The sequence below is a fragment of the Lynx canadensis genome, chromosome A1 (assembly GCF_007474595.2).
Source record: "Lynx canadensis isolate LIC74 chromosome A1, mLynCan4.pri.v2, whole genome shotgun sequence".
Taxonomy (NCBI): domain Eukaryota; kingdom Metazoa; phylum Chordata; class Mammalia; order Carnivora; family Felidae; genus Lynx; species Lynx canadensis.
The window spans coordinates 90,775,324-91,349,648 of NC_044303.2; the positions used below are offsets into that span (position 1 = coordinate 90,775,324).

Genomic DNA, 574,325 nt, shown 5'->3' on the forward strand with positions numbered 1-574,325 from the left:
GATGGACAGGTCTGGACAGCATTACAGCACTTGTTTCATTTCAGACCCCTGGCTGGGGGCAGGGGGTGGGGTGAGCATGTGCTGAGCCCAATTTCACAGCTGACTGCACCTGTTCTAGCCCTACTTTTGAAGTTCGTGAATGACTATCTGGTAGGTGCCTCCCACAGGTATCTCCTGCAATCCACTTGCATAAAGGAACAACTTCTGAGCTTTGGTGATGGGCGTGAGGTCACTTCCTCTGTGCTTGTTGGTGGACTTAGTGGCCTATGTCGTCCTCAGCTCACTGGACAGGGCACAGCCTGTACCAGAACCCAGCAGGCTCACCTCAAAGGCAGCTGCCCTCCTTGAGGGCCTTTAGTCCTGACATGGGGGCTGCCCTGAGGCCTCTCCAGAGGCTGACCCTGACCTCTGTGACACGGACACGAGTGCCTATGCTTTCTGCACCGGAGTGAAAAATAAATGATTTTATTGCAGGTCCAAAGACACATATTAACAAGGGTGTGATGTGGCAAATCTCTGGCTTCTGAAGCAGGGAAGGCACGGTGCGGGGGGGCGGAACTGGTTGCTCATTATACTAGTACGGCTGCCATAAAACCAGACAATTTTTTTGAAAAGTGAAAAATGACAGTAGCAAAATCATGAAGTTACACTGGAGCCAAAGCCAGTGATGTAGCCAAGTGAGAAGGAAGCATCCAGACAGGTTAGCAGATAGGTTAATTCCATACAGTTCGGAAAGGAGAGGCGTGTACCTTCCATTCCGCCATGCTGTGTGCACAGCCGGCCAGGATCGCGTTCCTTCCTGCTTCCCCAAGCCCCTGGGCATCCCCCAAGACCCACAGAGTTTGGCACTGTTCTGAGGCTGCCTCGCCGACACCCTGTGTGCTTAGGAGCCAGTGGATGAGGAGCAGCGCTGCAGGAGCAGCGTGTGGCAGCTGTCGCACACACGCACGGGCTTGGGGTAGGAGGGCAGTGCTAGCTCGTTGCTGGAACACGTGTTGCAGAAGATGTGGCCGCAGTTACGGCAGTGGTGCTGCAGGACAGAGAGACCATCATGGTGTGCTGTGCTCCCCCATCCATACACCCACTTTGTTCTTACAGCCTTTGGAGGAGGGATTTTAAAACCTAAGGCAGACTTGCAGATGTGTCAGTTTGGAAGGGGTCCTTGCAGACCTTTGTTTCTACAATCCTGTGCCTCTGTGCCTCTAAGGTCTGCAGAGTGGTGGTGGAGGGGCATGCGCTTGTATGAATCAGGCTCTTTTCCTTCAGAATGTGTTTACTGGAGTTGGGGGCCCTGGTTCAGTCCCTGCAATCCCTGTACCCTGTGGTGGGACCCCAGGTTTCTTTAGCCAGCCAGCCCCTCCTGATGGGTGTCTTACTTTGTGAAGAACTGCCTAAGCCTTGGGCAGAACGCCAAGACCAGGATCCATGTAGAAATCTGTCATTTCTGCCAACAGCCCAACCCCATCATGCTAGACAATGAACCTCTGCCAGGCCGCTCACAGGTGGGGATGGAGAGGCCCTAGTGTCCAGCAGGCCTTGTGGAAAAGCAGGATTTCAACGGTAGCCTCGGGAAGGCTGTTTCTACCTCTGGACCTACTGCAAGGCACTAAGGTTTGGGAGTTGTACTTTTCCACAGAGAGGCCATTAGCCGGGACCGGTGAGCATGCGCACCTGTGTAGTAGTGGATGGGGTACTGTGGGCTGTAGAGGTTTCCAGTTTTGCTTGGCATCTATATCCTGCCCCTATCATGCCCAACTGGTCACTCAAAGCCCTGTCAACCCTGGACCAAAGGTATAGGACCTTCTGTTCCTGGAGCCTGAGGGCAGGCTGTACACTGGCAGAGGCAGACTTACCAGGGCACTGGCCCTGCCCAGATGCCAGTGAGCTTTTGGTGCCACTTGGGGGCCTGTCTGGAGACTCGCTGCTCACCGGTTCTCTAGAGATTGTTTTTGCCTCACTTTGCCAGATGTTGGTCCTGTTGCTTAAAATGAATTTTCAATGATCTGCTCACCTAGACTAGCTCTGGGCATGAGCTGGGAAACCATCTCCGTGGGCCAGCAGACCAGCAAGTATGATCACAGTGCGGTGGCCCCTGTGGGACTGGGGGTGGGAGGGGAGCCCCACCTGTGTGAGCCAATGGAGGGCCACCCCACGTACCTTTCTTCGGGAAATGGAGAACTCCTTTTCACACTGCTTACAGTGCGTTGCTTCATCGTCTTTCAGCCAAGTATGGCCCTGGGGGAGGAAAGACCACCACAGAATCCCAGTTTACAGCCTGGCTCCTGATGGACCTTTGCCCAATGTCAGTGGCCTACCGCTTCTCTAATAGCACCTTTTGAGGGACAGCCACTTTACGCTAGATAGGGCCTCCTAGGGCCTCCCTGCCCTGACCACAGTTCACGTGCTGCAGACCGTCTGCCCTCTGGCCCTGGCTTCCCGGCCTGCAGCCAGATCCCCCAGCTTCCCGGGAACCTGAGCCTTCCCCAACCCCCTTTCAATAAATGCCCTTCGGCTGAGGTAACAAGAGTCAGGATCTGATGCCTGCAACCGGATCCTGGCTGAGACATTCTCCAGTGTCCCCCTGCTGAACTGGCAGGAGGGAGAGGGGCCAGACTGGTCAGCCAGACCAGGTCTGTGATGGCAGTCCCTGCTGAGACAGAAGGCAACGTGCCATGGGATGGGAGGCCCTTCTCCACATGCTGAGCCCCCGACCCTCAGAGCGAGGCGGGGAGGCAGGAGTCTCCATTCTACAGAGGCAGCCGCCACTCTGAAAGCTCTTTCTAAAGGACAACCAGGAGGTATGATTTGTTCAGCTTCAGGGACTGAGCTTTCAAAGGGGCCAAAGACCTGAGAAACTTTTCTGGCTCCTTAGCCTCTGGTGGATGTCACTTTCTTGGTGACAGAGTGACCCTAAGAGCTGTAGCGTGACCACGCCCAACAGCTCCTTCCTCGAGTGCTGCTGTCACTGTTGGACATTCCAGCAGTTTTTCAGAAAAGCAGCTCACAGCGATCTCCCCTAAGGCGCTGCCTACCTGCAAGGGCGGGGAAGGTGCATGATGTTAAGTCAGGGCTGCCGTAAGCTGCCGTGACAGTTTGCCTCTGCCCTGTGTGCACTAGGGTCTCCATCCAGCAGAGGCCACAAACTCCTGTCCCAGGTGGGCGGTCCCTTCTCTGAACTGTCCCTGTCCCGACCCTAGTGGGCCAGCCTGGTGCCCGTACCTAGTCACCTGGTCCCCACGTTCCAGCTCTCCGTAGGTGGGTGCATCATCCTGCCCTCCCCAAGGTGGTCCAGAAACACGGCCCAGCTCAGGGCTTGAATGGTCCCCAGAAATAGGGTGGCCTCCGGCCCCTCACTTGCAGGGAGAGGTCTCACGCTCCCTATTCAACAATCCCTGGATCTCTCTGCCACTTTGTGCTTCCTCCATTTGGGCACCTGTGTGGCAGGCCTGGGGTGGAACTACGGCTGACAGCTGAGGAGCCCGGATCCAGACCAGGGTTCTGGGCCCGCCGCTCAGCAGCACCACCTCTCACCAGGTCACCTGGCTCTGAGCGGCACTTTCTGCTCTGTGAACAAGTGCTAACCGCCACTGAAGCCTCAGCTGCACACGCTCACCTGACTTGTGGCAAAACCCAAGAGCACATGGGGCGTTCGCACTAGCTGACCAACAGCTGCTCTTGGGCAGAGATTCTTATGCTAATAACATCAACAATCCAGTACCTTCAGTGCCTTATTTACTTCTTTGATGTCTTCCATCTTCAGCTTTGACCTTGAAGAAAAAAAAAGGCAAAAATCATTTAGGAGCAGTGAGAGGCTCTCAACAGCGACTGTCTGGCTTCGGGAGGGAGACAGGGCTTATTGAGAGAGCTGTCCCATAACGTGAGTCATTCTGGAACACTCTTTCTACCTTTTCATCATCCCAGAGCCACCTCTTGAGGTTGGCTCACGTCTGCCATGCTCCGAGGTTGAGCCTGTGGACTGAACATGGCCCAAGAACAGACTGTTGATCCTGTAAGCTTTCAGAAGACTTGGAAATAGTTGCAGCCATTTAAAGATTGAGGATACGGGTGCCTGGGGGGCTCAGTTAAGCATCTGACTCTTGGTTTTGGCTTGGGTCACCATCTCACAGCTTTGTGAGTTCGTGCCCTGCATCGGGCTCTGCGCTGCAGTGCAGACTCTCTCTCTCCGTCTGCCCCTCCCCCACTTGGGGTGTCTCTTTCTCTCTCAAAATAAATAAACTTAAAAAATAAAAAGATAATGTCCTAGAAGTCCAGTTTCCTGGCTTCTCTGGGCAACCATTCCTGCATACGGCATGTGCTGGAGTGGGGCTGTGTGTGCTCCCCTCAGGAACCAGAATCTGCAGGGCTCTCTGGGCCCTTTTCCTGCTGCCTGCTCCTTTTACAACAGTCCTGCTCAGAGGACATGGTCTTTTGTCCTTGCTCCATTCTTGTTAGGGTAAGAATAATTCGTTAGTTGTCCACATAAACGACCGACTGAACATGGTCTAAACTGGCAGGATTAAACCAGATAAAATGAAACTGTAAGAAGTTGTAATTGTGGGCGGGTGGGGCAGGGGGGATGGTCTGAGCCCTTGAAAGCTGAGATTAGCCTAAACTGTCATTGGATTAACCTAATCCAAGTGTCAAAGTGGCCGGGCTCTGAGACCCGAGCTAGTCTTCTGGGGGAGGATTAGGAAACTGAGCATCAGGTCCCTTAGAAAAAGACGTTCCCTCCTGCCCTGACCAGCTTAGGAACAGGCCTGCAGACTGACAGCACCAGCAGCTGCCTGGGTGGAGAGACCTGGGGACACCAGGTGGAGAGGGCAGCCTGATCGTGCAAGCACTTCCCTGGGAAATAAGCTTGGGAAGGACCCAGACTTTGGTGACATAAAGAAACCAGGCAGCTGTGTCTGGCTGGTGGAGGGATCTGAAGGGAGTCTTCTCTGGTGTCACCTGGTGACATGAAGAAGGAGGGAGGGAAGGAGGGAAGAAGCACAAAGGTTCCCTGGGGAACTCCTGCCTGTGTCACGTGTCCTGACACAGCAACCCCCACGCAGCCCAACTGAGGGATGTCCTGTTCGGTGTGCATACTACTTCAGTGTTTCTAGTTTCTTCTCCTGGTCACCCTCCTCTCTGGACCTTTTCTGGTCAGGGTTTTATTCAGCATGGAGCCTGAGCCCAGGCTGTGCTGGCCATGACAGCCCTTCTCTCTCTGGTCACCATGCTTATGGCAGGCACCAGAACAGGACTCTGGTGGGGGTGGCAAGTCAACCTGGAGTCCCTGTGGGAGCCATTCTGCCCTGATGTGGGCCAGAGCCCCTCGTGGTGGAAGCAACAGACAGGACGGCAGAGGTAGGAAGGAGAGACAGTTCTGATGGCTTTTTCTGCTTCAGACAGTTTGAGTTGGATTTCTGTCCCTCTGAAACCAAGAGTCCTGACTCAGAAGGAGAAAAAGCTCCCCCATGGCTTTGAAAATTCAGTAATAGGGGCACCTGGGTGGCTCAGTCAGTTAAGTGTCCGACTTTGGCTCAGGTCTCACGGTTTGTGGGTTGGAGCCTGGAGCCTGCTTCGAATTCTGTGTCTCTCTCTGCCCCTCCCCTGCTCATGCCCTATCTCTTTCAAGAAATATTAAAAAAACAACAACAATAATTGCACAGGTGGACATATTCTAGTATCGGCTGTGACCTATCAGACTGTCCAGAGCAACCTGGCAGGACTGGGACATCGGGAAGGAGAGCTGTCCAGTTACAGGACAGACAGAAGCACCAACATCGGCACTCCTGCAGCAGCAGCCAGCAGGGCAGACAGAAAAGACTGGTGGGTGTGAGTATCCAGAAAGGCTAGAGGTGACCGCACTTTGGCTAGGGCAGGCTGGAACCCTCAAACCACAGTATCCACTCTGGTCTGACTGCAGGCCCAGCAAGCAGCCCGCCCCCCACCCATCTGGTTCACCCATCTGGGGTTTCTTAACGCGTTAAACCAGCATTGCGTCCTTGAGGCCTGACCTCCACCTGGCAGGCCTCCTTCCCAGCCCTCCCTTCCACGACAACACAATTTGGTTCAGGGCCCGGTGGGCAGGCTGGTGTGACTCCAGGGGGCGGCGCAGGGGGCAGGTGAGGGGGACTGGGGTCTTACTGGCTGAGGTGCAGCCCCATTTCCTGGAGGGCCTGTTCCTGCTCCTCGCAAACCTTCTGCAACTCCGCCTTCTCATCCTGGAGCTCCCGCAGCTCCTAAAACGAACCGACCAGATGCCTGATACGCTGACAGTCTTTTTCTTTCTTTCTTTCTTTTTTTTTAAAAAGGTTTAGCGATCACAGGGGCACCTGGGTGGCTCAGTCGGTTGGGCGTCCAACTTCGGCTCAGGTCATGATCTCGTGGTTCGTGAGTTCGAGCCCTGCATCGGGCTCCATGCTGACAGCTCGGAGCCTGGAGCCTGCTTTGGAAGCTGTGACTCCCCCTCTCTCTGTCCCCACCCTTGCTCATGCTCATGCTCTGTCTCTCAAAAATTATTAAAAAATTAAAAAAAAAAAAGGCTTAGCGATCACAGCAACAAGAAGGGCAGAATGCTTTTCAAGCGCAAAAAGCAGTTTTGTTGTATGAACCGCACTCCAGACGGAGTTACTTCGTGGGTTACTTCTCACCAGCCTGTTTCTCCAGAATGGGCAACTGCAAGGTGAATGCTACAGGGGTGGCCCTGCGGTGGGGACAGTGACATGGAGCAGGAAACAGCTCCATTCAAACAGTCCTCCTCCCAGGGCAAACAAGGCTCTGCCCATCTGAGTTGCTATTAAAGGACTGTTTAAACAGAGAATTACCTCCAAAAATACACAGGTGAAACTTCTATAGAACTGTAGGTCACTTGCCCAGGGAAGGCTTGTCTGGATGGTGTTTTTTGGAAAGGGCTGGTCGTGAGTGAGTGAACAAGGCTGATGAAGGCCCAGATTGGGATCTCATTCTCGTGCATGTGGGGAGAGCAGCTCACACAGTGACAACCATCGCAACCTGAGAACAGGGCACCTTGACACAGGCTGGCGAGGGCCAGGACAGAAGACCCAGGACAGTGCGGTTCAGGGCTTAGGCCTAAGTGGTGGGCACTTCCCTCCCAGCCACCCCAGAGCCTGCTGTCACAGGCACACGGCACAGGGCACCCTGCTGATGTCAGATACATTTTGTTTCTTGTGTGTGTATGTAAGTGCGGGTGGGAGGTGGGGAGGGCAAGCGATTCAAATCTTACACCAAAGTAGTTGGGAGTGGAATAAAGGAGGCACGATGCAGAACTTTCTGGGAGTCCTCTTCTGCCCTCCATTTCTTCTCCTCCCTTTTCCAAGCCTGAGAGGCTCATGAGGAACTTCTCCCCTCCCCAGGGGTCCTCCCCACCCCTGGCCTAGTGGGCTCCCCAGCAAGGGGCTCTAGACACTTTTCAACAGAAACCAAAGTGCCTTTGTTGGCTCATTCAGATTGTGCAGCAGGACCCATTACCACGTTCAGCACAACGAGATCCGGGTCTGGGAGCTGCCCCAGCCTCAAGGACCCTCCGCCAGGGCAGGTGTGGTGCGGAAGGCATGCCAGTCCCACCAGGAGAGGCTGCAGTAGCCAGGGACACCCCCTAGCAGGCTGCAGCTGCTCCCACCAGCATTGTGGGGACCTCCAGCCTTTGCGGGAGATGCCTGGCAATTTTATCATCGGGGAAGACTTGTAGACTGCCTGGGTTCCCTGGGAGATCTAGTTCTGCAACCAGACAGAGATGCCATTCTGGCACCCCAACATCTCTCTCCCTGAAGCTTTCCATAGGATCCAGGCCTCACCTTCACCAGAGGACCGAGGTGACTCCAGGCAGAGACTGGTTCGGTTGGCTTCCCAGGGGTGGCCCAGACCCAGAAAGTTCTGGGGAACCAGGATACCTGACCCTAGGCCGAGCCCTTCTGGGGTGGAGGTGTGGCACTTGGTGGAAGATGTTCATGCTTACTGTTTCCTCTCTTGCAAGCCCGCCACCCATTCTCACACAGTAGCTGGTGACGGTCTTAAAATGAAGTGGGCCATGTACCTCCCCCACCCCCTCCATGCCCCCAACAGCTTCTTACCGTGCTCAAGATAAGATCCAAATCCCTTCGTGCAGCTCTGGGGGCCCGAGATCGGTCTGCCCACCTGAGGCCTCAGCTCCAGTGCTTCCTTCTTCCGCTCGCCACACCTCAGCCTCATGGCCCTTCTTTCTGCTCCTTGACCATGACAGACCCTCACACTTCCTGCTGTCTGCCTGAGAGGTTCTTAGCTTGGACCTGTGCATCGCTGTCCCTTGCTGTCATTCAGATCTGCCCGTCACTCTTCCCAGACCACCCCTGCCCACAGCAGGGAATGTTCTGTTCACAGCACTCATCCCTGAGTGTCTGGTGTGTGCACCGGCTGCCCAGAGGAGCAGCTCCATGGGCACCAGCTCTGGCTCTGTGGTTGCAGTTTCCCGAGACACTGGTAGCTCTTTTTCTCCCAAGGATGGCTGCCTTACTTTTCTTTTTTTTTAGTTAGTTTGTTTGTTTATTTATTTACTTAGAGAGTGAGTGAGTGAGCAGGGGAGGGGCAGAGAAAGGGAAAGAGAGAATCCCAAGCAGGCTCCATGCTGTCAGCACACAGCATGATGTGGGGCTCCAACTCATGAACTGCGAGATCGTGACCTGAGTTGAGATCAAGAGTCCAACACTCAACCGAGCCACCCAGGCACCCCTGCCTTACCTTTTTTAATCCTTCCACTTGCTGTAGCTCTGCTCGGAGCAGAGAGGAAGTGTCTTTCTCCTGCTGTAATTCTCGTTGAAGAGCCTGTCTTTGCTCTTTTTCTGATTTCAGCTCTTTCTCTAGACTTGAGCTGTTTTCCCAAAGTGAACTGGAGTTAGTCTCAGTGGGAGATTTGCACGGAAACTGCACAATCGCCAACCCAATTCACCACACAGGGAACGGGGAATTGGAATTGGCATTGTCACATGCGTATCTAAACCCGTCACTGGAGCAGGGCTGCCTGCCCCTCCACAGGGGACACCGGGACCCCTCAAGGGGAAGAAGGGCAGGTGCACACTTGACTGCATGTGAGCCGAAAGAAAGCAAAAGGGCCTGGGGACACTTAGGGCTGCACCTGTGGGATCCCCTACTGAGGCAAGACCTGGGGCGTGGGGGGTTGCAACACGAGTTCTGCTTTTTCCAACCCAGAGCCAGCTCCCACTGGAGGACACTGGGGGTGGGGGCAGGAGAAAGCTACTGGACCCCCCCACCCCCTGCTGCTCACCAGCCAAGTGGCCCTGGGACGTTCCTGAACCCCCGAACCAGCTCTCTCATTTGTGAAACACAGACATCTGTCACTCAACACTGGGCTTTACACGCACGCTCAAACCCTCATTCCAGCCTCGCAGGAGATGAGGGTTAAACTTCGAAGAGGCCACGGCCCGCCCCCCCCCCGCCCCCCACCGGGCCGCCCGCCTACCACTGCTCATGCAACTGTGAGAGCTGCTGCTGCAAAGCACACGTCCGGCCGCCCAGCTCCTGCTGCAGCCGGTGGCTCCGCTCCTCGGCCCCCTGCCTGGCCCTTTCAGACTGCCGTAACCTGCACCGAAGGAAGCACATCTGCATAAGGAAAGGAGCCACCCTCGCCACCGAAGGTATCGTGTTTTCCTGTTCTCGTGGCTTTCGTTGTAAATATGCACACAGTAAGATTGACTCATGCGTGTGCCCAATTCCCAGAGTTTTTAGCACACGGATAGACCCATGGAACCACCATGGTGATCAAGAGACAGAGCAGTTCTGTCACCTGAAGGCTCCCTTCCCACCCCTGACCCCTGATCAGCTCTGATACCATTGACTTTTTCTTTTCCAGAGTGTCCTATAAGTGGAATCATACTTTATATAAATAACGTTTTAAGCCTGGCTTCTTTCTCTCAGCTTAGTATCGCTGAAATCAAGTTTGTGGATCAGTGGCTCATTCCTTCCTCTGCCTGAGTACTATTTCACTGTACAGGGTACCAGTTTGTTCTTACTTCATTCGATGAAACACCTCTAACTCACTTCTAGTTTTGACAATAATGAATAGACCTGCTACAAACATTTGTGTATGGGCTTTTGTGAGGACATTAGTTTCCATTTCTCTTGGGCTGATACCCAGGAATGGGATTGTTGGGTCAGATGGAAGAGTAAGGTTAGCTTTATTTTAAGACACTGTTTTCCAATGTGGCTGTACCATTTGGCATCCCCACCGGTCATGTAGGAGAGTTCTAGTTGCTCTGTAGCCCCGTCAGCACTCGGTATTGTCATTAAAAAGATATTTAGCTGTTCTAACAGGTGTGTAGTAGCATCTCACTGTGATTTTAACATGTACTTCCCTGGGGGTGCCTGGGTGGCTCAGCTGGTTGAGTGTCTGCCTTGGCTCAGGTCCTCATCTTGCGGTTTGTGAGTTCGAACCCCCAGAGGGCTCACTGCTGTTAGCACAAAAGCCCACCTTTGTCCCCCCCCTCTCTCTGCCCCTCCCCTGCTTGCACTCTTTCAAAAATGAATATTTAAAACAAAACATAACAAAACATGTACCTCCTTGATGGCTACTGACACTGAACATCTTTTTGTGTGCTTATTTGCCATCCCTATGTCCTCTTTGGCGAAGTGTCCGTTCAAGTCTTTTGTCCATTTTTCAACTGGGTTGTCTGTTGAGTTTTGAGAGTTCTTTATATATTCTGGAGACAGAATATATAACTTTGTCAGTTAAGTGATTTGCAAGTTTTCTGTCAATCTCTAGCTGGTCTTTTTATTCTCTTAACCATGTCTTTCATAGCACAAAGGTTTTACCTTTTGATAAAGTCCAACTTATCAAGTTTTTCCTCCCATGGACACCATGCTTTTCAAAAGTATTACTTTTTTTAAGTTTTTATTTATTTATTTTGACAGAGAGAGAGAGCAAGAGAGAGCAGGCTGAGAGAGAGAATCCCAAGCAGGCTCTGCAGTGCCAGCGCAGGGCCTGGCATGGGACTCGAACTCATGAACTGTGAAATTATGACCTGAGCCGAAATCAAGAGTTGGACACTCAACTGACTGAGCCACCCAGGGGCGCTGGATCCCATGCTTTTATGTCATGTCTAAGATCTCTTTGCCTAATCCAAGATCACAAAGATTTTCTCCTAGGTTTTCTTCCAGAGGTTGTAAGTTTTAAGTTTTCCATTTAGACTTATGATCCATTTCCAGCTAATTTTTGTAGAAGATAGGAAGTATACAACCAAGGTCCATTTTTTTTGCTTATGCATGTCCGATTGTCCCAGTATCATTTATTGAAAAGATTTTCCTTTCTCCCTTGAACTGCCTTTGCACCTCTGTAAGAAAATCAGTTGCCATATTCGTTGGGGTCTGCTTTCAGGCTCTATTCTGACCCATTACAGACTGATGTTTAAGTGTGTCGGTGACAAGGAGCTCACTGTATGGGTCTGACTCCTGAGAAGACAATGTGATACAGTCACCCAGAGATTGATTAAGGGAATACACACTTAGGCAAGGATGGGAATCCAGCCCCCTTGCTCAGCAAGACTAAGCAATCCCAAAGGACTTTCATCCCAAGTTGTCTGACCTTTTGAGAGAGACTCTGAGTAAGTTCCTGGGCCTGGGGAATGTCCAGCACCTTCTAGGGAGTATCTGCCACAGGGAGTGATTACCTTTCTTCCATCTGTTTCATGCTGGACATAACCTGGTTGGTTTTTTCTTCAAAAGATGTGATGGCTTCATTCTTCTGCTGTAAACAGCTCTCTGCATTCTGCAAAGGCAAGGAAGAGGGGTCACACTCTGCCTCTCTCTCACTGCTGTGCCCGCTCAGGGTTAAGAGAGGGTTTGATGATTCAATCTGTACTTTCACAACATTTCTAGGAGCATTTCACTAATTGCTGGTCTTTCCCATAGCACTGGAAGACAAACTGGACTGAGGCTCCCAGCTTTATCCACACAAAGAAAGGCCAAAAAGGAAGTAATAAGCTTTTTGTTTCCCTCTATGAAAGGTCCATGCTCCTTTTTAAAAAAGAACTTCAGAGTGAGATCTGACAGTGTTGCAGAGCTGTTCCTACATACCAAGCACACCTACGAGTTCATCAGGCCCTTGCAGGTTCTTGTGGCCGGCTGGTCAGCCCCAGTTCCCTAAGCACAGAGGGAGGCTGGCACAGATGTGCGATACAGCAGATTTACACCCACAACTGTGTGACTTCTGAATCCAGGCATGTACCACGGGGCCCAGGCGGGGGGGGGGGGGCAGGCAAAAAGCACTGTGTCCCTGTGTGTCTATAACAGACACTTTTAAAATAAAAGGATACGGAAAGGCTGATGACAGAAGGAAGTCCTAATAAGTTCCTAATATAATATAGACTGTATTCTTGGACCTTAATATAATACAGTTAGACATTAACAACAAAAGAATGGCTAAAAATGCCTCATATCTTAGAAACTAAACTACATAGCATATCACTAAAAAGCTGTTGAGCTAAAAATGTAAACCAGAGGACTAATTAAGAAATACTGAGAGGTAGGGGCGCCTGGGTGGCTCAGTTGGTTAATTGTCCGACTCCTGATTTTGGCCCAGGTCATTATCTCATAGTTCGTAAGTTTGAGCCCTGCATCAGGCTCTGGGTTGACAGCCTGGAGCCTGCTGGGGATTCTCTCTCTCCCTCTCTCTCTGCCCCTCCCCTACTTGTGCTTTCTCTTTCAAAAATAAATAAACTTAAAAAAAAAAAAAAGAAATATTTAGAGGTAAAAGCCAGTGAAAACACTATGCAATATTGTATGGTATTGAAGATGCACTGAGTGGAAGACGTATCCTAATTTTACACACCACTAAGCAAGAAAAAACAGCTACTTAGAACATGTGCCATTGACTGTAAGATGCATGTAGGTTTCAGAGAGGCTGAGCTGTGAATAAATGTGCTTCTTAGGTGATATACTTTTGTCAAAATTTGAGGGCCACAGCTAAAGCAGTAGTTGTGTAGGTCATTTTTAACTTCAAATAACATCTTTTTTATTTATTTTTATTTTTTAAAGCAAACTACCCCCAGCATGGGGCTTGAACTCACAACCTTGAGATCAAAAGTCACATGCTCTACTGACTGAGCCAGCCAGCTGCCCCCAAATAAATTTTTTTATGAAATAAAAAAAAAGATAAAACAGATGAGCTAAGCGTGCATTTCAGAAGATGAAAATAAATTACCGAGCAAACGCAAAGAAATCAGAAAGAATATAATAAAGGGGTACCTGGGTGACTCAGTCAGTTAAGCATCTGACTCTTGATTTTGGCTCAGGGCATGATCTCATGGTTGTGAGATTGAGCCCCCAGCGCAGAGCCTGCTTGGGATTCTGTGTCTCTCTGCCCCCTCCCCTGCTCAGGCCCGTTCTTTCTTTCTTTCTTCTTTTTTTAATGTTTATGTTTGAGAGAGACAGAGCATGAGTGGGGGAGGAGCAGAGAAAGAGAGAGACACAGAATCTGAAGCAGGCTTCAGGCTCTGAGCTGTTAGTACAGAGCCCGATGTGGGGCTCGAACTCACAGATCATGACGTGGGCCAAAGTTGTACGCTTAACCGACTGAGCCACCCAGGTGCCCCTGTTTCAAAATAAACTTATAATAAACTTATAATAATGTATAATAAGCTTAACAAACTTATAAAAAAAAAGAAAACCTTAAAAAAAGAATATAATAAAAGGAAGGGTGGAAATCAATGAAACATGGAACAACAGACAATAAAGAATATTAGAAAAAAAGGTGGTTCTTTGAAAAGATTATTGCCAATGATCACCAGCAACCACCAGCAGCTAGGGGACAGGGATGCTTACAGTCCTTCTCACAGCCCTTAGAAGAAAGCAACTGTGCTAATATCCAGCCTCAGGCTTCTGGCTTCCTGACAGCGTGGAGTCTGGTTGGGATTCTCTCTCTCCCTCTCTCTGCCCCTCTCCCGCTCCCACTCACTTGCGCACGCTTCTCTCTCTCTCAAAATGAATAAACTTTAAAAAAAATGTTATATATGAACCTTATGGTAACCACCAATCAAAAACCTATAATAGACACACAAAAAACAAAGAGAAAGGAATATAAGCACAACACTATAGGAAGCCATCAACTGCAAGTGAAGAGAGCAAGAGAAGGAATAGAGAATAACTACAGAAACAACCAAAAAACAACAAAATGGCAATAAGTACACACCTGTCAGTGATTATTTATTTATGAGAGAACATATGCATATTTACTTATTTATTTTTGAGGAGAGAGCGAGCCCAAGAAAGGGGCAGAGGTGGGGAGAGAGAGACTCTTAAGCAGGCTCCACTGTGAGCCTTGATCCCATGACCCTAAGATCATGACATGAGCTGAAATCAAGAGTCGGACGCTCAATGGACAGAACCATCCAGGCGCCCCAAGTAATGACTTTAAATTTAAATGGTCTATCTGCTCCAGTCAGAAGACATAGGTAGGGTGAGATGAATGGATAAAAAAACCAAGACCTGTCTATATGCTGCCTATAAGAGACTCACTTCAGATCTAAAAACATATACAGACCGAAAGTGAAGTGATAGAAAAACATATCGCACACAAATGGAAGCAAAAAAATTCTGTGTCTCCCTCTCTCTCTGCCCCTCCCCCGTTCATGCTCTGTCTCTCTCTGTCCCAAAAATAAATAAACGTTAAAAAAAAAAAAAAATTAAAAAAAAAAAAAAAGGGGCGCCTGGGTGGCGCAGTCGGTTAAGCGTCCGACTTCAGCCAGGTCACGATCTCGCGGTCCGTGAGTTCGAGCCCCGCGTCAGGCTCTGGGCTGATGGCTCAGAGCCTGGAGCCTGTTTCCCATTCTGTGTCTCCCTCTCTCTCTGCCCCTCCCCCGTTCATGCTCTGTCTCTCTCTGTCCCAAAAATAAATAAACGTTGGAAAAAAAAAAAAATTTACAAATGGAAGCAAAAAAAAAAAAAAAAAAAAAAAAAAAAAAAAAAAAAAAAAAAAGCTGGGGTAGCAGTACCCATGTGAGACTAAAATAGAATTACATGATGATAAAGAGATCTAACAAGCTGAATCCAGCTTGAGGATATATGTCCAGCAAAAGAATATAAAAATCATAAATATCTATGCACCCAACATGGAAGCACCTAAATACATAAAGCAGCTAACAACAAACATTAAAAAAGAAACTGACAATAATACAATAGTAGGGGACTACTTACATCAATGGATAGATCATCCAGGCAGAAAATCAGTAAGGAAACAGTGGTTTTGAATGACACATTAGAGCTGATGGACTTAACAGATATATACAGAACATTCTATTCCAAGATAGCAAAATACACATTCTTTTCAAGTGCACATGGGACATTCTCCAGGATTGATCATGTTAGGCCACACAAGGAGTCTCAATAAATTTAAGAAGATTGAAATCATATTAACCTGCTTTTCTGACCACAATAGTATGAAACTTAAAATCAATTATAGAAGAAAAACTGGAAAAAGCACAAACATACAAAAAATACACCAAAAAAACCTGGGGAGGCTAAACAACATGCTACCAAACAACAAATTGGTCAACAAAGAAATCAAAGGAGACATTAAAAAAAAAAAGCACCTGGAGACAAATGAAAATGGAAACACAGTGGTCCAAAATCTTTGGGAGGCAACAGAAGCAGTCCTAAGAAGGAAATTTATAGGGATACAGGCCTACCTCAAGAAACAAGAAAAATCTCAAAGAAACAATCTAACCTCACACATAAAGCAACTAAAAAAAGAAGAGCAAAACCCAAAGTTAGTACAAGGAAGGAAATCATAAAAATAAGAATGGCTATAAGTGAAATAGAGACTAAAAAAACAATAGCAAAGACCAGATGAAACCAAGAGCTGGTTCTTTGAAAAGATAAAATTGATAAACTTTCAGCCAGACTCATCAAGAAAAAGAGGGCTCAAATAAATAAATTCAGGGGCATCTGGGTGGCTCAGTCAGTTAAGCGTCTGACTTCGGCTCAGGTCATGATCTTGCAGTTCATGAGTTTGAGCCCACATGGGGCTCTGCATTGACAGAAAGACCCCAGTTGGAATTCTCTCCTTTTCTCTCTCTGCCCTTCCCCTGCTTGCGCTCTCTCTCTCAAAATAAATAAATTTATAAATACATACATACATACATACAGAAATGAAAGAGAAAAAGTAACAGCTGACACCACAGGACTGTAAGATACAACTATGAAAAATTATATGCCAACACATTGGACAACCTAAAATAAATGGATAAATTCCTAGAAACTTAACGATCTTCCAAGACTGAATTAGGAAGAAATAAAAATCTGAATAGACCGGGGCACCTGGGTGTCTCAGTTAATTAAGTATCTGACTTAAAAAAAAAAAAATTTTTTTTTAAATTAACATTTATTTATTTTTTGAGAGTCAGAGAGAGACAGAGCATGAGCAGGGGAGGTACAGAGAGAGGGAGACACAGAATCGGAAGCAGGCTCCAGGCTCTGAACTGTCAGCACACAGCCTGATGCAGGGCTCAAATCCATGAATTGTGAGATCATGACCTGAGCTGAAGTCGGTTGCTTAACTGACTGAGCCACCCAGGCGCCCCCTGACTTTTTTTTTTTTAATTTATTTTTGAGAGAGAGAGAGAGAGAGAGAGAGAGCGAGCGAGCTGGGGAGAGGCAGAGACAGAGAGGGAGACACAGAATCTGAAGCAGGCTCCAGGCTCTGAGCTGTCAGCACAGAGCCCGATGTGGGGCTTGAACTCATGAACTGTGATTTCATGACCTGAGCCAAAGTCAGATGCTCAACGATTGAGTCACCCAGGCACCCCAGGCGCCCCTCAAGTATCCGACTCTTGATTTCAGCTCATGTTCTCATGGTTTGTGAGTTTGAGTCCCACGTTAGGCTCTGAGCTGATAGTGCAGAGCCTGCTAGGAATTCTCTCTTTCCCTGTTTCTCTGCCCCACCCCACCTCTCAAAATAAATAAACTTAAAAAAAAAAAATCTAGGGGTGCCTGGATGGCCCAACTGGTTGACTGTCTTGACTTCGACTCAGGTCATGATCTCACACTCATGGGTTTGAGCCCCGCGATGGGCTCTGTGCTGACAGCTCAGAGCCTGGAGCCTGCTTCGGATTCTGTGTCTCCCTCTCACTCTGCCCCTGCCCCACTCGCACTCTTTTTCTCTCAAAATAAATAAACATAATAAAAAAAAATCTGAACAGACCAAGTTCTAGTAATGAAATTGAATTTGTAATAAAAAGAACTCCCAACAAACACAAGTCTAGGACTGGATGGCTTCACAGGTGAATTCTACCAAACATTTACTTAAAAAAGAATTAAAGGGCACCTGGGTGGCTCAGTAGGTTAAGCGTCTGACTTCAGCTCAGGTCATGATCTCACAGTTTGTGAATTCGAGCCCCACACAGAACTCTCTGCTGTTGGCATGGAGCCCACTTGGGATCCTCTGTCCCTGTCTCTTTATGCCCCTCCCCCTTTCATTCTTACTCTCTCTCAAAATAAATAAACTTTAAAAAACATTTTAAGAGGGGCGCCTGGGTAGCTCAGTCGGTTAAGCGTCCGACTTCGGCTCAGGTCATGATCTCGCGGTCCGTGAGTTTGAGCCCCGCATTGGGCTCTGTGCTGACAGCTCAGAGCCTGGAGCCTGTTTTGGATTCTGTGTCTCCCTCTCTCTCTGACCCTCCCCTGTTCATGCTCTGTCTCTCCCTGTCTCAAAAATAAATAAACGTTAAAATAAAATAAAATAAAATAAAATAAAATAAAATAAAATAAAATAAAAAATAAAAACATTTAAAGAAGAGTTAATACTCCATCTTCTCAAACTATTCCAAAAAACAGAAGAGCAAAGAAAACTTCCAAATTCATTCTGTGAGGTGAGCAGTACTTTGATATCAAAACCAGAACACAGGTCCTACCAAGAAAGAAAACTACAGGCTAACATCCCTGATAAACACAGATGCAAAAATTCTCAGCAAAATACTGGCAAACTGAATCCAACAATATGTTAAAAGGATCATTCACATGATCAAGTAGGATTTATTCTAGGATACATAGCTGGTTCAGTATCTGCAGATCAATCAACGTGATACATCACAACAAAATGAAGGATAAAAACCATATGGTCATCTTAATAGATGCAGAAAAAGCATCTGATAAAATACAACATCCGTTCAACAAAGTACGTTTAGAGGGAACACACTTCAACATAATAAAGGCCATATAATGAGAAACCCACAGCTAACATCAGATGCAATGATGAAACACTGAAAGCTTTTCCCCTAAGGTCAGGAACAAGACAGGATGTCCACTCTCACCACTTTTACTTAACATAGCACTCCAAGTCCTAGCCAAGGCAATCAGACAACTGAAAGAAATAAAAGGCAACCAAGTTGGGAGGGCGCCTGGGTGGCTCAGTCGGTTGAGTGTCTGACTTCGGTTCAGGTTATGATCTTGCAAATTTTGAGTTTGAGCCCCTTGTCAGGCTCTGTGCTGACAGCTTGGAGCCTGGAGCCTGCTAGGGATTCTGTCTCCCACTCTCTCTCTGCCCTTCCCCACTCATGCCCTGTCTCTCTCTCTAAAAAATAAATAAACATTAAAAAAAAAAGGCAGGGCGCCTGGGTGGCTCAGTCGGTTAAGTGGCCTACTTTGGCTCAAGTCATGATCTCAACGTCCATGAGTTCGAGCCCCGCAATGGGCTCTGTGCTGACAGCTCAGAGCCTGGAGCCTGCTTCGGATTCTGTGTCTCCCTTTCTCTCTGCCCCTCCCCTGCTTGTGCGCTTTCAAAACTGAATAAACATTAAAAAAAAAAAAAAAAGGCATCCAAGTTGGTAAGAAAGAAGTAAATCTGTCACTATTTGCAACTACATGATACTACATAAAGAAAACCCAAAAGACTAAAAACATAGAACAGATAAATGAATTCAGTAAAGTTACAGATACAAAGTTAATATACATTTCTGTTCCATTTCTATATACTAATAAAGTAGCCGAAAGAAAAATTAAGAAAACAATCCCATTTATGGGGCAACTGGGTGCCTCAGTTGGTTAAGCATCCGACTTCGACTCAGGTCACAATCTCCCAGCTCGTGGGTTCAAGCCCCGCATCGGGCTCTGTGCTGACAGCTTAGAGCCTGGAGCCTACTTCGAATTCTGTGTCTCCCTCTCTCTGCCCCTCCCCTGCTCGCTCTCTGCCTCTCAAAAAAAAAAAAAGAAAAAAACATTTTAAAAAAACAATCCCATTTATAATTACAGAAAAAATAACAAAATACCTAGGAATAAACTTCACCAAGGAGGTGAAAAGCCGATACTCTGAAGACTGTAAAACATGGATGAAAGAAACTGAAGATGGCACAAATAGACCATGCTCACAGATTGGAAGAATTAATGTTGTTAAAATATCCATACTACCCAAAGCAATCTATTGATTCAATGCAGTTCCTATCAATATACCAACAGTATTTTTTTCCTTTACTTCTCTTTTTTAAAAATTTTTTAATTTTTTAAAATTTACATCCAAATTAGCATATAGTGCAACAATGATTTCAGGAGTAGATTTCTTAGTGCCCCTTACCCATTTAGCCCATCCCAATCCCCCCCCCCCACAACCCTTTCAGTAACCCTGTTTGTTCTCCATATTTATGAGTCTCTATGTTTTGTCCCCCTCCCTGTTTTTATATTATTTTTGTTTCCCTTCCCACCAATAGTATTTTTCATAGAACTAGAACAAACAATCCTAAAATTTGTATGGAACCACAAAGGACCCCAAATAACCGAAGTGATCTTGACAAAGAACAAAACTAGAGGTACAGAATCCTAGATTTTAAGCTATACTACAAAGCTGTAGTAATCAAAACAACAGTATGGGCTTTCCTGCACATCTCTGTCTGCAGTTTCAGACGACCGGCCGCTGAAGGAGGGGAGTGGGGAAAGACTGATAGAGCACAGAAATGAGGCAGGCAGAAGAACTGTGTTCAATAAATGAAACCATAGGGGCGCAGGGTTAGCTCAGTCAGTTGAGCATCTGGCTCTTGATTTCGGCTAAGGTCAGTATCTCATGGTCGTTGAGTTCAAGCCCCGCGCTGGGCTCCCCACTGAATGTGCAGCCTGCTTAGGACTCTCTCTCCCCTTCTCTGTCTGCCCGCCCCTGCTCACATGCATGCGCACCTGTACTCTCTCTTTCAAAATAAAAAAAAATATAAAAAAATAAGAAATAAAAATAAATGAAACAATAAACTGTGGTCATCAATACACGGATTGAAGGGAAATAACCAGACCAGACATGGTGACTGAGGGAACTGTACTGTCACAAAAACCACGAGTCAGGCCTGAAGAGTATCTGTGACTGTTTGACCCTTCATACAATCTCCAGGCCAGCAAACCGAGACCAGTGGGAATGTGGCTTTTAAGCCGTGCAGCCACCAGGAAGGCTCACATACACCAAGAGCCCACTTCAAATGGGCTATAGAGATGGCGGACTTGTCAGGGACCATGGAGGTTGGCTGACAAGTTCTGTTGACGACTGAGGAAGGGTAGGTGGACATGCTAACAAATGGAGCCCCCAGCACCCTGGGCAGCCTTCCCAGCTCCTGCCCAGAGGTGCAAATGATGGCCACGGCAGGCCAGGGTCTGCCCTGTGGGTCTCTTGTTTCCTTTTGCAATCCTGTTTTGGCTCCACTATTTTATGCTGGGCGGGATGGGTTAATGTGAGGAAGACAGCTGATCTTCTGGTTCAAACACAGGCCTCGAGGGCTCCATGGAGAGTGCTGCTTGTCACCCAGGGGCTGCGGACTGGGAGGATTCTGGGACTGGACAGGACTTCTGGAAGCTCAGTGGGGCAGATGGTGGTAGTGACACCTAGTGACCCTAGTGACTCCTATTCTCCCCTTCATCTGGCTCACAGCTGGGACACGCCAGCCCCAGGCTCCCCTCGCAGCCACGTCTGGCCCTTGGCTGTGTTATTGAATGGAATGATGTGTGAAACTTCTCTCTCACTGTTTGGGAGGAGATCCTGGTTCTGGACTTTTGCTTTTCTCTCCCTTCCACTCCCTTCCAGTGGCCTGGACAGCTGGAGCTGCCATTAGCCTGGGTCCCCAAGCGACTGCGGGGGGCAAAACTGCTGGTCTGAAATGATCTCCTCGAAACCATTATGCAACAGAAATACAAACTGCCATAGTTTGAAGCTGCTTTAGGTTAGGGCCTGCTAAATTATTATGGAAGTATGGTTTCCTCTGACGAGCATGAATATTAAGGTTACAGACTGACCCAGACCAGAAGAAAACACAAATTAAAATAAAGAATGTGTCAGGAGAGCGCAACGATTTTCCTCTTTTTCTCCCTGTGCTTTAATTTCCACTGCAGCTATTATTATAATGCTGGTTATGTAATAGTTTTTAAAAAGGCTGGGGGTGCCTGGGTGGCTCTGTAGGTTGAGCATCCAACTCTTGATTTCGGCTCAGGTGAAATCCCACGGTTCATGAGTTTGAGCCCCTCGTCAGGCTTTGTACTGACAGCTCGGAACCTGGAGCCTGTCAGATTCTGGGTCTCCCTCTCTCTCCGCCCCTCGCCCACTTGTGCGCTCACTCTCTCTCAAAAATAAACATGAGGAAAAAAAAGATTCTCTCTCTCCCTCTGCCGATTGCATACGCTCTCTCTAAAAAATTAAAATAAAATAAATACATAGATAAATAAATAAATGAGACTATGTTTAAAAAAAAAATGGCAGGACAAGATAACATGTGTGTCTGTTCACACCATCTTTGACACAGATTGAGAGCACATCTAAAGAAGAGGAAGTGGGACAGTTCAGGCATTAAAACAGGAAACAGGGGCACTTGGGTGGCTCAGTTGGTTGAACGTCCGACTTTGGCTCAGGTCATGATCTCACAGTTTGTGAGTTCAAGCCCTGCACTGGGCTCTGTGCTGACAGCTCAGAGCCTGGAGCCTGCTTCGGATTCTGTGTCTCCCTCTCTCTCTTTGCCTCTCCCCTGCTCATGCTCTGTCTCTCTCAAAAATGAAAATATAAACATTAAAAAAAAAAATTAAAAAAAAAAAACCCAGGAAACAGAACTTCAAAAAAAAGAAAAGAAGGACACAGAATGGTCCTGGGTGCTGCTGTAGCCTCTGAGCAAGGAAGCTTTGCGATTTTTAGATGCTAGCTTTCAAACTCTGGCACAATTGCTTCTCTCTGGGCTACCTCCCCTGAACCGCTCTGAAGTGACAGGAGAGGCATGCAGCCAGCCGCGCAGCTGGAGACTCAGCAAGATTAACTTCATGGCCCAGCTTGAAAAGACGACACTAACTTCTATCGTTCCTTAATCCACTTCTCCATTTCCTGGGGCAGACAGTCATTGAAGAAGACGAAAGACACTAGGGAGACAGTGAAGGGAAGAACGGGCCAAGACAGGGTTCAGTTTTCAGTTCTACTTACTAGCTGTGCCACCCAGCGCACAAGATGCAGCCACTCGGGTCTGCCCTGTAATTTACACTTTCCCCCATGTTATCAACTTTTCTCAGGGACTGCTGGGAGACCCAAATAAAATAAGTGCAGAAATGCGTAACAGGGCCTATGGACGGGGCCTCACGGAGGTGTCCGTCCTCTCTTCTGCGGCAAGAACGGTGTGAGGTCGCAAGGCTGTGCTAGGGACAAAGAGTCAGCTCCCACCTGAACTTTGTGAAACATCTGTAAATTGATGGCTTTGACTTCCTCCAGCTGCTGGCGGAGGGCGACTAGGGTGTCCTGCTTCTCGTGGGTGTCCTTTTCGAGCAGCTTCATTGCGATCTCCATCTCCGTCTTCATTCCAATCTGCAGCTCCAGTTCTTTTTCTAGTTCCTTATCAATTAGGAATATGAGTTAAGAAGGTGTTATTACAGTAGACACAGGGATGTATTTACCTGAGGGTGTATCTTGGGCAGTGGCAAAAATATAACCCGGAAGTCGGAGTAGGTTAGGGAGATTTAGGAAATTCTGTCTAGAGCATAACTACATTAAGTTTAGCCCTTTTGCTCATTTTGTAAGGAAAACTGGCTCTGGATCCAGTCAACAGAAAGTTGGTAGGTGGCAATGTGAGCCTTGATCCTGGCAACCACATTCTTTAAACCCCAAGATCAGAACGCACAGTCTGAAAGAATGTCTGCCAAGCAATCTGATGTTGCAATGTGAGAGTTTTTGGATTTTCGTATGGTTTGCTCCTTTATGGCAATAAAGGTGCAACCATTTTGAACTAGTGCTGTCCTGGGTAACTCAGGAGACACGTTTCCACATCTGCGTAAAGACACAAAGCAGGTCCAAGAGTTGTGTCTACTAAAAAACACTGGTTGGGGCATTTGGGTTGGTTCAGTTGGTAGAGTGTGTGACTCTTGATCTCAGGGTCATGAGTTCAAGCCCCATGCTGGGTGTGGAGCATACTTTAAAATTCACGGTTCTGGGATCAAGCCCGGCATCGGGCTCTGCACTGGCAGTATGGAGTCTGCTTGGGATTCTCTCCCTCTCTCTGCCCCTCCTCCACTTGTGATCGCTCTCTCTCAAATAAATAAACATTAAAAACAAACCCAAAACACTGGTCACTGGCACAGAGATTAGGTAGAATATAATAAATAGACCAGAGGCTGATTGAGGGAACTGTATTGGCAAAGCAACCTCGAATCTGGTCTCATGGTAATCCTTGAAAAAGGTTTATAAAACTGGAAAAAATACAAAACTTAGGTGTAAACTAAGTAAGCCCTTAAAAAAACATTTTTTGGAGGGCGCCTGGGTGGCTCAGTTGGTTAAGCAACTGACTTCGGCTCAGGTCATGATCTCACGGTTCCTGAATTCGAGCCCTACGTCAGGCTCTGGGCAGACAGCTCAGAGCCTGGAGCCTGCTTCGGATTCTGTGTCTCCCTCTCTCTCTGCCCCTCCCCTACTCACACTCTGTCTTTCTCTCAAAAATAAATAAATATTTTAAAAATATTAAAAATTTTTTTTAAAGGGATGATTTTTGATTCTTCATGAATATATTTCTTCAGACTTTAGAAACTTTGCATAAAAAACTCATTTGTTTTTAAAAGCAGATTTAAGCACATGTGTGAAAAGTGACAACAAATAACATGAAGGGCTATTGGGGAATTCCTTCTAAAGACACTTAGCCTATGGGTACCTGGCTAGCTTAGTTAAGCGTCTCAGCTCAGGTCTTGATCTCAGGGTCGTGAGTTCAAGCCCCATGTTGGGCTCTGCACTGGGCATGAATCCTACTTAAAAAAAAAAAAAAAAAAAAAAGACAGTCTTGCACTCACCAAACGGACTTTCTTCTCCTCTTTTAGCTGCTTCCACACATCACTATACATTTCATCCAGACCTTGCCGAGTTTGCTTGTAAGTGTCCAGCTCAACTTTTGTATCTTGTTTTGTTATCTATGTCAAACAAGAACACCAAGAGGCATGGTTTGCTTATGGAAGTGAGCTAACTACAAAGTATTTTACAATATACCATAGGGGCACCTGGCTGGCTCAGTCAACTCTTAATCTCAGGGTCAGGAATTCAAGCCCCACATTGGGCATGGAGCCTACTTAAAATAAAAACATTAAGAGAATATGCCACAATTTTCAAAGATGTAGGATAACTTCTATATTTTAAGCACTGCAGAAAAATGCTAAAAGATACTTCAAAATATCTTTGAACCTGAAGGATGACAGCAAGCCAACAGACTTTTGAAAAGTTAGGTTCGGAAAACAATACATATTTAATTTTCTTTAAAACAGAGCCGTTGTTCTTAGTGGGAAAGGCCCCCATTCATTCCATCATTCAGCATGGATTTTTATTTATCCAGCATGTTCTTTAGCAGTGGGTGAATTTCAAGATGAATCAGATATGGTCTCTTTCTGTTCTCAGGTCATTGTGTAGGACAGCTGCAAGCCAGCAATTCTATGACACAGAAAATGGGTTCTCTAATGGAGGGAGGGACAAACAGCTCTGGGAACAGGGGAGGAAGGCCCAAGGCCATGGATGGGGGCCATGGAGGCATCACAGAGGACACGGTACGTGAGCAGAGGTTGAAGAGTAAATGGGAACCTTTGAGTGCAAAGGCCCAGAGGTGAGGAAGCAGTGCGCTTGGAAGCCCGAAGTGGCCCAGGTGGCCTGCAAGTGGTGTGGGAGGGCACAGTGGCACCAAACAAGGCATCTCTGTACGTCCTGAGGCCTGTGTCACTATTAAACAATGAGCATGAGCTCTGCCACGGACACTTGCGCATGGGAGACATGCTGCCCAGCTGTGAAGTCAGTTTCTCACCTCCACGCTCTTTTCACTTCTTTCGCGAATTAACTCATTTTGTTCTCTTAATTGTTGCTGCTCTTCTTGAAGTGAACAAATCCGGTCTGTTGCAGCTGAAAGCTGATAAAGAAAGATTTTTATGTTCCTTAACGTTGAAATTAATCTTACCGTTCAGATTAAAAACTAACATTTGGCACCTTCACAATTGATGATGGATTTCCACGTATTTGGTATTTTATCATTTAATTTCTTTGTTTTGAATAGGGAATACATTCACATAGCTTAAAAAAAAATGAGAGCAAACCACTTAATGGGGTTAAGGATTTAATGTGGGCAAGGATTTATGGACACAAATTATTAGAGGCACTTGAGTGTCCAATATCACAAAAGCTTACTGAAAGACAGTGGGAGCATAAGGCAGAAATATGTAGTTATTAAAATGTTTGCAAAGGCTTTTGATGACTTGAGAACATACTTCGGGTATAATATCAATAGGGGACAAAAGGCAGGTTCTATGGCACGTTCTCACCTCTAATTAAAAAGAAAAAAATCACCTGTGTTAGAAATGCTTAGGAAACATTGGAGAGCACATATACACGGATAATAACAGTAGCTGTTACTTAGCAAAGGGATTATGGGTTTTTTTTCCTGATCCTTCACTCTTTTCCAGCCAATAAACAAGGATTATTTTTATCACTAGAGGGAGACTTAAAGCATTCTGGGGAAGGAATCACAACAAAATCTGCTGAAGCCGGGCTCTAGAAAGCCATCTTCCTGTCCTCGAATGAGTTACCATAGGTGGGGGCAAAGTGTATAAAAGCCTGTTGGGAGGAGGTTCTCTGCAGAGGCAGGTAGAGGCATTAACATACCCACCAACCTCTCCTTATGCAGCCTCTGAACACAGCCTGGAGAGAGAAGGGCAGGCTGGGGAAGGAGAAAGAAGACGTGAACTGGGCTGTGCTCTTGGCATCACTCACTGAGGGGGCGGGGGCTAAAGCACTGAACGCCTCTCTCCTCTTCCTCAACTGCATCTAAGTCCACGTGGACTCAGAACCCACGACTGGGGTTTCTAAACGTTACCGCTGTGCCGAACTAAGAAATCTTAAGTCTCTAGAGGTGCTAGTTAGCCATCTGCTAATTCCCACTCTGCTCTCTGAAGCCAGGGAGAGCACACCCTGAGGAGAGGGACTTTTTATAAAGCATGTTTCCCATTACAGTTGTTGGCCTTTGAAGAAAAAATAACCTAGCTGTTTAGTTTCAAAAGCTAAAATTAGACCTTCCTTCAAAGTATGCCACCTCGCCTGGGAGAACGAAGAGTCAATCGGTTTGTTCTAAAATCAACTAATGTCTCCACACGCCAAGTGTTGTGTGAGGCACATTTATATAACACAAATCTCATTTTTACAACACTGTTAGGTATGAGTTATCATCTGATTTGGAGATGAGGACAGTGAGGCCCAAAGACCTGCCTCCCTAATAAACTTAAGGCCCAAAAGCCCACCCACCCAAGGGCAATGTGGGTCCTCCAGTTCTAAGTGTGGTGAAGCTGCTCCTGAGAAGCCCATCTACGAACGCCGCCTTTGAATCTCCTTCTCCTCACACAAATCTGAGCTCCTCTCCTTAAAGCTTTCCAGCGCTGGCCCCTTGGGAGAGAGCAGTCAGTGTAAACAGAGGGAGCCTTAAACCGGGCCCTCTGTACAAAGGCATGCTCTGCGTCTCTCCTCTGGCCATAACCTGCCTCCACACTGAGGTGGGGGTCACGCCCTGGCAACCTCTCACAGCCCTCTTCCTCCCCAGTGAGACCTGGTGGGGAGGCCCGAGCAGCCAGGGACCGCTACCTGTGGAAAGCCTCAGAAAGGCTGAGCAACCCCCCTCCTGCTAACAGGAGACAAGATGTGTCCACCAAGGAGACTGCCGGGCAGCGGGCAGCAAGCTTTCTTCCTCGGCCTCAGCCCTCCTTCTTCCTGTCTTTTCATTCTCTCTCTTCCTAGTGAGAAAGCAGAGAAAGACCACACTGTGGGGAGACTGGTTCCAGGCTCCTGAGAGGCCGAAATATAGAAGGGGTGGGCAAGGGTACTTTTACCTCATAACAGAGTCTGCACCTTCTGGGCAGCAGGGAGGCATACTATGTCAGAGGAAGGTGGGGAAAGAGGAAGAGAGAAGCGCATTCACCACAGGAGCTGGGCTTTCCGAAGGAGGCCCAGGGTTCACTGCGAGGTGATAAAACCTAAGTCACTTAGAACTGGCTCATGATCAGCTGCACTGGCTCATGGGAAGCCCCGGACAGGGCCACAGACATTCTAAGGATGCGAAATTCCGAGAACACCGGTCTCACATGCAGCTCAGTCCAAACTTAGCGATTCCCATTCTGACCAGTGAGCAGCTCCGGTCAGATGTACCAACCACACTGTTTCTCTTAACCTTGGGCCATTTTGTCCTAAGAATTTCAGTAAGTTACAAACCTCTTCTTGAAGTTTTGAATTCGTCTTTTCCAAGCCATCTATCTTGTTTTGAAGATCCCCAACTGTGCAGCTAGAGAAAATAACATATTAAGTAATGGTGAACTTTAGGAAGGCTGTTTCCCCAACCTCTGAACAATGAGAATAGATTCCTAGGTTTCCTGTATGAAATGGAGTTGAGGGGTCTCCGATTAATTCAGAGATGAGAATTCTGAAGACATACGTATGTGTGCGTGTGTATACGTTTATTGAAAAGGTTTCAATGTCTTTCCCCCAAAATATGCTATACATTTCTTTAGCCAACTGGAAAGAAAATCATTTTTTCTCCCTAACATGGTAGATGGGAACCAAAATGTACTGGCAGTCATGTATCTAAATAATATCCACAACAAGATAATAGTACTTTGGGGTTGTAGGATCAAAGGGGGATCTTTTTTATACTTTGCCTCATTTTTTCAAATATTCTTTAAGTAATATGTACTATGTTCCCACTGAAAAATATGTAAAACGAATGTAAATCTGATAAATAATAATAACGGCCACAATAATGATACAGTACCTTCCTTTTTGGAAGGTCTCTTCTAAGCACTTTATTTATTTCAAATTATTTATTTGTTTGTTTGTTTGTTTATTTATTTATTTAATTTTTGAGATTGAGAGAGAGAGAGCACGCAGGGGAGGGGCAGAGAGAGAGAGGGGCACAGAGGATCCAAAGCGGGCTCTGCGCTGACAGTAGAGAGCCCAGAGCCCGATGTGGGTCTCGAACTCATGAACTGTGAGATCATAACCCAAGCCGAAGGCAAACACTTAACCAACTGAGCCACCCAGGGGCCCCCAATTTTTTTTTAATGTTTATTTATCTTTGAGAGGAGGGGAGGGGCAGAGAAAGGGAGACAGAATTCAAAGCAGGCTCCAGGCTCCACGCTATCAGCACAGAGCTGGATCTGGGGCTCGAACCATGAACCATGAGATCATGACCTGAGCCGAAGTTGGACACTTAACCGACTGAGCCACCCAGGTGCCCCTTCTAAGCACTTTAAGTGCATTAACTCATGTGACCCTCTCCATAATTCTGTCAGTAAATCTTACCGTTACCTATTTCACAGACGAGGAAACCATAACTTTACACTGAAAAACTCACTCAGGTTTCATCCCCGTTTGGAGGGGTGCCAGGATCTGAACCTAGAAGGTCTGGCTCGAGAACCTGTACCTTTTGCCACTAACCTGGTGCCTTTTGCCAGTGGGGGGGGCGGGGCAAAGAAATAAACCTGGCAAGGTTAATGAATCAAAGTTCAGGCATTAGATACGACAAAAATTAAAACACGACAAAATGAAAAAAAAAGAACACAAAGGATATAGAGGGAATTTATAGTCTTTAAAGTATGTAATTTTCAGTTCTATTCCAACTGTAACATAGAAAACGTCCCTAAAATTTATGCTTTTTTTAGAAAATATAAATTACCAGGGGCGCCTGGGTGGCTCAGTCGGTTAAGTGTCCGACTTCGGCTCAGGTCATGATCTCCCCAACTCGTGGGTTTGAGCCCCGCGCCGGGCTCTGTGCTGACAGCTCGGAGCCTGGAGCCTGTTTTGGATTCTGTGTCTCCCTCTCTCTCTGCCCCTCCCCTGCTTGTGCTCTATATCTCTCTCAAAAATAAATAAACATTAAAAAAATTTTTAAAAATAAAATATAAATGACCAAAAAAGACACATCCTCAGGAGAAAAAAACACAGATAAACAACTCAGGAAAAAACTGAAAAGCTGACAAAGTCTTGCCTCAGTAAAGGCTTTGAGCTTCACATTTTCTGATTTCTTTTTTAAAATTGTTTTAAAAAAGTAATCTCTTGGGGCGCCTGGGTGGCGCAGTCGGTTAAGCGTCCGACTTCAGCCAGGTCACGATCTCGCGGTCCGTGAGTTCGAGCCCCGCGTCAGGCTCTGGGCTGATGGCTCGGAGACTGGAGCCTGTTTCCGATTCTGTGTCTCCCTCTCTCTCTGCCCCCCCCCCCCGTTCATGCTCTGTCTCTCTCTGTCCCAAAAATAAATAAACGTTGAAAAAAAAAAAATAAAAAAAAAAAAAAGTAATCTCTACACCCAGTGTGGTGCTCGAACTCACGACCCTGACATCAAGAGTCGCATCTATTGACTGAGCCAGCCAGGCGCCCCATGCTTCACTTTTTCAAGGAGCAAATAATGCTCATGAACCAGAAGCTCCTCCTGATTCATTCTGTGAAGATGCATAATCCTGCCACCGTGCCAGAGGGGGGAAAAAACTACAGAACAATTAGGTCAGTTCACATATCAAAAATGATGCAGTTACTAAAACTATGATTAAGTAGAGTTTATTCCTGTGACCTGGAAATTGTTCTGTATGAAGAAATCTATTAATAAAAAACCTCCCATCAACAGATTAAGGGATAAAAGCCATGATTGCCTGAATGATAATGAATGTCTGATGAAATCTGACATCTCTTCCTTACAAAACCGGTCAATAAATGAGGGATCTATCAAGGATCTCTCAAAGCAACAGCCAACATCACGCCTCAGGAGAACTTGGAGCACTGTCCCCAGGCACGTTCTGTGAAATGTGCCAGCTCCTTTAGCTGTCTCGTTGGCTTTTGGGGCCAGCGGGGCTGTCCCTTGGAGCACTGCTTATGTGCACTGCCCACTCGGAGGGGATTCAGAGATACAGAGAATAACCTGTCTCCCAAACACATTAGACTGTGAATCTCTGCCCATTCTCCACCAATACCACCATCGGCTAGTGTTTCATGGAACACAGTGGGAGCTTTCCAATTAAAATGAAAAAAATCACAGAAAAGATGCCTGCTGTTGCTACTGAATTGCTGTCGGGGTTTAGCCCTTTTCTCCTGTCCTGACACACCAGAGGGATGTGTGCGGATTCCCTGTAGGAACAGTGCTTTCCATGGCAGTCACTTCCAACCAGGTGGCTGAGGGGTGAGGGGTGAAGACTCAAGGCTTAATTTGTTTGCTTTCTACAATGTCTAACTGCATAAAACAAAGAACCAAAGAACTCCCAAAGCTCCTTTTTGAGAAATCATACTCCTCTGGTTTGTACACACAAGCACGCTATGATACCCCTTTTTCACTTGGTTTGGAAAAAAGATCAGTTATGGCAACTGAAAAATGTTCCACGGAACAATTATTGGGTACTGAGAATTAACTGTGACACTGGAAAAGGGAGTGAGTCCTACCTTAAGTGCCGATTAAGTTCTTCCACGTAATTTTTTTGATCAAGGACATCAGTAATTCTTTCGTGCCTTTTGAAAACAGCATAAAAAAGACAGAAATTCCTTTAATACATGGTTAATACCTTGTAACCATCTCCCAACCTTCCAGGCACCTCGAAGAAGTACCAATGTCATCATGAAACTAAGGCACAGTCAGAGCTTAGTAATAATGTCTGCCTGGTCCTGGTCCCGGAGTGAACAGAGCAAAGCTGGCCAAGGGTGTAGTGGGGATGGCAGCCAGGTCCTTTGGAGATGCAGGAATGTGGGCAGGCTTCCTGTAGACACCCTCCTGCCTTGTCAGGCCAGGCATTTGGGAAGAGGAGAGAAAGCCATCTGGCATATGAGGTGGAAATACTGACAGCCAGATACAAATGGCCCTCCCTCAAGGTGGCAGATCAAGCTTATGATACTCAAGGGAAAGAGAAATGGCTCAAAAAAGGAGACCAGAGGCTTTTCAAAACATAAAGCTGACTAGCCTGGGTAAAAAAAAGATGTTAATTAAAAAAAATTTTTTTTTTTTAAATAAAAAATGTTTATTTATTTTTGAGAGAGACAGAGACAGAATGTGAGTGGGTTAGGGGCAGAGAGAGAGGGAGACACAGAATCCGAAGCAGGCTCCAGGCTCTGAGCTATCAGCACAGAACCCGACGAAGGGCTCGAACTCACGAGCTGTGCGATCATGACCTGAGCTGAAGTCGGACGCTCAACTGACTGAGCCACCCAGGCGCCCCTTAAAAATTTTTTTAATGTTTTTATTCATTTTTGAGACAGAGAGACAGAGCATGAACGGGGGAGGGGCAGAGAGAGGGAGACACAGGACCCAAAGCAGACTCCAGGCTCTGAGCTGTCAGCACAGAGCTCACTGTGGGGCTCGAACTCATGAACTGTGAGATTATGACTTGAGCCGAAGTCAGATGCTTAACCGACTGAGCCACCCAGGCGCTCTTCTTTAACATTTTAAAGTTAGGCATCCCCCTCCACCCCTGACCCCCAATCTCCTTACATATATATATATATACACATATGTACATACAGGGGATCATTCTACACAGGTTCTTGCCACAGGTGCTGGATTTGTTTTTCAGCACATTTTTTTCTTTTACCTATTCTGCCCTTCACATAGCTTTTCAGGTAACCCACGTTAATAGTCTGTTGAGCCTATATGCATATGACCATAGTATCTGTCTGTACTATATACATAGATACAGTATGTAATTAAAACATAGAAAATACGTTAGGGATTTCTTGGGGTTGTTTACAAAAATGACATACAGTTGACCCGTGAACAATACATGGGTGGGGGACGCCAACCCCCTGCACCGCTGAAAATGTGCATGCAACTTTTGACTCCCCCAAAACTTAACTACTCATAGTGTACTGTTGAGGGAAGCCTTACCAATTACATAGTCCATTAACATGTATTTTGTATGTTATGTGTATTATATACTATAGCCTTACAATGAAATAAAATAAAATGTTATTAAGAAAATCATAAGGAAGAGAAAATACATTTACAGTACTGTACCGTACTTAACCGAAAAATATCTGCGTAAAAGTGGGCTTGTGCAGGTCAAGCCCATGTTGTTCAGGGGATCAACCGTATATACCCTTCTCAGTATCATACTTTTCTCATTTGATAACACCTTGTGGAAATCCCTCTAAGTCTACTATAACCAGTAGGTCAAATTTGTTCCATAGTATCTCATAGAATGGAATATTTTGAATGTTCTGTAATTCATTCAATTATCTCCTATTGGTAGATATCAGTTTATTTCTATTTCTTTACATTATGAGTATAATTTTTGGGGGCTCCTGGGTGGCTCAGTTGGTTAAGTATCTGACTTTTGATTTTGGCTCAGGTCATGATCTCACACAGTTCCTGAGATCAAGCCCTGCTTCAGGTTCTGCGCTGACAACACAGCCTGCTTGGGATTCTCTGTCTCCCTCTCTCTCTGCCCGTCCCCACTTGTGCTCATGCGCATTCTCTCTCTCTCAAAGTAAATAAATAAACCTTAAAAGAAAAAAAAAGAATATTTCTGTTTAAGTTTCAAGTGGGTGAATCCTTATACTCAAGAAGCCTGAGGTATTTGTGGGGTTCCCACTGCCGGATAAGGTGTGCTGCTAGGGCTTGGGGCCTGTGAGAGTCCTTATAAAGAACACATTTGAGAGACAGATAACAGATACAGTAAACTATTCAAGCACAACCCAAGGGTTTACAGTGAGACTCCCTTCCATGCCTGCCTCCTGGCCTCTTCCCCTCACCCACCCAGAACAGCCACTGTTAGTAGGTGTCTACGCACCACTCTAGAAATGGTCCAAGCGTGTGGAAATACAACATATAAATGTGGATGCATATTCTTCAGCATAACTCAAATGGTAGCATGTTATATACATTGTTCACTTTGTTTTCTACCCCACCCCGAATGACTCCTTTAAAAGGATGCTCTTGTTAATAATAAGCAGGAAGGAGAGCATAATAAGGAAGGAGAGCATAATAAGCATGGCATGGAGGGACATCCAAGACACACTAGGATCAAGGAGTGAGTCCAAGGGCAACTTTTATATATATATATATATAATATACTATATATATATATATATATATATACACACACACACACACACATATATATATATAGGAGTACCTATATATATATATAGGAGTACCTATAATGGTACCATCCCACTTATATTCAAACAAACCATAAGGCAAATTATACAACCAATAAATATACACCTGCAAGGCATTTAAAAAAGGTGTGGAAGGAGACATGAGCAGCTTCCTCTGAGGGAGGAGCAGGCACGGGATTGAGCTGGAGATGAGGGGGCAATGTGAATGGGGACATTCCTTTCTACCCTGCAGAGCTTAGCTCCTTGCACAATGAGCACATTCATGTATTACCTCCGTGACTAAAAAATACCTGCTAAAAATGAAAAGGTCGAACAAAGCAAAAACAAACATAGCATTCTTTCCCAGAATTTCATTAAAATTGTGAAGAACAGCAGCAGGCATGCAGTTACTTACTCTTTGCCGCCATCAAGACCCTGTACATCCTTAAGGTAGAGGGAAAAATCGATCACTCCAACCTGATCGACACAAAACGTACAAGTATTAAATAGGAGAAACTTTTTCTGCTTTCCGTAAACCATACATCTTTAAAATTCAGGGCATTTACCTTCCCGTCTCTTTCCTACACACATTTAGTCGGGCTGACCACCTCTACAAAAATAGTAATCAACTGAACAAACAAACCAAGAGAGAGAGAACCCTGCCAACTTCTAGAAGAAAAACTTATCACAAATCAGGATTTAAGGGAAGATTCTGAAGTTTTACCCTCTCGTCAAGACTAGTTTTGTGTATTTATTCACTAAGCAGGTTGTTGACAAAGATCAGTGAAGTTCTTTGGGTATAGAGCAATTAAAAAAAAAAGGGGGGAGGGCGCCTGGGTGGCTCAGTTGGTTGAGCATCCAACTTCAGCTCAGGTCATGATCTCACAGTTCATGAGTTCGAGCCCCCCATCAGGCTCTGTGCTGTCAGAGCAGAGTCTGCTTTAGATCCTTTGTCCCTTCCAGCCCCCTCTCTCTGTCCCTCCTCTGCTCATACTCTCTCTCTTTTTTTTTTTTAATTTTTTTTAATGTTTACTTATTTTTGAGAGAGAGAGAGAGAGAGAGAGAGCGAGCGCGGGGAAGTGGCAGAGAGAGAGGGAGACACAGAATCTGAAGCAGGCTCCAGGCTGTCAGCACAGATCCCGACGTGGGGCTTGAACTCACAAACTGTGAGATCATGACCTGAGCCGAAGTCGGACACTCAGCTGACTGAGCCACCCAGGTGCCCCCTGCTCATGCTCTCTTTCAAAAAAAAAAAAAAAAAAAAAGAATAAACATAAAGAAAAAAAAAGAAAAAAAAGGGCTGGGTGGCTAGACTAAGGCGGTAGGTAACCTTAACTGACATTCTGACCCCCTCCTTCCCTAAATTGTGGTGAAATGGTTCCATCTCATTTTCCAGGGGAAATTCTCTGCTGTTGTGAACGAGGGAGAACCAGAGCCCCTCACATCTGAATGTCAAGGGCTTTGTCCAGAAATAAAGCCCTTGAGAGAGAATGAGAGCCTGGTCTGCCACTGTCTGCTACAGCATGAGTAAGTGAAGCCACTTCTTCTTCTTCTCTTTTGTTTTTTTTAAATGTTTTTTAACTTTATTTTTGAGAGAGAGACAGTGCAAGTGGGGGAGGGCACAGAGAGAGGGAGATGAAAACTGGGAAAATGGGGTCCATCAGTAGAGAAATATTGATCAGTCATGTAATAGCCATGTCATGGAGCCCCATGCACCCATCACAAAGAATGCAGTGGGTGGATGTATGACATAATGACATGAAGAAAGCTCCAGGAGAAAATGAGAAGTCCCAGAGTGATATATACAGCATTAACCCTTTACAGTAATACCACTTTGTTAAAGCCACAGCCATGTGTGAGAGTTTCTGCAACTTCTCTGTCACACCTCCCACCAACCTACATTCCTGACCCTTGAACCTGGGCAGCCTCAGTGTCTGTCTTGAGTAAAAAGCAGCAGAAATGATTCCATGACTTCTGCAGCTACATTAATGGAGGCAACATAAGCTTCTTCCTAGCTCTTCCTAGAGGGGCATATAACATTGAAGTTCTGAGCTTCCCCGAAAGAAGTCCGGCTACCCTGAAGCTACCATGCTGGACACCAAATGGAGAGACCACATGAGGACAGGGGTGCCTGAGAAGCCTCTGTGGTTCCTGTCCCAGCTCCCTGAACCTTCTCAGCCTGAAGACAGATAAGCGAGAGAAGAGGCCTTCAGTGATAGCTGCCCCAGCCACAAACCTGACCGCACAGAGCTCTTAATCCAGAAGCGCCTGCCTCTCTCTGTCCAGCCAACCGCTGAGATACAGTGATTGCTATTGGTTACCTGGCTGTTGATTCGTCATCCAGAAATGGGAGCAAGAAAGGATTTAATATGAAACAAACCCACATATACAAAAATGCATAGAAAAAGTAGAACTGTTTCTAGAGAGATTTTCCCCCTCAATATTTACCACTATCTATGGGGACAAAAGGGATCAAGGGAGGGGAGGGGGGGAGTTTGAATTTCATTCTTCACTTGATATGCTTCTGTATGAACTTTTTTTCAGCAAGCATGCATTTCTTTTGTAATAAAATTAAATAATAATATATCGGGGGGGACTGGCTAGCTCAGTCAGTAAAGCATGTGACTCTTGGTCTTGGGGCTGTGAGTTCGAGCCTACATTGGGTGTAGAGATTACTCAAAAATAAAATCTTAAAAAAAAATAATAATAAAATTTAATTTATTTTTTATTTATTTTTTTTTTAATTTTTTTTTTTTTCAACGTTTATTTATTTTTGGGACAGAGAGAGACAGAGCATGAACGGGGAGGGGCAGAGAGAGAGGGAGACACAGAATCAGAAACAGGCTCCAGGCTCCGAGCCATCAGCCCAGAGCCCGACGCGGGGCTGGAACTCACGGACCGCGAGATCGTGACCTGGCTGAAGTCGGACGCCTAACCGACTGCGCCACCCAGGCGCCCCAATAAAATTTAATTTAAAAAGTACACTTTGGGGCACCAGAGATTCTGTGTCTCCCTCTCTCTGCCCCTTCCCCGCTCATGCTCTGTCTCTGTCTCTTAAAAATGAATAAATGTTAAAAATTAAAAAAAAAAAAGTACATTTTCAACTGCAAAAAACCCTCAACAATAGAAAGGAGAGAGGATTAATACTCAAAGTAGACATTAATGGATCAGAAAGCAAATAAAGCCCTCCTCCCAAAGCAGAAATAATCAAGAGTAAAAGATCAAATGTAAAAGCTGGTTCTTTGAGTTCAATATAGCAGACAAATCTCCACCAAATATGATCAAGATTTAGCAAGTGCACAACACTGCCAATGAGAAAAGTGAGATTTTAAGAAGCTTAAGAGAATACTCTCTTATAACCAATAGACCTGAATGAAATATATGACTTTTGGAAAAATATAAATTACTAAAAAATTGTCCTAAGGGGCACCTGGGTGACTCTTGATTTTGGCTCAGGTCATGGTCTCATGATTGTGAGATCAAGCCTCGTGTCTGGCTCTCACTCAGCGTGGAGCCTGCTTAGTATTCTCTCTCCCTCTCTCTCTCTCTCAAAAAAAGAAATGAATAAAAATAAAAATAAAAAAATGTCCTAAGACACTGGAAACCAATACATTGACCAAAAGCTAAATGAAAAAGTGGTCAAACAACTAAGGACCAAAAAACCCATAAAGCTGAAGAGATCATCCCAGTAAGTTCTTACAAACCTTCAGAGGAAAAAATCATTCCTGGTCTAATAAATAGTTGCAGGAATACAGAAAAGAACATTATCCAGCTTATTTTATGAGATTACATTCCGACACCACAAAGTGGCAAAGACAGTACAGTAAAGGAAAACTGAGAACAGTGTCACAAATACAGGGAAACACAAAATTTCCAAATAAACCACAGACATGTTGAATCTAGGAGGACACTAGAAGAGTAACACATGATGACCACTCCTGTAAACCCTGTTTACTTGAGGAATGCAGGGATAATATCACAAAAGGAAACCTATGAATGAATTCAGTTATATTTATGGGTTAAAAGCTAAGACATTTTAAAAGACACCAAAAAAAGGCACGTGATGGCACTGCATGCTCATTTATAAAATGCAAAATAAATTAGATTGGCACAGTACTTTTTGAACATGAGAAAAAGGATCCCTCAGACATCAGTAGCAAACATTCATGGTGACATATGAGAGGCACTGTGCTAAAGAACAAACCAGGGAAATGCATGGAAGTGTGGGATCATATATCATACACCTGAAACTAATGTAACACTGTACGTTAACAATACTGGAATTTAAAATAAAATTCCAGGGGCGCCTGAGTGGCCCAGTGGGTTGAGTGTCTGACTTCAGCTCAGGTCATGATCTCATGGCTTGTGAGTTAGAGCCCTGTGTCAGGCTCTGGGCTGACAGCTCAGAGCCTGGAGTCTGCTTCAGATTCTGTGTCTCCCTCTGTCTGCCCCTCCGCTGCTTGCACTCTGTCTCTCGCATTGTCTCAAAAATAAATAAACATTAAAAAAAATTTTTTTTAAATAAAATTCCACTGTGAGCACAGACTTACATATGGAAATGCTATTTAAGATTTTTAAAAAATATTTTCAGACAGAGCAAGAGCGCACAGTCAGGGGAAGGGCAGAGGGAGAGAGAGAATCCTAAGCAGGCTCCACTTGGTGAGGAGCCCGACTCTGGGCTCAATCTCATGACCTTGAGATCATGACCTGAGCTGAAATCAAGAGTCAGAGGTTTCACTGACTGAGCCATCCAGGAGCTCCAATGTTATTTAAAACTAAAAATGAATGAAGCAGGCTACTACTGTCATTTCAGAGGACTCTTTAAAGGTTCCCTCAGATTGTCTCTTAAATAATGGTAACCATAACAGTACAGAATTAAAAATAAAAAAAGAGGTGCCTGGGTGGCTCAGTTGGTTGGGCATCCAACTTCAGCTCAGGTCATGATCTTGCAGCTCGTGGGTTCGTGCCCTGCGTCGGGTTCTGTGTTGACAGCTCAGACCCTGGAGCCTGCTTTGGATTCTGTGTCTCCCTCTCTTTCTGCCCCTCCCCTGCTCACACTCTGTCTCTCAAAAATGAATAAACATTAAAAAAGTAAAAAATAAATAAAATAAAAATAGAAAAAGACCAGAACAGGATGCTTTATCATATCTATTATTTGATAAGAGTCACAATTGAGTTTTTATTTTGGAATCTAACAAAGTGATGTTCAAGTTCACATGGCAGAATGGACAGCCTGAACTATATCTGAAAAGGAAATAAACAAAGTAGGCAGGAGGTGAGCGACTAGAATGTAAAACATACTATGTGGCTCTGGTAAATTAAAGACTGTGTTACTGGCATAGGAATAGAGAGATTCAGACACTAGACCTCTGAGTCCAGAAATAAACTTCAGTAGATTTTGGATATTTCACTCATGATAAAGGTGAAATTCCAAATTAGCAGAAAAATATATTTACTACATGACATTGAGAAAACTGGTTTACTATTTGTAAAAGAAACCTAGACTCCCACTTCACACTATGTCAAAACAAATGACGCACGTTATTTAAATGTAAAAAAAAAACCAAACCAGTTTTTAAAAAATTACATTAATTTTTAGATGGGGACAATACCTTAGAAAGTATAAAGAAAAAGTCCATTAAATTTGATGGCACCAGCAGGGGTGCCTGGCTGGTTCAAGTTGTTAAAGCATGCAACTCTTGATCTCAGGGTCATGCATTTGAGCCCCATGTTGGGTGTAGAGATTACTTAAAAATAAAATCTTAAAAAAAAAATCAAATAAATTTGAATGCCAAAAAAAATTATTTTTTTCTTTGCAGAGAAAACCAGCTGTAAGAAACCAGCAAAAAATTTATAACAAAAATTCTGACAATTAATATCATTAATCTATAATAAAGGAGTGGGAAAAAATGGAAGACACACAAAAATGGGAAAAGGAATAGGGATGGGGAGTCACAAAAGCTGAACCACCAATGGCATATAAAGCATGCAAAAAATACTTGACCTCCTGAGTCCTCAAAAATATAAATTCGATGGGGTGCATGGCTGGCTCAGTTGGTAGAACATGTGACTCTTGATCTCAGGGTCGTGAGTTCAAGCCCCATGTTGGCCATGAAGCTTACATTTATTTATTTTTTACATGTATTTGTTTTTATGTATATTTAATACATTTTTAAGTCTATTTATTTATTGAGAGACAGAGAGACTGCAAGTGGGGTAGGGACAGAGAGAGAATGGGAGAATCTCAAGCAGGCTCCTTGCTGTCAGTGCAGAGCCTGATGTGGGGGGTTGAACTCACAAAACTGTGAGATCATAACATGAGCTGAAATCAAGAGTCAGCTGCTTAACTGACTGAACCACCCCAGTGCCCCTGAGCCTACTTTTAAAAATAAAAACATGTTGGAGCGCCTGGGTGGCTCAGGTCATGATTTCACGGTTCACAAGTTTTGAGCCCTGTGTCGGGCTCTGTGTTGACAGCTCAGAGCCTGGAGCCTGCTCTGGATTCTGTGTCTCCCTCTCTCTCTACCCAACCCCTGGCTCATGCTCTGTCTCTCTCTCCCTCTCAAAAATAAATAAACATTACAAAAATTTTTTTAAATAAAAAAAAAAAATAAAAAACATGTTTATAAAAAAAATGCAAATTTGAGATGAGCTGTTTTTGTCTATCAGACTGAAAAAAGACCAAGAAAGCCCACCATGACATCACAATACTCATGTAGAATGTTTACTGTGACACAGTAGTCCCAAAATTTATCCTAAGGAAATCAACAGACAATAGTACAAAGAGGTATGAGGATGTTTACAATACTGTTGTTGTAATATGGAATCAACCTAAGTTAATAAGGTACTGGTTAAATGAATTATGGCACATTCATAAAATGAATACAGGCATACCTCATTTTATGCTTTATTTGTACTTTGCTTAATTGTACTTTGCTTTATTTTGCTTTGTTGTACTTCGTGGACATTCCTTTTTTACAAATTGAAGGTATGTGGTAACCATGTGTTGGGCAAACCCATCAGCATCATTTTCCCAACAGCATTTGCTCACCTTGTGTCTGTGGTTCACATTTTGGTAATCATGTATTTCAAACTTTTCCTACTTTGTTATGATGATCTGTGATCAGTGACTATGACTTGTTGAAAGCTCAGATGATGGTTAGCATTTTTCAGCAATGAAATATTTAAATTTTTAAAAAAATATTTATTTACTTTTGAGAGAGAGAGAGAGACAGAACATGAGCAGGGAAGAAGTAGAGAGAGAGGGAGACACAGAATCCCAAGCAGGCTCCAGGCTCTGAGCTGTTTGTTTATTTTTGAGAGAGACAGAGACAGAATGCGAGTGGGTTAGGGGCAGAGAGAGAGGGAGACACAGAATACGAAGTAGGCTCCAGGCTCTCAGCTGTCAGCACAGAGCCTGACATGGGGCTTGAACCATGAGCCGTGAGATTGTGAGTTGAGCCAAAGTCGGATACTTAACTGACTAGGCACTCAGCAATGAAATATTTTAAAGTACGAACATTAATTTTTATTTAACTTATTATTTATTTACACATTTTTTTTTAGGTATGATGTTATCACATCACACACCTGATAGGTTATAGTATAGTGTAAACATAACTTGTATATGTACTGAGAAACCAAAAAACAAAACCAAAACCAAAAAACCCTCCATGACTCGCTTTATTGAGATACTCGCTTTACTGAAGAGGTCTGGAACTGAATTCATAGTATCTCTGAGGTGTGCTTGTACTGTGCAGCCATTTAAATAGTTTATATCTCGGGCGCCTGGGTGACTCAGTCAATTAAGTGTCCGACTCTTGATTTCGGCTCAGGTCACAATCTCATGGTTCATGGGTTCCAGCCTGGTGTTGGGCTCTGCTCTGTGTCAGTGCGGAGCCTGCTTGGAATTGTCTCTCCCTCCCTCTCTACCCCTACCCCACCATGCTCTCTCTCTCTCTCTCTCTCTCAAAATAAATAAACTTAAGAAAAAAAAAAAAAGATTTATATCTCAGGGCACCTGGGTGGCTCAGGGTTAAGCGTCGGACTCTTGATTTTGGCTCAGGTCATGATCTCACTGTGAGTTTGAGCCTCCTGTGGGGATTTGCACTGTCAATGCAGAGCCTGCTTGGGATTCTGTCTTTCCCTCTCTCTCTGCCCCCTTCTTGCCCACCCTCCTGTGCATGTGTGCACTGTCAAAATGAATAAAATAAGCTAAAAGTAAATAAATAAATGGTTTATATCTCTACTGACATTGAGAGCTATGTGGGACATAGTGTGAAATAAACAAAATTACAAAATGGTGTGTCTGGAATAATCATATTTTGGTTGAACAAAAGTCCAAATACCTTTAATGAAAGATATAAACATACACCCCCTATTCTTGTGCTGGAAGGATAGATATCAAAATGTAACACTGTATTACTCTCTGAATATGGGATTATGTGTGAAGTTTTGTTTCTTTTCAAATACTTGTCTGTATTTTTTGAAAAATTTTCAACATGCAAAAACAATAAAACTATTGGGGAAGAAAGGGGGGAGAGGTTATAAGAAAAAAAAACAAAACAAAAACAAGCTGACCTGGGTATGGAGGGATTAGAGGAAGCTTTAGATTCTTCAGATCCAAACTTGTGGCAGGAAGAAGGCTGGGCATTGGCCCAACCACAGCTACAGATGCCCTGAACAGGGGTGGAGGTCGGGATGGGTCGGGGTGTCTCTCCCCGTCACACATCTATTGTCACTGCCACCAGGAGCGTAGGGCTCAACCCTGGTCACCTGCTCCCATAAGGAAGAAAGCCTCCCAAGAGGGCTGTCTCACCCGTCAGGGCACTCTGATCTGTGCTGCCTGCTTTCATTTGCACCCCATTGTATCATCTCACTTCCCAAATCTCTCCTGACTCTACCTTCCTAGTCCCCATCCAACCTTTGGGACTTTGCTCACTGTTTTTGCTGTCTCCACTGTTGGCCCCTTCTAAACTTATGACCTGGATGGCTGCTAGATTGCTCTTTCTCAAAGCTGGGCCCAATCATTTCAGTACACTGCTTAAAAACCTCCAATGGCTTCCTTTTTTTTTTTTTTTTTTTTTAAGTTTATTTATTTATTTTGAGAAAGAGAGACAGAGACAGAGAATCCCAAGTAGGCTCCACACTGTCAGTGCAGAGCCTGACATGGGACTCGAACCCACGAACTGTGGAGATCGTGACTTGAGCCGAAATCAAGAGTCAAAATGCTTCACTGCGCTACCCAGGCAGCCCTCTGATGGCTTCCCAAGGTTCCAGACACAAAAGACAAACCCTTTCGCAGGACACCGATGGCCTGGAAACTGAGCCCAGCCTCTACCTTCATTTCATGTGCCTCTGTGCCTTGGCCCAGACTTCCCCTTCCCCGGGGGGCTTCCCCCTCTGCCCCAGCCTTCCAGTAGACACCCTCTACCATTTGCCCCTTTCTTCGGCTCAGCCCATGTCCTCAGATCTTATGGAAAATCCCTGGCCCAAAGAAGGCATTCCACTTAGAGCCAAGATTCCTATTTTACCTGAGAATCCAAGTCTTCTCCTTTTAAGCAGAGATTGGCATCGAGAACATTGAGTCCCACCAGCAGACCCACAATCACCATCCCTTCCTCTTCCATCATCAATGCCTCAGGCTCATAGAACTCACTGAAAGAGATTGACACAGCAGGGGGCTTCTTAGGAAGGGATGTTCACCACCCCATCTCCCTGACCTGCACCCCTTTTTATCTCCCAGCTGACAGCTGGGCTGCCGGCTTCACCAGAAGCCAGAAACTCCCTGGTGTCCATTTCCTCCTGCCCCCACCTGCTTCAAGTGCTGCTATTTCTTCTCTGGCCTCTCTTCTCTTCCTGTGGTTGAGAATGGGCTCCTCCCACCTCTAGTCTAAGGCTGACTCCTCCATCTGGACCCTGGACCCTGGTCCTTCTCACCTCCTCTTGGCTCCTCTGTTCCTGACCATCACTCTGCCCTTCCTTTCTCTGCTGGCTCCTTTTTCCACACTGTGAGGAACTATTTCTACACTCATGTTAGCCGGAAGCAGGTTTCCACAGCCCCCCACATCCAAGAATAAAACCCCTCCCTCTTCCCTGTGTCCCACGGAGCAACACTGGATGCTTTTACTTTCTTACCTCCCGAGTCACCTCAGCCATTCATAGTGGGGCCCCATCCCCTGTCTACTACTGCTCCTGGTCACCAGTGATGTGCTAGTTTACCAGCTGTGTGTGTGTGTGAGTGCATGAGAACTTATCATCTTAAGAATTAGTTCGTTAGGTCATAGGGATGAAAGGTCCAGCATAGGGAATACAGTCAATGGTGCTGTGGTAACTCTGCACGGCGACAGAGGGTAACTACACTTGTGGTGAGTACAGCATCATGGTGTAGACTTGTGGAATCACGATGTTGCACACCTGAAACTATGTAACGTGTGTCAACTATAAGTCAATTAAAAAAAAAGAAAGAATTAGTTCATTAGAACAAAATCTGTACCTCGAAGCTACTCAGTGTGACTTTACTCAAAGTGCAAAGTATGTGAAGTATTTGAAATCGCATTTATCATGTTAAAGATATAATCAATAATAAGCCATGACTTAAAATGTGGAAAATTTTGAGTGGCAGGCCATACTATAAAAGCTACTTCCAACTCAATTAGACAAAAAGATTAACTCTAGAGAGATTCTTCCCTTATAAATGCTCATGTTCTAGAGAAAATTCCTTTTATGAAGATATTTTTGTTTACATACATTTATATGTACATATTTTATCAATTTATATTTATATATTTATAAATATCAAAAAGGAACCAGTCTTGGGCACCTGGTGACTCAGTCAGTTAAGCATCCGACTCTTGAATTTCAGCTCAGGTCATGATCTCATGGTTTGTGAGATCAAGCCCCATGTTGGGCTCTGTGCTGACAGTGCGGAGCCTCCTTGGGACTCTCTCCCTCTCTCTCTCTGCCCCTCCCCTGCTCTCTCTCTTTATCTCAAAATAAATAAACATTAAAAAAAAAATGAACCAGTCATAAATTTCAGAGACAGCCAGTTAGTCATTACTGATATAAAATTTTACAAACTGGATATGGAATCCTAAGATAGGTAATATCTTGAAAAAAGCAGGATTTTATACTTTAAAGTTGTTCACTGCATCTGGTTTTAAAGTCATTTTTTCCCTGTTATCAACAAGTCAAATAAATAACATTTTGTTGAAGCTTAACCGAGTAGGCTGTCAGTTACCTAATCACAGGGATTTTGAAGAATGAGTTTCGAAATGACTTTTCAAAATGAAAAGTAAGTATGACTCTTCATTCAAAAGGACTTTCAGATACCCGTGCTTACAAACTGAAATACTCTTTTAAAACTAAGCCACAGGAAATTTATGATGAATAATAATTCAAATAAAAGCTGTGTATGTTGTATACTCGTTTCAATTCAAAACAATCTGCAGAACTATGTTCTAATTATTTACAGAGCGAAAGACAAGCAAAGATAGGAGGTAAAAAAATACCTTAAGAGATGTTTATTGTCTATAAGCACTTTCAGATAATCTGCCAGTTTCTTTTGCATGAGTGCAAGATAAAGCCATGCTCTGCCTCTTCCCACAGCTGTCCTAGAATTCAGAGAATCAAACTGTTAAGGTGTTAACACCAAAAACCCCTCAAACCCCACTTTAAAGAGATACACATATTCACACATGTACATGCACATCAACATGAACACAGAGAACACTGTAAGAATAGTGGCTTTGGGGGTTGGGTGGAACATACGGTCTGCGAAAGCCCAGAAAACAGCTCTTTGGGTACAGTTTGAATTTTGTATCATGGACATGTACTTTTTTTCTGGTTGGTTTTTTTTTTTTTTTTTTTTTTTGATGCAAAAAGATGATTTTATTAAAGCATGGGGACAGGACCCATGGGCAGGAAGAACTGCCTATTTTGACAAAAGAGTGAGAAAAAAACACTCTTAATCCTCAAAAATCTGATTTCTGGAACAAATACAATTAGGTAAACCTTTGCATATATTCATAAAATTTCACAGGGGGCCAGGAAATACCAGATTAGGTTTGTACGTCAGACATAGGTCATGATGTCATGATGTGTGGGTTTGAGCCCTGCATCGGGCTCTGCGCTGGCAGTATTGAGCCCACTTGGGATTCATTTTCTCTCTCTCTACCCCCCCCCCCACCCCGCCTCACTTGCTTTCTCTATCTCAAAATGAATAAAACTTAAAAAAAAAAAAAAGAAAAAATTCTGGGTGACAAATCATACTGCAAAAGATATTTTCATTTATTTATTTGTTTGTTTGTTTATTTACTTGGGGGGGAGGAGCAGAGTGAAGAGACAATCCTAAGCAGGCTCTATACCCAGTGTGGAGCCTGATGCGGGGCTCAGTCTCACAATTGTGAGATCATGACCTGAGGCCAAAATCAACACTCAGATGCTTAACCAACTGAGCCACCTAGGAGCTCTGATATTTTTTCTTTAAAAAAAATTTTTTTTTTTTTTTTTGAGAGAGAGAGAGGGCAGGGGAGGGGCAGAGAGGAGGAGAGAGAATCCCAAGCAGGCTCCCCACTGTGAGTGCAAAGCCCAATGTGGGGCTCAAACCCACAAACTGTGAGATCATGACCTGAGCTGAAATCAAGAATCAGATGCTTAACAGACTGAGCCACCCAGGTGCCCCACCCTGGTATTTTCATTTTAGACAGGGGAACTGAATTTTGGACAGATTCCTCTCCAGATGCAAAAATTCATCCTACAAGTTTCAAACAACCTTAAACAACCCCTTCCCCCCCAAAAAAACCCACTAGTCATAACTTCCAAAATAATACCAAAATTTTAGAACTTTCATTACTATTTAATGAAATAGTTAAAAAAAAAAAAAAGTCCTTTCCCATGCAGCCCCCTGTGAGGCTACTCCCGGAGGCATCAAGGAAAGGGAACTATTGTATATTTCCTCTTTGGCAGACAGGGTAGGATTTTGATACCTAAGCTTGTTTAGCAGCCAGAGTTAATAGGGGAACAGAGTAGTGGGTTTAGCTGACAGTGAGCTCTTTGTTAGCATAAGGCTTCAAAAATGCCTCCCATGCATAACTGGAAACAGAGGTCTGAGCGTAGGAGGACTGTTCTACTCCGACCTGAACACACTGGGACTTGGTCTAGCTGCTTCACTCCTGAGGGAGTAAGCTGGTCGGAAGGGGTGAGCAAACAGGACCACATAAGTATGAAGCAAAGCAGAAGACGAGGGAAGTGCATGACAGATCACCAAATACAGATTTGAAGGTTGTCATGTACAAAAGGCTTTCACCTTCTGTGGTACAAGCCCAGAGGATTGAACTAGGGACAGGGACAGAGGCTTAAATTTCGTCTTGATAAGAATGCATAGGGTTCTGTAGCAATGGAGGTCAATGGGCTTTAGAAGGTTCCAGAGTCCTGCAGACCTGTGTTCTCTTCCTGGCTCTACTACTCACTTGTCAACGGACCTTGGGCAGGTTACTTAGCTACTCAGTCTTAGTTTCTGTACTTATAAGTGGGGATTCCAACAGCTTTCCCAGAGGCTTGTTGAGAGGGATTAAATGAGATCCTGAAATGTCCTTAGCACAACTCCTGGCACATGGCAGGCCCTTAGTGAATGCTGGTTATTATCATTATCTCAAAATGGAACAGGCTAGGTCCTTGGGAGAAGCATCAGAGGCTGGACAGTCGTGTCCCCCTCTGGGAGACTGCAGGGTGCTCTTTTGTATCGGCCCAGGGATCTCTAGGTCCCTTTCTAATTCCAAATTTCATGATGATGCCTTGTTTGTATTCTGTCCAGTTTTTTATTTTGAGCCTATGCATGGGGAATCCTGAGGCAAACCCAGACATGGCAAATGATTTGTCAGTCTCACCTTTTCACAAATGTCTCATGTCCCAGAATCGAAAATCTGGCCCGAACTACACTATTCAGAAAGGCGCCCAGATGTATCTGAAGCACGGATTCCCAGGAGTGTAATGATGACTCCTTTTACTTCTGTAACCACTCCTCAGGTGACAACACCTTTTCTTTTTTAAAGTAATCGCTACACCCAACATGGCGCTTGAACTCAAGAGTTGCATGCTCTACTGAGCCAGCCAGGTGCCCCACCACATCTTTCAAACTACGTGACCTTGTGTGACAAGCAGGAATCTTTCAAACCCCATTTGAAAGATAAGGGAACTGAGGCTCAGGGAGGGGCAAATCTTGCTGAAGATCTTGAGGATTATGAGCATCAGGGCTGGAACTGAAGTTTAAGTAGAGTGTGGCTCATGCTACAATTTGTTCTGAATTAGAAAAAGTTTTATCAGCAAGTAGTTGAGAAATGGGTAAATACAAGGGTTTTTTTTGTTTTTGTTTTTGTTTTTAACATTAAGTCAGTGTAACTGGTTCTCACTCACTTTAATTCTGGCAGATTTCTGACACTGGTGGCTATATCTGATGCTTCTGGACAAAGTTTCTCCACCAGCTCCAAAGGACCAAAGAAAGATTTATTTTGGCCAATAAAACTCTTCTTGACTAAAAGGGAAAACAAAAGTGTTATTTATAAGAACAGGTTGCAAAATGTCTTCAGGTGTCCACTGTCTCTCTCCCAAAAGCCAAACAGACAATGCACGACTCTACTACTTAATCCTGATTTAGTCTCAGGGACTCAGATGCCAGGTAACAAACGAGCTCTCCCTTCCTCTGGTGACAAGGTTTCTCTGATATCCCGACTATGTTCTTACTCCAAGTATTTACTGCCCATGAAATAAAACAAGTATCTCATATCTGTATTGCTTGTAGAAAGCCTTCCCCTTTCTCCCTCCTACCTGATGTCAAAATCAATGCTCAAATTATCCCCACCGTCCCTCATCTGACCCGCTGCCAATAATCTTCTAATGGGTCTTCTTGCTCCCAATACGGTCGGCTCCCCACCCTTACAATCTGTTCAAACACGTGGAAGTTGTTTTAAAAATGTAAGTCAGGTCATGTTTTCCCTTGCTTAAAATCCTCCAGATACAGTTGGAATAAAATCCAACTCCTCATGTGACCTATAAAGGTCTACACCATCCAGCCTTCCCCCACCCCCCAATCTATTTCCCTGACCTCATCTCCCCGCACTCTCCCTCTGAGCCCTCTGGTATCTTCCTCAAAACAAGCTTGGTCTCACTCAAGACTTCTGCACCTGTTTTTTTCTCCCTCAGGAATGCTCTTGCCCCAAATCTCTGCACGGCTAACTCTCTTTTGGGTCTCAGCTCATAGTTCCCCAGCAAGGCCTTCCCCTCTCACTCTAGTAGAAACCCATGTTGCTTCCTTGAATTTGTAGCATTTTGTAATTAAGTTTGTTTCTGCCTTTACTGTCTGGTCCTCTAGAACTGTGCTGTCAGAGGTAGTCAGTGGCCACATGTGCTACTGAGCACTTGAAGTGTAGCCAGTGCAATCGAGATGTAAAACACAATGGGTTTTTAAGCCTTAGTATAAAAAAGAATAATATAAAAATCTCATTAATAAGGCTTTTAAATATTGTGTGTAAAAATCATATTTTGGATATACTGGGGACAAAAAGTATGTTCTTAAAATTAATTTCACCTGTTTATTTTCACTTTTTTTTTTTAAACGTGACTAGCAGAACAGTAAAAATTGCACATGTAGCTGACCTACCAGACAGTGCTGCTCTAAATGTCACTTATTGAGGGCAGGGACGCTTGTCGGTTTTGTACACTGCTGTTATCCCAAGCACCAAGAACAATGTTTGGCACTGATGAATGCCTGCTGAGCAAACAGCTAGCCCGAATTTCCACGCCCCCGAACGCCCCCCCTCAGGCTCACCTTTCAGCCCGTGTTTGAGGCAGTGCTCCATCACTACAAAGAATTGCTGCAAGGGGGCATGGTCCGCATCCAGGCTGCGGCCCAGGCTCAGGGCAGACTGGAGCAAGACTTTGACGCTGAGTTTCATCATGTGCATCAAGTTGGCACGCTCCTCCATCATCTGGCACTTGGAAGCTGTTGGGGCACAAACAGGGACAGCTTCGTTAGTGGGCTGAGTGTGTTCCCGGGTGAGGACTTTAGATGCAGGGCAATGGATGGAAGATCGTCCAGGCGGGGCCAGGAAATCCGTTCTGAGCACGGACGTGCGGGAGGACGGATAACTGGGTTTCGCAGTCAAACGGCCTCTGATCCCTGGAGGTCATAGATGCACCCGGGAAGCCTAAGCCGCGGGTCAGTTTCCCGAGACCTTTCCCAGGCGGCTCCGCGCGTTGCTAAGGCGACCGTCCTACTAAGACTTGCCGAGATTGGCCTTTCCCACACCCAGTATTCCATTTTTGACCAATGGAAGGGGGCAAACTCCAGGAAGCCCCGCCCCAAGATAGAAGGCGAGCTGGGGGGGGGGGGGGGGAAGCGTTCCGCCCCTGAACACTCCAATTGGACGAGCCCAGCTAGAGGCCACGCCCACGAAGCTCACGGGCGCCATTTTGCATCCTCTGCCAGAGTTCCCCTCGTCTTCAGCCTGTTCAGAAGGCCAACTGAACCGGCTCTTTTCTCCCATGGTGTCAGCCCAAGTGTCTTCGGGGAGGCCTCTGCCCCTCAGTTCCAGACTCAAATTCTCGTTGTTGCCCGTCAACTGTTGCCCACAGCTACTGGACAATTACGAGTTTTACATTTGTGGGTAAAACCGTTAGAATCAAAAGAACTGCTACGTTTCCATTTCAGCTCCATTAACGTCGCTTTGTTTTGAGAGTAAAAAAAGGTTTGTCGGCTGTATCAGATATCCATGACAAATGTTTACCAGGTGTCCCCCTAATACCCAGGAACCTGTCATCCTGGAAATTAAAAATGTAGACTCCATGCTATTAACCGAGTCCTGGCAGAAAAAACAGAGCCGCGCGCGTCCCTCCTCACCCACGCCAACATTTAGTCTTAAATATTTGACAACTGGATGGGCGAGGGAGTCGTATTGTTTTAGTTTGCAGCTGTTGATTACCAATGAGGTTAAGTAGCTTTTCATGTTTATCCTCTCCTAGTATTCTGTGAATTGCCTGCTAAATCTTTTACGTTTCTCCCTGAACTGTCTTATTGATCTGTATAAATTAATAGTGATATTAATCTTTTATAGCTGTTTTATTTCACGGTCATTAATATGAACATAAAGATAGCTAAAAGAGCACATCATGTATAGCTTAAATTGAAAAGAACTACATAATGAATTATGACCGTGAATTACTTTCAGAGAATCCTATGTATTATATTTATAAATTCGAAAACTTTAATGAACTGGATGATTGGCAAAGGAAATAAAAATTGTAAAACCTCATTAAGAGGAGGGAAGAACCCTGAGTGGAGCAATAAACATAGAAGCAATTTGTAAAGATTTACTGCTGAAGAAGGTACCACGCCCAGTTCTGTAAACCACACTGGTCTTCTAATCACAATACATATCCAGGATTCCTGCGCAGGGCTACGCAAGCCCAGGAGCTTGAAGGAAATCCGTTTCCAGCTCAAGTGTGACAGTTCCACAGGACAACCTGATTTGAAAGAGGGCTTCAAATACCTCCGTTCTGATCTTAGTACTTTCTAATTGAAGTTCTTTCCAGCTTATGTTACCTCTGGCAGAAGGCTGCGTTCAGAAACCACCCCCTCAGGCAATAAGGACTGCCCTGAGCCAGCAAGACCCCACGTGACTGACTCGAAGACCAGGATAGACTTGACCTTTACTGTCCACCTGTCTGTACTCACCGGCCTTTGTCCCACATTTTCCTTACACAAATCTGTATTTTCAGCACTTTGTAAATCGCTTTTGAAAGGCTAGTCCACTGTCTTCCCGGTGTTGGCCTCATGGAAATAAATTCCTTTCTGCTTCACCACCCATTGTCTCTCGGCCTTTGGATTTTGTCAGTGGTGAGTGGCCGAACCTGGTGTGTTTTGAAACCCCGGAGGCCAGTGCTCTTGAACCTCTGTGCCCTGGATACAGATTCCCTCCCTATCCCACATCTTCCTTTTTATGCATTGACCTGGGGTCCACAAAGTCCCACACACCAAATGGAGGTGAAGCCTTCTTTGATAATTCATCAAATCACCCAAAACATGAAGAGCTTCCAAACTCTCATTGCTTTATTGTACTTAGTTAAGGAAACCTAGTCTTGGGGGAGAGGGAAGGTCTCTAGCTCTCTAATGGGTATCCCAAATTTAGAAAGTTATAAATTTTCCCCTACAAATACATGTAATTATTCTCATCCAGTCTCAATACTCCTCCCTAGGATATACCATTAACTTGATGGACATGTGCCATAAATTAAATAGGCCAAAACTAGCTCCATGTTTTCAATGAAACTGGATTTGAAGTACACATAAACTATGTCTTTTTGTCAAAAAATGTTGTATTAGCAAAGCTGTAATGAAATAAGCAACACCTAGGTGTCCCCAACTGTTTTGAGTGTTGTGGTCTAAACATGTAACTAAATGAAAGAATTACAAGTATAATTTTCACTTGATAAGTCTTAGTAAAGCCTTAAAAATGTGTTTTTATTTTTTAAAATTTATTTATTTTGAGAGAGGCAGAGACTGCACAAGTGGGGGAGGGTCAGAGACAGAGGGAAGACTGAGAATCCCAAGCAGGCTCTACACTGTCGGCGCCGAGCGACTGTCAGGCTCAAACTCACTAAACCATGAGATTATGACCTGAGCTGAACCCAAGAGTCAGCTGCTTAACCGACCCAGGCACCGCAAGCCTTTAAAAAAAAAAAAAGTTTACTTATTTTTGAGAGAGAGTGAGATGGGGATGGGCAGAGAGAGAAGGAGACCGAGGTCTAGGAAGCAGGGTCTGCACTGACAGTTTGAGCCTGATGTGGGGCTCAGACTCACAAACCATGAGATCATGACCTAAGCTGAAGTGGGATGCTTAACTAAGCCACCCAGGCACCCCTTGGTAAAAACTTTTTTGGGGGGAACCTTTTTTTGGTAACTGATCAGTCTCCTTTATTCTATATCATCCTATTAGAGTTTTATTATTTTTACACAGGCACTGTGAAATGCTTAAGATATAGATTACTAAATAAAAAAATTAAAAAGAGATCTCAGTACAGAAAATACATTTAATAAATTAAAGTAAAAACCAAAGATCTGGGGAGATCCAAGAGAGCAAAACAAGCTTTAACCAAAAACGTCTGGAAATACCCAAGGAACTAGTCTTTTGACCCATATTCTCTTGGCTTCCAGTGACCATATTTAATAATAAGCACATCAGCCAAAAAAGGGCAACAAATAGTTTAATGGTTTAAAAGATAAGCAAATGTATACTTATTTTGTACTGTACCAAGTGCTACTTTCAATAGATCCATTAAAATAAATATGTGAGAAATGTTAATAAAAGTGATGGTTGCTCAATCCAAATTAATGTTAGATATACAGTTTATAGCATTTTATTACTGCTAGTGTTTTAAATCTGTATGGACAAATTCAAGTACTTCAGTTGTTTCTTACACTTTTTAGAAAACCTACCACAGTTTCAAATGCTTTTCAGCGTAAGTAGCTTAAGAAATATTATAAATAATTGTTCGAATGTTAACTAGGTGCTATGGTCCTAAAACAGGCCACTTCCAAAAAGTCTAATAATTATGGATTATCATAGTAAGGAACTTTTTGAGAAACTTCTTTAATATGGCTGAGTTGCGTCCTTTGCAATTCAGGTGATTTTCCTTTGCTTTGAACAAAAAGTAACAAAAAAATAATTTTTGACAATAGATCAGTGTGATTTGGGGCACATAACTTGGAAGGAATTAAAAAACTTGACAACATTACTATGACAAGATTATTCATTTCTATTTCTTTTTATATGAACCAGGCTTCTCAGGGATCACATCTATAAAAGACCAAAACACAGGAATAAAACTGATGCTGAATCCTATCATATTTTATCAGTAAATGACATATTTTCATCTACAGATACATGCTAATGCAAAAAACCAAACCAGCTCATTTAGAGAATAACAAGAAATTATATCCTTTTGTCAACTTAGCATTTCTAATTATTTTAATGGTAATTCATTCCAGAAGAAAAATATTTTATACACTTAGAGCTTTAGTCACAAGAAAAGTTTACTGAATTTTAATTCATTTACATTTGTTTCTGAAATGTATGATAGAATGAACAATAACATTTTAAAAAACATATGGAAGTGGATGGGGCACCTGGGTGGCTCAGGTGGTTTAGTGCCCAACTCTTGATTTTGGCTCATGTCATGATCTCATCTGAGATTGAGCCCCACAGATGGGGCTCTGTCAGTGCAGATTCTCTCTCTCCCTCCCTCTCTCTCTCTCTCTCTGCCCCTCCCCTGTTCACACATTCTCTCTAGATAGATAGATAAATAAATAAATAAATATTAAATAAACAAACATTAAAAAATATATATATATGGATGGGACACCTGGGTGGCTCAGTCTGTCAAGCATCTGACTTCCAGTTCAGGTCATGATCTCATGGCTTGTGGGTTTGAGCCCCATGTTGGGCTCTGTGCTGACAGCTCAGAGCCTGGATCCTGCCTCAGATTCTGTGTGTGTGTCTCTCTTTCTCTCTCTGCCCCTCCCCTGTTTGTGCTCTGTCTCTCTCTCTCTCTCTCAAAAATAAATAGACGTTAAAAAAAAAAAAACACATGGAAGTGAAATGGAAATTCAAGTTCAAGGAATAAAGGGACAATGTACAGTTTTCAGGGGTGCCTGGCTGGCTCAGTCACTAGAGCATGCAACTCTTTTCTTTTTTTAATTAATTTTGAGAGAGACAGAATGAGAGCAGGGGAAGGGCTGAGAGAGGAGAGAGGGAGAATCCGAAGCAGGTACCAAGGCCAGTGCACAGAGTCCAATGAGGGGCTTGAACCCACAAAACCATGAGATCATTACCTGAGCCAAGATCAAGAGTCGCCGCTTAATCCACTGAGCCACCCAGGCACAAGAGCAATGCAACTCTTGATCTCAGGGTTGTGAGTTCAAGCCCCATGTTGGGTGTAGAGATTACTTAAAAATAAAAAACTTTAAAAAAATGTAAAGTTTTCAAATAACTTATTTATTTTTAAGATGGACAGTAGTGCTTATCAAATCATTTAGATATTTACATACCACTTAAAGAATGATGTAACACTTTTATTTTAAAAAGCAAGTACTTAACAATAAGCCAGAAAACATATTACAAACTTTAAAATTATGATGAAGAATTTTATATGTTAGCTTTAAAAGCTGAAGATTTTTTTGGGGGGGGCGGTCATGTGAGAAAAACATGTGAAGACTAGTGTTTTAGGTGATATGAGCTGGAACCCTGTCACCGTTCCTGGGTACATGGCTGGGTCCCATCCATTGTTCTCTTCATTATTCACCTGTTTCCATTTGTGCTCAAGTCAGAGAGCTAGGCAAAATGTGAAGTGGATCTTTTCTTCCTTTTTAAAATGTTTATTTTTTATAGAGAGCACGAATGGGGAAGGGGCAGAGAGAGAGGGGGGCAGAGGATCTGAAGCAGGCACTGCGCTGACAGCAACGAGCCCAATGTGGGGCTCAAACTCACGAACCGTGAGAACCTGAGCCACCAGGCGCCCCTTTGAGCCATTCCATCTCTCAATTTTAATAGCTTTGTGACTCTAGCCAAGCTGGTCACATCTCTCTAAGCTGCATTAATAATAGTTCAGCACATCAGCACAACACATGGAACATCACAAAGTTCTACACTTCCTGAATTGCCAAATAAGTGGTGTGTTCAGGGATCCTGAGCTTGACTCCTGCACAGGGGCCAGGCCTGGAATAGAAACGAGTGCAGCTCTGGGAATATGAGCTGGAGGGAACCTGTGGCCCAACCTCCAGAGGCAGCTGGAGATGTTTGTTTTTTTTTTAATTTTTAAATTTTTTAAAATGTTTATTTATTTTTGAGAGAGACAGAGACAGAATGCGAGTGGGTTAGGGGCAGAGAGAGAGGGAGACACAGAATCCGAAGCAGGCTCCAGGCTCTGAGCTGTCAGCACAGAGCCCGACACGGGGCTCAAACTCACAAGCTGTGAGATCACGACCTGAGCCGAAGTCGGAGGTTCAACTGACTGAGCCACCCAGGCACCCCTGGAGATCTGGATTTTTATGTAAAGCCTGCAAATTGACTAAAAAATCTTTTTGTGTGTTTTAATACCTTTATGCTATGCGGCATGAAAAAAAAAAGCAACTTCCAGACACAAATGGCTCAAATGGCTGGCACCTTGTTGTAACTTTTGGTGTAGAGAGTAAGGACTCAGAACGGGGAGTGGGCTGTTTCGGGTTTTTTGTTGTTGGCCTCTAAGTTATAGAGAAGTGAGTAGATGCTTTATAAATTTGAGTTCCGGGTAGCCCTTTGGTGTCTTGAAAGATCTTATAATGCAGTGTGATGAGGAAGAAAACTTTGACACTTTCCCAACTGTCAGGAATTTTCACTCAGCATCTCAAGGGCTAACCTGAGTTCAGCAATGTGGAGTAGAAAAAGTTACTGTGCTTCATTCTAGAAGGAGTGGTACCAGTTGTGGAGGGCCATTTTGACACGTGGAAAATAAAACTGCCCATGGAAGAGAACAGACAAAGGCATAATACGTACCACCTGCCCGGTGGCAAATATGTATGTAAATAATTATAAGATTTTGAAAGAGCGCCCTCTTTATTGGGTACCCACATGCAAGCCATTGTGCTGGACACGTTAACTCTTAGGAACATGCATACTTTGTCACCCGTCCATTAGGAGAAGGCATTACTTGAACAAGCAAGATGAAGAACCTGGCGTGTGTCCTGTGGTTTGTGAGAAAACTGTGTGGGGAGATGAAAGCATGCATGACCACTCACTGAAAGATACGACAGGACTGGGGACAGTTCCTGTGCAGGAGGACATACTCTATCTACACTGAATGATCTTTTGCACGGTTTGATTTCTTTTGTATCACCTGCACTTATTACTTAAAACAACAAAGAACCGGGGGCACGTGGGTGGCTCAGTCGGTTGAGTCTGACTTTGGTTCGGGTCATAATCTCACAGTTCGTGGGTTCAAGGCCTGCATCAGGCTCACTGCTGTCAGCGTGGAACCTGCTTTGGATTCTTTGTCCCACTTTCTCTCTGCCCCTCCCCGACTCACACTTTCTCAAAAATAAACATTTATTTTTTTAAATGTTATTTTATTTTTGAGAGAGAGAAAGAGTGCAAGAAGCAGGGGAGGGGCAGAGAGAGAAGGGGACAGAAGATCTAAAGCAGGCTCTGTGCTGACAGCAAAGAGCCCAACATGGGGCTCGAACTCATGGGGACAGTGAGATCATGACCTGAGCCGAAGTTGGGTGCTAAACCGACTAGGCCACAAAAATAACTGCCTCTCAAAAATAAACATTAAAAAAACAACAACAAAGAACTGAAACAAGACAACTACACGATCACTATGGCATTCTGTGCTAACAGGCCCCACATGGGATAACACTGTAAAACAAGTATTTGAAGCATTCTGCAATAATCCACATTTGCCTTTAACCTAGATCATCAAAAAAATTTTTCCCTGGCAGGAGTGCTGCTCACATTCAATTTCTGCTCCTTTGCTGTTCCTCTGAAAAAGCTCTGCCCTCACTGCTTGTGGAAACACATCAAAGAAAGAAAAAGAGATGAATGAGGTGGCCCTTGCCTGGCCCTGGCTGAAGGGGTGGCCATGGTTTTGTCCTGACCTGCTTTTCTGAAGCCTCTGCAGAGCCTGCTGCTCAGTGTCCATTTCCTTTTCCCTACCCTCACTCCTGTCCTATCTGATGGCTGCAAATTCTATTACATCCGGGACTGGCCACTCAGTTCCCCACGCTGCAGCCCTTGGTAAGCCATGTTCCCAACTGGTGCCAGAGCTAAGTGGCTGGCAGTTACTTATTTAATATTTTCTTTAATGTGGCTATTTAAAAAAAAAAATCCACGTATACCATGGCATTTTGCTTATAAAGGCATTGAGGCATTTAAGTGTTGTGACTAAGAGCATGGTTCAAGACTTGGTTCAAGTCCTGGTCTGTCACTTTGAAGTTAAATAGGTCAAGTGACTTCTCTTTTATTCAGTTTCCCTCTTTATAACGGGGACAATCACATGGGGCCAGCTACACAGGTGGAAGTATGGAAGTCAATCTCCCCTTCCTGCGGTCCTAAGGGATTGCAATTTCCTGCAGAGATGAAGTCGGTATCTGGTTGGGTGGGCAAGAGGCCCCTCAGTCCTGCCCTGAGATACGGAGGGCACAACCCCAACCCTCCCTGGACCAGCAGTAGTCATGGAGTGGGGTCAGGGAGGGGTAGGAAGAAGCCCCAGAGCAGCCTGAGTGGGCTATGGTGGCTAAGAACCTGTCCCAGGGAGGCTGGGGGACCACACACGAGCCCGGCTCCAAGGCCCCTACATACTTCTTTGTTCCAACGTACTTCACTTAACAAAACACACGAAGATGTTAAGAATTTAAAGTACGGGGCACTTCTGAGTAGCTGGATGACCACAATGATCAAAGTCTGCATTAATGCACACCAGGAAGTCAGTCCTGCTATCACCTAGGGTCTTTATGCAAGTTAAATGAATGAACACAAGTACAGATCTAAGACCTGGCATCTACAAAGCACAATATAAGTGTTGGCTATTATTGATAACACTACTATGGATTGAAAACAAGTATTTTTCGGGGCGCCTGGGTGGCGCAGTCGGTTAAGCGTCCGACTTCAACCAGGTCACGATCTCGCGGTCCGGGAGTTCGAGCCCCGCGTCAGGCTCTGGGCTGATGGCTCAGAGCCTGGAGCCTGTTTCCGATTCTGTGTCTCCCTCTCTCTCTCTGCCCCTCCCCCATTCATGCTCTGTCTCTCTCTGTCCCAAAAATAAATAAACATTGAAAAAAAAATTAAAAAAAAAACAAACAAACAAAACAAGTATTTTTCAAATATGCATTTGTTCAACAAGTATTTATTATTATTCTGTGCTACATGCTATTTTAGGCACTGGTACATTTTATTTATCAGTGAACAGCAGACATTTTATTATTTGCTTGCTATGTGATCTCAGATGCCTCCAGAACACCTCATGCCTTGACTTTAGGGACTAACCGCCAATGGCTGGGTATACAATCAAACAGTCACAGGTGTGGAGCGCCTGGGTGGCTTAGTCAGTTGAGTGTCGGACTTCGGCTCATGCCATGATCTCATGGTTTGTGAGTTTGAGCCCCGCATCGGGCACACTGCTGCTAACACAGAGCCCTCTTCAGATCCTCTGTCCCCCTCTCTCTCTGCCCTTGCCCTGCTCGAGTGCTGTCTCTCTCTCTCTCAAAAATGAACATTAAAAGGACACAAACCCAAGGTGTGTGCAAAGGTAGTGAGCTAGTGGGAACTAGATTGTTGAACAGGCTCCCTCATTACCTTCTAGTCCTACTTTCCCTTGCAAGAATCTCAAAAAAAGTCAGTTTTTAAACTTTACTCCTCAATCTTTCTTAACTAGTGAAATTCTCACAATTCACTATGTTGGTGTCAGTGATGACTTCTACAGCACATTTACCGATAGACAGGAGGGAATCAAGAAACTTCAAAGGCACATCATTAGGATTCTTAGCAGTACCGTCCTTGGTCAACTGCCCCACAGCACTTTCTATGAAGATGGAACTGAAGTTTTAATTTTAATTTAACATTTAAACATCACATGTGTGTAGTGGTTACTTTGTTGGTTAGCACGGCTCTAAATACTTGGCTTTATAGGGCTTCCCAAGTCACACCCTTAAATGATATTAATGATATTATGATATAATCATTTAGTATTTTCATTCATCTAACATGCTCAAAGTCTACTCCAGATAATAAGGGCTGAAAAGGACTATAACAGGTCACTGGGTGAATCAAAAAATCCCTACTGCACACTCTGGGAAATGGGGTGATTTGTGTCCATCACAAAGCGAGTTGACGACTAGGCTCGAAGGGAACTATCGCCTCCTGACTTCCTCCTGGGAGCTTTGACTCCCGAGTGAGTCGGGATGCGCGGTCACACCCAGAGGCGTGAGCCGGGCAGGCTTTTCGAGGTTTACAGCAGACAGCAGAACTGGATTCAGTTCTCAAGTACTTTTAAAATACAGACTACCTTAAACTCGTACATTTTGTTGAAGTCCACCAACGAGAGTAAGGAGGTTGTCTGGGGGAATACAATTAGAAGAGTCTCGTTAGGGGAGTAGCCCAATCTCAGACCATCCAAATCCGCGTTATCTATTTTGATTTGGCTTGCACGGTATAAAGAAAACAGACGAGCAGTTGGGCGTGCTAACAGGTTGGTTGTGAACAACTCGTCTAACAGGCTAAGTAGGTTAACTCCCTCGCCAGCCCGGCTCCACGGCCAGCCACCTGTCCCGCGGGCGCGCGCGGGGCGCGCCCCTCCGCAGCCTACCTGCGCGCGCCGCGCCGTCCGCGCCTCCGTCCGCGCCTCCCAGTCCCGCGGCCGCGCGCAGCGCGCTCCCGCAGCTTGCCGACAGGTTGCCGGTGGCCTTCCGCGCCAGGGTCAGGATGGGCGCCGACCAGCCCTCCGGCCCCACCCGCGGCTTGGCCGCGCTCCGCAGCTCGCTAGGGCTAGGCAGCTGGCTTCGGTCCACAATCTCGAACTCTTCTCCCGGCTCCGGTCCCGGCGCCTGCTCCGGTTCCCGCCCCGCCAGGCAGCCACTTTCCCCGTCGGCCATCTTAGCTGAATCACGTGGCCGCGACGGGCGGAGGACTCGGCGCGGGCGGATGCGCGGGCGGGTACTCTTCAGCCAACTCTGCCTCCTCGGTTTTGGTTTTTTTTTTTTTTTCCGTTCGCGAAGTTCTTCTTCCTCTTCACTGCCCCCCTTTCCCTTCTTTAACATTAAAACGGATCAGGAGAGTACAAATCATAACATAGAAGCACCCCTATTCCCACCAGTCGGGAGGACTTGTGTCCAAAAAATTACTCTGATGTTTTCTCCCCTAACTGGGGTGCCCCCAGCTGGCATAGAACACAGCCCCCATGGCTTTGGGTTTCTTTGTGACACTATTTCCTCTTTTTAATTTTCATTTCATGATTTATTTTTTCCACTTCGTCACTTTTCTGCAGCACTCTTTAGAACAAACCCTAGGAGGACGGGGTAAGGAAACGGACAGACAAGGCAGGAAATCAGGATTTTTATTTAAAGAGCCCCAAAACTATAAATGACGGGTTGGCAGGACTGGGAATCAGAAGGTCCAGATTCTATTAATTAGTTAACTGGGGGTAATAAGAGAACCTGCCTGATTGTTAAATAAGATTTTGCAGAGGGGAGCACATGGCAGACGTTATCAGTTAATGACCAGTGTTAGCCAACTGTGTGGCTTGGGCAACACATTACCCCCTCGCAGGAAATCACTCCCAGTCTGTTTCTTCACTTGGAAAAGAAGGGAATTTCACTAAATAGGAACATTTCATTAGCATTTGACACTCTTTGCAAAGTGCCACACATGGGCCTTATCAAACTAGGAGAACCCTGTGTTTGGTTCCCAGAGCGTTTAAATCTTAAATTAAAAAAAAAAAAAAAATGAAGTTGGGGGCCTGGGTGGCACAGTCGATTGAGCGACCGACTTTGGCTTAGGTCATGGTCTCACTGTTCCTGAGTTCCAGCCCTGCATCACTCTCCCTGCTGTCAGTGCAGAGTCTGCTTCTGATCCCCTGTCTCCCTCTCTGTCTGCCCCTCTTCAGCTCATGCTCTCTTAAAAATGAAAAAGCATTTAAAAAAAATACAAAGTTGTTGCAGATATTTAGAAATTAAAAGATTTGGCATAGGAGCGCCTGGGTGGCTCAGTCGGTTAAGCAACCGACTTCGGCTCAGGTCATGATCTGACAGTTCGTGAGTTTGAGCCCCGTGTCGGGCTCTGTGCTGACAGCTCAGAGCCTGGAGCCTGCTTCACATTCTGTGTCTCCCTCTCTGCCCCTTCCCTGCTCATGCTGTGTCTCTCTCTGTCTCAAAAATACATAAACATTAAAAAAAATTAAAGAAAAAAAGATTTGGCATAAAAACCTGGATTTTAGCTCTTTTGAAAAGTTGGAAGCTTTGGCAGCTCAGAGTATAGTCCCTGACGTCAATAAGCAATGGCTTGTCCCTTTAGAAACCCGTTTTCTCCCAGATGTGTCTGGTCCTTGAAGGCCAGTTGTTTTCTATGGGGAGAGTGGGAATGGTGTTTGAGCTGTCACAGTGATGGAGGGGATGCTTCTAGTCTTTACTGGAGTGAACAGGGGAGTCTGGAATACCAAAGAGGGGACCCAGATCCTTCATGACTTTGCAATACACGTGGACATTCATGTAGGTGATCAGAGCCTGGACCTAATTCCATTTTGCATAAAAACACAAACTCCTTTCAGAAAAATAGTTTTAGCATTTACCAGATTAGGTTATGCTTTAATAACAAAGAACCCCCAAATCTCAGTGGCTTAATGTACCAGAAGTTTGTTTCTCATCAGGCTCCACTTAGGAACCCAGGCCCTCGGAGGTTGTATGCTTTGTAGCAGAGTTTTGTTTTGTTTTTTTTTTTAAAGTTTATTTCTTTATTTTGAGAGAGTGAGCACACAAGCAGGGGCAGGACAGAGAGAGAGGGAGAGAGAGAATCCCAAGCAGGCTCCACGCTGTAAGGCTGATGTGGGCCTCAAACCCATGAACCATGGGAGCATGATCTGAGCCCAAATCAAGAGTCAGATGCTTAACCAACTGAGCCACCCAGGTGCCCCTGGAGTAGGGTTTTGCATCAACACTAAATGCCGCAGACCTGACATGATGAACTTCACTTATATACATTTCCCTCTTTTTTTTTTTTTTTTGAGAGACAGGGTGCAAGTGAGTAAGGGGCGGAGAGAGGGAGAGAGAGAGAGAGAGAGAGAGAGAGGGAGTGGGAGAGGGAGAGGTGTGGCTCATGTTCACAAACCATGAGATCACGACCTGAGCCAAAGTCAGATGCTTAACTGACTGAGCCACCCAGGTGCCCCTCTCATATACGTTTTTTTTTTTTTTTTTTTTTTAATTTTTAAACATTTATTCATTATTGAGAGACAGAGACAGACAGAGCATGAGCATGGGAGGGGCAGAGAGACAGGGAGACACAGAACCCAAGGCAGGCTCCAGGCTCCGAGCTGTCAGCACAGAGCCCGACGCGGGGCTTGAACTCACAGACCGCGAGATCATGACCTGAGCGGAAGTCGGACGTTTTACTGACTGAGCCACCCAGGCGCCCCTCATATACGTTTTATTGACCAAAGCAAATCACATACCATCTCTAACTTCAAGGGAATTAGAAAGTTAGATCGTACTACTGTCTGGGGAGAGGAGAGCTGGGAATACTGGTGAGAAACATAACTACCATAAATGTACTCGGAGTCTTCCCAGAATGCAGTTAAACCGCTCTGTTCAGAATCAAGGAGCTATTAATCATTTCAGAAAATCACATTGCCTACACATGTTGCTTTTGGTATTAAGACAATACCTGTGCTGTCACAATCATGGGGATTTTAGTACAAGTGTCTGGCTACCTTATTTCGATAATATGTATTATCGAAGGGGCGTGATGGGCCTGATAGGGTAGGCAATTGAATTTGCATGGAACTATCTCATGTCTAGCAATAGACACTGTAGTTCTAAATTCTTTCAAATTTTACTTTATATGAGGCCAACTTTGGAGAAAACTTGTTGAGAGGGGTCTGCGATTTGGAGCAAACTTGGTGAAGAGGATGTGTATGATTATTTTAGGTACAAAAAGTAAAATTTAAGAGACACCCTAATGAGTTTGCTATTTTCTATGATTTTCCATACGCTTGAAATGTTCTATAACAATTAAAAAGTTCCTACCCCCAAACATATAACCCAATCCTCTCTCCCCATGTTCTCCTACTCCCCCACATCCTCCCTGCCATTTTCTCGAACCTTCTATGGACCTGTTTTTAATGCCTTGAGTTTCACCTGTGTGCTGCCTCCTTCTGCATGTGATTCTACCCTCTGCCCATTGCCTGCCTCATTTCTTTCTAATCTTCCCAGGGCTTCTTACTATGTTTCTTAGACTCCGTCTCTCACATCTGGCCCTTCTATGCCCAGTGTCCCTACCTGCATGGATTCTCACATAATTTTTGCAGACACTGCAGGACATCTTGAGTCTTGGGGCTTTACTTCCTCTGTTCTATTCTCAACACCTCAACCTTTCTAAGACTTCCTAAGACCCAGCACTGATTCTTTCACTTTCCTGCTTACAGATCTCTCATGGCTTCCCATTAAAAGGAGGCTTTCTCTTATCTGCATGCTGTGGTTGCAGATGGCTCATTTTCTCCTTGATGTGGACTTTATTTATTTTATTCCTTTATTATTTTTTTAAAGCTTATTTACTTATTTTGAGAGAGAGAGAGAGAGAGCGTGGCGGGGAGGAACAGAGAGACAATCCCAAGCAGGCTCCACACTGTCAGAGCAGAGCCTGACATGGGGCTTGAACTCATGAACCACGAGATCATGAGCTGAGCTGAAACCAAGAGTTGGATGCTTAACTGAGCCACCCAGGTGGCCCAATATGGACTTTAAATTGAGTTATGCAGCACCTCGGGGTGGGTTTAGTGATTTGCCTCATCCCAAAGCCATGCCCAAAGAGACGGAACCTCATGGCTTCACTGGTATTGTGAGTTGGCCCATCAGCTAAGAGCCTCTCGGCTGAAGTCATTCTATCTCACATGTACACGTTTTATACTTTGGTTGGCATTTTGTAATCCTCAGTCTTTGGACATAGTTGGTACCCTGCTGCCAGGAAGGGCCAGTTAAAGCCAAATCACTCCTCTGAATGATGCAATAAGAAGGTTTAAGTTTGCACCTCCTAATCTTTTTGACATCATGAACTGCTCTGCTCTGCTCTAAGGACAGTTGAAGTCTTGTCTACTTCCTAGTGAGGAATACCATGAATACTTTTATTTATTTTATTTTTTAAAATTTTTCTTTTATGTTTATTTATTTCTGAGACAGAGAGAGACAGAGCATGAGAGGGGGAGGGGCAAAGGGAGAGGGAGACCCAGAATCGGAAGCAGGCTCCAGGCTCTGAGCTGTCAGCACAGAGCCTGATGTGGGGCTTGAACTCACAAACTGTGAGATCATGACCTGAGCCGGTCACTCAACCGACTGAACCACCCAGGCGCCCCCCATGAATGCTTTTAAATTTTAGCCAAAGGAGTAACAGACACAACTGAGTAACAAATACCAGCGTTTGGCTCCATCTAGTGGTCTAAGTGGATTTGGGTTTCTAGCTATCCAGGATTAGACTATTTCCATCCACCCATCCATCCATCCATCCATCCTTCCATCCAATCATCCAATACCCATTCTCCCATGCATATAACCAGCTCAGCCTACAAGACTCTGTATGATCTGACCCCTCAATCTTTCTTACCTCATTTCATATCATTATATGTAGGTTTGTTAAGTCCCACATGATTTCTTTCTGTTTCTTAAACACACCATGCTTATTTTTTGCAAATGCTTTCTCCTCTTTGCTTGGAACGATTTTCTCCTAGTCTCAGCCTGATCGACTTTTAATCAACATCTTACATATTCAAGTTCAATTCAACTTTCCAGAGACACCATCCCTAACAGCTGAAAAATACACACCCCTCCCAGCTTCCGGTCCCTCTTTGTCACTTCACTCAGTTTTATTTCCTTGATGGTACTTATCAGTTTCTGACATTTTCCTGTTGGAGTTTTATTTGGTATTGTTGCTTCTCCACACTGGAACGGAGCTCAGAGGGAAACTTGTCCCTCTAGTCCACTGCTGTATTCCCAGGGCTCAGAACTGCACTCGTGTGTTAGTGACTTTATAAATGTTTGTTTATTAATTTTGGGGGGAGGAAGGGGGCAGAAAAGAGAGAGGGAAGGGGAGAGAGAGAGAGAGAGAGAGAGAGAGAGAGAGAGAGAGAGAGAATCTCAAGCAGGCTCCGTGCTATTAGTGCAGAGCCCAACATGGGGCTTGAACTCATGAATGTGAGAGCATGACCTGAGCTGAAACCAAGAGTCGGATGCTTAATCGACTGAACCACCTAGATGCTCCAACATGTGTTAGTGATTATAAACAAGAAAAGTTTATTTCATGCTCATACCACACAGCTACTTTGGTTTCCAGAGTTTGTCCCCCTCTTCCCACTGAGAGACTGGGCTGGCAGAGCTCCCATTCTGTGGAACTTCCTTTATCACCCTAACAGAGGGGAGGAGCAGGGGGAATAGTGGTCTATTCCTCCAAAATAAATAAATATTTAAAAATTGAAAAAAAATTTAAACATTTGATAATTCCAACAGCTGGGTCATCATGAAGTTGGTGGGTTAGTTGTCATTTCTTTTGAAAATTGATCACAGTTGCCTGGTTCTTTGTATATTAAAGAGGCATGAGTCCTGGTCGCTTGGCTAACATGTCACTGACTTCTCAAAGCCTTTGGTGTCTGTCCTGTTTGGGGTCAGATCCACGTATGTGTATGTTGGAGGTGAGCCCAGGAGTTTGTATACAACTTTATAGGATTCTTTTCTTTTTTTAGGCTTATTTATTTTGAGAGAGAAAGAGAGAGAGAGAGCACAAGCAGGGGAGGGGCAGAGAGAAGGAGAGACCCAATTCCAAGCAGGCTCTGTGCGCCATCGATGCAGTGTTGATTTGTGGGGCTCGAACCCACGAACTGGGAGATCATGACCTGGCCAAGATCAAGAGTCAGATGCTTAACCGACTGCACCACCCAGGAGCCCCTATAGGATTATTATCTAAGTCTCCCTCTCTTCACAATCTCTTCTACACTCACTCCCAGAAATCCCCTTCCCTGTCCTCTGGCTGGAGAACTGGGGCTGTGGTCTTCCCTCTCTGTACACTTTCCGTGAAGAGGTTTGCCTTTGTGGGTAAGTGGTGGGAAGGGAGAGGCAAGTAAGAAAGCAAGGGGCGCCAGCTTCAGGACTGAGCTTACCAGGGGCCAGGGCCCAGGGAAAAACACCAAGCAAGCAAGCAACCAACCAACCAACCCACCCAGGGGATAGTCCCCATTCTCTCTGTCTCTTAGGGGTTCTCTGCTTGCTCTGTAGATAAAGGAGGGCTTCTCTGGTAGCATTTTGTTTTCTTCTCTGGGAGCAATTTTTGTTGGTTCCCGGGGTTACAGTTCTAGGATTTATGTTGCCCTTGAATCCAGACCAGGAGATATGGGGACCAAAAGATCCCAGGCAACTGATCGTCAGTTTCTTCTCCTATGTGTCCACCGCCACTTGTTTTTCAGAACCCTCAGAGAGCTGTGACATGGATTGTGTCCAGCGTTTTAGCTGCATTCAGTGGGAGAGACACAGTGGACTGTGTTCGCTCCATCTTACTTGTAACAGAATCTCTTGTCTGTTTCAAAAAAATTTTTAAGTTTATTGATTTCTTTCTTTGTTTGTTTGTTTAGAGAGCACAAGCAGGAGAGGGGCAGAGAGGAGGAGAGACAGAATTCCAAGCAGGCTCCGCACCATCAGCACAGAGCCTGGCATGGGGCTCGAACCCACAAACTTCGAGATCATGACCTGAGCCAAGATCAAGAGTCAGATGCTTAACTGACTGCACCATGCAGGTAGTGCGCCCCCCACCCCCTAAGTGTTTTTTTTTTATTTTTTATTTTTTATTTTTTTTAAATTTTTTTTTTTCAACGTTTATTTATTTTTGGGACAGAGAGAGACAGAGCATGAACGGGGGAGGGGCAGAGAGAGAGGGAGACACAGAATTGGAAACAGGCTCCAGGCTCTGAGCCATCATCAGCCCAGAGCCCGACGCGGGGCTCGAACTCACGGGCCGCGAGATCGTGACCTGGCTGAAGTCGGACGCTTAACCGACTGCGCCACCCAGGCGCCCCTCCCCCCTAAGTGTTTTTAAGAAAATCTAAGAGACATTTGAAGTCACATTTAAATTTTTCCTGGTGGGAAACTTTGTTTGAATAGACTAGTCTGCCATAACTAGGATCAGGATTTTAGGGTAAGTGTATCAAGTTCTGTAATAAATCCAGTGGAATTATAGTGGAATTGCATTAAATTTATAGATTAATTTGAGGGAGACCTTAGAGTGTTTCTCTGCTTCTTCGGAGGATCTTTTACGTCCTTTAAAAGAGTGTTAAAAGTTTTCTCCATTGTGACCTTGTATGTATGGGTTACTCTATAAATAGGTGTTATATTCACATATATATTTACCATTGCGTGTGGTGTCTTATTTAAATTAGTTTTGTGTTGGGGCACCTGGATGGCTCAGTTGGTTGAGCATCCGACTTCGACTGAGGTCATGATCTCACAGTTCATGGGTTCAAGCCCTGCATTAGGTTCTGTGCTGACAGCTCAGAGCCTGGAGCCTGTTTCAGATTCTGTGTCTCCCTCTTTCTCTGCCCCTCCTTGGCTCGCGCTCTGTCTCTCTCTGTCTCAAAAATAAATAAACATTAAAAAAAAATTTTAAATTAGTTTTGTGTTGGTTTATGCAAGTGTGAATGAATGTAATTAATTTGGATATTTTCATAAGAAATACGTGATATGCATTTAGATTTCTTACATTTATAGTTGAACAAGTAGGTCTACATACCTAGTTGTTTCAAACGTCTGGAAACATTTCAAATAGGTGCATCCATAGGCTGCAATGTAGGATTCCATTTATATGACATTCTGGAAAAGGCAAAACTGTGAGGACAGAGAATAGATAAGGTTGCTAGGGGTGACTGGTGGAGGAAAGGTTTTGCTAAAAAGGAGAACTATGAGGGACAGTCGTGGGGCTAGAGAACTGTTTTGCCTCCTACATATGATGTTGGTTACGTGGTCCGAGGCATTTAATCGAAACTCACAGAACTGCATGCCAAAAGTAATGCATTATACCTTACTTCATGTAAATTAAAAAAAAAAAAAAAAAACTAAAAAGGTTTCATGACTGACTCAGTTTAAGAAATACCGAACCTCATGGCATTAAAAATGTTTTCCAATAATGGAATTCAATATCAGTTGTTCCATTAAACTTAAAAAAATTTTTTTTTAACTTTTATTCGTTTTGGAGAGACAGAGAAAGACAGCGTGAGTGGGGGAGGGGCAGAGACAGAGAGAGGGAGACACAGAATCCAAAGCAGGCTTCAGGGTCAGCACTGTCGGCACAGAGCCTAACTCGGGGCTTGAATTCATGAACCGTGAAATCATGACCTGAGTTGAACTCAGAGGCTCGACTGACTGAGCCACCCAGGCACCCCATTAAACTTAAACTTAATGAAGGTGAACTAAAAGTAAAAATTCACTTTGCCAATCCTATTAGCCACATTTCAAGGGCTCACAGCCACAAGGGACCAGTGGATCCTGCATTACATTGTGCACTTCGTGAGAACTTACACTAATAAGAGAAGAGCTAATTCTTGCTTGTAAGTCTGAAAGGATTCACCTGTAAAAAATATCTGTGCCAGAGCCAGGCTTTTTTTTGCTACTTGTCTAGTCTTCGTGGGAGGGGGTCTTTGACCACCATTTCAACTGGGACAGAATTATTCATCTAGTCAATTATCTGTCCTTCTTGTGCAGTTTTGGTCTTTTAAATTTTGTCTGTGAGTGTATCACTTTTGTCTAAGTTTAAAAATTATTGGTATTTTGTAATTTATGAATATCTGTCATCTTTATGAGTCTTTTCTATTATCTTTTTTTATCTGCAATTATCTTCATTGTCTCCCTTTCTAGTTTCCTTGGATATGGTCTGTTGTTCTTCTCCCAGTGTTTTGAATTAAATGCTTATTACATTCATTCATTTATTCACTTATTTATCTCTACACCCAACGTGGGGTTCGAACTCCCCCCCCCCGTGCTCCTATTTCATTTATTTTTAATATTTCTTTTCCAATAAATGCTTTAAGAGATATATATTTTATTTCAAGTACCCTGACTTGCATCCCCAAAATTTTGACATCTCTCTGGTTCAGTTTTAAATATTCCTTAATTTGCTTTCTACTAAGTGTTATTTAGTAATATATTATTTGCTTTCTAACCTTTCTTAGTTTCTTTCTTTCTTTCCCTCCCTCCTTCCTTGTGAGTGGGGGAAGGGCAGAGTGAGGGAGAGAGAGAATCCCAAGCAGGCTCCGTGCTACCAGTGCAGAGCCTAATGCTGGGCTTGAACTCATGAATGTGAGATCATTACCTGAGCCAAAACCAAGAGTCGGATGCTTAACCGACTGAACCACCTAGGTGCCCCAGCAGGTTATATTTTTATTAGCTTTATCATTTATCAGTATTTATTGTACAATTTGTTTTCTCTTACCTTGAGGTTATTGTTTTGATTTAATTTTAATGTTGATAAGAATATTCTTGAATGATTTAATCAGAAAGGAAATTTATGGTGGACTTTCTGAGGAATACATTAGAAGTGTGATTTTCTCTGGTAGGTATCTTGTTCTTTCTTTCTGGAAGACTGTAAGATTTTCTTTTGATCACTGTAGTTTAAAAATTCCACGGGAAATGTTTATATTTATGACTTTATTTTATTTTCTTTTTAAAACTTTTCTTCTTTGTAATGTTTATTTGCTTTTGAGAGAGAGATAGAGAGAGTGAGAGGGGAGGGGCAGAGAGAATGGGAGATACAGAATCTGTATCAGGCTCCAGGCTATGAGCCATCAGCACAGAGCCCGACACGGGGCTCAAACTCACAGACTGCAAGATCATGACCTGAGCAAAAGTCAGACTCTTAATGCTTAACTGACTGAGCCACCCAGGCACTCCTATTTACTGTGGGGGCACCTGGCTGGCTTAGTCAGTAGAGTGCGCAACTCTTGATATTGGGGTTTGAGTTCGAGCCCCATGTTGGGTGTAGAGGTTACTTAAAAAAGTAAAATAAAATAAGTGACGTCTACTTGGTACTTAGCTTGACATTTTCAACTGGAAAATTAAAATATTTTTTCAGATAGGGGAAGTTTTCATGTATTGTATCTTGTATCACTATTTTCCTTTTTTTAATTTTGGAGCTACTATTATCCATTGTTTTCCAGGTTGGTTTTTCTTTTCATGAATGATATTTTATTGTGTCTGGAGAGTTATTTGTTTACATATTTATTTGACAAATGTTTGAGGACCTCCTCTGTGCCCCAATATAGGCATTTAGGGTTTTTCAATGCACAATACAAAGAACCCTACCTTCATGGAACTTACGTTTTAGCGTGAGGAGACATAAAAATAAAGAAGTAGATTTTGTAAATATAGATGAAGGTGATATGTATTAAGGAAGAAAGAGACAAGGAGAGTAGGGTCAGAAGGACTGGAGGCAGTGAGATGGGAAGCTTCTGTAATTTTAAGTAGGGGTTTCAGGGTGAACTTCTTGGGAAGGTAAGATTTAAGAAAATAAGGTGAAGGAGTGAATTTTTCAGGGTGGAGAAGGAATGTTCTAGGAAGCAGCTAGTATAAAGACCTTAAAAAAGGAGTGTGCCTTACATGTCGGATGAAGAGCAAGAACGTTGGGGCAACTGGTGCAGAATGGGTTCTGGGTTTTTAAAATTTTTTTTTAATGTCTATTTATTTTTGAGAGAGGGAGAGAGAGAGAGAGAGGGAGGGAGATACAGAATTGGAAGCAGGCTCCAGGCTCCGAGCTGTCAGCACAGAGCCCAACATGGGGCTCAAACTCACAAACAGCAAGATCATGACCTGAGCTGAAGGCAGATGCTTAACTGACTGAGCCACCCAGATGCCCTGGGTGTGTGTGGGGGTTCTGGTGGCTAAAAGCTCTAGATCCTTTAGGGTCTTGCAGTCACAGTAAAGACTTTGGTTTTACTCTACCTAAAATGGGAAGTCATTCTAGGGTTTTGAGACAGAAGAATGACTTGATCTGACTTAAGTTATAAAAGGATCTCTCTGGCTGACCTGCTAGAAGGAGATTGTATAGGTACAGATGGTATAGAAATAGATCTATAGGTAGAGGCAGGAGACTTAGCAGGAGGCGCTGTAGTGATCCAGGTAACAGGTGACAGTGGCTGGGATCAGGATCATAGCAGTGGACTACAGTGGTTAGTAGAATTGCCACCAGCTGGAATGAGAAATGCTACGGGGTAAAATCAAGAATTCGGTTTTGGATACATTAAGTTTGAGTTGTTTAACATCTCAGATGGAGGTGTTGAATAGGCACTTGGATATCTGAGTCTGGAGGCTCGGAGACAAATTTGGCTGGATCTACAAACCTGTGAGTTATTGGCAGACGGATAGTTTTGAAAGCTGTAAGACTGGATAAGGTGACTGTATTGGTCAGGATAGGATAGGCTTCTGCGTTGGTAACAACTAGCTCCCAAATCCCAGTGGCTGGATACACAGAAGTTTATTGCTCAATCATATGAAGCCTGATGGAGGTCTGGGCTCATTTCCAGGACATCTGTCTTTCATAGGGTGACTCAGTGATCAGGCTGCTTTGGTTTTTTGGTCCCGCACGTCAACACAAGGATTTCTGCAAATAGCTGCAGCAGGAGAAAAGACAGCTGGAGAGTTGTGTGGCAGGCTCTGCTGGGAAGTGACCTGTCTCTTCTGCTCACAGCCCGTTGGCAAGAGCCAGTCACATATGGTCTTCTACTTGCCGGGAAGGGGTGGGAGGAGCTCTGAATGAGCAGTCGCCAAGGAAGCCAGGAGAGGTAGAGGGGAAAAGAAGGTCATGGAGAAGAGGAGCCAGCAAAGGAGACAGAGAAGGAATGTTTAAGGAGGTGGAAGAAGGAGGACTAGGAGTTAGTATCCTGGAATCCAAGGAGGGAAATGTTACAAGGAGAAGAGACTGACCAAGACGGGGGTGACTTAGGGCTGGTAGTGAGATCTAGGTGGAAATGATCTGCAACCTTGTGAAGAGCAATTTATCAGAACCGTGTGCGAAAAGCATGGCTGCAAATGAGCGAGGGTGGGTGGGGAGGAATTAGAGACAAGTGTAGACCAGAAATGGGGCAGATGCTGACAGAAGAAGTAGGTGCAAGCCAAGGACATTTTCGTTTGTTCTTCTCAGCAGGGAGAGGTAACAGCTGTTGAAGAAGATCTCTGTAGAATGAAAACTGATGATGCAGGCCAGAGAGGAGAATTACGGAGCCATGCCTTGAATGGGTGAGGAGGGACTGGCCATGGATCTCAGGTAGTAGGTAGAAAGGTAAAGAAGATGGGGCAGCTCTGGGGGAAAGAGGAGGAAGAAGGAAATGGCCTTCTGGACACAGGATAGTGGACAGAAGAGGGAAGCATAGTGTGGCCTGGGCAGGACGATTTGCCTCTTGAGGTTCATGGTCAGAAACTGAAGTGAGACCCGTCAGGTCCACGTGGCTTGTGATTTTCCCAGCCCCCTTCAGTGGGAGAGTCAGATTTAACCCAGCTGATGTTTCATCAAGAGAGTCCCAGGAAATGAGGGGTCAGGAGTTTGGGGTGTGCGCGGGGAAGGGGGTGATAATTAGGATAATGTTGGGTCTTTTTTTGACCTTTGGGATCATGAATTATGTTACCAGCAACATCCAGTTTATGTTTTACTACCTTTACTGAATTTTATAAACTGAATGTATGTTTAGGTATAAAATGTATGTATTGGTGTGGATAAAGTAAATAACTGTAGTAAAAATAAATACAAATAGAAACTATAAAATATGTGAACATGTATGAACAAATAAAAAAGTTAAAATTGTAATAAAAATTTAGACAATACTGGTAATGAGAACTCTTTTTTAAGTTTATTTATTTTGAGAGAGAGAGAGAGAGAGAGAGAGAGAGAGAGAATCCCAAGAAGACTCCACACTGTCAGCACAGAGCCTGACTTGGGGCTCAAACTCACAAACTGTGAGATCATGACCTGGGGTGAAATCAAGAGTTGGATGCTTAACTGATGGAGCCACCCAGGGAACCCTGGTAATGAGAACTTTTAAGGAGAGCGAAGAATATATTACCAAGAAACAATAAGAAAAACAAGCAAAGATTTTGGAATACATCTATTCCAAATCTAAATCTGTATCTATATGCATGTCTATAACTATATCTACTCTGTCTCTAATCTGTATGTATATCTAACCCATGTGTATATGTATATGTATGCCTATCCATCCATTTCCATCTATATTGATACATCAATCTTGTTTTAAGACTTCTCATTAAAATTGTTTCTCTCAAGTGACACCTGGACGGCTCAGTCGGTTGAGTGTCTGACTCTTCATTTTGGCTCAGGTTATGTTCCCAGGGTCGTGGGATTGAGTCTTGCGTTGGTCTCCGTGTTGAGCATGGAGCCTGCTTGAGATTCTCTCTTTCTTTGTCTCTCTACCTCTGCTCCTTTTCTCAGCTCCCATGCTCACTCTCTCTAAAAAATAAAAATAATCCCCCCCAAACCCAATTGTTTCTCTCAATATTATCTTTTGTTTCTTCTCAGAAGTCTGCCTCTCCATAAATCTCTGTCCCCCTCCCTCAAGCCACTGGGTCCTTCACACCAGCACTGCTCAGTGTGGTTCTGGACCAGCAGCACTAGCGACACGTGGGAGCTTCTTGGAAATGCAGATTCTCAGGCTCTTCCCTAGACCTCCTTAATCAAAGCTCTGGAGGTGTGGCCCGGGAAGGTACATATACTCCAGCTCCCCAGAGATTCTGTTGAACCTCTGTCTATATCTCCTGTGGTCTTTGATTTCCTACTCATGCCAGGGATCGTGGGCCCTTCCAGACCTGCACTGTCAGGATCTGGGGAGCTGGTGAGAGGCATGGGAGCAAGTCCTTCCTTCCTTAAAGGCAGTGGGGGGCGGGGGGAGACAATGGTGGGCAAGCTGGCCAGAAAAGATCTGCCTCCCCATTTCTTGGGGTCTCCAAATATACATTTTGGGTCAAACTGGCATGCAACCACTCCCATGCATGTTAATTATTGTTCTCACCTTCACTGTGGTCCCTGTGGGCTTGCTCAGGGCTCTTCCTGGGCCCAGCCAAGGGAGGACACTGAGATCTCAGAAAGAACAAAAAGCCAGCCAAGTTTCTAAATGGATTTCAGGAACTCACAGTGGAGGGAACATTTATTTGAAAATCAAGATATTTTTGACTTGCTTTGGCTATCGAGAGACAAATCCTGAAGGACTCTATCTAAACGTTCTTCTGTGAGAAGAACAGAGTGGGGAAGAATGGAGATTGATGTAGGAGCTGAGTCCACTGGCTGGAGGAGCCCCCAGTGGGCAGTGTATATGTGTTGAGAAGGGCTCTGGCCCGGAGAACATGCTGGCCACAAGGTCCCAGGACCCCGGGGCTGGGAAGGGGAGGGCAGCTGCGTGTCTCCAGATCTCTTGAGAGAGAGCCTCAGGAGTGCTCACAGTTTTGATGAAAGCATGCAGAGTGCTTGTCTCTCCAGCAGGTGGCCATGGCTGGGGTGGGGTGGATTTCAGTGGATGCTGGTGGGCACAGGTGCCAACCTGTCATGGGCTGCCAAGGAGGATGCTGGGGACTGTGACCAGGTGTCCATCACCCTCAGTCCTGGCCCCACCCGAGGAAAGCAGGAGGACATGGTAGGATAACTCTGCCTGAAATGTTGAGTGACCATAGATTGGGCTGAGTTTTCCTGGGAGGGACTAGATTATGCTTACAGAAATTGGAATTAGAAATTAAAATTGTGGGGCACCTGAGTGGCTCAGTCGGTTGAGCATCCGACTTCGGCTCAGGTCATGGTCTCGAGGTTCATGAGTTCGAGTCCCACATTGGGTTTGCTGTTATCAGCACAGAGCCCGCTTCAGATACTCTGTCTCCCTCTCTCTCTCTGCCCATTGCCACCCCCCTCAAAAAAAAAAAAGAAATTAAAATTGAGTTGTGAAATATGGAGTTACATTTTGCACACATGACTTTTGAGATTAAGAATTGGTACTTATAACAAGTACCAATTTATGCTTGAATGTGAAAATATCTTGCATGGTGCTGGGTGTATATTTGGTACCCAGTAGGTTCATGCTTTTCCAAGTCTGCACATGGCCTAAATATATGCACACAACCCATTGGCAAGTGTAATGGAGCAGAGAGAATGCCAAGGTGATGCTGTCCTATTATTTTTATTCAGAAATGTGCCTGCTTTTTAACAATTTTTGGAACACACCATATTGGTGATTTTTATAACTTAGAGGTAATGATTAGTACAAGATGATTAAATTCCACATTGGTCAGAAGACCCAGGTCTGAATCCTGGGCCTACCACTTACTAGTTGTGGAAACTTGAGCAAGGCACGGCCCCTCCAAAAGTCTTCCCTGTCAAGGGAGGTAATGCCTGATTCATGAGGCTGGTGGAGAAGAATGAGTGTCTCTTGAGGACTTATACCTGCCTGGCCCTGTGCTGGGCAATTTCACAGATGATTTATTGATTTTTCCTTTTTTTAAAATTTTATTTGAGAGAGGGAGAGAGAGAGAAGGACAGAGGGAGAGAGAAGGACAGAGGGAGAGAGAGAGAATCCCAAGCAGGCTCCACACACAGCATGGAGCCTGACATGGGGCTCAATCCCTTGACCACTGAGATCATGACTTGAGCTAAAGTCAAGAGTTGGACGCTCGACCTACTGAGCCAGCCAGGTGCCCCTTGTAGATGTTTTCTTAACAGTAAAGCACCTAGTTAGTGCAAGGCAAGGCGCATATGCAGAGAAGTAGTAATTTCCATTCTCCTACTTGCAAGTCCTACATGCACACACACACACACAGAGCACAAATACAGACACACCACATACATGCAACGCACCACACTGCGCGCACACACAGTTTGGTAGCAAGGAATTGCAATAATTAGAAACACCACTAGAGGGCATCATGACACTTTAATTCAGAAATTTTTATGTCTTTTTACACAGTTGTGATTATAGTCTATATTAGCAGTTCTCAAAGTGTGGCCAAAACTATTTTCATAATAATGCTAAGATGTCATTTGCCTTTTTCATTCTCTCTCCCTTGAGCATACGGTGGAATTTTCCAGAGACCACATTCCTGGTGACATTGCAGCAGGTTGAAGGCTGGAGCAGATCTGAGAATCCAGCTGTCTCGCTAAGCCAGACATTAAAGAGATTTGCAAATGTGAGCAGAATGCCACTTTGCTAAGATTTTCAGAGATATCATTATTTTTCATGGAAATGTTATTTATATTAACATGCAATGTTTTTTTAAATTGCCATTTAAAAATAAAAGGGGCACCTGTGTGGCTCAGTCAGTTAAGTGTCCGACTTTGGTTCAGGTCATGGTCTCTTGGTTTGTGGATTCCAGCCCCGCATCAGGCTCCTCACTGCTGGTGTGGAGCCTGCTTGGGATTCTCTCTCTGTCTTCCTCTCTGCCCCTTCCCATTTGCACTCTCTTAAAAAAATTTTGAAATCTTCTCTGTTCTCTCTTAATATCTAATGCAGTTAAAACTGATAGATATACCTCACATAAGCAAAAGTTCTTTAGGGAATTTGCATAATTTTTTTAAGAGCATTAGGCAGGGGCGCCTGGGTGGCGCAGTCGGTTGAGCGTCCGACTTCAGCCAGGTCACGATCTCGCGGTCCGGGAGTTCGAGCCCCGCGTCAGGCTCTGGGCTGATGGCTCAGAGCCTGGAGCCTGTTTCCGATTCTGTGTCTCCCTCTCTCTCTGCCCCTCCCCCGTTCATGCTCTGTCTCTCTCTGTCCCAAAAATAAATAAACGTTGAAAAAAAAATTAAAAAAAAAAAAGAGCATTAGGCAAAAATACATGTATGTGAGTATACATGTACAAGATGTATAGGTATGTATTATAAATATATGTACAAGGATATGTGAGGCAAAAATGTTTGATAATCATTGTTCTTTTTTTTAAATGTTTATTTATTTTTGAGAGAGAGAGAGAGTCAGAGCTCGAGCAGAGAGAGAGGGAGACACAGAATCCAAAGCAGGCTCCAGGTTCTGAGCTGTCAGCACAGAGCCCGATGTGGGGCTCGAACTCACGAACCGTGAGATCATGACCCGAGCTGAAGTTGGATACTCGACTGACTGAGTCACTCAGGCCCCCCTGACAATCATTGTCCTGTATGTCATCACATGTCCATAGATACACATCAATGTTTTTAAATTATAAATTTATAAAGAACCAACATGTACAGAGAAGGGAAAAATCATTTGTAATCTTATTGTTAAGAGATTAAAGACAATTGCTATTGGCATTTTGTCATGTTTTCTAATTATGTTTCTGCAAGTATTTGTCCGCAGTTAATGCCTTCTGAATACAAGCTCAGAGTTCCAGGTTGCACCAGCCTGCAGATCCAAGTGTCTTGTGCTGTCCACACAGGAACTTGGGGCTCTGAGGCTCCATACATTCACCTGCTTATGCTGTGTGTAGCCCAGGCTCCTGGGGCTGGCTGTCTCTTGCCATCTTTCTAGAGCTTTCAAGGAGCCTTACTTGAGTAATCCCAGTTACCTCTGATTGTCGCCTTACAGGCTCTGGCTAAGATATGTCTCCAGGTGTCACTTCCTGCCATGCGGCAGCCCTCAACCCTCCCACCTTGGTCCCTCCTGGCTTCTGTGAAGTGTAGAGGGCTCCTCTCATCCTGTGAGGTGGCCAAGGCCTTGTAGTACCCCGCCCCTGCTCCCCTGATCTCTTCTCACTCTGCTTTCCTGGGTCAAGGCTTTTGTCCTGACCTGCCATGCTGCTACTATTTTTAGGCTCTGTGTGGGTCTCCACGGTGTCCACTTCTTTAACACCTGTGGCGGGGCCAGCTCTGCACAGTGACCCAAGACCTCCCCATGCATGTCTCTCCTCTGAGTGCACCGAGAAAGCCTGCCTGCTGCCACATTCAGCTCCCAGAAGGAATGGACCATGGAGCCACAGAGGTGGAGAAGACCCTTGGCGAGCCCAGGTGGGAAGGGAGGGGCCTTGAGCTGAGCGCCCAGTGAAGAGGTTCTCCACCCTGCCTCCCCAGGGCCCATGGGGCTCCAGGAGGGGCTGCCCAGGTGGGTTCAGGCCAGCCCCCTGTTGCTTCAGCTGTCCAGGTTGTGCCTTGCTCCTGGTGCTCACCTGCCGTCCTTGGCCTCCTTCCCCACCATCCGGCAGACAGATTTGACTGTGATTGTGAGCCCCACTGAGGCTCTTCTCCATGGTGTGGCTGGGCCCTCAGAAAATCTAGAGATGTGGCTAGACCCCAAGCCCCATGAAAAGCATTCCAGACTGTCCATGAGAGTGCAGAGCTTGGTGTGCCCAGAGCCCGCTGGGTCCTGGGGGTTATCCAACTCTACAGACTGGCCGATCTGCCTCTCCGCTTTAGCTGGACACAGTATCCAACCCCACTGATATTTGGACATTGGAAATTCCAGTATTTGGACATTGGAAATTCCAACTCACTTGGAAATTGAATTCAGTGAGGGACGCCTGGGTGGCTCAGTTGGTTGAGCGTCTGACTTTGGCTGAGGTCATGATCTCGTGGTTCGTGGGTTTGAGCCCTGCGCTGACGTGGACCCCAATTCTGATCTTCTGTCCCCTTCTCTCTCTGCCACTCCCCTGCTTGTGGCCTTTCAAAAAAAAATTAAACAAATTGAGTTCAGTGAAAGGCACAGATCTGAAACGTAGAGTTCAGTGATTTTTGACTACTATTTATATATCTGTGTAGCCAACACCACAGTCAAGATACAGAACATTGTCATCACCCCAGAAAATTCTATTCTGTTCCTTTCCAGTCTATCTGCTCTCCCTCCCCAGGCAACTACTATTCTGATTTCTATTCGAAAATATTAATTTTTTTGTGGGGTGCCTGGGTGGCTCAGTCGGTTGAGCGTCTGACTTCAGCTCAGGTCACGATCTCATGGTTCATGAGTTCAAGCCCCGCATTGGGATCTGTGCTGACAGCTCAGAGCCTGGAGCCTGCTTTGGATTCTGTGTCTCCCTCTCTCTCTGCCCCTCCCACACTTGTGCTCTGTCTCTCTGTCTCTGTCTCTCAAAATAAATAAACATTAAAAAAAACCCCAAACTATTAGGTTATTTGTGTTTTGTTTCCTTTCTGGTTTTCAACTTCATATTAATGTAGCATAAACCACACACTCTTTTGAATCTGGCTCATTTAGCTAAAAACACTTTTTTGAAGTCCTTCCTTGTTTTTGCATGTATCAGCAAATCATTCCTTTAAATTTTATTTTTATTTATATGTTTATTTATTTTTGAGAGAAAGAGAGGGAGAGAGAGGAAGAAAGAGAGAGGGAGGGGCAAAGAGAGGGAGACACAGAATCCAAAGCAGGCTCCAGCCTCCAAGCTGTCAGCACAGAGCCGGATGCGGGGCTCGAACTCAGGAACCATGAGATGGTTACCTGAGCCAAAGTCTGATGCTCAACCTACGGAGCTACCCACGTGCCCCTCCTTAAGTAATTTAAATGTGAGTATCTTAGTGGGTGTGTAGGAATACCTTGTAGTTTTCATTTGCACATGAACTTTATTGTTTACATATTTATTTTGTTTTTAGTTATGAATATATTTATACTCTGCTTTATTCCAAGAAAGATTTTAGATGGTTAATTTGTGTTCTCCTTTTTTTTCCTGTAGAGCCTTATATCATAATCTATTTTAGAAGCATTTAAAACATGATTGTGTACTTTATTTTTAAATGGCTGCATAACATTCCAGAATGTGAATGAATCATGTTATCTTCTTTTGGCCATTTTAGGCAGTAGAGCATAGAGGTGAAGGCTGGGCACCCTGGAGCCAGAGGTCTGTGTTTGAAGGCCTTGGGAAGGTGACTCAAGCTCTCAATCCTTCTCTGCAAAGTCTCATGGAGGTTGTAAGCATTGAGTAAGAAAATTCATGAGAAAACCTTAAAGGGGTAAGTGTGCAATAAACGCTCCTTTCTATCATAAACCACATTGCCATTGTGCATAAAGCTTTTTCCCTTTTTAGGATTACTCCCTTAGGATCAATATTCAGAAGTGAAATTACTGGGTCAGTAGATGGGAGTGTTTTTAAGAATCTTGATAGCTATCCCCAAATTGCTTTCTAAAAGGCACCTATTTACCCATTCACCAGCAGCATATGGGAATGCCCATGTCACCACACCATTCCTGGAAAGTGGTAACTTTTATCAGAGTGGAATATTCTTTTTTTTTTTAATGCTTTTATTTATTTTTGAGAGAGAGAGAGAGAGAGAGTGCACAGGGGAGGGGCAGAGAGAGAGGGAGACACAGAATCTGAAGCAGGCTCCAGGCTCTGAGCTATCAGCACAGATCCCAATGCAGAACTTGAACTCATGAACTGTGAGATAATGACCTGAGCCAAAGTTGGACTTTCAACCGAGACACCCAGGTGCCCCTGGACTGTTCTGTCTATAAGTGAGGGAAACCATGTCCATGAGGCAGCAACTCAGGAATCACTCCTCACATCTATGCCAGTGACAGCTGCCACCTGCCTCTCCATGTATCAGCTAGCTATTGCCACAGTTATGCTGCATAACAAACCACCCCCACATGTCAATGGTGTATAGCAATGAGTATTTATTTCCTTCTTATGAGTTTGCAGGTTGGCTGGTGTGGCTCTGCTTCATGCTGAAGGTAGGCCAGGCAACTGTGCTCCACATGTCTCTCATCCTCCTCTGGGGACTAGCAGGGACATGCTCATCACTGGGTGATGGCAGGAGCCTGAGACAGGGCCCACTCGACCACACAGACACATTTCAAATTTTTGCTGGTGTCCTATCTGCTAAAATTCTATTGGCTGAGTCAAGGGGTGAGAAAGTGTGTCTCACCCACAATGAGGCTGTGGCAAGGATGTGGGTGGAGGGAAGGTTGAAGAATTGGGGCCAATAATTCAGACTACTACTCCAGCTTTCCACTGTTGTAAACTAAAGGAAGAAGTGTCTAGGGTGCCTGGGTGGCTCAGCCAGTTAAACGTCTGACTTTGACTCAGGTCATGATCTCACAACTTGTAAGTTTGAGCCCTGCATCGGGCTTTGTGCTGGCAACTCAGAACCTGGAGCCTGCTTTGGATTCTGTGTCTCCCTCTTTCTCTGCCCTTCCCCTGCTCATGCTCTGTCTCTGTCTCTCTCTCAAAAATAAGCATTAAAAATACTTTTTAAAAGAAGTTTCTTTTTTCCTCTTAAAAAAAATTGAGGTATAACTGACGTATCACATTATATTAGTTCCAAGTGTACAACATAATCATTTGATACTTGTATATACTGCAAAATGATCACCGTGGTGAGTCTAGTTAACATCCTTCACCACACATAGTTATGCTGTTTACCTCTTGTGATGACAACTTTTAAGATTTATTCTCTTAGCAACTTTCAAATATACAGTACAGCATTATTAACTATACTCACCAAACTGTACATTACATCCCAGAATGTACTTGTTTTATTCTTTTAAAAATTTTAGAAGTTTATTTATTTATTTATTTATTTATTTATTTATTTATTTATTTTTGAGAGAGAGAGAGAGAGAGAGCGCGCAGGGGAGAGGCAGAGAGAGAAAGGGAGAGAGAGAATCCCAAGCAGGCTCCATGCTGCCATTGTGGAGCCCGGCTTGGGGCTCAAACTCACAAATTGTGAGATCGTGACCTAGGCCAAAACCAAGAGTCAGATGCTTAACTGACTGAGCCACCCAGGCCCCTCAGAACTTACTATTTTTATAACTAGAAGTTTGTAACTTTTGGTTTCCTTCAACCATCTGGCCAACTGCCCCCCACCCCCTTGCCTCTGACAACTACCCATCTATTCTCTGTATCCATGAACTCCGTTAATTTTTATTTATTTATTTTTTAAAAAAAAATTTTTTTTTTCAACGTTTATTTATTTTTGGGACAGAGAGAGACAGAGCATGAACGGGGGAGGGGCAGAGAGAGAGGGAGACACAGAATCGGAAACAGGCTCCAGGCTCTGAGCCATCAGCCCAGAGCCCGACGCGGGGCTCGAACTCACGGACCGCGAGATCGTGACCTGGCTGAAGTCGGACGCTTAACTGACTGCGCCACCCAGGCGCCCCGAACTCCGTTAATTTTTAAAAAATTTTTAGATTCCACATATAAATGAGATCACATGGTATTTATCTTTCTCAGACTTATTTCAGTTAGCATAGTGCCCTCAAGGTCCACCCATGTTGTCACAAATGGCAAGATTTCAATCATTTTTATGGCTGAACAATATTCCATTGTGTATGTACTCCCCATCTTCCTTATCCATTCCTCCACTGATGGACACTTAGCTTGTTGCCATATCTTGTTTTTTGTAAATTATGCTGCAATGAACACAGGGGTGTATGTATCTTTTATGATTAGTGTGTGTTTTCTTCAGATAAATACCCAGAAGCATAATTGCTCGATTGTATGGTTTTTCTATTTCTAATTTTTTGAGGATCCTCCAAACCGTGTTCCACAGTGGCTGTATCAATTTCATTCCCCCCAACAGTGCATGAGGGTTCTCTTTTTGCTACATCCTTGCCAACACTTGTTATTTCTTGTACAAAAGGAGTTTATTGGATACGAAGGGATAAAAGGGAGATTTCTGTTTAACTCAATATGATGATATATTAGGAATTCCTGTTTTTCATGTTTAATCAACTCAGTACTCTTTTTTAAAAAATCTTTTTCTTTTTTGGGGCGCCTGGGTGGTGCAGTCGGTTAAGCGTCCGACTTCAACCAGGTCACGATCTCACGGTCCGTGAGTTCGAGCCCCGTTTCGGGCTCTGGGCTGATGGCTCAGAGCCTGGAGCCTGTTTCCGATTCTGTGTCTCCCTCTCTCTCTGCCCCTCCCCCGTTCATGCTCTGTCTCTCTCTGTCCCAAAAATAAATAAACGTTGAAAAAAAAATAAAATCTTTTTCTTTTTTAATGTTTATTTTTGGGAAAGAAAGCATGCATGCAAGTGGGGGAAGGGGAGAGGAGGGGGGAGGGAGTGGGGGGGAGAACAAGGGGGAAGACGAGAGGAAGGGGAGGGGGAGAGGAGCAAGAGAAAGGAAGACAAAAGATTTGAAGTGGGCTCTGTGCTGACAACAGAAAGCCTGATGTGATGCGGGGCTTGAACTCACAAAACTGTGAGATCGTGACCTGATCTGAAGTTGGACGCTTAACTGACTAAGCCACCCAGGGGCCCCAACTCAGTATTCTTTTTAAGAGAATGCATCAGGATACAGCATTTTCTGCACAGTTCCTGATCGTATATGCTCTCTCTTCCACCCCAGGTGGCTCTCCACATAGTGTGATCTGACTTACTGCAGCTAATATGGTGCTGGAAACAACAGGTGGTAATTGAAATGTATCTGTTAGATGTGCTCCCACCTTGCCCTTGCCCTTGAGTACATTCAAAGGCAAAACATTTAAAAATACCTTCATTAACTTAGAAAAGCCAAACTGGCTTTCTTGTCCAATTATTTAGTGAATCAGTGCAGTTTAGTAAAAATCTCAAATCAAGTTATTTTCAGAAGTACGGCAGTCCTAATGGGATAATTTGCCCCCCCCCCCCTAAAAAAAAGATCCGTTCTTGCAATGGGGCAGTCCATGTGGACCTTGATCATGATTTTGCTTCTTTTCCTCCCTGCTACTCCCATTATCCCTACCATGTTGTGTGCATTTGAGATTTTAATTCCAGATTGAAATTTAACTTTAAAAAAAAACGTATGCATCAACTCTAAGCTTTTACTTTATTTCCCCCTCTGTTATTTACTGGACCCTATGTCTTCCACTTTCTTGGATTCTTGGGGGCAGTTTACAGGCGGTATGAAGCTACACATGCTTAAAAGTGTCTTTGTTTTGATCCCCACTTGAATGCCAGTTCAGCTGGGTATTGGATTCTAGGTTAAAAATTTTTTTTTTCTTTCAGAACACGAAAGGACTTGGTCTACTATTTTCCAGCATTGAGGGTTAATGATGGAGATGTCCAATGTCAAGCTGATTTTCATCCTATTGTGATAACCTATTTCCTTTCTTTGGAAGCTGGTAGGATTTTCTTCTCACCTTTGGTATTCCAAAATCTTACCACAGTGTGTCCAGATTTTTGAAATTATTATTATTATTATTGCTGAGAGAGAGAGAAAGAGAGAGAGAGGAGAGAGAGAGAGAGAGAGGAGAGAGAGAGAGGGAGAGGGAGAATGCACTGGGGAGAGGCAGAGAGAGAGGGAGAGAGAGAATCCCAAGCAGGCTCCTGGCTGTCAGCACAGAGTGGGGCTCAATCTCAGGAACTGTGAGATCATGACCTGAGCTGAAATCAAGAGTTGGATGCTTAATGGACTGGGCCACCCAGGCGCCCCTAGATTTTTGAAATTCTGTTTCATTTTTCATTCATCCTGCTTAGCATTCAGTGAACCCTATCGGTTTGAAGGCTTATGTCTTTCTTCAGCTCTGAATGCCCACCTGCCATCCTATTTGTTCTTTTGGGTACTTCTTCACTCTTATCTGTGTTCTCCCTTTAGAACTTCTGTCATACAGTTATTGGAATTTCTGGGTCTACCCTCCATATCTCATGACTTTTAACTCACATTTTCTATTTCTTTATCATTTCACACTAAGCTTTAGGGGAATTCTTTGGTCTGATTTTCCATGTCACATATTTCCCCTCACCTGCATTTGTCTCAATATTCGCCCCATCTTTTGAGTGTTTGAATTTAGTCTTCAGTTTTTATCCATTGCAATTAATTTTTTATGGATGAAATACACACTGTTTTCTCTCTAAAGACAGAAGTTGTAGATATTGGGGTACCTGGCTGGTTCAGTGGGTGGAGCATGTGAATCTTGATCTTGCGGTTGTGAGTTTGAGTCCAATGTTGGGTGTAGAGTTTACTCAAAAAAAAAAAAGTCGTAGTTATTATAATGTTTTCTTTATTTTCTCTATTGATCTCCTTTGGCTGTAGTTCTTCCAGGTTATGTTTGATGTTACTCTGTTGTGGTGTTGGTTTCCTCAAATGTTTGGCGATTCTTGGCCATCTGCCGTCCTTATGTCTAAGAATTCCTACTAGCTTGCTTATTCTAGGGATCATATCTGCCTCTGATGATTATTGAGGTGGGGTGGGCTCTACTCCTCAGAGGGTGTAGAAGTCACCTGTCCTTTCTGGAGCATCAGTAGTCACTGGGGTAGTCACTGCCTTGCCTCTCTGAACCAAGTATGCACACTCTCGGATTTAGGTTGGGGACAAATGTTATGTTCCAGTGATGGTGATCTTTCTTATTTTCCCATGCCATTGTGAATTTTTTTCCCTTTACTTTTCTTTCCCTTTTCTGTATTTTCTAATTAAACAAGACTTTTCTGTCATTTAATAGGATTTTGGTTAGGAGGGAGGTCAAATGGGGGTGCTCGGTCCTCCATCTGGCTCTGATCTACATTTTTAGCAAAACAACTAAGTTTGGAAGTTTGAAACTAACGACATTAGGGCTGAGAGATTTCTTAATGTAAATATATTTCAGCAGAGTTAATGAAAACTTGGAGTGCTTACAAAGTTGGATGTATTACATGTGTGACAAATTATATATAAACCAGATTTCATTTCCTGTTGTTTTTTTTTTTTTTTCAATCAGCAAAGAAAAAATGGCAAGAAAACCAAGTCTCCTGTATTTTAGCTACGCATTTTAAGGGATAATGCATATTTAAACATTTTCAGCATTTGCTGTTAAGATGAATAAAACTTTACAATAAAATCCCCCTGAAGCATAAAGTTCCAGCCAGCAATGAGCCCCTCATTCGGATATGGTTCAGGCTTCGCCTCAGAGAGCCCGTCGGCCTCAAGCTGCTGCTGTTAGCAACCACAGTGCCGTTTCCCTCACTTGTCTGCCATCACTATGGTGATTCTCGTTAAATAAAGTGAACAGTCCCGATCATGGGCACCAGCGCCTTATCTGTCATTTTTCCTGTGGCTGTCAGTTTCCACAAAACAACAGCCATCTAGTCAATAAATGTTTGTTGAATATCTTCTATGTGCTCGATCCTAGAGGCACACAGACCGAAGGGACAAAATGCTTTCCCTCGAGGAAGCTCTCTACAGGGAAGAAAAAGCAAAAGACGTGGATTCTGTGGGTCATCAAAATAGGCACAGCAAAGGCAAAAGACAGATTCCATGGTTCAAAGTGGACCCCAACTTTACTGTAGTTACTGAACTTAAAGATGTTTCCTGCTTGTGTAGGTATAATCCTTTTATTTTTTTAAAATTTTATTTTTATAGTTTTTCATTTATTATTTATTTTTGAAAAAGAGAGGGTGTGAGCAGGGGAGGAGCAGAGAGAGAGAGAGAGAGAGGGAGATTTTCAAGCAGGGTCTGAGCTGCCAGCACAGAGCCTGACATGGGGCTTGAACTCATGAAACTGAGAGATCATGACCTGAGCTGAAATCAAGAGTTGGATATTGGGACACCTGGGTGGCTCAGTCAGTTAAGTGGCTGAGTTCGGCTCAGGTCATGATCTCATGGTTCATGAGTTCAAACCCTGAATCAGGCTCTGTGCTAAGCGCTCAGAGCCTGGAGCCTGCTTTGGATTCTGTCCTCCTTCTCTCTCTGTCCCTCCCCTGCTTGCACTCTATCTCCCTCTCTCTCAAAAATAAATAAACATTAAAAAAAAAAAAGAGTCGGATGCTTAACCGACTGAGCCATGCAGGTGCCCCAGTATTAACCCTTTTACAATTTTTTTTTTAATTTTTGGAAGGGAGATAAGCTACAGGGTTCAAAAATCAAGTGACACGCAAAGTTATTCTCATCCGCTCTTTCAACTCTGCTCACACCCTCTCTGGGTAACCATTTTTATTAGATTCTTGTTTCTACTTCTAATGTTTCCTTATGCAATTATATATGAATATGTATTTTAATTTTCCTGTCCTAAAATTGGTGGCATGCTATATACATGCCAATATATCCCCGGAGATCTTTCCATATAGGTCCATAGAGATCTCCCTTGTTGCCGCTCACAGATCCTTACAGTCCCCTGTGTGGATGTCATAGCACATTAACCACACCCCTATCGGGGGCCACTTGGGATGGTTCCAATCTTTGGCCATTACAACGAATGCCCCAGTGAATAATCTTGTACGTCTGCCATTTGTATGCATGCAGAGGGATTTGCAGAATTGATTTCCAGAGGCAACATTGCTGCCTCAAAGGGTACTTGCATCGATAATTTTGGCAGGGTGTTGTCAGCTGTCACCTTATAGGAGTTAACCCATCTGATTCTCTCCTAGCAATATCTGAGAGCACCTCTTTCTCCCCAGGGAGAAGATTTCTAATCCTTTCTTGTATTCCAGTACCAAGTAATCCAACCTTCTCCCCACAGTGTTGTGTTTGTTCTCGCGTGTTGTCCAGGTTTCTGTTAGCACAAGTGAAGCTGCTTCTAAGTGGACAGTGTGTTCTCCTTGCTTTGTGGTGCACCAGATGAGGGATCGTTGAAGGGAACCCAGAATGTTTCAGGGATGATGTGAAGCACCGGGTGGCTGGGGGCCAGGTTTGGGCTGCTGAGCAGTGGGAGGGAGGATCAGGAACAGATTGTGGAGAACTTGGGCTGCCATACACCAAGAGCTTTGGATTTTTCCTGCAGGCCATGGGCAGCCACTGAAGGTTTCAGAGCAGAGGGAGGAGATGGGTAGAACCATGTCAAGGCAGATTTTAATTCCAGTGGTCTGTGCAAGATGCAGAAGAGACTAGAGACCGTAATTTTTGATTTTAGCACAGACCTGCTGGGGTTTGCTATGGTAATAAATGCGTAATATTGCCATTTGGCAGTTGTCTGTTAAATCGCATGGAGGGGTTCTGAGAGAGAATTCCTGAGCCCTGGGGGCGGGAGCGGTGATTTTTCTCTACTATGTTTGCTGATTGCAAGCAGTGAGGGGCCACTTTCCCACTTGGCTTCTAGAGAGCTGTCCTCATCATTGCCATTCAGTGCACTTCAAGCTCACAAAGTGGCCGGAGCTTTTGAATTAAGGTTGCTTACCCCCTAATCTTGTGATATTATTTCCCACCTTCGAGGGAGAGGCAGTCCTTATGGGGCTACCCCTCATCCCAGACACCTGTGAAGAGCAGGTGTCAGACCCAAGAAAGGAAGGCCAGCCTCCTGAGGTTTTGCTCAGCTGTTATCTACCCACAGAGTGGCCTTGCCAAACACCGTCGCCTGCCTCCTTGAGGGTGCTGGGAGTCGCGATGCTGTGTGCGGTTTCCATGGCAGTGGGCCGTGGGGACTGGCAGCCAGGTGGCTCGCTCGCCCAGCTCTGTGTTGGCTCACCTGTCTTGCTGTTGGCAGCTACCCCCTTCGCTCCTCTTAGCTCCTGGAGCTTTAGAATGTCTTTTGTTACCCCTTTATAAGTCTGATCTCTGTGGGAGAGGACCTTAAAGTTCTGAGCATATAAAAAGTGTGACTTTGTCTCTAAGCAGATTGAATAGCAGGAATTCAGAATGCCAGGGTGGAAAAGTACTGGGCGATGGCATGTCTCTCCGAAGCAAGGCTAGAACTCAGATGTGAAACTGACTCTGATAGCTGAGCTTCAGGCAAAGGGGGGCAGGAGGAACCCTCCATGGTGAAAAGGGGGCCTTGTCCCCCCACAAAGACCCCAGGATTGTCTGCATGGGTGTGGCTGGCACAGGCTTTTAGAATTCAGGGTCTGCCCATCTTTGTTTCATCTGATCTCTTCATTTAATTAACTCCGGGACACTGATCCTGTTGTACTTACTCCCTGCAGCCTAGAAATGCCGGTGTTGTCTTTGTCTCAGGTTTTCCAGGGAGGACACGTTATCACAAGGTTCCAGGAATTAAGAGTCATGGGAGGGAAGGGAAGGATCTCAAGTGGAGAAGGAAGTCAAAGTCAGGTGCAAGTTCATCTGTGTTTTCTCAGCAAGTGCTTCTTGTCTCCCTGTTAGCAGGCTGTGCCTGCTGTGTTTGCTGTCCCATGGCATTGGGACTGGCCAGCTCGTCATGCAGAGGACCCCGTTGGCCCTGCCCAGCAAGGAGGACGCCAGGCTCCGGACTCGCCCTCCAGGCCATGGTGGTGGGCCAGAGGTTTATTTAATGAGTTAATGCCACGATAGGGATGGAGACAAAGGCTCAAGGTCAGGGACAAGGACTCTGTCTTGGGAAATGAAGACGCTTTCAGTGAATTCCTTCTGATCCAGTCATGAAGGAGCCACTGGAACACAGAACAGCAAAGCTCTTGTCACCTGCCTGAGACCCCAGAGAAATGGCTCTGAAGCCATGCATTCTTCTTGGACGTATTGAAGAATCACCCATCAGAGCTGGGAAACAAACAGAGAAAAACTCCACTGGAGCCCGAATAGGAGTCAAAGCAGATTTATCTCATCTTCTTAAGGCGCAAAATATCCTTTGTTCTAATCATCTGCAGTTAAGTCATGAACAGAGACAACAAAATTCCCTTTGGTAAACCCCCAAACTAATTAAACACATCTCTTTGGTTTGTATGATGACTAGGAAAGAGACAAGGCAAGAAGGAAAGACTGGGGAAATCAGTCTGTCCTGTTATTCCTGGGGCAAATGTTTTTGAGCACTTAATCACGTTTTTCGGCTTGGAGGTAGGAACCAGGTGAAGCTGAGTTAAGCTGGGGATTTGGAGAAGCAAGCAGCCAGCCAGATGGTAGCTAGAGGCCCGAGGACCTGGCCTTGGGCAGGTGAAGTGGTTGGGGAGGAGGGAAAGTAGAAACAGAGGTACGGAGGTGAGAGAGGGAAGCCCATTCCAGGCATAGAGCTGGGGGGATGCTGCTGGAGGAAGAGGTGGGGGGGGAGAGATGGGCAGAGCCCACCGGCTTAGGGGGATGGACTCCGTGTTGCACACGGGAGATGCCTTTGAACAGGGGAGAGGGGCTTCTCAGAGGCCATGTGGCTGATGGGTGGAATGGGGAGGTCTAAGCTCTCATAGGGACAGAGAACCCAGTGAGACGGTTTTGCCAAAGCAGAAAGGAGAAAAGGAAGGGGCAGAGGGTGGACAGCTGGGTGCAGATTTGAGAAACGCCTGGGGTGGGCCAGCTGACCGGGAGTGGGAGGGAGGAGACCCCTGGACTTCTGGTGTGGACAGCCACAAGGCAGGCCATGCAGTTCACCAGGATAAAGACCTGGTGGGAGGGTGCCTTGGTGGGCACGATGGTGGGGCAGAGTGAAGGAGAATGATGGGTTTGAGGGTTTTTTTTTTAATGTTTTATTTATTTATTTTTGAGAGAGAGTGTGAACGGGGATGGGGCAGAGAGAGAGAGAGAGGGGGACAGAGGATCCAAAGCAGGCTCTGCACTGAGAGCAGAGAGCCCGATTCGGGGCTCGAACTCATGAACCATGAGATCATGGCCTGAGTGGAAGTCAGACGCTCCACTGACTGAGCCACCCAGTGCCCCGAGGTTGAGTTTAACTAAGGGTATTAGGTAGTATATCAGTCAGGGCCTGCCAGGGAAACAGAATCCGCTTATACACCAAAGAGGTGGGGGGCGGCGGTAGGGGGGGAGATTGATTTACTGAAAGGCTTACATGATTGTAGGCTGCCTAAGCAAGTCTGAAATCTGCAGGAGAAGCCGTGAGGAGGGGCATACTGGAGCCATCAGGGAGGAGCTGACATTGTAGTCCCCAGCTGCAATCTCTTCCCACTCACGGAAAGTTGTGCTCTTAAGGCCTTTCATCAGATCAGGTGAGGCCTATCCAGATGATAGAGGATCGTCTCCCTTACTCAAAGCTAACTGGTTGTAGGGATGAATCACATCTGCTAAAAACCCTCGCGGCAACATCTAGGCAAGTGGAGGGCTGAATGACAGGGTACCACAGCCCAGCCACGTCAACACATAAAACTAAGCATCATAGATGGCAAATCACAGAATCGTGAAATATTCAAGTAGTCGGGGATGAGTAAAGGAAAAAGTGGGTTCCTCCCATCCCAAATTTAACCACAGTTGAGTGTCTCCATCCAGGGGCACCTGGGTGGCTGAGTGGGTTAAGCGTCCAGCTTCAGATCAGGTCATGATCTCTGGATTCATGGGGTTGCAGCCCCGTGTCGGGCTCCGTGCTGATAGCTTGGAGCCTGGAGCCTGCTTTGGATTCTGTGTCTCCCTCTCTCCCTGCCCCTTCCCTGCTTGTGCTCTCTCTCTTCTCGAAAATTAAAAAAAAAAAAAAAAAAGAGTGTCCCCATGCATAGACAGGAAAAGGACTTGGATGGGAAGTAGGCACTGGGGTGCTCTAGCATTTGGGTAGGATGGGAAGCCATGGGTCTGAGGAGTACCTAAAGAGAGTATGAAAGTCATGGACACAGGAAGAGAAGGGCACATTTTGGGGACACCACGCATAGGGGACAGAACAGGTGGGGATATCATGGAGCCCTGCTCTGCAGAATCCCAGTGAGCTTGTGCATGGTGAGTCCCTAGAAAGTGCCCATGAAGACAGACTGGATGGGCAGCAGAGGGACAGAGAGCTTGCCTGGGCTAACTGGCAAAGCAGGGGGGGAATAACCTCATCCCAGCCAGGCGAGGGCTTTGCTAATAGCAAATGTAGGGGATGTTGAGGAAGGAGCAGTCAAAGCTTCTGCTCTGGGCTGCAGAGAACAGGCGTCCTTGGCACTTTGCTCAACATTCACCTTAGTGAGTTTCCGGCTGAACAGGGTTGTCCTGGAGCCTCATGTGGGGTTGCATATAAGAAATTGAGGATAAGAGGCTGGGTTATGGGAAAAGAGCAGAGTGGACTCAGCCCATGGCATGAGGAGACATGAGGAGGAAAGATGGTCAGTGAGACCTTCCCAGAGGGCCTTTTGCAGACAGTGTCTATGACTCAATTTGATGCTGCATCCTGTGGTATATGATGGTGGGCTCCCCTGTTACTCCTCCATCCCCCCCATAATATAGCCAGATCTCGAGGGGCAGTGACACAGAATGACAGCATGTTAACTGGGTGTGCATTGAGGTGGGGGCGATGTGCCAGGCCCCTGTGATTTGCAGGGACCCTCAGAGGGCATGTGGTCCCTTCCTCCAAGCAGGATCTTTCTTTTGGAGCCTTGCATCACATGGGAGCCTGGGGCACTTGCAGGGATGGCAGCCGCTCTCCAAAGTCACTTCAAATGGGAAGAACGTTTTCCCTAAGGAGTCCCTTGTCTCCTGGACCTGGAATTGCCTGTTTCTGGTTTGTCTTCCGAGGCCAGAGGAGTAAGTCTCAGGACAGCTCTGTATGTAGCTCTTTATGGAAATAGCTCTCTTGTCTGCCATCCTCTCTTTCCGGGGCCTCCTTTCTTGGTCTCCTTGGCTGCTCTGATGACAGGTTTTAGCCTCCCACTGTTTTGGGCACACTTACCCGAAAGTCCTTATGTGCTAGAAGAAAGAATTTGTCTGCTTTTTTGTCTTGGGTTCCTGGGAGGAAGCTTCTAAGCACTTGGAATTTTCTGAGTGACAGGAGAGTTTAGGTTATTCATGGTGGCCCTTGGACCACACCTCAGTTTATGCTAAAGAGATGACTCAGGAAGACCCTGCATGTGATTTGAGGATCAGGGCTTTGAGCCCTGGGATATTAGCACAACTGCCCGACCTCTGGGGATGGAAGAGGTGCTGGAGATGAAGTTTAATCACACTTGGCCAATGATCCAACCAACCTCATCTGTGTAATGAAACCCCAATAAAAACTCTGGATGCGGAGGTTCAGGTGAGTTTCTTGGTTGGTGAACACAGGGAAGGTGTTGTGTCCTGATGTCGGGGGAGAAGACATGGGGGCTCTGTGTTTGGTCTTTCCCAGACCTTGGCTTATGTGTATACTCTACTTTTGGCTGATTATGATTTATATCCTTTATAATAAAACTAAGCCTAGTACTTTCCTGAGTTCTGTGAGCCATTCTAGTGAATTACTGAAACTGAGGGGGTCATGGGAACCCCCAAATTTGTAACTCCGCTGGTCAGAAGTGCAGGTGGTCTGGGGAACCCCAGACTTGCAGAGGTGAGAGAAGGCTCATTGGGGTCTGTGCTTTAACTTGTGGAGTCCGGTTGTAGTTCTTGATGGTGAGCACCAGAACTGGATTGCAGTATTGCATCCTGCCTCAATAATCCCAGAAAAAAATGTGGTACTGAGCTTGCACGGGGGCAGTATTTTCTGCTCCTCATTGTGACCCAGTGGCCCCCCAGTACCGTGGGCTGGGACAGCTCCCTGTGTACCCTTGCATGAGCTGTGGTCAAGCCTGAGTTACTTGGTGATAAAGCTCCTTGGAGCACCTGGGTGGGGGAGGGTTTAGGCAGGAGCTAAGTTCTAGGTCTCTATGCATCTGGTTCTAAAATGCATACAGAACAATGAGGAGCCTGACCCCATCCCCCCCCCCCCATGACATAACAAAACCATACCTTTAGAGAATCTGGGAGACAGAGGAAAGCTCCAAGCATCAAATTACATTTAGCTATAGCCAAACGCTGTCTCAGTGGGGCAACAGGACCAGAAAGGGGAGCGGGGAAGAGTCTAACAGTCAGGTCCTGGAAGGTGAGGGCCCCACCCTGAGGGGGGACTGCTGTGAACAAGACTGAAAATTAGTGGGAGGGGATGAGAGAAGGAGTGGATGGGCCTCCAGTGGGCTCAGAAATAGCCAACCTAGAAAGAACCCATTTGGGAAGAGAGTGCATCCCTGGAAGGCAGCCACAGCATCGCCTGGGGGCAGCTGCTTGTGCGGGAGCGAGAGGGGCTCAGGATTTGGGAAAGAACCCTCTTTTAGTTTTAGTTTGCTCTTTTTTTTTCCCAGTATCTTACGGTAGAACATTAGGTTATTTATTTGAGATCTTTCTTCTTTCTTTCTTTCTTCTTCTTCTTTTTTTAAAAAAAGATTTACTTATTTTTGAGAGAGTATAAGCAGGGGAGGGGCAGAGAGAATGGGACAGAGGATCCAAAGTGGGTTCTGTGCCGGCAGGCTGACAGCAGTGAGCCCGATGTGAGGCTCAAACTCATGAACCATGAGATCATGATCTGAGTGGAAGTTGGTCGCTTAACCTACCAAGCCACCCAGGTGCCCCAAGATCTTTCTTCTTACTTAATATAGGTGGTTGCAGCTATAGCTTTCCCTCTAGGCACCGTTTTAGCTGCCCACCATAAGTTTTGGTATGTAGTGTCTCTATTTTCATTCATCTCAAAGTATTTTCTGATTTCTCTTTGCATTTTTTTTTAATTTTTAACATTTTATTTATTTATTTATTTATTTATTTATTTATTTATTTAGAGAGACAGAGACAGAGCATGAGCTGGGGAGAGGCAGAGAGAGAGGCAAACACAGAATTTGAAGCAGGCTCCGGGCTCTGAGCTGTCATCACAGAGCCTGATGCGGGGCTTGAACCCATGAACCACAAGATCATGACCTGAGCCGAAGTTGGACGCTTAACTGACTGAGCCACCCAGGCGCCCCATACAGCTCACTTAAATATCAGTAACACCATAGGTATAACTGTACATTTATACAGAACGTCAGAAAAGAAAAAATAGAATTTTTCTGCAGGTGAAGGAAGTACATAAGAAAAATGTTGCCAAAGGTGAGGAAAAGTTATACCCTAATTTTCTAACATAATAATAATAATAGTTAATAATAAATACCTCAGTGAAATAGTGGAAGCTATGACAAAAGACCACAAAGCAGAAATTTAGGATCTTGGGATAGAAATAGCCAGGCAAGGGGTGCCTGGGTGGCTCGGTTGAGTGATTGACCATTGATTTCAGCTTAGGTCAGGATCTCATGGTTTGTGAGTTCAAGCCCCAAGTGGGGGTCCTTGCTGACAGTTCAGAGTCTGCTTGGGAATCTCTGTCTCTCCCTTTCTCTCTCTTTGCTCCTCCCCCCACCCCCACTCTCTCTCTCTCTCTCTCTCTCTCAAAATAAATAAATAAACTAAAAAAAAAAAAGAAATAACCAGACAAGAAGACAAGAAGAAGAGATGGATGGGTAATGGGTGGACATTAGGGACTGGTAGAAGTTAGGAAAGAGAAGAAAAAACAAAATAATTTCAACAAAGTAATGAACACTAAATTAAAAGGAGTGCAAAAGAGGAATGGAGCAGAAAGCACAATAAGGCATACAGAGGTTAGAAATGAAAAAAAAAAACCCCATGAAATAGAAATAAAGGGATGAAAACGATTAAAGATACCAGGATCAATTGTGAAAGACTTTGAAAGGGACCAAAAAGATTATTGGGCATGTTCAATAGAAAACTCTGCTTTGGAATGTAATGAAAAACTAAGCACCACCTTCTGGATTTGCTCTCTCCTGGGTCTGTGCCTTTCATTGTCTTTGTGCTGTTTTATAATCTTGTAAAGGGCAGATAACCAATAGCAACACAAGTGATTTTTATATGCAAATAAACTCTTTCTGATGGAAAGAAACACTGATGTCCCATTGTGGTGGAAAGAATAATGGTCCTCAGAAGACTGGCGTCTTAATCCCTGTAATCTGTGAATGCCGTTACTTTACATGGCAAAGGGGGTTGTGCAGATATGATTAAATTAAAGATCTTGAGATGAGGAGATTATCTTGAATTATCCAGGAGGGCCCAATGTAATCATGAGAGTCCTTATAACCAGGAAAGTCAGAATTAGAAAAGGAGATGTTGGAAGCAGAGCTTGGAGAAATGCACGGTCACAAACCAGAGAATAAGGGCAGCCTCTAGAAACTGGAAAAAGGCAGGAGAGCGATTCTCCCCTAGAGTCTCCAAAAGGAAAACAGCTTTGCCAATACATTTCAGACTTCTGACCTTTAGAACTGTAAGATAATCAATTTGTTGTTTTAGGACAGTAATTTTGTGGTAACTTGTCATAGCAGCAATAGGAAACTAATACATACTGCATCAAAAAAGATCAATTTTATATCTCTTTGTAAATTCATTTTATGTTCTATATAGGTCTCTGTTCTTTGAATTCTCCTTTGAACTGGTTGTAATGTTTTATTGATTTTATCATTAATCAATGAGTGAAAGAAACTATTTTAAATGTGTTTATTTTATATTTTTATGAATTCATTATTTCAGTCTTAAAAATTATTTTTGATGGTGTTTCCATGCAATGAGGGAAAAGATGGTCTTTGCAAAGGTGTTATGAAATGGTGCTGGGAAAACTGGATATCCACATCTAATCATATGCAAAATCTTTATCTAATCATATGCAAAAATTAAGTCAAAATGAGTAATAGACCTAAGTGTAAGAGCCAAAACTATAAAACCCTTAGATGAAATCACTGGGGAAATTTTCATGACATTGGATTTAGCAATAATTTCTTGGATATGACACCAAAGGAACAGGGAACAAAAGAAAAAATGGACAAATTGTATTTCCATCAAAATTAAAAATATGTATTTATTAATTTATTTATTTGAGAGAGAGAGGGAGAGTGAGTGGGGAAGAGGGGCAGAGGGAGAGAAGAAGAATCTTAAGCAGGCTTCATGCTCAGCATAGAACCCAGTGGCCCTGGGATCATGATCTGAACTGAAATCAAGAGTCAGACATTCAACTGACTGAACCACCCTGACACCCCCATATTAAAAACGGAACCAACAAAATAAAAAGGTAGCCCATGGAGTAGGAGAAAATATTTGCGAATCTCCTATCTGGTAAAGGGTTGATATCCAGGTTATACGGAGAACTTCTGAAACTCAATAACAAAAAAGTCAAACAACTCTATTCAAAATTAGGCAAAGAACTTGAATAGACATTTTCCAAAGAACATATTTAAATGACCAGTAAGCACATGAAAAGATGCCTGATATCAATAATCATAAGGGAAATGCAAATAAAAACCACAATGAGATACCACTTCACACCTATTAGAATGGTTATAATAAAAAAAAAAAAACAGAAAACAACATGTTGGTATGGATGGAACCCTTGTGCATTGCTGGTGGGAATGGAAAATGTTGCAGACACTGTGGAAAGTGGTAGAGCACTTCTTCAAAATATTAGATGTGGAATTATCATTTGATGAAGTAATTTCACTTCTGAGTATATACCCAAAAATTGAAAGCAAGAACTTGAACAGATATTTGTGCATCATGTTCATACAGCATTACTCACAATAGCCAAAAGGTGGGAACAACCCAAGTGTCCATGAATGAATGCATGGATAAAGAAAATGTGGGTATACAATGAAATATTATCAACTTTAAAAAGGAAGGAGATTCTGATACTTGCTACAATATAGATTGAAGACATTTTGCTAAGTCAGATAAGCCTGGCACAAAAGGGTAAATACTGTGTGATTTTGCTAATATGAAGTACCCAGAGTAGTCAGTTTCATAGAGACAGAAAGTAGAACACTGGTTCCAAGGGCCTGGGAGCAGGAGGAAGTAGGGAATTAGTGTTTAATGGCTGGAGTGTCAGTTTGGAATGATGAAAATGTTCTGTAGATGTGTGATGGTTGCAACAAAATGAATGTACTTGATTATACCGAACTGTACACTTAAAAATGGTTATAATACAGGGGGTGCCTGGGTGGCTCAGTCAGTTAAACATCTGACACTTGTGATCAGCTCAGGTATTGATCTCAGGGTTGTGAGTTCAAACCCCACATTGGGCTCCACACTAGGTGTGAAGCCTACTTAAAAAAATTGGTTACAATGGTAAATATTATTTTATATACTTTTTATCACAATAAAATAAATAAAAATTATCTTCTAATAAAAAGTGATATATAGAGAAAACCAGTAAGAGAGACCCAATAGCTACATCATTGGAATCTTTTTTTATTTTTTATTTAAATTCAAGTTAGTTAACATATTGTGTAGTATTGGTTTCAGGAGTAGAATTTAGTGATTTATCACTTACATAAAACACCCAGTTATCATCACAAGTGCCCTCCTTAATGCCTGTCACCCATCTAGCCATCCGTCCACTCTCCTCCCCTCCAGCAACCCTCAGTTTGTTCTCTGTATTTAAGAGTCTCTTATGTTTTGCTTCCTTCTCTGTTTTTCTCTTATTTTCCTTCCCTTCTCCTGTGTTCATCTGTTTTCTTCCTTAAATTCCACATGAGTGAAATCATATGTTATTTGTCTTTCTCTGACTAATTTCACATAACGTAATACATTCTAGTTTCATCCACGTTGTTGTAAATGTCAAGATTTCATTCTTTTTGATCACCGAATAATATTCCATTATATATATATGCCACATCTTCTTTATCCATTCATTGGTCGTTGGACATTTGGGCTCTTTCCATACTTTGGCTATTGTTGATAGTGCTGCTATAAACATTGGGGTGCATGTGCCCCTTTGAATCAGCATTTTTGTATCCTTTGGATAAATACCCAGTAGTACAATTGGTGGGTTGTAGGGTAGTTCTATTTTTAATTTTTTGAGGAACCTCCATACTGTTTTCTAGAGTGGCTGCACCAGTTTGCATTCCCACCAACAGTATAAGACAGTTCCTCTTTCTCCACATCCTCTCCAACACCTGCATTTTTTCCTGAGTTGTTAATGTTAGCCATTCTGACAGGTGTGAGGTGGTATCTCCATGTGGTTTTGATTTGTATTTCCCTGATGATGAGTGATGTTAAGCATTTTTTCATGTGTCGGTTGGCCATCTAGATGTCTTCTTTGGAAAAGTGTCTATTCATGTCTTCTGCCCATTTCTTCACTAGATTATTTTTTGGGGGGATGCTTAGTTTGATAAGTTCTTTATATGCATAATTGGAATCTACAGGGAAGAAACCAAAAGAGTGATTCAGAACAAACATTTAAAAAATAATTGAAGAAATCTTTCCTGAAATAGATTTTAGTCTATACATTGAGAACACAAAATGTATTCCAGGGAAAATTGACACAGAATGTCATTACTGCTACCTGTCCTAGAAAATGACTGGACTTTAAAGATAAAGGAAGACTCTTGCACAGTCAGGCAAAAATGTTACTTGAGGGAAAGAAAACTAGTTGGCATCACACTTCTCCATCACTCAAAGTCAACACAAAGTCAGAAGACAGGGTGGTAACAGCCATAAGATTGCCAATAAAAGAAAATGGGAGCCAAGACTTATCTAGCTAAGTTAAACTGTATGAGGGCTAGAAAGTATTAAACATTCAATAGCAGAAACCACAGGGTTCGCGATTGAGATGACAGGAAACTTGGGCAAAAGGTCTGATGGAGGGTATTGGGTATGAGTAATTGCTGAGCTAATACTAATGTTGTATGTCCTGACAATGTAGATAGAATCAACTTACAAGACATGGGAGGAAAAGGGGCAGTAGAATAAAAAAAAAAAGGTGTAGAATGAATAAACAAAGAAAGTAGAAGGTAGAATTAAGTTTGAGGGTTGCCTTGTATGCAATAGAGTTCAAGATATTAAAAAAATTAATTATTTATTTTTTTAATTAAGCTTTTTATTTGGATTCCAGTATAATTCACATACAGTGTGATATTGTTTCAGGTGTACACTATAGTGATTTAACAATTCCATACATCACCCGGTGCTCATCACAAGTGCCCTCCTTAATCCTGATCACCTGTTTCACCCATTCCCCCCTGCCCACCTCCCTATGGTAACCATCAGTTTGTTCTCCATAGTTAAGAGTTAAAGGTGTTTTTTTTTTTTTTTTTTTTTTATGGGGCGCTTGGGTGGTTCAGTCAAACTTCCGACTTTGGTTCAGATCATGTTCTCACAGTTCTTGAGTTCAATCTCCACATTGGGCTCTGTGCTGACAGCTCAGAGCCTGGAGTCTGCTTCAGATTCTGTCTCCCTCTCTGCCCCTCCCCGCTTGCACTCTGTCATTCTCTGTCTCTCTCTCTCTCTCTCAGAAATAAATAAACATTAAAAAATTTTTTTTGAAAGTACTATTATTTTTTTTTAATTTTATTTGAGACAGAGAGAGGGAGCGTGCAGAAGTGAGGGAGGGGGGCAGAGGGAGAGAGAGAATCCTAAGCAGGCTCCATGCTCAGCACAGAGCCTGACGCAGGGCTTGATCCCACAACACTGAGATCATGACCCCAGAAATCAAGAGGTGGGCACTCAGTTGAGTGAGCCACCCAGGCGCCCCAAGAGTTAAAGGTAAATACCTAGTTAGTTGTAAAACTAACTAACCAAGTGGTAGGAATTTAAGCATACTTAAGAAGGCAAAGGTAAATAAAAATAAAGAAACCATTAGACAAACAAAGGTAGAGAAAAAGAAGCCCAATGTCCTAAATTGGGATATAGAGGACAGGGAAGAAATAGGAGAGATGGGGCTATAAACTGTTTTTTTTTTCTTCCTGCTCTACATAGTAGGGAAGTAACAAGCACCTGAAACAGGAGGGGACAAGAGTTGTTATACAAAAATTTAACACATGAGCACTGCTCGTGGCCTATTAGTCTGGCCGTGACTGATGGCCTCTATTCCAGTGGGACAACAGCTCCAGCAACAAGTGACTGACTCGTGGCTCTCAGGGTCAGGTCCTGGGGGCACAGGGCTTAGGGAGGGGGAGAAGAAAGATTTAACCTATAAGTTTATGCATAATTTTAGTTTATTAAAAGATTTTTAAAAAGAATGTTCATTTATTTTAAGAGAGAGAGAAAGAGTAAGCACGGAGGAGGGGCAGAGAGGGAGAGAGAATCCCAAGCAGGCTCTGTGCTGGCAGTGCAGAGGCTGACTCAGGGCTTGATCTCACAAATTATGAGATCATGATCTGAGCTGAAATCAAGAGCTGAATGCTTGATCGACTGAGCCACCCAGGCACCCCTAAAAATATTTAAAAAATTTTTTAAATATTTTATTTTTTATTTTTGAGAGAGACAGAGAGAGGGACAGAGAGCCAGAGCCAGAGCCAGAGAGACAGAGCATGAGCGGGGGGGCGGGGGGCGGGCAGACAGATGGAGACAGAATTTGAAGCAGGCTCCAGGCTCTGAGCTGTCAGCACAGAGCCCGATGCAGGGCTTGAATCCATGAGCAGTGAGATCATGACCTGAGCTGAAGTCAGACGCCTAACTGACTGAGCCACCCAGGCGCTCCTAGAATTTTTTTAATGTAAATAATCTCTACACTCAATGTGGAGCTTGAACTCAGGACCCTGAGATCAAGAGTCACATCCTCCTTCAACTAAGCCAGCCAGGTGCCTTTTATGCATAATTTTAGTAATCAATAAAATAAAAATACAAACCTTGCCAAAATTAGAATAATAAAACGAGCAAACTGACCACATGCTAAAGTAATTTAATGTATATGTGATAGGTAAGTACAACATTAAATAGTAGAACTAAGAAGAAATGTACTTCATATCAATAAATATAAATGTGCTGGGGCGCCTGGGTGGCTCAGTCAGTTAAGCATCCAGCTCTTGGTGTCAGCTCAGGTCATGATGTCATGGTTGGTAAGTTCGAGCCCCCCATACAGCTCTGTGATGACAGTGAGGAGCCTGCTTGGGAGTCTCTCCCTCTCTCTCTGCCCCTTCCCTCTCTCTCTCTCTCGAAATAAATAAATAAACATTAAAAAAATTAAAAAAAATGTAAGTGTGCTAAACTCATCTTTTAAAAGAAAGAGATTTTCAGATTAGATCACAAAGTAAAAATCTAACTTTGTGTTGCACACTAGAGACAAACCTAAAACAAAGATTCAGAAAATATAAAAATAAAAGAATAGGCAAGCATAATAGCTAAATGTGAAAAAATAAAATTAGGGATTATAATTATACAAAAAATAGAATTTATATAAAAAGTATTAAATGGGGGCGCCTGTGTGGCTCAGTTAAGCGTCCAGCTTCGGCTCAGGTCATGATCTCACGGTTTGTGAGTTTGAGCCCTGCCTTGGGCTCTGTGCTAACAGCTCGGAGCCTGGAGCCTGCTTTGGATTCTGTGTCTCCCTCTCTCTCTGTCCCTCCCCTGCTCACACACTCCCTCTCTCTCAAAAATGAATAAACATTAAAAAATTTTTTTTAAGTATTAAATGAGCCAAAGAAGGATATTTTATGATGCTGAAGTTTACAATTCTCAACAAAGATATAATAATTATGGATATCTATACACCAAGTAGCAGCAACTGTTGGAAAAACTGGGTAGCTTTTTGGAAAAATACAAAGTTGGAGTCATACCTCACAGTGCTCATGATAAGTTTCAAATGTATCAAAGATTTGAATTCGAAAAGTGAAATCATACAATTACTAGAAGATCACACGGCAAATTTCTTTATAACCTTTGAAATGGGGACATCCTTTCTATCACTCAAAGTTAAAAGCCATCAAATAGGTCTGATAAATTTGATTATATTAAGATGAATTTTCTATTCTGCTCTTGGGAAAGATGGAATAGATATACTTTCCCTATATCTCCTAAGTACAACTAAAACTCCTAGAAAACAAACATAGGGTGGAGAGATAAAGGCAGACTGATGAAAGTTCTCAACAAAGCCTTCTGTCTGTGGCTAAAGGACTAGGAGAGAGACAGCCTAGCAAGACAGAAAATTTTTAGACAATAGCTACTCTACTTCTGCCAAATTCCACAGGAAAAATGATCCCTTTCCCCTCCCCTCCCCCACTGCCATCATCAAAGGCTGTGTGAAGAGCCTAGACTTCCATTCTTGCCTGGCTGTAATGAGGTACTCTAATCTACGCCCTCATCACTGGGTGGTGTTGGACAAGGCCAAGTGAGGAGCCAAGACTTGTGTCCCTGCTGGGTGCAAACAAAGCAATGTTACCCCAGCACCCTGCTGTGTCAGTGGAGAACTTGGGGAGGCTGGACTTTTGCCTCTACTCAGCAGTAACAAGGTATCCCTTTGCCTGTTGGGAGTGTTGTTGGAGGAGATATAGGGGAGAGCCAGGAATTCAACCAGTTGTTAGCAGTAATGAGGCCATCCCCTCAAGGTGTCAGTGGAGGTCTTGTGGGGAGCACTAATGAGGCACCCCTCCCTCTCCGGACTGGGTGGTACCCACAGAGGCTGAGTTAGGAACCTGAACTCCCATCCCTGCCCAGCAGTATCAAGGAGCCCTTCCACACCAGGAAGACATGTTAACCCTAAATGTGTATATATCAAACAGAACTGTAAAATATGCATGGCAAAAAATAAAGAAAAAAAAACAAAAAACAACAACTGGAAGAGATAGAGATCTCCACAATGATAGTTGGAGATTTCAACACCCTTCCTCAACAATTAATAGGACAAATTAGACAGAAAATCATCAAAGATCTAGAAAATTCAACCATATCATCAACCTACAAGATGTAATTGATGTTTATACAACAGTCCACCCCATAAGCAGAGCACACATCCCTCTCAAGCACCCACAGATCAGACACCAAGGTAGACCATATCTGGTGCCATAAAACAAACGTCAAAAAATGTAAATTAACTGAAATCATACAGAATGTGTTCTCCAACTCTACCAGAATCAGACTAGAAATCACTAACAAAAATAACAGGAAATGTCCAAACACTTGGAAACTAAACAGCACACTTCTTTTCTTTCTTTTTTCTTTCTTTCTTTCTTTCTTTCTTTCTTTCTTTCTTTCTTTCTTTCTTTCTTTCTTCTTCTTTTCTTCTTTCTTTCTTTCTTTTTCTTTCTAGCTCCAGGCCCCTTTGTAAAAATTTTTTAAGTGTTTATTTAATTTTGAGAGAGAGAGAGAGAGAGGCAGAGTATGAGTGGGGGAGGGGCAGCAAGAGAGGGAGATACAGAATATGAAGCAGGCTCCAGGGTCTGAGCTGTCAGCACAGAGCCCAATGTGGGGCTCGAACTCACGAACCATGAGATCATGACCTGAGCCCAAGTCGGATGCTCAACTAACTGAGTCACCCAGGTGCCCCTAAGCAGCACACTTCTAAACAACCCCATGAAGCAAAGAAGAAACCTTAAGTGAAATTAAAAAAAATACATTGAAAAGGAAAATATAACATGAAAATTTGTGGGATGAAGTTAAAGCCATGCTGGAAAAAAATTTACAACACTAAATGTTTACATTAAAAGAGAGGGAGGGAATGTCTTAGATCCATACTCAAGTTTTCACTCAAGAACCTAGAAAAAGAAGAACAAACTAAATCCAAAGCAAGCAGAAGGAAGGAAATAATAAAAATAAGATCCGAAATTAACGAAATTGAAAACACAGAATGATAGACAAAATCAATGAAACAAAAAGCTGGTTCTTTGAAAGGATCAATAAAATTGACAAAGAATTGCCAAAGCTGACAAATAAAAGAGGGAAGACACAGATCATTAATACCAGGAATAAGACAGACCCTGCAGACATATTTGAAATAATAAAAAGGAAATACTACAAACAACTCCATATAGGTACATTTGACAACTTAGATGAAAAGGACCATTTCCTTAAAAACATAAATTCCACAACTCACTCAATATGAAATGGTTAATATATATAGCTCTATCACTACTAAGGAAATTAAATTCATAATTTAAAAATCCCCCCAAAAGAAATTTCCAGGGCCAGAAGATTTCACTGGTAAATTCTATCAAACATTAAAAAAATTTTTAAACATTTTTTGTTTATTTCTGAGAGACAGAGCATGAGGTGGGGAGGTGCAGAGAGACAGGGAGACACAGAATCTGAAGCAGGCTCCAGGGTCTGAGCTGTCAGCACAGAGCCTGATGCGGGGCTCAAACCCACAAACGGTGAAATCATGACCTGAGCCAAAGTCAGAGTGACTTTGCATACAGATGGAAAATTCTTTCCTCCCTGCTAATTTATTTTTATTTCTTAATTTCAGCTTTATTGAGGTATAACTGACATGTAAAATTATAAGATATTTTAAAATTCTTTAAAAAAAATAAGCAAATAGAATTCAGCAATGTATAGAAACAATTATATACCATGACCACATGGGCTGTGTTCCAGGGATGCAAGGCTGGTTCAACATTCAAAAATCAATTAATGTGGAGCACCTAGGCAGCTCAGTCGGTTAAGCATCCATCTCTTGATTTCAGCTCAGGTCACGATCTCATGATTGGTGAGTTTGAGCTCTGTGTCAGGCTCTGTGCATTGGCTTAGAGCCTGTCTGAGATTCTCTTTCTTTGTCTGCCCCCACCACCCCCCGCCAAAAGATAAACATTAAAAAAATCAGTCTGGGGGCGCCTGGGTGGCTCAGTCGGTTAAGCGGCTGACTTCAGCTCAGGTCATGATCTCGTGGTCCGTGGGTTTGAGCCCCGCATCGGGCTCTGTGCTGACAGCTCAGAGCCTGGAGCCTGTTTCAGATTCTGTGTCTCCCTCTTTCTCTGACCCTCCCCTGTTCATGCTCTCTCTCTGTCTCAAAAATAAATAAATGGTAAAAAAAAAATTAAAAATCAGTCTGCTGTATTAACAAATTAAGAAAAATCACATGATCATATCACAATTGATAAAGAAAAAAACACTTGACAAATTTCAACATCTATTCATGATAAAAACTCCCAGGTAACTAGAAATAAGAGGAGATTTTCTTGATAAAGATCTTGATAAAGATCATCTTCAAGAAAATCTGTAGCTAACATCACACTTAATGGTGAAAGATTAGATACTTTCCCCCTATGATCAGGAACAAGGCAAGGATGTCTGTTCTCACCACTGCTGTTTGGCATAGTACCAGAACTTCTAGCTAGTGCAAGTCAAGAAAATAAAATAAAAGGTATACCATTGGAAAGGAAGAAGGAAGTCTCTGTATTTGTAGAAAACATGTAGGGTTTACATAAAAATCCCAAGTAATCTACAAAACCCTCCTATAACTAACAAGTGATTTCAGCAAAATAATTCGATACAAAATTAACTGTATTTCTACATACTGGCAGTAAACACATGGACCCTGAAATTAAAATTTAATACCATTTATAATTGCTTAAAAAAAGAAATAGGTGTAAATCTAACAAAACATGGGCAGGATTTACACACCGAAAACTACACAGTGCTAATGAAAGACCTCAAAGAAGATCTAAATAAATGGAAAGACATACTGTGTTCATGGATTAGAAGACTCACATTGTAAAGATATTAATTCTTCCAAATTGATATATAGGTTTGACACAGTTGCTATCAAAATCTCAGCAGACTCTTTTATAATTTCTTCTTTTAAAGTAATCTCTACACCCATTATATGGCTCAAACTTACACTCCTGACCTAGATCAAGAGTCATATGCTCCACTGACTGAGCCAGCCAGGTGCCTCAGATTTTTTTTTTTTTTTTGGATATGGACATGGTTATCCTTAAATTTACAATGAAAGAAAAAGGAACTAGAATAGCTAAAACAATTTTGAAAAAGAAGAATAAAGTAGGAAGAATCACCACACCAGATTCTAAGACCTACCAGATTCCAAGGTATTGGTGAAGGGATCAATGAAACAGAATCCAGAATCCAGAAATCACCCCAATCAAGTAGGGCCACCTGGTTTCTGATAAAGGTGCAAAAGCAATTAGAGGGAGAATAGTCTTTTCAACAAATGGTGCTGGAACTATTGGACATGCAGGGCAAGAAAATGTTCTTTGACCTAAATCTTATACTTAGAAATTTTTTGTTTATTTATTTTGAAAGAGAGAGAGAGAGAGACAGAGAGAGAGAGAGAGAGAGAGAGAGAGAGAGAATATGAGTGGGGGAGGGGCAGAGGGAGAGGGAGAGGGAGAATCCCAAGCAGACTCCACGCTCAGCAAGGAGCTTGATCCCATGACTTTGAGCTCATGACCTGAGCTGATATCAAGAGTTGGATGCTTAACCGACTGAGCCACCCAGGCACCCCTTGCACTTTACACAAAAATTATCTCAAGATGGCTTAAAGACTTAAGTGTTAAATGTAAGAAGATAAAATTTTTAGAAGATAATGTGAGAAAATCTTCAGGACACAGTTCTTGGTAAAGATTTCTTGAACATGACACTAAAAGCACAATCTGTTAAAGGGAAAAAAAAGGACATATTGGACTTCTTCCACGTTTGAAAACTTTGCTTTCGGAAAGAATCTGTTAAGAAAATGAAAGGACAAACTATACACTGGGAGAAAATATTTGTAAAAACTATGTATTTGACAAAGGATTCATATCTAGAATATATGCTCTCGAGATTCAGCAGTGAACAATTCAGTTAGGAAAGGGCCAAAAGGCATGGTGAGACATTTTACTAATGAGGATACACAGGGGGGAAATAAGCACTGGAAAAGATGTATTTCCATATACAAGATGGAAATGCAAATGAAGACAATGATGAGGTATCACTATCCATCTATCAGAATAGCTAAAATAAAAAATAGTGACAATTCCAAAGACATATCTAGAAAAATGTTGCCAAGGCCAATGCCCGAGAGATTACTAAGATTACTATATATATATATATATATACACACACACACACGCAATATACACACACACACACACATATATATATATATATATACACACACACACATTAGGGGTTTTATGATTTCAGGTCTCACATTTAGGTCTTTAATACCTTTTAAGTTTAATTTTGTGTATGGTATAAGAAAGTTGTCCAATTTCAATTCTTTCGCATGTTGCTGTCCAGTTTTCCCAACACCATTTGTTGAAGAGACATTTTCCCATTGCATATTCTTGCCTCTTTTGTACAAGATTAATTGACCATATAACCATGGGCTTATGTCTGGGCTCTCCATTCTGTTCCATTGATCTATGTGTCCATTTTTGTGCCAGTGGCTGAAATATATATATATATATATATATATATATATATATAGATAGATAGATAGATACTGTCCTTGGATTTAGGGCTAACCTTAACTCCCGTGTGATCTCATCTTGAGCTCCTCCTTTTCCTAAATACAGTCATAGTCACAGATTCTGGGGATTAGGAATTGGACATATCTTTTTGGAGGTCAGCCGTCTGTGGAGATGCAAGTCAGAGTTGTGGTTGCCAGGGATCGGTATGGTGGGGGAGAGGGCAGTGGGTATGACTATAAGAGGTCTAGAGGAAGACGTTTGTGGTAATGGATGAGTTCTGTATCTTGATTGCAGTGGTAGTTCCATGAATCTTTACATGTGATAAAATGACAGGCATTGTATCAATGCCAATTTTCTTGGTGCTGATGTACTATGGTATGTAAGAGGCGATCATTGGGAGAAACTGGGTGATGGGCATAAGAGGACCTCTCTCTACTATCTTGCAACTTCTTGTGATTATACAATTGTTTCAAAATAAAAAGCTAAGGGGCGCCTGGGTGGCTCAGTCAGTTGAGCGTCCGACTTCAGCTCAGGCCATGATCTCGCAGTTGATGAGTTTGAGCCCTGCGTTGGGTTCTGTGCTGACAGCTCGGAGCCTGGAGCCTGCTTCGGATTCTGTGTCTCCTTCTCTCTCTGCCTCTCTCCCACTCATGCCCTGTCTCTGTCTCAAAAATAAAGACAAACATTTAAAAAAAATTAAAAAAAAGCTAAAAAACTCTACACACGTATACACAAACATAAGCACAATCAAAAGGCAAATGATACATTGGCAAAAATATTTCTAGCTAATTTCACAAGGGATAAATTACCTCCTATAGATAAGGATGGCAGATGGTCTTGAAAGATAGCCGCTACTGTTTTTTCCTTCCTTGTACCCCACACCACTTCTCCCATCTATTTCCCATCCATTGAGTCTGGGCTGGCCTGTGACTTTGTATGATTGATAGAACACAGAAATGATGTTCTATGACTTCTGAATCTATGCCTTAAGAGTAGTGGAAGCTTCTCATGTCTTCCTCCTTGAAAGGGAGCAAATATGCATGAAAACTACTTCCTTGGGACCACTATTCGGTGAAGAAGCCCAAGCCAACCCCTTGAAAAGGCCACATAGGGAGCACCAGCACACCAGACAAGTGAGTCAAGTCTTCTTGGACTGTCCAGCTCAGCCCAGCTGCAAGCTGAATGCAGCCAAGTAACTAAGCCCAGGTGGTTGCCATCTGAGAAGAACCACCCAGCTAAGCCCATTCAACCTCAGCATCCAGAGGAGCAATGAATTATTGTTCTTTTAAGCCACTAAATTTTTGGAATGGTTTGTTACATAATAAAGGGTTCTAATCACCAATTCCAATGTGAGAGGGGTTTTCCCACACCAAGCAAGCAATCCTCTGACACCAGCTGGGTGTTCTACAGTTCAACTCAGTTGTGACACTGTTTCCCTGGAGAGAGCATCAGATCCCATAGGTTAAGGTCCCAGTCCTGCAAGACTGCTCCCTGCTACCCCAAAACATGCCAGTGACAAATCCAGGTTATCACCTGTGCTTCTGATCCACTGGCTATCTATTGGAGGCTTTACAACCCCCTCCTTGGGTTTGTTTAATTTGGTAGAGTGGCTCACAAGATTCAAGGAACCACTTTGCTTACTAGATTACTGGTTTATTATAAAGGCTGTAACTCAGAAATAGCCAGATGGAAGATGTGCATTGGGCAGGGTACGGGTACGGTGCGTGGGGCTTCCGGGCCCTCTTCAGGAGCACCACTCTCCCCAAGTCTCCACGTGCTCACCAACCCGGAAGCTCTCGGAACCCCATGCTTTAGGGTGTTTATGGAGCTTCATTGTGCAGGCACGATTGATTAAATCGCCGGCCACTCGTGAGATTGATTTAACCTCCAGCCCCTCTCCCCTCCCTGGAAGGCTGGTGTCTGGGACTGAAATCTCCAGCCTTCTAATTATGTGGTTGGTTCTCCAGATAACCAGCCCCCACCCTTAGGTGGACTTTCCAAAGCCACCTCATTAACATAACAAAAGGCAAGCTGGTCTCCTAGGAAATCCCGAGGATTTTGGGAGATCCATGTGCCAGGAAATGGGATGGAGACCAAACATATATTTCTTATTATAAATAACAACATCATCCATAGCAATAAGTAAATTAAAAAGAGTTTTTTCTCTTGTATGAAAAAGACCAAAAATCCAATCAAAAAATGGGCAGAGGAAATACTTCATAGAGAAAGGAATGCAAATGGTCCTTAAGCATGGAGAGATGCTCAACATCACTCATAAAATAGATGCACATTAAGGTCCCCTTGGCGGCTCAGTTGGCTGAGCGTCCAAGTCTTGATTTTGGCTCAGGTCATGATCTCACGGTTTGTGGAATGGAGCCCCATGTGGCATTCTCTCTTTCTCCCCCTCTCTCTCTTTCTCTCTGTCTCTCTCCTTCTCTCCTCCCGTCTACCTCTCTCCCCCTGCTTATGCTCTCTCACTATAAAATAAAAATTAAAAAAAGACAGTAGGAAAATAATATGGATGACTCAATACCCGTATACTCCAAACGTTCTAAAAATATCTAGAAAATACAATTAAACAAATTGCCTCAAGGAAAAATAGAAAACCTAAGTGAACAGTCCTTAGTCTGGCTGGCTCAGTTGGTTAAACATCTGACTCTTGGTTTCAGCTCAGATCATGATCTCATAGTATTGCAAGTTTGAGCCCCGAATTGGGCTCTGTGCTGACAGCACAGAGCCTGCTTGGGATTCTCTCCCTCTCTCTCTCTCTCTCTCTCTCTCTCTCTCTGTCTGCCCCTCTCCCACTTGTGCTGTCTCTTTCTCAAAATAAATAAAATAAAAGCTTAAAGAATAGTCCTTATAATATTTAAAGAAACCAAATTATTAGCAAACAATCTTTCATAAAGCAAACAATAGACTGAGGTAAGTGAAAAAAAAACTTAAAGGAGAAGATCATCTTGGTCTTTTTTTTTTAAATATTTTATTTTAAAGTAATCTCCATGCCCAATGTGGGGCTTGAACTCATGACCCCGAGATTAAGAGCCACACACTCCACTGAATGAGCCAGCCAGACATCCCACATCATCTTGGCCTTAAACTGTTCTTGTCATAAGAGGAAATGTTCTCCAATACATCTCATAATACTAAAATACAGGAGATACTCAAAATAGACAAGAAAATTAGGAGAAAAGTAAATTATGGGCCAATCTACTTGTGAACATGGATGCAAAAACCTTGTAAGTAAAATATCAGCAAACTGAATCCAAGCAATATATATATATATATATATATATATATATATATATATATGAACATCAACAATTCATGTCAAGGTGTAGTATTCCAGAAACTTAATGTTGATTTAATATCAGAAAGTCTATGAGTGAATCCAACACATTAACAGGCAGAGGAAGAAAATAGCATACAATATTCTCAATAAATGCAGAAAAATAATTTGATAAAATGCAAAAGCCACTCATGATTTAAAAAAGAAATCCCAAACTCTTGGCAAATAAGAGTGGGTGGGAGCACCTGGGTGGCTCAGTCGGTTGAGTGTCCAACTTCAGCTCAGGTCATGATCTTGAAGTTCGTGGGTTCGAGCCCTGCATTGGGCTATGTGCTGAAAGCACGGAGCCTGGAGCCTGCTTTGGATTCTGTGTCTCCTTCTCTCTCTGCCCTTCCCCTGCTCGTGCTCTCTCTCTCAAAAATAAATAAACATTAAAAATTTTTGAAAAATTAAGCATAAGAGACTGTTAAAAACTGAGAACAAACTGAGGGTTGATGGGGGTGGGAAGGAGGGGAGGGTGGGTGATGGGTATTGAGGAGGGCACCTTTGGGGATGAGCACTGGGTGTTGTATGGAAACCAACTTGACAATAAATTTCATATATTGAAAAAAAATTTTTTTGAAAAATTAAAAAAAAGAAATAGGAGTGGGTATATACTAACAATCTACAACAAGCATTATACTTTAGGGTGACAGGCTAGAGACAGAGTAATCTTTAGCCAGTCAGGAATAAGACTGGAAACCCAGTGTGCTCTTTTCTTTTCTTTTCTTTTCTTTTTTTTCTTTTCTTTTCTTTCTTTCCTTTTCTTTTTAAAAATCTTTTTCAATGTTTATTTATTTTTGAGAGAAGAGACAGAGTGTGAGTGGGAGAGGGGCAGAGAGAGAGGGAGACACAGAATCCAAAGCAGGCTCCAGGCTCCATGCTGTCAGCACGGAGCCCGACACGGGGCTCAAACTCACGAGCTGTGAGATCACTACCTGAGCTGAAGTCGGACGCTTGACTGACTGAGCCACCCTGGCACCCCTCCAGTGCACTATTTTCATTCAGTATTGTCCTGGATATCCCAGACAGTGCAGACAAAGAAAAAGAAATTTTACCTATAAGGATTAGAAAAAAGGAGACCAAATAGTAATGATTGCTTGATATCTGATATTGTTTGATGTATGATATTACTATATAAATAGAAAACACCCCTCCCCCCAATTTACAAACAGAGAACTGGAATTAATAAGGTAGTTTAATGAGTGCCTGGATCTATAATCAATAAACAAAAAATTGATTGTCTTTCTATGCTCCAAAAAACAATGATAGAAAATCAATTTAACAAAGCAACAAAAAATATGGAGTGCCTAACAATAAAGCCAGCAAACGTTTTGCCAGGAACTTTTAAAAAATGTTTATTTATTTATTTTGAGAGAGAGAGAGAGAGAGAGAGAGAGAGAAAGAGCACAAGCAGGGGAGAGGCAGAGAGAGAGGGAGAGAGAATCCCAAGAAGACTTTGCTATCAGCAAAGAGCCCAACACAGGGCTTGAACTCATGAACCATGAGATCATGACCTGAGCTGAAATCAAGATTCAGACATTCAACCGACTGAGCCGCCCAGGTGCCCCATGTTTTGCCAGGGACTTCTAAATGCCACAAATCCAACAGCTTTGGGTGGACCCTGCACACAGCAATAGAGGAGAGAAAAAGTGGAGCCTGGGCTGTGGAATTTTCCTGCATCAGCATGTCAGAATGTCATGAGTTAAAGAGAATATTTGGTAGAAAGCATAGGAAAGTCCCCAGCAGTGAGCACCCTAAAATCTGGGCCACGTCATCCTGCCATCCCTGAGGTCCAGCTGCAGGCGTTGACCCAATGGAGTGCCTGTGACCACACCTGCATGCACACCCTCATCAGACATGCCTGCGGAGTCCCCAGGGCAATGGTGGTGTTGGCAGTCAGCTTGGATGTTCCCACCTCACACTTCCAGCACATGTTGTTAAGATGAATTTTATCTTGTAAATAGGTAATGCATTTGTATTGTTAACAAAACACAATACCTTGGTGGCCGAGTGACAGATGGGACCCAGAACACGGAGTAGGAAGCAGCTTGGTTGCACTGGGCATCACCGACGGTCTCAGGGCCCCTATCCCAGTATCTTTCTCTTCTGTGGTTACCTCCTGCCCTGTTTGGGCCTGCCCCCCCCCACTCCCCTTTGTCCTTTGGCTCTGTCCCCTGCAAAAGCTGTATTGTGTTCTCAGGCCATCTCCTAGAGGAAGCAGAAAGAACAAAGGTAGTTTCCTTGAACAGACTTCCCACCAGGGAAGACCACCTCGGCTCCTCCTGTTCCCTGGGCCTGATATGACCATGAGGTGGTGCGTCTTCCTACCCTCCAGGGCAGATCTCCCCTTGGGCTCTGCACCCCAGCCCCACCCCTGAGCTGACACTGCGTTGCCTGCAAGTGGAGACAGGTAGTGGCAGACGCTGTTGGGGCTGTCTGCACCAGAAACATTGGCGGGGGGACCTCAGAAAGGAAGTGGTTGGTCTTTCTTGGTTAGTGGGGTACAGGTAAAGGGAGACACCATGAGGGGGGTGGTCCTGGCCTGGGGCAGATGGGGAGGGGCATTGTGGTTGAACAGTGCCACCTGCAAAGGCATAATGGGGAAGTATATTTGGGGCTCACATTACAGACATGCTTCAAAGCCACCCTGGTCAGGAATGCATGGCCTGGGCCTCCAGAGACAGAAAAGCCCTGCTGTATTTACAGAGCATTTCCACCCTGCTTTGTGGGTGCTCTGTCTTGGGGGTCTGGGAGGGAATGCTGAGGAGGCGTTGGGAGCTTTCTCCCATGTGGGTGGCTGAAAGCCCAGGATCCCAGGATAGGGATGCCTAGAAGCAGAGATCAGACAGCAGCCCAGGTACCTTCCCACTACCTCCTGGCTCTTGGATCCTGTTCAGAGACTCTCAGACCCAGGGCAGAGGTGGTGGCTAGATGTCACGGTGGGCTTGAGGCTGAACCTGGAGTAGGGCTGGAGGCTCTGCTCACGCAGCATCCCGACCTTGTGTGGCCCAGAGCATTTCTGAAACTGTATGCTGTGCAGGTGCCAACTACCCCATAACAGCATCCCAAATTGTCCAGAGCAAAAAAGGTGGTTCATTGTCGTCACAGCCTCAGACTTTAGGAGTGGGCAGCGGCCTTGGGTTGATGGCCTTGTCATCCCCAGGACAGGGAGAGGGGTTGTTCCTCTGGATGCTGATGGATTAATGACAAACCTGAGGAGTTTGGGTGCCCTTGCCCTTCAAAATCAAGCCTCAACATAGAATTTAGCATTTTTGTTCTGATTGGAATTTGTGGCTTATTACCGCGACCAGCACCATCCCAGCGAGTATGGCTTAAATGTCAAGATATATTTTTCAGGTACATAAGACACCAAAGATCATAGCTGTCTGGAAGAGTGAATGTTAATTAGCAAAGGGATCCCATAAAACCTCCCAAGCCCTGATGAAACAGCTCTGCCAGGCTTTGTTCAGCCCTGGTGTTTATTACAGACTCAGATGGCTGGCGATAACGTCCAAAGGACCTGGGGAAAGCGTTAGTGGGAACTGGTTTTAACTTTCAAACCTTATCTGTTAAGTCCCTAGTGCCAAATACCTCTGGAGAAAGAAAGAGGGCTACAGAAAGGCGCTTGATGAATAGCTAATAGTGTAGTGGTACCTCCAGAACATTCCACGCACTGTGCTCCCTTAGCGGCTAATGTACATGGTGTAGGAAGAATTTGTTACCTGGTAGGAAGGCTTAAGGGCATCTCTCACATTTGGAAAGTGCCCCCTTGCCAGTTCTTACCCTCATGTCTGCTTTCTCCACACCAACTCCCTGCCTCCTATAGGCACCTCCAGAGAAGGCAAAGACACCCTTCTTTGATGTCAACACAGACTCATCCAGTTCAGTGACAGACTGTCCAGTCAGCCCCACCCTGGCGGTTGGGCACTCAGACATGAGTAGGTGGGGTCTTGACCTTTTGGAAAGCTCACAGCCTGACATGTAAGTACGTAGGCTGTGACACAGAGTGACGAGGTGCCCCAGTTACGGCGTAATGTAAACTCATTAAGTAATATCTGGATTTTAGAAGAGACATACGATTTTGCTAGGCAAAAAGAAGGGGCAGGTACTCTATTGACAGTACAGAAATGAAAGAGATTGTAAAGGGATACCTATTTTTAAACATTTTTTTTAAGTTTATTTATTTTGAGAGAAAGAGAGAGGCAGGGAGGATCGGACAGAGAGGGAGACAGAGGGAGAATCCGAAGTAAGCTTTGCACTGTCAGCACAGAGCCCGATGTAGGGTTCGAACTTTCGAACTCTGAGATCATGATCTGAGCTGAAATCAAGAGTCAGTCATTTAACCACCCAGGTGCTCCAGGAATACCTTTTTTTTTTTTTAAGGTATACAAGTGGCAAATGAGCACATAAAAAGATGCTCACCATCACCAGATCTCATGGGAATATGAATGAAAGCTGCAGGGAGAACCACTTCACACTCAGCATGGCTAGGATAAAAATAATCACATCACAGGTGTTGGTGAGAACATGGAGACACCGGGAACCTCACACACTGCTGGTGGGAACGTAAAACAGGGCAGCCATGTGGGAAGATGGTCTGGCCATTCCTCACATGGTGAAACACGGAGTTGCCGTACGACCCAGCAATTCTACTCCTAGGCGTGTACCCGACAAAAATAAAAACATATGTTCACACAAAAAGTAGCACACGAGTATTCGTATCAGCATTATCCACGATAGCCCCAAAGTGGAAACAAAGCCCAAATTCAACTGCGGATGCATAGAACTGTGGCATATTCATACAATAGAACATCACTAGACAATAAAAAGGAATACACAAGACAGCATGGACAAGCCTCGAAAACATGTTAAGTAACATAAGTCAGTCATAAATGACCTGCTATATGATTCTATTTATGTGATATGTACGGAAGAGGCAAATTTGTAGAGACAGAAAGTAGATTAGCGATCGCCTAGGACTGGAAGGGGGTAAGTGTGTGGAGGCTAATGGATATGGGTTTTTTTTTCCCGGGGGAGGGGAGGAAGGTAATGACAATGTTCTTTTTTTTTTTTTAATGTTTTATTTATTTTTGAGAGGCAGAGCATGAATAGGGGAGGAACAGAGAGAGAGGGAGACAGAGGATCCGAAGAGGGCTCTCCACTGACAGCCAGAAGCCCATTTCGGGGCTCGAACTCACAAACTGCAAGATTGTGACCTGAGCCGAAATTGGTTGCTCAACCGACTGAGCGACCCAGGAGCCCTGAGAATATTCTAAAATTGATTGTGTTGATGGCTGCACAGCTCTATGAGTATACTAAAAAAAAAAAAAAAACAAAAAAAACAAAACTATTGCACTGTTACTGAATTTTACGGTATGTGAAATACATCTCAATAAATCCGTTATTTAAAAAACAGAATTCCTCAGGCAGTGGGAAGGGCATGCTGGGCTGGGGAACAGCATTGCAGAGGTCTGTGTTTGGGAACATGGAACTTTTGGTGTGACGGTGGCAGCTGGCTGTGCATGGAGGGGCAGGAGTGGGCTCAGGATGGAACACTCAGGCTGTAGTGCCTGGATTTTCTTTGAAGGCCACACGGTGGGCCAGGGAGAAACAGGAATAGGGGAGCAGCAAGCAGAAGAAAGATTGCTCCAGAATGGAGAGCAAGTGGCTGAAGCGGGGGCTGAACTGGGGCAGTGAGTACCAGGCACCAGGAGGAGAAAATAGATTTGAGATCCAGGGACAGTGTCTAATCACTGTTGGGGGTGGGAGGGGGGCCAAGGAGAGACCCCTGGGGAACCTTGGGGAGAGAGGGAGGTCCTACAACGAGAATGGCCTCTGTCCTCCTGCCTCTACTGTTGTTAATGACCTGATCACTGAATCTAGCCAATAAGGCCTGAGTGTCCACCATGGCCTGGCCTCATCCAGGGACAAGGATGGACTCCCAGCCACAGCCCTGTCTTGAAGAGCACAGGGGATGGAGTGGTGAGCTCCAAGGAGGTGGGAGGGATGGGGGTAGGTTTCCTGGACAGGGAGTCTGGTGCGAATCTTTTGATAGATTTCTTACTGACTGTGTTTTTATTGGAAAAGATGGCAGAGAAACCAAAACAGAATCTGAAAACAAACCAACAAATGAAAAGCCCCTGAGTGTTCCCCACTAACTTCAGGGACTGCTTTTCCTTTGGGAGCTGAGGCTTGGATCACCATCAGGCTTAAGTAGCCTTGACACCTTGGTGTCTCCAGTTGCAAAGTGCACCTACCTCAGAGCCTCAGGGAACATGAATCATGACAATGTAGGCAGGTCATTTGGCACCAGGGTTGGACACAGAGTGAGGGTTGAATGAAGGCCAGCCAGAGGTCCCATTCTGGCCCCATCACATGTGGCTACTTCTTACGCATTTGGAAGGATGAACTAAGTCCCATTCTGAGTTCCTCCTTCCACATAGTGTCCTATGTGTTTTTTCATATTGCTACTGTGTCTGTGTATGTGAATATCTGGAGGAGGCTTTTTTTTTTTTTAATTTTAGAGAGAGTGAGAGAGAGAGAAAGAGAGAGAGAGAGAGAGAGAGAGAGAGAGAGAGAGAGCACACTAGCGGGGAGAGGCAGAGGGAAAGAATCCCAAGCAGGCTCTAGGCTCAATGAGGAGCCCAGTGTGGGGCTTGATCTTACAACTCTGGGATCATGACCTGAGCTGAAATCAAGAGTTGGAGGCTCAACTGACTGAGCCACCCAGGCTCCCGAGGCTGCTTCTTTTTTTTTTTCCCAAGTGAAGACACACAAAAGGGATTATTTGCTTAAGCTTTTATTTGTGTATTTCAATTAATTAATTAATTAATTAATCCTAATTTTTGTCTCCTTTTCATTGGAAAAAAAGAGGTGTACTCCAGGCTTTTACTGCTAAGGTGCCTGCTGTTCTTTATATCTCCTGTAAGTTTTGCTTTATGAAAGTTGGTGCTATGGCATTTGTTATGTGGGCATTAATATTCATGTTGGGAATTATACCACTTACTGTGACAAAGGGCCATTTGTTATATTTTAAAAAAATGTTTATTTATTTCTTTTGAGAGAGAGAGAGAGAGTGTGAGCAGGGAAGGGGCAGAGAGAGGGAGAGAGAGAATCCCAAACAGGCTCCACCCTCAGTGCAGAGCTCCTGACCGCGGGATCAGGACCTGAGCCGATATCAAGAGTCAGATGCTTAGCCAACTGAGCCACCCAGGTGCCCCTAGTCATATTATTTAATGCTATTTACCCTGAGTATAGCCTTCTCTGTGTACTTTTGGCTGCATTTCTTGGATATAAGTTGTTCATACTTGGAAGTTTCTATCTCTCTGAGTTTCTCTGGTTTAGTTACATCTTTTGTGTGATGTTGCCTTTTTGGAACAGCTTTCATTGCCTTAATCCACATATTAGCTCATGTGCCAGATATATTTTGCCTTTGTTCTGTCATATAATTTAGGTTTTTTTGGGTTTTACAAAATCTCGCCGTATGATCTGTTTTCTTCACTTTGTGTTTTGAATGTGTATTTCTTCTGGTAATGAGAAACATTTTTAAAAATTCTTTTATTCAGATGTAATTGACAGGTAACATCATAGTAGTTTTAGGCGTACAACATAATGATTTGGTATACGTGCTTAGTCTTTGTATCATTTTAAGGTCATCCAGTTCTGTTGTGATATGTCATTATTAGCATTAGTAGGGGTATTTTTAAAGATTTTTTTAAACATTAAAAAAATGTTTTATTTATTTATTTATTTATTTATTTTTCATTGCTAAAGGGAGTATAAAGTTTTTTTTTTTTTTATGAAATTTATTGACAAATTGGTTTCCATACAACACCCAGTGCTCATCCCAAAAGGTGCCCTCCTCAATACCCATCACCCACCCTCCCCTCCCTCCCACCCCCCATCAACCCTCAGTTTGTTCTCAGTTTTTTTTTTTATTTTTTTATTTTATTTTTTTTTTATTTTTTTTTTTATGAAATTTATTGACAAATTGGTTTCCATACAACACCCAGTGCTCATCCCAAAAGGTGCCCTCCTCAATACCCATCACCCACCCTCCCCTCCCTCCCACCCCCCATCAACCCTCAGTTTGTTCTCAGTTTTTAACAGTCTCTTATGCTTTGGCTATCTCCCACTCTAACCTCTTTTTTTTTTTTTTTCCTTCCCCTCCCCCATGGGTTCCTGTTAAGTTTCTCAGGATCCACATAAGAGTGAAACCATATGGTATCTGTCTTTCTCTGTATGGCTTATTTCACTTAGCATTACACTCTCCAGTTCCATCCACGTTGCTACAAAGGGCCATATTTCATTTTTTCTCATTGCCACATAGTACTCCATTGTGTATATATACCACAATTTCTTTATCCATTCCTCAGTTGATGGACATTTAGGCTCTTTCCATAATTTGGCTATTGTTGAGAGTGCTGCTATGAACATTGGGGTACAAGTGCCCCTATGCATCAGTACTCCTGTATCCCTTGGATAAATTCCTAGCAGTGCTATTGCTGGGTCATAGGGTAGGTCTATTTTTAATTTTCTGAGGAACCTCCACACTGCTTTCCAGAGCGGCTGCACCAATTTGCATTCCCACCAACAGTGCAAGAGGGTTCCCGTTTCTCCACATCCTCTCCAGCATCTATAGTCTCCTGATTTGTTCATTTTGGCCACTCTGACTGGCGTGAGGTGATACCTGAGTGTGGTTTTGATTTGTATTTCCCTGATAAGGAGCGACGCTGAACATCTTTTCATGTGCCTGTTGGCCATCTGGATGTCTTCTTTAGAGAAGTGTCTATTCATGTTTTCTGCCCATTTCTTCACTGGGTTATTTGTTTTTCGGGTGTGGAGTTTGGTGAGCTCTTTATAGATTTTAGATACTAGCCCTTTGTCCGATATGTCATTTGCAAATATCTTTTCCCATTCCGTTGGTTGCCTTTTAGTTTTGTTGGTTGTTTCCTTTGCTGTGCAGAAGCTTTTTATCTTCATAAGGTCCCAGTAATTCACTTTTGCTTTTAATTCCCTTGCCTTTGGGGATGTGTCGAGTAAGAGATTGCTACGGCTGAGGTCAGAGAGATCTTTTCCTGCTTTCTCCTCTAAGGTTTTGATGGTTTCCTGTCTCACATTTAGGTCCTTTATCCATTTTGAGTTTATTTTTGTAAATGGTGTGAGAAAGTGGTCTAGTTTCAACCTTCTGCATGTTGCTGTCCAGTTCTCCCAGCACCATTTGTTAAAGAGGCTGTCTTTTTTTCATTGGATGTTCTTTCCTGCTTTGTCAAAGATGAGTTGGCCATACGTTTGTGGGTCTAGTTCTGGGGTTTCTATGCCCACTCTCACCGCTGTTGTTTATTTATTTTTTGAGAGAGAGAGAGAGAGAGCAGGGGAGGGGCAGAGAGAGGAGGACAGATGATCTGTAGCAGGCTCTGTGTTGACAGGCTGACAGCAGTGAGCCTGACGTGGGGCTCGAACCCATGAACCGTGAGATCATGACCTGAATCGAAGTCGGACACTCAACCGACTGAGCCACCTAGGCACCCCATAAAGATTTTTTTAAGTTTATTTGTTTATTTTAGAGGGAAAGAGAGAGAGAGAGAGAGAGCAAGTGGGAGAGGGGCAGAGAGAGGGAGAGAGAGAATCCCAAGCAGGGCGTGTGCTGTCAGAGCAGAGCCTGATTCGGGGCTTGAACTCACAAACAGTGAGATCATGACCTGAGCCGAAACCAAGAGTCGGATGCTTAACCCACGAGCTACCTAGGCACCCCAAACTTAGTATTTTTAGTAATGTTGTGTGATAAGCTGAGGCCGTCTCTAATTTTGCAAAGATGTGATAAGCATCTCTGTGTTCAATCGCTGTTGCATTCAGGACTCTGGGGTTGCCAGTGACGGAGATGAGGAGCTGAGGGAAATTGAGAGTGTACTGGTCCCTCGGCCCTGGGGAGGGTCATGCCCAGGAGGCCTGGGTGTGGGAGTGGCCCTGGCTCATTGCACTCTTGCTGGTATCTGGGGATGCCACTTAACTTACCTTCTCTTTGCTAACTCAGTGGGTATTAAATAGAACTTCAAAGTTGCTTTAATTTTAGCAGCAAGGGGTGAGGATGTCTCTGGGTTTGTTGGATGCGGCTATTTCCCCTGTGGCGACCGGCTGCATTTATTCCTTAGCTCACTGCCCATGGGGCGGGAATCGGGAAGCGGGGCCTGGCCTTCCATTTCTCGAGAACACGAAGAGCCCGTCTCCGACTGTGCAGCAAAGGCCAGTCTGTTCTGCTGCTGCCGTGGGGCCAGCTCTGTTTCAGCAGGCTGCCCGAAAGGGGCCGAGGAAGTGCTAAGTGAAAATCCATCACAACTTCTGGAGCCAACTCAAAGAACACGCTAGGCTGCTGGAACATCAGCATGACTTGGCCAAACTCAGGGGTCTGGAGGAGGGTTCCTTGTAAGCACATGCAGTCTTTGCTAAGGAAGGTCTTAGAAGGATAGCTAATCAAAAGCCTAAGAACTCTCTGAAAAGTATTTGCGTAGGAAGACAGAAGGAGAAGGGAATTTGGGCTTTGTCTGAAACCAGCGTCCTCTGTGTCTCTCTTTTGTGGGGTGTCCTTGCAGCCCTGTGTCCCTCATTGTTTATTTCATTCTTTTGGAAAGAGCTGTGAGCAAAACACGGCAAGTGGCGTTGGGTGGAGACTGGAATATAATCAGGGGGTTTTACTGTGTTTGATGTAGGTAGTGTCTTGTACAATATCAGATATGTCTTATGCATCAATTTATTTGAACAAAAGCCTTTGGATTTTAGGCGTTCCTGAGTGTGCTCCCGTTTTGTGAAATCTTTGCAAGTGGAAGATGGCTTATAAGATGAAAGGAAAATTTTAGCTGATTAGTAATATTCTTTCCTTCTTAGAATGCTGGGTTTTGTCTCTGAGAATCCTTCTAAGTGTAACTGTGCAGGCACAGGCCCTGGATCTCCTGTATGTTCAGGATCCCTTTGCAAGAAGCATCAAAGAGGTTTGGTGAGAAAACTAAATTCTCACCTCAACATGAAATTGCTCTGCTCTTACTTGCTTTCTTATTTTCCAGAAATTCCCCAAACTATATCCCCCAAACAAAATCCGAAGCATCATTCTCCTCTTCCCTGTACCGTTGTGGGGGGGGGGGTGGACTTATCCATTTGAAAATGCTGTTTTCTCTTGCCATTTCTTAGCTATTTGGGGATGAGGAGGTATGATAGGAATATGGTTCGCCATCTTGATTTGGACATTTCTGTTTGAATGATTTAGCTTTAAATATTTGATCCAGGGTACATGGGTGGCTCAGGTGGTTAAGTGACTGCTCTTTTTTTTTAATTTTTTAACATTTATTTATTTATGAGAGACAGAGAGAGAGCAAGAGTGATGGAGGAGCAGAGAGAGAGAGAGAGAGAGGGAGACACAGAATCCAAAGCAGGCTCCAGGTTCTGAGTTATCAGCACAGAGCCCAATGTGGGGCTCAAACTCACAAACTGTGAGATCATGACCTGAGCCTAAGTCGGATGCTCAACCAACTGAGCCACCCAGGTGTCCCAGGTGACTGCTCTTGATTTTGGCTCAGGTCATGATTCATGGTTTGTGGGTTTGAACTCCATGTCGGGCTCTGTGCTGATGGTGTGGAGCTTGCTGGGGATTCTCTCTCTCTCCCTCTCTCTCTGCTCCTCCTCCACTTGCTCTCTCTCTCTCTTTCTCTCTCTCAAATAAAAAAATAAATAAAAAATATTTGATCCATCAAGACCTTATTTTAGTGAAAGGAGTGCAGCACTTCTAGGCATTAATTTTTGTTTATATTACTTTTAACTGATCAACTTTCCATTTGTCTCAGTGCCTTTTATGGAATGATCTATGTTTGCCAACTCATGTGATGGTTCCCCTCTCTCATGTATTAAATCCTGGTTGTATTTCAGATTATTTCTGAATGTTCTTGTCTGCCTTGATCCCTCCCTCTTGGTGGCGGTGCCACACAGTTTCATCACGTCTGGAAGAGAGTGCCACTCCTGTTTCTTCTGCTTTTAGAAATATCTTGGATACAACTTAATTTTCATTCTGATAGATTGACTTTGCCCCCCAGCTTTTATGTTATTTTACTTTTAAAATTGAAGTATGGTTGATACTATGTGGTGTTACATTACTTTCAGGTGTATAAGAGAGTGATTTGACAAGTGTATATGTTATGCTATGTTCACCACAAGTGTGTCACCAGATTGGGGTCCTTGGACCTAGTAACTGTAGAAATGAGGCCCAAGCCCCTAAATTTAGATTTTTTTTTAATTTGAGAGAGAGAGAGAGAGAGAGCGAGAGAGAGAGAGAGAGAGAGAGAGAGAGAATCTCAAGCAGGCTCCATGCTCAGTGCAGAGCCCAATGCGGGCTCAATCTCACAACTCTTAGACCTTGACCCAAGCTAAAATCTAGAGTCAGTCATTCAATTGACTGAGCCACCCAGACACCCTTGGACCCCAAATTTAGAAGCACAGGCAAGGCTTTATTGGAGTAACAGGTGCAGCTGAAGGGAGACAGAGCCACAACAAAGGTGTCAGACTGGCTCCTCAGCAATGGCCGGGAACATCTTAAAGGGGCCGAGGGGAGAAAGGAGTGACCTATAAGCATGTGGGGGCGGGGAAGCCCAGGAAGTTGGGATACAGGTACAGGTGACAGAACATGCTTCTTCATACATCGTGTTTCGCTGGCATATTACATCTCCACCCCTCGGCGTGATTTTTAGTATTACAACGAGGGGTGAAATTTCAGCAGTGGGGTCCATCTTGGCACAGACTGGTTTGGCCCAGTCTTTGCCCAGAGTCTGTAGTAAGCATCCTTCTCTCAGTAAACTCCCTCCCTCTGCATTCCCACGAGATGTGCTACTCAAAAGGTATAGAGCTTTAGCTGTTGTTGTTGTTGTTGTTGTTAATGGAGGTAGCCAAAGAAGGCTGGATTTTGTGGTCAGGGTTAAGGGGACCTGAGTTCAGTCCCTGTTCTGTCTCAAAAGTGTAGCTATCATCTGTCACCATAAAACATTATTCCATTACATTATTTCCTGTGCTGTACCTTTCGTTCCTGTGACTTATTCATTCCATAACTGGAAACCTGTACCTCCCACACTCTTTTACCCATTTTCCCATCCCCCACCCCTTCTCCTCTGACAACTGCAAGTTTTTTCTCTGCATTTGTGAGTCTGTTTCTGTAGAATGACTTTCAAATATCTTCCCTTCCAAAAACAGTGTGAAGAAAAAATAAAATACTGTCCTTTTAAAAAAAGTTTATGTATTTATTAATTTTTTTCCATTTTATTTATTTTAGAGAAAGAGAGAGTGCAAGCTGGGGAGAGGGGCAAAGGGAGAGAGAGAACACCAAGCAGGCTTCACACTGAGCTCAGAGCGTGACAAGGGGCTTGATTCCATGACCCTGGGATCATTGATCTGAGCTGATATCAAGAGTCAGACACTTAACTGACTGAGCCACCCAGGCACCCAGTTTATTTATTAGAGACAGAAAGAGAGAGAGGGAGAGAAAGGGATATCATGAGTGGGGGAGGGGCATAGAGGGAGGAAGACAGAGAATCTGAAGCAGGCTCCAGGCTCTGAGCTGTCAGTGCAGAGCCTGATGCGGGGCTTGAACTCATGAGCTGTGAGATCATGACCTGAGCTGAAGTTGGACACTTAACCAACTGAGCCACCTAGGCACCCCAGACAAAATACGATCCCAATCAAGCAAGCAAACAAACAAGCAGAGCAAACCAAATCAAACCTCAAGCCTAACCAAGTCTTGTTAGGATTTTGATTAGGATTGAATTAAGCTTCTAGTTAATATGGAGGAGGATTGACATCTGCGTTAGTTTCCTAGGACTTTGGTAACAACTTACCACAAACTTTGTGGTTTGGAACAACAGAAATGTGTTCTCTTGCAGTGCTAGAGGCCAGAAGCCCAAAATTAAGATGTCAGCAGGCAGTGTCCTTTCTGAAGTCTCTAGAGGAAAATCTGTACCATGCCTTTCTCTTAGCTTTTGGTAGTTGCTGGCAATTCTTGGCATTTCTTGATATGTAGATACATTACTCCAATTTCTGCCTCCACTGCCACATGGTGTTCTTTCTATGTACCTCTCTATGTCTCTTCCCTGCTTCTTATGAGGACATCAGTTGTTTTGGATTAAGGACCCACCCTACTCCAGTATGACCTCATCTTAACTAATTACATCTGCAAAGACCCTATTTCCAAATAAAATCACATTCTGAGGTTTTGGAAGGACATGAATTTTTGGGGGACCTAGTAGAACATCTTTACAATTTGTGTCAATATTGTATTCCAGAACAAGATATGTCTTATTATTCAAGTCTTCTTCTTTTTTTAATTAAAAAAATATTTATTTATTTTTGAGAAAGAGAGACAGAGACAGACAGAGCGTGAGTTGGGGAGGGGCAGAGAGAGAGGGAGACACAGAATCCCAAGCAGGCTCTAGGCTCCAAGCTGTTGGCACAGAGCTTGACTTGGGGCTTGAACCCATGAACCATGGGATCATGACCTGAGTTGAAGTCAGATGTTCAATCACCTGAGCCACCCAGGTGCCCTTAAAGTCTTCTTTTATGTTAATGATTTATTTCATATAGTTTATTCCTAGTTAAAAAAAATTTTGCCCTTTTGATGAATGATATAGTTTCTTTTATGTAATCTAGCTGGTATTGCTCCTATTTTCTGTAACAAATTATAGGATCTAAGTTTTGGATATAACTTTTGGATAAAGAATTATAAAACTCACTGAATGACCTTATTGTTTTTAATGTTTTTTTTTCAGTCAGTTCTCTGACTGTTCCAGGTCTGTAACTGTGTCATAGACAAATATCATCGATTCTTCTTGAATACTTAAACTTCGTATTCTGTTCTCATGTCTAATTGCATGGTCTTGCAGTTCTTGAACAATGTTACATGATGGTGATGATGGCGACCATCCTTCCTAGTCCTGACCTAATGATGTCTTGTTTGAGGGGGCTGGTGGAGGGTAGGATCAGAAGAATGTGTAGAAAATTGATTGCAAATGAGGCCAGATTCTGGCTAAAGGGGTTGTCATTAGCATCTTGACTTTCTCACACTACTTCTCTTCTGGATGGAGCCTGGGTTGGTGAGAGGGCAGCTCAGGTGTTTTGGGTCACTCCTCAGGTCAACGCTCTCAGCACTGGGATCAACCAGACTGCCTGGGGACTGTTCCTACACAGGGATGGACAGCCTCTCATGCCTGCTCTGTATTTGTGGCCCCTACTTTGGTCACAGCTCATTCTTTTCCACCCGATCCATGTGGTTCAGGCTGACTCTGGTATGCCTGGTCTGGCCGGTCCCTGACATTTCCTAAGAATGACAATTGCTTCAGGGTGGGGTGGTGGGAGATGCTATACATCTGATTCAAGTCAGGCCTAGTGAACTTCTTTTGGCACTTTTTTTTTTAAGATTTTAAAAAATTTTTATTTCTTTTTTGAGAGAGAGTGTGAGCAGGGGAGTGGCAGAGAGAGAGGGATACAGAGAATCTGAAGCAGGCTCCATGCTGTCAGTGCAAAGCCTGATGTGGGGCTCAAACCCATGAGCCATGAGATCATGGCCTGAGCTGAAGATGGACACTCAACCGACTGAGCCATCCAGGTGCCCCTACGTCTGGGACTTTTGAAGAGAAACTCTCTGGTAGGCTGGAGGCAGGGAGGAAGTTGGCTTGAAGCTGCTCGGGCCACATGTGAACAGCCTGACTGAGGCTTAAGTCAGCACTAAGGGCACCAAGTCGTAACAGCATCATTTGCTTATTTGGATCCAGCCCCGCCTTCAGCCAGTTACTCTTGGATTTTTCAGTTCCATGAGCCAACTAAGAGGTTTTTTGTTGGGTCCTCTTGAGTTAAGTTTGCCACTTTCAACTAGATGACACTTGAAAAGATTCCAGCCTTATTAATCTCCACCCAAAGTCAAGCTTGGGGACTTGGGTAGATCTGGAACCATGCTCACCTGGCATTCATTAAAAGGGTGGTCATGGGGCATTTCATGTTTGCTCATTCAAATAATATGTATTATATTTATTTTTTTAAAGTTTATTCATTTATTTTGAGAGAGAGAGAGACAGAGAGAGCAAGAGAGAGAGAGAGAGAGAGCAAGAGAGAGAGAGAGAGAGTGGGAACGAGTGGGGTAGGGGCAGAGAGAGAAAGAATCCCAAGATCCACACTGTCAGCTCAGAGCCTGATTTATGGCTGAAACTCACAAACCATGAGACCATGACCTGAGCAGAAATCAATTGGATGCCTAAGCAATGGAGCCACTCAGGCACCCCAATATGTATTATATTTAATATGCAATGCTATGTAAAAGTGCTATTTAAGCCACTTGGGATACCTCAGGCATCAAACCAGACAATAACCCCAGCCCTCATTGAACTCACATTTTATTGATGGGAGGGCAGGTAATAAACACTAAATAATACAATTAAGGAATAAATTATTTAATGTGCTAGAAAGGTGAATGCTACAGAAAGGCAAAGAAGGGGCACAAGGGTGGCTCAGTTGGTTGAGCGTCTGACCCTTGATTTCAGCCATGTTGGGCTCCATACTGAGCATGGAGCCTGCTTGGGATTCTCTCTCTCCCTCTGCCCCTCTCCTCTGCTCATGTGTCCTCTCTCTAAAATAATAATAATAATAATAATAATAATAAATTAAAAAGAAAAAGAAAAGAAGAGCAGGGTAAGGGGGGTGAGGAGGCAGGTTTTGGTATTTAAAAGGGTGGTTGGGTTGAGCCTCATTGAGAAGATATTTTGGGTGGAGGTAGTTGGGGGCATGGGGTCCATCACTGGGACATGCCTGTGCTGGGGGGTGGAGAGGAGGTGGTACAGAGAAGCAGGGGGATTTGCTGAGGATACTTTGGAGCTGGGCTGGCAGGACTATAGGATGGGCAGGATGCCTGGGAGAAGGGCGAGAGAGGGTCTGAGAAGATCTCTAGGTCTGGACCATTCGACAGATGGAGCAGGGAATTCCTGTCCTGCGGCAAGAGCTGGGTGTGTGGAGTTGTGTCTTGGAGATATCCAGGAAATCTGGACAGGCCCAGTCTGGGCCCTGGTGCTTTTTCCCCTGGCTCCTGGGTTGTTGGTTGTGTCTGGCCAGTGTCCATTTATATGTCTGGGTCACACAAGCTGCTGGAGTTGGGCTGGACAGTTGTGTGCCTGACCTCACCCCTGTCCAGTTCCAAGTGCCCTCCAACTGTCCCCAGACAGTCTTCTGATCCTGGCTGCAGGTCAGTTTAGGCCCAGCTGATACCCTTGTGTTTGGCCTTGCATGGGGCCCTGGAGGCCTCAGTTTCCCTCTTGGGCAGCCTGGGCAGGCAAATCCAGAACACCTGGGCTGAGAGTGCCGGGGCAATCCCCGGGGGTGGGGGGAGGGCGGTGGCAGGCAGGGCATTTCCCCAGCCTCCCCTCTCTCCTCTCAGCCAGTACCCACAAAGTCCACCCTTCTGATCATGTTTTTTGTTCACATTTCTCTGATGGATTTATTTGCCCTCATTTGCATAAAAAATACCACGCTCCCCATCCTAATGAGCGGGCCCATCTGGCAGCACAGGCCTCCTCTCTGCTGAGAGCATGCGGGCCAGGAGCTGTTAGAATTAGGCTGTTCTCTTCCAGGGTGGAGGAAACACTGTCCCAGAAGGCTCTTGATGTAGCCGCTGGACCAGGGTTCTCCTCAGTGGGCCAGAGCCGGCTCCCCGGGGCTGCGGGCTGTTCGCCTGCGTGCCCATCTGGGCCACCCCACCCCTCCCAGACTGTCCTTGCCTGGACCAGGGCTTGGTCACCGCTGAAGAAGGCATTCAGAGTAACATTTCAAATTCACGCTGGGAGCAGCACCATAGCCCCTCAGTTGAGTTTGTCCCGGGCCGGAAGGACTTGAATCCTACAATTTGGTGTCACTGATGGCGTCCTCCAGAAACGCAGCTCTAGGCAGCATTTAGCTGGGCTATGTCAGAGGTGACAGTGCAGAGAACGTGTTCTACTATCTCAACTGTCGCTCTGATGACCCCTGGGGTGTTCTTTCGTGCACATTCTGCTTCAGTCCCCAGCAGTTACTGCCAAGTGGGCTCTGTGCTGGCCTCAGAGAAGAGATGAGAAGCTCCAGGCCATGAGGGCGGGGACCACAGGACATAGGCACTTACTGTGGCGGTCTGACTGCTAGAAGAGAGTGGGGGTCGAGGGAGCCTTGCTAGAAGCGCATCTGCGTCCGATATGAGCAGGTCCTACCTAGTCCAGCATCAAGGTGGTGCCCCCAGGTTTCCCTGCCTGTGCGGGGAGCGCCAGGTCACTTTCCTTCTGCCCCAGGCTGCCTTCAGGCTTGGCCTAACCACGGCCATCTGACACCACTCCTCCCCCTGTTCTTACCCCCAAAGTAGTTCTTGTGTGCTTAGTGAGCACTTCTAGCCTCAAAAAGCCTCATTTCTAGTAATGGGATAAAAGTCCATGCTGCTAAAGGGGCAGTTTCCAGGAAGGGCGCCCCTCCAGCATCTTGGGAGAGTGAAAGGAAACTTGGGGGACCAAGGAGAACAGTGGCTGGAGAAGGTGACACAGGCAGCGGTGCTTTTTTTTTTTTTTTTTTTTTTTTTTTTTTTGGCTTTACTACGGGATCACTCAGGAGAAGCAGTAAGTCAAGGGAGAATTTGCTACGTTCTAAGCCGGCAGCTAGAGAGAGACTGAGGGTGGCATGAATGTGCCGAGCTGCATTAAGGCCAAGTTGCCCTGAGGCTGGAAGGGGATGGACAGTCCCTGACCCTTGGGACTAGAGTCTAGGCTTGAGGCAGAGGATTCTGACACTGGAAAGAGCAGGAGGGGCCTGCGTGGTGACTGGTGAGAGAATTAGTGAGTTCCTCTGTCTTTGTGTTTCTTTCAATTGAATTCCAGTTGAAGGGCTGGGCCTTCTGAGAGGGTGCTTTTAAAAATTGATATATGGGGGGCACCTGGGTGGCTCAGTCAGTTAAGCATCTGACTTGATTTCGATTCAGGTCATGATCCCAAGGTCGTGGGATTGAGCCTTGCGTTGGGCTCCTCGATAAGTGTGGAGCCGGCTTGGGATTCTCTTCCTCTCTCCCCTTGCCCTTCCCCAACTAGGTAGGTATTTGTATTTTTTAAAAAAGAAATTAAATTAGTGTTCTTTGTCTTTGTGTTACTTCCAAGCAAATTCTATATTTGTATTTTTTTAAGTTTTTAAAGTTTATTTATTTATTTATTTTGAGAGAGAGAGAGAGAGAGAGAGAGAAAGAGCCCAAGCTGGGGTAAAGAGGAGAGACAGAATCCCAAGCAGGCTCTGCACAATCAGCACAGAGCCCGATGCAGGGCTCAAACCCACATACTGTGAGACGACCTGAGCTGATACCAAGAGTCAGATGCTTAACCAATTAAATTAACATTTTTAAAGTTTATTTATTTATTTTGAGAGAGAGAGAGAGAGAGAGAGAGAGCGCGCACACACGAGGAGGGGAGGGGCAGAGAGGGAGAGAGAAAATCCTAAGCAGGTACCACACTGTCAGTACAGAGCCCCAGGGCTTGAAATCATGAACTGTGAGATCATGACCTAGCCAAAATCAAGAGTCAGATGCTTAACTGACTGAGCCACCCAGGCGCCCCATGTTTTTCATTTTCTATATTTTAAGATGTTTTGACATCTTCTGATGCTTTGCTGGCTGGGGAGAGACCACCTCTCCCAGGGATAGCTGATATCTACAGATAAGGAGCACTGTGCCTGTGAGCATGCCTTTTATATGCAAACCGACCCATCCAAAGCCTCTACCCCCCACCACCTCCCTTAGCTGAGTCTCACACACTAAGCAATATCCTCCCTGCCCTAAGGCATGCCAGGGCCAGGTGCCAGACAACTAGAGAACCCCTCTTAGAGCCTAGAGCCTGCCAAAATTACTCATACTATCCAATCCTAAACTTGCCCTCTTGCCTCATCCCTTTCTTCCCTCAGAAACCACAATACAGGCTCTGGCCATGCATCCCCTCACTCCTTCTGCCTCCTGACAGACCCTGGTGTTTCTCTGTATGGGCCCTGGTGCCATGGAATGCCCTTTTCCCTCGGGAATTATAAGCAGCAAACTTTCCTTTCAAAGAAAGCTGTCTGTTGTTGATTACCCTACTATATCTGATTAAAGCAAAATCTCAGGTGCATTTCAACAGGGCCCCCTCATATCCTTTCCTAGTGCATATACTCCCAAATCTCAAGAGGTAGCCACTGTTCTGATTTCTATCACCACAGAGTTTTGCCTGTTCTCATCCTTCAATGGGATCATTCAGTGTTTTCTGTTTTGTGTCTGACTTCTTTCACTCAGCATGACGAGATTCATCCATGTTGTTGAGAATACTTCTCTCTCTCTCTCTCTCTCTCTCTTTCTTTGGTGTAGTGAGTATTACATTATATGTATAGACACAATTGATTTAACCATTTCTTTGTTGATGGGTATTTGGGTTCTTTACTATTTTACTACCGAACAGATTTTTTCTCCTCTCAGTACCCATTTCTTGAAGAGTTTCATGTTTCATTGTCAGCAGACTTTTTTGCAATTATGAAGTAAATTGCAAGTATCTTAGAAGCTGTGACTGGACTGTCTCGTATTCTGTCTCCTAGAATCCGGTGCCCAGCAGTAAGTGTTCTCCATCCATTTAACAAATCCTTCTCAAGCACTTACCACGTGCAACGGTGCTGTCCTAGGTGCTGGACTACTTCCCACGAAAAGCTGTTGCATTTCCAGCAGTGATGGTGGTGGTGGGCGGAACAGATAGTAAACACGCAGGGAAAGAAATCATACGATTTCAGGAAATGATTTACACTAAGGAGAAAATAAAGCAGGGTGAAAGTATAGTGTTCATGGGATTGAGCCCTGCATCGGTTCTGTATGTCTTGGGGCAGTTACTATAGGCTGGGCCTTCTGAGAGGGTGCTTTTAAAAACTGATATATGGGGGGCACCTGGGTGGCTCAGTCAGTTAAGCATCTGACTCGATTTCGACTCGGGTCATGATCCCAAGTTCGTGGGATTGAGCCTTGCATTGGGCTCCTCGATAAGTGTGGAGCCTGCTTGGGATTCTCTTCCTCTCTCCCCTTGCCCTTCCCCAACTTGCACACATGCTCTCTCTCTCTCTCTTAAAAAAATGTCCTTGAGGAGGGAGTAAACAGTTTTCATTTTATTAAATCTTGACTCGAGTGAATTATTTTTTTGTCTTTTGTGTCAAGAGGCACACACAAAGCATTTGATACATTCTGAAGCATGACAGTTATGTTGAGTAGAAGCATTTGTACAATTGCTTGAGTTGCAAGCTGAACTAACCACTTTTTTCATGGAATATGACATTTTCTTGAAAGATTGACTGACAGACACACTATGGTTTTTCAGACTTGGGTATTTGGAAGATATTCTTTGGAAAATGAACAAAATGAGCCTTTTTCTTCCAGGGAAATAATGGACAGTATTTGTGGTCAACAATAAAATTTGAACTTTCAGGCAAAAATTAGAATTTTGGGAACATGTACCCACTGCTGTGAGGCTGTGAGTTTAATAGCTTCTTAATACTTAAAGACTTTTTTTCTTGAAGTTTATTTATTTTGAGAGAGAGAGCACAAGTATGAGAGTGGGGTGTGGGGTGACAGAGAGAGAGGGAGTAAGAGAATCCCAAGCAGGCTCCACGCTGTCAGTGCAAATCCCAATGCAGGGCTCAATTCCATGAAACATGAGATTATGACCTGAGCCAAGATCAAGAGTCAGACACTTAACCAACTGAGCCACATAGGGCCACATCAATACTTAAAGACTTTTCTGATGAGATTAATGATGATATTAATAATGTGACTTTTGATATTGCTTCATGAAACATGTCAATATTTGGAATATCTATATGACCGAGTGAGCCAACATTTTCTTTATTATTATTATTATTACTATTATTATTTTATGCTTATTTTTGAGAGAGAGAGAGAGAGACAGAGCATAAGGGTCAGAGAGAAGAGGGAGAATCTGAAGCAGGCTCCAGGCTCTGAGCTGTCAGTGCAGAGCCTGACATGGGGCTCAAACTCATGAACTGTGAGATCATGATGTGAGCTGAAGTCAGATGCTTAACCGACCAAGCCACCCAGGCACCCAAAACCAACATTTTCTGAATGACAAAGAATCATGTTTCTGTTGGGAAAGACAGCCTTCCACTGTGGCTCTCTCCCACTCCTACAGGGTAAGGTTCACATTGTTTGCTGTGGCAGCATGCTGTGAGTAATGAAGTCTTTTGTCTCTGACACAGGGATCTCCTGTCTTTTGTCAGCATCCATGAAACAGTAACAAGTTAATCTATTAGCTTATAAGTAGAGTAAAATCAAATCCCAGTCCCGATGGCTATAAAATCATGCCTGGGCAAAAGACCCAATCAAAGTACAAGACAGATGAATGAATTTAAAAATTGTCTAATGTTATACATTTATTTTGAGACAGAGAGCAAGTGGGGGAGAGGCAGAGAGAGGGGGAGAGAGAGAATCTCAAGCAGGCTCTGTGCCATCAGTGCAGAAACCTACGTGGGGCTCCATCTCATAGACAGTGAGATCATCACATGAGCTGAAATCAGGAGTCGCTGCTTAACTGACTGAGCCACCCAGGCACCCCCAGATGAATGAGTTTTAGTGGAACAGAATAAAAAAGTTTATCACTGTGGTTTCAAAGTTCATACTGCAACTGGCAGGGCTCATATTAGGTGGAGGGAATGAAGTGCAGGCACCATGCATCCCTGAGAATGAGGGAGTGCCTCTTTGAGTCTGCACCCTGAGTGCTCACTCACCCTTGCTCTGGCTTTGGGGACTGATCTTCCAGAAACTGCTACGTGTAGAGTTCTGACGTAGTATCAAGTAAGAGTACCCATTATTCTTGGAAAAGGCTATTAAAACACGCCTCCCTTTTCTAACTGCATCTCTCTGGGAGTCTAGAGTTTCTCCTTTACTTCAACCAAACAACACGTCACAGGAGACTGAAGGCAAGAACAGAGATGAGAACCCAGCTGTCTTTGCTTAATCCAGGCATTAGAGAGATCTGCAAACCTGCCAAACAATGGCATGCTTTGCACTGCATTTTTTGGTTTGTCTTGGAAAATATAATTAGCGCTTATAAAAAAATGTGTTATTTATATAAGCATGCAAATGAGATTATTATTTTTTTAATGAATTAATGAATGGATGTTTTAAAAATGTGTTGGTTAAAAATTATAATATGGAAAGCACTGATAGATATAACTCACACAAATAAAAACTTTTTGGGGTTCTCAGTAATTTTTAAGAATGCAAAGGGGTCTTGAGACCAAAAAGTTTGAGAACTGCTGGTCTGAATATTTAACAGTTATGGGGCATGCCTGGGTGGCTCAGTCAGTTAAGCATCCGTCTGACTTTGGCTCAGGTCATGATCTCACGGCTTGGCTCGTGAGTTTGAGCCCCACAATCGACTCCATGCTGACAGCTAAGAGCCTAGAGCGTGCTTTGGATTCTGTGTCTCCCTTTTTCTCTGCCCCTCCCCTGCATGCGTTCTAAGGATTGGGTGGAGGGGGGTGCTGCTTCCTAGCAGCTGTCACATTACTTATCCCATAGCATAAAGGCTTGCTGATGAAATGGAAGGTTCCAGGTCAGCATTGGAGCTTGTGTTCTCTGTATCTGCCACCAAGGCACTTTGTGATGTTGATCTCCATTTTTTTGAGTGTAAGATGAGGGTGGTTGGTAGGGGTGTCCCCCAGTGCTCTCCCAGAGGTTGTGTTCATTCCAAGAGTCTATGATTTCTGAATTGCTGTTGAGACCTTGACAACTTTTGCATGGATTTAACTGGTTGGTTAGAGGAAAAAGTGCTTTTTGTTTTTTCTTTCTTTCTTTCTTTCTTTTTTGAAAAATGAATAGAAATGTTTATTAAAATTTCTTTCTTGGGGCGCCTGGGTGGCGCAGTCGGTTAAGCGTCTGACTTCAGCCAGGTCACGATCTCGCGGTCCGGGAGTTCGAGCCCCGCGTCGGGCTCTGGGCTGATGGCTCGGAGCCTGGAGCCTGTTTCCGATTCTGTGTCTCCCTCTCTCTCTGCCCCTCCCCCGTTCATGCTCTGTCTCTCTCTGTCCCAAAAATAAATAAACGTTGAAAAAAAAAATAAAATTTCTTTCTTAAATGGTGTTACTATCTATTTAGGCCAGGAGTCAAGGGAGATAAGCTCATGCTAAATAGGAAAATCAGACTATTCCTCTCTTACTTAAACATCTTTCATGTTGCTTAAAGAATATATGTACGTTTTTAATCAGTTACATTATTTTTTTATTTTTAAAAGATTAAAATAATTTTTTATTAAAAATTAAAACAATGTTTAATGTTTATTTATTAATTTATTTTAAATGTTTATTTATTTTTGAGAGAGAGACAGAGTGTGAGCGGGGGAGGGGCAGAGAGAGAGGGAGACACAGGATCTGAAGCAGGCTCCAGGCTCTGAGCTGTCAGCACAGAGCCTGACGCGGGGCTGGAACTCACGAACCATGAGATCATGACCTGAGCCAAAGTCAGACGCTTAACCAACTGAGCCACCCAGGCGCCCCTAATGTTTATTTTTGAGAGAGAGAGAGACAGAGCACGAGCAGGGGAGGGGCAGAGAGAGAGGGAGACATAGAATTTGACGCAGGCTCCAGGCTCTGAGCTGTCAGCACAGAGCCCAGCATGGGGCACGAACTCGCGAACTTCGAGATCATGACCTGAGCTAAGTTGGACGCTTAACCGACTGAGCCACGTAGGTGCCCCATAAAGATTTTTGCTTTTAAGTAATCTCTACACCCAACGTGGGGCTTGAACCCACAACCCTGAGATCAAGAGTCCCATGCTCCATCAACTGAGCTAGCCAGGCACCCTAATCAGTTACATTTTAATCAGTTACATTTTCAAGGTACATTTTAAAGGATACAACCATCAAATGAGGAGAAGCTTTTAGAAAATAGCTTCTAAGTGTAATTTTTGGGAAATGGCCCAAAAATTTACTCCCACTGAATTCTACCAGATTTTCATATGACCGTTATGTGGTACATGCAGGATCTGAGGGCAATGTCCGGACATGGTCTGCTATAGCTAAGAAATACTTTGTGAAGCATGTTTTGTGGAATTCACTGTGGGTGAAAACAAGGAAGTGAAAGGCACAGACTTACTTTCAAAAAACTTCCTCTCACCTAAGAGAAATCCATCTGTTTATCTATCCATCCATCTATCCATCCATCCATCCATCATCTATTTATGCCATCCATCCATCCACCCACCCATCCATCCACCCACCCATCATCCATCATGTATTTATCCCATCCATTCATCCATCCATCCACCCATCCATCCATCATCCATCATCTGTTTATTCCATTCATCCATCCTTCCTCCATTATCCATCCAGCAGATATTTGGGTGTTGGCTCCTGAGAGAAGCCAGGCCTAGCACAGGTCATGAGGAGACAACAGTTGTGGGTGATTAAAAACCCAGGGGTGAGGAAACCACCTCTTCCCCGGTCCCCTTCCTGACAGTTTAGTAAAGGAAGTCACTGCAGCTTGACACAGTAGGAAGAGGGAAACCTGCTCCTTTAGCCACAGGAGCAATGTGGTTATTAGTCCACCAGGAACAGAAATGTCAGAGTCAGGTGGCTAGGAGCAATATTAATTTCTCACATAGATTCAACAATGGAGAATGAGTCTTCACTCTGCAACAAGGCTTGCCTCTGGGTTTTTTTTTTTTAAGCTTATTCATTTATTTTGAGATGGAGAGTACACACAAACAGGGGAGTGGCAGAGAGAGAGAGGGAGAGACAGAATCCTAATCAGACTCTACACTGTCAGTGAGGAGCCCATTGTGGGGCTTGAACTCATGAACTACGAGATCATGACCCGAGTTGAAGTTGGATGCTAAAACTGACCGAGCCACCCAGGAGACCCTTGACTGACAGAGGGTAGCACAGTTCACTTCCTGGCCACCCATGGGGACCACTGCCCCCTCCTTGGATCCCCACCTTGCCTCTAGGACTCCCTGCTCCCTCCCAACTGCCAATAAGCTGGCACAGCTTGCTCTACATGTTGGGGTGGATTTTTGCACCAGCTGTTGCTGCCCTCCCGAGGTCACACCCCAGAGGCCTGGCTCTCTCCCCTGTGCTGGGCTATGTCACGCAGCTGGAGACAAGCTTTGGCTTTCTCCTCCCTTCCCTGGGGGCAGGGGTCCTGTCAGACCCTCCGTCTGCTCATCCCTGCAGTGCCAGAGCATCAGGAGGGAGATGTAATCAATAGGTGGCCAAGTGCTGGCTGCGGTTCCCCTAGACTGGAGGCTCATGCCTGCCGTCCCTTGCCGCTTAGTATTTACCAAGTAAAAGTCATTGCCCTGGAGACGCGGGGTTTATTGACACTGAGAAATGAATGCTGTCTGGTCTGCGGGGCTGCAGAGAAAGCCTCCTGTGTTTCTGGGCAGAGTCTCTGGGAGAAGCGTCTGCATGGGCTCTGAGGTTGGCAAGAGGACCAGGCCTCGCCCGGGCGTGGAGGGGCCGGCTAGTGAGTGGCTGGAGCGGCCTGGGCATGGGACGCGGCAGGTGGGGCACCATTTGTGCTCTGAATGACCTGGCACCTGGGATGTGTAGGGTGATGCTGTCTGCAAGTTGCCCTGCATGGACAATCCTAGCTTCAGGGGCTCCACTTCTCCCATTTCCTTTTTATCTGCAGCCAGCCCTTCCCTTGTCCCTTCACTGTGTCCTATGTCAGGCTCAGCTCTAGCTGGTCCCACACTTGGGGCATCTGCAGTTAGGATTGTTTTTGACCTTGGTGGTTGGGGCCCTGCCCTGGGCACCCCTGAGCCTTCCACACTCTGGGGTGTCTTCCTTGAAATTGTTCAAGTCCCCCTCCAGTGCCTGGAACCAGCCAGGGCTAAGGGGCTCTCCAAACCTGAATGGGGACCCGTGTAGGCCCTGGTCTCCCTTTTAGGCACAGTCTGATCCTATACACAGTGAGTGGAGTTGACCACATATCTCAAAGAGCTCTGGGATTCAGGGGGGCGCCTGGGTGACACAGTCAGTTGAACGTCTGACTTTGGCTCAGGTCAAGATCTCCCGATTCGTGGGTTCAAGCCACACATTGGGCTCTGCGCTAATAGTTCAGAGGCGGGAGCCTCCTTCAGATTTTGTGTCTCCCTCTCTCTCTGTCCCTTCCTCACTTGTGCTCTCTCTCTCTCTCCCCAAAATAAGTAAACATTAACAACAACAACAACAAAAAGTCTGAGACTCTGGGACTCAGGCTGGTGGTTCTGTGGGTCCTGTGGCTGAGCCCTGGCTCTAGGAAGGTGGCCTAGTGAGTGGATGGTTCCTGCTGGCCTGTGTGGTCTTCCTCCTGTGGGATCATGTGAAGTGGGGCTGCCAATGCTGGTTTTGGGGTGACCCAAATAGTCTACGTAGAATAAATTTGTCGAAGACTTATTGAATCACTGTGTTGTCCGTCTGAAACTAATGTGATATTGTGTGTCAACTATGCTTCAATACAAAAAACACAGCAGATGTATTTGTCCAGGGTCTGCAAGCCGTAGGGGCAGCCATATCTGTAGCAACTCATGAGCTATCTACTTGGTCCGGTAAATGCCCAACCGCCCTGATGTTTTGTTCCAACACCTGCTCCGTTTTCCCAGGACAAACCGCGGGTACACTGTTGGGTGCTTGGGCACGGTGATTCCTCCATCTTTAACGTGTCTCTTGCTGCCATCACCCTGATTTTGATCAGAGGAATCCTGGTGGTTTCCAGGCAGTTCATTCCTCCTAAAGTCCAGTCCCCTGGATGCTTTCAGCATCCAGTCTCTGCACCTGGCACTGAGAGACCTTAGGTCTGACCCAGGGTCCCACCTGCCTGTGTCCCGGGGGGTGTCTGCACCTGCATCTCTGGGCAGCTGCCGGGTCTGAGTGTTCATGCCTAGCCTGCCTGCCTCAGACACTGGGTGCCTGGTTCCGCGTACACAGGGGCCACGGAGTGGAGGCTTCACATTGGTGACAGATGCTTCCTTCCAGACAACAGATAAAGGTCGCTCCTAAATTCCAGAATAAAATCATCCACTTATCTGGAAAATGTCAGAAAGAAGAATGGCTGCCCTTTGCTGAGCTGAGCCCTGCAGGGTTTGGCAAGGAAGTGAGAAAGGCAAGACGCTGGCGGGGTGAGGCTCAGGAGAGTAGACTCTCAGCTCAAGGAGGGAGGATATTGGGTGGCCCCACCCGCAGGCCCATCCTGAGGTACAAGGTCATTGAGGCTGGGGCAGGAGAGTCAGGGAAGTTGGCAGCCGTGGTGGGAAGATGCATTGCATACATCGGATCTGGGTCTGGCCAGAATTGTTCTGTTTGACATCACCCACAGGGATAAATTGCTAACATCACATCAAAGGCTAGATGTTCAGGATTTCTTTGAAGAGGGCTGCCCTGGGCTGACATCCTGCTGTTTCCTAGGCAGAAGCTGAGGAAGAGCTGCCCCTTGGAGGACCTGGGGCTCTTCTGCTATTCACAGCCCCAGGCCAGCCTGCCTCCCTCCCTCCCTGCTGGCCTGCCTGGCCGCAGTGGGCATCCCAGCTGGGGACCCCAGTACTCGGCTGTGAGCCCTCCACCAGGACAGGTGGGCTCCAGTTCAGCTGACCCATTCCTACCTCTGTGCCTTTTCTATCTTTTCTCACCATGAACACAGCTCTGCTGGACTCCCAGGCAGTGTGAGGCTTTATCTTGCTTCAATGCCAATCACCCCCCACCTCTGGCATCTCTTTTTCTATGAGTGTCAGCCCCAAGTCGGATTGTGCCTTCTAGGGTCCCTTCTAGGGTCTCCCACATCTCAGCAGAGTCAGGACAACCCAAAATGCTTCCTGCCCGATGCCCTGGACCAAAGGTGGTGCCCAAGGCAGTGCCTGTTACCGGTGCCTCATAGCCCTTCTACTGTGATCGGTTGGGGGTACTGGAAGGCTCTAGACTAAGTTCTGCGAGGGCCAGCCTGCATGCTGTGTAAGCCCAGTGCCTGGACGGTGCCTGGTGCCCAGTGTACATCTGTGGGAGGAATTGCTACAGAAAGAGGTCACATGCCTGCATTGGTCTGCTTGGGTTGGGTGCTTCGGCAACAGAAATTTACTTCCAACAGTTCTGGAGTCTCAAAGTCTGAGGTCAAGGGTTGGCAGGATTGGTCTGTTCTGAGATCTCCACCCTCAGCCTGTAGATGGCTGGCTTCTCCGTGTCTTCACATTGTGTTCCCTCTGTGCCCATCTGTGACCTAATCTCCTCTTCGTATCAGGACACTAAGTCACATTGGATTAGTGCCCACCCTCATGCCCTCTTCTAATTAATTGATTTATTTATTTTTAAAGTTTATTTATTTATTCTGAGATACAGAGAGGGATCTCATGGTTTGTGAGGTCATGACCTGAGCCAAAACCAAGAGTTGGACACTTAACCAACCGAGCCACCCAGGTGTCCCTGTAAGACAAGTGTTTTTTTTTTCTTTTTTTTAATGTTTATTTATTTTTGAGAGACAGAGAGAGATTAGAGTATGGGTGGGAGAGAAGCAGAGAGAGAGAGGGAGACACAGGATCTGAAGCAGGCTTCAGGCTCTGAGCTGTCAGCACAGAGCCTGACGCGGGGCTCGAACCCACAAACCGAGAGATCATGACCTGAGCCAAAGTCAGATGCCCAACCAACTGAGCCACCCAGGCGCCCCAAGTCAAGTGTTTTTATAAAGGCTGGAATGATGGCAAATGCTCACCCTGCATTTGATGTCCACATGAGATGCTGCCTGTACATTATTTCAAGGAATGCTCAAAGCAACTTCATGAGGCAGATTGCATTTTTATGGTCATTTTACAGACAGGGAAACTGAGGCCCGGTAGGGTCAGACACCATCCCAAAGTACCACGGCTAAAGAGTGCCCACACTCAGCTTCAGCCACCAAGCTGCCCTGTGAAGGACAGTGAGAACCAACAACGGACCCTGGGAGACTGGGAGGCAGGAGTCACCGCTGCAGCCCTGGTCTGGGGCTTCACAGCAGAACTTCCTCTGAAATGTCTGAGTGCAAATTCCGGACCCAGATTCTCATTTCAGGCTCCTGCAGTCTCTACTTGCACGTGCCGGTTGTCACGCCAAAGTTCAAGCCGGCAGACAGAGTTGATTAGATTTGACTTTATCCCTTGTTTTGAATTATTCATGCCTCTCCCTTAAATTCCCCAGGAATAATTTAATAATGCACAGCAGCAGGAGGGCGCCTGGGTAGGTGGCTCTGCGACGTGCTAACCCGTGATGTCTGTGGGGAGAGGCTGCCCAGGACCATCTCTCCTTTAAAGCAAGGCCCTCCCTGAGCGCTCAGGACTTGGGGAGCCTGCCTGGGCAGCCTGGAGCTCCAGGAACCTCCATCCTCCTGTGTTTCTGGCCCCCAGCCCAGTGTCCTGTCTCCCTGCAGAGCTGTGCCCAGTACCTGGCCAATGCTCCTGGACCCCAGACTCTGCTTCCATGGTCTCCAGTCCAGGCCACACCCCCCACGGCCCCAGAGTGTGTGAGATAAACTCTTCCAGCCACAGAGCTCTCCTGTTTCAGACCCTCCTCCTCCTCCTCCTCCTCCTTCTCCTCCTCCTCCTCCTTCTGCTTCTGCTTCTGCTTCTTCTTCTTCTTCTTTAAAAGATCTTATTTTTGGGTATTCTCTATATCCAATGTGGGGCTCGAACTCACAACCCCCAGATCAACAGTCACATGCTCCACCTACTGAGCCAGCTAGGCAGCCCGTGTTCCAGACCCTTCTGGAGCCACTGCCCTATTTCTCATGGGCAGAGGTCCAACCTTGTTAGCTCAGCATTCGAGGCCCTGTCGTGCTGTCCTCTGGGGTCAACCATGTTCCCTTTGTGTTTCTTGTTATGTGGAGCTGTTTGTAAGGCCAGAATACCCCCTGGCCTCACCCCACTGCAGCCTTGCATGTCTTGCAGTTCCCTGGGGAAGGTGGGCCAAGCACATACGTCCCAGTGGGCTGACACCTTTCACATTGCCTCTTGGTCACAGCTCAGTGTGGGAAAGAGAGCTGTTTGGGGCACCTGTCCAAGATTCCTCAGCCAGTTGCACCTGCCTTGCTGGATCATGGGGTGGAGGCCCAGAGGCCCTGGCCCTCCAGACAAACATACCATCTGTGTCATCTGTGGGGACCTCAGCCATGTTGCCTTCCTCAGGAGGAGCGCAAGGCGTGGCTGAGGGCTGCTGGCCCCGATGACAGAGCTGACCCCAAACCCGGGCTGTGGTGGGGTAGACACCGTGGGTGGTAGACAAGCTGGCCTAGGAGCCCTGCAGGACCCATACCCTCAGGCCAGGTGAAGTGTTGCCTGGGCCCTGGTGGCCAGGCTTCTCGTTCTCTCAGGGTTCATGCTGCTGACCCGTGTCTCCCACCAGCTTCAGAACAGATCAAGGGATAGAGCTGGACTGAATGCCTCTCTGTGGCCCACAGAGGGAGCAGAGAGAGGCCCAAAGAGGGAAGGGGAGAGTGAGAGGAGCAAAGCTAGCATCTTTTCAGTGATTGCCATTTGCTAGGAACTGTGGTGAAGTCTCATCCACTTGACTGGACAATCCATGAGGTGGGTACTGCTACCATCCCCATTTTACAGAGGGGGACACTGAAGCACAGAGAGGTTAAGTGATTCCCCCAGAAGTACACAGCTGTGCAGCCAGAACCCTGGTGTGTCAGATTTAAAACCACTCACTTGGTTGTTACCTGGAAGTTGGAGCCAGGAGAGAGAGATGACTTCCATGTCTTCACCTGGAATTGGAGAGGGCTGGGATACTTGGTTGCATTCATTTCCATCCACCATCCATCCATCCATCCCTACAAGCATTATTGAGCTTTTATCACACACCAGGTCCCATGATGGGTACAGGGAGCCCAGACATGAATTGGGCCCTGTCTTTGCCTGTGGGACTCCCAGGTGGGCAAAAAAAAAAAAAAAAAAAAAAAAAAAAAAAACCAAATAGAGGCACTCAGAGCTGGGGAGACCTGGAGGGATGCTTGGGTCACACTGGGCCTGGTTTCCCTGGAAGAGGTGCAATAGTAGGGCCGGCTCTGACCCTCCACTCTGGGAGGTGCCTTGGTGGTGAGTGCTGGGTGGCCATGGCCTGGCATGTTCTCTTTCTTCCCTCTCAGTCCTCCCCATTGACTCCATATATGTTTCCGTCCCTTTGCTTGCTGACAGGATGTCTGCACTGGGGACACTGGTCTCTGTTGTCTCTGTTTTTCAAGGCCACAATGAGGTTCTTCAATAGCACACCTACCACCTATTCCCATAGGAACAGCTTCCCAAGATCACCCACTGTCTGCTCGGGGGAGGGGGGGCTCATTTCGAGATGGTGTATGCCGGGCTCCCTTAAGTTTACCATGTCAATAAGTCAGCAAGACTTGGATGAGTGCCCCTGGAGGCTATGACTGTTTATTTGGGCCTGGGACTGGGTGGGTTGGCCTGGGGACTAGGGAAGAGTCTAGAGGATTGGGGGCCCTACAGAGATCCTAAGAGAAGGATTTGTGCTGGCGTCTTGATACTGGGGACAGTGAGTAGGTGGAAGTTCCTCGTTTTCAGGAGCCTCAGGGAAGGGTATGGGGACCATGGCAGCATCTCCTCAGTGGGGTGGACAACGTGTCATGACATCCACCCTGCTGGCCTCTCCCCACTAAGGCTGACTCCAGGAGTGCCTGCATCAGGCCCAGCTCCTGGGGGCTGGCAAAGGAACTCAGTGACTTGTGGAGGTTGGCCTGAGAGATATCTGGCAGCTAACCTGGCCAATGGAGAGGGGTGGTTGGATGACAGGGGTGGGGCACGGAGCTGTCTGGACTGGAAGGTGAGGCCTGGTGATGAGATGCTATAGCAGGTCATGGGGCCTTCAGGTTAGTGGGAGGTCTGCCTAGGACCAGGTGGCCTCAGGTCACCAGACCGAGGGGCACATGACATGGAGAAGACCATCAGGGCTTTTAGGACTGGGGGCTTGTCCTAGGCTGCACAGACACAGACATGACAGGTAACAGATGAAGGGGACACAGGACTGGGGTGTGGTGGGGGATGTCAGGGAAAGTGCCCCTCAAAGGGACAGAACTGGGGTGTCCAGGGAGGGGAGGAAGGTCACAGATAGTGCTTCAGAGGAGCAGAGCAGTGTTGTGGGGAGAGAGCAGAGGCTGGAGGTGACTGGAGGCTGAATCGTGGCCCTCTCCACCATGTTTCTATGTCCTAATCCCTGGAGCCTTTGCATATTATCTTAAATGTGGTGAAAGAGACTTTGCAGATGTGATTACATTAATGATCAGGAGATGGGGAGATTATCCTGGATTACGAGGATCGGCCCTAAATGTAATTATCAAGTGTCCTTGTAAGAGGGGACGAGGGGGAAATTGGACTGTAGAAGAAGGAGATGTGGGGCTAGAAGCAGAGACAGGACTGCATCAAAGCGGTGGGATCTTTTCAAAGCAAAGAGTGACCCTTGGTGAAGATGGAGGGAGGAGCCTTAGGCCAGGGCAGCTTGGGAGACGGCAAACAAGGTAAGGAAGTGGATTATTCTTCCCTAGAGCCTCCAGAAGGAACCAGTCTCCTGATGCCTTGACGTTAGCCCAGTGATACTAATTTTGGATTTCTGGCTTCCAGAACCATAAGAGGATAAATCTGTGTTGTTTTAAGCCACTGAACTTGTGGAGATTCATTGCAGTGGCAATAGGAAACAAGTACGGTGACTATGCTCAGGTTGAGCCAACGGTGCGGCAAGGTCACATTAGAAGAGGCAGAGAACCAGTACAGTGGAGGACGTGATTCTCCTCTGTGCACTCTGCTGGGATCTCAGTGTGGACGTCCGTTCTGGACTCCTCACTCTGAGAGGGACAGCAACAAGTTAGAGGAGAATGGCCACTTTTTGGGGGTATTTGCCCAGTCTGTCTTCTCTGAGAACTGCTCCCCATGTCTCCTAAGGATGGGCCAGGACAGCTAAGTTTATGCCACATGGTCCTGTTGCCTTGGCCGCACTTGGTCAAGGCAGGGTGGACAACTGACCCCCGCTCAGCCAAGCAGATTCTGTCTCCTGAGCGGTCTGTAATTGAAGCAGATTCTTGTTGCATCTGGGCTAGTTGATGAACCAAGGTCACATGAACTCATGCCCCTGGGCAGCTGTCCTGCATCACACACCCAGAGAGGTGGCAGGACAAAGGGACTGAGGGTGATGTGTCGTGAGCTGCCCTCGGCCCTCAGACGCGTAGCCATTAATTTGTTGATAATAACCTCTTACCTTTTTTTCCTTTGCAATTTTTTATTGACACAGAATTCATATAGTAACAAAATTCACTGCCTTCAAGCATCCAATTCAGTGGGTTTTAGTATATTCATCATGTTGTGCAGCCATTACCACTATTTAATTCCAGAACATTTTCGCCATCCCCAAGAATCTCTGTACCCATCAGCAGTCACTCCCCGTCTCCTCCTCCCCCAGCCCCTGACACCCATGTCATGTGCTTTCTGTCTCTGTGGATTTTCCTATTCTGGACACTTCATATAAATGGAACCATACAGCACTTGGCCTTCACTGAGCGCAAGATTCTCAAGGTTCATCATGTTACAGCCTGTGTCACTGCTTCACTCTTTTTTTATGGCTGAATAATATTCCATCGGGTGGCTCTGGCTCAGTTTATTATCTGTTCATCAGCTGGAGGGCATTTGACTTGGGTCTCCTTTTGTCTACTTTGAACAACACCTGAGTTTCTATGTGAGCGGGTTTTTGGTTCTCTTGGGTAGATCCCTAGGACCGGAATTGCTAGGTCCTGTGCTAACTGTGCTTAACTTTCTGTCCTCTCAGCTTGTGAATGTCAGTGAGCTTCATGGCGCACTCTTCCTTCTCGTTTCTGACATTGTTTTCTTGTGTCTTCTCCGTTGGTTTCTCGCTCATGTCTACAGGGTTTATCAGTTTGATTTTGCTTTTTAAAATTTATTTAAAAAATTTTTAATGTTTATTTATTTTTGAGAGGGAGACAGAGCACGAGTCGGGGGGGGGCGGGTGCAGAGCGCATGGGAGACACAGAATCCGAAGCAGGCTCCAGGCTGTGAGCTGTCAGCCAGGAGTGGGGCTCGAGATGTGGGGCTCAAACTCACGAATGGTGAGATCATGACCTGAGCCTGAGTTGGATGCTTAACCAACTGGGCCACCCAGGCGCCCCTATTTTGCTTTTTTGAAAAATGTTTATTTATTTATTTTGAGAAAGAAAGTCCGATGGGGGAAGGACAAAGAGAGAGAGGGAGAGAGAATCCCAAGCAGGCTCTGTGCTGTCAGCGCTGAGCCTGATGCATGGCTTGATCCCATGAACCGTGAGATCATGACCTGAACTAAAATCAAGAGTCGATGCCCAATCGACTGAGCCACCCAGGCACCCCGATATTATCTTTCTTTTTAAAGAACCAGCTTTTGGCTTAGCGGATCCTCTTTACTGGATGCCTTAAAATGTTAAGTAGTGGGGGGGTGCCTGGCTGGCTCAGTCAGTTAAGCCTCGGACTCTTGATTTCAGCTCAGGTCATGATCTTACATTTTCAGGAGTTTGAGCCCCACATCAGGCTCTGTGCTGATAGTGTGGAGCCTGTTTGGGATTCTCTCTCTCTCTCCTCTCTCTCTGGCTCTCCCCCACTCATGCTTACTCTGTCTCTCTCAAAATAAATAAATAAACTTCAAAAAAGAGTTATGTAGCATATATCTGTATTTTTACCATCTCTTTCTTTTTGGTTTCTTTGGTTCATTTTGCTGTTATTTTCAGCCTTGCCTTTTGTAATACTTGTGTTCAAAACTGTGTTTCCCAGTAAGCATGACTTCAGCTGCAATCTCCCCAGCTTTGAGATGTGGTATTTTTGTTACCACTACGTTCAGCATATTTTCTAGCTCACATTGTGATTTGGTTTCTTTGATCTAAAAATTATTTTAAGATGTATTTTTCAGTTTTCAAACAGCAGGTCCTGGCCTCGATCCCCTCGCAAAGCTATCAAAGTGTCACCCAGGGCCTCGGCTGCCTTCTCTGGAAGCAGCAAACGTATTTGTTTTCTATGCCATGTTCTAATCACAACAAATTTAGCAGCTTACAACAACACCTGTTCATTAGCTCACAGGTGCGTAGGTCAGAGGACTGTGTTCTCTGCTCTGGGTCTCACCAGGCCGAAAGCAGGGTGTCAGGCTGCATCTCACCTGGAGCTCAGTGTCGGCTTTCAAGCTCATTCAGGTCATTGGCAGAATTTAATTCCTTGCATCTGTAGGTCTGAGGTCCCTGTTTCCTTGTTGGCTGTCAGCTAGGGGCTGCTGTCAGCCCCTACAGGCTGCCTGCCTCTCTTGCCATAGGCCTCCTGCATCTTCCAAGCTAGCAAAAGAGAATCTCCCCCATGCTGAATCTCTCTCACACTTAGAATCTCCTTTGCCAGGAAGAATGCTGTTCCCTCTAACGGCTCACCTGATTAGGTCAGGCCCACCTGGGAGAATCTGCATACCATAAGATCGGCTGATTTGGGACATTAATCACACTGGCCAAATCATTCCTCAGAAGTGCCTAGCTGAACATTTATATTTGATTAAATAACCTGAAGAAGGTGTGTGTACACCAGTGGGGAGGGGTCTTGGAGCTGACTTAGAATTCTGGCTACCACATAGTCCTAAACCTTGGGTTCACCTCCCGGGTCTCCAACCTCCCTCAGGATATGCTGTCCCAGTTCAGGAATTTTTTAAAAAAATTATTTATTTACTCTGAGACGGGGAGAGAGAGAGAGAGTGCGAGTGAGCACAAGAGGGGGTGGGGCAGAGAGAAGGAGAGACAGAATCCCAAGTAGGCTCTGTGCCATTAGTGCAGAGCCTGATGAGGGGCTTGAACTCACAAACAGTGAGATCATGACCTGAACCGAGATCAAGAGTTGGATGCTTAACCGACTGAGCCACCCAGGAGCCCCAGGAATTCTTCATTATCTTGTTAGCTTTCTGACGTATCCTGACAGATTTCAAAATATTTGGTCCAGTTCTGCTTTTCCTCAGTGAGATGGTTGGTCCAAATGACATACCGCTATAGATATCAGAACCTCTTCTTTTCCTGATTAAAAACCAAACCAAACCAAACCCTAAACTCTCAGGAATAAAAGAAAAAATTCCTTCGCTCGATAAAGGATGTCTGTGAGATATCTGAAACAGATAGTGTATCTAATGGTGAAATTTTTTTTTAATTTTATTTTTGATGTTTATTTATGTTTGAGAGAGAGGGACCGAGTGCAAGCGGGGGAGGGGCAGAGAGAGAAGAAGACACAGAATCCCAGGCAGGCTCCAGGCTCTGAGCTGTCGGCACAGAGCCCGACTTGGGGCTCGAACTCATGAACCATGAGATCATGACCTGAGCTGAAGTCAGATGCTCAACCGACTGAGCCACCCAGTCACCCCTCTAATGGTGAAACATTAGGCCAATTCCTATTAAAAGTCCAAATTGAGATAAATTCAAGTTCTTTGTCACTGCTTCTAGCTGACACACAGAGCCTTGGCAATAAAGAAGCTAAAGTTGCAAAGGAAGAGAATAGAAACTGTCATTATTGTAGTTGGATATGACCCTCTACCTAGAAAGTCCAAGAAGATTGGGGGCGCCTGGGTGGCGCAGTCGGCTAAGCGTCCGACTTCAGCCAGGTCACGATCTCACGGTCCATGAGTTCGAGCCCCGCGTCGGGCTCTGGGCTGATGGCTCAGAGCCTGGAGCCTGTTTCCGATTCTGTGTCTCCCTCTCTCTGCCCCTCCCCCGTTCATGCTCTCTCTCTCTCTGTCCCAAAAATAAATAAACGTTGAAAAAAAAATTAAAAAAAAAAAAAAAAAAGAAAGTCCAAGAAGATTCAATCACCTGTCAAATTATAAGAGCTAATTAGAGAGTCCAGCAAGGTGGCAAACTAGATCAACACGAAGAGCAGTAGCGTTCCTCACTGCAGTAATAACTAATTAAAAACATAATAGAAACAAGCTGCCAGTTACAGGAGCCTCAGAATCTTGAGAATGTCTGAGAATGAACCTGAGCCACTGCGGGAGGATTCAAATGTTGGAAATCACAAAACCTTGCAGAGGAGCACAACGGAAAATCTCAGTCAATGATGAGAAATATCACTTTCAACGTGGAAATATCCAATGTTCCGAAGGCTTCATTCTCAGATTAATGTAGGTTCAGTGAAAATCTCAAAGTCTCAGTAGGGGGGAATTTGTCATGAAGCTCATTAAACTGATCCCATAATTCATAAGGAAGACAACATGGTCAAGAATAATGAAGTGTTTTTTTTAACTTAAAAAATTTTTTTTATCTATTTATTTATGTTAATGTTTATTTATATTTGAGAGAGGGCGGGGAGGGGCAGAGAGAGAGGGAGACAGAATCGGAAGCAGGCTCCAGGCTCCAAGCTGTCAGCACAGAGCCTGATGCGGGGCTTGAACCCATGAACCGTGAGATCATGACCTGAGCTAAAGTTGGATGCTTAACCAATCGAGCCACCCTAAACTTTTTTTTTTTAAGTTAAAGCTTATTTATTTATTTTGAGAGAGCATGCGAGCAGGGTAGGGGCAGAGAGTGGGATTGAGAGAATCCCAAGCAGGCTCCCCTTGACACGGGGGGTCGAACCCATGAACCGTGAGATCATGACCTGAGCCAAAATCAAGAGTCAGACTCCCAGGCAGCCCAGAATGAAGTATTTTGGAAAAAGAATATCAATGGATTCTTCCAGGGGTCTCTAGAACACTGGGTTCTCTAGAGCTTGAAATAGTGTGGTGTTGGCACATGAAACAGAACATACCTGGGGCTTGGTTGATGATCCAGAATGATCCAGAATGGTCTATACACCTATGAGAATTTGGTGCAAGACAGAAATGGCATTTCCAATCAGTGGGAAGACCTTTTCCCCCTTTTTTTAATAAATAGGGAAAATTGGTTCTTTGTATCAGTCAGGGCATACTCAGAAGAGTATTTAAAATAGAAGGAGGGACGTCTGGCTGGCTCAGTCAGCAGAGCATGAGACCCTTGATCTCAGGGTCGTGAGTTAAGCCCCACATTGGGCATGCAGCCTACTTAAAAGAAAATAAAATGGAAAGAATGGATGCAGGATACTGGTTTGCAAAGCTGATGGGGGAGCTGAGAAGCCAGCAAGAGCCAGAGAGGCAGATTCACTGGCCTAGGTTGGGGGAGAAAAGTGAGTTGAGGTCAGCTGGTGGAGGTTGGGAGCACAGTGGGCTTACCCAGGGATAGCTGTAGCCATGGAGTGGGTGTGGTTCTTTCCAGAGTGGCCAGCTGGGCAGAGGGGGAAGGGGAGGGGCACCCTGCTGGGCTTTCCTTCTGCCCTCATCTCCTGCTATGCTCGGCCTATGTGGGCCGAGCCCAGCCAGACACCAGGAGACACACAGTGGCCTAGGAAACGCAGCCCGTAGGGTTGGCTCCCCATGGGGCAGGGCTTAACTGGGGAAGGGCTGGGATGGAACTGGAGGCAAACAGTCCAAGACAGGTGAACCATCCTCAGGAGAAAAAATAAAGTTTGATCCTTATTTCGTGGCTTAGAAAAAAAGAATTCCATATCAGTCAAAGACCTAATGGAAGCAACGAAAGAATGGAAGTATTAAAGGAAATATAGGAGAACACGGTTATGACCTTGGTGCACATAATGCTTTAACGAACACATAAATGAAAAATCAACCATAAAAGAGAGCCTACAATTTATTTATTTATTTATTTATTTATTTATTTATTTATTTATTTATGTATTTATTTTGAGAGAGAGAGAGAGGGTGAGTTGGGGAGAGGGGCAGAGAGAGAGAGAGAGAGAGAGAGAATCTTAAGCAGACTCCATGCTCAGCGTGGAGCCTGACGCAGGGCTCAATTCCACAATGGTGAGATCATGACCTGAGCTGAAATCAAGAGTCAGATGCTCAACTGACTGAGCCACCCAGGCACCCCAAAGGCTACAATTTATAATGTGAAACCGAAAATCTTCTTTATGACCAAAGATGCCATTAACAAATGTAAACCATGACAGGAGAAAATCTTTGCAACATATAAAAAAAGACAAAGGATTAATACGAGAATATGTAAGCAGTTCTACAAATCAATAATAAAAAGACAAAACAAACCAAACAAAAAAGTGGCAAGTCCAAGAAGAGAAAATTCAAGCAATTTGTTTTATTTTATTTTATTTTATTTTATTTTAGACACAGAGAGAGAACACGAGCAGGGGAGAGGGGAAGAGGGAGAGAGAGAATCCAAAGCAGGCTCTATGCTTAGCGCAGAGCCTGACGTAGGGCTTGATCCCACGACACTGGGATCATGACTTGAGCCGAAACCAAGAGTCGAACACTCAACTGACTGAACCACCCAGGTGCCCCTCAAGCAATTTTTTTTAAGTTTATTTATTTTGAGAGGCAGGGAAGGGGCAGAGAGAGGGAGAGAGAAAACCTCAAGCAGTCTTTGCACTGTCAGAGCAGAGCCAGATGCGGGGCTCCAACTCACAACTGACTGAGCCACCTAGGCACTCCAAAAATTCAGGCAATTCTAAGGTAGGAAACTATGAACAGAATGATAGCCAATATGACTACCTATTGGGAAAATACAAATTAAAACAACAGTGAGATACTGTGTTAGGTAAATACAAAGGCTGAAGTAAAAATTGTTGGCAAGAATGTGTGATGGAGGCTGAAACATGCCTCTATCTCCCACGTCCCTTTATTCAATAGTGACCAGACTCCACATTTTCAGTTGCACACAGGGCCTCCCAGAATAAAGGCTGCATTTTACTGCCTCCTTTGCAACCAGGTATGGCCACGTGATTAGGTTCAGGCATTGACACGTAAGGAGAAGGGTGGAGGGGCAATTTATGGCTCCTTCCTTGAAAGATAGCCAATGGGTACTTTTGCCCCTTCTTTGTCCTTTCCTCCTTCCTAATGTTGGAATGCAGCTGTGATGGCTGGAACCACAGCATCAATCAGGAGATCTGGGGAAAGGAGACCAGGCATGATGGAGTCACCAGCCCGGTTCCTGGGGACATTGAGGGGAGCAGAGCTACTAAGAAGCCCTAGCTTGCCAACCTCTGGGTTTTTATGTGAGAGAGGCCTGCACTTCTATCTTGTTTGTTTTAAGTTTCCGTTACTCATAGACAAATTGATTCCTAAGTGGTTCAGGGCATAGATGTTATGGGCTGAATTTTGTCTTCTACCCAAATTCGTATGTTGAAGTCTTTTTTTAAAAATCTTTTAAAAATGTTTATTCATTTTTGAGAGAGAGAGAGAGAGAGAGAGAGAGAGAGAACAGGGGAGGGGCAGAGAGAGGCAGACAGAGTCGGAAGCAGGCTCTGAGCTATCAGCAGAAAGCCCAACGGGGGGCTCAAACTCACAAACCGTGAGATCACGACCTGAGCCAAAGTCCAAGTCTTAACTGATTGAGACACCCAGGCACCCCCATGTGTTGAAGTCTTAGCCCCTACTACCTCAGAATGTGACTGTGTCCTGATGATCGGTGTCCTTATAACAAGAGGAGATCAGGACACAGATGCACCCAGAGGGACGACCATGTGAGGACGCAAGGAAAAGGTGGCTTATCTACAAGCCAAGGAGAAAGGCCTGGGGAGAAACCAGTCCTGCAGACATCTTGATCTTGGACTTCTGGCCTCCAAGACTGTGAGAAAGGAGATTTCTATTGTTGGAGCACCTCACCCTGAGGTACTTTGCTGTGGGCAGCCTGAGCAGACAATAGGCATGGGCTCTTCACGGATGTTAAAGCTGCTCTTTTCTACGATCTCATGCCCAGCACCCAGAGTTGAACTTGCCTCGTGGCAGGTGCTGACAAAATATGTATATTTTTAATGCTTTATTTATTTTGAGAGAGAGCACAAGTGGGGGAGGGGCAGAGAGAGAGGGGACAGAGGATCTGAAGCTATCAGCACAGATCCCGACGTGGGGCTTGAACTCACGAACTGCGAGCTCATGACCTGAGCCGAAGTCAGACACTCAACCGACTGAGCCAACCAGCCGCCCCAATAGTGTGCAAATCCACATATATAGTTCTTGGCTGCAGTATTATCTTACACGCATGTGGACAAATGTCCAGATACACACATGTATCATGCCTGCAGCTGGGCTTACCTCTGTGAAGGGAATGCTGGGCTTGGGAGGCTCCAGGGTGCCTGCAGCTTTATTTGTGGTGTTTCAGATGTTGTGTCAATATCAAAGAAATAAGCAGACTGCGATCTCTCCCTTTCCATTCAGAAGAGGCCACCTCATCAGCAGGTGGTGAGCACAGCCTGTCTCCAGTCTTGCCGTTCTCAGTGTTTGAGGCACACTCTGGCCGGCTTGGCCAAAACTGGGGCACTGGCTCTCCCTGTGTCCACATGCTTTGGAGGGTTAGGAGCCTTCCAACTGAGTGGTGAGTTGGAGCCCCAGGACATTGGCCCTAGGTCTGCCCACTGTGTGCCCGTCAGCCCACCCCATCATCAGCTATTGGTCTGGCTGCCTCTCTGGCCTTGTCTCTCCCAGTCATTGGGGTCTGCTCCTCTGCCTTCCCTCAGACTTCAATCCTGCCTGTCTCCCTGCCTCTCTGCTCCTCTGGCCTGGAGGGGCTAGGTTCACACCCTGGTGAATCAGGTGCATATCTCCTAAAGTTCATGGCAGGGTTACAGCCCAGGGAGGGCAATTGTCAAGTGGCTCACCAATGTCCCAGAGCCACTGTGGCCAGGCCAACTGCAAGGAGCTGACTGAGCCACATGCAGGGACTTCAGAGGGACTTTGTCAGGCCTCAGTCTTCCTTTACACACAATGCCAACATTTAGGAGTCCATGGCGAATGCTTGCTGAGATTCAGACTATGGAGGTGAGAATTAAAGCAGACAGGTGGCTTCCAAGGCTTGGTCCTGAAATGGTTCAGGGGGCTTTGTCCATGGGTACCTTGCCAGCCAAAGGGTGAATGATGAGGTCGGTGGGAGGTGCTCCCACTGTGACCAGGGGTTGGGTGGTGCTCCCACGTGGATGAGAGTGGACAAGTGTGGACAAGAGGGTGGGTGGTACTCCCAGTGTGGACAGGGTGATTGGTGATACTCTTCTGTGGATGGGGGTGGTATTCCCAGTGTGGACCTGGGGGGGGGTAGTACTCCCACTTGGACAGGGGCACTGCTCCCACTGTGAGTCCCAGTGTAGAGGAGGGCGGCATTCTGAATGCAGATAGCTGGTGTGGACAAGGGGCCGTCACAGGTAGGGGGGCTGTGACGTCCCTAACTTGCTTAGTTCAATGGGAATGTAAATTACTCTCAGCAACTCACTTATGCAAAGAAAATGGAAACATTCCTGAATCCCCTGGCAGCCACCAGGAGAAAGAATTAAACGGAAAACAACAAACCAACCAATTCTTCCTTTTCCCTGTGGGCCTGGGGGTCTGGAGGACAGAAGAGGAAGTGAATTGCTGACTCCCTTTGTCCAGAAGCCACTGTTCCCTGGGGGCCTTGTCCTGCCCCTTCTCTGCACGGGAAGTTGTGCAGGAAGTTGTGTGAGACAGGAGGGCTCAGCCAGCAGCGCAGTCCTGGCTATCTAGGAAGATGAGCCACACCTGTCTGTGACGCCAGCATCCTGGGCACCCTGGGCTGGCAGGAGCCCCCGGTCTGCCTGCAGGCTCTGTCTGCACGCCTGGCCACCACCACCATCACTTGCATCCTTACAGCCTCGCTGTTTGCCTTGTGCCCTGGCTTGCTTGATGGGGCCCGGATCTGGATCTGGATCTGGATCTTGATGAGAGCCGCCTGGGGCACCATTAGTCTGAGGGCCTCCTCAGACCAGTCCATGACTCCAGTCCAGGGTACTGGGTGGGGGTCCCCTCTCCTCAGTAGCCCAAGCAACTCTTTCTGGCAGCATCCTCTGTCCTCCTCCCAGTTGGAAGGGGCCGCACCTGGACATGTGCCCTTTTGCCCAGGTGGGCTGTCACGGAGGGTCATGGGACCAGGGTGCTGGCCAGTGGCAATGCAGCCCCTGGACTTTGCAGCTTGGGCAGTGAGGGCAGGCGCCTCCGCTGGATGGGAGACAAGGCAGGAAGCTAGAGCGGTTGCCCCTCGAGGTCATGAGGCAGGGAGCATAGCTGGAAGCTGGGCTACCCAGAACTGCTCAGGGGGAGCTGCTGGTCCAGCATGCAGTGACAGACAGAGCCCTAGTGGGCCAGCTGGTGAGGACAGGCAGAGTCCCAGAGCTGTGGGTGGGCCCAGGAAGACTCTGAGGAGTCCATGAATGCCAGGGATGCCAAGCTGCAGACCCTGATGGGGGAGTCACAGATATGAGTCTGAGGCTATGTACAGACTACCTGCAGCAGCCAGTGAGGCAGACCTGGGCTCTCTGAGACTTTACTTTCCAATCTGCAGAATGGGGACAGTAATATTTACTGTGGAGCTGGTCCTAGGCTTCCATAAGCTAAAGACTATAGGGGTGCCTGGGTGGCTCAGTTGGTTGAGCATCTGACTTTGGCTCAGGTCATGATCTCACAGTCTGCGAGTTCGAGCCCCCTGTCAGGCTCTGTGCTGACAGCTCGGAGCCTGGAGCCTACTTTGGATTCTGTGTCTCCCTCTCTCTCTCCCCTTCCCCTGCTTGCACTCTGTCTCTCTCTCTCAAAAAAAAAAAAAAAAGTTAAAAAAACAAAATAAATAACTAAAGGCTGTAAAGGGTCCAACTCTGACCTGAGGTCCAAAGTATGGGGCCAGCCTTTCAGCAGGGAAGGCAATGGCTCAGAAATGAATTCTTTACAAGGGAAGAAACCCAGGTCCCACTCAGGCTGGCCTTTTCCCTTGGGCCCTCCTGGCATCTGACCCTCTCCGGAATGAACACGTATTGTGCGTGTTGGGCTGGCAAAGGGTGTCACCCCTTCTGTAACCCTGGGAAATGAGGACTAGAATGCTCTCGGTTTTCCAGATGAGACCCCGCAAAGATCAGGGAAGCGCGGCCCCTGCCCATGGTCAAGCCATGGGAGAAGCACAGAGGTGAATTGGGAGGCCAGCCCAGCACGAGAGCTGATAGCAAATGTAATCTGGGTCTTGAGGAGCTGAAGGCAGGCTAGGCCAGTAGGAGCCCTCACCAGGGAGAGGGGGCCTGCTGCACAAGGTGTCCTGGGAGAAGGGGGAGGGGAGCGGATCAGGAAATGTGTGCCTGGATGCAGGGGAGGGAGGGGCTGGCGGATCCTCTCGGGGTCCCCACAGAGGCTCAGAGACTGGAAGTGATTTTTCTTTCCTTGCAAACTAATCATTATTAGAAGATCCAATGGGTTAGTGGGGTCCGTAGAAATGTCAAAGTGCCTGGGAGTGGTATTTGGGGGTCTGTCCTCTGTTGCCTTGCTCAGATCTTGTTTGGAGATGTGCACAGGGAATCCTTCCTGCTGTTCTTGTGGGGGCCATCACCTCCCTGAGCTGAGGGCAGGGGGTGCTGACTCAGGAGAGACCCAGCATAGGCATGGCCCGGTGCCCACAGTGAGGCCCTGCAGATAAAAGGGCAGGCTGAGAAGAGTCCTGCCTGCCCTTTCCCTCTCCTGTCTACTCTGTCCCCCGATCGACAACCCCCTTTATCAGCCTCCTGTGGGTCCTTCGAGTGTTTCTTTAAGGACATACACAGATGCAGCTGTGTGTTTTATCTCGTCATACGGTAACTACTATATGCTCTTACTTCATAATGTGCCCTGCAGATCTTTCCAGACTGATACCTAGAGTGCGTCCTCGTCCTTTTTATAAATAGCTGCTGCATCAGTCAGGGGCCTGGCAGGAAACAGATGGCTCACTCAAACTGGGCAATCTGAGGAGTGTTTACTAAGAGGGACTCTTCACAGAGGTGTGGGCAGGAGGTAGCGAAGTCATGAGGGGTGGCCCTTATCCTTATTGCCCGAGGCTGGAGGGGCCAGGGGAAAGGGGGAGAGATGAGCCAACAGGGCTGCCCGGCAGGAGCCCTGACTTTTGGTCAAGAGCACAGGTTGGCCAGGGGTGCCTGGGTGACTCAGTTGGTTAAGCTTCTTGACTTCGGTTCAGGTCACGATCTCATGGTTCGTGGGTCTGAGCCCCACATCGGGGTCTGCACTGACAGTGCGGATCCTGCTTGGGATTCTTCCTCTCTCTCTGCCCCTCCCCTGCTCATGCTTTCTCTGTTTCTCTCTCTCTCTCTCTCTCTCTCTCTCTCTCTCTCTCTCTCAAAAAAAATGTGTAGTTGGCCAGAGGTTTCTCTACATGAGTGAACACATACCTCTGCTTTTCTGTCCTCTCCCCTTTCCACTGGCTGAAACTGACCTGAAGTCAGGGGCAAGGGCTTTCCCATCACACCACAGCCTCCACCCAGGGCCCCAAGCAAGGTGAAGGGGGCGGGGGACTGTGAATCTGATCTGCAAATGGAAAGATCTCCAGGTGTGTGTTTTAGTTTCTTCCAGGTTGCTGTGCCATGCACAATTTTTAATTTTTTATCTTATTGTGAGAGAGAGAGAGACAGAGAGAGAGAGAGAGAGAGAGAGAGAGAGAGAGAGAGGGTGGGGAGGGGCAGACGGAAAGAGAATCTTTTTTAAAAAATTTTTAAAAAAATGTTTATTTTTGAGAGAGGGACAGAGCATGAGCAGGGGAAGGGCAGAGAGAGAGGCAAAGAGTGTCTCTTTGAGAGAGACACAGAATTCAAAGCAGGCTCCAGGCTCTGAGCACAGAGCCCAACATGAGGCTCAAACCCATGAACCGTGAGGTCATGACTAGAGCTGAAGTCGGACGCTTAACTGACTGAGCCACCCAGGCACCCCAAGAGAGAGAATCTTAAGCAGGCTCCATATGTTGGATATGGGGCTCGATCCCACAACCCTGGGATCATAACCTGAGCCAAAATCAAGACTCAGACGCTCAGCTGACTGAGTCACCCAGGCGCTCCCTCCCCGCACATTTTTTTTTTTTTTTAAGACAAGTGGTTTCACTTAGATTTCCAATCTGTTGCTCTTAACATGCAGGCATATCTAAAGGATACATTTCCAGAAGTGAAATTGCTAGGTCAAAGGGTTAATGCATTTGCTGTTTTGATAGCCATTGCAAAATCGCCTTCTGTGTGGTGATACCTCTTCCTACAGAGTTTCACCAACAAAGGGGTGCTGTCACATTTACATTTCTGCCAAGCTGAAAGTGAGAAGCCACTTTGGGGGTGGGGAGTGGGGCGCCAATTTGCATTTCGTTTCATAATTTCTTCTCTTAATTTGCATTGTTTATGTTTGAGGGCCCTTTGTATTTCACTGTGTTCAAGTTCTTCATCATTTTTTCCCCCTATTGCATTATTGATCTTTATCTTCTTAGTTTCCAAGAGCTCTTTATATATTAGGGATATTAGTTCTCTTGACAGTGATCTGAGTTGCAAATATTTTTTTTCCCACTTGATCTCTTGGCTTTGCCTACAGCTGCTTCTGCTGTGCAGAAGGTTTTGATCTTTGTGTAGTCTATCAATCTTTAATGGTTGTTCAATTTTGGGTCCTACTTTGAAAAACCTTCCTTGTGTCAAGATCGTAATGCTCAATTCTTCCCATGCTTGTGTGTGTGGTTTCGTTTATACATTTAGATTTTCGATCCATTTAGCGATCACCCTGACAGTAATCAGATAGGTTAGCAGATAGGCACTGGAAGGTGCCTTTCATTGGCAGGTTTACATTATGTTCAGAATTGGATAAGGAAGAAGAATATGGTGCTTTGGAGCACCTGTATTTGTGATGTAAGATGTAAGCCACACCCTCTCGGTCCTGCTCTCCCTTGCCTGTCCTTACTCACGCTGGGCTCTCTTTGGGAGATGTGGATGCACCCAGCACCCTCCTCTCCAAGGCCTGACGTTCATCTGTTCCCTGGGATCTTCTTCCTCCCAGGCCTCCTCCCATAGGTGGATGCCTCCCTGACTCTGAGGGGTGCCTGGACCCAGGGTGTAGCTAGGTGCCGGCACTCAGCAGGCCTGAGATGTGTTCTCGGCTTGAATGATCCCGTCTTGCCTATTGGACATCTCCACATTCCACAGGCACCTAAAACTCAGTGCACCTGTACTGAACCCACTGCCTTGCTTCCCACACCCTGTGCCCAGCCCCCAAAGATTGCTCTCTGCAGCCCTCCTGTCCCCTCCTGTCCCCTGGGGGTGCGTCCATTCCCCTGCGGCTCACACCTCTGACACATCACCCTCTCCTTGCCCTCCTGTCTACTGCTCATTCTGTGCTTGGTCCTCTCAATTCTGTCCCTCAAATGTATCTTGCAGGGGAATCTCTCCCTTGACGTGCACGGCACTTTGCCCGACTGGTCACCTCCTCCACCTCCCTGCACTGCAGTAATGCTCCTTCCTGCTTGGGACCGTCCTGGTCTGCTGTCCAGAGGCTATCAGCATGATCCTTCTAGAATGTAAATCTGTCGGGGTCATTTCCCTTACTAACGCTGCTGAAGGTCTCTCCGGTGGCTCTCAGGATGAAGTTCAAACTCTCAGTAGCCTGGCATCCTTGGCCTTTTGTCGTCTGGCCTCAGTTTACTTCCCAACACCGCAGCCCATCCTCACAGAGGCTTCCTTCCCACCCCTCAACTGATGAGCGGTGCTCAGCCTTCAGGTCTCAGGGCGTGTGTTACATTTTCTGGGCAGACCCTCCTGCCCACAGGTCTGGATCGGGGACCCAAGGGCTCCCCATGTGTGTAGCACAACTGCGGCCCTAGAGGGCAGACCCATGCTGGACCTGCTGCATCCCAGTGCCTGGCATGTGGGAGGAACTTATTCTTGCCTGAATTCAGAAATTCAAGCCTAGAAATCAGGACAGCAGCAGTTGATAGAGAAATAAGATGTTTTTCAGGAACATCCCTGAATCCACCCCTTGGCACTGAAATGTTCTTAGCCTCTGAAGGGCTTAAGGAAGAGTGGGCGCTGAGCCAGCCCTGTAGACAACTGAAATGAGCCCAGGCAAATGCTTCCATAATGCATGTGCCGCGCCGCCGGTCCCCAGAGATCCACGAAAGGACAGATTATGTTTTCAGCAGGAAGAAAAGAAATTTGTCATCTCCTCTGGTGCTGGGAGCCAAGGTCACCCAGACTGCAGAGTCGCCTTCTTGATGACACCGGGGGTCAGGAGATGACTGGGCTGGGCTTGGGGTCCCCTGGCCAGCGAGGCAGGTGCTGCTCAGCATCTTGGGGCTGAGCCCTAAGGCATTGTTGCGCCATGGGGCACTTCCAGAGGGTCCCCAGCACAACTGAGAAGGAACCCAGAACAGCCTCCTCAGTTCATTCTACTTCCTCCCATGGGGGCCTCCCCAACATGCGTTTGCCTCACGCACAGCACCTCCAGAGAACCGTGACTTCATGCATCCCAGCTCTTGGTGGCACCGGGGTCCCCATCATCCTCTCTGGGGACCATGCTCCCATCTCTCCTGGGAGTGGATTGCCAAAACTCAGTGACCAGAGAGCATGACCTAAGATGGCCAATGCCGGCCAGTCACTGGACGTGGTCCGACAATTTCGGGATCCAATGTTAAAGCCTCAATATTACTGTCCACTTAGTCGCTCCCCCAACCTTCTTCCTCCTTGTCTGTCATCTCCAGGGGCTCCACCTTCCTCCCCACTCAGGCTCTGCTTCTTACAGGGAATACTGAGCTGAGAGTTCCACCTTCTTTTGCATCCCCGGGGAAGATGCTGTTCTGCTTCTGAGGCTCAGTGTTCTCATGGGAGCTGACAGTCGCAGGGGTACAGGCCTGGGCTGCAGGTCAGATGCTCAAAGCAGCTGGCTGATGGGAGGGACAGTCCCTGGTGCTCATGGCTTCCCAAGGGGAGTACAGGCAGGGACGGAGTCCGATTTGCCCCGGGAGCTGTAGCTGGGCGGTAGGTGCCCTGTAAACACTGTTGACCAGGGGTCTAAGGACCCCTACTTAAGGGTGAGCCTTGGGCCTGAGGGGTGGAACAAACAGCTGGTACAGACGGCAGGGTACAGGCATGCAGATGGTGACTACAGGCAGGACCAAAGCAGCAAGTGCCCCGAGCCAAGAGCGTGGGAAGTCAGGAATGACTGCCTGGTGGGAGGGCCAATGCAGGGCGCTGACCTTGAAGGATGCACAGGACTTTGACAGCTGTGGGTGTACCAGGAGGGACCTTCAGGCCTGAGGAAAGAGGGGGAGGAAGAAGATGCTGGATGTGTTCAGATATACAAAATGGGCAATTCATGTTTGAAGTGAAAACAGGCAAGAAACACATAAAAGAGGCTCGACCCAATTAATTCAAAGGATGCAAATGAAAGCAATAATGAGATGCTCCCCACCCCCAATATTAAGTAGGCAAAGATAAAACCATATTGGAATCCAGGCCTGGAAGAGAGTTGGGAGATTGACCTTCTCACCAGTATAAACCGGGCCATTGCAATGCTGTGCCTAGAAGGCTAGGAGCTGTGTATGTGCATTAACCAAAGAGCTACTTCCAGGATATTTTCCTAAGGATATAATTAAGGCCGCACACCAAAATTTAGCTGTACTGATTTTCATCAGGGCACAATTTATGCCAACAAAGAAATCTCAATGTTTAACAGTGAATCGGTTGAGTAAACTTTGGTCGTTAGAAATCTTGTAGTTAAAGAGCAGTTCCTGTCGTGAGAAAATGTTCCCGATAAGCTGTTAGTGGAAAAAGCAGTGAGAACAGAATGAGGTGAGTGTTACACAGATGGGCAAAGGTTTTTGCCCGGGTGTGACTTTCTCACTCCCGGCAACAGGAGGCGGGATGGGGCGGGGCTCCTTCTCTGGGGGGCGTGGCCTCCTCCTCCAGGCCAGGCTGAAGGCGCCCAAGAAGCCGGGGGTTGGCTCTTTGTCTCTCTTCGCCTCTCTTCGGCTCCCTTTGCTGGTTCTCTGGTAAGCTGGCATCCTGTTGGGGGAATGGGATGGGTGGGAGGGGGGAACAGGGCACACACCCAACTAATAATAAAAGGGAAGCTTCCATTTGCCACTTGCCACTGTCCCTTCCCCTTCCTGCAGCTTTCTTGCAAACGTTGTGCTCGAAATTCAAGTATTCCTTAATCCCACCATATCTTTTGCTTATAATTTTGAACGTTTCTTTTATTTTAAGACTTATTTATTTATTTATTTATTGAAAGAAAGAGAGTGCACGCACAAGCAAGGAAGGGGCAGAGAGAGAGAGAGGGAGAGAGAGAATTCCAAGCTGGTTCTGCTCTGTCAGCACAGAGCCCAGTGCAGGGCTCTCGAACCTATGAACTGTAAGATCATGACCTGAGCAGAAATCAAGAGGTGGATGCTCAACCGACTGGGCCACCCAGGCTCTCCTTGAATGTTTATTTTCCGTTGTAAAGTTCAAACACACAAAAGGGTGTATAGTGAAAAATATAATTTCTATCCATGTTTTCAAGCCTGTCAGAACCACCCGGCATTATCTGTTTCTGGAGCAGCCTCCTGGAGATGTTTTGTTTTAAATATTTGATGAACATTCAGACAATCACATGTATATAATATCCCCCGAGCTGCTTTCGTGCAACTGGTGGTGCATTTTACTTGTTGATTTGTATCTTGTTTTCACTTAATGATGTGACTTGATGACAACTGCATCTCAGTCCCTGGAGAGTGCCCTTTTAATGGCTGCATAATATTCCACGATGTGGCCCACCATTATTTATTTAGCAATGGATAGGTTGGCTGTTCCCCATCTTTTGCTATTGCAATGAAGAAGCTTTGGCACAAGCAAATTTTTGATGTGACGGGATCTGTAGGATAAGACCCTAGAAGTGAGCAAAGCTTTGTGCCCTGGAAAATTGGGTGGAAATCACCAAAGATATCCTCCACAGATGATGCACCAATTTGCACTCCTCCATCAGCCACGGAGTCGTTTCTCCACCCTCTTGCCAACACAGACAGCCCTCAGATTTGTTTGTTTATTTATTTATTTATTTATTTATTTATTTATTTATTTATTTCGAGAGTGGGTGCACTTGTTCGAGCAAGCTGGGGAGGGACAGACAGAGGGGGAGACAGAGAATCTTAAGCAGGCTCCACACCCAGCATGGAGCCTGATGCGGGGCTCGATCTTACAACCCCGAGGTCATGACGTGAGCTGAAATCAAGAGTCAGATGCTTGACCAACTGAGCCACCCAGGTGCCCCAAGTCCTCAGACTTTTTGATCTTTGAAAAGTAGTTGAAAAATTTTCACTTATTATGAATGGGGTTGAGCTTCTTTTAATATTCTTTTTTTTTTTTAAATCATGAAATACAGCACGTATACCGAGAAGTACGTAAAACATATTTGTACGGGAAAATGAATAATTATGAATTAAACTCTCACAGAACCAACAAACAGATTAGGACTTTAAACAGACCAGCACCCAGAGTCCACTCCCCCTGTGTGCACCCTCTCTTGGCTTGACTCCCTCTTCTCCCAAATTCTGTGACAGTGGTCACCGTAGAAATCACTACACATCTTTAACTTATCAAAGTTTGTGGTTTATCAGTGCCCTCCTCTCCCTCCCAGGAGACACTGACCACAGAACACTTTAATGTCATTTACCCTGCCTCTAACTTATGTGTGATTGCTGTTAGGTATTTTGATTCTATTTCTTCCTGCTGATTTCTAGGATCTTTTTGTGTATTAGCAAATTGACTCTTTGTCGGTGCAATGACTTGCAAATATTTCTCCTAGTTTATCTTTTTTATTTTTACTTTGGCCACAGTGATTTTACCATGCAGGATTTTCCCAAATATATATGTATTAATTAAAATAGACTAGCAGGTTGTACGCCAGAATGAGGGCGTCGATAACCACAATAAATGGTGGAAGTATGGCTAATTTTTGTGTTTTTCTATTGTATTTTTAAAGTTTTTTTTAAAATTGAGGACATATATTACTTTTTTTAAGTGGTATTTTTTTGTTTGTTCACTCTGTGGGTGGGGGGAGAGAGAGAGAGCAAGCAAGCGTGCACAGCAGGGGCAGAGAGAGAGAGAGAGAAATAGAGAGAGAGTCCCAAACAGACTCTGCACTGTCAGCATGGAGCCCAACGCAGGTCTTGAACTCACGAACCGTGAGATCATGACCTGAGCTGAAATCCAGAGTCGGGCGCTTAACCGATTGAACCACTCAGGCGCCCTGTGTATGACTTTTGTAATCAGAAAGAAATATAGCAGATATTATAAAAGGTCCATTACAGCAGGACTGTCCTGGGCCTCCCCTAACCTAGCGTACTGATGAAGTCACTTTGCATTAAGGCCCAAGTGGCTTCAGGTCCTGTATCCCTCCCACTCGGCCAGCTGCAGACCCCAGCGTCTTTGCCTCTTCCATGGTATCCCAGGCTGTTTCTGGGAGACCCAGACAGGGTTCCGGTGGGTCTTCACCTGTCAGCCTACCTTGCCCTGTGCTGCTGGCATCTGAGACCTTGAACCTCTCTACCATGCTGCCCCTGCATGTGCCAGCACCCCTGGTCCTCAGGTAGCCTTCCTGCGACTTGAGTCACTGGAGCTGGGTGGCTCCTGGACTCTCTGTTGTATTTGTCACCTCCTGAAAAGTACAAATAGCTGAAGGTGGCTTTAGGTGAAACTTTTCTCTTTTTGTCTATAATCTTTATACCACCAGGCTGCACCTAGTAGGGGCTTTAGGCAGTAAAGCTAGGAGGGAGTCAAGTGTTGGGGTTCAAAGCCGAAACAGATGGGACTCGTAGGGTCCAGGGATGCTCTGAGGGGAGCTGGCTGGAGCTCCACTGTCCCGAGCAGACGTCACCCCTGGGACATAGTCACCCCCGAAGGCTCTCCCCAGAGAGTGGGTGCCATTCCCAGGGCATAGTGGGAATAGAGTCTCCTCCCTGCCCAAGTGTGGGGAGCAGGAGTCTAGAACCATCCCTGTGCCTGCCACTTACCTGCCACTCCCCGCTTCCAAGCCCACAGCCTGGGAGGAAGGCTGCTCACTTTCTACTTCCTATTGTTCTTGCCTTTTGGTCCCTTAGGAGACCTTGAGATACATACCCTGGGATGTCTCCTGGGTGATTGTGTGTGCCTTTCACTGTTACCAACCCTGAAGCTTCTAGCAGACAGTTTCGCTTTTTCTGGGAAGCAGCTAGAAAGCTTTGGGACTCCTTTGTGGCTTGCCATAGCAGGCTTACAGCTCATGTGGACTTTGTTTTCAGGTTAGCCTCCTTCTTGCCGGGCTTTATGGCCCTACACTTGTTTTTCTTTCTTTTTTGGCACCCACATTAATTTATGCAATCTTGTTATATATGTGTATCCTCGTAAGCACCTTAAATCCTTTCCAGAAACGTTGGGTAGAAATCATAAATACCATTTCTATCTTCATCCGGAGTCTGGAGGTGGGTAAACATCTCAGTGACAGCCAGTCTTATTAACCCTTACCTGGGCAGGCAGGAATGTGGCTCCTGGGGTCCAGAAGCTTCCCCTGCAGACCCACAGAGAGGCTCTAAGGAGGGGGCTGGTGGATGGAGAATGCACCTCCAGCTGAGAGTGAGGAATGGGAACAGGACCCCCACATGAGCCTTGCTCAGGGCTGCTGGGAACCCTGGATTTCTGTGGGGTGACTCTCTGGAAGCCTTAGCCCCTGGGTATTTGAGAAAAGGCACATTTTCACTGACCCGGGACAGGGTGTTTTCTAGGCTTGTCTGACAGAGGACGGAAACAAAGTTTGTGGGTGCTGGGGGCAGGAGAGTAGCTGAGGGGCTCAACCACTGGTTCTTCCAGGTTGAGCAGGGAAGCTCGAGAGGCTGGGGGTATTGACAAGATATTCCCAGGGTAGGGACAGTGCATGGGGGGGGGGGGTTCCGGCAGAACCCTGGTTGGCTTGGGTGTGAAGTCTGGGGTCACTTCTTAGAGGTGGGGCTGTCTTAGGTGATGGGAAGGTTTCTGGCTGGCCACCGGAGAGGCTGGCTGAAGTGGTGTGTTGGGAAGGCCACTGGTTGCAGGGACAGGTCACCCCTCTGGATGCTGAGCCCTGCTTGGAGTGGGTCAGTGAGGAGGCATACAAAATGATAGAACTGGGTGGGGCAGCCCTCCTCCGTGGCAGGTGGAAGACTGGGTCTTTGGGCTTTGCCTGTCCAGCAGCTACTCCTCTTTTTCCTAGTGACAGTATTCAGATGCCTTTGGGAATCTGCCTCTCCTTGACTTCCATTCTCAGACCATGTGATGTCAGTAGGGCTCCACCCCTTCTCCACGGCTGTGGTTTGGGACCAGGCCTGGCCATGGCTGTTGGTTCGTGGCAGGCCCATCCACCAAGTTTGTTCAGTTGGATTGAATCTTGGAGCTCGTGTGCAGACTTCTGGGAAGAGATGTTTTCTTTCTTTTTGAACTTGGACCTGGGAAGACGAAAGCCTGGCAGCTGCTTTGTCACCATGAGGAGGCTAAAAGGAAAGCTATATACAGTAGACTGGAGAGAAGGAATAAAGAGAGATTAGGGACTGGAAGTGTTGTTTTGAGCCCCTGACTCCAGCTGTGTCTGAAGCTAATTTATTGAGTCATATATTCAAAATCTCCAGGGGGTAGTATGGACTTCAGGAGAGGCTTGATCAGGCATGCAGTGGTATCATGCGGGCTGTGAATCCCTTCTGCTTTTTACCACCCATGGTGATGGCATCATCCTCAGACTGGCTCTCCTTTTGGTGGCACCGTGACTGGCAGCAGCTACTAGGGTCAGGCTCTTTCTTACTGAGAGATAGCTTTTTTTCCCCCCAGAAGTTTCTATAGACTAGGGAAGCATCTTTCCTAGAAGACTCCAGCAAACATTATCCTGTCCTGTCTTATCCTATCTCCCTGGCTTGGCTTGGATCATGTACTTACCCCTAGACCAATCCCTATGGCAAGTTCTGGGCTCTTCTCTGGCTCTTGCCTCTGGGTCAGTGTCTCTGGGTCTGACTGCAGTTACAGGGGGGCGGAGGGAGTAATGCTAAGGCTGGCGGGCAGCTGGAGGGGCACCCCGTTCAGAGTGAGGCTTCCAGAAGTCCGCAGGGTGAGTGAAGTGACAGAGCAGGAGAGTTTCCCATGACTCTACCGCGTTTGCTCTTCCTCCAGGAATTTTGTTCAGAGACATGAGCTGCAGCCACAGTCTGGAGGCAGGTGTTTTGTATCTGGAACCGTGGGTCGCTGCCTTATTTACTCCACAAACTAATCCCCCTCCTGTGTGTCACGCATACCACTGAACTTCTCCGTTGAAACATGAATGATTCATATCACTAAGGTTTACATTTTCTGTTGTGATGTGATGAAATTAGCAACCATGGCTTAATTGACGTGGATCAAACTGTAACTCATCTGTCAAATGTGGCTTGACCCTCTCGACTCTGAAGCCACTGTGGGTCACTGGCCGTGGTTGGAGAGGTGAGGCTGAGATTTCAGCTTATGTGGCCATCTCTTTCCAGAGCCAGATTCCCCTGATGACTGGTGCTGAGCCGTTCCCTGGGAAAGATGCTCTTGAATCCTGTACACATTTGAAACTGAGTCACGTCTGGTAGGGGTCACCTGCTCGAGGCTGGACAACAGGGAGGGAGGATAGAGATCCTGGGGGTCAGCCCCAGGGTGGAGGCAGGTATGCCTGCGTTCCACCCGCCACCCCCTCCTTCTTCCCTTGGAAAGGGCTTTGCAGATGGACATCTCTGCTTCCCACCCAGTCCCCAGTCTGGTTCCCACAGCCAGGGAGCCCTTGCCTGGATGGGCTTCCGCTTCCGTCCAGGTGACTGCCCACATTAGCTTCTTCCCTTCTTCCCCTGGAAGCTCATGTGGCCCCAGAGCCCCAGACCCCACGTTTTCAGTGCCAGAAGGGACATGGGGCTGTCCACAGAGTGGGCATGGTGACTGCTCTCAGGAGTGCCTCTCTGAGAGGACACAGACAGCTTGACTGTCAGGGAGATGCTTTGCAGGGGACTGAAGCAACTTGCCAGCAGGGAGGGGTGGGGCTGCACTGAGGAAGGTATGATAAGGGCTAGGCCCACAGACCCAGGAGGCATGTTCTGGAAGCACATTCCAGACATGGCATGAGCTGGGGGCTGGGAGAACATTGGAGTGAGAGAGCCAGGGGAGCCCACGGAGGGGGGTGCAGGTCAGGCCCTAGGGGAGTTGAGATTTTATATGTGATGTGAAGCTATGGAGGGTTTTTTTCAAAAATTGTGTTTAGGGGCACTTGGGTGGCTCAGTTAGCTAAGTGTCCGACTTTGGCTCAGTCATGATGTCACAGTTGGTGAGTTCGAGCCCCGCATTGGGCTCTGTGCTGACAGCTCAGAGCCTGGAGCCTGCTTCCAATTCTGTGTCTCCCTCTCTCTCTGCCCCTCCCCTACTCACGCTCTGTTTCTCTCAAAAATAAGTAAACATTAAAAAAAATCTTAAAAAAATTGTCTTTGTTGAAACATAATTTATGGACAGTAAAATGCACAGTTTTTAAGTGTACATGTTATGAATTCTAATGAATGTCTATAGGCATGTGACCACCATCCCAATCAAGATATAGAACATTCCACCATCCCTGGAAGTCTCCTGTACCTTTCAGCGAATCTCTGCTCCCCAAGCCCAAACACCTGCTCCACACAATTGCTGGTCAGCTCTGTTACCATAGACTTCTTTGCCTGTTCTGGAACTCAGCTCTCTGTTGTGTCTGGCTTCTTTCACTAACCAAAATGCTTTTCAAATTCGTTGTTTTTGTGCATTATTAGATTTTTAATTAAAATTTTTTTTTTATTTTAGAAAGAGAGAGAGCACGCACAAGTGGGGGTGAGGGGAGAGGGGGAGGCGGGGGAGAGAGCGAGAGAGAACGAGAGCGAGAGAACGAGAGGGAGAGAGAATACCAAGCAGGCTCCATGCTGAGTGCAGGGCTCGATCTCGTGACCCTGGGATCATGATCTGAGCTGAAATCAAGAGCCGGACGCTCAACTGACTGAGCCACCCAGGCACCCCGTGCATTAGTAGATTTTTTAAATTGCTGAGGAGGATTTCACTTTGTGAATAAACCACCATCATGCCACTAGGGACGTTCAGGTTATTTCCAGTTTGGGGCTCTTATGAATAAACCTGCACCAAACATCCTTACACAGGTTGTTTTTGTGCACATGTTTTCATTTCTCTTGGGTAAGTACCTAAGAGTAGAATTGTTGGCTCCGAGGGTAGGTATATGTTTAATGCCAGTTTTCCAGAATTGCTTGGACTATTTTTACCGCCCGCCGCAAGCAATGCACGAGGGTGTCTGTCGCTCCACATCCTCACCGACACTTGGTGTTGTCCGATCTTCAAATTTTGGCCAATTTACCGAGTGGGAGGTGGTGTTTCCTTGTGGTTTGTATGTGCATTTCCACTGGGGTGGCAGGTGCAGATGGGACATTGGACCGAGTCTCTAGGTTCAGATCTTCTGGAGCCAATTGAATTCACTGTCCCTCGATTTTCTCTTGAGATCCTGGCTCTCTTCCCTCCCAGCTTCTCTTCTCCCCCACCCTTCCCCTCACTGCCCAGCTGCATTCAGTAGGATGTGCAGCTGTGGGCACCTGCAAGATGGCCTTTGGTGTCCAGTGAAAACTGGATTCCAAGCCCTGTCTGGAAACCTCCCAGGGATGCAGCAGCACGTGGGTCCTAGGGACCCAGGGTCAGCCAAGTCCAGTTCAGCCCCCCGCTGACCCCCAGCAGGTGCCGCTGGGACTTGTTTTCAGAGAGAAGTGTCACTGACGATTCCTCAGGGTGGCTTCTGTTGGTGAGTCCCCTCCACAGCAGGACCCCTGTGGTCACTCCATGGCCTGGAGACCCTCCTTGGTGTCCAGATCTCTTGCTCTCTCTTTGCTGTCTGCCTTCCTCTCTTTGAGAGACCCTGGATCGTCAAGGGCTTGCATATAGAGGCCCCTCTTCTTTCTTGGTCCACTGTCCTTGGTGGTCTCAGCTTGGGCTCTGGGTCCAGAGGGCCTGGGGGAGTCGGCGAGGCCTGGCTCCGTCACTCAGCAACCGGGTTCACTATGGCCTCCATGCCTCAGTTTCCTCCCCTGGACCTCAGTTTCCTCACCTCACAGCTGGAACAATGACATGGCCTCCTCACGGATTGGCGTGAGGATTATGAGACCCTCACAACACGAGAGTGCAGACCGCTGGGTGGGTCCTCCCGACGCTCACCCTGCCCGGGCTCAAAGGTGCTTCGTTCTTCAAGAAGTGGAGGCCCAAACCCCTCAGCCTGGCTCTCAAGGTGTCCCCATGCTGTGGACTGTGAGGGGGCACACATGGTGACCTGTCTGTATCCATCCTGTGGTGTCCCCTGCAATCTCAGGTCTGTCTCCTCCCCCACTGCAGTGTCCCGTTCATTCATTCTCACTTCCTGATTTTGTTTAATGGTTATACATTTTTGAGAAAGAATATGAGTGGGGGAGGGGCAGAGAGAAGGAGAGGGAGAGAATCCCAGGCAGGCTCTGTGCTGGCAGCAGTGAGCCCGACATAGGGCTTGAACTCACGAACTGAACCATGAGATCACAACCTGAGCTGCAGTCGGATGCTCCGCCGACTGAGCCACCCAGGTGCCCCTCACTTGCTGACTTGTGCTTTTCCTTCTGCCTCTTCTCTCCCCCCTTTCCCTCCTGTCCCACTTGACCCTTCTGTTACACCTGAATGTTGTCTCAGCTGACCCACCTGTCACACCTGAACTTTCTGTCTCACCTGATCCAGCTCAACTGTGAAATTCAACCCACTCTGGTCTCGGGGGTGCTGATGCTTGTTGTGTGGGTGAGGTCCAGTCTGAGTGTATGCTCCCTGCAGCAGGCCAGGAGTGGCCTCTCAGTCCACCTTTGGGCCAATGACTGTTGGGAAGCATGGAGAGAGGCACCTGTGGGGGCACACATGCTGGGCCCTGGCAAGGGCAGGAGAGCCCTGAAGAGTGGGGGCTACAGGGTACCTGCTTTCACAGTTTGTGTTTTCTCTCCTATCCCTTTGCAGACCCTCAGAGGACAGGCCCCAGAATGTGAGGAGGGAACACATCACAGAGCTCCTCCTCTGACTCTAACCAAGCATGCGGGCCTGGGCAGGCTCCATTCTGCTGGCCTCTAAGTTGGGCCAGGGGTAGGGCCTTCCTCACCCTGCTTTTTTAGGGTCCCCAGGTCAGAGGCATTGGGGGCCAGTCCCCCCCCATTTATTTTTTTCTTTTAATTTTTTAATGTTTATTTTTGAGAGACAGAGAGAGAGAGCATGAACAGGGGAGGGGCAGAGAGAGAGAGAGAGGGAGATACAGAATCTGAAGAAGGCTCCAGGCTCTGAGCTGTCAGCACAGAGCCTGACTTGGGGCTTAAACCCATGAACCACAAGATCATGACCTGAGCCGAAGTTGGACGTTTAACCGATTGAACCACCTAGGAGCCCCGGGCCCATTTATTTATCTGGACTTATATTTTGAAATTGTGTTGCCAGGCCCACTAGGAAGACCAGCAGTGCCAGAACCCACGGTAGAATTTATTTGTTGACCTGTGTCCCACCGCTGCCCCCTGGGCGGAGAGAGACCAGGAGCCCTAGCAGTGTGCGCCAGGGATGTAGGGTCACCACAGGGGCACACTGCAGACCTTGTTGGGGGTAAGTGCTGCTCAGGAGAAGGATGTGTAAGAAGGATGTGTAAGAAGGGGGGACAGGCACTGTTGTCCTACTGGGGGTAAGCTGTAGCAGACCAACAAATGAATAGGTTCCACCTTTACAGTGTTACCACCCAGTGGGGACGGCAGACGTTGTCTGGCCCACCAACTGACCAGTACAGTAAAGCCTTGGATTGGGAGTAACTTGTTCTGTGAGGGTTCTGCAAGACAAGCAAACATTTCTAATAAATTTTAGCTTGATAAACGAGCGATGTCTTACAATATGAGTCGTACGTGATGCCGAATGTCACATGATCACAACTGAGCCAATGGTTTTTCTTTCTTTCTCTCTCTCTCTTTCTCTCTCTCTCTCTGGCTGCGGGATTGTGGGTGATGGTCTCCCATGCTCAGATGCTCAGTCTCAGGCTGCGGTGTTTGGCAGATATCAGTGATTTTTCAGAACGTTAGAAGGTGCCCACAACTGGCCCTAGTGTATTTTTTGTCATTTCAAAGCACTATGGACAGTCCTTTGCTTTTCCACACAAGAGTAAGCTTGGGAATGCTTTGCTTCATTCTAGGTCAGGCTGCCAGCAGATATAGACCCTTTCCTCTGCTGCCTTATTGCCAGTTACACTAGAAACAGTACATGACAAGAGTTTATTAATACTGCACTGTAGTCAGCATCCGTTAGTGATAGTGAAAGTCGTCCTACACAGTAACCCTCCCCTCTCTTGTGTTCCTCACATCAACCACGAAGGTTTCCAAAGTGCAGGTTAGTTTGTTTATTTTTCTTTATATTTTGTATTTTCTTTATTATTTACAGTATTGTAATCATTTTTATCTGAATATCTCTGGGTTGTGGAACAAATCATCTGAGTTTCCATGATTTCTTATGGGGAAATTCACTTTGATAGAAGAGTGCTTTGGACTATAAGTATGTTTCCAGAACAAATGATGTTCGCAAACCAAGGTTTTACTGTATTTGAAAGCTGTGGAGTACAGGGCGTAGGGACAGAAATCCTGATGACTCTGCCATGGGACTGGGACAGGGATGGGCACAGCCCTCTGGAGAGTGAAGGGGCTCCCGTCAGATGGATCGTGGTGAGTGTCCCTGCAATGCCGCTCCTGGTATGGCTTGTCCTGGCTTGCTTGGATGCCTTCTGAGGGGCTGTTGGGGACACCTCCAAGCCCTACTGGAGTGAGAAGTGGCACATCTCAGGGACACACAGCAGTATGGCTAGACCTTCACTTGGGGCCGAGTGAAAAAGCCAGTAACAGGAGGTTTTTCCATCATGCAGTGTCAGTAAGTCCCACCCAGCAGTGCACTCTCGTCTTGTAAGGATGCACAAAATGCAAGGACATGCAGCAAAGGCACCAGATGCTGGCTGAGACATGTGAGGGGCATTTGGGGATGCAAGAGGATGGAGCAAAGGACGGAACAAGGTGTGGGGTTTGAGGACCCTCACGGGATAGAGGTTGTGGACTGAGGAATCTAAACTCAATCCCCTCCTTTTTTTTTTTTTTTAATTTTTTCATGTTTATTTATTTTGAGGGAGAGAGACATAGCATGAGTAGGGGAGGGGCAGAGAGAGAGAGGGAGAGAGAAAATCCCAATCCTTGCTGTCAGCACAGAGCTGGATGTGGGACTCAAATCCACAAACCGTGAGATCATGACCTGAGCCACAATCAAGAGTTGGATGCGTAACCGACTGAGCCATCCAGGCGCCCCTCAATCCCCTTCCTCTAAAGCCCAAAACACAACAAACAAACAAGTACTTGTAAATTCCAGGGCAGGAGTGCTTGGAGGAAAGCGATGTGGGGGAAGGGTATGGGACGGGGAACGTGTGAGGCCAGACTGTGGTCAGCCATTTGTGCATTTGGGTCTCAGGGCCGTTTTCTGTCAAGTCAGGGCCAGGGCTCAGCCTGGGTGGTGGCCACGTCCTGCGGTTCTCTTCCCTGGAACTGAGGACTCCTCCCTTGCTTTGGTCTTGGCCTGCCTGCCCTTCCTCCTACGGCCCGCCCTTCTGGGGGATGGGGGAGGAGGGTGTCCTTGGGTTTCAAGGTCATTTGGTGGGTCAAGGCCTTAGAACAGAGTCAGAAAATAGCTTTGGGGACTGCTGCAGCTTCTGATAACACCAGCATATCAACTTCTGGGGTACTTTCCATGTGTGCCATTGAGACTGGTGCTCAGGCCAGCCCCGTGCATTACTGTCCCTGCTTTACAGATGGGGGAACAGAGGCTTGAAGGGGGAGGTCCGCTGGGAAGATCATGGAAACCTAAGGGCGAGGTGCTGCACTCCTGCTGGTGCCCCCATCCATGGCGATGGCTGGTCTGTCCCAGGGTCCAGGCGGGGGGCCTGCGGGAAGCCTGTCAGGCTGCCAGCATCCCGGCAGTGGTAATGAAGCTTCGATGGATCCGCGTCCTGGGTCCGTGTGCCCGGAGTCTCTAATTGCTGGGAGCCGGCCAGCCCAAAGGACAGGACGGTTATTGCAGACCTGGCAGAGTGTCCTGTTCCTTTGGGTGTTGTTTTTTTCCATTGCAATTGAAACAACTTTGCTCTTCCTCATAGGGCTGGGGCCGGCCTCTCCTGGCCTCCAGCAGCTGAGCCGGTCCTGGGAAACTCTGACTTGCTTGGGTTGCCAGCGAGCGGACCGCTGTCACATCTTCAGCCGCTGGCTCTGTCCCTGCTGGTGACCTCAGGGGTGGGCCTCAGCCAAGCACTGGGCCTTGGGCAGGGGTCGGGGTCTGGCTCCCTGGTCCTGAATCTCCTGCCAGGGCCAGCTGTGGTCCCCACCTTTGCCCTGGGCTGCCCCGGGAGAACGCCTAGCCTCTGGTGTCAGCCCGACCTGGGCTCCCACCCTGGGACTGGTCCTGGGACCTGGGCCCAGGGAGCTTCAGCCAGCGCCTGGCTGAAGCTGCTGGACCTGTCTTCTCTGTGCCCCTTTCCCTTCCTGTCCTGGCTCCTATCAGCCTGAGCAGAAGCAACATCTCAACCTGGGAGGGAGGAGAGAGGAGAGAGGATGAGGTCCTGGCTCAGGCCAGTCTACCCTGTGTAGAGCCATCTCAGGCTGGGTTCTTACTCCTGGATGTGGGTGGGCGGTGTGCGGGCTTGAGCTCTCGCTTGTGCCTGGCACAGCTCTGTGGGGCTTTTTTGGCCCCGAGGATCTGGCCTCCCACTTGCTCTCTGGTGTTCCCTTAGAGGTCTTGATCCTTGAACTCCCTGAAGAAAGCAAACCAGTGCCCAGCCTCAGCCATGGCAGGGCCCGGGAGTGCAGCGGACCATGAGAAGGAAACGTTCATCCAGGCCTGGCTGGCTAGGACTCTGCTGCCCAGAACCCCAGGGAGAATTTGCAAGGGACCAAATCACACCTCTGAGCCTGCCTCTTTTAGCTCTGGAATGTCTGAAACCTGCTCCGACCCCTCGGGGAGTTTGGGTAGTCAAGGTCCCTGCAGGATGCAGGGTCCATTCAGAATGAGCAGACAGAGGGAGGTGGATGAAGGCATCCATGGGGTGGGGGGGGCATAACAGCAGGGGCTGGGACTACCCCAGACGGCAGAGTCAAGGGAGGGAGCAGCATTGACCAGGAAGTTTTAATGAAAAAATGAAATACATTTCTAGCAAATCTGGATAGATGGTTTCCAAGGCGTACAGCAGAGAAGCAGTAAATTTGTGCATCTGAGTACATCTCTGAGGTGTGAGTGTGTCCTCCTGGGATATGCTCCCCCTGGCCCAGGCCACTTGTTCCACTAGCACTTGGCCTTGATGACCTGGGACCCCCGTCCTCCATTGTCCCTGCCATTTCCTTTGTGTTGGCTTAAGGGGTGGGCACTGGATCTTTTGATTCCTCTGTGCCTTCCCTGGAATCCTGCACAGAGTGCCTCATCTGCAAATATCTGTGGCGTAAATGATTCAATGAATAAATACATTAATGATTGCAGTGAAGGGAGAAAGTGCCAGTCTGATATGGAAGAGAGAACATAAAAGGAAAAAAAAACAATAAAAGCAGGTGAGAGAAATACAAAGGCATGACAGTGTGGAGCTAGTTGGAGCAGGAGCTCCAAGGATCCCAAGATGGTCTCGTTCACCCATCTGACTGATGTCAGTTTGGAGGCTTGTTCCAGCTCCTCCCCTTCCTCCTCCTCCTCCTCCTCCTCCTCCTCCTCCTCCTCCTCCTTCTCCTCTCCCTCCTCTCCATGCTGGTTCCCAGACACGCTCCCTGCTTTCCTTTGGCCTCAACATGCCAGTAATATCATGTCCTCTGGCTGTTGCTGCTGTCCCTATGTGGAGTATCTGCCTTGTTGACCTTATAAAGTCTCCTTCTTCGAGCCAGGTCAAATGCCCTCTCTCTGTGCAACGCCACCCCCTTCTCCATTCACCCTCCATTCACCCTCCCCACCGTGACTGTGCCTTGAGCTAACTCCCTTGTCCCAACTGCGGCAACTCACACTCCCGTCTAGCCGGGTGTTTACCACGGCTCCCGTAACTTATTTTGAGCCTTCTTCTCCAGTGAGGTCCTCCTGGGCAAGGGCAGCATCCAATTTTTCCTGTAGAAACTCTACACATTTGTTGAATCAAATTGAAGTTTGGGTATTGAAAGTCTCGGGTCTTCTGGAAATTTGGCCAGTGAGAGAGTGATCCCCCAAGGGTCCAATACAGTTGCAGTTTTCTCTGAAAGATTTAAGACATGAGAACCGTAAAGGCGGGGGAATGGCTCAGTCTGGTACAGAGGGCTTTGTCCAACATTAGACCAAGATGCTTTATAGGAAAGAATGATTTTTCAATAGCAGAAACTTCCTGAACCGTTAAATTGGACAGGCTGGAAGCCCCACGCATGTCACATTTGCTTTCTTTCTCTCTCATTCCCAGCTTTTAAGAGAGCCATCCGTTGTCATTTAGTTTAAAAGAGTTTCCCACCTTCATGCAGTTGAGTTCAGCCAGTATTGACTGAGTTGGGCCAGTGCTGGGTGCTGAGCTTGGAGGTGTGTGAGGTCCCCTTCTGCTATGGGACAGCAAATCCCCATGGTAGGCTAAGGGGATGGGTGAACACAGAAGTGGGTTATGGGCAGCCCCCCCACCAAGTTTCAGCATGCCTGGGCCACATCTAAGAGGCCAGGGATGGTTGCTGGCTGGTGGAGGCAGCATGGGTGTGTGCAGGGCACAGAGTTCTCTGGACTCAGGGAGACGGTGTTCAAATCCTGGCCTGCAGGCTGATTAACATAGCTGTTGTCCTCTCTGTGCCTTGATGTCATCACCTGTAAAGAGGGTGGGGTGGTGGAGTGGTGGCATAGGATGATACTCAGGACACAAGGCTCTGCTTATTATGAAGCAATCTGGGATTACGTCACCATGGAGAGGGTAATCTCTCACACATAGCTTAAAGACAGAGAACTCATGCACAGCCCGACTCCACTACCTTGCTCAGTATCTCTCCTTCTTGCCATTGTGTCCCCTCCCAGGTATGAGCCCAGCCCTGTGCCCCTGGCTCTGGGGCAAGGGCCAGCCCAGTGGGGTGCAGAATGGCCCCAAGGTAAAGGGTAGTCCCTGCAATATGTCCACTCTTTGGCCTCTCCAGTGCTTATGCTTCAGGGAGGCCTGAGAGGGAATCCAAACAGGCCTTCAGGGAGGCTGAGGCAGAGGCCAGAGCTGGAGGAGTTTCTGGAGGCAGGCTCAGTGCCTGCCAGTACTTCCCCCATCGAGAAGCCGTCCGGGGCCCAGGGCTCTTGCTCATCCCCGACCACATCCGTTCACAGGCCTGGTGGGTCTTCTCCCCTCCCCAGAGTTCACACAGAGCTCTGGCTCAGCTGGGGACCCCTGCCAGCCTCTTGCTGCCCCGGGGTCCCACGATTCCCGTGGGCTGGGAACCAGGGCTGGGCTTCTCAGATGCCGATGCCGTCCACACTGGGCCTTCGGGGACCATGCTCTTCCCAAGATAGGCCTCTGAGGGCGGCTGTTAGTGATGGAGAAACTTTTTTACAGATGGAAGCACTAATTAAGACATTTGAATGTCTTCCATATTCCTGATTCTTTGTTCTTTTCCTTTATGTAATAGAGAAGATCCTGCCTAGCTCATTACCAGCTGGTCTAGTAAACATCTAGAGACTATAAGGATATTTTATTTTAATTGCCTGAGCCTCAGGATTATGGAAACAAGATGGTAGGGGGAAGGGCTCTGAAAACAAGACTGGGAAGGAATGCTCTTCCAGAAGCGGTCACTTGGAAGCGAGCATGCTGGTTACTTTTATTGTTTGAGTGGGTTTAGAGTTTTTGACCTGGACCCAGGAAAGATTGAGATCAATTTGGAGGAACAGATCGGCAGAGCCTGAGCCGCTGCCCGGTTGACGGGAAGGCAGGTTGGAGCCGGTCAATTAAACACATTTCTCCTTAATAAATGTGGCAAAACTGCATGAAAATATGTCTTCTTTTCTGAGTTGTATGAATCAAAGGCTGGCAAGAGGCCCAAGAGGCAAGAGCTGTTTGCTCCGTGACAGACATGTACACAGAATCCTGCTGCTGGCTCTGGGTTTAACTTGCACAGGGAACGTGGCCTGCTTTCTGGAACACGGTTCTCAAGCCAGACTGGAGGGATCAGGGCTGGTGGTGGGTACTGACCGCCAGCAGGAAAGCAGGGTGCTACTGGTTCAGCAGTGTGGCCCCTGTCAGTCTGAGGCCTTGTGAGTGTCTGCCCTGGGCCCAGGGCTTACCCCACAAATGAGCCTGTGCGCCTCAGCTTTCCCAGAGCAGGCCGAAGTGGGTGCACAGGGTCCTAAATGAGAAGGTCTGGCATCTTACCCTGTGGCTTCCTAGCAGGCTGCTCCCAGGCCTGACCCCTGAGCTTGAGGAACAGCACCCGCTGGCAGCCTGTTCTGTTAACACCCAAGGTGGATAGGGGTGGATGAGGCCATCCAGCTTTCCTGGGTCCAGCAACAGGGCCCACCCATGGCCTGGCTCACAGAAGGTTCTGGCGCCTCAGCCAGCAAGGCTGGTGTGTTGTTCTGGAATTGGGCAGTCCCGGGGATGTCACTGCCCAGAGAGGAAGCAGCAGCGTCATCTCCTGGGACCCTCCATGGCATCCCATCCTGCCCGCTGTGGGCACTCCCTGGAGATGCCCTTGGGCCCTCTGCCCCTGGGCCTGTAGCTCTAGGAGGGAGGGATGGCAGAGATTCCTGCTCATGTAGCCCTGGGAACCACTCTGGGAGCAGGGGCTGTGCAGGACAGGAGGGGTGGAGGAAGCAGAACAGAGAGGTGCTGTCCTTGTGGGAGGGGACAGAGGCACAGTGTCCTGTTCTGTCCAACCCCCACCCCCCTACAGGTGGCATTTCCCTTGGCTCAGCTGGAAGAGCGCCTGCTTGGCCTTATTAAAACCGGGATACACCGTAAATGCTAATTCCCCACTCTTAACCCTCAGCGTGTGCGTTTATGGCGGAGGAAAACTCATTAGGGCCGAAGTGCTTCCCGGGCTGAGGAAGCACAGGGCTCATTAGGGAGGCTAAGTCCATCCTGGTGGTTTCTAATGAGCTGTGAAAACCACTCAGGACCCGAAGAATTAGCAGAAAGGGTGTCTTTAAATTCCCAGAGGAGAGTTTATTGCCTAATTTTGGAGCCTGCAGGCCAAGGCATTTCATGGAAGGGGGCTGGCAGACTGGGTCTTGCCTTTGGTGAATCTAAATTAGAGCCTTGGGGACAAAATTCTCCCATGGGGGAGGCACCATTTTCCTGGGTCTCCAAGACTCTTGGTTGGGGGAAAAGAGATGTAGTGGGTGCAGGCAGGGACCAGGCTGGGGGCCACCAGGTCCTCAGAACAAGGTGGGGTGCTCGGGCATTAGGTCTGCGGTTCTTGGGTGGGGACGTGAACGGTGGCCTCCAGGAGTCCAGACGGAGCCTGGCTGGCCAGACTGGGGCTCTGGCTAGCTCCTGGGTCAAGGACGCAGGTCCAGCAGGGAGGGGTCCTGAATGGAAGGATGTGAAGCTTGTGTCATTTTGAGATCCATCCCTGATGGGCGTAAGTGGGGAAACTCTCTAGCCAGTATTGGGAGAGCCTGGTGCAACTGGGCCAGGGCTCCCACACTGGTGGCAGGGGTCGGTCTTCTGGAAACTTCTCAGCCCCCTGTCCTCTCTGAGGCTTCTTGCCCAGGGACATGCTCCTCACATGGGGCCTCTGGAGCTCCGGCTCCTGCTCCTGGCTTACTCACTCCAGGTTGGAGAGGGCCTCTTGCTTAGAACGTCCAGGAAATATCCCAACCATCTTGTAACTGAGGCGGCTGGCCATGCCCACCTTGAGCTGGGAGCTGGGGCCATTCACACGGGTGACTCTCAAATGGAAGCCAAGGGGCCATGAGCACTGGTAGACCCAACCCAAAGTGATCCCTGAGCAGACACCCTCAAGGTCCTCCAGAACATCTGGTTCCCCCACCAAAAACTTACTGTAGGTGGGGTCCCTGGGGGATCCTCAGGATAACCAGGCATGTAGGGGGAGGGTCCCCTTTCCGGCAAGCAAGTAGCCACTTTCTAAATGCTCCTGCCCACACTGCCTTACAGGGCAATGGTCTGTGTCCTTGGCCCCGGTCAGCATGGTCAGGTGTCCATGGATCAAGTGGCCCGAAGGCTGTGTGCTCCCCAGGTGTATGTGTGATAAATGTGACTGGCTCGCCTCCAGCTCACAAACACGCCTTTGCTCTTGTGTCTAAGTTCGTGGGTTCTCCATGAAATTTTACAGATTATAGACCCTCCGTGGAGCTTCGCCCTTTCCCGACACCTTTTGTTCTCTTGGCATGCCTGATAGGATGTTCTGCTATGTTTCCTTCTGCTCTCTGGATTGCTCCTTCTCAGACTAGCTTTCTGCTGCTTTCTTCTTGATGCAATCTTTAAACTGAGCCTCAGTCCTTGGCCCCCTTCCCTATCATGGCAAACCCTCTCAAGGAAAGCTATCCAGCCCTGACTCTGAGCCCATTTGTAGACTAATATCCCTCAACTCTCCACCTCCAGCCTTGAGTTTTGGACTTGCCCACCTGACATCCCAAAGGATCCCAAACTTGAACTTGCTCTCCCCTTTCCCATCTGTTCCTCTTCCTATCTTCCCCATGAGGGGATTCTCCAGTGGCTCCATCTAGAGACCTGGGATAGACCTGTTCCTGCCAGCCCAGGGCTCAGTGTTACCGTGTTCCCATGCTCTGCATAGGGGTCGTCCAAAGTAGACTTGCCTTGGGATGGGGCTTTCTGGGCACACCCCTCCTGGATCCTGTTATCTGAACTAGCACCTCTGAGGACCACTAAGGAGAGAGATTCTGAGTGCAAACAACTGGAACAGGAAAGAGGAGTCCAACGGGCTTGTTGGTTCTTGGTGCTCAAACAATGAAATACTGATTTCCGGTTTTCAGGTGCTGGCTCTTGCCCTTGGCCTTATCACAGAGGCCGAGAGGGCAAACCAGAGGGTCATCCTGGATACCTCTCTCCATCACTGGCCACATCCAAACAGTCCCCAAGTCCTGTTTATTTTACCTCTCAAATCCATCCTTTCTCTGCCTCTCCGCTACCAACCTTCCGGGCCAGATCATCATAGTCTCTCTGGGACTCTGCAGTGGCCTCTTCAATCCACTCTCTGCTCAGCAGTGAGCACAGTCCATGGCACCTAATAGGTGCTCACTTAGCATTTATGCTTCAGAGGGACCAGAGCTGCTTTCCGTGTTCAAGCCTGGAGCCTGCTTCAGATTCTGTGTCCTTTTCTCTCTGCCCCTCTCTCGCTCGCGCTCTGCCTCTCTCTGTCTCTCAAAAATAAATAAATGTTAAAAAGAAACAGAGAAGAGTTACTGGTTTGTCAGAGCAGGTAGGAATCACAGTAAGAACACTTAGTGCGTCACCCACAGGTCTACCAAGTATGTGGTTGTTGGTTGGGATTATTTCTGCACATGTCTTGTCCTGTGCTTTCTTTCTTTTTTAAACTTTTGATTTCTAAATAATTCACAGGAAGTTGCAAAAATTGTATATGGAGTCCCTCATAGGCTTGCCCTATGGTGACATCTTACATAACTGCAGTGCGGTATAAATATCCAGGAAGCTGATGTTGGTGTAATACTGTTAACAGACTACAGATCCTGGCTTTTACCATGTTTCAACTTGCAATCATGTGTGTGTGAGTGTGTAAGTGTGAGTGTGTGTGTGTGTGTGTGTGTGTGTGTAGTTCTGTGCATTTCTATCCCATGTAGAGATTCAGTAACCACCACCACAGTCAAGAAGCAGGACTTTGAGATGCCAGTAGCTGTATTCTTGGGCATACAAACAAGTCACTAGGAAGAAATTTGCTTCATGTTAACTTACTAAGAAAAGACTACCAGCTACAGAGTTCATGCAAATGAAGACTGGTTCCCATGGAAGAGATGCCTTATTAAAATAATGGCCAAGTTTGCCCGGGAATGAAATACTCATTTTCGTGTTGTTTTTCAGATAATATTCTCTTCCTTTAGGTACATCTGTGATGCGTATCTAGAATGTATGTATGAAAGAGAAAAAGATACATGGTAAAAGAGCTGTGTACTTATTGTGGGGGAAAATACCTTATCAAAGGAATGATAACAGCAGATACCCTAATAGTGGTTACTATGTATTCAGGTACAGTAGACCTTAAAAAAAAATCCATTGTCACAAATGAACTCCCCTGTGTCACCTCTTTGTAGTCACACCCCTCTTCCCCTCTCCCTGTCTCTGTCCCCAAGCAAATACTTAGCTGTCCTCTATCTCTACAGTTCTGTCATTTTTTTTTAATATTTATTTTATTTATTTATTTTTTTGAGAGAGAGAGAGACAGAGTGTGAGCGGAGCAGGGGCAGAGAGAGAGGGAGACACAGAATCTGAAGCAGGCTCCAGGTTCTGAGCTGTCAGCACACAGCCCGACATGGGGCTCCAACTCACCAACTGTGAGATCATGACCTGAGCCAAAGTCGGAGGCTTAACAGACTGAGCCACCCAGGAGCCCCTACAGTTCTGTCATTTTTGAGAATGTGATATAAATGGAAACATAAAGTATGAACTCTGTGACATTGACTTTTCCCCCATTAAGTATAATTTCCTTGAAATCCATCAGGTTGTTGCATGTATCAATAGTTTATTCCTTTTTATTGCTCACTAGTGTTCCACGGTATGGACATTCCAGAGTTTGTTCATCATTAAAGAGTAGAGGTTTCATGAATATTCATGTACAGGTTTTGGTGTGACTATATCAGTTTTCATTTCTCAGGATTAAAAGTCCAAGAGTGCAAGGGCCAGGTTGTGTGCTAAGCGCATGTTTACTTTCGTGAGAAACTGACAGACACATTTTCCAGAGTGACAGCACCATTTTCCATTCTCACCAGTGATGAATGACAGATGTCTGCATTCTTGCTACCATTTGGTATTATCACTATTTTTTTCCCCTGTAGTTGTCTTCATAGGTGTGTAATAATATCTCATTCTGGTTTTAATTTGCGTTTTCTAGTGGCTACTGAACAGTCTTTTCATGCGTTTATTTGCCATCTCTACCTTTGGTGAAATATCTGTTCATGTCTTTTGCCCATGTTGTAATTGACATATATATACATATGTATGTATATATATACATTTTTTAATGTTTATTTTTGGGGGGGGGCAGAGAGAGAGGGAGACACAGAATCTGAAGCAGGCTCCAGGCTCTGAGCTGTCAGCACAGAGCCCAACGCAGGGCTCAAACTCATAGACTGCTAGATCATGACCAGAGCTGGATGTTTAACTGACTGAGTCATCCAGTGCCGCCTGCTTTTTTTTTTTTTTTTCTGTTGAAGGTTTTAACCTAGGAATATATAATGCAATTGGCCTACATGTAGGGGATCTGGAGGGTTGGGAAGTCTGGTCCCTGCCCCATTTGATCCTCTAGCTCAGTTTGCAAACTGGTAGCACATAAGTCTCATCCAGTTAACAGCATGCTTTATTTGACCTATGTGGTGTTCTTTTGTTTTTTTAAAATTTTTTTTTTTTCAACGTTTATTTATTTTTGGGACAGAGAGAGACAGAGCATGAACGGGGGAGGGGCAGAGAGAGAAGGAGACACAGAATCGGAAACAGGCTCCAGGCTCTGAGCCATCAGCCCAGAGCCTGACGCGGGGCTCGAACTCACAGACCGCGAGATCGTGACCTGGCTGAAGTCGGACGCTTAACCGACTGCGCCACCCAGGCGCCCCTATGTGGTGTTCTTTTGAATCAAACGTATTTAAATATACTTTTAAGTGTAAGTTCAATGAGCATATGTGCATATACACATATGTGTCAAAACTCCAGAAATAGCAAAAATTGAACCACCAGATGAGTAAAATAGCAAGAGTTTATTGTCCATATAAGAACAGTTTGCAAACTGGGAGCCCTCAAGCCCTCAGTGGAATGAGGCCCAGAGGCATACTGTTATAGGACAGTCTATGCAGTGAAAATACAGAGGCTGTTTATTTTTCACGATGACTGGGTATAGCATGAGGGTTTTCCTAGTGATAGGGGATCGGTTGAAAGTGGTTACCTCATGCCAGTTTTGGGTAACAGCTTAAGTTTCATTTAGGATTTTCAGAGCCATTTCCAAGAAGCAGCCCATGAGGTTTTGCTTATTTAGTAGAATAAACCAAACTGGCTTAAAAGGTTTCATTTGGTCAGGGAATTTTCAAGTTTCGTCTTCATTTTGTATTTTACTTGTATTCATATATATCTGAATGTACATGTAAATATATATTATATCATTTTATATATCATATATTATATATATAATTGTATATATAACATATATGTATAAGTTATATATAATATATAATTTACATATAATTTATATTTACATAATATATTTATATATAATATATGGTTTACATTTATATAATATATTATATAATCATTATTATATATATAATATATAATTTTATATATTTTTTATATATTTTTTATATATAAAAACCCATGTAACCAAGAGAACATTTTCATCATCCCAGGAAGATCCCTGGTGCCATTTCCCAGTTGAACCCACTAGGATTTCTGAACTACAAAACTATAAAGTAGTAAATTAGTGTTATTTTAAGCCAGTGTTTGTGGTAATTTGTTATAGCAGCCATAGAAAACCAAGATGGTACTCAAGATTCTTGTCCCCTGGTTACCTGCTCTGTGTAAACCCCTCCTCTTAGGTGTGAGTGAGATTTGTGAGCATGATAGGCCATCCTTGATATGATTATGTAATGTTATATGGCAGAAAATATTTTGCAGATGTAATTAAGTGCTTTCATCAGTTGACTTTGGGTTAATCTAAAGGAAGATTACGCTTCGTTGGCCTGACCTTGAAAGAGGTCAGAGAGGTTCAAAGTGAAAGAGGTTCTCTTGTTGGCTGGAAGGAGTAAACTGTCATGTTGTGGATCACATGGCAGAGCATACCGAGTGGCCTTCAGGAACTAAAAAGCCTCACAGCTGCAGGGACCTAAATTCCTCTATCACCCTGAATGAACTTAGAAATGGAGTCCAAGTTCCAAATGAGAATGCAGCCTGGTGGACACTTTGATTTTGTTAGCCTTTTGAGATCCTAAGCAGAGAACCCAGGTACACCATGCTGCGGCTTCTGACCTGAAAACTCTGTGGAGTACACAATTATATGTGAAATAATAAAGCTGCATTGTTTTAATCTGCTGATTTTAAGCTGTTAATTTATTATGCAGCAATAGAAAAACAATGCATTTCCCATTGAATTGCCTTGGCACCTTTGTTGAAAATTGGTTGAGCATATATATCTGGGTTTATTTCTGGTCTCTATTCTTTTCCATTGATCTGTTTGTCTATCTTTTCTACCCAAACTACTATCATTTGGATTACCATAGCTTTATAGTAAGTCTTGAAAAATAGATACTAGAAGTCTTCCAGATTTGTTATTCTTTTTCAAGATTGTTTTGGCTATTTTAGGTTCTGTGCATTTTCACGTAAATTTTAGAAGCAGCTTTACATATCTACCAAAAAATACTTGCTGGGCTTTTGAATACGAAGATCGATGTGGGGAGATTACACAGATTAACGATATCACGTCTTCTGATTCATGAACATGATACATATTTCCATTAAGTCTCCTTGAAGTTCTCTTGGCAGTGTTTTGTAATTTTCAGTGTGGAGGTCTTAGGCATAGTTTGTTAAATGTGTTTGTATGTATGTAATGTTTTTTTCATGCTGTTGTAAATAAAACATTTTTAATTAAAAAAATGTTTTTTAATGCTTATCTGTGAGAGAGAGAGAGAAAGACAGAGTGTGAGTCGGGGAGGGTCAGAAAGAGGGAGACACAGCATCTGAAGTAGGCTCCAGGCTCCAGGCTCCAAGCTGTCAGCGCAGAGCCTGATGCAGGGCTTGAACTCACGAACTGTGAGATCATGACCTGAGCTGAAGTTGGACACTCAACCTACTGAGCCACCCAAGCGCCCCAGAACATTTTTAATTTTTTATATTCCAATGTTTTACTGCTAGTGTATAGAAATGCAGTTCTTTTTGTTTTAACCTTGTATCTATGAATTTCCTAAATTCATTTATTAACTAGTAATTTTGGGAAAATTCTTTAGGATCATCTACATAGACAATCATGTTTTCTATGAATGAAGGCAGCTTTATTGACTTCCTTCCAATGTTTTTGCCTTATATTTATTTTTCATGTTTTAATGAAGTATACAGGACCTCCAGCATAATGTTCAATAGGCTTTATGACAGAGGACAGCGTTTGGTATATCACCACTTCATATGATAGGACTTATACTTTTTTCATAAAAAATATTATTATTATTATTATTTTTATTTTTAATGTTTACTTTTGAGAGAGAGAGAGATAGAGAGACATACACACACACACACATACAGAGAGGGAGACTTGGAATCCAAAGCAGGCTCCAGGCTCTGGGCTGTCAGCACAGAGCCCAACATGGAACTTGAACTCATGAACTGTGAGACCGTGACCTGAGCTGTAGTTGGACACTCAACTGACTGAGCCACCCAGGTGTCCCCCCCCGCCAAATTTTTAAATTAAGTTGAGGAATTTTACTTACATTCCTAGTTTACTGGGAATTTTTGTCTTGAACTGATATTAAGTGTTGTCAAATTCTTTTCCTGCATCTATTAAAATGACTGTGTGATTTTCTCATTAATTTCATTATTGCTATGAATTATAAATTGGTTTTTGGATGTTGAGCTTAGATAGAACCCACTTGGCTGTGATTTTATTGTCATTTTTACATATTGCAGTGTTCTCTTTATTGATATTTTGTTGAGGAATTTTGCATCTATGTGTGTATGATTGGTAGTATTAAGTATTTGATAGAACTTACCAGTGAGGGGTACTTGGGTGGCTCAGTCGGTTAAGCCTCTGACTCTTGATTTTGGCTTAAGTCATGATCTCACAGCTCGTGGGATTGAGCCCCTTGTTGAACTCTGTGCTGGCAGCGCAGAGCCTGCTTGGAATTCTCTCTCTCCCTCTATCTCTCTGCGCCTTCCCTGTTCACACTCTCTCTCTCTCAAAATAAGTAAACATTAAAAAAAAAAAAGAACTCACCAGTGAAATTATTTAGGCCTGCAGTTTTCTTTGTGGGGAGTTTGGTTATCATTATGTAATAGATTTAGGTTGTGGTGGATGGTCTGCAAAGCTGGATGCCATCCACTGCTTCCTTTTCTGTGTGCATGCTTCTACATGGATGTCCCTCCCTTGTTGCTGGGGTGGCCTTGAGACTTGCTTTGAAAAATGGAATATGAGAAAATGATGCTGGGTCAGTTCTAGATCTATCCCTTATAAGTCCCGGCAGCTCCTGCTTTCCTTCTTAAAGCCAGCTACTGTGTAAAAAATATAACTACTCTGAGACCACATTGCTCAGAGGAAGCTGAAGTAGAGAGATCATCTGGAGGAACACTGAGGTACCAGACATGTGAGTAATGCATTCTTGGAACTTCCAGCTTGGCCCAGCTGCCAGCTGAAAGCAGCAGAGTGAGTCATCCCAGCCAACACCATTTGGAGAAGAACCACCCAGCTGAAGTCAATTAACTTAGCAACAACAAAATGATTGCTATTTTTGTTATTTTAATTTACTAAGTTTTGGAATTGGTTTTGAAGCAATAGGATACCGAAAAGTAGGGCTATTCATGTTTTCTCTTTTTTCTTGTGTCATTTTTGGGATATTTTGTGTCTCAAGGAATTTGTCTATTTAATCTAAATTGTTGAACTTACTGTCACAACATTTTTTATAATATTTCCTTATTTTTAAAATATCTGTCAGATCTCTAGTGATATCTTCTCTTCTATTTCAGATGTTTTGTAATTTGTGCCCTTTTTTCTTGATCAGTCCTCCTGATCAAGCAATTGTTTGGGTGTTTTGTAATTTTATTAATCACTTCAAAGAGCTATTTTTGGCTTTGTTATTTTTCTCTGTTTATTTGCTTGTTTTATATTTAATTAATTTTGGTTCTTTATTATTTCTTTCCTTCTACATACATGTAATTAATATATTCTTCCTTCTTAGACTGCTAAGATGTAAATTTGAACTATTGATTTTTAATCTATGCTTTTTTCTATCATAGACATTTAGATTATGAATTTTCTTCTAGATACTGCTTTAATTGAATTTCATAAAATTTGTTATTTTTTGTTATCATTCAGTGAAAATATTTTCTAATTTTGCTATTTCATCTTTGTCATATGACTTTTTTTAGAAGTATGTTGTTTGGTTTCCAAATATTTGGGGTCATTTTCTAGATATCTTATTGTTCTTGACTTTTCACCTAATTCCACTGTGTTTAGGAAACGTACTCTTATAAGATTTTAATCTTTTGGAATTTTTTGAGACTTATTTTATGGCCCAGTGTATGGTCTAGTTTGGTGAGAATTCATGTGTACGTGAAAAAAAATGTGTATTTTGGGGACTCCTGGGTGGCTGAGTCAGTTGAGTGTCTGACTCTTGATTTCTGCTCAGGTCATGATCTCATGCTTCATGGTCTCAAGCCCCACATCGGGCTCTATGCTGATGGAACAGAGGCTGCTTGAGATTCTCTCTCTCCCTCTTTCTCCCCCCCCCCCATTCTCTCTCTTTCTCAAAATAAGTAAGAAAAAAAGCCTTACATGTGTATTTTGAAGTTGTTCAGTGAGATAGTCTGAAAATGTCAATTAAAGATTGTTGATAGTGTTGTTCGGATCTTTTATATCCTTACTGATTTTTTATTTCCTTATTCTGTAAATTACTGAGGTAGGGATGTTAAAATCTCCAGTTATGACATGGGAATTGTCCAATTCTCTCTTTCCTTTAGTCAGTTTTGCTTTATGAATTTTGAAGCTCAGTTATTAGGTGCAAACTATGTTAATTTTTTTGTGTGAGATTTCTTGTTGAGTTAATCTTTTTGTCATTATTCAACTTTCCCCTTTATCTGTGGAAATATTCTTTGCCTTATAGTGTACTTTGTCTTATTTTAATATAGCCATAGCAGCTTTCTTATTTGTTGCTATTTTCATTTTTTGCCATCCTTTTACTTTCAATCTCTCTGTGTATTTATATTTGCACTTTCATATAGTTGAGCATTGCTTTTTTAAAAAAATCTATTTTCAAAAAGAAATAAAAGTAAAAAATCTATTCTGACAATCGTTTCCTTTTAATTGGAGTGTCTAGCTCATTTATATGAAATTATTGATATAGTGGGTTTTAAGTTAAATATCTAGTTATTTGTTTTATATTTGTCCCATCTGCTTTGGGTTCCTATTCTTCTTTTGTAGGCTTCTTTTGGATTAATTCAATATATTTAATTCTTTTTTTAAATCTCCTCTATTGGCATCTAAGCTATTCCTCTTCTATTTTTATTTTTAGTAGTTTTAGACATTACAGTATGTATTTTTAATGTATCACAGTATACTTACAATTAATGTTGGTTCATTTCACACGTTATTATTTACACTTCACAAATATAAGAAACTAATAACCTAATAACAGTATAACTTCATTTTCCTCTCCATTCTTTGTACTATTGCCATAATTTTAATGATGTATATTATAAACCTCAATTTATAATGCTGTCACTTTTGCTTTGAATGGACATTTGTTTTTTTAAGGAAATTAAGGGAAAATCTAGTGTTTTAAATGTACATGTTTATCCTTTCCAGTGCTTGTCATTCCTTTCTGTAGATCTGTGTTTCCATCTGGTGTCATTTATATTCAGCCTAAGAGCTCTCTTTAGTATTTCTTTCTTTCTTTTCTTTTTAGTATTTCTTATAGTGCAGGTCTGCTGGCAACCAATTCTTTCAACTTTTGTTAATCTGAAATGTCTTCATTTTATCCTTATTTTTTAAAAATGTTTATTTATTTTTGAGAGAGAGAGACAGAGAGAGAGACAGAGTGTGAGCAGGGGGAGGAGCAGACCGAGAGGAAGACACAGAATCTGAAGTAGGCCCCAGGCTCCAAGCTGTCAGCATATAGCTGGACGGGGGGCTTGAACTCATGAATGGCAAGATCATGACCTGAGCCAAAGTCAGACACCTAACTGACTGAGTCACCCAGGCGCCCCAACCCTCATTTCATTATTTTTTAAAATAAATTAAAAAAAAGTATTCTTTTAATTGTTTATTTATTTTTCAGAGAGAGAGACAGAGCATGAGTTGGGGAGGGGCAGAGAGAGAGGGAGACACAGAATCTGAAGCAGGCTCCAGGCTCCAAGCTGGGGCTTGAATTCACAAACCACTAGATTATGACCTGAGCTGAAGTCTGATGCTCAATCGACTGAGCCACCCAGGTGCCCCAGCTAACCCTCATTTTAAAAGAATATTTTTGTCAGATATAAAATTCTTAGATTATAGTTTTATTTCTTTCTTCATTTCGATGCTGTTCTGTGATCTTCTGGTCTCCATTGTTTCTAATGAGAAGACTGTTGTCATTTGCATCATTTCTCCCCTGTATTTATTTTGTCATTTTGCTCTCATTGCTTTAAAAGTTTCTCTTCACCTTTAGTTTCTAGCAGTTTGATTATAATGTTCTTACTTGTGGTTTTTTCATTGTATTTATACTGCTTGGGGGCTTATTTGATTTGGGGGTTGGCAGGTTCATGTATTTCACTACATCTGGAAAAATTTCAATTATTTTTTAAAAAATTGTTTCTCATTTTCTCTCTGCTTTACTCTGAGACTTGAATGAGACTTTTAATGACTACTTAATGTTGTGCTACATGTCACTGAGACTCTATTCATGTTTAGAAAAATGTTTTAAACTTTTTTTTTGTTTTTTTTAAATTTTAAGTAGGCTCCGTGCCCAATGTGGGGCTTGAACTCAGGACTCCAAGATGAAGAGTCACATGCTTTACCAACTGAGCCAGGCAGGCACCCCATGTTTTAATTTTTTTTTACATTTATTTATTTTTGAGAGACAGAACACAAGTGGGGGAGGGGCAGACAGAGAATGAGACATAGAATCCGAAGCAGGCTCCAGGCTCCGAGCTGTCAGCACAGAGCCTGATGCAGGGCTTGAACTCATAAACCATGAGATCATGACCTGAGCTGAAGTTGGATGCTTAACAAATTGAGCCACCTAGGCGCCCCACCGTGTTTTAATTTTTTAAATATCTTTTTTGCAGAATGGAAATTTTTATGAATTCATCTATAGTTTATTGGTTCTTTCCCTTGACACTTTAAATTTGCTTTTAAGCCAATCTAGTAAATTTTTTTATTTCTGATATTTTCTTTTCAGTTCTAGAATTTCCATTTTTCCTTTTCATAATTTCTATTTCTCTGCTTATATTTTTCTTTTTAAAAAATGTTTATTTATTTTGAGAGAGAGAGAGAGAGAGAGAGAGAGAGAGAGAGAGACTCCCAAGCAGTCTCCATGCTCAGCATGGGGCCTGATGCAGGGTTCGATCTCACAACTGTGAGATCTTGTGAGATCATGACCTCAGCCCAAATCAAGAGACAGACACTTAGCCAACTGAGCCACCCAGGCCCCCCTCTGCTTACATTTTTTATCTGTTCACTCATTAGGACCATATTTTTCTCTAGGCTCTTTAACATGTTTCTAATAGCTCTTGAAAGTCCTTGTAGGCTGATTCTAACTTCTAGGTCATCTCAGGATCTGTTTCTATCAACTGCTTTGTTTCTTAATTATTAGTCATATTTTCCTGTTTCTTTGCATGCCTAGCAATTTCTTATTGTATCTTGGACATTGCAAATTATACATTTTAAGGAATCTGGCTTATTTTTACTTCCCTTCAAGGGTTCTGAGGTTTATTTTTCTGGCAGACAATTTACTGGCAGTTCTTGATCCTGTTGAGGCTTGGTTTTAGGCGTTACCAGGGCAGGATTGTTGTAGTTCTCCATTGCTGTGTAACAAATTACCCCAAAACTTAGCACTTTAAAACAACAAAATTTATTATCCTACCATTTTTGAGGATCAGGAGTCTGGGAGTGACTTGACTTGGTTCTGAGTCAAGGTCTCTCATTAGGTTGCAGTCCAGCTGACATTTGGGGCTGTAGTCATCTAGGGCTACATTGTGGCTGCAAAATATACTTTCAAGGTCACTCATGTGCTTATTGACAGACCTCTGCTCGTTGCTGACTATGACAGAGGCCTCTGTCCCTCTTTACTTGGGTTTCTCCATGGAGGGACTTTACAAGAGTATGAATAGTAAGAGGTGAGGATCATTGGAGACCATCTGGAAGGTTGGCTACTAGCTGCTGCAAAGGTGGAGAATGGCACTTACTCTAGGGTGGGACTTCTCCACCTTCACACTATTGACGTTTTGGGCTAGAAAATTCTTTGCTATGGGGGACTATCTTGTGTACTGTAGAATGTTCAATAGCATCCCTTGTCTCTACCCACTAGATGGCAGTGGTACTTCCCACCATGACAGTAAAAAGGTCTCCAGACCTTGTCAAAGTCTTTTGTGGGAGGGGCCGAATCACCCTTTCCCTCCAATTGAGAACCACTTCTCCAGGATGTGGTTCTTATTCATGAGATGTGGGATCTATATTGGGTCTCAGATGAATGTCTTAATTTGGTTTCTTTACCTTAAGGAGGCCGGGGCAGAACTCCAGTGACTCCTAGCTCTGTGTGACTTTCAATATCTCAGTTCTACTTTCAACTGTGTCAACTGGTTTCTGCTGGGTTTGTCTTTCTGTACACTTGCTGTCGTGGGGTCTCAGCCAGAAATCTCGATGCCGCTCTATACCAGTCCCCTCCTCTATGCTACCAAATGCTTTATGGTTCAGGCACTTTAGCAACCTGAACTCTAATGTCTGCTTCCTCAATGCGGCATTTGTGCTCTGTCTACCAGACATGCTGGGACTCCAGTTTCTTTCTTTCATTTTTTAATTTTTAAATTTATTTTTGCGAGGGAGAGAGCGTGAGTGGGGAAGGGGCAGAGAGAGAAGGACAGAGGATCCAAAGCAGAGAGAGGGACAGCACCAAGCCCAATGGTGGGCTCGAACTCATGAACTGTGAGATCATGACCCGAGCCGAAGTCAGACGCTCAATGAACTGAGCCACTCAGATGCCCCAGGGAGTCCACTTTCTTTACTGTGGTCAGGAAACTGTCCGAGGTCAAGAGCCAGAGAGCACACGAGGCTCATCTGATGTGCTTCCTTCTCTCAGGAGAGAATAATCATGAGCTGGCGATTGTCTGGTCCCTGACAACATTAGCCTTCTGTATTTTGTTGCATTATATCTGTTGACAGCAGAGGGACAAGTGTGATGCCAATTACTCCATCATGGTGGAGGTAGAAATACCCAACATAGTGTTTTTTTTTAAAGGAACCAACACTTAAAAATCAGAAGATTTCATTTAAAAACAAATCTCCCCATTGCTCTTGAAAATCATATCTGTCCACGTTTATCCAGACTGAGGGTTACCATTCATCCTCACACTTATGCTGTTGTTTCCCTCAGTTCTATGCATCCCAGTCTCTCTACCTGTGTCTCTTACAAAAATGAAGAGGTATACTGAGTGGACAGTGTGATTTTTCTCTTACGTGTCCAACCTCACTTGTTTTTGTCGTCTGTATTTGAGTTGGTCACCTTTTTTCCTGAAATTTAGGAGCCTTGGGGGGCTGATGGGATCTGGAGAGAGAAAACATCCTGGTGTAATCTGTCTTGCCCATAAATAAGTCGTGGAGACTGTTTGATTTGGGCCAGTGCATCCCCCACGGATTCACTAGGCTGGGTTTAGCCACACAGCCACCACCAGGCAATTAAATAAACAGACTTCCTGAGGGGTTGACTCTGATGTGGTTGTCTGAGCCCAATCAGAAGCTGTTCATTTTCCTGAGGGCTCTGGCAGGACATTCTTCAGTAGCAAGTTACTGAAAGAAAACGCAAACAGGAGAGGGACCCTGCTTTACACGTGTCTGGGCCACCATCTGATTCAGCTCCCACCCACCCTGTTTAGGGGTTCTGAAGAAGGAACAGCCTTTACCCTAAATGGAGATTGTGTGGCTAATTTACCCTGTTCGCTAAATCAGAACCATCATCACTGGATCCATAAAGGCAGGAAGAGTCTTAAACTGTCCTTCAGTGAGATGTGCACACTTGAATGTCCAGAGGGGCCAGATATGTAACATAAATGGATCAAGGTAGATGTTTAATAAGAGAGAGTTGGGAGGGGGTGTCTATAGCCACTGGAGAGCACATTCCCTGGGTGGGCAGTCTGTTTCCAGAAGTTTAAAGCATGGAGCTGGTCAAACAAAGCCACACCTGGGTTTGATTGTGGACTACCTACCAGTTTAGAGATTCTGGCTCAATGCTTTTAGGTCGATGAGAGACACCACTGCCAGTTTTCCTGGGGGTATCAGCCATTGTGTTGGGATGTGCACAGTGTGGAGGGACCTAGTCTCAGTAGTTTGAGCCATTCCTGTGGGATGTGGGGGGTTATATGCCCCAGGGCCAAGAGCTGGAGTGAGCCCTACAGTTGGGGCTTGATGGCTCTGAGTTTCCTTCTGACCACATGGTACTGTCCCCTCAGGACTGTCTGTATTCTGGGACCCAGAGGCTGCACTCTTCCGAGATTTGGAGATATTTGGTGCTCAGTGAGTGCAGGGCTGTGGAGGGGAGGGAAGGGGGCTTGCACCATGCGGCCATTCACCCTGCACGGACTCTTTCCCCACATCTCACCCTACCGGCCCTGACTCTAGCCTGCCCTACTGTGGGACACACCGGATGCTGAAGTTCTGGGTCTGAACAGTGAGGGGTGGGGACAGGCAATGGCCCCCCTGAGCCCCTGAGGCCATGAGAGATGGTCACACAGAAACCCCTATTCCGGTCCTTGACCACAGAAAACAGTCCTCCAGCCTGGCAGAGATCCCCCACTACGTGAGTTTGGAAACACCCTCCCTTACCTACAGCCTTATTTTGGTTCTCACATTCAGAGTCAACTCCACTTCTGCAACGGGTCCCTAGGTGCGCTGAGGAGGAACCAGTGGCCTAGGCTGGCTTGTCATACTCACTACCTGATTGGTGACCTTACAGCATCTTGGTTCTCTTCACTTTTTCTAGGTGTTCATGAGAAAAGTGTGCATACTCGGTTTTTAAATATTATATTTCTAGGAATGCTGATTTTAATTATCTTACTAGATTTAGAAGAACACCATCCAGTGTGTAGGTATTATTACCTACATATAATTATGTAACAATTACATATAATTGTTTTCAACTATCAGGAAACTAGGAATAGACAGAAACTTCCTTAACTTCATAACTACTACTGTATTCCAAAAGCCTGCAGCAAATACTTGGTTGAAGATGTTTTGGACATCTTTATACTGTGAACAGGACTGGGTAATAAGGCTCGTGGCACTCCCACTGGTAACACCATATTTGGGGTCTCTAAGGAATGGAATTGGCCAAAGGCACTTCAGGATTAGAAGGAAAAGGTTTAAAGCCTCATTCTTTGCAGACGATAACATTATATGTATCTATTAAAGTCGATTGAATCAACAGACCAAATAATAGAACAAGGAGCTCAAGCAAGGTTTCTGGATGCATCCTTCATCAGCTTACTGTCACCAACAGCCTCCCTCTACATCAGCAACAGCCAACTAGAAAATCAGTCATGTTGCTTCCGGGCTGGTGGCCACAGGGAGGTGCTGGGAGGGTGGCCTGCCTGCTCCCCTTCCCCATACCTTTCTTTTTTTTTTTAAGTTTATTTATTTTGAGAGAGACAAAGACAGTGCAAGTGGGGTGGGGCAGAGAGAGAGAGAGAGAGAGAGAGAATCCCAAGGCTTCATGCTGCCAGCTGCGGAGTCCAACATGGGGCTCGAACCCATGAACCATGAGATCATGACCTGAGCCAGAAACCAAGAGCCGGATGCTTAACCGACTGAGCCACCCAGGTGCCCCTCCCCCATACCTTGCTCTCTGCATTTCTTCCATTCGGCCATTCCTGTTATATCCTTTACAATAAACTGGTAAATGGACTGAAGGCAAAGACTCTAAATACCCTTTTCTAAAATCTGAAGCTCTTTTTTTTTTTTTATCGATTCAGTTTCAGAGTAGAAAATACAGAAGACTCCTTGGCTTACACATGACTCTGTAAGAGAATCAGTACTTATAGGAGCCATGAAATTCCAGGTATTGAAGCAATAGCAGAATTATCCCTGGACTACAAATTTACAGGGTTCTCTCCAAACAATCCAAAAAACAGTTGGCTACTATCCGAACCTTCCATTGGTCTCATCAAATGATGAGGTGTTAACAACCAAATAAATGATCTTTACTGAAAAATGAAATGAAAAATCACATATGCAGCAAATGTACTGTAAAAGTGGCAATATTAAAAAAATACCATAAAATGCTTTACAAAAATGAATTGTTAATGAAAAGTGACCAAGAAATTGAAAAAAAAAGTCATCACTTGCAACAGGAAAAAAAAGCATCTTGATTTTTTTTTTCAACATTTATTTATTTTTGGGACAGAGAGAGACAGAGCATGAACGGGGGAGGGGCAGAGAGAGAAGGAGACACAGAATCGGAAACAGGCTCCAGGCTCTGAGCCATCAGCCCAGAGCCTGACGCGGGGCTCGAACTCACAGACCGCGAGATCGTGACCTGGCTGAAGTCGGACGCTTAACCGACTGCGCCACCCAGGCGCCCCAAAAAAAGCATCTTGAGATCATCCTAACAAAGAATGCACAGGACCTTTCTGTAGAAAAATTAAATTTTAGTATAGGACATAAAGGGAGACATTACCAAATGGAGAAACTACCATGTGCATGGTTGAGATGTTTTAATGCTATGACTCTTGAGTCTTCTAGACTCATCTAGGCATTAAATGCAATTGGATTGGGGTGTCTGGGTGGCTCAGTTGGTTGAGTGTACAACTTCGGCTCAGGTCATGATCCTACAGTTCATAGGTTTAAGCCCTGCATTGGGCTCTGTGCTGACAGCTCAGAGCCTGGAGCCTGCTTCAGATTCTGTGTCTCCCTCTCTCTTTGCCCCTCCCCTGCTCACGCTCTGTTTCTCTTTCTCTCTCTCAAAAATAAATAAACATTAAAAAAATAAATGCAATTGGATCAATATTTCAGCTAGAATTGTTGAGGAGATCAACAAACTCACTGTGGAATTTATATGAAAGAGTCAAGGTATAAGAGGAGGTAAATCAATCTTTCAAAATTGCTCTGGACCAGATGTCATGGCATATCACAGAGGCTGGGGTCCTGGTCAGGAATAGCCTGGGATGTCGGTAGTATGGAATAGGGAGCTCAAAATAGAGCAGGTGCATCTGGGAACTTGATATACAATGCAGGTGGAAAGAGGAAAAAGATGGGTTGTTAAGTGGATGAGGCTGGGAAAACTGGCTCACTTTATTTGTTTTTAATTGTTTTAGGTTTTTATTTTAATTCCAGTTAATTAACATACAGCATTATATTCGTTTCAGGTGCACAATTTAGTGATTCAACACTTACATACAACACCTGGTGCTCATCACGAGGGCCCTCCTTAATCCCCATCACCTATTTCACCCATCCCCTCACCCCCTCCCCTCAGTAACCCGTCAGATTGTGTTCGATAATTAAGAATCTGTTTCTTGGTTTCTCTCTCTCTCTTATTTTTTCCCTTTGATTGTTTGTTTTGTTTCTTTAATTTTACATATGAGTTTTACATATGAGTGAAATCATATGGTATCTGTCTTTCTCTGATTGACTTATTTTGCTTAGCATTATAGTCTCTAGCTCCATCTGTGTCATTGCAAATGGCAAGATTTCATTCTTTTTTTTACGGCTGAATAATAATCCATTGCATGTATATACACCGTTTCTTCTTTATCCATTCATCTATCGATGGAAACTTCGGCTGCTTCCATAATTTGGCTATTGTAAACAATGCTGCTATAAACATAAGGGTGCATGTATCCCATTGAATTAGTGTTCTTGTGTACTTTGAGTAAATACCCAGTAATGTGGTTGCTGGATCACAAGGTAGTTCTATTTTTAACTTTTTGAGGAACCTCCATACTGTTTTCCACAGTGGCTGCACCAGTTTGCATTCCCACCAACAGTGCACGAGGGTTCTTTTTCTCCACATGCTTGCCAACACCTATTGTTTCATGTGTTGTTCATTGTAGCCATTCTGCCAGGTGTGAGGTGATATCTATCTCATTGTAGTTTTGATTTGTATTTCTCTGATGATGAGTGATGCTGAGCATCTTTTCATGTGTCTGTATGTCTTCTTTGGAGAAATGTCTGTTCATGTCTTCTGCCCATTTTTAAATTGAATTGGTTTTTAGGTGTTGAGTTTTCTAAGTTCTTTATATATTCTGGATATAAATTCTTTGTCAGATATGTCATTTGCAAATACTTTCACTCAGAAGGTTGCCTTTTAGTTTTGTTGATTGTTTCCTTTGCCGTGCAGCTTTTTAGTTTGATGTGTAGTTTGATGTATAAAAATAGTTTATTTTTGCTTTTGTTTCCCTTGCCTCAGGAGACATCTCTAGAAAGAAGTTACTCTAACTGATGTAAAACTGGCTCACTTCAAAAGTGGACTCCTGGGGTGCCTGGGTGGCTCAGTCGGTTAAGTATCCAACTCTTGATTTTGGCTCAGATCATGATGTCACAGTTTTGTGAATTTGAGCCCCAGGTAGGGCTCTGCCCTGACGGCACAGAGTTTGCTTGGGTTTCTCTCTCTCTCTCTCTCTCTCTCTCTCTCTGCCCCTCTCCTGCTTGCACTCTATCTCTCTCCCTGTCTCTCTTCCCCTCCTCCCCCTCTCAAAATAAATAAATAAACATTAAAAAAGAAAAAATAACCACCTATGTAAGATGCATCACGCATAGTACCTAGCTCCCATACTAAACATTTAAAAAAATCTACATTCTCGTACAATCACTACTGTCACTTATCATTTTTTCCTTCCAGACTTGAAACAACATGCAACTACTTTTCCATTTCATTTGTTTTAAACCACCTTTTAAATCACGAGGAATGCATCATGATGCCTGGGATGTGATTGGATTAAGGTGTCTTTTGCCCTAAATTAAAATCCAGTTTTCCCACCTTTATGGTTCCTACATGGTTCCTCCATGTGGGAACAAATATCTTTGGTAAATTTATTTTAAAAGCTGGAATTTGCTTGACTATTCGTGTGTGTGTGTGTGTGTGTGTGTGTATGTGTATTTATATAGACAGGCCTCAACTGCAGAGATTTGTGCTAAGGCCATACGCCTCCGATCACAGCTTTGTTAACACAGATGCATGCAACCCCCTGACTTCTTTTCTTCCACTTGATTTTTTCCCTACTTTCCATTTCCCCACTCCCATTGCCTCCCACTCTAGTCACGTTTGCTAACATTTTTAAAATTATTTTTGAGAGAGAGAGAATGCATGCATGAGTGGGACAGAGGGGCAGAGAGAAAGAGAGAGAGAGAGAATCTTAAGTGGGCTCCACACCCCACTCAGAGCCTGACACAGCTCATGGCCACCGCTAGTATTTGCATTTTACAGATGATGCTCTTGACATTTGGAGAGGGAGGTAAGAACCTTGTTGGAAATTGTGAAGCGAAGAGTTGACTGGCTTGGAAGTCAGGGCATCGGCCTCAAAGCCTGTGCCTTGACCCAGTGATGAGGGTTGGGATAATGGCCAAACCGAGATGGCTCTATAAAATGAAATGGGATGCAACCAAGATAAAAAGCAGCAACAGATGGGAAGTAATGGCTGTCCTCAAGATGACAGGGAAAATTAATATAAATATAAGGGCCTGTTGCAACTCTAATCCTCCAGGACAAAGTGTCCAAAGCAAGTGAAAAAGGAATTTATTGAAAAGGAAACCAAGCAGCAAGCCAATGTCTCAAGGAGTGTTTCACTTTGCAAGGCATTAAGGAAATTCTAAGCTGTAAGGCGTTATCACCTTACACATAACCATGCCGTTTTTAAAAAATTGCAAACCAGGACGTGTGGGTGGCTCAGTTGGTTAAGCATCCGACTTCAGCTCAGGTCACGATCTCCCTGTTAGTGAGTTGCAGGACTCCTCTCCCCACCCCTCTTCTCCCCACCTTACCCTCTGAGCTGTTGGCACAGAGCCTGGAGCCTGCTTTGGGTTCCATGTTTCCCTCTCTCTCTGCCCCTCCCCTGCGCGCACTCTGTCTCTATCTCAAAAACTAAGTAAACAAAAAAAATTTTTTAAATTAAAGAAAATTGCATGCCATAAAACTCAATGCTGGTGAGAGCATGGGGGATATGCACCCTCACCCATAGCTGGCAGGAGGCAAACATGGATCCGGCTGTCCTGGGAGGGAAAACACCCCTCACATGGGAACCAAAACACTGCCGGGTATTTTTGCTACTGTCTCTTTAAAATGTATTTGGTGGGAGGAAGTCTTGCCTTCTCCAGAGGAAAAGTCAGCAGGTGTCAGGCTCCAGAAGTTAGCCTGTCCCGTTCAAGGTAGTGACTAAACTACGTGTGGTGGCACCATCCATCTTGCACCTTCTTCCAGCTGGGGTCCCACCACGGGAACCTGGTTTCTCTGTTTCTCATCTACAGCTTTCCCCACCCCCCACCTTAATCTTGCCTACTAGGGTGGGCTGGCTTCCTGCACTTGGCCTGAATGTTGGGCTTTCTCTCTCATGTGTACCGTTTGATGGTTGCTGGAAAGTTCCTTACTAGACTCTTCACAGCTTCTGTGACTTCAGGGTTCCTGGGATGGAAAGTCCCTCTATCCCATGGGAGCCTCAGGATGGGGGGGGGGAGGGTGGGAGTTGCTGTAGCTATCTAACAGGTGAACAACCACCTTTTCTTCCTCCAGCCCCTCCTGGCATCCCCAGCTTCTGGTTCTCTGCAGGGTCATTGCATGCAGACTCCCCCTGAATCCATTGTCTTCTCAGACTGAGGGACTAACATATCTGGAGCATCCTTTCTTTTTTTTTAAATGTTTATTTATTTATTTTTGAGAGAGAGAGAGCAAAAACATGAGCAGGAGAGGGGGAGAGAGAGAGAAGGAGAGAGAGAATCCCAAGCAGGCTCTGTGCTGCCAGTGCAGAGCCTGATGTGGGGCTCGAACTCACAAACTGTGAGATCATGACCTGAGCTAAAATCCGGAGTCGGACACTTAACTGACTGAGCCACCCAGGTGCCCCATCCATCCTTTTTTCCCATGCTCTTATTTATTTATTTTTGAGAGAGAGAGAGAGAGAGAGAGAGAGAGAGAGAGCACGCACAAGCAATGGAGGGGCAGAGGGCGGGGGGAGACACAGAATCTGAAGCAGGCTCCAGGCTCTGAGCTGTTAAGCGCAGAGCCTGACATGGGGTTCGAACCCATGAACCATGAGATCATGACCTGAACCGAAGTTGGACGATTTACTGACTGAACCACCCAGGCACCTCTGGAGCATCCTGAATCCTTGGCCCAGAGGGACTTGGGGAGGCAGGCTGTTTCCACCTGGGTAGCTCCCTCCAGAATCTACTCTCCTGGCAATGACTTAGCTGGCATTGGTTCCCATGTGGGGGTCAGACTCCAGTCCTCAATGCCCATGACCTCCAAGTGGCCCCATGGAAGCACCCTCACGAGACTAGAGGTGAAGGAGGCAGCATCCCACAGCCACACTCTGAGGGCCAGGGAGGGGGGCGGGGGAGGAACCATTCATACCATGACAGTGGCTCTTTTCAAATAAATGTGCCCCGAATCTCTCTTCAAAATTCTCTTGCAACACCTTTATATTATCCTAGTTGAAGAGGCTCCGTAGCAACAGGCATGCAGGCTGAATTTTGGGGTGCCACACTTTCGAATTCCACTTCGATTCCATCTGGGAGCAACCATTAATTTGACATACATATTTGAGCACTAGTGCATGGGGGACACACCATGGTAGGTTCTGAGTATGAAAATGTGCCTCTGATGTGGTCTCTGTCTGTAACATTCAGGAAAGCAAATGGGTGAGGGGAGGGAAGGCAAAGAAGGCATCTGCCTGATGACCCCAGGACAAGGAGTCATGACCCCAGTGTCACGGAGTCGGTGCCTATTGATGGCAGGCATACCAGGCTCATACTCAGGGCTGGGCAGTGGGGTTCACTCAGTCTGAATTGGAAGCCACAAAAAAACCTGCTTAAAGTGTTAAACTCTAAAGGGAATAGATCAGCTCCTGTTACTGACAAGTCTGGAGATAATTGGTTGCAAGTGGGGCTTGATGCAGTCATTGGAATGAGGTCACTAAGGACCAGCCCCAGTCCTCTGGGATTCTCTTGGCTCTGCCATCTCCAAATGCTGGATTCATCCTTAGCCTGGCTCCCACATGCAAGTACGTAGCTGCAGTGGCTCCCGACCACCCACCTTCACTATCTCTTCCTGAGGCACCCATGGCATAGGGGACCCAGGCTTCCTGGGATAGAAGCCTGAGGCTCACTCCGATTGGACCCACTGAGGTCGTTGGGCCAGTTCCCGGGGCCAAGTACGTGCAATGTGCTGACTGTCTTCGGTCCCGGTTCCCCAATTCATCCCTGTTGAAGGAAGTTGAGGAGAGGTGACCAGCGATGTGAAGGGCAGAGGAGGAAATGGGAAGCCCACCCATGCTGCGGAAGCATGATTTCCTACACCATTACTTTATCCCCCCATTTTGCAGGTAAGTAGCTGCTTTACCTGAGGCCAAATCGGGAGCTAGTGGATATGACCCCATGTCTGAAGACCCCGAGCCTAAGCTCTCGCCACTCTCCTGTCTCCTAATGGGTACACGAGGCCCCACCAGTCTGGTCAGGGACACAGAGGTCTGCAGACCACGGCATGAAGCTTCCAGTTAGAGAACAGGAGGGCATGTGGAGCTGGGGTCGGCAGTAAGGTGGGGTTGGTGATTGGTGAAGGGTGGTCTAAGGCTGGATGACAGCCTATGAAGGTCAAGTTAAGGCGGCTGCCCTTCTCCTGTAGGACACGGGGAGCAATGGACAGCTTTTTAGCAAGGAAGTGAAGGGATCACTGCTAGGTCTTGGAGAGAGCACTGGGGTTCTGGGTGAATGGATAGGAGGCAAGGTATGTACTTAAGGTGCCAGACGTGAGTACTATGGTGGCACGTGGGAGGACATACCAGTGTTTCTTCCCTGGCAGTTCCCGGTTATTTCCATCCACAGCCAGCACCTCCGGCCTGCCTGAGCTCATTTTGGAGGCCGAGCCTTTGCCCAGCTGGACTCAACACTGAGCTCTGGGGCTGGGGGCAGGGACGGTGGTACCAGAAACAGGCACCATCCAGTCCTTGGCATTTTACATACTACTGATGCTTAAAGGGATACATGTTCCCTGTTACTGATGGGGAGGCATCCTGTTTCCGTCTCATGTCCTGGTCCCATATCCTGGATCCCATGTCTTGTTCTGTCAATCTCTGCTCTCCAGCCTTCTAGGATGAGATTTTTTTCCCCAAATGATCATGTGGGGCCTAGTTTCATGTGTTGTTTCCTGGAACAAGGGAGAAGTTGTGGTCAAATTTGGGACATTCAATCCCTCTCCTGAATTCCTGACAAAAAAATCCTCTTGGGGTGATGTCCAAACCCTTTAAGACTGGCTGAGTCACCCCCCACGCCTTTTACCCATGGAGCTCCACATCGGAGGCATTCAAACAGGTCCCCTCCCCTACCAGGTCACATGCTTTGACACCTGCCTGCCTTGGCACAGGTCTCCCACCAGAGAGGGAGAGGGACCCTGCAGGGACGGAATGTGTGTTTGTTCTCTTCTGAAGTTGCAGACTGTTGCATGAGCACCAGACTCCTCCAGGCACGTCTCTTGCTCTGTGATATGGTCTCCCTCCATTATGCAAATGGGAGGCAAGACATTGTCGTGGTTTTGGGGTAGGAGTATGAAGACAGTTTTTCCGAGTGGCTTTAAAAACTGCCTCACCCCTTGTGGATTAGAGTTGGTCTCTGACGAGGAAGGGGAGTGGTGCTGGGTTAACCAAGTATAATCACAGGAATCTTTCTCCTTCCAAGGAGCCTGCTTCTAGAAGATCCCTCTGCAACCTCTGAGGAGGCCCCTGCTTTCGAATGAGCTCTGGACCTGGTCTGCAATGTTGGTTTTGCCTGTATGAGCACCACCTCCCTTGGGGCACCCTCAGAATGGCGGGCACTCCTGATGCATTGCTCAAGAGCGCCACACAGGTCTGCTGCCACCCATGTCTCTATCCGTGCTTTTGGGTGGAACTCAACAGTGTGGACCTGGCTGGTTTGGCGAATGGCTGTCCTTGTGCGACACAACCAGAGAGGGTATTTGCCTATGAGCACGGTGTACTCCTCTGCTTGGCAGCCAGCCCAGTCGCCGGGTTATAGTTCTTCCTCTTACCCTGCTCCAGTTGTGCTCCTCCCCCTTCGGACTCTGTTCATTGGGCTCCTCCACCTCCCCCAGTTAGGCTCCTTCCCGTCTGGACTCTCCCCAACGGGCTCCCTCTCTGGAGGCTCCCTCTCTGGAGGCTCCCCCCAGCGGAGGTCCTCCCGCTCTGGACTCTCCCCAGTGTGCTCCATCTCGGGACCCTCCCCCAGCTGGGCTCTCCCTCTCCGAGGTCTGCTCAGTGGGCTCCTCTCTCTCCCCCAGCTAGGCTCCTCCCCCCTTCTCTTAGCCGGGGTCCTCCCATTCTGGACTCTTCACTAGGCTCCTTCTCTGGACCCTCCCTCAGCTGGGCTCCTCCCTGTCTGGACACGGAGGCTCGGTGAGTGGGTTTAAAGTCTCATAGGGGGGGCTCGTATTTCTGGGCTCTCCACCCTGGCCCAGGAGCATTGCTGCAGTGCTGCCCCATGGGGCCTTAGCTGAATGTTAATTGCATGTGGAGGGGCCCAGTGTAGAGGAACACTGCAGATATTGTGCAGACAAATTCTTACACAGTTAAAGATGTTCCCTCATCAGTGCAGTCCTCCCTGAGCTCGCTCCAGCCAAGTTCAGAAGAGCCAGAAGCTTTTCTCAGCACTTCAGGTTTGGTAGGTGCTGGGATAAAATAACCAGCTGGAGCAGTGGTGAGTCTTGAGAGCACACCCCTGAGTGTAGACCTTTGCCCTCTCTCCTCGGACTCTCAGCAGCGTCTGACCCCTCTTCCTGCTCTGGATCCACCTGGTTGCTCTGCCCTCATCCTAGGCTGGGTCACAGATCACCCAACTGACCTGGCCCGTCTCCATGCCTCTTCACTAATTCTCACTTCTGCTCTGGCATATGCATTGCACTGTCCATATGGGAGTGAGAATAATATTTTAAAAATATGAATGGTGAAAACCCTCCCAAGGCTTCCCAGGACCCTCAGCATAAAGCCCAAACCTCACTGTGGCTCTGTCCTTACCTCCCGTCTCCACTCTCCCTCACTAACTGTGCACCAGCCACGCAAAGCTCCTGTCTCTTGTTGCTGCCTGAGGATCTTGGCTGTTCCCCAGTTTGAAAGAACTCTCTGCAGATCTTCCAATGATGGCTGCTTCTCCCCATTCAGGTCTCAGCTCACATCACCTCTTCAGGGAGGCTACCTCCTCAATGTACTACTTGCTCATTCATTCAACAAACAAATATTGAGTCCCTTCTAGGTCCCAGACACTGAGCCTACAGCAGTGAGAAAACAAAAGTGAACAAAGTCTGTGCCCACAGAGAGTGTACACGCTGGTGGGTGTGGACAGAAAACAGACAAATAAATGCATAGAATGTCATATGATCTTATGTGCTAAGAAGTTGAAGTCGGTGAGGAAGTTAGTGCTGCAGTTATGGTGGAGTAAGGAAGTGGCTGCTAGTATTGGGTGGCCAGAGAAGTTCTCACTGGCAGGGGGACAGTTGAACTGACACCTGAAGAAAACGAGGAGGTGGCCATACAGGCATCTGGTGGGAGTGGGTTTCAGGCAGAGGAGGTGGGAATAGGCATGCCCTACTTCAGAAAGAGCAGAGAAAGCAGAGCGGGAAGCAGAGTGAGTCAGGGGAAGGGAAGGGGTCAGAGATGAAGTCTGAAAGGCAGCTGCTGGATCATGTAAAGCTGTAGATTATGGGGAAGGCTTTAGCTTTTACTTGGAGTGAAATGGAAGGTCTTGGGCAGAAGAGGGACAATGACTTTTAAAGTTTTGACACATGAAAAAAATTTTTTTAATGTTTTTATTTATTTTGAGACAGAGAGACAGCACGAGCAGGGGAGGGGCAGAGAGAGAGGGAGGCACAGAATCTGAAGCAGACTCCAGGTTCTGAGATGTTAGCACAGAGCCCGATGCGGGGCTCGAACTCACAGACTGTGAGATCATGACCTGAGCTGAAGTCGGACGCCTAACCAACTGAGACACCCAGGCACCCCATATTTTTGAAGGTTTATTCTGGCTCTGGTTTGCATGGTAACACAACATGGGATAGTAGCAGGGAGACCATTGTTTTCATTTGGCGAGTAATGGTGGTGGCTTGCGCCAAGGTGGGGTGGTGGACGTATGCGATGTGACTGGATTCTGGATCTACTTTCAAGGCAGGGCCACCAGGATTTGCTAGTAGACTGGCTGTGGGTGTGAGAGAATGACTCCATGGCTTCTCACTGCTGTGAGGTGTCACAGCTGGAAAGTGTCTGGTGGGTGAGTTTGCTGTGTGTGGAGGAAAGGCCCCTGTGAAGAGACACTGCATCCTGGACAGCTCCCAACTAATCCCAGCTGGGGTTGTGGAGGGGCCGCCCGTGGGGCAGTAGGAACAAGGCAGTGGTAGGGACCTGGGCTGGGATCGGAACATGCAGAGAGGCGCCGGCTGTGATTCTCAGCTGTTCTTTGGGAAGCTGGCATGGGCTTCTTTTTTTAAATTTTAATTAATTTTTTTAAGCTGCTGCCTGGCCCTTCTGCAGTCCATTTCCATTCCTTCTTCCTGAGCTGATGCATCCATCAGCCCCTCCTTCTGGTCAAAGAAGGGCATGGCCCTGTCAGAAGGGGGCTGGCCCTTGAGCTGCCTTCACCTTTGAGGGCCTGGAAGAGCCATAGGATGTTTGAGCTAGGATTCTTTGCTGCAAGTGTCAAAAGCAAGACTAAACCAGTTCAAATGCTCTCAGAACCAAACAGGTACCCAGGCACTAGTAATGGCATGCCAGAACTCTCCGCTGTCTGCCTTTGGGGCCTCCCTGAGGCCAGCTTCTCAGGGTCCTGACACCTGCAGACATATATTTCAAAACCTTTCTACCTGGAAGAAATGACCTGTAGCCTTAGGTCCAGTTAAAAAAAAGCACTGGGCAGGGGAGTGGTGCCTAGGTGGCTCAGTTGGTTAAGCGTTTGACTCCTGATTTTGTCTCAGGTCACGATCTCACGGTTTGTGAGTTCAAGCCCCATGTCGGGCTCTGCGCTGACAGCTCAGAGTCTGCTTGGGGTTCTCTCTCTCCCTCTCTCTCTGCCCCTCTCTCCACTCTCTCTCTCTCTCTCTCTGTCTCTCAAAATAAGTAAATAAACTATAAAATAAAATAAAATAAAATAAAATAAAATAAAGCACTGGGGAGGGACGCTAATTGGTCCAGCATGGGCTGCAGCAGGGGGAAAACACTGTGTTTGATTGACAACTCCTCTTCCAACCAGAACCAGGCATTTTCCCAGAGGGCAAGGTGTGAGCTGGGCAGGGCAGGATTATACATAAGATGTTCCCTGCATCAAGGTTCCTCAGCTTGTGGCTGGAGCCCTCCTCACAGCTGCCCAGAAAAGACAAAGAAAACCACCCATGCCATAATTACCAAGGACATACTGGAACCCCATACTCCTGGCACCAGTTATTAAACACCTACCAGTGATGTCTGTGTATCCACATGGACAGGTTCTGGGCCGGGCGCTTAAGATTAGTTATTTGTCATTCTGGTGATGATCCTGCACAGGTATGAATCTTCCCATAGGTAGGTCTGTCTCCTTTTTTTGTATGAGGAAACTGAGGCTCAGAGACCTAATGTGGCTATAAGAGACCAGGCCGCCAGCCTATCCAGAGTCAAATCAGGGTTGGGATCTTCCAAGCTCCCAAACCTGACTCTTCTCTCCAACAACGTTCCTACCCATGGACAAGGCTAAATGGAAAAAGAAGATTCTTGGAAATCAAACAATAAATTGTAAATCTAAGAAAAGGCCAATAAATGAGCCAGATGAAACAGGTTGGCAGCTTCCACAATAAAAGGCGAAGCTAAACCAGGAAAAGAGCTGCAAAGATTTTTAAAAGTGTAAAGTATAGGGGTAAATAGCAATAGCTAACAGAACAAAGAAGACAGAAGAAATAATAAAGCAGAGTACTTAAAAGTACGTCGTGACTCTGGCTGGGAAGGGCTGGTAACAGTCCAGATGAGTCTGGGGTGGGCTTCTGCCTCCCGCCTCCTCCCCCAGGGGCCAGGGATGGGCACCCCCACCTGCCAGAGTGCCAATGGAAGGTCTCCCAGCCAGCCAGGCTCGCTGGGCTCTGGAATTGGGTACCCTGACCACACAGGCTGATGTCTCGCGATGGCTCTGGCCAGACAGGGGTGGGCCCGAATCTTCACTGGACCTATTTTGGTAGCTGATCTCAGTGCGTGAGAATAATACTTTCCCGATTCGACATAAAGCATCCTGCACATGCATTTATTTACAGACGCTTGTCAAACCTTAGCTATTCACATTTCAGACAGGCCTCCCTGCAGTTCGCCCTGATCTAAGAGGATTAACCGGCTGCTGGGAGGGTGGAAGAACCCAGGGGACTCACTTGGTGGGGTCTTTGACCTGGACACCTTTCTCAGCCCCGCCCACTGGGGGGTCAGGCTCCAGCCCAGGAGGTGAGCCCACGGGAGCCCCGCTGCATGGAGGCTGCAGGTTCAGTAGCTCAAGCTGGGACTGGCTGGGCTCCGGCATCTGAGAACAGCATCTTCTCAGGATCTTGCAGACACGGGGATGCGCGTGTTGTTGCTGGGATACGGTGGAGCCCTGGGAAGCGAGGCCCAGCTGCTTGCGGGCCATGGCATTGATTTTTACCAAAGGACTCTGCGGGCTCCTGTGTCTGGGCAGGCCTGGGGCCCCGAGAGCTGGGATTGGCTGCCAGGGGGGGCTCAATTCTGAGCCGAGCTTTGAAAGAGAAGCCCCTTGGGGGACTGGCAGTCCTGGAAGGGCAGGGACTGTGTTAGCCCAAACATGCCACTCTCTGGTCCTCACTCCCTTATCCAGCACCTTCTCTGTGCCAGGCATCAGGGAGGGAACGGTCCACTCTTACCCACACGGACCACCTCTCTCTAGCAGGGGGGCAGACCAGGCACACAGTATGGATGCTGAGGAGGCAGCGGCCTCAGCGAAGGGAAGCTGACAGCACTATGGCTGGGTGACCTTGGACAATTGCCCTAACCTGTCTGAGCTGCTGTTTTCTAATCTGTAACATAAGGATGATAAAAACAGTGTACACCTCAGAGGGTTGTTGAAAGAAAGAAATGAGATAAAGGCTAAGGAACTTAGGATATTGCCTTACACAGGGGCACCTGGGTGGCTCAGTTGGTTGAACACCTGACTCTTGATTTTGGCTTAGGTCATGATCTCATGGTTCATGGGTTCGAGTCCCACATCAAGCTCTGCTCTTGCTGATAGTGCAGAGCCTGTTGGGATTCTGTCTCTCTCCTCTCTCTGCCCCTCCCTGATGTGCTCTCTCTCTCTCTCTCAAAAAATAAATAAACTTAAAAAAAAAGAATATTGCCTTATACATAATAAATGCTGGACAAGGGTTATGGGCTCAAGTGTGTCCCCCCCAAATTTCATGTATTAAAGTCTCAACCCCAAGGACCTCAGAACATGACAGTATTTGGAGATAAGATCTCTACAGAGATAGTAAAGTTAAAATGAGGGTGTTAGGGTGGCCTTAATCCAGTGTGACTGGTGTCCATATAAGAAGAGGAGATTAGGACACAGGCATAGAGGAAAGGTCATGTGAGGACACGGATCAGAGACAGCCATCCCCAAGCCAAGGAGAGAGGCCTCAGGTGGAGTCAACGCTGCTGACACCTTGATCTTGGACTTCTAGCCCTCAGAACTGTGAGGAACTAAATGTCTGTTGTTTGGGCCGCCCAGTCTGGCACTTTGTCATGGCAGCTCCAGTATCGAACGCAAGTATTAACTCTTGTGGTTATTCCCATGCCCCAGGGGCACACAGCAAGGACTGGGGAGTTTGTGGATGGAACCCTCAGGAGTAGACGACCCCTATGAAATGGCAGGCTGCAGAGAGTGAGCCAGAGGCCCTCTGTGCTGTGGGAGTAGCTGCCCTGGAGGAGGGGGGGGAGGGGCATGTTTCTGTGGTTGCCATCTGTAAATGTCATTGTATGCCCTGCAGCTCTGCCACTTGCCTCCTTCACACAACAGCATGAGTGGAAGTCTGTGCCAGTGGTCCAAAGGCTCTCCCTCTGTGCCGGGGGCAGCTGTGGGTTGACATCTTCATTGTTCCTGATATTTTGCTATACACACAGCACCAAAGGGAGCGATCTTGAGCTGGCCCCCTTGGGCATGCCGGCAAGCTTCGTCTTGCCAAGGTGGATATGAAGAACTACTGGCTTGTGGATTGTTAATTTTAATTTTAATACATTTTTCTTTTAGACTCATCTTTTTTATGGTGTCCTAAAACTCAGAGTGGTGGGTGAGCAGGGACTTCAGGCCTAGCACTGTGGTGGAGGAGGGGCCTCGGCGTCCCCTAAGGCAGGTCACTGCAAGAAGGCACTCTGAAGGGGCTATGATCCCATACCCCATTTCTTCATATAGTGTCAGTGGGGGATGAGGTAGGCAGGAGAACATCCCTTCCAGCATACCCCCTAAAATCCCTACCTTAGGTGAGGGAAGCCCCATGTCCAAGCCCCCACTTCTTTTTAATTTTTTTAAAAAGCTTATTTATTTATTAGGGGGGAGCAGAGAGAGGAGAGGGAGAATCCCAAGTAGGCTTTGTGCTATCAGTGTGGAGCCTGACATAGGACTTGAACCAGGGAGCCATGAGATCACAGCCTGAGCCAAAATCAAGAGTCAGATGCTTGACAGACTGAGCCACCAGGGAGCACCCCAACCCCCACTTCTTCTGTCTTCTAGGTGGTGCCACATTGATAATCACCTCTTTGGTGATGTGCAAGCCAGGGCAGGCCCTGCTAACTGCTCTCCTCAATTGCCATCATATATGAGACCTGGATTTGGGGTAGTGAAAGAGCGAATCTCAAACTTGACCCTGATGGGGGCCGGCCCTCCACCTCTTCACTCTCCACAATCGGGAGGCCAAAGGAGGTCCATATCAAGTACTTCTTGGCCGTGGGAAGGACTGAAGACTCCAAATACATTTTTTTAATGTTCATTTTATTTTTGAGAGAGAGGGAGAGAGAGAGAGAGAGAGAGCAGGGAAGGGGCAGAGAGAGAGGGAGAGAGAATCCCAAGCAGGCTCTGTGCTGTCAGCCCAGAGCCTGATGCGGGGCTCGACTCACAAACCATGAGATCATGATCTGAGCTGAAATCAAGAGGTGGACGCTTAACCTACTGAGCCACCCAGGTGCCCCTCCCTCCCCCCCATACATTTAATATATCAGCTTGCTCCTGATCATATTCCCCCAGCAGCTTGGGAGAGGACCCACCTCCTCCAAGGGACTTGGCAATGCCCTTTCTGTCTGAGCAGAGACAAATGCTGGCTGGTGGTTTATGGGTACATTCCTGGCTATTGGTGAGGCCCTGACTCGTTGCCCAGGTTTATGGCTGTTGGCTTCCTGTTGAATGGGTCGGATTGGGGCAGAGACTGGACGTGGGGACTCAGGCAAGGTAGAGAGGCAGGGACACATGAGGTGTTTTCCAGGAATAGGGACAGGAACAGAGGGCTGGAAGGGGAGACCCTTGATGGGGAGAGGGTGTGGTGGCAATGTGCAGGGCTGGAAGTCCAGGGGAGGGCTTGGGCTCAACCCTGAAGACCCTGAGAGCAGCGGAAGTGAGGTGGAGGAGGGAGTCGGGTGGGTTTGAAGCTGGAAAGGCTCCTGGGCTGCTGAGCATGGAGGGAGAAGTTTCCTGGAGCACGAAAGGCAGTGGATCCGGTGTGGGGAGTGGCCTGGGAAGCCATCTGGAGGCAACCTCAGCAAAGCAGACAACTGGCTGGAGGTTGGGGTGTAGATGGGGGGGGGCTATGATGTGACAGCAGCACTGTATAGCACTGGCCCAGGTGGCCACCTTGCACTTCCTGGACAGTGGGCCCTCTGGGCTGTCACTTCCACTGGCTCTAACATGGCCTGTTGATGGTGACCAGCATCTACTGCCAGCAGCTGGCATCTACCTCCAGGCTGACCGGTGTCCCATGGAGGAGGCATTCCTCAAGCTTGCCCCAAGTTGGGGAGTGGGTTTCCTTCAAGCCATCTGTGCTAACTCTAGCCGTGAATGTCTTCCTAATCTACAGAGGGAGCCCTTGTAGAAAGAGGGCTGGAGCAGCAGGTCCCACTGGGGGACCCTGGTGCCACCCAGTGAGACAAGGGGAGTATGGGAGATGAAGCCTGTTGGGGTGGGAAATGTGGCTTTAGAGTCTGTCAATTGTTGGCGTAGTCTCAGTATTTTTCTGGGAATTCCGTGTCAGGGAATTCACGGTGACCAGGCTTGGAGGGGAGGGGAGCATTGCCTTGAAGCCAGGAAGGGCCACCTGCCGGTCCGAGTCCAGCCTCTCCCACGTGCGAGAGGCAGGCAGGGGAAGAAGGTCTGTAGGAACGTGTTTCCTGGTCAACTCTTGGTATGTGACTCTCGTCCACCGAGTGCTGCCTCTTCTTTGGATTTCTTCTTTGGAGAAATCCCCGGGGCTGAGTGGGCCACATGGTCAGAGGTTACCTCCCTGTAGTTTTACAGCGTTCACCCAGAGTGTGTGGTGCCACTGTGTTGTGTGTGTGTGTGTGTGTGTGTGTGTGTGGTTATGATGAGTCCAGAGTCCCAGTCCCTTAGAGAATGTGACTGGGGACAGCCACACCCAGACCCTGCTGCTCAAGGGGCTTGCATACACTCTGCTTCCTCTCCCTGCAGAGTCCTGGTCCTGAGGGTCTGCCCTGGGAAGCTTGCCCACAAAGCAATGCTTTGGGGTGGACAGCTGCTTCCCTAGTCATCACCCTGGTCCTCACCATCCCTGCATGTCAGCCTGAAAATCCGCATGAGGCCCATTGGTCAGGTGGCAGAAGTGAGGCTCTGAAGGTTTTCTTTTTCTTTTCTTTTCTTTTTTTGAGGTTATGATTTCTTTCAATTTTTTAAAAATTTGTTTTCAAGTTAGTTAACATACAGTGTAGTCTTGGCTTCAGGAGTAGAACCCAGTGATTCATCTCTTACATATGACACCCAGTGCTCATCCTGAAAAGTGCCCTCCTTGATGCCCATCACCTGTTTAACTCACCCCCTACTCACCTCCCCTCCAGCAACCCTCAGTTTGTTCTCTGCATTTAAGAGTCTCTTATGGTTTGCTTCTCCCTCTGTTTTTATCTTATTTTTCCTTCCCTTCTCCTATGTTCACCTGTTGAGTTTTTCAAATTCCACATAGGAGTGGAATCATGTGATACTTATTTTTCTCTGACTTATTTCTCTTACCATAATATACTCTAGATCCATCCACATTGTTGCAAATGACAAGATTTCATTCTTTTCCATTGCTGAGTAGTATTCCTTTGTCTATATATACACCACAGCTTCTCAATCCATTTATCAGTTGATGGACCTTTGGGCTCTTTCCATACTTTGGCTATTGTTGATAGCTTTGCTATAAACATTGGGGTGCATGTGCCCCTTTGAATCAGCATTTTTGTATCCTTTGGGTAAATACCTAGTAGTGCAATTGCTGGGTTGTAGGATAGTTCTATTTTTAATTTTTTGAGGAACCTCCAGTTTTCCAGAGTGGCTGCACCAGTTTGCATTCCCACCAGCCGTGCAAAAGGGTTCCTCTTTCTCTGCATCCTCGCCAACATCTGTTGTTGCCTGAGGTGTTGATTTTAGCTATTCTGACAGTTGTGAGGTGGTATCTCATTGTGGTTTTGATTTGTATTTCTCTGATGATGAGTGATGTCGAGCATCTTTTCATGTGTCTGTTAGCCATTTGGATGCTGAAAGTTTTGGTGATGGGACCGGAAGAACCCACTACCCTACCCTGTCTCGCCACCTACATCTGAAAGGCAAAGGCGGCATGGGCTGGACACTAGCCCTGAGAGGAGAGCTGGGGGCAGGGGGTGAAGAAGAGAAAGGCCCAGGTCCCACAGTCCAGGCTGAGAAATACCCTGGTGGTGGCAACGAGGGTTAGCCAGGATCTTCTGGTGAGTTCCAGTCCCTCAGACCCTGAGATGATGTTGATGGTGCTGTTCCTGGCTGGCCTTCAGTGCTCTGTGCATGTGAGGGCACCTCAGGTTCTCTTTGTGGGGGCCTGGGTCTACATCTCCTGAGTCTGTGTCGGGGGCTGGGTGATGTGAATAGAGGAGAGCCAGAGCCCTGAAGTTTCCAGGCTGTTGGCCCACTAGGGGGCCTATTAACCTTTTCATTAATCATCTGGGCGTCGGAGGACACCTTCATCAGAGCCCAAACTAGCCCACTGGAGGCCGTTCTGAGCATCTCAGCAGTGGGGAAATACCAGGAGGTACAGGGTCTGTGGGATACAGGGTGGAGATTTGAGGGTGGGAGCTGAAAGGTCTCCTCTTGGGAGAACCTGGTTTCTCTGTCTAGCACTGGAGGTCCTGAGGGAGAGCCCCCCACACCTGACCTGTTCAGTTTGCTGACTTCCTCCGTGTCCTCACCCAGGCTGGCCCTTCGGAAATCAACCGTCTCATGGTCGCTTTACACCTTACTGCTATGTCTTTTCAATACCTTTAGGTGTCCTGTCCAGCATATTGGTCACTATTTCAGTCTTGTTCAATAATAAGGCACCTTCCTCCCTGCCTCAGGGACTCTTCTCCAGGGAAGGGATGGCGTGTCTCTGTCTCTCACTTCCTCCACCACCCAGCAGGGAGAAGAGGGTGGCACAGTGTGGGAGCAGGGCTAGCTGGGAAGGTTCACAGGTAAGGGTCACTGCTGAGACACAGCTCTGCCGTTCACAGATTCTTGGAGCCTCTCCCCCAAGCCCTTGGGCTCTTGTGTCCTTTTGTGCAGGCAGGAAGTCTCCTGCCAGCTGCTCCTGACCTCACTCTGACTGGCAGGCCAGCCTCCTGGGGCAGGACTCCCTCTTTGGGGTTCAATCTCACCCTATAAGAGAGTGAGGGGTCGCAGGGTCACTGAACTGGTTCTTGGAAATTGCCTTTGAAAACCTGCTCTAGGGGCACCTGGGTGGCTCAGTCGGTTAAGTGTCTGACTTCAGCCTAGGTCATGATCTCATGGCTCTTGAGTTCAAGACACGTGTTGGTGTCTATGCTGATGGCTCAGAGCCCGGAGCCTGCTTCCGATTCTGTGTCTCCCTCTCTCTCTCTGCCCCTCCCCCCTGCTGATGCTCTCTCTCTCTCTCTCTCTCTCTCTCTCTCTCTCAAAAATAAATAAACATTAAAAAAATTAAAAAAGAAAAAAAGAAAACCTGCTCTCAGAAGATCCTCTGTTCTCAGAGGGCCTATTGCCTTTAAAAATGCTTGCCAATTAATGTTTCTATAACCGGGCTGCTCTGTGTTCAAGCTTTTACTGTTTAGTTCAAGCTTTGACTGGAACACTCAGATTATTTTACAGCTAAAAGGGCTTAGGAGAATGACTGCGCCAGCTCCCTGAATTTACAGACAGGGAAACTGAGGCCTGGGGGGAGGGGTGTGCCTAAGGTGAGGGTTAGTTGATGACAGAGTGGGGTTGGAATGGAATCTCTGATAAGTTCCTTATACCACCCCAGGGATCCCTTTAAAGGCACTTATATGGAACGTCTGTGTCACATCCCTGGGGCCATGCACAGCCCCTGGCCATTCCTCCTCACACCCTAGTCCTCTGGGGTCATTCTGTCCACACTGCTCTTCTGGAACTGGCTTGAGCTTTCTGGCTGAGTCCTCTCTGCCTCCACCCTGCTCTTCCCTCCTCTCCTCTCCCCTTCCTCTTCTCCAGCCTAATTCAGTTAATGCATACCCAGAGCCCATGGCCTCAGGAAAGGCTTCTCTGACCCCTCACTCTCCATCCAGTGCCACAGGGACCTATAAACACAGGTGACCACGCTCAGCCTCCCCTCTGGTGGTCAAGAGGTGCCAATTAAGACAACGAGGTGCCATGATCACAAACCAGATTGGCAAAAGTCCAAACGAGCAATGGCTGTCTGAGCTGCAGGGATGTGGGTGAAGGATCACTGTGCACACTGCTGATTGCTCAATCCTTTAGGAAAAGCCTGCTGATATCTGTTAAGCTAAAAATACGCATTAACTTTAACCTGGCAATCCCACCCTGAGGATTGTATCCTACAGAAATAAAAGTACCAGTATACAAGGAATTGGGGATGTTTATTACAGGGCTGCTGGTAGTAACATGCGCACGTGTGTGCACACATACACACACACACACACACAGACCTACAACCAATCTAAAGATGTCAATAAACACAGGAGTTGGACAAATTGCTGCTATGGGCTTTTAAGCAGCTGTTGCAAGAAAGCAGTAGGTCCCTTTAGCTACTGTCCTGCAGGGATGTCCATAATGTATTAGCAAGTGAGAACTGTTAGTTGCTGATATGTGTGATATAATTCTGTTTTTGGCAAATAAACCTGCCCAAACCCTCCCGTGTCTGAGGGGGAGCGCTGTGCCTGAGCCCAGGGTCACAGGGCGTGAAGGTGGGATATAGAGAGAGACAAAAGAGGCAGGTGGCTTTGAGGGGGGCAAGGAGATGCCCAGCTTGGTGTCTGAGATTGTACTCTAAAAGGAGTTAAGTGTAGCCACTGGGGCCAGGGTGGGTCTAGCACCGGCTGACCTGACCCAGCCCCAGTGCTCCCCTCTCCCCACAGGGCAATGGTGGTCCTGGAGGAGGGCTGGGCTGGCTGGTGGTATGTGGGTGTTCATGAGGCAGGCAAAGTCAAGGTTGTAACTTTGACCTTCGGCTCCTATTTGATCTGGGATAGTTCCTCACTTGCTTATTAAACTGGTGTTGCATGGGATTTTATATCATGCTTACCCAGGACCCAGTAGAGACGTATAATTAGCTGGTTAGTTTGCCCATTATTAGGGATGAATTTTATCCCTTCATTCTCCTCCCCCCCATCATTCATATGTTGAAGCCCCAAGCCCCTTGGTGACTATATTTGGAGATAGGGCCTTAAAGAAGTAATTAAGGTTAAATGAGGTCATAAGGGTGGGCCCTGGTCTGATAGAACTTGTGTCTTTATAAAAGAGGAAGAGACACCAGAGATGGTTCTCTCTCTCTCTCTCTCTCCCTGTGTGTGTGTGTGTGTGTGCGCACATGGAGAAGAGGCCACATCAGGGCACAGAGAGAAGGTGGCTATCTGCAAGCCAGTAAGAGGCCTCACCAGAACCTGACAGCTTGGTCTCAGACTTCCAGCTTTCAGAGCTGTGAGAAAATAAATTACTGTCATGTAAGCCCCCCCAGTTTGTGGTATTTTGTTGTGGCAGCCTGAGTTGACGAAACTGGACAATCCAGGTTCTAAGAATTAACTTGTCAGGGGTGCCTGGGTGGCTTAGTCGGTTAAGTGTCCAACTCTTGGTTTCAGCTCTGGTCATGATCTTACCATTTGTGAGGTGGAGCCCTGGGTTGGGCTCTGTGCTGGCAGTGTGGAGCCTGCTTGGGATTCTCTCCCTCTCTGCTCCTCCCCGGCTCATGCCGGCCCCCCACCCCATAAATAAATAAATAAACTTTAAAAAAAGAGGGGCGCCTGGGTGGCGCAGTCGGTTAAGCGTCCGACTTCAGCCAGGTCACGATCTCGCGGTCCGTGAGTTCGAGCCCCGCGTCAGGCTCTGGGCTGATGGCTCGGAGCCTGGAGCCTGTTTCCGATTCTGTGTCTCCCTCTCTCTCTGCCCCTCCCCCGTTCATGCTCTGTCTCTCTCTGTCCCAAAAATAAATAAAAAACGTAAAAAAAAAAAAAAAAAAAAAAAAAAAAGAATTAACTTCTTTTGTGACTTAACAGGCATACTCTGAGTTGGAATTGTTAGGGGACACTTACTGATTTCTGACCACTTATACCCTATCTCTGTGGGTCATGTAGTTGGGATGAAGCTGATCCAGCTCTGGCTTCAGGGGCAGATCACATGGCCCAGGCCTGCCCACCTGGGCAATTTCATCATCTTGACCATGGGATGGGTTCAGGGATGGGCACCTGACCCTTTTTGGGCCTGTCAGAGACCTGGGACTCAGTGTGAGATCTTGGGGAAGCAATCTTGTTTCCCTCAGGGCTTGAGGCTGTGTGAAGGTGAAGCCGGACCTTCAGCAGCCCTCCTAGCACCATGAGGAGACTTCCTGTGGTAATCCAAGGGAGCAACCGAAGGAAGGGGGAAAATTTGGAGGCACAGAAACTGGGTTCCGGGGACATTATTTCAGATGTCCAAGGCCAAACTATTCCTCGATTTTTAATTTTGTGTCCCACATTTTCCCTCAAGCTCTTCTGTCCAGCTCATCTCTTAACTCAGGCAAATGGGAAGCGAAACTGCCCCTCAAGCAACAGTGACCGCCCTGGCCCAGACCACCCAGACCAGTTTGAGCTTAAGCCCTTATTCATGCCTGCTCATGGACCATGGAGTGACCTCTAGAATGACCGACAGTTACCTTCACCTCATTAGAATAGTACAATCTCGGCCCAAGGAGAAGCTCAAGCTTTATTTATATAATGTACCATGTGTGTATACGCATGTTTCCTTAAGGCTCACACATGACCTTATGCCTGCTTCTACATATGATGACAAGTCTTCCCTATCTAAGTATTCATCCTAACCCATCCATCCTTGCTCTGGGAGTCATGGCTTTGGAAGTTATTCTCCTGTGATATCCCGATTTGCTGCAAATAAAGTTTTCTATGTGCGACGACTCAACAGGGTGCAGTTTCTGACTCACCAAAGAGCAAGCTCACATTGGTTTGGTTACACAGTCAGCCCAAGTCAGCTTTTGTCACTTTCTGTGTAACCGTGAGTGATTCACCCAGTCTTGTCAACCTCTGACCCTTCGTGTGGCTGGGCAGGACCTCTTTGCTGTCCTGGGACCGGGTCTGACACAAAGTGGGCTCCCCACTTATCTCAGGAATAGTTTTGGTCCCCTGGGTTGTCTCCCTGGCTTCCAGACCCAGAACTGAGAACTGCCTCCAGCCTCCCAGAGCTTTGCAGGAGGAGGAGGACACGTTTGGGGGGGGGGTGTGGGGAGGGGAGATGTATCAGAGCATTTACCTCCAGGAAGGCAAGCTGAGCGTTGAGTCTCTATGGCCCAACTTTAATTTAACTGACAATTTAAAAAATCAAAACCAGCATCTGGGGCATTTAGAATGTCTGTCTTCCCAGTTTAATTTCACGGGGATCGTGTTATGGCTTTTGATAAAATGTTTCATTTTAAAGGACTGGTTTCATCAAAGCAGGGCTTTTCCTTTACAGGGTCAGCTTCACCGATAAAAGACATTTTCATTAGGGAAAAGCGGTGCCTGGCTTGGACTTAATTGTAGGTTCAGAGAACAGAGAGGAAATGCCTGTGCCTTTTGGTGATCTTTTGTGGTCCCCGAGGAGGCAATGTAGCTGAAACCTGGAGTCATTTCTTTTTCTTTTTATATATATATATTTTAAAAGTTTATTTATTTTGAAAGAGAGAGATCACAAGTAGGGTAGGGACAGAGGGAGTGGGGAGAGAAAGAATCCCAAGCAGGCTCCTCACTCTCAGGGCTCCACCTCATGAACTGCAAGATCATGACCTGAGCTGAAACCAAGAGTCGGACACTTAACTGACTGAACCACCCAGGTGCCCTGGAATAATTTCTTGAATGCACAGTGCCTGTTCATGCCTCCAGCCCATGCTGCCGCCTCTTCCTGGAGGCCCCCCCTCTGCTCTTTGCAGACAAGGCCCCCACACTTGCTGAGTTGCCTCTTCCTATTCTGGGGGTGGTCTTGGACAACTCTCATGTCTTTGCCAGAGACAAAGACTGGTTGCAAGGACGGTATACATATGACCTTATTAGGCAGAGTTCTTTGCAGATGCGATTAAGCTGAAGACTTTGAGATGAGGAGATTATCATGGATTGTATGAGTGGACCCTAAATGCAATCACAAGTGTCTTGTGAGAGAGAGATAGAGTGATAGCAGGGGAGGGACAGAGAGAGAGGGAGACAGCATCTGAAGCAGGCTCCAGGCTCTGAGCTGTCAGCACCCAGCCCGACCCGGGGTTCTAACCCATGAACCGCAAGATCAGGACCTGAGGCAAAGTCGGATGCTCAAACCAACTGAGCTGTCCAGGTACCCTACAAGTATCTTTATAAGAGGGAGGCTGAGGGAGACTTGACCCAAACACACATGGAAGAGAAGGAGGTCATGTGACCAGGAAGCAGAGATTGGGGTGATTGTGGTCACAAGCCAAAGAATGCTGGGAGTCACCAGAAACTGGGAGAGACAAGGAACGGATTTTTCCCTGGAGCCTCTGAAGGGAGTGTGGTCCTGCTGACACCTTGATTTCGTCCTTCAGAACTGGGAGAGAAGACTCTTCTGTTGCCGTAAGCCACCTGTTGGGTGGTGATTCATTGCAACAGACACAGGATACTAACACAGAAGGGAAACCCCATCTGGACTGTCATGAGCAAACCAGAGACTTTGCGTTGAGGATGGGGGTGGAGATAATCCATGAAATCCTGAGTGGAAAGAACATTCTGGCCTCTTATGTGTTGGGAGCAGGACCAGAGAGCTGCCAGGGAGCTTACAGTCCTTTTCCTGCATCCATCTTGCTCCCCTCTCTGTCTGGTCTCCTCGTGCATCACCTGACCTCATTCTCATCTATCTACATGGAGAAAACAGTGGGAGTTTCACAGGGAGGAAATACTTGCTTTGTCTTCATGGGATTTGGGATCGTCTCACTTGTTACAGGTAGCACTTTCAAAATATGAAAAAATGCCAAATAAGGAAAACTCAATCTAAGATGTGTTGGATCACCTCCTCACACATCCCTATGTCTACACCTCGTACCTGGTGACTTTTTGCAACTTCTCCCTCTAGAATCGAGTGGGTGTCCCACCTCATTCATGTGGTTCTCCCGGCCCATGGAATCTGGGTGGAAGTGACTGTGCTGGTTTTGAGCCCAGGATTTAAGCTTTCATGCTCATCCTTCTAGAAGCTTCTGGCCTCCTCCATGAGATAAGCTTCCTTTGGGAGCTTCATGTGGTCCCCTCAGCCTGGATCCCAGGATGTGGTAGAGCTGTGAGCCTGAGCATACATTATTTAAAAAAATTTTTTTAATGTTTATTTGTGTGTGTGTGTGTGTGTGTGTGAGAGAGAGAGAGAGAGAGAGAGCAAGTAGGGGAGGGGCAGAAAGAGAGGGAGACACAGAATCTGAAGCAAGCTTTAGCTTCTCAGCTGTCAGCACAGAACCTGATGCGGGGCTCCAACTCACAAACCATGAGATCATGACCTGAGCTGAAGTTTGGCGCTTGACTGACTGAGCCACACAGGCGCCCCCTGAGCATACATTATTATTGATCTAAGTTGTGAGGTTCTTAGGTGGTTTAGTATGCAGTGTTAGCACAGCAGTGGGTAACTGCTACAGAAAGTGGTACCTAGAACAGAAACCTGAGGCATGTGGCTTTGGAACAGAAACTGTCTGGAGGCTAGACATTGTCTAGGAGGCTAGAAAAATGATAATCTGTGCAATGGCGCAGTGGAACATTTGTTGAAACTTGCAATAGGTTGGAAAAAAACTCCTTGCAATAAGCTGGAAGTTGGAAGGCTTTCCTGGCCTCGGGCTTGCAACGTCCAGGTAGAATGTTGCAGTCACAGTGGGCTCCTGTTGCCAGAATTTGGTCTGGAACCACAAAGAAGAGACAGCTCAGGAAAAATCTGGCCAGGTCTCAGAAAGAATTGAGAGAGTACAAAGAGTCTGGAAAATCTGGGACTTGCTGGGTTGAAAAATAAAACTATTTTTAGGAGCACCTGGGTAGCTCAGTTGGGTAAGCATCCAACTTCAGCTCAGGTCATGATCTCATGGTTCATGAATTCAAGCTCTGCGTTGGGCTCTGTGCTGAAAGCTCAGAGCCTGGACCCTGTTTGGGATTCCATGTCTCCCTCTCTCTTTGCCCCTCCCCTGCTCTCTCTCTTGCTCTCTCTCTCAAAAATAAATAAACATTTTTTTAAAAAGTAAATTTTATTTCTAATCTTCAGCTCTTCCATTCAATAAAAAAACCCCTCAAATTAAGATATATCCTTAGAGAAAAGTCAAATCAAGGGCATTACTGTTGAGATACAGTTTGGGGATGGACAGTGAATCAGAAGCATAGATTTCACACCCCTGTGAAGGTATCTGAAAGAATTAAATGGTGCCTAGTAGTTACTAAAAAAATCAATAGTATGGTTCTGCAGCAGCCAGAACTACCCACAGTACCTGTAATTAAGTGCAGAGAGAGACACGTCTTGAATTAGATTGTGCATATGGCTTTTAGCCCATGCAATGAAATACATAGGAAACCCACAATTTTTGAGAGAACTGTATTGGCAAAAGCCCACCAATCTGGAGCCCAAAAGACTGAGACTATTCAAGAAGGGGGAAAAAATCTAGGGCCACTAATTTTTTATGAGCAAGATGCTGGCTGAGAAAACCTCCAGCTGCTATGAAGAGCATATTTTCCGGGGTCCTTCTCAGAAGTGACCAAGGAGAATTACTCCCAGAGAATAGAGCCAAGAGCCACTGACCAAAGAGGACTGAGGCTCCAGCCCAGGGAGAGGATCTGGACCCTAATTACAGAATATCACCTACTCCAGGGTAGAATTCCTGGCAATGTTTCTCCAACAGGGCTTAAGAGCTGCTCTGGATCGGTGGCTGATGCCATGATTGGTTGTCTTGGGAGGGAGCGAGTATATTTTGCAAGTGGGAGAGTCTTGCATAGTTGTGTCAAGAGGTCAGTCTGTTAGATTATATCATTTTTAAAAAATCTTTATTTATCTTTGATAGGGAATGAGTGTGAGCAGGGGAGGGGCAGAGAGAGAGAGAGGGATATGGAGGATCTGAAATGGGCTCTGTGCTGACAGCACGGAGACTGATGCGGAGCTTAAACTCATTAACTGAGAGATCATGACCTGAGCCGAAGTCGGATGCTTAACTGACTGAGTCATTCCCCACCCATGCTGTGGTAGTTTCCTAGGGCCTCCGTAACAAATTACCACATATCTGGATGGTTTAAAGCAAGAGAAATGTACTGCCTCACAGTTCTGGAGTCCAGAAATTTAAAATCAAGGTGTCAGTCAAATTGGTTTCTTCTCCGAGGGAGAATCTGTTTCAAGTCTCTTCTAGCTTCACGGAGGCTGGCAGCAACCCTTGGCATTTCTTGACTTGTAGACGTCACTCCGCTCTCTACCTCTGTCATTGCATGGCGTTCTCCATGTGTTTGATCTCTGTGTCTCCACTTCCCTTCTTGCAAGGACACCATTCACACTGGGGTAGAGGCCCGTGCCAATCCGGTATGACTCATCTTACCCAGTGACACCTGCAAAGACCACATTTCCAAGTCGCATCCCTTTCTGAGGTTCTGGGTGCACATGCATTTTGGGGGGAAACGCTATCCAGTCCAGGACACGTCCCTGTCTCCACATCCTCTGCCGTCTGCCTTTGCAGCTTCTCAGTCCAGGACGAAGAGGACATTTGCCCCGTTCGTGCAAACTGAACTATGTGTCTTGCCTAGCTGAGGGAACATGGGTGGAAGGGATGGTGTGCTGGTTTGGACCCTTGGCCTCAGAAGCATTGTGTATTCATGCTTACCATTCTAGAAGCTTCTGACTTTCTCCAGGTGGTGAGTTCCCCCCGGAGCTGCTGTCTCTGTGCCCTGGGCCCATGTGGAGCAGAGCTGCCCCAGTTTTCTCGCACACCTGCCCTGCCAAGAGAGTGCCTCAGCCAACCTGCAGAGCTGTGAACTCGGGGATCATTCTTTTTGCTTATGCCACTAGGTTCTAGGGAGGTTTGCGAGGCAAGCGTTAACTGCTTCAGGTGAGGAAGGGCAGAAATAGAGGGAACAGCCTCTCCTAAGCTCTGCTCCAGCTGCGATGCTGGGATGTGAGCCCAATGTTGCCAGGGTGTTTTCTTGATCAAAAGGAGTCCAGAATCTACATTTTTTTAATTAAAAAATTTTATTTATTTTTTTTTGAGAGAGCATGAGGGGGAGGGGCATAGAGACAGAGAGAGAGAGAGAGAGAGAGAGAGAGAGAGAGAGAGAATCCCAAGCAGGCTCCATGCTGTCAGTGCTGATCCAGATGCAGGGCTTGATCTCAGGAACCATGAGGTCATGACTTGAACCGAAATCAAGAGTCTGAAGCTTAGCTGACTGAGCCACCCAGGTGCTCCCAGAACCTACATTTTCTAATTGGAACTCTCTTAATTTTTATAGTTATATATCTTATTCAATTTATTTTTATTTTATTTTGAGAGAGCAAGAGAGAGAAAGAGCACATGCACAAGGTGGGGAGGGGTAGAGACAGACAGGGAGACAGAGAATCCCAAGAAGGCTCTGTGCTGTCAGCATGGAGCCCAACGTGGGGCTTGAACCCAGGAACTATGAGATAATGTCCTGAGCCGAAATCAAAAGGCTCAACCGACTGAGCCACCCCGGCGCCCCTCATTTTTAAAATGAATCACTGTGCTGTCCAACCAAATACGCCGTGGGCAGGATTCTGCCCTGAAGCCTCCAGCCTGTGGCCTGGGGTTGCAGACTGGCTGGCCCTGGTGGGTCCCTCCTCTGCTCAGTTGCTTCCAGGCACAGGTGCCATTCTGGGAAGATGCTGGTTCCAGGAGGAGAAGGTCCTCCTGTGTGACTGGGAACCCACAGAACCCATGTGGGCCCAGCAGGAGCTTGGGACTCACAACGGGAGGAAGTGCAGGCTTGTCTCTGTGGATGGTCCCGCACAAACAACAAGGCACTGTAGGGAACTTGTCATCTTGCTGCCTTTCTGCCCCTTACAAGGGCATCTCAGGTTATGCTGTTAAGAAATATTTGGAAAGAAGATTCCCACAGAGTTTCTTTTGCAAAAATGGTGGGGTTTTATGGATTGTTTAAAAACAAAACAAAACAAAATAAAAACAAAAACAAAAACCCAGCGAAGAGGGAAATCAAACACTACCAAGTTGAAATAGATTTTACTGGACAAATGTCTCCCTTTAAATTGAAATTGAGCCCAAGTTCTCCTACTCTCCCAGACTTCTAGAAGGTGGCATTCAAAATGTTTACACTTGTTTCATCTGCCTTTTTGCTAAGTCCTGGCCCCCACCTCCTTCCCCTGCTTTATACTTGACGTCTTCTTGCACACATATGCTCAACTTTATATTTACATATATCTAATTTTTATATATGGCTTGTGAAATATGCCAGACAAAGAATGAAATAGTCCTGAAAACAGCTGGAAAATTATGCAACGGCAGGGAGATTGGGCACATGCACATTCTGTACTGCAAAGTTGCACAACAGACCAAGTTTGTTATAAGTGAGGCTGAGAGGCTTTTATTTTTTTTCTCCAGGATGACAGCTTGTTCGGTGGAGTAGGGCTTCTGCAGAAGGCGTTTCCTTAGGAGCCCCAGCTTCCCCCAGAGAGGAGGGTGAGGCTTGGGCTGCGGCAGTAACATAGAGGCCATGGCTCGGGGCAGGCTGCTGGAGGGGCCCAGGGGGCCAGTGAGGCCAAGGTTGAGGTCCAGTGAGGCCACGGTCTAAGGTTCAGCAAGGTGGAGGCCCAGGGTCCAGTGAGACCAAGTCCAGTTTCTAGCGAGGGGAGGTCTGGCTTTTTTGAGGCATCCATTTCCCTGGTGCCATGTGACAGGAAATCTTGGCAGTCAGAGAGTCTTTGATGGACCTTGAGCCACATGGCCCTTCACTGCCTGCTGCCCCCAGAGCTCAGGGTTTGCCCAGGACGCCTCTGGCTCTGCAATTCTCAGGTCAGTCTTGTGCCCTGGGAGGATTCAGGAAAGTAAGGCCTTGGTCCCTCAGACCAGGGCTGGGCCATCCTTCGAGCCACCCAGCCCTGTGACTCTGCTGTTGCTCAGCTCTGCACCGCATCGTCTTACAGGTTGGAGCCAGAAAAATGAAACCAGTGACACCTGTGATTGGGTTCATACTCTCAATCGCCAACATCAGGGGTAAGGGGAAGGCTTTACTGTGCTTACATAAAAAAGATCGGAGGGTCTCAGTGGACCTCAGGTACAGCAGGGTGGCTGATAATGTGATTTGCCTGCTCAAAAATGGAAAACAACACTATGGCCAACAGTGACCTTCTGTCTGGGCTCTGTCTGAGATGCTGTGTGGAATAGGGGTCCGGCATGTGCTGGAGGAGGGGCTTCCTAATAGCGGGTCTTCAGAGTGGGTCAGGAGGAGGACAGATACCATAGCACAGACCTACGGGGAAGGGGTCCTCTGCCTTGTGGCAGCTCAGCTCTTGGCACAGGGTTTAAGGATGCTCACGGGCACAGGGCAGGGCCCTTGGGTGTGGTAATGATGGGGAAAACTTTAGTTCCTGTGCTCTGTGGAGGACCTTGAGAACAGAAAGCCCACTGGGGGGTCTCAGCTGCCCCCAAACAAGCCAGCCAAGGCTCCCACCATCATTACAACCCCTGGGGGAGCCGACAGCTTCTGTCCACAGCCCTCGTGGCCAGGGCAGCAAGGACATTCAGAGACTGCAGGCTGGCCAAGGCCAGGAAGCAGTTCACAGTGTGGACCCCGCCGAGGGTTGCTAAGGAGTCTGGGGCTCAGCTGAGAACTCAGGCTGCCCTGTTGCTGTGGTCGCTCAGAAAGGAGATGGGAAATTGCCGTTGGGGAACAGTGGCTGCCTGAGAGTCATCAGATTTCCTTTCTCATTTTCGGAAATGCAGTTAGGGAGGCCAGGGCGCTGCGTGGGCTCTGGAACGGGTGTCTGGGTCTCTGGGCGTTTGTGGGCTGGGGGTCAGTGTGCATCTACATGCCTGTTTGTGCACATGAACGACCATGCATGTGGTGTGTGTGTGTGTGTGTGTGTGTGTGTGTGCATGAAGGCACACGCATGTGCAAGTGAATGCTCTTGCCTCCTGGCTTTTGGGACAGTTGCCCATGAGGTGCCCTGAATTAGCTTCCTGCTTTCCATTTATATGAAGTTGTTGGCAAACCCCTAGACGTTGAGATAGCAGGGTCCTCCTGTGGCAACAACCCCCCCCCCCGCCCCCACCAGCCCACGCCCCCTCCACCCTGACTCCCAGTGGCCTGTGCTTTCAGACTCATGTCTGGAGGGCCCTGTATCCTCAGATGGGGTGGGAAGGGAAAGGGTGGTGGCCATCTCTTGGTGAGCAGTAAGGAGCCACTGGTACTATGTGGGGACTGTGAAAGGAACATTTTGGAAAGTTCCAGCAATCTGGAGCTGTTGTGGAGGTCCCGATATGCCATCGTAGAGAAGCCGGGGGGTGGTGGTGACATAGAGGCTGGTTGTGCTGGAGAGCTGGCTGAGTCACCCCTGGGGCCATCCAGGGGTCCCTCTCCCCATCTGAAGAAGGCAGAAGTGGGCTCTGAGGACAGTGAGAGTGGGGTTGTGTGGCCCCTGTGTGTTACCCTGCTTCAGCCTGTGGCCAGTGTGGCCAGATGTGCTCTATTCCTCACCCCCTCTCCCCGCCTCCCACCAAGAGAAGCCATGGATGCATATTTTCATGGGAAATCTTTTGATTAAAAAAAAATCTTAGCAAATAATTCTAGTTAAAAAACAAAAGTCTATAGGCTAAAATTAGCATGCTGCCCCTTATGCATCATACTTTAAGGTATTTGAGTTAAAAAAGGTTTTTTAATGTTTTATTTATTTTTGAGAGAGAGAGAGAGAGAGAGAGAGAGAGAGAGAGAGAGAGAATGAGCAGGGGAGGGGCAGAGAGAGAGAGAGAGAGAGATACAGAATCTGAAGCAGGCTCCAGGCTCTGAGCTGTTAGCACAGCCCAACGTGGGCCTCGAGCTCATGAACCATGAGATCATGCCCTGAGCTGGTTAGATGCTTAACTGACTGAGCCACCCAGGTGCCCCCTAGGATGCTTGCATTTATAAGCAACAGCTAACGACTGCTACTTTAGGCAAAGAGCAGGGATGCTTGGGTCTGAACTCCAGAAGGGCAGGGGTTCTGGAGAAGCACCCTTGTGGGCAGTGAGTACTCAGGTTCTTGTGGGAGTCAGTGGGGTCCCATTCGGCTCTATTCCCCTGGGGACTATCGTCCCAGAGCTTGGGCTTCCTCATCTGAAGGTGGGAATGTTGCAGTCCCACCTTGTGGGATGTTATGATGGTCAAGGGAAATAGTTTACCTAAGAACTTTGCTAAGTCACCAGCAGAGTAGACCCTGTGTCACACTGACCCCTGTGGGGAGAGAAAACTGTGGGGCCCAGCCTGGAGAGTCATCTGTGACCAGGGCAGATGGGGATCATCACGGGGCATAGATATGTGTGACCCTTCTCCTGAGAAGGGAGCTGGTAAGCCTCTGACCACTGTCCTGGTGAGGGCTCCCAGTTCCCAGAGTGTTTTGGGATGAACATTTTTCTTCATTCTCTTGTTGATATTGTGCCCTTAGAACAAAATGCAACCTCTGTCTGAGACCTGCAAGGCCCCCCTGGTTACCTGTTTCACTTCAAATCTTCCTTCTTTTCCTTCTGTTATCACTGTAGGCTTTGCTGCCCTTCTTTCCCTGGAAGAGAGAAAGCTCTTTCCTGCTGCAGGGCCTTTGCATGTGCTGGTCTCTCTGCTTGAGATGCTCATTGCTTAGACTGCCCATTCCCAGTAACTTCTCTCTGATTGGCTTTTAGGTGAAACCTACCCTCACCTTTCCCCTCCTTGTTCCATGTGTTTGATACCACGGGCCTCTTTTTCTTTTCTTCATAGCATCTATCTTTGGAAATTATCTTATTGTGTTGATTTGTTCTGCAAATATTTACTGAGCACCTACTATGTGCCAGGCTGTGCTTTGTCAATCCCAGTATTTCCTGCACGCCTGGAGTAAGGTTGTTTATGAGGCTTTGGCATCCCATCCACCCATGTCTTGCAGTACAGCCAGGATTTTGTTCTAAAGTCAGCGATGATATGAAAAAAGAATGTGGTCAAAACACGCTGGAAATTTTCCTGTGAGCACAGTTTTGTGCCTACAGCCCAGCGCTGTACAGGGCTGGGTACAGAGAGGGATGGAAAGCAATACCAGCTAAGGTATGGAGGGCCTGTTCTGCTATGGATCAGTTCTGAGCTTTTCAGTGTTAAATCATCAGATTCTCAAAAACCACCCTGTGAAGTAGGTGATATTATTATAATTTTTATTAATTTTTTAATGTTTATTTATTTTTGAGAGAGAGAGAGACAGAGTGTGAGCTGGAGAGGGGCAGAGAGAGAATCACAAGCAGGCTCTGCACCAGCAGTGTGGAGCCTGATGTGGGGCTCGAACTCATGAACGGTGAGGTCATGACCAGAGCTGAAACCCAGTCGGTTGCTTAACCGACTGAGCTACCCAGATGTCCCTACACCATGTATTAAAAAAAATTTTTTTTAATGTTCATTTTTTTTTTTTGAGAGAAAGAGAGAGATAGAGCATGAGTGGGGGGAGGGGCAGAGAGAGAGGGACACGTAAAATCTGAAGAAGGCTCCAGGCTCTGAGCTGTCAGCACAGAGCCTGACGCAGGGCTCAAACTCGTGAACCTCGAGATCATGACCTGAGCTGAAGTCGGACGCTTAACTGACTGAGCCACCCAGGTGCCCTGAGGTAGGTGATATTATTATGCCCATTATACAGTTAAAGAAACTGATGCATGGGAAGGTTAAGTTTCCTAAGGTCACAAGACTGGAAAGTGGCTGACGAGTCCAGGATGCCTATTTCAGGACTGCTTCGAGGAGTTGAATCCATCCATGTTGGTGAGCCGTGATGCCCAGGCAGCAACAGTGACAGGGTGGGGAAGGAGGAGCCCTCTAATTAGGAAGCCTGCTTCATTATTCCAGAGGAACAGCCTCAGTTTGAATCCTGCATTGAAAATGAGGATGTGCCAGGCTCCAAGCTCTGTGTGACACTGGGAGGGAGGTGAGGCGTATGATCCCAGCCCAAAAATGAGGAGACAGGGTGTGGAGAGGCTGAGCATGCTGTGTGCAAGTCACTGTGGGGGTGCTGGAGACACCCATCTGGCCAGCAGGAGAGAAAGGCACTTTGGTGAATTAGCTCGAATTCAGGCATCTAGTGGCCAGCGGACAATCATGTGGGTGCCGCCACCATGCCCGGGAGAGGTGACCTGGGTTAGAGGGAAGAGGGGGCCGAGTGCAGAGCTAATGAGAGGGTAGACGGAGCTGGTAACCCCTTTGATGTGGGAGCAAGGAAAGGGAGGAGCCCTAGATGTCCCCAGAGCCCTGGTGTCAGGGGAGATGCCAGATGTGAACCAAGGAGGGACTGGAGCAGGGGCGGGGGCTGGGATGGGGTGGAAATGGGGCTCTGAGTAGTAGGGGATCTGAGACACCCTGGTGGAGATGCTGGGGGTTACTGCATTTATAGCATGGGATGGACCTGGCTGGGGTGGTTGGTGCCCCGACTCTTAAACCCATAGGAATGAGATTGCCCCCGAGGGAAGGGGCTGGAGATGGAGCTGAGGAGAGGCCATGTACATGGGGGCAGGATGCCATCCATCAAGACTGGCCTGAGGACCTGCCAGAGGCGTCAGGTACAGTGTGAAGAGAAAAGTCTTCTCCAGAGGGGCTGCCTTCAGCCAGATCCGCAGAGCCGGCAAGAGCAGCTGGGCACAGGGATGATTATTTCACCAGAACCAAAGACTTTAAAATGCCATCCAAAAGGTATAGGTGTATGTATATTTTTGTTCTCTTTCAGTGGAACAATCAGAAGAAGGGAGCACTGTTTTTCAGGGAGCAGAAGTGACCAGTTCTTCCATGAGCTCCATTTCAAATGTCCTGGGGACTTTGTGTCTGATCTCAGTGTTTCTGTAGAGGAGGAGGGAACCATCTGGAGCTGCTGGGAGGGAGCCAGCCAAGAAGGACCTTCCTACTAGGGATGGGGCCTTGGGCTGGAGAGAGGCCTCCTTGAACCTTCTGGAGAAGCTGGGGGGTCCCCAGGGAGTCTGCAGTGGCTGTGGTGATGGCCAAAGGCTTTCAGCTCTGCATCCAGAGTTTCCTCCCACGGGTCCTGGCCTTAGGATCCCGTGGTTAACACTACTGCCAGCCCCAGCTGGAAGCTTTGGCCCTTTAAACACCCACATTCTAGATGCTGTGAATGGGGCAGGGTCAGGCGAATTGGATAGAAGAAATCTGACACAAAGGTAGTGTGACCTGAAGAGAATAAAGCCCCAGATGCCAGGGATCCTGGGGTCTAGCAAGAACTTGGCTAGGGCCACTGGTTGACATTCCCAGTGAGGAAATGCCCAGTGAGGCTTACAAAGGACTGGAACCCAAAACCCCATGATAGGATTGTGCCCTTCACAAGTTACGTACAGGATTTATATGTAAAGAAATTAATTCTCCATGCTCTATAGGTGACGTTGTCTGGGAATGGGATAAAACGTCACATGGGGAATGTCTTCTTTCACCAGGCAGGGGTAAGCCTGGGACTACGCCTTGCTCTCATTCGGAAATAAAAGCAAACAAGGTGTTGGGGGCATCGGGGCTGACCTCTAACACACATTCTGCCCCAGACGGCCACTTCAGGCTTGTCCCAGTAACACCCTCTGTCCCGTGTCAGCAGCTGGTTCAGCAATGGGCATGTGACCCAGCTGTGGCCCACAGATCCAAGAAGGGCTAGCCAGCCCTTCTGGGAGAGGGCAGGACGCCTGCATGTGGCTTGGCGATCCTTCTATGTGGTCAGGATAGCCAGGTGTCATGTTGAGCTCTGGAGCCACCATACCTGCAGACCTCCTGATGTGTGACATGATACATTTCTTTATGTTTTAAGCTGGCTGTTTTATTTATAGCTAGGGGCATCTTTTATTTTTATTTTTTAAAGTTTTTATTTTTATTTATTTTGAGAGAGATATAGAGAGCAAGCTGGGGAGGGGGAGAGAGAGAGAGAGAAGGAGACAGAATCCCAAGCAGGCTCTGCGTTGTCAGTGCAGAGCCCAACGCGGGGCTGGAACTCATGAAACCGTGAGATCACGACCTGAGCCGAAGTCAAGAATTGAACGCTAAACCAAGTGAGCCACCCAGGTGCCCCTAGCTAGGGGCATCTTAAGGGGACCCAGAAATCTTTCTCAGGTGGGAGAGCTGGACCAAATGGCCAGACACAGATGGACCCAGGGCTCCAGACCCTGATCCGAGTGGGCCTAGGACATTGCCACCTGCCCCACCCAGACATTGCCTTGAAAGTTCGTGGGCCTCACTGCCTCTCTGCCAGGTCAGGCATACATACAAGTAGGCACTGAGCTTTTATTTTTCCCTGGGTCATTACTGTTTAGATTGAGTTGGAGCCTCCAGCTGTGTCTCCATTTAGAAGTGTTGATTGAGCCTGGATCCCCAAGCCTTCAAATTTTAAGTACTTTGTCTTCCTCTTTCAGGCAGAACTGATCCCAGCGGTGGTGGGACACCTCTGTGAGGAACGTGGCAATGAACAAAATTGCTGCCCAGATACTACCCTTATTTCCTCTTTTGCCTGACACAGCTCCCTGTCAGGGTGTGTGGGTGTGTGTGTGCGCACGCACACACTCAAGAAACAAGAAGAACCACACTCCCCAAAGGCCACCGGGCCTCCACGTTCTGTTCAATCAGCATTCCCCTGACATATTGCTTACCAAGGCCGCTCGTGGCCAGATCTCTGCCAGTGCATCTGATGGGGCCACTGCACCCGCTGTTTGCCAACAGCAGAGAGGGGACTGAGCTGCTGTCTTCAGAGGCCCCTTGACAAGGTCACTAAGACCTCAACGGCTTGTTATGCTCTGCATACGGGTCCCAGGAGACTGGAAGAGTCTAGGTCCCTCCCCCCAACCCCTGGGAGCTTGCTTGCTGGGAGGGAGGACAGTGAAACCTCATTGCCTCCATCTGCTTGTTGCCCGCAGCGCGGGCAGGGCCTGCCAAGGATGATGACCTCGTCAAAGGGCAAGAAGAACTTCTGGTTTCTGTGTGGCCACCAGGGGACAGGAATGGCTCTGATGAAGTCTGTGCTGGCACATGTGGCCTGAAAGCTAGAGATAGAGCCAGAAGCCCTGCCCCAAGTTTTCAGAATAAGGCAGGGCACCCATCCCATCCAGAGCTGGGCCAGGCACCGAGGAAGACATTCTCCTTTCTAAACATCTCTGCCCTGAGACATGTGCAGTGGTCTGTGACATCCAAGATGACCAGGAAGGGTCCTCCTCTCTTTCTGTCTCTCACATCCTTCAGGAAGATTTTTAAAAAATGTTTATTTTTGAGAGAGTGCAAGCGGGAGAGGTGCAGAGAGAGGGGGACAGGGGATTTGAAGTGGGTTCTGCCCTGACAGGTGACAGCGGTGAGCCCCACATGGGGCTCGAACTCATGAACCACAAGATCATGACCTGAGCTGAAGTTAGATGCTCAAATGACTGAGCCACCCAGGTGCGCCCCTTGGGAAGATTTTAAGAGAGTCAGAGGGCCCGAGATCACCCTGAATTGCCCTCATCCCTCTCTGGGGCTATTCTAGATCAGGGTTCCAAGTCCAGCCCTTCAGGGATCAGTTGGTAACAACTGTGAGCCATAGGACAGTGGTAGTGGTGGGGACTGTATCCAGCAGGAGAGCACAAGCTAGATCTAAAGACATTTGAGTCCAGCTAAAACCAAACACATGTGACCCACACTAACTAAGTGTTCCAGTTGAGTTGACCCCGTGGTCCTTGGTTTTGTGTCTTTGGGATCTAGACTGAATGAGTCTACCTGAACAAAGTACCATGAGGGAATTCTGTGTCCCACTTCTCATCTGAAAGAAAAGAAGTGGGGACCAGAGGGTGAGGCAAGCCCCGGGGGTTGGCCAGTACTTTCCAGAAGAGGAAGAGGAGAGATCTGAAACCATGAAAATTTGAAGATGTAGGGAGGTGCCTCTTTTTTTTTTTTTGAGCTGCGGACAGGTGATCAGGGAACTAGGACAAGTCAACACGGGGCCCCCTACATGAAGGACTCAATAGGAAATTGCAATGCACATGTGCCTGATTCATCTGCTTAGCCTTGTGGGATATCACGGTGGGGAGTGAAGAAAGGGCTGGTCATGGGCAGTGACCTGCCTCCCACTCATGTCTGGGTGAGGCCCCAGGAGGCCAGAGGCGACGTGGGAAGGAACAGCCGCCAGAGCTCATTCACGAGTGACGGGGAGACAAACCCTCTTTCCAAGGTGTAGCCTACTGCTGGTATTTCAAAGTGGTGCCAGATAATGTAGTTAGGTGGCCCCGTCTGAAAATAGCACTTCGCAAAGTGAGAGAGCCATCCATTTTCAATTCTGCTCTTCTAATGGCATCAAGGGAAAGGTCTCTGCTTCTGCTAGTCTGTCTCACCATTTTCCCCACACTTGCCAGTCAGCTTTGGCCTCAGCGCCTTTTGCAGGCAATCGTATCTAGAATTTGACAATATTTTTTTGGGGGGGGGGCTTGATTTTATTTATTTTTGGCAGTTATCTTTGCATTATGGTAAGATGTTGGCCTTTCCATATTTATAGTGGTGATTTAAAGTATCCTTTAAAACCTTAAGTACAAGTACGTGGTTAAGTACTGTATGAAGAAATAACTGTGGGGATGGTGGGGGGATTATGGTAACAATAATAGACCTGGCAGAGGAGCGACTGAGACAGTAGAACATGACCCTTGAAGTAGGTGAGGCTGCTGGTTGGGTCTTATACGTCTTTTGAGGAGGAGGAAAACACAGATAACCACAGGAGGAATGAGCGGAAGAGTGTCATGAGTTTCAAGACAGCACCTAGATAGACACAGGTCTGGGCTGCCCAGCTCCCTCAACCTTCGGGATTCAACCCCTGCCACTTCTTACAGGAAGTCCTCCACGATGCCTGGCTCTGAAGCCATCTCTCTTCCCATACACTGATCACCATCCACTTTCTCTGGAACCAGGTATGTCATCAGAGATGACAAAAGTGGATGCCTGCTGGGGGTGGGGGAAGAAGACCTGTAGTGAACTGCAGGGCAGATGCCCCATTTCATGGTTGATAAGCAGAAATGCAGGCCCGGTGTGGCCACACTTTCCAATTTCTCAAGAAAAACTGAAATCTAAATTCTTATGTGAAATTTCACTATTTTTAGCATTGACAACAAATGTTCACTATGTCTGGGGGCTGGATCCTGTCTTGGGCACCCTCAGGCAACACAGAGGGAAGATTCCAGGTGAAGATGGCCATCAAGCTGCAGAGCCCTCACACCCAGATCCTGAAGATGACGGAACCGAGGATGCAAAATCACAGCTAGAACAAGTTGTGCAAGTCATGTGTTTCTCCATAAGACCGGGCCCTCCTGGCCGGCAGGAGGGCCCTGAGTCATCAGACCCTGCCTGACCAAGGCCAGCCCCAAAGCCCTGACCACATTGGTCTGGGGCAGGTGAATGAGAAAACCCAAAAGGTGTCCACCATCCAGGGAAGTGAGGCAGAAGTCTGGGCTCACATAGCAGAGATGTCCCCAAAGAGACATGCCTAGGAGGGGGTTTCCAGGTGGGACCTAGGGAGGGAAGGTCACTGTGCTGGGGGACAGCAGGCCTGGTAGGAGAGTGACTCCAGGCAGTGGGAGCACTGTACTGGAGAGGCGGGTATTCCACCTGGGGATGGGCTTTGGCAAACTTGCTCCAGAATGGAGAGGGATGCCTCGGGTGCTGAGTTGGAAAAGGTGGGTAGAGTGTAGAGAGGCTATTTTAGGCAGGCCTGGGAGTGCAAAGGCCAAAGGCCAGGAGGCTGGTGGAGGCGGAGCAAATGAGGGCAGCAACCTGACTGAGCTCTGGGAGGCAGGCACAGGCTAGGGTGGAGAAGGCTGTATTCAGAGGTTGCAACAGAGGGTTGACTAGGCAGAGAGGGACAGGAACTTCAGGCAGAGAGGAGTTGGGGACTAAGAAACCTTGCATCTCTCCGTAAGGGTAAAAGTTTATATTTGGGATAGCCCCTGCAGTGCACGCACCCTCCTATTGAAAGCATCTTCCAGCCTCTGGTGTTTCCATCTCAAGCCTCCCCAACCCCGTCCCATTCCTACGCCCGGTCCTGCCCCAGGGCTCCCAGAGAGTGTGAGGCGGCCCTTTGAGCCCCAAGGCTGACGGGCGGGACCCGGGCGCCCCAAGGACTCTGGGTGGAGATGCTCGGGCGGGAGCCGCTCCTCCAAGGTTGGGCGCCGCTCCTCCGAGGTTGTGCGCCGCGAGGGCGCGGGGCGCGTCCGATGGTGGCCGGTGGCGGGGCTCCCCCCCCCCCCCCCCCCGCCCGGCCAGCCGCGCTTCTCTGCCGCCGCCTCGGGGCGTCTCTGCTTCGCTACGAGCCGGGAACCGCCGCGGCGGCGGCGCGAGGAGGGGAGCGGGCGGCGGCGGCGGTGGCGGCGGCGGCGGCGGCGGCCGCGCCAAGAAGCGCCGGGTCACCGCAGGCTGAGGCGCCCGCCGTCCCCGCCCTCCCCCTCGCTCGCCTTCTCCTCCCTCCCGCCTCCCTCGCTCGCTCGCTCCTTCCCTCTCCCCGCCTCCCCTCCGCGCTCCCCCGCCCTCCCCTCCGCGCCTCGCCTCCTCCGCCCCGCGCCCTGCGGTGCTGCAGCTGCGGGCGGCTCCAGCTGCCCCCAGATGTGGGCTGGGCGGCGCGCGGGGAACTTTCGCGCCGGCAGCGAGTGCGGGGCCCCGGCTGCGGTCCGGCTGCCATGGATCCGCCGGCGGGAGCCGCTCACCGCCTGCTCTGCCCCGCGCTGCTGCTGCTGCTGCTGCTGCCGCCGCTCCTGCTGCCGCCGCCGCCCGCGGACGCCCGGCTCGCCGCCGCCGCCGCCGACCCCCCAGGTAGGTGCGGCCGGGCCCCCGAGCTCCACGACCCCGGTCGGCCGGGCCCCGCCCCGCGTGCCCCGCCGCCCCCTCCCCAGGCGTCGTCCAGCCCGACTTGGGCAAACTCTGCGCACCCTTCCCGGGGCCAAGTTGGCCAACTTCGGGGCCGGGTTGGTCGCGCAGGGGGCGCCCCGCGGCGCACCGGAGCGCCTCGGGCCGGGGGGAGCCTCGGAGCGTTCGCGGCTCCCGAGACGCGGAGCGTGGAGATGGAGGACCGGGAAAGCCCCGCGGCAGAGAGCGCAGCGCTAGCCCCAGCGGGTCCTGGGGAGCCAGGGCGAGGCTGCGCCGGGGCTCGCGTCCGGGGACGCTCGGGAGGAGCCGGGTGCTGAGCTCGCCGCCTTGGGCCCTGAGAACTGATGGGGCTCCCTGGAGGGAATCCCTGAAGATCCGAGGGACCCTGCTCCACCCCTCTCTGCCCTCGGGCGCGCGGGGCGGGGGGCCAGCGTTGGTCCAACCAAGAGCTGGACACGGAGGACAGGCCGCGCGTGCCGGGGGGAGCCGAGTCCTCGCCGCTCCGGAGGCAAGCGGTGAGGGCGCCCGGGCGGCGGGGACCGCGGAGGGGTAGAGGCGCACGGGTAGGGGGCCAACCGGCAACGGCTTCGGAGCAGCCCCATGTCCTGCCAAGGACGGTAGGTTCAAGGGACCGGGAACAGCCTGACGGGGCCATCCCCAGGGGAACTGTGAGGAGCTCGCGGAGCCCCAACCCGGAACCGGGCAGGGGGCAGAGCTCTTGGCTGGCAGGGTCCCAGAGGGGGACGGCCTGGGGGCGGCGGGGCTCCGGAGTGATGTCCCTGTTAACGCCCCTTCCCAGTTGGAAGAAGGCCGGGGAGGTGAAGGTTAGTTTCTGGGGGTTGTTTGGCAGAATGCCCTTCCCTGTTCGCAGTGGTGGCGGCGGCGGGGTGGTGGAGGGATGCGGGGTTTCGCGGCGAGGCTCTGGCGGGTCTGACGCCCCTTCCCGTTGCAGGAGGGCCCCTGGGGCACGGAGCGGAGCGCATCCTGGCGGTGCCGGTGCGCACTGACGCCCAGGGCCGCTTGGTGTCCCACGTGGTGTCGGCGGCGTCTGCCCAGGCTGGGGTACGCGCCCGCAGGGCCGCCCCTGACCAGACCCCGGGCTTACCTGGAGGCAACGAGGAGGACCCCGGCGGCCGCCTCTTCTACAATGTCACAGTCTTCGGCCGAGACCTGCACCTGCGGCTGCGGCCCAATGCCCGCCTCGTGGCGCCCGGGGCCACGGTGGAGTGGCAAAGCGAGTCGGGCGCCACCCGCGTGGAGCCCCTGCTCGGGACGTGCCTCTATGTCGGAGACGTGGCGGGCCTGGCTGAAGCCTCGTCCGTGGCGCTCAGCAACTGCGACGGGCTCGTGAGTACTCACTTCTCTCGCTCCTTTCTGTCCAAGGCCCTGGGAATTGGAGGCTGGTTACCTGTGAGTCCAAGGCCTGCACTGAGGACCTCCTCTGTACCCCTGTGTGCAGGGACCACGGGGCACTGACTGAAGTGGTTGGCAGGAAAGCAAGTTATTTTGACCGGCTGGAGAGCGGGTGATTTAGGCAGTGGGTCAGGGTCTCTAAAGCTCTGATCAAGCAGAAGAGTGTGGTGTCCCTTATGCGTGCTGGGCCCCAGGTCTTCCTATCGTAGCCAAGTGTGTGTACATCTCTGGGAGTGTGTGAATCTGCACATGTGTCTTGGAATGTTGGTGTGCACTCGCGTCTGGGTACCTGTGCACCTGCGTGAATATGTGTCTTGTGTGTGAGAGTATCTGTAGGTTTCTGCTCGTTTGGGTGTCAGGGTATCTGTTGAGTGTGCGTCCCCGTGCATTTGAGAATGTGGGGTATGTGTGCAAGGGGGCACGTGGGTTGGCGGTCAGTCTGCTTGCTTCTGTGCTACCCAGGGAGCGGGGAGTGGTGCTGAAATGCCCGGTTATTCCTCTGCCCCCTGGCTGACCGGGAGCCACTGATTTTTATGCTGTGGTTTCCTGTTGAACTCCAGCTGGTAATTTGAAAAGTCGGTTTTCTCTCTCTATTTTGAGCCAAGGGGAGCATTTGGAAATACAGGCTCTGGTGCCCACAGGTAGCCTCTGAAGGACAGGAGAGAGGCCCAGTCCCCTCCTGGGACTTTTTGGGCCACCCAGTGCGACTGGAGCCCTGGGAAGTTTTCCTGTTTTCAGGGGCCCCAGAGGGACCATGGCTTGGCATCAGGGGTCCTCAGAGGAAGCCTGGATCGATGCTCAGGGAGGAGGCTGACATTGGCGGTGCTCTGTCCGGCCGCCCCGGGGCCTGGCACGGGCAGAAGCCACTGCAGTTTTCTATTTTGGATTGGGTGTGCGGTGGTCAGGCTGGCGGTGCTGGCCAGACATCTGAAGCCGCCCACCGTGGCTTCTGCTGTAAGTGCTGCTCAGGACACTCCCGTTCTGAGCGAGTGGCCGCCCTCCCAGCGCTGCTGGCCCCCAAGTCCCCCTGTCCTCAGGCTCGTCCTGCCTGCCTGCAGAGCCAGCAATGACACCAGTGCCCCACAACCGCTGGTGTTCTTTTTATGGAGACACAGGAAATGTCACTTGTTGCTTCGGAAAATCACTGCCTTTGGCTGGATTTCATTAGAACCCAGGCATATTGCAAACAACTATAAATGTCCTTGGAGGAATTGGGTTATCCTGGTGCGGCCCTTTGTATGTCCGAGGACGTCCCGGGCCTCGTAGGTGTGTCTCATTTCGTGCTGCAGGTGAATTTCCTAAATCAAAGGAAATCGGTGCTGGGGACTCCAGGGGTTGGGGGAGTTGACATGGATGCAGTCTGTAGGTGGGCCAGCTCCTGTGTACTGATTAATTCCTGAAGGACAGCACTTCAGGGAGTCTGTGTCACTATATCACTCATTTGTCTGTCATTTGGTGATTCATTTGTTTAGCCAGAACCTCCTAGTGTGTTTGTCCACTGTGCCAGTCAGAGGTGTTCCTCGCCCGGTGCCCACCTGGGTTGAGGGGCTGAGCAGTACCCCGTCCCTGCCTTTGACAGTGATCTCCTGGGGGCTATTTGAAGAAAGAGTTGCCAATAGGCAAAGGTGCATGTTGGCAATCTCAGAAGAGGGAAGAAGACGTGCAGAGGTACCAGGTATGCGTTGGCCGGGTCAGGACAGACATGGTGAGTGAGATGTCACATGTACTGGACACACGCCTGCACACGTACAAGATGGAGCAGGAAAGAGTTGGACTTGGAAGACTGGCTGGGCCTTGCCTCAGGGGCCTTGAATACTGTCAGTGAAAAATGGCCTTGAGACAGTGGGGCATCAATTTTAGTTCTTTAAATTTCTTTTTCTTTTTTTTCTTCTTCTATTCTTCCTTCCTTCCTTCCTTCCTTCCTTCCTTCCTTCTTTCCTTCCTTCCTTCCTTCCCTCCCTCCCTCCCTCCCTTCCTTCCTTCTTTCCTTCCTTCCTTCCTTCGGCCTAGAGATGGTAGGGCATCAATATTAGTTTTTTACTATTTTTCTTTTTTCTTTTCTTTTCCCCTTCCTTCCTTCCTTCCTTCCTTCCTTCCTTCCTTTTCCTTCCTTCCTTCCTTCCTTCCTTCCTTCCTTCCTTCCTTCCTTTCCTTCCTTCCTTCCTTCCTTCCTTCCTTCCTTCCTTCCTTCCTTCCTTTTCCTTCCTTCCTTCCTTCCTTCCTTCCTTCCTTCCTTCCTTCCCTCCCTCCCTCCCTCCCTTCCTTCTTTCCTTCCTTCCTTCCTTCAGCCTAGAGACGGTAGGTCATCAATATTAGTTTTTTACTATTTTTCTTTTCTTTTCCCCTTCCTTCCTTCCTTCCTTCCTTCCTTCCTTCCTTCCTTCCTTCCTTTCCTTCCTTCCTTCCTTCCTTCCTTCCTTCCTTCCTTCCTTCCTTCCTTCCTTCTCCTTCCTTCCTCCCTCCCTCCCTCCCTCCCTCCCTCCCTCCCTCCCTTCCTTCTTTCCTTCCCTCCTTCCTTTTGTTTTGGCATGTGTGCCTCTTCTCATTTTATAACAATTAATTCCTTAACCTTTGAAGCCTCTCTGCATCAGTGATAGACCTGGGGCTTTATACATCATGCAAAGCCGTGGTCTCCACAGCTGTCCTGCAGGGGAGGGATCCTCATCCCTGGTTTGCAGATAGGCAGGGAGGCTCTAGGAGGATGAGCCACTTGCTCAAGACCACATAGGTAGGATTCTGGCCTGGTTCCCTCCAGCTACTTTTGCCACAGCGCTCCCAAGACACTGAGATAGGCAATACCTGTGCATCCCCTCCCAATGGGCCTTATATGGATAAATGCATCTCACTCACCCAGAAACCCAGGCCCTTAACCCCCGTGCCACACAGGCCACCTTTCTCCTCAGCTTTTGCTCTTCCTTCATAGATAACACAACACACGAAGCAGGTATGTCAGGCTGTGGTGTGTGTGCAAATCCCCAGGGACCTGGTTAAAATGCAGGTTCATCACATCTGCGGTGGGGACTGAAGTTCTGCATTTCTCATAAGCTCCGAGGCTAATGCTCCTGGGCCTCGGCTCGCCCTTTGAGAAGCCAGGCTCAATAGCCCCCTTTCTGCAAGAGAGTTCTGCAGATTGTACCACACGTTGCCTCTAGCAAATGGGGTTCAGCTGGCAAACTGGTGTGGGCAGTGCTGTACCTACCTTGCATTTAGCTTGTGAGATTCAGGGAGTCCATCGGGATCTCTGAGAAGTTCTGTAATGAAGAAGTCGTCTCAGGACTCCTGGGTGGCTCTGTCGGTTAAGTGTCCGGGTCTTGATCTCAGGTCAGGTCTTGATCTCAGGGTTGTGATTTCAAACCCTGCGTTGGACTCCATGCTGGGCGTGGAGCCTACTTAAAAAAAAAAAAAAGGAAATGTCTTGTGCTCTGTGTAATCCATCATGTTCTACGCAGATGGGACCGTGGAACCCCTTCTTTGCAGAACATTTGGAACTAGTCTTCCTGGAAGACGTGAAGAGAACCACAGAGCAGGGTCCCAGCAGGCAGCTGTGGTCTTAGAGCTTACATTTAGATGGGACATGCCTTTCCCAAGAGCCACAAGCCCTTTCAGGCCTAATGTCCTGCTCCTGGCCAGGGACACACAGTTGCTCATCTACTTGCCTGGCCCTGAGTTTGTTTCTCTGCTTTAAAGGAAGGCACAGTGGCAGTAGCTTTGTTTTCTGTGGACAGGAGTCTCCTAATCGAGGGGATTCTTAATTCACCATATTTGTCAGGATCTTTTCAGTTACAAGTGACAGCTTAAGTTAAATTAGTTTAAACAAACAAAAAAAGGGAAGTTATTAGCTCACAGAATGGTAAATCTTCAGGCATGGCTGAATCCAGGTGCACTTGTCTCCTGTCTCTGTCTTCTATGTGTTAGCTTTGTTGTCAGGTGCAGTTCTTCTGTGGTGCCCCCGTCTTTCCAGGGGCCCAGCAGTGCCTGACTGACATCTTTTTCTGATTATTTCTGGCTGAGTCCTGGGTATGACTCTGGCTAGCCTGGGGTCTAATGCTCTTGTGAGAACCCCAGAAATGGAGACCGGAAGAGGTGCTGTTTCCTCAGTTACCATGAGATTGGGATTCTGGGCCTGCCAAGATGTAGATCTTTCTGGAGTCAGGTAGAGGTGCAGACTCAAGAGATGCCACATGAAGACATGCTTTGTAAGGCATGCCGGGCACTTTATTTCCAGAGAGGCTGGGAAATGTAGAGTTTCCAGGTTGTCTTTTTTTTTTTTTTTTTTTTTTTTTTTTTTTTTTTTTTTTTTTACAGCCACTAGACAGAAATTGTTCATGATATGCACAGGGAAAGGGTAAAGTTTGTCTTTTCACAATGCATAAGAAAATTACGCTTAATGAAGGATTCTTGCATGTCGCGTTGCTATAGTTTTCTAGTACCTCTCGGGCCACGTGATAGGTATGCTAATTTCACATCATTCTTATATGCTCATCAAAAACCCAATAAGGGGCACCTGGTGTCTCAGTCAGTTAAACGTCCGACTCTTTATTTTGGCCCAGGTCATGATCTCAAGGTTGTGAGATCGAGTCCCCTGTCAGGTTCTGTGCTGAGAGTGGAGCCTGCTTAAGATTTTTTTTCTCTCTCTCTCTCCCTCTGCCCCGCTCCCCTCCTCAAAAATACAGCAACAACAACGAGAAGGCTGTTGGCATAAAAATAATAGTAACTCTTAGTTTTTTGTGCCTCTACTATGTGCCAGGCTCCCTGCTGAGCACCTGATATCACCCTGTTCAATCCTCGCACTATCCTGTGGTCTATGCCTGATATCCCCATTCTACAAATGAATGAACTGAACCTCCAAATGCTGAAACCTTGCTTCTGATTCGAAGACCACGCCAACTACATTTTATTGCCTTTTTTTTTGCATGCCAAAAAAAAAAAAAAAGAATAAAAAGGAAGAAATGCATTTCTTGAAAACAGTCCTTACCTTTCCTGTTTTGACTCTTGGAGACCTTCTCAGTCAGGGGCGTTGCCTGTTGTTTGTGGGAGCAGGGAGCAGTCCTGGTGGCTGACACACTGCTCACCCGCTCCAGCCTGCAGCCCCTGGCAGGTTGCCTCAGTCTTCACAGCTGGGTGATGGCAGCGGGGACTCCAGTAGGACCAAAGCACCCCTCACCACCTCTGCCTCCCACCTCAGTGCCGCTCTGGGGACCTCTCTGGCCAGATAGGGTCTGACAGGGCCAGTGGGTGGAAGTCTTCATGGGCTAGGCAGTGGGAAGGGTCTGGTCTCTGAGGTCTGGTCCCATTCTGAGGTCTGACCAGGGGGGCAGTGTATATCCTAATGTGGGAGCTCAGTATGAGCCCCCATGATTCTGCTAGGCAGAGCCCTCATCATATGGCCAAGGTTGAGAGAGGCCCAAGGACTTCTGCCTGGTGGGCTGGGGCTCCTGGCCAGGATGGCAGCCTGGCCAGGAGCCAACTCTGTCCAGTCTTTTTTTTTTTTTTTTTTTTACATTTATTTATTTTTGAGAGAGGGAGAGAGGGAGAGAATGCACACATGTGTGTGTGAGCATGGGGGTGGGGCAGAGAGAGGGGGATGGAGGGTTTGAAGTGGGTTCCATGCTGTCAGCGCAGAGCCCGATGTGGGACTCGAACCCACGAACTGTGAGATCGCGACCTGAGTGGAAGTGGGACGCTTCACCGACTGAGCCACCCAGGCGCCCCTGTCCAGTCTTTTTAAGTGTCACCAAGGTCTACAGAGAAAAGTCATTTGCTGGCTCAAGGGACCAAGATGAGTTTCATTCCAGCTGGCTCAGATGCTAGAGTTGGGCAGGCAGGTGTGGCAGGCTCGGGCTGTGGGGCTGGGGTGAGGGTGCCTAGGACTTGCAGCTGTCCCTTGTAAGGTCTTCCTCCCTCCCACCCTACCTTGGCACTGCCTGCTGGGGGAGGGCAGTGAGAAGATCTCAGGAACACCACAGAGGGGCTGTGGGACATTCCAAGTTCCCTGGGTCTTGGGGTTCCTCAGGTCAGAACAGCAGAGGCACCTGTTTGGCCCCTGCTCTTGGCAATCTACACAGCTGTCCCAGAGTAGTCTCAGCATCCTCCATGGCTTCTTGGCTCCTTGTTGTTTTAAGATTCATTCAGTTTACATGACAGAAAACTGACTTACAATGAATGAAATAAACAAGGGAAGTCATGGGCCCAATTATCTATGGGGTCCTGAGGAATTCAGGCATGGCTGGATCCAGGGGCTCAGGGCTTGTTTCAGCACATGCTCTCTGCCTTTCAGTTCTGTCACTCTTTGTGTTTATCTCAACATGGCCTTCCCCATGTGGGGGCCACCGGCAACTTCTGCTTAATTTGTCTTCTTCCACGGTGGCAATCAGAAATGGAGAGCAGTTCTTTCTGGGTGGTTCCTGCTAGCATCCTGGAGAGGGCTCTGATAGGGCCCATTTTTATTTTTATTTTTTATTTTTTTTAATATATGAAATTTATTGTCAGATTGGTTTCCATACAACACCCAGTGCTCATCCCAAAAGGTGCCCTCCTCAATACCCATCACCTACCCTCCCCTCCCTCCCACCCCCCATCAACCCTCAGTTTGTTCTCAGTTCTTAAGAGTCTCTTATGCTTTGGCTCTTTCCCACTCTAACCTCTTTGTTTGTTTGTTTTTTTCCCTTCCCCTCACCCATGGGTTTCTGTTAAGTTTCTCAGGATCCACCTAAGAGTGAAACCATATGGTATCTGTCTTTCTCTGTATGGCTTATTTCACTTAGCATCACACTCTCCAGTTCCATCCACGTTGCCACAAAGGGCCATATTTCTTTCTTTCTCATTGCCACGTAGTACTTCATTGTGTATATAAACCACAATTTCTTTATCCATTCATCAGTTGATGGACATTTAGGCTCTTTCCACAATTTGGCTATTGTTGAGAGTGCTGCTATAAACATTGGGGTACAAGTGCCCCTATGCATCAGTACTCTTGTATCCCTTGGGTAAATTCCTAGCAGTGCTACTGCTGGGTCATAGGGTAGGTCTATTTTTAATTTTTTGAGGAACCTCCACACTGCTTTCCAGAGCGGCTGCACCAGTTTGCATTCCCACCAACAGTGCAAGAGGGTTCCCATTTCTCCACATCCTCTCCAGCATCTATAGTTTCCTGATTTGTTCATTTTGGCCACTCTGACTGGCGTGAGGTGGTATCTGAGTGTGGTTTTGATTTGTATTTCCCTGATGAGGAGCGACGTTGAGCATCTTTTCATGTGCCTGTTGGCCATCTGGATGTCTTCTTTAGAGAAGTGTCTATTCATGTTTTCTGTGATAGGGCCCATTTTTAAACTGATCGCTATGATGTAGGCCTGGCCTGAGTCTCTTGCTCACCTTTGGGATTGAAAGTGAGGGTCAGATCCCCAAACTCTGGAGTGGGTTGGCGTTTTATGTAAAAGCAAGAGGAGGGTGAATGTGCCAGGCAGATGAAAACAGTTGCCACCACACATTCCACCCGGACTCCAGGTCCCAGAGTCCAGCCCAGGTCTCTTCCTGGGCTCCAGACTTGCCTGCGCAGCTGCCTCCAGGGCTCCTTCTCTGGTTGACCCCATGCTTCTGAAATGGAATTCTCTTCCAGACCCACCCTTTCTTGGGTGGGAATCCCAGGATCACCCCTCTCCTCCCTGTGCATGACCCCATATCCAGCCAGCCACCATCTTAGACATCTCTGGACTTCATTCCAGTGCCCACCTCTCCACCATGCCTGACTCTAAGCCCCGTCTTTTGTGCCTGTGTTCCTCAGCTGCTGCTGAATGGTCTCTCCCCAGCAACTCTTGCTTCACACAGCAGCCAGACTGATTTTATAAACCACATATTAAATCATGTCACTCCTTTGTTCAAGATCTTTCAATGATTTTTATTGCCCTTAAAAAAAAAAAAACCCTAGAAAAACATCCAAACCCACTGGCCTGGCATTCAAGGCCCCCTATGACCTGGCCCAGTGGCTTCCAGGTTCGTCTGTCATTGTGTCCCCCTCATGCCTGTGCCCCAGTCACACTGATCTTTTATTTCCTCCAACTCTGACACTCCCAGCTCAGGGCCTTTGCATAGGCTGTGTGCCTGGACCACTCTTATCCCTTCATCTTTACTTGGCTCAGTCTGTAGGTCTCAGCCAAGTGGCATTTCATACAGGAAGCCATCCTAGACATTCGCATGCCATGTTACACCCTGTGCTTCTTAGTAACCTGTACCATAGGTAATGTGTATCTGGCTATGTCGGGGCTATGTAGGGCCCAGCTGTGAAATCAGAGTTCCTGAAGCCTATGTAGGAAAGGGCTGGGGACTTGCCCTTGAGACCCTGTACCCTTCCCCCCCCCCCCCCCCCCCCCCAATGCCCAGGGCTGGCCTGCCTCTCCTTATCTGCTCTCTTGCCAATCCCAGAATGTCCACCTTCAGTGGGGCAGACCACTGAGAATGGCTGACAGCTCTGCCTCCTTTCCCACAGGAAAGCACTTGTATACACATGCGGTATTACAGGTTTCTTGCCCCCACTTTGGGGTTCATGAAACCTGAGTTCAAAACCACTGGTCTAAATTAAACTAAGTAGGGGAGGGAAGTCCCCCCCCCCCAAACCCACCCCAGGCATGTATGGGGAAGTGTTAGGTGGGGGTGAAGAGATATCAGGCTGGGCTCTGGCAAGCCACCTTGCAAGCCCGGGCAAATCCTCCCACCATGAGAGCCATCAGTTGGTCCAGATGGAAAGTGGGGGTTGGAGTTAACCATTTCTAGGACCCTTCCAGGGCAACTCCAGGTGTCTTAGGGGCCAGGTGGGGAACAGACAGACACACGTGAGGGAACAGAGTTGGAGGATGGAGAGGCGGGGATCCCCGCGGACCCAAGCCCCACCTCCCTTGAGAGATTGTTGCCTCTGGTGAGTGTGGGCTCTTTGCTGCGGAATCCTCTATTGTTACTTCAGAGAAACTATGTTTCTGAATCTGTTGATACCATGTGGGCAAACAAGTCCACTGTGAAGACTGACAGGTCCTCTGACAGGGCCTCCAGAGGCAGGTGTGGAAGCACTGGTAGATGTGCTAGCAGCAGGATCATTAGATGGGCCAGGGTTCCCTGCCAGCAGGGGCTGGGGAACCTGCTGAGAACCCAGCCTCACTTCATCACAGCTGTCCCACATACCCTTCCAGGACATCCACAACCTTCTGGCTGACCTCCCCACCACTTCTCACTGGGAAGGATTTGGTGGAAGGGAAGGAGCTTCCTAGGGGCTCTTCCCTGCCTGGGCTGGGTAGGAACATGCACTGACCTGTGGCTGCCATGATGGAGGCTTACTTGTCAGGAGTTTGTGTTCAAGGTGGCAGATCAGCAGCCTGTGACCCCACCCCACCACCCCATTTCCTCGTGGTGGCCCCTCAGAATGAGACTCATCTGTCTTTATTGAATAAGGCATCCAAAGGCGGAGGCGCCTGGGTAGCTCAGTTGGTTAAGCGTCAGCCTTCAGCTCAGGTCACGATCTCGCGTCCAACTTTGGCGCAGGTGATGCTCTTGCAGTTCATGGGTTCAAGCCCCGTGTCAGGCTCTGTGCTGATACCTGGGAGTCTGGAGCCTGGTTTGGATTCTGTGCCTCCCTCTCTTTCTGCCCTCCCTTGCTCACACTCTGTCTCTCTCAAAAATAAATAAACATTAAAAAAAAAAAAAGAATAAGGCATCCAAAGGCACCTAGAGTAGTCAAAATCATAGACAGGAGAGTGCTGGTTGCCAGGGGCTGGGGGGACGAGGGGAGAGGAGTTATTATTAATAGTTACGGTTTCAGTTCTACAAGGAAAAAAAGAATTATAGAGATGGATAGTGGTGATGGTTACACAACATTAAGAATGCATTTACTAGCACACTAAGCACTACACAAAGAATGGTTGAGATGGTAAATTTTATGTTGTGTGTATTTTACCACGTGAAAAAGGGCATCTGAAGACTCATGGGATTCAGTAGGTAGTTCAGGGTTGGAGTGGTGCCCCTTGAATCCCACTCACCCAGTTTTCCTCCCCTGTGTAACTCTTTCCCCTGGAGGACCAGTGGCTGCAGCTGTCCCCACACCCCTCACATCCCCAGGGACAGGCTGGGGAAAGAGAAGCTGTCTAGTTTTTGGAGGTTCCCGCCAGTCTTGAGCTTCACTCTGATTGGCTGGGATTAGGTCACGGGACTTTTCTATAGCCAATCACTGTGACCCAGGAATGCCATGTGCTGATTGGCTCTGGCTGAGTCATATGCCGCAGCCACGGCTTCGAACAGCGCCGGGAGAGCGCCGGGAGCTGCGACCACCCGTGACTGCGGGGTAGCGGCTTCCCGCCTGTGTCACTCTTCTGCCGGCTGAGGGCCCTGCTGCCCACGCTGTCCCTCAAGAAAAGGCAGCGGATCAGTGTCTATACCGGCTACCTTTCCTGGAACATGTACCCTATCACTGCGGTCGTCCTGTGAGCTCGCCATTGCTGTCCCCCTTTGACAGATGAGGAAACTGAGGCTCTGGTGAGTTACTCGGATCTGTGGGCTCTCCCAGTGTGGTGTCGCCTCTCTCCATGGAATCCTCTAGGGTAAAGGACATAGTGGATTGGTCGGTCACTGATCTCCAAGCCTGAGCTCTGGGAGGCCAGCTCTTTCTGAGTCATCCTCTGTCACCTTGACACCCCCTGCCCTGACTCTGTGGCCATGTGTGTTTCTGGCACTGGTTGTGGAGTGTAACGGTGCCATCCATTTATGTGTTGGCAGGCTTCAGGCTCTTTCTGCCCCATGGCCAGCCTTGGCTGCCTGTCCCCTTGTGCCCCCAGCCCTTAGTGAGTGAAGAGTGATGCTGAGGGTCAGCTGGAAGGTGGGGAAGGCCAGATCCTCACCTAGGCCTGCTGTGAGCACCATGAGCGCCATAGCCAGGGTGAGCACTCACTGAGGAGCTCATTTGCTCTGAGACACGGGGACATCTCCCATGGCCTGGAGTGTCCACCTAGCACTGAGGCTGGCTTTACTGTGCAGTGGCCTCAGCTGTGGTCTGGGCCTCCCCGTTCTGGTCTCTGAGATCCATAGGGGCAAATGCGTGTGGGGTCCTTCCTGGGACCTTGGGTCTGTACTGGCAGGCAGACACATCCTTCATTACCCTCACTGCCCTCCTCTGCTTGGACAGCCTGGGGGAACATATGTGCATGTTTGTGAGCCTCTGCATGGCAATGTGTGTGTGTATGTGGAAAGGTGTGAGTGTGTGTGCATGTGCATGCATATCTGTGTGAGTGTGATGTGAAAATGGATGTGCATGTAAGTGTGTGTGTGTCCATGCATGGGAGCGTATGCATTGGAGTGAGCATGAGTGTGAGTGTGTGCGTGGGTGTGAATGTGCATGTTTGTGTTTGTGTGTAGGTGTATATATGTCCCCATTTGAGTGAGCATGTGCATTCAAGTGTGAGTGTGTATCATGGTCGTGTGTTTTCTTGGCAGGGGTTTCCTTCAAGGGGAGGGGATTGAGAGGGAGTAGAGGTACTGAGGGGAGGGGGAGACCCCAGCCCTCTGAATCTTGGGACCACCTTGGATCCCCCTTCCCCCACTGGCAGGTGCTCTGGAATGGGAGGGCCCAGGTAGGAGCCTCTTGCTCTGCTGCTTATGTTTCATATTAAATGTCAACTGTCCACCGGGTCTGCGGTGCTGCCATTAATATGGAGAAGTTATTACAGAGCCTGGAGCTGGCTCCTCGGGCTCATCCATGAATTTCAATTACCTTGCACATCTACTCTAGGCCTGTGGAGTGGGGTGCACAGCTTCTCCTTGGAGGCAGAGGAAACCCTGGCATCCAGGACCCAGGCCCAGACAGTGCAGGGAGCCTAGGCAGGCTCTGCGCTGCCCCACCTTGCCCTGCAGGTTTCAAGCAAGCACGGACTTGGTGTGGCCCAGAGGCTGCCGTGTCACACGGTCATCTCTGTCCCACATAACTGGGCAGCCAGGACAAAGGCTAAAATGCCACTAAACCTCATTTCCTTGGCTTGCAAAGGAGGGGAACCTATCCACACCCGCCTTGCTGGGCATTGGAAGGATGCGTGGGTGCACAGCAAGCCCTTAGCCCAGGCCTAGGGCTTGGGAAATTTATGCATTTCATCAGATCGAAGGTGCCATCAATCATAGGGCACACCAAGTAAGAGCAGACACTCCTGATAAAACTGCGCCGTGCTGCCTTAACTTCAGTCCTAAGAGGCATAGATAGGCACCAGCCACCCTGCCCCTAGTTGCTCCAAAGAGTGGGCCATTTCTCCCTTCTCACTCGCTTTGCTTACTTAGCATGTGACTGCCTTCTTCATTTTGGGGTGTCTTCTTCTCCTTGGTAAAGTGTGGGGTTGCGGTCATTCCTCCAGGGACATTCCTCACTGATGCCAAAGCTACACACTTCCTTGTCTCGGTGACCTTCTGCACATGCTATAAATGTTTGCCATTGTGGTGTGGTTTTTCGAGGACATTTTGGGTGGCAAGGATCTCCACACAAGAAGAGCTGCCCCTACACCCAATTCAAGTGAAGTAATAGCAATATGAGTGAAACACCATGGGCAGGCGGGTGCATGCCAGCCAACACCAGCCACTGCATGGTTGCTGCCGACTGCTGGCGGTGAGAAGATCCGTTGATTTCCTCCCCAGTTCAGAGGTGGTAAATGCGAAAAATGTGCGTCTGGAGTCCTGGGCATGCGGTTTTTATTGTTGTTGTTGCTAGTATTATTATTATTATGTTACAAACGATTTCAGGGCACTGTCTGAGAGCTGGCACGCAACTCTCAGGCCGAGAAGCAGAGCAGCGGCTGACACAGGGCCATTCAGCCAGAGGGACTAGCCCTTGCTAGCTCTGTGAGCAGAATATTCAAGGATTCATCTTTGAACCTGGATATTTCTCCTCTGAAAGCAGGGATTGTGACTCCATGGCAAATAAGGTGAATTTCTGTTCCATGCAAGATTTGTCTAAGTCTCAGGCGTGGCCAGTGTGATTGGGAACAGAGCTTCTGTAGGTACAATGAAAAGTGGCTCAAGCGTGGTGAACATGAATGTATATAAAAAAACACACATCAATGTTTTTTTAATGGATGACGCCACATACCGTCTCCCGTCACTTGCAAACGAAACGTCGGGTTGATCGATATCACAGATGAATTCTGTTTTTCTGTCACTCTGTTCTTCAACCTGTACTAAACTGTGTTTATCATTAGAGCCTTTAAGCTGTGATGTCTGAAGTATTAGCTACTTTATAGCTACACTGTCCACCACGGTAGCTATGAGCCAGCTGAGCTATGAGCTGGGTGAGGCTTTTGACTGTTTGAAATGTGACTGGTCTGAAGTGAGTGTGTGAAGTGAGTGCCTAAGTGTAAAATACTCAGTATTCAAAGACTTACTACAAAAAAATATATAAGATATTTCATGATTATCTAGAAGTATTGATCATAGGTTAAAATGTTAATATTTTGGATATACCGGATAAAGTAAGAAATATTGCTGAAATTAATTTCACCTTTTTTTTTTCCCTCAACGTGGCTCCATGTGAAGTTCTCATTACATTTCTGTTGGACGGTGCTGATTTGAGACATCTGGCTGGATACCTCCCGTTTTGCTGTTACTCTTTTGCAAAATTTTCTTGGCTGGTCACATCTGTTTATTCTTTCAATTGAATTTTAGAATTGTTTTGTCAGGTTAAAAACATCCCTTGCGAATTTGATTGACATTAAATTAAACCTAGAAACCAATTAAAGGAGGAATTGACATAATTTACAGCATTTACCAGGAACATGGTGTATTTTTCAATCGATTTAATTCTGCTTTGATGTTACTCAGTAAAGTATTATACATTTTTTATATGGGTCACCCATTGTTTTAAATCACGGTCATTTCAAGGATTTTTTTCCTTTTTGCTATTTATTGAATCATTTCCATCTATCGTTGGTGTACAGGAAGGTTATTGATTTTTATATAATTATCTTTTATCAAGCTGCTTGATTGAACTCATTAATTCTAATATATCTTTGTGGATCCCCTTGGGTTTTCTAGGTATACAGTTGTACTGTCTGTAAACGATGATAATTTTGGAGCCTCATTTCCAGTCTGCACTATCTAGAACCTTCAGAGTAACGTTAAGTAACAGCAGTGGCTTTGTGCATCCGCGTCTGTGCCTGGTTCTGATGGGAACGCCCCTGGCATTTCTCTGCTTAATAAAATATAATGCTTGCTCGTGGACTAAGATGGATTTTGTGTGAAGGCAATATCCTCTGAATTCTAGTTTTCTGAGGTCCTATTTTTATCAGCAAAGGAGCTGAAATCTAGATAAAATGTGTCTAATACCTCACACACGACCCCCACCCCCACCCCAAGCCAGAGGCGTTATACAATTCCCAGGGGGCTGTCTTTTCTGAGGACCTGGGACTCAGGGCTGCTGGCCACACAGGTGGCTTCCGGGACTGGAACCAGTTCTCAGAAAGCCCATGAGTGGGGGAATTGCCACCTCAACAGGCCACGTTCTCCTTCTCTCAGTGGTGTCTCTCCCAACCTTCACTGTTTCCCAGGCAGACCTCCTGAGTCTTACAGAAGATGGTAGTTGTTGGTACCTGCCCACAGAGGCCCCCACTGGCTCCCACTGGTACTTTTATTCCCACATGCCTCTAGAAAGTCTTTTCTCAAAGACCATCGCCACCCCCCCCCCACCCCCCGCTGCCTTAGAGGAAATCTATGGCCTGTTGTGTAGAGAATAAAATTGTTTTCCCTTGTGTTGTCTGTCTGTCTGCCCACAGATGGGCAGCTCTGAACAGTGTCTGTTCTGAGGCCCTGCCCTGTGAGATTCTGATTTGTTGGATATAGGTAGGACTTAGAGGTCTGCATTTCGCAACATGGGAGGATCTTATTCACAGCCAGTGGGCACCCACTGACCTAGAGGAAGGTCAGGAGTTGTGAGGTCAAACAGAACTAGGTTCAGGGCTGGCTCGCTACTTGCTGGCCTGTGACCCTCAGTTTCCCCAGTTGGCATGCTACCTACCTTGGAGGGCTTGCGTCTTTGAGGAAGTGAAGGGGAACAAGCTGGTTGACCCCAGTCCAAAAAGCTTGGGATCCAAATTTGTTGGGAGGATTGGGGTGGAAGGAGAGGATGTCCAAGAGGGACAGCCAGGCCTTCAGGTGGCTTGGGAGCACAGAAGCTGCTTCTGAGGTGTCAGCTCCTGACCCTCTGTGCCACCTGGTCCTTCACCTGGAAATTCAGAGCAGGGCACATGGAGGGAAGCCCTCTGGCATGACTGTCCCTGAGGCTGGCTGTCCACACAGTGGGCGGGTAGAACGCAGTTGGCCGTGGGCACTGATCCTGCAGGCCCTGGTGGGCAGAGTAGGGGCAGGGTGCTGTCTTCTATGGTACCCCTCAATGCCACCAGCCAGACCCTAGGCCTTGTGACGCTCCCCCCTTGGCTCTGCTGGCTGACCGCTGGCCGCTGGTGTGAGCTCACTAACCCCGGGCTTAGGTCTGGGCATCCCTGGTGTTTGGGTGTGTTGTAGCCTAGAGTGGCTGGTCTGAGACCTGCACACAAAGTGAGCAGAGGTCCCAGGCCGGGGCTCAGCTTAGTTGAGAGAGAGAAAGCCTGTGTTTCCTGAGCAGTCCCCAAATGCCACAATAACTGTCACAGGGAGGGCACTGGAGGGTGGGGCCGGGGGGTCCTGGTTCCATCCTTCCCCCCAGCCCCCCGCCGAAAGCTTTTTTTTCTCTTGTTTTTCTTTCTTCTCTCCCTGCCCTGCCTCACCCTCTTCTTTCTTCTCCCTCCCTTCTCCTTACTCTGTTCTCTTCCTCCTCCCTTCCTGCCATCTCGGTCCTCCTCTTCTTTCCCAGAGTGAGCCTTCCTACTCCATCAACCAGGACTCCTGGGTGACCCTTCCTGTGTGGTGGGCTCTGCATGGCTGGCCACACACTCAGACTCTGGCTGTGCCTGCCCGTTCCTATTCACACATGGCCTCTGACACTGCCAACAGGAACACTCTGGGAGCGGGATAGCATCCCGCTGTACTGGGGGGAAAGCAGGGCTCAGAGAGGGACAGTGACCAACCCCAGGGCACACATGGCCCCGAGCTTGGGCTCCTTCTGCTGCAGCTGAAACTCCAGAGGAAACCCTTTGCTGTCCTCTGAGGTACACATTACCCCACCCCCAGCCCACACAGCAGGCTTAATTACTGCAGCAGGAGGGGGGTTCCTCCTTCTCTCCTTGGCGGCTGAGTTCTTGGTGCAATTCCCAGCAAACAAGGTTAAGGCCAAGCCCCTGTCCTGCCAGAGTAGCCCCCACCTCAGATAGTGTGGCCTGGCCTTCGGGTGATGTTTTTCCTGTTGGGGTCCGCAGGTCCTTGTTGACTGTGTCCTTACTGGGGAGGCTGGTCAGACCGGGCTGCTGTGCTCCAACCTAGGGCTGCCATGGAAGGTTGTAAACGAGGTGTCCTGCACAAGGGCACCTGGCATGGGGGTGCAGGAGGCCAACCTCTGCTCAGTGTCTGGGAGTGGCTGGAGTGGAGGGTGGAGGGCAGCCAGAGCTGTGTGGAGGAGCAGTGTCAGGCATCTGCCCCCACCAGCAAGGCCACCAGAATCACTACATTCATTTCCCTTTCTCCTGCGTTCATTAACCCTTTGTGAGCTTGGGCAGATTCATATTCAGAGAGTTTCCCTTCTTATTTTACCTTGCCAACCTTTCATTTCTCCTGGTCAGCTCTGCCAGGCCTCTACTATTAATTTCTTCTGTTTACTCAGGTTGTAGAAAATAATCAGCCTTTCAAAGAAGTGCTCTGTTGTATTTATTTTATTTTATTTTATTTATTTTTTGGGGGGGAGGGGCAGAGAGAGGGAGAGGGAGAGAATCCCAAGCAGGCTCTGCTCTGTAAGCTCTGAGCCTGAATCCCTGACTTGGGGCTTGAACCCACGAACCGTGAGATCATGACCTGAGCCAAAGTCGGATGTCCAACTGACTGAGCCACCCAGGTGCCCCTGTATTTTGATTTTGAAATGTTGAACTCCTTTAATCCAAGGGATGTGTGTTTCCTGTACTGTATGAGGTGTGGGTTAAGTTCTTATTTTTTCTAAATTGCCGTTCTGTGTCTCAGCACCTTCATTTACTAATCCACCCCTTTCCTTGTGACTTTGGGATGTGCACTCCCTCATCTACAAAGTTCAGGGAGGCGCTCTTGCTTGTTTCTGGCCTCTGTTTTATTTTGTACCAACACGAGGCCCTTTGTTGCTTACCAATACGTTTTAATATCTGGTAGGGCGGATATCACCATCATGACTTAAAAAAAAATGTTTTCACTATTTTTGTCCATTTTCCAAATGGATTTTGGATTTGTTTTCTTATGATCTTAAACAATATCCTAAGAGGATCTTTATTTTGGATGATATCGCATGGTTAAAATAGTGTCCAGCATTGCAGCAGGGCCTCAGTGAATCTTTGTTGAACAAATGAATGGCATCTTCAAGGTATTTAATTTTCTCAGGGAAATAAGAAGAACATTGATTCAAGTCTTTAAAAATCTATCCCCAGTAGGTTTCTTACTACGACTTTTCAAATTTTATCACCATTGTGAATAGGATCTTTTCCATTATATTTTATTAGCAGGTTATTATAGATAGTAATTTTTTTAATGTTTATTTTATTTTATGTATTTATTTTGAGAGAGTGAGAGAGTGCGAGTTGGAGAGGGGCAGAGAGAGAGGGAGACACAGAATCTGAAGCAGACTCCAGGCTCTGAGCTGTCAGCACAGAGCCCAATGTGGGGCTCGAACCCCTGAACCGTGAGACCATGACCTGAGCCGAAGTTGGACGCTTAACCAACTGAGCCACCCAGGTACCCCTGTAGATGATAATTTTTAACCTAGAATACAGTGGGTGACCATTCACTCAGGATACCTGGGACCTCCTTATTCCAGATTAATGATATTCTCAGAGGTGAGACACTTTCATTCACAAAGAGCGAATGAAGCTAAAATCAGCATGTTCAAATCAGCATGTTCATACAAATTATATATGCATTTGCACAAACTGCAGCTAAACGCTTTGAGGACCATAGTTGACCTGGCAAATCCAAGCCCTGCCCAGGCCCCACCTGCTCCTTCTCATTTGCTTCTAGTGACTCTGTCTTCCTCTTGCGCATCAGCAAAAACAGTCTCCTGTTATCATAGTGGCATGAATGCAAAAAAACATGGATAATCACAAAAAAATCATAAAAGAAATCTCTCGATTGGATGTTTCCCATGTTTGCATTCCAGATATGCAAATTTCTATATTTCGCATCTAGGCATTTTAATGAACTTCCGTATTATTTTTTTCCTTTTTTTTTTTTTTTTTGTGGATTCTTTTGGGGGCAAGGATTTTCTAAGTGTACAGTTATCTCCTGCAATTCATATTTTTGTGTCTTGTTTTTCAGTATTTATTCATTTTTTTTGTCTTATTACGTTGGTTAGAGCATAAAATTGAACTTCATTAATTTTGCATGGGAGCTCAAACCATGTTTTCAGAGCATCTGGCCCGCTGCCGTCTAAGGGAGACAAGAACCAGGTCCCACTTCTCTCTCGTTCTGTGAATGCTGCAGGCAATAGATCTAAAGCGGGCAAGTCTTGGCATAAGTGGACCTTGTATCTTCACTTACCCATGGCAGGGCTGCTTTTCTTTTCCTGGTCTGTTGTGTCAAGTGAGCACAGGGCATGGATGTGTGGTGGTTTGTGGGGGAGGAGTAGCAGGGACCGGTACTCCCTCCCACAGTCCCCGTTAGGTCAGGGAGCTTCTCTTGGCCCTGTGGCCTATTAGGAAACCCCTACAACCTCGGGAGCAGTGTACCTGGGCAGGATTATTTGCAGGGCAGGCAGGAAAATGGCTGCCTTTTTTTTTTCCTTTATTTTTTTGAGAGAGAGAGAGAGAGAGAGAGGAGAGAGAATCCCAAGCAGGCTCTGCAATATCAGCACAGAACCCAGTGCAGGGCTCGAACCCACAATTGTGAGATCATGACCTGAGCCGAAATCAAGAGTCGGAGGCTTAACCGACTGAGCCACCCAGGCGTCCCAGGAAAATGGCTGCCTTTGAAAGACTGTCTTTGGTTTCAGCCGGGGATGTGGTTCAGCAAGCCGCTTTCAGGGGAAGGCTGGCAGGTTGATCCAACCTGCAACCTCAAATGCATTTGGACTTCGAAGCCCCATGTGAGTCCCTGCCTTGCCCCTTACCAGTGAAATATTTCTGAACTTCAGTGTTCTCATCGGTGCAGGGCGGAGTTTGCAAACCGGTGGGCTGCGTGCCATGTCTGCCCACAGATGAGTTTTGTTTGGCCCTCCCAGTGTTTGACAAATCTCTCCCAAAGCTCCAGATTTCCAGTTTCTTTTGAGAACCTGGGAGAGCGCCTAGACCTGCACTCCGTGGGCTGGAGGTAAGCAGGACAGAGCCCTCCAGAGGGAGCCCACAGCTTTGGGTCCCATAGGTGCTGCTATCCCCTGTGGGCACCTTCGCCCTTCTCACTGGCTGGCTTTCATTTCCCGCATGGTTCCTGTGTCCACGACAGACACCTTCTCTCACGTCGAGGTGGATGTTGCAGGGGTTTTGGAGCCAGTCATTTCTCCCCAATCCCCTCCTCTCTCCCCCTTCCCCTGATTTCAGTTTATCATCATCTCTGACAAGGCCCTGTGCGCTGAAGTCAGACACGGTCCCGCTCCATCGAGTGTGTTTCTGGCTCCTTCTCTCACTCACCAAGATTCCTCTTTCTCATCCGTGAAAGGTAAAAATTTATGGCAGTAACTACTGTGGTGGCTTACTAGGAGGATTACATGAAGGAAGGCCCACGGCCGGCACTTAGCAGCCAACAGCCTTCGTTGCTACGAGGTAATATTTTCCTCATGGCGCTGCTAGAAGGAACCAAAGTGGGGAAGTACTTAGAGACATAAGAAATGCAGTGCAGAATCAGTTTGGAGTGCTCTGTGGGCTGGGCTCAGGCTGGGTGTGAGGAGTGGGGAGGCAGGGTCCTTGTGTCCCATAACTGGCCTGGGACGTGTTGCCAGATGAGGCCGTGACTGTTCTGAAATGGAATTCCTGGGTCAGAATAAGGAGAACAGATGTTTACTGGACGAGGCCAAGAGCCTCTGACATCACCCAGAGCCCGTCAGGACAGAGGCTGAGGGTCCCCCATCCTTTCAGGCCAGTGCAGTGCTCCTGGGGCAGCTGCCAGGGCTGGAGGGTGGGCACACACGCGTGCACACGTGCACACACACACACACACACACACACACGTGTGGCTTCTTCCACCAGATCCTCTCCACCTGAACACAATTAGCCAGGATGTGGAAAAGATTTCCAGCCTGGAAGGAGAGGAGCGAGTGTAGTTGGCAGGCAGGCTGGGGAGGGGAAGTGCAGGCCCCGATGGTGAGTGGAGGCTGCAGGATGGGGGAGCAGCCTTTGGGGGCGGAGAGCTGTCTGCAGCCGCTGGCCAGGGAAGGAGGAGCTCTGGAGCCTTCCTCCCAACATCGCCAGAGGCGGAGACCTTGTCTCCCAATTGCTTCTTTGGCCATGAATCTGGAGATTGTGACCAAGAGGCTGCTGGGGCCTTGCTCCTGTACTTTTAGGAACACCTGTGTATCTGGTGCCTGCTGTCTTGTCCCTCACGGAAGGCCACCTCCAGGCCCAGGCTCCTGCCACTGCAGGTGATAGAAAGCCCAGTGCAAACCAGCCTAAGCCAAAAGGGGGATGCTCAGGCCTGTTTCAGCTCCTTGGCCTGTCCTCAGCAGGCTGTCCTTAGTGGGAGGCTGGAGGCTCACCGTGGCCCCAACTGCCAGCCTAGCAGAAAGACCTTCCTTTCCCCTGGGCTTCCAGTGAGTGTCCTGAGGCTGGTTCTCACTGGTTCAGGTCATGTGCTTTGGGTGAATCCCTGTGGCCCAGGCAGAGGGCAGGGAGCTGGCTTCCATTGGCCAGGCCTGGTCACATGACCACAGGTTCTAGGTGGATAGAGTCTATGGTGTGAAGCCCAGAGACACAGGTGCCAGAAAGGAGGCCACTGTTGTTGGGGGAGCAGTGGGCACCCACTGCCTTCTCTGTGTCCCGGACCTCTGTCCACCTCTTCCATGCTCTTGCCTCCTGTTTTCCCTGTGTGGGTTTGCCCTGCCATGTCCTCTCTCTGAGGGCTTCCAGTGGCTCTCCTTCACCCACTGGGTGAAGCACAGACCCAGACACCTCAGCATTCAAGACCTGTCACGACCAGTCAGCACTTCTAGATTATTCCGTGCACTTCATCTTCCCTCCCTTCCATCCTGTGGGCCTGGGACAAGAGCTCTCAAAGACCATGCATTCCCATCACAGTAGTTAGCTGTGTCCGTGTTGAAAACAGCCCTTGTTGCAGGGTGGGAGGGGACCGATTATCTTGGTTGCAGTTGAACCTAAAAATTATCTGAGGGCGTGAGGGATGAGTCCAGGCTGTGACTGGGCAGGGAAGGTGGGGGCTCTGTGGGCTCACCTGGGGTTGTACTAGCAGAGCTGACAGAGTAGCCAACAGAGTAGCACAGCTGATGACCTCTGGGCTTTTGTGTGAGGTTCAGGGAGCCCTGCATGCCTGGCTGATTCCCCACCATTCATGTCACAGGAAGCCTTCCCCATCCTCCTTGTCACGGCAGGTAACACAGCTGCATCGAAGGACCTGTTTGCTGATTTTCTCCTCACCCCTTCTGTGTCACCAACACTTTCAGCAGTCTGTCCAGACCCGTGGACCCTTTATTAGAATAATGTTTTTAAAGCACATTTTAAAATACACAGGACACAAATTCTATCAAAATAAAGCTATTTGAAAAAATTTGAGGGGCACCTGGGGGGCTCAGTAGGTTAAGCGTCCAACTCTGTATTTTGGCTCAGGTCGTGATCTCGCGGTTCATGGGTCTGAGTCCCACGTTGGGCTCCACACCGTCAGCGCAGAGCCTGCTTGGGGTTCTCTCTCTCCTTCTCTCTCTGCCCCTCCCTCACTGGCACACTCTCTTTCTGTCTGTCTCTCTCTCAAAAATAAACATTAACAAATTTTTAAAAAATTAAAAAGAAGATTGATAATACAACATGTGTGCTTTAAAAAAATTTTTTTTAAATACTTATTTATTTTTGAGACAGAGAGAGCAGAGCATGAATGGGGGAGGGTCAGAGAGAGGGAGACACAGAATCCGAAGTAGGCTCCAGGCTCCGAGCTGTTAGCACAGAGCCTGGCGTGGGGCTTGAACTCACGGACTGTGAGATCATGACCTGAGCCGAAGTCGGATGCTTAACCAACTGAGCCACCCAGGTGCCCCAACATGTGTGCTTTTCATTTTTTTTTGTCATCATGCCTTTTTTTGGGTAATAGCTTTATTGAGATATAATGCACATACTATACATTTCAACTACTTAAAATAAAATTCAGTGGCTTTAGTGTGTTGACAGAGTTGTGCAACCAGCACCTGATCTGTTTTGGAACATATTCACCACCCCCCAGAAGATACCCCATATCCCTTGGCTGTATCACCCTCAATTGCCCCATCCCCTTAGTCCCTGGGAACTGCCAGTCTGCTTTATGTCTCTATAGATTTGGCTCTACTGGGCATTTCATATAAATGGAATCACACAGTACTTGTCCTCTTGTGTCTCACTTCTCTCAGCATAATGTCTTCTCAGCGTAATGTTGTAGCATGGATCAGAACTTCATTCCTTTTTTTTTTTTAATGTTTTTATTTTTGAAAGAGAGAGTGAGCAGAAGAGGGGCAGAGAGAGAGAGGGGCAGAGGATCCGAAGCAGGCTCCGTGCTGACAGCACGGGCTCAGACTCATGAACCGCGAGATCATGACCTGAGCCGAAATCAAGAGTCGGACGCTTAAGCGACTGAGCCACCCAAGTGCCCTGTAAACTTCATTCCTTTTTATGAACAAATGATATTCCATTGTATGGATATGCCACAATTTTTTTTTTTTTTTTTTTTTTTTTTTTTTTTTTTTTTTACAATCTATTCGTCAGTTGGTGGACATTTGGGTTGTTTCCACCTTTTGGCTCTTACGAATAATGCCACTCTGAACATTTGCCTCTGAGCGTTTCATGTGCTTTTTGATGAATGAGTGAAATAACAAGCCCCAGCAGCATGTGCCGCTGCCTCCGTTGTTTGTGCTGAGCCTACCTCGTCAGGGGTAGGGAGAGCTACGGATTCCCAGTGTGTCTGTCGTGATGGGCATGGGTGCTGCTGATTCTGTTGTGCTTGCTGCCTCCATCCAGAGTGCAAGGGAGTAGGAGCTCTCAGCAGGGAGCAAGAATGGAGTGCTCTCTCCCAGCTTACGGAGCCGAGCCCTCCAGGGAGCTCCCTGAGGGCAGTGACAGGTCCTCGCTGTGGGTGCCCTGTGTGGTGCCCACTATGGTGGCCCCAAGAGACCCTGGTGAGTGCTGTGGCCTGTGGCAGGACGAGGTATCCAGATCAAGGTGGTGGCTGTCCTGGTCTGCTCATGGCCCACTGTGAGGGGTGAGATCCCACTACCCTTTCCTTCCCAGAGTGTTTTCTATGTGTCTAGCTTGGGACTCCTACAGCTGGAGGGTGGGGAGTCTAGGCCTCCTGAACTGGTAGGAAACCCCTCTTTCCTCATTGTCTTCCGTCCCGCCAGGCTATTTTCCTTCACAGCTACTTAGGAGGGAACAGAGCCAAAGGCCTGTCAGCAGGGGACCGCCGATGGATTTTATGTCAGACGCACACACCCGGCTCCCTGCCACCAGCTGAGTCTTTGCTTGCCTCTGGAGGGCACTGGGCCTCTGTCACTTCCCATGCAGCCCCTGCCAGCCATGGGGCTGGTGAGGGTTCCTTGGCTGTGTGGAGGCCGCGGGTCCCAGCTCTGGGGTGGGCTCAGCCCGGGGCGGGGGGCGCTCTGCCTCCTTCCTGTCCTGTGTCAGGTCCTGGCCCCATGTGGGCGCTCGGGAGGGAGAGTGCCCACGACTGGGAGATGCCTTACCAGGTGGCCTTCCTTGGGGGCACTTGCAGTTGAGGATCAGGCTCCAACTTGTGTGTGAGACATCAGTTCTCTCCCTGGCGCTCCTTCTCAGGCCCTTCTTGGAAGGAGCTGTGGCCTCTGCAGCTCTCTCGTCTGGACCTCCTGGCCAGGCCCCCCACCTGCCTGTGGAGCTGCCAATGTCCTCATCTGGTGCCCTCCCAGAGGGGCTTCCTGTCCTGCTTCTTGTATTTCAGAGATGGCCAGAGACTTCCCTGACTTTGTGGCTGGCAGCAGCCTTGCTGAGCCATCTAGAATTGGCTCCCAGCCTCCTCGTGTCTCCTGGGTGTCTTATGTGGCGATGCAGCTCTATTTTAGGGCCTGCGGGAGCATCCGGGATTGCTTCAGGGGCTGCCCCGGATTGAGGGGGTGGATCATGGCCTACAGTGAGGACCTGAGTGATGGAAGAAGAACTGGGCTTTGTGTTCCCTCCTGCGTGACCGTGGGCAGCTGTCTTCACTTCTCGGAGCCTCTAGGGCCTCAGCCATGCGGTTGTGAGTGAGGACCAGTCCAAGGGCAAAATGAGTAGGGGGCCATCTCACATCCTCTCCCCACCCGTGCCACGTCCCTCAGATCCTGGAATGCCTGGCGCCAGCAGCCTTGGGATGGTTTACAATGGTTTATGATGTTTTGTTCTGTCTTAAGTCCAAGAGTGCCTAAGCACTGAATAAAGCAGAATGCATAAATAAACTAAAGGAAGAAAATTGAAATCCCCTGTAATCTTATCAACATTTTAGGATGTGTCCCTCACATATACACACATGTGGACCAGCATACTTAATGAAAAGGGGCCATATTGTCTGTACAGTCTCCGACCTGCTTTTATTTACCGTATATATAAAACAGACATATTTATGGATCATTTAATATTCTACCTTAATGTCTTGGACCAGAGGCGGCATAATCTACTCAAGAAATGTGAAGAGGCCAGTATGGGAGCTCGGGAGTCTGGGCCTGGCGGGTGAGGGAGAGGCGGAGGAGGAACACCCCCAGGCCTCTGACTCGGGTTGATGGGTAGGAGGGAGGGCAGAGGCATGCTGGCTGTGAAATGTGGCTGGGGCAGTTTCCCTGTGAGGAGTCCTGAGGCAGTTGGAAGGTTCTGTGTGCAGGAGCAGGGTCTGGATGCAATGTGAGTGGGGGCTCTTTGTGCCAAGGGCCATAGGTGCCATTTGTCCAGGGAGGGTGGGCACCAAAGGAAGAGAAGGGCAGAAGCAGAGACTAGTGCTCCTTGGTCCCCCACCACATAGGGGACACGTGGAGGGGACGGTGCAGACCTGAGTGAGTCCTGCTCTGTGAGAGAGATTTGAGAGACTCATCAAAATGGGGGAGCTGCCAGACAGCAGTGTGTGGTGTGGGGTCCAGCATGGAGGAGGGGGCTTTGTAGACGTCAGGGCCAAGTGCCTGAGGAGTGGGTAGAAAATGGCCACCTAGAGGCAGGAGAGTAGAGGGTGCATGGTGAGGACAAGTGTTGTACTGGGGGATATGTCCGGTCGAAGAGGATTTTTCTTCTTGGGGAGACTTCACTAGGTAGTTAGTCAACCCTTGAACAATGTGGGAGGTAGGGGCACCAACCCCTATGTAGGTGAAAATCCATTTAGAACTTTGACTCTGCCCAGACTTAACTACTAATAGCGTACCGTTGACTGGAAGCCTTACTGATAACACAAATAGTCAGCGAACACATATTTTGTATACATATTATACAATTGTATATATATGTCTATATATATATAACATGTATATATATGTCTATATATATACAATTGTATAATATACATGTTATATACTGTATTCTTATAATAAAATAAACCAGAGGAAAAAATGTTATTAAGAAAATTAATACGAAAAAAACCCACATATAAATGGACGCATGCAGTTCAAACTCAAGTTGTCCCATGGTCGACTGTACATATGTGCCTGCAGTATTTACATGTGCACATATATATGTGTGTGTTTGAACACTACCTCTTTGTGCTGAGGCTTTTATGTGGCTTGAGTGTGTTCATAGACTAAGGACAAGGATGTAGGAGAGAGGGAATGTTTGAAGGTAAGGTATGGAAGAGAAAGGATGCATTAGTCAGGAGTTATTCTACAAGTGTCAGAAATCCAAATGAAACTGGCTTAAGCAAAAAAAAATAATAATAAAGAATTGATTGGTTAATAAATATGAAAAAAAAACCCCAAACCCCAATATCCAGTAGCTTCAGGTTTGGCTGGATTCAGGTGCCTAAATAAATTTTTGGTCTTTCTCTCATTTCTTTGAGCTCTACTGTGCTCTATGTTGATTTCACTCATGCTCTTCACATGAGGAGGAAAAATGACCACAGGCAGCTGCCATCTCACATTCTCATTGCTTAACCACCTCAGGGGAGACGACTCTTCTGTCCTCATAGTTCCAGCAACAGTTTCTGGGTTTAATCTGATGGATTAACTTGAGTTAAGTCCTTGTCCCTGAGTTGTGTTCATATGGTCGGGTTGGCCTGGCCTGGCTCATATGTCCCCCTTTCCCCTCATCTGGTCTGAGGGTCAGAGGGGCAGCTTTTGAGGAACACAGTGGGGCTGTGTTATCAGAAGGAAGACAGTGGGCTCCGGGCAGGCCCGAGGTCCCTGAGGAAGAGGCTGGGCCCTGGGTGGCTGGAGGAGTGTGTTGCTGCTCCATAGGGTGGGAGAGAGAAGGATGTGGAGGCACATGGGGTGGGAAGGAGTTCTCTCTGTGGCTTCCCTCCCCCAGGAGGGACACCGATGTTACCGACCAGGCTCTGCAGTTCTCCTGGGGGTTGGCCGGGTCTGGAAGGAGAGCATCAGGCTGCAGGAGGTTGGCCGACCGACTGCTGGCTGCCCTGGGAACCCTCAGGCCCAGCAGCAGAAGTGGTCTGAATTCAGAAAAGCAGGCACCGGGGCCAGGCAGGGCAATCCACCTACCTCAGGAGCCAGAGACCAGGCATCATCAGGCCTGTCAGAGAGGTGCAGGGCACTGGGTGGGAATGTGCAGGCCAGCAGAGACCCAGGTGAGATGACCACTTTGCCCAGGAGAAGCTCATGGGGGCTGAATCCAGCCTGCAGACACGCTTTGTGTGGCCTCCGGGTAAAAACAGGGTCCCAGCCAGTGGGGTGTTCTGTTTGACTGGATGGATGTAGGCAGCGTGGGCTGGGGGTGGGGGAGACAGAAATAAACACCATTTTGGATAATGGTAACAATGCAAGTAAGTAAGCAAATGAGGAGGCTGAGAGCAGCTAGCAAGGGTGAGTGAGAGCATGTGTGTGTGTGTGTGTGTGTGTGTGTGTGTGTATGTATGTGTATGTGTGTGTGTGCACGTGCCCATGTGTGATATGCGTGTGTGAATGATGCCATGGATGTGCACTCATGTGATGCATGTGTGAGTACATTGTGAGCCGCATGCAGGTGCATGTGATGCACACATGTGTAATGCCTCTGTGAGACATGTGTGATACACACAGTACATGCAGATGCATGTGTGATGTGTGTGGGAGTGCACACTGGGTCACATGCATGTGTGAGAGTGCACGTGTGGGCATGTGTTTGTTGAGGGCGTAGCTGTTGGCCCCCCACAGTCAAAATGAGGACAACCTATAATCTTTCAGAAGACCTTCCTCACAACTGGAGGACAACAGGAGAGAAAAAACATGCAGGGGGGTTAGCACAGTCACTATGGGGAGTGATGCCCCTTTCCCCAAGTACATGGTGCAGAGGGCTTTCCTGAGTGGCTGGCTCTGTCTGCTCTGGGTTGGGGTCTGGCCTTCTTGCATGGCCCTTTAGGCTTCTTCCCCTATGAGAGGCGAGGGCTCAAAGTCTTGGGGCCTAAGAGAGTGACATCAGTGGTCCCCCCCCCCCGGGAAGTTGCCGTGGGAGGCTCAGCCCCACCATGAGCCAGGGGGACCTTGGTGCTGCCCCTGACCCAGTTCCAGGCTAGGAGCTGTCCTCCGCCACGTGGGGACGAATGCCAGGTACTGGGCTCTCACCATGGAGATTTCAGAAAGAGGACACCCAGTGTTTGCCAGAGCACCTACTGCGTGCACTTGGTTTACCCCCACCTCCCTACCTTGTTGAGAAGGGGCTTTGAAGCAGTGGTGGCAGGCTTTTTCCAGAAAGGGTCTGCAGGGCTGCCGTGGCCGTCGCACGCCCTGTCTGCCCCCTGTCTTTCCTCCACTGGCTTGTCTCCTCTCCCTGTCTCATGTGCGGCTCCCCCGCCTGCCTCTGCTCTCTCTCCCGGCTTCAGTCTCATGCCGTTTTAATGAGGGCTTGGCCTCCTGTGCATGGCGGCTCAGCGGCAGTACATTTAATTAATAATCTCACATTGCAGTTCTTCAGAGTAAATGCTGCCATTTTATTCCTCACTAATTGGAACAGGCTAGTTAAGCTCTGAGATGAATGGCCCTTTCTGCTTGGGATCTCTGTCGGAGTTGCTGTGTGGGGCCAGGCGCTGTGAGCCCTGGGGTGGGGCACTGTGCTGGAAGGGCAGACGTCTGGCCCGCCTCACCTGCCTGGTCCAGGGAGAGCCCTTTTGCTCATGCCCAGGGCAGCCATCTGGCCCGGGGTAAGCCCGCTCTTGACCTCGGGAGGGCTTTCAGGTGTGCAGGACTTGGGACTCACTGTTGCCCATTCCTTGGGTCCCAACTCTGTGCCTGCTCTGGGTGAGGCCCTCAGGGACCCCAGAGGGCCTCAGTGTGGGCTCCAGAACCTGGACTCCCCATCTACACCTGCTTCCCTACTCTCTGTGGCCCGGCCCAATCTCCACCCTGCATGCCTGCACCATTGTCCTCACCTAGCCAGAGTGTCTCAGCTGGTGCTGGCCACATAGCAGGTCCTTAGCTAGATGCATGCTGAGATGGATATGTCCCCCAACAAACATAGGCTCTGTGTGGCCCTGGCAATCAGGGAAACACCAGTTACCCCATCACTGCAAGCTGTTGGGCGCAGCAGCAAAGAGGCTGGTCTGCAGTGTGTCAGGGGAAGGACCACCTGCCTGTGGGGCACTGATAACTGATGGAAATTTGGCCTGCACACCAGGTTCGATGCTCCAGGCCTTGGGGTATCCCTGAGATGTGGATGTGCAGGCCACTCTCCTTCGACATGAGACATCTGAAAGCACCTCCATGCTGGCCCAGAGGAGAAAGCCTGAGTAGAGCACAGCAGTGTTTTGGAGCGAAGTGGAGCCGTGGGCATGTGGGTGGACCAGGTCAGGTGGGTAGAGGTGGGAGGGAAGAGAAGATGGCAGGGTGACATACAGGGCATCTGCACCCCTGTGTGCGCAGGCAGGGCACAGGGAGGGGTGCAGCACATGCCGCCCTGCCCCAGTAGCATGGGAGACCTTGCTGGGGATTGCGGATGGCATACTATTTGTATTTTTTTTTTTTTTGAGGAGAATGTGTTTATGTAATGGTCACGCAATTAATACAAGAAAGTAGGTGGAGTTTCTCTTGGGACACACATGGTATTGCATGCCAGCAGCATTCCTGGTGAGCCCCCAGTGTGTGTGTCCAGCCTGGGTGCTCCGTGGTCTTTAACGGCGTCAGAGCTCTTGGCTCAGATCCAGGGCATGAGATCCAGTTCCCTTCCCTCCACTGGGCTGAAGGAATTCCCATGGCCTCTCTCCTGGATGGTGGGGTTTGCAGCAGGGCGACGTGAGAACAGTGACGAGGGATGTGTGCTCAGCTCCTCCCTGTGCAGAAGGTTCACTGCTGACTGGTGTCTTGGCCTCCCTGGACACCCACCTGTTTGCATATCTCTCTATGCATGAGCTCTGCTGTGGGCTTCTGGGGTCTTCATGCTTTTCCCCAGTTGTCTTGGTGACAGAGACTGGGGTCAGAGGTTCACCTTCTGAACAGGCTGGCCATGCAGTATGACAGTGCATTGTGATATCACCTGCTCTGCCAGCTGAGCCGGTCTTCAGGGACAAGGACGGCTCTAGCCAGAGTCCAAGCACCGATTTATGAGGAATTAGCAGGAAACTGTCAGGAGGAAAGAAACCAAGGTGCTGGCAGAAGGGGCTGCCGGCTACAGACTGGCTCCAGGAACCCACAGGTGGCCTCCAGGCATTGCTGCTGGGAGGGCTGAGCTAGTGGGATCCCAGCAGCCACAGGGCTGGGGCTCTGCCTTTGCCTTTGCATTCCTACCTTGCGTATTGCCGAGGTTAGCTGGAATTTATTTCTTCCTTTCTTGGTTTCTTCCTTCCATCTTTCCTTCCTGCCTTCCTTCCCTCCTTTCCCCAACTCCCCTTTCTTCTTTCTCTTTCCTTCCTTTCTCCCCACTCCTCCATCCACTGACATTTCTCCGTCCTTCCTCTGTCCAGGCCTTGTGGACACACGGTTTCTTGGAAAGGCGTACCAAGAGGGTCTGCAATGCCATCCAAGGGAGTGATGGGATGTGCTATAGGGTAGGGAGCCCCCAGAGGATTTAGGCAGGAGCCTGACATGCCCACGATGGCATGAGTTCCCCACATGCTGTGGCTGAGGCACCCCATGGGTCCTCACACCCTGGCTGTTTAAGCACCCCCCGCAAGGTGCTGCCCCACTGGGTGGCTGGGTCTCCTGGGCTCTGGTGTGGCCTCGGCTGCCCACCCTCCTGAGAGGGACCTGAGATGCTCTGCACTGCTCTGGCCTCAGGGAATGGGCTGTCTTTTCCCCTGGCTGAGATCTTTTTCTTGAATTCTTTGCAGCTATTACTTCCTGGTGCTCTTGGCTCTTGTCTGCCCCCCCTGGTGCATGTTCCCCCGGTCCTGGAGTTTGATGTCTGTCTGGTGCTTTCTTCTGCAGTGATCTGCTCTTTTTCTCTGGGAGCTGTCAGAACTTTCTCTTTATCTCTGATGTTCTTGGGCTTCATTATAATGTGTCTAGGTGTGAGGTTTTTTTTCCTTGGGTATGTCTTCATCAGTTCTCTGAATCAATTCACGTTGAGATCTTTCATCTCGTTTTGGAAAACTTGTGGCCATTATTTCTTCAAATATTTCTTCTCCCTGCACACCCTTTTCTACTTCTGGGGTTCATCCATATCACTTAACCTGTCTTTCATACCTTCTCTCTCTCAGTCCCTCAGCATCCAGAGTGAAAGCTCCGACCAAATGTCAGCTTCTGAGTTGGTTGTTTGCCATTCAGTTCAGCAAGTGGGTCCTTTTTCTATTTACAAACATTTGTCCTAACTAGTTCTCCTTTGTAGCTGCTCATGCATGCCCCGTGTTGCTAGTGTTTTTATGTTCATTTCAATTCTCCCTCATCTGAAATAGGCTGTTGGGGTATGGGCTTTCTTTCACAGCACAAGCGCCGCTCAGACGTGAGCTCTCATTCCCCAAGGCGTTAAGTGACTGTGGCCAGTTGTGTGGGGGGCGGGCTCACACCCCTCCTAGTGATCCGGACAAGGGAGGTGTGGAGGAAAGGCCTGGAGCTGGCTTTCTTCCTGCCCCTGTGTGCACCTAACCGATCACAGCTTCCGTTTTGTGACCCACGATCCTGGCTCCCTGTGTTAACAATGGTGGGGAATGAATGTGCGTTGGATGGAGACATCCCCATTTCACCGAGAGGAGTCCAGCAGGCCAACCCCAGAACCTTGTCACAACCCTCACACAGTGATCTGGCACGTGGGGTCTTTAGTCTTGTCCATGGTTGCCTTGTGTTGTGTGCCGTAGGAAGAGCTCTCTGGGTGTGGGGTAGAGACTGTGCTGGACAAGGGAGGGCCTGAGTCAGGGAGTAACAGAGGAGAGAGATGTGAGGCTGTACCCAGGCAGGGATAAGGAGGGAGAGGCAGGGGAGGATGGCAAGAGATAAGTGGGAAGTGGAAAGATCGAGGCTTGGGGATCTGAGTGGGAGGGAGGAGGAATCAATCCGGGACAACCTCCAGGCTCCTGGCTTGAATGGCTGGAAGGAGGGCACATGGCTGACTGTGATTAGGCTCTCAGGGAGGGAGGGGTGAGGGTGGAGAGGAAGAGGAGAGTTTTCTGACCCAGTGGGCTGGGCTTGAGGCTCCTCCCATAATGAGGGGGTGTTCCTGTGTCTCTGTGGCTCTTGGATGGCCCTGGTGCAGGGAGGTGTGGGGACCCTTGCCTTTCAGGTAGAGAGTCTGCTGGCGTGGAGGCTGAGGCAGGACATTACCTGGGTGCACGGAGGCCATGAAGGTTGGGTGGAAGAGGGCAGCACTCCAGAGCCAGGGTTTGGATTCTGGCTGAGGTCACTCCTGATGGGCTCTGTGACATGGCCGTCATGTTGACCTCTGCAGGCCTTATTTCCCTCATCTGTAAAATAGGGGCATAGTCCAGCGGGGACCTGGCAGTGGACACACTGATGAGAAAAGGCACGTGGCCTGGGGGCTGCAGAGGGGTAAGCCAGCAGTAGGGCTTGTGAGCCCTGGGGGCTCTGAATAAAGCACAGTGGATTTACTACTCTTGTTTCAAAAAGAAAGGGGAAAACAGTGTCTGTTTCGGCCACGATGGGAGAAGAGGAGGAGCCCTGTCCCTGCCCTGCTCTCTGCACCCCCCCTTCCACCCCGCCACACTCACTTAGCTCAGAGTTGGCTCCTACCCAGCTCTGAGTGAGACGTGGCAGCCAGGAGGCTGAGGCCCAGCCAAGCCCCAGATGGCTGGCGAGAGGTGCTTCCCGAGAGCTGAGCGAGACAAGGACAGGGGCCGACCTGGTGGGGAGGGGACAGGAAGGGGCCAGGAGCCCGGGAAGTGTCAGCCCTGGCCTTGGCACAGCTGAGCCTGCTCTGAGGCAGCACCTTGTTAGAAGCTTCCAAGTGGACTCAGGAACACAGTGCTTGGAGTCTGAGCCCTGGGGGTGTGGGGAGGTGCAGGGACCCCACACCAGGTTCTGCTCAGGAACCTCTGTGCCCAGAGCTGATGCCTCTGCTCTGGCCAGGCCCCCCTCTGGCTCTGTGTGAGTGTGTACACGTGTATGAGTGAGTGTGTGTGTGTGTGTGTGTGTGTGTGTGTGCGTGTGTGGGTATGAATGTATGTGAGGATATATGCAAGTGTGAGAATGCATTGTAAGTGTGCAAGAGTGTGTGACCGTGTATGAGTGCACGTGTGAGTGTATTAGTGTGATGCACACACGCATGTGAGTGTGCATGTGTGCACTCAAGCACACACATACATGCGTGTGTGCATATGTGTGTACAAGGGTGCACTTGTGTATGCAGGAGTGTTTGTGTATGGGTGTGTGTGCATGAGTGCATGTGTGCATGAGAGTGAATAAGTGCACACATGTGAGTGCATGGGTGTGCATGCATGTGTGAGAGTGTGCGTGGATACGGGTGTGTGTGTGTGCACACCTACGCCTTCTTCACAGGCCATTCCCGAGAAGGTAGCCCTTGCAGTTACCAGTCTGTCTTTAGGCAGGATTGTAGTGCTGTTTCTTGATGTATCACATTTCAACGTTATCTATTGACTTCCTGCCACGGAAGATGAGGGTCTAGCTCACGGACAGGCCCACTGCCCCTCCCTGGCCCCGTTCTTCCCAAATGGTTCTGTCACCACGTTAGTCCATATCGCGGCTCCCTGTTTTGTTGGTTTCCTGTGGCCAAGGTAACAGATGACCCCAGACTTCCTGCCTTCAGTAACAGGAGTGTGTTCTCTCCCACTAACAGAGGCAGGGCTGTGCTCTCTCCCTTTGGAGGCTCCAGGGAGAATCCGTTCCTGGTGCTGCCAGCTTCTGGTGGCCCTGACATCCCTTGGCTTGTGGCTGCCTGCCTTGCTCCTGTCTTGAGGTCAGCATCTTCAGTCTGCCTCTGCTGATTTGTGTGGCTTTCTCTGTGCATCTGTCTGACCTCTGCCTGCCTCCCTCTGTAAGGAAGTGGCTGTGTGACTGCACTTAGGCCCCATTCTGGCAATTCGGAATTGCCTCCCATCTCAAGATCCTTAGCTTAATAACATGTACTTAGTCCCCCCTCCCCCCTTTTTTTGCCATATGTGGTGACATTCACAGGTTGAATGGGTAGGACCAGGACCTGTCTTTGGAGACCATTTTTTAGCTAACCACACCCGGTGGACATTTTGTATCATATTTGTACCTTTGCTGCTTCTTCCATCAGCCTGGACGGTGGGGTCTGGAGACCTCCCTTAGTGCTCTGGGCTCCCACTGCCCTGCCCTTTTCTCCCCTGTCCACTTCCTTCATCTTTACCTTTTGCTCTGCATGGCAAGGTGTCCATTCACATTCTTTGTTCTGGTGGGGTCTTTGCCATTGGGTTTCTGTTTCTCTGATTCTCTGTGTGCTGCTCACAGCTGGCTGACCTTGGCCAGTCACTGCACCTCTGAGTCTTACTGGCACCTGCCCTGTGGGTAGTCGAGAGTGGGGACAGATTCCTGGGCTCAGGAGGGCATGGAGCCGGGCCCTTCCAGGGCGTGCCGGTCAGAAGCCAGCTCCTCCTGGGCGGGGATGGCCAGGCCCTGAGTGGAAAGGGGGCATGGCTTTCCTGCTTGGAGGGGTTGGAGAGGATCTGTATCTGAGCAAACATCTGTTGAACATATGCATCTTTCCCTTATATAATCTGGTTTAGAGAGTGGTTGGAAAGATTGTTTCCTGTTGTCGTTGAGATGGCAGAGGGCAAGCCCTGGTCCTGCCCTCAGGGGTTCCTTGGCCCCACTCCGAGGTGAGCAGTGAGCTAGCAGGTGGGTGGTGGCAGGCAGAGCTGGTGGGGGGCTCTGCCTCAGGTGCTGTGCGACAGGGTGGACAGCCTGTCCCAGACACGGCCCCCTGACCCTGCAGTGTGGCTGTGGTGTGGAGCCTCCCCTCTCCAGGGCTTCCCAGCCTCCTTTCCTTGGTCTTCCCAACCCCTTTGCCAGGCCAAGATGTTCCTCCCATTTTAGAGGTGAGGCTCAGGGAGCAGGAAGAGTTTCAATACACAGGCCACACAGCTTGCAAGGCAGGGGTTGGTTCAGACACCCACATTCCTCTTGGACCCTTTACTGAGCTTCAGGGGGCCCTGGAGGGTCTAGAGTAGTGCATCTCAGACTTATTTTAACTTAATTTAAAAAAAAATAAAAAAATTTAGGGGCACCTGGGTGGTTTAGTCAGTTAAGCATCCAAGTCATGATTTTAGGTCAGGACTTAATCTCAGGGTTGTGAGTTCAAGCCCTGTGATGGGCTCCACATTGGGCATGGAGTCTATTTAAAAAAGAAAAGAAAAGAAAAAAATTGTGTATATTTAAGGTAAATAATATGATGAATTGATCAGCATATGCGTAGTGAAATGATTACTACAATGTCCATCAACAGATGAAGAATGGTGTGTGTGTGTGTGTGTGTGTGTGTGTGTGCGCGTGTGTGTATGTATATACATACCATATGGTGTATATACCATGTGGTGTGTATATATATACACAGCAGAATATTATTCAATCTTAAAAAAAGGATGAGATCTCTGGCATTTGTGACAACATGGATGAACCTGGAGGACATTATGCTAAGTGAAATAAGCCAGACATGGAAAGACAAATACTGCATGATCTCACTGCCATGTGGAATCTAAAAGAACTGAATACATAGAAGCAGAGGATGGTGGTTGCCAGGGGCTGGGGTGGTGGGGAAATGGGGAGATGTTGGTCAGAGGTACAAAGTTGTAGTTATGGAGGGTGAGATCTAATGAGCAGCATGCACATTACAGTTAATAATTCTGTATTGAATACTGGGAATTGACTAAGGTGCTCTCACCACACGCCCACACGCCCACAAAGGTAATGAACATCGAATCATCTGGAAACTTACAAAAATGTGGATTCTGGTTCAGCAGAGTGAACCTGGGGTGAGGCTGGGATTCCACATTTCTTTTAATTTTTTTGATGTTTAGTTTTGAGAGAGAAGAGGAGAGAGAGAGGAGAGAGAGAGAGAGAGAGAGAGAGAGAGAGAGAGAGAGAGACTGAGCACGAGCAGGAGAGGGGCAGAGAGAGAGGGAGACACAGCATCCCAAGCAGCTCCAGGCTCTGAGCTGTCAGCACAGAGCTCGACACAGGGCTTGAATTCACAAATGGTGGGATCATGACCTGAGCTGAAGTTGGATGCTCAACTGACTGAGCCACCCAGGTGCCCTCCACATTTCTAATAAGCTCCTGGACACCCATGGTCTGAGGCCATTCATGAAGCCAGTGAGGGAGGAGGCACTTCTCTGGGAGGGCTTGGGGCTTCATCTCCCTTCAGCCCCCATCTGTGCGCGTGGATATCATTCTGGGAGAATTTATTCAGTGCATACAGTTCAAAAGAATTCCTCCCAAAGTATTTGTCTAGGAAAAGAAAACCAAGCCTTTATGGGTGGTTACCACATGGCAGGGAATCCCTGTGGCCTCTTGCCCACCTGCACCCTTTTTCTGGGGTCAGTGGCGGCCACCCCGTGCCCCCCTTCTGCCTGCCTGTGGGGCTGTGCAGCTCTGCTTCCAGCTGGCATGTGTGACCTTTCCAGGTATTTCAAGTGCTCTCTCCTGGTGCTGCCGAGCTCTGCCGATCCCCAAGGCGGTCATTTGTCAGATGGTCCCAGAGCCTCCCTACATCCTTTCAGATTCTCCTGCTGCTAAGACAGTCTGTGTCAGACAACTCCCAGTGCCTGTCTTCCCCCCTGCAAGCAAGCAGCCCCAATGTTTTATAAACCAGAGAGAAACCAGAGTGCCAGAATTCTCCATCTAAACCTTTCCTTTACACCTCCCCTTGTATACACCCTGCTCACACCAGAAGGCAGTGAACTTGGCCCACTGTGTGAGACCTTGAGGAGGGAATGAAGTCTTTGAAGGTGAAGTGACTTTTCATATTTATTGAGTGGCTGTGAGGTGCCACGCGCTGGTCTAGGGGCTGAGGATCTAGCAAGGAAAACTCCTCTCCTGAGATCTTCTGGTGGGAGGGCAGAGACAGTGACCCAGTAAACAGCCTGCAAGTCAATTATTATAAAATGGTGTTATTAAAAAATAGAACAGAATGACAGAGTGGAGCATGACGGGGAAGGGGCACTTTTAGCCAAGGTCCCTCTGGGGAGAAGACATTTGAGTGGAGACCTGGGCTTCCAGGTGGAAGCAACAGCAGTTGCAAAGGCCTTGGGGCAGAAACTAAGTTGAAGTGTGCCAAGGACAGAAAGAAAATCTCTGTGACAGGAACTTTGAGCGAAGGAGGAGTCAGATGGTGGGGCAGCCATGCGGTGAGAAGTGCTGGAGGGTTTGGGGGCAGGTGCGTGACAGGTCTGATTCATGTTTCAGAGATTCCGTTGGGCACCTGTGTGAAGGATGGAGGTCACACGGGCTCAGTTAGCCCTGGCTCCCGGCCTGGAGTGCTCTATGGCACTGTCAGCAAATGGTGCAGCTTGTCATGGGAAGCCCCTGCAGAGTGGTGAGCTCCCAGGACCAGGTTCCTTAAGCTGTTGAACCCTTGTGGGCCGAGCTTCCACTCTGTGCCACAGAGCTGTCCCTGAGTGATAGGTAGTGCCCACCTTGGGTCAGCTGGGTGCTGGAGGCCCAGGACGGCCAGTGTGCTCTGTGGAGGCTCGTGATGCCCTCACAGCATCTGCTGGGGTGGATGGCAGTGCAGAGCAGGGATGGGCAATCTGAGGACAGGGATGCAGTGTCAGCACCAGTGTTTGCCCCACATTGGCAGGGAGGGAGTCTGGGCTGGGCTCAGGTGGGCCCCTGGGGAGTGCCCACCCTCTATTGAGGGTACCGAGCTGGCACCCAAGAGCTCAGGCCCAGGATTAAGGTTTCTGGGGTCACAACAGAGACAGGACTGGCCCCCTCAGGTGGACCCCTCAGCTCATCCCCCACCTAGGTTCTGGCTGACACCATCTCCCTCAGAGCCTCCTGTTCAGGTGTGCTTCCCCAGCCCCTCAGGCCCTAGCTCCCATCAGGCCTTGTTGTAGGACAAATGCTGTGTCCCCAGAGAGCTTTCCTGAGAATTCAGACTACCATTCTAGTGCCTGCAGGAGCACGTGGTGCTACAGGAAATGATTTTGTGGCTTTGCTTCCCTCTGGGGTGTTGGTTCCAAGGTCAGGTTCATCTGCCTGGCTTTCTGCTGACACAAGGCCTGGCACTAGAGATTAGAGGTCCAGCAAGGCTGGTGGATGAAGCAGGGACCCCCTGCCCTTCCTGTAGCCTGTTGGGGCCAGACACCCCTCCCTGGGCATCTGCCTTCCTCCAGGAACACATGCTTTGGGTACTTGGGTCATTTCATTTTTTTGCCATTAAAAGCAAAGCTCAGAGAATCCATCTACTGGTGCTCTGAGGTGGTGGTGGTGTTTGTAGGGTGGATATTATGAGTGGAACTGCTGGAACAGAGCATGTGGGCATTTTTAATGATCAGAGATTCAGTGTGGAGGGCTGGCTCCCACCAGTCTGGCTTCCCTGTGCATGGGGAGTGGGGGCACGAAGGAGGCTGTCCTCAACCTCTTCCATAGCACATTATTTGCTGACTAAATTTTCTCATTACTGTCCCCTGCCCTGCCTTCCCCCCACCTCCTGTCTAGGCCCAAGTTTGCATCTGTAGAAGGAGGAAAGGGCATTGGAGTCAGGTCCTGAAGTTTGAGTAGGAGTCTGCCAAGTGGGAAGGAGGTTCAGAATATTCCAGGAGCTGTGTAGGGGCAGCCAGAATTTTAGCTTTCTGGACCCTAAGTATGGAGGGATACAGAGTGCTGTGGGGCTCAAGAGGCAGAGGCAGGGCACACAGGCTCAGCTGAGGGGAGGCTTGGCCCTGCCATCCTGTGGTTCTCAACTTCCTTTCCCTCCCTAGGACACTAACAGACAAGGTCCAGTCATGGGCATTTATGGGCAGGAGATGTATTCTCCCTGGCCTTACTCAGGATGGCTTCTGAGAAAGTCAATGAGTTGAGGTTGCTAGGATCCCAAGATCATCCTGGAATCTGTCCATTGTGGCTTCTTCCAAATCAGAGTCAGAACTACCCTCCTCATGCCACACCTCTCACTGCCAGCCACACCACTTTGGGGGTTGTGGCCCACAGCTGAGGTACATGGTTCGAGTCCTCTGAGGACACACAGCTGGGCCCTGGCATATTTGCTGTCTGCTGAGCCACCATTAACCTCAGACCTGTTGATCTGTGTGTCTATCCTTTTGCCAACATCACACTGTCTTGATTAATATAACTATATGTTAGGTTTTTGATATTGGGCAGAGTGATTGCCTCCATTTTATTCTTGTTTTTCTAAATTGTTACAGATAATTTTAGTTCTTTTCCCTTTCCATATAAATTTTAGAATAACCTTGTCTATATCTATCGAAAACTCTGCTCATATTTTGATTGGAATTGCCTTAAATTTATAGAACAATTTATGGGGAATTGACATCTTTATTGTGTTGAGTTTTTCAATCCATGAACTTAGTATATCTCTCCATTTATTTAGGTCTTTAAAATTTCTTTTTATTGGCATTTTTTAGTTTTTAGGAAACAATTTTTAAAAATTTAGTGCTAAGTATTTTCCTTTTTAAAAATGTTGTAAATGGCTTAGTTTTTTGTTTCTAAGAGTTTATTGCTAAAATATAGAAATATGATTGGGATTTATTATGTTTTGGTCTTTTATCCTGTGACCTTACTAAATTCACTTGTTACATCTAGAATTTCTTTTATAGATTCTTTGGGATTTTTTTACATAGACAGTTATGTCCGTGAGTAGGAACAGGTGTATTTCTTTCTTTCCAATCTGTATACCTTGTTTTTTGTTTGTTTGTTTTGCCTTATTGTACCCTCAGGACTTCTAATACAATGTTGAATAGGAGTAGTAAGAATATTCCCTATCTTAGGGTGGAAAACATTCAGTCTTTCATGGCTGAGTTTCATAGTAGCTTTAGGTTTTTTTGTAAATGGTCTTTATCAGGTTGAAGAAATTTTTTTCTATATTAGCTGAGAGTTTTAAATTTTCACTCATGAATGCATGTTGAATTTTATTGAATGATTTATTTTTGCATATTTGATATAATCTTGTGGGTTTTTTTCTTCTTTAGTCTGTTAATATGGCAGAGTACTTTGACTTCTGTGTATTGTGTCAGCCTGCAGTCAAGGATGAATTCTACTTGTTTGCAGTATAGTACTTTCCATATTATACTTTCTACTTGTATGTAGTATATTGTAGTTTCTAGCAATCTGTGGATTGCTAGATTAGATTTGCCAATACTTTGTTGAAGATTTTTAAAAATCTATGTTCTTGAAGGATATAGGTCTATAATTCTTTTACCCTGGAACTATCTTTGTGTGGTTTTAGTATCAAGGTATGTAATGTTGGCTTTGTAAAATGAGTTGGGAATATTTCCTTCTCTCTCTCTCTTTTTTTTTCTGAAAGAGATTGTGTAGAATTGATATCATTTCTTCCTTACATGTTTGGTAGAATTTGTCAGTAGAACTATCTGGGCCTGGAGATTTCTTTTTTAGAAGTTTTTGAACTAGGAATTCAATTTCTTTAATAGTTATAGGACTTTTCAGGCTATCTACTTCACCTTAGGGTGAGTTTCCATAGCTTATGGTTTTTGAGGAAATCATGCCTTTCAATAAAATTTGAATTTATGTGCATAGAATTGTGCATAGTGATCCTTTACCTTTTTAATGCATGTGAAGTCTTTATTCTTTCAAAAAATTTTCTGTATTTTCTTTCTTTTCAAAAATGTCAGTCTTTAAAGAGATTTATCAAATTTATTCATCTTTACAAAGAACAAGCTCTCTTGGTTTCACTGACTTTTTCTATTATTTTTCTGTATTCAGGTTCATTGATTTTTACTCTGATTTTTATTATTTCTTTCCTTCCGCTTGCTTTGGGTTTATTTTGTGTACATATATATATATATATATATGTATGTATATATATATATGTGTATATATATATATATGTGTATATATATGTGTGTATATATATATGTGTATATATATATATGTATGTTTTTTTAATGTTTATTTTTGAGCGAGAGAGAGATATAGAGCATGAGTGGGTGAGGAGAAGAGAAAGAGAGAGAGAGAGACAGACAATCCTTAGCAGGCTCCAGGCTCTGAGCTGTCAGCACAGAGCCCCCCAATGCACAGTTTGAACTCACGAACTGTGAGATCATGTCCTGAGCCTAAGTTGAACGCTCAACCAGCTGAGCTACCCAGGCACCCCTTTTTGCTCTTATATTTTTAACCATCAAAAATGTTTTTTAGTATTCCATTTTAATTTATCTGTGTGACTATAACTCTTTGTATGGTTGTGTTAGTGGTTGATCTAAGAGTTACAATAAACATGCTTAACTTTTCACCATCTACTTAGAATCAGTATTTTTACAACTTTAAGTTGAATGTTGAAACCATAGCATCAGATTGAACCATTTACTTTACTCTTTTTCTGTGTGGTTGTGTTTTATCCAGCTATATACAGTGAAAACCTTATTCTATAATGTTAAAACTTCTTACTTAAGAGAACACTCTATTATATTTTTCCAGATATTTACTATTTCTGTTGTTCTTCCTTTATTTCTGATGTACAAAATTTCCTTCTAGTGTCATTCCCTTTATGTCTGAAGAACTTCCCTTAACAACTATTTTAGGGTGGGTCTGCTGGCATCTAATTCCATTAGTTTTCCTTAATCTGAGAATGTCTTTGTGTCTCCATAGTTCTTGATGGATATTTTTACTGGAAATAGAATTCTGGGTTGGTAGTTGCTTTCTTTCAGCATATTAAAAATGTTTTCCCACTTCCTTTTGATTCCATGAGAATTTTTTTAATGTTTATTTTTGAGAGAGAGATAGAGCATGAGCAGGGGAGGGCAGAGAGAAAGAGAGAGAGAGAGAGAGAGAGAGAGAGAGAATCCAAAGCAGGTTCCAGGCTCTGAGCTGTCAACACAGAGCCCGATGTGGGGCTCAAACTCAAGAGTTGTGAGATCATGACCTGAGCTGAAGTCGGACACTCAACCGACTGAGCCACCCAGGTGCCCCTCGATGAGAGTTTGAGTCATTTCCCCCACCCCCTCCTCCTATAAGTAATGCACTGTTTTTCTTCGTATCCATTTAAAGACTTCCTTTTGTCTGTAGTTTCCAGTAGTTTGATTATAACATGTTTAGGAGTGTATTTCTTTGGATTTATCCTGTTTGAGGTTCACTATGGTGTTTAATCTGTAGATTTGTATCTTTCACCAAATTTCGGAAGTTTTTAGCCATTATTTTTTCGATTATTTTTTTCATCACTGCATTCTTTCCCCTTTCCTTCTGGAACACCGGTGACATCAATGTTAGATCTTTTGGCATTTTCCCACAGGTCCCTAAGGCTCTTTTTATCATAAATTTTTTTTTCTCTCTACTGTTTAAATTGGATAATTACTGTGGCCCTATCTTCAAGTTTACTGACTCATTCCTCTGTCATCTCCATTTTGCTATTGAGTCTACTCAGTGAGGTTTTTATTTTGGTTATTGTAGTTTTTAGTTCTACAATTTCCATTTTGTTCTTTTTTTTGTATCACCCATCTCTTACTGAGACTATCTGTCCATTTGTTGCAAGGGTTTTTGCCCTTACATTATGGAGCCTTTTTATCATAGCTGCTTTAAAATCTTCATCAGATAATCCCAACATATGAGTTATCTCAGTATAGCTATCTGTTGATTGTCTTTTACTACACACATTGAAATTTTTCTGACTCATCAGATGCCAAGTAATTTTAGACTGTATCCTGGACATCTTGATACTACACTATGAGACTTTAAGTCTCATAGTCTTATTTAAATTCTTTAAATGCTATAGTCTTATTTAAATTCTCTGGAGAAGGTTGGTATTTTTATTTATCAGATAATTGACACAGGTTCAAGCTGCGAGTTCCAGCCTGCCTTTTCTGAATTGTGGTTTATTTTTTTTAAGTTTATTTATGTATTTTGAAGAGAGAGAGAGAGAGAGAGAGAGAGAGCAAGTGCATGAGCAGGGGAGGGGCAGAGAGAGAGGGAGAGAAAGAGAATCCCAAGCAGGCTCCCCACTGCCAGCATGCAGCCCCACGTGGAGCTCGAACTCACAAATTGTGAGCTCATGACCTGAGCCAAAACCAAGAGTTGGACACTTAACTGACTGAGCCACCCAGTCTGGATTATGGTTTCAATGTTGGATCTATTTTCAAAGCCTTTTCAGTGCTGTTTGGATCAGCCCCACGTGTGCACCACCCACCGGCCAGTGTGGGACCTGGGCATTGGTTTATCTCATAGTTTGGTTCCCCAAAGCTGTGCTATGTTGTTTAGGGTCAGATCCATGCATGCACAGCTCAGGAGATGAGCCCCCAGAGATTACGCACAACTTTAGGACACCACTTCTTTTAGCTCCTCTGTGTCCACTATATTTTCCAGTTTCTTGAGGCTCCCTAAGGCTCCTGGGCCAGAAAGTTGGAGCTCTCTGGACCTTGTTCTCTTGAGCACTTGCTGCAACTGTGAGAGGACGCAGAGGGGAAAGGGCAACAGGATTTTGTTGTTGGCTCTACCTTCCAGTGGCCGCAGCAGCTCCTCTGATCAGAGAGGAAGGCTCCCCTCCCTCAGAATGTTATTAGGTGCCTGTGGACTGCCAAGGACTGGAGTGTGAGACAATGGAGAAAAGAAAAAGGAAATAAAAACTGGGGGAGTTCCTCCATTCTCTGAGTGTTAGGAGATCCTTTGTTGTTAGTTGAACTACAACTAGAGGGTTTCTCTTAAGTTCTTTCTGTGTGGGCCCCAGTGCCGACTTCTGGGGGTGTGAATTGCCTCATGTCTTAGGCTGAGGGATACTGGAAGATAAAAAAATAGTAAATTCGCTGCTGGTGTGGTAGTATTGCAAATTCCGCATGTAATTCCAATTGGCCTGTTACTGTTTACTTTCCAGAATCCTCGAGTAGCTCCTCCAGACATTCAGCCCATACTGGATAGCTGCATTCAGTGGGGGAGACCAGGCGAAGTGTGATCACTCCATCTCACCTGGAACTGGGTCCTCACTCCTAGGAGACCTTTCACGTGTGGGGCAGCTTGTGATCTGAGGAGAGACTTGTATCCACAGGAACTCAGGCATAGCCTGGTCCCACCTGAACAAGGGCATTTTGTTGGGAGAGGGGAGGGAAGCTTTGTGCTGCCTCCTTGCCGGCCTTTGCTCTCATGCTTGCTGCCCTTAGAATTCTTTCAGCACATCCAGAGCAGATGAGATGGGAATCAGATCTCAGCAGCCCTGCCTAAGACCCTTTGGGGGCTTCCCACTACAGAGAACAGAAAGGGTGGGCTTCTGATCACAGGTGATGGGGCTCTACACAACCTGTCTCACCCACCTCTCTGACCTCATGTGCCCCAAACTGCCCACCCTTTGTTTTCCACAGTCCAGCCACATTGACCTTCTTTCCCTTCCTCAAATATGTCAGGTTCCTTCTGGCCTCAGGCCTTTGCATTTGCCCTTCCCTCTGCCTGGAACTTGCTTCCCTAGATCTCTGAATAGCTGGCTCCTTCTTGTCATTCAGGCCTCAGCTCCAACATCACCTCATCTGAGAAGCTTTCCCTGCCCCCATTCCCACAACATCACCCTGCGCTATTGTCTTCATGGTCCTGTCACTGCCTCATATTTCCCTGTTTATATCCTGCTTTCTTGTAGGAGATGGACCCATGTGGTCTGCATTCAGCCCCAAGTCACATGTGTTGGCCATGTGCTCACGTGTGTGCGGACACATCTCTATGGTGCCGCTGGCAAGGTGGGCTTGGGGAGCTGGACCCCCTGGGTTAGGCCCTCAGAGAGTCTTCATGGTCCAAGAGGACCCCAGTAGGAGGCAGCTCAAGTTTCTCTGCTGAGAGTCTTGGTCCTCTCAGCTTGGGGTGCTCTGACATGACCACCCCATCGATTTTCATAAATGCGGTGGCATGAAAGGCAGATATCCTGGCAGCTGAGTGCCTGCCAGGGGCTTTGCCTTCAGTTGCACTTGCATGGGCTTCCATCTTGCTCCATGCTTCCCTTCCTGAAGCTGGTAGGAGGCTGGCTGAAGGACCATGCTGGGCCAGCCCTGGCTTCCCTGGGTCCTCACAGGAGCCCCTGAGCTAGGAACCCAGACTCCCTTGGAAGGGTGCTCACAGGCTAGGTGTGCAGACCCAGCTTCCCTGGAGCTGTGAGAGGCTGCCCTTTCTCCTCCCTCTAGCACCCCGCACTGCGTCCAGCTCTCCACTGCCTCTCCCTTTTAAAGCCTCTGCTGGGTGAGAGGGCACTTCTAGGGGGCTGCAGGGCAGATGGGGTCCTGTCTTAATTTGTATTCCTTTCCCAGTGGGTGGGGTGGCTCCAGAATTTGGCATATTCAAACCCAATGAACCCACGAGGGAGACACTTTAAACCATTTCTATTCCTCGCTTACTTAGGCAGTGCCCTGGGGAAGGAGGTCTGTGCACAGCTTTGTGTTTGGGTGGCATCCATAAGCCATAGGGCAGCCCCCTCGTGGCTCCCTATCCCAGCGTGGGGTAGGGGAAGAGCTCAGCTTTGGGGACAGCAGACCTGAGTGGGCCAGTCATGAAGCTATCTGACCCTGAAAGAGCCATGTAACCTCTCTGAGCCTCATTTTCACAATCTGTAAAATGGAATAAGGATAGCTGAGCTAACTTTGCCTTCAGCATCGTATTTTTATCCCTGGACAACTCTGTCAGGTAGGTAATATCGTGCCATTTTACATGCAATAAAACTGACCGAAACAGGTCATCGAGCCTGGAAGTGACAGGGCAGGGATTTGGTCTAGAAGCCCCACAGAGGCCTCAGCTGGGCCTGATTCTGTCTTTCCCTCAGCCCGGTGGCACAGCCTGGTTGAGACTCAATGCAAGGCCCTCTGTTTTCTGGGATTTCTCCCTGGGGCAGCAGGGGCAGGTGAGACAACCCCCCCCCCCACCCGACTCCCTGAAACTGGGCCCAGGTCATAGTTGGGCGTTTTTGCAGCAGGGATCAGCCTGTTCTACTTGGCCAGGGTGGGGAGTGGGGGTTTGCTGTGGTGAGGAGGTCTCAGAACAGCTGGTGTGTGTTGGGGGCGGGGGGCGGGGTTTAGTTCAGGGCTTTTGCTCTGTAGAGCCTCTCTGGCTTTTAGCATCTCTGTTCTGGCTCTGTTTAGAGGAAGGGATTTCTCCAGAGCCCAAGCAGTAACACTTTATCTGTCTGCTGGCTTGCTGTTCCCAGACTCTTTCTGAATTAAGTTTTATGTATGAGGACTTTTCAGTAATATTATTATGTTGATTTGGATCTCGGCTTTGAAGTGCATTTTTGAGTATGCACATCATTCCCCCCAGAATCAGGGCCTCCTTTAAAAGGATTTATCCTAAGTTCGAGAAACATTTGCTTAAGGCTGCTGTACTAAAAAAAGAGCCTGTGTTCAGTGCCGGGAGGTCATAGTCAGGGGAAGAGGACAAAAGATGGGTCAAAAATGGCATTTGTAGGGCACCTGGATGGCTCAGTTGGTTAAGCGTCCAAATCTTGATTGCAGCTCAGGTCTTAATCTTGGGGTTGTGAGTTCAGGCCCTGCAATGGGCTCTATCCTGGGTGTGTGGTCTACTTAAAAAAAAAAAAAAAGAAAAAGAAAAAGAAAAAAGAAAAAAATGGCATTGACAAAGAACACCAGTGGAGTCTGTAACTGGACGCAATTATTCTTTCTTCCTTTTTTTTTTTGTTGGTTTTCTATTATGTTCACAACTGAAAATTATCTTTTATGCCTACAAAACATATGCTCCTTGTGAACCAAACACACCAAACAGTGTAGAGAAGTATAAGGAAGAAAATGAAAAACCTGAAACCCTGCCATTTTGGCATAGCCAGCATGGGAGGCAGAATGATGCCTGTGAAGATTCCACGTCCCGATCTGGGGCTTGTGGACATGCTCTGTTACATGAGAACAGGGAGCTAAGGCAAGTTTAAAAAGCTTTTGAGTGGTGGGTGTTGTTGTGTTGTTCCTTAGGTGTTAATTCCTAGTAAAACCCAAGTGTTTACAGACTTCAACACCTGTGGGTTTAAATCCAAGTTTCCTTCACCCATTCAGTGACACCCACTTCTAACTAACCCAAACCCAGGTTCCTGCAAGGACCTACTTCCCCTACCTCTACCCTCACCTCCTCAAACATTTTGGAGACACCCCTGGGTTCTTTCTCAGTTCCAGGGAGCCTGTCTGCACCCTCCTTCCAGTGGTCTGGGCATCCAGTCTCCCAACCAGCACCCTGGGCTCCACAGAACTTTGGGCACTGTCCACAGCTGCCAGACTCCCAGAGGAAGGATGAGAGCCAGTCTCCATGGAGACTCGGCAAGGATGCCCTGGTCTACGCCAGCCATTCTGAGTTATGAGCATGGTGGATGACCTAGGTGTTCTGAGCCTTGGGGAATTTCTGATATTGCCTTTGTCTCTGGCTGTTTGCTTGGCTTTGTAAATGTTAGGGGGCTTTTGAAGGGAATGCCTGTTCTATGTTATAAGGCCACTGCCGTACTAGGGAACCTGTAGCCTCTGGTGCCATGGAAACCAGAGGGGGCCAGACAGAAGCAGAGATAGGATGGTGCGAAGGTCCCTAGTGGCCTGGGGGAGATGGGGCAGAGGCCATGGGTGCTGAGTGTGAGGGACAGGAGATGTAGGACGGGAGATGCTGGGGAGGGTGGGTGTGAAGGGGGGAGGAGAGGTTCTGTTGGTAACTGGAGAGAGAAGCAGGGTCCTCTTGCTCAGAAATGGAGAGACAGACCCAGGTGTGTTGCTGGCCCTGGAGAGGAGGTGCCTGAGGACGCCTGGGGGAAGAGACAAGGGACTTGAGCAAGTCGGGCTAGAGCTGCAGTGTGGATTGGTTTGGCCTGGGCACTGGGCTCCTTCTCTGAGATTGAGGGGGTCATGCAATCAGGGTCTTCATCAGCTACGGAGTGGACAGTTGGCTGTTATGCCCCTGTGATGCCAGGACCTAAGTGGAACGGGGTTCCTCAGGGGCATCCTAAGGGACAGTGCAGGCTCCGAATTTTGGGGCAGGAGGTGTGAGGAGGGCACAGTCAGGATCACAGCAGGCTCTTTTGGGGGCTTTTGGTCAGAGAGCGTGGGCAGGGGAGGAACAGGTAGGGAGCACATCCCTTCTCTGCCCTGGGCCTCCAGAGAAGCAGCACCCAGTAGGGATCTAGGCTGCTCTGCTAGGCCAGGGGTGGGAGGCTGAGGGTGACAGATCAGGGAGGTCAGGCTGGGCTGGCCGGAAAGGCCGGGATCAATTTCTAGAAGTATTCCCACGTGCTCTCAGGTATAGGCTGCTATGTCCTTCCTCGCTTCATTCCTAAAACAACTTACACCGCTTTGCCTCCATCAGGAGCTCTGCTGTCAGCCTGGGGAGGCTGCAAACTTTGTGACTATGGCACATTCCCACCACGAATTGTCAGTATAACAGGGCTCTCTTTGAGTCACTTCCCACCTCTTGATCCAAATTCTCTTTTTATGATGTTAAAGACACCCCACCTTCCGTGAGTGCATTTTTCTTTGCCCATCGCTTGGCATTTTTGCCCATCTTTGAAACAGCACACTGCTTGTTTTTATAAACTCCAACTGAACCTCATCATAAGGAAAAAAATTTTTTTGTGACTATATGGGGTGATGGATGTGAACTAAACTTATTGTGGTAATTATTTCACAATGTAAGTGAATCAGGTCATTGTGCTGTCCATGTTAAACTTGCACAGCACTGAATATCACATGATATCTCAGTAAAACGGAGAAGAAGAACCTCATACTGATCGATCCTTAGCCTCAAGGCTTACCCCATTGCCAGTTCTTAGTGGTGCGCATGGTTGTGATGTTGCCATTGTTTCTTGGCCTGCATCTCTGTGTATGACTTGTGCCTTCTCACCCCCCAGTGGGCCACCCTCACGGGGCACACAGGGGAGCTGGTCTCACCAGGCCCTGCACCCTGAGGACCCTGCCGGCCGCCCGGCCCCATCTCCACCCTCCCTGCCTTCTTGTCCTTCTTCATCCAGCCTGGATGTCAGAGCCCACCTTCATGCTCAGGCCACCCCAATTCCTGGCTTCTTTGATGAAATGCAGAGCCAAACCCTGTCCCTCAACCTTACCTTCCAGCCGGAGAAGGTCCCCAGCCTAGCTAAAGAATCTACCTTTAAATTTCTGACTGCAGGCATCAGGCTGGCGGTGGCCCCTCCTGGCAAGACAGCCCCTCTCTGGCCCCCACCTGCCCAAGCGCCACTCCCCGCTTCTCCTGTAGCTTCCGTGACGGCCATTCTCCCCCTCAGGATGGTCAGGTCCTGGTTGTTATTGCTTCTGAATGGTGGCCCCATCAGTCCCTGGAGGTACTGGAGGTTCCCAGCTCTCCCAGGAACCTTGCTTCTGTCCTCCACTTTTTCCTCTGCCTGCTTGTGTCTGACTGAGGTTCCCCCAGCCACGGGATGCAGTCTTTTGTCCCTTGTCTCAGTCCTCCCACACTCCCCCCTCACCATCATGGCATCGTATGTGGCACCTGTGGCTCCTGGCTTTCCTCTTCTCCCCACCTGCACATGGCAGAGTCCTGGGGTTTGACCCCATCCTCCTCTTGCTGCACCGTCTCCTCTGGGCCATCGTGATCATCCTCCAGCATCTGATGGCTTGACCAGCCTTTCCCTGGGATCCGGTCCTGTCCACGTGGCTGCTTGGCCCACTCTGGGCTGTCTCTCGAGAGCAACAACTCTAAAATAGAAGTCTTGGCTCTTCCCTCCCAGGCCCTCTGTCCTCAGCCCCCAAATCAAACTAGAGCTAGGCTTCCGTCCTGCCTCCACCCCCTGGGCTTTCACCATCTTGGCAAAGACCACCTGCAGTGCAGGGGCTTCACTGGGAAGCTTGGCCTTGGTCTCGTTGCTTCTTCCCACCCCAGGCCTCAGCCGGCATCTTCCCTTCCTTTGGATCTCAGCAAAGATTTGCTCAATTAGTGATGAAAATATTATTTGTCTTCTCTTTTGCTGTCTAGGCTATGTTTTCTGCATTTGTTTCCTTTTGTAGTGACTTAGAAGATATGTATCCTATTTTTTTCTTGCTAGCCATTAACTTTCAAGTTTTAAAACCTTCCAAAACTTAAGTTTCTCTAAAACTCACCACCAGAAACCAGATGATAACCATGGACACTTTCTGTTCAAGAGGACAGGAGCATCTCACTCCCAACCATATGCAAACCAAACTGATTTTATAGATTTTTTTAGAATATAGATTTGGGCTTCTTACACTTAGCACTACTGGTTTTTTATTTTTTTATTATTTATGTTATTTTTTTTCAAATAACATACCTTCTGTGTCAAGAGTTGCCTTTGATTTTTGTATTAAGTTTCATATCGATATTCAGGGTGATTTAGACCTAACTGGTCCCAGGCCACTGTTTGCTGTGTTGCTTCTGACCTGAGCCTTCCCTGTCTGCGTGTCCTTTATTCTTCTTCCTTCCCCAGCTGGTGGGGGCCTTTGCGGTGGTAAGGTACTCCTTATGTAGCCAGGACAGCGACCTTCTCTGCTGGGCATGATGTCCTCAGCAGGAGGGAGCTTGGCAGGCCTGTGGGCTATGTGCATGGTCTTCTGAACCATGACCTAGAAGGCTGCCTCGTCTCAGAAAGTGGCATCCTGTGTTGAAGGGTCCTTCCTTCTTCCTGGAGTGACCTCCTCCCAAGGTCTATGGTCTGCATACCCCTTTGTTCCCAGCATTGACCCATCGAGTTGTTGCAGTTGGAAGAGATGTTTAGGGTGTGTGTGCAGAGGATGACCTTGATGGGCCGTTCCTAAATTCCTTCCAGAGTGTCCAGTGGTCCTACCCTGACTCTTTCCTCCCAGTGGGGACCTCCTGCAGCAACAGTAGGAGAGACTCAGATGCCTGGCTCAGAGTGTTCTGGGTAGGCCTTGGATTCTATTTGCCTGAGTGTCATGGTTGCAGGGAGCAGGCTAACCTATATGCTTCAGGGCAGGAATTGGGCCGGATGTGGAGGTCCTATCTGGAACCCTGGTTTTGGAGCAGAAAGCAATGGACCATAGCAGGAGCTGTCCAGGCCTGCCCCCTGCACTGTTCCCCTGGGAGGCTGTAGTGATGGGCTGACAGAAAGAGTCTCCATGCTGGATGTCTGCACGTGGACTTTCTTTTCTTCCTTCTTCAGACTACCTGGGTGGTTTTCCACATCTGCTGTGGGAGAGTTATTGTATTAGGTGTCTACAAAACCCACATTTCCTCAACTTTACAGAACTGAGGGATTTGGGGGGATAATCTTGACATTTCCTGCCCACTCTAGAAGTTGGCCCCTCTCCATGTGGCCAGCAAGCCCTCCTCAGAAGCTGAGAGCTCTGTGTTGAGGCCACCTTGCAGATACAGTTGGGCTCAAGCAGTGCTGTAGGTAGGGGCAGGGCCAGGGCCTGGGACAGCCCTGCTGCTTCCCAGACCCTGCGGTTCTGAGGGTGCAGGGTGTCAGGGTCAGAGCGGTCAGACCTGTTTGGCACCCCTGGGCCAGCCTGGGCCCAGCACTTGCAGGCGTGGTCCTGCTGGGGTAGTTCTCAGAGCCTAGAGGCAGCTTCTAACTGGTCTAATTTCTGACCTGTAAGCAAAGCCTGCAAGAATAAGAAGCCCCTCAAGTGTGAATCAGCTAATTAACCTGATTTACTTAGAGGGGCACATTGTGCCCCAGCCACCTTTGTGAAGATTAGCACTTTTTGAGCAAGTGCGAGTCTGTTGGGACAAAGCAACATAAAGTTGTGCCCCTTATTTTGGGAGAGCAGAGGGACACTGGGCCAGGCTGCCTTCCCACACCTAGCCCCCCATGTAAACAAGGAAGGAGGCTGTGGGTTAGCACTCACTCTGAGCGTGCAAGCGAGAAGCCATTGGCCCTCATGGGTGATTCATGGTGGCTGGGATCGCAAGAAAGATGGCTCAGGGGACCTGTGGGCACAGCCGGCACACAGAGCTCCTGACTGCCTCCAGGAAGGCAGGGACAGAGGTCGAGCAGCATCCGGCTTCTCTTTGATGGTGACCCAGCTTCTCTTTCAACAACAGTGACCCACAGAAACTGATCCCGACTCCCTTAAGCAGAAGAGAAGCAAAAGCAAACCATGGGGGGGGGGGGCGGGCGCCTAGGGATGGAGTTTGGAAATGGGGTGGCTTGGAGGACCCTAGCCAGAGCCTCAGGAAACTTTGTGGGCAGTGGTCTGGGCTCTGGGATGGGGGGGGAAGGGGCTTCGGTGGCTACTCTGTGGTTCTGTACATTCCAGGAAGAGTATGTTACCTTGGATGAACTGATCCTCACCCCTCCCCACACAGTCTCCTTATTAACAGTCCTTCTAGACTATTCCCAGAGACATGGCTGTCCCTAGGGTGTGCCAGGGTTCCAGGCAAATATTTTTTGCAGGGCCCCTGTCTATATATAACAATTTGTTTAAAAATGTATTGCAAGATGCTTGTGCCCTTGTGGAGTACTGTGATATATTGATGCAGATTTAAAGGAATAGGGAAGAAGAGGTGCTAACCTGTTCACGTTCTGTCCCTTCAGTGCCTGCAAAAATCCTTCCTGGCGCATGCGCACCGTCTCTGTCTTCAGGTCCAGAAGCGGTATCTTTGTATTCTTGTCTAGTATGCTGGTCGTGGCTAGTTTCATGTTTGTATTTCCCACAGCAGGAAAACAGGATGGCAGTGCAGTTAATTACTCACAATGCGTGGCTCTCTGGAACCTGTCTGTATAGAGACACAGTAGTTCTCTTGCTTCTGTGTTCTCGAATCCCATGTACTAATTTAGTGCTGCTTACAATGTATCTCCTGACCTTGCTTCATCCATCTGCCTGGGAATTCTGGCTTCTCTGGCTTCTAAGGCAATTACCGTCCTTGGGTGATGATGACCATCATGCAGATCTGACCCAGAGGATGCAGGAAATGTGAACCGTTGTTTGTTTCTGGTAATGTCACATTTACCATTTGGAATTTTATAGTGTAAGTGAAGAACTACACATCTTCCAGCTGTGTCTTCCTTGAGTCCTTAGGCTGTACTCGTATAACGTGAGCATTCAGCATGGAGCACAGTCCTGCCTTAAACACGCCGTCACCAGCAGGCCCCATTTGTTCAAAACATGCCGTCCCTTCGCAGACCAGCCTGGAACAGAGGTGACATCCAGCATCTCTTGGAGGCAGGAGAGGACATAGAGCAATATCTCTAAAAGCCTCAGAGCTGATGGGTGTAGCCACCCTGGAGGACTGCCCTTAGGTGGCCTGGAACCTTAGAGAGCGTGTGGCCACCACCTGGGGCACACAGGGAAAAGGACATCTGCTGTTGTCTGCCCCAGCACTGGCTGCCATAAACCAGGGGTGGTGCCACAACTGGGGCATGGATGGAATGTGAGGCAGTGCACGAACCCATATGGGTGGCCCAAGCTCACCACCAGATCTTGGGCATCAGAGCCCAGAGTCCTGAACTCATTCTGTGTCTGATGTGAGTGACAGTAACCAAAACAGAGGTGTCAGCACTGTTCTGGAGGCTCAGTCCCACACACGTCCATGAGCGAAATACCCCTTTGGCCAGTGGGAGTGGCTTGCTTGGTCAAGACCCTGGGACAACCCAGAAGGTATGGATCCTGGAGCTCCTGGGGCATCTGGTGGGCCCCACGTGCCATTTGAAGTGTTGGAGAGTGTCTGCAAGAGGGCCACAGGGCACATGTGGGTACGAGTCAGGTGTGGGCCTCTGCACAAGGGCACTGCTTTGGCCATACTGTTTTTCTTGGTGTTTCTGGAAGGCGCTGGGCTCATTTCCTCCTCCAGGCTTTGCTTCATCCTCTGGAACTCATTGCTCCTGCAGGGTCTGCCCCTGAACCTGGGGATACAGCAGCCAAGCCTGGTGCCTCTGTTCTGGGGGCAGGGGGGGCCCGGCGGGGAGGGAGGTGGCCAGCACGTGCCCAACAAGCAACCAGTAAATGATGAAGAATGTACCAACCAGAGGGTGCTGAAAGTGGCCTCAGTGCAGTTTTAATTTTATGTGTTTAAAGTTTTTTTTTTTTTTATTTTTTTTTATTTTTTTATTTTTTAATTTTTTTTTTTCGACGTTTATTTATTTTTGGGACAGAGAGAGACAGAGCATGAATGGGGGAGGGGCAGAGAGAGAGGGAGACACAGAACCGGAAACAGGCTCCAGGCTCCGAGCCATCAGCCCAGAGCCCGACGCGGGGCTCGAACTCACGGACCGCGAGATCGTGACCTGGCTGAAGTCGGACGCTTAACCGACTGCGCCACCCAGGCGCCCCTATGTGTTTAAAGTTTTTATTTAAAAATTAACTTGAGACCCAGAGCAAAGTGCAAAACCAGTACAGAGATAGTCCCTTCACCCAGCTTCCCCTGGTGTTCACATCTAACCACAACAAGCATGGAAGCCAGGAGATTCATATGGATACGATGTTACTCTGTCACTCAGACTGCATCTGGATTCTACCCACGTTCCAACTCCTGTCCTTTTTCTGGCTCAGGATCCCACACAGGATTTCCACATGGGATTTAGTTGTTGTGTTTCCTCAGTGTTCTCCAGATAGTTCCTCAAGTTGTCTTTCCTGACCTGGCTACTACTACTTTTTTTTTTTTAAGTTTATTTATTTTGAGAGAGACAGAGACAGCACGAGTGGGGAAGGGCAGAGACAGAGGGAGAGAGAGAATCCCAAGCAGACTCTGTGCCGTCATTGCAGAGCCTGACGTGGGGCTCGATGACCTGAGCCGAAACCAAGAGTCACATGCTTAACTGGCTGAGCCACCCAGGTGCCCCTGACCTGGCTCCTTCTGAAGAGAATGGGCCTCCACACAGGTTTGTCTGATGTTTCCTCAGGTCAGATTGAGTTTATGCATTTGGGGCAGGAATGTCACAGAACTTTTGTGTGCTTTGGGGTGTACAATCTCGGGATATGTGATGTTGAACTATCTTGCTGTTGGCAACAGTGACCCTCTTCACTTTGAGAACCCCTGCTCTTATCTGCAGGGTTCTCCCCTGGAAACTTACTGTTTTTCCCTTTCTAATTCATAACTATCTCTTGGGAGGGTATTTTGAGATTATGCAAACGTGCTGTTTATCAGAACACTTTCTCACACTGATTTTTAGCATCAGTGGGTGGTTCTTACCTGTGGCGATCCTTACTGGGGTGTTTTGCGTGATGATTTTGTATCTCCATCATTGCTTCCGCCTTGATTGATTGAATTCCCATAAGAAAGAGCTGCTCCTCCTGCCCTCACTTGTTTCTCAATTATTTATTTATACCAGTATGAACTCGTGGATGTTTATTTTATTCTGTGGGTTATAATCCATTACTATCATTATTTATTGTTTTGCTCAAATTATCACAGATTTGGCAAGTGAGACTGGATCCTCTGGCCTTTCGCCATGCTTGGGTGTGATTTAAAAAAAAATTTTTTTTGTTTCATTGTGGCAAAATACGCTTAACGTAAAATTCACCATCTTAACCATTTTTACACAGACAGTTCAGTGGTATTAAGGACATTCATGTTGTTGGGCAACCACCACTCCCATCCATCCCTGCAACTCTTCCCATCTTGGGAAACCGAAACTCTGTCCCCATTAAGCACGAACTCCCCCATCCACCACCCCCCCTCCTTGGCCCATGGCAGCCCCCATTCCCTTTTCTGTGTCTGTGAATGTGACTACTCTAGTACTCTAGTATGATAAGTGGAATCATACACTATCTGTGACTGGCGTATTTCACTCAGCATAATGCCATCAAGGTTCATCTGTGTTGTAGCGTACTGCAGAATTTCCTTTAGTTTTCAGGGCAAATTGTAATCCACCACACGTATATACTACATTCTGCTTGTTTATTCCTCCGTCGGTAGACACTTGGGTTGCTTCCACATCTCTGCTGTTGTGGATAATGCTGCTGCGAACGTGGGTGTCCAAACATCCCCTTGACGCCCTGCTTTCACTTCTTTTGGGCAAATACCTGGAAGTGGAATGTCTGGGCCATCTGGCGATTGTATTTTTAACTTTTCAAGGAGCCGCCATACTGTTTTCCTCAGGGCTGCACCTGGGCTGGTGAGGCCAGCCGGCCCTGAGGGAGGGGTGCTGTTGTGGGTGGAGCCCTGAAGGAGGAGTGGCTGCAGTCTTCTCTTGGGGATGGCCTGGGGTGGGGGGGGGCGGGGAACCTGTGGTCTGAAGCCACCTGGTCTGGGGCTGCCACCAGCTCACCTGCCCAGCTTCCAGCGGAGGCTCTAAGAGCCTAAGTTCGTTACTGCTGGTGGCCCAACTGTGTTGCCACACATGGATGCTGTGCAGTGTCAGGGGCGTCTCTTGGGGGGGACGATTTGGAGTATGGAGGGGTATTGGATATTTGCCCGATGTCACTTTTCTTACCCTGGGGGGACTCTGCCATTGTCTCCTAGTGTGAGGCCCTGGTGGCCTGGTCCCCCATGGGGAGGAGGATCTCACGGGACACCCAATCCCACGTGTCATCCTCCCCTGAGTGCCCTGCAGTGTCCAGTGACAGTGGCCCCACTGAGCCTACCTTTACTCCAGATGTAGTGCTCTTGGTCACCTCTGGCCTTGCCACTCTGGCTCCCCATCTAGGCTCCTGCAACCCACAGAAGGGCCCAGGGCCATGTGAGCTGCCGTCCTGGCTCTGGAATTCATAAACATCCCAAGGTTGCTGGTGCTGGAGCCCAGTACTTTACCCCGGATCAACACTTGACAAGTGAGGACACAGCATGGGGAGTGTCTGAAGGCCTGCAGAGCATCCTGGCCACGGCCCAGAGAACCTGGCCCTTCTAGCCCCGTCTCTTCCCATAAATAAACCAGACAAGATCCTTCGTCAGATGGCGTGGCCTGATTTTTGTTTTGGGAAATCTGGACTAGAAGGGGCAGCAGAGAGCCTCAGGCCCTGGGAGGGCTGCCGGCCCAGGAGCGGCAGCTGGACAGGCGGGCAGAGGACGGTCGGGGGTCAGCCTGCCCTGGATACCATGGCAGGCCCTAGAGATCTGAGCAGGGAAAGAAGCCGGATTGGAAGGAAACCAGAGTTGGGCAGGGTTCCAGGCTCTCTGTGCATGCGAGGACTGAGATGTCCGGAAAGGGGCTGGTAGCTTAGGGACCCAGGGAAGGGATAACCCGTGGTGCAAAGTGGAAGCCAGGCTCCTTTGCCTGGGAAACTTCCAGATCTGGGCACCCAGCACATGTGAGCACAGAGGACAGGCCCCCTCAATTCCCAGACTTGCCCTCTCAATACTTTCTTCTACCTCTGGGAGAAACTGAGGCTTATAGGGAGAGGAAGGCTGAGCCAGCATTGCACAGTAAAGCCTGCATTTTTTTCCCATCAGGGTTTTTGTATCTGCGCTACCTCTGAGGGGCACATCTGCTGGCCAGTGCATCTTCCCTAGCATCCCTGCTTCCTGCTGTGGCCTTGACCGCACCCCTGCCCCCACCCTGACCAGACCTGTGTTAAGGGGATTCCAGGTTGAGGCTGCAGACTTCCTGTGGGGACTAGCTGCCCCACAGGTAGCAGGGTAGCAGCCCTGCCCACCAAATCAGTCTTTGTCCACCAGCTGAGCCACTGGACCCTTGGTGAGCCCCCCCGGAGGAGCAGGACACTGTCTCCTGGACCCCCGGGACTTGGGGTTTCCTCCCTGGAAAGTGTATTGCATCCTTGATCATGCTGCTCCTCTAGAATTACAACTTCCAGCAACTCTGTAGGCTCAGCCTTGGGATTCCCAGGAAATTCTGAGGCACTATGGCCATGTGAAAAGCCCCATGGTAGGAGTCTTAGCTGACCCCTAGGGGTAGAACCAGCCTCTCTGCAAGAATGAAGTAGAGATGCCAGACTGGAGCTGTCCCTGGCCGGGCTCTGGAGTGGGGCTCCTGCTGGTTCCCAGAGAGGGGGGTTGGAAAGCATTCCCATTTCCCTGGGCCCGCACTCACTGGTCGGTGTCAGAGGGGCTGGAATGTCCACTATAGGAGGGAGAGCATCAGGAGCCCCATGTGGCCAGCCTTGGGCATGCTTTGATTTTGCTGGAGTCTTATCTTTCTCCTTGCCTGATTCAGGGGTGGCCTGCCCAGGTGGTGCCCTTCCTTCCTGCTGTCTGGAGTGCTTCCTGAAGCAGCAACCCCACCCAGCTCTGTCATTTCAGGACCTAGGAATCCCCCAGCACTCCTGCCAGCAGCCAGCACTGTGTCCAGGTGGTGTTGGAGCACAGACGCTGTTCTGGGCTGCATTGCGCCCCCAACCCCTATTCATATATCACAGTCCCAGCCGTGGGTACCTCAGAACATGACTGTATTTGGAGATGGGTTTTTTTTCCCAGAGATTAATTGAGTTCAAATAAGGTCATATTGGGTTCAGCATGACTGGCATCCTTATGGGGGGGGCGGAATTTGGACACAGAGACACACAAAGGAGTGACCATGTGAGGACACAAGGAAAAGGGAGCTTATCCACAAACCAAGGAGAGGACGCCTTGGGAGAAACCCGCCCTGTAGACACCTTGATCTTGGTCTTCCAGCCTCTGGGACTGTGAGAAAGTAAATTCTGTTGTTGAAGTGGCCCAGACTATTTGTACTTTGTTGTGGCAGCCTGAACAGACTAAGGCTGGGATCCTGGAAGTGGCATTGACCCTGCTGTCTTGAGGGAAGGTGTGTTGGCAGCTTCTTCTTAGAGCATCGGCAGATGCAGAGTGAGCCAGTGAGAATGCCGAGGAACGGCCCTGGGGTCATCAGGCCCGTGGGTTCTGCAGTAGGACTTTGTGGGCTTTGCTCACCAGGATGAATCTAATGGGGGTCTGGGATGGCTGGGTGGCAGTGTCTGCAGGGTCTGGGGTTCTATGGGTGCACATGGCTGGCGACACCTTGGCCCAAGGCCTCTGCCACCAGTTAACATTGCTCATGGGGGTGTTAGCTCCCTTACAGTGATCCTCAGCACCCCAAATAACACACATTTAGGAAAAAAGCATACATTGGTGCTGCTAGACAAGTGCCCCTGCCCCCCAGTACCATGACCAGTCCCTGAAGGTTCCTTCTGGACCAGGCTCAGAGTGGAGGAGCTCAGAAGTGCTGGTTCCCAGGCAAGTCAGAGGTCAGGAGGAAGCGTGGGTATGCACAGCCTTCAAGGAGGCAGGGGGGCCTGATGGGACAGTAGGGTAAAGGTGTTAGATTCTAGCTGGTGTGTGTATTGTGTGGACTGGGCTGTCCGGGGCAAATGGCAGCCAAGGGAAGGGGCTGGCGGCAGGACCTTGAGCAAGAAACTTGGGCCTTATTCTGTGAGCTCTCCTCCACCTCACATCTCGAGGCCATAGTCTGCCGGGGCCCGGCTAGTGAGATACGGGAGTTCAGAAAGAAAAATTCCACTTTTCGATATTTTGGCAAACGTTCCTACAGCAAGAGTATTTTTCTTCTTTAGCAGAGAGTGCCCTGTTATTTATGTGAATGTTAATTTGTGACTGGGGACATTCCCCGACGTGGTCTTTTTATTGAGTGAGACCTGGGAAATGTCAGCTGGAGCATCTGTCAGGGTTGGGTGTCAGTTCTTGTGATAAATGGGCAGGCCCGTCGTGGTCCCAGGGTCTGAGCCTGACCCACTGACCTCTCTGTTCCGGCCAGACTGGGAGGCCAGTTCCAGTTCCCGGAGGCCCTCTCTGGTGCTGGTGTGCTCAGGGGCCAAGTATGGGACAGTCTGGACTTTTACAGGCTTAATAGGCCACCTCCCATGGGAGTCACCCTGGTGCTGCCTCATTTAACAGGAAGACCCACAGGCCAGCCCCTGCCTATGCTGGCTCCCGGGAGGCTCTCTTGCCGGCATCTTGTTTATCCTATTTTATTCCCTTATCTTTCCCTCTGTGCCCCCCACCCCCTCCCTGCTTCTTTCTTCAAACACATCATTTTGGTATAAGCCCTTTGTAAACATCTCAAAAAGTACAGAAAATACTAATAAAAAAGCAAAACCCACCTCAAACCTTCACACTGTTAACTCTTTGTCACACATATTTCCAGACCCTTCTCATTTCATGTTAATAATCGTGATAACTGGCTAATGTGCTAGGCACTGTGCTGAGTGCTGTTATCTCATTTTACCCTCACCCCAAGTGTGTGCAAATACTGTTTTTCTCATTTTGTAGCAGCAGCACTGAAGCTCAGAGGCCACACAGTTCGCCAGTGCTGAGGTCAGCATTTGAATTGAAGCAGAGTGACTTGCAGGCCATGCCCTGATTTGTTCGGCTGTGCAGACATTCAGCACACAGATATATGTGACTTTATAGAAAGGCATCGTACTGGTGCTGGGCCTGCCTTCCTTAGTCACCAATATGTTATGGATGTAGTTGTTCCTTAAGTGGTAAAAAGTCCCATCTGTGAAACTATTTAGACCTAGCATAGATTTGTAAAATTTGTAACTTTTTTGCAAGGCAGGAGATTTTTGAAAGCAATCTGACCATTTACATTTATTGTTATAACAGATATGTTTGTTGTTGCTTCTGTCATCTTATTTGCATTTTCTGTTTTTATGTCCTTATGTTGTTTTTCTAGTCTTACATATTTTCTCTATGATCTATTCTCCTTCATCTCCAGTCATTTGGAGGGAATATATTAGTTTTATAGGTTGTGGCTTTAACAACTTCAAATAGGATTCTGAAACTAGTGTTTATCAACTTTAGCAGCTTATCAGTAATTGTTGATCCTTCTATGGAAGATTAAAAAATTAACTGCAATTAAACTGCTTCTTTCATCCCTCCCATAACCCCTCTTTCATATTTTTCAACTTGTTTGGCAATTTTTGCCACAACTTATTAAAGTGGAGTTAGGAATTTTTACATTGCATAACTTCCCTTTCCAGAATGTATGGTAAACAACATCTGCTTTGTAATAATTATTACAGTGGAATGGATGCAGAGGCCAGATCAGGTACTTTCAACCTGTGATTTTCCCATTTGTGGAAACTTGATTTTGAAATCAAGCCCCAAGTTGCATAGAGCAGCAGGCAAGAAAAGGTGGGGAGGGATGTAAAATGGAGCTGAGGCAGATGCTGTGGAGAGGATCCTGTCCAGCACCAGAGGTGGGGCACAGTGCTTCTATGTCTCCTGCTCTCAGGCTCTGACTTGCTGGAGGTCACACACCTAGTTAGTTTGCAGACTTAGGGCTCCCATCCCAAACTCGTGGTGTCTAAAGCAGTGTTCTCTCTAGGCCTGTGTTCCCTAAGTGTTAAGCAAAAGAGATGGATGATATGGGACCAAACATGACATTGAAAAACACTGGATCCTATCAAAATCCCAGCTGACTTCTTGGCAGAAATTGACAAGGTGATCCTAAAGTTCATATGGAAATACACGAGACCCAAAATAGCCAAAACAGTATTGAAAAAGAAGAACAGAGTTAGAGAACTCACACTTTACAATTTCAAAACTTACTAAAAAACGATGGCAATCAAGACTGTGTGGTACTGGCAGAGGGACAGATGTACAGACCAATGAGGCAGAACCAAGGATTCAGAAATAAATTCTCACATTTATTTTTGACAAGAGGGCCAAGACAGTTCAATGGAAGAAAAATCAGTCTCTTCGGCCGGTGGCTCTGGGACAATTGGACACCCACATGCAAAAGAATGAATTTGGACCCCTGCCTCATACTCTTAGAAAATGGATCTTAGATATAAAGATAAGAGGTAACACTGGAAATCTGTTAACAAATCAAAGAGTAGGACTTCATTATTTTGGGTTAGCCAGAGCCTTAGATACGACACCAGAAGCACAAACAACAAAAGAAAAATAAGTAAGTTGGACTTTATGAATGTCCTTTCAACTTCAAAGAACTCCGTCCAGAAAGTGAAAAGACAACTTATAGAATGAGAGGTAAAGTTTTCAAATCACAGATCCAATGGGGACTTGTATCTAGAATATGTTGAAGAACTCTTACTAGTCAAGGAGAAAAATGAAAATAATCCAGTTGCAAAATGAGCAATGGGGGTCTGAACATTTTTCCAAAGAAGAGAAATGGCCAATAAGCACATGAAAAGATTTGTAAAGTCTTTTGTCATCAGGGAAATTTAAATCGGAACCACAGTGGAATGCCACTCTACACACACACACACACACACACTCTCTCTCTCTCTCTCTCTCTCTCTCTCTCTCTCTCTCACACACACACACACACACACACACGGATGGCTAGAAGAAACATAGGTAATGACAAGTGTTGGCAAGGAGGTGGGGAAGTCCGGATTCCTCACACCCCACCGGAGGGAACGTAAAATGGTGCACCTGCTTTGTGAAACAGTCTGGCATAGGGTTACCATATGACTTAGCAATTCCACCTCTAGGTAGATCCCCAAGAGAAATGAAAACCCATGTCTGCACAAAAAACATATGCATGAATGTTCAAAGGAGCATTCACAAAGCCAAAAAGTTGAAACAATGCACATGTCTACCAACCAGTGAATGGATACATAAAATGTGACGCATCTGTAGGATGGGCTATTAGCTGATAGTAAGAAAGGAATTTAAGTATTGACGCATTTTACAGCGTGGGAATCTTGAAAACATTATGTTAGGTGAATGAAGTCAGTCACAAAAGATCACACAGTGTATTCTGTTTATAGAAAATGTCCAGAACAAGCAAATCCCTAGAGACAGAAAATAGATTGGTGGTTTCCAGGGGCTGGCATGTGCATATGTGGGGGAGATGCTGGGGGAATATGGGAGTGACTGCTAATGTATACGGGTTTTTTTTGGGGAGGGGGGGTGATAAAAATGTTCCAAAATTGATTGTGGTGATGGTTGGATTATACACCCCGTAAGTGGGTGAATTGCAGGATATGTGAATTATAGTCCAGTAAAGCTGTTCCATATTAAAAAAGCATGAGTCTCATAGAGAGAAAGTTATTCCTCTCTCAATTCTATTTTAAACTTTCAGATGGAGTCAAAGAGAGTCTCAGTTTGATGCTAACAGGTCTTCTTCAATGCCCCTTCAGGGTTTTTTTTTTCTTTCTTTTTGGTAATAGAGATCAAGACTCAAGCTAAGAGTCTTACTGTATAGGATCATCCAGCTAGAATTTAACAAAACTGGGTAAGGCCCAAATCATAATGGCGGTGAAAAGAATGTGGGAGTTTGGTGTCCCCGCACTGGATCTCCTGGGGGCCGGTGGTGAGGGGCTGGTCTGTGTTCCCAAGCCCGCTCCTGGCCCACAGGGAGAGCTGATCTAGTAGTTTGACGTCCTTGAACCTTAGAGTCCCCTGGATATGGAGTGTTCTGCCTTATATAATCTTAGGAGAGTTTGAAATGGCATCATATTCAAAGACCTCTGTAGAACTTGCTGTGAGTGCTGTCGGGACTCAAGCCCAGGGGTCACTCAGGTACCACAAAGCCCCTTAGGAATGAAGGGCAGAGACTTGCCACACTGAAGCACAAAGGAGGAGCCCAGGCACAGAGCAGGGCACTTGGGGGTCTGTCCAGGCTGGGAGAGTGAGCTGCTATGGCCTTTCTTTTACAGGGAGAGACAATGCTTCAGGGGAGGTGTGGGGTTCCTGCTTTCAGTTGTTTTTGCCCTTTCAGGTCCCATGGAATTATGGAAAGAGGACCAGTGCCTAATTCCCAGGTCCCCTGGCCCAGCTCCTCACTTCACAGATGAGGCAGCTACGGGCTGCAGAGAGAACAGCGCTGGCCTCAGACCAGGATTCCAAGCCGGGTCTCCTGGCTCTGTATCCAGGGCTTGCTCCCCTTGTCAGTCCCTCCCTCTACTCTGCCCTTCGAAGTTGAGGTCCTGCTTTCCTTAGCACTCACTTGGCACACGTGTCTGTTGGGGCTGCATGGTTTTGTGCATCGGAAAACCTTGGGCAGCTGAGGGCAAAAGAAGGATTTTCTGGAGCAAAGGATCTCAAGGCCCCAAGACAGGGCAGGGCCTGCCGGGTGAACTTACTGAGGCTGTGTGGTGCACAGGCTGGGGACTGTGGTCCTCCGTGACCTGTCTGTGTCACTTGGCTGGGGAGGACACCACAAGGCTGGCTCTGGCAACAGCCTCCCCTTTCACCTGGCCTGCACACTGCGGGGAGGGATGGCTCCCCAAGAGGAAAGAAGGCCACATGGATCCACCAAATGAGGCAGAGAGCAGGGGAGGCAAGGACTGGGCCTCAAGGGTGTCCACAGACTTCTCCAGAAGGGCATGTTCCGGAAGGCACAGAGCAATAGTGGATGGAGATGTAGGGGAGAGGACACATGTTTCTATGGGATTGCTTTCATGTGCTGGCGGCCAGTGCCTCCCACAGATGGCTGGTGCTCCTTTTGGGAAAGTGGGAAAATGACCCTGTAAAACATGCTCTGTGGTGCTGAACTGAGAAGGAGCCCCTGCTGGTTGGGACTCCCATGGGACAACAGTCCTTATGCTTGTGATGTGTGGCATTTAGGGTCCAGCACTCCCCACACACCCATAAAGCTTCCAGGGCCGTGCTCTTATTTTCCCCAGGTGGCTGGGAGGGAAAAGAACATCCTCTAGATGACTTGGAAGTGGCAGGTCCTTTTTTGGCAGTGCACTAGACCATCATTACCAAAAGGGAGGAGAGAAGAATGGATATGGTTCTGTCAGAGCTAAAATAGCTCCAGGAATGGAAATCTTACCAGATGCCAGTGTTCTGGGGGATTCCTGTGGCAAGTGCACGTGTGTGTGTGTGTGTGTGTGTGTGTGTGTGTTTCAGAACAAAGTCAAGTTTTGGGTGACAGCAGGCTGATGCAGGCGTGTGCTGCCTTGTCCCCTGTCAGAGTCTAGATCCTTCTGTTTTTGGACCAGCATATTCCTTTCTTTCTATTCTTGATTGTCACCATTGCAACCCTGACAAGCACCTGACAGCCTTGGTACTGGAGGTTGCAAGAATGACAAGATTGAGTGACAGCCTCGGTCCCCCATCACACACGCGTGGGAGCCTGCTGCTTGCTACAGCCTGCGGCTCCCACTGAAGAAGCCAGTGAAGACAGGGGGCTGGGTGCCTTGCTTTCCAGGGAGACCCCAGCTCTGAGAGTGTCAGTGTTTTAAACACTTTAAAATTCAGAGTAACAAGGACACCTGGGTGGCTCAGTCGGTTGGGCATCTGACTTTGGCTCAGGTCACAATCTCATGGTTTGTGAGTTCGAGCCCCACATCAGACTCTGCTGCCACCACAGAGCTCGCTTTGGATCCTCTGTTCCTTTCTCTCTCACTGTCCTTCCCCTGCTCCCTCTCTCTCTCTCTCTCAAAAAAAAAAAAGCATTAAAAAATTAAAAAAATTAAATTAGGGGCACCTGGGTGGCACAGTCAGTTAAGTGTCTGACTCTTTGTCTCGGCTCAGGTCATGATCTCACAGTTCGTGAGTTCAAGCTCTGCATCAGGCTTTGCGCTAATGGCATGGAGCCTGCTTGGAATTCTGTCTCTCCTTCTCTCTGCCCTGTTCCCACTTTTGTGTGCTCGTGCTCTCTCTCTCAAGATGAATAAGTAAACTTAAAAAAATTTTAAAAAAACCACAAAATTCAAAGTAACAGAGGATATCTGTTAAGTCTTTGGATTCTTATAATTTTTTTAACGCCTAATGTCTATTTCTAGTGACTACTTCATCATAAACCAAACAGCAAAGGAACAGCCATAGAAGAAGGAAGGGGTAGGGCAGGCATCTTATAATTCACCAAGTTCTGAGGACCAGCCAGTGGATTTGATGACTGAAGCGCTACCAGGTTCCAGGCCGCTGCAGTAGAGCCCTCCCTGTGATCCTCCCTCCTGGCTAGGTTGTGCAGACAGTCACGGAGTTCAAGAACAGAGTGGGTTTGGGGCAAGAGCCAGTGTCGGGGGGCCAGCCCTGCAAAGGGACACCAAGCTGGACAGACACAAGTGGGATCTTGATGGAGTGCCCTTCAGGGACTTCTTTAATATTTATTAAGTGGGGAGAGGAAACAGATTCTTACTAATGAAAATTACATGTAGAAACAGATACACATGCCCCTGGCAGCAGGAAAATCAAAGTCCTGGGGGGAAAAAGCTCAGCAAAACGTAGCCCACGTTCTGTACGTTGTTCTCTTGTCAATTTTCTTTTGCAGGTTTCTAGACAGATCATTCTTGGGATGCATACTAAGATGCTTGAAATTCAGGCAATAAAAGAAACCCCACTCTCTTTCTGAAGAGCCCCCACCAAGCGTGTCCCAGCCAGTGGTGGGGAGGAGTGACCAAATGTTGGTCTCGGGTGGCCATCCACTGGTCCTGGGGTGGCAGTGCTGGTCTTGAGGTGGGCAGTCTGCAGTCTCAGGGTGACCAGATGCTGGTCTGGGGGTGGTCATCCATTGGTCTCACATGGTCAGCCTCTGGATTCGGTGGGGTCATGTGCTGATCTTGGGGCAGGTGTTTGCCTGCTCCATTTGTGAGCACTGTCAGTTAGAAGTCTCTGGTTTCACGAGGAAACCTGAGTAACCTGGCATGATGCTTCAGGTTTATCTCAGTGTGCTCTGTGCCCTTGAGATGGGCCCTTGGGAGGGTTCCTGCCAGGCAGCTGGGCCAGCTTGGGCCCTGGTCTCCTGACTGTGGCTCAGGACAGCATCAGATTCAGTGCCCTTGGGTCAGCCCAGCAGGAGGCCAGCCAGGGAGGAGAGCCCGACCCTGGCATGTAGGGAGACCCTTAACTCTTCTGAAATCTTTTAGGCCAGAGAGGGCCACTCCTCACCAGGTTGGGTTGTCACATTGGGTCCCTCTAGAATGACCCCAGGGCCATCAGGCTGTGGCATAGATGGTTCCTAGTCTGGGGTGCAAGAGTCCCTCCAGAAGAGGGGGTTGCCTTGCTGTTTGCTGGTGTCTTATTGTCTTGCGCCCTAATTGCCACAATAGGTCTGGTTTGGCCCAGGGTCCCACCTGGGGGATGCTCCCTCCACCTGGGGTCAGGGTCTGATTCCTAGACCCTATGTGTTCCCAGCAGGCTTTCCCACCCCTGGGTCTTAGTTCTCTCATTTGCAAAGCAAGCAGGTGGATGACATCAGTTGGGTCGCAGAGCACCGTCAGCCTGTGCTCTGGTTCTGTGTCCCAGGCTGTATCTGTTCCTGCAGCAACCATGTGATGGGGAGGGATGATCAACTCTGTTTACAGGCAATTCATTGGAGGCTCAGGGAGCCTTAGCACCTTGGCTGAGGTCACCTGGTCAGGCAGAAACAGAGCTGGGAACCCAGAACGCTGACTCTGGACTGCATGGCTAGTTCCCACGTGTACTTGAATGGGTTCTTTGATAAGATGGGTTTGAGACACCAGTCTGCCCCCAAACCACAAATGTGGGAGATGTCAGTGGCACTGTAGAGGAAGGAACTCTTGCTGTTGTCCAGTCACCCACAAGGCAGTTGGAAGGGGATGGCCCATGATGTCCCCGCCTTTCCTGTGTCTCAGAGGACATGCCCCACTGTTGTGGGGTCATTTATTCACTCATCCGCAAGCATTTGCTCACTCCCTGCTTGGCCTGATGGGACCCTGGGACCCAGGCATGAGTCAGAGTGTAGGGCCTGCAGAGTTCTCACAGGCCTGTCCTCCCCTCACTCCTCCCACAGACTGGTGACCTTGGCACCCTGGTCTTGGCCCCCATAGCTCTGGCTCCTACCCTTCCTTTGCATCTTAGACCCCTTCCCCAGAAGACCGAGATGCTGCAAACCCATGTCTTTGGGGGGGCTGCCGTGCCTGCCTCTCTCCAATCCTGTGCCCTTCAGAGAATGGCCACCCCCTTCATCCCACTGCCCACTGGGACCCTGTATTCATTTTCTGCAGCTGATGTAACAAATTACTGAGAACAAGAGAAACTTATTCTCTCACAGGTCTGGAGGCCAAGGTCAGGGTGTTGGCAGGGCCACATTCTCTCTGGAGGTTGGAGAGGAGAATTCGAGGGGACTCCTGGCCAGTGCCAGCTAAGCTGGTGTGTTAGATGGGCAGCCGGAAATGCCAGCTTTTCTGATGTTTTGAGAGAATTTGAAAATCTGGTCATTTATGTGAAATCCTCTGATTCTTAAGTTGGAGCAACTAATTTAAGCTTTTAAGAAGCTCAGAGTGAGGTCACCAAGTTGGCAGAGTAGGGGATTCAGCCTCCATCCCCCAAAGAAGATGAATAATTAGGCAACTATCCACCAACAAAAACATCTCCGGGAAAACTCAGGAGTCCACTTAAACTTCAGCAACACAGTAGAACAAAAACCCTGAGAAAAATGGCACGAGAAGAAAAGGAAGGCAGCTTCATTTTGTCTGTATCACCCCGTCCCCCAGGCTAGCGCTGCTCTGTGCCAAGAGGGAACTTCCCCAGCATGAGTTTCCCACACCGGGAAAGGGAGAGTGGGGTGTGCGACCAGCTTCCTTAGCCTCTCAGTGAACAAAGGACCCACTCTGTGTCACCCCATCCAGAAACCAGTGAAGCTGAGAGGTATAGAGATGGCTAGGAACAAAGAAGAAGGACAAGAATTACCAGCATTAGGAATGACCATGGTTCCCCGTGGTCCACTCCACAGGGGACCCCAGCAGTTTTCACTGCTGAAGAAACCAATGGTCAGCACGGCTGCTATGGACCCCTGCAGATTTTTTTAATTGATTTTTTAAAAAGTTTGTTTTTGAGAGAGAGAGAGAGAGAGATGGGGAAGGGCAGAGAGAAAGGGAGAGAGAGAATCCCAAGCAGTCTCCATGCTGTCAACGTGGAGCCCAGCACCAGGGCTCGATCCCACAAACTGTGAGATCACGACCTGAGCCAAAATCAAGAGTCGGATGCTTAACCAACTGAGCCACCCAGGTGCCTCTAGAGCCCTGCAGATTTTACCACTGAGTTTTCATCCCACACGCTTTCACACTCACAGACACTATCTGCTTGAGTCCCTCCTGCTCCCTCTTCCCACACCCTCCCCCCAAGCCTGGGATCTGCATCAGCAGCCTTCCCTGGCCTCTGTGGCTGCACGAGTGCAGAACACCAGCCTAGACCCCTGTGGCTGACCCCCACTGCTGTGCATACACAGGGCTAACCCCTTCAGCTGTACACATGCATACTGCTGACCTGACTCTTGTCACCAACCTCCACTGCCATGTGTGTGCCTGTGGTGAGACCCTGCCACTATGGGAGTGCACAGTGACAGCTAGGTCACTGGTAACTGTTAGTGTGTCTGTGGTTGGCTTTGGTTCTTACTGCTGGTCCTGGCTCTTGTCACAAGTATATATGAAACAAGACCCTGCCACTCCACAGGCACCTGCAGCTGAGCCCCATAGCTGAGTATGTGCATACCACCAGGTCTGGCCACCACCACTGCCTGCCCTCATCCCTAGCCACTAGACCTGAAGGCACCACTGAAGACCTCAAGAGTGCTTGTAGCCACTGAAGACCCCCATAGTGCTTTCCAGGGACCATGAACTTGTCAATGTTGTGGATTCTAGCATCCTAAGCCAATGAAACATCATGTCTTCCCTACCCACCCTGCCCCCCCCCCCCGGACCCAGAACCACCACATACCCCCTGCAGTTGGTGCCCTGCTTTTGCCCACCAGATCTGGGGGCCAGATGTCAACAGCATGACCCGGTGTGCTCCCACCTGCAGATGAAGGTCTTCCCTTACTGAAGTCAGCTTATAAAGTCTGGAAATGCACAGAAACCTATGCAAGGCTACAGGGATTATGAGGAATCAGAGAAATGAGGCCCCATCAAAGGAACACAGTAAACTTCCAGCAACTGATCCGAAAGAAACGGAGATACATGAATTGCCTGATAAAGAATTCAAAATAATCATTCTAAGTTTCCTCAGAGAGCTTAAGAGAGCTAGGAAAACAACACAAGAACAAAATGAAAAGTTTAACAAAGATAAAACATAAAAAAGAACCAAACAGAAATATTGGGGTTTAAAAACAGAGTTACTGGAGTGCAGAATTCAATAGAGAGTGTCAACATCAGATTGGACCATGTAGAAGAGACAGTCAGTGAGGTAGAAGGCAGATCATGTGAAATTATCCAGTCAGAGGAGCGAGAGTATGAAAAGGAATGGAGGAAGGCCATAGAGCTTATGGGTCACTAGTAAGAGACACAATCTATGCATTATTGGAGTTCCAGAAAGAGAAGACAGGGAGAAAGGGGCAGAGAGTTTATTTAAAGAAATACTGGCTGAGAACTTCCTAAACCCAGGGAGAGATTTGGAATCCAAGTTCATGAAAATCACCCCCAAATTTCTATCTAGAAAGATCTTCTCCAGGACACATTATAGTAAACCATCTAAAGTCAAAGACAAAGAGATCCTTTCAAATTCAGCAAGAAAGAAAAAATTTCTCTCTTACCAGAGACCCCCCCACCCCATAAAGCCCTCAGTGGATTTCTCAGCAGATACCTTGCTGGCCAGAAAAGATGGGGAGGATATATTCAAGGTGCTGAAAAAAAAAAAAAAGAAAAACTATCAACAAAGAATACTTTATCTTGCCAAGTTGTCCTTCAGAAACGAAGACATGATAAAGACTTTACCAACCAAACAAAAGCTGAGGAAAGCTCATCACACTAGACCTACTTTACAAGAAATACTGAGGGGTGCCTGGATGGCTCAGTTGGTTAAGCATCTGACTCTTGATTTTGGCTCAGGTCATGATCTCATCATTGTGAGTGAGATTGAGCCCTGCGTCTGCACTGTCAGCAAAGAGCCTGCTTGGGATTCTCTCTCCCCCTCACCTGCGCATCCACATGTACATGTGCATGCACATGCTCTCTCTCTCTCTCTCTAAAATAAATAAACATTAAAAAAATAAATGCTGAAAGGAGTTCTTCAAGCTGAAACAAAAGGGTGCTAATTAGTAACATAAGAACGTGTGAAAAAATATATCACCCCCGTAAAGTATATAATCAAATTCAGAATACTTTAATACTGTAATATGGTGGTTTGTTAACCCCTTAAATCTAATATAAAGGTTAAAGAATGCAAGTATTAAAAATAGCTATAGCTATAATAATTTGTCAATGAATACATGGTATGAAGAGATGTAAATTGTGACATCAGAAACATAAAATGTGGGAGTGGAAAATAAAAGGGAGAGTTTTTGTGTTCAATTGAAATTAAGTTGTTATCCTTGTCTGAGGAAATCGTCAGCATCTTAGAGACTGGAAAGTGTAAGTGCTTTTTGGTGAATGCAGTAACCTAACTTCTTCCCAGCCTGCTGTCCTGGACCTGAGCTGCAGCCTCCAGCCCTGCCATCCCTCCTGCAGACTGGATCCCCCTACAGCCATTTCTGTTCTAATGGAGTGTTGTACAGCCTTTAGCCCATGGGAAATCTTTGTAGTAAGAAACCAAGGACTGGTTTTCCATCCGACATGTGTGAATGCCTTACCCCCCTTTATTCTACATTAAGTCCAAGTTCAGGTTCTTTGAGAATGAGCAGGGAAGGGGCAGAGAATCCCAAGCGGACTGTGCTCTGGCAGGTCAGCCCAATGCAGAGGATCATTGAGCTGAAACTGAGAGTCCACATGCTTGACTGACTCAGCCACCCAGGCACCCTAGTCCTATTTTAGCCTTACATCTCCAAATGGTGAAACATTTCAATAAAATAACAATGATTTTGAAAAAAAAAGAAACTAAGATGTTATCAACATTTATTATATCTGTAAGATGAGTAAGCCTCAGAGTAACTGCAAAACAAAAACCTATGGGAGATGCACACAAGATAAAGAGAAGAGAATCAAAGTATACCACTGTAAAAAATCATCAACTCACAAAAGAAGACAGCAAGAGAGGAAGAAAGGAACAAAGGAACTATAAAACAGAAAACAATTAAGATGGCTTTGGTGAGTCTTTAACTATCAATAATTACTTTAAATGTAAATGGGTTAAATTCTCCAATCAAAAGTCTTAGAGTGACTGAGTGGATTGAAAAAAAAGGAAGACCCAACTATATGCTGCCTACGAGAGACTTACTTCAGCTTTAAGGACACACTTAGCCTTAAAGTGGAGGGACGATAAAAGATATTCCATGAAAATGAAAACAGAACAGAGCAGGGGTAGCTATACTTATAATAGATAAAATAGAGTTAAGTCAAAAACTGTAACAAGAGAAAAAGAAGGTCATTATACAGTTGTAAAGTGGTCATCAAGAGAATATAAGAAGTATAAATGTATATATACACTCAACATCAGAGCACCTAAATGTAATAAATCAAATACTAATAGATCCGAAGGGAGAGATAGACAACAATACAATAATAGTAGCCCCACTTTCAGTAGTGGATAGATCATTCAGACAGAAAATCAATAAGGAAACATTGGACTTGAACCATACTTTAGACCAAATGGACTTAACATGTATACAGAACATTCCATCCAATAACAGCAGAATACATATTCTTCTTGAGTGCACATGGAACAATCTCCAGGACAGATGACATGTTAGGGTGGAGAACAAATCTTAGCAAATGTAAATCATACCAAGTAACTTTTCTGATTACAGTGGTATGAAACTAGAAATCAACAACAGGAGGAAAACTGGAAAATTCACAAATATGCAGAAACTAAACAACGCATTCTTGAACAACCAGTGGGTCAGAGAAGAAATCAAAAAGGAAATAAGGAAAGTATCTTGAAACAAACAAAAATGGAAACACAACATACCAGAACTTATGTGATACTGCAAAAGCAGTTCTAAGAAGGAAGTTTATTTTATTTTTGTTTTTTGTTTTTTGTTTTTTTTTCAATATATGAAGTTTATTGTCAAATTGGTTTCCATACAACACCCAGTGCTCATCCCAAAAGGTGGCCTCCTCAATACCCATCACTCACCCTCCCCTCCCTCCCACCCCCCATCAACCCTCAGTTTGTTCTCAGTTTTTAAGAGTCTCTTATGCTTTGGTTCTCTTCCACTCTAACTTCTTTTTTTTTTCCTTAAGAAGGAAGTTTATAGTGATAAATACCTACAATAAAAAAGATTTCAAATAAACAGCCCAACTTTACACCTCAAGGAACTTGGAAAAGAAAAACAAACTAAGCCCAGAGTTAGCTGAAGGAAGGAGATAACAAAGATCGTTTCAGGACTAAATGAAGTAGAGAATAGAAAAACAATAAAAAGGTGAACAAAACCAAATAAAGATGTAAATAAAATTTAAAAAGATATTATAGCCAATATCACAGAAATATGAAGGATCATAAGAGAATACTATGAACAAGTATACAACAACATATTAGACAACCTTGAAGAAGTGGATACATTCCTAGAATCATATAATCTACCAAGACTGATTTAGGAAGAAATAGAAAGTCTAAACAGACCAGTAATGAGAAGGAGATTGGACCCATAATCAAAAATATTTCCAAACAAAGAAAAGTCCCAGAGTAGATGATTTCACAACTAAATTCTGCCAAACATTTCAAGATGAACTAATGCCAATCCTTTTTAAACTCTTCCAAAAAATTGTGGAGGAAAGAACACTCCCAAACTCATTTTATAATGCCCAAACCAGAAAAGGATGCTACAAGAAAAGAAAACTATAGGCCAATATCCCAGGTGAACATAGATGCAAAAATTGTCAACAAAATACTAGCGAACCAAATTCAATAGCACATTAAAAGGATCATGCATATTATCAGGTAGGATTTATCCCTGGGATGCAAGGTTGTTTCAACATATGCAAATCAATAAATGTGATACACCAGCTTAACAGAATGAAAAACAAAATTCATATGATCATTCCAATAGATGCAGAAGAAGCATTAGACAAAATTCAACTTCCTTTCATGATAAAACTCTCAACAAATTGGGTGTAGAAGGAACATAGCTCAACATAATAAAGGTTGTATGTGACAAACCCACAGCTATTATCATACTCAATAGTGAAATGTTAAATGCTTTCCTGCTAAGATCATGAACAAGACAGGGATGCCCACTCTCACCACTCCAGTTCAACTTAGTACTGGAACAATTTTTTTAAGCTTATTTATTATTTAGTAATCTCTACGCCCAATGTGGGATTTGAACTCCTGACCTCAGGAACAAGAGTTGTATGCTCTTCTAACTGAGCCAGCCAGGTGCCCCAGTAGTGAGACTTCTAACCAGAATAGTCAGGCAAGATAAAGAAATAAAAGGCATCCAAATAGGAAGGGAAGAAGTAAAATTGTCTCTATTTTCTGGTTACATGATCTTATATACAGAAAATCCTAAAGACTCCATCAGAAAACTGTTAGAATTAATCAAATTGATTAAAGTTTCAGGATACAAAAATCAACATACAAAAATCAATTACATTTCTATATGAGAACAGTGAGCTATCTGACAAAGGAAGAAAACAGTCTCATTTACAATCACATCTAAACACAACATCACATCACCCAAGGAAGTGAAAGATCTACACACACACACACACACACACACACACACACGCGCGCAATGATATTGATGAAAGAAACTGAAGAAGAGACAAATAAATGGGAAGATATATTTTGTTCATGGATCAGAAGAGTTAATAATGTTAAAATGTCCATACTACACAGAGCCATGTCTAGATTCAATGGAATCTCTATCAAAATTCCAAATTCTAATAGAAAACCAATCCTAAAATTTATATGGAACCACCAAAGACCCCAAATAGCCAAACAAAAAATGGTGGAGGCATTATTCTGATTCCAAACTGCATTTCAAAGCTATAGTAATCAAAACAGTATGATACTGGCACATAGACAAATAGAACAGAATTGAGGGTCCAGAAATAATCCCACACATAACACAGTGAGTTTATATTTGGCCAAGGAGCCAAAAATACTCAATGGGGAAAGATAATCTCCTCAATAAATAACATGCCAAAGAATGAAATTGGACCCCTGTCCTACACCACTCACAAAAATTAACTCGAAATTGATTAAAGACTTCAACGTAAAATCATAAAACTTGAAGAAAATATAGGAAAAAACTTCTTGACATTGGTCTTGGCAATGATTTTTTGGATATGACACCAACAGCATAAACAACAAAACCAAAAATCAGTAAGTGGGACTACATCAAACTAAAAAGCTTTTGCACAGCAAAGGAAACCATCAACAAAATGAAAAGCCAACCTGTGGAATAAGAGAAAATATTGCAAAGCAGCATGTATCAGATAAGAGGTTAATATCCAAAATACATACAGAAGTTATACAACTCAAAGCAGAAAAAAAAATCTGATTAAAAAAATAGACAAAGGGCTTGCATTAGACATTTTTTTTTCACAGAAGACGTACAGATGGTCAATAAATACATAAAAAGTGCTCAACCTCAGGGAAATGCAAACCAAAGCCAACCATGTCGCATAACATCTGTTAGAATGGTTATCAAAAATATGAAATAACAAGTGTTGGTGAGGATGTGGAGACAGGGAGCCCTTCTGCACTGTGGGTAGGAATGTGAGCTGGTTCTGTCACTATGTCACTATGGAGATTCCTCAAAAAATTAAAAATAGAACTACTGTATGATCTAGAAGTCCCACTTGTGTGTATATATAGAGAGGAAATGCCAACAGAATATTGAAGTGATATCTGCACTCCTATATCCATTGTGTCATTATTCATGATAGGCAAGAAAGCAACCTAAATGTCCATCTGTAGATGGCAGGTTGATAAATGTGGTTTGTATATACAATGGAATATTATTCAGCCTTTATAAAGAAGGATATCCTGCTGTTTGTGACAACATGGATGAAACTGGATACTATGCTAAGTGAAATAAGCTAGACACAGAAAGACAAATGTAATCTAAAATATTCAAACTTAGGGCACCTGGGGTGGCTCAGTCAGTTGGGCATCTGACTCTTGATTTCAGCTCAGGTCATGATTTCATGGTTCATGAGATTAAGCCCCGTGTCAGGTTCTATGCTGACAGTGTGGAGCCTGCTTCAGATTCTCTCTCTCCCTCTGCCTCTCCCCTGCTCATGCTTGCTCTCAAAATAAATAAACTTAAAAAAAATAAAATAAAATACTCAGACTTATAACAGTGGAGTAGAATGGTGGTTGCCGGAGGCTGAAGGGAGGGGAAAATGGGAGGTGATGGTACAAAATTTTAGTTATGCAAGATAAGTTTTGGAGATCTATTATATAGCACAGTGCCTGTAGCTAACAATATTCTATCATATACTTACAATTTGCTAAGAGGGTCAAATATCATATGAAGTGTTCTTACCATGAGAAAATGATAATAATAAAGGGGGTGGGAAGATAACTTGAAGGTGATGGATATGTTTATGCCCTTGATGGTGGTGGTTTCATGAGTGATACTTATTCCCAAACTCATTGAGTTGTATACATTAACTGTACACATCTTTTCACATGCCAATCATATTTCAGTAAAATGGTTTTAAAAAACCCACCCAGAACCCTGAATGGGTCATAAATGTGTGATCTAAAGGAAATGTATCTGCAGGTTGACACAGTGGGGCCCCCCAGTGTGAGACCACCAGTTTATGGATAATAGATTGAAAATCAAAAGCATGGAAGTTGGACGGATGGCCAAAGGGAGGGTAGGGCCCTGTGCCTGCAGTTGGGGGATCTGAACGAGGTGCTGAAGGAAGAAGGGGAGTTTGCCAGATGGCCAAGGTGAGAAGGCCTAGCTGTGAGTGCTGTATTGGAAGGAGGGGCTGTCCCGGCCACTGGTGTGAGGTGTGCGAGTTAGGGACTGGGGGTGGGAGTGGGGGCAGTGGGAAGCTGAGAGTTTTGGATGCCACAGTACAGAGCAGCCTGAATCCTGACAGGGACAGGGGTCCAGGGACGGCTTTCCAGCACGGGGAGGGGGGAGGCGGCTACAGCCGGTCTTGGGGGAGACAGCAGTCCAGTTGCTGCGGAGTCTGGGCCGGTGACTGATGTAGGTATAGGTATGGGTAGATGGTGGGGGATGGGGACCGTGGCCGGCCTCAGAGCTGCATGCTGTGTCCGTGGCTTGCACCACTGGGCAGCGTGCACTGTGGTCAGCGTGTGTTTCACAAGGGAAGCTGGAATAGTCCAGTTTTGAGACCTGAAATCTCATCATTTTGAGGGTCGGGTTCAGAACTTTTGAAAATACTGTTTTGGTCCAGCTGGCCATGTCTGCAGCAGATGTAGTCCCCAGTTGACAGTTTTGGCCTTTGTCTTGGCTTTTGGGCTTCTGGGGGGAGGGCGTGGGGGTGACTCAGACTCATGCAGACTCACCACCCTCCAGGGCTCTGGCCTCAGTGACTAGAAGTGGAGGCTCTGGGCAGATGAGACTTCTGGGGTCACGTGTGTGTGCCCCCACCCCGGCCTGGGGTTCAAGCCTGACACCTAGCTGGGGTGCTGGGCAGGGTCCTTCTGGTCCTATCAGTCTGGTGGGAGGTTCTTCCCTCTGGGACCCCTCCTTGGTCTGTCTGCTGTGCTCTGGGAATTTGAACCATTTCATTTTTGCCCCACAGGCTGGCCTGATCCGTATGGAAGAGGAGGAGTTCTTCATCGAGCCCTTGGAGAAGGGGCTAGCAGCTGAGGAGGCTGAGCAGGGCCGTGTGCATGTGGTGTATCGCCGGCCACCCACTCCCAGATCCCCTACTCTGGGGGGGCCACAGGCCCTGGACACAGGTAAGACTGCTTGGTAAGCCCTGCTTGTGTCCCCAGGGACCCAGGCACCCCTTCTGCAGGCCTGGTCCCAGGCTGAGCGTGAGCTCTGCTCTCACTGACCACATGGCATGGTGGGAGTACTGGGGTGCTGGGCGGGGGGCTCTGCTGTGGCTGCACATGGGCCACAACCAGCAAGTGTCAGGGAGCCGGGGAAGCACAGACTAGGCCTGCACTTGGGCCCGAGTTCGGTGCCCATGTCTGAGCCTGTTTCTCTGAAGAAGATATCTGCTGGCCCCAGACAGCCTCTCCTTCCTTCTGTGTGGTCCACTTTCCCTGCAATGATGATTGACTGCCCCTTCCAGGCCACTCCCAGAGAAGGGTCCTGAGCTCTCTTTAGGCCCCATTTGGACCTTGCTTCCTCTGGTAGATAGCCAGATGCCGCGAGGGGAGGGGAGGGCATGACGAAGACCCCAGAAGTGCTCCCAGCAGCTTCGGCAGCCTGTACACAGACTCAGATCATTTTTTTTTCTTTCTTTTTCAACTTGGAACCAAGGTGCTCTCTGGGCCCAGGAGCATGGAAGGAGCTTCTGGATGGGCATGGTGACAGCTGCTGGCTGTAGCCCCTCAGACCCTTCAAGGAGTCTTGGCCTACCTCTAGCCCAAACCTCCCCTCTCTTCTTGGGATCTTGGGTGCTGGGTTGCAGCAAGGCCAGGTTGGGGTCTGACCATGGTCCTAGCAGGCCTCACGGTCCTCAGGGCCCCAGGGACCAGATAAGGCTGCCTTGCCTGTGCCTAGGCTAGGCTCAGCCCCCAGCCTCTGGTCCTGATGGACCCCTGGCTGCAGGATGGTCAGGGCAGCTGGGCCTTAGGTCAGGCTCATCTACATGTGTACAGAGAGCCCTGAAGGCCCCACTGGGCCAGCCCATCCATGCTGTGATTTGCCGAGACACTCCCATCACCCGAAGCCGCCCAGGCTCATTTATTTCAGGTCTCTCTGACTGCCCAGCTTGACAGATAAATTGGGCGCAGGCTGGCAGGGCACCATTCTAATTTCAAGGAGTGGCAACAGATACCTTTGCAAAGCAATTGTTCCGTCAGGAAGCTCAGCGCTCTCTGGAGCTGATCAATACTTTGGGCGGACCCTTTTTCCCAGGTGATGAATTGCTGTCTGCCATGCCTTCTTCAGGCTCAGCCTTCCTGCCTCTTTCCTACCCATGGGCTTCTCCGCAGGGGGAGGAATGGAGAATGACCCCAGAGCGTGAGCATAAGAGTGAAAATAGGGCAGGCGAAATGCCCCGGACCAGGGATAAGGGACTATACTGGCCAGCTGTCCTTGGGTAAGTTGGGCCTCTCTCTGTCCAGTGGGATCAGAAGGGCCTGTGTCTCAGAGAGCTGAGGGCTTTCGGCTTGATGCTTCTGGGCTCTGCTCAGTCTAGGTGAGGTAGAGCCTGCAAAGAGGGGCTGTCAGGTGCTCTGGGCTCGCTCCAATCCCAGATTCCATGTGGTGCCTATCTCCTGAATGTGGCAGCCTTCCCCTTTGGCCTTGCCGGCTTTGCCTTATTTTCTGGGCTTCTGTTGGTCTTTTGGTACCTTCTGTTAAATCCGTCCTCCCTTCCCGCCACCTATTGTTAGAACTCAGGATGCAGGAAAGGAATTTCAAACTACAAACAAACCTAGAAACCAGTGGCCTTAGAAGATGCTGGGAAAAGCTGGCTTCATGGGTTGGAGGCTGAGATTGTGCTAGAAGGTGGTGGGGTGTGGTGAAGGTATTCCAGCCTGGACCTTAGACCTCAGGCCTGGGCTTTGGGTGTGTAGGCTCCAGGCTGTGGGGCTGTGGGTGGTTGGTCCAGGCCCGGGGTCTGGGGCCAAGTCCCCTTTCAGTCATGTCCATGCCCAGTGTCAGCACGACCCTGTGCGGGTGACTTGGTCCACCCACACAGTGAGAGTACATTTCTCACCGGATGTGCCTGATTGTTCCCACTCACTCAGGACTGAGGCCCACTCACTGGCTGGAGGGGGTCCAGAAGCAAGTTATGCTGGGGCTGGGCTGAGGGCCCATGGTGAACTTAGACAGTCCAGCTTTCCATTAGCCTGGGCCTTGTCCAGGCCCATAGTGTGTGTGTGCGCGAGTGTGTGTAAGCCAGGGGATCCTTTCTTCTAGTGAATTCTGATGGGGACTCTGATATATCAGTGTGGCTGTGGCTGAAACAAGCAGGAGGTGCTGACTTGAGGCTTCCCCCCCACCTCCCTACCCTCTCCCAAGGCAACTTCTGGAAGCAGGTATGAAGCTCCCATGATGGGCCATGCATATGATAGGTTCTCTGGGGAAGGGAAAATACCTGTTCTGGGTCTTCCAGTCTGGGGGGGGGTGGTGGCATCTGACTGGGTGTGGGGTTGGGGGTAGGGGTGCCTATTGGGGGTGGGTAGGTGTGTCCCACACAGCCCTTCCCGGGTGCTGAGACACACTGTCCTGTTTTCTCTGAGCACCTAACAGCCTTCCTGGGGTGCTCTCAGGAGGTCACCCAGCCTCAGAGAATTGTTATCACGAATAGTCTCCATCATCTGAGGTCAGTTGCTGGGCTGCAGACTACCCAGGGAAGAAGGATGGAAAGTGAAGGTGTTCACATGTCTTGCCAGACTCAGGCCAGGGTCTGGCATGTGCTCAGAGCAGCTTAGCATATAATAGTGTTGCCCTTGGGCCCTGGAAGAGGGTATTAGGGTGAACAAAGGCTTGAGAGAGAGGAGGGGGGACCTTTTCTCTCCTGATTGCCCTACATACGTTGCAGAAGTGTTTCTGCTCAGCCCTGCTGGACCCAGGAGCCCAGAAGGGGCAGGAGGGCAGAGCTGAGGCCAGGGGGCCAGGGTGGCCTTTTGGGGACAGGTGGCGGAGGCATTTCCAGGCCTCCTCTGTGCCAGGCCTCACTCGGGTGCACCTGGCCTCATTCTCTGTCCCTGCCCTGAGCCAGCCCTGTGTCTGGGAGAGTATGTTGCTGGGGGGACTATATAACATCAGCCTTTTTGGTTTTTGTGAGCCTGTACGGGTGTGTGCATGCACTTTTGCACTTAGGCACATACGTGGATGGGGTCCCACTCTCAGTTCCGGGCCTACGCCTGAGCCCTGCCCTGACTGCCATCTGTCAACTCTGTCTGGGGCTGTGGAGGGGGAGCCAGGGCCAGCGGGTGTGGGAAGAGGAGCCCCAGTCTGGGCCGGAAGCCCTGCCTAGTACTTGAGCCGGTGACCCTGGCACGTCACTCCCTCCTACTCTCTGGCTACCGCGACATACTGCCGCCAACTGGGTCGCTTAAAACAGCTGCAGTGCGTTATCCTCTCCCAGTTCTGGAAGGCGCAAGTCCGACAGGAGTATCGTCTCTGGGCAGAAACCAAGTGTCGGCAGGGCCATGCTCCTTCTGGAGGCTGCGGGGCGATCTGCTCCTGGTCTCGTCCAACTTCTGGTGGCTGCTGGGGTCCCTTGGCTTGTGGCCACATCACTCCAGTCTCTGCCTCTTGGTCACACTGCCTCTTCGCCTTCTGTGTGTGTGTTTAGTCTCCCTCTGCCTCCCTCTGGTAAGAGTGCATGTGATTGCATTAAGGGGCCCATCCAGATGATCCAGAGGGGTCTCCCCCCATCTCAAGGTCTGTCATCTAATCACATCTGCAAAGTCCCTTTTTGTCATATAAGGTAACATTCACAGGTCCTAGGAATCTTGGGGGCCACCAGTCAGCTTACAGAGGAAGTGAACCAGCCCTGTCGAGCAGGGCCATCTGTGCAGTGAATGGGATGCCCATCCTTAGAGGAGCAGGCACCCCTTGCTTCTTCTTGGGGCACAGTGCTCCGGCACAGCTCAGGCAGGGCCATTTCCCTCTGCCTCCGCCAGACTGTGGGGCCTGGAGAAGCTGGGCCGTTCTGTGGCCAGGCTGGCCCCAAGACCACGTGCACAAAACTGGCCTTGCCACTGACACTAAGAGCCTGGTTGTCTGTGGGAGGCTGAAGATCCCCACAAGGTGGGAGAGATCCCTGGGTCATGAGCTGAGCATGTGGTCTCTCCGTCAGGCACATGGTGCCATTAGCAGAAAGCCCTGCCATCCCAAGACACAAGGCCAACAGGACCCAGCAGACAGTGTCAGTGAGGACAGTGGCAGAGGGTAAGAAAAACAGCAACACCCATCCTTGGCCTGACTTTCATTTCCCTCCTTTTGATATAAATGATCGACACAGGGGTGCCTGGGTGGCTCAGTCAGTGAAGTGTCCAACTTGGGCTCAGGTCATGATCTCATAGTTCACAGGTTTGAGCCCCACATCGGGCTCTGTGCTCACAGCTTGGAGCCTGGAACCTGCTTCCTATTTTGTGTCTCCCTCTGTCTCTGCCCCTCCCCTGCTCACACTCTGTCTCTCTCTCAAAAATAAACATGAAATAAGTTAAAAAAAACAAGCAATGACTGACACAGAGAATATGTCTCTACTAAAAGGCAAACAGTAGCGTGAATGTGGTGGCATGTGGCATCCAGCCATGGCCTCGTCGTGGGCACAGAGCTGACCGGAGGCCTCGTCCACAGGGGTAGCCCCTGCTTAGCTCCCCTGAGCATGACCTGGTGGAAGTGTGGCCCTGGGACAGTGATCCCCTTACTGTCAAGAGAATCCAGACATCAGAACTTTCATGTGAACTCTCATGATTTAAAAATATTGCTTCAAATTTCTAAAAAGCTCCGTATGAGCCAAATAGGACATGGCCTCCATTGGCCACCTGTGCTTATGAGATGCAGAGACGGAAGTGTCCTCTGTGCTTCTGTGGGGGGTGCTCTGCTAGGCCCCCTGCAGTCCCGGCACATGCCCTCAGGATGGAGGAGGGGCTTCATGCCCCTGCTAGGTGGGTGGTCTCTGTCCCACAGAACTGCCCATGGGCCACTCTGTCCTCCTGCCTGCTTTGCTCTAAGTCTTGGCTGAAGGAAGAGAAGTCAGACAGCTCAGTGCTCGTGACCTTGGCTGTTGCCTCCTCGGAAGCAGCCCGTGCCAAGCCTCTGCCCGCTGCTGTCAGGCTGCGGCATCCTCCCTGGCGGGCAGAGGAGGCATGCCGCCCTCGGGAGCGTTCTGCCCTCCTGCTGCCAAGGAAAGCCAGCGAGAGAGCACGGACAGGGTGCTGGCACTGTGTGCTCCTCCTAGTGGCTCCTCCACGTGGCCAGCCTGCAATCTCCATCCAGTGGCCCACAGTGGTTCCTCTGCTGACCCGCTGCGTATCTCCATCCATCACGGGACATTGCCTTAAGCACGGTAGGAGTTCCCCAGGCCTCTGAGGAGTAGGGAAGGGGCTGCCTCAGGAGTGAAGCTGGAGGTAGGAGTGCAGGGTCAGGAGCCGGGGCGCCAGGCTGATGCTACGAACTGGCAGGGCCTGCAGCCTGGAATGTTCCAGAGCATGGATGGCGTCCTGCAGGCAGTGGGAGGCCTCAGTAGGAAAGGAGTCTGAGATAGTTCTGTGTCACAGCCAGCCATCTGTGGTCCAGGTTGGAGGCAGGGAGTCCAGAGTGGGGTGCAACGGAGAGAGAGTGGAGTCCTGTCAGGACTGGCCATGGATGGGAGGTGGGCAAGGCTCCACTCAATAGTAGGTAGATGACCAGGCCAATCTCGGTGATGCAGTGAGTGTGAGGCATAAGGGAGAGGCTGAGGCCTGAAGGGGGTGTGGAGGGGGCCGCTAACTTGTTGGAGGCCAGACCGGGGAGGCTTTCCTCTCTGCGGTCTGTTTCCAGAGACACATTACCACAAGCTTGGTAGCTTAAAACAATACAGGTTTATTGTCTTATAGTTGTGGAGGCCAAAAATCCAAAACAGATCTTAAGGGGCTAAAACTAAGATGTCCATAAGGTTGGTTCCCTCTGGAGCATCAATGAGGAGAGTCCCTTCCTAGCCTTTCCCAGCTTCTAATGTCCACCGGCATCCCTTGGCTGGTGGGCACATCACTCTGGTCTCTGCTTCCTTGGTCACTGATTCCTCTTCTGTAGTCAGGTCTCCCTGACACTTGTGATTACATTTGTCCCATTGGGGTAATCCTACCCATTTCAGGAGTCTTAATGTGATTAAGTTAAGGGTAAGTTGAGTCCTGCTAACCATATAAGATAACACTTACAGGGTCTGTGGATTAGGCTGTGGACATTCTGGGGCCATGATTCAGCTTCCATGATATCTAAATGTTAACGCCTGAGGTTCTGTTGGAGTGGGGAGAGAGGCCCTTGCCTGGCTTTGCACCCTGAACCCCAGGCCTGGCTGGTGTCTGGTGGCTTCTGTCTGTGTCCCCAACCTAGGCATCCCTGAGCCTCTTGCTGAAGCCCCACAGCCGGGTCTGGCCCTCATGGGTGGAGACCTGGGGGCTCTCATACCAGACTTGGCTTCATGCCCTGCCCAGCCAGCTCAGAGTTGCAGCTGAAAGCCTAGGGGCCTCCGAGCTTGATTCCCAGGGACCCTCATCTTCCCCTCCTCATTCCACCCCCCGGGGCTGTATCTGCAGTTCAGGGACCAGAGGAAACCCAAGGCAGTTGGCCTGGCTCCTGGAGGCATGTTTCAGAGTTGAGCACACCCTTGGCAGCGACCTCAGTGCTCCTGCTGCTCTGCGGCCAGCCCCCCTGGACGGCTGTAGGAGATGCCAGCGTGGTGATGTGGCTTCACGCCCGAGGGGTGGGCTGGGGTGGGCGCTGGGACAGCCGGGGCTGCACATTCTTGAGGCCTGGATATTTGTGTGGGGTCAAACTTGGAAGAGCGCCCCAGAGCTGTCGGCAAGCAGGGGCTGTGCTTGTTCCCCAGGCTCTACACACGGGGGCCCTGGCCAGTGGTGGGTTATGCAGTGGAGATTTGCTAGGTGTGGCCCTCGAGACACAGTGTGACTGGCATTCTGCCTGGGTGCCGTGGACAGCCCACGTGCTCAGCTGCTTTCCTCAGACATAAATTGAGCAGTCTCTGTGTCTCGGGCCTGCTCTCCTCCCTCCCTCCCTCCTCCTGAGTTTGTGTGGAATTTTGTCCAGGGGTGGAGCCAGCCAAGTGATCGTGGCCCAGGAGAGATCTGATCTTTGCCGGAGCACCATGAACGATGATGAATGCGACTTGGAGATGGAGGCTTGGCCCTGGCCTGGGGGTGGCCCCAACTCAGGTGCAAGAGACAGTTCTCAGAGACAGGCCAGTGGTTCTCACAAGAGCCAGGCAGTTTGGTGTAGAAGTCAAGTGTATCTGCCTCATCTGTAAAATGGGTGCAATGGCACAGGGCGCATGGCACTTAAACAGCTTTGGCACGGCACCTGCTCCATCTTTGCTGTTACCCATTATTCCGATTCAGGCTGTTTGCTCAGGCTCTGTGGGTCCTCTGCCCTCACTGCCCCTTCTCCGTGGCTCTCTCTTCCACAGACACAATCAACTGCTGCTCCTTCTTTTCTTCCTTTATATTTGTATTGCGAATGTCCCCCAGAGAGGTAACCACGCCTGGTTTCCAGATAACACGCTGCTGGGGAGTTGAAGCTGTGTCTGCTCCAGGCGCGTCTGGAGTTTAATTAGCAAGAGCAGTGTGTCTGGGTGCCGCGTTGGCCGTGGGCTCCACATGGCCTGCTCTTTGCGGGTTCCTCAGCATAGCAGACTGGGATGTTTCTGGGAGAGACGTGATGTCTCCAGGGGCAACTTAACACGTCTGTGGCGTTTGTGCTTTAGATGTGCCAGCCGGCCTGCCTGGGGTGGGAACAGCTGGGCCTGAGTCTCCATGGGGACCCTGGTGAGCCTCTCTGCACACCTCAGGTACCCCCATGGGATGACTGCGAAGGAGGCATGGGCTCCTGTGTGCTGTGTCCACACAACGAGGGGCAGAGGGCAGGGTCCTAGGACATGGACCTCTTGGGGACGTGGAGGGGCCCAATGGCAAGTGAGAAGTGCTGGGTCCTAGTATCTGGGAGATTGGGCTGCAGAGACAGCTCCAGGGGTGCCCAAATGGGACAGGAGGCCCTTCCCCAGAAGAAGAAACTGGGTTTGAACCCAGGGTCTGAACTCTGTGGATTTGTACAAGGTGGAGGCCCCTAATCCCAGGCCCTGTTTCCTCTCAGAAATCTCTGCAGGGCTGTAGACACTTCAGCTAGCTCCATGCCTGAAGTGTTTTCTAGAAAAATTTCCAATTTTCCTTGACCCATTTCTCTTTGAAATTAATATTAAGCAGCACTGTGCACTTGGCCCTGAAGGAACTCTGAGCTGCGAAAAGGTCACACGATTAGATAGAAATGTTGGTGTCTGGCTCTCTCCCCCTCTCACGCTCAGGCTCCCCTCTCTCACTCTGTCTCCCCTCCTTTCTTGCACATGCACGCTTGCTCACACATGTTTGGAATTCGGGCCAGCTTCTGGGGCTGGAGCTGGGGTGTCTTTCCCAGAGCTTCTGACTTGGCTCCCTCTGTCTGGACTCAGTCTTGGGGTGTGGGCTTCATCCCATGATGTGCAGCTGGAGCACCTCCTGGGGGGATGTCCAGGCAAAGTGAGGGGTACACCTGGGACGAGGTCAGGGCTCAGGTGAGAGGTTGCACAGGATTCAGGGCCAGGGCCAGGAGGGGAACATGGCCTTGAAGCGGGGCCTGCACAAGGAGGTGGATGGCACCGACCTGGGCTGGGGATGGACCAGGTACCTGGTGATGCTCCCCAGGCACAGGGGGAGCAGTGGGAGTGACAGTTGTACTCCTGAAATGACAGACTCCTGAGATGGGACACTGAGGCTTAGAAGGGGCACCTTTGTTCTCTCATTTATTCATTCATTCATTCACTCAAGACATTCTTACTGTGCACCCACCTTGTTTCTGGGCCTGGATTGGGTGCTGGGGATATATCAGGGGATAAGCCAGAGGAAGTCCCTGCTCTTTCAGAGCTCACCAGCCCCCAGGGGACACACAGGGAGCAGAGGGGTAAATCATCCAATGGAGTAAAATCCAAGAGTAGGGTAGCGTGAGAGAGGGGGGGTAAGGGAGGGAGCTACTTCAGGTGGGAGGCGAGGCAAACCTGGCTGGTGGGAAGGCCTGCCCCAGGAGGACTGCTCCAGACAGAGGGGATAGCAGGTGCAGAAGCACTGGGTGCTGGGCCTGGGGAAGTGGTGAGGGCTAGGTCTGTGCAGTTTGGTGCAAGGTGGGCCTTGTTCTCCCAGCTGTGGGAAGCCTTTGGAGGCTCTCAGTGGAGATAGTGGGAACAGGGAGGCCTGTGAGGCGTCCTGGGTGGTCCCCCCGGCCAGTGACAGATGGTGGGCAGATGGGTTCAGGGTGTGCCTTGAGGTAGAGCTCACGGGACGTGGGTGTAAAGGGAGGGGTCAAGGGCGGCTCCTGGCTCTTGAAAGGCCTGAGGGCCCTGGAAGGTGGCGGATGGTTGTAACCCAGCTGAGGCAGGGATCCTGGCAGAGGAGAGGCAGGTCAGGTGGCCCGGCCAAGTGCAGAAGCTAGAATTGGGGCCCATTCTCCCGACCTCTGGGCTGTACCCCTTCCACTGCTCCTGGCTGCCCTGGTTCAGATCAGGGAGGTTTCCCGGAACAGATGGTGCCAGCCATGGGCCAAGCCCATTTGGCTTCCAGACTCTGGGGTTGGGGGCGGGGACCCCAGACACAGCCCCACAGGTAGGCAGATTCTGGGTTATAAAGCTTCTCTTGCTCCTGGGGGCAGAGGCCCTGCTCTGTGGGACAGTGTTGCTGGTCACCGTGTACTGTCCAGGGTCCCCAAGGTTGTACATGTGTCCTTGCCTCTCTGACAAGCCACGTTTTTCTTTCCCACTCTGCCACTTTGGGGAGGGGCTCTGGATCTGCTAGGGTGGATGGAAGCTTGTGGGAGTGTTCAGGGCAGGCTGTCATCCAGCTGCTGTTTGAGACAGCAGTAATGCCCCTGCCTTTAGGACAACCTCTCTTGGTATTTGGGTTTGGGGACCTCCTGGCAAGGGGCCTTGGATTCCTCTCCTGTTGCTAACCCTGCTGGCCACAGACTGAGCCAGTCCTGATGCCCTGGAGCCCTGGCTCTGAGCAGCTGTTAAGAAGTACTTGCAGAGTGACTGAAATAATCATGGAGTCCAAGTGCACATGGGGCAGGGCCAGACTGGTTTCCTACTGCAGCTCCCCCTGTCTCCAAATCCTCACCAGCACAGGGGCTTCGCTGACCGATATTTTGCTGATCTGGCAGGGGAAGCAGTGCTGCTCTTTGCTTTCGTTTGTGCTTCTCTGATGGCCAGAGAGGTTGAATGATCTCCCAGAGTGTGATTGCTTTGTGTGTCTCCTCTTCCTGTTTAAGTCCTTTGCGCGTTCACCTCCTGGGGTCTTACATATTGGGATAAGCCTTTTATCTGCTTATCGACTTTCTGTCACGTTTGATACAAGCCTCTCCCCCCAGGCTCTGGTTCCCCTTTTCTTTTCGGTTTTATTTATTTTCATTGCACAAAAGCCAGTCTTTCCAGAGCCCGGTCTGTGAGTGATTCTTCTCCTGTCCCTGGAGCTGTGTTGGTGGCTCAGGGACATGTGTTTATCGAGGCCTATGGGAGGACAGCCTCACCTATGCAGGCATTCACCAGGGCACTGCAGGCACATCATCTCTGGACTCGTGCAAAGACCCCGTGGGCTTGGTTGTGCCCACTTTACGGATGAGGAACCTGAGATAGCCACACAGCTGGTAAGTTGTGAGAGCCACAGTTGAAGGCGGGCTGTCAGCCCCCACGTGTGGCAGGGAGGAACAAGCTAGGACCCATGGCTGCCTGGCTTCCTGTGTGGCATCTCCTTTCCACCCTCAGAGCTCCCCACCTGAAGTCTGTCCGTCTTTGGGAAGCATGCAGAAACTGAAGCCCAGTGAGGGTGTGAAGAAGTATCTCATGTCACCTGTCTTATTAGCTGCGGGGAGAATTTTCTGCTTGCTGCTGAATTCCTGGCATTGGGTAGAGTGTCTGCCACACAATTGGCATCTGAATATCTATGAACAGAAAATGAATGTGGCTGCCCTCGAGGCCTGGCCACACGGTCCTCATTCCTAGGGAAGCGGTTGGTCCTGGTAGGTATTTGAGGGCTTGCTACTGAAGCCCAATTTTATTACTGCAACTTATACTCCCTGCGCTGAAGATTCTTGGATTTGTGCCGGTGGAATGTTGCCGGGGCCAAGGTTGCCCTGGGACGTCAGGTGGCCCTGGGCCTTTGCTGCTGCACTGGGGAGACTAGCTGGGGACAGCAGTGCTCTTCGGGCAGGGGAAGGCCTGCTGCACTGCCCCCAGTGTCCTCTGGCTAGCATTCACTGTGTCATTGTCTTTGAACATGAAGTGCCCTGTGGAAACCATATCCTTTGTTCGCTTACTCATTCAATCCATTCACCAGATCTTTACAGATGGCCCACGCAGGGCCCGGCAATGGGCCAGGCTCTGGGACTCTGGGAGCCAGACAGACATAGCCCCCTCATATCCCCACCCCCTACCCTCACACAGCTTGTGGTGACCCGGGAGGTCCCCAAAGGCCTGTGCAGTTAGAAATGATGGGAAATGCCGTAAACTGACCACAGTGACTGGGAGGTGGAGCCACATCTGAAGTGTGGGTTGTAGTTCACTGGGAGAGGAGAGGGGCGGAGGCAGCAGGGGTGAGTGCAGTGCCCTGAGGGGAGTGCCTTTTGGAGGTGCAGTAGGAGGGGCCTGAGGGGCTGATGGGGATGGGTCCTGTGGCCCAGTCTTAGAGGGTGGGGTGGTGCCCGGTGTAAGTGGAGAAGCAGTGTGGCCTGGTTCCGTGGCAGGGCAGGGACAGGGGAGGAGGAGGAACATGCAGGGAGCCCTGAGGAGGCCACTGATGTGGCCCCAGAGAGAGACTGGGGTCTGGACCCAGTTGGCTGGGGATCGGAGAGGATGCAACATGGAGCCATAGAGCCGCAGGAATGTTGGGGATCCTGGTAGGTGATCTTCACAGTGGCCAGAGGGGAATGCTGCCCGCCAGAAAGTACCACATTCCCATCCAGGCCTGCCCCAAGGTCAGGGAGGAGCCAGAACCACAGCTCCTAGGCAGGCACCTCCCATACTCCCTGCCCCCACCTTGGCCTGCAGACCCAGCAAGGCAGCACTTGCCAGAATCCTCTCTTTGCTGGGGCCCAGGCCTGGGAGGTATCTGTGTGTCTGGGTTGTTTTTTTTTTTTTTTTTTTTTTTTTAGGCTTCTATCCAGAGCTCTCTGGACTCATGTTTGGGATGGGTTAAAACGCCATCTGCAGATTCCTCGCTGGAAGTTTCTTTGGTGATTTCAGGGTCTCCAGGGTGTGCTGTGGGGCTAGTGTTTACCCTCTATCCTCAGTGCTTTTAGGGTTCACAGGATGGGGCCAGCACTGGTCAGGTGTGGGAGGACACGTGCACTTGGCAGGTGATGGAGTTAGGGCAACAAAGAGCTGAGGCACTGGGCCAGCGTGGGTGGGCTAAGGACCAAGAGCCGCCCTGAGATCCCCAGACCACAGGCACGAGTCCTCAGTGGGACACAGAAGTTCGAGATGAGCCAAGTTCAGTTAAGGTTGTTTGGGTTGGGGGGCTCAGAGGGGCTCAGGTTATAGGCAAGGAGAATGAGGGCCTGCTAGGCCCCTCCCCCCAACACAGAGCTGCAGGCTGGAGGTTGTGCCTTGGGTGTGGGAATCTGTGTCCAGTGCCAAGGTTCAGGAGGTGCAGACCCCTAGAGGGGTAGAGCCCTCTAGGACAGTAGCTTGTGTCCCTGTGACCTTGCCCAGAGTCTCGGGTGTCCACTGAGGGTAGTGAGGGGCACAGTTCTGCAGGGTAGGGCTGGATGGGCAGCATAGGAAGAGGTGGGCTGGCATGGGGACATAGGCCACCTTGGGGTCAGTGGCAGGAGGGCTTCTGATTTCTCAGAAGCCGGAAATTGTGATTTTATGTAAAACCTCTTCATTTCCAAATGTTGGCAGCTGATTCAAAAATTTCAAAAGCTGCATATGGGTCAAGCAGGTCCCCGGTGGTGGTGGGTGCAAGAGTCACGGGGTGGCTTCAGTGCCCAGAACCTGAGCCCATAGCATTCCCGCAGCGGCTGGGTCGGAGCTCTCAGTGCAGCCAGTGCTGCCTCGGAGTTGAAATGCACTTCAGAGGAATTTTTATTTTCATTTTGGGAACGTCACAAGGGACTGTTCCAGCGGTTCTGTCTCTGTGAGGAGAGATCTGCGGTCACTGTGTTTTTCTTGGAAGCCTTTGGGGGAGCCCATCTGCAGAGCATTAGTGGGAGAGGGGTGTGGTAAGGGGAGGCTCCATCTAGGCCTCCAGACGGAACCTGGGCGGGGTGGCTGTTTGGTTAGGATCAGCCCCCAAGCCCCTGAAGATGGCCCCCCCTCCTCACCAAGCACTAGGGCAGCCCCAACCCACGGATCAGGCCGGACAGGGCTGGGTGGACAGACCTCGTGGTTGTCACATCTGGCAGTGAGTCCCAGGGGCCTGGGGTTCTGCTTCTCTGGCATGTGTGCCCATTGTCAAGGCCTCTGCAGCTTGGGGAGCAAATGGTCAATTGTAGGTGCAAGAGGCTTATGGTCAGATGACCATGTTCCTTTGTTCTGGGCAATATCCCAGGAGCTGCTTACATCCTTGGCTTTCATCACCAGTAGGACAAAACAGGATCTGGATTTGTCCCAGGGCCTTAGACGGGGAGGGGCTCAGGGTCTTCATGCCCAGAAGAGGCCAGCACTGTAGGACCCTCAGTTTAGGTCCTTGGTGATGAAGGCTGACCTCTTTCTTGGTGTCTCAGTGTTTCTTAGTGTCTCTTGCCTGGAACGTGTGGGTGCTCCCCAAGGGCTGTGGGTGCTCAGGGAGTTGAGGGAGCCAGGGGACTCAGCATGGCCCTGGCTTGCTGGTCCCTGCTCTGGCCCAGCCTCAGTTTCCTTATTTGTAAAACTGGGGGCATTGGACTAAAGCCAGGCCTCATGCAGAGGCTCTCAGGCAATCTCCACTCCCCCACCCCTTGTTGCATTTCACTCACACGTTGTCTTCCAAACTGTGAGTACATGCTTGAAAGTCAAGAGGTTTCACATTAAAACCTCAATTTTCAGTTTCGCAGAAAGATCTGAAGGCTTAGAAACCCTGGGCCTGTTCCTGGAGACAGTATTTAGTGGGAAGCATCATGCCTCTTCTGGGTGGGGCACACAGCCCCCTTTTCCCCACTGGTTCCCATCTGGGCCACCTACTCATTCTGGCCCTACCTGCCCTGGTTGTCAACAGAGTGAGGCTCTGAGGCAAAGATGACTTCTGGTGGATAGTTACACTTGCCCAAACTCTTTCTGTTTCTCTCTCTCTCTTTCTCTGTCTCTCTCTCTGTCTCTCTCTCTCTCTCACACACACACACACACACACACACATGCATTATGCACAGACACATACATGCACATGTGTGCACATGTGCACAGAGCAGACATATCTATGTCTTCATGGAATGAACTGTGGAGTTTCCCTGGACTGGATGCATCCTGGACATGTCCTGCTACCCTGGGCCTTGAAGGTGGCCTTGGGCTCATAGAGCTCTGTGGGTCACCCTGACACTGTGGCCCTTCTCAGTGGATTCCAGGACCCTTGCCTTTGTGGTTCAAGAGAAGGATCACAAGGCCACACAATCTGCAACCTGGGGGCTTGCTCTGGACCAAGGTGGCCTCTGGGCTTTCTACCTGGGTGAAAGGCACCTATGTTCCCACCTGAGCTCACCTCCTGCCTCTTGATAGGAGGTGGGGTGGGCTCCATTTTCACCGTCTTAGGAGATGGTCCTACCTCAGGGCTTTGCTGACCTCCTTCTGAGCCAGGGTCTAACTGGATTTCAGAAGAGGGAGCAGAAGTGAGGGAATCCTGAGGCTGAACGGTAGAAGGGCCTGGCTTTACCAGTGGAGGGACACAGGGAAGATGCAGGATAAGATTGGTCTAAATCCAATCTGCCCTCAGTGCAGAGGCCACACATTGGCTGCCTCAGCCCTATCCAGTCTCCCCAGCCTCAGAACCACACCCAAACTCCCCCTGGAGGAACAAGTGGATATGGTCTTGGTCAGACACCCCCAGGCCCCAAATCCAGGCCCAATTCTGAGCCATTGAGCAGAACCCTCTTCCCTCCTCAGGTTTTTGTGGCGGCCTGTCTGGTCTCCCTGAGTTACTGTGGGTTCTAAACTCGGGGGGGGGGGGGGCTGCAGGCCTGGCAGAGGCTGGGTACACACCAGCTCAATTCAAGTTTGAATCTCCCCCTCTCCTGATGGGCTCCTTCTCTTGCCCTACTTCCGTGCCTGGCCTTGGCATTGCTGGTCCCTGAAGGAAGTTGTCCTATACTGTTATCTTTAGCTCCCCCTCACCCTATAGAGCTGATCTGAGGACAAGCCTGACTAATTCTACCTTGACATGCCTAGAAATGATACTGCCACCACCCCCATCCCTGACTTAGTTGTCTGACTCAGTTGCTGTGGATGCAAGGATTCACTTTCCAATGTTAGAATCCATTCATTCACTCATTCACTCATCCATTCATTCATTTTTCATCATTCATCCACTCACGCATCCATTCATTCATTCATCTACTCATCCATCATCCATCTGTCTGTTAGTCCATGCATGCATCCATTCATCCATCCATTTCATTCATCCATTTATTCACTTGTCTACTCATTCATCCATCAATCCATCTGTCCATTAATCCCTCCATCCCTCCCTCCCTCCCTCCATCCATCCCTCCATCCATCCCTCCATCCATTTCACTCATCCATTTATCCACTCATCTACCCATCCCTCCCTCCCTCCCTCCATCCCTCCATCCATCCATCCATGCATCCGTCCATCCATTTCACTCATCCATTTATTCATTCATCTATCCATCCATCCATTCATCTGTCCATTCATCCCTTTATCCATCCATCCATCCATCCATCCATCCCTCCTTCCCTCCATCCATCCATTCATCCATCCAACGATTGTTGCGAGTGCCCTGTTGTCAGCCCTATGCTGGGTGTTGAGCATGTACAGTTTGATCTGTGCCCCTGAGGAGTCCCTGTTATGGGGAGAGGCAGATAAGAAGATGAAACATGACAAGTGCCACTAATATGCTGTTGCCTTGGTCGGGTGAGCTCCAGGGAGCTTGTCAGAGTAAGACTGCTCTAGCCTGGCCTCAAAGCCCAGTAGTAGCTCTGGGACTCCAGGGAAGATGGCAGGGCACCTGGAAAAATTCAGGCTCCTCCTTCTGCCTCTCTGTGCATGTTTTCCTCAACAGAAAAGCAGAGATGAGGGGTTTCCACCTGGTTGGGTTCTGGGATAGGATCAGAGCCCATCAAACCTGTGAAGAGCCCTACATCGGCCTGATATGTGCTAAATAAAGACGTGTTGTCCTGAGTGGATGGGGCAATCCCGCCTCGGGTCTCCCCATGACCTCTCCCATCCTAGCACCTTGTCTGCTGTCCCTCCCTCCCAGGGGCCACAGCCTCCAGGCATTGCACCAGTCCTTCACTCTCCTGATCGCTGCTGGGTTCACATGATGTGGAAAAGCAAGGCTTCCTCAGAGAATTCTCAAAGCTTGTGCACCGGTCCACCTTTACTCCTTCCCAGGAGCTGCTGCTCACACCACATTTCTTTAGCAGATGTTTGCCGGACTGCTGTCCTGTGCCCATCGCAGGTGAACAGACCAGCCAGTCTGTCCTCCTGCCTTGCCAGGTCAGGCATGGGAAGCAGACACAGCATGGGGCAATGGGTCTTGAAGTAGAGGGGGCAGTGAGGTCTCCGAGGTGTTCATTGATTCTGCCTGCTGCACCAGGACAGGCATCCTGGAGGAGGTGGTCCTGAAAGACAGGGCTGCAGAGCCTCTCCTCAGAGCCTTCTCTGTGCACCTGGGGCCTTCCAAGCTGGGCAGAAGATGAGAACTGCCAGCCACAGGCTTTGTCAGACGTCATGGTGTGTTTTTCTCGTGCAGTGGCACAAAACAAGTTGAACAAATTTAACTACTATTTAAGAGGATTTGTACACATGTGTGGATTGCAGCTTTCCCTGAGAAGTCAGGGCCCTCAGCAGTACACGGCCTGCACTGCTCTCCCTCGCAGCCCCAGTGGGTGGAAGGGCCCTGGGTGGAGGGACATGGGCTTCTCTTTACGTCTCCACCATCTCGTTGCCTCCTCAGCCTGGAGCCTGGGGTTTGGGATCCTTCATCATTGTGCCCTGTTATCTTTCTTTTAGCTAAAATATATCTCTTTGCATTCTTGGCTTTATTACAAGTTGATGTAAGACAGCCAGGCAGAGAGTGTCTGCTGGGGAGAGTATGCGCAGCCTGGTGGCTTAGAGAGTATTCTTAATTTGTAGCCCCCAGCTGGCTTCACTCATTTCTGTCTCCCCTGGGTTCCTATAAGCATGTGAGTTACTGTCCCTGGCCTTTTATTATTTTTTTGATGGTAATTCATATAACATAAGATTCACTGTTTTAATCTTTTTTAAAAAAATGTTTATTTTTGAAGGGCACCTGGGTGGCTCAGTTGGTTAAGCATCTGACTGTTCAGCGTCTGGCTTCGGCTTAGGTCATGAACTCATGGTTCATGGGTTTGAGCCCCGAGTTGGGCTCTGTGCTGACAGCGTGGAGCCTGGAGTCTGCTTCAGATGCTGTGTCTCCCCCCCACCCTTGCCCCTCTCTTGCATGTGCGCTCTCTCTCTCTCAAAAATAAATAAATAAACATTAAGAAAATATAATATTTCTATTTTGACAGAGAGCACATGCAAGTGGGGGAAGGGCAGAGAGAGGGGATCAGAGGATCTGAAATGGGGTCTGTGCTGACAACAACAAGCCTGACGTGGGGCTTGAACTCACAACCACAAGATCGTGATCTGAGCCAAAGTCGGACACTCAACCGACTGAGCCACCCAGGTGCCCCCATTTTAACCTTTTTAAAACATATAACCCAGTGGTTTCTAGAATATTTACAATGTTGTAAAACCATCAGCACCATTAATTCCAGAACAATTTCATGCCATAGAACAGAAACCCTGTCTGTACTCACTATATCAGTCACTGCCCATTCACCCTCCCCTCAGCCCCTGACAACCACTAATCACTTCCGTCCCTGTGGATCTGCCTGTTTTGGACACTTCATGTAAATGGAGTCATGCCACCTGTGGCCTTCTGGGTCTGGCTTTACCCCCTGGTGTTTTAAACTAAATTGTCTTGGGGCGCCTGGGTGGCTCAGTCGGTTAAGCGTCTGACTTCGGCTCAGGTCATGATATCGCATGGTAGCCCCACATGGGGCTCTGTGCTGTCAGCATGAAGCTCACTTCAGATCCCTCTGTCCTTCTCTCTCTGCACCCCCTGTTCGTGAGTGAGCGTGTGCTCTTTCTCTCTCTCTCTCAAAAAAACAAACTTAAAAATAAAATAAAATAAAATAAAATAAAATAAAATAAAATATGCTGTCTTGCTGTCATGCGGGCCCATGGTTTACCTATGTGGCTGTGTTGACTGGTTCTCTCCTTCCATGTTGGCTGGCATAACACCTCATTGGGTCTCTGAGGCTCTTCCCCGTGCCCCAGCTCTGCAGGGCCATTCTGCATCTTCCAGAGCCTATGTGCTGCACACCTGTGCCATTGACCACTCTTCAGACCTCTGAGCAGGGGCAGCGGCCCAGCCTCCTGGCTCCTTCTTCTGACTTGTCTATGACTGTGGCCACTTCTCCATTGGCTCAGGTCCCCTACAGAAACAGGGAAAAGGAGCTTTATTCATTTTTTCAGAAAACACTTAGTTTAAGGTCCTGTCATGTATGATTTCTAGGCCAGTCCCTCAGAAGGGCTTTAGGGTGTGCAGTCCCAGTGTGTGTGGGAACAGAATGTTCCTGGAGACGTGAACATAAAACACAACCACTACTGTCAAACGCTACATGCTATGACTACTACAAGTCTGCAAAGTCGCACTGAGTGGCAGAAAGAGGGCCCTCTGGGGTTGGCTGAATTCAGGGGCGCCTGTGTGTCATCAGCCCACTGCAAGCACCAGGTAAAGAGATGGGCCTGGGACCATGTCATAACAGTGGCTGCATCTCACATGCCTAGAATAGGCAGCAGTGTGCATTTGTGAAGCCCAGGGGCATGACACAATAGGGAGCAGTGGGGACTGTGCTAAAAAAAAAAAAATCTAGCACACAAAAATAGAACTACCCTATGATCCAGTAATCACACTACAAAATACAGAATACAAAAATACAAAAACCCTAATTCAGAGGGACACATGTACTCCTATTTATTGCAGCATTGTTTATAATATCCAAGATATGGAGGCAGCTCAAGTGTCCACTGATTGATGAATGGATAAAGAAGAGGTGGTATATATGTACACAATGGAATATTATTTAACCACAAAAAATGAAATCTCGCCATCTGCAATGATATGGATGGAGCTAGAGAGTATTATGCTAAACGAAATAAGTCAGTCAGAGAAAGACAAATACCATATGATTTCACTCCCATGTGGAATTTAAGAAACAGAACAAATGATCAAAGGGAAAAAAAAAAGAAAGAGACAAACCAAGAAACAGACTTTTAACTCTAGAGAACAAATAGATGGTTACCAGAGGGGGTGTGGGTGGGGGCGATGGGCAAAATAGGTGATGGGGGTTAAGGAGTGCACTTGTCATGATGTAAAATAAAATAATAAAAAATACATACAGTTGGCCAAAAAATTCCAGCCTGAGCTTTCACTGAAGGATGGCCTTCCTCCACACTTCCGAAGGGAACTCTGTGGAGTTGACACTGAAGTGGTACTTGAGGTTGGCTCCAACATGACATGCTAGCAAGGGTATGAGTCAACTCTGGGGAAGCTCTGAACTGGGAAACGTTAGAATCTGAGAAATAACAATGCAAACCTTCACCCCAACCCCCTCCCCCGAAAGAGAAAATAACAGAATAAAACATGAGAACCCCCCCTGCAAAAACTGAGCTGGTGCTGATGTTCAGATTTGGAACTTGTGTGGGTGTGCATGTCTGTGTGTTCACAGGTGTGCACATGTCTGCAGGTTGCAGCTGGGGCCGGGTGGGCTGCCACAGCCATTAGAGAAGATGAGTTCAAGAAAAGGGATGTCATTTAAAAATTTTTTTAATTAAATTAAATTTATTTATTTTGAGAGAAAGAGAGAGAGAGAGAGAGAGAGAGAGAATCCCAAACAGGCTCCATGCTGTCTGCGTAGAGCCTGATGTGGGGCTCGAACCCAGGAACCATGAGATCATGACCTGAGCCAAAATCAAGAGTCAGATACTCAACTAATTGAGTCACCAAGGTGTCCCAAGGGATGCCATTTTTATGAGTTAAAAAGGAGATCAGGGAAACAAACAAACAAAAAAGAAAGATAGAAGAAAAAAAGAAAAGGAAAGAAAAGAAAAGAAAAGAAAGAGCATTCAAGAGAGATTGAAATAATAAAGTAAAATAGGAGAATCAAGTCCAAATATATATCAGTAATCAGAGCAAATGTGAATGGGTTGAACTCACCAGTTCAAATACAGATGTTGTCATAGTAGATAAGCCAAACCCAACCCAAATGGGAAAGCCAGCTATGTTCCATCACCAGAAGTATAACTAAAGCATAAATTTAAGGAGAGGTTGATGGGAAGAGAATGGAAACAAGAAATATCAAGCAGCCAAAGGCAAGCCATCACTGGTACATCAATCTCAGACCCAGCAGACTCAGGTGTTGTCAGGTCACCATCTAATGAGGACAGGTTCATTTCCCCAGGATGACAGAGCACTTCCAAAGATTTATTCATATGCTCAATATAGCAGCCTCCACGTATTTGATGTAAACTTTGTGAGAAATAGGGAAATTGACAAATCCATCATCATTTTGCAAAATTCCAGCCATTTTTTCCAATTAGTGTTGGATTAAGTAGACAGAAATATCAGTAAAGACAAAGAAGTTTCTGAGTAACACAACTAATGAGCTTGATTGAAAGGATGTCTGTGTCTGATGGGTCGAGGTACCTCATTCTTCTCGAGCACATATGCAACAGTTACAAATATTGATCAGTAAGTGCAAGTCTCACAAAAATTAAAAGAATAATTGTGATGTAGGTCCTGTTCCCTCACTGTCATGCCTTTCAGCTAAAAATAGCCTCCACATTATTTGGAAATTAAAAAAATAAAACTTTGAAGCAATTTGTGGATCTGACAAGAAATAATAATGGAACTGTAAAAATACTTAAAACTGAATGATAATAAAAGCACTCAATATCAAAACTTGGATGGAGATTTATGTTTGAAAAGAAGAAGGCTGTCCACTAAAGAAATAAATCTCCAGTTTCAGAAGATAGGGAAAAAAGCAAGTTTACCCAAAGGAAAGTAGAAGGGGAAAAAATAGTACAAATAAGATCTGAAATCAATGGAGCAGGAAACCTCTCAGTTCTGATGATTGTTGCTCTTATGAGGATGCCAGCTCAGTGTTGCCAGATCTTTTGGTTTTTCGAGAGAAGTCAAAAATTTGTAATTTTGCAAGAAATTTCTGTGCTGAGAAAATGTGGGCCATACAAAACATGTCTGTAGGCAGAATTGGGCCTGGGCCCCTCTTTTACAGGCCCTGCCTTCTCTTAAACAGCACTGGGAAGGGCTGTTCACCTGGGATTTAACCAGGGGGTGGGGGGCGGGGCGGGGCGGGGTGACTGGGGGCTGGCAAAGTGACTCAGTGAGAAGGGGTCTGGGCAAGAACTGAGCTTCATTCCTGGGCCCTGCTCCTAGGACCCAGGCCACCTCTGCACACAGTATGTGTCCCTGGGCTAGCTTCTTCTCTATGAGCATTTGTGTTCCTGCTTATGTGTGGACAGATGTTTCCAATACTCTTGGCTACAAACCTAAGAGAATTGCTGAATCATATAGTAAGTCTGTATTTCACCTTTTGGGGAAGTGCCAGACTGTTTTGCAAAGTGTCTTGAACATGATGCACCGCCCCCGCTCCCCACCCCCACCAACCTGCAACCACCCGGGAGGGTCAGGGCTGGTTATCATCCACAAAACTGTCCTAGATCCATGTATGTATTGTGGTCAGCTCACTGTGAGTTCTCAAACTGCATCCCCAGGGCTCCCGTGCAGAGCCGAGAAGGCCTGCTCCTTGTTCCCCGTCAGCAGAGACCAGCCTGTCTCCCTGTCTCCTGGTTTCTTTCCCATCTGAGGACTGGATGTTCTCGACCCTGGCCTGTATATTTTCTCCAGAAATTGGGGAGGCGGTGGAGGGGATTTGAGCTCTGCTTCTTTTGGCTGGAGAATAATTTCCACATTGGTTCTGTGCTGGAGTGGATCCCTCACTGGCAGAAATATAATTCCCGAGGCTTTTGGGGGGGCAAGAAGCCCAGAGCTTCCCCGACTGGCAAGCCTTTTCAAGCTTTGCTTCCTGGATCACATGGATGTCATTTTTACATATGCTATCTCTCAAGGGCGTGGAGGGATGGGAAGAACCCCATTTGTGGGTAGGAAATGGAAGGTTCAGAGATGGCACAGTGAGAAACTGGAGTATCTGGGACTTGAACCCATGCCTGTCCGATGCAGAATGTGGGCTTTTTCTGCTACACTAGCCTCAGGTGCTTCCTGAGCCCCTGTGAGGAATGAACAAGGGGTCAAGTGGATAAGGTCTTTGCTTTTCCCCTTAGGGAACCCTGGACACCTCCGGGTCTCACCTGTCCAGTCATCTAGGGCCCTGCTGGCAGAAGCCACCTGTGAGGGCAGAATGCTGGTGCCCTGGGGGCTGGCTATGCAGCTGTCCAGATATGAGCAGGGGCTGTCTGTGTGAGGGGGTTAGTGTGGTAAGGATGCATGCACTTGTCTCTCACCAGGAGTTCTCGCCCTCATTCCTGGTGAGAACACAGCTAACCTGGTGGCTTTCCAGGGCCTTGCACTATGTGACACTGGACAGCCACAAGGCAGGACTGAGAGGCCCTGTTAGCTAGTGCTTAAAGTGTGAGTGGTCATGTGGGTCACCACCAAATGTCACCTGGGGCATGACTGGGAATGTCTCTGAAAAGTCAGAGGTCAAGGGGCAGGTCATTATTTTATTTTTTCTTTATAATAGCTTTATTGAGATATAATTCATGTGCTGTAATTCTCCCAAAGTGCACAGTTCTCTGGATTTTTAAAGCACAGTCCCAGGGTTGTGCAACCATCACCACAATCAACTTCTGAACATTTTTATCACCCCAAAAAGAAATTTCCTACTCATTAGCATTCATTTCCATTTTCCCTCAAGAAGCCTTCTGCTTCCTTTCTAGTTGAGATGCCTTTTATTTCTTTTTCTTGTCTAATTACTCTGGCTGGAACTTCCAGTACTATGTTGAATAGCAGTGGCAGAAACAGGCACCCTTCCTTGTCTTGTTCCTAATCTTGGAGGAAAAGATCTCAGTCTTTCACTGTTGATTATGATGTCAGCTGTGGGCTTGTCATAAATGCCCTTGATGTTGAGGAAGTTCCTTGCCTACTCCTGGCTTACTGAGTGTTTTTATCATAAAGGGTGTTGGCTATTGCCAAGTGTTTTTTGTGCATCACTAGAGACGATCATGTAGTTTATTTTCCTCCATTCTGTTAATATGTATTATATTGATTAATTTATCATATGTTAAACCACCTTTGCATTCTGGAATAAATCTCACTTGGTCATGTGTAGAATTCTTTTTTTACTTTTAAATGTTTATTTACTTTGAGAGAGGGAGTGAGTGAGTAGGGGAGGGGCAGAGAAAGAGAGAATCCCAAGTGGGCTCTGCACTGTCAGCACAGAGCCCAACGCAGGGCTTAATCTCATGAACTGTGAGAGATCTTGACCTGAGTTGAAATCAGGAATCAGACACTTAATTGACTGAACAACCCACATGCCCTAGAAATCTTTAAATATGCTGCTGAATTCAGTTCACTAGTATACTGTTGAGGATTTTTGCATCTACCTTTGTAAGGAATATTGGTCTGTAGTTTTCTTATGATGTCTGTGTCTGGTTTTCATATTAGGGTAATGCTGGCCTCATAAAATAAGCTAGGAAGTGTTCACTACTCTTCTGTTTTATTGGAGGAATTTGAGAAAGATTGGTGTTAATTCTCTAAATGTTTGGTAGAATTCACTAGTGAAGCTGTCTGTTGGTCCTGGGATTTTCTTTGTTGGGGGTTTTTGAATATTGATTTAGCCTCTTTGCCTGTTGTAGGTCTGTTCAAATTTTCTATGAGTTCTTGAGCCAGTTTTGGAAATTTGTGTGTTTCCAGGAACTTTTTCATTTCATCTAGTTTATCTAACTTATTAGTATAAAATTGTTCATAGTATTCTCTCATAATCCTTTTTAAAAATTTCTTTAGGGTCAGTAGTAATGTCTCCACGTCTCCCTCCCCTCAATTTTAGTAATTTGAGCCTTCTTTCTTTATCTTGGTCAGTCTGGCTAAATGTTTGTTAATATTGTTGGCCTTCACAAAGAACTAACCTCTGGTGTCATTGATTCTTCTATTGTTTTTCTATTTTATCTCTGTTCTAATTTTATTATTTCCTTTCTTCTACTAGTGTTTGGTTTAGTTTTCTCTTCTTCTCTTTCCTTAAGGTGTAATTAGATTATTGGTTTGAGATCTTTTTTTAACGTAGGGTTTTACAACTATAAATTTCTCTTCTAGTACTGCTTTTGCTGCATTCCTTGAGTTTTAGGTATTTCATGTTTTAGTTTTCATTTCTTTCAAGACATTTTCTAATTCCCCTTGTAATTTCTTCTTTGATCCATTTGTTAAGAATATATTGTTTAATTTTCATATACTTATGAATTTTTCAGTTTGTCTTCTGTTGTTTCTAGTTTTATCCCATTACGTTTGGAGAAGATACTTCATTTGATTTCAGTTTTCCAAACTTTTTTGAGATGTATTTTGTGGCCTATCATATGGCCTCCTGGAGAATGTCCCATTGTACGGGACAGGAATGTATATTCTGCTGTTTTTGTCTGGGGTGTTCTGTGTTTGTTAGGTCTAGTTGGGTTATAGTGTTGTTCAAATCCTCTATTTCCTTACTGATTTTCAGCCTGGTTTTTCTATTTATTATTGAAGGCGAAGTATTGGTTTCTATCTTTATTGTAAAACTATCTATTTCTCCCTTCAATTCTGTCAGGTTTTGTTTCCTGTATTTTGGGGCTTTTTTGTTAGATGCATATATATTTATAATTATTATACTTTCTTGATGGTCTGGACTTTTCATCAATATACAGTGTTCCTCTTTGTTATTTTACCGAAGGTCCATTTTGTCTGATATTAGGATAGCCACCCCAGACCTATTTTGCTTACTATTAAATTTTTTTCTTTGATAAATTCAGCATGTTACAATTTGTAGATTTAAGGTGTATAGTGTGTTACTTTGATATATTTATATATGGTAATATGATTACCACTGAAGCAATATTTATCACATTACATAATTATAGTCCATATTATTTTGCTTACTGTTTGCATGGAATTTATTTTTTCATACTTTCACTTTCAACCTATTTGTGTTTTGAGATCTAAATTGGGACTCTTGGGGCTCCTGAGTGTCTCAGTCGGTTAAGCACCCGACTTCAGCTCAGGTCACGATCTCACAGTTTGTGAGTTCGAGCCCTGTGTCGGGGTCTGTGTTGTCAACTCAGAGCCTGGAGCCTGCTTCAGATTCTGTGTCTCCTTCTCTCTCTGCCCCATCCCCACTTGTGCTCTGTCTCTCTCTGTCTCTCAAAAATAAATAAATGTAAAAAATAAAAATTTTAAATTGGGAATCTTACAGACAGCATATAGTTGTTGGATCACGGTTTAAAAAAATCCATTTTGCCAATCTATGCCTTTTAACTGAAGAATTTAATACATTTACATTTAATGTAATTACTGATAAGCAAGGATTTACATCTACCACTTGCTATTTATTTTCCACATGTCATATCTTTTTTGCTCCTCAATTTCTCCAGTGTTGCCTCCTTTTGTGTATTAATATTTCTAGTGTATTTTTATATTTTTTCTGAATATTTTTAAGTCATTCTTATTGATTACCCACAGGATTATAATTATTTCCTTAATTGTATAACAATCTAGTTTGAATTAATGTCAACTTACTTTCAGTAGTATATAAAAACTATGCTCCTATACAGCTCAGTCTCCCTCACCTTTATTATTCTGTCACAAATTATATCTTTTTTTTTTTTTCAACGTTTATTTATTTTTGGGACAGAGAGAGACAGAGCATGAACGGGGGAGGGGCAGAGAGAGAGGGAGACACAGAATCGGAAACAGGCTCCAGGCTCCGAGCCATCAGCCCAGAGCCTGACGTGGGGCTCGAACTCACGGACCGCGAGATCGTGACCTGGCTGAAGTCGGACGCTTAACCGACTGCGCCACCCAGGCGCCCCACAAATTATATCTTTGTAAACATTGCATGCCCATTAACATAGATTAATAATTATTGTTGTATGAATTTGTCTATTAAATCATACAGAAAAAAGGAGGAGTTACAATCCAAGGACATTTAGTTACCTTTACTCATGTTCTTCATATGAATTTGAGTTACTGTCTGGTGTCCTTTTATTTTAATCTAAAAGACTTCCTTTAGCATTTATTGCGTGGTAGGTTGACTAGCAACAAAACCTCTCAGTTTTCTTTTTCCAGGAATGGCTTAATTTTTCCTTCATCTTTGAAGAATCATTTTGCTGGATATAGAATTCTTGCTTGACAGTATTTTTCTTCCAGAACTTTATATATGTCATCCCACTGTGTAGAAACCTCCATAGTTTCAGATGAAAAATCAGCTGTTAATCTTATCAAAGCTCCCTTATGAGTTGCTTCTCTCTTGATGCTTTCAAAATTCTGTCTTTTTTGCTTCTCTCTGGGTGCTTTCAAGATTCTTTGTCTTTCTCAAAGTTTTTTTGACACTTTGATTTTAAAGTGTCTTGGTATGTATCTCTTTGAGTTTATCCAGCTTAGAGCTTCTTGATATATAGATTCACATTTTATCAAATTTGGGAAATTTTTGGTCATTATTTCTTTAAGTGTTCTTTCTGCCCTTTCTCTCTCTACCCTTTTTATGAGACTTCCCATTATGTGTATGTTGGTGCCTGTGATGGTTTCTCACAGGTATCCTAGACTCTGTTCATTTTCTTTATTCTTTTTTTCCTTCTGCTCTGCATACTGGATAATTCACCTGTCTTTATGTTTTCTGAGTAGCTCACATCTGCTGATGAACCAATCCAATGAATTGTTCATTTCAGTTGTTATACTTTTCAGCTTCAAACTTTTCTTTTGGTATTTTATAATAATTTCTATCTTTTTATTAACATTCTCTATTTAGTGAGACATTTTTCTTCTATTTTTCTTTAGATCTTTGTTCATGGTTTCTTTTAGCTATTTGAGCATATTTAAGACAGTCAACTTAAAGTCTTTGTTTATAAGTTTACTAAATCCAATGTCTGAACTTCTTCAGAGAAAGTTTTATTTATTTTTTGAATTTCTTCCCCCCCCCCCCACCATGAATAGACCATACTGTCTTGTTTCTTTGCATGCCTAATAAGTTTTTGCTAGAAACTGGACATTTAAAAAAATTTTTTTATGGTTTATTTATTTATTTATTTATTAATATGAAATTTATTGTCAAACTGTTTCCATACAACACCCAGTGCTCATCCCAAAAGGTGCCCTCCTCGATACCCATCACCCACCCCCCATCAGTTTTTTCTCAGTGTTTAAGAGTCTCTTATGGTTTGGCTCCCTCCCTCTCTAACTTTTTTTTTTCTCCTGTCTTCTTTCTCCTGGTCTTCTGTTAAGTTTCTCAGGATCTGCATAAGAGTGAAAACATATGGTATCTGTCTTTCTCTGTATGGCTTATTTCACTTAGCATCACACTTTCCAGTTCCATCCACGTTGCTACAAAGGGCCATATTTCTTTCTCATTGCCACGTAGTACTTCATTGTGTATATAAACCACAATTTCTTTATCCATTCATCAGTTGATGGACATTTAGGCTCTTTCCACAATTTGGCTATTGTTGAAAGTGCTGCTATAAACATTGGGGTACAACTGCCCCTATGCATCAGCACTCCTGTATCCCTTGGGTAAATTCCTAGCAGTGCTATTGCTGGGTCATAGGGTAGATCTATTTTTAATTTTTTGAGGAACCTCCACACTGTGTTCCAGAGTGGCTGCACCAGTTTGCATTCCCACCAACAGTGCAAGAGGGTTCCCATTTCTCCACATCCTCTCCAGCATCTATAGTCTCCTGATTTGTTCATTTTAGCCACTCTGACTGGTGTGAGGTGGTATCTGAGTGTGGTTTTGATTTGTATTTCCCTGATGAGGAGCGATGTTGAGCATCTTTTCATGTGCCTGTTGGCCATCTGGATGTCTTCTTTAGAGAAGTGTCTATTCATGTTTTCTGCCCATTTCTTCACTGGATTATTTGTTTTTCGGGTGTGGAGTTTGGTGAGTTCTTTATAGATTTTGGATACTAGCCCTTTGTCTGATATGTCATTTACAAATGTCTTTTCCCATTCCATTGGTTGCCTTTTAGTTTTGTTGATTGTTTCCTTTGCAGTGCAGAAGCTTTTTATCTTCATGAGGTCCCAATAGTTCATTTTTGCTTTTAATTCCCTTGCCTTTGGGGATGTGTCAAGTAAGAAATTGCTGCAGTTGAGGTCAGAGAGGTTTTTTTCTTGCTTTCTCCTCTAGGGTTTTGATGGTTTCCTGCCTTACATTCAGGTCCTTTATCCATTTTGAGTTTATTTTTGTGAATGGTGTAAGAAAGTGGTCTAGTTTCATCCTTCTGCATGTTGCTGTCCAGTTCTCCCAGCACCATTTGTTAAAGAGACTGTCTTTTTTCCATTGGATATTCTTTCCTGCTTTGTCAAAGATTAGTTGGCCATACTTTTGTGGGTCCAATTCTGGAGTCTCTATTCTATTCCATTGGTCTATGTGTCTGTTTTTGTGCCAATACCATGCTGTCTTGATGATTACAGCTTTGTAGTAGAGGCTAAAGTCTGGGATTGTGATGCCTCCCACTTTGGTCTTCTTCTTCAATATTATTTTGGCTATTCAGGGTCTTTTGTGGTTCCATACAAATTTTAGGATTGCTTGTTCTAGCTTCGAGAAGAATGCTGGTGCAATTTTGATTGGGATTGCATTGAATGTGTAGATAGCTTTGGGTAGTATTGACATTTTAACAACATTTATCCTTCCAGTCCATGAGCACAGAATGTTTTTCCATTTCTTTATATCTTCTTCAATTTCCTTCATAAGCTTTCTATAGTTTTCAGCATACAGATCTTTTACATCTTTGGTTAGGTTTATTCCTAGGTATTTTATGCTTCTTGGTGCAATTGTGAATGGGATCAGTTTCTTTATTTGTCTTTCTGTTGCTTCATTATTAGTGTTTAAGAATGAAACTGATTTCTGTACATTGATTTTGTATCCTGCAACTTTGCTGAATTCATGTATCAGTTCTAGTAGACTTTTGGTGGAGTCTATCAGGTTTTCCATGTATAATATCATGTCATCTGCAAAAAGTGAAAGCTTGACTTCATCTTTGCCAATTTTGATGCCTTTGATTTCCTTTTGTTGTCTGATTGCTTATGCTAAAACTTCCAACACTATGTTAAACAACAGCAATGAGGGTGGACATCCCTGTCATGTTCCTGATCTCAGGGGGAAAGCTCTCAATTTTCCCCATTGAGGATTATATTAGCTATGGGTTTTTCATAAATGGCTTTTATGATGTTTAAGTATGTTCCTTCTATCCCAACTTTCTTGAGGGTTTTTATTAAGAAAGGATGCTGAATTTTGTCAAATGCTTTTTCTCCATCGATTGACGGGATCATATGGTTCTTTTCTTTTCTTTTATTAATGTGATGTATCACATTGATTGATTTGCGAATGTTGAACCAGCCCTGCAGCCCAGGAATGAATCCCACTTGATCATGGTGAATAATTCTTTTTATATGCTGTTGAATTCTATTTGCTAGTATCTTGTTGAGAATTTTTGCATCCATATTCATCAGGGATATTGGCCTGTAGTTCTCTTTTTCTGCTGGGTCTCTGGTTTAGGAATCAAAGTAATGCTGGCTTCATAGAATGAGTCTGAAAGTTTTCCTTCCCTTTCTATTTTTTGGAACAGCTTGAGAAGGATAGGTATTATCTCTGCTTTAAGTGTCTGGTAGAATTCCCCAGGGAAGCCATCTGGTCCTGGACTCTTATTTGTTGGGAGATTTTTTCATAACTGATTCAATTTCTTCGCTGGTTATGGGTCTGTTCAAGTTTTCTATTTCTTCCTTTTTGAGTTTTGGAAGTGTGTGGGTGCTTAGGAATTTGTCCATTTCTTCCAGGTTGTCCAGTTTGTTGGCATATAATTTTTCATAGTATTCCCTGATAATTGCTTGTATTTCTGAGGGATTGGTTGCAATAATTCCATTTTCATTCATGATTTTATCTATTTGGGTCATCTCCCTTTTCTTTTTGAGAAGCCTGGCTAGAGGTTTATCAATTTTGTTTATCTTTTCAAAAAACCAACTCTTGGTTTCATTGATCTGCTCCAGTTTTTTTAAATTCTATATGGTTTATTTCTGCTCTGGTCTTTATTATTTCTCTTCTTCTGCTGGGTTTGGGGTGTCTTTGATGTTCTGCTTCTATTTCCTTTAGGTGTGCTGTTAGATTTTGTATTTGGGATTTTCCTTGTTTCTTGAGATAGGCCTGGGTTGCAATGTATTTTCCTCTCAGGACTGCCTGTGCTGTATCCCAAAGCATTTGGGTTGTTTTCTTTTCATTTTCATTTGTTTCCATATATTTTTTAATTTCTTCTCTAATTGCCTGGTTGACCCATTCATTCTTTAGTAGGGTGTTCTTTAACTTCCACGCTTTTTGAGGGTTTCCAGACTCTTTCCTGTGGTTGATTTAGAAACTGGACATTTTGAATATTATAATGTGGCAACTCTGAAAATTTCCTCTTTAGGGTTTGTCGCTGCTGCTTGTTGTGGGTTGTTGTTTCTTTGGTGACTTATTAAAACTCCTTTGTAAAATCTGTATACTTTGTTGTGTAGAGCAGTTAAAGATTCTGTTCTGTTATCTTAGTGGTCAGCTAATGATTTGATAGAGGTTTCCTTACATTCTTGGGGCTAAGGGAAAAACTATTCTCCCAGTCTTTGTAGATTGACTTTGTATTAGGGTTCCAATGTTTAACCAGACCATTTACAACTCTGTGTTATCATTTATTCCCTATTTGCATAGAGCATAAATGTGAACCAAAGGTGAAAGCTTTGGGTCTTCCCAGGTCTTTTCTGAGCCTGTGCCACATACTGGGTATGTGTGTGGCCTTCCAGATCCCCTGGTGTATGTAGGAGTTTTCCAAAGACCTGATTTTTCCAAGTTATCTCCTGCCCCAGTCTCTTCCTTCCCAGGCTTTTTGATTTGTGTGTTGCTTGCATTGTCCCAACCTTCATCCCTTGCCCCAGGTTGCTGTGGTTAATACATTTGCCTTTATTTTTTTTAATTTTTATTTATTTTTGAGAGAGAGAGAGAGAGAGAGAGAGCAAGCTGGAGAGGGGCAGAGAGAGAGGAAGACAGAATCCAAATCAGGCTCCAGGCTCTAAGCTGTTGGCACAGAGCCCAACACAAGACTTGAACCCACAAACCGTGAGATCATAACCCAAGCTGAAGTCTGACGCTTAACTTACTGAGCCACCCAGGCACCCCCTCCTTTTTAAAAAAAAAATACATTTGCCTTTAAACCCTGTCAATAACTTACCCACTTCACGGCTCAGGCAAGTGAAACAAAGTCAAACCCCAGAGCTGATCCTTCAGGGATCTACCAGACAGGTCGAAACACAAACCACAATTCTTTGAGAATAAGGTTCATATTGCTCCCACTGTTATTGGTAACCTGCACCAGGAGTGTGGGCTACCTTTTTCATGCCTGCCCCTGAGCTGGGAATAGTGGAGGCTAAGCAGATAAGCTCAGCCACAGCACTTCTTTCTTCATTGGGCATTTCCCTAATTATTGTAAGTTTTTTGAGATTAAATTATGGAGTTCCAAGAAAGCTGATTCTGATACATTTTACCAGCTTGTTTGTTACTATTGTGAAGGGACAGAGTTTTGGAGTTTTCTACTGGCTATTTTGGTAATATCCTATTTATTCCCATTGCATCTTAACTTAATTGGACTCTACTTCAGATTTATACTGACTTAATTCTAGTAGGCTATAGAAATGTTACTCCTATGTAACTTTATTTCTCCTCTTCCTCTTTGAGCTATCGTTGCTCTACATCTTATATTAGTTCTCTATGGATGCTGTAACAAATTACTACACATTTAGTGGCTTAAATAATACAATTTTATTATCTTACAGTTAGGTAAGGCAGAGGCCTAAAATGGGTTTTATTGGACTAACACCAAGGTGTTGGTATGGCTTTATTCCTTCTAGAGGCTCTAGGGGAGGATCTGTTTGCTGGCCTTTTCCAGCTTCTGGAGGCTTCCTTAATCCCTTGGCTCATGGTCCCTTTCCCCCAACTTCAAAGCCAGTAACACTAGGGCAAGTACTTCTTATGCTACTCTATGGTTCTCTCTCTTCTGCTTCTGTCTTCCACATTTAAGGATCCTGCGATTACATTGGGCCCACCTGGCTAATCTAGAATAATTTTGCTATCATAAAGTAATCTGATGTTTCGCAATCTTAATTTCTCTTTACCATGTAAATCTTACATATTCATAGGATCTGGGTTAGGACATGGACATCTTTCCAGGGCCATAATTCTGTGTATCATACATATTTATACTTTACAAACCTAACAACATGTTGTTGTAATTGTTTTATATAATTTTATACTTGAAGAAGCTGAGAAAAGAAAGGAGATCAAGTATACATTTATAGTTATATTAACCATCTTATTTACCACTTCTAGTTCTCTTCATTTTGTTCCTGTAGATTCAGGTTACCATCTGGTATCATTTCCTTATGCCAGCATAGCTCTGTTCTCACCCACCTCCTTTGTGCTGTTATTGGCAAATATATTATTTCTATATGATACAGTCCCAACAATACAATTATATGCATATCATTTTATAGCATTGCTTTTTAAGTCAGTTAAGGGAAGAAAGGAGAAGAGACATGCATTTATGATTTTTTATAATTATGTAATTTTACCGGTGCTGTTTGTTTTTTGTATGAATTTGTATTAACATCTGGGGTTGCTCACTCAGCCTAAAGAACCTTTAGGATGTCTTGTAAGATGCTTGCAGCAAATTATCTCAGTTTTTGTTTATCTGGAACTGCCTATATTTCACCTTCATTTTTTGAAAGATAGTTGTGTTGGATATAAGATTCTTGATTGACACGTGCTTTTCTTTCACCACTTTTTTTTTTTTTTAATTTTTTTTTTCAACGTTTATTTATTTTTGGGACAGAGAGAGACAGAGCATGAACGGGGGAGGGGCAGAGAGAGAGGGAGACACAGAATCGGAAACAGGCTCCAGGCTCTAAGCCATCAGCCCAGAGCCCGACGCGGGGCTCGAACTCACGGACCGTGAGATCGTGACCTGGCTGAAGTCGGACGCTTAACCGACTGCGCCACCCAGGCGCCCCTCACCACTTTTTTTTTAACTTTAGAGAGAGAGTGCACACAAGAGGGGGAGGGGGTGGAGGGAGAGAGAGTATCTTAAGCAGGTTCCATGCTCAGTGTGAAGTCCAAAACAGGGCCTGATCCCACCACCCTGGGATCATGACCTGAGCTGAAATCAAGAGTCAGATGCTCAACAGACTGAGCCACCAGGTGCCCCACTTTTACCACTTTGAGTATGCCATTCCACTGCTTTCTGATTTCCTCTGCTTCTGATGAGAGGTCAACTGTGAATCCCATGGGGGATCCCTTATATAGGGCAAGTCATTTCTGTTGCTGCTTTCAAAATATTCTCTTTGCCTTTGACTATGATGTCTCTGGATGTTGATCTCTTGTATTTATCCTACTTGGAGTTTGTCGGGTTTCTTGGATGCAAAGACTAATGTTTTTCATCAAGTTCAGAAGTTTTCACCCACCCTTCAATTTTCTTCTATTACGTTCTGTCTTCTCCTTCTGGTACTTCCATTATGTACATATTCATGCCCTTAATGGTGTTCTTCCTTTCTCTCAGGCTCTGTTCATTTTTCCTCATTCTCTTCCTCTCTGTCCCTTGAATCACATAACATCTGATCTGTTTTCAAGATTCTTCCTTCTGCAAGTTTAAATCTACTGTTGTGCCTTCTTGGTTATTGTATTTTTCAATTCCAGAATTTCTGTTTGGTTCTTTTTAAATATAATTTTAGTGTCTTTACTGACATTCTTTATTTGATGAAACAGTGCCCCCATCACTCCTTTACTTCTTCAGACATGGCTTCCTTTAGCTCTTTGAATGTATTTAAATGGCTCCTTGGAGGGGCGCCTGGGTGGCTCAGTTGGTTGAGCATTTGACTCTTGGTTTCAGTTCAGATCATGATCCCAGGGTTGTGGGATTGAGCCCCATGTTGGGCTCCATGCTGAGCGTGGAGCCTGCTTAAGATTCTCTCTCTCTCTTTCTCTCTCTCATTCTGTTCCCCTCCCTCTACCCCTCTCCCCCACTCACACGTGTACACTCTGTCTCTCTAAAAAAATAAATAAATGAAAAATAAATAAAATGGCTCCTTTGAAATCTTTGTTGGGGTGCCTGGGTGGCTCAGTCAGTTGAGCGTCCAACTTCAGTTCAGTTCATGATCTCACAGTTCATGGGTTCAAGCCACATGTTGAACTCTGTGCTGACAGCTTGGAGCCTGGAGCCTGCTTCAGATTCTGTCTCCTTTTCACTCTGTCCCTCCTGCATTTGTGCCCTGTCTCTCTCTTTCTCTCTCAAAAATAAATAAACATTTTTAAGAAAACTAGAAGAAAGAAAGAAAGAAAGAAAGAAAGAAAGAAAGAAAGAAAGAAAGAAATCCTTGTTAAATCTGACATCTGGGACTGCTCACAGGCAGTTTATGTTGCCTGCTTCCCCCTGCCCCTCCCTGACCCTACACTTTCTTCTTTCTTTGCTTGTCTCACTATGTTGTTGGAAACTATACATTTTAGGTAAGGTAGTGTAGCAACTCTGGATACTGATTCCTCTTCCACACTTTGGGGCTTGATTTTGTTGTTGTTTGCTTATTTGTTTCTTAGCCTAACTTGACTATTGTAGTGAAGTTGACATCCCCAGCCATGTGAGACATTGCTCCTCAAAAGGCACACACAGCCCTGGGTATGTGCACATTCACCCTGGGACAACAGTGGCTTTAGTGGAGGCTTTCTGTGTCTCTCTCTGATCTCTCTGTTAAGCCATCTGCCTCATTTGGTATCACACCCAGCTTTTAGGATCCATTAATTGATGGATGATGGTTCTGTTATTTCCAGCAATGCCCTGGAGCATAAGTTGCTACATAGTCTGATCCAGCTGAACTTGGGTAGGGTTAGTTTTTAAGGCCAATCTTTGAGATTTGTTCTGTCCATTAAAGGGGTCCTCGTAACTGTATTTTCCTGGTTCTTTCTGGTAAACTAGCTGAACTAGGCTTAGCCTGTTGCTCTCATAGAACTACCAGCCACCTTTTAAATTCATCCACCAAAATTTCTATTGTTTTTGGCAGCATGCTTAGGCTTGACCTTGTCCATACCCTGATTCAAATAGTCAGTTTTTTGGGGAGAGTTTTAGAGCTCTCTGGACTGCCATTCTCTGTAGGCAAAATTCTGAGCCACTGCTCTAAGTTCTTGTCAGGGGAGGGAGCTTCTGGTCTTTTCAGCTTGCCTTTCTCATCATGGAACCTCTTTCCCTTAAACAAGCTGGGGCAAGGATGATGGGACCCCAGTATTCTCACTTTGTTGTACCTGGGATTGAGCCTGTGCCCAATGGATGGGAGCTAGGTGGGGGAAAGGAGTTAATGACTTCTCACCAGGAATTTCACCTCTGCAATTTGAAGTTGGAAGGGATGAGAAAGGCTGGTGGCTAGCCTATGCCCCCTGAGATACTATATCCCTTGATTGGGAGCCAAGAGCAAGAGGAAGCCCCATCTTCTTGGCCATACCCACCCAGGGTAGAGCTTACCTTAGATTGAACTGGTGGGGTTGGGGGAAAGGAGGGAGTAGTTTATGGTTCAAGTGCCATGGACTCATGCTGTTCTTACTGAATTGGATTTTCCCCCCAAGATTAAGTAGATTTTCTTGAATACATGATGCTTCTTCATTTACTTATGCTCTTAGGACAATTTCCAGAGACTAAATTTTTGTTGGTTTTACTTTTAATTATTTTTATTAGTTATGGCTGTTGTGCTGGGGAATGGGTCCATGGGGTTCCTTATGCCACCATTCCAGAAGTGGAACTCTTAAGACAGGTTATTCTTAACCTATTTAGGACCTTAGCAGTGAGAAAGATAGAGGACTCCGTATCTGTCAGCTTCCTTCAAAATGTAAGTGATGGAGACACAAATCTAATTAAGCCAAAAAAGTATATGTACTGGCACATGTAATTGAGCCAGAGGCCCAGCTAGCCTCAAAGAAGCCGCCAAGGCTCTGACTCTCCCTCCTTTTTTCAACTTGGCCTCTTCTGCAGACACTTGCCCCTTAGATCGGCTCTCTGTATAAGCAGCCCCAGGCTTGTACTGTGAGTTCACTGATCCAGGAAGGGAAGATTTCTTTCTTCCAATGTCCAGATCTCATGGAGGGCCCATAATGAGCCTCATGGCAGTCATGTATCTCTTCCTGTACCAGTCATTGTGGTGAGGGGAGCGCAGTACCAGGCGTGGGTTATGTGCCAGCTGAGGCAGGTGGGGAATGATTTACATGCACCAGAGCCACATGGTGTGAGGCAGGGCTCTTCCCAGCAGAAAGAAGGGTGCTGGTTTGGAAGGTTAACAAAAGGCCTCCACTTGCCCCTTTTAAAACGTGCTTATGGACAGACACAGACAATGTTGTGTACAATTAATTTTCGCGTGTTGTAAATCTCTTTTACATATGCAGAACTTAAAAACAAACTTTATGAGAGTTGTAGCTCTTTTAATTGCACTCTTCATGCAAAAATACATGGCCATTTCCTGAAACCCTGAAATGAATTCAAGTTACACAAGTAAAACAAAGAGCAAACTTGAATCCTACCCAGGGGTAAACTTGTCCAAGAGGACTGCGGTTGCTTGACTTTAATAAATTGAAATTACAGAATGGCCTTTGACACGGCAATTTTCACATCATTTTGGACATTGAATTGATTTTGACTCTGTTTTGATGGCAGTGAGGCTGAAAACTCTGACTCACGAAAGTGCAGGATAACAAACCAATCTTGCCTAGTTTTGCTGGGCGAGGGGGCCCTGCCTGGCTTGGTTTTCCACCAGCATGAGGTCATCTCTGGCAGCATGCGTCTCGTGGAGGTTGTCTGGGGCAGCAAGCACCGGCCAGGGTCACACGAACCCGGGGACTAAGGATGTGCCCACAATGCCCTGCGGGGGCTCCAGGTGTTTGCACACTGTCATGGTGAACACGGTGACCCGACCCTGTCGCTCATCCCAGCCTGCATCAGCCTGGCCTCCAGCTCTGAAAGGTTCTCTCTTCTCTTCCTCTTACATTCCAGTGTCTTCTTGGCCAGAGGACACCACTGTTCTTCAGCAGCTTCCACAAAGGGCTTGGGTTTACCTCATCCATGTAGCTACGCCCATCTGTCAGAAAAACCAAGGCTCAAGCTAGCTCCTCTTGTGAAATTCTCCTGAGAGCTGGGTTTCCTTTTCTTCCACTGAACCTAAGACACCATCCCCCATCCCAAATTGGGCTGTGCTCATCAAGGTTGCTCTCAACGGGGCCCACCGAGCTCTAACAGGAGAGTGAAACTCCATGTTCTACTTCCCTTCTGGGACAAAACCCTCAGAAGAGACAGAATTCCAGCTCTGAATCTGAGAACATTCATGGCTCTACCACAGTGATCAGCAGGATTATGCCTCTCACGGCAGTGTCTGCCCCGGTGGAGTACACCCCCAGTGTCCCCATCCTCATGCACACCTGACCCCTCTCCTCCCCTGCCAGCCTGGTCCCCTTTACAGAAAAACTCTCTCAAGAGGAATCACTGGGAGTATGGGAGATTCTCCCTTATCCTTACTCTGTCAGGCTTCTGCCCCCATCACGCCTCCAGACCTGCCCTCTTCAAGGTCACAGGCGACTTACGTGTTGCCACATCCGCTGGGCAGTATTCAGGTCTTCTCAGTAGCATGTGTCAGGGTGGGTCCCTCCCATGTCAGAGTGGGTCCCTCCCACTCTTCACGTGGCTGGGAGGACACCCTGTTTTCATGGATTCTGACCACCTCACCATTGTTTGCAGATTCTCTCCCTTCTCTCCTTGTCCTGAGTGTCTGTGCACCCACCTCCCCGCCACCCTACGAGGGTCCTTCTTGTCTCCCTCCATACCCCACCTTGGTTATCTCCTCCATCTTGTTGCTTTAGGCACCATTGAAATGCCAATGGCTCCCAGATTTGCATTTCCAGCCCAGACTATTCTTCCTTACCCCAGACTCCTAGTCCCACTGCCTCCTTAACTCTGGGATGCCTAACAGAAATATTGAACTCAGCATGCCCCTAAGTAAACTACCAATCTTACTCACACCACTGCTCCATCCACCATCTCTGTGGATGATGAACCCTTTGCACAGCAGAGGTCTTGATTCCTCTTGCCCTCTCACATGCCACATGCAACAAGTCAGGAAATTTGTTGGCTTCACTTTCAAAATCCCCTAGAGTGGACTACCTTGCACCCCCTGTATAGGCCCCACCTCAGGCCAAACCACCTTCCTCTGCCTGGATGGCTGCAGTAGCCTCCTCTTGGGTCTTCATGCACCCCCAGCGCCCCGTCCATCCCCAGTGCAGCTGTGGGGATTCTTTTTCCTGAACAGCTTCATTGGGGTATATATTGGGAGGTATATGTTCACATAGTGTACAAGTCACCCAACTTAAGGTGTAAAATCCAGGGGCTTTTAATATATTCTCAGAATTATGCAACCATTACCACAATCAGGGTAGGACATCTTCATCACCCCCTAGAAGATCCCTCACTGCTTAAGGGTCACCCTCTATTCCTCCCTCCCCCCCAGCCCTGGGCAACTACAAACCTCCCTTCCTGTCTCTGGATTTGCCTGTTTCCATAAGCATTTCGTATAAATGGAGTGGTACACTATGTGGTTCTCCATCAGTGATTCTTTGATATCTTCAGTCAGATCATGTCTGTCCTCTGCTCAGAACCCCTCAGCGGCCCTCACGTCATTCATTTTAGGAGACAGCATCTTTACAATCTACAAGGTTCCACACGCTCTGGCCCTTTGCCACTCTGTACCTGCTACCTGTTGTTTTCCCACTGGCTCGCTCACTCTGGCCTCCTGGCCTCATGGCCTCCTGGCCCAGCATGGGCTCTTCTTTCTGTCTGGATGCACTTTCTTCCCATGCGCTCCCATGATTCCTCCTTCAGCTCATTCAAGACTTTGCTCACCTGCCCTCTTTCAGTGAGATGTAGCCCCGACCCCTCGAGTGTTTTGCAACAGCCACAGCCTCTCTGCTCTTACTTTCTTGTTCCCCACAGTACCCACCGATGTCAGCCTACACAATAAGTCACCTCCACTGGAATGGTAGCTCCCTAGGTAGGGCTGGTGTGTTCCAGAAGCAGTCCAGGACTTGTGTGAACTCCTCAGTCAGTAGTAGCTGGGGGATGCATCCATGCACACCATTGGTGAAAGCCAGGACTCTGCTCCACGGACAGGTGTCAGCTGTTTATCTGCTGTGTGTCCCGGGAAACTAGAGGCGCTCCAACTCCTTGGTGGCTCCCTTCAGACTTAAGAGGCACATCCATGTCCCTATGCTTCAAGTTTCTTCCAAGCCACCAGGCAGCTTGGCTGTTTCCAGAGCCCGCAGCTTCGCCGAGGGCTGTCTAATAACAGGGTTCATGAGTGTGTGTTGTAGGATGGTCACGGCTTTCATGGGGGGCAGCTCCAAGTGCTGGATAGCTAACCCTTCTTTAACACGGACACTGATGAGAGCAGCCCACAGCCCAACGTGTGTTGGGAAAGATAGATGTCTCAGCTTCTTTAACTTTGTTGGTTTGTGCTTCTTTGCCAGTGCCTTGCAGGATGAGGACTGGGCTCTCGTGTCCCGGTGGCTAGACCAGGGGCATGCACTTGCTCTTTTCCTTGACATTTTGCAGGTGAAGCCAGTGCATGCTGCCCCACCCCGCAGGAACACAGAGAGAGGCCCAGAAGGGGCCCTAGAGCAGGAAACTCTTTTGGGGACCTGTAACATGGTGTCTCAGATAATCATCCATCATCTGACCCCAGATAGCAGCACCCACGCTGTCCAACCATTGTGAAACAACACTTCACTGATTGGGCCCAAAGTTATGAAGATTTCTTCAAAGAAACTCAAAGGGATCTCAAAGAGGGAAAGGCTTTTTGAAAAGCCCTATAATAGAGGTCTGACAGCCTGTCCATGTTCCTGGCTTTGTCCCCATATTTTTCGTTGGGGTCTTAGGACCTCAGTCATGGCCTAGAGGTGGGAGTTTCCTGGCAAATTTGGTATTTAGATTCCCTTTCTGTCCTCATGGGGGTATCTGAAACCATTGGGACTTGTGTCCATCTTCCCCAAGCACCTGGGGATAGTGTTTGCCCTTCCTGCTGCCCGCAGAGGAGGCAGTGAGTGTGGCTCCTGGGTCCAGAGTCTATGGGCTTGGAGGGAGGGATGACCCTGAGATGCCCATCTTCTCTCCTGGAACAGCCCCTCCCCACCAGGGTCTAGCCAGCCTTGGGGCAAAGGGCTGGGCAGGATGCAGTCACCTGATGTGTCAGTATCTCACAAAGCACAGCCACATCTGGAAGCTAGGGCCTGGCAGGGGGCTTCATGGCTGAGCACTGTTTTGTGTGCTGGGGGGCAGTGCTCTGTGCAGCTGGAATGGGAGGGCGGCTGGGACCAGAGTTAGGGCCAGGTGGACACAGGGGTGACAGGAGTGTGGCTGAGGCTCAAAGATGTCCCAGAAGGGCCTGAGCCAGATGACACAATGACCCATGCCCTGGTGGGTGACAAGGATTCTTGGAGCAATCCTGATGTAGGGGGGACCCGTGGGCCTACTAGGAGCTGTGCATGTGGCTCAGCAATTCATGTGGGAGCCCTGCAATAGAGAGGACCAAGTTGGTTGGTGTCAGTACTGGATTTTAACTGCAGTCTGGGAAGAAGTGGTCCATCCTCCTTCCTGCCTCCCTCCCCACCCCCTTCCTCTTCCAAGGCAAAGCCTGGCACAGGAACCCCTTCTCTAGCCCGGGCAAATGCCTCCATCCAGGGTGGGAACAAGGCTCTTCCCCTATGACCTAGAACTTTTTGTTTTTAATTTTTTTAGTGTTTATTTACTTTTGAGAGAGAGAGAGAGAGAGAGAGAGGGAGCAGGGGAGGATCAGAGAGGGAGGGAGACACAGAATTCAAAGCCAACTCCAGGGTCTGAGCTGTCAGCACAGAGCCTGACGTGGGGCTCAAACTCATGAACTGTGAGATCATGACCTGAGCCAAAGTCAGATGCTTAACCGACTGAGCCACCCAGGCACCCCTGACCTAGAACTTTTCTACAGCGCCAATCCCTAGAACCTGAGACAAAGGGGCCAGCGAGTGTCTTTAAAGGCCCATCAGCTGATTCTCTTTGGGGTCCCTGTGATTTCCACTCAGCCTGGGCCTGGCATACTGGGCAGAACTCAGGCACACAGGCAGGCGCCTTGGCTCCATAGATGCAAAGGATATTGTCTCTGCTCCACACATGCTGAGTGCTTTATGGTGTCTTGCGATGTGGGGGTGAGCTTGGTTTTTTGCTCTTTGCTTATTTCTTCATTCTGGCACATATAAACCTTCACCGAGATCTTCCTGTCGGCCAGACTGGTAGTCCAGGGATGAATCCAACACGTGCTTTTCCTTCGGGAGCTCGTGACTTTATAATCCGCATGATCCATGTTAAATAGAAGAAGGTATAGGATGCTGTGAGAGCCTAGAAAAGAGTGACTTGATCTGTTTGCAGGGGTTAGGAACTGAGGTATGGAGCTGAGTTTTGAGGACTGAGGAGGAGTCTACCAGCAAGGGCAGACAGGTTCAAAGCATTACTGGGTCTCCTGGGCAGGCCATGACCGTGTGGGGTGACAGGCCTATCAGCAGGCCCTGGGTGGTGAGGATCACACTCCCAGAAAGGCCTGGGGGAGGTCTGGGGGAGTCTGGGCGTTGCTGCAGGGGCTGACGTGCTAAAGTCTGTAAGGAGGCTGCTGCTGGCTGGTTGGCCGTGATGAGGTATGACCTCACCATGGACAGGAGAGAGGGGGCAGATTTCAGGGAACAGACGGGGAAGTGCCAGCATTTGAAAACTCCCAGGATTTGGAGGGGAGATAGGTGGGTCATTGACATCTGCCGGGATTGGGGCAGGGAAAAGGGAGGAATCTGTCTGGGGCTCTTGGCATGCAAGTTTCCCTGGATGCCCCAGGGACAGTTGTGGGCAGCTGGGTGTGGCTCTGGAGCCCAGGAGGATAGTGCAGGTTGTACACGGGCAGGCACCTGTCAGGCAACACCTGGTCATTAAGGGATGGCGGCAGGTGTGGAAAGAGGAGAGAGGTGAGTGTGAAGCCCTGAGGATGCCCAGCCCTCCGTGGGGAGCAGATGGACTGGGGTGTGGTTGAGCTGGGGTCTGGTGGGCTCTGCCTCCCATGGGGATCTGGCCTTGCTCACTTTCTGAGCTTAACTCTGCAGAGCTGGCAAATTCCACCTGGGACTTCCCACCTGGGTGATGTGATGCAGTATGTTCAGAATCCCCTGCAGAGCAGGGGTTAAGGCCCGTGGTGCCTGGGCCGTGCATGGGATGGTGATGTCGCTGGGTGCCTGCCAGGGTTGCCTCTGTGGCAGGGAGGTTCTCTGGCGGCAGACAGCATGAATGGAGTCTGGCTGTCCTGAGCCAGGGCGGAATTACTGGGAGGACAGGAGGATACCCACAGAGTCAGTGGGGAGTTAGAAACCAGGCTGGGGAAGGACCTGGAAGCCAGGCCACTCAGAGTCCCAGTGACAGGAGGGGCCTGACAGCTGTGAGTGGGCACGGGTGATCCCCACAGTTCTTCTGTCTCCTGACCCGCATCTTCTGTCTCAAGGCCCGCATCCAGTGAGGGAGGGGCTGATTGGCTAGAGGAGGGCTGTGTGCATGTGAGGGACCAGTGATTGCTGGGAACAAAGTCAGAGTGCTGCTCCAGGAACACTCCTCAACCTTGATGCCTGGTTCTCGGCCCCTGCTCAGTCCCAGGGGTCTCGGCATGACACGCGTGCATACGTACATGCACGTGTGCGTGTGGGCGTGTGAGCAGCATGCAGACCAGATGTGCAAGAGAGACATGGCTCACTCACTGAGAGCCCCCGCTGTGTTAAAAAGTGAAGGTGGGGTCGCCAGGGTGGTACAGCCAGTTGAGCATCCGACTCTAGATTTCGGCTCAGGCCATGATCACAGGATTGTGGCATCGATCCCCATGTCAGGCTCTACCCTGAGCATGTAGCCTGCTTGAGAGTCTCTCTCCCTCCGCCCCTCTGCCCTGCTCTCTCTCTGAAGGTGTGCTGCACAGGTACGTGAGTTGTGTTATGTTTTAAGCATGCGTGTGAAATAAAGTTAGTCTCATACCAGACCGAAACACGCTGCAGGACACCAGTACCAGCCCAGTCCACAGTCTCCGACAAGTTGGGGCTCCAAACATGGGACCCTGGGTCAGAGCTCTTGGGCCTGTCTTCCCCCTCCAAACCTTACCCTCTCTGTGCACCCGTATGCACAGCCTCCCAGAGCATGAGGTCAAAAATATACATTTGTTGTGTGTTTAAGGCCAGGCCTCTCTCTGGTTTCTGCAGGGGCAGGCCCAGGAGTATGTACGTAGAATGACCTAAATAAACCATTTCAGGGGAGCATTTCAGGGTCAACACCCCATGAGTGCCCAGGGCTGGGTGAACACTGGTGGTGCCTGCTGGCCCCGTGAGGGCCAGGCCAGACTTTCTAGTCATTACACTTGCCCACCTGCCTGCGTCGTCTGCCCGCCCATGCCCGCCGAGACCTCCTTTTGCTAAGCCAGTTAATCCAGCGATGTATTTCCTCTGACAGGCCCGCCCATCGATCCGGTACTCTAAGAGATTTGATTACAGTGCTTTCTAACAAAGTCAAAAGGAAATTTCCATGGGAGGTTTATAGTTAAGTAATTACGGCGCTTGGTGTGTGCCAAAGCGCGGGTGTGTATGGGATGGGGATGTCATGAGAAAAGGTCAGAAAATTAAATAAGAAAGAAGGTGAGCTTTAGCTAGGGAGGCTGGGCTGCAGCCAGAAGCTCCCAGCAGCCTGGAGAGGGTGAGAAAGGGGAGTTGTAAAAACGAGCCATTTCACGCTTAATTACAATTTCCCATAAGGTACTTAGGGAGTGATGGTGCGCTCTGAACTTGGACAATTAACGTAATTAAACATTCATGGTGCCTGCGGCCCATTTCCTGCCTGGGGATGTCTTTGGAAGCAGAAGCTTCTCCGAGGTGATTTCAAGAGCAGTACGGGAGGGGAGGGGTGTTTCTTGGAGGTCTGGACCTTGGGGGATGCGCCCTGAGCCTCAAGCAAGAGCAAGACCCCTCAAAAGAGTTCTTGCTGGGAGCAGCTGGAGGTCCAGGCCAGGCTGGATGCCCCTGACACACGGGGAAAGAAGCAGGAGTCTGGTGTTTGTGACCCATTCCCATATTTTGGGCGGTTCCAAGCCATTTGAATCTCTCTGGCTGCCCTCTTCTTTCCCTTGATTCTCTGGCAGAGCACCTTATTAGGACCCCCTCACTTTTCCCGAACTTAGGTTCGCTGAACACATACTCTGTGTGGGCTGTTGCTGGGGTCGCTGTGCCTGTTTTTCAGATGGGGAAACTGAGGCCCAGAGAGGGAGAGTGGCTTGGCCATGTCTCACCTGGGAAGTGGCCTTGCTGGGATCAGAACCCAGGGTGCCCATCAGGTATCGATAGGGAGCACGGGGTCTTGCTGGACCTGCCGTCCAGACTTTGAGTCTCAGCACTCAGCTTGGAAGGGGTATGAGGATTTCTGGTTGGATGGTCATAGCTGGTGAGCAAGGTGACAGGTGTGAAGGCACCGCCCCCAGAGTGCTCCTGCAGGTGTTTAGGATCAGACTGGCAGGGTAGTGATGGGTGGGGTCCTGCTGATGCCAAGGGCAGGGCCGGCAGACCCAGACACGTCTGGTGGGTACTCCAGCTGCGGGCACATTTGCTGCTCTGGGAAGCATTGGACAGATGCATGCAAGGCAGTGGCTGCGCTGGGTTGAGAGCCGGGTCCCCTGTGGCAGGGACTCCTCCCATCTCACACCTGGGCTGGCCTCACACTGAAGGGGGTGGAGGGAGCCCCAGCCCATCCTACTGGTGGCTTTGGGCTGTGGCAAGGCAGCCCCCCTCTGGCCTCCCTGGCTAGAGAGGACAGGACAGCTGGCCGCTGCCCAGACAAGATTCTGGGGAATGGGCAGGAATCAGCAATGATGCTCCTAACTTTCTGTTTACCTGTTTGCAGTTGCTTTGATGTCCTTCCCCTTATGCATCCCTGAAGGCAAACCCCATGGCTTATTTACATTAACCTCAGACACCCAGAACCCCCAGACCATCCTCTAGCCCAGCCATCTCTCTCTGTGCCCCAGACATATCATACCTGAGTGCCTACCAGACATCTGTCTTTGGGGTCCCCACAGGAGCATCAGGCCCAACCTGCCCTAAGTAGCCTCCCTTCCTCCATGTGACACCTCCTGAGGTCCCCCCTAAAGCAAAAGGCTTCCTAGGGTGACAGGGCACCCAGCTCAGCCACCTACTTCCTGCATCGCTGCAGTGATGGTGACGCTGCCTCTCAGCCCTCTGTGTGCCTTCTACCCTACCGCCCCTTTGTGCTGCCCCATCCCACCTCCTCCCAGAAGCTGGGGCTGTTCTGGAGAACAAACTGAGCCACATCTCTCATTATGTTTTCAGGATGAGGATCTTCCACACCGTGTGGGCTCCAGTGGCCTCTGCCCCTGACCTCACATCTCCTTGGCCCTCTGTGCCACACCCTGCTTGAGGCTCCCTCACTTGTTCTATCAACTTATGCCCCTGATTCACACATGTTCATTTTGACAATCTGACACAAGGATTTCTTTTATAAAAACATGAAAGTGGGGGGTGCCTAGGTAGCTCAGTTGGTTAAGCGTCCAACTTTGGCACAGGTCATGATCTTGCAGTTCATGGGTTCAAGCCCTGCATTGGGCTTTGTGCTGACAGCTCAGAGCCTGGAGCCTGCTTCAGATTCCCCCTCTCTCTCTGCCCCTCCCCCACTTGCACTCTGTCTCTGTCTCTCAGAAATGAATAAACATTAAAACATTTTTTAGGGGCGCCTGGGTGGCGCAGTCGGTTAAGCGTCCGACTTCAGCCAGGTCACGATCTCACAGTCCGTGAGTTCGAGCCCCGCGTCAGGCTCTGGGCTGATGGCTCGGAGCCTGGAGCCTGTTTCCGATTCTGTGTCTCCCTCTCTCTCTGCCCCTCCCCCGTTCATGCTCTGTCTCTCTCTGTCCCAAAAATAAAAAAAAAATAAAAAAAAATAATTAAAAAAAAAAAAAAACAAAAACAAACATTTTTTAAAAAATAAAAGGGAATCTTTTCATATCTTTAAAAGCTACTTGATTTTCTTCTTTGAGAACTATCCACTTATACCATTGCCCGTTTTCCTTTTGGATTTCTGGGCTGTTTCTTGTTGATTTGAAGGAGCACTTTACATGTGAAGGACGTTGGTCCTCTGTGTGAAGTGCACAAGATTTGGGGTCAGCCCTCGGCTGTACGTGGGACTAGGCCAAGACCCCCAAGATAGAGGAGGAGCCTGGGATAAACCGAGTGTTTGTTGCTGTGTGGATGACCAGTGAGTGTTCATCTGGTCTACATGTGAGGATCCCATGATAAATCATATCCACCAGCAGCTGGCTCTAAGAATAAAGGCACACAAATGAACAGTGGGTACGAGCTGCGGCTGAGGAAATTTCAACTACTGCAGCAACTGCAGGCAGGCGGCTTGCTCTGGTTTGTCAGAACCTGATGTCCCACAGGCTCCCCACGCAGGTAAGAGGACAGTGCCTAGGGAATGAGCATGCTAAGCATGGAGCCAAGGTCATAGACTGACCTGGGAAACCACCTTTGGCTGGTGTCACTGAGCTGCACGTGACTTACGTTTTATAAAATTGCTTTCTGTGGTGTGTGGGTGGTTCACTCGGTTAAGCATCTGACTTTGACTCAGGTCATGATCTCACAGTTCGTGAGTTTGAGCCCTGCTTCAGATGAGCATGAGCCACATGTCCGGTGAGCTCGAGCCCCACCTCAGGTGAGCTGAGCCCCTCTCTGGATGAGCATGAGCCCCGTTTCTTTGTCCATCCCTCTCTCCCTGCCCCTTGCTCACTTGCGCCCTCTCTCTCTCAAAATAAATGGATAAAATAAAATTGCTTTTGGGTATCTAAAGATCAGAGACTTCACATGCACATCCAGATTCTGGACTTCTTGACAGAGATAAGTCCCAGCACCATGGACCTATACCCTCCGAAGCAGTGCTGCCCACCTAGACTCTCCACCATGCCCAGAGCCTCCCCATGGCCCCTTGTCTCTGGCCGAGGCCACATTCCCACGTGGCTTTTTCTTACGGAAGTGAAATATCTCTCAGTTAAGGTGGAAAAATGAAAGATAAGCCAAGGGGGCCCCACATTTCAAGGAAAAATGGGAGAACATATTTCTTTCTGGAACTGCAGATCATTTCCCTATGTTTAATAGTAAACAAGGTCAAAGAGAAAAAGGGGAGGATATCGCGAAACACACCTAGCCTAGCCACCTGTGGGCGCTGAGTCCGTGCACTTGGCACCGTGGAGGCCCTAGTGAGGGTTGCTTTGGTATGATGCTTGGCCGGTGCTCTGGGCCGGGGGCGTGTGGTCAGGTGGTGCCTGCAGGCCGTAGGGATGTGCTGGGAGCCATGGCAACAGCCCTCTCAGGAGGAGAGGGAGAGGTCAGTAGCAACAGCACCCACTGCCCAGCCAGACCCCCCCCTGCTGCCTTCATGCTCCGCCCCTGGAACAATGGCCAGGAAAACAGCAGCCACACCTTCCTGAGTGTCTGCCCGCAATTGCTCCTGCCAAGAAAATATTCTCCGTGGCTGCTTCCATGCCTGCAGCCTCTCCCTGCCTTCCCAGCCTCAGTTTGCTCACAAGTAGCATAAGGATAACAGTTGCTATCCACTTACCAACAGGTGGTTTGGGCCCCAGTTTATTGATGTATTTTGTCAAGCCCCATGTGGGTGTCTAGGGATCTGGAGAGGAGCCAAAGGCAGCCTCGGTCTTCCAGGAATTGATGGGAGAAGGTGTGAGTTTGTGAACATGAATGTGTGAGTGTGAGCCTGGGTTTAAGTGTGCATGTGTGTATGCAAGTTTGAGTGTGTGTGTGTGTGTGTGTGTGTGTGTGTGTTCAGGAGCAAGTGAGAGCAAGTCAGCATGTTTGTGATGGTGACATTGCGCAGATTGCTATAGTGGGGATCATGCTGCATGGGGCCTTAGAGGTAGTCAATACTGAAATACTTCATGGAAGGAAGGAAAGAAGGAAAGGAGGGAAGGAGGGAAAGAAGGAAGGAAGGACAGACGGAAGGAAGGAAGGAAGGGAAGGGAAGGAAGAAGGAAGGGAAGGAAGAAGGAAGGGAAGGAGGAAGGAAGGGAAGAAGGAAGGAAGGGAGGGAGGGAAGGAGGAAGGAAGGAAGGAAGGAAGGAAGGAAGGAAGGAAGGAAGGAAGGAAGGAAAACGTAAGGTTTGGGCAGCAGGAAAGGAACTATTAACTCGGTCTGCTGGAGGGGGCAGGTGGTCAGGTCTTTTCCTCCCAAACGGAAGGAAATTTGGGGCTGGACTTTGTAGGAGCAGGACTTGGCAGGCAGACAGTGGTAGCCAGGCTGGGTGCCCCATGGAGGGGGTTCCTGCCCCAGGAGAGTGTGCAGGGGCCTCAGCTGTGGGAGAAGCCAGCAGGCAAGGCAGGCAGGTGAACTGGGACTGGATCACGCAAGGGTCTTAGTGTCCGACTCAGTAGTGCAGGAGATGGAAGCAGTGAGCTCCATCTGCACTAGTCCTGGGGTGGCTAGTGCCCTGTGCAGTCCTCAACATGCACAACAGTGATGGCGGCCCCAGCATTCTTGCTGGGCTAGGCAGGAGCTCCATGGTTCACGAGCTGGCTTGTCAAGTGGCTCATCCACTCTGCCTCTCAGAGCACACCCAGCTGAGTCACATCTGCTTTTAAGCCAGGAAAGGAAACCCCAGGCCTTTTAAAGTAGAACACGATGATTTTTGTAGTGTCTGCCTGCCTAGCCACCTGGTCTGTCCTCTGGAGCCCTTGGGGTGTCCAGGATGGCCAGGGGCCTGGCGAGCTGGCTCTGTGCCATCCTTTCTGCAGGAAGGGCGGCCCTCGGGTGGCCATGGGATCCGGGCTTGGAGGGCACCCCGTGCCCCCAGGTTGTTAGGAAAGGCCCGTGTGAGGCTGTGTCATGGATTAAATTCACAGCGTTCAGCACTTGCTCCGATTTCTCATTTCCTTCCTTCTCTAAATGGCGCTGATCGAATTAAGCCCTGTCAACACTGTGGGCTGACAGGAGGCTGGTGCTGTGTGGGGAACATGGCGAAAGTGCCTCGGGGGCTGCTGTGGGATCCTGGCAGGTCTGCATCTCTGAGGAGCAGGGGAGCCCCTTCCCTCCTCGGTGCCTGTAGGCTGTAGCTTTTCAAGGCAGGAAGGATCACAGGAGAGGGACATGTGGGGCCCACCAGAGCTAATCAGTATCCCCCCAGGACACCAGCCCACCAGGCTTCTGAACCCACCAACCTCACACAAGAAAACAAACAGGACGCGACCCCATCATCTGTGGGACTGGATGATGTGCCTGGGACCCTCGGCAGGGTTAAACAGGGGCCTCTTGTACCTTCACCCCAGTCTGCACCTTGGGTCCAAAAGGTGCAGGCTCATGGCAGACTCCTGTGATTCCTACCCTAGGAAGACAGAGAAAGACCAGAAAGACAGAAAAGAAGACAGGATCTGCCTGACATTCCCTGGGAGAGAGGGCAGAGGGCTGGAGGCACTCAGGTTCCCAGACCCAGCAGGACTCAGCAGAAGACTCAGGAAGAGGAGTCACTGCTATGTGGAACTCTTCTTGGGCTGACCCAAGGTGTCCACCCTGCCAATGTCCCCTGCCCCCTCTGTGGACTGTGGGTCAAGAGGCAGTTCCCTCAGGGTACCCCCTCCTCCACATCAGTAGAGAGGGGTGAGGACAGTCCCTCATCACTCACTTCTGCTCCTTCAGCAGGCTCTGGACAGGGACAGATGTGAGGAGCACTGGTCAGTGGGCCATCTCTCCTGTCAGAAATCCTGCCCCCTTAGACTTGCCTGGTGTGGGATCTTTGGACTCTTTCTGCCCATTTCCCTTTCTCCTCCACTTCCAGGTCTTAAAGGGGAAGGGCCCTGTGCAAGCACACCTCCCTCCCAGGGCATGAGTCTGTGTGAATGTGCAAGGTACCCCCAGCCCCTGCCGCTGTGCAGGGCACTGGTGTGCACAGCGGCCCTGAAAATGGACTTTTGGTGTCTCCCTCCACCATCCAGCACACACTGCCATGTAGAGCATCTCAAGTTCCAGCTTATAGTGACACCAGTAATACAAGGCTCGAGGGCCACGGGGTGCTCAGTGGGGTGAAACCCCGGCTTCTCCAGGTCCTTGTTAGAGCCTCACACCTCAGGGCTGAAAGCAGACAGGGTGAGGCAGAGTGTGGGTCTCTGCACTGTAGGGTTGTGGTGGGATGAGGTCCCCTGACACTTTGAGCAGCCTGTGGTGTACTGGCCCCAATGCAGCTGGCTCCGAGTGGCCCCAGCTGAGGCCCGTGCAGGGGGCTGAGTTGGATTCTGGAATCAGACACCTTCCCTGCTGCCCCCTGCCCCTGTAAGGCCATGGGCTGGAGTGTGAGCCTCACTCCGTCCGCATTAGAGAGAGTCCATTCCTGACCCATGGAGCTGCTGTGAAGAATAAACAGGGATGTCCATAGAGCCCCGATGCCCAATGTGGCTGATGCCATCTTCATTGTCAACTGTAGGGCCTTTTCCTGTCCCACCGCTGACGAGGGTGTCTGCATTCTCTCTCCTAAGAAGGTGGCTTGGTGGTGCAGCTATTCGTGCATCTTGATCATGGCCTGGTGGGAGAGGGCCTCAGGTGGGGGCTGGGGAGCATCCCATACCTCCTGCAAGCATGCTGGCACTGAACCCCTCCTAAAGCCCTGGGACCCCTCCCTGCATCGTGTCACCCACTCTTCATGACATGGGGCTCAGTATAGGAATCTGAAGTTGGCAGCTGGAGAGAAATGCCTTGGAACCTGGATTTGGAGAAACTGAAGACCAGTGAGGAGCTGGTTCCTGGGGAGGTGTGAGCTAGGGCTGTGCTTGAGGGGGGTGGGGACAGGTGCAGGCAGCCCTAGGGTGAGGAGAGAGCTGGCTTTGTGGGTTGGGGAGAAGCAGGCCCTCCTCCTGGCTTGGGCCTGTGTGCACACAGGGGCCATAGCCTTAGGTAGGGAGTGCTGCTTCATCCCAGAATTCTGAGTGGGGTGTCTGAGGCCCTTCCCGGCAGTGACGCCCAGGCGGCTGCCTGATGTCCAAATCCAAATTCAGGACTCAGGAGTGTGAAGGAGGCTGGCGATGGGATTTCCCTGCCTGTCATGCACTTGTATAAGCTGTACATGGGGGATGGGAGAGAAGCCGCCAGGCCCGTGGCCCCTAACATTGGCCATCAGCCCCCCACTTGTCAACTTCCCACTTCCCCCACATTTAAAACGAAATCCCAGGGAATCCTCCCTTCTGTCGGGACCTGTGGGTGTCTGTGTTTTGTTCTGAAGTTCACAGTAAATATTTTCATTGAGCGATCTGCCAGTCTCTCCATTGTATCCTGCCATCTGGCCGCCGTGTGCTGGGGAGCGGCAGTGAGGAGGTAACTCGGGGCTAGCTCCCCTTGCTTCAGCTGACTGCCCACAGAGAGGATGTTGGTGCTCTGGAGACTGTAGCTGGTCTCTGGGACCTGCCCTGAGTTGGCTGTGGACAGGAACTCACCAGAGCAGGATGCTTTCAGCTCCTGGACCCTGGGGACCTGATTGCTGCATCCTTGGAGGTAGATGGGCTTCAGGAGCCGGCAGGAGGGTAGTGTGGGGGAAGCCGGCAAGTGTGGAGGAGCCTAGGCCGTTTGGCTGGTGTGAGCATACAGAGCTGGGAACGGGGCGTTTGGTGCCCTCTGCATGAAGGCTGCAAATGGCAGGTGACTCGTGCTGGGGCCGGGGAGTGTTTGTAGCAGGAGAGCCAGACTGGTGTTCTTGCTTTGGTCTAGTGCTGCTGTAGGGAGCCTGGGAGGGGCTCAGAGCTCCTGATCACTCAGCATGGCCCTGCTGGTCTGGGCCCAGCCTCAGTGGCCTCAAAACCTCTGCTGGGGCCACTGTGACATCAGGCAGGTCCCTCACTTCCCAAGGACATGTATCTGTGTGAGTGAACCAGAGCTTGGCCCCTTTCTCTTGACCAGATACCTTAAATCCACTGTGGACTTACTCTGTCCCCACTGAGCTTCCTCCAAAAGTAGGAGGTAGAACAGAGTGGCACCATCTGATGCTAATAGAGGGATATGGCTACAAAATCAAACAATGGTGTCTAGCTTACTTAGGACAGTGCATGTCTCAGGAGCGTGAAGGAGGCTGGCGATGGGATTTCCCTGTGTGTGTGGGGGCGGGGATGGTGCCTTTTAGGATTCTTCTGGCTACAAGAGACAGAAATCCAAATGAATTGACTCAGAGCTGGCTTCAGGCACGGCTGGTATCACCTGTTCTCTTCATTTCTCAGCTCTGCTTCTTGCAGGAGGAGAAGGTGCCCAACAGCCCTTGGCTCACATTTTACCTGCTGAGCAGTCACAGCAGAGAGCAGAGATGGTATCTCCCTGTATGCCCCAGCAGATGCTTGACATCAGGGTTCATTGGCTTGCCTGGGCCATGTGGGTGCTCCTGGGGTAGGGGCTCCATGGCTTTGGCTCCCCCTAAGCTATGTGGTCCAGGAGTGGCGAGGGTGGTTCATCAAAGGAAAATCAAGGAGTAGTACCTGAAGAAGAAAGAAGCAGGTGGCCATGTGATACAACTCTGGGTAGGTCTGTAATCTCCAGTGGGGCAGGTGGGTGCTGGGCAGGCCAGGATATTCCCTGTGCACCACCGAGGAGCATCTGTCACCCTGTACCCTGGGAGGGCATGCTCAGGGGATGGTCCCAGACAGAGAAGCTACGGGAAATTTCTTTTCCCTTCTCCAGAGTTCCCATCCCTGACCTGAAGCTCTGGAAAGGTAAGAGGGCCTGGGACTTGAGGCAATTTATGGACCTTCCAGCTCTTGTGTCTGAAAGTCCTTGCAGCTGTTACAGATGCAGCCCTGATGAACGAGCATAGAGTGGCTGGCCCAGCCCCAGGCCCCCCACCCCGCACCTCCCCTCTACCTCGAGTCGTAAAAACACGACATCAGATGAGCTGTGGCTGCCGGCATTGCAAAAATTAATTCCGATTTGGTCATAAAGTTGTAACGGGCTGGGATGAAATAATCCTAATGAGCTTCTTTTAATAAAGCTCACCAGTGGGGCCCCGTGCTGATGGCCCCCTTGGGGCTGAGCCTGCTTTCTGCTTCCCAGAGCCTCCAAAGAGCCTGCCTGCTTCCAAACAGGGCTTTCGCTGTGTCCTGATTATGCTTCTCCATAAACATATTTTATCTTAATGATCATCTTTAAGGGAATTTGCAGTCACGGAGGGCTTGTCTCAACGTTGTTAACAAATGGAGGGGATGACTTGCAGATGACCTCCCCCGGGGTGGGAGTTCCAGTGTGCTCCTCGAGACCCCAGGCTGCCGGTGCCTAGGACTCTGGTCCACTCACGGTGGGGTCTGGTGGTGTTTGCAGCAGGAAGGCTGGGCTGGTGCTCTGGCCTTGACCTGGCTCTGTATGTGTCACTCTCCCCTTATTGGGAGCACTGCCTGTCACCCTGCTCTGCAGGAAGGTTGTAGGGATTTCAGCTTCAGGGACTCCTGAGCACTGGGGAAGGGAGACCAGTTGGTTTTCATCCACATGCTTGAAAGCTGGGCAGCAGCAGGGCTCCCAGGGAGCACGCCCAGCCACCCAGGTGCTTGCCCAGCAGAGGCTGGGGCAGTTCTGGGGGCGGGGACAGGGGAACCTGGAAAGCACACTGGCCTTGGAGTCCAGAGCCTACCCAGCACAGAGACCATTAAGCTGAATTTTCTTCTAGCAGTTTTGTGATTTCAGTTTCATCGTCCTGGGCCACCAGTCCACCGGGAGTTTGCTTTTGTTTACCATCCGAAGTCAGGGTTTGATCTTTTCCTCCATCTATAACCAGTTGTCCCAGCGTCATTAAAAAGAGAAACCACTTCTCTCCGAAACCAGCTTGCTCCCCTCTCCTCTTCCCCTGCAGTGAGCGACCATTCTAAGGTGCTCAAAGGGTATCCTTTGGTCAGTGTATTATTTTTTTAGTTTTTTTTTTAAAGTTTATTTATTTGTATTATTTTTTAAAATGTTTATTTACTTTTGAGATAGAGAGACAGAGCGTGAGCAGGGGAGGGGCAGAGAGAGAGGGAGACACAGGATCCAAAGCAGGCTCCAGGCTCTGAACTGTCAGCACAGAGCCCAATATAGGTCTCAAACTCACAAACCGTGAGATCATTACCTGAGCTAAAGTTGGATGCTGAACCTACTGAACCACCCAAGTGCCCTTTAAGTTTATTTATTTATTTTGAGAGAGAGAGAGAGAGAGAGAGAGATCACAAGCGGGGGAGGGGCAGAGAGAGAGAGAGGGAGAGAGAGAATCCCAAGCAGGCTCTGAGCTATGGGTGTGGTGCCGATGTGGGGCTCAAACCCATGAACTGTGAGATCATGACCTGAGCCGAAATCAAGACTCAGAGGCTTAACCAAGCCACCCAAATGGGCCCCAGTCAGTGTCTATTTTTGCAAAATCAGTGTTGCTCCTTGCTTGGGTCTGTATGTGTCTAACTGGCATAAATGGTGCTGTGTTGTACAGCCCGCCATGTCTCACTTTCTGCACTCAGCCATGTTTCTGAGATCCATCTGTCCTGTATGTTGATGTCAAACCTCTAACATCCATGTAGCACTGTGTGGGGTGCACCTGCCTCATTTTGCCCCTCCTCCTGCCCTCTGATGACAGCCACGTTGTCTCCAACTCCCAGAAACCTGTCCAAGCAATGCTGCTGTGAACAGCTCTCAATTGCTTCCTTAAGGACCTGTGTGAGCATGCCTGTCTGCACACCTTGTCCAGGGCAGCGAAAAATGGCCCACAGGGGAAGGGTCGCTATATCCTGTCTTTACGCAGTGGACCCAAAAGTGACATTACTGGCCACCTGGTGCTCTTACACATAATTGACTGAATGGTGCCAGGTTGCCAGAATGTCCACACCTGCTTCATGTTCACCATTTACCAAACCCCTGCTTTCAAATTGCTACCCTGTCATTTACTAATTTCATTTACTGTTTTATTATTTGATGAGCTATTTACAGCTTGCATATAAATGAATATCAGAAATGATATTAAATTAATATTAAAACTGGAAGGCAAGCACACACGAGCTCTGCAACGAGAGAGCAGCACTGCCCCCGCTGGACAGAGGCTCCAGGAGAGGGTGAGGAGAGCACTCTCTGCGTCGTGGGCTGACTTCCCCTTCGCTGGGAGCTGACAAGGCCCCTTCTGGGAAAGTGGCAAGCAAGGTCACAAGGGAGTCTGGGGAAACACAGGGCTCTCCATAGCCGGGCGCCTGGCAAGGCTGAGGTGTGCACCGGGCACCCGACAGAAGTATGGTCAGAGGGAATGGCCTGCCCTGTACTTTCCACTTCCGAGCCCGCCATGGCCCTCTGGCTCTCAGGGAAAAGCTGAGAACTTCCAGGAGTGATACGTGTGTCCTCAGCAGAGCACGAGGAGAGAGACCCTCAGCCACACATGGATGAGAATCTGGGCCAAGCTCTCCTGGGTGTTCTGTCTTTGGGTTAAGAGGATGGTCCAGTGGAAATGTGTGGGGGGCCTGTGTCTTAGCGATGACCATCTGTCTCTCGCATCACACGGAGGCAAGACTGCTCAGCTGCCCTCCACATCTGGTACAGAACGGCTGTCCCAGGATCGCTTTTTACCATCCTCCAAGGGATTCCCTCTTCATTTTTTTTATTGGGTGTCCTGCTCCCCCCATCTCCAGTCTTCCATTTTCTTGATTGCCCCTCTTGTTTTGAAGAAATGTGACTTTCAGTAGCTTCTTGAGAAGAGGTGCTGGGCAGATAAAACTTTAGAGAGCTGACACGCCTGGAAATGTCTTTATTTCACTTTCATACTTGCTGGAGAATTTGTTTAGGTATAGACTTTTGGTTAGGAAGTAATCTTTCTTTGGACTTCGAAAGCTTTGCTCCATTGTTGTCCTGCTTTGAGTTCAGGGAAGACTAAAGCCATTCTGATTCCAATCCTTTGTTCCCTCTTATGTATCTGCTTCCCCCAGTGCCCTCCCATGCCCTGTTAAAGTCTGTAGAATTTTCTCTGTGTTCTGAAATACCATGGTGATGTGCCATGGAGCAGTTCTGTTTTCATCTGTGTTTTGAGTACTAGCTGGGCCCTTTCAATCTGGCAAACACCTTCCCATTGTGAGGAATTTGCTTGAATTATTTCATTAATTCTTTTCCTGTCTATTTTCCCTTTCTTCTCTTTATGAAGTTTCTATTGTATGGATGATACATCTCCAGTCTGGTCTTCTAATTTTCTTAACTTCCCCCTCCTGATTGTTCAAGTCTCTTTGTTTCATTGTTTTACTTGCGGGGGATTTCTCAACTTTATCTCCCTAGTCTTTCCACTGAGTTTGTCATTTCTGCTGAAATGGTTTTAATTTCAAAGGACCCTTTTTATTGTTCTCATCCTGTCCTTGTTCTCATACTATCCTTGTATATCTTCTCCTAGCTCTCAGAGGTTATTGATGATGGGCTGCCCCCACCTTCCTGTATCGTCTCTTTTCCCCCCACTTTCCTGTTGTTTGGTTGTCTGCCTCTTCTTGGTCTCCATCTGCCATGTCTGGAGTTTCCCCGGGAGAGCCAGTGATCCCTGGCTAGCTATTCATGTGTAACGTTGGGCAACAAAAGAAATGACTAGGAGCTTGAAACATGTAGGCAGGGGGAACTGCGGACAGTGATACTACCTTTTGGTCTTTGGTTGATCAGATTCTGTAGAGAAGACCCCTCCCAGTCTCTATCCTGAGGGGTAAAGGCCTGACCTCTAGAATACTGGGGTGAATTGTGGAAGGGAGTTAGTGCCTCAGCATTGATTTAGTCCTCCTGGTTTTAGTTTGGTGCCTATGCTCTCAAATATACCTGGTGCCTGCAGCCCACAGACCCTTTTCCACCTTTCTGAGAGGGAACGAGCTTCCAGACCAATACCAGTGTTAGTTGTCAGGGCTGTCACAAGGGTACAGTATATGGGCAGGGCATTTGGCACTAGCCACCAACTGGTCCTGCTTATTTCAATCCTGTCTTCACTCCCACTCCCAGAAGGGCTTGGTGCCTTTGGTGGATTTTATGATGTAGACTAGAAGAGTCTCTTGGTTTTTCTCATTGCCAGCTTGGGATTCAACTTTCTCTGATATAGTAAGTCCATTACTATGAGACCATCTGCTTTCCAGCCTCCAACAGTTCTGTTAGTTTTTCCTCTGTTGCTCTCTGTGTCCTTGTAGCCTTGTGACTTTAAAAAAAAATCACTTTACTAAAGTCGTAATGGGATTCCAGGAAGGAGCTAAATTGGTTGTATATGTTCAATCTATTATTTTACCCAGAAGCCCCTCATATGTTTGGATCTGTTTTGGGACTTTGTATTCGGTACCATTGATCTGTCTTTCATGACAGCAATGTCCCTTTGTACTAATATTTTGTAATACTAAACATTAGCATATTAAACATATAAAGAACAGAAACATATCTTGTAATATGTTCTGTTAATTTGAAAGGTAAGTACCCCTGAGGGACGCCTGGGTGGCTCAGTCAGTTAAGCAACTGACTGGCTCAGGTCATGATCTCACGGTTCATGGGTTCAACCTGTGTCGGGCTCTGTGATGATGGCTCAGAGCCTGGATTCTGCTTCAGATTCTGTGTCTCCCTCTCTCTGCCCCTCCCCTGTTGGTGCTCTGTCTGTCTGTCTCTCTCTCTCTCAAAAATGAATAAACATTAAAAAAATTTTTTTAAAAATGTAAGTACCCCCCATTATTATTATTTTTCAATAGTTTCAAGATTTTTCTGGCTTTTTTTCTCTTCTAGCCTTGCAGTTATATCTTATTTTGTTGGGTTTTAATAATTCTTTGGTGGAGATTGAGTTACATTTGTAGATTGATTTGGAGGAGAGTCAAACCTGGGTATTTTATCGGGTTTTAATAATTCTTTGATGGAGATTGTGTTAAATTTGTAGATGGATTTGGAGGAGAATCAACTTGCCATCCAGGATAGCATTGTTGTGTCTCCATTTATTGAGGTCTTCCTTTGTATTTGGGGGGAGTTTCAGACTATATTTGACTACTCATTGTGTGGTCTTTATACATTCATTCCTTTTTATTCCTAGATATTTCGTGGGCTTTGTTGCTGTATTTGAGAAGCCCTTTTGCCCATTCTCTTTCTTAGCTAGAAAGAAAGGCACTGGCCTTTGTGTACATATTTTACATCAGATGAGAAGTATCTATTCCTTGTAGGCTTGGTAAAACTGTCCTATAAAACCCTCTAGGTTTTTCTTTGACTAGTTTTTCAGTTTTTCCTCAGGTTTATTCAGGTTTCCTAAACTGAGCCAGCGATTAGACTTTATATCCAATATCTAGTGTAGGCTTATTGAAACTGTATCTTTAATTTCTGGTGTTTGGGGTTTGAGGGCATTTCCTCTTCTTGTTTTCTTTGATTTTCTCTGTGTGGTGGTGGCTATGGACATGACTTTTGAGTTTTCTTGCTGTCCTAATACATAGTCAGATTTGGAACGTGTTCCACGTGTGCTTGAAAGGGGCACTTTTTCTGGTTGTTTGGGCTTCAGCTAGGTTGTCTCAGTAATGCAGATCCCCAACAGCCCTACCTCATGTTAGACTAATCCATCTATTGTTTTCTGGAATAAATGTATAAAAATGCACATAGAACTGCAATTTGTCTATTTTTCCTTGGATCAGGTTGAAGCTTTGTTAGGTTTCATATCTTTTATATCTTCTCAATGAATTGCTGATCAGTTTGTCCCATTAATGCCTTGGGTTATATTTCATCTCATAAATACTGTTTTACTTCGCTTTTTTTGGTTGTCGTTGGCAATCACATGGTCCCTCTATTGTTGTGCCATTCTTCTGAAGGCCCCTGGGTCATTTTATCTTAGCTGTGTCTTGGGTAAGCAGTGCATAGCTGGACTTTGTGCCAGCTCACTTTTGCTCCTGCTCCCCCAACCCAGCCCTGCTCCACCTGCCTCTTCTCCCAGCCCCACTGCTGGCCCCAAGCACCCTCCCATTGCCTCTCTGCCCTGACTCCTTTCCTTCCCAGCCCTGCTGTGACTTGTAGGGCACTCAGGAAAGCGAGGCACCCAGGACCCATGGCTCCTGTCTTCCAGGGGGCCTCTCTCTGAGGCGGGAGAGGCCCTTAGGGCCCAGCAGATTCACAGATGAGATTGGAGCCACAAATGGTGGTGTGTTTTATGAAAGAAGAAGACAAGATGCTGTCAGGGAGATGTTGGGGGAGGGGAGAGCCTATTTTAATCAGGATGAAATAAGCCTAGTCCCCCTGAGGAGGTGACATTTCAGTTGACACGTGAAGGATGAGAAGGAGCAGGTCCAGTGAGAAATGAGGGGACAATCATTCCATGGATAGAGGACAACAGTCTTCTCTTGTCACTGAGAAGGGTCTTCTCAAGACTCCGTGCACCCCATCCCCCGTAGATGTGCAGCCAGCTCTGTGGGGGAGGCAGATGGGGACCAAACGTGTCCCTGAGGCCAGTGCTGGAGGGCCGTGGACCCCCTTCCCTGTGGGCCTTTTGGAGGACCCTTGCTGGGCTTGATGGGGAGCGCCAACTCTGAGCTGGAGTAGCAGCAGCAGAGAGGGCATCCCAGGTGAAGAGGTCAGCGTGGCAAAGTCCTCCCTGTGGGATTTGCAAACCCCCAGGACAGCAAACACACAGGCGCCCTTGAACCTACAGAACCAGCATCTACCACACGACGCTTCTGAGCCCTTTGCAGACTCAGGACCCAGGGTCTCTCTTCTCCAGGTTAAACGTTTTTGTTTCTGCCAATTTCAGTTTCCCCAACTCATCCCTCAGTGCTGGCAAAGTATGGGGACCGCTCCGGGGCGTGTTAACAACATTGGATCCCATGGCCCCGGGCTGGGCCCCAACTCCTCCTGGGCTGAGTGGCTTGTCTAAGTCACTTAATCTTTCTGCTCCTGGGATTCCTTGATGCTAAACTGGGGACAGTAATGAGGACAGTGGGGAGCCTCCTCCTTGCAGTGGGGATCAGATGGCTGCGGGGTGGCAGAGCTTTGTCCCTGTCCCCACCCCCAAATGCGGGGCTTGGTGCAGGCAGCACCCTGTGTTCCACGGGCTGTGGGTGAGCTCGGCCTCTGCGACCCACTGATTCCCCTGGAGGGCGGGTGCTTTGGCATTCCCTGGATACAATTCGGTTTCCCCTTCTCCCGTCCTGTCCCTGATTCTCTGAGGCATCCTGCCTGATCCCTTCTGGAGACTCTAAAACTGGGGACAGCTCTTGGAAGCTTCTTGCCTCGTCATCCTTTGCCTGAGACATGAGCAAAAAAAGCCCTAGCTGCCATGCAGAAGAAGGGTCCCCCCCCCCAGCACAGGGAATGCCAGGAACCCAAATCCCCGTTGTTAGGCACTAGAAAGATAGGGTCCTGCCACAGATGCCTCCAGTCAGGGGAGCCTTGGCCTGCAGGGATCCTGGCTTCTTCTGTCTACCGTAGAGCAGCCACCCGTGGGGACCAGCAACTTCTCGTGGGGAAAGGCTGTGTACAGAGGGCAACAGGAGCCAAGAGCAGGAGATGGGCAGCTCTGACAGCTTGTTATCCTGGCCTGGGATCTCAAGTCATCATGACACCAACAACCCAGGGTGTGGTGTCTGGGCCCTGGTGCCCCTGTGGCTGAAGGTGGGGCTGAGAGCCCAGCTCCCCTATAGCACCACCTGTCCACAAAGAGTCTTCCAGAATAATTCTCACTTGTCCCTAAAGCCTCTCATCTGCTGCCTCCTCCAGACAGGAGCAGGAACTCCCTCCACGTCACAGTGGTGCAGAGCAGATGCTGGAGGCGGGATAGGGACTCTGAAAGCAGCTCAGACTCAGGCAAGGCAGCCTGCCATCTGGTCCCACCCGGCCACTCGACCCTGTGCATATGTCTCCTCTTCGGGGCTGACAAACAGGCCCCTGTGGTGTGCATCCCATCACTGTCCCCATCTCACAGATGGAAAGACTGATGGGACTCCCCCTCCACCTGCTGGCACAAACCTGCCACCTGGCCACGGGACAGACACCAAGCAGGGAAAGCAGAGGTGAGGGAGGTAAAGGAGATAAAGGAGAAGCAGAGAGGGGAGGGCTCTGACAGAACAGAGGACTAAGTCAGGCCAGGGCCAAGTGACTGCTTGCATTTCTGTCCCTCCCGGGGTCCTCATGTCCTCCTGTGCACCCTGACGCACACACGCACACATGGCAGGTGCTGGCCAGGGGCCCCTACATGGGTGGAGACAGGGATGGGGAGGGCGGGCCTGCACGCAGTGCCCGTGCAGAGCTGATCATCCTGCTGGGCTGTCTGGGGATGATTCAGGGCCATCCTCACCGCTCCCAGAGGAGACACCAGCTACTTAAGTCTGACAGGGGATTTGAGGAATTGCTACTCTATTTTTACACATTTATTTCTTTGCATTTCCAACAAGCAGGGACAGCTCACCTTCAGAACCACCTTGGGAAGCAGAAAAATGGTAATTTCCATTAAAAAAAAAACCTCTTCCCTGGGGAAGAGGCTAGATGTTACCCTCTGCCCCTGTCAAGCCCAGGGTCACTGATGGGTGGTCCCTAGGTGAAACCAGCCATAGAGGTGCTTATTAGGGCCACATGACATTTTAAAAATAACTCATTGGGTTGACAGTATTTCAGAATTGGGAGATTTTGTGTTAAAATCTAGAAGAGCCATCTTCTCTTGAGGAATTAGGACAGGGGGGTCACAGGTTGGGGGCAGGTGATGGGCAGGTAACACTGGGCTGTGGATCAACAGCCATGCCTGGAGGTGGGACACATGGGGCCCATGTCCCCAGGCCACCTGACCTGCTGCTGTCACTGCCCTCCTGGCTCCCGAAGGCATCAGAGTGTGCCCCTGATCCTGGGAGTTGTCATGCAGTGACCCCTCCCAATGTTCCCCATGGGTGGGAGGGTTGAAGGGGCTGCCTCTCGGCCAGAGCTGGCTGGGACACATCTTGTAGCCAGATCTGCCAGGCAAGCACAGTTTTTAGCGAAATTTATGTTTCAGGTCCGTGAAAAACAGCAACCTTTTCTAAAGACACAACAGAAATGCCAATTTCACCTCTAGCATAATTATTACTGTTATAGTTATTACTTGGATCATGAGTATTTGGGGGATGACTTGGACGTTCTAGAATCCCTTCCCCCAAGCCCCAAGCCCTGTAGGGATGCCCCAAAACCAAAGGTCAAAGTGCCGATGGGGAGAAGCAGGTGACATCCCTGCCTCTGGAAGCCTCAGCCCTGCTCAGACCTGGCAAGACCTACGGGAACACATCCCCAAGATCAGCAGGGTTTGCCAAGTCCCTAGGCCTAGGGCCACATGAGCACTGATAGGACCCAGAGGCCAGGCTGAAATCTCTTCCACTGTCAATCTTAGATGTCTCCTCAGTTTCCCTACAACAGGCTCCATCCTGAAGCCCGGGCCGTGCAGAGACCCCATCCTGGTTTCAGCAGGCCTGTTGCTCAAGCCAAGTCCCACTGTAGGGATTTGTGGCCCCCTGAGGGACGAGTGGCAGGCTCCTGTCTGATCCTGGGTCAACTGCCTAGTAATCCCCTGACACCAACACTGGTCTTCCTGACCTGTCCCTGTGCACCAGGTTGCTTACCTGGCCTAAAGGCCTTTGCTCCTCCTGGTCCCTCAGGGTTGGAGGTGGGCTCCTGGCCACTCTCCCCTCCTCCCTTTGGAGCTCCTGCATGCTTACAGCCCATGTATGAAGCCACAGTGACACAGAGCTCACACAGCCCTTTGTTCCATCCGTCATTACTGGCTCAGACCAGGATAACAAGCTGTCAGAGCTGCCCATCTCCTGCTCTTGGCTCCTGTTGCCCTCTGTACACAGCCTTTCCCCATGAGAAGTTGCTGGTCCCCACGGGTGGCTGCTCTATGGTAGACAGAAGAAGCCAGGATCCCTGCAGGCCAAGGCTCCCCTGACTGGAGGCATCTGTGGCAGGACCCTATCTTTCTAGTGCCTAACAACGGGGATTTGGGTTCCTGGCATTCCCTGTGCTGGGGGGGGGGGGACCCTTCTTCTGCATGGCAGCTAGGGCTTTTTTTGCTCATGTCTCAGGCAAAGGATGACGAGGCAAGAAGCTTCCAAGAGCTGTCCCCAGTTTTAGAGTCTCCAGAAGGGATCAGGCAGGATGCCTCAGAGAATCAGGGACAGGACGGGAGAAGGGGAAACCGAATTGTATCCAGGGAATGCCAAAGCACCCGCCCTCCAGGGGAATCAGTGGGTCGCAGAGGCCGAGCTCACCCACAGCCCGTGGAACACAGGGTGCTGCCTGCACCAAGCCCCGCATTTGGGGGTGGGGACAGGGACAAAGCTCTGCCACCCCGCAGCCATCTGATCCCCACTGCAAGGAGGAGGCTCCCCACTGTCCTCATTACTGTCCCCAGTTTAGCATCAAGGAATCCCAGGAGCAGAAAGATTAAGTGACTTAGACAAGCCACTCAGCCCAGGAGGAGCTGGGGCCCAGCCCGGGGCCATGGGATCCAATGTTGTTAACACGCCCCGGAGCGGTCCCCATACTTTGCCAGCACTGAGGGATGAGTTGGGGAAACTGAAATTGGCAGAAACAAAAACGTTTAACCTGGAGAAGAGAGACCCTGGGTCCTGAGTCTGCAAAGGGCTCAGAAGCGTCGTGTGGTAGATGCTGGTTCTGTAGGTTCAAGGGCGCCTGTGTGTTTGCTGTCCTGGGGGTTTGCAAATCCCACAGGGAGGACTTTGCCACGCTGACCTCTTCACCTGGGATGCCCTCTCTGCTGCTGCTACTCCAGCTCAGAGTTGGCGCTCCCCATCAAGCCCAGCAAGGGTCCTCCAAAAGGCCCACAGGGAAGGGGGTCCACGGCCCTCCAGCACTGGCCTCAGGGACACGTTTGGTCCCCATCTGCCTCCCCCACAGAGCTGGCTGCACATCTACGGGGGATGGGGTGCACGGAGTCTTGAGAAGACCCTTCTCAGTGACAAGAGAAGACTGTTGTCCTCTATCCATGGAATGATTGTCCCCTCATTTCTCACTGGACCTGCTCCTTCTCATCCTTCACGTGTCAACTGAAATGTCACCTCCTCAGGGGGACTAAGCCTGAACTCTAGTCCAGGGTGGGCTCCAGGCCTGGTGGGAAAGGAGAAGAGAACCAGAGCAGATGCCACAGCTGTGCTGACAGGGAGATGCCATTTTGGGCTCCTGGGCCTGACAGAGCTCCAGGCCCTTGGGACCCTCAGCTGAGGCCCCTTGGACCCTCTCTCCCACCCCAGGCAGACTGTGGAGTCCTTATCCCTGCACAATTCAGTCAGGCAACCACCCATCTCCTCAGCCTGTGACAAGGAGTAGACACAATTTACCGGAGAGAGAGAGGGGAGAGGAGTGCCCATGGGTGGTCTTGACCCTGCACAGGTGTGAGTGGGCCTTGCCCAGAGATGAGGGGCCTTGCTTCAGTGGAGGCAAGTTCTGGAAGAGGAGCTGCCTAAGGAGATGCTGTGGGACACACACCACCAGGGCTGGCCCTTCGTCTCCCTGGTTTTAACGTGGTGGCCACACTGGGGAAACCAGCCTTTGGGCACCTGGGTGGCCCTTCTTGGGTATTCAAGTGTGTGAATGGATGGAAAGAGCTGGCTGTGGTCATGCACACTCCTAGCTGGGCAGCCCAGCTTCTTGGCCTCTCCATTCACTGCTGGGTTCCAGGCCTGGTGTCTGTGATGGCCAAGGAGTTGGTTTGCATGCTGCTGGGTCTAAGCCCACTTGACACTCACTCTGCCCTCTCTGAATCTCTGTCTTTTCCTCTGTAAAATGGGGACAGTTCAGGTGCTGTGAGTTTTCAACAAGGTGATGGCCAGGCTGGTGCCGAGTGGTATCCAGGTGGGGTTTTGCCTTGTTTCAATGTACCTGGCAAGCCTGGGCTGCTACTGCAGATTGTGTCCTCTGTCCTTTCAGGGCCCCCCCCAGGCAGCCTGGATAACCTCAGCCGTGCCCTGGGTGTCCTGGAGGAGCGTGTCAATGGCTCGAGGCGCAGAGTGAGAAGGCATGCTGCAGATGGTGACTACAACATCGAGGTTCTGCTGGGTGTGGATGACTCTGTGGTCCAGTTCCATGGGAAGGAGCATGTGCAGAAGTACCTGCTCACGCTCATGAACATCGTAAGTGGCAGTCGGTGGTGGGGTGGAGCAGTGGGGCTGCTGGAAAGGTCACCATATCAGCCTGTGGGCAAGACCTCCCAGGACCCCAGTGCAGAGGTAAGTCAGGGGCAAGATGATTTGAACGAGCCAATTGCTGGGCAGAGAGACCCCTGCCCATTTGTCCACCTTCCTCTCCACCTGCCTTACGTGAGTCATCGACCCTCTGGAACTCAGCCCTTTCATCCCCAAAGTGGGGCCAAAGTCAGGTTTGCAGAGCATATTTTATTTTAATTAATTAATTAATTAATTAATTTTGGAGAGAGAGACAGAGCATGAGTGGGGGAGGGGCAGAGAGAGAGGGAGACACAGAATCCAAAGCAGGCTCCAGGCCCTGAGCTCTGAGCTGTCAGCACAGAGCCCGATGTGGGGCTTGAACTCATGAACTATGAGATTATGACCTGAGCCAAAGTAGGACGCTTAACAGACTGAGCCACCCAGGTACCCCAAGCATATTTTATTTTGGAGACTGTTGCTGTGTTTAACCTCATCTAGTTTTTGAAAAGTGCCTTTGATGTAGTAATAATAATTATGATAATAATAATAATAATAACAATGAAACTACCACAACGGCTACTATCATTGAGCTCTTACTGAGTGACTATGTGCCAGGCCCCTGTAGACATGCATTATCTTAGGCAATCCTCACACTAATTCTGCAAGACTAGTAGATATAAAATCTTGCCTGCCTTGAACATATGTGCGCTTCCCCAAGAATTACACTGCCTTCCAACCCGGCTGAAAGTCCTGCTGAAGGAAAACTCTCTGTTTTCCATACTCACACCAGCTCTTCTGACACCATATGTGTGGGTTTTCCATAACAAGTGCTCCCGACACTACCCAGAGTTAGCACGGACCCCACGGGGTAAGGGCTCAGTCCCACAAGACTGGCCTCACTTCGGATGCCACTCACAAGTCCTGGGTTGTCACCTGTACAACCTGGTCAGAAGACCCAACCAGCCGTAAATCAAGGGTTCCCATGACTCCCTCCTCGGGTTCAACTGTTTGCTTGGTTCGGTTCACAGAACTCAGGAAAACCCTACTTACTGTCACTGGTATATTATAAAGGATGCAACTCAGGAAGAGTCAAATGGAAGAGATGCATGGGGCAAGGTAGGTGGGAAGGGTTGACAGCTTCCCTGCCCTCTCCGGGCACACCACCCTCCCAGCACCTCAGTGTGTTCACCAACCTGGAAGCTCTCAAAACTCCATGGTTTACAGTTTTTCTGGCAGTGTTATTGGTCATGGTGATTCGGTCGTCTTTCTCCCTAGGAGCCTGGGGCGGAAGTGGGGGGGGTCAGTGCTAAAAGTTCCAACCTTCTGATCACCCAGTTGGTTCCTCTGGCAACTGGCTTCCCCCATCCTGAAGCCATCTAGGTCCCACCAAGAGTCACCTCATTAGCATAAACTCAGGTACCCTTGAAAGGGGCTTATTATGAATAATAAACTTCTCCTGTCACCCCTGTCACTTGGAAATTATAGGGTTTAGGAGGTCTGTGTCAGGAACTGGGGGAAGAGACCAGTAGATATTTATTATTATGTCACACTTGGGTTAGTTAACTCCTAGCCCCACCATTAACCTGGTGTGAAGGGTCCCTCTGACACACATACCTGGTGCTGCATGAGCCAGTAGGAGGAAGTCTAGAATTTTTCTTGGTTTTGCCAGTTAACTTCAGTTTATTCATTTCCACCTTCATGATCTGACTGTATCCCAACTTTGGGTAATAGGATGGTTTGGTTAGTTTCTTGAAAAGCCTGAGGAATACAAAAATTCCTAAATTGAAATGTATTTTATCATAGCCAAAGAAAAAAGTGTTTTATGACATAAATTGGAGGAGCTGAGGAACAGTAGTTGGGCCGCGTCTTTTTTCCCTGTGGCACCCAGCAAGCATTTATTGGACACATGCTTGTCCCAGGGCATGGCAGACAGCCTGGGGCTCAGAGACAAGGGGGGGGATGTCTGCCCTTCTAATCTGAGCTCTGACTCCCAGTGTAGTCAGGGAGATGAGGCACCCTGTTTGAGTGCGTGTTGCCCTGACAGTTAAGACCCTATAAGGTACTGTGTCCTCATTTAGGGCTGTGCACACCCAGGACAGAGTCCCTGGGGGCTGATGGAAGTCATGCCCTTTTGGTGGTCTTGGGGAGGAGGGAGATGGAGAAATCATGAATAAGTGAGAAAGGATGACCTTCCAGGGCAACGCTGTCCCACAGAACCTTCTGCAGTGCTGAGAATGCTCAAAATTCTGCCCTGCCCAATGTGGCAGCCACTAGCCAACCCTTGAGCACTTAAAATGTGGCTGACACGATGGGAGAACTGAATTTTTACCTTATTGATATTCAGTGGAGTTTTAAAATTTTAACTTAAAAATATTTTTTAAAAGTTTACTTATTTATTTTGAGAGAGACAGAGAGAGCACAAGCAGGAGAGGGGCAGAGAGAGAGGGAGAGACAGAATCTCAGGTAGGTTCCACATTGTCAGTGCAGTGGGTCTTGAACCCATGAAACCATGAGATCATGACCTGAGCTGAAATCAAGAGTTGGACGCTTAACTGACTGAGTCACCCAGGGGCCCTAAAATTTTTTTTAATTGTGGTAAAATACATATAAAGTTTACCACCTTCACAATTTTATTTTTATTTTATTTTATTTTTTCTAATTTTTTAACGTTTATTTATTTCTGAGAGACAAAGACAGAGCATGAGCGGGGGAGGGGCAGAGAGAGAGGGAGACACAGAATCTGAAGCAGGCTCCAGGCTCTGAGCTGTCAGCACAGAGCCTGATGTGGGACTCGAACTCACCAACCGTGAGATCATGACCTGAGCTAAAATCAGTCACTTAACTGACTGAGCCACCCAGGTGCCCCCTACATTCACTATTTTAAAAGTGTATAGTTCATTGGGGCGGTTAAGCGTCTGACTTAGGCTCAGGTCATAATCTCATGGTTTGTGGGTTGGAGCCCTTCGTTGGGCTCTGTGCTGACAGCTCAGAGCCTGGAGCCTGCTTCAGATTCTGTGTCTCCCTCTCTCTCTGTGCTCCTCTCGTACTCACACTCACTCTCTTGCCTTCTCTCTCTCTCTCTCTCTCAAAAATAAATAAACATTTAAAGAAATAAAGTGTGCAGTCCTGGGACATTAACTATGTTCACACCACTGTTCAACCATCCCTAACATCCATCCATCAGAACTCTCTCATCTTGTCCCCATTAAACACTAACTCCCTACTCTCCCCTCCCCTGGCCCCTGGAAATCACCCTTCTACTTTCTGTCCCTGTGGTTCTGACTAATTTAGTTACCTCATATAACAGGAGTCATATGCTATTTATCTTTTTGTGACTGGCTTATTTCACTTAGCATAACGCCTGCAAGGTTCATCCATGTTGTGGCATGTGCCAGAATGTCCTTTTTAAGGCTGAATACAATCCCCTTGTGTGCATCCATTGCCTTGTGTTTATTCGTTCATCTGTCGATGAGCACTTGAGTTGCTTCCGCTTCTTGGTTATTGTGAATAATGCTGCTGTGCATGTGGGTGTACAAATATCTCTTCATGTCCCTGCTTTTCAGTCTTTCGGAGTATATACCCAGAAGTGGAATTTCAGGATTATATGATAGTTCTATTTTTTTTTAACATTTACTTATTTTATTTTTGAGACAGAGACAGAGACAGAGAGAGTGCTCAGGTGAGCAGGGTGGGGAGGGGCAGAGAAAGAGGGAGACACAGAATCCGAAGCAGGCTCCAGGCTCCGCGCTGTCAGCACAGACCCTGATGCGGGGCTCGAACTCACCAACCGCGAGATCATAACCTGAGCCGAAGTCAGACGCTTAGCTGACTGAGCCACCCAGGCGCCCCTAAGGTAGCTCTATTTTGTATTTTTTGAGGAACCTCCATACTGTTTTCCACAGCAGCGCACCATTTTACATTCCTTCCCAGCAGTGCCCGAGGGTTCCAGTCTCTCTGCATCCTCACCAACACTTGTTATTTTTGATAGTAGCCATCCAGTGGGTAATTTAATTCATTCGTAATTCATTGACATTTGGATTTAGATCACCATTGTGGCGAGTGGCCACCCTATTGGACAGTGGCCCTGAGACCCGAGGGTGCTGGCTCACCTGGAGCTGTAGCCAGAGCCCCAACTGGCCCTAGAAGGCCTGGCCAGGGCAGATCTCCCTCTCCCTGTGAGTACACAGCTGGTTATGGGGCTTCCCAGCCCTGGAGCCAAACCAGCAACGTGGAGGACAGATGCGGCGGCAGCTGGCCCGGACTGCGCTCCAAGTGAGGCATTTGGTCAGCTGTGAGGACAGCCACGGCCAGGGCGGAAACACTTCCAGTGTCTGAGGCATAGGGGCCCCACCCTGGACAGACACAGCCTGTCCCCTGAGGAAGACCATAAAGACCCTGGGAGGGGGGTCTGGTGGGGGTTCTGATGGCAGGGACCCAGAGAATGAAGGCTCTGAGGAGGAGCAGGGGCCGAGGTGGATGGGAGGCGGGTATGGCTGGACCCTGGCAGCTCTAAGCTGGGCTGTTTTCTATCGTTCAGGGTGATACTGCTGCACAGATCCCTTTGGGACCTCTTTGCAGCAGAGTCTGGGCTGGGATGTGGGTCCTGGTGTGACATAGACATTTCAGGTTCTTCAGATATCCATGTGCTCTCTTCTTCCCTCCCAATTACCAGCCTCCCTTGTACCTAATTTGGAGCTGTGTGGCTAGTTTTCTCCAATGGTCTGTGTAGAAGGAAGTGATGTGTCACCTCTTGGCCAAGGTGATTAAGAGCCAGTGTGTCCCTTCCTTCTGTTTCTTTCCCTAACACAGTGACCCTGGAAGCCATATATCCCAGTAAGTGCAGGTACAGAACGAGGCAGGATCACCCAACCTCTGCTGGCCTGTGATGTGTATAAAGAAACACATGCCAGCTTTATTGTGTTAGCTACTGATGTGGTGGAGACTTTGTTATGCAGCAGAGCTCATCCTGGGCTGACTCATACACCTGGCACTTGATCATTCTGTCAACAACTGTTCATTGGGCATATCCTGTATGTCAGGCAAGGGGTATAGCTGTGAGCACAACAAGACACAGCCATATCTTGCATTCTGGTGGGGAGCACAGACAATATTCAAGTGAAAATCAAAAGAGGTAATTTCAGATAAGGACAATGAAAGAAATAAAATAGTGAGGTGGAGAAAGGAGAAGGGCTGGGAAATGTGGGCCACTTTATACAGGTGGTCAGGAAGGACATACACAGAAAGTAACACTGCAGCTAAGACTCGAATGATATTGGATGACTGTGGGAAGAGGCAGGATGGAGTGTTCAGAGAGAATGGGCGGTGCAAAGGCCCTGAGGCAAGAATGAGGTCAGCACATTTGAAGGTGCGAGAAAGGGCTGGTGTGTGGGGAACAAGGGGCCCAGGTAGGAAGGGAAGATGCAGATGAACAAGGCCAGTCACTGGATGTTGAGAGGGACTTGGATGTGACCCGAAGGGCGGTGGGAAATCTCCAGAGGTGCCACTTCCTTCCTGCATTTACGGGCAAAGACATTTTATTCGTAGGGAAGTGGAAATTAATCAATCCATCCCTCTCTCTATCCAAGACTCTCTGGAGGGTGAAAAGGGTTGTAAATGTTTGCTGAACATCACAAGAGTCACCTCAGTGCAGAAAAGATCCTATGGCATTCAGACCTCTGACCCCCACCAACGCACTCCAGCACCTCCTGCCAGGTCCAGTTTCCTTCCTTTCCTCCCTAAATCTAGAAACTAACATTCCTTGTTTAATAAAAGATACTCTATTTGGGGGCGCCTGGGTGGCTCAGTCGGTTGGGCATCTGACTTTGGTTCAGGTCATGATCTCACTGTTCATGGTTCAAGCCCCACGTCGGGCTCTGTGCTGACAGCTTGGAATCTGGAGCCTGCTTCAGATTCTGTGTCTCCCTCTTTCTCTGCCCCTCCCCCCCCCTCTCTCTTTCTCTCGCTCTCTCTCTCAAAAATAAATAAATTTTTAAAAAATACTGTATTTAACAGAGACAATAAATTATTTATGATGGAAAATGAGAATATAAATCCGGCAGGAATGTGAATGTCTTCCACCTACCAATTATTGCCTATTACCTCATTTTAACGGTGGCATCACATTGCATCATATAGCATGCCTTTTATGTAACCAATTATTGATATGACATAGTCACATAACAAAATTTATTTCCCTATTAGATGTCAGACTGGACACTAGCTGTAATGAACACCCTTACAGCTAAATCTGTCACTCATCCATTACTGTTTCCTTAAACTGAGTCCCTAAAAGTGTAGTGCCTGGTCAACAGGTATGGGCATTTTAAAGTTTTCTGTGCCAGAATGTTCTCTGTTAGGGTTTCATCTATTAATGCTCCACTGAGCAAATGCCTGTCTCCCCTCCTCCTCCTACCACTGAGTCCTTTTTAGCTGTGGTAATTTGAAAGCAATGCTGAGATATACTTTTTGTCTTTAAGTTGTATTTATTTGATGGTAATGAAGTCGCATCTATAAAAATATATATGTACTTTAAAACAGCAATCATCTTACATGTTTAGTATTGGCCTATTCATGTTCTTTATTCTATGGGGACATTAGTTTCTATCTTGTTAATTTGAAGAACATTTATATTTGAATAGGTTCACTTTTTGTCTGTCATGTGGGTGGAAAATATTCCCTGTAATTCTGTTTTTTGCCCTTTGTTTTGTTTTGGGGCAGTTTGCTATGGTTTACATTTTTGTGTGTAGTGGTGTCCTGAGATCTTTCTCTCCCTGGGTTTTCCCTTGGGTGCCATGTTTGGCACTTCACACCCTCCCCCAGAAGTTAATCTTCTAGAGCTTTGCTCTGGTCACTCTGGCAGACTCCTGTGGCTTCTTGTCAGCAGACCGTTTCCCAAACTCGTGGCCCTACACTAACCACCTGGCCATTCTTGCTGAGTTCAGCCACATCAGAGACCCAGAATGTCTCTGATTACCAAACTCCTGGGGCCCAGGGCAGAATGAAGGTGTGGCTCTCTTGTTTGGAGATCAGGAAAATGTGCCCTTAAAGGTACATATAAAGGCTTTTTCCTTTTTCCTGTGATCTCTGTCTCTCAAATTGTCAAGATTTAAAAATCATCTACTGATTGTCACTGTAAACAATGAAAAATTAGAATTTTAAAGTATTATCATGAATTTTACCAGTTACCTTTATATTGTAAAAAGCTTATTTTATTTTATATTATCTTTGTTTTTTAAATGTTTATTTCTTTATTTTGACAGAGAGAGAGAGAGAGAGAGAGAGAATGCATGTGTGGGCACATGCCCCTTTGCAGGGAAGGGGCAGAGAGAGGGAGAATCCCAAGCAGGTTCTGTGCTGTCAGCATGGAGCCTGACTCAGAGCTTGATCCCACGAACCGTGAGATCGAGACCTGAGCTAAAATCAAGAGTCGGATGCTTAACTGACTGAGCCACCCAGGCGCCCCATACAAAGCTTATTTTATTTTATTTTATTTTATTTATTTATTTATTTTTTAAACGTTTATTTATTTTTGAGACAGAGAGAGACAGAGCATGAATGGGGGAGGGTCAGAGAGAGAGGGAGACAGAATCCGAAACAGGCTCCAGGCTCTGAGCGGTCAGCACAGAGCCCGATGCGGGGCTCGAACTCACGGACCGCGAGATCATGACCTGAGCTGAAGTCGGACGTTTAACCGACTGAGCCACCCAGGCGCCCCACAAAGCTTATTTTAAATGCAGATATTACAGCATTTAACTTGGATGCAGAATCACCAAAATTAAACAGACTTGTGTTTCATGGCTCATGCCCGGAGGGTACCAGAAGTTCACACAAAACACAAGCCAGACTCAGAACGGTTGGAAGGAGGAAGAGAGGAGCCCCCAGGAATGGAGCCAGTGGAGGGAGTGCTCTCTTGGACGCAGATTATCACAGGTGCTCCAGGTCACAGCCAGCAGCAGGAGATATGCCCTCTGGGCCTGACAGCTGTTTTGTCCCCTGACTGCTGCCCCTGGAAGAGCACATCATGCTTGTGCCCTGGTATGGGGTGGGGATCTGGGGACATTAAGCCTGGCATCTCCCCTTCCCTCAGGCCCACCGCCCCAACCCAGGGCAGATGGTCAAGGCTCTTTACACCTTAGCAACTGGATGGGGGTGCCCAAGAGACTCGCCTCCACTGAGACCCATGTGGGGCTGCCCTGGGTGGGACCACCACTGCCATGTCCTGGCCCGAGAGACCACGGGGCATGTGCACCCACCTTGCACCTGCATGCAGGCCCCTGCCCAGGGCAGAGAGTGGCAGTGATCACAGGGTGGGGAGTGGGACACCGAGACCTTGTCCTGTGGAGTCAGGACCACTCGTGAGCCAAGACCTCACTATCCTGTTGGATTTTACTTACAAAACACAAATTCAAAAGTGAAATGATGAGGAATGTCAAGACAGCAACCTCAGAGCATTAAACCCCAAGTGCAGGGCCCTTCTGGGTATGGGTCCTGGTCGCTGGCCCATGAACTCAGCAACATGAGCCCTGCACTGAGACCCCTTAGCCCAACCCGACCCTCTCCAGACACCTGATGTGGCCTGTGCTCCCTGCTTCGGGCCCCATTCTCCATGGCCCTTCTCCATCCTCTGCTTGTCCAGAGGCTCTCAGCCCAAAGCTACACCGACTCTCAGCTTTCTGTCCAGATGAAGAAGGCTGTGCCTGAGAGAGTGCTGGGGCCAGATTACTGGCAGTGGCCTCGTCCTCTTGGGCCCTCACACTGGTTTTTAGCTCCCAAATTCCAGAGGCTCAAAGGTTGCTAGCAAACCCAGGATGAGGCCCTGTCCTTTTGGCCTCGGGGTCCTTAGCGTAGTCAGAGAGGCTGTGAAGCCCCACTGAGAGCTTCTATCCACTGCTTGTGGGAGGAAGGGTTTCCTTCCCAGCGCTAGGAGGGCTGTAAGGGCAGAACTGTGAGCCGTGAGCAGATATGTGGCCTGTCCAGCCAGGCTGGGTCCTCCAGGCCCCATTGCCACACCACCGCTGGACCCCACCTGGGCTCCCTGCTTAGATGTGGCTCTCCCGCAGCTGGCCTCCCTCTGCCACATCCCATTCCTGCTCCTCCCAGCCTTCAACCCTGGCTCATGCTGTGGCTCCTCTGGGCCCAGCCTTGGGAATGAGGAGCTTCCCTCTGCCCAGGACTCCCCTCTTCCACGGGCTCTCCTGGTGCACTGGAAACCACTGTCCTGTTTCACCCTTTCTCCTTAGAAAAGCTCTCCCCTCTGTGTCTGGTGCTCCCAAGCTAGGCTGCAGTCAGCACACCTGAACACACCTGCTGGGTGTGTAGAGGAATCACCACATTTTCACAGACCTGCTCTGCCAGTGCCTGACTCGTCTCTGCCTCCAAACTTGGTGTGTGACAGCGTGTGCCTGGATGCAGCCCCCATGCTCACGGCACGTCCAGTTACCTTGCTAGGCACAGATGGTGGCTTTTCTCCTGGCTCCGGTGAATGGGAGGCCAGGGACAAATACCTTCGGAGGAGACTAGAGCCATGATTCAAGTAACATGTTTACGTATGCATTTTGAAAAGTAAAGGGGCGCCTGGGTGGCTCAGACTTCAGCTCAGGTCATGATCTCACCATTTGTGAGTTCAAGCCCCGTGTCGGGCTCTGTGCTGACAGCTCGGAGCCTGGAGTCTGCTTCGGATTCTGTGTCTCCCTCTCTCTCTGTGCCCCTCCCCACTTGCACTCTCTCTCTGCCTCTCTCAAAATAAACTTAAAAAAAAAGTAAAGTAAAATTTGTGCCAAAACTTTAGCAAATCTACACCTTGGGGCCAAGACCCAAAAAGCCTTCTCATGTGGGTTATTGCCTTTAGCTAAAGCACCAAACAATCCTGCTCTTCCCTGAGACACCAAAGGCCTTGATGGGATCTCAGTATCCACAAAGACCTACAATTTCCTATCTGAGCTGCTGGTCTGATTGTACTCCTTGTGGATGTGGGTGAGGCTGACCATTGAGTTGGGTGATGGCTTGCCCCAGAAGGTGGCCCACGATCCTCTTTACCTTTGGGTATGTCTGCCAGAGGCCGCTGAGGCCGTCACTGTCTGCCCTGGAAGTGCCACTCTTTTTGGATGGCAAACATTTTAAAACATCAATTTTATGTTAAACTAACCTTGGGCGTGTTACTATTGAGTTAAAGCAAAATTCACAGCAGCTTTTCCAGATAAACAGAGATGCTAAAGTAAGGTTGCCAAAAATATAACCCAAGGGCCAAATCTGGCCTGTCATCCTTTTTTTTTTTTAATAAAGTTTTGGGATATAGCCACACCTGTTCATTTGTGAATTGTCTGTGGCTGCTTTTGTGCTCTAATAGCAGAGCTGAGTAGCTGGGACGAGGATATGTGGCCCAGGAAGCTGAAAACAGTCACTCACTGGCGTTCATGAAGTATTTGGTATCAGGCTCTAAAGAAATCTTCTATGTGCTCTGTGCGCACCTTGAGTTGTGGCCCCAGCACTCTAGAGTTGACATTCACATCCCACCATATCTGTACACTGGGTATACTTATTAGTGAAGCACTTGGTAGAGAATGAGGACCAGCTTCAGAGTCAGGAGCAGCTGTATCCTAACCCTGGCTTTTACCTACCTGGCAAAGCTCCTGCCTCGCCCTGCTCTTGGTTTCTTCATCTTTCAACCTTCCACACACTCTGAGAACCCATAAAGGCTAGTGCAGTCCCTAGGAGAGAAGGTTCCCCTCACCCTTCTCAGATCTCCAGTCTTCTGCAGCTGGAGCAGCCCTTTCCTGCAGGCCATCGTTGGGGAACTTGCCCTTGAGCCAAGCTTTACCCCTCTTCCTGCTCAGACCTGAGCCCACCCCAACCCCACCTTAGGCTTGCCAGCTCTGTGGACCTGTGGGGTAACTTTGGGGACTCCTTTTCAAGCAATTAAATGAGCTGGTCATTATAGCCATTTTAAAACAGCAGAGTAGGAAGAGTAGATTTCTGGGCAGACAGAGCCGTCTCTCCCAGCTGTGTTAACTGCTTATGTTCTGGAAGAATTCCTGAGCCCCCAAAGCATCTCTTCTGCTGAGGCAGACACACTCTTTAAGCCTACTGAGAATGTGTGCTCCAAAGAAACTTCCATGCTTTCATAATAGAGGCCATATCCTTTGACCTTCCCCCCCAGCACGGGGACAATCCTCTGTACAGTATGTTCTTAAACAATTTTTGTTGAATGAATGATCTCTGTCTGTGCCAGGATTCAGATATTTTTCCTCTTTTCTTTTCTAATTTAATCCAGAAATTGGCCTGGGTTTACCAAAGCCTTGCCAGGGTTTGCAAACAATCAAAGGCATACAAGCTCCATTTCTCACCAACTTCCAAGAATGTTGGGGCCGTGTGGCAATGGTGAGGAAGGCAGTGGCAGGGACAAGAATGTTTTCTGCTGATCCCCCGGGGGAGGAGGGGGGGTGTCCTCTCGTGACCAGGCCACGGAGCTGCAAGCTAGCCAGGGCGAAGGCACTGCCCCAAGTCCCCATTCACGTGTCTCTGGCTCTGGGTCCTGGGAAAGAGAAAAACATCTCTGAAACTGGACACTGAAACCTGGTTCTCTTAAGTTGGAGGGAAGTAGGCAGAGCTCCCAGGCAAAGGGGGACACGTTTGGGTTTGGCCATAGCACAGGGTGGGAGTTCCCATGGCCGCTCAGCAGCTCCCCAGGTCCCGGGGTCTGCTCGTGCCCTGGGCTGCAACAGGGCATTCTGGCCACCATTCTGGCTCCTCATGTGTGTCCTACTGGCCTGAGAGCATGGCCCTGTGCGCTTCTAGGAGATAGAGCTATCAGGGTAAGCACTGTGCATGAGGCTGATAGAACGCTTAAGAGAGGGTACATGTCATGGCTGACAGAATCAGGCAGGGAGGCATTTGCCCAGGTGAAGGTGGCTGTGGGCAGTACGGGGTGGTGGGGATGGGGCGACAGGAGAGGGCACGCCCCCCAGAGATCCCCTTCTGGGTCCCCCTCACTTGTGGTCAAGGAGGAATGAGCAGACCTGCTGTTGCCAGCTTTGTTTTTTTTTTCTTCATGAGAAGCTGGAAATCCAAGTTTTATGGGAAATCTAATTATTTTTCAATGTCAGCAACAAATTGAAATTAAGACCTCACACTGCACAAGTGAATCAGAACACGACCGCAGGACACAAGTCTGGCTGGTCAGCTGGTGGATGGTTCCTTCTGGCCAGGAAGAAAGGAGGCACGGCCTGCCCTGCTGTGTCCTGTGATGGGGGATAATTAGTGCCACCTCCCAGTGCTGTCGTGAGCGTGACTCGAGTTAAACACCAGGAAAGTGCTTTTAGCAGAGTGCGGGGCCCATGGAGGGCATCCCACGAACACGAGCTAGTCCTGGCTTTGTGTTTGTGCATTGGGTGCTCTCTGAACCCCTGGTCTAAACTGGGCCGCATTCTGGGCACTGGAGTACAGGAGTGAGCAGTCATGTCCCTGTGCTCAAGAAAGTTGGAGCATGGGAGGGGTGGGAGCAAGGAAGAGAAGAGTAATTGTACCCTGGTTAATACATGTGCTGATTGTGCAAATACAGGGCATTCTGGGTCACAGGGAAGAGTGCCTCAGATGAAGGCCACTTGAGCTGCCCTTAATGCAGAGGCTGGGGTTAATGAGGAGAGGAGCCTTGTGTATGCCGGTGTTGCTGCAGTGGTAGAACAGCATGTGCAAAGGCCCAGTGGCATTGCCACATCACAGCATGGGGTTGGGCCCCGCTGGGGTGTATGGTGCTGGGATGAGGCAGGAGATGAGGTTGGCAAAGCCTTAAAAAAAATTTTTTTTTAATGCTTATTTTTGAGAGAGAGAGAGTGTGTGTGTGAGTGGGGGGAGGGGCAGAGAGAGAGGGAGGAGACACAAAATCTGAAGCAGGCTCCAGGCTCTGAGCTGTCAGCACAGAATCTGATGCGGGGCTTGAATTCATGAACCGTGAGATCATGACCTGAGCTGAAGTCGGACGCGTTAACTGACCGAGCCACCCAGGTGCCCCAAGGTTGGCAAAGCCTTTTGTCTCAAGCTAAGGGGCACAAAAAGGGATGATATCTGGGGTCCCTGCCATACTATGATAGGGGAGTGATGAAGTTAGTTTTGGGTCTAAAAAGAGAAACTTCTCTCTTTAAGAGTTTGGGGCTTATGCCTTCTGTTATTGGAAACGCCAGTGTGAGGTGAGGAGACTGAGTTTTTATGCCTGGCAGCCCCGTGTGAGGAGTCACTCACCTGTTGTCTCTACATTGTGCCTGGTGGCCTGTGAGTTCACTCTCCTGGACAAGGTCACTGAGGCTCAGAGAGGTCGGCTAGTGTGGCCAGGGCATGGCAGCTGGGATTCACGTACAGGTGGGAAGATGGGCTCTTAGTGGGGACCTGGCCCAGGTGCCTGTCCCCTCCCTGCTGTTCTGGCCTGAAGAGCAAGTGCTCCTGAATCCTTGAGGAAGAGCTGAGGTATGTTCTTAACTTGGATCTCTCTGATCTCCCAACAGCTATTGACATCACTTGCCCATGCCCCAGCCTGTTTTCCATCTACTTTCCCTCTCCTGGTGTTTTCTCTGGCCTTTCCTTCTATTGTGTCTTCCTGTTCTCTCTAAGATTTGCTCCCTCACGCAGTCACCCATTCAGTGCATGTTTACAGAGCTCCTGCCACATGCCAGACACAGCCGTAGGTGCTGGAATGTGGTGGTGAGGAAGCCTGGGCAGCAGTGGGGGCGGGGGGCTCCTGCCTGCATGGAGCTCACATCCAGTGAAGGTGGGGTGGACAATAGACAGCCACCCCCTCCCCAGCAACCCCTCCCCCACCCCCAGCCATGATGATGTAGGTGGAGAAAGTTCCAGAGGGGGAGGTACCATGGTCTGGCCTTACCTCCGCCTCTTCTTCCCTGAAGAGTGTGGCACCCTGCCCCCACCCCAGGGTTCTCCCCAACCCCCCTCCCCTCTCCAGGAGGCCTCCTGACAGCTGATATAGGAGTCTGGGAGCAGCTTGCCCTTGGCCTCCCTGGGGAGAGCTGATGGTTGTCAAAGCGGGAGTCAGTCATCGTGGACAAGGAGGGCCAGGCATCGTCACTCCTCAGTGACAGCTTGAAGCAGCTGCAAAGCTTGTCTCTGAAGACTCCAGCAAGGGGGTGACAGCTGAGCCGGGGAAGTGGAGAGTGTGGCACCACACTGGGCTCCGGGTCTGGGCTGGCTTGAGCCATCACTCTCAGCCTGCCCGCTCTGTGCTGAGGTACAGTCGTGGGTCCTGAGGGGTCCTGCTCCCCCGCTGCAGGGGCACTTGGCGGTGTGTCTCAGGGGGATTAGGAGTTCATACAAAGGTGTCACATGCTTAATGTCAAATTCAGAGGGTCTGCTTACCTGATTTGCATGTTCCACACCCAGCAAAGGGCTCAGCATATAGGTGTTGAGTAAATGTCTTTTGAGTAAATAAGTTGAGTGAGTGAATTCTCATAAAGTGACTATGGTCCTACAGACTCCCTTAAGTTTTTTTTAAATGTTTATTTATTTTTGAGAGAGAGAGAGAGAGAGAGAGCACGCAAGCAAGGGAGGGGCAGAGAGAGAGGGAGACACAGAATCAGAAGCAGGATACAGGCTCTGAGCTGTGAGCACAGAGCCCAACGCGGGGCTCAGACTCACAAACTGGGAGATCCTGACCTGAGCTGAAGTTGGATGCTTAACCGACAGCCACCCAGGCGCCCCCAGACTCCCTTAAGGCACAGACTCAGGGCGCCTGGGTGGCTCAGTCGGTTAAGCATCCAACTCTTGATTTTGGATTTCAGCTCAGGTCATGATCCCACAGTTTGTGAGTTTGAGCCCCACGTTGGGCTCTGTGCTGATGTGCAGAGCCTGCTTGGGATTCTCTCTCTCCCTCTATCTGCCCTTCCCCTGCTCATGCTCTCTCTCTCTCTCTTTTAAAATAAACATTAAAAGATAAAACATAGACTCTACCTGTCCAGGGAAAAGACATCCCTGTAGCCAAGCGTCTTTATCCCTTCTTCCTTATGACCAAAGCCTTTTCTCCACCACAGATGCTGGAAGTTTGAATCATCAGGTCATAGGGATGCATGGGTTTAATTTCAACAGATTTGCTAACTTGCTCTCGAAAGCCTTTGCCCCAGTTCCCACTTGTGCTTCTGTGGGTGTGTTTCTCAGTTTCTCTGGGCCTCAGTTTCCCCACCGGTAAAACAGGGATAATAACGCTCACTTGCAGCGTGTGGGACGTGAAAGGTAATGACGTGAGGAAGTGTGTGGTCCAGGTTTTGGAAGGTCATCGCTTACCAACAAGGTGCCACAGTCATTCCTCGGTTGGTGACATCGGCCAAACCAGCCCAGCTCTTGTCCTTGAGAAGCTTGGCTGTCATGGAGACACGCTCAACCTCCTTCAGTAAGGAGGACAAGGGCCTCGGTAGCCCGGAGGCACAGCCCACACCCTCTGCCTGGCTGGCGAGAAGGTCACAGCAGAGAGGAGCCCTGAACTACTGCCATTCCCTGCAGAGGATGCCACACCCTTGACTTGTCCCTGGAATTGGAGCTGTTTGGGGGTTCGGGGCAGGGTGGCCTCAGAGGGATGGAGCTGGCCAGGTGCAGGGAGCTTGGGCTTTATCCTAAAGCTTTCAGACCTAACAGGTTCTAGGCACTGAGGATAGAACAGCCATAGATGCAGGCGAGCCCCCGGTTCTCGGGCACAGGTGCAGCGGACAGAGAGGACAGCTGACCACCTAACAAGTGGCGGCATTCGAGATGGTGATAGTGCAGCAGAGGAAACAGCCCGAAGGGGAGCAGCGTCCACGTTAGCACAAGGAATGTGCTCCCAGAGAACGTGGGACACGGACACGGGTCTGGGGAAGCAAGAGACAGCCAGGTGTCGGGGCGGGGCGGTCTGTGCACTCCTTCCTGCCAACAAGAACGCGTGCCCCCAGGAGCTCTCTCCCTTCAGTTGTGGGCTCCCTGTGAAGCACAGTGTGCCCTCCTGTCTTCTCGTCTGCCGGTTGGTTCTGGGTGTCTGGTCTGAGCCTGGGCCCTGGTGCTTGGCACACCGCTCAGCCCGTGAAGGGCCGGCAGGGGAGCTCAGTGACTCGATCGGATTCTGGTGGTGCAAAGGGCCACATGCTGCACACAAGGCCAAACCGTTTCCTCCCCGTGTTCAAGGAGGCTCCGTACGTTCTGGGTGTTAGGAATGGCACTAAATGCGAATGAATTACGTTCTGGGAGGGACATGTTCCCCAGCAGACAAGCCTGGCAGTGAGTGTAATGCTGGAGGATAGGATTGGACCAGAGCTTCTGGATTTTTCTGGGAGCTCCAAATTCCTCGTGGGCCCCACCTGTGCTGGGAACACAGGTGACTGTCTAAACAGTTCTGCTTTTCTCTGTCTCTTCTGGGTCAGTGCCTGCCTGGCAGGGTCTCTCCCTACCCCTTTGTTATAAGGGGACCCCTGGGGCCTTAGTGGCAGTGGGGAGGCTGGCACGAGTCCTCGCCATTTTTGCTGTGAGGTGGGTCAGGTCTGGCCCCGGGCTCTCTACCTGGATGGCTCAGGTGTGCTGGGCCCCACCTGGTCTAGGGCAGTTCTGTGATGCCCTGTCCACTATGCAGCCTCTCCCAGCCCATAGCCAGCTGCCTTCCACCCCAGCCAGTGTAATACAGGAGCGTCTGGAGCCCACCTACACCCCTCTGGGGTTGGGGGGAGCCAGGCTGCTACTCAGGCCAGTTCGCTCAAACCAGCCGCCACCCCATTCCTCACCTCACACTTAGTGCCACATTGGGAATGGAGTCTACTCTCATGATGTGGTCTCCGCTCAGAGTCCAAGTGGGAAGCAGGGCCCATAGCCCTCAGAATCTGTGTGTTTGACCCTAAAGGTGTGTGGGGAGTAGAAGCAGGGATGGGGCACCATGACCCTGGCTCTGGCTTCCTACCTCTCCCTCAGCTCCTCCCGTGACCTCCTTCATCAACCAGGACACTTCCCTCTCCCCTGTTGCTGTCCCCAGGGATTTCCCGTGTGCCACAGCCAGCCCTCCTCACGATGGTATCTTCCCTCTTTCTTTCTTTGGGTCAAAATAGTGATAGGACAGCAGAAAAATGTGAATCACAGTAGGAAGGGAAAAAAAAATCATTGTTTTCCGATGACATCACAATACCCGGTTGGACACAGGTGACAGAGATCACGTCACAGGGGTGGAGGTTGTGCCTTTCAGACTCTGAGACAGTGGGGGAGGCGAGGATGCCTCGAGGTCTTGACACGGTGGGCCTCTCCCCAAAAAGCCTCTTCTGGATGAGACTCCGTGGGGGTCGGGTCCCCGGGGCTGTGTGGTAAAGTAGTGCCAAGGAGCTCAGGGGTACATCAGGCAGACAGGCGATGGCCCCGGGCTCTCCAGGGCCATGGCAGCTGCCAGCAAGAATCAAGATCCCTGCCTTCTCTCTGCTCCTTCCCTGTCAGGGGCCTCCAAACAGTGGCCTCAGGGGGGACACCAGGCCCTGGCCTCCAGCCTCAGCAGAGTATGTCCCTCCCTTGTTCTGTAGCATTACCCCCTTTCTGATGAGCTGCTGGTCAGTGAGTGGGAAGGTCAGGCCCCACATAGTGATGTGGCCATCCCTTACCCACAGTGGGGCCTGTCAGGGAGAACCCCCTGATGTGGGACACACACACACACACACACACACACACACCCCTGGTGGGCAGCAGCGTGGGCTTTGGAAAATGCCTGGCGTGCACTCCGGTGACCCAGAGGAGAGCCCCTGGTGGGCCCGGGAGTGAAGCCTGGGTGTGTACCATATGCCTGGGGTTTTGCTAGATGCTTTAAGTACAGTGTTGAGGCTGGTGCTGGTAATAGCCTGAGTGATAAGGACCCACATCACGGCAGGATGGTGGCTGAGCCCACGCTAGAACCCGTGCAACCCAACAGAGAGACAGGGAAGGTGCAGCTCTGTGCAGTAGTTAGCATCGACGGGACTGTCCTAAGACAGGTTTGCTCTTTGTTTGCCTGGTGAGCATATGCTGAGCCTCCATTGGGTTCCGGGGATCCACCTGCTTGTCTGGTGGGGGAGAAGCCCTGTCTCCACCCTGGGGACCTGCAGAGGTATCCCCAGTCCCAGCAGAGGGTGGCCTGCCATGGGCCTGGGGGCAGGAACAGTTTGGTCGTCCCTAGAGGAGTCTTGGCATCTTAGGGCTGTGTTCTTGGACTTGGTGTTGAAGGAAGGTTCTACCCACCTCCCATTTTTATTGTACAGTCTGAACCAGTCCTGCCCATTTGCATTTCGTGGCAGTTCGATATTTTGAGCAGCAGCTAGCATCGTGTTTGTTCTTGTGTTGCCTGAGATGCCATCATGGAGAAATAAGTGGGGAAAGGAGATCTGCAAAGGGATGTTTATTCTCACAGTAAAACCAGGCTTTTGCTGCCCTGTTCGTGTGTCAGGAGATGCACACAGATGAAAACAGTCCTTCCCCGAAGCCAGCAGAACCCTCTGCCCCAGCTTCCCATGGCACTTTTTTTCCTGCCTCCACTGGGATGGTCCATGCCTACTCCCAAGGGTCCTCAGAGAGACCAGAATACCCTAAATACCCCAGGTATTTCAGGGGTCCCAGAGAAGCCACCAAGCATCTTATGAGCCCTGCTTCCTGAGGCCTCATGACAGACTTTTCCGGGCCTGGCTTGCTCCCCAGTGTGATGCCAGGAGAACCTTGTGCTACCCCTCTGATTGCCAAAGTTCAGCTCAGGGGAAGAGGTGACAAGTTTCCTGGAGGTTGGGCACAAGGGATGGGAGGGAACCCCACCGATGGCTCTGCCTACAGGGAGCCCCATCTCCTGGACCTGTCTTCCCTGCACCCTCCTGTCCCCAGATCCTTCCAGCAGAGGGGAAAGTCACCTCTGCCCAGCAGGGTTAGGCCACCTGCCAGGGCTCCTTGGTCACCAGGGTGGAACTATGCCACAAAGAAGGCCAACTTTTACATTATCATGCAGAGCCTGTGTCCTTCCTTATTGTCTATTCCAGAACAGAAACTTGGCCGCATCTTTGCATAAGCAAAAGGCACATTACAGTGTATTTCCCCAAACAAGAGAACCCTTGGCCTCTCTCTGCACAGAGAAGGGCTGCGGCTTTGAACATTTTCCCCTAAGGTTTAAAGATTCCAGGATCAATTTCTCAAGACAGGGCTCAAGGACACTGTCCTGGCTTCCCCTCCCCCTGTGGTCTGAGCAGAGGAGAGCAGCCTCCCTAGCACACAGGTTTCCAGGAGGGTGGGGTAGGGATGGGGATGCACTTGGGCATGTAGCTAGGGTCTCAGTCATTACAGGGCATCATGAGTCCTGCCACTGTCACACATTTCTGCCTATTTCCTATCGTTCCACATTCTTCAAAGTTACTCACCCATTCATTCATTCACGCTACTGGGGACACAGCAGTGAGCAAGGAAGAATGGTGCCTCTCTTATCAAGTGCATAGTCCAGGCTGGGAGCAACTACTTTAGGGGGTACTGTGAGCTGAGACAGTTGTGTTGGGGGGAAAGCATGAGAAGACAGAAGGCACAGCAAGTGCAAAGGTCCTGAGGTAGGGATGGTCTCTCCATGCAAGATACACAGAGGCCAGTGGCTGGACCACAGTGAGCAAGACCAGGGCAATCTGAGAAGAGCCTGTAGGGCTTTGATTTTATTCTGATTTCAGTGGGAAGGCCTTGGAGTGGATGGGAATTAAGCAGGAGGGTCACCGCCCCCTCCCTTCTTTGAAACACATTTATTACCATGACTTTGTTTTGTCAGATGCTCTTCAGATATTTCAAGAATTCTGGGGCTGGAGAGGGGGAGAGGGAATTCCATTGCACAAGCAGCCGGAGAGGGCAGCCAGGCTTTGCAGAAGGCGGAGCTGTTGAGATTGGGGCCTCCCAGGCAAAGTAGCTGAAGGGGAACACAGAGCAGCCAGCCAGGGCCAGCTTAGAGAGGGCTGTGAGTGCCGAGTGCCGAGTGCCGTGCCAAGGTACTGGGGCTGCTCCTAAAGGCAGTGGGGAGCCATTGAGCGTTTCAGGCAGAAGAAGAGGAGGCCAGATCTGCTGAGTGGTGACCGTCCTGAAGAACGGTGCGTGGGGGTGTGGGCAGGACAAGAGGCAGAAATGCACTTGGGAGCCCCTGCCGCCTGCCTGCCTGCCTGCCTGCCTGGGAGATGGGGTTGGGGTCAGGGGAGGAGTGGGACGATGTGAGGGAGATGTTTGGAGGCTGTCTTCCATCTTCAGTGACCCTTTTTGCCACGTCTGTCAGCTCTCTGCTTGGCAGAAATGCTGTAGCTGTGTTCCTATTAAGGAATTTGACTCATCGTTTCCCAATGGTCTCCATGCATAGGTGGGTCCCATTGGCTTCTAGCATCTGTGCGGGATCTCGTGGGGAATGGAAGGGAGCTGCGCTCTAGGGCTGAGGCAATTTTACAGCCCCCTGAAAAGCTGATGTCACCCTGCGGAGCAGGGCAGGGCCCACTCCTCAGACCGGCAAAGGGAAAGGGTGGTGGGTGGCCCTCTCCTCAGCACTGCCCTGCATTCCCTGAGAGGTATCATAGAGGGAGGCCAGGGCATTGCCCACTGACTCTCCTAGAGGAACAGACCATGTGGAGAGGTATCCCCCGTGGAAGGGACAGAGGCTTCTTAAGGGAGAAACCATGAAAGGCTCATTGCAGTTGAAAGCGACTGGGGTCAGGGGGTGGCTGGGGGAGTCTCCAGAGCAGTCCTGGCTGCCAACCTGACCCATGGCCTAGCTTCCTCACTGGCTCTCTGATGGGTGTGCTTCTCCATAGCCCAGCCCAGCCAATGCAAGCTGGCAGCCAACAGGCGGCTTGGAAGGCAGGGCCTCCCCTGTCCAGTGTCCGCTCAGTGGCCTGACACCCCAGACTCAGGTTGCCTTGCCACCACCCCCAGCAGGATGTGGGCCTCTGCCTCATAGAGCTTAGCACTGAGTGGTGGGGTCCCTGGGGTTCTGGTTACCTCCTGTCCCAAATCAGGAGTCAGGGTCAGGCTTGCTCAGTATCCAAGGACATGGGACCCCTTACCCAAGATGCGAGTGGCTACCTTTGGGCACAGTGGCAGGGGCCAGGGGAACAGGAGGATGCTGGGCCCTGATGGGCAAGATCTGGGCCAGGAACTGGGAAGGGGACCTCCCTCCCTGTAGGAACCAGCAAGCATACCCTCACTCAGAACCTCAGCTTACCCTTTGCTCAGGTGGGATTGACCACCTCTCATTCTGGCCTCCAAGGGCTGTTGGGAGCATAAAATGATCTAGATAATTCTGTGAACTCAGCCCTGAATCCCTTCCGAATATCAAGGCAGGTTTCCTGTCTTCATAAAGATTGTAACACCACAGGCTTACAGCCTCACTGTGCACTTGAGGGGCCAGGTCCGCTTGGGATGCACCCCTAGGCCAGCTCTGAGAAGTGCAATTAGAACATGGGCTCCAGAGAGGCACTATCAGGGTGTCAAAGGAGCCTGAAGCCCCTCATTTTCTGGGGAAGCTCTGAGACATGACCCGGGGACATTTTTCCTCCCTGACTCCATGCAAAGCAAAGATGGACCACCTCCATTTGCCAACAAGAGGATGAGGCCAAGCAGGCCCCAGGGTGTCCCAGGGCTGTATAGGAGGTGCCCTCCCCAATTCTAGTCCACGTCACTCCTGACATCTGTTCTTTCTCTCCACTCATCCCCAAATCTGAACCCCACACTTGACACTTCAACTGCTGTAGTGGGCACTTCAATCTACATTCCATAAAGGAGGCAGAGTAATCTTTGTAAAATGCAGTGTCATTATATTTCTCTCAGGGCTCCATATCCTCTATTGCTCTTTGAACAGAATTGGAATCCTTCTCACTACCTGAATACTTGTGTAGTCTGACCTCAGAGGCCCTTTCCCCCTGCCCAGTTCTTAGAACACACTTTACTGCCTCTGACCCCCAGGACATTTGCATATGCTACTTTCTTTGCCCAGAACACCATCCCTGCTTTGCTGAGTTAACTCCTTCTCATTTTTTATCTCTGAGATGAAATGCCACATCCTTAGGGAGCCCACTAATCATCACTGGGGCAGATTCACCATTAATATGCCCTCAATTTCCCTGCCTATCTCTAAAGGTCCTCATCAGCATCATCATGATGGTGGAGCTGTTTTTGACAGAAGGCCAGTTCCAGGCTGGTTACTGAATCCCAAATGCTAACATGATGCTTGGCATGCACTGGGGCCAATAGCTTTCTCCTGGGTCTACTGGGTACCTGCTAAGGTCTGTGGGGAAGGACAGTCCAAGGCCAGGCAACTTGGGACCCCGGGGTGGGTGGTGGGCCCTGTGAAAGGCCAGGGTGGCTCAGCTTGAGAAGTCCCATTGCAAATCTATAAGGGGCTCATTGCTGGACTGGGGTGGGGGGGGGAGGAGGTTATACACTTGGCAGGATGGACATCTACACACCAAAGCTGATGGGTGAAGAAAAAGGCAGCTATTTTTTAATTCTTATATTTGATGCCACCCTCACTCCAGGATTGAAGGGAAAATGTGACCCGGCCCCTGAGAGGTGGCTCAGGCTCTTCCTGTTCAGAAGGCTTTAGGGGGAATAGTCAGGTCAGAGGGTAAGCTCTGACTCTGGGCTTGCCTTAGCTCAGGCTACTCTAACAACATACCACAGGCTGGGTCACTTAAACAGCACACATTAATTTCTCATAGTTCTGGAGGCTAGAAATCCAAGATCAAGGTGTCAGCCAATTTGGCTCTTAGTGAGGGAGGGTTCTCTTCCTGGCTTGCACATGGCCTCCTTCTTGCCATGTCCTCACATGATGGGGGACCCCACTCTCATGACATCAGCCAATCCTAATAGCCTCTCAAATGCCCCACCTCCAAATAGCATTATGTTGGGGGTTAGGAACTTGAGGGGATGCAATTCAGCCCATACCAGGGCTGTTCATCTCCTGTCCCTCCTCCCTCAGGGTAGGGGTGGTGCATGGCTTAGCTCCCCTGCATCTGCACACATCTGTCCTAGCATGCTCTGCCCTGGGCACTGACCCTCCAGGCTTTGGCCCTGCAGTTGGGGTCATTCAGGGTTTATTCTCTCTGCCGTGGCCACACAACGTCTGCCCCTCTGCAGGACAGCCCTCCTGCAGGACAGCACCCCCTGGACTCTCTCTGAAGCCAACCCACAGGCCAGCCCACATCTATCCTGCCCACTATCCCTGGGTCCCCTATGTGTAGTTGGGAGCTGTACTCCATTTGGGCTCTCTGAAGCCACCCCTTCTCCATATGAACCTGTCCCTTCCCAGGTCCCGGACAGCAGAATCAAGCCCTCTCTGCTTTTGACTTCTTCCCAAATATCAGGGCTATTTTTATGCTCCCTGCCCTGTTCCCCACCCCCCACCCGTGACTCGAGACATGGGCTGGAGGTCAGGGGTGGAAGGAGTAAAGTGAAGCCTAGTCATTCCTCTCGGTCTTTCTTCCCCCTTTCCTCCCTCCTGCCCCCTCCAGCTGCAGCGGGACCTCTCCATGTAACTGCCTTCTTGGCTTCCACACCATGACTTTCAGTCAAAGTCTGTGAGCCAAATTGGCCAGGCTTTGCCTGTGAGAGATAAAGCAATACTTTGGAGACAAAAACCCCTTTCTCTCTTATAAACTGGCTTTTAGAGCTATCGTCTCACTGTGGACTAAAAAATCCAGTTTGACCCACATTTAGGGATGTGCACCCTGCCCCTGTGACCCCATGGCAAGGCTTCCAGCAATCCAATTTAGCGGTGGTGACAAATATGGCATCTTGCTGTTAAGCTTTGTGAGACAGGGACTGTCATCCCTGTTTGTGGAGGGCACCGCACAGCGTGGGCGGGTTGACAGCCTCCCCTGGGCTCCACCTTGTCATCTGCAGGTGGTCCTCAGGCCTGTGGCTCCTGCTGACACCTCCCTGGTTGTCTTTCAGGTCAACGAAATCTATCATGACGAGTCCTTGGGGGCCCACATCAATGTCGTGTTGGTGCGGATAATCCTGCTTAGCTACGGGAAGGTGAGTGAGCTGGTGGCTTCCAGACACAGTGGAGCCTCCCCAACTCTCGTGATCTCTGTGGGGTGAATGGGGACCCTCCAGTGAGGCACAGGTCTCCTCTGAAAGCCAAAACCTCGGTGCCTGTCCCCAGCTCGGCCCGTGGTACCTGGAAGAGACAAGAAACTCGTGAGCCTCCCCCATATTCCTGATCCCCTTAGGTTTTGTTATTATTCACGTGTGGAGAGGCTAACTGATGATCAGGAGGTGACTGCCATGGAAAAGTCGGTTTATCATTCACACAGGGCCACTGGGGCAGCACCAGGATGGGTCAGAAGGCAGAAGGAGTGGGGGACTGTTGTCTCCACAGGAAGGGCTGCGTGTGGCAGAGTAAGCAGGCACAGGACTGGCCAGCATGAATAATTCCTGTGGGCTCTGGGTCGTAGGTGGCTAGTACCTGCCCTGAGTGACTCAGGCAGGGTGGTGAGAGCCCAATGAAGGAGGTGGCTGGGGGTGCGGACTCTGAACTGGTTGGTTTGCATTTGAAAAGCATGCTCCAGAGCGAGTTGTTTATTATCTCTAGGAATTGGCTAACCCCAGGAGGGTCAGCATGGCCTCAGACATCAAAGCATCAGAAACACTGGTTACTTCTCCCCTCCCTCCCACCTCTTCCACCCATGTTCTCCTCTTCTTATGCTGTGTGGCTTCTGCCCTCACTGGGCTCTCTTGCCCTCCCTATCTTCTCTTGCTGTCAAGCTTGGTGCTGTCTTTCCTAGCAGCATGCAGGGGTCTGTGCAGCTGGGGTAGGAAGCCCCCAGAGACAGTGACCCAAGACCTGAGACAGAAAGATAAGGGGGTGCAGAGAAAGGAAAGATGGTGAGGAAGGAAGAAGCCCTGTGCTGGGCAAGTCAGAAGTACTTTACCCGTATTAACTCACTGAAGCCAAGGGCAGATGGGGAGGCGGATGTATGACAATCCCCGTTTCACAGATTAAAACCCTGAGGCTTAAAGTGGGTTGGTGGTGTTCTGGGTGAGTGGCCAGTGTCATTTGGCTCCTGCAGAGTTGGGCTTCTCACCCTGCAGCCAAATTCTAGAATCCATCATCTGACTTCGCTCAGTATGTACAAAAATCAATCATCAGGCATGGTAATTAGGTACAGGGTTAATTCATCTGCTCAAAGACAAAGAATCTTGGTCTCCAACAGTAAAATCGAACTGCACACAACCTACAAGGCCCGTGGTATAAAAAACGACAACGGAGGGCTCGTGTGGCCGGATGAATTCCAGGAATAGTAGATCTTGAGCCCACTCTCTTTACCCTAGGAAGCACGTCCCTCTAAAGTAGAAGCGGCCACAGTAAGGACACCAGTTATGCTCTTTCATGCACCCCTGGGAGAACATAAGATGTATCAAAGAAGACTGTCAGAACAAGGCAGAAATTGGAAAAAAACTAACCGCGGGAGTCTTTCATTCTCTTTTTAAGATCTTTAACAGATTACATTTTAAAAGGCATAGAAGTTTCAAATAAAATAATAATAATGTATAAAGTTAAATTAGTAGTTCTATCATTTTCTTCTTTGCCCTGTGTGACTCCTTTTTGAGGAATCCTAGAACACTTGAAAATTACAGAAGTACTTTAGGTTGTAAAGAAAATTCCAGTGAATTTTATACAGCAAAAACTGTCTGGGCTATCTTTTCTGACTCAGTGCCCTAAAACACGGTGGAAGGAAGGGATATATGAACTGAAATAAAAAGTCCAATTTCTTTGAAAAGTTAAAGAAACAACCTGCTTGGAAGACTATTAGAGCTGGGAAAATTAATGAAAATGATAGTACTACAGATCGAAACCTATATAGAGTGTGGCCAAAGCTGTATTCAGAGGCAAATTCGCAGGTGCTTTCCAAGATTACACAAGAGAGAATGAATACACATGGACCTTGCAGTAATGTTAGAACAAAAGTCCATAAGAACTGCAAACCAAAAACCTAAGGAGGACAAAAATAAGGAGGTAGTTTCGGAAAAGCAGAAATTAAAAAATTAGGAAATAGAAATAATTGAACCAATCAAGAAGAGAACCTTAGTGAATGCAAACCTCTGACATAAAGAGAGAGTGAGGAAACACAGACTGAAAGATGAGAAAGGGTGTACACAACGTAACCTACACCAGGATGCTTATCTGGACAGAAGAGAAGGCATTTGGGGCAGTTGCCACACTAGGCCGCTGCTGGAAGACCCCCATTTCGGGTCCTCTCTCAACCCCCCTCCCTCCGGATGGCCAGCAGATGAGGTGGACCAGCTATCAGAGGGCTTAGGGAGGCTCTCTAGCCCTGTGTCCAGGTTTGGGGTGCTGCACTCCCTGGGAAGGGAAGCTGAGGGTGGACCCTAGCCCAGAGATCCAGTCCCAGCCTCCATTCACAGGCAGGGGTCTTTGGAATGGCCCAGTGGAGTAGCTGTCCACATGTTCTACACCCCCCCCTCATTTCTCTCCTTCCCCAGACCAGCTCCTTCCAGCCCCTCCATTACCACCTGGGGCCCTCCAGCCAGCATCCTTCGGTGTCTGAGAATTTTCAGAAATTTGGCATGAGGTGTGGACACAGTGAGATCCCCCACCCCTTTTCTCTACTGCTGGAGGGGGGAAATGGGAAACTTCAGGTTGGCCAAGGGCATGGAAGTGGATAGAGTTGGAGAGCCACAGAATGGTCTGGGGACCAGGTGGCAGCTTGCGTCCCCTCCGCCCCTGGTTGCCCCCATATTGGTTAAAAAGACAAATTTGGAAATTGTGCGTTGTTAATTGCTTCCTAGTGGTAGCAAAGCTTTGGCTCTCAATTCGGCCTGAAATGTGTCGATTGCTCAAGGAAGCAAAGCTTCGTTTATTTTAACTACACCCCAGCAGGCTCTGTGCTAAATTGTTCCCACCCAAAGCCATTTTTTCTTGTTGTTGTTTTCCCCTTCACGGCTGCCAGCAGGTAGATAGACTGTGTGACCAACAGTCCGACATTTGCAGAAGTGTCAGAACCTGAAGGTGAACAGTTGAGTATCTCTGAGTCAGGGACGAGGACACCCTGGGAAGCCAGGGATTTCCTGGGAAATGAGAATATTTCAAAGCCGAAAATGTTAGAAAACACCATAAGTCCCATAACCATGGAAGGAACTCAAGTTCTCTAGCACTTTCAGAGTTCTCTGAAAATTACCTCTAAATAGAGAGTCAGATCATCTATTTTTGCCAGTGCATTCTTATTCATTTCTAAGGAATTATTAGCAAGGATAATACAACGCCATGGAAATCATTTCAGAGCACACACACACACCATATATATATATATATATATATATATATATATATATTCTGACATCCACCCAATTTATTTTTATAGCCAGTGTGATTCCTATACTCAAAGCTGCCAGAGGTAACATGTCCAAGACAATGTGCAGACCTGTCTTCCTTCTAAAAATAGACATAAAAAATCCTGAGGCTTAATTCAATAATGCAGAAAAAGAAACTCCCAGCACGATAAAATAGAGTTTATCCTGGGAATAAGGCAATCGTCGAATATCAGGAAGTCTGTTCATATAATTCATCACATTTGCTTGCCAAATGACAAAAGCTTGTAATTGAACCCATAGTTTTTGAAGGGTTTCTGTGTGCCAGGCTCTGTGCTGGGCCACTGACGTGGTCCCTGACCTCAAGAGCTTCTAAAGCAGAGGTGCAGACAAAGAAACAATGATTACAGGGGGTCAGGGACTCATGGGGGGAAGATGAGGCAGGCAGCCCTGACAATGTCAGTCAGGCCAACTGACTGGAAGGGAGTAAAAGGGAGAAAAACCAGAAGAGGGGTGTTTCCAGGATCTGATTTGCATTTCCAAGAGGATCCCTGGATTCCTGTGGGCATCATGGTGGGTGGGAGCCTGGCTGAGGAGGGTGCGGGCGCCATTGAAGGGAGGACGGCGGTGGGCTGTACCGAGACCATGGCCACAGGCTGGGGTAAAGAAGGCAGATGGAAGAGAACTGTAGGAGGCCAAACCCAGAGGACATGGGTTCTAAGTGGATGAAGGTGGGGAGACCCTGAGCCCATGCCTCAGGCAGCCAGGTGCATGCTGATTGATGTCAACCACTCAGATGGACAACACAGGAAGAGAATCAGGGTGTCGGAGGGAGAAAGGCAATGAGTTCAACAGGGATGTGTTGAGTTTGAGGTGCCGAGTGCCACCCCAGTAGAGATGGCAGGAGAGGCTGGCATGGGGGCCTGGGGCTTGGAGAGAAGAGATGAGTACTGCTTGCAAAGGCATGAGTGGGGGGTGCATGGTGAAGTATGCCGAATGGGGGGCCCCTTAGAAAGAGCTTCCAGGAGCCCCTGATGCTCTGAAGCCACCAGCAGGGCAAGGGCATGGTCTGCAGCATAGTTGCTGAGAGAGTACCTCCCAGTATTCAAAAATCTGTGAAAACTAGTAACAGATGGTAACATGACAACCAAAATTTTATTTAAAGGTGGAGAAAAGAAGCACATGTCCCTAAGAGTGTCTGCATAGCTAATTCATAGGATGCTCCTAGACATTTACACGGGAAAATAGAGGGGTTCCATAGTCCAGTGAGTCTGGGAAAGGCTTGTCAAAGAATCTGTCAGAGACTTTACGACAGAAATGTGCACGGTGAATCTCAAGAAGTGGATCACTACACATAGCTTCTCAAACCTGTTTCTCAGTGGAACCCTTTTCCTCACGTAGTCAACATTCTACAGAACTCACTTTGGGAAATACTGCCCTCATTGAGGCAGTTACAGTAAACGTGGTGACCAGAAGGTAGCTTTGTTACTGAGGTTCTGGAAATTCTAGATAATGTCTTAGGACATGGAACCAATATCGGAAAAGAACAGATGAATTTTTAATTGGTTGCTGATGATTATGTGCCTGGAAAACCCAGAGGATCCATCGTAAAGCTTTTAGAGTTAATTAAAGAAGTTTAGTGACATGGCCAACTGTAAGATAATTCTATAAAGATCGCTAATTTTTATAGGAGACTGTTAAAAACTGAGAACAAACTGAGGGTTGATGGGGGGTGGGAGGGAGGGGAGGGTGGGTGATGGGTATTGAGGAGGGCACCTTTTGGGATGAGCACTGGGTGTTGTATGGAAACCAATTTGACAATAAATTTCATATATTGAAAAAAAAAAGATCGCTAATTTTTGCATAAACCCACAATACCCTAGTAGTAGGTGTAATAGGGAAAGAAAAGTTCCATTTACAAAAGTAAGCAAAAATATAAAATATCTGGCCCAGTCCTAACAAGATAGATACAGGACCTACAGTAAGTAAATCGCACATGGTTTTGTTTTTAAAGTTTATTTGATAGAAAGAGAAAGAGAGTGAGCACAAACAGGGAAGGGGCAGAGAGAGGGGGAGAGAGAGGGAATCCCAAGCAGGCTCTGCACTGTCAGTGCAGAGCCCTGTGCTGGGTTCAGATCCACCAACTGTGAGATCATGACCTGAGCCAAAGTCGGAGGCTTAACCAACTGAGCCACCAAGGTGCCCTGAAAATTGCACATTGTTAATGATAGGAAGAAAATAAAAATAAAGGCAGAGACATATGTTGTTCCTACAGGAAGACTGGGTATAGTAGAGATACTGATTTTTCCTAAATTAATAGTTGGAAATTTGGTGAAATGATTCTAAGATTCATCTGGAAGCCTTATAATCCAGTCAAGACTGGCTGGGAGAGGCACCCGGGTGGTTCAGTCAGTTGAGCATCCTACTTGATGTCAGTTCAGGTCATGATCTCATGGTTCGTGGGATTGAGCCCCACAATAGGCTCTGCATTGAGAGTGTGGAACCTGCTTGGGATTATCTCTCTCCCTCCCTCTCTCTGCCCCTCCCCTGCTCATGTGCGTACTCTCCCTCTGTCCCTCTCTCTCAAAATAAATAAACATTAAAAAAAAAAAGACTGAATGGGAAAGCCTCAAAAGCTAAGCAAATAAAGAGAGATTTACTTCAAACATCTTATAAAGTGAAAATAATTAAAATCATACTGTATTTGCGTAAGCATTAACAGATCAATTGAATAAACTATGGAGCTCTGAAAACACTTCATATATTTAACTTAACATGTGATAAATATAAATGAAATGGCTATTAAGTGTTATAAATAAGTATATGAAAAATATAAATTTCATGTATAGTAAATTAAAAATAACATATGATAAATAACAGGCCAATAAAACATTCAACTATTTAAACCACAAAAATCAAGAAGAAAATATTGGTTGTCAAGGGGGCTCCTTAAGCGTAAGTACAATAGAAGGAATTGTAAAGGGGAAGATAGATATATTTGAACACTTAAAATATAAAACTTCTGTCCAGAAACAATTACAAGACAAAGCACGAGCATGAAAAACACTGGCAATATGGCAGTGATACCCTAATATATGAAGAGCTCTTACAAACCATAGGAGAAACAGAATTGGCAGTGGGTATAAACAGTTTACAGAAGAAAAATACAAATGGGCAAAAAAAAAAAAGAAGGAAAAAAATTTAACTGTACTATTAATCAAATAAAGAATACAATTTGCCATTTTTATTTTTTTTTCAGTTTATTGATTTTGAGAGAGGGAAATAGAGAGAACACAAGCAGGGGAGGGGCAGAGAGAGAGGGAGAAAGAGAGGATCCCAAGGAGGCTCCACGCTGCCAGCCCAGAGCCTGATTCGGGGTTCAACCCCATGAACTGTGAGATCATGACCTGAGCTGAAACCAAGAGTCAGACGCCAACTGACTAAGCCACTCAGTCACCCTGCAATTTAACATTTTTAAAGGATCGCCTGTGCTCAGATTAGAAAGAGGGATTTAACTGCTGGCTTGGATGGGTAAAGCATTACCCTTTTCTGGTATGAGTATAAATGGGTACACATTTCTAGAAGGAAATGTGACAGTACTCACCACTGCCCTTAAGAAGGTTCTTCCTGTTTGCTGCCCACCCGCCTTGTTCATTTCTATGATTCTATCCCAAAGCAGTTATCAGAATTGCGGACAAAGTTTTAGGAAAAAGACAAAGGCCATGGCCTTATTTCTAAGTGTAAACAACTGGGAAAAATCTCAACTGTCTACTAACAGGGGTCCAATTAAATAAACTGTAATATGTCTGTGTGGTAGAATATTAGGCTGCTAATAAATCCCACTTTATTTTTTTTTATTTTTTTAATGTTTATTTATTTTAGAGAGAGAGACAGAGTGTGCCCAGGGGAGGGGAAGACAGAGAGGGAGACACAGAATCCGAAGCAGGCTCCAGGCTCTGAGTTGTCAGCACAGAGCCCAAAGCAAGACTCGAACTCACCAACCGTGAGATCATGACCTGAGCTGAAGTCAGACACTTAACCGACTGAGCCCCCCAGGTGCCCCATAAATCCCACTTTCAAAGCACTGGGGAATTGTTACAGCATACAGTTAACTTTATTTGCTTTTGGAAAACAGAATATAACTTATCGTATGGGGTTTTTTTAAGTTAAAAAAAATTTTTTTATGTTTATTTATTTTTGAGAGACAGAGAGAGACAGAGTGCGAGTGCGGGAGGGGCAGAGAGAGAGTCACAGAATCTGAAGCAGGCTCCAGGCTCTGAGCTGTCAGCACAGAGCCCAATGTGGGGCTCGAACTCATGAACCGTGAGATCATGACCTGAGCTGAAGTCAGACGCCCAACCTACTGAGCCACCCAGGCACCCCCTAAGTTTTTTTTTTTAATGTTTTCTATTTATTTTGAGAGAGAGAGCAGGGGAGAGGGGCAGGGAGAGAGAGAGAGAATCCCAAACAGGCTCCGAGATGTCAGTGCAGAGCCCTATGTGTGGCTCGATCTCATGAACTGTAAGATCATGACCTGAGCCAAAATCAAGAGTCAGATGCTTAACCAACTGAGCACCTGTGTGCCCCAACTTATAGTATGATCTTAATTTTGTGTACAAATATATGTACAGAAGGGATTGGAAAGAATACATCAAAGGTGACTAATATTTCTCTCTGGGCAGTAGGCCATGGATTTTTATTTTCCTCTTTGTATTTTACTGAACTTTCATAATTTATCATGATAAGCATGTTTCTTTTCTACACAAAATAGTGCATTTTTAATTATGAAAAAATAGTTTACATTTTTTAAAAAGCACTTAAAAATGGCAGAATCCAAGTAATCCCGTTTAACTGAATCCACCTGAGTAGAGTCTCCAGTGGCATGCGACAGGGCTCTGTCATGTCCAACATTTTATTCCTGATTTGAAGGAGGACATTGAAGGGATTTTCTGCTTTCACTTGGCACCTCAACTCTGTGGAGGCTCGGAGACAGTTGGGGAGGGGAGGGGTTCTTCTGCCCTCAGGGTCACTGTCTTACCTTTCCTGTGGTTGGGCCCAGGGGCTCTTCCAGTCTCCTGGTTAGGGACCTCTGAGCAAACCATCTGGGCTAGAATGCAGGCTGCCACCTTACCTGCAGGTGAGGCCAAATTCCCCAGGAGTACAGGCACCTCCCTCAAGGCCAGGGCCATGTGGTTACGCCCCTCACCTCAAGTCTCCCAGAGGCAGAGTGGAGAGCATTGTCTGGCTCTTCCCAGGGACGTATGGGGAAGTGGGTGGGCCACGGGGCTGCCTGGAGGTCACGACCAGCAAGGTGCGTGGCTGGAGCTCACCTGGGCACTAGGGCAGCTTCAGTGAGACCAGTACTCGGACAGTGGCAACCAGGAGGGGCACAGGGGGACCCCAGCTCCCGTGACTTCCTGCTGGGAAGGAGTTTAGGAATTGGAAGGGAGAATCTGGAGCAGGAAGCACGCTTTCAGAGCTAAACCCAGAGAGCGCCTACTGGGACCCAGCCAAGGGCTCAGCAGCCCAGCCTCACACCTCTGCCAGTGACATCAGAGGAGTCAGGATAGAGGTCATCGCAGGCTGTGGGGGATTGCCCATCCCCGGTACCCCCAGCATGGCTGAGAGGGACAGCATGCTCCCTGCTCCTCTGCTGCCCCTGGGGATCCAGCTGGGCTGACCTGTCTCCTGTAGCAAAGCTTACCCATGCCCTGCCCACCTTCTGCCCTGCCCTGCCTGTCCCCTGGGAGCCCAGGTGGGGCCCATGAGGCTGTGGTGGAGATCTCTGGAAAGGGCTATTGCCTGTCATGGCCAGTGTGTCCTGGGGGATTCCAGAAAGTTACAGGGCCTGACTGATGCTCGGTCCTCCTGGGGCAGGTTGCTGGAGTGTGAGGGCTTCCAGGGTGTGGCTTTTGATCTCCTGAGGGAGGACACATGGCAGAAATGCAGGCAGGGGTTCAGGAGAGTCAGGAGGGCACCGCTGGTGCTGTCCAGATACCCTGACGTGAAGGAACTGAGTGCAGACCCCACCTGTTGGTCCAGCATTGCTGGAACAGGGTGTGCCACCCTGGGCACAGAGGTTTGGTGCAGCGTACTTAGCTGTGGGCTCTGGTTGATTTAAGAGAGCACAGTCGTCAGCCTCAGGACTCAGGAGCAACGTCCCGCTGACCTGGAGCAACCTGACAACACAGGAAAGTGACCATCTGTGAAGAGCAGGTTTAGGGCTGAGGTTGCTGAGCCGGACACACAGAACACTCAGCCCCGAGGGCCCATCGCTGACCAGTAGTCCTGGAAAATATGTTTAAAAGGAATTCTTAGAAAAGGAAAATGTGACAAAACCAAGATATACAAAAATACCAGCCCAGACTTTTTTTTATTAAATTCCGTTCCCATAACCACATCATCAAATTGCTGGACAGGTTTCCCTTTTTGGCACTCGTCTCATTGTGGACGGTTAACAGTGTGTGTCCGCTAGTCACAGATCCCACTTTGCACAACCACCAGGAGCAGGGCCCTGTTTGCAGGTCTCTGCTGGCAGGGGACAGCAGGGGGCAGCCGGGGGTGGCCAGGGGTGTCGTCTTAGGAACAGGAAGAGCAGGTCACACGAATGGAGCTGGAGCGTGAACTCCCCGTGAAGTGACAAGTAAACAAGGTTGTTTCAGAGTGGGGAGCATCTTGAAGGAAATAGAACTGGGGGTGGCCCCAGATGGAGTGGCCAGGCAACTGACTGCGCAGCTGGGGTCTGAGGAACAAGAGGCCCAACATTCGTGTCAGAGGGAATGGTTGTTCAGGGAGAGACTGGACAGGCTTCTAGATTGAGGGTCTGGAGATGGGGCTTGGCTCACAGTGAAGATGAATTCTGATGAGCTGCTCTTTAAGGAACTCATGTGTCCCTATCAAGGAGGGCATCCCCCATGCCCAGAAGGATTTAAGCATCATGAAACCAAGATGACTGTAGCTGGGACTCCTGTGAGGAGAAGGGACTGAGCTGTGTCCCCCAAGATCTGGGGGTTCTCTTGGCAGGGGCAGCTATGAGGCCAAGAGCCAGACTTGGGGCAGAAAGTGGCCCAGGCATTCAGATCCTGTTATTCATTCCAAATCGTGATGGAAATAGACCAGCTCCCCAGAGCCTGTCTCCGGGTCCCCACCAGGCTCCAGAGGGGATAAAATCAGTAGCACTTACATGCGTGCCATGTTGTTTGTCTTCCAGCTTATGAGAAGCTTCTAAGTTATCTCAAGTTTTTCCTAAAACAACGTTTTTTTCCTCCATTTCTTAAAAAAAAAAAAAGAAAGGAAGGAAGACAGAAGAAAAGAGATTATCTTATTTTATACAATATGCCATCAGCCAGGGAGCAGAACATCGGCAACACTTGAGGGTTGCATAGCAACTGGCTTTCAATTGATTTTTTTGAGAAGGCACCAGAGCTACTAAACTGTTCTCATTTTAAATATTTCCTCGGATGGTGGAAATCAAAAGCAAATGGAAATCAGAGACTTGGGGACAATCAGAGAGGAACATAAGGTATCTTGTCGTGAAAGACCAAGTCAAGACCAAGTGGGGAGCACGCATAGGAATCTTTCAGCATTGGAGGGGAAGGGTCTAAGGAATTCTGACTGTGATGTCCGTGGGCATCACTCACCCATGCTAGACCTCAGCTGCCTTATGGGTGTGAGGGGTGGCAATGACAGAAGTCCCTGTGCTCCTGGCTCTGTACTGTGGTTGTACCCCTTCTGCAGATGGGGAGCTCAGCACAGTGAGGTAACTTGTTCAAGAACACAAGCAGATGAGACATGAACAGGTCTCCTACCCCAGGACTCTCATGCTGCCCAGGTGAGCTCCACCTGTCACCTGCCCATGCCCTGGTAAGCTGCTGGGCGAGTTTGGGGTCTGTGGGGCTCTCTGACATGTGGCGGCACTGGTATAGCCACCCCATGGCGCTGTTATTCCTAGAAGACCAGCCTCCAGGCTACTGGTCCAGTTTCCCTCCTGTGATCTTGACTGAAGGAGGGAAGAGCATAAATAATTCAGCTCATTCAAGGGCAAACAATGGAAATGTCAGAAAGCAATGATTGGAACAGAATTTTTGAACGGGTCTTAATTGGCGTATTAAGGGTGGGACCGCAGAGGTTGTCTCTGGCCTTCAAAATCCCCCTTTGCCCTGTGCATGCCTGGGCTCAGAGCTGCAGCGCCAGCCTGAGAGGGTTGGGAGGAGGTGGGCGGGGCCCTGCCTGCCGGCCCAGCGCGCGCGAGACCGTTCTTGTGACAGCAGCGCCACCTGGTGGCCACGTCTGGGCTACGCCCTTCCTTTCCCGTCTCTCGTCACAGCCCGGGAATAGAACACTTCCGATTGCAGCGGGGCTTCCAGGCCCGCAGATACCTCTTGTGTAGCAGGACTTGGGAGCTGTTTACTTCTGTTGTCCCTGATCTGGTTCCACCTCCAAAAAATATATCTTAGGGCAATTGTACAGCTTCAATTAGACTATTCCTGTAAACCTGGAGCTACCACCCAGGCTGGGGGTGCAGAAATGCCCCTTCCACGGTGCAAACATCGTGACCACCACTCAGCTGCAATTCACTCTGTACAGCTGATGCCCGCGGCTCCCTCCGGGGGAGGACCGTCACATCTGTGAGGTCCTCGGCTGGTGCTGCGGTCAGCCCCTTGCAGGGCTCACGCATGGTCCCCATCGCAGCACAGGTGGGAACGGGAGAGTTGTACAAACAGGTTTTCCTAGAGAAACCCGCGCAGAGACGAGTAGACAGCCGAGAGACAGGTGCCTTGAGGGCTGGCTGGAACGCAGGTGTGAGAATCTTTCTTAATGGAAACAGGCAACCCCCCCCCCCGCCCCCATCCTCTCTCTGGCACTTTGGAAGGAGATACAAATGGGAGAAATAGCTGTTTCCTCTCTTCGCTGGGAGGAGGGTCACAGCTCATAGGCTGTGGTCTACAGCAAAGACAGGGCGGTTCCGTGGTGCCTCCCAGAGTGAGGCCCATCAGAGGTCTGCGTGGATGTGGCTGGATGGCAGAGACTGGGGTTGCGTTGCGCAGGAGGAACCGTCAGAGCCCACGTGACCCACCTGGGCTGGCCCAGACACCTCTCCTGGGCCCTCTATTTGGATAACTCTGTCAGGAGTCCCTCAGCATGTGGGAGGAGCAGGTGGAGGAAAGGCTGAACCTAGGGGGTGCAGGGAGCAGGTGCTCATGGGAACTTGCTTCCAGGGTTTCTCCAGGAAAACCTGCTTCAGCTGATGTCCAGTCCTTTTGAGCTCCTCTGGCCTCCCTCAGATTCCGGGCCAGCCTTTGTCAGGGGCCAGCAGAGCATTTGGACTGATCCCCTAGGGGCTGCACCCAGATAAGGGGGAGAGCTCCCCAAAGCCAAACTGCCAAACTCATACCAAGCAAGCAGGCTGGACAGAAGAAAACAGTCCCTTGACTGTGTCCCCAGGTACCGTGGACCCCGAGCTCACAGACCTCTCCTCAAGCCTCCCCCGTGGGCCTCCTTGCCACTTCTACTGAAGCCAGAAGCCTCCTCCTCCCCCACCTGCCAGCCCCCACACCTCTCTTGCTCATCTCCTGCCACCCCGTGATTCTAACTCTGCTGATATGGCACCAGCTCCAGTTCCACATTGTCCCTCTCCCATGTCCCCTCCCTCCTCAGTGACCCAGAGGCCCTCTGCCTGCCATGGTGCACGGGTCGGTATCAGGTCACAGGCTGGCCCCTAGGTACCCACACCCTCCTGAATGCTCCGGACCCAGTATGGATGAGAATCCCAGTCCTAGATTCTTTTGTCCCCATCTTAAATGGGCCAGAACCTTGAGAACGTTGGGACGTGGGCAGAGAAATAAGATGTATAAGCAGGTCTGCATCTTGGGTGCCCAAATGCTGACGTCACCCTTCTCCATCTCTGAGTCCCATCTGGGCTTCAGGCTCCCAGGGCCCAGTACACAGCCCCTGTTTTCTGAGATCCGCCTCTCCCAGGACCACTTTGTCCTGGTGCAAAAAGGGTGTCCCAGCCCTTCTCTCTGCCCCTCTCCTCGGGGAGTCTCCTCAGAACCCAAAAGCCGAGAGGTGGGGGGATCCCAGACAACCCCTGCTCTACACCCTGCAGCACAAACCCCCACGGGCCTGGAGAACGCAGGTGGCAGGCTGCCTTCTTGAAATGGGCAAAGACAAGGCAAGAACAAAACGCAAATCAATATTTCAATAAATTATCCTGCCGCAGCAGCGAAATCACTCTGGCTGCCAGAGGGCCTGGGAGCCTGGGCTGAACTGTAGGAATTTCTGGGAGGAAGGAGGCGCTTGCCAGTGTCAGGTCCAGCCGAGAAGGATGTGTTGGAAGGGGGCTGTCTGCCTGAGGTCCTCTACTCCAGGGCTCTCAACCTGGTAACCTGGGGGATGTGTTTTGTTTGGGCCACATAATTTGTTATGTTAATCTGAGTCAACATTTACTATGAGCTAGGCTTACTTTATAAAATTCAGATTTAAAGATTGGCCCTGAGAAATCCAATGTGGTGGCTCCGGGCACCCATTTCTGCTTGCCAATGGTAGCCGTGCGCTGAATGCCATCACCCTGTCCACCATACACAGCAAGGAGAGATCTCTACAGGGTCTCATGTGGGCAATTGAACACTCCAACCAGGAAGAGACACAGGTCACTTTTGCTCACAGCTCACTGGCCAGAGTGGGCTCCACCTCCCACCCCCTGCTGCACCTTCCTCTGGGCTGGCCATCTCTGTGCCTGTGTCCAGCAGGTCCTGGTCACCAGACCTGTCATTCCAGTCTGTGACTCTACTTCATCAGGACTCATTTTGTCTTGTTATAACGAGCACACTCAGCTCCCAGGTGCTCTGTGCTCGGGGCTTGGGAATTGGTGTGCCATCTTGTAAGTCATTGACGTGGATAATGCATGAGAACCCTGCAGTGACCAGGAAGAAACAGACCACCTTCAGACATGTCTACTAAGGAATGCATAACTCTGCTTTACGGACAGATGGATCCTTGAAGAGAAGAAGCGGGGAGCTTGGGTGGCTCAGTCGGTTGAGCGTCTGACTCTTGATTTTTGGCTCAGGTTATGATCCCAAGGTTGTGGGATTGAGCCCCACACCGGGCTCCAATCTCAGCGTGGAGCCTGCTTAAGACTATTTCTCTCTCTCTCTCTCTCTCTCTCTGCCCCTCCAGACCACTTGTGTGCTCTCCCTCTCTCTCTCAAATAAAAAGTAGGGGGGTGTCTGCGTGGCTCAGTCGATTAAGAGTCCAACTTTGTCTCAAGTCATGATCTCACAGTTTGCGGGCTTGAAACCTGCATCAGACTGTCTGCTGTCAGCACAGAGGCTGCTTCAGATCCTCTGTCTCCTTCTCTCTCTGCCCCTCCACCACTTACTCCCAATCTCTCTCTCAAAAATTAAAATAAACATTAAAAAGAGAGAGAGAAGAAGAAGTACATGCTCAGGACTCTGCTTGGACAGAACTGTTCGGTGGTGGGAGTTCAAGGTGAGAGGAGCTTACACACTCACTTCCTGCTGTGAGGGTAGCAGAGAGAAAAGGGAAGCATGTTGCATGTAGAAGCCTTGCTTTGGGGACAGTATGGTGTATATTTTGTTTGGGGAGGCAGTTTAGGGCAGAGGGTTGAATATAGGCCTTGGTCTTAGGCTTCCAAGCTGTGTGACTTAAGGCAAGTTACTTGACCTCTCTGAGCCTCAGCTTCCTGCCTCTCAGGGTGGTTGTGAGGACTGAACTAGAGAGTGAATGCCAATGTCACGGTGCAGAGAGAGCTGCGAGGTTGCCAGTCCCTCAGCCAGCCTTGGCTCTCTGGTGTGCGCCATGATACCAAGTGGGGCGTGGTTCTCCCAGTGGCTTCCTGTCTGTGGTTCCTGACAGAATGGTTGCTATGCCCCTGCTCTTTGTGTGGCTCCTTTGCTAGATCTGCTGCAGTTTTTCTCCTCCACTGTATTTGTGTTGTTTTCTGTAATACCTTCAAACGGGGAAAGCATAGGGTTCCCTTCCCCTGCTCTGGGCTTACACACCGTATCGGGAGTTCTGTCTCCCCTGCCCTGGACCCTGCCAGCACTGTGAGCTCTTCAGCATGAGGTCCACATTGCCTTTGCCTCCTGCCCAGGGCTGCCACAGAATAAGTGCCTGAGAGGCCCACAGGGACCTCTAGAAATGGCATAGACAGAATGGAATGTGTGAAGCCTCAGATGGCCTCAGAGCTTTGCCTCCACAACTCACCTAAAAACCAGGCAGTGGTTTTGTGTGAAAACTCTTGCAGGTGTGTGGACCGGGGAACCTTCCCTCCACTCAGAAGAATGGAGCCAAGTGGGTGGTGGGCCCCCAGGGGAGCTGGGCTCGGTGCCACCTGGACCAGGTCCCCAACAGAGGGCTTCTGTGAGCACTACAGCCTTCTCAGCTCCCACCTGGTCCACCAGACGCTAAGCCCTCATTTCCATCTCTCCCGCCCCCTGCAGTCCATGAGCCTCATTGAGATTGGGAACCCCTCTCAGAGCCTGGAGAACGTCTGCCGCTGGGCTTACCTCCAGCAGAAGCCGGACACAGGTCACGATGAATACCACGATCACGCCATCTTCCTCACAAGGCAGGACTTCGGGCCTTCGGGCATGCAAGGTGAGCCTCGCCTGTGTAAGGCACAGAAAGGAGGGAGGCTGGGCATGGGCCAGCTGTGGTCCAGGCTGGGAAGTGTGTCAGGATGGGGAGAGGCCAAGACCACCTTAGCCAGTGAGAGGCTGCATAAGTGCTAGTGACCTTCAGGCTTATCGAAAACCATCCTGGCCTCTGCCATTTCCACCCAGGAAACTGCATCCCCCCAATGGGACAGCAAAAGTCAGAGGTGGTGAAATGGGCAGAGCCTGGGATGGCAGTCCAAAGACCAGACAGGATCCAAGGTGGGGTTCCAGAATTGTTTGCTTCCCCCCTTTAAAACAAAACAATTTTGAATAAGTTTTCCGCCTTTAGAAGTTAAGAGATTTTACTTAAAAACTCAAACTATATAAAAGTGACAGATCTAAAAGGAGAAATTGACAAGGCCTACAATTATAGTTGAAGATTTTAACATCTTCTTCTCAGTAAATGATAGAACAATAGGTAAGAACAGGGATAAGGATACAGAAGACTTGAATGAAGAAACTTGACCTGAGTAATTTCTAGAATACTACACCAAACAACAGGAATACACACTCTTGATGAGTGCAACATAAAACCATACCAAAACAGGGACACATGGGTGGCTCACTTGGTTAAGTGTCCAACTTCAGCTCAGGTCATGATCTCATGGTTCGTGAGTTCCAGCCCCGCGTCAGGCTCTGTGCTAACAGTTCAGAGCCTAGAGCTTGCTTCAGATTCTGTGTCTCCCTCTCTCTCTGCCCCTCTCCTGCTCCCACTCTCTCTCTCTCTCTCTCTCAAAAATAAATAACTATTTAACAAAAAGACATACCAAAGCAGACTATGCAGGGCCACAGGGAAATCTCAACAAAATACAGAAGATCGAAATCATACATAATACGTCCCCTGACCACACTGGAAAAGAGAGCTCGAAAAATTATGAGCGTTTTAAAACTAAACAGTATATGCTCATCAATAATCTGTGGTTCAAAAAAGAAGCAACAGCAGAAATTAGACTATATTTTTTAACAAAATGATATTGATAATACAATGTATGAAAAGTTGTGGATGTAGCTAACATGACTAAGTTGATATTTATAACCTTATTTACACATTCATTAGAAAAAAGGGATGAAGGATCCAATCATGGAAATATCTATCTCAAGAAATTTGGAAAAAGAACAGCTAATTAAACTCAACAAAAATAGAAAGGAAGGAAATTATAAATGTAAGAGCAGGATTGTTGAAATGGAAAACACTAGTAGAGAAAAATCAACAAAACCAAAATTTGGTTGTTTGGAAAACATGGATTAGAATTGGGATGCCCCTGGCAATGCTAGTTTAAAAAAGAAAAGAAGAAAATACACATTTACTAAGATCAGGAATGTAAAGGGGACATCATTACAAATCTTACTTTAAAAAAATAATGAGATAATGAGGAGGTATTTTGAACATCATTGTGTTGATAAATTGGTTAATTTAGATGAAACTTACAAATTCTTTGACAAAACATAAAATCTGAGGGAAAAAAGGAAAATTTGAATAGTCCCATATCATCTAAAGATATCTGAATTTATGATTAAAAGCCTTCCCTCAAAGTAAACTCCAGGACTCAATAGCTTCACCAGAGAATTCTTCCTAATTGTTAAGGAAGAATAATGTCAATCCTACACAGACCCTCACAGAATGAAATGAGTCTTGTCATCTAATTTTATGAGACCTGCTAATATTAGTACCAAAATCTGAGATGGACGTCAAAATTATAGGCCAGTTTCTCCCATGAATATAGATACAAAATCCCAAACGAAATATTAGCAAACCAAATCCAGTACTACTTAAAAAAAGCACTACATGACAATGAATTTGGGCTGCTTCTGGGAATGCATGGTTTAACGTATGAAAATCAATCGTGGTAATTTGCCCCATTAATAGAATAAAGGAGAAAAACTTACAGAATCATCTCAACTGGTCCAGAAAAAGGATTTGACAAAAATCAATATCCATTTGTGATCAATTGTCTTACTGAACTAGGAATGGAAGAAGATGTTCTTAATGTGATAAAGGATACTTAGCAGAAAAAAAGCTATAACAAACATCATATAAAGTGGTGAAATGTTGAAAAGATTTCCTCTAGACCTGAGAATCGGTCCAGAATATTTGCTATCACCACTTCTAGTCAACATTGTAGTAGAAGTCCCAGCCAGTGAAGTAAGGCAAGAGAAAAATAAAAATATAAGGATCAGAAAGGAAGAAATCAAACTCTCATTTGAAGATGATATGCTAGTGTACATAGAAAACCCAAAAGAATCTACAAATAAATAATTAGCATTATTAAGTAATTTTCTGGATATAATATCAATATATATATAAATCAACTGAATTGATATAACAGCAAAAAATGAAAATTCGAAAACTGGTGCCACTTATAAAATAAATAACAAATAAAAAACAGCAAACACCTGGGAATAAGTTTAACAAAATACATCCAAGATCTGGACCAGAACACTGTAAAACACATGCACAGAAGCTATAAAGACTAAATCAATGAAGGGATGTGCCATGCTAATAGTTAGGCAGACTCTCTATCGTAAAGAGATCAGTTTTCTCCATACTGACCTGCAAGAGAACATAAGTGCCCTCCAGAGCAAGTTTAGACCCAGCCGAATATTTTGAGGATATTGACAGGTTGATTCTAATGTTCACATAGAAATGCAATGGGCCAGGAGCAGTCAAGAACAACTGAAGAAGATGGGCAAAGTATTCAGTGCTCACAAAAGTATAGTCGTTAAAGAGTATTTTGATGTGAGGGTTGACAAATGTATCTGTGTCAGAACAGAGTCCAGGATTGAACTTACAGATGGATGGATGCTGGATTCATTGTGAAGGTGGTCCCATGAAGCGGAGGGGAAAGATGATATTTTTAACAAATGGTGTCAGGTCAGTCAAATATCCAAATGGGGGGGGGGGAATACAGCTTAATACCTTCCTTTAAAAATTTTTTTAAAGTTTATTCACTTTTGAGAGAGAGAGACAGAGCGTGAGCAGGGGAGGGGCAGAGAGAGAGAGAGAGAGAGAGAGAGAGACACACACACACACAGAATCCAAAGCAGGCTCCAGGCTCTGAGCTGTCAGCACAGAGTCCGACGCAGGGCTTGAACTCACGAACTGTGGGTTCATGACCTGAGCCAAAGTTGGATGCTTAACCGACTGAGCCACCCAGGCACCCCAATACCCTCCTTTTTAAATGTAATTTGTTTCATTGAGATATAATTGACATATATCATTATATTAGTTTCCAGTATACAACATAATGATGGGATACATGTATAAATTGTGAAATGATCACCACCATAGTCTAGTTAACATCATCATCACACATTGTTACAATATTTTTTCTTATGATAAGAGATTTTAAGATATGTTCTAGCAACTTTCAAATATACAATACAGTATTATGAACTATAGTTCATGCTTCACATTAGATCCCCAGAACTTATTTATCTTCTAACCAGAGGTTTGTACCTTTTGACCCCCTTTACTCATTTTTTTAAAAATGAGCTCTAAGTATACTGTGGTGGGGAGGGGGAAATGACACCAGATAACATTCTAGCAAAAAATTTGCATCGCTATTTTTTAAAGTTTATTTATTTTTGAGAGAGAGCGTGTGCATGTGAGCAGGAGTGAGGGGCAGAGGGAGAGAGAGAAAGGGAGAGAATTCCAAGAAGCCTCCATGCTGTCAGAGCAAAGCCCAAAGCAGGGCTTAATCCCACAACCATGAGATCATAACCTGAGCCGAGATCACGAGTTGGATGCTTAACCAACTGAGCCACCCAGGTGCCCTCCTTCACTCATTTTAACCACCCCCCCCACCCCTGCCTCTGGCCACTACCAATCTGTTCTCTGTATCTATGAGGTTTTGCTTTTTATTTTTTCCTTAAGATTCCACATAAAAGTGAAAGAACAGCGAATTTGTGTTTCTCTGACTAACCTATCTCAGTGCCCTCCAGGTCCATCCATGTTGTGAATGGCAGAATTTCCCTTTTTATGGCTGAATAATATTCCATTGTATGTATATACCACATCTTCTTTATCCATTCATCCATTGATGGACTGTTAATGGAGCAGTGAACATGGGGGTGTAGATATCTTCTTGAGTTAGTGTTTGTATTTCCTTCAGATATATACCCAGAAGTAGAATTGCTGGAACATAAGGTAGTTTTATGTTTAAATTCTTTGAGGAATCTACAAAGTGTTTTACATAATGGCTGCACCAATTTACATTCCCACCAACAATGTGTGAAAGCTCCCTTTTCTCCACATCTTCACCAACCTTGTTATCTCTTAGTCTTTTTGATTCGAGCCATTCTAACAGATGAACAGGTGTGGAGTGATACCTTATTGTGTTTTTGACTTGCATTTCCCTAATGATGAGTGATGTTGAGCATCTTTTCATGTACCTGTTGGCCATCTGGATGTCTTCTTGGGAAACATGTTTATTCAGGTCCTCTGCCCATTTTTTAATTGGATTGTTTGTTTGTTTCTGCTATTGAGTTGTTTGTTTTCCTTATATATTTTGAATATTAACCCCTTATCAGACAGATGATTTGCAAATATTTTCTCCTATTTTGTAGGTTGCCTTTTTCATTTTGTTGATGGCTTCCTTTGCTGTGCAGAAGCTTTTTTACCTTGATATAGTCTCACATGTTTATTTTTGCTTTTGGCATCAAATCCAGGAAGAAATCATCACCAAGACAGGTGTCAGGAAGCTTACTGCCTATGTTTTCTTCTAGGAGTTTTATGGTTTCAGGCCTTACGTTCAAATCTGTCACACTTTCAGTTGATTTTATATATGCTATAAGATAGTAGTCTAGTTTCATCCTTTTTCATGTGGTTGTCCAGTTTTCCCAACACCATTTATTGAAGAGACTGTCTTTCCTTACTGCATAGTCTTGGCTTTTCTGCTGTAAATTAAATGACCATATATTTGTGTGTTTATTTCTGGGCTTTTATTCTATTCCATTCATCTATATGTTTGTTTTTATGCCAATACCATACTGTTTTTATTACTATAATTTGTAATATAGTTTGGAATCAGGGAACGTGATACCTCTAGCTTTGTTCTTTCCCAAGATTGCTTTGGCTCTTTGGGGTCTTTTGCGGTTCCCATACAAATTTTAGAATTGCTTTTTTGTAGGGGCACCTGGGTAGCTTAGTCAGTTAAGCATCCAACTCTTGATTTTGGCTCAGGTCATGATCCCAGACTTGTGGGATCAAGCCCCATGTTGGGCTCCACACTCAGTGTGGAGCCTGCTTGGGATTCTCTCTCTCTTTCTCCCTCTGCTCCTCTCCCCTACTCATGCTTTCTCTCCTTCTAAAACAAGTCTTTAAAAAGTAGAATTGTTTTTTTCTATTTCTGTGAAAAATGCCATTGGAATTTTGGTAGGGATTGTTTTGAAACTGTAGATAGCTTTTGGGAGCATGGACATTTTAACAATATTAACCCTCCTGATCCATGAACACAGAATATCTTTCCATTTATTTATATCATCTTCAATTTCTTTCATCTATGTCTTACAGTTTTCAGTGTACAGGTATTTTACTTCCTTGGCTAAATTTATCTCTAAGTATTTCATTCTTTTTAATTTAATTGTGAATGGGATAGTTTTCTTAATTTCTCTTTCTGATAGTTCGTCACTAGTGTATAGAAATGCAACCGATTTTTTGGGTATTGATTTTGTGTCCTGCAACTCTGCTCAATTTGTTCATTAGCTTTAACATTTTTCACTTCTTTCTTCCTATCTGGATGCCTTTTGTTTATTTTTCTTGCCTAACTTCTCTGTTAGTACTTGTAATTCTGTGTTCACTAAAAGTGGTGAGAGTGGCCATCCTTGTCTTGTTCCTGATCTTAGAGGAAAAGATCTCAGTTTTTCACTGGTGAGGATCTTAGAGGAAAAGATCTCAGTTTTTCACTAGCTGTGGGCTTGTCATATATGTGTTTTATTAATTTTGAGGCATGTTCCTTATATGACCTCTGTATTGAGAGTTTTTATCATAAGTGGATCAGTGGAATTCTGTCAAATGCTTTTTATGCATCTACTGAAGTTCATCTACTTAATATACAAATATCATATTTGTGGATGTCTTAAATCTTAAGTAGGTTTTAGATCTAGATATGAAAGGTGAAATAATAAAACCTGTAGAAGATAATAGAGGAAACTATCTCCATATTTCTCAGAGTAAGAGAAGATTTCTTTAAAAAAGATGAAAAGCACTAACTGCAATGGAAAAGATAAATAACGTTAAACATTACCATTAAAAACTTTGGTTCATTAAAGGCCCTGTCAATCCATTGGGGAAAATATTCATAATACATATATCTAACAAAGAACTTATATCTGAAATATATGAGCTCTGACAAATTGATAGTAATAATTAAACAGCCCAGGGTGCCTGGATGGCTCAGTCAGTTAAGCGTCTGACTTTGGCTCAGGTCATGATCTTGTGGTCCATGAGTTCGAGCCCCGCATCAGGCTCTGTGCTGACAGCTCAGAGCCTGGAGCCTGCTTTGGATTCTGTGTCTCCCTCTCTCTCTGCCCTTCCCCAACTCACACTCTGTCTCAAAAATAAATAAACATTAAAAAAATAAAAAATAATAATTAAACAGCCCAATAGAACAATGTGCAAGAGATTTTATCAGGCTTATAAAAAACCTAAATTGATCAGTAAATATAGGAAAAGGTGCTCAACTTAATTAACATTAGGGAAATGAGTTAAAACCACAGTGAGATATCAGGACACACCTAATCGAGTGGTTAAAATTTTAAAAATACTGAAAATGTCAAATCTCAGTGACAATGGAGATGTCATTCTCACTCTCTACTGATAGGAATATAAAATTCATACCAGTACTTTGGGAAACTGTCTGGCAGTGTCTGTGAAAGCCAGACATGTGCCTACAGGATGGCTAGTCTCTTAGACACGCCTCCACCACATGCAGACACATGTGCAAGATTGTGCAGGAGTGTTCCTAACAGCCTTACTTCTAGTAACTCCTAAACAGGGAGAAACTTGAGTCCATAAGCTGGAGAGTGGATAAAGGAAATGTGATCTATTCATACAGCCGGGAAAAGAACTGCAGCTATTTCTACACACCGTGGATGAATCTCACGCATTGAACAGTGAAAGATGCCAGGCAGAGAAGACTATATACTGATGGTTCCTGCTTATTTCAAGTTTGGAAGCGGGCAAAGCTAATCTGTGGCATTAAAAGTCAGGAGAGGGGGGAGGAGACAGGGTGTCATGGTTGGAGGCAGCAAGAAGGGGTTTCTGCTGTGCTGATACAGTTGTATTTCTGAACTGGGGAGGTGGCTACATGGGTGAGATCCCTTTGTGATGGTTCACTTGTTGTATCCTATGACTTGTGCATTTTTATGGATGCATATCACATTTCAAAAGAAAAAGCTTTAAAAAAAACTGCATAAAATACATATTCAGAGGAGTGGGCCCGGTTTACCCCATCCCCATTTTCTACAGATAGTCATTTTCCATTTGTTTCTGGTTGATCATTCTAGTTATCTAGTTTATTTCTACAATATACATGCTCATTATGTCCACCACTCCCTTCCATGAATTATTATGCTGAACTTCCCTGCATCTTCCTCCACTCTTATAACCTTTAGCTTCTCTCTCTGACCACTTGCCCATATTTGCACAACTAGGGAGACTTCCTGAGTAACCCTGATCAGAGCCCAAATCAGTGTCTGTCAACAAAACATCTCTGTGGCACCACCCTTGCCCCCTTTGCCACACAGATGGGCACCACAGTGGGACTCAGGTGGGAACACAGAATGTGTCTTCAGATCCTACTGAGCACAGAGTAAGTCTCCTACTTGGTGTTGGTGCCTCTTCATTTTGAGGGGCTGCTAGTGCCCTGCAAGCTAAGCCAGATGACTTGGAGATGGTCTGCCAGCCCTTTTGTCCAGGGGAGAGCTCTAATGGGGAATGGAATTGTTCCACAGGGAGAGAAACCAACACAACTTCTATAGTAAGTGACCTCATCCTTTGTTTCAAAACGTGAAAGCACAGCTAAAGATGGCCAGACTTTCTTTTTTTTCATGTTTATTTATGTTTTGAGAGCAAGAGAGATGAGCAGAGGACGGGCAGAGAGAGAGAGGGAGACAGAGAATCCGAAGCAGGCTCCAGCCTCTGAGCTGTCAGCACAGAGCCCAATGAAGGGCTTGAACTCAAAAACCACGAGACCATGACCTGAGACAAAATCAAGAGTCAGATACTTTATCAAACGAGCCACGCTGGTCCCTCTCTCTCTTTTTTTTTTAACTTACACCATGAAAAATTTGCACCAAGTTGCAAAACAAAATTGGAGAACTGACTCTAGAGGAAACAGATATCATTTAGAGACTGGAGAAGAACTTTAAAAAAGAAGTTGCTCGCAGAATGTTTGAGAGAATATATCCGTAAACCAAGTGCAGGTTACTAGGAAGAATAGAGAACAACAAAGAGTTTTTATGAAACAAAAGATATTATGGGTGAAAGAGACAAGTCAAAAGCTGAAACAAGAAGTCAAAGGCATCCAGAAAGATTAAAATAGGAGAGTAAAGACAGGCTCAATCCAGGAGGTAAAATATCTATCTAATAAGGTTTTCAGAAAGAAAGAACAACAGCAAAATAAAATAAGAGGGAAGGGCATAAAGAAAAACATAAAAGTCACGTTTGCAAATCTTCGGATTGTAAAGAGCCATGTAACATGCCAGATAGTGTGAATGCGAAATACTTGCATGGAGGTACATATGCACATGCAAGCTTTGCATACAACAAAGAGAGGATCTCAAAGTTTGGCTCTGGGACACTGATGCCAGAACAATCAACTCAAAACCTGCAGAGCAAAAAAATAGTTTAAGATACAGACTTTCTTGTTTATTACAAGGGAAAAAAGACAGTGGTTCGATTCTGATGCTTTTCCAGACAAGTCTAATGCCAGCAAGCCCTGGGCCACCATGCCTCCTTCCCTTCTCTTCTACTCTTCCCTTTGAACAGTTGCTCTGGGATCTCCCTGTGGGGTCTGCAAGGAGTGAGGCTGGGTCAGGGTTCTGAGGGCCAGAGCTCCTTGCTTGGTGGGCCTCCAGGTGGTGTCTTAGCAGAGGCCCCCTTTGGCACACACAGTTCTGTACGCACTTCTTTATCTTGTCCAGGGAGGGGCAAGTGGTTGGCCCCATTCTCTGGTTTTTCTCAATTGTAGGTACATCTCAGCATCATGACCCCCCCCCCACTCCTCTTCCATGGGAATGCTGTCCTCCAGCCTTCCCTGGAGACATCTGAAGAACAACTTCACCCTGTGATCAGACTCTGCTCACCCAGGGGGAATCAGCTGTTCAACAGGCTGGCCACCCACAGTCCTTCTCGCCTCCCTCCCTGCTTGGGATGTTCTAGCTCATTCCTTAATTCTCCCGTTGCTCCCTGTGTGTCTCCGTTTCCCCCAACTGCTTCTTTGGGCCACACAATGTCACTGGGTTGGCAAAACACACCGTGTCTTTTCACTGTTACCTGTGAATTCAGTGGTTCTTTCAAAGCCCCTTGAGTGGGGATGGGGTTGGGCTGGCTGAGGGGGGTGAGGATGGGGGTGGGGTCCTTGGGCATCTTATGTCAGAGGGATGTGGCCTGCTGCAGCTCCCCCCCCTCCTTGCTCCTGCTCCCCACCCTCCCCTTTGGGGGCACCTGGTCTGGTTCTGCCCTTTCCCCACAGACCCCTGGAAGAGAGGAGGCCTTTGACAGGAATGTGGCTCAGAATCTCCTCGGCCAGAGTGCAGGTTCACCAGCTGAGAGCTCTGAGGGCCTTGTCTGCAGCTGAACTACTCCCTCAGCCCTCTCCGCCAGTCCTGGCTGCGTGACAGCAGGGCAGTGTGGCATCCAGCTCTGCCTGAGCAGCTTCAGGGCCTACCCTCACCACTCCCTGCATGTGCTATGGAAATGGGTGGAGCTGGGGTCTCACAGGACCCTGGGAAGACCTTCCTGAGGGAGTGGGTTCAGAGGGCCAGGGTTCCTGCAGCTTCCGGAGGTGGGGTGGAGGCCATGTATTGCCCAGGGGCCAGAAGGTCACTCCGCAAAGTGGGAAGGTGGGAAGTGGGGTGCAGGAGAACAGCAGGCAGGAAGCTGCAGAGGGGACCAGGAGTCCTAGCAGTTGAGACCTGGGACACTCACCCCGGCTGCAGTGTGGACACTGACGGACAGGGCTGCTGCCTGGGGCCACCTGTCTCCTGGGAAGTTGGTTTGGCTTGTTTGCTCTGGGGACAGTGGGGGGGGGGGCAGGGGCACTGGGGCCAGAGCCCCCTGATTCAGGCAGGGCTGTGGGCCTGGGAGCTAGAGCCACCCTTTGTCTCCTCCCAGGCTATGCTCCTGTCACCGGGATGTGCCACCCCGTCCGTAGCTGCACTCTGAACCACGAGGATGGCTTCTCCTCGGCATTCGTGGTGGCCCACGAGACCGGCCATGTGTAAGTGGCTTCGCTGTCCTAGCTGCGTGGGGAATATTGGGGCTCCCCTGTTCTCCTCTGTGCCCTGAGCACTTGAGATGTAATGTCTCCTCTGTATGAAAAGCACTTGGGATGTAATATCCTGACCCCAACAGTGCACAGGGCAGTTCCCTCAGTAGAATGAACAAATCCAGGGCCACCTTGCTGGGGGCCTTCAAGACATTATGCCGTTCAAGCCCCTGGGCAAGGGCTCCTTACCCCATTTTACACACGAATAACAGGGGCTCTGAGGGAGCCTCGCCCAGAATTAGAGAGCTTGGAGGCAGGGAAGCCACAACCCAACCAGGTGTGCAAGCCCCAGGCGTCCCCAGAATTTGGGGGCCGGGCAAGCTTGATTGTAAACCTCGCAGGGCCTCTGGGTCTGTGCAAGGATGTGCACCCCATCGGTTGAGTGGGTGGAGACTCCGGGCTGCAGACGCCTCCGCCTCCACTGCGTTCTCAAGAAACAGCGCCCCCTGGAGGGCAGGATCCTGAGGGGCAGGCCTCTGCACACTGGCCCCCAAGTGTCCTTGGTTTTAAGAACCGAGCTGGCAGAAAACCCAGCTCGGGGCAGATCAGAGAAAACCACGGGCGGGGGGGGGGGGGGGGGGCGGGGCGCGGGGAGCCGCTGGGGGAGGTTGGGGCGGCCCCCCAGCTGCCAGGTCAGTGTGGCCAAGGTGACGGTCCAGTGAGGCTGCCTTTGTCCCCCGCACAGGCTGGGCATGGAGCACGATGGGCAGGGCAACCGCTGTGGTGACGAGGTGCGGCTGGGCAGCATCATGGCGCCGCTGGTGCAGGCAGCCTTCCACCGCTTCCACTGGTCCCGCTGCAGCCAACAGGAGCTGAGCCGCTACCTGCAGTGAGTACCTCCCCGTGCGTGTCCCGTGGTGACCCTGCAGCCCTGGGTTCAGCTCTAGGAAGGCGCATGCACAGCACCTCTCCACCCCCCCCACCCCCCACCCCCACCCGCCCCCAACCCCATGTGCTTGGGCACAGCCCCAGGCCTCAGCCCTTCAGCCTGGGGCACAGGGGAGGGAGAGGGAGAGCAGTGCAGGTGTGTGTGTGTGTGTGTGTGTGTGTGGTGGGGAGAGATCCCATTGTCAGGGTGCCCCGCCTGGCCTGAAAAGTGGGCGCAGCAGCTGCACCTTTAATGGGATGCCTGGGTAGCTTACAGCTACCGGGATGCGGAGGCAGCACAGCTGAGAGCTGGAGTGTTCAGACAGGCCCACCACCATGGCTCCAGGAGGGGCTGCGGCTGCCTCCTGGGCTGGACGCCCCCCTCCCCCCACGGCACCGAAGGCCGCTTGTGGCACCTCTGTGTCTCCTCACAGCTCCTATGACTGCCTGCGGGATGACCCCTTTGCCCACGACTGGCCGGCGCTGCCCCAGCTCCCAGGGCTGCATTACTCCATGAACGAGCAGTGCCGCTTCGACTTCGGCCTGGGCTACATGATGTGCACGGCAGTGAGTGTCAGGGCACCCTGGGGGCTGGGGAGGGGGCACCTCGCCCTGACTGGCTAGCTTCTTAGGAGGCAGCTGGTGTTGGGGTGGCTCCAGAGGGCAGGCCGGAGCAGGCCTCCAGGACAGCAGCCTTTCCCTCTGCATCCACTGCCCCTTACCCACTTGGCACCCAGTGCCCACCTGGCAAGTCCGGACAGGGTCCTGGTGACCAGGGCTGTGACCAGGGCATCAGAAGGGTTGGCGGGTAAGTACTGGTGAGGCCTCTGCATTGCCTTCAGAGTTCAGGAGGGCTTCCCCGAGGAAGAAGTGAGGTATAAAGGCTAAATGGGAGGAGAGAACATTCTGGAAGGCAGGAATCACATGTGCAAAGGCCTAGAGGTGAGGGAACATAGCGTACAGAGAACCCACCGGTTGTTACTAGGATCTAGTGCCAGGACAGAGCCAGCAGTAGGAACCCCAGTCATCAGGATTGACTGTACCTGCTGATCAGGGCCCACCCTGTCGCAAGCAGTATGGCGAGAGCATTAGTGTCTGTTAGCATCTGACCTAATGCTCCTCTCAACTGCATGAAGGAAGTGTGCAAAGTATTCCCACTTTACAGATGAGGAAACTGAGGACTTAGATAACATGCCTAAGGCCACAGAGCAAGCAAGTGGTGAACTTGGGTACTGATGTAGGTGGTCTAAGCTCTTGCATGACTGCCTAAAGAACTTGGGGGGATTGATTCTCATGACAAGAGGAAGCTCTAGAAATGTTTAAAGAGGGGGATAGCATGGCCATATCTGAGTGTCAGCTGGATCCCTCAGAGACATCCTAGAGGAAGAGGTATGGGGATAGCCAAAGAAAGGCCAGAGAAGAGGCGACTGTGAGGTTCACGGAACAAATACCAAGGGCTGAAGCAAGAGAAGGGCAGAGGGGAGAGCTCCAGGAGGGCTTTAGGGGGTGGAGTCCTCAGCAGGGGGATAGTAGGTGCCCCTAGAGCCCTGCAGTGACAGCCCCTCCTAGCCACCAGCCACTCGTACCTCGGCCAGAGGGATGCCCACCAGCCTTTCTGCCAGGTATACTGACTCCCAGCTGTCTGTCCAGACTCCATGGCAGGTGCAGGGACCAAGGACTGGAGGCTGGGGAGGCCCCTCAGCCACCACAGGGACAGGAAGCAGCTACTGCATGCTGGAGGTTGTCACAACCTCAGAATCATACAGAGCTCAGGGCACCACATGTGGGCCACCATGGGCCACCAAATCATGCCTGACTCCACCCTGTCCAAGAGGACCCTGGGGGACCCTAAGGGACCTGCAGTGGGAGGCAGCCTGGTGAGCTGCCCCTGCTCTCTCTTCTAGTTCCGGACCTTCGACCCCTGCAAACAGCTGTGGTGCAGCCACCCTGACAATCCCTACTTTTGCAAGACCAAGAAGGGCCCCCCCCTGGACGGGACCATGTGTGCACCTGGCAAGGTGAGTGGGAGCAGAGGGCAGGCAGTGTGACATGCCCAGATCTCCAGGAACAGGCCCTGCACCACAGGCGGAGCTGGGTGAGGGGTCTTCTCCAGGCACCCCTGCCTCCTTCCTAATAAATCCTCACATGTGACACCAGAGTTTCTGTCCTGTCCACTTCGAACCCACTATTTCTTCTGTCAGAGCAAACCTGGTGTCTCAGAGTTTCTCACTGTGCTCCAAGCACCCCCCAACTCAGGAATCCCTACTCTGAGGAGCAGTTTCAGGGTTCTGGCAGTCTTCTGTCCCCCCATGGACACTGTAGGTGACTGGGTCACTTCACTTTAAGGCCAAAATTGGGGGTTGGTGACACCTGGGTCCCTAGCCCCAGCATCATCAGGCTTAGCTTAGCCTCTCCATCCCTGGGGCCTCTGTGTTTGCCCCCTGGTGGGCATACTTGTTCCCTTGAGGCGGCTCCAGGCTCCATGGCTGGCTGCCCCGGCACCTGCCAGCAGCCTCAGACCCACTTCCCACCCTCCAGCAACTTGACAAAAGATGGGCTTTTCTTACCTTGTCCTTTCTGCCGAAACTCTGGGCTTGGTTCTCACAGGCTCAGATGAAATCACATGCTCACTCTTCAGCAAATCACTTGCTGAGGGCTGGCTCATGCAGGGGAGCCAAAGCGTGGGTGACAGACCACTGATGACAGACCATGTGGGCTCAGCCCACAGAAGCCCTGCAGACCTGGTGGTTGGGGATGGGGAGTGGGGAGTGCCCGCAGCACCTGTGCCCCAACATCAGGCCTGTAAAGGCCCCCAAATCGTCCAGGCCTGAGGTCCCTCCATGCAGGCCTTAAATTCTGGCTACTTGTAGTTCCTGGTAGAGCTTCTTCAAGACACAGATTTCTAAGCCCACTCTTAAAGATTTTGGTTTAGGGTAAGGATCAGGAATTACTTTTGTTTTTGTTTTGTTTTGTTTTGTCTTATTTTTAAATTATTTTTTAATTTTTAATTGTACTAAATTTAGTAATTTAGTTTTTTAATATTTGCCCTTTTAACCATCTTCTACAATTCCATGGCCTTTTAGTACATTCACAGTGTTGTGCACCTGTCACCATTATGTAGTTCTAGAACTTCATCACCCCAAAGGGAGACCCCATTAAGCAGTGACTCCCCTATTAAGCTGTCTCCAGCCCCTGGCAACCACTAATCTGCCTCTGTCTCTAAGGATTTTCCCATTCTCAAATTCCACATGAATAGAATCACACAATATGTGGCCTTTTGTGTCTGGCTTCTCTTGTTGAATGTTATTAAGGTTCATTTGTATTGTAGCATGTGTCAGTGTTTTATTCCTTTTTATGACTGAATAATATTCTACCTCATGCTTAGACCACAATTCGTTTATCTGTTCATACATTGATGGACATTTTGATTGTTCCCACCTTTTGGTATTTGTGAATAGCGCTGCTATAAACACCTGTGTACAAATTTTTGCTTGAAGCTCTGGGAATTGTTGTGGTTTTTTGTTTTTTGTGTTTTGTTTTGTTTAATCAAAATTTATTTATTTATTTTCAGGAAGAGAATTTAGTGATTCATCACTTACATATAACACCTAGTGCTCATCCCAACCAGTATCTTCCTTAGAGGCCATTACCCCTTTAGCCCTTCCCCCCACCCAACACCCCGCCAGCAACCCTCAATTTGTTTTCTCTATTTAGGAGTCTCTTATGGTTTGTCACCCTCTCTGTTTTTATCTTATTTTTGCTTTATGTCCCTTATGTTCATCTGTTTTGTATCTTAAATTCCACAGATGAGTAAAATCATATGATATTTATCTTTCTCTAACTGACTTATTCTGCTTAGCTAATACACTCCAGTTCCATCCATGTTGTTGCAAATGGCAAGACTTCATTCTTTTTCATTACTGAGGAATATTCCATTAAATATATATACCACATCTTCTTTATCCATTCATCAGTCATTGGGCATTTGGGCTCTTTCCATACTTTGGCTATTGTTGATAGTGCTGCTATAAACATTGGGGTGCATGTGCCCCTTTGAATCAGCATTTTTCTATCCTTTGGATAAATACCTAGTAGTGCAATTACTGGGTTGTAGGGTAGGTCTAGTTTTAATTTTTTGAGGAACGTCCACACTGTTTTCCCAACCCCATTTGCTCAAGAGACTCTCTTTTCCCCATTGGATATTCTTTCCTGCTTTGTCAAAGGTTAGTTGGCCATACGTTTGTGGGTCCATTTCTGGGTTCTCTATTCTGTTCCATTGAGCTAAGTGTTTTTGTGCCAGTACCATACTGTCTTAATGATTACAGCTTTGTAATACAGCTTGAAGTCTGGAATTGTGATACTCCAACTTTGGTGTTCTTTTTCAGGATTGCTTTGGCTATTCGGGGTCTTTTCTGGTGCCATACAAATTTTAGGATTGTTTGTTCTAGCTCTGGTGTTATGTTAGGGTGGGAACTGGTGATTTGTAAGAGTGCGCCCAGGTGATTTGGCAATGCCCCCAGACTTCACGAGCTGTTAGAAGTTCGAGGTGGGTTGTTGTTAGTAATACGCCAGGGATCTCGTAAAGCCAGAACTGACCACATAGCCCTCCTCCCGCACAGGAGTTCAGTGGAGGGAACATGGGCCCAGGAGCATTTGCCACATCCCTTATGACTAGCTTTGTAAACACTGAGCTGGGGGCTGAGACTAGCTAACATGGCTTCCTGCCCCATCCGTGTCCTTACTTTCGACCCGTCCACCCTGCACAGAGAGAAGGTGGATGCGGTGGGAGGCAGCCCTGCCCAGGCTTTTACCCCACAGGACCCCCCAGCCGCTGGGAGAAACATGGGCCAGAGAATGCCTGCACTTCCAGCCAGTCAGCCCCCCTTTTCTTGTGAGGAGGGTGAGGGGAGGTGATGTCTGGTAAGGAAGGTGCCCAGATGTGGCCAAAGCGCTCCTCCTCACAGAAACCACTGACCTGGCTACTGCCCTTCCTTCATTTTAGGTGGTGGGACCCTGGTTCGTTTAGCCCAGTAAATAACATTACATTCTGTTTGTTAAATAACAGAGCAATGCTGAAGGCATTCAGGGCAGAGCTGGGGCTGGGGTCAGCCCACCCTGGTTCACAAGAGCACAGGGAAAACTGACCCACATCAGGGATTCTTGGTGTGTGTGGAGGGGGTGGGTGCAGGGACACAGGAAGAGGCAGGCGCACCTCCTGGGACCTATCACACTCCTCTGCCTGTGTGTGTTTGTATGTTGCAGTCTTAGTCATTATTGCACGTAATTTTTTATTTGGGAGGCAGCCCTCCCTTATCTTCCCCTTTCCTGCAAAACAGGGGAGTGAGGAGGGTGCAGGCAGAAGTCTGGCCTCATTGGAGAAATAGCAGGACATCTCAGGGATGGGGAGGCATGGCTGTGAAGTGTTCAGCTGTCCCTTTCCCTCTGGCCCCAGCACCACCACCACCACCCCCCCCCCCCCGCAGGGAGTGACAGAGCTTAGGCTCAGGACACAGTGTGGCCTCCTAGGATCCTCATTGTCCACATTCTCCAGCAGCTCATCCCAAGCACGTTGTCCCCTCTTGGCCTCCACAGCCAGATTATGCCCCTGCTTACTCAGTGTTGTGTATCCACCATTTCCCAGAGACAGAACAATCCGTACCTACATTCCACACACAGGGATGACCTAGAGAGAGCAAACAAACGAACCACCCGCCCTCCACCCTCTAGGTTCACAGCGAGCCTGCCCTGGGTCAGAATCTGTGAGGGCCGGGTAGGCAGGGGATGTCAACAGCATCCGGGACCCCGTGCCTCAGAGAGATGAAGCAGAGAGGATCAAGGTGGGGAGGAGCAAGGGCCAGTGGTGTATGGCTCTCCCATGGAATCAAGAGGTGGGTTTGGCTGAGAGGGGAGAGGGGAGTGTGTTGCCCTCTGACAGAGAAGTGGGCAGTGGGCCTGAGCATCAGTCTGCTTGGTCAGATTCATTCATTCGTTCGTTCCTTCACATTCACTGCATGTGTCTTGCCCCTCCACCTCCTTCAGACCTTACTGTCTGTGGCGGTCAGCCATGAACATGAAGAGGCAGTGAGGATGGGGCTGGGGAGTGGCCAGTTGGGGAACCCAGAGAGGCTTCCCAGTCAATGACCCCCACTGACGCCCGAAAAGTGAGAGGAGCAGTCCAGGTGGGAGACGGTGCAGGGCGGGAGCCTGGTGAGGAAGGCCAGGGAGGGCAGATGAAACAGGGAGGACTTGTGTTTCATAGTACAGTGTATTTACATAAAATTTGACATGGAGGAAGTCCAAGAGATCAGAGAAACAGTTTGTTTGTCATGGATCCCGAAGGAAGGGTTCCAGGGGGCCATGCTCCGAAGTACCAGGGTGGGTCAGGTTAGGAGGCAAAGCATGGGAGCAGCTGTGGTTTCTGTAGAAAGGAACAGGTGAGGCAGGGTAAGCAGGCTTGGGATTGGTCAATGTGAATAATTTCAGTGGGCAGGAGGGACTGATACCTCTGGTATCATCCAGTACCTTTCCCCGGGGGGTGATTCGAACAGAAGGTGACCTTGAATGTGAGAGTCTGATAGAGGAAGTGTTTGGGTCATCAGCTCTGGATTATTGGTTGGTTTGCATTTAAAAATCCCGCTACTGGGTGAGTTGTTTACTATCCTTAGAAACTGGCTAATCCTGGAAGGGGCAGTCCCTTTAGGGTCAGCAGGGGTCCAGATGTCAAAGCATCAGAATCCAGGAAACAAAAAACTTGGTGATTACCCATGGCTCCCCAAGAGGCTACAGTGACAGCCTGTCCCTGTCGTGCCCTGTTCAGGGTGCTGGCAACGTTGCTCAAATCTGCTGCCAGACAGGCACGCCCTGGAGCAGAGACAGGCCAAGCACAGAAGGTCCTTTCAGGTGCCCTCTGCCCCACAGGCCAGGCTGGTGGGCTCACCTTGCCCTCCCTGATTGAGCCAGGGTTGGAGCAGAGGGGGGTCAAAGATGGCTCCCACCTCAGCATGTTGGCAGGAGAGAGTCCTCCAAGTGCTCTCACATTGACACACAGCATCTTGGGGAAGCAACACCCACTCTCCGTTTTCATGAATTTAGTTTCAGAGACACGGGCCTGGTGTAAGGGCCCCATGATGCCCCTGTGTCATGCCTCATGTTTCCCTTGCACAGCTGAGAAGGGGCAGGCAGGCATAGTGACAGGGGCAGCCCAGGATCTGGACCCAAAAGTTCAAGCCCTGGGTCTCCTTCCTCACCATGTGACCTCGGGCATCCTTTCTCTTCTCGGGCAAGTCACCTAAGTGTCCAGCTCACTTATCCTCACAGGCTCCTGGCATGTGGTACCCACCTGGCACATGCTGGCAGGTAGAGGAAGGCTGAGGACCGCAGTGGTTCAGAAATGCTAACCGTGCACTTCCCTGAAATAGGCAGTCTACCTTTCAGGCTTTCAGAGCAACCCAGCGGAATTCCTGGCCCCTGCCCGGATGCATCAGTGTTCTCCACGGTATTATCCTGTGAAGCAGCTCCCTTGGATTTGTCACAGGCCCAGGATTCACTCAGGACAGGTGGCTTTGTGCTTTTAAATGTTTCAGCCTCTCTGTTGTATGAAATATTTGTAGGCATTTAAACATATGTTTATAAAGCATTTTAATAACCTTAAACATGTTTTTTAAAATAATAGCACTGAGGCATCGGAGTATGAAATTGTTCACGTGGGGTGATGTCAAATGCTCGTAGTCATTTAGGAGGAAATAAAACAAAATATTGGAAGGATGTCTTCTGAGTGGTGGAATTAAGGGTAGTTTTCCTTTCTTTCTGCCTTGCTTCGTGTTCTCTACAATGCATGTGTATTGCCTCTGTGCATTTGGACCCAAGTTTGTGGGAGAGGTGGCCCATCACAATGTGGGATGTTCTGAGTTGTCCTGAGCCCAGCTTCCTATTTCCAGACTTGGCACCGATTTGTCCCACCCAGCTTCCTATTTCCAGACTTGGCACCAATTTGTCCCATAGGGACAAGGGGACCACTGTCTGGCCTCCTCCATCCTCCTGGTCCTTGGTGCCCTTGACCAGCAGTGACTTGGAAGTTGGACCCCAGTCACAGCCTTCAGAGATGCCAGGAGCCCTCACTCCCTCTGTGTCTGAGTCAGCTCAGGGTGCTGTAACAAAAATGCCATATACTGGGGGATTCAACAGCCAACATTTGTCTCTCCCAGTTCTGGAGGCTGGAAGTCTGAGATCAGGATGCCAGACGGGTCAGGTTCTGGCGACAGCTACAGAATGCCATCTGCCCTTGCTGTGTCCTCACGTTTCAGAGACAGAAATAGTCTTTCTAGTGTCTTTTTACAAAGGTGCCAATCTCATAAGGGGCTTCACCCTCATGACCACCGGGTCATGTGATGGGTCTAATACCATCACATTGGTGCTTAGGCTTGAACATAAGAATTTGGTAGGATGCAAACATTCATTCCACAGCATCTTCTTACCTGGGCCTTCTTCCCTGCCTGCCAGCCCCTCCTTGCACCACCAGCTGGGGGGCCACCAGCCAGTGTTTCTGTGGGTTCTTTCCTTCTCTTCAATGATTGAGTGAGGGGCACTTTGGGGTAAGATATGAGGTAACTGTGGTCTGGAAGGTCATGACCAGCATCATTGGTGGCCTGCAGACACATCTGCCTGACCCCAGGCTTGCCAGCTGTGCACCAGCCTTATGATGGTGGAGCCTTTGACTGCTTGCCCAGACCCTGGGAAGGAGAATCTGGAGAGTGGAAGACTCTGTCTCACCTCACAAGGGCTCACACTGGTATGAAGGCAGGTCTGGAAGTCCCTTGGTAGGTTAGGAAGGGTGAGAAGCCTATGGAAGGAAGGAAGGAAGGAAGGAAGGAAGGAAGGAAGGAAGGAGAGGGAGAGAGGGAGGGAGAAAGGAAGGAAGGGAAAGAAGAAGGAAGGAAGGAGAGGGAGAGAGGGAGGGAGAAAGGAAGGAAGGGAAAGAAGAAGGAAGGAAAGAAGGAAGGAAGGAAGGAAGGAAGGAAGGAAGGAAGGAAGGAGAGGGAGGGAGGAAGGAAGGAAGGGAAAGAAGAAGGAAGGAAGGAAGGAAGGAAGGAAGGAAAAGAAGAAGGAAGGAAGGAGAGGGAGAGAGGGAGGGAGGAAGGAAGGAAAGGAAAGAAGAAGGAAGGGAGGGAGGGAGGAAGGAAGGAAGGAAGGAAGGAAGGAAGAGAAAAAGGAAGGAAGGAAGGAAGGAAGGGAGGGAGGGAGGAAGGAAGGAAGGGAAAAAGGAAGGAAGGAAGGGAGAGAAGAAGGGAGGAAGGAAGGAAGGAAGGGAAGAAGGGAGAGAGGGAGGAAGGAAGGGAGGAAGGAAGGAAGGAAGAGAAGAAGGGAGGGAGGGAGGAAGGAAGGGAGGAAGGAAGGAAGGAAAGGAAGGAGGGAGGAAGAAAGGAAGGAAGGGAAAGAGGAAGGAAGGGAGGGAGGAAGGAAGGAAGGGGAAAATGAAGGAAGGAAGGGAGGAAGGGAGAGAAGGAAGGGAGGGAGGGAGGGAGGAAGGAGGAAGAAACGAAGGAAGGGAAAGAGGAAGGAAGGGAGGGAGGAAGGAAGGAAGGGGAAAATGAAGGAAGGAAAGGAGGGAGGAAGGAAGGGAGAGAAGAAGGTAGGGAGGAAGGTAGGGAGGGAGGAAGGAAGGAAGGGAGAGAAGGAAGGGAGGAAGGAAGGAAGGAAGGAAGGAAGGAAGGAAAAGAAGAAGGAAGGAAGGAGAGGGAGAAAGGAAGGGAGGAAGGAAGGAAAGGAAAGAAGAAGGAAGGAAAGGAGGGAGGGAGGAAGGAAGGAAGGGAAAAAGGAAGGAAGGAAGGGAGAGAAGAAGGGAGGGAGGGAGGGAGGAAGGAAGGAAGGAAGGAAGGGAGGGAGGGAGGAAGGAAGGGAGAGAAGAAGGAAGGAAGGAAGGAAGAGAAGAAGGAAGGAAGGGAGGAAGGAAGGAAGGAAGGAAGGAAGGAAGGAAGGAAGGAAAGAGAAGGAAGGAAGGAAGGGAGGGAGGAAGGGAAAAGGAAGGAAGGAAGGGAGGAAGGGAGAGAAGGAAGGAAGGAGGGAAGGAAGGAAGGAAGGAAGGAAGGAAGGAAGGAAGGAAAAGAGGAAGGAAGGGAGGGAGGAAGGAAGGGAGAGAAGAAGGTAGGGAGGAAGGGAGGGAGGGAGGAAGGAAGGAAGGAAGAGAAGGAAGGAAGGAGGGAGAGGGAGAGAGGAAGGGAGGAAGGAAGGAAAGGAAAGAAGAAGGAAGGAAGGAAGGAAGGAAGGAAGGAAGGAAGGAAGGAAGGAAGGAAGGAAGGAAGGGCTGAGGCAGGCTCCCAAGCAGAGATGTGCACAGGGGTAGGGGAGGCAGGCATGGGTTTGTCTGAGAGAGGAGAACCAGGAGGGAAGCGTGGCAGTGACGTGGGTACAGAGTTGGCAGCATGGCTCCCTAGGAATGGACTCTGAGACAGAGATCCATTGTGGGCATCTTCCTGGGGAACGCCTGCAGGATCACGTCTGTGGGAAGAGTGAGGCATCAAATAGCAATATGGCCACGTTATGGGTCTCAGCAGACCCCACCCAAAGCTCTGGGCTGAACTTTCAGACCTGTGCCCAACTTTGACCAGTGGTTGGCTGTGGCTATTCCCAGGAAAGAGGCATGACTCTGGGCTAGGCAGTGCTCTTCGGCTGAGGGCATTTCCTGGAGAAGGACTCAACTGTGAGCACAGACAACCAACACACTTCTGGCTGGGGGAGCAAGAGCCTCAGTCCTGAAGGGGGATGTCTTTTTGGCATCTGCTGCCCTGGGTGTGGGGGAAGGAAGTGGAGTGTTAGGCTTCCTGAGCAGCAGCATTTGCAAAGTCTGGGAGGGAAGCAAGTGTGGTCTGTCCAGAGACCAGTCAGTGTCTGGGTGCCTGGCATGGTGGTGGGCAATAAGGCAGGAGGGGCGAGTAGGAGCCGGTCATGCAGGGCCAGGCTAGGCTAAAGAGCTAGTCTGAATCCTGCAGCAGCAGGAGCCTGCGGAAGGTTTTGAGAGAAGAGCAGAGGTGAATCCACCATGAATCTTAGGATGCGTGTGCTCCAGCACCTCATACTTCCATTGGGCCCCTTACGATGTCATGTGTTCACATGGTCATGTGTTTTCATAAAGTTTGCAGAAGTAATTTAACTGTAATCAATTAAGATCACTTCTCTTTTCACATCCCCTTCCCCTCCGATATACTTCTTGCACCGGCAGTAGAGTGGCAATGCGTGCTCTGTGGCTTCGACTAAGGAGAAATTGCATTTGAAGTCTGTTTACTGGCTTGTGTATGTGGTCTCAGTATCTTTCGTGTCCAGTTAAGTTACTGACTGTAGCTGTCCAGGGGCAGGAATAACGTCTAGAGACGCTCTGGCCACCACCACGTCAATTCACTGTGGAATCTGCGTGGTACGCAGCTCATGGCCCTCAGATCATTGCAGAAAAAGTGGCTCAGCTATACCTGAGGGCACAACGGCTTCCGTATTGGCAATAGTTTATGTTTGCTTCTGAGGTTTATCTTGCAGACGGGCTCCTTTAAACACAGATCCAACTTGGGTGTTTCTTTAAAAAGGCTAAGTGTAACCAGATGGTCTGCTTGTTAAAAAGCTGTCCACGCCTCACAGCATATGGATTTCAAAATATAAGAGGTGCTAAAATAAATTTTCAGAGACCAGGAGAGAAAGCTGAGTGCAAATGGGATGCAGAAAGTTTATTCAAAACGTTGATGAAGCTTCAATACACCAGTTGAACTGCAACTTTGAAAGTTGTTTTGGAACTCTTCGGTAAAAAAATAAGGGAGAAATTACAGACTTCTGATTTGGACAGATGCATAAAGGTACCATCTTTTGTCATTTTCAAATTTATGTATTAAATAAAATTCAGATAAAAATTAATAGAAGGCAAGAGGAGGAAAAGGAGTAAAGAAATCAGGAGAAGTAATGCCGACTTCAAAAATTTAACTGTAGGGGAACCTGGGTGGCTCAGTCGGTTGAGCGTCCGACTTCAGCTCAGGTCATGATCTCATGGCTCGTGGGTTCGAGCCCCACATTGGGCTCTGTGCTGACAGTGTAGAGCCTGGAGCCTGCTTCCGATTCTGTGTCTCCCTCTCTCTCTGTCCCGTTCACACTGTCGCTTTCTCTCAAAAATAAATAAATGTTAAAAAAAAAATTTTATCACAAAAATTATTTGTAACAAGAAAAGGTTTCAGATCAAACCCAAAGCAGCCATTCATTAGGAGGAAGAGATAAATATCAAAGGGAAGGAACAGACAGGCTCTTGAAATGTTTGACATTAACTGGATTCAGTTAATGAAGAGGGGTGAATTTGATGAGCACATTGGAAAAGCATTTAAACTTCTTTCTGACTTGACATGAAATGTTGACAACATCAAAGACAACATGAAGCTCAGAATATTACCCCTGCAATAAGTAAGAATGTCAACAGGAACTGTTACTGAGTGTTCCCAATTCAGAGAGCGTTTAAAATCAGGCTGAGAGAGAAAACTTGAAATGCCCTGAAATCCACATCAGAAAACAAACTGGATAGCAGTGTCTCCAGATTTGATCATCTCAGTGTTCCCATTACACCACCAATAGCTTATCTAAATTATCAATAATTTAAAAATGAAGGGGAGCTGGGTAGCTCAGTCAGTAAGTGTCAGGACTCTTGATTTCTGCTCAGGTCACGGTCTCACGGTTCATGACATCGAGCCCCACCTGGGGCTCAGCACTGACAGCACAGAGCCAGTTTGAGATTCTCTCTGTCCCTTTCTCTCTGCCCCTCCCCACCTCAAAATAAATAAATAAACTTTAAAAAAAAATAAAGAAAATATTTCCCTCAACCTGCTCAAACCAGGATTAGCAAGCTGTCACACACAGACCCATGCTTCCTGCCACCTGGTTTCCTCCCCTCCCCCACCAACAGCTTCATTAAGATGTGATTCACATTTAAAATCACCAGTTCGTGGTTTTCTGTATATTCACAGAGTTGTGCAACTATCACCACGATCAAATTTTAGAATATTGTTGTCACTCCCCAAAGAAGCCGCGTACTGGTTAGCAGTCTCTCTGGTTCAATCCTCTCCACTCAGCCTCCACCACAGTCCTGAGCAATCACTAATCTACTTTCTGTCTCTGTAGATTTGCCTCTTCTGGACATTTCTTATAAACGGACTCATATAATATGTGTCCTTTGTTCCTGGCTTTCTTTAATAGTATAGCACTCCTAAGACTCATCCGCGTTGTAGCGTCTATCTATGTTGTAGTGTGTGTCCGTACTTTATTCCTTTTAGTGGCTAATAATCCATTGTGGAGATAACACTGTGCTTTATTTATCCATTTATCATTCGATGGGCATCTGAATTGTTTCTGCTTTTCAGCTCTTATGAGAAATGCTGCTATGAATGTTCCTGTATGACTTATGGGTAGATGCGTCGCTTTTCTTGGATACGTACCTGGGGGTGGAATTGTTGAATCTTACCGCAGCTCTCTGTCTCACGTTTTGCAAAACTGCCAGACCAGTTCCCAAAGCAGCTGCACTTTTTTTACATTTGAGCTAGCATTGTTGTGAGGGTTCTGATTTCTCCACATCCTCCCTGGAACTTGTTGTACTCTGTGTTTTTCTTGGATGTGGATGTGAAGTGTTACTTTGTTGTGTTTTTTTTGTTTTGTTTTGTTTTTTAGAGAGAAAGAGAGCATGTGCATGCTTGCATGAGTGGGGAAGGGGCAGAGGGAGAGAGAGAGAGCGAGAGAGAGGGAATCCCAAGCAGGCTCCACACTCAGCACAGAGCCTGATGCAGGGCTCCAACCCACAAACCATGAGATCATGACCTAAGCCGAAATCAAGAGTCAGATGCTTGACGGACTGAGCCACCCAGGCACCCCCTTACTGTGGTTTTGATTTCCCTAGTGATGTTGAGCATCTTTTCATCATGTGCTTAGTGGCTGTTCATATATATATATACACACACAAACATACACACACATATATGTGTGTGTTTCTTTTGGGGGGATAGATGTCTGTTCATTTCCTCTGCATATTTTCTAATTGAGTTATTCATCTTTCTATTATTGAGTTATAGGAGTTCTTTATATATTCTGGATACAAGTCCTGTATTGGGGTTATCAGATGGATCATTTGCAAGCATTTTCTCCCATTTTGTGGGTTGTCTTTTCAATTTCATGACAGTATCATTTGAGGCACAAAAGGTTTCAATATTGGTGAGATCCAATGTATCGGTTTTTTTTTTTCTTTTGTTGCCTGTGTTTCTAGCGTTGTATCTAAGAAATCATTGCCGTTAGGTCAAGAAGATGTATTTCTGTGTTGTATTCGGAGTATAGTCCTCACATTTAGGTTTATGATCCATTTTCAGCTGATTTTTTTGTGTGAGGTGTGAGATAGGGATCCAATTTCATCCTTCTCTGCGTGTGGATTTCCAGTCATCTCAGCACCATTATCAAAGAGACTTTTCTCTTTCCATTGAATCATCTTGTCATCCTTGTTGAAAACCAACTGACCACATGTAAGGGCTCATTTCTGGAGTGTGCATTCTGTTGCATCAATAGATTTGTCTTTCCTTATGGGAGGGGCACATGGTCTTGATTACTGTAGTTTTGTACTAAGCTTTGAAGTAGGGAAGCATGAGTCATCCTACTTTGTTCTTTTTCTTTTTTTTTTTTTTCCTAAAGAGTTATTTATTTTTGAGAGAGAAGAGTACAAGTGGGGAAGGGATAGAGGGTGGCAGGTACAGAAGATCTGAAGCAGGCTGCACACTGATAGCAGTGAACCCGATGCGGGGCTCAAACTCATGAGCCGTGAGATCATGACCTGAGCCAAGTCTGATGCTCAACTGACTGAGCCACCCAGTTGCCCCTACTTTGTTCTTTTTCAAGATTGTTCTGGCTGTTCCCAGTCCTTTGAGCTGTCAGAATGGCTAGAACCAAAAAAATAAAGAAATAACAAGTGTTGGTGAGGATGCCCATGTCAATTTTAGGAGCAGTTTCTCAATTTCTGCAAAACTCCAGTAGGGATTTTGATAGGATTACATTGAATCTAGAGTGTCGACATACTAACAGCCTGACCCATAAAATGGGATGTCTTTCTTTTTATTTGGATCTTTATTTCAACAGTGTTTTGTAGTTTTCAGTGTACATATTTTGCACTTCTTTGACTCCATTTATTACTAAGGTTTTTTCTTCTTTTTGGTGCTATTGTAGATAGATTTTCAGTTTTGCATTCAGTTTATTCATAGAATAAAATTCACGGAAATAACAATTGATTTTTCTATATGGATCTTGTGCCCTGCCATCTCACTGAATTTCTTTATTGGATCTAATAGTTTTTTAGCAGATTCTTTAGGAGTTTATATAAGATCATGTCATCTGCAAGTAGAGATAGTTCTACTTCTTCTGTTCCAGTCTGGATGTCTTTTGTTTCTTTTTTTTGGCCACTTGTCCTGGCAAGAACTTCCAGTACAATGTTGATTAGAAGTCTTTTTTTTTATTTTATTTTTTATAATTTACATCCAAATTAGCTAGCATATAGTGCAACAATGATTTCAGGAGTAGATTCCTTAGTGCCCCTTACCCATTTAGCCCATCTCCCCTCCCACAACCCCTCCAGTAACCCTCTTTTGTTCTTCATATTTAAGAGTCTTTTATGTTTTGTTCCCCTCCCTGTTTTCACATTATTTTTGCTTCCCTTCCCTTATGTTCATCTGTTTGGTCTCTTAAAGTCCTCATGTGAGTGAAGTCATATATTTGTATTTCCCTGACTGACTAATTTCACTTAGCACGATACCCTCCAGTTCCATCCACATAGTTGCGAAAGGCAAGATTTCATTCTTTTTGATTTCCAAGTAATACTCCATTGTGTGTGTGTGTGTATGTATATATATATATATATATATATATATACCACATCTTCTTTATCCATTCATCCATTGATGGACATTTGGGCTCTTTCCATGCTTTGGCTATTGTTGATAGTGCTGCTATAAACATTGGGGTGCATGTGTCCCTTCGAAACATCATACCTGTATCCCTTGGATAAATACCTAGTAGTGCAATTGCTGGGTCGTAGGGTAGTTCTATTTTCAGTTTTATGAGGAACCTCCATACTGGTTTCCAGAGTGGCTGCACCAGCTTGCATTCCCATACCTACATCTCTCCTACCAACAAACGTGCCAGTGGTAAATTCCCATAGAAGTCTTGTTCCTGATCACGGGGCAAGCATTCATCCCTTCATGATTAAGCATGATGTTAGCTGTGTGTATTTCCTCGATGTCCTTTATCAGATTGAGGAAACTGGAAATTCTCTTCTGCTCCTTGTCAAGTGTGTGTGTGTGTGTGTGTGTGTGTGTGTGTGTTTTCAGGAAAGGATGTTGGATATTGCCAGATTTCTTTTTTTGAGTCTTGCAGCAATCATACAGTTTGTTCTTTATTCTGTTAATATGATTTATTACACTGATTTATTTTCAGATGTTAAACCTGCGTTCCTGGGCAAACGTCACTTGGTCATGGTGTATAATCTTTTAATATGATGTTAGATTTGGTTTGCTAGGGTTTTGTTGAGGATTTTTCCATCTGTTTTCATAAGAGATAAAGGTCTTTGTCTGATTTTGGTATCAGACTAATGCTAGCCTCAGAGAATGAATAGGGAAATTTCTTCCTCTTCTATATTTTGGAAGAGTTTTTAAAGGATTGGTATTAATTTTTCTTTAAATGTTTGGTAGAATTCACCAGAGAAACCATCTGGGATTGGGCTATAATTTGTGAGAAGTTTTAAATCACTAATTTAACCTCTTTGCTTATTATTCATCTGTTCTGATTTTCTATATCTTATTAAGTTGGTTTTGGTAGTCTGTGTTTCTTCTAGAAACTTCTAGAATTTAAATTATTCTTTGGTGCCATTTGCTTTCAGCCTGAATAACTTCCTTTAGTATTTTCTTACGAGGCATCTTGCTAGCAACGAAATCTCCCTGTTGCTGTTTGTGTGGGAATATTTTTTTCACCTTTATTGTTGAAAGCTAATTTTTCTGGTCATCCTTGAAAGCTAATTTTTCTGGTCATCACACCACTGCCTCTGGCCTTCATTATTTTGTTTTTAATATTTTTAAATTTTTTAATGTTTATTTATTTATGAGAGAGACAGAGTGTGAGTGTGGGAGGGGCAGAGAGAGAGGGAAACACAGAAACCGAAGCAGGCTCCAGGCTCCAAGCGGTCAGCACAGAGCCCCACGTGGGGCTCGAACTCACAGACTGCGAGATCATGACCTGAGCTGAAGTGGGACGCTCAACCAACTGAGCCACCCAGGCACCTCTAGTAGACATTCTTGAATAAACTTCTCTATTTGTTGTATCGACTTTAGAACAATTTCCAGATACTTTGAGTGGTTGTTAAAAAACAAAAAAGGATTTTCACCAGTTACGTGGTTATCCTACTGAGGAGAGAGTTCACCCGGCTCCTCACAGGTCCACTGTAGATGTTTCTGTTTGCTGCCTGTTTTTGTAAACAGAGTTTTATCAGAACACAGTCCATTCACTTATCTTGTCGGTAGCCGTGTTCATGCCCCAGTGGCAGAGCTGAGTAGTTGTAACTGAAATCATGCAGCCAAAGTAGCTACTGGCCCTCACGGAAAAAGTGTGCTGAGGCATGGCTGCGTTATCTTTCTATTCTCAATACGGAAAACAGTTCCGCTACAAAATGACATCTTGAAACTGGACGACAGCCGGGGTGCCCGGGGTCTGTTCAGCTCCTGTTCGTGAACCTGCGGTCCAGGTGTCCTGTGAAGAGGAAATGGACGAGTGTGCCATCAGAATTTCAGGAAAAGGAGGCGCCTGGGTGTTGGTTAAGTGTCCGCCTCTTGGTTTTAGCTCAGTTCGTGATCTCATGGTTTCCTGAGTTCGAGCCCCACATGGGGCTCTGTCATGGGGCTCTGTGCTGGCAACACGGAGCCTGCTTAGGATTCTCTCCCTCCCTTGCTCTTTGCCCCTCCCCCACTCACACTGTTTCCGTCTCTCTCAAAAAAAAAAAAATACTAAAAAGAATTGCAGGAAAAGTTATGAAAAGTTGTGACAGTCAGTGAATCTGAAAAAAAAATCATTGTTCTCTGCTTCCGGTTGTTTGTGGTACTGGACCCTTTTAAATTTTTAACTTTTTGTGATGGCTTTTCTTATCCTAAGTCAGTATTGCATTTCCTATCTGATTTAGTATTTTAAATTTTGTAATCTTTTTCCCTGAAATGGCCCTGAATTACATAAGCGTCTTCCCCGTGGCAGGCTGGGGAGCGGTGTGACCAGATTCATGCTGTGGATTTGTGTTCCCTGAGCTCAAGTGTTCTACTCACTGTATTCCTGAATTTTTAGCATGTCAGCTTGTCAACTGACCTTCATTTCCATTATATGTCCTTGAAGTTGCCTTTTGTACGTAAACAAGTAGATCCTGTATGTCTCTGGAGTCACTGGCTTGACCTGCCGGTTGCATCTTTATGAAAGGGCCTGGTGTGGGCTTCACCTGGGGACATGGTGTGGGGCAGGCTCTGGCGGAGGGGACAGCAGGCTGGACAAGATGTTGAGGATGGCTGGGAGACCAAGGCGGTGGTCAGGGGGGAGGAGGGTGTCTTTCACCTCGCTGCACCTCCTGATAGGGCTCTGACTTTCTAGGGAGAGTAGGGTCTGCTCTCTCTCAGAACCTCTAGAGCCAAACCAATCTCAAAGGAACTGCAGGTAGAAAGGTATGGGGTGTCTGAGTGGCCCTGGAGTGGTGGGTCATAGGAGTGACCTTCTTTCTTTCAGCACTGCTTTAAAGGACACTGCATCTGGCTGACGCCTGACATTCTCAAACGGGATGGCAACTGGGGCGCCTGGAGTCCGTTCGGCTCCTGCTCACGCACCTGCGGCACAGGTGTGAAGTTCAGGACCCGCCAGTGTGACAACCCACAGTGAGTTGGCCGCGTTGTTTCGCGCCTTCCCTTGTGGTAGCTGAGGTCCCCAAGACCCCTCCCTGGCTGACCCTGTCCTGCAGGGTTCCTATGGCTGCACACCACTTGTGCAGAGGGTGTCCTCCTCACCATTCATGGGACAAAGCAGAGACTCCTAGAGGGGAAGGTCATGCAGCCTGCAGTGACCGAGCCAGGCCTAGAGGCTTGGAAACCTGGTCTCCAATTCTCTGGCCTGGGGCCATTCCCCCAACCTGGCCCACACCCTCTTCTAGACACCAGCTTCCTCTGCCCTTCTTGGTCAAGGGCATGGAGTAAGGTATCATAGAGACAGGGAAATGGGCATAAGGAGGAGGGCCCTCATGGGCTCCAGGATGCTGGGAGCCTGAGCAGGGGAGCCGCTGTCTGCAGTCAAGCAAGAGGCAAGGTCAGGGACATGCCATTGCAGGCATGTATGGTACAGATCACCTAGGGAGGCTGCCCCTGGGGTCTGCCAGCTCCCACTCCCAAATGGGCTCCTCCTCCTGCCTCCCATGCAGACCCAAGGCCCTGTGCTGTGTTGTCCTCCCCCAGGGTCCTTGAATCTCCCCCGTTATACCCCCACTCTGTGAAGATCTCTCAGGTCTGTGCCCTTCCTTATTCATGCCCTCCTCCACCTTGCCTCACCCATGGTGATGTGCCCATGGGCCCCTGCAGCTCTGTGAGGCTCGGGGTGCATCAGTGAGCCCCGGGCCTCAGACAGCCTACCTTGTAGGTTTATTGTGGGTGCACGTGCAGTAATGTGGGCTGAATCCCGCCCCCCTCCACGTAGACAACAGTTCACTCAGGTTTCCGTCTTCCCAGGGAGGCCCTGCTGCTGCCAGGGGACATGTGGCTTTTGTCTCTTTCTTTGGCCTTTTCAGTATTTTAAAGATCTCAATTCTCCTAAAAATACAACAAATCTGGAATTTCACGTAAAAAAAAAAGAGAGAGAATCTTATTTCCAGCTTTCAGACTTTCAAAGCTTCCAGCTTTCATTGCAACACCAGGCCCAACTACAGGCTAGCGGTGAATGGCTTCCGGAGCATCCAGACCCAGCCATCTTCACTCACGTCCTCCACCCACCTGGACCCCCTCGATGTTTGGGGGTGGGCCCCAAACCCTAAGCCTGAGTCCTAGGCTCATCACCCTTCTCTGGGTTCTACCATGGTCTCAGCAGGAATTGCATATGACTTTATGTACATCTGTGTTTTTCTCAGGGGCAGGTGTTTGGCTTCACATCATCTTCTCAAAGGAGCCTGTGACCCCCAAATCTAAGCCCTGCAGGTCTCTGAGGCCCGTCTAGACCCTGGTCTCTGCAGCATTTCTGGTTGCTCTGGTTGGCCAGGCCCTGAATTGGCCCCTGGGGTGCCAGAGGGGGCCAGCAATCTAGGCTCTGGGGAGAGGGGTCAAGTCCACATTGGTCAGGAAGGGACCCACGACCTGGAGTCCAGCATTGGAAAAGCCCAAACCTCAGGGTCACCTGTGCTTAGGGCCAGGAACTCCAGCTGGTGCTTGGAGAACCCTAAACCTCATGCTTCTGACTAGCTCCTACCCAAGGGCTTCAGGCCCCATCCTGGTCAGGTGCAAAGTACCCTATCCCCAGCTCCTTTCAAGCACCCCTGGGGCTACTATACCTGCCTCGGGATGAGATTCAAGATTGACAAGACAGGAAGTTAGAACCTCAGAGGCCCTGGGGTGCTGGGTGAGGACAGCAAAGTTCCCGTCCCCTGGCATGGCCCTGGGGGGAGCTCACACAGGCTCAAGGCTGGGGAGGGGGGCTCCACGTTCTGTCCTTCTCCATCTGGGCACTCGAGGGAATTTTTACCCCTCTGGCTGCCCCAGCCTCCTTGGTGGTAGCAAGGGACAGGGCAGCAGTGACAGGAGCTGTCTGCTCACACAAGCTATCATGCCCGGAGATTAGCCAACCCCTGCCTGGTGCCGACACTCCCTCCACATCAGTGACTGTCAGACAGCGTGGATGCCTCAGCAGGAACTATGAAAACTGTTTACATCACCATCAGTGGGGGACCCGGGTAGCTGCGGGGGGCCAGAGCACCTCAGAGCCCCTGGGCTCCACACAGCCTGTTTGTCAGCACCTCAGATGGGCCCCACAGGCCTCCCTTTCATGCATTCTCCAGAGGGTGACTGTCTGTCCTTGTGGCTCCCTGCGCTGCTCCACAGCCTTTCCTAAATACTGGGGCCAGCGTGAAGACACCTGCACAGTTCACAGCCAGCCCTGCTCGCTGGACCCAGTCCCTCTCTGTCACCGGCTCTCCCCACTTTGTGACTGCAAAACCACAGGCAGTCTAGCATCTGACTCTTTGCTTGGTCTTCCTCCCCGACCACCCCTGAATTCTCCAGCTCACTTTCTGGTTCAAAGTTAGCATCGGTTTCCGTTGGAGTCAGTAGGCCTCCTTCTTGCTGTTTCCCAGACAGGAACTGGCTTCCCACACCTGCACCCCCTCCTGGTGGTGCCCTCATTGGTGTCCTTCTCTGCGGTCCCATCAGTGGCCCTGGTGTGAATCTCAGAGCTGCTCCTCCTTTTCACCCTCCCCATCCAACACTGAGGTTTCTTCTCTCCCCACACATTTCTTGTATCATTCTTTCCATGGACTTTCCTCCAGAACGTGGCACACGAGGAGGGCCCTAGGGGAGTCCCTTTTGTTGTCCACTCTGCTGTGCTGCACGTGGCTGCACTTACCACCCCGCCACATGCACAGAGCATGACCTTTGCCCGAGTCTCAGGTAGGACCTCGGGTCCTGCCACACCTGGCAGATGGCAGCCCTGAGGCCCCCAGCTCCTCTGGGGGTGCAGTCCGCCCCACTCCATCGCCCCACCTGCCAGAGGCACCTGCTGGCCCACAGCCAGAGCCTTTTCTGATCTTTGCCGTGCGTGGGGCCAGGCTCTGTGGATGAGCACTGCTTAGAGTGAGGTGGAGGAAAGCCAGTGAACCCAGTGTCCACTGCATGCCTGACCCTTGTTGAGAACTCGTGCACGATTGTGCGGTTTCAGATTCTCTGGTTTCGTGCACGATTCTGCCCGGCTGTGAAGGAGACTCCCCCAGCTCTTCCATCTTGAGATTAATGTCCCAGTAATGGCAGAACCTTAAAAGCCAGTCAACATCCCACTGTTGGTGCATAGTCATGGTGACAGAAGCTGGGCGGTGGGAGGGCGCCCTGGGGCCCAGCTAATGCTCCTGCGACAGGGCAGGGCTGGGTCCCGTCACTCTGTGGAGCTGCCCCCCCCCACACACACCTGAGACTATACCTCTCCTCCTGGTGGCACCGAGCTGCAAGGCTTTCGCTTTCTTTTCCAGCCCAGCCAACGGGGGTCGCACCTGCTCTGGCCTTGGCTATGACTTCCAGCTGTGCAACCCCCAGGACTGTCCTGACACCCTGGCTGACTTCCGCGAGGAGCAGTGCCGCCAGTGGGACCTGTACTTCGAGCACGGTGACGCCCAACACCACTGGCTGCCCCACGAGCACCGGGATGGTGAGCCCCCAGAGACAGGGCCAGCGGGTGCTCAGCTGCTGGGTCCGGGGCACTGGTGGGGCACAGCTCACACCATCCTGTGCTGCTCATGCCACCACGGGCAAGCCACTGGCTATGCCAGGTCAGCGGAGCCCACCCTGACTGCCGTAGCTGCCAGGGCCAGTCCTGGCATTTTAAACTTACAGCTCCAGTTCCTTCTGGGCCTTGGGCAGGGGTGGGCGGGCGGCGGAAACAGGCCTGCTGTGCTCTCTCCACCCGTGTGTGTGTTACCCCAGCCCAGCGCCTGCCACAGGCCCGATTCGTACAGTCCAGAGAGTGGGTGCCAGAGCAGAGAGGGTCCCCCTCTTGGAGGGGGCATGCAGTCTGGAGGGAAAGGCTGTCAGAGTCTCTGGGATCAGCGCCAACATCAACCTGGCTCTGTTGGGAAAAGGTCTTCCCAAGTGCAATAGCCCAGGGTCAAAGGCCCCAAGACAGACACACCAGGGGGGTTGAAGCCACCTGCCTCCTTTCGCTTTCTGCCCCAGTCCCAGGGGCAGAATCCTAAGAAGACCCTCAAGGGAGCTTCTCCCTTGCATGGTGCTTCTCTTGAGCAAACCTGGGAGGAAAGCGAGGGGTGCAGCCAGCCTGCCTCGCCAACACCCCACTGCTTCCCTTCCAGCCAAGGAGAGATGTCACCTCTACTGCCAGTCCAAGGAGACCGGGGAGGTGGTGTCCATGAAGCGTATGGTGCACGATGGGACACGCTGCTCCTACAAGGATGCCTTCAGCCTCTGTGTGCGTGGGGAGTGCAAGGTGAGGGCCGTGAGGCCAGCGGGGGGCAGGCATAGCTCAGGGTGTCAGCTTTGTGGGGTTATTGGGTGGTCTGAGGCTAAGCGTGCATAGTGTCAGAATCAGCGCCTGGAACAAGGTACATCCTGGAGGTAAGACTGAGTAGGCACAACTGATTGTAGGGTCACAGAGGCTGACTTCCTTCTTGTCTTGCTGAGAGATGAGATCTGCAAAGAAGTCTCCAGCAGAAAGCTTGGTGGAATACCACAGGCACCCCAGCCAAAGGGGGTGAGGCCAGAAGAGCAAGGAGGTGGGGTACGGGGCCACTGGACCTGTGCCCAGGGCTTCTCTCCACCCACATGACGCCTTAGCCCACTGGAAAGGAGGCTCCTGTCTGATGTAACGGCTGGGCGGCCAGGCTTCGCAGTCTGCTCAGGTGGTGAAGCCAAATCCTGAGAAACAAAGAACAGTGTCTCCTTAATTCCCGCAGGGTTTTCATTAATGGAGGTGACTGAGTGACCCACAGAGAGGTCAATGCCTTTGAGGAAGAGTGTGTTACTTATGTTTCCTGAGGGAAACTATGCAGGGCCACATGGGGAAGCACCAGATTTGATCGGGAGGTAGAAGGGAGTGGGGGGCAGCTTAAGCCAGAGCTTTTACTGGCGCTTCCTTGGAAGAGGCAAGACGGAGCAGGAGAGACAGTTGAGGATTAGTTAGTATGAATAATCCAGGTAGGTTCCGGGCTGTAGGGGTGGTCCCTAGTTTCCTGGTACCTGGCCTTAGGATGATTTCAGGCAGGGGAAGGATCAGCTTGGTGCGTGAGAGGCAGATAAAGGGAGTGATTGCTGGATTGTCGGTTTACCTATGAAAGACGTGCCCCTACACCAGCCCTTTGCTGTTTCCAAGAATCAGCATGAGGGAGGGGCAGCCTCTTCCTAGCCAGTATGTTCTTAAAGATGTCAGAGCACAGTTAGAAGAATTTCAGAAACATGACTAACATGAGCCATAAGCATCATGCACAATTGAAGAACAGACTTAAGTATTTCATTGATTAATGGAGATTTTGAAGGAATAACAGTAGGATGATAAATTTTTGCATCACTTGAAATATATATATGTCCACATATGTATATGATCATATTGCAAATGTTAGAAAACAAAGGAGACAGACGGACTGGAACCACACAAAAGTTGTGGGCAGCAGTAAGATGAAATACCGAGTCCTCATGATACACGGGGATGTGCAACCCTTCTTCTGAAAGAATCTCATACTGGGTCAAAAATAATATCCAAGTGGATGCTGTTAATTAGGGAATATCCAAACGCAATGACTCAGGAAGGTGGAAAGTGAAGTGACAGCAGAAGACGTGTCAGGAGAATAAAGATGTACGCGCGTGCGCACACACGCACATGGACCAGGGAATGAAAAAAGTATCCAGGATTAAGCGAGGCCCATGGGGTCATTTTGTTTTGATAAAAGGCATAGGCCGCTACCCTGAGAAAGTAATAGCATGCTACCGAATATGTCACCCAAAAATGGCACTGAGAGAGGCAGAGATTGAATTAGCTAACATCTTTCCTGATCTGATGACTCACACATAGGATTTCATCACAGATGGGGAGGGAGGAAACAGCACCTCGTTAGCTCTGCGCCCCTCCCTGTGTGACAGATACCCCAGCACCTCTACCAGTGTCTCCCACCCAGTCTTGAACCGAAGCACAGTCCAGCCGAGAGACCTCTCTGGGAGTGGACTTAGCCGGCAGCAGCCTCACAAAGCCACTCAGAGACATGAGCCATCCCCAGCCTGAGCGGTTAACCCTGGTAGGATCTCAAGCGAGATTTCAGGCCCACATGAGGACCGTGGTCTTCATTTGCCATTTCTACTCTGTTAACCCTTTCTACTCTGTCCCCGTGTCATTCTCCCCCCTAGCTCACACCGCTGAATGTTAAAACAGTGTCTCCTGAAGGTCTGTGGACACTTGTCAGACATGGAGGCTCCCCGAGCCGGGGACGGCGCTCGCCTGGGCCTGGTGGTCGTGCCACCTGATGAGCCGACTGGCAGGTGCCCACAAAACTGCTCCTCTAGATGGCAGGCAAGGGCCTTGTCCTGTCTGCTGTGATTATTAGACAGACCTTGGTTTCAGAACTAGCAAAAGATAGGGAAATAAATGTGTCTGAGAATTAAGCAGATAATGACAAGCCATTTTTTTTTTAATTTTTTTTTTCAACGTTTATTTATTTTTGGGACAGAGAGAGACAGAGCATGAACGGGGGAGGGGCAGAGAGAGAGGGAGACACAGAATGGGAAACAGGCTCCAGGCTCCGAGCCATCAGCCCAGAGCCTGATGCGGGGCTCGAACTCACAGACCGTGAGATCGTGACCTGGCTGAAGTCGGACGCTTAACCGACTGCGCCACCCAGGCGCCCCATGACAAGCCATTTTAATATATCTCAAGTTCTGACAGATCAAGCAGTAAATTTATTCTGTTTTCCTTTTGCTCACCTTCTGGGACTCTCAGAACAAAGTCTCAGTTGGAGCAAGTCCTTTAAAATGTAGCATGCTGCTTCCATTTTTCCTCTGTCCAGATAGCCTCCTTCCCTTCCAACCAGCTGAATTTCTAAATTTTTTTAAGTTTATTTATCAATTTTGAGAGAGAGAGAGAGAGCTGGGGAGGGGCAGAGAGAGAGGGAGAGAATCCCAAGCAGGCTGTCAGTGCAGAGCCCGACTGACACAGGGCTCGAATCCATGAACCGTGAGATCGTGACCTGAACCGAAACCAAGAGTGAGACACTTAACTGACTGAGCCACCCAGGTGCCCCTAACCAGCTGAATTTCTTTTCTTTTCTTTCTTTCTTTCTTTCTTTCTTTCTTTCTTTCTTTCTTTCTTTTTTTAACCAGCTGAATTTCTAATTCGTGTATTGGGTTGTGCACAGGCTGCACGCCTTTTTAGAAAGAGTACATGAGCCAATAAAGAGCTTCTAAATCAGAGCTGGTTCTCATATGGGCTTCCGAGTCCGGGAGTCTGGGAGATCACCTTCCCAATGCTGCTTGGCTCCCTGGCACTGGTGCACATCTGCGTTGGCACCCACTTGCCTCTATGTCTCTGAGGCTTTTTGTGTCTGGTTTATTCTGTAGGAAACTGAGCAGTGACCCCCTCAAGTGAGAGGCTGTGGCAACCCTTCTTCCAGGGAGTGTATCATCCTGGCCTGAAAGAGGGTTCTCCTCTCCCCTGCTCCTTCCCTGAGGAAGGTAGCCTGTGACTGTTTGCAAGGGCCAACTCCTTCCACCCAGTGACAGCCCCCGCAGGCTGTGTCACAGACGTGTCACAAATGTGGAAACAAACTCTGAATTGGATCAGTGTGCCCCCTGAGACCATACACCTAGAAATGGCAGGTGCATCTCTCAGCTCAGGCTTCTGCACCTGTAAAGACTCATGTTTCCATCTGGTCTCCACCCCTCCCCCAGTAGATCACATTGTCTTCCTTTGCTAATTTTCCCCCCTCAGGAATTGTTAAAATAAAAACTAGCATGTTCATTGTATTGATTGTTTTTCACCTTGCTCACTTCCAAAAACTATTCCAGAGGCATCGTTGGATATAAAACCAAAGATCATTAACATCTAGCCACACCTTCAAAAATGATCATGAACCACTGCTCTGTAACTCTCTGTGGTCTAGAGACCCTGTCCTTAAAGGGCCTTGTAAGACAAAAGTCAGAAATTGAAGAGCAGAGGGAGAAGTGGGTTTCTCCAGAGGTAGGTGGTAGGATGACCTTGAGGGGGAAATTGGCTCTGAGCTTTTTGGCATCCTAGGCAAAGAGGGAAACGTGTGACACTGTGGCTCAGACAGGCAGAGGGAGCAGACCAGTTCAGTGGAGAGCTTGTCTTCCTTGGCTGAACTAGGAGAAAGTGGCCTCAGGAAGCATGTCAGGGCCACTGTCCTGTGGGAGCTCCTTCCCTGGAGTTTCCCTGGCCCCAGGAATGGTGTGCTGCCAGACCTCCGTGGAGTAAGAGAACCTGAGTTTGTTACTATTTTGCCAGGTGGCCCTGGGTGAGGGAACATCCCTGCTCAGTGTGGAATAATTTTTGACACTGGAGTGGGCAATGTTGAGATAATTTGTTGGAATAATGGAGGCAAAATTTTTGTCACCAATTTTTGTCACCCCCTGTCCAGATACCCTGGAGATAGACTAAAGGGGACATTGTGTTCTCAGGGCAGTTTGAAGGCCAGGACACACAGGCCTGAGCTTTGGGTGGGAGCATGGCCACCCTGTGAGAAGGGCAGAGGCCAGGTCTGACTGACAGCCATTGGGACAGAAATGTTCACATGGAGGCTAGCTTGCCAGGCCAGGCCAGCCTCGGGAGGTGGCCCTGTTTAGGCTGTGAAGAGCCTTCTGAGGTCACACTGTGCAGATGAGCAAATGAGGTGCAGTGAGGGGCTGGGCACACAGGGTCTCCTTCCTCTGCATCGGGAACTGCTAAGGGAGGTGCAGACCTGAGCTTCAGAGGTGGCAAATCAGGCCCCAGGGCCCAAGTGGGGAGGGTTCTCAAGTATGCACTGTCCCCCTCCTCTGCAGAAGGTGGGCTGTGACGGAGTGATCGGCTCCAGCAAGCAGGAAGATAAGTGTGGCGTGTGCGGAGGAGACAACACCCACTGCAAAGTGGTCAAAGGGACGTTCACACGCTCCCCCAAGAAGCTCGGTGAGTGAGCCCGTGCCCCCGGCCCCCAGTGCCTTAGTGTCTGCAGCACCTGGCAGGGCGCTGGGGTGGCCGTGAGTTGGAGGGAGAATGCTAACGCAGGTACAGCTTGAGCCAGGGCCCAGGGTGGATGGGGCATGGAGGCCGGGTCTCAGGTGTCAGGGCAGAGAACACCGACGTGCAGGTGCACAGGGCAGATCTTAGAAGTGTTTATTTGAGAGCAAGCGGTCTGAGTCCATTGCTCCCTGCCTGTCTGCTCCAGCCACCAGCTAGCTTTCACAGGACTTTCCTGTAGCACAGACGGCGAAGCCACAGGATGGGGCCGGGGAACAGGGGTCCCAGCCGACCTGAGCTCTGGGAAAACAGACCTCTGGGTGGGCCTGAAGCAGGCGAAATGTACTCTGTCTGAAACGTAGAGAAGCCCCTCTGGTTTGCCTCTTCAAAGAAGGCTGTGGCCTTCACTCAGAGCCAGTGCTGGGGTGTGGGGATGACCCTCTCCATGGCCCCACAAGAGCCCAGGGGTCTTCGGTCTGCAGGTTAAGTGGCTGAGGTCCAGGAGGCCAAGCGGTTTGCTGAGGGCCTCCCTCCCAGACATGGCATCTTAGCTCCAAGCCCAGGCCTGCCTCCAGGAATCACAAGGATTCCTGCCAAGTTTTCAGCAGAGGAGGCCAAGGGAGTGCCTGGGATTTGAAGGGGTGTGGAAGGGCCTGGGCCAGCTGGGACACAGTAACTCCCCCATCGGGCCTTGTCTGGGCAGGCGATCAAAGCCCACAAAACATGGGGCCCTCTGGCCCCTCCTCGTGTCGTCTGCATTCCAGTGGCCTCCTCCGTCTCATTTCGCTTTGTCTCCCCACATCCCAACAAAGGTTACATCAAGATGTTTGAGATTCCAGCAGGAGCCAGGCACCTGCTCATCCAGGAGGCAGACACTACCAGCCACCACCTGGGTGAGTCCCAGAGCCCAGGCGATGCAGCGTCTCTGAAGCCGGGCAGTTCTGGGGATGGTTAGTGGGCCCAGGGGTCAGAGGTCAGGCTCCCCTGTTCCTGGCTCAGCCCACCTGGGAGATCTTTCCCGGTTCACCTCCTGCTGGAGATCAGAGGGCTCCTCTGGCAGCCGCTGCGGGGAGACAATGTGTCTAAAACATGCCATACCCCCAGCCCACAGAATGGTGACTGCCTACCCCCTCCTCCATCTCAAGGCCCAGGGGGAAGGCCCCCCCTTCCCTGACCTACCGGAAGGCAGGCAGATTTTGCAGGCAGAGTCCTGGCAGCAGCCCCCACACCAACGAGAAGGCACCAGGGCCGGCCTGAGGATGGGCTCACAAACTTCATTTGCATATTTTCGATTAGCTTAATTTTAATTTTTTGAATGGTTATTTATTTTTGAGAGAGACAGAGACAGAGACAGACTGTGAGCAGGGGAGGGGCAGAGAGAGAGGGAGACACAGAACCCGAAGCAGGCTCCAGGCTCTGAGCTGTCAGCACAGAGCCTGACGGGGGGCTCAAACCCATGAACCACAAGATCATGACCTGAGCCAAAGTTGGACACTTAACTGACAGAGCCACCCAGGTGATCCCTCAACTGGTTTAATTTTAAATTCAAGAGATTCTACCTGGAATAGGGATTTCTGGCATCTCTTGAAAGTGTGGATGTTCTAACAACTCTTCCTCTTCTCATGTGGCAGCCCCTGTCTGCCTATGCCCTCTGTGCCCTCTGAGACGGCCTCACAGGGCTTCGCCCATCCTCACCCCACCTGCTGAAGACACCTGGACCCTACCTCCTGGATAGTTGTGGGCTGGAGTCCGAAGTGATGCCAGGGGGCCACTGGGGAGATCCTGGACAAGTTCCTTCTCCCAGTTTGGGCCCCACCTTCCTCCTAATGCTCTGGAGCCCGGACTGGGTCAAGGGCTCCCAAACTGCCACTGTCTGGCACCCCCAGTGACACACGGCAAACACACCACTCTCTTATTAAAAGCACATTTTTCTTCCTTCCCTATTTTAAGAGGAAGCTTTGTATTGCTACCCAAAATGCAAACGCAGTACCACTTGCCTTAAATGGAAGATGAATCTAAAAGTTGATTCCCAAAAGAAAAGACACTTCTATCTAAAGGGTTTCCAGGGTGCCTGGGTGGCTCAGTCAGTTAAGCGTCTGACTTCAGCTCAGGTCGTGATCTCACAGTTTGTGAGTTCAAGCCCCACACTGGGCTTTGTGCTGACAGCTCAGAGCCTGAAGCATGCTTCAGATCCTTTGTCTCCCTTTCTCTGCCCCTCCCCTGCTCACACTATATCTGTCTGTCTGTCTCTCTATCTCAAAAATATATAAACATTTTAATTAATTAATTAATTAATTAATTAAGGGTTTCCTGCTGAAGGCTCCAGGTCTGAGACCTGGTCTCTCTGCACAGGAGGAGCCAGGGTTGGTGACCCGCTGAGGACCTACTGGCACCTGCTGAGGCTTTCTTTTATGGTGCTGACAGAGAGTGACAGGAGACTCGTGCAGAGAACGATTTCCCCATTCTGTGATCCTGGGATATTCATGCCTTGCTGAGGCCCTCCTAAAATCAGCCAGCAGCGCCCCCCTAGTAGCTGCCTTCTACACAGTGGGAAGCATGGGGCTTCCTGACCTGCTGTTTCTTGTCTCCTGAACACCTGTTTATCCAGGGGGATTGCCAGTGGCCCATGCAACCCCCTGGCCAAGCCAGGCCTCTGAGGATGTGTGGGGAGCTGATGGGGCACTGTGTCGGGGTGAGAAGACCCTGCTTTTCAACTGGACATATGCTCACCCTGTGGCAGGAAGCCCTCACCCCGCCCTGGTGTGCAGCAGATGCCCTGTGCCCAGAAGGCTGGGGCGGGGTGCAGGGGGTAGTGGCTGTCCGAGTAGGGAGGTGGCCCTGACAGCTGCTGTGTGAAGCCCCTGCACCCCCGCGGCCTGTGGGGGCAGATCCAGGAAAAGACCCTGAGCGAGGCAAAAGGGTGAAGGTGGAGGGAAATCTAGTTCTGGCTGAGCAGCAGAGGGCAAGGTGGGCTCCCAAGGTGGTTTGGGCCATCACTGGCACGGACCCACCCCTGGAGGAGGGGAGCTGGGAGAGATGGGCTCTGCTCCCCACCGCTCCCCTGACCAGTCCAAACTTGTGGACCCTGCCAGCCTCTCCCCCATGCCTCTGGCTCCTGCCCCTGAGTGATTATGGTGAGGGGCTGTCTTCTGCCATTCATAGCCGTCAAGAACCTGGAGACAGGCACGTTCATTTTAAATGAAGAGAATGACGTGGACCCCAATTCCAAATCCTTCATTGCTATGGGCGTGGAGTGGGAGTACCGGGATGAGGACGGCCGGGAGACGCTGCAGACCATGGGCCCTCTCCATGGCACCATCACCGTTCTGGTAAGTCGAGGAAGGGACCAGGCCCACCACCCCCTGGCCGCCCAGTGGGGGTGCAAGCAGGCCACCGGAGGAGAGGTGGAGGGGGTGCCTGGGAACCCTGGACCTCCCTGCATCCTTCAGGCCACTCTCTGAACAGCCCCCCCTGGACTGCCCTTGGGACCAAAGGTCTCTATTGGTGTCTGACACGGAGCCTTGAGACATGAGACTCTGGGGTCGACTGGGTGACCTCAAACTCTCCCCTCTGAGGGTTTCAGTTTTCTCCTCCAAACGATATTCACGGCCACCTCTCAACAAGCCTATTTATGTCCGCCATCCCATCCAAATCTTGACCCAGGAATGATCCGCAGGATTCAGGTCATTAGACCACCAGACCCAGGTCACACTGGACTTTGTCTCTAAGCAGGACTAGGGACCCCAAGTCTTCTGAGTCCAAGGCCGTTCCTGGTGATAGAGTCCCCCGCTTGATGTTCTTGTTTTTTTTTAGTTTTATTTTTTATGTTCCTATTTATTTTTGAGAGACAGCAAGAGGGGGAGGGGCAGAGAGCGAGGGAGGCAGAGGACCTGAAGCAGTCTCCATGCTGATGCAGGGCTCCAACTCATGAACCATGAGATCATGACCTGAGCCGTAGTCAGACACTTAACTGACTGAACCGTCCCGGGTACCCCTTAAGATTTTATTTTTAAGTAATCTCTCTACGTGGGGCTCGAACCTATAACCCTGAGATCAAGAGTCACATGCTCTACCAGCTGAGCCAGCCAGGTGCCCGGGGCTCTTGATTTTCGGATCGCTCTTTGAAAGTTCTTTTAAGTTGCACAAGTGATACATTTTATTTGTGAGAAACGTAAAACACTAGAGATAAGGCTCAGGGCCCTTTAGCCCCTCTGCTAAGGCCAGTGCCCCATGGCACCTGAGCCCACCACCCGATACCAGAGCGTGCACCCGTGGGGCCAGCATGTTTTATGTATGCGTGTCCCTCTGCTGACCTCACCTGCAGGGTCTTGCCAGCCCCAGAAGTGCCCATGGTGACCTGACTGTGCCCATGCATATGCAGTCGGGCCTCGGTATGTGCTGTGTCTGTCCTGGCACATTCACCTGCTTGCCAAAGTGTATTTGTCATCCCTGTGTCAATAGTGGTGGAGTTTTCACCGACATTCACAGTCATGTGCAGAGCAGTGAAGGATTTGAGTCATCCAGCATGCACGTTCTCAGCCAAGCTGGCACAAGGCTCTGCTCCCTGTAACCAAGGGGCCTGTCCCCACTATGTGTGCTGCCATGTTTTTCACGTTTTTTTTATTTGGGGGCATGGTTCCACTGTTTAAAAATGGCCCCAAGCATGGGGCACCCAGGTGGCTCAGTTAGTTGAGCATCCAAGATGGGCTCAGGTTCAAGCCCCGCGTCAGGCTCTCTGCTGTCAGCAAAGAGCCTGCTTCAGATCTTTTGTTCCCCTCCCTCTCTGTCCCTCTCCAGCTCCCCTCTCACTCTCAAAACTAAATAAAGCATTAAAAAAATTTTTTTTAATGGCCGCAAGCTAGTGCCGAGTGCTGTCGGCTGTTCCTGAGCACAAGAAGCTAGGTGGTGTGCCCTGCAGAGGAAACACATGTGCCAAACGAACTTCATTCAGGCCTCAGTTCTAGTGTACTGGCCGTGAGGTCAGCGTTAATGTCAACAGTATCGAGGAAGGTGGCTTTAAACAGAAACACACATAAAATAAGGTTACGTATTGACAGTCAATGAAAGCATCCTGATCCCTCACAGGACCCTAGCCCTGTGCTCCCATGAGAATTCAGCATTCTGGGGTGCTTTCTAGAACATAACTAACCTCACATAATGAGGGCCGGCAGCTCGTGTGCCTTGGCATGAGTTTCTATGCTGGCTGCCGAGGAAGGGTGAACAGTGGGGCAAACACCTTCGTGGCCATTTCTGGGCACAGGTCATCCCGCAGGGAGACGCCCGGATCTCACTGACGTACAAGTACATGATCCACGAGGACTCGCTCAACGTAGACGGCAACAATGTCCTGGAAGACGACTCTGTGGGCTACGAGTGGGCCCTGAAGAAGTGGACTCCTTGCTCCAAGCCCTGCGGTGGAGGTGAGGGGCCCCAGAGGTATTCAGGGCTGAGTGGGAGGGGTCTTCTGGGCAAAGGGCTTCCTGAGCCCACAGTACCCAGCTGCCTGCCTGACCTGAGTGAGGGACGTGCTAGGTATGAGCAGACTGGCCCCAGGGGCCAGAGAGTGAGGCAGCGGCCTGCCTGGGAGGAGGCAGAGGGTAGGCAGGAAGGGGGTACTCAGGGCAGCAGGCAGCCAGAAAGGCATGTGGGGGCTTGGATGTCACCCATGTGGACCTGCATCAGGGTGACGGAGGGGCTGGCCTGGCGGGAGGAAGGTTGGTGTGCAGGCACTTGGGTGGACTACCACAGCCTCACGAGGCAGGTGACAAGGCAGGTGAGGAGGGACTTGGGCCGTGCTGGGGGTGGGTGAAGGGGCCCCCTCTGCGGGCCTTTGTTCATTCAGAAAGGTGTCCCTGCCCTCCTGGGGCAGGACTTCGTGCAGAGCGGCCCCACCTGCCCTGGACCTCGAAGAGTCCACAGTTGGGTGGGACAGACAGACAGGCAGGAAGTTCTGGTCCACCCCATGTGGTAGCCGCTCCCTGGGAGCTGGACGAGATGAGAAGCAGAAGCAGGTGGCCAGACAGACCTCCCTCAGATGCCACACGGGGTCCCACATCTTGAGGACAGAGAGGAGTTTACCAAAGTGGGGAGACCCATCCTGGGGCCCAGGCAGGTGGACGGCTCCTTCTGGAGTGCTCCCACCTGGGTGGATGGCACCCCAACATTCTGTTGAGCCCCCCTGCCCCCCTGGAGTTTTTCAGCAGCATGTCCTCCTGACTCTGTCTCCTATGTGTCTCTTGGACCCATCTTCCCAGTCCTGGCTCATTCTTGCTCCCCAGCTGGCCCTTGTGTGTCCACTGTCACCCCCAGAGTGCCCTATTAAAGGTCCCTTGCTAGTATCCCTTCCTGGCGTCATTAAGTTTTAGCAGCTCCCTCTGCTCTTGGGAGAAAAACAAGATTCTCCTTATGGCCTCTGTGGTCCAGGCAGCTTGCTGACCTCTCCCACTGCACTGGTGCCCCCACCCCTTGCTCACCAGGCCCTGGCCACACTGGCCTTAGCTGCTTTTCCTGGACATGCTGTGCTCCTGCCTCAGGGCTTTTGCACAGGCCGCCTACTCCCCAGAAGCCACTCTACTGCCCTCTCACAAAATCAGCATCCTTCCATTCTCTGCTTTCTGGGACACCTCCAGACACCCAGATTAGAGCAGGCTGCAGACAGCCCCTGCGACATGGACACAGTCACATTCTCTTGTGTCTTACCCACAGGCTAGGGTTTTGAGATCTTGCAGTTGCTGACATATTGGGCTCTACAGTTCTCATGGGGGCTGCCCTGTGCAGTGTAGGATGTTGAGCAGCATCTCTGACCTCTACTTGCTGGATGCAAGTCACACCCCTTACCCTGAGTGGTGACAACTAGGTGTACCAGATATTGGCAGATGTCAAAATCGCCCCATTTGAGAACAGCTGCCCTAGGCTATGGCGGGAAGAGGCCATGTTTTTATGTTTAGCCACCTCCGGGCTCATCCTGAGTCCTCAGTGCGTGTGAATTCAAGACGGATTAAATGGCTAAGTGATGGAGAGGAAGTAGAGCCTTCCATTCTGCCCCAGGGAGGCAGCTTAGAGGCCAAGGAACAAGGCAGCCACTCTCCCTGGGCTCTCCCTTCACTCCCCTGGGGTACTGGGTGGACACTAGGCCGCACGTCTCCAAGGCCTGCCTCTGGCACACTGCCCCACCTCCCACCCCATCAGAAGGCTAGGCTGAATGGGGCTGAAGCTGCTTCTCCACACCCCCTGGAGGCCGCACTTGCCCCATGAGCCCCCTCGAGCTCTCGTCTTCAGGCTCCCAGTTCACCAAGTATGGCTGCCGCCGGAGGCTAGACCACAAGATGGTGCACCGAGCCTTCTGCGACGCCCTCACGAAGCCCAAAGCCATCCGCCGGGCTTGCAACCCACAGGAGTGCTCCCAGCCAGTGTGAGTTCCCCGGGGCCGCCCGGCTTTCCCAGCCCAGGGTCCCATGAGACAGGAGAAGGCAGACCCCCGGGGCTCCTGTGGAGGGAGGTGCGGGATCCAGGCCCTGAGCAGCTCTGGGCCTCACATTCCCTACGACGTTTGGTGGATTCTTTCTCCCTCCCCCCATTTCATGGAGTCTAAGATGCCGTAGGCTGTATGGTGCATCCTTGCCTCGGACCTGCCGCACTGAAACTATACCACGCATCTTAGACGTTGTGACATGTGGTAATGCTCGCATGGGAAACTGAGGCTCAGAGGGTACTGGCCTTGCTTCTGGTCCTGTGGTAGATGTCTCCCAGGCAGCTCATTGCAGTGGTGGCGGTCTTGACCCAGGGCCCAGATTCCCTTTGCGGGGCCCCCAGGGGAGAAGAGGGCTGGTAAACGGGCACATGGGGCTGCGTGGGGTGGGTGCTGGCAGAGTCCACACTGCTGCCCTGGAGGGTTTGTGATGTCGGCAGAAGCTGAGAAGGGACAGATCTGGGGCTCTCTGTGCCCCCCCCCCCCCCCCCCGTCCCAACCAGGGTATCCCAGCAGTGGGTGACTGTCACCTGCAGGACCTCGGACAGAGGCACGGCCAGGCTCTAGGACATCTTTGCAGAACGGGAAGATGCCTGGGGTGGGGGGGGGTGGGGGCGGGAAGCAGGCTGCTCCCATTGCTCTGGCAGGCTTTTGGGGTGTGGGGGGTGGGGGGTTGACCTGTTGCTCTGCCCCCACAGGTGGGTCACAGGGGAATGGGAGCCTTGCAGTCAGAGCTGTGGGCGGACGGGCACGCAGGCTCGCACCGTGCGCTGCATACAGCTGCTGCACAACAACACCACCCGCTCCGTGCACACCAAACACTGCAACGACGCCCGGCCCGAGGGCCGCCGGGCCTGCAACCGTGAGCTCTGCCCTGGCCGGTGGCGGGCCGGACCCTGGTCCCAGGTAAGCGGGCCCCGTGTCCTCAGCCCCCAAACCAAGCTTGCAGGGGATTGAGGGGTTCAGGGAGCTCCACCTCAGTCTGGATGCAGTCCCTGCCCCGGGCCACATCCTGTAGGTCTCAGGGCACCAGTGGGGCTGCACGGCCAGTGCTCTGTCGAGAGACCAAGTAGAACGTGTCCACTCTGTAGGGCAGAGGCTGCCAGGTGCTACAGGAACCTGGAGTTCTAGGAGACGGAGGGTGGCCTGGACTCCAGGATACGAGGGGAGACCTGGGCTCTCATCCCTGAGGGCAGAGAAGGCCGGCCAAGCTTGCAGGAGGGAACATGAGCATGGGAGGCCTTGAACTTGGGCTGCAAAGAACAGTAAGGATGGTCTCGGGCTCAAGGAGCAGTCTAGGGGCAGGGCTGAGCAGGCCTGGGGGGTCGGAGTCCCCAACCCGACCAGCCTCGGGCTCACTGATTCATTGCAAGGACTCCCAGGACTGAGAAGTTGTTGTACTCACAGGTACAGGGTATTTCAGTGAAATCACAGTCAGCAAAGGGGAAAAGTGTGTGGCAAAGCCCAGAGGAAGCCAGGCACAAGCTTCCAGGCGTCTCCTCCCTGGGCTCCCAGGGACACACACCCTGGATTCTGTCAGCAATGGTGTGTGATGCCACACGTGAAATGCCGCCAGCCAGGGAAGCCCACGTGAGCCCGGGTGTCCAGGGTCTTCACTGCGTGGCTGACACTGGTCAGGTGGGGAGCTCACTGTAAATCACACTATTGGTACAGACTAACCGGCCAGACCAGTGCATTGTGACCCGAGGCCTCGAGTCTTGCAGAAACACTCTTACCAGAGAGAACACTCCATGAACTTGGTTCCCCAGAGCTTCCCAAGCGCCAGTCCTGAAAGCAGGCCTTCCTTGGCACTCTGTAGGGTTTGAGCAATCTGGGTCGGCTGTGTCAGCCCGTCCCCACACACAAGGTGAGGACTTAAGAATTCTCCCTGGGCCAGGCTGGGCCGAGCTGTGAGCCAAGCCAGGAGTCTGGGTGTGATGGCTTCTGCTGGCCTGTCCCCAAGCAGGGTGGTGGAGCCTCCAGAGATGGAGGTGGCTGCTGGAGGCTGGACAAGGCAGGACAGGCCTCTGACGCATCCTCTACCCTCTGCCCCTCACCACCTTCCGCGTGTTACAGGGTTACATGTGTGGGGAGCTCTTTCAGGCCCAGCCAACCATGGGTTGGGGGCCCTGACTGGTGACTCTCCACCTGCAGTGCTCTGTGACCTGTGGCAATGGTACCCAGGAGCGGCCAGTGCTCTGCCGAACGGCGGATGACAACTTCGGGGTCTGCCAGGAGGAACGGCCTGAGACAGCCAGGATCTGCCGGCTGGGCCCCTGTCCCCGTAAGCCCCCCATCCCAGCCCCCAGTGTACAGCGGGTCCAGGGTGAGGGGGGCTGGTCCAGGCGAAGGCACCTCTCCCCACAACTGGCCAGACTCAGCATCTGTGAACCAGAAGGAGAAGCTGAGCCCTCCCAGGCCAGCGCAGGGATCGTTCCCCAGTCAGAAATGGGACTCTGCCATGCCTTCCTTGCTGGCACTCCCCGTTGGTCTGGGAGACAGAAGCAGATTCATGGTGACCACACAGTGGGGCTCAGCCAGATGTGGCACCCATGCCCATGTGAGCAGGGCTGCCTGTGGGAGTAGGGGGTACCCGTGGAAACTGGGGGTGCCTAGTGCCCTCTGAACAACCAGAACACCATCTGCGTGCAGACACCTTGCCAAGTGCCATGTGCATCACCTCTTTTGGTCCCAGAAATAGCTCAAGCCGTAGACCCCACCATGAATCCCATCTACAAAGGAGGGCATTCAGGGAGGTCAGATGTGCCCACCCAGCTGGGCAGGGGGATAGATCCAGGATTCACCTACTCCCCATGTTCCTGGGAAGCAGGCTGGGTGGGGCTGCTGGGAGCAATGCAGCGATAAGGTGTGGCAGAGCCTTGGTGCTAGGTTGTAGCTGAGACTCAGGAGGCATGGTGGGGGGTGGGGGCGAGCAGGAGGACTGGGCAGCTAGAGCCCATCTGTCTGAGGGGTCTTTGCCGAGCTAGGGTGTCAGGGCCCTAGATGCCTGGGGCTATGGAGCGTCTCTTGCCCGGGGTGACCGTGCGGCCCAGCGTGGGGCCACGGCAGCCACAGCCCCTCCTCTTCCCTCTAGGAAACATCTCTGATCCTTCCAAGAAGAGCTACGTGGTTCAGTGGCTGTCCCGACCGGACCCCGACTCTCCAGTCCAGAAGACCTCGTCAAGTAACCGGCCCGTTTATAACTCTGCCTCTGCCCTCCAGTGCATGCCCTGCGCCCTGTGGAGCTTGCCGTGGGCTCCCCTCCTCTCTTTCTATGGAAAACTTCCCTGACTCTTCCTGAGCGCTCTCTCGGTTGAATCTGATTTCTCCGGGCCTCTGTGCTCGGCAGTCTCCTTTGGAGCCGCCCAGCCGGCTGCCTGGCCGGGAGGGCCCGCCTCTGCAGAGGCGTGGCCCCAGGGCAACTGGCCTCTTGTGGGGGGGCCAGGACCTGGTTGGTGATGGCGTGTAAAGGGGCAAAGATCTGTCTTGGTGCTGGAGGGGCCAGAGGCCAGAGTGCAAATGTGACCACTTACTTGGTGACCACGTCTCGGGGCCACATCCCTGCAAGCTGGAGCTGCAGGTCAGAAGTCAAGGGGCAAGCCCACCGGTCCCCTTTCAAACACCGCCCACCAGCGAGGCGAGGCCAGAGGGGCTCTGGGGCGTGTTTTGTGCCGCTGAGCTGGGTGGCCCGGCCCTGAGATTCCGGGGGCGCGTCGGGGGCTTCCCGGCCGCCTCTGCTGTTGCTGCTGCTGCTGACCCTGTGCTGAGTGTGTCCTCCTGACTTGTGTGACTGTGGCCTGCTTCCTGTGGCCTTTGCGTCCAACTTACACAGCCCTTGGCCACCCCCCTCCCTGAGCCCCATCCCCTCGCGGGTTCGGGTTAAACAGAGACGGCGGGGAATGTGTCCCTCCAGTGGGACACTGGGACACACCGCCCCTTCCATTCTCTGTCCATTAGCTCCAATGGCCTTTTCTCATCGTGCACACATGACCCCATCCATAGAGGTGAGAGATTGAGAGAGAGGTTGAGAGAGAGAGAGAGAGAGAGAGAAACTGATGTGGATGCGGCCACCTACCAGTGTGAACAACTACAGAATTACCTCAATTTTTATTGCTTTTTTGCTTAGATAAAACTATGTAGAAAATGCCTTAAAGTTGAAAGGTAACAGATTTGGCTGCTAAGTCCAGCTTCAGAGCGGGGACGGGATCCAGGTATAGGAAGCAGGCAGTGGCAGGCCCAGGGGGAGGCAGTCCCGCTCATCCACTTTTCACCCAGAGTAAGGTTTCCCAACCCAGAGGGCCTGACTCCCCTCTGGCCCTGGCGTCCTGTGCAGGGGACCCAGGTGTGCTGGCTCCAGCCAACACTGCGGAGAAGAGACCCACTCTGAGGCCATGCGGCCAGTCGGCACTGACTGTTTGCTGAGCCCCCCACCCCTATCCCGGGCGCTCCCCCAGTGCTGCCTTACCCAGAAGGCAGCGCGCCCGGCCCCTGGTGTGACCCGTGTAGCGCCCCCGCCCCAGCCCCCCTGCCACCTGCTAATGGCATCCCTGGGACCAGCACCCAGCCTCCTCCCTGGCTCCAACTACTGTTATGTACATACTCGGTGTGTAACGCGTACTAATTCTCACGACTGTTAACTTCCAACTTTGACTAGGCCACGCGAGTGACTCTGACTCTGGGAAGGTGCAATACGGTCCTGGGCATTGTGCTCTCTGTCTATATGCACTTTGGTTTATCAGGGATATTTTATTAGTGTTTTGTATGTATCCAATGACGTAATTAACATAGGCTCCATTGTTGTCGCTTTTCCGGTTTTTTTATGAGACAAAGTTTAGTGTGTGCCAAAGTGACTGTGGAAATGACCTTTTCTCCTCACTAATGATGGAAAGACTTTCCTGTCATGCATCCCACAAATAAACTCAATAAAAGTTCAGTGAAACTGGGTGCTTGGGTTTGGCCCGCTGCTGGCTCCTTCTCTTCGCCTCCATAGCTGACGGCGCTGGCAGACCTGCGGGGACCCTTCTGTCGCATTAGTGACCGGGTTTCCACTTCCAGTGACTCCCGCCGCCCCCCATCCCCCTGCCTAATGTGGATATGTAGGGTCCCTCCCCAACTGAGGTGCATACCCCTGTCCCCAGGCATTTTTCAAAATGTGACAGCGGCCCATGAAGACACTCCACTATGATTTTGACTTTCGACTCATTCGTGCTGAATGAGCCCCTTTGCGGGAACGTCTGGGTTCTCTCCCCACAGATGGAAGTTTTTCACCATTGGGAAAGGGTCCTGGGGTGGGTTTCCCCTACCTCTGGGATCAGTGGAGTGGGAATGTGGGGTCAGTAGCCCAGATAGTGCTGGCCCAGGTCACCGCCCCCCAAGCCACCATTGGGCCACTGCCACCTGTTCAGGGAGGGAGAGGTGCCCATCTGGCCCAGGTCGGGGGCGTGGGGCGGGAGAAGGGCCAGGCAGCGGCAGCTCCGGGCACCTGGCCTGTGCTCAGCCGTGCCTGCCCGCGTCTCCACAGGCCTCGCGTCAGAAGCTGCAGGGCCTGGTGCATTGGCTCACCTCTGACAAGGGCCAGACAGCAGGTCGGGGTCCAACAGGGACCTCCTATCAGCGGGCTTCTCTCTCTTCCCTCTCCTATGGAGGGGATCCCGTGCCACAGAGGAGGGAGATCCTGAGAAAGGATGACATGGGGCCACCCGGTGTCATGGAAACAGTCTTGGAGTCACAGGGCCAGGTCCCGGGGGGCCAGCCTGCCAGTGCAGGTCACGGTAGCGTGGCTGAATTCACTCTGCCCAGAGCTCTGGTCACTGAAAGGAATCCCAGCTCCAGAGACACAAGACCTTGAGAGACACAACTTCGTCTGAGAGAGCCACGTCCACGCAGTGTCCCTTCCCAGATGGTTCAGGAGGAATCCCCGTGGAAGGGGCTTCCAGGCCAGAGCTGCAGGCAGGCCACCGACAGCCCAGGGGACCACACCAGGGACAGTCGTGGTGCGTGAGGGCCCCGCCGGGGGGCCCACGCTCCTGTACCCTGTGGCACAACCTTTTTGGATGGGGAAATGCTGCATGAGGCTCAATTGAGAAAAAGAGAGAACCAGGTTTTCTCCATCCTAGCCTTTCCCGAAGCGTGGGACACAGGGAGGTTTAATTCAGAGGGTGCGTAAATGTGGCCTGAATCCCCCCGCCTCTGAGCAGCCCCTTCCTAGTTCCCTTCACCCTTCACGACGCCGGCACCCCCCTCACACTTGCTCGCTCTCTGCAGCCCAGAGCTGTGCAGGCGAGAGGGTCTCCCTTGCCATTTGAGGAATTAAACTTTGGATGAAAAGTTTGTTTTCCTAATTAGGGTCACCTTTATTGATCACTGCTACTTGCCCATGAATGGTGGTAGTGTAAGGTTTTCTTCTAAAATAAATGTTAAGTTAAAGAAAAAAAAGACATTAATTTAAAGGAGGAAACACAGGCAGGATTTGGCTCGAGCCAAGATTGGTGGGAATGGCCCACAAATGGCTTCAGTCTATGACAAGGGGTTTACTCTCAATGGTTTGTTGTTGGCTGGAAGGCAATAGGTCTTGCCAATTCATTGCTACCAGAAATGGCTGAAGACCAGGTACTAGGACACCAGAATCTTATTCTTGATGTAGTACAGATGCTTTGCCGGTCAGTGCCTCTGGCCACATCATGGGCCCTTTGGTGGTGTACTTCCCCTCATCTCGGAGGGCTCTCTGCTCAGTGATAAAACTGTTGGCATCCTTTTAAGAATGATTGGCACCTGGGTGGCTCAGTCGGTTGGGTGTCCGACTCTTGACTTCAGCTCAGGTCATGATCCCAGGGTTTGTGAGTTTGAGTCCCATATTGGGCTCTCTGCTGACAGCGTGGAGCCTGCTTAGGATTCTCTCTCTCCTCTCTGCCACTCCCCCGCTTGCACTGTCTCTCTCAAAAATAAATAAATCTTAAAACAGAATGGTTCAGCAGGGGCAGGGGGCACCTGGGTGGCTCAGTCAGTTAAGCATCCGACTCTTGATTTCAGCTCAGGTCATGATCTCACAGTTCGTGGGTTCGAACCCTGTGTCGGGCTGTGCACTGACAGCATGAAGCCCACTTGGGATTCTCTCTCTCCCTCTTTCTCTGACCCTTCCCCACTTATGTGTGTACTGTCTCTCTCAAAATGAATAAACTTCAAAAAAAATGGGAATGATTATTTTGAAAAAGTTTGTAGGGTAATATTAGCATAGCCAAACTCCTGGCCTGTGGCTTTCTTAACTCTTCATTCATTATCTTCATTTTTAAAAATTTAAAGCAATGCAGCCACCGTGCAGAGGAAAATAGACATAGAAGTCCAACCTGTAGGGCAGGTGGAGGGAGGCGCCCTGGAGACGGGGACCCTTGGCCCTCCAGCTGTCACCTGCCTGCTAGTTCCAAATCATCCATTCACTCAGGGACATCTGTCCAGTGCTTTCTGTGTGAGGCTCTGACTCGGGCACTGGGAGGCTGCTGAGCTCCCGACCACAGGTCGGCAAACTTTTCTCTGAAGGGCCAGACAGTAATGGTTAAACCTTATGTACAAAACCAGGTGGAGGCACCCACTTGGGCCATGGGAGTAGCTGGCTGACCCCTGCCCTCTACAGGGGGGATGCTGGTTTCCCAGGATCTCAGCCTGGGGGGAGAGAAGTGAGGGGGAGGCTTAAGTCATTTATGTGAAGAAGGCGGCACAGGTGACAGGGGAGGGTGCTGCTGTGGGGCCAGGGTGGCCCCACTCCCGGCAGCATCACCAGACCTGGCTCCGTCTGTGTTTGTTGAGGCCCCTGCCCCCACCATGTCCAGCCGGGTTGGACAGTCAAAGCCAGGGGTGGGAGGACACCACCCCCTGCCTTGTCAGAAGTCTCGCTGTGTCTCTGGAGGGCTGTGATCAGTGGTTTCTACACCTGGTGGCTGCCAGAAAGGGGAGAAGGGTCAGGGGGTGGGGAAGGGGCCAGGTGGGGCTCCAAGCACCCCCGAGCTTCAAACAGGACCACTCCAATTTCCTCTGTCTCATACACTGGGCATCTGTAAGATTTTATCTGAGCGACCCAGGATCTTCTCATGTGATTTCTGGAATCGGCCCTTAGCACGAGGCCACCTGCCTTTCCCCCTCCACATCTTGAGCCTGCTTCTGGCTCTCTAGGTTGGGAAGGCCAAAGCTCTTCCTGAACAGCTGATCTGTGTTTACCTCTTTCACCTTGTGCATCACGCAGTCTGGCACATTTCCTCCTGATTTGGGCCACTCAGAAGGTTAGAGTCAAAGTTGGGTCCACCTCTGGTGGTATGTGCCTCTCTGTGTTCTTCATGCCTATCATGTTACTATTTTAAAATCCATAATTTCCCTGTTTTTGACTTCCTCAGTTATTCACGTGTGTCTTTTTTCACACTGATATATTTCTGCATTGTCTGATTCACTGGTCTAGGCTCTGGGGCTAGAGAAGCATCTAAATATAGCTTGGGGCTCTGCCCTGTGGAACTTACTGGATAATGAAAACAGGTGACAGACACCTTATCTGACAACTAAATGTGAACTTGCCAACTGGGATAGAGTGTTGGGAGGGAGAGAACTTCCCAAGGGAGGGCAGGTGATTCTTGCCCGGAGATGTGTTTCAGCTGAGCCTAGAGGAGGAGAGGAGAGCAACTGAAGGAAGACAGAGGGGGTGGCCACAGTATGTGCAAAGGCCCTGTGGCCAGGGGGAGCCCAGTATAACGTAGGGGGTCAAGGCCTGAGTGAAGCTGGAGAGGTGAAGGAGACAGGTCCTCACCCTAAAATCAATGAGGGGCAATGCAGGGGCTTCAATCAGGACAGTGACATGGTCACACCTTCAGTTGAAAAACAGCATTCTGACAAGAACAGGACAATGAACAAAAAGGAGAAAGAATTGAGATAGGTCAGCAGAAAGGAGGCTCTTACCACAGTGCAGACAAGAGGCAAAGCAGCTTGACTCATGGAGGTGGGAGAGAGGGGAAATGGACACACCTGAGAGTGGCTAGGAGGAAATACCAACAGACTTGGGAGTGAACAGACGGGGTGTGCCTGGGATTCGGCTTATGCCCTGGAAAGGCCATTCTCTGAGACAGGTGGTGCCAGCCAAGGCCCTGGGTTTGCACTGGGCATGTGGAGTCTCAGGCACATTTGGGACCACAGGGGTTAGGGGGCTGTCCTATAGGCAGTCCTATCCGAGAGTCTGAAGCTCCAGGAATTTGGGGTTGGTGTCCGGTCAGGTGGATCACCAGCCTGGAAGGGGAAATTATAGGCTGGAGCAATGTGCAGGCAGCGGGCACCATCAGAACCTCCTGAATGGGAGAGGACCTGCTTATCTGTTACTGCGAGAAGTTTCTATGGGCTAGCAGAGTCACAGACGTGGGTGTAGACAGTGCCCCGTGTTGGTGCACAGAGTAACTGCATCAGATGTGGTTTCTACCCATGGCTGCCTCTTCCTTCCCTTTGTCCTTCCCTCTTTCCTCCCCACTTCCTTTCTAGGAGACAAGGTCAAGGAGGGAGAGGGAGAGAAAGAGGAATGCGGCAGAGGTTGTGAGGGAAAGGTTTGAGATGCTCACTGCGGGGGTGGGGGGCGGGGGGCTCAGAGGGTGGCTTAACAGAGAGACACAAGTAGGCAGGTGGGCCCAGTGAGGCCAGGGATCAGGAATTTACACCGATCTGCTATTCCCTGTTATGTTGTCATAATGACTTATTCTTTCATGTTGAATGAATTCCTGCAAATCCTCTCAAATTCTGTGGAGTGAGGTGGTGAGGGAGAGGGAGGAGGGGAAGGAATTTGGGAAGAAGACAGGGGGAGAGAGTAAGAGCAAGAACAAGGGTAGGAGGGGTTGTGTGGGTAGAACAACAGCTGACCTTGAACCACACGGGTTTGAACTTCACCAGTCCACTTACACATGGGATTTTTTTTGATAAATACAGCACAGCACCCTAAATGTGTGTTTCTCTGCCTTACGATTTCCTTAATAACATTTTCTCTTCTCTGGCTTACTTTATTATGAGGATACAGTATATACTACATATATCATACAAAATCTGTGTCCACCCTGCTGTTTGTGTGGTCGGGAAGGCTCCTGGGCAAAGTAGACGGCTAGTAGTTAAGTTTGGGGCCAGTCAGATGTTGTATGTGGATTTCCAACTGTGTGGGTGGGGGTGGGGTGGCACCCCTAACCCCCACGTAGTTCAAGGGTCAACTGTGATACAGCTGCAGACAGTTGGAGCCCAGCCAGGAAGAAAACAGCTGTGCAGGGAGAGACACTGCCCTCTATAGAGGCTAGACCGCGGTGGCCGGCTTCTTGGGTGGGAAGGAAAGGAAAGGAAAGGACACACCGGGCGGGAGGACAAGCCTGTGTGAAGGGACCGGGTTTTGGAGCAGTCTGTTGGGGGATGGCCAGGAGCCCAGGGTGGTGGGGCTGTGCGGTGGAGGCAGCAGTGAAGGGACATGAGGCTGGTGGGTAAGTCAAGGCAAGGGGAAGAAAGCCCAAACAGGTTTGGGTGAGGATGGGAACATATTGTGCAGGAAATGTGGTGAGGCTGCCGCCAAGTCTCTTGGGTTTGTTCTATCAGGTTTTAGAAATCGGTCTCCTCAGGTTCAATTTTGTCATAGTTAACGGCCTAGAGATGACTGCAGGGCCGAACTCCGCCACAGGATCTCATTGGGGTTACCAGTGGGATGTCAGAGATGAATCTGACGCAGTCCCATTCTTTCACAGGAATCACTCCCCAGGCCTCATTTCTGTCTGGGACTCTGAGAGATACAGAAAACCCCAGGGGCCTGCCTGGAGGCAGGGAGCACCGCTCACAGCTTGTGTGGCCGCGCTCTGCTGCAGCGCTGCTGACATCAGGACCACACGCACTTTCCGCGTGAGCTCGCTTGCCTCTGTGCTGTCTCTGGGCTCTTTCAAACGCCTCCTCCTGCTTCCCCTGGGGGGAATGAGGCCCCCCCACCTTATCCTGTCCTTTGGTTATGTGCTTCCCGCTTTTCTCTTTCAGAGGCCCGCTGCCAAGGCGACAAGTCAATGTTCTGTAGGATGGAAGTCTTGTCGCGCTATTGCTCCATCCCAGGCTACAACAGGCTGTGCTGCAGATCCTGTAACCTGCACGACAACCTCACCGATGTGGATGACAGGGCGGAGCTGCCACCTGGGAAGAACAACGACATTGAAGACCTCGTGCCCACCCTCCCGGTGCCCACCCTCATCATGGAGGTGCGGCCTCCACCAGGCACGCCCTTGCAGGTGCCCCTCAACGCCTCCAGCACCAACGGCACTGAGGATCACCCAGACACCAACGCAGTCGACGTGCCCTACAAAATCAACGGCCTGGATGAGGAAGGCCAGCCGCCCAACCTGATCCCTCGACGACCGAGCCCGTATGAAAAGACCAGAAACCAGAGAATCCAAGAGCTCATCGATGAGATGAGGAAGAAAGAGATGCTCGGGAAGTTCTAATAAAATGGAAAGATAGCATCAATAGCATTTTTTTTCTTGCTTATAGATTATATTCCATGGGATGACAGATCGTGGAGAGGAAGTGAAAATGTCTGATTCCAACAGGTTTTAAGAAAACAAAGAGGAGAATGACATAAACATCTATACATGTGGTTGTGAGCGTGGGGCAGCTAGGTTCACACATGTGTTTGTGTCCCAGCTCTGGAATGTTCTAAGTCCTGTCCTGGGGTTGGGTGTGGAGTGGGGAGAGGAAACACGTGCCCCAAATTTCTGAGCAGTGATTGGGAATCTTCCTGTCCTTGGTGGTGACAGCCCTTCTGGAGAACATTCTGGAGAAATGTTCTGCAGGAACATTTCCTACCAATCCCCAGACCGAGGCACAAGCCCCATGGGGAACTCTTATTAGGAGAAACAGTGATTTGTTTACTAATTGACCAGTCACTGAGATGAGCACAATGAAGTGGAGGCCGTGAACTTGAAAGTCCATGACGTCAAGGGCCGGGCAGGTGTCGAGGATGAGTGTGGCAGCCCATGGGGGACTGTGACCAACCTGAGAGCCGCACCCCACTAGTGCTGCTTTTGGGTTCCAGCCACTGCTGCCTCTGTGACCGCAGGCTCCTGGGGCCAGATAGGGTGCTTTCAGTAGAAGTCTAGATTTGCATGCGAAATCCTCAATCCTAAAAGTTCAACCCAAAATATTTCCGGGGGGCGGGGGGGTTCTGGAAGGTCTTTTAGGGTCTAGAGCCACCAGGCTGCAGCCTCTGGTCTCCAGGCTCGGCCAGACGCAGTCTCTCGAAGTAACGACTTAAGGAAGGAAAGCCATCTGGCCCGACTGGCGCTCAGGCACTGTGTTTGACTCAGCCCACCCTGAGCTGCGAAGCTGTCTGCTTCTTCCCCAGAAGGTACGGAGAATCCTGTAACTAACTGGACTTGATCTGAACAGTGGGCTGCCTTTCCTACAGGAGGAGAAGACCGCAGGGTGCACTCTCCGGCTCTCCCAGGCCTCTTTCCTATCGGCTCACCTGGCCTGCGTGCTGCCTCTTGGCCAGCCTGGCCTTGGCCCCGGGGCTCCCCAGGGGAGGCTCTCCCTCCCCAAGTGCGTTGGAAGAATGAGGGGGGCATGCGCTCTGCTGGATAGTCCAGCGACTTTCCCAGAGGGGAGAGAAGGGGAGTGGCCGTGCTCTGGGTTCTGAGATGGTGCTCTGCCTGCTCAGGTTTGCTCCTAAAGACGAAGGCCAGCTTCTATTGCCTGCAGGGATGGGGCGGGGGTGGGGGGGGGGCCTTGCTCTGTCTCACCCTGCTCCATTCCTTGGCAGTTCCAGCAGTGAACTGTAAGATTTGGCCTCCCATGAGAAGCACGGGGTGGGGGGTGGGGAGAGCCTGCTTTATCTTGTGCTGCTCCTAAGCTTTGACAACTTGTCTTTTCGGCATAACGGTGCTTTGTGATCAAGATGTGAATGGAGAGAAGCAGGAAGGGAGGGGGAAGGTGGACGGGAGGATGGCGACTAATTTTTACCTCTCCCTGCATTGATATTTTGTGAACATGTGGCTTGCTTAAACTTCCCCAAATTACGAGACCCAGGGGGCACTTCAGCTGCTTAGCTGGGCCAAGCCTGACACATGATTCTGAAGCTTTTTGCATCTAGGAAGGTTCTAGAGCCTTTGTATTCTCACCAGTCATAGATTTTAGAGAGCTCTTTTCTGTTTCGTTCCCCATTTTATGGATGAGAACACTGAGGTTCAGGAGAATACCATGATGGCTACTTTATACTGAGTCTGAGGTGCTAGGTATGTTTGATTCTGTGCATGCGTGCGGGTGTGTGTCTGTGTGTGATCTAGGGCCAAAGTGAGGGTGTAGGAACCAGTGAGAGCGATATCTGGGATGATGCCTACCTTCCGACTGGGCGGTAACTAGCCTCCCCAACCCCCGCCTGTACCAGCCGCCTCCCTCCTCTCTGCCATCTCGTCCCACACATACTCCTGCATGTGCTGGTGTCTCAGAGGAGCTTGCTGGCTTCTAAGAAGCAAACTGGAGAAAACATTCTTGGAGATCTCTCACGGTATCACCTCTTTGACAGATGTGGTGTAACGTACTTTCACAATCCTGTCTCTCTATAATCAGGAAAGGGGTGTCTCAGCTTTCTCTCACTGGTTGACCCCTGGCAGCTGGTGCTATTACTCACAGGCTGAAGGACTGGGTAGCTCTTGCTTGGGTCTGTCCTGGGATGCAGAGCAAATTCAGGGTGACTGACCCTCACCAGAGAGTATCACTCAGTTTACCCAGCCTGGGGGCCTCAGGATGGGAATAGTCCATTCCCAGATCCCAACAAAGCAGGGCTGCATGTCTTGGGGACTGGAAGCCTTTGGGGAGAGGCCCCAGGTGGGACACCCCCAGGGTACCTGTCTTCTTCTGGAAGGAGGGACATGCCCCCTGGGAACTGTAGGCTGGCATGGCCACCACCCCATGTGTCATACTCAGTACCTGGGGCCATATACCCACAGGGCTCTCTAGAACTAGACAGTCCTCAGGGGTCTCTCTGTCTAAGGAACACAGGGTTTACCAGACTTCGAGAAACTCATCTCCACTGAGCTTGGGACCAGTTGGAGAGCCAGCTTAGCCACAGTCCCATGACCTTTCAGAGCCGGCATCCATGTCGGGGGGCTCCCGCAGCCTACAGGCCAAGAAGATTTCCTAGCTGACGTTCTGGAACAGCACGCTGAGAACTCAGAGGTCCCCTCTGACTGCAGCTCCAGAAAACTACGTTTGTGGGGAGACAACCTGCTGGGGTTTGGGGACTTGGCTCTCTGATCTACTCCTTTTGGAAAACCCATGGAATTTCCTGTATAAGCCTTTTGTTTGTATTTTAAGGTTGTTTGTTTGGAGTCTATACATGGTGCTCAGCAGCAGTCTCTATCAGGTGAAGCATGATGACTATGTAGCCAGGCAGCCGCCGCACAAAAAATCATCATGGTGCTGAACTCAAATCACAGCATTTTATCTTACCCATCACAGCAATCAACGTATTTGTTTTCTGTATAGAAAAATTTGGCTTCTTGATTTTATAACTTATTAAAGTCGAAATGTCTGTGTATTTTGCACACCATGCCTGCGTTTGTTTGTTACCTTGACTACACTACCCATGTCTTCAGCCTACACTTGGGTGGGGGGAGGGATGTGCTGCCCTCACAGGGGGGGATGGGGCCACCAGGAGGCCCCGAACCTACTGGCTAGGCCAGCTGCTCAAGTCGGGACCCTGTGCCTAGCAAGGGGCCCCCAGAAGGACAGGTCTCTGCTCCCAGATCCCCAGGGAGTTGGCTGTCCAGGAGACACCACTTAGCGGGTTGCTTCCAAGCAAACCTTTAGTTCCAGGAGAAGATAAAAAATCTCCTGACTCCTCCTCCTCCCTGATTCCGACCCCTTCTCTCCTATAATTAGGGTTTCCAGAAACAACACTAGATGCTGAGTTACATTCGAATTTCAGAGAAACAAATCACATTTTAGTATAAAATTGGGACACACTTGAAAAATTATTTGTGGTTTCTCTGAAGTTCAAATTTATCTGGGAGTCCTATGTGTTCGTTTGCTAAATGTGGTAAACCCCCCCCCCCAATCAATATTCCACTTTTAAAGACAAGCCCATTCTGGCTGGCCCTTGGATACTATCAGGTATCCGGAGGAGGGAGTTGAAGGAAGGAAGAGATTTCTCTTAATGCCCCCAGCCACAGAGGAGGCAGACAGGTCGTGTGCGCAGTGCTGGGGAGAGGGGCCAATCTTACCAGTTTGCACTGAGGTTGGAGGTGGCTTTGGAGTACACAGGATTTCTCATCTTGTTCTTCATTGTAACCTGTTTTGACTCCATTATTACAGTGCAGTTAGTCCTTTACAATGGGGGGAGAGGGACATGGGATGGGTGTGAGTGTGTGTATTAGGAGAGGGGGCAAAGCAGAGTTGGGGGAGCAGAACTGGCTGAAACTAGGTATTTGCAAAGGTGTTTCCGTAACTGGGTGACCAGGTGAAGTCATTTCAGACAGGCCTAGGTTATAGAGGGAATGGTAGGCAAGGATGGTCTGTGCTTTCTGAAGAATATTGATAAATGGTTAGGAGGAGCAAGGTGACATTACAGGTATTGGCCACCACTCTCTCCTCTACACACCATGTAAGTCCCTGACCCCCAGGCACAGAGCAGGCACGCATGGTCATACTCATGGCTGATGCCCTACTGAGCGCATCCTTAGCCCAGGGGAACATAGTTGTCCCCCATTTAGAGGCCGTGTGGCCAGTCTCTCTGAACTTCATGACCCCACACTGTTTCTTCACTGCGCTGAGTTTAGATGCTCCCATGCCATACTCCCACAGCTTTATACCCAAACATTCATATGCCCACCCCCAATCATGCATATGTGTTGGAGGGGCCTTTCTTGCACCCTCCACGCTGCTACATAGAAGCTTTTACATCCACTCGTGGCAGGTGGAGACTGGACAGACAGATGCCAGGAAGTGTTTGCCTTTCAGAATGAGACTTCCACATTGTTCTCTTTGAGGGCTCCCCCAGGGACTAACCTCAAATACATGTAAAAGACACACGAATACACCGCCTCAGTGAACCAAAACGACTAGTACTTTGGTTCAACTAAGGTTCTTCTAGTTTAGATCTTCTAGACTAAGGTTCTTCTAGTTTAGATCTAGTTTAGATCTTCTAGCTTAGATCACTGACTTTCAGCCTTTCTTTTTTTAAATTCTACATATTTATGGCTGTAAATTTCCCTGTAAGCACAGCATTAGCTATACCCCCACAAGTTTTAATATTTCATACATTTATTATCATGCTATCCCAAATATTTTCTAACTTCCATTGTGACTCCTTCTTTGACCTAAGAGTTATTTTAAATCCTGCTGCTTAATTTCCAAACATTAGGGGCTACTCTAGTTATGGACTGTTACAGATTTTTAGCTCTTTTATGGTAGTCAGAAAATATTTTCTGAAAGATTTCAGCCCTTTGAAATTTGTTGAAGCTCATTTTATGACTCATGATGTGGTTTTTCTAAGCATTATACATACATGTACTTGAAAAGAATTTGTAACTGGAGGTTGTTGGATATAGTATCCCATCTATGTCCATTAGGTCAAATTTGTTAATTTGTTGTTCAAATATTTTCTCTCCATTGTGTTGTCTTCTTGTTCTATTGTTGTGATAGAAAGTTGTTTTAATACCTCCCACCAGTTGTGGCTTTTTCTATTTCTCCTTGCAGCTTAATCAATTTTTATCCTTCTTTAAAAAAATAAGCCAGGGGTGGTTGGGTGGCTCAGTCAGTTAAGCGTCCGACTTCAGCTCAGGTCATGATCTCTCAGCTCATGAGTTCGAGCCCCACGTTGGGCTCTGTGCTGACAGCTTGGAACCTGGAGCCTGCTTCAGATTCTGTGTTTCCCTCTTTCTACCCTTCCACAGCTCATGCTCTGTCTCTCTCCCTATCAAAAATAAACATTAAAAATTAAATAAATAAGCCAGGAGCACCTGGGTGGTTCAGTCAGTTAAGCGTGTGACTTCAGCTCAGGTCATGATCTCATGGTTTGTGGGTTTGAGCCCCGCGTCAGGCTCTGTGTTGACATCTGGATGCCTAGAGCCTGCTTCAGATTCTGTGTCTCCCTCTTGCTCTCTACCCTTCCCCACTCATGCTCACTCTCTCAAAAATTAACATTAAAAAATTTTTTTTTAAATAAGCCATTTTACCATTTTGAGGCCACATCAATGGAAGTATACAAATTTCTAATTGAATTTCTTCTTGGTAACATTTTACTTTCTCTTTAGGAATTGACAGATGTTATTTCTAGCATTAATTGCTGTCTTGATACTTCCCTCCCAATGATAATGTAGCTCTGTCAACTTTCTTTGAGTTAGTGGTTACACAAAATAACTTCTTTCATTCTTCTGCTTCCTGCAATGCATCCCCATGCACCCAGTCAGTGACAACTTGCCCAAGGCCCCAGTGACTGCAGAGACTGAGGGCTGCATCTGGGGAGTCGTCTGTCACAGAGCAAGGATTCAAATCAGCAGCTAGAAGCAGGCCCAGGAGCAAACACTGACAAACCCCGTCACCAGTCCAGAGGAAAGATGCAGCCTTGGAACCGGAATGGTGGCTGTGGGTTACAGGTGGGTCAGTCGCACAGAAATGCTGAGACATGCGCAGGTCTGACCACTGAGTTTTGGAGGAACAGAGCTCCACCTCTGTGGGCATCACACAGGCCACACAGGCCCCAGAGAACCACTGCCTCGCTCCTGAGAGCTCAAGGTCATCCAGTAACCCGGAAGCAATCCTCTGCCTCCTGTTTCTCAACAGGAAAGCTTAGGTTATTGACTTGAGATCCTCCTTGTTTTCTAGAATACAGGCCTTTACGTTTTCCCTCATGTGCTGTTTGTTTTAGCTGCATTCTGTAAATTAGCTGATATGTTGTATTTTCATTTGCATTCGGTTCACCTGAATATTTTCTCATTTCATCTATAATTTCTTCTTTGGCTCATGGGTTAATTTAAAAGTGTTTTTTTTTTTTTAATTTTCCATATATTTGGGTAGCTCCCAATTTTTTCTTCTGTTGTTGATTTTTCTAATTTAATTTTATTGTGGTCCAAAAAAAACCCCATACTTTGCATTATTTCAATTCTTTTAAATGTTTTGAGACATTTTTTGTGGCCTTGTACGTGGTCTACTCATGGTCCACACATGTTAGATAATGGTGTATATTCTGCTGTTGCTGAGTGGGGTGTTGTGCAGATATCCATTAGGTGGACGTGGTGGGTAGTGTTGTGTAGGTCTTCTAGAGGCTATGGTTCACCTCTCTGAACTCTAATCCTCTTCTCACTGGAAACTGTGGCTTTCTGAATATCCTCTTAGGTGTTCGATGCATTCAAGAGTTTTGTTTCCTTTGCTCAGTCTGTTTAGTTACTTTCAGCAGGATGTTTGGCTTGAATTATTGAATGTGACAATTCTGGGATCCCATTTATCAACATTTAATTCAGAGTTGTCTATTGCTATCTGTTGGAATTTGACTAGGTATCATTTCTAGTAACATGTGGAAAATGTTTCACAAAGGTTTGAGTGGTAGGAGGGAATTCAAAGCCTTTAAATACCTGGCAAAGTGCTCAAATGTAACAGCTCCTTCCCTGTTTGAAACTACAATTTAAATTGTTTATATATATATATATATATATATATATATATATGTATATTTATATACATATATACATATACAATATACATATATATAGATACAAAGTTGACATATTTACAACCTTTATAATATACAGGGCTATATTTCTATGTAGATGGTTAGCTCTCGACTTTTAGGCAAAAACCACTACTGGGTAGAGAAGGATCATGATATAAAGATATGAAAGTTCAATTCATCAGGTTAACATATCAGAAGTTGTCAAAACTTCAAGGAGAAATTGACAAAGCCTCCACCCTGGAGAGGTGTGTATGTATGTATATCCAAATACAGTTGGTCGCTTTTTGCTTTGCTGAAGACACTTGAAAAATAAAAAGTGAAGCCACATACCTGGGGAAGATATTTGCAAATCACTTATTTGGTAAGATGGTTATAGGCTGTACACAAACTCTTGAGTCTCAGCTTTAAACAAAGAAACCCCCCAAATGGGCAGAGATTTGCACTAAACCAAATCTTCACTAAAGAAGATGAATGGGGGCGCCTGGGTGGCTCAGTTGGTTAAGCGTCCGACTTTGGTTCAGGTCATGATCTCACAGTCCATGAGTTCGAGCCCCGCATTGGGCTCTGTGCTGACAGCTCAGAGCCTGGAGCCTGCTTCAGACTCTGTGTCTCCCTCTCCCTCTGCCCCTCCCCTGCGCACGCTCTGACTCTCTGTCTTTCAGTAATAAATAAACGTTAAAAAAAAAAAAGGGGGGGGGGCGCCTGGGTGGCGCAGTCGGTTAAGCGTCCGACTTCAGCCAGGTCACGATCTCGCGGTCCGTGAGTTCGAGCCCCGCGTCAGGCTCTGGGCTGATGGCTCGGAGCCTGGAGCCTGTTTCCAATTCTGTGTCTCCCTCTCTCTCTGCCCCTCCCCCGTTCATGCTCTGTCTCTCTCTGTCCCAGAAATAAATAAACGTTGAAAAAAAAAAAAAAAGTTCACAAAACTTTAAAAAAAAAAAAAAAAAAGGATGAATGGATGGGTGGCAAACAAGCACATGAAAGCTGGTCAAAATCATTAGCCACTAGAGAAATGCTTTTAAAAACCATGCACAGGGGCGCCAGGGTGGCTCAGTCGGTTAAGCGCCAGACTTCAGCTCAGGTCACGATCTCGCGGTCCGTGAGTTCGAGCCCCGCATCGGGCTCTGGGCTGATGGCTCAGAGCCTGGAGCCTGCTTCCGATTCTGTGTCTCTCTCTCTCTCTCTCTGCCCCTCCCCCGTTCATGCTCTGTCTCTCTCTGTCTCAAAAATAAATAAACGTTTAAAAAAAAAAAAAAACCATGCACACTGAGACGACATTGCCAACCTGTTAGTGTGGCTAAAATGAAAACAGAGGAGCAAAACCAACCAACCAGCCCCAGCAGTGCCTGCGGGTGAAGGTGTGGCAGAAGGGAGCCCGCGAACACAGCAGCTGGTGATGCCACATGGAACCATCAGGTCGCCACACAGTTTGGCAGCTTCCTCTGAAATTAAGCATTCACTTCCCACATGACCTAGCCATTCTGTTTCTGGGGATTTAACCTATAAAAAAATATATACACATATACGCACATAAATGGAACAGAAAATCTAAGACAAAAGATGTAATAGATGCATAATGGGGATAAAAGAAAGAAAAGAAAAGAAAAGGAGAGAGGGAAAGAGAGAAGGAAAGAAAGAAAAGAGAAAGGAGGAAGAGAAGGGAAGGGAAGGGGGAAGGAAGGAAGGAAGGAAGGAAGATAGACTTGAAGCAAGAATGGCTGAGAACTTTCCAAAATCAAGTGACAGACACTAAATCACAGATCAAGGAGGTTCAGAGAATATTAGGATCAATACCCCAAAACCTAACACCTAGGCATATCGTGTTTGAACTGCAGAAACCCAACAGAAAAGAGAAAAATCTTGAAACCTGCCAGAGCGAGAAACTCCTTACTTACAAGAGGAAAAACAAAATTTACATCAGACTTCTCACAACAAACCATGAAAATAAGAAAGAGTGGAGTGAAATAAAGTGTTGAGTGATTAAAAACCCCACCAACCTAGAATTCTCTATTCAGTAAAATTATCTTTTAAAAGTGAAGGATGAATACAGACTTTTGCAAACAAAAGTTGGAGGACTCTGTCACCAGAAGACCTGCCTTGCACAAAATGTTAAAAAGAAGTTCTTCAGAGAGAAGGAAAATTATAAAGTTCAGAAATTCAGATCATTATAACAAAAAGGAGAATGGCAGAGAATGAATAAAACCTTGTGTTCTTCTTATTCTTTTTTTTAAAGTGCTTATTTATTTATTTTGAGAGAGAGAGAGAGAGAGAGAGAGAGAGAGAGAGAGAGAATGGGAGAGGGAATCCCAAGCAGGCTCCGCACTGTCAGTGCAGAGCCCGACACAGGACTCGATCTTATGACCATGAGATCATGGCCTGAGCCAAAATCAAGTCAGACACTTAACTGACTGAGCCACCCAGGCGCCCGTGTTCTTCTTATTCTTACTTGATCTGATAGATAACAGTGTGTCCAAAGTAGTAAGAGCAGCAGTGTGTTGAGACATTATAGCAAATGGACAAGTGAATTAAGGGGCAGCAAAGTCATAAGGGATGGGAAAGCAGGACTGAGAACAGTGTTTTAAGGTTCCCGCACTGCATGTGAAGCAGTGGAGCGTTGTTTGAAAGTGGACATACGTTAGTTGTAAACGTATATTGCAAACTCTAGGGCAGCCGCTAAAATGCTTTTGAAAAGAAGTATAAGTGATATGCTAAGAGAGGAGAGAAAGTGGAAATCTCATAAAATGTTCAGTTAAAATCAGAGAAGGCAGAAAACGAAAGGGAAGATGAAATAAGAAATAAAGAGTACATGCTCTGAATAGCAAATAGTCACAAACATGGCCGATATTAACCCAGTTACACCCATAATCACCTTCCACGGGAATAGCCTAAATACACCAATTAAAAAAAAAAAGACTGTCAGAGTGAATAAAAAACAAGATCCAACTATACATTGTCTATGAGAAACCCACTTTATAAACATAGAGATAAATTAAAAATAAAAGGATGGACAAAGATATACCATGCTGACATTAATCAAAAGAAAGCTGGAGTAGCCATATTAATTTCAGACAAAGTAGACTTCAGAACAAAGAAAATCATTAGGAATACACAGGGGCATTCCGTAATGATTTCCAAGAAAACATCACAATCCTTAGTGTAGATGTGCCTAACATAGTATTAAAATATGTGAGGCCAAAACTGATAGAATGAAAAGAGAAATGGACAAATCCAGATATAGCTGGAGACTTCAACAGCTCTCCAACAGTAACTCATAGATTCAGGCAGAAATTCAGTGAGGATATAGTTGAACTCAACAGCAACATCAACCAGCTGAATCTAGTTGACATTATAAAATACTTCATGCAAAAACAGCAGGGGTGCCTGGGTGGCTTAATTGGTTAAGTGTGCAACTCTTGATTTCTGCTCAGGTCATGATCCCGGGGTCGTGGGATCAAGCCCTGCTCAGTGTGGAGCCTTCTCAAGATTCTGTCTCCCTCCCTCTGCCACTCTACCCCACTCATGCACTCTCTAAAAACACCAGAAAAACAAAAAAACAATACACACTCTTCTCCAGCCCACACAAAACATTCACCAAGACAGACCACACATCCTGAGCTGCAAAACATACCTTAACAGGAGTGCCTGGGTGGCTCAGTCGGTTAAGTGTACAACTTTGGCTAAGGTAATGGTCTCATGGTTTGTGGGTTCAAGCCCCGCTTCAGGCTCTGTGCTGACAGCTCAGAACCTGGAGCCTGCTTCGGATTCTATCTCCCTCTCTTTCTGCCCCTCCCCACACTCACGCTCTGTCTCTCTCTCTCAAAAATAAAAATAAACATTAAAAAATATTTAAAATTTTACCTAAGGAAACTAGAGAAAGAAGAACTAATATAAGCTTATATTGCAGAAGAAATCAGAAGAAAAAATAAATAATAAAAACTGGAACAGAAGCCAGTAACATTGAAAGCAGAAAATCAACTAAAATTAACAAAGCCAAAAAATCAATAAAATTGATAAACCTGCAGCCAAGCTAAGCCAGAAAAAAAAGAGAAGATCAATATTCCTGCTCTCAGGGAAATAATGGAGGGAAAATTTGAAGATACAAATGAGTATTTCATCACACCATAATTTCTTCACAAAAACTAAACTATGAAAATGAGGCTATAGCCAAAGTCAGTTTTTGAGTGGATCATTTGTTAGCTAAGCAAGGAGAGCTGTTTACTGATGGTAAGTTAATTAAATGTTTGATTGCAGCAGCCAAAGAAATATCCAGAAAATTTCAATGGGGAAAAACTGAGAGCTTTACCCCCAAGGTCAGGAACATGACATGGATGTCCACTCTCGCCACTGTTATTCAACATAGTGTCAGAAATCAGACAACACAGGGGCGCCTGGGTGGCGCAGTCGGTTAAGCGTCCGACTTCAGCCAGGTCACGATCTCCCGGTCCGTGAGTTCGAGCCCCGCGTCAGGCTCTGGGCTGATGGCTCAGAGCCTGGAGCCTGTTTCCGATTCTGTGTCTCCCTCTCTCTCTGCCCCTCCCCCGTTCATGCTCTGTCTCTCTCTGTCTCAAAAATAAATAAAAACGTTGGAAAAAAAATTAAAAAAAAAAAGAAATCAGACAACACAAAGAAATAAAAGGCATCCAAATCAGCAAGGAGGCAGTCAAACTCACTATCACTCTTTACAGATGACATGATACTCTTTGTGGAAAACCCAAAAGACTCCACCAAAAAACTGCTAGAACTGATCCATGAATTCAGCAAAGTCACAGGATATAAACTCGATGCACAGAAATCAGTTGCATTTCTATACACCAATCATGAAGCATCAGAAAAAGAAATCAAGGAACCAATCCCATTTACAATTGCACCAAAAACCATAAAATACCTAGGAATAAACCTAATCAAAGAGGTGAAAAATCTATATGCTGAAAACTAGAAAGCTTATGAAAAAAAAAAACAGAAGAAGACGCAAAAAAAAATGGAAAAACATTCCATGCTCATGGACTGGAAGAACAAATATTGTTAAAATGTCGATGCTACCCAAAGCAATCTATATATTCAGTGCAATCCCTATCAAAATGAAAAACACCAGAAATATCCAGAGAAGATAAACTTGATTAATTAAGCCTTTCAGCAGAATAGTTGTTCAAAGGGTTGAGGACATTATGAGCAATATCAATAGTCAATTAAAGAATAAGGCAGAGGATTTTAAGTGATTTCTTTGGCTTTTGGTGAGTCAGCAGATGTTAATGATGCTGCTTGGTTGGTGTTTATTTGATGAGTCAACACAGAGTTTAAATTAGCCTCTATAAATAATCTGTATGGAACAACTGCAAGCCAGGATATTTTTAAAGACGTTGAACAAAAACACCACTCATTCAGTGTAACCCAAAGTAGAGTCCCTAAAAAGTGTTCCAGTGACGGTGGTCAAAACATGTAAAGCACAGAGGCTTAGTTGAACAAATTTACAAAGCTTGTGGAAACGGATAGTCCTAAACCAGTACTTACTCACTAGCAAGTAATATGCAGAAAATGCTGGCGTCTGTCATGTCGTATCGAACAAGTAGTGTCAGTAGTGAACTGCATTAGCCCTTGTCGACTTAACTATTGTCAGTCCCGTGAATTTCCTTTTTTAGAAATTTATTGAGTCTGAATATCCTGACTTGCTCTGCTAGACAGCAGTTCAATGACTTAGCAGTAGTAAAGTTTTATTGCCTTTTTTTTTTTAAATCAAGGCTGTGAATGGAATTTTTCTGAATGAGAACTGTGTTTAACCACTGTTATTAAGCATGGAAATTAGCTTTTGCAATGCAAACTTAATAAATATTTCTTAATAAATTCAGCTGAAACCTCAAGGCAAATCAGACCTTCTATGAAAAATGTATTCTGCTGTGAAGTCATTTCAATAACAACTAATATTTGAATCACAAGTAATGTCAAGACACTTTATACACTTCCTCATTTGCTGCCAAAATTTAAAACAAAAAGTGCTGTCTCCATTCCCATAACCATTTTCTGCAAGTACAGATTCCGTGTATACAAACTTAAGTTCCAGCAGCATTTTTTGGATCTCAATGCAAGTGCAAAGGGAATTTCCATGCTCCAAAATCCATTTAACAGCACAATGGAAAAGCATCCACCTAACCTCCCATTGGAAATGATTAATCTCAAATATCAAAAGAAAATATCAAGAGAATAATCTAATGAAATTCTATACATGACTTTCAAGCAGTGAATATGCTCAATTAAAATCATATGCTCTTGGGAATGCAAGCTGGTGCAGCCACTCTGGAAACCAGTATGGAGGTTCCTCAAAAAACTAAAAATAGAACTACCCTACGACCCAGCAATTGCACTACTAGGCATTTATCCACGGGATCCAGGTGTGCTGTTTCGAAGGGGCACATGCACCCCCATGTTTATAGCAGCACTATCCACAATAGCCAAAGTATGGAAAGAGCCCAAATGTCCATCGATGGATGAATGGATAAAGAAGATGTGGTATATATGTAAAATGGAGTATTACTTGGCAATCCAAAAGAATGAAACCTTGCCATTTGCAACTACGTGGATGGAACTGGAGGATATTATGCTAAGTGAAATTAGTCAATCAGAGAAAGACAAAAATCATATGACTTCACTCAGATGAGGACTCTAAGAGACAAAACAGATGAACATAAGGGAAGGGAAACAAAAATAATATAAAAACAGGGAGGGGGACAAAACAGAAGAGACTCATAAATATGAAGAACAAACTGAGGGTCACTGGAGGGGTTGTGGGAGGGGGGGATGGGCTAAATGGGTAAGGGGCACTAAGGAATTCTATTCCTGAAACCAATGTTGCACTATATTCTAACTAATTTGGATGTAAATTTAAAAAAATAAAAAATAAAACTAGTTAAAATAAAAAAAAATCATATGCTCACAGACTAATATCAGTATTTGACAATGCCCATCTGATGGAAAGCACATTTTCAAAGATGAAATATTCAATATTTGTGTCCTTTGGTCCACAAAAGTTTTTAATTTTGATGATGTCCAATTTACACATTTTTTTTCTTTTGTTGTTTGTGGTTTCGGTGTCAGACCTATGAAATCATTACCCAATCCAGGGTCACAAAGATTTATGCCTAAGTTTTCTTCTAAGAATTTTATCATTTTAGCTCTTTGCATTATGTCTTTGATCCACTGTGAGTTAATTTTCATATACGGTGAGGTAGGGGTCCAACCTTATTCTTTTGCATCCAGGTGTACAGCACCATTTTTGTTGAAAGATTATTTGTTCCCATTGGAATATGCTGATAAGGTCCATTTTAATGATAGGGAATACTAACTTTAAGCAAAATAGTTATTCCCCCACCCCCAGAAAAGATTTCTAGTCTCAATAGTAGGCCTGTACTACATCAAAAAATTACTCCATTGTTATGTTTTATTTCCATCATTTAAAATGTATGGAAATTTGCTTCTTGACCCACAAAGCCTAAGTATTCATTATCCAGTTTGCAGGCTATAGCAACCTTCTATGGGACTCAAATTAATACATAACTTTTAAGTCACTATTGAATGACTCATGACAATTTCAGAAACAACCCATATCAACACTCATAAGTTCTTGTGGTGATGTAAATGTAGTTCCTTGTAGCACAGCTATCATCACTACTGTTATGGAGCCTCGGTTCTAGAGCAAGAGGCTATTGCACAGGGGTACCAGCTGAGGATGAAGACACACAGCTGTCCTGCTTGAGACAGCCAGTCACCTTATCCTTACTGCTGTGCTGGGATCCCAGACCCAGGAAGGGTGATGCTGCCTCTCTTCTCTTCTGAGAGCAAATTCCCTGGGTTTCATCATGCTTGCTTTCAGTTCATGGGTTGGAGTGTGGGGCAGCTTGCCTTCGTCCTGGAGGGGCAATGTGGTGCTAACCCTAAGAAACCAATTGCCCTTCTAGAAGGAGCAGCTTTTGGGGACACCTGGGTGGCTCAGTCAGTTAAGCCTCTGACTCTTTGGTTTCACCTCACGTCATGATCTCATGATTCATGAGTTCGAGCCCCGCACTGGGCTCTGTGTTGACAGTGCAGAGCCTGCTTAGGATTCTCTCTCTCCCTCTCTCTGACCCTCCCCCGATGACACTTGCATGGAGGCACATGCTCTCTCTCTTCTCAAAATAAATAAAGTTAAAAAAAATTATAAGGAGCAGCTTCTTCCAAAATGAACATCGTTTCTCCTGCCCTTTGAAGGTTAGTTCAACTTTTATCCCTGTCTAGATTTTCAGAGCCTATTTCTAGTTTCAGGCCCTTCACTAGGAACCTTTGTTGAATATGTTAGATTTAACAAAGAAAGCCCTTTAAAATGCCTGTGTGGGAGGGGCACCTGGGTATCTCAGTTGGTTGAGTGTCCGACTTTGGCTCAGGTCATGATTTCGCAGTTGACAAGTTTGAGCCCCACCTTGGGCTCTGTGCTGACAGCTCAGCCTGGAGCCTCCTTTGGATTCTGTATCTCCCTCTCTCTGCCCCACCCCTGCTTGTGCTGTCTCTCTATCTCTCTCCCTCAGAAATAAAAAATAAACATTAAAAAAAATTTTTTAAATGCCTGTGTGGGAAACATGATTTGTGTGGTTGAAGAAATAACTGAGGGAAGTAGGTGGAGCAGCCGAGAGCAGCACAAAGCAACCAAAGCCAACAGGGTCACAAGCAAACTTATGAAACAAACTAATCCTTCCACAAGCTAGTCTCCCAATAAGACAGAATAGAAGAAGCCACCAGCAGCCCTTGTCACACAAGGCTTGTCATCTTTGACACCCAGACTTCCTAGTATAGGGTTGGCAGAAAGAGTTGTTTTCACCCTGTGCTCATTCTTTTTTTAAAAAAAATTTTAATGTTTATTTTTGAAAGAGACAGAGCAGGGGTGGGGCAGAGAGAGAGGGAGACAGAGGATATGAAGCAGGCTCTGTGCTGACAGCAGAGAGACCACACAGGGCTTGAACTCATGAACTGTGAGATCATGACCTGAGCCAAAGTCAGAAACTTAACTGACTGAGCCACCCAGGCGCCCCTGCACTGTGTTCACTCTGAAAATGTTTATTCTCACTTATTCTGCCACAGTCCTGTGAAGAGTGAAGAGCAAGAAATGGGATACAGAAGCACAGAGCTGGTTCACCTGAGGATACAGAATATTGATCAATACAAGTGTTACAGCTTCTGGCCTTCAGTAATTAACTGCTAGGGCCCCAACGTGGGAACTTCTTCATACAATGACAACCACTCACCAGAAATATAGACAGACTAGACAGTTTTCATTGCTTTAGAATATTTCAATGATATAGATGAGAATGTTCTGTCAGTTTGTCTGGGTGTAATAAGAGTTGAAGTCAATTGGTTCAAGCCCTTCGACTTCATTCTCCTTTTTCAAAATTGCTTTGGCCACTCTACTTCCTACTCTAATTCTTTTTAGAATTAGCTTGTCTCTATCTACAGAAATTCCTGCTGAAATTTTTACTGGAATTGTGTTAAATCTGTAGATTAAACTGATGAGAACTGACAACTACATTAAGTTTTCCAATCTGTAAACATGACAGGTCTCTCCATTTAGTTAGGGCTTCTTTGATGTTAGTCATCAACATTTAGTAGTTTTCACCATAGAGATGCCGCACGTTTGCCAAATTTTCTTTTTTCCTTCTGGAGTTACTACAAATGGAATAGGTTGTTTAAATTTATTTTCTTGCCACAAAAACAAATACTCAGATCAATGGAACAGAATAGGGAACCCAGAAATAGACCCACAAATGTATGGCCAACTAATCTTTGACAAACCAGGAAAGAATATCCAATGGAATAAAGACAGTCTCTTCAGCAAGTGGTGCTGGGAAAACTGGACAGCGACATACAGAGAAATGAACCTGGACCACTTTCTTACACCAGACACAAAACTAAACTCAAAATGGATGAAAGGCCTAAATGTAAAACAGGAAGCCATCAAAATCCTCAAGGAGAAAGCAAGCCAAAACTTCTTTGATCTTGCCTGCAGCAACTTCTTACTCAACACGTCTCCAGAGGCAAGGGAAACCAAAGCAAAAATGAACTATTGGGACCTCATCAAAATAAAAAGCTTCTGCACAGCAAAGGAAACAATCAGCAAAACTAAAAGGCAACTGACAGAATGGGAGAAGATATTTGCAAGTGACATAACAGATAAAGGGTTAGTATCCAAGATCTATAAAGAACTTATCAAATTCAATACCCAAAAAACAAATAATCCAGTGAAGAAATGGGCAAAAGACACGACTAGACACTTCTCCAAAGAAGACATCCAGATGGCCAACCGACATGAGAAAATGCTTAACATCACTCATCATCAGGGAAATACAACTCAAAACCACAATGAGATACCACCTCACACCTGTCAGAATGGCTCACATTAACCACTCAGGCAACAACAGATGTTGGCGAGGATGCAGAGAAAGAGGATATCTTTGGCACTGCTGGTGGGAATGCAAACTGGTGTAGCCACTCTGGAAAACAGTATGGAGGTTTCTCAAAAAATTAAAAATAGAACTACCCTCCGACCCAGCAATTGCACTATTAGGTATTTATTCAAGGGATACAGGTATGCTGTTTCAAAGGGGCACATGTACCCCAATGTTTATAGCAGCATTACCAAAAATAGCCAAAGTATTGAAAGAGCCCAAATGTCCATCAATGGATGAATGGATAAAGAAGATGTGGTATATATATACAATGGAGTATTACTCGGCAATCAAAAAGAATGAAATCTTGCCTTTTGCAACTATGTGGATGGAACTGGAGGGTATCATGCTAAGCAAAATTAGTCAGAGAATAACAAACATCATATGACTTCACTCATATATATCTTCACTTTATATATATCACATATACTTTCACTTTAAGATAAAAAACAGATGAACATAAGGGAAGGGAAGCAAAAATAATGTGAAAACAGGGAAGGGGACAAAACATAAGAGACTCTAAAATATGGAGAACATACTCTGGTTTCTCTTCAGATTGCATAAATCTTTCACCTTTTTAAAAATTTTTTTTTTCAACGTTTATTTATTTATTTTGGGACAGAGAGAGACAGAGCATGAACGGGGTAGGGGCAGAGAGAGAGAGGGAGACACAGAATCGGAAACAGGCTCCAGGCTCTGAGCCATCAGCCCAGAGCCTGATGCGGGGCTCGAACTCACGGACCGCGAGATCGTGACCTGGCTGAAGTCGGACGCCCAACCGACTGTGCCACCCAGGCGCCCCTCACCTTTTTTAAATATGGAGAACAAACAGAGGGTTACTGGAGGGGTTGTGAGGGGGGGGATGGGCTAAATGGGTAAGGGGCATTAAGGAATCTACACCTGAAATATTGTTGCACTATATGCTAACTTGGATGTAAATTAAAAAATAAATAAATTAAATAAAAATAAATAAAATTTAAAAAATTATTTTCTAATTGTTCATTGCTACTACACAGATAGAAAAATTAATTTTTGTTTTTTGGAGAGAGAGAGAGAGAGAGAGAGAGAGAGAGAGAGAGAGATGAAGAGTGTGTGCAAACAGGGGAGGGGCAAAGGGAGAGGGAGACAGAATCCCAAGCAGGCTCCACACTCAGCACAGGTCCTGCTGACACCCAACTTGATTCCACAACCCTGTGATCATGACCTGAGCCAAAATCAAGAGTTGGACACTTGACCAGCTGAGCCATCCACCAGGTGCCCCCAGAAATTAATTTTTGTATGTTAACCCAATACCTTGTTACCTTGTTAAACTCCTAGTTTAACTCTTAATTCTGAGAGCATTTTTGTTGATTCTGTGGGGTTTTCTAAGTGGACAATTGCATCATCTGAATGAAGATCATCTCATTTCTTCCTTTCTAAACCAAATGCCTTTAATTCCTTTTTCTTGCCTGATTGCACTGGCAAGGACCTCCAGTACAAAGTTGAATGGGAGTGTCCAGAGTGGACACATAGACTTGTTCCTGATCTCAACTTCATTTAGTTAATTACCATTAAGCATGTTAGTTGTGGGGTTTGGGTAAATGCCCCTTATTAGGTTAATTTCTCCTTTATTTCCAGTTTTCTTAGTTTTTATCATAAAAGGGCATTTAATTTTGTCATTCCCCTCCCCACATCAATTGACACAAGTATTTTTTTCTCTTCCTTGTTCAGTGTGGATAATACATGTGAATTTAAAAGTTTACTCTTGGGGCGCCTGGGTGGCGCAGTCGGTTAAGCGTCCGACTTCAGCCAGGTCACGATCTCGCGGTCCGTGAGTTCGAGCCCCGCGTCGGGCTCTGGGCTGATGGCTCAGAGCCTGGAGCCTGTTTCCGATTCTGTGTCTCCCTCTCTCTCTGCCCCTCCCCCGTTCATGCTCTGTCTCTCTCTGTCCCAAAAATAAATAAAATGTTGAAAAAAAAAAAAAAGTTTACTCTTTTCTCTGTCATCTCTGTTCTGCTACTGAGTTCTTCCAATTATTTTTAATAAATTTTGTTATTTTTTCAGTTTTAAAATTTCCACTAGGTTCCTTTCTTTTTTAATATTTTCCCACTGAAAAATTTGAAGTTTCCATTAAAAAATGGTCATACTTTGAAATACTATTGTAATACCTACTTTTTTTTTTTTAATTTTTTTTTCAACGTTTATTTATTTTTTTTGGGACAGAGAGAGACAGAGCATGAACGGGGGAGGGGCAGAGAGAGAGGGAGACACAGAATCGGAAACAGGCTCCAGGCTCTGAGCCATCAGCCCAGAGCCTGACGCGGGGCTCGAACTCACGGACCGGGAGATCGTGACCTGGCTGAAGTCGGACGCTTAACCGACTGCGCCACCCAGGCGCCCCTGTAATACCTACTTTTTAAAAAAAATGTTTATTATTGAGAGACAGAGAGACACAGAGAGTGAGCAGGGGAGGGGTAATGGGGGAGACAGAATCTGAAGTAGGCTCCAGGCTCTGAGCTGTCAGCACAGAGCCTGACACAGGGCTCGAACTCACACACTGCGAGATCATGACTTGAGCCAAAGTCGGTCGCTTAACCAACTGAGCCACTCAGGCGCCCCTGTAATACCTACTTTATAATAACAAGGATCTATGTTATCTTGGGACAGTGTCTTGTCCTTTTCCTAGGAATGTTGAAATCCTCCTGACTTCTTATATATTTTACATTCTGCATTATATCCTGGACATTTTAGATATTATGAAACTCTGGGTCCCAATCAGGGGTGAGTCTAAGCTTGCATACACAACCCTAGATTACTTTGAGTTTCTTTTTCTCTCACCACCTGACACATTCCACCTCTCAGGGGCTACTTTCTTTTCCTGGCCTTCTGGTTAAAAATCCAAGGTTTTAGGGGCGCCTGGGTGGCTCAGTTGGTTAAGCGTCCGACTTGAGCTCAAGTCATGATCCATTTGTGGGTTCAAGCCCCATGTCAGGCTCTGTGCTGACAGCTCAGAGCCTGGAGCCTGCTTCAGATTCTGTATCTCCCTCTCTCTCTGCCCGTCCCCCTGCTCATGCTGTCTCTCAAAAATAAACATTAAAAAAAAATTTTTTTTTAATCCAAGGTTTTAGGTTCTCTCTGCTCCCACCTCATGGCTATATTTACCTCCAGGTCCAAGTAGCAGGAAGACAGTGCCTCTGAAGACAGGTAAGTGTTCTCCTCTCTGAAAGGTTTACATCCCTTCTCAACGAAGCACCACTGTCCTTACACAGGAATGTCTGGGAATGCCAGAATGGTCTTAGTTCAAATTCTGGTCTCCTTCTTAAATTTGCCTGCTACCATGACTATTCAGAGTTCTCAGACAGCTGCTCCATGCATCCTCTCCAGGGTTTTTATATGTACTTTGTGGGAGAGATAAGGTAGCATGTGCTTACTCCATTTAAAGTGGAACAAGAACCAAAAGTTATTTTATTTCCAATGGTTGCATCCCCAGGAAATAAACTCTCAAACAGGAAATGTATACAAGTACAAAGGAAGAAGTCTGACTTGAAGCTTCATATTCATCACATTATACAATGACTTCCTGCCTCCGTTTTTTTAATTAAAATTGTAAACATACAGAAAAGTTGGAAGGATGACCAATGAACACATCTATATCCTCCACAAAGTTGACTAATTTTTCATAACAGTTGACTAACTTTTTACATGCTTACTTGCAAATGTGCTGCAGACATCATGACTTTTCAGACTTGAAAACTTTTACATGCATCTCCTAAGAATAAGGGCAACATCCTATATACCTCAATGCCATTATCACTTCTAGGAAAATTAAACGTATGACATTATCTAACACCCATTCCATCCTCCTCCTTCCCCAAATATACCCCCAAATGTCTTTTACAGTTTGAATTTTTCGGACTCTGAAGCCAATTAAGGATCACACTTTGCTTGTGACTCTTCAGGGCCTTAATCTAGAAGTCTTTTTGTCCTACTACATTGGCTTGTTGAAAAGTCCTGGCCAGTTGTCTTGTACAAAGTCTCACACTCTCGGTTTGTCTGTTTCCTCATCACATAATTCAAGTTGTTCCTTTAGCTCTTAGATTTCTTATAAACACGGAAAACAATCCGGAGAGGAGGCTTAATTAGATTTTCATTAAGCATTTTTGGCAAGAATACGTCACAGATGATCATGAGTGCCTCGTACTGCATCTCATCAGGAGCCACATAAAGTCAGGTTGCCCCACCGGTAGTGAAACTCAGTTTGACAGCCAGATCTCTCCATTTTAAAGGCATATCTTTTCTTTGCAATCGGATCTGTGACCTTTGACACCATATAATGTTCCTTAAAATTTTTTTTCACCTGATGGTTTTACTATCCATTGGATTCTCCTGATTTAATTGCATTGAGGGTTTTAAGATGGTGATTTGTCTATCATTCCACAGACAGCTAAAAAGATGGCATTCACCAAATAAGTTCATAGACAGCTTTCCTTTTTTTTTCACTACTTTTTCATAATGGGCTCATTTTTACTTAGCATGTTATACACAATTACAATGATTATTCTTTTCGATGTTTATATTGTGTTAAATTTGACCAGTGAGAGAACCTTCAACTTGGCTCCCGTGTCCTTCTGACATTATCCTTTTTTTAAAGAAAAATTTTTAAGTTTATTTATTTCTGAGAGAGACAGAGACGGCACAAATGGGAACAGGCAGAGAGAGGGTGAGAGAGAATCCTAAGCAGGTTCCATGTGCAGAGCCCAACGCCAGGCTCTTCCCCACAAAACTGTGAGATCATGACCTAAGCTGAAACCAACAGTTGGATGCTTAACTGACTCAGCCACCCAGGAGCCCCTGATGTTATCCTTTAAGTGCTTGTCTTTAAGTGCTATCTGTTGGTTTTGTTTCATAAAAAGATACCTCAGACACATTTTATATTTTCCCTGCTCCAAATGAGCCATGGTTATTTTCAGTAGGGAATAGCATTTGGAAACCAAAATCTGGGCACTAAACATGGTCATTGCTATTGGATAACCAAACATGTTTTTATCTGAAATATCTTGCAAATGGCTCTATCCAGTGTTAAACATTGAAGTCTTTATAAAAGCTCATTTCCTAACAAATATACATAAATATATAAAGAGAGATTTTCTAATGAGCTAAGACAGGTCAAGAAGTACACTATGCTGAATGTCTGCATTTAATTCTAAAACCTTTCTCAGACGGTTCTAGCTACTTTTATTAGGACAGTTTTTTTAAATGATACCAACTGTGAAACTGAAATATAAAATTGTGGGAAGGAGGCACAGGGAAAATTAAATGTATCTCAAAAATATGGAAAATATTTGGATACCCAATTTTAACTGATGACTAGAAGGTTTAATAATTAAATATTCACTTATCACTTTACACAATAAGACGTATAACAAAAACAAATGAAAGGCAGTCTTGTATGTGAAAATCGAAAAGCAATTTCACTATCTGGACCTCAGCTGGGTTTGAGGACTTATGTACAGTGATTACAAAAGCAGGTGTAATTAGGGACACATAAAAACAAAGGGCATGACTGTAAGCCAATTAACAGGACTGCAGTTAGGAAGAACCTGTCAAACACAGAAATAAAACTGATGAAATTACTGTTGTTGTGCCGAACCAGTTTACAAAACAAACAGTAAGTCATACTCTCGGGACGTGAGATTGGAAGTGAATTATTGTAATTCATACCTATAATTGTCACAGAAAACAGGAGCTGGAAACTTAGGTTCTAGTCTCGACTCTGCCCAATAAGCTCAATTTTGTTAGCTATAAATAAACTAAATTAAAATTCCACCTGGCTCTAATGAGCTACCAGCTGTAGTCAGATTCTGCAAATACGTACCTTCTGCAACAGAAAACAGAGTATTTGCATCACATTCTCTCCACTGGCCTCAATTTACTGCACCTTCTATAATACTAGCCTAAGACTATTCAGTAATGTCAAGTCATGTCAAATTAAGAAATAATGTAAGGAAAAGGAAAAGAGACTCACTTTGGGAAAAACTTCAATTTCCAAAACTGAATTCTAGGTTAATGAAACCATGTTTTTTTAATCATCAAAAACTTTCGGAAAAAATATACATATATTCCAAAACTTGTGCATATGTATGTTTGTACACATATGTGTATAGATATATAAATATATATATAACCTGCCAGTGACACAGTTCATGAAAAATTGAGCTTGATTATTTCCATGTGAAAATTTGAATTTAAAGAATTCCTTTTTATCTTGAGCTTCTCTTCATGGAAAAGCGTGTGTCCTGTATTTGCCTGCCATTTTAGCAAATTATGGCCTCACGCTTATTCACTTTAACTCAATGACCGTTTTTAAAAGAAAATTCATACTGAAGCTTACTCTTAGGGAATAAACTCTAATGAAAGAAACAAAACTTAGGGGCGCCTGGATGGCTCAGTCAGTTAAGCGTCCGACTCTTGCTTTCAGTTCAGGTCATGATCTCACATTTGTGAGATCAAGTCTTGCATCAGGCTCTGCATTGGGTGTGGGGCATGCTGGGGATTCTCTCTCCCATTCTCTCTCTCTCTCTCTCCCCCCACCGCCCCTCTTCCCCACTTGTGCTCTCTCTCTAAAAAAGAAAAAGAAAAAGAAAAAGAAAAAGAAAAAGAAAAAGAAAAAGAAACAAAACTCACATTCCATTATTTTTACTATTTTTTTAAGTTAGGCCTTTTATATTTTTTCTATGAATTTAAAAATTATTATATGTTCTTTGTAACCTTAGCATTTAATATTTAATGATTCTTATAAAATTTGACAAATCGGTGCTCTTCATAATTCCATTGATCAATTTTACCATGACTTAGTGGAAACTAGCATATTTCCTCCCGAAGTAAAAAAAAATCTTTATCTGATCTGGAGTCTGTGCCCTATTTATTATTCTCCAGTGAGGAGTCTTGAATCATTTGAGAGAAGAATTAAACTTCACAGGACTCATCATCTCTGAGAAATCTCTGATACTGAGTAAGGGAGGAGCTATAGATAAAAGGATTCCCATATTCCTTCCATTTATAGAGTTTTTCCTTAGTGTGAACTTTTTTGTGTCTACAAAGGTTTGATCTATAACTGTAGGCTTTCCCACACTCCATGCACTTGTAGAGTTTCTCGCCAGTATGGATCCTCTCGTGCTCTGTTAGGAATGAATACTGGCTGAAGGCTTTCCCACACTGATTACACTGGTAGGGTTTCTCTCCAGTGTGAATTCTCTGATGCCTGTAAAGGTTGGATTTGCAACCAAAGGCTTTCCCGCATTCTCCACATGGGTGAAGCTTTTCCCCGGTGTGAATTTTATGATGTTCACTGAAGGATGAATACTGGTTGAAGGCTTTCCCACATTCACTGCACTGGTAGGGTTTCTGACCAGTATGAATTCGCTGGTGTTCAATAAGGGTGGAGATGCGTGTGAAGGTTCTCCCACATTCCAAGCATTTACACAGCTGTTCTCCAGTATGAAGCTTCTGATGTTCAGCCAGGGATGCAAACTGGCTGTAACCTTTCCCACATTCACTGCATTTATAGGGTTTCTCCCCTGTGTGGATTCTTTGGTGTCTGTGAAGTTTTGCTTTACAATTGAAGGCCTTCTCACATTCAGCACATTTATAGAGTTTCTCTCCAGTATGAATCCTCTGATGTACAGTGAGGGTTGAACACTGGCTAAAGGCTTTACCACATTCCTTACACTGGTAGGGTTTCTCGCCGGTGTGCACCCTCAGGTGTTTGATTAGGGTCGAGCTGCTGCTAAACGCCTTCTCACATTCATTACATTTGTAAGGTTTCTCTCCAGTATGAATTCTCTGATGGGCAAGAAGGGAGGATCTGTGGCTAAAGGGTTTCCCACACTCACTACATCTGTAGGGTTTCTCACCAGTGTGAATTCTCTGGTGTTCAATCAGATGGAGACTCTGGTTGAAGCTTTTCCCACATTCATTACAAAGATGAGGTTTTTCTCCTGGGTAAATCTGGATGCATCTCATTAAATCAAAATTCTGTTTAAAATCTCTCCCAAAAGTGTAATATATATTGGGTATCCTTTCTATAGGAACACTCTGTTGTGTGACAAGAATTGTATTTATAAGTAAGCCTTGCCCCAATTCAAGACGTGTCTGCTTTACATCTCCACTCACAGTTTTTTTGTGTGAGGTCATGATTTGCTGAAGAGGTTTCTTCCGTTGCTCCTGTTCTGTTCCACTCTCCAATTCCAAAGTCTGTCCAAAATCGATGTCCCAGTGACCAAACTTAATGGACTTTTTCTTTATTATTCCCTGAGATGTTTCTTCTATAGAAATGTCCTGTCTGGGAGGTGAGGCTTCCATTTCAGGCCAAGTCTTGAAACCTGGAGTGGATCAGAAGCATTAACGGCACCTCTACAGGAAGAGAGAAACATGCAACCGTGGAACAGTAAAATTGGCAATAGTACATATAAAACAGGTCTGAGAGGCGGCTGGGTGGCTCAGTCAGCTGAACGTCTGACTCTTGGTTTCAACTCAGATCATGATCCCAGGGTTGTGGGATCCAGCCCCATGTCGGGCTCTGCACTGAAAGTGGAGCCTGCTTGAGATTCTCTCTATCCCTCTCTCTCTGCCCTTCTCCCCTGCTCTCTCTCTCTCTCTCTCAAAAAATAAATAAATAAAAGAGGTTTTATACCTCTTTTGATCTCACATATGGACTTGCCACTGGGGAAAAGCAGGATAGGATGGAAAGGAAGAGTGGTAAACAGGTGAAGGAGTGGTGTCGGAGAATTGAGTGAACAGATTAACACTGGAAACAAAGACATTGCGACTTGAGAGAAGCAGAGGCAGAGAGAACGGGTCAAGCTGAAGGTATGAGGCTACAGAAAAATGTTAGCTCCGAAGTTCGAGTTGAATAAACTGTGGCGTATTTCAGTGTATCATTTCCTGTTCTGTATGCTGGGCCATGAGGTAGGTAACTTGTCTTTATTTTCTCCTTTTTTTTTTTTTAAAGTTTACTTACTTACTTATTTATTTATTTATTTATTTATTTATTTATTTATTTATTTATTTTTTGCATAATCTCTACACCCAACATGGGGCTTGAACTCACAAGCCCAAGATTTAGAGTTGTGTGCCCCTCCAAGTGAGTCAGCCAGGCACCCGTATCTTCTTTCTATTCACATGTGGATTTTATGATGTTAGTGCCCATAGCTGAAACTCTAGGTGTGATCATTTAAAAATATCTGTGATGTTTTCCTTAAATTTTGTGAATCTGTATGTGAATATGATTTCGTATCACAGTCTGTGAAAGGAGAAACAGTCTGTTAATAAGAGGGTGCTCAGGTTTTCAAACTTACAGCAGCCCTGAAGCATGACTGTATTGAGGATTTCTGATCTAAATTCAAGATGCTGACAATAAAGAAGAGGAAAATATGGAATAAATCAGCCTCGTACAACAACCTATCCCTGGTGATTGGAGAAGTAACAGTTTTGTTCACACCTCCCTGCCCCCACTTTTCCCTTCCAAATTGATCACGAGGAAAAATAGATAGTCATCTCTTCTAATAAGCTGCAACCAGAAGACTGACCTCCTTTTGTGGGAATCTTTTTATTTTTATATTTGTATTATTTATTAAAGTTTTAATTTTTTTAATGTTTATTCATTTATTTGAGAGAGAGAGTGAGAGAGAGACAGAGTTTGAGTAAGGGAGGGGCAGAAAGAGAAGGAGACACAGAATCCGAAGCAGGTTCCAGGCTCTGAGCTGTCACCACACAGCCTGACGTGGGGCTCAAACTCACGAACCGTGAGATCATGACCTGAGCCGAAGTCGGACACTTAACAGACTGTCACCCAAGCGCCCCCTAAAGATTTTTTTTTTAAGTAATCTCTATACCCAGCATGGGGCTCAAACTCACAACCCCAAGATCAAAGGTCTCATGCTCCACTGACTGAGCCAGCCAGGCACCCCTGTGAGAATCTCTTTAGACAAATGAAAGTTTACAAGAAATGTGGAGTGAATATGCCCCAAAGTTCTGAAATATGCCCAAGCCCCAAGCTCAGATATGATGTTAAGTGAAAGGATTCAGCTTGAGCTGATTCTATGGAACTGTGGGCTCAAATCTGGCTTTCTTTAATCAATCCATGATTGAAAATAGGTTAAAACTAGGTCTGTGTAATTAGGTAATTGTATGTACTTAAATTTAGGTTAATAAAAATCCATCAGGTTTTAGTAATAAAATATATATGATTAAAATTAAATAATAAGAGGAAAAAGGCACACAGGCTATAAATCTGTATAAAAATATAGATTTTTCTTCAAGATGTTAATGGAAAACCTAACAGTTTGCAAGTTAAAGGATTGACCAGGGTACCTCCCCTCTTTTTATCCTTTGTCACAATATGACATTCCCTGCCCATCCAGAAATCTACTAGGCTACTCTAATCTCATTTTTCTAAAGAAATTTAATGACTAAAGCCTAAATCAGTCTCTCTCTCTCTCTTCCAAAACATATTTTACTTAAACATTCTATTACTTAACATATATACATACACGAAGTCTGAAAATAATTCAAGTGTTTGTTCAAAGAGAATATCTTGATTATTGTTAATGTACATTATTAGTGTATATTAATATAGACATATTATGTATATATATGTATATACTATACATACATATTGTATATTATACACGCTTTAATGTATATTACATACCTATATTATACATTAACATTATAAACATTAACATCATTATTTGTTAATTCCTTACTGTGTACATGATAAGCATGCAATTAGAGTGTCTTGCATAAAAAAAATAATGGGAGCATGTGGGTGGTGCAATCGGTTAAGCAACTGACTCTTGATCTTGGCTCAGGTCATGATCTCACAGTATAGGAGTTTGAGTCTGGCATTAGGCTCTGCACTGATGGTGCGAACCCTGCTTGGAAATCTGTCTCTCCTCTCTGCCTGCCCCTTCTTATGCTCTCTTTCTCTCTCAAAATAAATAAACATAAAAAACAACAAAACTGGGCATAGTTGGAAAAATTATGAAGAGCAGGTGACCTCAAAAATGAAAAGGGATTCCCTCCTCTTATAACAGACTCCTGAAACCCAGTCATTTATTGAACAAATAGTGAATAATCAGCAATGATAATATGAAACACACAAATGATTAAACAGTAATGGTTCATTTCTCCTTGATATGAGAAGCCTCGGCTGTATAATGTTGGTGTGAGGTTCAGAGAACCAAGACACCAACACCAACAGTATTAGCAAGGAGTGGTTCTATAAAGGAAGCTGGATAATAAAGAGCAAGGAGATGGATTTCAGTAGAAAACGAAAAGAGGAGTCTATGAGTCAGAAAGAAGGCCTGATCAAAGTCATCTGTGGGGAAAGTAAACCTATTTGGGGGCAGGGGGAGGGGCTTAATGACTAAAAGAGGAAATCCAGGTTCGAATTCATTTAAAAAAATTTTTTTAATGTTTATTTATTTTTGAGAGAGAGAGAGGGTGCACGCGCGAGAGAGCAAGCGCACTAGAGGGGGAGGGGCAGAGAGAGAGGGAGACACAGAATCCGAAGCAGGCTCCAGGCTCCGAGCTGTCAGCACAGAGCTGTGAGCTCATGACCTAAGCTGAAGTCAGAGGCTTAACTGACTGAGCCACCCAGGCGCCCCTGGAATAACAGGGTAAAGCCAAACACAGAGTTCCTGAACAACTGGCAGAAGAATTCAGAATAATAATACAGGTCACAGGAGGGGTTGTAAGTTCTTAGGCAGATAATAATAGGAAACAGTGGCCTTATTTGGTAAGAATGAGGACAGAGTGGAAGGTGAACAATGATATAGCTGCCATGGTCTGGTTGCACTGAGTACTTAAATCTGAGCTTCCTCGGCACTGAGTTAATCATAAAGGCAGTTCAATTACACTCAAAAAATATTAAGTGAAGGCAGTATATTTGATGCTACAGGCACAGAATTCAAAGACAGACCTGGTTTCTTCCTTAAATATGCACAATCCAATTAGGAAAAGAAATAACAGGAGAATAACTATAATTCACTACAACAGATGCTGTAATGGATGTGTTCAAGGCATCCAGAAAGTGCCGTATGAATGCGACTGACTGGAAAATGGATGCTGACTGGGAAGCAGGAAAAAATAAGAAAAACCCACAGATGAGGGGGGCAGATGGATCTAAGGTTTCCTGTGGACAAGGGGGAAGCAGTAACCCGAGAAGGAATGACACACAAATGTTAATGAGGGTTCAGGTTTGGCCAGAACATGGAGACGGAGTGGAAGTGGCCACTGATTCCTATAAAGCAACATGGAGACAGGCTACGAAGTAGGTTTAATGTCACATTAAGGAATTTTACTTTACTCCGTGGATAAAGAGAGAAACAACAAGGTCTCTTAAGGTATGGGAATAACACCTGAGTTTTGAAAAGATCAATCACTCTGCTGATGGCCCAGAAAGTGAGAGAGGAGAACAAGGCTCAGAGAAGGTAGGTAACTTTCCCTGTAGCTCAGAGCACTTGGAAGCAGTGGCAGGGGTAACATGAAATCAGGAAATGTCCAAAGTCAAATCATGATCTTATGTGCTAGGCTGTACTACTCAGTAACTCTTTCTTTGGAGAAAACTGTATTTTCTTTTCTTTTTTAATTTTTTTAATGTTTCTTTATTTTCAAGAGAGAGTGCATATGCACACGTGCATGAGTTGGCGAGAGGCAGAGAGAGAGGAAGACACAGAATCCCGGGGCTCGAACTCATGAACCATAAGACCATGACCTGAGCCGAAGTTGGACACTTAACTGACTGAGCCACCCAGGCGCCCCTAGAAAACTGTATTTTAATAAAGGTGAAAAGTATTTGTGAAGACAACGAGCAAACAAAACATGCCAATAAAGGCAAGAAATCATAGATTATAAAGGTCAAACCACAAAGACCACAAACCACAAAATATTGCCCAGTCTGTGTCACACGGTGAACAGAAATGACACTGGTGATCGAGGCTTTTCTCACTGCTTTTCAGCTTTTCCAGCTCTGCCAGCAAAGTGTTTGACAACCTCTGATGCACTGTTTCTTCCGTGATAAAGAGAGGTATCTAAATTTGACGGTCTTCAAGTGATCTTCTAACTTCAACAACTTACAGTTTTATGATAAAGACCAGTGAGCTTAGACTAGGCTAGAAGAGGAGTCTACAAACTACAGGTCTCTGGGCCAACTCCAGCTGATACCTCCTTCTGGTGCTAGAAGGCAGCCACACCTGTGGGTTGACTACTTACTGTCTCTGTCTGCATTTGCATTACCTTGCACTAAGATGGCGGAGTTTAAGGACTGCAAAAGAGACCTGTGGCCCTCAATGTCAAAATATTTACCATCTGGTCCACTGTGCGAAAAGCATGCCAAGCCCTGGACCAGAAAAGCTACAGAGGTCCAGGGGAGCTGGTTGACTCTCACAGTGGGACACGACAGCTCCAGTCTCCAGGGACATAAAAGGGAAATGCTGAGTTAAGAAACCGGAGACACGGAAGCGTTGACAACACCCTGAAATATGGGGTTATGAGAGAAATTACAAAGAATTCAAGACGCAACCGAAGGTGTAGTTTTTCAAGTCTGTCATGTGTAATTGCAGATGGAAAGAAAACCGTGGAGATCAAGAGGCCAAGACAGCAGAAGGAAGTGGGTGAAGTGGCAGAGAAGGAAAGAGGGAAAGCGGGGCGCGTTAAGCGAACAAAGAGGTCTACTCAGGGGCCTTTTGCTGCAAAGAAAACCATTATCACCAAGGAACTTCCCATGAGGGGGCCCTGGCTCAGCACTGCAGCAAAATTCTCAGAGCACCGCCTCCTCCTGACCTGCTCTCATATATACCCTGCCCTGTGCCCGGTTCCCAGCTGCGCACTCACCCAGACAGGCGTCTTGAGGGGTTTCCCTTTCCACCACGCAAGGATCCTTGCCTTGCTGCAACCGGCAGATCACCTTTGGCGTCGAAGATGGAATCCCTGCTTGTGGGGAAGGGAATGGAGTTTGAGCAGATGGGGCAAGTCCAGAGCTCACAAACCAGAGCCAACAGGGCAGAGAAGGGAGCCTGGGGAGGTGGGGCACGCAGCACATCGCGGGTGGGTTTGGTTCAGAAACAACACAGCCTTATCCCTCTTCCCCCTTGAACCCTCACAGGACCCAGTGAGTGGAGGAGGACCACCCTGGTCAGGAGGAGGATCACCCTGGTCAGGAGGCAGGTGGGAGGAAGGCAGAGGAAGGGCACCCAGACACAAATGCATGCCTTGAATTCCGCAGAGGCTCTTCCTTTCCCAGGGGCTCGTTAGGGGAGAAACTGCGGATTCTGAACCCCACAGGGGCAGCTCTAAGGTGCTCCCGCAGCGGATTCTCCCTTACAGACGAGCCTCCTTACCCAGCGAGACCAGGGTGCCATAGTTCTCCAGCATCACCTCCCGGTACAGGGTTCTCTGCGCAGAGTCCAGGCGCAGCCACTCGTCCTGGCTGAAGACCACGGCCACGTCCCTGAACGTCACAGACTCCTGTAACGGCAAACCCATTCCTGCTCACCCAGGACCAAGTTCTCCACCACTCGGTAACGCCGGTGACGCAGGGATGTGCAACAACCAACCCTGATGTCCCAGGATTCTAAGTATATTTCAAATGGACTATTTATGTTACTTTTGGGACCCCCCCCCCATCGACAATTATACAAATATTTACTGAGAACCCACCAGGTGTTGTGAGGGCAAAGTCGGGGAGAAAGGCCAAGTCCCCACCAAAAGGGAATTTAAATCCGAGGCTGGGATCTGTCAAGTGAGCACAGACATCCACTTCCCTCTCACTCAAAATCCAAATTAAAGGAAAGGGGGGGAAAAATCAGAATACACTTAGAACAATGCCAGAAAACTGGAAAAGCCATTAGCAGAACCGAAACAAAAAAGAATTTCTGAGATGTAAAAGCAAATGATAAAAATAGTATTAGCTCATGTTTATTGAATACTTGTATGTCAGGAACTATGACAGGAACTTTGAACATAGTATCTTCACGAAGTTTCACAGAAATTCTATAAGGAAGACACTATAATTAAATTGTTTTGCAAGTGAAGAAGCAGCTCAGAGAGGTTACGTTACCTGCCAAGGTAATCTGTTAGAAACTGGTAGAGATTGGAACTGAATTCAGGCAGACTGACCACTAAACTAGACTGTCACATGGGTATCCACTGTCTATGGAAATTAAAAGACCCGGGGTCCCAGAGCTTCCTTGGGATTCTTAGTCTCCCTCTCTCTCTCTGTCCCTTTCCCACTGGCTCTTGGTCTCTCTTAAAAATACACATTTTAAAGAAATTAAAAGTAAATAAAAGACCCAAAGAACCTGCAAGACTATACACGTGCCAAAAGGGACTGTGAGAAAGTCAGTTCTTCCAAGAGAACTCCGTTAATCCACAAAATGAGAGAAATCAGAGGCTGGCCAATTATCAACTCTTATATGAAGGAGCTGTTAAGGCATGAAAAAGGAATATGTATGCTTTCACCTTGTGATTCTACTGTTAGGAGTCCACTATAAGACAGCCTCACGCAACTGAGTAGGGGTATTTGTTCAAAGATGTTTCTGGAAACTTTATTTGTAAGCCAATGGTTGTGGTAGGCTGAGTAACAAAACCTGTGAGTGTTATATATATGACTAAAAGGACCCTGAAGATCTTCTTAAGGATTTTATTTTTGAGATGAGAAGATCCTGATTATCCAGATGGATCTGGTATATATATATATATGTGCACGCAAAAGTATTTGGAAGAATACAACAAGCCGTCCACCCTGATTATTCTTTCGTGTTTGTGGAGGAGCAGAAAAGCAATTTTTTGCTTATTACTCTCTACCCTTCCAGTAGGCTGACATTGTTTACAGGGTGTGTGCATTTATTCCAAAATTTTTAATTTTTTTATTTTTTGGAGAGAGAGAAAGTGCACGTGTGGGAGGGGGAGCAGAGAGAGAGAGAGATTGAGAATCTCAAGCAGGCTTCACACTCAGCATGGGCATGGAGCCCTATGTGGGGCTTTATCTCATGACCCTGGGATCATGACCTGAGCTGAAATCAAGAATCGGATGCTCAACCGACTGAGCCAGTCAGGCGTCCCTGTTTTGAAATTGTTTACATTCCATTTTATGTATTGACTTTTCAGCTATACCTCTTTGCATTTTTTTTAAAGATTAAAAAAAAGATTTTTTTAAGTAATCGCTACACCCAGCATGGGGCTCGAACTCACACCCCCAAGATCAAGAGTCTCAGGCTCCTCTGCCTGAGCTAGCCAGGCGCCCCACCTCTTTACATTTTTAGTGGTTGCTCTGAGAATTATAACATACATCCTTATTTCTTTATAGTCTATTAGAGCGAATATCTGATTTCACACAGTACGCAAGAACTTGCAAGTGTATGGGAACACCACCCCTTCTTCATGCTATCGTTGTTAAAAAGACGCTCCCTGTTCAGAGAGCTGGCAGGACTCACCAGACCTCACCAAGCACGCTCATGGGAGGCAACAGGTACAAGTGCAACAAGACAGAGAGAGTGCAGTGAAGCCCTGGAGGACGGAGACATGTTCCATGTGCAATCTCCCTGTCCTTGTGCACACAGCCTAGGCTGTGTCCCTGGATCTGTAGGAGGAACTTTGAATCAGAAGGGCTTAAAGGGGAAACGCTCAGCAGGGGCCTTTTGTGTGTCAAGCAAGGCTTGTCAAACAAGGTAGGCCAGCTCCCAACCACCTGAGATGACCACCCTGGGGTATCCACTTAAACAGCATATCCACTGCCTTTATTGTGCCTCAGAGTCAAAAATCAGCCATCCAGGCCCTCCCCAGAGATGAAGATAGAGCTTTTCTGGAAATAAAGACAGAGCTTTTTGAGTCCAACCATAAATGAACTCTAGACCCACAACTGTCATGTGTATTACCTCCACCTGCGTTATAAACCCCATGATACAGTATTATGTTTTTGCTCTAAACAATCATAGGCATTTTATTTTTTTATTTTTTAATGTTTATTTTTGAGAGAGAGAGAGAGAGAGAGAGAGAGAGAGAGGGAGAGAGCACAGGCAGGGGAGGAGCAGAGAGAGAGGGAGACACAGAATCTGAAGCAGGCTCCAGGCTCCGAGCTGCCAGCACAGAGCCCAATGCGGGGCGGGGCTTGAACCCACCAACCGTGAGATCATGACCTGATCCGAAGTCAGACGCTCAACCGACTGAGCCACCCAGGCACTCCAATCATAGGCATTTTAAAGACACTGAGAGGGAAAAGTATTTATATATTTACATTTATCCACATGGCCTCCTTTTCCAATGCTCTTTATTTCCTTCCTAAGGTGAGAGCTCCCATCTGGCATTATTTCCTGTCAGCTTGAAGCAAGCATATACTTTAGCATATATTGCAGGGTGGGCCTGCTGACCATGACTTAGGTTCATTTTCATTCATCTGAAAATGTCTTTACTTCATTCTTTTTCTTTTTTTTTTTTTTAAGTTTATTTGATAGAGAGAGGGATAGCGAGCAAGTGAGGCAGGGGAAGAATGACAGGGAGAGAATCCCAAGCAGGCTCCACACCCTCAGCGCAGAGCCTAACGCGGGGCTCAATCTCTCGACTATGAGATCATGACCTGAGCCAAAATCAAGAGTCTGATGCTTAACCGACTGAGTCACCCAGGCGCCTCTACTTCATCTTCCTTCTTAAAGAATATTTTCATTGGTGGGGCGCCTGGGCGGCTCAGTTGGTTAAGCATCCGATTTCGGCTCAGGTCATGATCTCACAGTTCGTGGGTTGGAGCCCTGCATCGGGCTCTGTGCTGACAGCTTAAAGCCTGGAGCCTGTTTCAGATTCTGTGTCTCCCTCTCTCTCTCTGCTCCTCCCCCCCGCTCACGCTGTCTCTCTCTCTCTCCTTCAAAAATAAATAAAAACATTAAAAAAAATTTTTTAAAGAATATTTTCATTGGTTATAGAATTCTGGGTTCACAGTTTCTTTCTTTCATGTAAAACACCACTCGATCATTTTCTGGCCCTTGTTTCTGATGAGAAGCCAATGGACGTTCAGATACTGATGCTCTGTATTTAGTACAGTACTCTTTATTCTATCTGCTTTCAAATCTTCAGTTTTCAGTAAATTAGAAGTCAAAAAAAACTCACAAAAAAAGCTGAGTTGCAAACATCCTCCTCTTCATCTTCCCTTAGCTGAAATCAAGTGGGTCTCTCAGAAAAGCTTGAGGGTGTGGGAAAAGCTCAGACAGTGAAAATCCCTACCTGTGGGCAGAGGGCACCCCAGGTGATGGCTGGGTATTGCTTTCACTTCATTTTGCTGGCCTTTACATTTTGGTTTCCCACAACACACATCTCCTTGTAATTAGAGAATCAAAGCAAAGTCCAGCCTAGTGGCAAGAGGCAGACCAATTTGGCAGGCCCTAAAATAATGTCGTTGCTGCTTATGATGATAATAATGGTAGTTAACAGCTAGCATTTACTGAGATTTAATATGTACCATGCACTGTTCTCAGAATTTTACGTATACTTAAGTTCTCAGAGCATAACATTAATGTATATACGGTCTTATCTGGGTTCGAGGCTAGCTGGAAGACCCTGGTCAAGGTACTTGCTCCTCTGTGCCTCAGTTTCCTCACCCGTAAAATGCAGATATTAACAGTCCTGTTACATGGATCAAATGAGGTATGTATGTCATTAATCCCACTTACAATGAGGAAATGAGGCACACAGAGAGAAAATAACTTGCCAAGGCCACAACCCCAGCTTGGAGGTGAACTTATGAACTCAAGTTCCAGAGTCTACATTTGTAACATGTAGGCTACCACTACTTTGGGGGAAAGCAGTCAATGAAAACAGAGGCTTTGGGGATGGCAGAACAGAAAACCCACGGAAGGAACAGGAGCTGGCGTTGGGGGAAAGCTGGGACTTCCATGTGGAAATATTTCCTAAGAGTTCTAGACTGTGTCTCTAGGGAAAAGTTGAGGCCTGAGAACAGAGATTTGGGAAAGATCTTCAGGTTAAAGTAATGAAAATGGATCTTAGGGGCGCCTGGGTGGCTCGGCTGGTTAAGCATCTGACTCTTGATTTCGGCTCAGGTCATGATCTTGCAGTTCATGAGATCAAGCCCCGAAAAGGGCTATGCACTGACAGCATGGAGCCTGCTTGGGATTCTCTCTCTCCCTCTTTCTCTGCCCCTCTCCCCCCACTCTCTCGCAAAAATAAACTTTAAAAAAAAAAAAGAGGGGCACCTGGGTGGCTCAGTTGGTTAAGCGTCTGACTTTGGCTCAGGTCATGATCTCACAGTTTTTAAGTTTGAGCCCCATGTCGGGCTCTATGCTGACAGCTCAGAGCCTGGAGCCTGCTTCAGATTCTGTGTCTCCCTCTCTTTCTGCCCCTCCTCTGCTCACACTCTGTGTGCCCCTCTCTCTCAAAAATAAATAAACATTAAAAAAATTTTTAAAAAATACATATGGAAGTGGAATGGGAATTCAAGTTCAAGGAATAAAGAGAAAATGTACAGTTTTCAGGGGTGCCTGGGTGGCTCATTCGGTTAAGCTTCTGACTGGCTCAGGTCATGATATCAACGTTTCATAGGTTTAAGCCCCGTGTCAGGCTCCGTGCTGACAGCTCAGAGCCTGGAGCCTGCTTCAGATTCTGTGTCTCCCTCTCTCTCTGCCTCTCCCCTGCTCACACTCTGTGTGTGTCTCTCTCTCAAAGATAAATAAATGTTAAAAAAAGAAAAAGAAAATGGATCTAAAAAGGGCAAAGAGCAAGAAGGGCCCAGGAGGAGAGTGTGAATAAATCAAAGCCAGTAGACAAGATTCAGAGGAGAAGACAGAGATAATTAGTCAGATGGATAAGGAAGACATCTGGACAGTTTACCGTCACACCTGTGCTCGGCTCCCAGCCCCCTGTCCTCCCAAGTGCTGGCCTCAGAGCCCAAGCTAAGCTGAACTCCTTCTGGCCTTCAGTATCAGCTCAAAATGACCCCACTACTTCCAGGACCTTTTCCCTAACTCCTCTTGGACCTTTAATCATTTCCTAACTGAGGTCAATACGATGAACTCCCTGAAGACAGAAACAACCTCTTTGCTCTTCGTGACCCCAGTGCTCTGAACAGTATCCTGTGCATAGTCGGTGCTCAGTGTTTTTTGAAGGTGTCTTTGGTCCTTCCATGTCTTTGCACCAAGCAAGACTGTATCCTCTGTGAAGACAAAGACTGTCTAATACACCATGCCCCCACCAAGCGCTTATTGTAGCCCAAAGCACATGTTCAGCGAGCGCTGCCTCCATCTTTGGTCATGAAGCTGGATTTAGGGTGAATTAAGAGTGACATAGAGACAGAGGAAGCACATTCCTCAGCAGCCCCTCCATGAATCCTGGATCCTGGGGAAAACTTAAAGAACCCTGGATTCCCCAGGTTTTGTTGGAGAGAAAAGTACTCAGACAAAGAATGGAAACATGTGCACCCTCTCTAAACCCAGAAAGCGATTCATGAGAAAGACAATCTTCACTTACTTTCACCTTAGTGGGCAGCAAATCCACAGCCATGCTTTCCTTCTCAGTTTTCCTGGCAAGAGGAGTGTAGACTGCTGACAAGGTAGATCTGGAGAGGAAAAGGTGTAATGAGGAACTCTGGTGTCAAGGGATGGCCTGGGGAGATGCAGTTACAACCACCCATAATGCCCACCAGGTCCCAGCAAAGCTGCACCACATAAATGATGCAAGCCAAGCAAACGCATGCTCACCAAGCTCTAAGACAATTCTCCCATCTCCATCTCCCTGTATTAACCATACTTGTAACTGCTATAAACTAATGCTTTACGGTCACCTAAGGTCTATTAGCTGTGACTAAGCAAACTGTGATTCACCCACAGATACCTGGAGTCCTTAGATAGCTTTAAACTGTACACACTGTAAAATCCACAATGAACATGAATTTCCCAGGGGCTGCCACTTTCAAATACAGACGGCCAACCCTAAGCCCGCCTGCCCCACCTAGCCCTTTCCTTCCCGAAGAAGCCACAGTCAAGTCGCTTGCCCACATTTGCCTGGTCTTTCTGCCTCACAGGTGCCTTCCCTGAGTGGCCCTGCCTGGAGTGCTGCACTGGTCCCTAGGGAATAACACAACCTGTACACTTTCCTCCTCTCGCCCCCCTGCATCTGGACCTACCCTACCTCACCAGAGGTAATGTGGTTAAAACACTCCCTCTCGCACAAGATGCATGCCAGACTGTTGCTTTGTCGGCCCCCCTACACACAAATCTCACAGGTACCACCTCTTACAGTATCCACATCGGGAAACAGCCGTCTTTGTCACACACAAATCCCAACTGGGAGAGCAAGGTGTGCCTGGAGCCGCCAGGCAGGTGTCAGAGAAGGACCCTGACCACAGCTGCCTGCACTGGCTGCCTGGGTTTGCATGCAGGGGGCTCTCCAGGGTGCAGTGCCCAGCGTGAGAGCTCAACTAGCAGAGTATGGGGGCGAGGGGGGGGGTCATCTGGGGCTGGGGCACCTCAGCCAGGGGAGGGAAGATGCTATAGAGGTATTCACAGACTCCAGAATCTGGGGTGCTTTTCATATATTTTTAAGCCTCACAACGACTCTAAAACGTATGTATGGCTACCCCATTTCGCAGATGTGAGGGAGACTGAGAACTTAAGGAGTCACAGCGACCTGACAAAGAAACAAAAATGGTTAAGTAACAGGGGCAGGAAGGGAATCCCTGCTCCAGTCCAGGGTCTTAGCTAAACGTGGCAAATTACCTGGCCATTGTGCCTCAGTTCCTTCATCTGTAAAATGGGGGCAGTGTGCAGTCAACTTACTGGCTATGCATGCAGATGCATGAAATGAGTTAATCCATCCAAGCCGCTACACCACGGCCGGGCACACCTCGTTCTCGGCCAGCGCGAGCTATTGTTTGTATTACTTCACTGAGAAGTCTCTCGGCAGACGGCCACCGGAGGCCCCCGCCCACAGCAGTGCCGGCACGCCCCAGCTCACCTGGCAGGGCGCTTCCTCTCCGCGCGTCTTCCGGGCCAGCGACACCCGCAAGGCACCGCCGCCCCGGCCGACCTCTGACCCACGGGCCGCGCGGCGTCTCCCGGTGTCCGCGCGCCGCCCCGCCGGGCACCGCACTCCCCACCCAGACGGGACAGACGCTGGCTCCACCGCTGCGGGGAAGAGGCAGCCGGGAAGTCTCCGCTCCTTGCACACCGCCCCAGCGTAACCGAGATCACCCGCGCCTCTAGCCCCAGAAAGGCCGGGACCAGTCCCGCAACCCCGCGAACCCTAGAACTACTACTCCCGACATGCCTCCGCCCCGCGCGGACTACAGCTCCCAGAAGGCGGCTGGGCGACCCCCGGGAGAGGCACGTTCCCTCTCCTCGCGCGAGCCCCCGGGACCCTCTGTCCGAGGGGTCTGCAACGCGGGGGCGCGCGCACCTGATGAATAGGGCGGTCCCCTCGCAGTGCCCGCTGCCTAAATCCGCCCCTAGGCTTGTTTTGTCAGACCAGCAAGGTGATTTGAAAAACAAACCCTGAATTTAAGCGCCTTTAGGAGGCTCTGCGCGCCACAGCTCCCCCTCCACCGGCTAGCTATGATTATTTTTATTTTAATACGTAGCACACCCCAAGGATAATGTATGCATAGGTACTGTTTGAGGAGGGCGCTTGTGGGGATGAGCACTGGGTGTGTATGTAAGCCAATCTGACAATAAATTATATTCATTAAAAAAAAAAAAATGAAACCAATATCCACATACCCAACACTCTGCTTGAAAAGAGATTTGACCAGAATTTATGAAGCCTGGTCCACAATGCTCCCCTGTCACTTATCTAAATTGTGTTAAGCATTTCACTCTCTTAGCTTGATGCGTACTCCACATGTATGTGTCCCACAATAATAAGTTTATTTTTGCAAGATTTTGACCTTTATGTAAATGGAGTCTGCTGTATGTTCTCCTATGACTTATATGCTCAACATGAACACTGTATTAAAAAAAAAAAAATCAACCGGGGTGCCATTTGGTTAAGTCATCAACCAAGTCAGTTGGTTAAGCGGCTGACTTCAGCTCAGGTCATGATCTCCCCATTCAGGAGTTCAAGCACTGGAACCTGCTTCAGATTCTGTGTCTCCCTCTCTCTCTGCCCCTCCCCTGCTCACTCTGTCTCTCTCAAACATAAATAAATATTTTTTAAAAAATTTTTAAACAACTGAGTAGATTTTAAAGATTTTACTGGCTTTATTCAATGATTCATGAACCAGGTAGCATCCTGTCTAGCAGGAGCTCCAAGAAGCAGTACTAAATGAAAGACTTTTATAGGCAGGAAGGAGAAAGAACAAGGAAGTTAGGCAAAAATTGGATTGGTTATTGCAAGGTTATTTTCCCTACAGAAGATGGCAGGGGTTTATCAGGCAGATTACCTAATGATGGCTGGTTCTTGATTGGCTGGTTTAAGATTCCAAGATTCCAAGCAAAGAGATGTGTAGGCAGGATAGTGTTGGAATATAGGAGCCTGAGGGGGTAATTCCATCTGGGTCTTTCCATCACAACCTTATAAAGTTATGGAGTTGAGTCGTGAAAACCTACATTTTTTTTATTGTATATAATTTGCTTAAAAGAAATTGAAATATTGCTAGCTTGTCTTCTTTTGCCCATATCTTTATACTGAAAGAAATCACAAAGCAGCTGCCGATCAAAGCAGCTTTTAGACCTAATGCCACAGGCATACAAGGGTTTGCTCTGTTTTAGGCACAATGCACTTCTTGGATATGGCACACAGTAGGCACTTAGACATAGAAATAAAAACGGGGTAGAAATAATGTATGGTTGTTTGGTAACCAAGCGTTTCTTCAGGTAGGTGAGGTAATGATGGTGGTATAAATCTAAAACTCCCATCATATCCTTAAATATATATATACAAAGGATATGGAAGAGAAAAAAAAAAAAAGGCAGTAGTGTTCCTAAGATGGATATAAAATCACCACCAGAAAGAGTAAGTGTGTTTATGTGTGAAAATATGCAAAACTGTACAGGTATATAAGAGAACTGAATATGCATGCAGGATATACAAACAATTCCTGTAGCTCAACCACAGAACAGCCCATTCCAAAAGTGGGCAAAGGATTTGAACAGATATTTCTTAAAAGGGGGGGGGGGCATATAAAATGGCCAACAAGCCCATAAAAGAGATGTTCAACATCACTAGTCATCAGGGAACTACAAATCATGACTATAATGAGATACCCACTTCACAGCTGTTAGTGTGGTCATTATGGGCGGGGGGGGGGGGGCGGGGGGGTAGAAAACTGAAAAATAACAAGGGTTGGCAAAGACATAGAACCACCCACGTTGGAACCGGAACCTTCATACATTGCTGATGGCAATGTAAGATGATGCAGACACTGGAAAGAGTCGGGGGCGGGTCTTATGAAGTTACATATCCACTCCTCATAGGACTATGTAATCCCACTTAGGTATTTACCCAAGAGAAATGTTCACACAAACATATGTACACAAACGTTCACAGCAACATTGTTCATGATTGCCAAAATGTGCAAACGATACAAATGTCCAACAACAGAGGAATGGGTAAGTAAAACATGGTGCATACTTACAATGGAATATTACCTCAGCCTTAAAGAGGAACGAAGTTCTGACACATACTCTGATACAGATAAACCTTGAAGACGTTATGCCAAATGAAAGAAGCCAGACACACAAGGACGAATATTATTCAATTCCACTTATATCAGGAATCTAAAATAGGCAAATTCCCAGAGGCAGCAAGTGGAATAAGAGGTCACCAGGGGGCTGGCAGCAGGGGAAATGGGGGAGTTACTGCTTAATGGGTGCAGAGCTTCTGTTTGAGATGATAAAAAAGTTTCTGGAAAATTGATTGGTGCTGGTTACAAAACATTGTGAATATACTCAATGCCACTAAATTGTAAACTTAAAAATGGTTATAATGGTAAATTTTATGTTATGTACATTTTACTGCAATTTTTTTAAAAGTACATGCAGGAGGTGAGGAGACATCCTTGTGAAGGCAATGATGAAGGCACAACACAGTTAACAGAAAGACAGAAATGTGGAAGCCACATGTCAAGGGGGAAAGTAGCAAGAGGAGGAAATATAAGACCGTGCAAGAGAAAAGAGAAAATCCCCCCAAATGCTTTTGACCCCACAATTCCTCCTCTAACCCCCAAGTCGTCTAGTCAAGAAATCATATTTTGCTACATAGACTGAAGTAGGTATACTTGACTTACCAATCTTAGATGCAGTCACGAGCCTGTGACAGAAAGGACACAGAAATGAGTTTGCGGAGGCTCTTGAGGTCAAGTCTGGGACAATTTCTCCATCGACGTACATAACAATATTAGCAGATTACAGTCCATTAACTAAAATAAGAAACCATGCTTCTGGTCATGAAAACAGAAGACAGAACACTTCCCCAAAGTGGAAAGCCAACGAGTAAATGTAGAAGAAATGATGGACTGATGAGATCTCCTTGGGAAAACCACTGTAATAACAAGGCAAGTGTCATCAATAGATGCTAAAACCAGCAGCAGTGAGGTGTGACTAGTACAGATATACACGCGCACACTCAGAGGGTCTCCTCTCAAGACACTACTGACTGCCAAGAGAAAAACAGTGACTTCACAGTGGGTGATCAGGCAGACACCACCTTAACCAAGATAAAGCTAAAATTACCAACATCATAAGGCTCCTAATGTGATAACATGATGAACTGAGAATATTGCTTTGGTGGTTTTCTTACCAAAAAAGCACAGCATAAATCTGACCACGTGGGAAATATTGGACAAAGCCAATGGAGGGGCAGTCTAGGGAAAAAAAGGTCTATTCATTTCACAGACCTCTTCAATGAGAAAACATGTTTGATAATGCAATAGCCAACGAGAGCCCAACGCGCCCGAAAAGGTGGACATTTTAAATAATTACTATGAATACTAGAAATTCAATGTATCGGGCATGTCAATCATATTATAAAAGCTTAAGTATATTCTGCTTTTTCAGCTTGCTTTGAAAATGGCCTATTAGGACATTATAAAAATAGACATTTTTCTCTTTTGCCTAGACTCTGAAGTCTCTTTAATGTTTTTTGTTTTTTTTTTTTTTTTTTTTTTTTTTTTTGAGACAGAGAGAGACAGAGCATGAACGGGGGAGGGGCAGAGAGAGAGGGAGACACAGAATCGGAAGCAGGCTCCAGGCTCTGAGCCATCAGCCCAGAGCCCGACGCGGGGCTCGAACTCACAGACCGTGAGATCGTGACCTGAGCCGAAGTCGGACTCTTAACTGACTGAGCCACCCAGGTGCCCCTGAAGTCTCTTTAAAGAGAAACCCCTTCAAAGAAAATATGTTGACAACTTAACGATCATTCTTTCTTTGCCTAGTTCTCTTATAATGCACATTTTTTTTTTTGGTTTAGTGTTTCCTTACTCAAGATAGGAACCAATATTCTCTTCCTCTGGTGACCTAAGGAGATGAATAAGGGAAAGTGTAGACAGGAAAGAGAGGTGCTGATAGTTTTGTTAAGGAGACATATTTAAATTTAACAGTGGCCTGAAGAGGGGCACCTGGGTAGCCCAGTCAATTAAATGTCTGACTCTTGGTTTCGGTTCAGGTCATGATCTCATGGTTTGTGGGTTCAAGCCCTGTATCAGGCTCTGCACTGCTTGGAATTCTCTCTCTCTCCCTCTCTCTGCCTCTCTCCTGCTCTGTCTCTCTCTCAAAAATAATTAAATAAACTTTAAAAACAAAGAGTCAGTGGCCTGAAGAATGTCATGACCTTGGGATGGCCCTTGGATGCAACCTCATAAACTTGATGTTCACTTCACCTAGAGCAATCAGGCAGTAAGATGGGTTTTATCCTACCTCAAATCACCCACTCTAGAGCTGAGCAAAAAAAAAAAAAAAAAAAAAAATTAAAAAAATTCTATTTAATTATTTTTACTGATAAACACACTGGCCTTCTTACTGATCCTCATTCTGGCTGACCTAAAAACCTCTTTCTGAAAAGGAAGGCTCTCTCAGGCATCAAGCAAACTGAGGAACCCCATGCTCCTTCCCAAATCACCTCCTTGCCTCACAGTCAGAGGTGATCACCATCCTAACTTTTGTGTTCATGTGGTAACTAGTCTCCAAATCTGGTCCCCCCAATGAACCATGACCCTGGTATTCACACTCTTGTATCATCTTCTCCCCTTGAATCTGGGCCACATCTATAAATCGTTTTTCACCAAAAGAATATAGAATTAATGTATTAATCTCATGTGACTTCCAAAGTCGAGTTCTAAGATTTGCAACTTCTATATAGGTCTCTTAGAATGCTGGCTCTCAGGACATTGCCTCTCAGAAACCAGCCACTCCTCTGTGCAAAATCCAATAGGGCTCTCAAGCAGCAGTCATCACCGACTGCCGGCCACCCTGGACACCAACCTCAAGTTGAGCTTCAATGCCAGCTGCTATTGGACTGCAAATGCATTAGAGACGCCAAGTAAGAATTGCCCAACTGAACCCAAATATGGAACCGACAGGTAGGTGTTGATACAACTGTTGCTTTAAGCCACTCAACTTTGGGATGAGTTGTTACACAGCAATGGAGAGCTAGAATATCTTGTCATTTGGTCACTTGCTATTTTTGTTTAGTACCTTCCCCACATGTATAAATCACTTAAACTAAATTTAATTTTGCAGAACATGCTATTAGGCTGTATGTTGTTTCCTACGTCTTTTGAAAAGTCTTCAGGCTTTTAAATTCATCTGTGTTTTGTTTACAGCTTTGGTTCATTAGTTTCCACTGCTGCTCTACATAGTTAATATTCCAAAATTACCCATTTTCCTATCACCAGATACTTCCAAACAGTAGCTACTATGATCAGCACTGCTAAGAATATCTTTATACATGTCTCTTACTGCTCATATGCAAACATTTATCTATTATATATACGTAGGAGTGGAACTTCTTGTTTCATGACATATACAAATTCAAATTCACTTTATAGGATGCTAATGGTCTGTATCAGTTTACACTCTCACTAGTCAAGTATGCATTCCAGTTATTTCACATACATTCTAAAATTCCATAATGTCACACATCTTCACTTTTACTCATCTTTAAAAAATCATTAAACCTGGGGTCCTGACTGGCTCAGTCAGTGGAGTGTGCAACTCTTGACAGCGGGTTTGTGAGTTCAAGCCCTACACTGGGTTTAGAGCCTACCAAAAAAATAAAAAATAAATAGGGTCTATTTTATTTTTTTTTAATTTTTTTTTTCAACGTTTATTTATTTTTGGGACAGAGAGAGACAGAGCATGAACGGGGGAGGAGCAGAGAGAGAGGGAGACACAGAATCGGAAACAGGCTCCGGGCTCTGAGCCATCAGCCCAGAGCCCGACGCGGGGCTCGAACTCCCGGACCGCGAGATCGTGACCTGGCTGAAGTCGGACGCTTAACCGACTGCGCCACCCAGGCGCCCCAAATAGGGTCTATTTTAAAAAGTCACAAAATCTCATAAAATCATTATCTGTGATTCTGAAAGCATCTTTTCATGTTTTTAGAAATTTGCATTTCCTCTTCTGTGAAATACAGTCATGTATTCAGACAATTTATTTTTCTACCAGGTTGTCTTTTTTTAAGTTGATTTGTATACCTTATGTACATTTTCCAGATGATAAGCATTTGTTGAAAATTCTGTGGAGGGGCACCTGGGTGGCTCAGTCAGTGAGCATCTGAATTCGGTTCAGGTCATGATCTCACATTTCATTAGTTCAAGCCCCGCATCAGACTCTGTGCTGACAGCTTTGGATTCTGGGTCTCCATCTTTCTCTGCCCCTCCCCTGCTCTGTCCTTCTGTCTCAAAAATAAATAAAACATTAAAAAAAATTTTTTTTTCTTAAATACCATGGCAAGATGTTTTATGTCTTGACTTTTCATTTCCTTTTTGGTATATTTTGATAACAAGATGTTTTTCATTTTAATGTGAGCGAATATATACAAAGATTTCATAGCTTATTTGTATCCTGTTTAAAAACTCCTTCCCGGGGCACCTGGGTGGCTTAGTTGGTTAAGCATCCTACTTCGGCTCAGGTCATGATCTCACAGTTCATGAGTTTGAGCACATCAGGCTCTCAGCTCTTTAGCAGAGCCCACTTCAGATCTTCTGTCCCCCTTTCTCTCTGTCGCATGCACATTCTCTCCCTCTCAAAAATAAACAAACATTAAAAAAAAAAACCCTTGGGGCACCTGGGTGGCTCAGTAGGTTAACTGTCCAACTCTTAGCTCAGGTTATCTCATAGTTTGTGAGTTTGAAACCCATGTCAGGCTCTGTGCTGGTGGTACAGAGGCTATTTGGATTCTCCCTCTCCCTCAAAAATAAACAATCATTAAAAAAAAAAAAATCCTACCTACTGGAGTGCTTGGGTGGCTCAGTCAGCTAAGAGTCCGACTTTAATCTCAGCTCAGGTCTTGATCTCAGGGTTGTGAGTTCAAGCTCCACATTGGGCTCCACACTGGGCATGAAGCCTACTTAAAAAAAAAAAAATCCTTCCCTATCTTGAAGTCATAAAGTTATGCCTTACATCTTCTTCCAAAAGATACATAATTTTGCCTCTCACAGAATTCTTTTTGTGTTGAGGGTAGGCATCTAATTTTTCTTCTATGTGGATGAACTGTTTTTCTCAGAGCCATTATTGCATAATTTGTTTTTTATACGCCTCCTGTCATAACTACTTCTAACATTTTACCATTTTTGCCAGCAGGTTTTTGGTAAATACCCTTTTACCAGGCTAAGTAAGCTCTCTCCACTCCTTGGCTAAGAGTTTTTACAATGAATGGGTGCTGAGTATTTTCACTGCTTTGGCTGCATTTATTGAGATGAACACACGGATTCTGCACCTTTAATCTGTCCAGGTGGTACGCAGTACCTCAAAGTTTCCTAATGCTATATAATCTATCTGTTCCTGTGAAAAATCTCTATCATGATGCATTCACTATGTTTAGGTACTTCTGGATTACATTTTCTAATACTTTGTTTAGGATTTTTACATCTCTGTTCATGGGTGATATAGGCCTGCAAGTTTTCTTTCTTGCACTTTCCCTGTCAGGTTCTGGTACTGGGTTACTAGAATCACGGTGTTGGCACGTGATCTCCTCTGGAAGATCTTGCACAAGACTCAAATGATCTGTTACTTCATGTTTGATAGACCTCAACTTAAAAGTAACAGGGCCTGGTATTTTCTTTGTGTAACTTTGTTCAGATTTATCTTGGGGGATTATTTTTAGGACTATTGTTACTTGGTGAATGCGATGGTCTAAATGTTTGTGCACCTTCAGAATTCATGTTGACATCCTAACCACAAAGGTGACAGCATTAGGACACGGGCCTTTGGGAGGTGACTGTCATGTGAGTGGAGCCTCATGAATGCAACTGGTGCCCTTAGAAGAGGCCTCAGAGAGCTCCCTCACCCCTTCCGCCATGTGAGGACACAAGAAGGCGACAGCTACGAATCAGGAAGAGGGTCCTCACCAGAACACAACCACGCTGGTGCCTTATCTTGGACTTCCCAGCCTCCAGAACTGTGGGAAATAAGTTTTAGTTGTTTAGAAGCCACCTGGCCTGTGGTATTTTGTTACAGCAACCTAAAGACACTAAGACAGGGAAGTTATATTTTCCTAGAAATTTTCCCAGAAATTAGAGAATGTAAAAGAATAGTTGTAGGCAAAGGGGCACTGCAGTGAAGGATTAAATGACCCAGAAAAGTCTGCTCCTCCTAAGTCTGAAAAAATAAGACTGATTAGTCGGTCCCAGGAAGCACAAGTTGAATTCAAGGTTTGCTTTAGCTCAGTCTCCAGCCCCAATAGCCTTTCCTGAGGTGTTATTTTTTTTTTAACTCTTTGACAAAGAGAAAGAAACTTGTCCTTACTTGTCTCTTTTTTTTTTCTTTCTTTCTTTCTTTTAAACAAAATAGGTGTTTCAGTCCTTAAGTGCTTGCCAACTCCTGATAACACCAGGTAAAACTAGACAATGTTGCTTCGGTAAAGTTCAACAATTTTAGCTCCACTTGGGAGATTACTTTTTATGTTGTTGGAATTATTACTCACATTTTAGAAATGCTGAAACATGCTAACTTGTTGAAGGGCATTAACGGTCCATTTACTGAACTTAGAGCCTGAAATTTTGTCTAGTGGCCCTCGAAGTGTGGGAGGGAGTCAAAATTACCTGGTTCATTTTACCTCCAGGTGGGATGGACAGAGACCCACACTGTGACAGGGCCTTCCTGGTGGATGGTAACCAAGAGCTCTATGAAGCAGGCACAGCCTGGGAGCCCAGAGTCATGTTACTATGGCTACATTTTCAGATAACTGTTAACATTTATCAGTAGATTAACTTGCAAAAGCAGTAGTTGTCTGAATAACCTTTAATTCAGGTAATCACTTTCGGATAAAACCAAGTGAAATACCATGCATTTTGTGATTTAAAATAAAATGATTTTAGATCTGCTTCAGGGTTTGGAACAAATAGGGAGAGAACTCACAGGACTGTGTGCCCGCAGGGTTTACAGAGTGATTTTCTTTTCAGGTAAATAGCCTGGAAAGCAGAAAAGAAACAACACAAAAGTTTCCACAACGACCAAGTACAGAATTTTCTTTGAAACTATTAAAAAACACATTTTAAGCGACAATGAGGTAGTACAGGTCACCTGCTTACATTTCTTCTCCAAAACATTCTTCTGAGCATAACTGGCTTTCATAACACTTAAATGTAGTTTCAAAAAAATAGATTCCTCCATTAATCTAAAGTCTGAATTTTATGGCTGCACTTCAACATAAATCAACATGCTTCCCTGTGACGCTTGCGAAAGCTGGGGGGGCTCTCGTCACAATATCCCCAGGAAGAAGAGAAAAGAACCTTACAAACTCTCTACTTGAAAAGCTATGGGGGGGGGGGGAATAACATTTTATAGAAGCTTTCCTAATATACCTAAGGTTACCTGCATCATGAAGTCTCGTTTGAGGAGGTCTAAATTCTGAAGTTTAACTCACAATCAACTACCCTTCATCACTTTCTGCCCAGGATGAAGTTTTTGAAATTTAGTATGAAATGAACTTCAGTTGGAAGATTTTCCACATGCGTTTTATTTATAGTTTCTCTCCAGTGTGAGTCCTCTGGTGATTGGTAAGGGATGAGCTCTGACTAAAAGCCTTACCACATTCTTTACATTTATAAGGCTTCTCTCCTGTATGAATCCTCATGTGTGTCATGAGGGAGGAACTCTGTCTGAAGGCTTTCCCACATACTTTACAGTTAAATGGTTTCTCTCCAGTATGAATTCTCTGGTGCTGAATGAGAGCTGAGCTTTGGTTGAAGGCTTTTTCACAGTCATTACATTTATAAGGTTTCTCTCCAGTATGAATTTTTCGATGAGTGTTAACTGCTGAGTGGGAACTGAAGGCTTTTCCACATTCTTTACAATTGTATGGTTTCTCTCCGGTATGGATTCTGTTGTGTATATTAAGCCGTGAAATCCAGGAGAAAGCCTTCCCACATTCGTTGCATTTGTAGGGTTTTTCTCCTGTATGAATTCTTTGATGCTGTATCAGAGCAGAGCTTTGGCTGAAGGCTTTCCCACATTCTTTACATGCATAAGGTTTCTCACCAGTGTGAATTCTCTGATGTATAATAAGAGCTGAGTGGTAACTGAATACTTTCCCACACTCGTTACAATTAAAGGGTTTCTCTCCAGTATGAATTCTATGGTGTCTACTTAGCCGCGATATTGAGGTAAAGGCTTTCCCACACTGACTACATTCATAAGGTTTCTCTCCAGTGTGAATCCTGTGATGCTGAATCAGAGAGGAGCACTGGCTAAAGGCTCTCCCACATTCATTACATTTATAGGGCTTTTCTCCAGTATGAATCCGTTGGTGATTATTCAGGGATGAACTTCCTTTAAATGTCTTGCCACACTCATTGCATTTATAGGGTCTCTCTCCAGTGTGCATTCTCTGATGTCCAATGAGAGAGGTGGTGAAACTGAAGGCTTTCCCACATTCGCTGCATATGTAAGGTTTCTCTCCTGTGTGAACTCTAAGGTGCTGAGTGAGAGACGAGCTTTGGCTGAAAGCTTTACGACATTCCTTGCATTTATAGAGCTTCTCTCCAGTGTGGATTCTCTGGTGTTTACTCAGGGAAGAACTGTGGAGGAAGATTTTCCCACAGATGTTACATTTGTAACATTTGTGAACCGTGTTGACTCCCAGTTGTTTAAACAGAATGGAATACTGCTGTGAATGGGGTTTCCTTCCCCTGGAAACGAGTCTGGGTTTTCTAATAAGGGATGACTTTAGACTGAGATTTTTCCCTAGCTCAATACCCATAAAGCTCTTCTCCCTCAGGTACGTATTCTTGATGGTAACTAAAACTTTCCTGAAAGGTTTGTTCTTTTTGCCTGGCTGCTTCTCTAGCTTGTCCTCGTTTACGTAGGTTTTCCCCAACTTGAAGTCAAAAGGACCGTCACCTAGGAGTTTATTCATTACTTCCTGATTGTCTTCTTCAGAAACTGCAGTTTCAAACAAGCTCTCCCATCCTAAAATAAACAAAATGGGTAAGTCTCCCTTGCACGGAGGATAAAGAAAGGTGCTATCAAAATACACAAGGATAGGGGCACCGGGGCGGCTTGGTCGGTTGAGCATCCAACTTCAGCTCAGGTCATGATCTCATGGCTCATGGGTTCAAGCCCCACGTTGGGCTCTGTGTTGACAGCTCGGAGCCTGGAGCCTGTTTTGGATCTGTGTCTCCTTCTCTCTCTCTGCTCCTTCCCCACCCACCCTCTGTCTCTCAAAAATAAACATTAAAAAAATTTTAAATACATATACAAGGATTGCTAACAAGTACACCCTTGGATTCTTAGGAAAGGGTAGAGAGAAATAAAGGCAAGAGAAAGAAGCAGGGTGGGAGACATGCCTGAGTGCAGAGGGTCTGAGGACACCTGCATGTAGGTGAGCTGAAGAACTCAGAGAAGCCCCTCCAACAAAAGGAGCCAGGCTGCTTTAGTAACAAAGCTCAGGTTGGCAGGGCACAGGGCACTTGTGAGTGCAGCAGGTTGTGTTATTTATTCCTCAGCTTCTTCTCCCACAGCAGCCACCACCACCCTTGAGGTAAGTCCACAAGAAAACTGCAGAGGGGATAGAAGTAAAAACTAGAAGAGCCATTGGCCATAAAAAGCTCTCTGAAACACAGGGCCTCCATCAGTGCTGTTTTGGAACTCATCTGAGGGCTATTTATGGTGTTATGATGGACATGTACTCACTCAAGGAGTATTTACTTAGTGCCCACCACGCAAAGATCAAGATCGGGATTACAGGGTACATATCAGGCAAGAATTAAGTTTTCACAAGGTGTACATTCTAGCAGCGGGATATTGACAATGACCAACTGATCAAATAAACTAGGGATGATGAGAACTAAGAAAACAAACAAAAACAAGGTGATGTGAAGTAAGAGCAAATAAGCTGTATGACAAGAAGTAAAATTAAAGATGATATCTAGGGGCGCCTGGGTGGCTCAGTCAGTTAAGTATCTGACTTGATTTCGGCTCAGGTCATGATCTCACAGTTCGTGAGATCGAGCCTCGTGTCAGGCTCTGTGCTGACAGCGTGGAGCCTGCTTGGGATTCTCTCTTTCCCTCTCTGTCCCTCCCCTGCTCACACTCTCTCTCAAAATAAATAAACATCGAAAAAAACAGATCTAAATGATAAGAGCTGGCCATGTAAAAATGTGGGTATAAAGATGATTCTAGTCAGGAAGAACAGCTAGCCCAAAGCCCTAAGGCGAGCGTAAGCTCTGAGTGTTGGAGGAGCCTCGAGAAGTCCAGTGTGGCCTAAGCAAAAGGGAACAAGAAGACAGTGTAACGAGGTGAGGAAAGAGGTGAGGTAGGCAGGAGCCATACCACGTGGGTCTTGTAAGATATACGAACACATGTGAAATTTCTTCTGAGGATCGCTGGGGGTTGGGGGATGTGGCAGTTTTGTTTAAAAAGGAATACAGGGTGCCTGAGTGGCTCAGTCGGTTAAGCGTCTGACTTTGGCTCAGGTCAGATCTCAAGGTTCCTGGGTTCGAGCCCTGAGTCAGGCTCTGTGCTGACAGCTCAGAGCCTGGAGCCTGCTTTGGATTCTGTGCCTCCCTCTCTCTCTGCCACCATCCTGTTCATACTCTGTCTCTCTCAAAAATAAATAAACATTAAAAATTTTTTTTTCTTTTTTTAAATAAAAAGGACCTCGATGGTTGTGTGACAAATGGATTGTAATTGGGGGTCAGGAGAAACAAGGGCAGATGCAGAGCAGTTCACTTAGGAGACTGGATGGATGTGCACTGGCACAGTGGGGGGAGGTGGGCACATTTGTGATGTTCCGAAGGCAGAGATGACAAGTGTCTTCAACCTATAAATAGGATGTACAGAGTAAGTGAAAGAGAGGACTCAAGGATGACGTCTAGCTCCTGGCCTGGGCAGCTCAATGGAGACTGGTGCCGTATAACGATATGGGGCATACTGGAAGAGGAGTACATGCTTGAGAATAATTTTCAGTCCACTTTTTGATCACTTAGGATACAGTGGAATCATTGCTTCAAAAAGAATGAATTGTATTTTATGAAAGAGCTTTTATTTTCTTAACTAAAAAGAAGATACATAATCATTGTAAGAAAATTGAAGAAAACACAGAAAACTATAAATACAAAAATAGAGTTCACCCATAAACACAACATACAAATATAATCACTGCTAGATATGGAATTTTGCTCACCAGAATTTGGGGGGATATGAGAAAACACTTTTACTTAAAAAATAAAAAATGGTTGAAACTACATTGCTTCCTACCCCTTCCTCACTTAAAAAAAAATTTGTGGGGACACCTGGGTGGCTCAGTCAGTCAAGCAGCTGACTTTGGCCCAGGTCATGATCTCACAGTTCATGGGTTCGAGCCCTGCATCGGCTTTGTGCTGACAGCTCAGAGCCTGGAGCCTGCTTCAGATTCTGTGTCTCCCTCTCTCTCTACCCCTCCCCCGCTCATGCTCTCTCTCTCAAAAATAAATAAACATTAAAAAAATTAAATAAAAAAAATTTGTGGGCTTCTCTCCATGTCAACAAATGAAAGTTGATGGCATCATGTTTTCAAATTTTTTTAACTTAACTTTTTAATTTTTTTTTATTTTAATTTTAAATTTAAATCCCATTAAAGACTCCAGTATCACTCAGAGCAGTAGGAAAACACTGGATATGTATTTCTTAATCTGGGGTAATATAATAAGGGGGAAAATGGTATCTCGTTGCTTTAGTTTGTATTTCATTGATTATAATAAAATTGAACAGTTTTTCAAAGAATCCTGGGTGAATTTTCAATTCACATTCCTTGCCCTTTTAACAGTAATACTCATGCCTTTGTGCTGTAATTATTTATCCTCTAGACAATTTCTCTGTTTCTCATTTTAAACCTTGGTATTTTATAGCCATAAAAGCAATCTTCATAACAGAAAAAAACCTAGAAACTAAAATTTCCAAAAGATTATTTAATAAAATATGGCTTACCAATACAACAGAGTTCTTTCAAACAGGTGGGCCCCTAATTAATGAGGGCTGAATAAGTGAAGGATATTCCCAATTTTTTTTTTTTAATTTTTTTTTTCAACGTTTATTTATTTTTGGGACAGAGAGAGAGCATGAACGGGGGAGGGGCAGAGAGAGGGAGACACAGAATCGGAAACAGGCTCCAGGCTCTGAGCCATCAGCCCAGAGCCCGACGCGGGGCTCGAACTCACGGACCGCGAGATCGTGACCTGGCTGAAGACAGACACTTAGCCGACTGCGCCACCCAGGCGCCCCAGGATATTCCCAATTTAAAACAGTTTGAGAATACATGTAATCTTTTTTTTTAATTTTTTTTTAATGTTTATTTTTGAGAGAGAGACAGAGTGCAAGGCAGGGAGGGGCAGAGAGAGGGGGAGACACAGAATCCGAAGCAGGCTCCAGGCTCTGAGCTGTCAGCACAGAGCCAGACGCAGGACTCAAACCCACGAACTGTGAGATCATGACCCGAGCCAAAGTCATATGCTTAACTGACTGAGCCACCCAGGTGCCCCGAGAATATGTATAATCTGTTTCTTTCTTTTTCTCTGTGTCTCTCTCTCCCTCACGCACAAATACACTCAAACAAATAGTCACAACCTGAAAGGATAAACAGTAAAACACCAACAAAAGTTTATCATGGTTGGCTGGCAAAATTTCAGGGCAAACACCTTTTTTTTTCCTCCTCTTTTTTACATTACCATGTATACCTTGTATGAATTAAAAGTAGCTAATTTTTTAATGCTTGCAAAAGACAAACACAGTCAATTTGATACTAATGATTTCTTTACCAACCAGAAAGCTCAGAGACAAATTTGAAACTCACCCATGGCTACCATTCCATGGCTACCATTCTTGTCCTGACCACAAACATATTTATTTTCTAAGGTTCTGACTGAACTTCTATTTTATCATTATTCTTACAGTTAGCTTCCTTGAATTGTTGGTGAAAGGTGGCAGAATACATGTTAGTGTGGAGTAGAAAAAAAAAAATCCCTGAAGTAGGGGGGTGGGGAGCAGGGTAGCCTTGGCTCTTCAAAGCTAAGGGCCCTGTGAAGCCAAATAACAATATTAAAACAAAACTCCTTCATACAACCTAATCAGTCTTATAAATTCCAAAAATAAGGAGACTATCCCATAATATTCTAGACAGAAGACCCCAAAACAGGGAAAAAAACGGTTTTTTACACAGAATATTGGGGGAAAAGAATCAAACTAATGGAGGATTTTTATCAATAACACTCAATGCTATACACTAGAGCAAAGTGTGAAGAAAAAAAATTGATGCCAGAATTCCAGATCTATAATTCTCACAGGAGAGATAAGAGGATTTATTTTAGATATACACAAATATAGCACACACGAACCTTTCTAAAAACATTATTCAAGAAAATAGGCTAGTCAAACCGAAGGGGAAAATCTGAAGACCAGGCTCATGAATGGAAACATGAGACTGAGCTGACACAGGACCTGCATCCTGCCACTGACAGAAATAAATCCTGGATAAATAGCAGAGCACAGGAGAGACCCACCCTCTGGTGCTAGAATCAAAGACAAAACAGAACAAAAGCAAACAAAGACCAAACAAAACAAAACAAAACACCATCTCATAACAACAACAATAACAAAAACAAAGACAAAGCAGAAAAGCAAGTAAGAGTTTACTGACCCAGCAACCCACAGGAGTTTTAGAGACTGAGAGGTATATCCTAGCAACCAGGGCTGAAACATCGTATTTTGAATATTTTCCCACAAAAGATTTAGGAGAATGCCATAGTGAGTATCTGCAAACCTTCTGCCTATATTTGATTTATCGCCATTTTGCTACCCTGCTTTCTCTCTCTCATGTAGTATATAAATACACATACATCTGCTTTTCCTTTTTAGCTGAACCATATATAGTAAGTTGCAGACCAATAACATCAAACAAAAATGCAAGATAGAACAATGAGGGATATATTGTAGCAATAGAAGGTTTGTTCAAACACAAAGAGAAGATAATATAAGAAAATAATCAGTCCAGGGGTGCCTGGGTGGCTCAGTCGGTTGAACGTCCAACTTCGGCTCACGTCATGATCTCACAGTTTGTGAGTTCAAGCCCCACATCAGGCTCTATGCTGACAGCTCAGAGCCTGGAGCCTGCTTCAGATTCTCTATCCACCCCCCTCTCTGCCCCTCCCCGCTCACGCACGCACGTTCTCTCTCTCAAAAAAAAAAAAGAAAAGAAAATCATCAGTCCAGGGGTGCCTGGGTGGTTCAGTCAGTTAAGAGTTCTACTTCAGTTCAGGTCATGATCTCACAGTTTGTGGGTTCAAGCCCCGTGTCCAGCTCTGTGCTGACAGCTTGGAGCCTGCTTTGGATTGTGTCTCCCTCTCTCTCTGCCCCTTCCCTGCTTGTGTTTTTTCTCTCTCTCAAAAATAAGTAAATAAACATAAGAAAGAAAGAAAGAGAGAGACAGTGAGAGAAAGAAAGAAAGAAAGAAAGAAAGAAAGAAAGAAAGAAAGAAAGAAAGAAAGAAAGGGGAAATAGTCCAGTAAAAGCAAGAAAAACTGGGGAAGACATGACTCACAAACCTTTACGCAGGATATACTGTGTTGTCACATATTCTGCATTCAAATTACAAAGGACAGGGGTGCCTGGGTGGCTCAGCCCCTCCCCTGCTCGCACTCTGTTGGTCTCTCTCTCAAAAAAATGAATAAAATTTAAAAAAAATTTTTTTAATTACAAATGACATCTGAGACAAGTGGGGCCCTCCTTGGGAGATTTCAGCTCTCCCTCCAAACCTCCAAATCAAGGACTCAACAAGGTAGAGAGACAGAGGACATGCCCTTCCCAGCATGTCCCACCTGGCCTGGCACACGTAGGAGGGCCCTGGTCAGTGTCTCCTGAGCACAGGCTCCGCCCTGATCAGCAGCACCCAGGCAGTGAGAAAGTGCTATGCCCATCTCCCAGTCACGGTCACTCACCTACACGTGGGTCTTGAGAAACTCCATTTTCCACCATCCAGGGGTCTTCCCCTTGCTGTAACTGGAAGATAACCTTTGGTTTGGAAAAGAGAATTCCTGTTCGTGAGCAAGGAGAAGAGAATGAGTCTGTGGTGCAGACATAAGCAGCCATCCTGGCACCCACATTCAGCTGCACAGGCTCCAGGGCAGAGGGACAGCTGTTCTGAGAGGGCCTTAAATTCCTGCCACAGAGGACAGCCGGGAGATGGTCTCAGGAAGAATAGCAGGGCGCTGGCCATGCACTCTTCTACACTGGAACCTCCTGTGAGACCCAGGGGGACAGAGTCTGGGGCACAAGACCCGCAAAAGCATAAAAAGAATGCCCGTGATCTATTCTACCAAACCAACACCTTTCTTGGCAGTGGGAAGGGACAGCAACTGCGGGCTGAACCTGGTCACACCCTCCAAGTGTCCTCCTTGGAGAGGGCACCAACACGCTCTCCTGGAAGATTCTACATCACGAGGGCAAGTCCTTACCCAGCGAGACCAGGGTGCCGTAGTTCTCCAGCATCACCTCCCGGTACAGGGTTCTCTGTGCAGAGTCCAGGCGCAGCCACTCGTCCTGGCTGAAGAACACGGCAACGTCCCTGAACGTCACAGACTCCTGTAATGGCAAACCCACTCCTGCTCACCTGGGACCATCACCCCAACGGGATGACTGAGCAGCAAGATCACCATGCAGGGTTCTGAGCATCTTGAGCCGAATACTTCTCAACCACCTCTCAGTGACGAAGCACATGTCTACCACATACCTTCTGTGAAGGAAGCACTGTGCCCCCGGGAAGATGAGGCACAGTGGCCGAACGAGAGAAGCACTTGAAATCATTCTACAAAATCACAACAATAGAAACACAGAACTTGAGATGTGGAAATGCAAAATCATAGATACATGAAAAGCCCATTTTATAGCTCAGACCTGAGAGTCGGGCTTTAGAAGGAAGCTCCAGCAACTCACTCAGGGAGGAACAGGTGAGCCTGGATTCTGTCATCACCTCAGGCCTTCTCTGTGTCCTGGCACAGACATTACAGGCACAGCTTTGCCAGGAGAGGACCCAGGATGGGGGACTACAGGACCTTGCAATAAGAGCCAGGTGAGAAGGCTGTGGGTAGAACACTCCCTCTCTGCCCCAGAAGCCTTTGTTCTACCTTTCTCTTGCTGACCTGTATCACAAGTCACCTCTCTTAAACCCCTTTCTTTTCCTATTAAAAAATCTTTTTGCGGGGGGGTTCCTGGGTGGCTCAGTCGGTTAAGCTTCCGACTCTTGGTTCTGGCTCAGGTCATGATCTCATGGTTCAAGGGTTCAAGCTCCGTGATGGGTTCTGGGCTGACAGCGTGGAGCCTACTTGGGATTGTCTCTCCCTCTCTCTCTGCCCCTCCCCCACTCACTCTCTTTCTCAAAATAAACTTTAAAAAAAATCTTTTCTTTTAAAAGTGAATTAGAAAACATCAATAAGTAAAAGGAAAAGAAATGTTCATCTAACTTTCTACTACCACACACAAGCTTTGCTAACTTCTCTCTGAATATATGTATATATGCCTCTCAGAACTTTCTACTTACTAATATGGCTCTAGGTTTAAATAAAAATATTATAGATATAACTGTATCCCACTCAATATCTTTTTTTTAAATTTTTTAATGCTTTTATTTATTTTTGAGAGAGAGAGACAGAGTACTAGTGAGGGATGGAGAGAGGGAGACACAGAATCCAAAGAAGGCTCCAGGCTCTGAGCTGTCAGCACAGAGCCTGATGTGGGGCTCGAACTCACAAACTACGAGATCATGACCCGAGCTGAAGTCGGATGCTCAGCCAACTGAGCCACCGAGGCGCCCCATACTCAATATCTTTTATTTGTATAGATGGATCGATTTACTTAACTAATCTACTAGTGGTTACTTATGTTGTCTCCACTTTTGTAACTCTGAAAATGCTGGACTATGGATGGAGGCACTACTAAATGTCTTTTCAACAGCTCATGATCTCATGGTTCATGAGTTCAAGCCTGGTGTTGGGCACTCTCAGTCCAGAGCCTGTTTGGGACTCTCTCCCCCTCTCTGCCCCTCCCTCACTCACTCTCTCTCCTTCTCAAATAAATAAACTTTAAAAAATAAGTCACTTGCCAGTCTCACAACTCAGGACTGCTTCCTCAAGGACCTGGTAGCTATCTCCTTGAATGTGCCGATCTCTCAGTCTCCTGGGAGGAGGCGGGTCTAACTTGTCACCTGATGAACTTCCAGACTGGGTTGTAGCCACTTAACTCTATGAATGAGCCTTCTGTCTTTGCAATCCCCTTGGTGGATTGTCTGTGATGAACATCACATCCTGGCTAAATGCTTATTCAATAATAAAAGTGTTTTCTTTCTCTTCTGCCTTTGTGAAGAGGTTGGGAGGTGATTATGTTTTTATAATTCTATTTCCCTAAGTGCCACAAAAGGGCAAAGAAGGGAAGAAAACACTGTGGAAGGAAGGTTCATTTCCCTGAATCTGTTCCCCAAGACCACTGCCTAGTTGTGCTTTCTTTTCCTTTTACTGTTTTTCTTTCCTTTTCCTCATCTATATGAGCCTAGTCCTGCTTGTAAGCCCCAAATTGCCCAATGTAGTTGACCCTTGAACAACCTGGGTTTGAACTGTGCAGGTCCACGTATATATATATATATTTTTTTTCAATACAGCATTGTAAATGTATTTTCTCTTCCTTATAAATGTGTTAATAACATTTATTAATGTTAACTACTTTAGTAGTTCTCTAACTCGCTTTATTATAAGACTACAGCATATAATATATACACCATACAAAGTATGTGCTAATCAACCATTATTGGTAAGGCTTCCAGCCAACAGTAGGCTATTAGTAGTTAAGATCTGGGGAGGAGTCAAAAGTTGTATGTGGATTTCTCATTTGCAACAATGTGGATGGAACTAGAGTATATTATGCTAAGGGAAATAAGTCAATCAGAGAGAGACAAATAACATGATTTCACTCACATGTGGAATTTAAGAAACAAAACTGATGAACATAGGGGAAGGGAGAAAAAAGAGGGAGGAAAACCATAAGAGACTTTTAACTACAGAGAAAAAACTGAGGGTTGATGGAGGAGGTGGGCAGAGGATGGGTTATATGGGTGATAGGCCATAGGTGATAGGAGGGAACTGGTGATGAACACTGGGTGTTATATGTAAGTGATGAATCACTAAATTCTATTCTATACTACACTATAGGTAGTACTACCAATATTACACTATAGGTTAACTAACTTGAATTTAAAGAAAAACTTAAATTAAAAGTTGTATGTAGATTTCGGAGGGGGTGGGTAGTGGCAATGGGGGTACAGGAAGGGTCAGAGCCTGAGCCCTTATGTTATAGTCTGCTAGTTAGGTTCTAACAGATACCTGGAGGCCAGCAACAAGGAAGTCATTGCCAGCTATCAGGAAAGTCAGAGGCCTGTCCTGGCAGCACTCCACAAGAAGCCAGATCAAATCAGACAGGCCCAAGATGTGGATGGCCAAATTAGGAAGAAAATTAGGAAGAAAAAGCTTGAAACCCTGCATTCCTGGCCCAAGTAGAATATTCCTAGTTAACAACTATAAATAAAGATAGAAACCCAGGGGCGCCTGGGTGGCTCAGTAGGTTAAGTGTCTGACTTTGCTCAGGTCATGATCTCACCGCTCATGGGTTCCAGCCCTGCGTCAGGCTCTGTGCTGACAGCTCAGAGCCTGGAGCCTGCTTCAGATTCTGTGTCTCCACCACTCTCTGCCCCTCCCCCACTCACGCTCTGTCTCTTAAAAATGAATAAACGATAAAAAAAAAAAAAAGATAGAAACCCAAACCCCAGGATGCAAAGCTCCCTCTTGAGCTCTCCTGCTCTTATCTTGCGAATATACTTTTTGCTTTAATAAACTTTCCTGCTGTGTCACTCATGAACTGTGCTGTGTATCTGTCCTTGAATTCTTTCTTGAAACAAGACCAAGAAATTTCAGCGACCCTCCAGGACGGGCTGGGTCAAGGCAACACTTAAACCCCTGCATTGTTCAAGAGTCAACTGTACTAGAACATATCCCTGACCAACCTGCTGATTCAGAGGTCTTCTTTGTTGGAACTTCCTACAAAATCACCTGGACCAAGGACTGCTGTAGTTGATTGGTCCTCAGTGCCTGGAGGGTAAAGCCCATGCATTTTCTCTTTGAATTCCTAATGTTATTGAAAAAATTATCTGTCTTCCCCAAATTTCCACCCTTCATAGGGAAAACACATACCTAGATCCCTCACAAAGCTCTGTGTGGGTCATTGGCTTGGGACTGGGGGCACCATTCAATTCCTAATCAACAAGTACTTAATGATTAAGTGGGGAACTCACAATGAGACTGGCGCTGACACTAGAAAAACACCTTCCTTCCAAAGTCACCCTACCAGGCCCTCTGGTCCCTCCCTGGGCTTCACTGCCTTGTAAACCTCAACAATGGCGTAAGTGTGATCATGACCTCTGAACCAGGAAGGCAGTTCAAGAAAAAAGCCTCCACTTACCTGAACATGGGCTGGCAGCAACCTTGTGGCCATTTCTCCCTCCCTGCCGCCCCTCCTGGAGAAGGCACCTGAAATGGAGAAAGAAACAGTGAGGTCTCTCCATCCTGTCTATACTCCCACCCTCCTTACACCTGACTAAATTAGAAATCTCCACACACCGAGCACCCTACAGAGAGAAGCCAGAGGGAACAAGTAAGCCCAAGCATTCCTGAGTTAGAGGGTCTGTGAGCGTGGCCACCAAAACCAGGAGAGGCAGCAAGCATACTTCCAGCACATGAACAGAGTAAAGGGCAGTCATGCCGGGCTCCCTGAGATGTTCATTTAATGAGAAATAACATAAATATTCCCCACATCTGCATTTAAATATTTTGGGGCTGTACTATAATAATGTAATCATAATAAATACATTGTATCTAATGTAACATACAACTATACATCATGCACAACAAAGTACAATAATATGATAATTATAATAATTCTTCACATAACATTTGAAGGAAATTGGAGTCCTTTTCAGGAAGAACCAAGCAAAAATTAGTCCTCTCTTCTCTTCCTTGGGAATTGTGCTTCCTTTATGAAGAGTTATCAAACCTCCTCAAATATAAATGAAAACATTACCCATCCACCTTCCTCTCCTGGCTCCAAAACACCACAAGGCTCGAAAGAAAGAGCATCACTAGCTACAAATGAATTTAAAATTTAGAGAAAAGGGAAGGAACTCAGCAAAAGGTCAAAATTAATCTAAACAACAACGAAAAAGGGAACAGTCAAATCACCAGAGGATTCCCTCTGGGAAAAGTGCCAAACAAGCATAGATGGCAAAAACTGATAAACACAAAATAAAGTTTAAACTCGGGGTGAGATGGGGGCGGGGGAGACCGAGGACAGCGCTACCAGCAAAACCAGCCCCAGGGTTCACGGACCCTGAAACAGAGCACAGCTTCCCGCAATCTCGGTTCTGGGGCCACTTCTCCAGGAGCCTTGCCCGAGGCTGCAGCTCAGGCAGTGACAGCTCCGATTTCCCGGGGTGGGAAGACACGAGAGTGGAGACCTCCCCGGGCAACGCCTCCTCTCCGGGCCGCGTTCACCTGCCGAGGCCGCCGCGGCTCAGACGCCCGGAGCCGGGGCTCGTCTGGGACTCCCGCCACGGCCGGCCCTCAGCCCTGGCCCCGCCTCAAGAGCTGTACACCCCGGGCCAGCTCTCACCCGCAGCCACTACCTGAGCCCGCCGCGACGGGGACTCCAAGCGGCCGACCGCACTGGAGACAAGCAGAATACCTAGCCTGGGGACATTTTTCGCCGCCGCCGCCAGGCCGCCGTGCACAATCGCGCCTGCGCAGGAGAGAGCAAAGGGGTACCTCGCCTTAACCGCAGTGCTTTCCTTTCGAACTATATTTCCCAGACGTCATCGCAGCCTGCCGGTCTACGGTGTCCGGAAAGGACCAAAAGTCGTAAGGCTGAAGATAGTTTTTCTGGGAGCCTACGAAGGCTGAAGCCACATCTTTCTGCATCGCTAACCTCTTGTGTTCTCTAGCACCCTTTTGGGAAAAAGTGGGTATGTATTTTAAAAATGTGGAAAATTAGCCGCTCGCTGCTGCTTGTTCTTGGTTCCTGGAATGCAAAGATTGGGTTAGAGGCGAGGGTAGCTTTATTACCATACAGTTTGCAAACCCGGGAGTCTCAGTCTTGGTCTACAAACTGAAAGTACTCTCCAAGTTCTCTGCCCTTATCAAGGCTGGTCAGACCCAGGTCCCAAACTGCCGCTTCAGGAACAGAGTGACAAGCAGGATACAACTCGCTTTTCTGAGCAGCTTCAGGATGTGGCAGCCCGTTGAAGAACATGATAAGATGCGTGGCAGGGGTCTTTCCTGCGAATATTGCTGAATTTTGTACAGCCTTGTCACCTCAGGCTGTGCCCACTGGTTTTATTTCTCTTCATCATTCGGCCTGATTAAAAGTCTAGTTTTTTTCCCTGAAAATGAGGGACCCCATCTTGTCTGTTAGCTGTTGCTGTGTAATTATTGGGGTCTGTTGTTCTTAACTGTGAAAATCCATTTTACAAACTTTTGAATTTTAAAAAAGTTATGTCTAAATTTCACAACCTAAAAAATTTTCTTTTTCAGTTTTTTTAAATATTTATTTTTGAGAGAGAGAGACAGAATGTGAGTGGAGGAGGGGCAGGGAGAGAGAGACACAGAATCTGAAGCAGGCTCCAGGCTCTGAGCTGTCAGCACAGAGCCCGATGTGGGGCTCAAACCCACAAGCTGTGAAATCATTACCTGAGCCAAAGTCGGATGCTTAACCAACTGAGCCACCCAGGTGCCCTGGTTCTTGTCTTTTTCAAGGGAATGACACAGATACCAGTTAACTTCAGACATAAATGTTTTTAAATGTTTAAATATATGTGTTAAATATTTAATAGAGACTACCAGACAAATGGAAACATGATATATGACTTCCTAACTAGCCACAGAGTAATCTTAAACTATATTCGTTTAAGTCAATATTCTTTTTTAAATGTAAATTATTTGATTTATTTTTGTAATCAGATCCTCACAAAGTTGTCTTTTCACTGTCTTGTTAACATGAAATTGTACACAAAAGTTGATCACTTGGGGAACAATAATTGTATATTCAGTTTAACAGAAATATAGTTGGATAGTTGTCTTAAAATTAAGATTTTGTCTGTTACATTGTCTTTCACCATGCAATCATATTATAAAATGTTTTAATTTCAAAATGAAAAATAACTTGTGTTGTTGGAAAAAGCAAAGTGATCTACAATATGTCTTCCCTGCAAGAGGGAATTTAGATTTACAATTAAGGGGAAAATCTGTATCAGACTTCCGCAGGAGAGTCGTCAGCATACCTTATCCAGCCCTTACTCACAATCCTGTATATAGCTTTGCAGAGACCTGGTAAGTATCTCTCCCGGGCAAACACTTTCCACATCATGAAAGTACAGGTTCTCACATAATACATGATGATAGAAAATGAAATACAGTAAAGTAGATTTCTGAATTTCAGTTCTGAGTCTCCTTGTCAATACCAGTAGATAAGTGTGTGGGCAGTAACACTACTCCAAGAGATACGGCAAAAAATGTACTTGACGGTTTGGAAGTTAAGCAGCCAACAGCTAAAGTGGTGATTCTATCTTTGGCCAATGTCTCTCCAAAGAGAGGTCTGTGGTCTGGGCCACTGGTGCCTTGGGTCCTGGTAGAAAAGCCCTCCTTTTGGTGGGTGTTTTCACTCTCCCCAAGACACTCAACGCTGAGCCAGCATTATCTCCCAAGGTGTCAGGTCCCAGACTCCAAAAACCAAAAGTTCACTGGGCCCGAAGGTTCGGGCAGTGCTGGTGAGTGGGGCTCATACCCTGGGGAACAAAGTGGCTTCGTGCAAGCCCCGCTTTCCTCCCCACCTAGAGCATCCTGGCACCCTGGGTCTACATCTCTACTCAGAGCAGAGGCTGGTGCCGAGGCTTGGGACACAGGCTAGATGCTTGGGGAAGGAAGAAACTTCCTGAGCTGGCTGACAGCAGGGCTGTGGGTCCCATTCCGCTATCCTGACTGGGGCCTGCAGCCACACAACAATCTAATTAAGAATTTAAAAAACACCAGGGCGCCTGGGTGGCTCAGTAAGTTAAATGTCTGACTTTGGCTCAGGTCATGATCTTGCAGTTGGCAAGTTCGAGCTCCACATTGGGCTCTGTGCTGACAGTCGGAGCCTGGAGGCTTCTTCGGATTTTGTGCCTCCCTCTCTCTCTCTGCCCCTCCCCTGCTCACACTCTGTTTCTCTCCCTCAAAATAAATAAACATTTAAAAAAAAGAATTAAAAAACATTATTTCAAAAAAGTTAAGTGGAAAAACCTGTTGTCTAACATATGAATTGAAAATAACAGGGGGCGCCTGGGTGGCGCAGTTGGTTGAATGTCCGACTTCAGCCAGGTCACGGTCTCGCGCTCCGTGAGTTTGAGCCCCGCGTCGGGCCCTGGGCTGATGGCTCGGAGCCTGGAGCCTGTTTCCGATTCTGTGTCTCCCTCTCTCTCTGCCCCTCCCCCGTTCATGCTCTGTCTCTCTCTGTCCCAAAAAAAAATAAATAAACGTTGAAAAAAAAAAAAAAGAAAATAACAAGAGTCACATTGTGGTTCTTCCCTGCCCTCCCCTCCCCCCTCCCCCCAATTTTTTTTTCCTATCTCTATCTACTGCAAGGCCTAGAATAACAATCCAATGGCAATAAAATAAATTATGGTCTCTAAATTAGCATTTAATGGGAAAGGGTTCCTTTAGAGAAACAGCTGATTACAAGGACAAGGCAGGGAATACCCAAGGGAAGTTTGGTGCCTGAAAGCAGGGAAGCTATCTGAGATTATTGGGTCATATCAGAAGGACACAAGAGCCAACCTTGCAGGGATTCTGCTGGACAAAGTGGAACAATTTGAAGATCAAAAAGGGTAAAAACTTCAGTGGATTGAAATGCATCCAGTGCTGTAAAAATCTGCACTTCTGCTTCTGGCTAAGACACAGCAAAAAAGACTGGACTTACCCTTCTGCCTGAAAAAAAAAAAAAAAAACAACCAGCAACAATAACAAACACAGGCAAAACATATGAAATAATATTTTCTAGACACAAGACAGGAGGTGACAAAGGACATTGGTACAATTGTCTAAGCTTACTGCTTTGACGGTTTTCAGGTCAAGGCACAAAAAAGGCATTTGCAAAATCCAGTATCCATTCCTGATTTAAAACTCTTCGTCAAACTAAAAATACAATGGTGCTTTTTCATCTGTTGGCAGTAGGCTATTTAGTGGTAGGTTTTGCAGTTAATATCCTACTTGGTGGTAAAAGTGGAAATGTTTTTTCTTCTAAGATCAGGAAAAATGCAGGGATGTTCGCTTCTATTCATTATTTTAGTGAAGATGCTAGTCTGTGCTATAAGGCAAGAAAAAGAAAGAAAAACACCTAGATTGGTAAGGAGGAAGTACAACTACCTTTATTTGCAACCAACACAATCTTCTATCTAGGGAAATCTTTTTTTTAAATGATTTTATTTTTAATCTCTACATCCAACATGGGGCTTAAACTTACAATTCCAAGATCGAGAGTCAGTAGCATGCTCTACTGGCTGAGCCACCCAGGTGCCCCTTGTGTGTTCCTTTAAATATAGTATACAAGAAAAGGCAAAACTGTAAGGGACAGAAGTCAAATCAGTTGCTCCCTCATGTAGGGAGTAGTAGGAGGAAAGGAATGACTGTAAAGAAGCACAAGAAAACTTTTTATGGTGATGTGAATGTTCTATAGCTTTTTTTTTAAGTTTATTTTGAGAGAGAGAGAGCATGAGTGGGGTAGGAGCAGAGAGAGAAAGAGAGTGAGAGAATTCCAAGCAGGCTCCACACTATCAACACAGAGCTGATGCAGCACTCAAACTCATGAACCACGAGATCATCACCTGAGCTGAGACAGAGTTGGAGGCTTAACTGACTGAGCCACCCAGGCACCCCTATTTTTCTAATAGTGACATGATTATGTACTTGCCAAAAATCAACAAACTGTATATCTAAAAGGGGTGTATTTTACTATAGGTAACTTGTGCTTCAAAAAACCTGAATTTCAGAAAAAGAACACCTGGGAAAAAACCAATTAATGTAATCGCCCATCTTAAAAGATCCAAGGGGAAAAAAATCACAAAGTCCTATACATAGATGCAAAAGTGTCATGGAATTCAACATTCATTCACAATAAAAATTTGCAGGGGCACCTCAGTCTGTTGAGTTTACAACTTTGGCTCAGGTCATGATCTCACAGTTCTTGAATTCAAGCCCCATGTCAGGCTCTGTGCTGACAGCTTGCTCAGAGCCTGGAGCCTGCTTCGGATTCTGTCTCTCTCTCTCTCTCTCTCTCTCTCTCTCTCTCTGCCCCTCCCCCACTTGCACTCTGTCTCTCTCTCTCTCTCTTTCTCAAAAATAAACATCAAAAAAATTAAAAAAAAAAAACCATTAGACAAAGTCAGCCATTACCCCCACAACTATTTTTCTTGCTGAAAGATCTTATAAGAAATAAGTTATTTGGTTAGTACACTCAAGTGCAATAAAAGTTTTGTATTTAATGTTGATAACCAAAAGACATACCTGTTTTGAATAAACCAACAAACTGAAACTAGCCTTAACACCAAATATTTTTCCCAGATCACGTGAACCTGAAATTCCTGTGCATTAGTTTATATTATATTTTTGAGAGTTTTTTATGACTAGTAAGTTTATGTCAGTGGTTATGTATTTAAATCATTAAAAGACAAGTCTAATACAAATTAACTTTAAAATATCATCTAGAGGTAGAAAATACCGCACATCTACAACACACATATAGAGACACACATAAACATGCAGACAGACGTAAACAGAGATTTTCGAGCTTCTGTTTTACTGGTTATAAAAGAAGTTGGATCTCAGTTGTTTTTCTGGCAGATGGAATAAGTCAAAGCCACCTGCTCAGATGGCTAAAGCTCTTTCAAATGAATTTCCCCCGTTTATTTTTCTTCTGATAAGAACTACCTTCCCAAAGTTTGTGCTTTGATCTTTACCTCTTAAGGGCACAGGGAAAGAATGCAAGTTACAAGCCTATTAAGATAAATAGGGGAGGTTTGGGGATGGGTACAAAAGGATAGGCGAGCTTTGAACTGCCTCTGGAGCCACATCTCCAGCTTTGCAAGGATCTGTGAGGTAAAAACAGTTGCTTTTGGGGCCCCTGGGTGGTTCAGTCGGTTAAGTGTCTGACAGCTCTCGGTTAATGAGTTCAAGCCCCACGTTGGACTCTGTGCTGACAGTGCAGAGCCTGCTTGGGATTCTCTCTCTTCCTCTCTCTCCCTGCGCCTCCCCTATTCTCTCTCTCTCTCTCAAAATAATAAATAAACCTTTTTAAAAAAACTAAAAGAAAAAACAGTTGCTCTCAACTCCCCGCAAGAATTGCCTTGTAGCCTAAATGACGTCATAAGTTGACTCACCCACTGAATTGCATTATTTTCTATTTACTTAGGGGGAAAGTCCTAAAAAGATTTCTATCGGGCTTTGAGTGTCAGCTTCCAATGTGGCCAAATTTCTGATCATAGAGTTATTAAGTCCTTTTAAGTACCTTGTCAGGTTTCAGCTTGGACAAGCAGTAAATATTGCTGGCAGCCTTCAACAACCCCATGTACCCAGGAGGCATCCTCAAAGAGGGTGCAAAAGATATTATCTTCGCAAGATCCAGAGCCATTCACAAAGATCAATAACCAGTGCCCTGGATTTGGAAAGGTAAAGGACAATGTGCAATTTTATTTGTTTCTCCCTATTGGGTACTACAGACAGATCTAGGACAGCTGATTCTGGTACAAATCCTCACCCATAGCTGGCTTCTGCCAGTTTTCCCAGGACCTCAACTGTTGGCTCTGAGTGGGGTTTAAAGTAGAGGATGTGGGGCGTCTGGGTGGTTCAGTCAGTTAAGCCTCGGGCTCTTGATCTCAGCTCAGGTCATGATCTTGAAGGTCATGAGATCAAACCCAGTGTCGGGCTCCATGATAACAGCATAGAACTGCTTGGGATTCTCTCTCTCCCTCTCTCTCTGCCCCTCCCCACTTGCTTTCTCTCTCTCTCAAAACAAATAAAATTTTAAAAATAGTTAAAAAAAATAGAGGATGTAACTCGGCAGAGTTTACCAGAATTGGGCAAAATATTTCATTGATTTTAATTTTATTTTTTCCTTGGATGTTTAAGGGAATAACATAGCAGTAGGCCAGAAAAATCCCTGAGTCCTATCAGCTCTGAGAGGGACCCATACAGGGGCCATCCTTTGGAGATGGATATGGGGATGTCCATAAGGCCACTAACTTGGTGGACTTTTGTTTATGGTCTTATAAAGGCAATTCAGACTGAAGATTACTAGAATTGAGTACTCACATAAAGGAGGGTGAAGGTGAGCCATAGGAGTCTTGTGGTTTAGGTCTTTTGTTTTAGGGATGTTTTATATCTTCAATGGTTCATTAGCCTTTGGCAAGAAATCTTTTAATGAAGCTACATAGGAATTTTGAAGCCCTTTGGAGCCTTCTGCTTGCCAATTAAAATAGCCATCCCATTCTGTTTGTTGATTCGGGAACCCTTGTTTTCAAGCACATTTCTTTTATTTATTTATTTATTTATTTATTTATTTATTTATTTAGAGAGAAGGCAGGGGAGAGGCAGAGGGACAGAGAGTTAGAGAATCCCAAGCAGGCTCTATGCCCAGTGCAGAGACTGACACAGGGCTTGATCTCACAACTGTGAGATCATGACCTGAGCCAAAATCAAGAGTGGGACGCTCAACCTCCTGAGCCACCCAGGCACCCCTCAAGTGCATTTCTTAAAATGAACTTATCAGATTGAACATTCCTCATAAAGCCCGTTGTCATTGTAGGTTGTAATTTTCCCTGAGGGCTGGCAGCAGTTTGGTGGGACCCTTAGTCACAAACTTAGTTCAACCCATGTTTCTGTCTAGTCATATTTTGGGATTCCCCACTTTGACAGCTACCACCAGGTTCTTGGGACACAAAATTCTAGGTTTTCTTTGGTAAGATTTTTGGCCATTTTTATAGATATATAGAGCTTGTGGGACCTTAGTTCTTAAGCAGGTGTCATGGAAGGTGGCATGCTTAACTCTTTAGAATTTTAAGGATCCCATTTCTTTGACTAAGCCTTTGGGTCTCTCAGAGCCAAACTGATACCTAAGAGGGAGGTGGCATAGGGTAAAAGATTGTGTGGTAGTTATCAATGTACCTCATCACACGGAAATTTCTTGAGGTTGGTGGGTGACCTAGTCTTCCTCTAACCCATTCCAAGAAACAGTAATATTGCTACCATAGCCAGGATTTAAGCCCAGGAATCAAGGGGTAGAAACAGAGGCATCACTCACTAATACCCCTAGTGACCCACCAGCAAAATTTTTGCCTCCTGTTCCCACAACCACATGTTCTGCTGGCCCAGAGGTCTTAGTTCCAGAGAGTGGGAGGCTTCCACCTGGAGACATAGCAATAATTCCACTGAACTATGGCCACTTTGGAATCCTCATGCCTCTGAATCAACAGAGAGTCACCATGCTGGCTGAGGTGATTGATCCTGAGTACCTCAGGGAAAATGGACAGCTGCTCCATGGTGGAGAAGAGGAGGACTACATTTGGAATACAGGTGACCCCTTAGGATGTCTTTAGTATTGCCATGCCCTGTGATTAAAGTCAATGGAAAACTACAACAACCCAGTTCAAACAGAACTGCTAATGGCTTTTAGTATTTATGTTACAGGATATTAAGGAGAAGCATAAACATCACTCAAAAACATTACCTCCTTGGGGTGCCTGGATGGCTCAGCTGGTTGAGTCCCCAATTCTTGATTTCAACTCAGGTCATGGTCCCAGGGTTGTGGGATTGACTCCCAAGTTGGGCTCTGCACTGAGCATAGAGCCTGCTTGGAATTCTCTCTCTCCCTCTTACCCTCTGCTCCTTTCCTCTGCTCACACTTTTTCTCACTGTAAAACAACAAAATAAATAAACAAGTACACTGGGGCGCCTGGATGGCTCAGTCAGTTAAGTGTCCAACTCTTCAATTTGGCTCAGGTCAGGATCTCACGGTTTGTGAAATGGAGCCCTGTGTCAGGCTCTGTACTGTCAACACAGAGCCTGCTTGGGATTCTCTGCCTCTGTCTCTGTCTCTGTCTCTGTCTCTCTCTGCCACTCCTCCACTCATGCTCTCTCCCCCCTCTCTCAAAAATAAATAAATACGGGCACCTGGGTGGCTCAGCTGGTTAAGCATCTGACTTTGGCTCAGATCATGATCTTGTAGTTCATGAGTTCGAGCCCCGCATTGGGCTCTATGCTGACAGTGAAGAGCCTACTTGGGATTCTCTCTCTCTCTCTGCCCCTCCCCCACTTGTGCACTCTCTCAAAATAATAAATAAACCTTAAAAAAATTACTACATCAACAAATAATATCACATGTGGCCCCTGTCATTGTCCCTAAAAAAAATTAAATAAATAAACAAACACACTTTTTTTTTAAATAAAAAATTAAACTATTACCTCCTCTTCTGGGGAAGGGGTTAGGGAGTTTTTGGTTACATACAAGATAGTTGATCATGTTAGGTGGAAGTATGACCTTGTTATTGCCTTTATATAGAGCTTAAGTATGGCTTAGGGTGATGCATATTGGTACCAAGTAGACAAGGGGTGATGTTGGTGATGTTTAATTTTGTATGTCAACTTGACTAGGCCACAGGGTGCCCAGATATCTGCTCAAACATTATTCTGAGTATGTCTGTGCAAGTGTCTCCATATGAGATTCACATTTGAACTGGTAGACTGAGTAAAGCAGATTGCCCTCCATAATGTAGGTGGGCCGCATCCAATCAGTTGAAGGCCTGTAGAGAACAAAAAGGTTGACCCTCCCAGGAGGGAGCTTCTGACTTCCTTTAGCTGGGACATTGGTCTTTTGCTGTTGGACTTGAATTGAAACATCAGCTCTTTTTGGATCTTAAGCCTCCTGGCCTTCTGTCTGGAACTCATGCCATGGGCTCTACAAGTTCTGAGACCTCAGACTACATATTATATATATACATATATATATATATATATATATACACACACACACATATATATATATATATATATATATATATATATATATTCTGTTTCTCTGCAGGACACCAAATAATACAGTAGTTAATCATATCTGCAAATGATGAGTGTATTTTTAATTCAGTCATGCTTGTTTTTTTCTTGCACTGACTAATGCCCCTTAGAGGGAATGATAATTGGAATTAGTCTTGTTCTGATTTTAAAAGAAATCAGTACCCAAAATGACTCATCACCAAGTACAATATTTTCTGTTGGCTTTTGGTAGCTAGCTTCTTCAGGCTAAAGAAGATCCCTAGATTACTAAGTTTTTTAAATCATGAATGAATATTGGATGTTATCAAATGCTTTCTCTGTATCCATTTAGATAATCCTGTTTTTTTTTCTTTAATCTGTTAATGCAGTGAATTACATTAATAAATTTTAAGTCGTTAATCTGCTAACGTGCCTTTTTGGGACAAACCAGACATGCTTATGATGTTTTTAAGTATTTCAGTTCACAAATGTTTTGATTAGGATTTTGGTGTCTATGCTCCTTAGTTTGGCTGAAAATTGTATTTCTTGTTCTAGCTATGCTTTTTAGCCTCATACAATGAAAAGCTTTTCTTTTTTCTGCTCTGACAATTTTTTGTGAAGAAATGCGTTCTGCTACAACACATGATTTTGTATTGCAGATCAACGCAGTGTTATTTTTTTTCCATGTTTACTTATTCATTTGGAGAGAGACAGCATGCACAAGAGCACAAGAGCACAAGAGCGGGGCAGGGGCAGAGAGAGAGGGAGAGAGAATCCCAAGAATTTGTCAGCACAGAGCCTGATATGGGGCTCGAACTCATGAACCATGAGATCATGACCTGAGCTGAAATCAAGAGTCAGACGCTTAACCGACTGAGCCACCCAGACTCCCTGTGGCCCACAGACTGGCTCACCCCCTATGGAAAGTTTCTTGGTTCATCTGAGATTTTCCCCCCAGAACATTAATATTTTATACTTCAGGTAAGAGGATCTGAATGCAGGTAAACCAACAGAGCTGAGAGCAGTCCACCTGGGAACAGGACTGATCCTGACACCACTGTCTCTCTCAGCTCAGTGTGACCACCTGCTCTCACTCTGAAATGCTTTTGTGTGGTCTTCATAACTCAGTGACATGAACCCTTCATCATATCCAAGGTTCTTGCCCCTTTTTATTTAATATTTATTTTTGGGAGAGCACAAGTGAGGGAGGGGCAGAGAGAGAGGGGACTGAGGATCTGAAGCAGGCTTCTCACTGACAGGCTGACAGCACAGAGCCTGATGTGGGACTTGAACCCATGAACCATGAGATCATGACCTGAGCCAAAGTTGAACACTTAAACCGACTGAGACACCCAGGCGCCCTGCACCGTTCTTTTTTTTTTTTTAATTTTTTTCTGTATCTCCCTCTTTCTTCCCCTCCCCCACTCACACTCTGTCTCTCTCTCTCAAAAATGAATAAACATTAAAAAAATTTTTAATAAAAAAATAAAAGTGAAATATGAAATTATCATATGATCCAACAATTCTACTGTTAGGTATATGCCCAAGAAAACTGAAATATATTGTATTAGTCAGGGTTCTCCACAAAAACAGAACCAATTTGTGTGTGTGTGTGTGTGTGTGTGTGTGTGTGTTGTGTGGAGAGAGAGAGAGAGAGAGAGAGAGAGAGAGATTGAGAAAGATTTACTTTAAGGAATGGCTCACACAGTTATGCAGACCGACAAGTCAAAAATCTATAGAATGGATCAGCATGCTGGAAACCCAGGAAGAGCCAATGTTGCATTTCAAGTGTAAAGGCCATCTGCTGGTCAGTCTTTTGTTCTGTTCAGGCTTTCAGTTGATTGCATGAGGGCCACCACATTATGGAGGAGAATATGCTTTACTCAATGTCCACCAGTTTGAATCTCATCCAAAAAATACTCTCACAGAAACATCCAGAATAATGTTTGACCCACCCAAGTTGACATATAAATTTATCCATCACAAATCCACCCCTTTGTCACCTTGGGACCCATTTGCATCTCTTTAAACCATACTTAATCTTCAAATAAAGATAATAACAAGATCATACTTCTATCCACCAAACGTGACACATCTATCCCTCAAACCAAAAATGTGCTAATCTCTCCCCCAGAAGAAGAGGTAATGTCCTTAAGTGATGAATATTCTTCTTCTTGGTATCTGTAACTAAAATACAATGATATAAAGGAAAAAATGCTTAAATACTATGGTATAAAGTCAACAAATCTTCTCTTACATTAAGGGAATAAGAAGGAAGAAAACAAAGCTTTATAAACAAACATGTTCATAACACAAAAAATGAACTCATGATAATTACAATCCTTGTTTGTATAACTGGTCACATGGTTGTAGCTGATATTTATAACTACCTTCTTCCACTATCCATTTTACATTCCCTTTCCCTCAGCAAGCACATCAGCTGGTCATGGTTCTTAATCCAGTGACCCTGAAGGGTCTGGGTCATCCATTAGCAGTCTTATCTGGATTGAATTGTTTTCCTTTGGTGATAGTTACAGGTCATTCATAGTGCCGGGCAACCACCAGCTCTATATAGTTTCAAAACATCTGATTCATCTCCAAAGAAAACTCTTTTTTCAATTTTTTTTTTAGAGAGAGAGAGAGAGCACGCACAACGGGGGGAGAGGAGCAGAGAGAGAGAGGGAGAATCCTAAGCAGGCTTCATGCTCAGCATGGACCCTGATATGGGGCTCAATCCCATGACCCTGGGATCATGACCTGAGCCAAAATCAAAAGTCAGATGCTCAACCGACTGAGCTACCCAGGCGCCCCAAGAAAACTCTTTACCCATTAAGCAGTTACTCCCCCAGTCCTTCCTCCCCCACCCAAACCCAGGGCTCAGCAACCACAAATGTGTGCTTTCTCTCTGTAAATTCACCTATTTTGGATATTTCACGTAAATGCAGTTATGTAGCCTGTCACCTTTTGTGGCTAGTTTCTTTCACTTAGAATAATGTCTTTGAAATTTATCTACATGGTAGCATGTGTCAGTACGTCATTCCTTTTATGATGAATAATATTCCGTTGCCTGAATATATCATAATTTGTTTATTCAAGCACCCCTTGATGGACTTTTGGGTTGTTTCTAACAACAAAATGCTGCGATGAGCATTTGTGTATAAGGATTTGTGAGGGGGGCAGGTGGGGAGGCCAGGCCAGGTCTGGCTGCAGTGGAATGGGAGGCTTCTAAAGGCACACACACCTCACATGTGTCCACACAGGACATTCAGGGAGGGCTCAGGGGGATATCCTTAGGTACAGATGACCATGCCTTTCAACATCCTTGAATCAGAGACCATGCCAGACATGTCGTTTCTCACACAAACCACGTCCCCCACTCTTTCAACAAAGGGGAAGGTGGATTATGTATAGCAACCCAAACCAGGGATCAGAAGCTTTGAAGCTAGCCATTAAATGAACCTGAGGACATATAGTTTTACATTTTTTAATGTTTATTTTTTAAAGATTTTTTAAATGTTTATTTATTTTTAAGGGGGGGGGGAGAGAGAGCAGGGGAGGGGCAGAGAGAGAGGAAGGCACAGAATCTGAAGCAGGCTCCAGGCTCCAAGCTGTTGGCATAGAGCCCAATGTGAGGCTCGAACTCATGGACTGTGAAATCATGACCGAAGCTGAAATCGGAAGCTTAACTGACTGAGCCACCCAGGCACCCCTAATGTTTATTTAATTTGAGATAGAGAGTGTGAGCGGGAGAGGGGCAGAGAGAGAGGGAGACACAGAATCCGAAGCAGGCTCCAGGCTCTCAGCTGTCAAGCACAGAGCCTGACTCGGGGCTCGAACTCACGAACCTTAAGATCGTGACCTGAACCTCAAGATTATGACCTGAGCCAAAGTTGGACACTTAACAGTCTGAGCCACCCAGGCACCCCGATAATTGTAAATGAATTTTGCAATAAAAGTCATCTGGTTGTTAAATTGGAAGGTAGTCTAAATATAAGCATAAACATAAGTATATAACTTTCCAACAAACTGATATCAGCACCCCTGGGCTTTAAATTCCATGTAATTTTGTCAGTTGAAATACTGGAGCTGAAATTATGGAATTTCATAATTTACTCCAAAGTAAAAGTTGTTGAGCTGTAAAAGTTGTCTGAGGAGTCCCTTGTCTCCCCTGCTGTGTGGCCTTGGGGGAGTCACTGTACCTCTCTGGCTCCATTGTGTCATCTGTGCAAGGGGAGCAATGACCCTTTGCCACTGCATGGGGCTAAATTAATTACAATGGATTTTCCTTTCTTCCTCAAGCCTGGTTTCTTGGCCACCCCCTCCTAAGCCTCCTGTCTTCTGTTTTCCCTCCTCATGTTGGGGGGCCTCGGGCTCCGTCCTCACCCTCTGTCCACATCCTCTGCCCAGGTGAGCACATCATTCCATGGCTTTGGATACCACACTCACTGATGGCATCTCAGCTCTATCTCCCACCCTGGCTTCTTCCCTCAATTCCAGACTCATGAAATCCAACCAACTGAATGAGATTCTCGGCTTTCCTGTGTCCCAAACTGAATTCTTGATTTCTGCCCTCCACGGACCTGATCTGCCCTGGTCTGGGTCCTGACATTCTACTGCTACTCTGAATGCTACTGCCTCCTCCCAGGTGCTCCAGCCGTGACGCCTTCATCTTCCTCACCCTCAGAGCCAGTTCTTGCCCATGCCTGGAGCCCATCCACTCCCCTTCCCTTCCACCCCCAGGGGCCTGGCCACAGACCCTCTCACCTCCCTCTGCACCACCGTGAGGGCTCTGTTCCAATTACTGATGGTCTATCCTGCACTCTGGAGCTAGTGGGATGCTCTGACCCTGTGATTCCAGAACCTGCTTTGTGACACCTGCTGTGGCCTGGTCTGTCCCGTTCTCAGCAGAGAAGGGCTGTGAGGGACTGTGTGAGCCTGGCCCAGCCACCACAAACACCCAGTTTGTATGGACCTTTGCAGCGTCAAGTTTGGGGCCTGTCACCAGCGAAGTGCTCCATCCTTCCCGAGTTATAAAATGGGTAAAGGCAGAGCCAGATCCAGGCCTCCTGACTCCCAGCCTCCGCCAAGAAGAGGTGCCTGGACAGCTCCAGGCAGGGCCCTTGGATGTGGTGGGGGAAGGGAGAAGGGTGACAAGGCCTCTGCTCATTCCCTCTGTCAGCTTTGCCCAAATCCCTGTATCCCCAAAGCCTAATCCACCCTGACTAATGGAGCCCAAGCCGGCTCAAGCCCCATGGGATGAGCCTGCAAATCCCTGGGGCTAGGAGCTTACCACCTGTCCCCAGCCTGCCCTCTGCTCACTCGCTCTCTCTCTCTCTCTCTCTCTCTCTCTCTCTCTGGATCAGAGAGCCAGATCCAGGACCTCAGACAGGGATGATGGTAAAAGTATATTGAGGCTAAAACCCCCTCACCTTGGCCCTCAACCATGAGATGGGGAAATTCAGGTACAGAGAGCCTCACACCATGTGTGCGTCATTGCTTCAGACCCCAGAGCCCAGAGCTTTGGACATGACCAAAAGAACAGGTCTTTAGGGTTCCTCCATCAGATGCAAGAGGTTGGGACAGGAGCTGCCGGGCTAGCTGGTGCTGTCCCCGACCCCCATCCAAGGCAGAGGCAGTGTGGGCTTGTAGTTTCATACCAACCTGAGTGCAAATCCTGATGCTGACCCACACCAAGTGTGTGACCTTGGATGAGTCACCTAATTCCTTGAGGTTTCTATTTTCCCATCTGCCTAATGGGGCTGATGGTAAAAGTCTTTGTCAGGTGGTTGTGTGTGTGTTAAGCAGAGGTCTTGCTAATGTTAAAGGTCTGCTTGCTGGTGGTCCCTTCGTGACCAGTCGTGTTCTTGCTCATTCAGCTCCTTTCTCCCTCCACTCCCAAGTGTACTGCAGGGTTTGGGGGAGTGCCTTAGGCAGCTGGAGCCAAGGCACTGGAGGCTAGGAAAGAGAGGAAGAGAGGGACAAAGAAAGAAAGAGAAATTGACTGAGACAGGGAAGAGAGAAGGCGGGGGGAAGGGGTTGGGGCAGCAGGGGGAGAAGAGAGCCTGAGACAGAGACAGAGAAACAAGCAAAAAAAAGAGACAGAGAAGGACAGTGTGTGTGTCAGGGACAGCCAGAGAGAGGTTGGGGTGAGACACACATCCAAAGAGAGGAAAGAAGCAAACCCAGGGAGTAGTAGAGGAAGGGAAAGGAGATGTAGAGAGAGGCAATTCTGTGCACACCCCATACACAGGAGGGGTCTCCACCCTCAGGGCGGCCTCATCCCTTCCCCAGAATCCTTAAATCCTCTCTCACTCTGGGCCCTGTGCATCTGTCACAGCCCTGTCCTGACCAACAGCGGTTGGCACAGGTGAGTGTGGCTAGGGAGGGTCCCTAGTTGTGCGCTGGGGCTGGGTCCCTGTGGAACAGAGGCCCAGGGCTGTCGGGGAGGGGCAGGCTGGCTCGGTGGAGACAGCGGTCGGGCGGGGGGACGCGTGTGATAAGATTCAGAGGGTGTGAGAGCGCGGTGGAGACCTGGGAGGGCTGGGCGAATTGATAGCTCATTTCTTCCCCAACCCGCTCAGCCAACATTTATTGCGCGCCTCCCCTCTCCCCAGCACCCGGAACTCCTTCCCCTTCCCCGCGACCCGGGGTTCTCCCTCTGCTTAGCACTCAGAGCGTTCCCCCGTTCTGTTCCCCTCCCCGCCCTGTCCTCCTCCCGCAGCTGGACAGCGGATGGCCAGGCCGGGGAGCGCCCGGGAGCCGCCGCTCCTGGCGCTGCTGCCGCCGCTGTTGGTGCTGGTGCAAGCGGGCGCGGCGGGCGCGGCGGGCTCGGTGCGCCTGGCGGGCGGCCTCACGCTGGGCGGCCTGTTCCCGGTGCACGCGCGGGGCGCTGCGGGCAGGGCGTGCGGGCAGCTGAAGAAGGAGCAGGGCGTGCACCGGCTGGAGGCGATGCTGTACGCGCTGGACCGCGTGAACGCCGACCCTGAGCTGCTGCCCGGCGTGCGCCTGGGCGCGCGGCTGCTCGACACCTGCTCTCGGGACACGTACGCGCTGGAGCAGGCGCTGACCTTCGTGCAGGCGCTGATCCAGGGCCGCGGCGACGGCGACGAGGGGGCAGTGCGCTGCCCCGGAGGCGTCCCTCCGTTGCGCGCCGCGCCCCCCGAGCGGGTCGTGGCTGTCGTCGGCGCGTCGGCCAGCTCCGTCTCCATCATGGTCGCCAATGTGCTGCGCCTGTTTGCGGTGAGGGCACTCTCTCGCGTCCTCGTCCCGTCCCCGCCCTCTGGGTGGCTGAAGTCTAGTCTCCTGGCAGAAATCACTCAAATTCACAAAGATCACCCGCTGCTTCAAAGAAACCCTGCCCTGGGAGCCAGAAGCAAGCCCGAGCCAGATCAACCCAACCCGTCGACCCTTCCTTGTCTGCTCAGGTGCCCTGCCAGCGCTGCCACCTGCACACACAGCCCTTTGTGTGAATTAAGGAAACCTACCTTCTGGGCGGTCAAGGCTGCCTCTTCCCACAGCGGGATGCAGCCTTTGCCTGGAGACCCAATTGATTAGAGCAGGGCCCCCTGGAGTTTAGCCTCATCTTGCTTGGATGTCCTTGTTTGGGGCACATATTGCACAACCTTGTGTGGTGGTCCCGCCCCCGGCCCTGGGGACAGGGCCCTCCTCCGGTGGGGTCACCAGGACATGACCCTGGCAACTCCGCGGGGTAGGGGAGGGTGGTGGTGAGTAGTTCCCTCATCTTGAGGGAACTGTCTTAAGTGCGGGGCAGCCCCTTCCCTGCAGCCTGGGGGACAGTGAGTGAGGGGAAGGGCATAAGAATAAGCGATTAGGGGGCCTTTGGCATTAGAGTGTGGGGATTTTCAGTAGAAGTCATTCACTAGGGTTCTGTGGGGGAGGGGTGTCTCTGTCCCTCCATCTTTATGTGAAGAAAGGAAGGCTTTGCTTCCTTCTGGCTGGGGGAGGGGACTTCAGTGTCTTGAGAGTTTCTCTGAGGCAAGGCCTCTGTTTCTACCATGCTGGGTAGAGGTTTTATGTGGGTCCCCCTCCATCATCTGCATCCATGTAATCCCCCCACCCCTGTTCCCACTGGATGTCAGTGTTGTCATACAGACACAGCTTCTAATAGGCACCAAGAGAAGTTCTGTGGCTCCCTGGGATGTGTGTGTGTGTGTGTGTGTGTGTGTGTGTGTGTGTGTGGTGGATGGGGGGCGGGGTAGTAGTGAGGAGAGTCTCTGTCTCACCCGACTGCCCATATCTGTCTGTGTTTATAGCTCTGTCCCCTGCCCTGCTTGGAGCTCTGGTTTCTGTCCCTTTCCCTGTGTCTGCCCCTCTAGGCTGAGTGCAGAGATCTCAGACTCAAGGGCCTTCAAGGGCCAGGTTGGGGCGTAGATGGGTGAAGCAGGACCCCATAAGCCCAGGGCCCACTGCTGCCAGCTCAGCCCCAGACTAAGGTAGCACCCTGCACCCCCACACCATGTTAAACACTACTTACCAATTCAAAAATTAAACGCTTGAAGACACTGGTGCATGAATGGCAACCAGGGAACAGATTTGGTTCCCTGAGGGGCTGTTTTGCAATTCCTGGTCCAGGAGCAGAGACGGAGTTCAGGCCATATTTGTATTACTGTGCTGTCAGGCATTTTATTTTATTTTATTTTATTTTATTTTATTTTATTTTACTTTTTATGCTTATTTATATTTGAGAGAGAGAGAGAGAGAGAGAGAGAGAGTGTGTGTGTGTGTGTGTGTGAGCAGGGGAGGGGCAGAGAGAAAGAGAGACACAGAATCTGAAGCAGGCTCCAGGCTCCGAGCTGTCAGCACAGAGCCCCATGTGGAGGCTCAAACTCATGAACTGGGAGATCATGACCTGAGCTGAAGTCAGATGCTCAACCGACAGCCACTCAGATGCCCCTATTTTATTTTATTTTATTTTTAAATATTTGTTTATTTTGAGAGAGAGAGAGAGAGAGAGAGAGAGAGAAAGCAAGTAGGGGAGGGGCAGAGAGAGAGACAGAGACAGAGAATCCCAAGAGTAGGCTCTGAGCTGTCAGCACAGAGCCAGATGAGAGGCTTGAATCCATGAACCGCAGGATCAAGACCTGAGCTGAAACAAAGAATTGGATGCCTAACCAACTGAACCACCCAGGCGCCCCAGCAGTCAGGCATTTTAGATTAATTTCTCTCAGGAGGTTCAACCTGTATGAGGAGATTGTTCTCAAGATTAAGCTTTAGTGTCTAGAGTGCCCAGAGTATCTACAGCATCCATGAACTGCCCTCGTCTTTCTCTGTCTCCTTTTTCTCTGACATTCCCTCTTTCTTTGTGGTTCTTCTTATTTTTCTTTTTCTGTCTCCCTGTCGCTCTCTTCCTTCTTCCTCCTTCCATCTTTCCTTCTCTCTCCCTCCTGCTCTTCGCACACTGTCTCCACACTCTACACTTTCTGTCCTGCTTCAGACATCCCTGTCTCCCCTGGACCAGTCTGGCCCACCCCTGCCAGAACCTTCCCTGTCTTCTGACCTTCACCAGCTCCCACTTCAGCCCTCTTCTCTAGTTAGCCTCCATCATCCTGATTTCCTCAGCCTTCCCCTACCATTCTCCACTCCTCCCACCCTTGCTATTCACGCTCCCCCTTCTGGATCAGCTCAGCCCATAATCCCAGCTGTCGATCACTCTAATGCACAGAGATAAACCCAGCTCCAAGCAGTCCCCTCCAGAAAACCAGACACAGCTTTGAATCAAATAATCCCTTCCTAGCCCCCCTGCCTGCTCTGACCCTGCTTGGGGGTGCCGCTCCCCTACACAGATTGCCCCTTTGTGTGAATTAGGAAAACATGCTGTCCCCTAGGGATGACAGGAGCCCCATTCCCCTCTCAGATGCAGCCTTTGCCCAGCAGCTGGATCAGCTACAGGATGGACTTGAGTCCCCACTCCACCTTTGCCTGGACACATCCTGCACCAGTGTGTTTGGTGCCCTGCCCTCTTCGTCAGACCCTCATACCTCCCATATTCCATCAGACCACTTCTCAAAATGCAGAGATTTTCCCATGCCTGAGGCGTCTCCATGCGGCTATTCCAACCCTAATCCTGAACTTCCATGCCCCCACCTGTGTCCTGGATCCCTGTTGCCCTCCCTCCCCATAGGGTCACTGACCCTCCCTCCATAACCCAGATGTCCTTCCCCATTCCAGATACCCCAGATCAGCTACGCGTCCACAGCCCCTGAGCTCAGCGACTCCACACGCTATGACTTCTTCTCCCGAGTCGTGCCACCTGACTCCTACCAGGCCCAGGCCATGGTGGACATCGTGAGGGCGCTGGGATGGAACTACGTGTCCACACTGGCCTCCGAGGGCAACTATGGCGAGAGTGGGGTTGAGGCCTTTGTGCAGATCTCCCGGGAGGCTGGTGAGCTGGGTGTGGGGGTACCAGGGGTGAGCCAGGGCCATCAGACATGGTGGGGAGCGTGGATGGTGCCCCTGTGGGCAGGTGCCCCTTTCTTTTGGAGGACTCTGTCCCTGCCACAATCATGCACAGTGGCGGCCCCAGTGGGTTGGGTGAGTGGGTGGAACAAAAGGTGACTTTGGCATCCCCGACACCCAGGGGGGGTCTGTATTGCCCAGTCCATCAAGATTCCCAGGGAACCAAAGCCAGGAGAATTCAACAAGGTGATCAAGAGACTAATGGAGACGCCCAATGCCCGGGGCATCATCATCTTTGCCAACGAGGATGACATCAGGTGGGACAGTGGGCGCATTCCATCAACATGTTTATTAGAGGCTCTCCTCGAAGGCCCTGCCCCCTCTTCCTACATATCCTCCAGCCTTGCGCATCCTCCCTTCCTCCTCCTCCCTCTCTCCTTGACTGCCCGCCCCCCACCTTCCTGCCCTTACACATTTTTCCTGCTGCCATTTCCCTGTCTGGTGCCTCCCAGAAACGAACCAGGCCTGTTCTGGGTGGAGATGCTCCAAGACTAGCCAAGGGAAACACACAAAAACGCCTGTCTGTTCTTATCATCCAAAATAGGGGAGAGACCCATGGGCAGATCTAAGTGCAGAAAATGAGCTGTCAGGCAAGGAGCCCCGGGAGGCAGTTCAGGGGGTATCAGCAGGTGGCCATGGACTCTGCCTTGAGGCCTGTGTGGCTCAGAGCCATCAGAGGGCTCCGCAAGAAAAGGGAGGCCCCTCTTCCAGGCAGTGTGAAGTGGGCTGAATGCACAGAACAAGAGGGCAGGCCTGGGGCCAGAGCCTGGCTGCAACCTTGACTACCTGAGAAGCCAAGGGCAGGTGTCCTAAACCCCAGACACCCCAGTTTTCCTGATAAATGAGGGTCTGCTGAGTGGTTTGGAAGGGGATAGAAGAAGAGAGAAGAACAGGAAGTGGCCAGAGGTAAGTTGGAGGAGGATCGCAGGCCCTCACTAACCCCTCGCCCCATTCTACCAGGAGGGTACTGGAGGCCGCACGCCAGGCCAACCTGACGGGTCACTTCCTATGGGTCGGCTCCGACAGCTGGGGAGCCAAGACCTCACCCATCCTGAACCTGGAGGATGTGGCCGTGGGGGCCATCACCATCCTGCCCAAAAGGGCTTCCATAGATGGTGAGTGCAGGGATGCTGTCCCCCACGGTATCCCCTGCCCCTGCTTGTCCTTCCCCACGGACCCCTCTTTGTGGTGGTGGTGACGGGTGGGGGGGGGGGACTCATTTTCTCCACCTGTAAAATTGCATCCTGATTCATGTCCCTTCCGGGATTCTCAAACTCTAGGATTCTGAGATTCTGTGAATACCTCCCTCCGGGCAGTGTTTGAGTTGGCAAAGGAGGAAAAGCCCACCCCACTGCACAGGGTGAAGAATTAGTTTTGCTCTTTCTGTTTTTGTTTTAATTCAATGCCTACATTCCTGGTGTTGCTTATTCCTCAAAAGGCACACCAATTTGAGGGCTAGGGAAGAGGGAGCAAGGCCAAGGATGGCGACATATTGTCCTATTGGTCAGATGATGAAGCCTGCCTCCCCTCCCTTCTTCCACCATACCACCTGTGAATGTCTGGAACAATCCAGCAGAGATGTTCCCTTTATAACAGGATTGATCGTTTTCCCAAAGACTGACCTGAAGGCACCTTCATGAAGTGCTACAGGGCTATTTTATGAAGAACAGAAACTTGTAAAGGCTGAGAGCCTTAACTTTTGGGGACTCAGAACCTCTTGTGGGTGTACACCCACCCTCACACTTTTTCTTTCCCTTAGAGTGCATTTGGTTGCATTTGACAAATTAGGATGAGAGCAGTTTTAGCAATAAAGGCACTTCGTCACAAGACAAGATGTCTGAAAGTAGGCCACTTCAGGTTTGGGCCAGTGAGTTAATGACATTCTCAAAGTCCTGAGCTCTGTCCCCACTTCTGTTCCACCATCCTCCATGGTTGCTATGTGCCTTGGTGACTGAGGTGTCTTAATAATCACAAAGTGGCTGCTGAAGCTCCACCCATCACACCTTCACAGTAGCATCCTAACCGGGAAAGAAGGAGCAGCCTCAAAGTCTTTCATGCAGTGAGGCTCTGAGTTTACAACAGGACGCAAATTCTACCCTGGAGCCCCCAGATCGCTCTGAAGTCACTGGCCAGAAGTCAGTCATGTGGCCAGTCCTAGCTGCGAAGTGAGCAAGTGGTGAAGGGACACAGAAGAATCATGTCTGGTTCAGATGGTTGCCATCCTCTTCTCTCCCCACTCTCAGGATTTGACCAGTACTTCATGACCCGCTCCCTGGAGAACAACCGCCGGAACATCTGGTTTGCCGAGTTCTGGGAAGAGAATTTCAACTGCAAACTGATCAGCTCAGGTACCCAGTCCGACGACTCCGCCCGCAAATGCACAGGTGAGAGCTGCCCGGGGTGGCAAGGGGAGGTGAGGGAGAAAGTGGGAGGCCAGGTGGGATGCCGGGGGTCCAGGCACACTTCCTCCGGGCATCCCTAGGACAGGTGAGGAACGCATCGGCCGGGACTCTACCTACGAGCAGGAGGGGAAGGTGCAGTTTGTGATCGATGCTGTCTACGCCATTGCCCACGCCCTCCACAGCATGCACCAGGCACTCTGCCCGGGGCTCACGGGCCTGTGCCCTGCGATGGAGACCACCGATGGGCGGATGCTGCTGCAGTATATTCGAGCTGTCCGCTTCAATGGTGAGTGGGAGCCAGATCTCCTAACAACAGGGAAGGGAAGCCCCCAGGGTTGGATTTCTCTGCGGGACCTAGGTTGACTGGGGATCAAAGGGATGAGAGAGGCAGGATGGTATGGTGGGGGCACCCGGAACTGAGAGCTGGAAACTTAAGCCAAATTCTGGAACCAATTTTTAACACTCATCCCCAAGCTTCAGTACCCCTTGCCCCAAGTTGCGAAATTCAGGTGTTGGGGAACTTTTTCTGTGACCCCTTCCTGCCTGGAACCCTCAGCGGGCCACATGCAACTCTACCCTCCATTGCACAGAGTTCGGGGGCATCTGGACTCTAGGCCTGTGTGGGGCACGGTGCAGACTGTGCAAAGGCACTGTGTACAGTGTGGACAGGCTGCCCATTCTGAGTCTTGAGCTTGCAAAGGCCACCCCAGCTAAGCTCTGTGCCATGGGTGCACAAGATGCAAGTCTGATGTGTCCTCTGGTACCAGCAGAGGGCCTGGCACATAGGCAGGGCTCAGAATAAGGTCTTCTGAAAAGGCCCAAATGGACCCAAGCTGCCCTCATGGTTTGTGCAGAGAGATATACTTCTTAGTCAATTACTATTCTTTTTTTTTTTTTTTTAATGTTTATTTTTGAGAGAGACAGAGTGTGAGCAGGGCAGGGGCAGAGAAAGAGAGAGACACAGAATCCAAAGCAGGCTCCAGGCTCTGAGCTATCAGCACAGAGGCCGACGCGAGGGCTCACAAACTGTGAGATCATGACCTGAGCCTAGGTTGGATGCTCAACTGACTGAGCCACGCAGGTGCCCCCAGTTACTATTCTTTATAAAATTAAAAAGTGTTCTTCCACCAACTACCGAATACCTTCTTTCTGCTAAGCTCTCTGATAAATGGCACAACTTACTATCATTGCAGACCAGCTCTACAAGCTGGTAGAATGGGCTTCCAAAAGAAATAAAGCCAAGGGGCACCTGGGTGGCTCAGTCAGTTAAGCGGCCAACTCTTGGTTTTGGCTCAGGTCGTGATCTCACGGTTTGTGAGGTTGAGTCCCGCATTGGGCTCTGTACTGACAGCATGGAGCCTGCTTGGGGTTCTCTCTCTCCCTCTCTGTCTCTCTGCCCTCCCCTCATGCTGTCTCTGTCTTTCTCAAAAATAAATAAGTAAACCTTTAAGAAATCATTAAAAGAAATAAAAGCTGATTGTTCAAATCAGTACAAATCTCATGCCAACACTCAGACCTTTGTACAAGTCTTGAACCCATCATTTTGCCTGACTTGTTAAAGCTCTTTCTTTTTTCTTTTTCTTATTTGAAGTTTATTTATGCATTTCGAGAGAGACAGAGAGAGCAAGTGGGGGGGGGCAGAGAGAGGGAGAGAGAGAATCCCAAGCAGGCTCCACATTGTCAGCGCAGAGCCCGATGTGGGGCTCAAACTCAAGAAACACGAGATCATGACCTGAGCTGAAACCAAGAGTCAGCCGCTTAACCGACTGAGCCACCCAGGTGACTCTTTCATTTTTCTTTTTAAATTGTGGTTATCATATACATGGTGTAATACAGACCATCTTAACCATCTTTAAGGATACAGCTTAGTCGTGTACACTGTGCAGCAATCATTCTCCAGAACTTCTTTTTATCTTAAGACTGAAATTCTGTCCCCATTAAAGAACAGCTCCTCCTCGCCCTCCCCCAGCCTCTGGCCACCTCCATTCAACATTCCGTCTCTATGATTTTGCCTTTTCTAGGTACATCCCGCAAGACGAATCATGCAGTATTTGGCCTTTCGTGTGACTGGCTCACTGCACTTAGTATAATGTCCTTAAGGTTCATCCGTGTCATAGCTATGTGCCAGAACGCCCTTCCTTTCTAAGGCTGAATAATGTCCTTGCATGAATAGACACTTTGTTGATTCATTCAGCCCCCAGTGAACAACATTTGTGTGTCCACCTTTTGGCTGCTGTGAACAAAGCTGCCGTGAACACGGGTGGATAGATAGATCTTGGAGGCCCTGCATTCACTTCTTTGGGGCATATACCCAGAAGTGGAGTTGCTGGGGATGTGATAATTCTGTGTTTAGTTTTTCAAGGAACTGCCACACTTTTTTTCCACAGTGATGGCACCATTCTACATCTGCACCAGCAAAATACATCAGGGTTCCAATTTTTCCACATCCTCACTGAGTTTCGTTATTTTCTGGTGTGTGAAAAGTGGCCATGCTAATGGGTGTGAGGAGGTATCTCATTGTAGTTTTGTTTTAATGTTTGTTTATTTTTGAGAGAGAGACAGAGAGTGAGTGAGCATGAGTGGGGAAGAGGCAGAGAGAGGGAGACACAGAATCCAAAGCAGGCTCTGGGCTCTGAGCTATCAGCACACAGCCTGAGGCGGGGCTTGAACTCACCAACTGTAAGATCATGACCTGAGCCAAAGTCCAGCACTTAAACGACTGAGCTGTCCAGATGCTCCTGTTATTATAGATTTTGAGTTGCATTTCCCTGATGACACTGAGCATCTTTGCACATGACTTCTTTAACCTGGCTGGGCCTTGGGCGTCTCCGGGATGAGCTGGGGGACCAGCTGAGGATGATGGGCTCTCCCTCTAGGCAGCGCGGGGACCCCGGTGATGTTCAACGAGAACGGGGATGCGCCCGGGCGTTATGACATCTTCCAGTACCAGGCGGCCAACGGCAGTGCGGGCAGCGGCGGCTACCAGGCCGTGGGCCAGTGGGCAGAGACTCTCAGGCTGGACGTGAGTGGGCACAGACACGCCGACGGGAGGCGCAGGGGCCCGGGCCCACCGTCCCCAAATGGAGTCCCAGGCTCGCGTCTCCTGTGCCCGCAGGTGGAAGCTCTCCAGTGGTCGGGAGACCCCCGCGAGGTGCCTGCGTCCCAGTGCAGCCTCCCCTGTGGGCCCGGTGAGCGGAAAAAGATGGTGAAGGGCGTCCCCTGCTGCTGGCACTGCGAGGCCTGTGACGGGTACCGCTTCCAGGTGGACGAGTTCACGTGCGAGGCCTGCCCCGGGGACATGCGGCCCACGCGCAACCACACGGGCTGCCGCCCCACGCCCGTCGTGCGCCTGACCTGGTCCTCGCCCTGGGCCGCGCCGCCACTCCTGCTGGCCGTGCTGGGCAGCATGGCCACCACCACCGTGGTGGCCACCTTTGTGCGGCACAACGACACGCCGATCGTCCGCGCCTCGGGCCGCGAGCTCAGTTATGTGCTGCTCACCGGCATCTTCCTCATCTACGCCATCACCTTCCTCATGGTGGCCGAGCCCGGCGCGGCAGTGTGCGCCGGCCGCAGGCTCTTCCTCGGCCTGGGCACCACGCTCAGCTACTCGGCCTTGCTCACCAAGACCAACCGCATCTACCGCATCTTCGAGCAGGGGAAGCGCTCCGTCACGCCGCCGCCCTTCATCAGCCCCACCTCGCAGCTCGTCATCACCTTCAGCCTCACCTCCGTGCAGGTGGGTCGTGGGAATCCCAGGGCCACTCGGTGGGCGCATTGCGCCTGCGCTGGCGGGCTTGTCCAACACTCCAAAAACTCAGGTGATCACTCTTCTATTTTGGCTCCTATGTCAAAATTAAGGGGGGGGGGAGGGGAAGGCTACAAGAGACAGGGCCCTACTGTTTTACTTATATGCAGAACTCATTTCAGAGCAGCCAGTCCCCTGGGCTCTGTCCTTAAGAGAAAATGGTCCTTAAGCTGGGGAGTGCGAGCATCCAGCAACATTTCTGTAAAAACAATGAGATTATTTTCTGTACACTGAACAAACTCTTCCACAATTTGGCTCCCATATAAAAATAAGGCAAAGAGCTATGTGACAGTTTTCTCAAGCAAAAAAAAAAAAAAAAAAAAAAAAAAAAAAAAAAAAAAAAAATCTGTTTCCATAAAGGGAGTTCCTGTTTGTTGCCCAGTCACCAGGGTAACCTGGATGAGAGGCACAGGCTCCAGCAATGGCGGCACTATGGAGCGGGTCGTCCAGCTCCATAAATGGCAGGGATTTCATGCTGTATGTGCAGCAAAAGCAGAGGACCTTCAGGGTTTTCTCCAAGATAGTAACATTATAACAGCAGAAATTACTCTCATGAGCTGGAAGGCACTGGATATTTTCTGTGCAAAGGGTACTGAGAGACGGGTGTGTGTGACACTGTGATATTGTACAGCCAGCCCAGTTCTCAGGGCTAGGTGGAGGGCCTATGGTCAGCCTGCTTTTGACATGACACGCTCTCCACTCCAGGCAAGCCCTTCTCCCTTCCTAGTTCTGCATATACCACCTTCATTCCCACCCACAGGCAATTCTCCATGACTGAAAAGTGTTGCCATCTTCCTAAAGATAGCAGGGGTCGAGCGTCCCCTGTCAGGGCCAGAATGGCAATGCCCAGCACATCCTGACTTCTTACCTTCCTGCTTCCCTCCTTGAAATCCCTGTGGTGCCCCTTTCCCTGGGATAGAGATACTTAGACTACATTTAGTACCTCCTGGTTCATCTGCGGACCCACCTTTCCAGAGGTCCTGGACCCTTTCAAAGAGGCATACCTTCAATTTTACTAGGTTATTTACCAATCTGGTGGACATGAAGTGGTATCTCATTGTTTTAATTTGCATTTACTTAATTACTAGTGGAGCTGGCCTTTGGAGTTTCCTCTTCTGTGATGTGCCTGTTCCTACACTTTGCACATTTTCTATTATTTTGTAGGAGGTTTTTTTTGTTTTTGTTTGTTTGTTTTTTACATGTACCAGATGCTTGTTCCTTATCAATTACATGTGTTGCAAAATTGGTGGGATCCATTTTGGTTGCTGCTTCTGTGTATCACAGGCCTTTGGTATTAGTTTCTCACAGGCAACTTTTTCCCCCTACCTAGAGCCTTGTTATAAGAGGAGCTTTCATGCTGCTTTCCTGGACATTGGGTGGGGTGTTATTAGTCCCTTGTTTATGGAGCTACTGCCTTTGGGAGAATCACAAAAAAGTTCTCCTTCTGGATGTACAAATTAATAAAAAGCATCCCTTCTTGGGGCACCTGAGTGGCTCAGCAGTTGAGCTTCCGACTTTGGCTCAGGTCATGATCTCACAGTTTGTGAGTTTGAGCCCCACATCAGGCTCCGTGCTGACAGCTCAGAGCCTGGAGCCTGCTTTGGATTCTGTTTCTCCTTCTCTCTGCCCCTCCCCTGCTCTCTCTCTCTCTCTCAAAATAAATAAATAAACTTTTTAAAAAATTAAAGAAAAAAAGCATTCCTTCTTCCAGGATCACAGAGCTCTGCTCTAGGGACATAGTATGGCACTGGAGTGTTGGCTGGATTTCAGCCCCACCTACCCCCCTCCTACACACATACATCAGGCAGTCTTGTGCAGTGAACAATCTGCATGCACGGATGGGGCGGCCCTTCCAGGGTCTTGCCTCTATGCAGGTGTCTTAGTTCCTGTTCCCCAGCATCTCTTGGCTCAAGGTCATGTCTCCTGTCACTGTGAGGGAATTGCTATTCCATCTCCTCCCTGTTAGTGCTTGTGTTCGACTTTGATAACCTACCAGGCCACCTGGAATCAGCTCACATTCTTACCAGTGTCTGTTTAAGTGCCTCGTTCTGAGCTTCACCATGCATCTGCACATGATTTCACCACATTATGTTCAACAGTTCTCTGGAGCTGGAGAAGGAAGGGGGTCCTCAAGAACTAGGTTTGCCATGTTGCTAGACAGGATCAAGCTCGTGTTTTCACATCTACAGAATGGAGATGGTTACTGCCTACCTGGAGGGCTGTGAGGAGACAAGATCTCTGCTGAGTCTGGGGGCATCCATGGGGCATGCACTGGCTCCTCCCCCAAGGTAGAATGGAGAAGATATGTGTAGGGTCACGATTCCAGGGCCTCTGCCTGCTGTCACTGTGGCTCTTGGGCCTGAGCATCCCACTCAGTAGGCCAGGAGCCTGGAGGCAACCCTAACCTGCCAGACATGGGTGGGTGGCTAGGCTGGGTGTGCCCCTGATACGGTGTCGGCTCCTGCAGGTGGTGGGAGTAATGGCATGGCTGGGGGCCCAGCCCCCACACAGCGTGATTGACTACGAAGAGCAACGGACCGTGGACCCGGAGCAGGCCAGAGGGGTGCTCAAGTGCGACATGTCAGATCTGTCCCTCATCGGCTGCCTGGGCTACAGCCTCCTGCTCATGGTCACATGCACAGTGTATGCCATCAAGGCCCGCGGTGTGCCCGAGACCTTCAATGAGGCCAAGCCCATCGGCTTTACCATGTACACCACCTGCATCATCTGGCTAGCTTTTGTGCCTATCTTCTTTGGTACCGCCCAGTCAGCTGAGAAGGTAATCTGGGGTCTCCCGTTGCTTTCACTGCCTCCTCTGTTTCTTGCCTGTCCAAGGAGGGGCTCAATTGTCCCAAGAGCTGGACCACCCATCTGAATGATTGCTTGTTGGCTGATTCATTCATGTACATACTCATTCACTCATTTGTCAGTGTCACTGCTGGCTCAGTGAGTTCTGTATCCCTTCATTTGTTCATCCATGCTTCTATCCATCCACTAACTTGTTTCTATTCAATTACTTCTTCATATACTTCAAACCTGTCAATCCATTAATCTGTCAGTCCATTTGCTTGATCATTATTCAGTCATTTATTTGTGCACAGAGTAGAACATTTGCTTATTCACCCGTCAATCATCTGTTTGCCCACTTGCTCTCTTATTCAATCTCTGTTCATTGGTTTGTTCATTTGAAAACATATTCACTCATTCATTAACATGCTCTAACCCTTTTCAGGCATAGGGACCATTTCCCCAGGTGTCATTCGCTGTGAATGAACCCTTCACTTCCCTTGGTCACTTGTCCATTTGGTGCCGTGTCACTCATCCTCCATCCTGTCTCTATTGGAGCCATGTCATGACCACCACTTCTTCATGCCACAGGGCCTTTGCTCGTATGTTGTCTTTTCCATTGACCCGATGAACACGGACTCATGTGGGGGGGGGGGGAGAGAACAGGGCTGAGTCCCACCCGGTCCCTTCCTCAATGACTCAGATCTACATCCAAACCACCACACTGACTGTGTCCTTGAGCCTGAGTGCATCGGTGTCCCTCGGCATGCTCTATGTGCCCAAGACCTACGTCATCCTGTTCCACCCGGAGCAGAATGTGCAGAAGCGGAAGCGAAGCCTCAAGGCGACCTCCACAGTGGCAGCCCCACCCAAGGGCGAGGACACAGAGGCCCCCAAGTAGTGAGTGGGGGATGAGTGGGATGGTTGCTCCCTCTCTTCTGCTCTTTTCTTTCCCTTGCTTCACCATAGAAGCTGTGAAAAGTCCAGGTCTGCAGTGAGCAGTTGGAGGCAGGGAGTCCACAAAGCCCATGCCCACTGGGATGGGGCTGGACTCCAGAAAGATCTGGACCCACACACCACATGTCATCCCTGCTTTTCTGTGCCTGTGGGCACCATATATCCTTGCTGCAGACCAGACTTTCTACTCATGGAGGGAAACAGCCACCACGAAGATTCTACTCTAGGGAGTGACTGAACTTATGCTCCCTGGTCTGAGTTCAGAGAGCATGATGAAGCCCCAGGCTTGGCCCAGCGTGAGTGAGATTTCTACCCACTTAGCCAGCAAAACCCGGGGATTGGGCAGTGTGCAAGAATTTGTAGATCTCACTGTGGAAATACAGGGCTGGATGCAAGGAGGAGCAGTTTCCACAAGAGACCCTGGGGGTCTGGGTTCCGGACTGAGTAACTCAGGCTTGGCAATGAGGGATGGAACCTTGGGTCAGAGCCCAGAGAGCGAGAATGCGATGTGAGAATGAGAACTGAGACATACCCCATGAGGTGACATGTGTTGAGGTCTTTTTCTCAGAACCTTCGCCCCTGGGATCTGGGGCATGTCACACTTAGGAGTATAGCTTTTTGCCTTTCGCATGCATATGCCCTCAAATGACCCCCAAACCCACGTGTGGTGTTAGTGGTGTGAGAATAAAACAACAGGGTGGTGGTTGCCCTCTTCTGATGCCTGTGAGAGATTGTGGTCAGGAGCCTCAGGCTGGGGCCAGTGACAGAGAGCTGTGTCCATGGTGACGATTAATTCCAGGTAGACATCTTAGGATGAATATTGAAACTTTTCTCTCCCAATATTTACTGGGAGGTCCCTTTTGACAGGCAAACACAGGGCATGGGAGGGAAATGCTTGGACATCAGATGCATGGACATTCATTTTTCAGTATTTTTTTTTTTTTTTTTTTTTTTACCAAAAGGTTGGTTTCAGTTGTGGAATTGTATTTCCCTGTGGCACGATTTAAATTTGTTAAATTGACTCTTTTCATTTATCAGTTTGAATTCTCTAGTAGCTGATGTCTGGAACCGATTCTGAAGATCAACCCCACTTCATACAACAAAAAAGACTGTTTCCTACACTGAGTCTCTGTTGTGTACTAAATTGTGACCTTGGGACTAGGTCTGATTCCTTAAATTAAATTAATAGGCCTTCTCCACAAAGTAACATTTTTGGTGTACAGATTCTCCATCCTCACGTTTTTGCATTCCTATGGTCTCTCCACCATGTGAATTAGGAAGTTTTATTTATCTCTCAGTGCTTTCCAAAATTCACTATCTCATCAGGCTTCCTTCCTGTGTGGATTTTCTTTCGTATAATGTGATGAGGTGTGTTTTCTTGCTGAAGGCTTTTCCACACTAGTGGTTTTATGGGGTTTTCCTCCTATATGAACTCACAGAGAGTCAGTGAGCTCTGATATCCAAAGGCAGGTGTCCCTGTGTGTTTTTCCCAGTGTTTCTCCCTGATGTACAATTCCTGTTGACTTCTAGTTGAAAACGTTTCCATATATATATATTTTTTACATAGTTGTGGTTTTCC

At 47.7% G+C, this 574,325-nt stretch overlaps 5 protein-coding genes and 1 pseudogene across 7 annotated transcripts; 2 read left to right on the top strand and 4 right to left on the bottom strand.

Moving 5' to 3' along the window:
- Positions 1-449: 449 nt before the first annotated feature.
- Positions 450-60,235, bottom strand: RUFY1 (RUN and FYVE domain containing 1). Of its 2 annotated transcripts, XM_030316159.1 has the most exons (18): positions 59,933-60,235; positions 49,368-49,541; positions 47,957-48,074; positions 45,055-45,156; positions 43,078-43,201; positions 33,960-34,021; positions 30,899-30,964; positions 27,692-27,761; positions 25,248-25,349; positions 24,256-24,372; positions 22,646-22,813; positions 11,664-11,761; positions 9,461-9,580; positions 8,722-8,851; positions 6,133-6,227; positions 3,719-3,767; positions 2,158-2,235; positions 450-1,030 (listed from the first exon to the last, which is right to left on the bottom strand). In XM_030316159.1, exons 1-18 carry the CDS (start codon positions 60,216-60,218, stop codon positions 884-886), a joined length of 2,106 nt encoding a protein of 701 aa, XP_030172019.1. In that variant the 5' UTR covers positions 60,219-60,235; the 3' UTR covers positions 450-883. The 2 variants fall into 2 exon arrangements, with proteins under 2 accessions (XP_030172019.1, XP_030172027.1); XM_030316167.1 differs by lacking the exons at positions 6,133-6,227; positions 8,722-8,851.
- Positions 60,236-236,850: 176,615 nt separating this feature from the next.
- ADAMTS2 (ADAM metallopeptidase with thrombospondin type 1 motif 2) lies at positions 236,851-482,927 on the top strand. Its single transcript, XM_030316217.1, has 22 exons — positions 236,851-237,073; positions 238,080-238,474; positions 315,734-315,893; positions 381,360-381,562; positions 405,503-405,586; positions 421,348-421,504; positions 431,900-432,005; positions 432,739-432,882; positions 433,355-433,487; positions 434,825-434,938; positions 451,713-451,858; positions 455,194-455,369; positions 456,028-456,161; positions 460,715-460,838; positions 461,702-461,782; positions 464,052-464,218; positions 466,150-466,309; positions 468,168-468,300; positions 469,056-469,263; positions 470,512-470,641; positions 471,452-471,541; positions 479,371-482,927. Exons 1-22 carry the CDS (start codon positions 236,941-236,943, stop codon positions 479,826-479,828), a joined length of 3,636 nt encoding a protein of 1,211 aa, XP_030172077.1. The 5' UTR covers positions 236,851-236,940; the 3' UTR covers positions 479,829-482,927.
- Positions 482,928-504,208: 21,281 nt separating this feature from the next.
- Positions 504,209-519,724, bottom strand: ZNF354C (zinc finger protein 354C). Of its 2 annotated transcripts, XM_032592644.1 has the most exons (5): positions 519,502-519,724; positions 518,017-518,104; positions 511,890-512,016; positions 511,384-511,479; positions 504,209-505,868 (listed from the first exon to the last, which is right to left on the bottom strand). In XM_032592644.1, exons 2-5 carry the CDS (start codon positions 518,047-518,049, stop codon positions 504,454-504,456), a joined length of 1,671 nt encoding a protein of 556 aa, XP_032448535.1. In that variant the 5' UTR covers positions 518,050-518,104; positions 519,502-519,724; the 3' UTR covers positions 504,209-504,453. The 2 variants fall into 2 exon arrangements, with proteins under 2 accessions (XP_032448535.1, XP_032448537.1); XM_032592646.1 differs by lacking the exons at positions 511,890-512,016; positions 518,017-518,104; positions 519,502-519,724 and having other exon boundaries at positions 504,209-505,899; positions 511,384-511,466.
- A 13,017-nt stretch (positions 519,725-532,741) lies between these two features.
- Positions 532,742-542,998, bottom strand: LOC115514334 (zinc finger protein 879). The gene is made up of 6 exons (XM_032592648.1): positions 542,890-542,998; positions 541,671-541,738; positions 537,901-537,975; positions 537,626-537,752; positions 537,110-537,205; positions 532,742-532,962 (listed from the first exon to the last, which is right to left on the bottom strand). The coding sequence occupies exons 2-6, from the start codon at positions 541,701-541,703 to the stop codon at positions 532,958-532,960; spliced, it is 336 nt and encodes a 111-aa protein (XP_032448539.1). The 5' UTR covers positions 541,704-541,738; positions 542,890-542,998; the 3' UTR covers positions 532,742-532,957.
- Positions 542,999-544,519: 1,521 nt separating this feature from the next.
- On the bottom strand, positions 544,520-548,855 carry LOC115514883 (annotated as a pseudogene).
- A 10,190-nt stretch (positions 548,856-559,045) lies between these two features.
- On the top strand, positions 559,046-572,690 carry GRM6 (glutamate metabotropic receptor 6). The gene is made up of 10 exons (XM_030316254.1): positions 559,046-559,552; positions 562,502-562,718; positions 562,914-563,049; positions 563,753-563,907; positions 565,036-565,176; positions 565,280-565,480; positions 568,071-568,216; positions 568,310-568,933; positions 571,470-571,781; positions 572,493-572,690. Exons 1-10 carry the CDS (start codon positions 559,046-559,048, stop codon positions 572,688-572,690), a joined length of 2,637 nt encoding a protein of 878 aa, XP_030172114.1.
- Positions 572,691-574,325: the final 1,635 nt, after the last annotated feature.

Excerpts from the sequence above, each read along its gene's own strand:
- RUFY1 (XM_030316159.1), bottom strand. The coding sequence starts at position 60,218 with ATGGCCGACGGGGAAAGTGGCTGCCTGGCGGGGCGGGAACCGGAGCAG. Across the intron at positions 48,075-49,367 it reads CCTCAAACACGGGCTGAAAG|TCAAGAAGAGTTTTATTGGC; the intron begins GTGAGCCTGAGG and ends TTTCCCTTTTAG. Across the intron at positions 34,022-43,077 it reads GAGAAGACTTGGATTCTCAG|GTTGGAGTGATCGATTTTTC; the intron begins GTAAAATAGGAA and ends TGTGTCGATCAG.
- ADAMTS2 (XM_030316217.1), top strand. The coding sequence starts at position 236,941 with ATGGATCCGCCGGCGGGAGCCGCTCACCGCCTGCTCTGCCCCGCGCTG. Across the intron at positions 433,488-434,824 it reads GCTACATGATGTGCACGGCA|TTCCGGACCTTCGACCCCTG; the intron begins GTGAGTGTCAGG and ends TCTCTCTTCTAG. Across the intron at positions 434,939-451,712 it reads CCATGTGTGCACCTGGCAAG|CACTGCTTTAAAGGACACTG; the intron begins GTGAGTGGGAGC and ends TCTTTCTTTCAG.
- ZNF354C (XM_032592644.1), bottom strand. The coding sequence starts at position 518,049 with ATGGCTGTGGATTTGCTGCCCACTAAGGTGAAA. Across the intron at positions 512,017-518,016 it reads TGCTGCCCACTAAGGTGAAA|GAGTCTGTGACGTTCAGGGA; the intron begins GTAAGTGAAGAT and ends TTGCCGTTACAG. Across the intron at positions 505,869-511,383 it reads CCCTCAAGACGCCTGTCTGG|GTTTCAAGACTTGGCCTGAA; the intron begins GTGAGTGCGCAG and ends GATCCACTCCAG.
- LOC115514334 (XM_032592648.1), bottom strand. The coding sequence starts at position 541,703 with ATGGCCACAAGGTTGCTGCCAGCCCATGTTCAG. Across the intron at positions 537,753-537,900 it reads CAGTGCTTCCTTCACAGAAG|GAGTCTGTGACGTTCAGGGA; the intron begins GTATGTGGTAGA and ends TTGCCATTACAG. Across the intron at positions 537,206-537,625 it reads CGGCACCCTGGTCTCGCTGG|GAATTCTCTTTTCCAAACCA; the intron begins GTAAGGACTTGC and ends GCTCACGAACAG.
- GRM6 (XM_030316254.1), top strand. The coding sequence starts at position 559,046 with ATGGCCAGGCCGGGGAGCGCCCGGGAGCCGCCGCTCCTGGCGCTGCTG. Across the intron at positions 568,217-568,309 it reads CAGAGACTCTCAGGCTGGAC|GTGGAAGCTCTCCAGTGGTC; the intron begins GTGAGTGGGCAC and ends CTGTGCCCGCAG. Across the intron at positions 571,782-572,492 it reads CCGCCCAGTCAGCTGAGAAG|ATCTACATCCAAACCACCAC; the intron begins GTAATCTGGGGT and ends TCAATGACTCAG.